A 576,716-nucleotide genomic window follows, 5' to 3' on the forward strand; every position below is an offset into this window, starting at 1 on the left:
ACCATAAACATTGGTGTGAAAATATCTTTCATGCTCCTCCTTTCAATTCTTTTCTGTGTATCTCCAGAAGTAGAATTCTATATCACATGGTGCTATGGTTTGACTGTGTCTCCCAAAGTTCATGTGTTAGAAATGAAATCTTCTATGCAACAAGGTTGAGAAATGGACCCTTAAAAGTTGATTCAGATCTTGAGGCTGGGGCTGTAGCTCATCGGTAGAGCACCTGCCTTGCATGTGTGAGGCCCTGGGTTCAATCCTCAGCACCGCAGAAAAATGAATAAAGATATTGCGTCCATCTACAATTAAATAAATATTTAAAAAGTTGATTAGGTCTTGAGGAGTCTGTTTTTGAGGATGGATTAATCTTGTTACTGAAAAGTGAGTTTGTGGGTTGGGATTTAGCTCATTCAGGAAGCCCTGGGTTCAATCCCCAGTTCCAAAGACCAAAAAAAAAAAAAAAAAAAAAAAAAGAAAGAAAATAAAAAGAAAGAAAGAAAAAATGTGAGTTTGTTACCATGAGTGGGTTTGGCCCTTTCCTGTGCGCGCTCTCTCTCATACTCTCTTGTCTTTTTGTCTTCTATAATGGGATGACACAGACAGGGACCCCTTGATCTTGGACTTCCTAGCATCCAGAACCTTGAGTAAAATAAATATTATACTTTATAAATCACCCAGTCTCAGGTATTCTGATATAGCAGCACAAAACAGAATGAGACATATGATGATTCTATTTTTAATTTTTGAGTAATTCCCACACTGTTTCTGAAAGCATCTACATCATTTTACATACCTGCAAACAGTGCCCATGCATTCCAATTTCCCCACTTTTTGTTAATCCTTATTTTCTGGCATTTTTTGATAGTAGCCATCCACATGAGGGGCAGGGGACAGGGGAGTGCTATCTCACTGTGGTTTTGATTTGCATTTTTTAATAATCACTGATGATGTTTTTTCATGTGCTTGTTCAACATTTTAATGTCTTCTTCAGAAAATGCCTGTTTGAGTCCTTTGCCCATTTTATAGTTGGTTTTCATTGTTATTGAGATGTAGCAGTTTTTTAAAAAATCTTTTTGGCTTTTAAAAATAGTACATTATTGTTATCTATAGGAACTCTATATTATGTTCTGGATATTAACCCTTTATCAGACACAATTTATAAATATTTTCATCCTGTAGGTTGGTTTCTCATGGCATTCTCTTGTGGACAGAAGTTTCAAATTTCAAGGTGTCCAATTTGTCATTTTTACTCTTGTTGGAGGTACTTCTGATGTTATATGCAAGAAATCATTTTAAACTTCAATATCACAAAGCTTTCCCTCTGTTTTCTTCCACTGTATTTTCCATAGTTTTAGCTTTGATGTTAGGTCTTTGATCCATTTTGATTTACTTTTTGTGTCACAACTGAAAGTTTTTGAATACATGGGGTAACATAATGTGAGTGGGAGCTAAGGATCTAGTAACCAATAATAATCACGGATGCCTTATTCACACCTCTGATTCTACATGCTAACTACATTAAACAGAATCCTCTTGATCAACATGAGCAATGGTTCTCGACCTCGTTTGTCCTGGAATTACCTGGAGAAATTTTAGAAAACACTGATATCTGGTTTCCACCCTCAGAGGTTTTTACGTAATTGTTCTGGAGCGCAGCCTGAGCACAGGGCCTTGTAAAACTCCCTGGGTGATTCTAATATGCAACCAAGGATGAGAGATTCATGGTGCTAGAGAGACTTCCACCTTGACACGGCTGAACAACAATTCACTGTGTAGTGATCACAAACACTGTTGCTTATTTGCTTTATGTATTGTTGTAAAAGACTGAGACTTAAGGGGTAAAATTCCCCATACATTCCAACATGTTTCCAATTCAATGTACTGCCTTCCCCAATATTTAGCAATATTTGAGGGGATCTGACTTCAAGGATGTACAGATTTTTTAAGAACTCTATAGACTGTGCTATTACTTTTATAACTATTATATGCCTCTGTGATATATATGGCAAGCACTTTATCTTAGTGGCATCATTCAAAAAATGTATTGGCAGCTGGGCACAGTGGCACATATATGTAATCCCAGCGGCTCAGGAGGATGAGGCAGGAGAATCATGAGTTCAAAGCCAGCCTCAGCAAAAGTGAGGCGCTAAGCAACTCAGTGAGACCCTGTCTCTAAATAAAATACAAAATAGGGCTGGGGATGTGGCTCAGTGGCTGAGTGCCTCTGAGTTCAATCCCTGGTACCCTCCCACCCCACCCCTCTGCAAAATGTATTGGCAAATGAAATATGATAAAGAACTCTAAACAAGCCTAGAATTTTTAAAAATGTAACTTTTTACATTTCAGAACTGAATTTCCAGGCTACAGAGAAAGCCCTTTATTCCTTTCTTAAGCTACTTAGCTTTGAAAATACTGCTGTTGGTCAATGATAGTTTCACAAATCCTGGGCGGGAGCGCGATTAGGAACTGTCATAGTTGGTGAACACAGAGAGGAAGTGGAAGCAGGGGATCAAGGAGGAATAAGAAATGTTGCTTGTTTCTGTGTCCCCATTAAGCCCTGATGACTGAGATGTAGGGAAGTAAACCTGATAGACTTAGTTCAGGAATTATTTTGGTGTCAGGACATCATATATACTCCTCTGGCCTCTTTTTGCAGGCCCAGGGATTGAACCCAGGGCTTTGTACATGTCAGGCAGAGGTTCACCACTGAGCTGCATCCCCAGCCCCCTGCATGCTTTTCTTATGCCAGATCTTACACTTTTTCACTTTGTGAACTCTTAGATAAGCGACAGGTAGTTAAGCCCCACGTCTTATTTAGAATTAGAGAAATGTGAATTGTGTACAAGGGAGAGGTACCCTTTAATGTATCTCCTCTAGATTTTATTCCAGTGGTTCTCAAATTTTTCTATACATCTGAATCACCTGGCAGGCTTATTAAAACATGAGCTGCAGGCTGGAGTGGGGGCTCAGTGGTAGAGTGCTTGCCTGGCATGTGTGAGGCACTGGGTTCCATCCTTGGCACCAAATAAAAAGTAATTAAATAAATAAAATATATTTTGTTTATCTACAACTAAAAATATATTTTAAAAAAATATACATGAGTTGCTGGGCTGTACTCCCTATGTTTCTAATAGTAAGTCTAGGACTGTGCCCAAGAATTTCTAGTTCTAACAGATTCAAAAGTAATTTGGATGCTGCTCTGGGCAGAGGGGAGGAAGAACACATTGTAAACCATGTTCTATACAGGCTGAACATCCATCCCTATTCTGAATATCCAAAATCCAATGCTCCAAAATTCAAAACTTTTTTTTTTTTGGTACTGGGGATGGAACTACTCTATCTCTAAGCTATATCCTCAGCCTCTTTCTAATTTTTTAAAAAAATTTTGAGACAGGTTCTCACCAAGTTACCCAGGCAGTCCTCAAACTGGCCATCTACTTGCCTCAGGCTCCTGAGTAGCTCAGATTATGGGTGTGTACCACTGGGCCCTGCAGCAGTCTGGCTGGGCACAAATCACGAGCCACTGAAGCAGGAACAAACTTTATTTCTGAACTCCACCAGCACACTCCACACACGCCCCCGAGAACTCTCCAGAACGCCAAGAGGCTCCTCCAGGAACCAACAACTGGAAATCCCTCTTCCGGAAATCCCTCCTCCCGCACTTCCCCAACCAATGGGAACTCTCCCCGGGAATCTCCCTCCCCCCCCAAGAACTCCAAAGTAGCAGGCCAAGGCGGACAGTAAAGGTCTAATATACAACCGAATCAATCCAGCATCATCTTAATGGCTTGCCTCTCAACCAATACTATTGGCAAAATGCCAGGGGCCATTCTGACTCGGCTGTGGCTCTCAGCAGGGCCCTGCAAAAATCCAAAACTTTGTGAGCACCAATGGATTCTATAAGTGGAAATTCCACACCTCTTCTCATGTGATGGGTTGCAATCAAAACACTGTTACAGGGCTGGGGTTGTGGCTCAGTGGTAGAGCACTTGCCTAGTATGTGCGAGGCAGTGGGTTCAATTCTCACTACCACATGTAAAAAAAAATAAAGGTCCATTGACAACTAAAAAAATATTTTAAAAAAACCACTGGTACCCTTAAAATGTATAAGTTTACCTTCAGGTATAAGTTAACAAATGAATTTCTTGTTTAGCCCTGGGTTCCATCTCCAAGGTATATCATTATGTATATGCAAATGTTCCAAAATCTGGAAAAAATTATAAACCTCAAACACTTCTGGTCTCAAGAATTTCTGATAAGGGATACTCAGTTTGTATTATCTTCTTTGACACTAAGCCCCACTGGTCATAGATATCTGCTATTATTCCTTATTCCTGAATTTTTAGTACATCTTTCAAATTGATTTTTATTTGACAAGTGGATTGCTTTTTATCATGCTTCTCTTTAAACATGATTTGAGTCTGATATTTGCTTTTATTTTTCAACTGAAAAAAAGAAAGTCTTACTGAATGATTCCCACCATTCAAATAGTTGGGTGTATGAATGGTTTTTAATATGAGTTCCCATAGCCCTTATTATGGATATATTCAATTTATAAACAATATTTCCTTTTCTAACTACAACAGTGAATTTTATAGACCTGCCACCTTTTCAATTTTGGATGTGAATTGTGAATTGTGGTAGTGAGGATAGCTGATATGGAAATAAGGGCTAATGGCATCGAGGGAAGTCAATTTTATTAGGATAACCTGTGGATTTCAATTATTCATGCAATTTTATCTTATGAGTAATCAAGAATCCACTGTGGCTATAATTTTCCATTGAAATTTTCCTCTTCAAAAGCTCCACACAGCAGCTTAATTATAATCTCTCATCGCCTACTCAGAGAAACCCCTTGAAATTGGCTGTAGGTGTCCTAAGTGCCTGACTTTAACATGTCATTTTGTAGCTAGACCTGAAGGTAAGGCATCCAGTATAAACCCTATGTGGTACACAAAGAGGGTGCAATCTTCGAAAAATCTAGAAGAGAATTGGCAAGCATGCTTAAGACTCCAATGGTAGACAAAATAGAGTCAAGAAAAGAAGGAAGAGTGGAGGACTTATAAAATGCTAGTTTTTCATGTTTGGGGTTTTTTGTTTGTTTGTTTTTGTTGTTGGTGGTGGTTTTTTATTTTTTATTTATTTTCAAAATAAATAAATAAATAAAATATTTAGCCCTGGTCAGTTTTAGAATGGGTGCTTCCTATGAAGAGAAAAGGAAAAGAAAAACCAAAACCAAATCCCTCAGTGCCATGAAATCTTGGAAGAATATGTTAAAATTAAAAAACAGACCAGTTCACCAATGGTTCGGACAACAATCGAAAAAAAGCAATTCTAGGAAAGAGCAAGTAGAGCATCCCTATTTTTTAAAGAAGGGGGAAAGAATTGCCTTGTGACCTAGGATCAAGGGTTTATTTTGGAAGCTTAGGGGCTGGTGTGTAGCTCAGTAGAAGAATGCTTGCCTAGCATGTGTGATGCCTTGGGTTCCATCCCCAGAGCTCCAGGGAAAAACAAAACAAGACAAAAAAAGAAATTAAATTAGCCCCAATCATGGCTAAATCACCAGGAATTGTGAAATCTCTATTCTTTCTTTTTTTTTGGGGGGGGGGCATGTAGGTAGGTAGATGGATACCGGGGATTGAACTCAGGGGCACTCGACCACTGAGCCACATCCCCAAGCCCTATTTTGTATTTTATTTAGAGACAGGGTCTCACTGAGTTGCTCAGCACCTCGCTTATTGCTGAGGCTGGCTTTGAACTTGGCGATCCTCCTGTTTCAGCTAGCCCCCACCAGCCACTGGGATTACAGGTGTATGCTGTTGCGCTGGCTGTGAAAGTCTATTCTTTAATTTTTTTTTTTTTGGTCCAAATGGACTGTTTCCTATTCCTTGAATATGCTTGCCTACTTCACACCATAGTCAATATTTGTTTTTCACAAGAAATATCATCTTTACCAATTTGGACCTGTTGGAAATTTACAAAATCCATCAAGGTTTTGGTCAAATACAATTCTATTAGACCTTTCCAGTTTTAGCCCCATCTAAGTTTCTTTCCTTTAAAAAAAATTCTTTATAACTCTAATTTTATTTCTTTGTGTATAGTGATTAGGGTAGACACTATTTTCCTTACTGGATTATGTGGTAAATTTTGGTCTTGCGTTCCTTTTTATGGCTCCTGAAGGCCTAATGCAATGTTTGGAAGTTGGTGGGTTATCGAAAGTATGTAAAATATTGAAAGGAGAAAGAAAGGAAGAAAAAATATAAATGTGGATATATATGCACACATGTACATGTGTACACACTCGGTGTATCCTTACCTTTAAGGCATGTTTATAGACTTAAATAAATGCATTTGCATGAATGTTTCATGCATTAAACCAGATACTTCTGATTCCAGATAAGAGGTGACCAAGGAGTGGATGCTAGGTCTCTCTTTTACAGAGAGAATCCTGGAGATTCCAGAAAGGACCAATCTCTAACAGTCTGGAATTAAACACCAATGACACGAAGTGAGGTCCTAATGGAGAATCTAGAGAGCCATAAGAGTTTGCTAAACTTTAGACACCGGTAAAGAAAAATAAGTGTACGTATGGTTCTGAGTAAGTTAGGGATTACTACGCAAAGGTTAAAGACAAAATGCATGCTTCAGACAAGCAGAAGAAAATTTGATCTGTCAAACATTAGGCAAACCAGAAAGTATCGGAAAAATAAAACTCGAAAAAGATGGCAAGTATAGTTGCAATATATCAAAAATTACAGTGATATGTGAGTAGATTAAATTTATAAATCATAAGACTGAGAATCCCAGGTTGTATTTTTAAAAAATTGGATCTAGCAATGCATTATTTACAAGTGATAGACTTAAAATAAAAGACACAAAATAGAGTTATAGAAAATGTTAGCCAGCAAAATCTGAATCAGAAGAAAGCTAGGATAATGATTTAAATATGAACTTTGAATTTAAGGGGACTAAAGGCTGGCGATGGTGGTGCATGCGTGTAAGCTCAGTGATTTGGGAGGCAGAGGCAGGAGGATCACAAATTTGAGGTCAGCCCCAGCAACTTAGTGAGTCTCTAAGCAACTTAGCGAGAACTTGCCTCAAAAGTAAAAAAATTAAAAGGGGGCCGGGATTGTGGCTCAGTGGTAGCTTACAAAGAGAATCCTGGAGATTCCAGAAAGGACAAATCCCAGCAATTCTCAGCACCACATATTAATAAATGAATGAAACAAAGTCCATCAACAACTATAACTAAATAACTAAATAACTAAATAACTAAATAAAAAGGGCTGTGGATGTGGCTCAGTAAAAAAGCTCTTCTGGGTTTAATCTTCAGCACCAAAAAAAAAAGGTCAGGGGGGTAAGTTATAAGAGATGGTATAATTCATTTCATGTGTTAACTTGTAGAGTGTTTTGAATAACGTTAACATTTAAATTAGCAGTCTGGGACTGGGGATGTAGCTCAATGGTAGCATGCTTGCCTATCATGTGTGAGACTCTGGTTTTGATTCTCAGCACAACGAAAATCAATAAATGAATGAATAAATAAATAAGCAATCTTTGGGTGGGGCAGATTGCCTTCCGTAAGGTGGGCAGGCCTCATCCAATCAGTTGAAGGCAAAAGGCCAGTTTCTGCCAAACTGCATCAACCATCAGCTCCCTTAGGTATAGAGACTTCTGCCCCTACTAAAGATTTGGAATTAACAATCTTCATAATCACTCACACACACACACACACACACACACACACACACACACACACCTGTCTGATTGGTTCTGTTTCTCTGGAGCACTGGAGGGTTAAAGTGGGTGATTACTTGTTGGTAAAAGAAACAATAGGTCAAGAAAATATATCATGGGCTGGGGCTGTAGCTCAGTGGTAGAGCACTTGCCTCCATGTGTGAAGTACTGGGTTCCATTCTCAGCACCACATATAAATAAATAAATGAAATAAAGATATTGTGTCCACCTACAACTAAAAATTTTTTTAAAAAAAGAAAATATATTGTAAACACATGTGCCACCTATAAATGAAGAAATATGCCCCTAAGCAATATATACTCAAAATACAGAAAACAAAACACTAGTAATATAATGGACATAAATTTAAAAAAAAAACAATAACAGTAAATCTAAGAAGACATCTTTTTTTTTTAAAGAGAGAGAGAGAATTTTTTAATATTTATTTTTTAGTTTTCGGTGGATACAACATCTTTATTTTTATGTGGTGCTGAGGATCGAACCCAGCGCCCCGCACATGCCAGGCAAGCTTGCTACCGCTTGAGCCACATCCCCAGTCCTAAGAAGACATCTTTAAAAAATTTTTTTATAAGCAATGAGCAAGTAGGTTGGAGATATAGCTTATTAGAACATTTACCTAACACATGTAAGGCCCTGGGCTCAATTCCCTGTGCAACAAAAAATAAAAATATCAATATCAAAATGTTTACATAAGGAAATTAATAAACTTTATCTTCTTTCAATACATCTTTGATGCTCAAAAGCAAACATCCATTTTTTCAAGTATCCATGGAACATTTATATCAAATGATTATGTAGTGGGTCTCAAAAGAAGCCTCAAAAACCTCCAAAGAATTAGCATCACACAGAATATGTTCTCTGAAAAACAAAGCATAAGGTATTAGTTTAAAAGGTAGATTTTAAAAAGATCTATCAATAAAAAATTTCTCAAACAGTAAGGATATGAGCCAGGTGAGGTGGCAGCTCATGCTACAAACCCAGACATGTGGGAGGCAGAGTCAGGAGGATCACAAATTCAAGGTCAGCCTGGGCAATTTAGTGAGACCCTGTCTCAAAGTAAATAAAAAAGGATGGAGATAAAGCTCAGTAGTAAAGTGCCCCTGAGTTCAATCCTCAGGATCAATTAATAAATAAATCACTAAGGGATTAAAAGAAATCCAGCTGGGTACAGTGGTCCACATCTGTGATACTGAGGTAGGGGGATCACAAGTTCCAGGCTAGTTTCAGCAATTTAGGGAGATCCTGTCTCAAAATAAAAATAAAAGTGGCAGGAGATACAATGGTAGAGTACTCCTAGGTTCAAACCCCAGTATGGTGGTGGTGGTGAGGGATCAAAAGAGAAATTATAATCGATTTCTTTGCATATTTACCTGTTGTAATTGTTTCAAACCTGGTTTTATTTATTTTTTTATTTTGGTGCTGGGGACCGAACCCAAGTGCTTTTAACCACTGAGCCACTTTTTATTTTTTTAATTTTGAGATAGGGTTTTGTTAAATTGCTTGGGACCTTGCTAAGTTGCTGAGGCTAATTTTGAACTTGTAGTCCTCCTGCCTCAGCCTCCTGAGATGCCAGGATTGCAGGCGTGCACTACTGCACCCGGCTTCAAATCCGATTTAAAATGCTTTCTTCAACAGTATTTGAATTGGCTCTAATGGGAACCTACAGGCACAACCAATCCAGCATCCATCTTATCTAAACTTTTGGTATGGGTTTTTTTTGTATTACACAGATAATATTTTTCTTTTTATAAAATGCAAATTAACTGAGACATCAAGAAAATATGTGTTTGTGGTTACATGGCTAAAAACATCCTTACAGTAACCAAATTTGTAAAACTAGGGAAAAAGCTCTGTATAACAAAAAGGACTTTCATAAGCCATCAAAGGGAGCACACGCTATAGACAAACCGATTTTCTATTTGAAGTGACTTGTAGCACCAGCCTGTGGGCAGGATCAGCAGAGGGGCTGTGGCATTGAACCAAGGCATCTGGGACAGGAAGGGATCCCTGCCATCCTCAGTTGCCAGCTCCTTGCTTTACAGATGGGAGAATGGAGGCCCAGAAATATGAAGGGGACCACACAGATCATATTAATTCTGGCTCAAAGAGGGATTGAGCTAGTGATTTTCAAGAGAAAGTTTCCTTTCCTTCCCTTCCTTTTTCTTTTCTTTCTTTCTTTTTTTTTTTTAACTTTTAATCATTCCATCTAGAGTCAAGGCTTAAAAAGCACGTATCTCCACTGTCTTCCTACTGTGATTTGGATATGGTTTAAGGGTGTCCCCTAAAGGTTCATGTGCTGGCCGCTTGGTCTTCAGTGTGGTGGTGTCAGAAGGTGGTGGAGTCAAGAGTTGGGGCCTAATGTGAGGTAATCAGGTTCCAGGGACACTACCCCTGGGAGAGATCAATGCTGGTTTTGCAGAGTAGTTCTCTCAAGAATGGGTTTGCATAGAGCAAGTTCTGCTTTCTGGGGCTCTCTTTCTTTATTATTGTTATTATTATTATTATTATTTTTGGTAAATTTCTAGGTGGCCTTGAACTTGTGATTCTCCTGCCTCAGTGTCCCAAGGTGCTGGGATTACAGGTGTGGGCCACTGCACCTGGATCTCTCTTGCTTTCTGTCTTGCCTCTCACTTGCACTCCTACCATGATGCCATTCCCATATGGTGATGTAACCAGAAGGACCTCACCAGAACCTGACAGATGCCAGCACCATGTTCCTGGACCTCCAACACTGAGCTAAATAAACTTCTTTACTTTATGAAACACCCACCTTAAGGCATTTATTAACAGACAAACAAAATGAACCAAGACACTGCCTCTGTGGGTTTTCCTCCCATTAACTTCCTCTAGAGGTTTTCCCTTGTCCCTTCATATGTAACCCATTGTAACCCAGTTCTATCTAGGTCAACAGTGATCAGTGGATAATTTTAAAAAAAGTGCAAGCATTGACATTCATTTATTTCACATTTTTTTAAACTTGACATATTGTTCATAAACTGTGATTCATCTTTTTAAAGTATGCAATTCAGCAATTTTAGTCACAGAATATATTGTATATTCACAAGAATGTATAACCTTTGCCACCATCTAATTCCAGAGTATTTTCTTTATACCAGAAAGAAAACCCACATCCATTAGCAGACAGGTCCTGTTCCTCTTATTTTCTAGCTCCTGGCAACCACTAAGTATCTTTCTGTCCCCAAGTCTGGTCTTTTGTAATTCTGAGTATTTGATATAAATATAATCAAAGAATAATATATTTTGTGTTTGGCTTCTTCCATGTAACATAATCTTTTTAAGATTCATCCACATTGCAGCACGTATCCATACATCCCAGATTTTATAGCCAAATAGTATTCCATTGTGAGGACACACCCCCCTGTTCAACTACCAGCTGGTGGATGCTGCACTGTCTCTGCTGTTTGGCTGTCTATTGATGCTGTTATGAATAATCAAGTATGAGTTGTGTGTGGATGCACATTTTAATTTCCCTTGAGTGCATCCCTATTAGTGCATTTTCAGGGCCACACAACACCTCTGTGTCTAATCACTTAAGGGGCCATCACTGTTTTCCAATCATGACTGCACCATTTTACGTCTCCCTCACTTACGAGTTTTTGGTACTTAAGTGATTCTCTTACTTTCTTATAGTGTATTTTAAAAGATTGCTGGGTATGGTGGCCCACACCTGTCATCCCAGTGACTCAGGAGGCTGAGGCAGGAGGATCGTGAGTTCAAAGCCAGCCTCAGCAACGTAGTGAGGCCCTAAGCAATTCAGTGAGACCCAGTCACTAAATAAAAATACACACACACACACACACACACACGGCCTGAAGATGTGGCTCATTGGTTAAGTGCCCTTGAGTTCAATCTCAGGCACCAAATAAATAAATATAAAATAAAAAGATTAGGAAAATAGCAAGTTATATCTGTCTCCCAAACAACAATCAACAGTAGAATGGATAACTAATTAATGGAATACTCACCCAAAGGAATATTTCAAATGACAAATAATAAACCACCCATAACTAAATTAACAACATGGATGAACCTTATAAATCAGTATTCAGACACAGAGAGCATATATTTTATTGTTCCAAATACATAAAATAGTAAATCAGATGAAACTACTCTGTGTCATTAGAATCTAGGAGAGTGACAAGAAGGGGCACAAGGAAACTTCCAGATTCTGTCTCTTGATACGCCTGCTGATTACACGAGTCTATTCAGTTTGTGAAAACTGAGATGTAAACTTATAATGTGTGCACTAATCTGTATGTGTATTAAAAGGTAAAAGAAAGGTAAAAGAAAAAATGGATCCACATTTCAGTTGTATAGTACTCAGATGATTTTCCCCAAACCTTATTACCTGATAATTCCTATTTTATATAAGTTGCTCTAGAAAAATAGGAAATGGTCAAAGTGCCCAACTTAAATTATAATGCAGATGCCAAATCACATAACAATAGTATAAGAAAAAAAGGACTTATTTACCTACTAACAGAAGTGTAACATCATCCTAAGTAAAATGTTAGCTAGTGGAATCCAATATCCTACTAAAGAATATCTTATAATCAAATAGAGTTCATATTAGTAAGGTAAATATAATTAAACAATAGAAGATCTACCAAAATCAGAATCAGCACATCATGAGACAGCAACAGAACACCAGAAATTAAAACAACACTCATCTCAGACGCAGAAAGAGCATTTTATAAAGTTCAATACCAGCTAATGATGTAAAAATGTCTTAAGTTATTCTAAGACTAGATTGGAAGTTTTTCAACAGAGCACACCAACCCCAAACTACAAACATCGTATTTAACAAAAACTCTAGCTGCTCCGTTATTTAGGGAAATGTTTGCTATGTGAAGGAAACCATAATAACAGTGGGATAAACACACACGGGTTGTTTTCATCTGGGGACAGGATGTCCAGAGGTGGCAGTGTAACAGTGGTGGCCTGTGGCTTCCCAAAGCCCTGTTCTAGGCCGCTTTGGGCTTCCTGCCTCACCAGCCCAGGTGTTCAGCTTTTCTCCCCATCATGTTCAGGTGGCTTCTGCCTCTCTAGGTAACCTCAGTCCAGGAGGATGCAGGGGTTGGAGAGAAGGGCCGGGAGACAAGCCTGCTGGGCTCTCTGAAGTCCCCTACAGGGCGGCTTCTTGCATTCCATTGTCTTGGACTGTGTTGCTGCCTTTAGTTACAAGGGCATCTGCATTTTGCCACTACAGACAAAATTGGGGTTCTGGTTGGAAGATAAAAAGAAGAGAGACTTGCAATTTGTCCAATCTACTAGTAGTGCCTGCTTCCATATTCCCTGCAGGTTTGAGAAAAACAGTGATCCCAACTGTGATCACTCCCTTGCAAATTAGTACTTCTGCCTTGGCCATTGCTAAAAGACAAAAATAAACAGGACACATAACTGTTAGGGTTCTGCTGAAAACTGCAGAAGCCATCCCTAGAGAGTTTAAAGAAAGCAACTTAGTAAATAGCATTGGATAGCTCACTGAGTCTATAAAGTGGTCCAGATGCAACTTGGAGGCTAGGGAACTAGGAAGAGCACCCCAAATTATATGATAGATCTGCTCCAGTGGAGTCACCACTGTTATCACTATTTGACAAAGACACTGTTCATGTACTGCCAACTCAACCAGCCTGAGCACTGGGCACTGTTGCAGGAATCTCTCGCTATCCTCTTCTTCTCCCTACCTCTCTACTAGAATGGTTCTCCATGGGGCTTTCTTTGTCTTATCAATGTCCCTTTCAAAGTCTGTGTTTTAGCTGCATGGGAGTCTGAAGGTTTCTGTTTTTGAAATAGGAGGTGGGGACTTACAAGAAGAGAAACCTTTGAATACCTAAGATGAATGATTAAAGATACTGAGTGAGTGTGAAGGATGATAAATATCCATTGAAACATATAAAGTTGGGAAGAAAAGGCATAAATTCTCATTGCTTTTAGATGTTGATCATGTTTGTGAATACCTCTCTGAATTTAACCGTTAGAACTAAAAAGAGAGTTCAGCAGAACAGTCGGATACACAATCAGTACATAAAAATAGATCGCATTTCTCAATACCAACAATGGTCAATTAGAATGGTTAACATATTAGAAAATGGCATTATAAGCATGAAAACCATATAATATTCATAAATTAAGATAAGCAAGAACAAAAAACATTATAGAAAAGTAGTATGGCTGGACATGGTAGTGCACACCTGTATTCCCAGTGACTTGGGAGACTGAGGCAAGAGGATCAAGGTAGCCAGCCTTGGTAATTTAGTGAGACTGTGTCTCAAAAATAAATAAATAAATAAATAAATAAATAAATAAATAAATAAAATAAAGGGCTGGATATGTAGCTCAGTGGTAGGGGGCCCATGGGTTCAATCCCCAGTAGCAAAAAAGCCAAAACAAAACAAAGAACAACAAAAAACTGATTCTAATACCAAAATAAAAAAAAAAGCAAAATACCTTGTTAACTGATGGAATGATTTAGCATATTAAAGATTTATTTCCTCCTGAATGAATCCGTAAATGCAATGTAATTCTAATAAAAATGCCAGAAGGATTTTTGGAAATAAATCAACAAAGTGTTTCTGAAGTATATTTGGTGAATGTCTAAGGGCAATTTTGATAAATAAGCCAAAGCAATGGAAACATCATCCAAGACCATTTTAAAAAATTTTTGCAGCACTGAGCAACCCAGGTCCTTGCACACTACTACCAAGCCACATTCCCAGTGCAGAAGATCAGATGAAGGGAACAGGATGGAAAGTCAAGATACAGACCTGTGTATACACGGGAACTTGTTAGAGACACAATATCACAAATTGGTGAAGAAATGATGGCTTATTGGATGCACGTAGAGGTGCATTCCTGTAATCCTATAGATCAGGAGGCTGAGGCAGGAGGCTTGCAAGTTTGAGGCCAGTCGTGGATACTTAGCAAGACACTGTCTCAAAATAAAAAAGTAAAATGGGCAGGAGGTATAGCTCATTGGTAGAGCACTCTGGGTTCAATCTCCTGAAAAAAAAAGAAAAAGAAAAAAGTGTTATTTTGTATATTGTAATGGGAAAATCAGCTCACTATAAGGAGAAAAACTATAATCAGATCCCTGTCTTATTACATAAAAAATAAATTCAAAAGATGTTAAAAGTTTAAAGATCAAAAATAAAAGAAGAAAAAATAGAATATTGGGGAAGGATTTCTTTCTTTCTTTTTGGTACCAAGGTTTGAACCCAGGAGCACTTTACCACTGAGCCATATCCCCAGTCCTTTTTGTTATTTTGAGACAGAGTCTCACTAAGTTGCCCAGGGTGGCCTTGAACTTGAATCCTCCTGCCTCAGCCTCTCCAGTGACTGGAATTACAGGTATGTACTATCACTCCTAGCTGTCATTGTTGTTTTGATTGTATTTCTTATCCCACTATTTTCAAAAGTGAATTTTATTATTTTATTATAATTGTGAAAGCAATATATGTTCACTATAGAACATTGTGAAAATACAGAAAATTATAATGAAAACACTACATCTCTCCAGGAGTCCTGGTACTTCAAGATGATCAGTGTCAGCATGACTGTCTGGGTCTTTTCAGTCCTACCTCCTGACTATTGTACACAGGGCTGATGCTAGCCCACATTGCCCTTTTGTACAGTTAGAAAAGACATCCTATCCTCTGGGTTGAACAACCCTGCAGCAGGGAGTGCTGCTCAATAAGCAAAGCACAACTAAATCCCAGATCTTACTTGCCCCCTAGGACAGGTACTGTGAACAGCCTGTATAACTATTGCAGTCCTGGAGGTACATGTAGGTTTTATATTTTTTATAAAACTGAGTCTGTACTATTTGCTAGACTATGTTTGGGAAAGCATAAATTATTTAATTTCTATTAGACAGTTATTAATGAAAAAAAATTATGGTATTGGGGATTGAACACAGGGGAAGTTAACCATTGAGCCACATCTCCAGCCCTTTTTTTAAATATTAATTTTTTAGTTGTAGTTGAATACAATATCTTTATTCTATTTATTTATTTCTATGTGGTGCTGAGGATCGAACCCAGGGCCTTGCATGTGCGAGGCAAGCATTCTACTGCTGAGCCATAACCCCAGCCCCCCAGTCCGTTTTTTTAAAAAAAAATTTATTATTTTTAAATTTTATTTGTTCTAATTAGTTATACATGACAGTAGAATACATTTTGACATATTATACATACATGGAGGATAATTTCTCATTCTTCTGATTGTACATGATGTAGAGTCACACAGATCGTGTAATTACATATGCACATAGGATAATAATGTCCAATTTATTCTATTATCATTCCTACCTGCATGCCCCCTCTCCTTCCTTCACTCCCCTCTGTCTAATCCAAAGTACGTCTATTCTACCCCGATTCCTGCCCACCCCCTTATTGTGAATTAACATCCTAATATCAGAGAAACATTTGGCCTTTGGTTCTTCGGGATTGGCTTTATTTAGCTTAGCATAGTATTCTCCAGTTCTATCCATTTGCCAGCAAATGCCATAATTTTATTCTTCTTTACCAATTTATTTATCCATTCATCTGTTGAGGGCCATCTAGGTTGGTTCCATAGTTTACCTATTGTGAATTGAGCTGCTATAAACATTGATGTGGCTGCAACACTATAGTATGCTAATTTTAAGTCCTTTGGGTATATGCCAAGGAGTGGGATAATTGGGTCAAATGGTGGTTCCATTCCAAGTTTTCTGAGGAATCTCCATCCTGCTTTTCATAGTGGTTGCACCAATTTGCTGTCCCACCAGCAATATACCCCAGCCTTTTTATTTTATGTTTTATTTTGAGACAGGGTCTTGAGTTGCTGAGGTTGGTCTTGAACTTTCAGTCCTTTGGCCTCAGCCTCCCAAGTCGCTGGGATTACAACCACGTGTTCCCACTCCTAGCCCTCCAGTCCTTCAAAAATTTTTTATTTGAGATAGGATCTTGCTAAATTGCTGGGGTAAAAATTTGATGTTATAAAATCTTGCCGAAATAACACATGTACATAAATCTTTCTGCCCAGTCACGATTATTGTCCTATGATAAATTCCTAGAAATGGCCTTGAAAATTAAATTTATTGAGTACTTTTTACATGCCCCGGTCTGCATCCAGATATTTGTTCCCACTCTCTCTCCAGTGATGTAGGTGCTATTATTATGTCTCTTTGGAGAGAAAGCGGAAGCAGGGGAAATGCAGTTCCTTGACTGAGGTCACAAAGCTGGAAAGCAGTAGAGTGGGATCTGAATACATGCTTGGGGGCTGCAAGCGCTGCAGGGCCGGGGTCTTCACATGCCACAGTGATTCACTTGGAGGGACAAGACAGACAGGTGTGAAAAGAGTTTTAAGAGGAAATAAGCTTCACATCTTCAGTGGAGTGGAGCCTGACCACTTGATGATTTCCATAGGAGACGAGGCCATTCAAAAGCAACGGGGTTTTATTAATGTATTTGTTAGGGAGAAGAATTTCTTGACAGGATGATTAATTTTCTAACAGGCTACACATTGTTCGTTTCTGAGCTCTTTTTAAGAGAATCAATTTTAGAAGATAATTTCAATTTAGATTTAATCTGACTACAAATGAAAACGTTTTCATGTTCTTTTTAGTTTAGATTCCAAGGTACTGGCACAATGGAGGGACAGCTTTGACATCTGCACCTTGGGCCACTCACTTCCCTATGCCATACCTTAGTGTCTGCTTTTTTTTTTTTTTAAGATAGATACCTTTTGTCCACTTTCTTACAGGAATGTTAAGATCTATAGTCCTACTAGCAAGAAGAGTGTGTGTCTGTGTGTTATTGATGAGATACTGTTCTCCTTTTTTTTTTTCATATAATCCTAGATAGCTTTTTAAAAATTTAATTCTTTTAACAATTTGAAAAGTGTACAATACAATTTTGACATAGTTACATTTATAAGTGGGAATAAAGGCAGTAAGAAAGAGAGGAGCCTTAATTGGCTTCGGCATTAAAGAAATCTAATTTCATGCTTTAAAGTACTATATGCAACACTGCTGAAGAGGGTAAAAATAAAATTAGATAATGAAAAGTACAATTTGGAAAAAGTTAACATTATGTTACTAATCATGTTACTCAGCATTCCATTACTATGATATAATACCAGGGATAAATAAACTTAAAAAGAGCAAAGGTTTATTTTGGCTCATAGTTTTAGAGCTTTTGGTTCATGACTGATTAACCCTGTTGCTCTGGCCCTGTGGCAGCATTGGACAACACAGTGGTAGTGCAAGGTTGAGGAACTGTTTATCTCCCAGCAGCCTGAATGAAGAAAAAGAGAGAGGAAGAGACCCATATTACCCTTTGAGGGCATCTTCCCTCAGGCCACACCTCTTAATGTTACCATTCCCTCCCAGTAGCAGCCAAAGTGAGAGCTAATCCAAACCATAGCCAGATCCAAATGATAGTACTAATATATACATTTACAACCGTGTACTTACTTTAATTATCATAATAAGCAGAGGTTAATACTAATGGCCATTTACTGGATGCATGCTGTTTAAAAATATATTGTCCGTAAAGTGCTTTTCATAATTGTTTTGCTTGATACTTAGGGTATTTGCAACTTTTCCGCTATATTTTATTTTTTGGAACCAGGGATTGAACTCAGGGGCACTCAGTCACTGAGCCACATCTCCAGGCCTATTTTGTATTTTATTTAGCGAGAGAGTCTCACTGAGTGGCTTAGTGCCTTGCTTTTGCTGAGGATAGCTTTGAACTTGAGATCCTCCTGTTTTAGCCTCCGAAGCTGCTGGGATTATAGGCATGTGCCACTGCATCTGGCTTCCACTACATTTTAAATAATAGTATAATGACTATCTTACATATACATTGTAAATAAATATTTGAATAAATTCCTAGAAGTGAAAGTAATGGTTCAAAAAGTACATTTTAAAGATTTAGTATAGACTGCTAAAAATTATTGTAATTCAGCATGGTATAATATTATCCAAAATTTATAAATTCTAATATTTGTATGGTTGAACTCTTTTTCTTTCTGTGCTGGAGGTTGAATCCTGGACCCATCCATGCTAGGCAATAGTTGGATTTTTGAAATATATTGGACATTTGCTTTTTTTGTTTTTCCTTTATTTTTTTTTTGAGAATTTTCTATTTGCCAGGAGTAGCAAGCAAAACTCATTGTCTCTTATACTTTGTGGATTTTTTTTTCTGCTTTATAACAAACTTTTCATATTTCGAACTCTTAAACTTGCAAATTCAGATGCTATACTTTGTCTTAGTGAGGAAGCATATCTTAGAAGAAAGCAGGCCAAGTTAGGTGCCTCTGTTAGACTTCATTTCTTCCATTGCTTTTTTCGGTTGGACTTCCATTTTTTATGTTTTTATTTCTTGTTCTTTCTTCCTGTTTTTATTTTCATCTCCTTTACTTTTAGTAAGACACACTTCCTTTTAAAACAATATCTCCAGGCATAATGGGTATATATGAGATTCTGATTTGTTGAAATAGGTATTTTTTTTCACTTTGAGTTTTTTTTTTTTTTTTTTAATGATACTGCTTAAACCACAAGCTTCAGAGTCCTCCTTATCTTTTCTCCTTCATACCCACATCCACTCTGTGAGGAAACACCATCAGATCATCATCTCCACCACTATCTCCCTGGTCAAAGGTACTGTGTCTTGTTCCTGGACTATTTTAACAGCCTTCTAACTGGTCTCTGTGCTTAGCTTTTACCATTCACTGTCTATTCTCAACCCAGAAGTTGGGGTGATCTGTGTCAGTTAGCTGTCCATAACAGAAGACTCAGATCATTAACTTACAAGGAGGAAAGGTTTACTTTAGCTCACATTTTGGAGGTTTCAGTCTATGGTTGGATGACTTGATGGTTTGTGGTGAGGCAGGACATCATGGTGGAGGCCCCGGAGGAGGAAACTTTCACCTCAAGGCTGGGAGGGAGCAGAAGAGAGGAAAATGGGAAAGGGGAAGAGACAGAGAGAGGGAGGAGGGACGGGTATCCCTCTATTCCATTCCAGGGCATGTCCCTATCTGATTGGAAGGCTTCCAAAAGGCCCCACCTCTTACATGTTCTACCACCTCCCAATAGTACCCAGTGCTGGGGACCTAGCGTTCAACTCATGGGCCTTTTGGGGACTTATCCCAAGCTATAACATGATCCCATTATAACTGGCCAGGGGAAGTCACTTTTCTATACAAAGTCTTCCAATGGCTCCCAACTCATTCATCTGATCTTCATCGCCCCTGGCTCTTGTTTCTCTTATTTCATTCTCCATTCTTCTGTCATGTCCTCTTGGGTGCTCCTAGTAATCAGGCATACTCCTGCCTTCAGTATTCATTATGCCTTCCGCTGAGAAAGTTGTCTGTGCAGACCTTTGCCTCCTTCAAATGTTTTTTCTTGATCATTCTTTTAAAAGAGCACCTCTCATACTTCTTTAAAATTTTTTTTTTAGTTGTTGATGTACTTTTATTTATTTATTTTTATGTGGTGCTGAGAATCGAACCCAGTCCTCACATTTGCTAGGCAAGTGCTTTACCATTGAGCCACAACCCCAGCTCTCTCATACTTCTTATGTAGCCTCTCTGGTGATTTTTTCTCAGTGGCATTGTGCATGGGTGTGTGTGTTGATGGGCATCAACCCAGGGCTTGGTGCATGGTAGACAAACCTTCTATCACTGAACTATGTCCATAGGATTTAAAATCATCTGCCACTTCACATATTTTATTTATTTATCACCTGTCTCTATCAGAAAACTAAGTTCCATAAGGGTTGGAACTTTTGTTTTTGTTCTTTATTTTGTCCCCAACGTCTAAAAGAGTGCCTAGCATGGAAAAAAGCACTGAATTGATACTTGTTGAATGAGTGATTGCCTTACATTCCTGGGTAGAGCAGGCCCAGGTGACCTGTGCAGAAATTCTTGGTTTCTTCTCTCATCTCTAACTCTCTTGTCTTCCCGAGTTTATACTTAGGAGCCGACTTCTTGACGGCACTTGTCACAGGTGAGAGCTGGTGAATCCTGAAAGATACTCTTGGCAAGTTTAATCTGTGTTCCTGCTGCCATCCGAAAACCCAGCGGTGGTGATAGGCAGCTATAGAAGACTGAAGTTTTCACTCTTCAGTTTCTGTGGGTGCAAGAGAGAACATGAAATTAGATCTACCCGATTTGGGTTACATCTGGATTGCCATTCATGAGAACGAAGGCAGGAAGATACTTCCCCCAAAACAGAGCTTGGCGATGGGTCAGTAGGATGCTGCTGTGGTTGAAAACCTCCACGACCGCCTCTGTAATCTGTGGCCCAGCCCCACCCGTTCAGATTGAGGCTCACCTCAAGTTTCAGCCACATAACCGCAGGGCCGTGAAAACGCCAAGAGAGCTTCTAACCAAGGGTTTCGATTTCCTCCTCTGGGATTTAAAGTCCAGAAAGCAGAGGCTTGACTTCGCGGTCCAAGCGCATAAAGGGCGTGGGAGACAGGAGGGAAAGCCAGACAGTGTGCAAGCTCGCAGTCCACGGGCAAAGGTAGTCCAGGGCGGGAGGGCCGGGCTCTGGGAAGGGGGTCACCTGCACCCTCCTGCACTTCCATGCCCCAAGGAGGTCTGAGTTGGGGAAGATTCATCTGTGTTGTAAAGAGCCCTACATTTTTTTTTTTTTTTTTTTTTTGGAGAAGGGTCATTGTCAGTAAACCTTTGACACACAAACCCACCAACAAGCCCGGTAGCGCTAAAACTATCCTTTAAAAGCAAAACAACAAAACTGCCACCCTACCTCCGCCCCAGTCCCGTAGGTTGCTAAGTCCCAAGCTTCCCCCTTCCTTCCTTTCTTTTGAACGTCCTGTGTGTGGAGAGGTGAAGTTCCGGCGAAAGGCGAGCCCCCAAGGGTGACGCGTCCTGCTGGGAGCCCCAGTTCAAGTTTCGGTGGAAACTTTCTCCCCGAGGCCCCGCCTCCTTCACCTTGGAAACCGCGCAGGCCGGAGCGCGCGCCGCCGAGTCCTGGCGCACCTGGCGGCCGCGCGTCCGGGCGGCGGGGCGGGGCCGGCGGCCGCGGGGCGGGGCCTGCGCACTCCCCTGGGCCGGCAGGTTGGGCCCCGCCCCCGCCCCGCCCAGCTCCCGAGGGCACTGGCGGGCGAGGGCGGGCGAGGGCGAGCCCTGGACCCGCGCGGCTCCGCCACCGGCTGACGCACGGTCGGAAAGTTGCGCTCCGAGCCCGTGTCGCCCGCTACGTTCTCCACGAGTACTCCTGCTGAGTTTGGACCGAGGCTTGGAGGACCCGGGCCCGGACCTGTGAGGGCAGCCGGCCCGGATTCCTGGGCCGGGCGGGGAGCCGGCTCTGCCTTCCTCTCAGTGCCCAGCGCCGGTGGCGGCTCCGGGGCCCGACTCTCCGGGACCGCGGAGCAAACTTTGTGACTGTACGGGGACGCTGCGCGGTGACGAGGAGCCGCGGTCGCCGCAGGTACGTGGCATGCTGACCTGAGCTTTGCGCTCGAAGGGTTCTTTGATTTAGGGCTTCGAAGGAAAGGGGACAGCCCGAGTGGGCAGGAGGAGCAGGTGGGGCTGCGAATGTCCCATAGTGGGTCCGGTCGGGACAGGACGGGAAGGAGGTGGTTCCTAGAGCTGCAGGCTGTGGCACAGGACGTTACTCGGTGACTGACTCCGGGAAAGAGAGGGCCAGCTTGTTTTGACGGAGAAAAGATGTCATCAGGTTCTCCACCCCTTTCCTTGGTCCCTGGGGCCAGTGAGCCTGGATCCTACGTGAGGGACTGGCAAAGAGATCTGGCTCTCAGTTTTCCTCTCCAGACCTCCTTGCTTACACAACAGATAAGTGGTGCCACTCAGGTTTGTAGCACTTCGTTGGTTTAAGGACTTGTTGGGTGGCTGTTGCTCAATTTCATAAATTCTCTCACGAAACTGTTCAGGTCGTGGTTGTTATTGATAGTGTGTGTGCATGTTTTCCTTGGCCTTAACAAAGCTCACTTGTTAACCCCACTTCTGCGAGGGAGTAGAGTTAGCTTTTGTTTTATTTCAAGCCTGCTTAGAGGAGTATTGGAGGCGGCTGCAGCCTTGTTTGCTGGGGATTTTGGAAATCACGTGAGCAGGTCTGATGAATTATGCCAGGTCTGTCCCAGCCTCTGGACCCATACCTTTACAACAGAGGCAGTTTCCACCATTCTTCAGGTGCCCCATCCCTAGCCATCCAGGGATCAGGAACACTACACTCCCCCTGAGGGAAAGAACCCCCAAACCAAAGAGAGACAGCCCTCTGGAGGAGGAGGAGGAGTAAACAATGCTTACCGATTGTTGCTTCCCTGTGGGTTGGGCCTACTACTCCCTTTGCTTTTCTGGAAGGCCTTGCTATCAAATTCATCTCATTAGGAAGTCAGCTGATCCCTGCTAATAGTCATAGCAGCCCTGATGAAATTATATAGGTCATTGAAAAATAATTCCCACTTAATCACCTTTATCCTGTTGATTAAGAGAGAAAAGATTTCCTTTCCTTATGGTACACCATGCCTGCTTGTCAGGGTCACCTGCCTGACCTCAAGTTTACTTGTGCTCCTGGCACTAGACAGGATATGGTCCCTGAACCTGCCCAAACATGGTGGACCACAGCCAAATTCCACTTTTGGAAAATTTCAGTAGTCTTCTTTGGACAGAAGTTGAGCCGGAGATTCAGTCCATAAATTTATGGCATATTAGTTGGCTTTGAATAACTTATCAGATAATTAAAGGCTGGTTTCTTTTAGTTCTGGTTAATCTCTTCCTGCAAAGCTTCTAAGAATTGTGTCTGTGCCTGCATTGAAATAAATTAAGTTTGGGGTCCCATTTGTCATTTGTCTTAGAGCTTTAGGAACAGGATTAAACTGTGCCGGGTGAATGGAAAGGGCAAGGGAAATTGGCCATAATCAAATGAACTCAGGGAATGATTTAGAGGGGCCAAATAATTTAGGCCCAACTGCCCAGCTCCTTTCTTCTTACTTTGAACACAGAGGTACTATGTTTTAGGCCTTTGAAGACTTTGAAGGAATGAAAAGGGTGTTCTGTTTTTACAGAATCAGAGTAACACATTGCTGGACAGTTCTGTGTTCTACCTCCCAAGTTTCAAAATACTTTCTTTGCAAAGTTCTTTCTATAATAGGAAGCTAACAGATAATGACTACAACTCAAGAAACAGATGAACAAATGTGTAGAAATGTGAAGGTAAATATTAGAAGAAACAAAATTTACTGCTGAGGAATAAAATTATGATCATGTAGCACTTTTAAGAAGGAAATTTGATAATGTCCCTTTTCTCTCTGCAAATATAAAGCAAGTTTATTTTCTCTGATTTCTTTTAGACTCTTGATGTTTATTATGTGTATGTACACTTGTCTCATAGGGATCTGGAACCTTATTCTTGGCCTTGAAACACAATTTATATCTACTTTACACTTCTTCCTAGTGACTTCCAATTCTTAGTATTAGCCCAGGTAGAGGAACAATGCTTAAGAGTGACCAAACACTCCAGGGACTTTATTTAAAGGGATCTCTTAGTAAAGACAGTAACAAAAGTGAAAATTTCTATAATGTCTTATGATTAACAAAGTTATTTCACATATATCATATTTATGCCTTGTGATTTAATCATTTCATAGTGAACTCTATTAGACTACACAGGAAGAAAACAGATGACTTTGTGAGATAAAAAGGGATTTTTTTTATACCTTAATTTAATTTATTTATTTATGTTTATGTGTGCTGAGGATTGAACCCAGTGCCTCACAGGTGCTAGGAGAGCGTTCTACTGCTGAGCCACAACCCCAACCCAATAAAAAGGGATTGTAAGTGCATACTTTTCTCTGTTTGGTGGACTCAGATCAACATTCAGGATTTCTGATTTATAGGCCATGCTTTCAGGTTTTTCCATTTAATTTTGTGAAGTATTTGAATATGAAATGGGATCACCTTTCTTTCTTTAATCATCTTTTTTTCTTTTTTATTATGTGGGGATTGAGCCCAGTTGCTCTGCCACTAAGCTATATCCCTTTAAGATAGGGTCTTGCTGGATTGCCCAAGCTGGCCTTGAACTTATGATCCTCTTTCCTTGACCTCCCAGGTATCTGGGATTGCAGTTGTGCACCACTGCACTCAGCTGGGATCTTATTTCTTATTAACCAAAACGAGGACTCATATGGGGACAGGTCAATAGGACTATATATAAATATGTGCATGTGCCTGTGTGTGTGTGTGTATGTATATACATATAAGTATATGCACATATATGATCTTTATATTCTCTGGGTCTCAACAGTGTAACTATCCAATAAAATTGAACTAATGTCCATCACATTTGGAAGGGAAATCCTGCAGGGAGAGGGGATTAATAGATGTCCTGATAGATTAAATAATGAACTATTGGTAATGTCTAAAATTAAACAAACAAACCAGGAAACAGCAATGTAAGTGTGTGATTTTTCAAACATGGTAGTAATTACCAGAATAAACAGAAGAGTCAAAGGACTTTTTTTTTTTGTGGGGAATGAAATTTAGAGATGAGGCAGAGTCAGGCAGGAATCTTTTTTTTTTTGTAATGTATCTGATTTAGATAAAATTTTATTTTTTGTATGTGTGTTTTGGTATTTATGAAAAACTTTAGAGAGATAGAGTAAGGGTCTGTGGTCAGGATTTTAGAGTCTCCCTAGCACTTGTTTGCGCTCTTCCCCAGGCAGATTGAGAATTTCCCCAGGCCAGTGGTTCCTCATTTACCTCTCTACACTATTCTTTCTTTTCCTTCTATCTGGTTTTTACAGTGTTTGGGTAGGTTATAGGACTATGGAGCCAAAGACATTTATCTCTAATTCCTCATATTTCCATTATGAAAATGCCTCAAATATCTTTATAATCTTCAGAACCTGAACCATTTGTTGTTGTTAATTTTGTGATTGCTTTTGCTTAGAATTAGAGACATGCTGTTAGAAGTTGACAGTGTTTGCTCAGTTGAATTTTTTGAAAATAATTATTTTTTTTTTAAATTTTCATACTGGGGATTGAATCCAGGGGTGCTTTACCAGTGAGCTATATCCTCAGACCCTTTCTTTTTTTAAAAAAATATTTTTAATTTTGAGACAGGGTCTTGCTAAGTGGCTTAAGGCCTCACTAAGTTACTGAGGCTGGTCTCCCACTTGTGATCCTCCTACCTTAGCCTCCTGAGTCTCTGGGATTATAGGTGTGTGCTACCATGCCCAGCTGCTCAGATGAATTTGATAAACTGGAATTTGGGATGTATTTTTATCTTGAGAAATAAAGAAAGAACACTAAAAGGACTTTTTCAGTATTTGTGTGTCACTTAATTTTGAAGTTCTGAGAATGAGTATGCTGTTGTCCTTCCAAGGAGGTAGAGACAGATAATATTTCAGCACTATTATAAAAAAGTTAACACCTTGTTTTCCCTTTTCTTTATGAATAAGACTCCTACTCCACTTCCAGTTATGAAACTTTTTTCTTTCTGATTATACATATAAATATATATTATTAAAAATCTAAACATTACCAAAATATAATGTTGACAGTTAAAATGCATTATGATCTTATGTTCTGAAGAAACTGCTGTATATTTATCCCCTCAAAATTTTTCTTTATATAAAGCTATATTTATTTATCATTTTGGTTGTTAATGACAAAGAAGAATAATACCATGCAACTTTCAACTTGGTATTTATATATTAATTTATTTTTGGAGTAGGAATTCATAAACCTAGGGTTTGAGCACTGAGCTACATCTAGCCCTTCACTGTTTTTTTTTAAATATTTATTTTTTAGGTGTAGTTGGACACAATACCTTTATTTTTTTCATTTTTTATTTTTTTAATATTTATTTTTTAGTTCTCTGTGGACAGAACATCTTTGTTTTGTATGTGGTTCTGAGGATCGACCCCGGGCGGCATGCATGCCAGGCTAGCGCGCTACCGCTTGAGCCACATCCCCAGCCCCACAATACCTTTATTTAATTAATTTATTTTTATGTGGTGCTTAGGATCGAACCCAAGGCCTCTCATGTGCTAGGCTAGCGCTCTACCATTGAACCCCAGCCCCACTTCACTGTTTTTTTCTTTTTAATTAAAATTTTTTTTTTAGTTGTAGATGCACACAATACCTTTATGTTATTTATTCATTTTTATGTGGTGCTGAGGATGGAACCCAGTGCTTCACATGTTAGGCAAGCATTCTAACACTGAGCCATAATCTCAACCTTCCAGCCCTTCTTTTTTTTTTTTTTTTTTCTTTTTGTAGTTGTAGATGGACAGAGTGCCTTTATTTTATTTGTTTATTTTTATATGGTGCTGAGGATCGAAACCAGTGCTTCACGCATAATGGGCAAGTGCTCTGCCACTGAGCTACAGCCCCAGCCTCCAGCTCTTGCTTTTTATTTTTATATTTTTTAATTTTATTTTTTTTCTGGTCCTGGGGATTGAACTTAGGGGTGCTCTACCAATAATTTACATTTCTAGTTCTTATTCTTTATTTTGAGACAGAGTCTCACTAAGTTGCTGAGACTGGCCTCAAATTTGTGATTTTCCTGCCTCAGCCTCGTGAGTATCTGAAAATACACACATGGATCACCATGCCTGGTTTGGTTTTTATTTTTAACTTGACAATATGTTTTGAAAGTGTTTCTCTCTTCATACATACAGATCATCTCTAGTTTTCTTTTTTGACTGGCCATAGAGTTCTGTGTCAAATAGATTTATTATGGGCTAAATAGTTCCTTCTCGTGGAATTTGGATTATTTCCCATTTCTCAAGAATAAGGCTTAAGAAACCATCCTTGAAAAGAGTATCATTGTACGCGTGTGCGAGTATTTTCTGTAGGAAGGTTGGTGAAAGTCACAGATGTGAAAATGTCATACTTCTCTAGTTTGCACTTCTGCCAGTCATGTCACCATCATGCCACTTCACTTCTTGTTGTGTTAGCATCCTTTTTCCTAATGACGGAGATTGAAGATCGAAATAATCAGCACACAACCAGGAGAGGTCATGATAGTGCTAAGCTTTCAGGTGGTGCTCACCTCATTTCTTCACATTTCAAGTTCTTTTTGGCTTTAATGTGTTCCCCAAAGAGGGGATAGTAATTGATAACAGCTATAAAAATACTCTGCAGTTGTTGGATGATCTGCTAATTAGTTTTTATGAAGCATAGTTTCTTTTTTCACATTTTCTTAAGAACATTATTCTAGGACATGCCATTAAGGAGTTCAGAAAATCCATGAGGTTTTGCAGAATGCAGGAGTGTTTTTTTTTTTTAAATTTTTTTTTTTAGTTGTATATGGACTCAATGCCTTTCTTTGTTTTTATGTGGTGCTAGGATGGAACCCAGTGCCTCACACTTTCGAGGCAAGTGCTCTACCACTGAGACACAACTCCAGCCCCAGGAGTGTGTTTTAACTCCTCTCCTTGGATTGTTAAAGTTTACTTCTGTTGGAAATATTGGTGAGAGGTCAATTAGGGAGCTTGTAGAAAGTGCTAGAAACTGATTTCCATCTCTTGTGTGCAGAAAATGTGAAATAAGATATGTTGGCTAGATTGCATGACTCAGACTCACTGAGGAGGGACATTTCAGGAATTCCTGTGGCAGAATTTTTACTGACCAAAGAGATGATTAATATTTTCACTTAGTCTAAAGTTTTTTTCATAACCATTCTATTAAAGCAGTATGTTTTATTCCTCAAAATAAATATTTTCTGATATTTTTTTGGTATGCGTGTTCATAGGTCATTTTAGGTTCATTTTCTTTGTAATATATCAGAATTGGAAGAATATTTTTACATATATATATATCTGTATACACACTTGCATCCACTTACCCACACCCTGTATCTATACATGCGTAGTATGTAGAGATACACATTGTCTTAAAAATAAGATCTTGAGATGGGTACGGTAGCACAGGCCTGTGATCCTAGTGACAGAGAAGGCTGAGGCAGGAGGATGGAAAATTTGAGGCCAGACTCAGAAACTTGGTGAGATCTTGTCTCAAAAATAAATTTATTTATAGATGGATAGAGCTGGGTGTAGCTCAGTGGTAAAGCACCCCTGGGTTCAATTCCCAGTGACCTTGTTTCAAAATAAAAAATAATAAGTAGCTTACTGATAGAGTACCCTTGGTTTCAATCCCTAGTACTGCCAAAAAAAAAAAAAAAAAAAGGATCTTTAGCAGGTCATTTAATGGAAAACTTTGTACATCCTCAAAATAAGGATGACATCTGACCAATTTATTTTATTAGGAAAAATGTTTCTGATTTTTAAAAATTTTTTTCTTTAGTTGTAGATGGACACAGTACATTTACTTTATTTATTTTTATGTGGTAATCAAACCCAATGCGTTATATATGCCAGTTGATGTTCTACCATTGAGCCACAACCCCCAGCCCCTGATATTTTTAGTATAAAAACTTTCTTAACAAAATAAGAATTTTGGGCTGGGATTGTAGCTCAGCGTCTAGTAGAGCACTTGCTTAATAAGTGTGAGGCACTGGTTTCGATCCTCTGCACCACATATAAATAAATAAATTAATCAGATAAACAAGAATTTAAGACATGTTTATATATGGTCATTTAGATCTTTTGTGTGGGAAAATGCAACATATCTAATATTCTTGATTATTGTCTTTAACATGAAGTCACTTTTTTGATCAGTTGAATATTTTAAATCTAATTTGTACATATTCCAAAATGTTTGTACCTTTGGCTTATTTTAAGCAACATGTAGTAATTTAAATGCTGTTGAAAAATCTGATTACAGGACTTTTCATTGACCTTGATTTGCTTCAGGAAGTACCAAACTTGTTGATATTTACCTGCTGCTTGTGTTAAAAACTTAATGGTTAATGTTAATTTTTTATCAGTGTGATTAGGTTTGGCCTCTGAATTTCTTGTAGTCACAAGCATATGACTGTTTAGGACTTTGCATGTCCTATTTGAAAACTGCACCCTGGAATTGCTAGAGATATTGAGAACCAGCTTGCAGCACTTTGGGACTGGCTGCTTTGGCGCCCCCTTTTTTCCTTAAAGTAATCCTACCTCTTGGTCATGTTTTAGGGTTGGGTCATCACCAAGGAGTGGTCATTCCTTCACAGTGAATCACAAAATGAGCAGGTCTGACGGAGTCCTGCCTAGGCTGATTCACACAACCTGCTGTTCTCCAGGCTCCTATCAATACAGGTGTGCCAAGAATCAACTCTTAAGTGCTTAAGTCCAAAATCTGCATCCTCATTGCTGACCTTCAGAACCCTAGGCTTCCTTCTCCAATTCCTTGGTGTAGGTTTACTTTTAGATCCTGACATCAAATTAAGTGACAGGGAGACAAGTAACTCCACAATCTTAATCACCCAGCTGAGTTCCTTAAATTGAACAGAATCCTGTAAATGTTTCTAGTGGATGCTTTGACTCTTATTATCAAATATTCTAATATTCTATTATCAAATATTCTAATTAGAATATTTTCCTTCATTTCTATTTGCAATTTTTTATTCTCCTACTCTGTTTTCAGGCCACATTCGATTTTGCTTTTTTGTGTTGCTGGGGATTGAACCCAGGTGTTGGTCTGTGCTGTTAAGCATTCTACCATCGAGCCACACCCAGACCCAGTTTGATTTCATCAAGTATAGTTTTGCTTATGTCACCAATAATGGCCTTACCTGCCTACTAGGGAGTGACTCAATTTCAGGTGTGTTGGTTAATTTTATGTGTCAGCTTGCCTGGGCTACAGGTTGCCCAGATAAACATTCTGGGTGTGTCTGTGTGAGTTTCTGAATGAGATTAGCATAGTAATTCAGGTTGCCCTCCCCAGTGTGGGTGGGCCTTATTCAATAAGTGGAAGAACTCACTAGAATAAAAAGGCTGAGTAAGCAAGACTTTGCTCCCATTCTCTTTCTCCCTCTTCCTCTCCGTCTCCCACTCCTCCCTTCCTTGTGTATAAGTTGGGAATCAGCCTTCTGTCTTCAGACTCACATGGGAACTTATGTTTTTGGTTCTCCTGCATCTCCAGCTTACTGACTTCAGATGTTGGGAATTCTCAGACTTTAGAATCTCATGACCAATTTCTTATAGTAAATCTGTTTATATGCATATACATAAACACAGAATCGTCTCCTACGGCTTCTGTTTCTCTCTAGAACCCTAATACTCAACTCATCGATGACCTAGTGTCCTGAGCAGGTCCTCTGCTTTGGCTGCTGGGTTGGTCTGTACCTCATTCCTGAACACACCCTCCCTCTTTCTTTTTCCTCTTCTCTGTTGGGACTAGTCCTTCCTCTTTCCAGTTATTTCAGGGCTGTGCATTCATAAAACCTAGTTCAGAGCCCGTGTCCTCCATTCATTCATTCATTCTCAGCTGTCTCTTCCTTTAGCAATTTCCTAACATCCAAATCTTGGTACAGAAAGTTTAGGGCCTTAGCCATTGGTTGTATTCAGGCGTTGTCTTTCATTTGTCCTTCTCCTCAGCTAGATTATAAACTCCTGTAGGATCTGGGCCAAACTATACTTTCAGCTCTCGCTGTTCCTGGTGTTGCCTTTCTTTCACTTAGAAGGTGGCCAGTGTGTGTTTACTGATAATTTGAAAGCACTAAGATTCACCTAGGGCAGGCAAGGCCAAGGAGGGGCTTGTGTGCCTGCACTGTCCCCTGTGAGGCCATGGCAGAAGCATCTCCTTCATTCACTATGGGGCCCTGAGCTTTTGGCTGGGGCAGTGCTCCAGGGAGGGCCTGCAAGTTGCTTGAGGTTGTTACTAGAGGTGAAACTTACATATCGTCCTTGACCTAGAGCCATCTTTTCCCAAGGAAAGAATTGAGTTGGATTTAAAGTCCTGTTGAATTTGTCCCTTCTCCAGGAACTGCTTTGCACCTGTTCTCGGTCTCATCTACTTTACCCTTGTCTCTTGTAATTCCCCGTTGCTCTGCCTCCGGCTGAGTCTTTTCCTATCATCCCCATTAAATATGCTGCATTAGCACATTTAGGTCAAAAATTTTTGAAAAGAGGTGAAGGAGAAGAAATGTAGAAAGGGAGCTGTATATTCCTAGGAAATTTGGATTTGTCAAATTTTATGCAAATTTCCTTCAAACACAATGTGACTTTGTTTTTCCTGCATTCCTAATGGAACATAGTTTTTGAGAAACATCATTTGGAATCTGACCTCCTTCCCTCGGATTGGTCTTTAAGCTCAGACCCTCTACACTTCGTGTCCCTCTTACACTGTTCTCTTGCACTTGTCTTTTAACATATTATAGTTTAAAAAAAAAAAAACATATTATAGTTTACTTTTTTACTGTTATCTTTTTTTATTGACCATATAACATACAGACTCTTTGAAGGACAGAAATGGTTGGTTGTATTAGCTTTGGCTAAGTTGGTTTTAATATCTTGAGACACACACCAGTGCCCAATGCTCAATGTTATTTGTTGAATTGGATGGGGATTTGCTAACCTGGGGACCTTCCATCTCCACATCCCCTTGTTGCTTCGGCTTCCTGTGGCAACCTCTCAGTCCACTTTCCTTTTCCTTGTCGCTGAAGACCCCTCATAACTATACCTGGTGTAATTTTTTTCAAATAATAATAACTACTTGCTTTCCAGGTCTATGCCTTTGTAATAGCCACACGGAGAACAGAATGATTTACCTTTTCTTGGTAGTTCATGGTCTACAAGTCCTTTCACATGTATCTCTCATTTGGGATATTCTCTAGTCTGTGGCTGCAATGGAATGTATTCTTTAGGGCCTGCCTTTCTTCAAAGTATGTAAGTTACCCAAATCTTTTCCTTCCATGGGAAGCAAGCATTTTTCAGTATGTGCTGGGCTATGCTGTTGTCAGATTTTGAATGACAGTGTGCTGCTTTGACAGCATCTTCTGGCTTACTGGGAACAGTCATGTTCCCCAAAAGAGTGCCTGTATGGCAGGCAGTAAGGTCCTCAAGTCAAGTGATGAAAATAGATAAAGAAGGGGAGTGGGAAGAAAGAAACACCACTGGCAATAAACATTTATGGATACTTTTCAATGGAAGGCACTTGGCTAGGTGTCACAAAAACCCTTGTTGTCCCCAAGTTAATTTTTTAGCAGGAGCTCCATGAAGATCTGTGCTCCATGGAGATGCATGTGTGGAACTGAGAAGGTTGCCTCCAAGGTTATGATCGTTGGTGATGAGCACTGGTGGCCTTCAGGTTCTTTGCCAGTGAAATCCCATCACTGTCTTCCTAGCCCTTTCCTCCATGAGCTATGGAGATGGAACCATTTTCTTCCTGAAAACCTCTGTTCTTGCCTGCAAGCCATGGGAGTGCTCAGTAACTATTAGTGTCTAATGATGACACAGGGATATTCCTCTGAGCCCTTGGAGAGCTGTAGGCGTGTCACACATTGACAGGTGCTCACAAATCTCTTTTTGCTGTTTTGAAATATCACTGCCAGGGGAGTTGTATACAACGTGTTCTGACAGAGTGGTCTTAAATATTCATTTCTTTTCCCCATTACTTTAAGAGAAACGTCAGTGTTTAGTCTTCAGGTTGCCAGTAGCAATTTTGGAGAAATTGTATTATAACTTTTTCAAAAGACTGATTTTAATGTAGCTCGTTTATTTATACATCAGTTGATTACCGTGATTATTTATTTATTTATTTATGTGTGGTGCTGAGGATCGAACCCAGGATCGAATCCTAGGCAAGTGCTCTACCATGGAGCCACAACCCCACCCCTGCTGTGATTATTTTTAATGATGGAGGGATATTCACTTTTGGGGTAGTGGAAATTCAGGGGTTAAATGGAGGTTTTGGATCTATTATGCCTTCTGGTGAGTTAATTAGCAAGGATTTATTATGGCATTAGGCTACATGGGCGTAGTGATGCAATTTGGATGCAAATGTGGTTCACAACCCTGATCTCCTTACCAATTAGTAAGTGTGTGACCTCAGACAAATTGCTTTTCTTTGATGAACCTTAGCTTCCTCATCTATAAAATAGAGTCAGGTGTGGTGGTGCAGGCCTGTGGGCCCAGCTGCTCAGGAGGCAGGAGGATCTTGAGTTTAAGGCCAGTCTTGGCAACGTAGTGAGACCCTGGATCTTATTAAAATAAAACAAAACCAAACATGTATACAAAATTACTCTTTTGGCCTGGGGTTGTAGTTCAGTAGAATAGTGCTTGCCTAGAATGGGTGAGGTGTTAGGTTTGACCTCTACCGATGCAAAATAACAAAAGAGATAATCCGCATCTCAGGGAGTCTCTGTGAGGGTTAACTAAGATGCTCAGGCTCTTAGTTCAAGTTCAAACTTGAACTCTTTTAGGGACCATGGGGAGATTCAGAAGGTGTGTAAGATACATATCTGCACAGCCGTGAAAGATGGGTAGCTGATGCACAGAAAATCAGGACAGTGTGTAATAAAGTGTTATTTGTATAGAAAGGAAGTGCAAGAAACTGGAAAGGTAGAGGTCACTACCTTGAAGGTAGAGTCTTCAAGACTCTTTATGGGGGCTGTATTGGGATTCCTGAGCTCTCAAATTATAGAAATCTGAACTGTAGGCCTGGGTGTAGCTCAGTGGTGGAGCGCCTGCCTGGGGTGTGCAAGGCCCTGGGTTCCATCCCTGGCACTGCAAAAATGAACAATGAAGGAACTGTGTTGAAGGGAGACTTCTTGGTTCCCATGGCCAAAGTATAGGAGAAGTGGGGTGGGTCTCAGGGAAGCCGAAACGGGGAGCTCCTGTACCACCCTGATTCTCTGTCTCATACTCTGCGTCAGTTTTCTCTTCGTGGCTTGGGGTGTGGCTGCAGCAAGCCAGGCAGCAGCCAGAAGAGCACCTGACCTCCTTCGTTTAGTTTAAATTCTCAGAATCTCATGATTGGTTGGCCTCACTTGATTGATGTTCCTGTCCTTGTGCTCAGGGACACAGGTTCAGTACCTGGTAATTGGAGCCCTCTCTGGAAATACCTGTTTGGGCTGGGGAAGAGGGGCAAGATTTTTTTTTTTTTGTACCAGTGATTGAACCCAGGGACACTTAACCACTTAGCTATGACCAGCCTGTTTTTTATTTATTGTTTGTAGACAGGGTCTTGATAAGTTTCTAAGGCTGGCTTTGAACTTGCGTTCCTCTTGCCTAACCTCCTGAGTTGTTGGATTACAGGTGGGAATGTCTTGGCGAAGGGGAACAGTTTTAAAAAGAAAGATTGTGCCATTATTAGAGGAGAGGATAGGTGCTGGACAGCAAGAGCTGGAGATGTGTTTATTCCTGAGGGCACAGGGGAGAGCTGGAGCTGGTTGTGGGGCTGGTGTGCAGAACACTGAACCAAAGGCGGAGTCCAGAAGAGCAGATGGTTTGTATTAGTGAAACAGGATAAAGTAGGCATGGGCAGATGACATGAAGTGTTTTGTTGAGGGAGTGGGAACTGATTTGACAGGGGGAAAATCCTGAGACTAACATCAGATTGTCATTGTCCTACCAGTGCTGGCTTCGATTCTTTAAAATAGGTTTTTCATATTGTAGGCCAGTTATTCGAGTTGGTAAGCAGAGGACATGGGCATTTGAGTAGTTGGACTGATTGATTGTAAACAGATGGTCTTTGTCATCAAGAGGCAGATATCCACTGCCTTAAAAATGGATGCTATGAAGTGCATGAGCAAGATGCCATCTTAATTTTCCAGTAAGCCAAAACAACAATAAAATAGATGCTTCAGATACAATCTTGCTTTTAGATGAATTCTAACAAATGGACAATGAATGATAGAAATAAAATATTGCCATTTTATCACTCTTAGTGAAATAGTAGCTCTGGGGAATGACCTCAGTGGCTGCTGAAACTGTTAAGGAGTGGGGTTTAATACTTAGCATCCCCCCAACACCAAACCAAACCCCAACTATTAGGTCAGAGTCTCATGGGGACTTTATGATTGACAGGTCAGGCTTATTACCCCCTGATCTATCTTACTGTTATAAAAAGAGAAAGACGCACAAATGATGTGCCTCCTAGTTGATTCAATAGGAGATACACAGAACAACCTGTGAAATTTCTTGCTGGGGGAAAAAACACCCCCCAAAACCCAAAAACGAATGTGATATTTTGGGGGGATAAAGGAATGATAGTAGTGTTTTTGTTTTTGTTTTTTAAAAAGTTCTTATTTCTTGAAAAAAAATTTTCAGGTTATGTGATAGCATATCGGCTTTCTAAGGCTGATATAACAAATTACCACAAACTGGGTGGATTAAAAACCAGAACTTCTTTCCCTCATTGTTCTGGAGGCCAGAAATCTAAAATCAAGGTGTAGGCAGGGCAGAGTCTCTGGAGGAGGATCCTTGCCTCTTCCAGCTTCTAGTGGATGTCCTTGGCTTGTGGCTGAGATTCTCTGCCACCTTCACTCTGCGTTCTCCTTCCTGGGTCTTTGGCGGATCTCCTTCTGTCTCTCTCTTACCAATATGGCATTTAGGACATTCTTGGATAATCCAAGAAAAACTCTTCCTTAAGATTCTGAATTTAGTCACACCTTTTTGTAAGTAGTATTCACAGGTTCTAAGAATTAGGAAGTGAATATATCTTTGGGTGGGGCATGTTTTTGCTCATTGCCAGTATGACATATGAGATTTGTTTTAAAACCGTCCAGCAGGGGCAAGGAGTAGAAATGGGAAATGGTTGGTAACTGGTGGAATCCAGATTGGCCAAGCAGAGCTGGCATGGCCATTGAGGGTGTGATTCTCTCTACTTTGTATTGGTGTGAACATTTCCATAATAAAAAGTAAAAGCCCAGAAATGAGAAAGGTAAAGTCAAATATCAGGATTCTTTAGTTATCACTTCATTTATTTACAACTGATAAATACAAAACTCATTTTTTTCCTATTCATAAAAATTAAATAAAATACTTCTAATATCCTGGTTAATCTTTCTAGTTCTCACCAGCTTTTTGTGCATATTTCTTTTTGCTTCTCAAGAAAAGTGAAGGGTGAATGGAAATCCCTTCATTTGGAAGCCTCAAATTGTTAAATGACCTGAGGCTAATACAATAATCCATTTTTCTTCCTTACTATATTGGCGACTGCGTGAAGTGGTCATGACTGTTTGAAGACTCCTTGGCAACACTTTGGTCAAGCAGATGAAATCATGGAAGGGTCAACATTTTCATTATCGGGAGGGCTCTTCCATGTGTTTTAATATGATCATGAAGTGTCTGAGTAAGATGCCGTGTGGCACACAGAGATCAACCACTGGCATAGCTCAGTGACAATAATTTTCTGCAAATTATTCTTTTGATAGTTCTATAGTCTTAAAGGGCTTGAGATTTTAATTTCTAAACTCGATCTATTTTATTGTTTTTTTTCTTTCCTTAAAAACCACAACTATTGAGTGTTTTTCCAATTTTCTCACCCCTGTGCTGGAAAGATTTCAAGGAATAATTTAAATATAACCACACAACACAGAGCACCGCATCTCTCAGAGAGCGAGCATGGCATATCAGAAGTAAAATCTTTCTCACAGTACCACTGTGTGTCCAATTCAGGCTTAAGCATATATGTTAAAAATGATAATGATTGTAAGATGGTACCCTTATATGCTAGTCAAGTTATTTCATATATGCCTTAGTATTTATGATTTTTTTTGGAGGGGGAAGGAAAACAGAAATTCATATGCAGAATGACTGTTTAAATAATGCCTGACTTGTGACTTAGATAACCAAAAGCAACACACAGCCTTTAGAAGTCAGTTTATTGACTTACTGTGGTTTTATGGTTTTATATTGGTTACATAGTACTGTGGTACTATGGTTTTATATTCTCTGCTTGGAAATTGAATTTCTTTCAAAATCCAAAGCTGCATGTTGTAGGTGGGGTGGTATAAACTCTAGTTGAAAATTCAAAATAGACTAACTCTTTTTATCTCAGGGAATTGGAATTTAGGTGGTGGTTTGTTGTTGATATATGAGACTAGTAAAAACCAGCTCCCTCTTTTGTTTGTGGTGAGCTGTTGTACAACTTGTTTTGTATAAGTCAGACACAAAGGTGGCCATTTCGGTATAAAATTAGACTTTTTTGTGGTGTCTGTGTTATAAGAAAAATACTCCGAGGTGTCCTAGATTTAATGACAGAGTGGAGGATGGAGGGGGGGAGAGAGAAGGGAAGTTAACCAGCTCACAGCGTCTGGGTGGCTTCACCATCCCGACTGGAGCGGCCCTGCCATGATCACCGGGCCAGTCCCCTCCGGGCACTGCCGTGCCCTGTGTATGTATCAGCTGTCCAGTCGGCGAATCCCAGCCTACCGAGCAGCAAGAACTGCTTCTTAAATGAGAACCATCCCCAGATTCCTCATCTTTTGAGGAATGTGCTTTGTGTTTGTTTGTGCTTTAAGCCCTTCTCTGTCTATAAAGTCAGCCTCCTCTGCCTGGACCATCAGAAATTCCATTTTTTGGAATGAAGTGTTGGCAAGTTTACTATTCAAAATAAAGCCAATTACAGAAAAACAAATATCCCACCCCTCTTATCTATAGCCAGTGAGATTCAATATCAACGATTTTTGCTTTCCTGGCTTAAATTCTCATTTATATAACTGCTCTTGGCTCTTGGGTGGTGGATGCATCTCCACCTGCTCTCTAACTTGTCTGCTGGGGGTCGTGGGAACCTGTCCTAGGACCGGGGTTCTATTTCTGGCTACATTTATAAATGGCTTAATCAACTCCTTTATTTCAGAGAACCTTGATTTCATAGTTTGTAAGGCTGACTATCTTTTGAAGCTATTACATGTGTCAAAGGGCAAAGTTACTACTTACTTTAATCTCAATTGGCTTATTTTCTTTTAATTTTCAATTAAAAATGTACATAGTTATTTGATAATTCAGTACATAATGTGTGATTATCATATCAGGGTAATTGGCATTTTCATCTCCTTAACTTCTATCATTTCTTTGTGCTGAGAGCCTTTGGACTCTTCTTTTATATTCTTTATAAAATATGTAATAAATTGTTGTAAACCATAGTCTCCCTACATAGTCGCCAGTAGCATACTAGAACAATTATTCCTCCTATCTAGCTGTATTTTGGTGTTCATTAGCCAACCTTTCTCTCTCCCTTCTCCCCCCTGCATCTTTCGAAAGCTGTGAGTAATCACTATTCTACTTTTCAGAGATCAACTTTTTAGTTTCTATGTATGAGTGAGAACATTGATAGTTGTTATTCTATTCTTTTATTATTTTTGGTACTGGGGATCAAACCCAGGGGTGCTTTACCACTAGCCACATCCTCAGCCCTTTTTTGTGGTTTATTTAGAGATAGGGTCTTGATGAGTTGCTTAGGGCCTCACTAAATTGCTGAGACTGGCCTTAAACTTGCCATCCTCCTGCCTCAGTCTCCTGAGCCGCTGGGATTACAGGCTTTTGCCGCTGCACGTAGCCCAATATTTTTTATTCTGTAATTAGCTTTATTTTGAATTCTAAACTCAGGCAACACTTCATTCCAAAAAATAGAATTTAGGTGTTCTGATGGTCCAAGGTTGATTTTATAGACAGAAGGGCTTAAAGCAGAGACAAACACAAAGCAGATTGGTCAATTCAGAGTTTCATTCCTTGTAAGATGGGGACTGGGGGACAGAATAATAGGAGAATTACTGATACTTAGCGTTGGGTTATATCAGGTTATTTCTTTCGTGTAAGGATTAAAGCAGGGAGAACTTTATTATCATGCCGATTGAAACTGGCCTGTTTGAGGACTGTGGCTGTTAGCTCTCTAATCCAGATTTCTTTGAAGGTCAGGGAAGGTGAGATAAATACCTCCAGTTCAGCTTGGTGATGGGGACTCCAGTGTGAGGGACTCTGTTTTGATTTTTACCCTAGTCTGATTGGGAGTTTTGTCCAAAACTGTGGCTTCCTGTAATTTTTAATTTAATCATTGCTGTGACATTGTAATGCAGACGTAACACTGAAGCCCAGATTTATGGAAAAGCTGCATTCTTGGGAGGGTGTGGCCTGGGAGTTGGCAGGTTGCGATGTAGGTATAAAAATGACTTTCCCCTGAGGCTGGAGCAATTGGTGAAGGATTAGATCTAAATCCTTGCAAGCTTCTTGGGCATTCTAGTTGCTTACTAAGTAGTTTATTATGAAGCTTGATGGTGATTATTAAATTTCTCAGCCTCCTGTCCTTTAAGAGTTGTAGAAATCACCCTGTCCTAAGGAGAGGTGCTGTGTATGGAAGTAGTCAAGCTAGTGGTTTATTTTTCACTTGATGTATCATGATTGGTCCTGCACTGTTTAATCTATGCTTTTGTGCAAGGAAGAAATATTTACTCACTAATATTTCTGAAGGTATGCAATGTTTTATTACCCAGGTTGCTCAATTTTTCAGGAATGCACATTTTTACATAAAAATGAAATACTTCTTAAGTTTTTCCTCTTTGCTTTTTCTTCATCCCCTAAAGTATGTTTCAGAAATAACATAATAGGATGCAGAGGATGACTGAGGAAGAGCCCTAACATTTGCATGATGTTTTTCAGTTTGCCAGTGATTAAGAAACTCTTAGGCGAAACCAAATAATGAATGCAGAGAGCCCCATCTGAGTCTGTACTGCCTTTATACCCTTGTGTCCCTCATGTCTTTGCTAACTCTACCCTCCCCCTCTCCTCTTCCTCCTCCACCAAGGATTGAACTCGGGACACTCAGCCACTGAGCCACATCCCCAGGCCTATTTAGTATTTCATTTAGAGACAGGGTCTCACTGAATTTCTTAGCTCTTTGCTTTTGTTGAGGCTGGCTTTGAACTTGCCACCCTCCTGGTTCAACTTCCCAAGCCTCTGGGATTACAGGTGTGTAGCACCGCACCATGCCCAGCCTCCCTTTTTTTTTTTTTTTGAATGTTTATTTTTTAGTTGTAGTTGGACACAATACCTTTATTTCACTCATTTATTTTTATGTGGTGCTGAGATTCGAACCCAGGGTCTTGCACATTCGAGGTGAGTGCTCTACCACTGAGCCACAACCCAAGCCCGCCCAGCCTCCCTTCTTGTTGTTACTGTAGCCTCTGGTCTTCCTGCTTCCAGCCTGGCTGCTGGCATTGGTTTGCCATCCATCCTTGGGGACAATTGAACAGCGTAGATTTCATCATGTCATCCAACCCCTCTACTTTCCTTTCCCTTTGAAATCTGGAGCTTCTCATCACTCTTAGGGTAAATAATCAGTGATGCAAAAGCCTATACTATTGAAACCCAAGTCGCGCAAAGAGGCTGTGGGCAAGGGTCTCCAACTATCCAGGTTTATCTCCTCTGTCACTATCTCTCAATCTTTAAGGACTACTGCCTATCTTCAAGATTTTTCAGTGTATCATACCTTTTAAAAAGCCACAGAGCCTTTGCACATGCTGTTCACTTTGCTTGGAGCACTTCCCTCATTGCTTTCTGCTATACCCCCACTGTAGTCCCCTATGGCTGTTTGCTCCTGCTTAGTTTCAGCTTGACCTCATTTCCTTCAGGAAGCTCTTTGTACTAGTTGGGTTTCATTAGTATAAGCTTTGTGTCACTGATTATTTTTTCTCTCATTGGTCTTAGTGTTTATAATTTATATACTTGTAAATTATTTTCCTACCTGACTATAGACTTCTTAAGGCAGCAGGTAGTGGACCTGGTTTTGCTCTTCATTGTATCCCCAGCACTCAGTATAGCACCTAGTATGTATTTGACCGAATGAACAACATGAAAGAATCAGGCTGGTATCCAGTTGATTAAGTGCACAAACAGTGCTCCTATCCATGACACTGTAAACAATAAAACTTGCCCTTCAGAGAAGTCATTTAGGGGGGTTCCTGCTCACGCACACCTGCTGTTGCTATAAAAGAATTTTGGAACAATTCTTAAGAATTGTCTTTTGATTGGATGCCATGGCACACACCTGTAACCCCAGTAATTTAGGAAGCTGAGGAAGGAGGATCTCAAGTTTGAGGCCAGCCAGGAATTTAGCAAGACCCAATTTCAAAATATAAAAGGGCTGGGATGTAGCTGAGTGGTAGAGAGCCCCTGGTTTTAATCCCCAGTATTGGGAGGGGAAAAATGTCTTTAGAAGTGCATTTGTCCTCAGTATCTACTGGGCCTCAGTTCCAGGACCCATCAAGGAAGCCAAAATCCACAAATGTTCAAGTCCCTTATATAAGGTGGCATGGTATTTTCATATAACCTATGCACATTGTCTTTTTTTTTTTTTTTTTTGAGGAGAGAGAGAGAGAGAGAGAGAGAGAGAGAGAGAGAGAGAGAGAGAGAGAGAGAGAAAGAGAGAGAGAATTTTCAATATTTATTTTTTAGTTCTCGGCAGACACAACATCTTTGTTGGTATGTGGTGCTGAGGATCGAACCCGGGCCGCACGCATGCCAGGCGAGCGCGCTACCGCTTGAGCCACATCCCCAGCCCTGCACATTGTCTTAAGTTAAATTGTCTGTAGAGTACTTATAATACCCAATACAACATAAATATTATGTAAATAGTTGTAATATTTAGGAAGTAGTGATAAGAAAAAAGGTCTGTAGGTTTTAAAATTTTTTTCCCCAAGTATTTCTGATCTGTGCTTAGTTGATTTGAAATCTGTGGCTAGGGAAGCCATCTGCATTTGTTTGTTAATTCTTTTGGTACCAGGGATTGAATCCAGGGTGCTTAACCACTGAGCTGCATCCCTAACCCTTTTTTTGTGTTGTATTTTGAGTCAGGGTCTTGCTAAGTTGCCTTGGGCCTCACTAAGTTGCTGAGGCTGGCTTTGAACTTGCGATACTCCTGCCTGCCAAGTCCCTGGGATTGCAGGTGTATGCCACCACACCTGGCCCAACTGTGGTTTATAAGCCACTTAAGAAAATTACTTATCCTTTTGATTAAAAATGATACCCAGCTTGAGTGTTCTCTTTATTTTCAAAAAGAACTTTCAACTCCAAGATAACAAATTTGCTTTCAAAGAACAAAATTTGCCACAGTTGGAATTTTTAAAAGAATGTTTTATACATGAAGAGGGTCCTGAAAGAGCTGTTCTGGACTCACTTTGAGCATTGGCGAGTGCTTTGGTCATGAGTGTGTGGTCTTTGAAGGGACCGTCCCTCCTGTGGGGTGTGGGTTTTCCTGTTTCTGTTCAGATTCGTCCCAGAGACCTTCTCCATGCAGAAATGATGTTGCAGCTTTCTTTTGGCCACAGGGTGGAGAGATGCCATTTAAGCTTTAAGTCATTCACTTCATCTTTGTGCTTTTTTGTTCTCTGTGGGTAAAATAAATCTTGCAGAATTTTTTTTTTTTTTTTTTTTTTTTACTAGAAAGGACTGTAATAGGGGATCAAGTTAATTATAAAGTGCTTTAAATTCCTCAGATGTTGAGCTCTATGTCTAGGAAAATTCCCTGTGAGTATGAGATCACAGAACTGGGGCCACGTTTTTCAACTGAAAAGCATCAAGGGATTCTTGCCAAGTTCTGTTATTCAAGGTTATTTATTCGGTTCTGCTATGGACTCAGCTAGTAGTTCTTTCCCTCTTTTGTGCTAGGTGCTGTCCTTTTACCTGCGGACTTTGGAAGACAGTTACTGTGTGGAGTATTTTTCTTTAGCACCTTAAATCAACATTTTTCTTTTCTTTTTTTTTTTCTTTCTTTCTTTCTTTCTTTTTTTTTTTTTTTTTTTTTTTTTGGTACCAGGGACTGAACCCACGGGCGCTTACCCACTGAGCCATATCCCCAGCACTTTTTAATATTTTTTTTAACTTAGACACAGGGTCTTACAGAATTGCCTGGGGCCTGGATAAATTTCTGAGGTTGGCTTCTAACTCAGCCTCCCTATGTATCAACACTGATTTTTAAGCAGGAGTAACCGAGTGTGAAATAATACATATATGTCTGCATTTTAATCCTTCGGAGCACTGGAGCACTGTTAGATACTCTGAACTGACAAAAGCAACTATTGAAGATTATCTTAAAGCAGGACAGTTGTCACAGCTCCCTTCTGATCACTGGTCACTGCTAGCACCATAGTTTTCACTTTTCACCTTTGAGGAAACATGCTCCAGTCAGCATGACTTAGAGGATTCAGAATAGCGGGGGCTCAGTAAGCTCCCATGGTGGGAAGCCGTAGGTATGTGGCTGTGACAAGAATTCTCTTGACCTTTCGTTCTGGTGTCCTTATTTGCACCTGAGCAACGGAGGCTTCTTGCATTTGCTTTTTTTCAGTTTACTGCTTGCCAGTAGGAGTTACATTCTCCAGCTGCTTCAGTTCGCACAGTGTCTACTTTGGCAGATGCATTTTTCTGTGCCCTGCAATAGTATCAATATTTGTGAGAAAATCATCTTTTGAATCTGATCTTTTAAAGGGGGGTTCTTTGCCGAACCTCTTCTTTGGCAGGTCACTGCTTTTTGGTAAATAAGGCTGGTGGAAAAAAGACCTCTTACTATGTGTGAGGGAACCTCACTGTGTTCTTTGCCTGTCTGAGTCTCCATGCACCCAACTGAAGTTGAGTCACCACCTCTTAATTGAACCCGACCTTTATATGCATGAGTACTGGCCAGCCACTCCCTGCCTCAAATGGAATTGTTCCCCAGAGGGATTTGACTAATGTCACATGCATTTTGACTGAGATGCACTTTTAGTATTTGCATTGAGCCCTTTATTATTATTCTTTTCAATCATCCATTCTTAGGCTGCGACCACGGTATTACCCAACATGTTTAATAGGTGCAGTTCATGAGCTCACCCCTTACCTAAGAGTTGGGCTATTTCCTGTGTGGATGTTAAGGGAAAGAGAATCACTCTTCTGTGTGACATGGTGACATCTTGGGAAATTATTTTGCTGTGGCTCCAGGAAGAGCTGGGAATGATGGCAGGAATGTGCCGGGGTTACTTATGCCTCCAAATGAGCACTGAGATGCTGTGAGGTCATGAAAAGAATTAATGCCTTGTAAACATAACTGCTGTTTCAAATAACGACCTACTCAAGGTGGGCCATGTGAGTTGGACAACTTAAAGCTGATAAAGAAGGGATGATAAAGGATTCAGGGCTGACCACTTAGCTGTGAAGGAAATAGACTGGTTTGCTTTACTCATCTTTTGAGGAGGAAGCTGTAGTGAAGAGAAGTTAAATAATTGCTCAGTGTCATGTCAGAAATCTGTGACAGAGATAAGATCAAAGCCCAGACCCCCAATGGTGCAGCTGGTGACTTTGAGTACTCTTCAGGGCCATCTTTTCTCTGGGAAGGGAGTCATTGTGTGCCATAATAAATAATCCTGACTCCTGGGCTGGGCTGGGCTGGGCTGTAGCTCAGGGGTAGAGCCTCTGCCTAGAGCGTGGGAGCCCCCCTGGGTTCCATCCCCAGCCCCAGCCCAAGCAAAACCAAACAAGAGACCAGAACCCCCAGACAACTCATATGCATGAACAAGTGAAAACAATAACAACAACAACAACAACAACAACAACAACAACAACAACAAAAAACACCCAGGCCCTTCTTTATTGAAAAGGTGAGACAAATTCAAATTTAGAAATTAGTAAATTACTTGAGCTTTTATTAAACCAGTGTCAATGTAAAGTAATGACTTTGCTTTAAAGGGAGTAAGGCAATAGTTTATTCTGAGCCAAATATGAGTGACTGTGGCCCTCGAGCATAAGATTCAAGTTACCCTGAATGACATGTTACACCATGGAAGAGGTTACGTGAACTTTGAAATCACAGAACAAAAGAAAGTCCTAAGTCAATACATCCTCAATGACATTGATGGGAACTTCGGGTAGCTGGTAGAGGAAGTGGGGAAATCTCTGTAGTAAGTTCCAGATGTTCGGAATCTTATAGCATTCTTAGGTTTAGAGTCAGTGGAGGCTAGAGGTCCGCTAAGCTTCGTGATACGTTCTAAGGGTCTGTCATGAGGCTCTTAGGTCACATACAGAAGTTAAGGTAATTGTCTGTTAAAGGGCTCCAGATAATTCTGGCTCTCCACCCATAACTCTCCATCTGTCCACAGTGACAGTGTTCTCCTCGGCCACAGCAGTCTGAAGGCTCTTCAGTACAGATACAGCTTCTTCAGAGAACCTTCTGTGCAGAGAGTCAGAGTGACTGGGTTATTACATTGCAAGGACAGCCAGACTCCGTCCTCGCCCTGGAGGAGGCAGACATAAAGCTGACCATGCAAGGTTCCGTAGGTGCCATGATCCAAGTACTACTATGCTCAGAGCACTGTGGAGCAGACGGTGGGGAGCTTCACGTCCTCCGGAGGACTTGGAGGGCTCACTCTGCAGTGTGCTTGCAGGACCAGCTTAGAGCTTAGGCGGGAACAGGGAGCAGCCTGCATTCGAGGCCAGACAGAAGAGGAACGGAGAAGAGGCGAGCCTTACCCTCTGGAGGAACAGCGCTAGTTAGCTGAGATTACTCCTGGGGGAGCAGGGAAGATGGCCTTGTATCCTGCAGAGGTGAAGGGAAGGGTGTCCTATGGTGGCATGACGGGGACAGGTTTTACAGCTCGGGGTACGGGAGGGAGAAAGCCATGGGCGTAGACATGAAGTATCAGCTTGCCTCAGGAAGTGGAAGGGACTCGGTGGAGGTTTTTTAGTAGACTGACATGGTCACAGCACTAGGAATTCATTCTCACCACAGTGTATAAATAGATTGGATGCGGGGAGAGGTGGCCGGGGGCAGTTGTGAACCGCCCGAGGTAATGGAGTTCTGAACCAGGACGTGGATGTGGACCCAGGGCTGAGAGTGAGGTGGGGGATGGCAGTCTCCTGGTGGGATATGGAAAATTAGGGAGAGGAAGAAGGTGACTCTAGGACAGCATACAAAACACCTCTGTGACCTTGATCCTAATGGGATGTCACTGGGAAGTTCTTTCAGTGCTGTCTTTCAGTGCTGTCTGCTAGAGCAGATCGTTCTCAGTGAGTGACAGGAAACAGCTTGCCTTCCCTGGAAGAGTGCAAGTGTTTGTTCCTGTTGGAATCATAACTAATTGTGTTTACATTTTCCCCTTGCCTGCCGCGAAGCATGGAATCAGATTCTCTACTCAGCTGCAGTAACAGGACCTTATGTCCTCATATCTGAATTCGACTCCAGTTTCTCTTATCCTGGGCAGAGTCTTCCTTTTCCACTCTAATTTGTATTTTCCTGGGTCACGAATTTTAGTTTTCTTCTGTAATACATGCATTTTTCCTAAGCCACTTCAAATTTGTTGGAGAATTAGATGTGGGTTATATAAATAATGCCACCATGTTGCTTTCTATGAGATATTCTCAGAATATTATGGATCAGTACATAAATACAAGGAATATTTAAAATTTACATTTTAAAAACATTTTTTCTATGACCTTTTTCTTCATTGCTAGTTTTCGGGCCAGTGGTACATGTTACCACAGACTGTAAAAACTAAATGAAAAATCATGCAACAGCGAGAGCCAAGTTCATGAGTAAATATTTGTGTACTGACCAAGTCTGCTTGACTCTTGGTTAGGTGTATGCATCTGCAATAATAATAAAAAAATTTTTTTGGTAAACCGTTCACAAATACTAATGGTTGGTCCATTTGGAAACTTAGTTGATTTTATTAATTATTAATAAATCATAATTAATCATATTAGCTTAAAGTTGATTTTATTTATAATCAATTTATGCAAACCCTGCCTCAGAATACTGGGTAGTATTTGTAGATTGTTTACTATTGAGTAATTACTAGGTAGCTGATTAGGTAAAAAGAATTGACCTCTTGCTGTCTAGATGTCTGTCCTATAAAAAAAGATTTTTTTCCTTCTGTACAAGGAAACTTCTGCTTTCAGTGGTCAAATCCCTTTAAAACAAAACAAAACAAAAATCTTTTAAATTAAAATAGCCAAGTAATTTAGGAGAATGTTTGTGGTGACTGGATTTGTCCTCTATTAAAATTTTCCCCCAATTTTAAACTTGACAAAGTATCCTTTCCCTCAGGCCACCTTTTCAGTTCTGATGGCACAGAAGAATATAAACCTGAGCTGACACAAATCTAAATGGTGCCAAAAAACTCAAAACCAAAACCAAAACCAAAAATCATTTTCTTTTAGAAATAGTAATTCCTAGATGAAAGACTGACAGCCTATTTCCATTTACTATGGAGTATCAAAATGTTGACCCCAGAATGTTTTTGTGATTCAGTTTGTATGATAAAAAGCAAGTGAAATAACATTATTGCATTTACTTATTTAGACCCTACAACTATTCCACAGGAAGAAACGCACGTATTCTGAATGTGGCAGCAATATCTCACTGTCTTGCTATAGGCATTAAGCTTAGTTCCATGATAGAGACAAGCCCTTTGTGTCTCCATATTAAATTGCTTGGTTTTCATTAGAGCTTCTCACTCTCAATCTTACCTATTTGTTTTTTAAAAAAATCGTTTTAGGATTCTTACTACATTAAACAGAATCCTCTATTAGGAACCACAGGGTACATTTCCTTCTGATCTCAGTATCTAAAATATTTGTTCTTTCTCTATGCAACTGGCTTGTTTTTACCCTGTGGACATGGAATCTTAGAAGAGATCATTTCCCCTCTGCATGTCAGCTGCATAAGCCTGGAGCTCCACCTTCTTCCCCCAGGTCTTTACAACACTGCCTTTCTGGCTCTTGCTGTACCTGTGGCTACAGTTCTTGGTACATAGATTTTATCTAGCTAGTTTAAAGGCTGCTTGAAGACAAGGATTCTACTACTCCTTATTATATTCTTTATTTACAGTGCACGTTTTGGGTACTCAAATAATGGCTGAACTGAGTATTAGTCATTCAAAGTATTTTCTTGGCTCAGGATGTAGCACGGTGGTAGAAAGCTTGCCTAGCATGTGTGGGGCCCTGGGTGGTAGAAAGCTTGCCTAGCATGTGTGGGGCCCTGGGTTCTACCCCTATACTTCCCCCGCCCCTTTCCCTTCATTTAAGATCTGGGTCTTGAAAAAGAGTATTTTTCCCTTCATTTAAGATCTGGGTCTTGAAAAAGAGTATCTTTTGTAATAATATGTTGTTGAAAACCTATTCTTAAGGACCCTTTATTAAATTATTGACATCCCAATGTATTCAGCATAACACTGATTATATAGTTTCAAGTTTTCTTCTAAAGCAAGTTTTCTTCAAATGAAGCTTATCTACATTCTTGATGTACAAATATACTCTCATTCAACTAGACTCAAACAAAGAACTTAGTTTTCTAATTAATGATAGAAATCATGTTTTATGAAGGGGGTGACTTGGCTGTTGCAAGCATTGCCTCAGGGGGTTGTTGGGATTATTAAGATTATTATTCATGACAAAATAGTGCCTGGCATGAAGTAAGTGCTGTTTTTATTATTACTTTTATATGACTTAAGCCATTTATTTGTGTAATTAAATTTTTTTTTCATTGCATTACCCTCAAAAGGATGTGATCCTCTTCTGAAGCAAGTGGAAGGAATTCTGCTTTTGTAGAAGTGACTAAAAATCTAAAGAGGTTTCTAAGTTCCCTTTTGTGCCCAGCTGTCTTTTGCTCTAAGATGAAGTTATTTAAGTTCTGTGGGCTTCCATTTCCTCATCTGTAAGATGATAGTGTAAGATGATACCTGTAAGATGACAGTTCCAGGGTGATGGACAGGTCTCTGATAACTCTTCAGACCACTGATTCTCTGATCTCTCTTTCTGCTTAAGCAAGAAGGTTGGGGTTATTTGTGTCAAACTCTTTGATCTGGGGGTGGTAGAATTTCAGAACTGGAAGAGGCATTAAGCAAATACTCCACTCCTTGGAGAACACATCTCTTCTTTTAGCTGTAGTGTGTGTGTGTGTGTGTGTGTGTGTGTGTGTGTGTGTGTGTGTATTCTTTGATCTTATATCTTTGTTTTTTAAAAATTTTTTAAAATCAGTTTTTACACACTGCACTGTATGTTTACTTACTGTGTTTGTTATCTCTGTCTCCCTGCTTGAATGTCAGCTTCACAAGGGCAGGGATTTTTGTCTTTTTGTTTAACTACATGATAAATATGTACTATGGTAGGTGCCACGTGGGGGCTCAAGAAATATTGTTAGATGAATGTATGAATGAACAGTTGATCTTCTAGTAAACATTTGTATCAATTGGCCACTCCTGATTCTTTTCCAAAACAATTCATGTTTTTCTGATTTCCACCAGTGATGCTACTTTCATACTACAAAGAGCAAACTCCTAGAGGCAGCCACACCTGAGACTGCAGGTGAGCTTTTTTTTCAAAAGCATTTAGTCACATAGCTCTGGACACGGAAATAGTGATGGTAGTTTCTCATATAAGGTATATGGGACTGAATATTCTCTGAAAGAACCTTACAAGCCAGAACTGGGGGTAATTGGCTAACTGTCCAAGAAATTAACTACCCAAACTTATTACTAACATGTTAGCTTTTGCTGGTTTAATATTCTGATATGCTTCCTATGGCATGTTAAATCCAGTGGAGACTGACACCTTGTTGCTTCCAAAGTCCCAACTCTGCAGCTCGCATCCAAAGGATCCCTAGAATCTTCCAGTTCTGTCTCTCAAGAATGTCCTTTGGCATTCCTCTGCCCAGCTGAGGCCTCTTCCCGAGCACCTCCTAAAGTATTCTTGTTTCTTCTTGAAGTGCCATTGTATAGTCTGCACTGCTGTTTTCCTCCTGTGTCACCTGTTGGACCCATGCTTTGTAACTGAGGGAAGCTTTTCAGCCCTTACTTACCTGAACCTACCTACCCCTGTCATGTTTTGGATTCCTAAACACTGTATTATTCTGAACTATTTCACTAGGGTATTATTGCCTTCCTTACTTAAGATAACCTTTTGGCAAATGCAGTAATGGAGGCGGGATTAGTGAATGAATTACAAATCTTAACTAAAGTCAAACTTGCTGAACTGTGGTACAAAATCATCTAATATATATTCAAAGTCATGGGGTGTAGAATATTCTGAGATCAAATCCTTCCTACATTTTTTTGGTATTAAAATACCCTTCTTAAAAAAAATGGATGAGCTGGGTGTGGTGGCACATGCCTGTAATCCTGGCTATTCAGGATGCTGAGGCAGGAAGATCACTTGAGCTCAGGAGTTAGAGAGTAGTTGGTAGAACTTAGAGAGAACCTATCTGACAAAATAGAAAAAAGAAGGAGGAGTTATAATTATCTTGTAATAGCAGTGGCTTCAAATGAATTACTTGTGCTTGGAAAAAATAGAAAATAGAAAGCAGACAATGGAATTGTTGTCTGTATGTGCGCACACACATACGTTTAAGGCAATCTGACTGATCTATGAGGTCAGAGAGACTGAGAAAGACAAGTGTTGGTGGTTTCGAGTCCCAGAGCACACATATGCACCTTTACTGTGATGGCCACTCCCCTGCTCTGCCTCAGCACTGTCTGTTGTTCAGGGTGTTTTAGGTTTAAGATTTTCATGCTGGGGTTTGGCCATCATTATCCATCCGGGAGATGCTTGAAAGTCAGCTTTCACATATGCAAAAGAGTTTTCTTCCATTTCTTGAACTTCAGAGAGCATTTTTTTCTTGTTCAGTGTTGATTAATCTAGGCAGTGGCCTTCTGTGTCCTTTCCAAGTGAGTCACCTTTCTGTAGAAGAGAAATTCTCCTGGCTTTCTAACTTTTCAGGCTGATTAAAGAATGCTGTGAGGATACACAAGACATTAATGTGCTCATTTTCTTTTCCAATCTTGAGCCATTTGTTTGCCTGTTCCCTGTTGTAAGGCAAGTTAACATCTCCTCCTTTTCCTGATTGTTCCACAGTTTCAAGTTTTCATTGAATGTTTCATCAAATTTATTATGATTACCCTTGGATTTTGACATGTTAATTATTAGGGAGCATTTGATTACATGTAAATGTAATGATGTTCAACTAGACCACACTGCTCATGTTTGTATGGAGTGCTGACAGAATGACAGTCTGCAGGAGCCAGTGCTGTGTGCTGCACAGCTGATTAGCCAAGGGACAGGGGATGAGCCTTGTTCAGCAGGACAGGATTGCTTGCTCTATACTTCCAGACATCTGATACCTGCTGTGTGAATAAGTTTATTGGTTGCAAAGAACAGAGAATCTCTCAAGTTAACTCAAAATCCCCCAGAGCCTTAAAAATGCAGGGTAGATTAAACAGCCAGTCTCAGTGACACTAGTAGATCATCAGGGACTATGGCATGGGCCAGAAAGTCAAACATTCTAGTCCCTTGTCCTTCTCTCTGCTTCTCTCTTCCCTCTTTCCCTCATGGGTCAGCTTACTTACACCTGATGGTGTCCACATGACCTTTTGGTTTTAGGCACCTACTGGAACCTATGTTTTTCAGGAGTCAGATTCTGAAAAAGAGACAATTTGGTTGGCTTAATTCAGCCTGTGGGATCTGCTCCCTGGGACAGGTAGCTGCCTTGGTGTCATTGATTTTTGGGGCTGGGACAGTGGAGGATTTACCTGGTGGAAATTGAGCAGCTTTTAGTTGGATACTGCATGCACCATCTGCACTGGTTCTTTATTTTAAATCGATTCCTTCACGCATCCTGTCCTTTTATCTGTTTGTCACCACATTTTGAGGGACGTCCTTACTGTTATCTTATAGTACTTGCATTGAATTTTTATTTTGGCAATCATATTTTATTGTTCTCCATAATCATTTTATTTTCATTGTGCCTTGTGTAATGGTTGCACTATCCTTAAACTTTGAGTTGGATTGTAGTTATTTCTTTTTAAAGTTAATCTTCTGTTTCCTGAATTAACTTTTTCCCTCAGGGTCAGTTTTCTTTCTCCCTTTGTTCCTGATTTTTCTTACATGCTTGGTGCCTGTTCATGATAAAAAATGAAGGACTATAGCATTTCCTCTACTCTTAAAAAGATCTATAGGTAGCCAGGTGGTGGAACAGGTCCAGAATCCCACTGGTTCGGAAGGCTAAGGCAGGAGGATTGCAGGTTCAAAGCCAGCCTCAGCAACTTAGGCTCTCAGCAACTTAGCAAGACCCTGTCTCAAAATTAAAAAATAAAGAGGGCTTGGATATGGCTCAGTGGTTAAGCACCCCTAGGTTCAATCCCTGCTACTTAAAGAAAAAAAAAAAAAAAATATATATATTTTTTTCTTTTTCCCAGCTGCACCTCTTCCCTGAGTGGAATCATTTTATACTTTATTATTGTTATTGGTGTGTTATAATTACACATGATAATGGGATTTATTATTCCATGTTAACATGTACTTAACATCATTTGATCAATCTTTCTTATTCCCCAGAACTTTCCTTTCTCTCCCCTCCTACCTCCCTTGATCTGCTTACTCTACTGATCCCAAACAATTATTATTATTATTATTTTGATTGGTATGTTATGAGATATATAAAAATAAACACACACACATATACGTGGGATTCATTGTGGTATATTTGTACATGAATATAGCACAATTGGAATTGGGTAGATTTCACTTCCTAGTGTTCCCCAGGCCTTTCCCTTCTCCCTCTCTCTTGATCCTTTTCCTTTACTCTGTTGTTTTCCTTTGTATTTTTTCTATTAAAGTGTAGATTATTTATTAGGAATCCTAATATATGAAAAATTTAAATATTTCTAAAGAACTGAGTCCTGCTGGGTGCAGTGGTGCATGCCTGCAATCCCAGGGGCTCAGAAGGCTGAGGCAGGAGGATTGCAAGTTTGAGGTCAACCTGGGCAACTTAGCAAGACACTCAGCAACTTAGCAACACCCTGTCTCAAAACAGAAAAAGAGCTGGGGATATGACTCAGTGGTAAAGGGCCCCTGATTCCATCCCTAGTACCTAAATAATAAATAAATAAATTTGAATCCTGATCACTGGGAGATATTCATTTATCATCAAAGAACATAAAACAACAACAAAAAAATTCTTAAAGTTCCCAATGTTAGTGAGATGTTTTTTGACATTTTATAAGTATTTATTATTTTACACAAAAGTTTAATATAATTAATATGTTCATGTGTACTTATGTGTTAGAGTTTTGTACAAAAACATACCACTAGAGGCTTTTGTGTTATATTTAACTTAAAAGATTTTACTATGGAATATGGCATTTTAACAATTCAGAACGTTTGATGAGGCTCACCCATTACAATTTGGAAGTTTAGGACATTTTTAACAGAAGTGTAAAATGCCCTTGAGGAATGGGTTTTACAAAGTTCTCTTGAAGAGGCCCTTTTGCCTCTCTGTTTAAGTTTTGGGAGCCCTGCTATTGGAGTAGTATAAAAATGAAACTGACTGCAGCACAAGAGGGTTCAATACCCCTCATCCAGAGTGCTTGGGACCAGAACTCCTTCAGATTTTTGAATTTTTAAAACTTTGGGGGTATTTACGTAGACTTCACTGATTGAGCATCTATTTCCTTCTATTTTTGCGAGATGACCTCTCTCCTCCTTTTTCCTCCCTCTGTCTCCAGCTTCCACATATGAGAGAAAATATTCCACCCTTTACTTTTGGAGTCTGGCTTATTTCTCATAGTATGGTATTCTCTAGTTCCATCATTTACCTGCAGATGACATAATCCCATTCTTTTTTATGGCTGAGTAAAACTCCATTGTGTATATATACCATATCTTATTTATTTCTTCATTTGTCTATGGGCACCTAAGCTGGTTCCATAACTTGGGTATGTGAACGGTGCTGCTGTAGTCTTTAGTATGCACATATTACCACATGGTATGCCGATTTTAGATCTTTTGGATAAATACCAAGGAGTGTGATAGCTGGGTCATATAGTAGTTCCATTCCTAGTCTTTTGAGGAATCTCCATCTGCTTTCCAAAATGGTTATACTAATTTTACAGTTCCACCAACAATGTGTGAGTGTTTCTTTTTCTCCACATCCTTGCTAGCAGTTATTGTTATTCGTATTTAAAAAAAATTTTTTTTTTTAGTTACCATTGGATTTTTCACTTTATTTGTTTATATATATGTGGTGCTGAGGATCGAACCCAGGGCCTCACACATGCCAGGCAAGTGCTCTACCACTGAGCCACAATCCCAGTCCCTGTTATTTGTATTTTTGATGATTGCCACTCTAAATGGGGTGAAATCTTAGTGTAGATTTGATTTGCATTTCCTTGATTGCTAAAGATGTTGAGCACTTTTTCATGTATTTATTGGCCATTTGCATGTTTTATTTTGAGAAATATCTGTTTAGATCATTTGCTATTTACTGATTGAGTTTTTTTTCATATTAACTTTTTTGAGCTGTTTTTCATTTTTAAATATGTTTTAGTTGTCAATGGACCTTTATTTTATTTACTCATATGCAGTGCTGAGGATCGAACCCAGTGCCTCACAGGGCAAGTGCAATACCACTGAGCCCCAGCCCCAGCCCTTGAGTTTTCTTATATATGCTGGGTATTAATCCCCCATCAGAAGAGTAGCTGGCAAAGATTTTCTTCCACTCTGTAGGCTCTCCCTTCGTGCTTTTGTTTCCTTTGCTGTGCAGAAGATTTTTAATTTGATGCCATCACATTTATTGATTCTTGGTTTATTTTTTGAGCTCTAGGAGTAATTTGGTGCCTGTGTGTAAATGTTGGAGTGTTGACCCCATGTTTTCCTCTAGCAGTTTTAGTGTGTCTAATCTAATTTCTAGGTCTTTGATCCTCCTCGAGTTGATTGCTTTGGCTACTTTGGGTCTTCTGTATTAATTTTAGGACTACTTTTCTACTTCTGTGAAAAATGTCATAGAAAAATGTCATATTTTGATAGGGATTGCGTTGAATCTGTAGATTGCTTTTGGTATCATGGCCATTTTGACTATATGTATATGGGTGTGTGTGTATATATATATATATATATATATACACACACACATACATACATATACATACACACAATGTCAATGGGCTTTATTTATTTATATGTAGTGCTGAGAATCGAACCCAGTGCCTCACACATGGTAGTAAGCACTCCATCACTGAGCCACAACCCCAGCCCCCATTTTGATAATATGAATTCTACTTATCCACGAACATGGGATGTTCTTCCATCTTCTTGGGTATTTAGTTTCTTTCTTCATTGTTTGCTAATTTTCATTGTAGAAATCTTTCACCTCCTTAGATTTATTCCCAACTATTTTATTTTTTTGAGAAAAACCTGTTATGAATGGAATTATTTTCCTGATTTCTTTCTCAACAGATTCATTATTAGAAGATAGGAAAGCTATTGATTTTTGTATGATAATCTTATATCCTGTTTCTTTGTTGAATTTATGAGCTCTAGAAGTGGAGTTTTGGTGCTTCTAAGTATAGGATCATGTCATCAGCAAACAGATTATGTGATTTCTTCTTTTCCTATTTGTATCCCTTTATTTTCTTTCTTTTGCCTAATTGCTCTGGCTAGAGTTTCAAGACCTATAATGTATAGGAGTGGTGAGAGTGGACATCTTTGTCTTGTTACTGGTTTTAGTAGAAATGCTATCAGTTTTTCCAATTAGTATGATGTTGGCTTTGGGTTTGGCATGTATAGTTTTTATGAGATTGAGGTATGTTCCTTCTATCCCTAGTTTCTTCAGTGTTTTTAATATGAATGGGTCCTGGGTTTTGTTGAAGGCTTTCTCTGCACCTGAGCAGAGCTTTATGTGTGTATGTTTTTATGGCACTGGGTTATCTGTTGGCCGCTTTGCTTCACTCTAACAAAGCCCCAGTGAGGAATTTACTCTGAGTACCAAAATTCACATCTCACTCCCTCCTGCCACAGTTGGTTCACTGTCTTTAGTGAACCCTAAGAGATTTGGTCTGTCAGTACCCTTGGCCACACTGCCTGAAGGCTTTGCTGAAAGAGGAGAGGGAGGAGGGGTGTCAGCAGGGTCACAGCTTCCTCCTCCTGTTTCCTGCACCATGTCATCCTCCCTCTCTGACACCTGTTGACTCTGAGCCAGGAGCCTTCTGGGAGTTCTAGTGCCTCCTGGGTGGCCCTGGAGTAGCAGCTTTCTCCGCTCTTTCATCTGTCATCACATTCCTCTTACCTGTTTTCCAGAAATTGGTTGAAAACTCTTGTCCATTTAAAGTTCTCTTCCAACCTGCTCTTTTCAGTTTTATGGAGTTCTTCGGTTCTGTCATTTGTTGCTTTTATTTCATTAGGGACTTCGGAGAGACAACCGTGCAGCCAGCTAAGAACTTCATGACAGCTAAGCTTTGTCATGAAGTTCTTTTTAAAAATAGTGTTTCGCTTTGGTTTTTATCTTAGTTTTTGTTTTTTCTAAATGAGAAATATACATATAAAAATACATGTAAGTGTATGTGCAATTGTAAAAATTAATAAAATGAACTGTAGTTCCTATTACATCACTTAAGAAATGGAAAATTATATTCCCGGTATGTCCTCTTTGGGTTGCATTCCCTTTGTCTCCCTGCCTCCTGTGGTGTCTTACATTTTTTAGTCATTTCCTTGCTTTTTTAAAAAATGGATTTGCCTTTTGTGTATTTATGTACAAACAATATAATGTTTAAATTTATCTGCTTTTGCTCTTTCTACCAATGGAATCATATAACACGTATTCTTCTTAACTTGCTGTTTTACTCAAGATTATGTTTTTGAGATTCACACATGCTTATTCATGAAGGTATATACATATACATGTACATACATAGATTATCTATATTTTTTGATACTGAAGAATGAACCCAGGAGCACTTTACCATTGATCTACACTCCTAGCCCTTTTTACTTTTATTTTGAGACAGAATTTTGCTAAGTTACTGAAGCTGGCCTCAAACTCTTGATCCTCCTGACTCAGCCTTCTAAGTCACTGGGATTACAAGTACATGTCATTGTGCCTGGCTTATGAAGCTATATTTTATTTATTTTTGCTGTTTACATTTTGTTGATGTTTTGTTTTGTAAGAATACACCACAATTTAATGATCTTTTAAAAAAGCTGACAGCTAAAATTATTTTTATTTACTGTGTATAACATGATGTTTTGAAGTTGATTTACATTGTAGAATGACTAAATTTAGCTAATTACCATGAATTATATTATTTTTGTGGTGAGAACACTTAATATTTACTCGCTTGGCACTTTTCTTCTTCTTTTTAATGGTATTGGGAACGAAATCCAGGGCCTTGTGCATGGACTGAATTACACCCCCAGCCTAGCATTTTTCAAGAATGCAGAGTATTATTATTATTATTATTATTAGTCACTGTTATACTATGGATCTCTGGAACTTATTTCCTCCTAACTGATGTTTTCATCCTTTGACGTCTAGAGAAATGTCATCTTTTTTAAAAAAAGTTTTTGTAGTTATAGATGGACAGCATACCTTTATTTTATTTATTTATTTTTATGTGAGACTAAAGATTGAACCCAGTGCCTCACACACGCTAGGCGAGTGCTCTAGCGCTGAGCTCTAGCCCCTGCCCTCTAATCATGTTTTTAAAAGAGGAAAACAATTTTTCCTGTGCTCACACAGGACACTTCTGATGTCACATTAATGCATTTTCCAAATACTACGACCAGGTCTTCAGTGCTTGGCTGGTGCTGACTGTCTACAGCTCAACTCAATGCCCTAACTGCCTGGAGTTAGTGCAGACCTCTGTCCCCACTTCAGATGCTGATCACAAGTAGTGGGTCCCCAGGTTACCCATGACTTCCTTCCACTTGGCCACCTGGCTGAGGTTCCCATGACCACCTCCTGAGGTTCAGTAATCTGCCAGGGACAGTTTACTTACTATGGTCAGTTTTTTAAATGAAGGGTACGTTAAAGGATACAAATTGAGCAGTCAGATGACAGAGGGCCAGGTCTGGAGGGGACGGAGCCCAGGAGCTTCTTTTTGTCTCTGTGGAGTTTGGGGTCTAACACCCTTTCACAAGTGGGTGTGTTCTTGTTCACCTACCGGGAAGCTTTCCAAACTCTGTTGTTCAGGATCTTTATAGAGATTTCCCTACAGAGGGGCTGGGGGTGGAGGAGTGTGGCTGGACCACAAGTTTGAGGACAACTTTAGCAACCTAGTGAGACCCTGTCTCAAAGTAAAAAAAAAAAAAAAAAAAAAGGGCTGGGAGTGTGGCTCAGTGGTAGGACACCCCTTGCTTCAATCCCCAGTCCTGGGGAAAATAAACAACTCTTTTTTTTTTTTCTTCACCCTCCTAATCTGCTACACCTTGTGTTAAAACAATTCCAGGTGAGAAAATACCCTTGGCCTCAAGTACCTCAGTGCTTTCCTTGGATGCATTCCACTTGTAGCATTCCCCTTGTCTCGGGGCTGGTGATGCTTGCAGCGCTCTGTGCTTGCGGCTGCTCTGCTGAGAGGTCGAGGTGTCACAGGGCCCCAGCCCACAGGCCGCCCTGTACTTGGGCAGGTAGGGGAGTGGGCATGAGTGCCGCCCCACACCTCCCATGCGAGCTCCAGGGTTTTCCTTGACTCTCGTTAACACATTTCTGAAATTTAATGGAAAAGTAAGTTGGCTTAATAGGATAATAGCATTCATGGGTACCATTCTATTCTCCATTTAACATTTATCCTGAACATAGCCTTTCCCTCCTTCTCTCCAGGGTCTTGTGCATGGACTCTACCATTAAGCCATATCCTCAGCCCCAGGAACACTTTCTTTTCAGTGGTGACATTTCTATAAATAAAAAGCAAAATGGTTAAAATGGTGAATTTTATGTTTCACATATTTCACCACACTAATAATTCAATGAAACTCAAGGCAGCAATAAATAAAACTGTATGCAAAAACAGTCCCCCAAACCAACACAATTTTTGGAAGACTTCTTAGGACTCTAGCAGAGTGCCTCTTAAGTAGTGTGTCTGGTTTTGAATGCAGGGAGGTTTTCCAAAGGTCACTTCAAAGTGCTGAGGTCCAGTGACTAGCAGCACTTCTTTTTTTTTTTTTTTTTTTTTATTGGTCGTTCATAACATTACATAGTTCTTAATACATCATATTACACGGTTTGATTCAAGTGGATTATGAACTCCCGCTTTTACCCCGTATACAAATTGCTGTATCACATCAGTTACCCTTCCATTGATTGACATATTGCCTTTCTAGTGTCTGATGTATTCTGCTGTCTGTCCTATTGTCTACTCTCCCCCCTCCCCTCCCCTCCCCTCCCCTTTTCTCTCTCTACCCCTTCTACTGTAAATCATGTCTTCCATTTGTATTCTCTTGACTTACCCCTCCTTACCTCTTATATGACATTTTGTATAACCCTGAGGATCGCCTTCCATTTCCATGCAATTTCCCTTCTCACTCCCTTTCCCTCCCACCTCTCATCCCTGTTTACTGTAAATATTCTTCTCAAGCTCTTCGTCCCTACCCTGTCCTTGTTTACACCCCTTATATCAAAGGAGTCATTTGGTATTTGTTTTTTAAAGATTGACTAGCTTCACTTAGCATAATCTGCTCTAATGCCATCCATTTCCCTCCAAATTCTATAATTTTGTCATTTTTTAATGCAGAGTAATACTCCATAGTGTATAAATGCCACATTTTTTTTATCCATTCATCTATTGAAGGGCATCTAGGCTGGTTCCACAGTCTTGCTATCGTGAATTGAGCTGCTATGAACATCAATGTAGCAGTGTCCCTGTAGCATGCTCTTGTTAGGGCTTTAGGGAATAGACCGAGAAGGGGAATAGCTGGGTCAAATGGTGGTTCCATTCCCAGCTTTCCGAGAAATCTCCATACTGCTTTCCAAATTGGCTGCACCAATTTGCAGTCCCACCAGCAATGAACAAGAGTGCCCTTTTCCCCGCATCCTCTCCAGCACTTATTGTTGTTTGACTTCCTAATGGCTGCCAGTCTTACTGGAGTGAGATGGTATCTTAGGGTAGTTTTGATTTGCATTTCTCTGACTGCTAGCGATGGTGAGCATTTTTTCATGTACTTGTTGATTGATTGTATGTCCTCCTCTGAGAAGTGTCTGTTCAGGTCCTTGGCCCATTTATTGATTGGGTTATTTGTTATCTTATTGTCTAATTTTTTGAGTTCTTTGTATATTCTGGTTATTAGGGCTCTATCTGAAGTGTGTGGAGTAAAGATTTGTTCCCAGGATGTAGGCTCCCTATTTATCTCTCTTATTGTTTCTTTTGCTGAGAAAAAACTTTTTAGTTTGAGTTAGTCCCATTTGTTGATTCTATTTGTTAACTCTAGCGCTATGGGTGTCCTATTGAGGAATTTGGAGCCCGATCCCACAGCGTGTAGATCATAACCAACTTTTTCTTCTATCAGATGCTGTGTCTCTGATTTAATATCAAGCTCCTTGATCCATTTTGAGTTAACTTTTGTGCACGGCGAGAGATAGGGATTCAGATTCATTTTGGTGCAAATGGATTTCCAGTTTTCCCAGCACCATTTGTTGAAGATGCTATCCTTCCTCCATTGCATGCTTTTAGCCCCTTTATCAAAAATAAGATAGTTGTAGTTTTGTGGATTGGTTCCTGTGTCCTCTATTCTGTACCATTGGTCCACCCGCCTGTTTTGGTACCAGTACCATGCTGTTTTTGTTACTATTGCTCTGTAGTATAGTTTGAAGTCTGGTATCGCTATACCGCCTGATTCACACTTCCTGCTTAGTATTGTTTTTGCTATTCTGGGTCTTTTATTATTCCATATGAATTTCATGATTCTTTTATCTATTTCTACAAGATATGCTGTTGGGATTTTGATTGGCATTGCATTGAACTTATAGAGAACTTTTGGTAATATCGCCATTTTGATGATGTTAGTTCTGCCTATCCATGAGCAGGGTATGTTTTTCCATCTTCTAAGGTCTTCTTCTATGTCTTTCTTTAGGGTTCTGTAATTTTCATTGTATAAATCTTTCACCTCTTTTGTTAGGTTGATTCCCAAGTATTTTATTTTTTGGGGGGATATTGTGAATGGAGTAGTTGTCCTCATTTCCGTTTCAGAGGATTTGTCGCTCATATACAGGAATGCCTTTGATTTATGCGTGTTGATCTTATATCCGACTAGCAGCACTTCTTTACATAAGCTGCCTGTGCCTCCTCCGGATGGTTCTGTTTAGAAGGAACCTTTTCTTTGGAGTTCTTATAAAAATTTGGAATGAATTTTCCAGGATTCTGTTTCCTTTTGTCTCCTGTCCATAGTATTGGCTGTCACTTAGCTGGGAGGTAGTGTTAAATCATGCTGTATCGTATTTTGCTTTTTGTTGGAGTCATAATATGTGAAAGTCCATAATATATGTTTAAACATGCTTTTCTGGGATGGTCTTTAAAATACAGTTAGCCTCTCACACTCATGGATCTGCATCCTTGATTTATAATGCATTTTTTTTTCTTCTAGTAGTGGGGATTAAACTGAGGGCCTCACTTGCTGGGCAAGGGCTCTACTGCTGAGCTTCAACTGCAACCTTGTAGTACGTTTTTGAAAAATATGCTTTTCTGTGATGGTCTTAAAAATATGCTTAGTCTTCTATATTCATAGATTCCGTATTGTTGGATTTAACCAACTTCAGGTTGAGAATATGTGGGGAAAAAATTGTGTGTCTATAATGAATATGTATGGACTTTTTTGGTCATTATTCTTGAAATAATACAGTGTAACAACTATTTACATAGCATTTCATTATGTATTGTAACTAATATAGAGAAGATTTAAAGTATATTGAAGGATGGGTGAGAACACTACACTATACATATATAATGGACTTGAGCACCCTTGGATTTTGTATCCATGAGAATTTTGGAATCAGCCTCACATGTTTTACAGGGATGACTGTAAAACATCTGTATGTGACTTTTTGTTCTCAGAGTTTAGAAATCTCATGTGTTATTAATCCTAAATATTGAGTGCTTTATTCTTTTACTCAGAAATCCCTCCAAATTTTAGAGTTTACAAATTAAACATGCTTTCTTGTTAATAGGGTATTATGAGCAAACATTTCATAAAAGGCTTAAAATGTAAGTTTGTGGGCTGGGAACATGAAATCCATAAAGTGGCTTCTAAAAAATAAATATAAAGAATGCACACATTGGTCTGGGGATGTTGCTCAAGCTGTAGCATGCTCGCCTGGCATGCACGGGGCGCTGGGTTTGATCCTCAGCACCACATAAAAATAAAATGGGGATGTTGTGTCCACCAAAAACTAAAAAAAAAAAAAAAAAAAAAAAAAAAAAGCACACACATTGTAAAAAATCCAAAAGTATGGGAGAGTGTAAAATAAAAAGTAAAAATGAAACCTATAGCCTCAACTTAATAGTGTGTTATATATTCCCTTTCATTTTACTCAAATTAGATCATGTTGTAATAGTGTTGACCCTTTATTAAGGTCTTTTGAATATTTCTCCTTATCAATGCTCATAGACACACCCTATATTTTTAAAGACTGACTTGTGTTCTATTGTATGGATAAACCATAATGTACTCAGTCTGTCTTCTAATGAAAATTTGGGTTGTGTACTTATTTATTTCACCTGTTAAACCATGCTGCAGTGAATATCCTGGCCTATGTATCTTGGTGTTCTTATCTTGCTGTATCTAGAGGGTGTAAATTACTTGTCAGTGATATTGCTGAGTTACTAGCCAAAAATGTCATTCTAGTTTATACTTTCACCAAAAATGTAAGTTAGTTGTTTTAGTGAACTTTTTTGCTCCTGTGACTAAAAGACCTGATAAGATCAATTTTAAGGAGTAAAAGTTTATTTAAGGGCTCACGGTTTCAGAGGTCTCAATCCATAGACAGCAGGCTTCATTCCTCAGAGCTCTAGGTGAAGCAGAATATCATGGTGGGAGAGTGTGGTGGAGAGAAGCAGCTCACATGATGATCAAAAGCAGAGAGAGACTCTACTAGCCAGATACAAAATATGTACCCCAAAGGCATGCTCACAATGCCCACCTCCTCCAGCCATACTCTGCCCACCTTCAGTCACCACCCAGTTAATCTCACTTGAGATAAGTCAACTGATAGGAGAAAATATTTTTTTTGTGTGTTATGGTTTGAATATGAGGTGCCCCTAGAAAGCTTGTATGTAAGACAATGCAGGAATTTTCAGATAGAATGATTTGATTATTAGCTGTGGCCAATCAGTGGATTAATCTATTTGATGGATTGATAATTTGAAAGGTCTACTTTATAGGCAGGTAGGCTTGAAGTAGGTCACTGGGAATGTGGCTTTGGGAATGTTTTGGTCCCAGGCTCTGTCTCTGCCTCCTGGCTGCCGTGAGCTGGGCAGCTTTCCTCCTGCAGGTCCTTCTGCTATGAGGTTTGCCTCACTTCAGGCCTGGAGCAGTGAAGTTGGCTGACTCTGGACAGAGCCTCTGAAACTGTGAGCCAAACTAAACTTTTCCTCCTCTAAGTTGTTCTTGTCAGGTATTTTGGTCACAGCAGTGGAAAGCTGACCAGCACATTTTGGCTCATTGTTTTGGAAGTTCCAGTCTATGAATGGCCCTGTTGCTTTGGACAGTGGTAGCACATCCTGGTCGGATCCCCTGGTGGAGTAAAGCTTCTCATGGCTGGGAAGTGAAAAAGAGGAGGGGGAGGGACAGATCCCCACAGTCCCCTGGGCTGCAGGCCCTCTGTGACCTGCAGAACCTCCCACCAAGCCACCCCTCCCAAAGGCTCCCCCACCTCCCAGGAGGGCCTCCAGGGGATCAAGTCTTTACTCCATGGTGGGGACACTTAAAACCTGATCTGGGGGAGTGTCAAAGATTTCCTCTTCACCCACAGCCCCAGCCACTTTTAATATTTATATGTGTTGCTGACAGTTGTTTCAGTAGTGTTTTGATCATCATCTGAATGAGGTCAGGTATCTTTTGATGGCTGTATTGGGTATTTGCGTTTCTTTTTCTCTTTTTCTTCCCTTTGCCTGTGTTTTTTTTTTTTTTCTCTTGGGATTTTTATCTTTTTCTTATTGGTTTGTAAGTACTCCTTTTACATTAATACAATTTACATTATATGATGCTGATGTTTTCCCAGTTAACTTTTCACTTTTCTTCTTGCTTTACTTTTTACATAGTTATATGCATTAGCCATTTCTTTTATGGTTTCTGGGGTTTGGGTCCTCTTTTTTCTAGGGATTATTTATGATGTCTTTCTTGCTAATGTTTGAATCTTGAGCAATGAGGAATTTATTTTGGTATAAGAAAAGCTTAGAAATTCTATTTTATTTTTTTTAAAAAATTATTTGTGCATTATAATTATGTGTAATAGTGGTTTAGAAATTTTAAATGTAGTTGTAAGTAGTCGACTGAGTAATGAATTCGCCATTCTTCCTGGCGTTTGGGCCTTTGCCGTGCTCTTCTCTTACGGAATGTACTCCTGCCTCATATTTTTGCATAAGAAACCTATGAAAACGTAGCCAAGAGGCCAGTTTCTTCCTGCTGACCTGTTGACCAGCCCATGGTTGAATTTAAATTTCGAATTCCAATAAAATTCTTTCAAATTGATGACATTTTTATAATAAAAGTTTTTTTCCCCCAGTTAGATGTATTTTTCATGTCAAACCTTAACAGGGATTTGGTTATTACTGAGCTTCCTGAAAATCAGTGCAATGGCCTGGTTGGGAAAGTTCTCAAAGGAGACTTTATTTAGTGTAAGACTTGCTTCTGAGAAATGCTTTGGCTTGCCCTGCTGGTTCTGGCAGAGCAGAGCGCCTGAGCTGGGAGAATGTGAACTCACTGTTTTTTTTTTTTTTTTTTAAAGAGAGAGTGAGAGAGAGAGAGAGAGAATTTTTAATATTTATTTTTTTTAGTTCTCGGCAGACACAACATCTTTGTTGGTATGTGGTGCTGAGGATCGAACCCGGGCCGCACGCATGCCAGGCGAGCGCGCTACCGCTTGAGCCACATCCCCAGCCCCGTGAACTCACTGTTGAAGGAGATGTGCTTCCAGGCCTTAACCAAGCTTTTAAGTTTTTAAATATAGGTGTTTTTTTTTTTTTGGTATAAAAATAATACACATATATTCCAGAATATCTTGGATATATAGACATACAAAAAACAACAAACACTGTAATCTCATCAACTAGGGTTATTTTCTTGAATTTCTTTCTAGTGTTTATTTTTTCCTGCATGCAGACACTGAGCGTATGTGTATATACAAACATCAATATTTTATAAAATTAGGTCTGTACTAGATATAATTTTTTTCATTTGCTATTATGGTATCAGCATTTTTCTGTGTCATTAAATATTGTATCACTTACCTGCCACCTAACTGTGCAACCTTGGATGAGTCACTCAAGCTTTCTGTGCCTCACGTTCTTATCTGTAATAGGGACAGTGATGGAGATAATGATAATACCTACCTTACATGTGTGTAAATTCATGTAATGCTTACAACAAACTTGTCATTTAAGTTGTTTTCAAACAAGCCTGACACATTCTTATTTAATAACATGATATATAAATACTTTGTAGTATTTATTGGATGCTTTTTTTTTTTTAACCAAATGTTCATTATTTAGTGCTGTGGCTGTGGTGAATAATACTTTTGTGCTGAATTCTTCCGTGTGTGTGTGTGTGTGTGTGTGTGTGTGTGTGTGTGTGATTGAACCCCAGGACACTCTACCACTGAGTGGTATCCCCAGCTCCTTTAATTTTTAATTTTGAGATGGTGTCTTGTTAAGTTGCCCAGGCTAGCCTTGAACTTGAGGTTGCCCTTCATTGGCCACCAGAGTAGCAGGATTTACAGGTGAGCGCCACCACAGCTGGCTTTGTACCGGGTTCTTTTCCTAAGAATGTGTGAGTATATGTTTCCTAGAAATGCTGCACTGCTGGTATCCAGGCTTTCAGGCAAAATGCGGCATCCTTGATTTTTTAATTTATTTTTTTTTTGTGGGGAAGGGTAATAAAATGTGGTTATAAAATTTTCACTAGGTTAAGTCAAAGAGGATTGATCTCTTAAGAATTGTGAGAGGCTGTTCATCTGCCTGCTGATTTGGGCATTGTACCTTGGTGGCATCAGGAATAGCTGGTGGTGTTGGTGGGGAAGACTGGAAATCATCCTTTTTTTTTTTCCTGTTTGGACCAAGGCCTTTGTTCCCATAAGTCGAATTGGGTCTGCTTACCTGATGCAGGACCCAGCTATGCCAACATGCAGGCATTTCCCACCATAAAGACTGTAAAATAGCACTTTTGCAGAACTAAGAGATTAGGAGGACATTTGTTGCTGTTTTCCCCAGTGCAAAAATCTCATATTCTTCAGTATTTACATCTCTGTTTGCTTTTATCACTCATGGGTCTAAACATTACAGTCCCATAAAGAAAACAGAGCAAGTTTAGGCAGATTAGGCCTCAGAAGTCTGAAGCAGAGGTTGTAGTAAAACACACACAGAAATCTGGGAAATATACAGGGCTTTCCTGGAGGGCATTTCTGAACTCACGAGCGTTGTGTGTCTGACCTTCAGTGTGTACTACCACTGCCTGAAAGATTAGTGTCAAAGAAGCTGAGTTAGGAATGTTTATAAAAACACCTCTTAACTTTTAGCTCCTGTGTGAACGACATGGAAAAGATTGTGACTTACTTTTTTCCTGGCTCACTCCCCCAATCCCAGCAGCAATTCTTGGTGGCTCAGACTGGCAAACTAAAAACCATTCTTGGTATGGTTTAGGACAGAAAGAGCACCTGATCTCGTGGGCTGTCAAATCCTGGTCACTGACTGCTTCCCGCACTAGTCTGCCATCCAAACTCTGGTTGTATAGGTCATAATCCACTGTGGGGTTGCTTACTTCAGCAGTGACGAGTCCACAGTGCCAAGGACCAGCAGTAGTGGTATCACAGGACCTCTCGTAACACTAATTTTACACACACAACTCATATTTTTCTTCATGCAATTTGCCCACTGGTTTGAGAATTCACAGAAAATATAATTAAAGTGATTGAAGCCGAAGAATAGAAGGATGTTTCCCCTATGATTAGCCCTGTCTTCAGCGTCACTGCAATAATAGTGCCTTGTCTCAGCAGCCTGGAAGCCCTGCCAGTGCTTTATAGGCTTTGTAAACTGAGATAACCACCCTGTCATTAAAGGAGGGCAGGTCATCCCCCAGCAGGGATCAGGTACGCCTGCCTCACCCGTGCTGTTGGCTGACTTAATTTGCTTGGAATAGTAAAGCCCAATCAGGAAGGCGTCCCTGGCCAACCCCGCGTGCCTTTCCAAGGAAGGATAGAAGGTGCAGAAATTGATTGCATTGCTTTCTTGAGGTGTCATGCGGTTAGATCTGTCCCTCTTACTAGAGGCTCAGAGCTGGCGCAGGGAGAATCCGCTTCTTCCTTTGGTGCTGCAGCGTTTTCTGAAAGCCTTGCTGTAAGTGGGCCTGAAGTTGGCCAGTGGGGTCCTATCTCAGTGTTTGTTGTCCTTACACAGAATACAGAGATGCGTCTAAGCCAGAGAAGCAGAGGATGGGTTTACTTTACTGTTGATTGATGGATGCGTTTCACTGATGTTTAACAAATAGGTATCAGAAGTCTGCTGTGTGCTGTGACCTGGGCTAAGCTCTGTAGAGGCATGTAAAGCCCAGTTCTGTCGAAATAGCCTGGAGTATTAGAGGCGTTGTACAAAGCACCTTGAAGTGCCGGACAGAGCTGAAGCACCATGGAGCTTAGAGAAGATGGAACCAAGGGAAAACAAATGAGGAGGAGCAGGTGGAGAGCCATGTCTGCATGTTCACTCCCAATATGGAACAAGGGCCCTTTGAAAAACGTACTCTGGCCCTCTAGTAGTGGTTCCGTAGGGTATTGCTAAAATTTATAAACAAACATTTTTCATCTGATAATGAAGTAGTAAATTTCATAGATCAGAAGACTTGGAAAACATGCATAAAACAAAAGAAAAATAAATCACCTACCTTACAATCTAGTCACCTGGGAATAACCACTGTTACGTCCTTACTCTTTGGTTCCCATGGAAATGCCTGTGATTATATTTACTTTGCATTCTCAGACCAGGATATTCAGGTTCCACAAAAGCATAGCTGAGTCGGACTCATACAAGATCATTGTATTAATTAGTTATGACAATAATTTGGTCCTATCTACTTTTTACTTTGCAATTATTTTGAAAAATTTTTGTACATCTTGAAAGAAGCCCATGTGTTTTTGTTTTTAAGTATTTGAAAGCAACTGACCTTTTACAGAGCATATTTTCAATGCATAGACTTTGTGGAATAGAAGAAGATAGAGATTTTCTAATAAATTAAAGAATTATTTTATGATATTGATAAATGTCTGTAATAGTTGAATGTCTTTACAGTCTTAAAGTATGTAATTTCCAGAAGTAATATATGTTAAGAAGGTATGTATATGTGTTTCTTAATTAGTAATTCATTTTTTTAATGAGCCAAGTGCGATAGAGCATGCCTATAATCCAGAAGCTCAGGAGGTTGAGGCAGGAAGATGGCAAGTTCAAGGCCAGCCTCAGCAACTTAGTGAGACCTTGTCTCAAAATGAAAATATAAAAAGGGCTGCAGGGGGCTGGGGATGTGGCTCAAGCGGTAGCGCGCTCCCCTGGCATGCGTGAGGCCCGGGTTCGATCCTCAGCACCACATACCAACAAAGATGTTGTGTCCGCCGAGAACTAAAATAAATAAATAAATAAAAATAAATATTAAAAATTCTCTCTCTCTCTCTCTCTCTCTCTCTCTCTTCTCTCACTCTCTCTTTAAAAAAAAAAAAAAAAAAAAGGGCTGCAGGTGTGGCTCAGTGGTAAATTGTCCCTGGTTTCAATCCCTAGTACCCACGCCCTTCCCTCCAAAAAAGAAAAAAACAAATAATGAGCTATTTAGGTGGGTTAAGTTAATAAGAATATGAAAATAGAAAATATCAGTTTAATTTTTTGATACATGCAAAGGATATTAGGTGAATTTACAGGTGCATCTGGAGTAGAACACTACCTGGGCAGTGGCTCTCTGCATGAGGAGTCCTAGCATTTGAAGGCTATTTTCTGAATCTGTCATTACTCAATTTACTTTGCCATTTTGTGTCGGACCAGGAAAGGGAATATTGGGGTTCTGTGTTTAATTTTTTTTTTTTTTTAGTTATAGATGGACTCAATGGCTTTGTTTTATTTATTATTTTTATGTAGTGCTTCGGATCAAACCCATGCCTCACACATGCTTGGCAAGTTGCTCTACCACTGAGCTACAGCCCCAGTCCAGGTTTTGTGTTTTATAAGAACCTCACAAATTTTTCCATGTCTAAGAAGTTATTCCTGACCATAAAACTGCAGAGTTTCTTCCTTTCCTCTTCCTATCTGTATACAGGTTGGACATTTTAGCTGATTCAGAGGTCTTAATCTTTTTGAAAATAACCGGTTCCTTGCTGTGGTTTTCAGAAAGCTCCACTCCTTTTAAGTATAATGTATGCTGCCCTAATTCTATAATGTTTTTATTATTTTATATGTGTGTGTGTATTTTGAAGGGGTCTTTTTTTTAAAGAGAGAGAGAGAGAGAGAGAGAGAGAGAGAGAATTTTTTAATATTTATTTTTTAGTTTTTGGTGGACACAACATCTTTATTTTATTTGTATGTGGTGTTGAGGATTGAACCCAGCGCCCCGTGCATGCTAGGCGAGCGTGTTACTGCTTGAGCCACATCCCCAGCTCTTGAAGGGGTCTTGTTATGTTTCTCAGGCTGGGCCCAAACTCTTGGGCTCAAGGGATCATTCTGCCTCAGTCTTCAGAGTAGCTGGGACTGAAGGCATGAACCACCATGCCAAGCCCAATATGCCCTATTTATTTATTTTTTGCCTTTGTTTTTAAGGACTTTTTTGTTGTTGGTGATTGGATAGGTAGCATAAGAAGAACCTTAGATGATTCTAGGGAGAAGCTGTAAAGATGGCAACAGAATGGAGAATGCTTCTCTCTCCAAATGTGTTGGTAACAACAACAACATAGTAAAAACAAAACAAAACAAAACCCAAATATATATATATATATATATATATATATATATATATATATATATATATATATAGTGTGTGTGTGTTTCTATTTTTAAGTATATTTTTTAATTGTAAGTGGACACAATACCTTTATTTTTATGTGGTTCTGAGGATAGAACCCAGTGCCTCACACATGCCAGGCGAGTGCTCTACCACTGAGCCACGACCTCAGATACATATTTTGAGGGTAAAAAAGAAAGTCCAAATTTGTCCTGAAGCTTGCCTATTTAGATCCTGTTGTAATACAGTAGTAGAGTAGGAGTTTAATGAATATATTCATAAAAATAGCTGACATTTATTGAGAGCCTGCTGTATGCCAGGGACATGTCTTCCCAATCCTGGTAAAAATTATTGTCACCCCCAACCTAGAGAGGAAACTGAAACTGAGGGTACTGCTGGAGTCAGACACTGAGTGGAAGAGTCAAAACTCGAGCTCTGTGATGTATTTTGCTGTTAGGCCGCAAAAGTTTGAAATGCACTGCAAAGGCAAACATCACCAATCAGTGGTTTAGCTACTCAAGGGGTTGGCACTGGCCAGTTTTGTGGCCTTGGAGGAAGCAGCCAAGCCTGGGAGCAAGGGCAGCGTGCTGGCTCCAAGAGGAAGAGAAAACAGCGGGGTCAGGTTTGTGGTGTGGACAGGCTCTAGAAAATTCTTCACCGAGTGCCTTGAGAGGTGGCTACACTGGTGTGTTGGGGCTTAAGACAGTTATAGTTCTGTGTGGAACAGAGGATGTGTATGGGGTGTGTGTAGTACATAGAATTTGTGGAATTAAGAACTGAAATGTATGGGGTCTGAGATTTAATCCAGGGATTCCTGTTACAGTAGACTTTAAAACTAAAATGAGGTTTTATAGTCTGGGTGCAGGGACTGGCTTTTGTCTGCTTTATCTGTTTAGCTCTTGCTTCTGGGGTATAGTGGATCCCTATCCAATCATCAGCATTTCCTGTGGTCTTTAGAAGAAAGAGGGTCATGAAGAAAGTCTCAAACCTTTAGTTGTTTGATTAACCAGTTGATAGTGTTAAGTTAATAACATTCCACTGTTAACGTGGCACAGGGAGGCTGACCTGTTGTGCTTGTGGCTCTTAAAACCACTTGCTCACCGGCTGCACATGAACATGAACCCTAGGAAACAGCTACCTCTGTGAGAGCCTGTCAAAAAAAAGTTCACACACACTCTCTATGAAGGACTCTTATCTTCCCCAGCCCCCAAAATGTAAATATCCTACAAAAATATGTGAGAGGATAAGATTGATTGGTAGGGTTTGCTTTCTGCTGCCTAAAGATTTTAAAAGAGATACTGAAAGGGCAGGAAGCAAACTTGTATGGGAGAAACCTAACACTACTGAGAGGAGAAGGAGGAGGGGTGGATCAAAATAGAGCAGGCTTGGGTCCCAGGAGTGCTTCTGTTGAATTGTTTGATTGGCTTAAAATGGTCACTTTCCTAGAAACAACAAGAAAAACTGGTCCAGTTTATTTGCTGAGCTGGAGGTAAATAATCTGTAAGCAGCTCCTGGCTTTGCAGCAGTTGCATCTGGAATATTATCTAAGAATTTGGCCAGATCTCTCTCAAGTGATTTATGTTTAATAAACAAGATTATCTTCAGCTTCCCACTGTGAAGAAGCAAATGGTTGGGGGGTTAGTTGCAGCTTTTCAGCCTCTTCTAATTGCTTCTTCAAGGTAATGCTGTGTGAATCTCCCTCATTTATCTGGAGTGTTGGGTTTGCAAATAGGTTTTTGAAGTAAGGACCTACAACAGCTAGCCCGAATGGCTCCATGCCAACACCCTTATGCTGTTGCCCCAAACTGCAGCTGCCCCCTGCCAGGTTGGTGAGGGAAGAGCTTTTGTACAACTCTGAAATTCAGCATTTTACCTTTTTTGGTATCATGACAGATTATCATTCATTTTATGGACAAATGAAATAAAGGGAATGTCAAGATAGCTATTTTGAATGCTTCTGATATTTTTCTTGTATCTTTTTTTTTTTAAAGAGAGAGGGAGAGAGAGAGAGGAGAGAGAAAGAATTTTCTTAACATTTATTTTTCAGTTATTGGCAGACACAACATCTTTGTATGTGGTGCTGAGGATTGAACCCGGGCCACATGCATGCCAGGCAAGCGCGCTACCGCTTGAGCCACATCCCCAGCCCCAATTTTTCTTGTATCTTATGAATTTAATTTTCCCCTACTATAGGCAAACATTTCTTTTTGAAATTGTGGATAATTGGTGAAAAATTGCATTTCTTGGGGATGGGGTTGTGGCTCAGTGGTAGAGCGCTTGCCTAGCACGTGTGAGGCCCTGGGTTCAATCCTCAGGTATTGTGTCAATTACAACCAAAAAGTACTTATTTAAAAATAATGCATTTCTTTTTTATATTTGAGGATAACTTATTGTGATAATGTGAATACTGACATTAAAATGTGGGTGAGTTTTTAACATGTTTTACATCTAAATTAAATTCTTTGTAGAGGTCCTAGGTTGAGGGTCTTATTAATACTAGGTCTATATTTGTGAGAGAGAAATTTTAGCAAAGAAATTATCATTTTTTTCTCTCTCTAAGACTGAAAAAGCTATTAGTGAAACGTTTCAGAGCATACCATTTAGGAAAAATGTATATTACATATTCCCTGCAGATAAAAATAGCTACTCACATCTAGTCAGTCTCTGCTCTAGTTCCTACCAACACCTTTTCCTCAATCTTGAATTCAAAGTCTCTTTCTAAACTTCTGTCTTGATATTTAAAAGTTTCATACCTCACACATAGTGCAAATCTAGCAAAAGATAAATTATAGACCCCCCACACTGCAAGAAAAAAAAAAGATACAGAGAAGGTCACTCTGTCTTTCAGATTCTATTGCCTGTTTTGAATGGGATTCTTAAACTACTCATGATACCTTGGCAGCAAGCCATGCGGTTGTCATTTTGTCTCATTAGTTAAATCTAATCCTGTCAAGAGCAGGTTTACTAGTCTTTTTTAAATTGCCTGCTTAAATTTTTTTTTATTTCCAAGATCAGCTGAAGAATTTAAGATGGTAAAAAGTGTGGATGGGGTCAAGTGCAAGTTCCCAGCAGAGCAGGAATTCACTGCAGGAGGGAGATAAGTTCATGAGGGAGTTTTAAGGCTTTGGTGGAGGAGAGGATTTCTGAAGCATTTGTATCTAGGAAATTGGAACTAGGTGGGCTCAGTTGTCTAGTTGTGTATATGAATATATACAATTCAGTGAGTGTAAACAGTTTTCCTTGGTGCATTTTTGCATTTAATTATGCCATCTATTCTTCCAGGCAACTAGAGGCTGAGTATTAGAAAATTAGAAAGTTGGAAAAAAACAGATGAAGAAGAAGTGGAATTTGGAGAGTCCAAGAGAGTAGGGTGCTCTACTACCTGAAAATAATGATGACCTGGTGAGAGGGCAGACGGTGTTCTGGAGACCAGCAGAGTCACCAGTATGACATGCAGAGGGCAGAAGCCTACAGGAAGGAGGTGAAGAGATGTTTAGGAGGAGGCAGGAGGGTTTTTTTTTTTTAATTTCTTTTTTTTTTTTTTTTTTGGTAGCAGGGATTGAACCCAGGGGTGCTTGATTACTGAGCCACATCCCCAGCCCTTTATATTTTTTATTTTGAGACAGAGTCTCAGTAAGTTGCTAAGACTGGCCTTGAACTTGAGGTCGTCTTGCCCCAGGCTCCCGAGTCACTAGGATTGCAGTGCACCACACCACAGCCAACCTGGCTTAGTCAGTTTTCTTTGGTTGATGCTGATGAGCAGTGTGAGGTGAGGATTCCTGAGACCGGGAGAGGTTTGGAATATGTGCCTTAAGAATCCCCTCTCGCCCCCTCCATGCTTCATCCTGAGGAGCACCTTGGGTTCACACTGTTCCCTGACAGAGCGCACTTTGCTGGGGGTGTACTTTGTGTTCTGGATCTTGCTAGATTTTTTTCTTTCTGCCTACCAGAATTTATCTGTTCATGTCTGATGTCTCTTATCTCTTCAGATAACTGGAGCTAATTTGGTAAAGTCAATTCATTCTCTTTCTGTAGGGTTAATAGGTAACCTTTTCCTGCTTGCATTCAGAAGAAGGAGCTGTAGTATGCTTGCAGTGAAGTCCTATTATGTGCATTTTTTACTCATGGGAGTTCAATGAATGCACTTGGCTACAAGACAAAGAAAGGGTAAGAAATAACTGAATATGATGAGCATACTCCTGAAGTGACATGAGATGGGAGAGGTGAGCCTGCTGTTCATTTGGAGATTTAATTTTGTCGCAGGGTGTGAGCACTTTGGGTCATGGGGTGGCCCCCTAAATGCAAGCCATTGCTTCCTCTGGTGTTTACCTTAACAGACAATAGTGTTTGCAATAGTCAGCAAAAACTGTTTCTCTTGCCCTTGCTGAGAGATAAAATAGTATTTGATGAAGAATTTAAGGAATTTTGAAGAATAGGTTTGACTGCTGCCATGTGTCACTTACGGACAAGGAGACTTTCTACGAAGTGGGTTTTTAGGTGATTTTGTCATTGTGTGAACATCACAGAGTGTACTAACACAAACCTAGGTGGGAGAACCTGCTGCTCCTAGGCTGTGAACTTGTACAGCACACTGTTGTACTCATACAGCAGGCAGTATAACACAATGTCAGGTATTTGTGTATTTGAACATGGAAAAGGTACAGTAAAAATATGCTAAAAAACGTAAAGCATGGTATACCTGTGCAGGGTGCTTACCATAAACAGCCTGCAGGACTGGAAGTTGCTTTGGGCAAGTGGCCAGTGAATGCCAAGGCCAAGGACATTACTGTATCTACTGTGTACTTTGTAACACTGTGCCCTTAGGTTACGCTAAATTTATAAAAATACCTTTATCTATTTAATAGTAAGTCAACCAAAGCTTATTATAACTCTTTGCTTTGCAAAGTTAAAAATTTTCTAATTTTTTTAAGAGAGAGAGAGAGAGAGAAAGAGAGAGAGAGAGAATTTTTTTTAATGTTTATTTTTTAGTTTTCGGCGGACACAACATCTTTGTTTGTATGTGGTGCTGAGGATTGAACCCGGGCCGCATGCATGCCAGGCGAGCACGCTACCGCTTGAGCCACATCCCTAGCCCCCAAATTTTTAGGACTTTTTGACTCTTTGTAATAACACTTAGCTTAAAACACAAACATCTTGTATAACTATATAAACATTTGCACTATAGTTATATTTTAAAAATTTTAATTAAAAATATTTTTTAGTTGTAGATATACACAATATCTTTATTTTTAAATTAATCTTTATGTGGTGCTGAGGATCAAACCCAGTGCCTCACATATGCTAGGCAAGCATTCTACCACTGAGCTACAACCTCAGCCCTTAAAAATTTAATTTTAAATTTTATTTTTACCTTTTAGACTTTTTTGTTCAAAACAAAGATTCAACACACATTAGCCTGGAGTAAAGATTATCAGTGTCGCTGTCTTTGGCTCCCAAATCTTGCCCTACTAGAAGTCTTTGGGGTCGTACATGGAGCCTTCTTCTGGAATACTTAAGAAACACCTGCCTGAGTCTGTTTTACAGCTAACTTGAATACACACACACACACACACACACGCGCACACACACACACACACACACACATACACACACACAAAAGAAGGGTGAGCACAGTGGTGTATGCCTGTAATATCAGTGATGTGGGAATATGAGGCAGGAGGATTGTAAATTTGAGGTCAGCCTCAAAAATTTAGCGAGACTCTGTCTCATAAATAAATGGGTAGATAGGTAGATGAATAAATAGGTAGGACTAGAGATGTAACTCAGTGGCTAAACACCCCTTGGTTAATACCCTAGTGCAAAACAAAAAACAACTCCCCCAAACCAAGTAGGAGTGTACTCTAAAATAATGATGAAAGTTTAGTAAGCACTAAACCAGCAACATAGTTGTTATCAAGCATTACATACCGTGCGTAATTGTGTGTGCTCTGCTTCTGTACTGCAGCCAGCACAGGAAGTTGTTTACCCCACCATCACCACAAAGCAGGTATCTCATTGCACTATTCAGGTGTCTCATTGCACTATGATGACCATGACATCACTAGGCAATAGGAGTTTTTCAGCTTTGTTATAACCCTAAGGGACCACTGCCTATATGTGGTCTGTTATCAGCTGAAATCTTTTATGTGGTGGGTGACTGTATTTGCAGTTGCTGCTTTGCTTGGCTTTAGACCCTTACCCAGTTCTTTGTGCCATTAGGTATGAATCGTTTGGTCCAGGTGCTTGGGTGAGAGTGGGGTCTTTCAGGGCCCCTGCAAGCTCCTTGAGACTTGGGACTGTGTGTTATTCATCATTGCCACAGGAGCTCAGAAAACCCTTTTGTTGAATGAAATAATGAATACATAACACCTTTCTCTGTCTGACTTTCTCCCTACCCCATGGTCCCTGGAGCATGGGGACGTTCAGGCTGCTTTAGTTTATAAGAAGTGGATTTTGCTGAGTGGTTTAGATCGTCTGTGGGGACTGGAGTCAGGCTACTGATTTACTAAGACCATCTTTTCTTCCTGTAGTTGCCACAGTGGCCAAAAAGGTAGCAGTGGGTATGTTTAAGCTGGAGTGCTGGTGTGCATGGGACCCCAATGGCCTTACAGACGCCCTCACCGGCCTTTCTGTTTTATATTAAATTCTATCTCCCATACCACGACAGGACACTTTGGTAGTGCACATGGTTTTGACATCCCAAAAATGGAGTACGTTCCACATAGAAGGTCCTACTTCCTCATTTGCCCCTCACAGGTCATTCTGACTTCTAAAATCATGGGTGGCTTATAAATTAAAAGCTTCTAGTAAAAGATGTGGCCACCTACCTCCAAGCCCCCTGTTCTTTCCCTTCTACTGTCATGGAGTTGTGGACTTAATGATCCTAGCACTTCATACACAGCTTGTCAGGTAGCTTACAAATATATGTCATGAAGAAATGTTTTACTGTTTAGTAAGTACCCTTGTCCAATAACTGTCCTGAGCATGTGGCATCTTGTTCTGAATCTTACAGTATCACCGTGACACCTACTGAAAAGACCTGGGTTTCTGCATGAATGGGCAGGATTAAGTAAAGATGGTTACACTGGAGTTAGTCAGTATTGTATTCCATTTCCACGGGCTCAGTAGCTGCCCTCAGTGAGTTTGGACACTCCAGTGCTTGATGTCCAGACCTCCATGCCAGACACATGGTCTGACTGCCAGCCACCCATTCTTGATGCCATGTGCACCCTTTTGCCAGACCCTTGGGCCAGTTTCATAGTTTAATCTTTGTAATGTTTCACTGAGCCTTTGCTTGTGTTGTAGTAGAATCATAGAAATGGATGGATTCTTAGAGATAATCAAATCTAGTGGTTTTTAAAATCTTTTTTTTTTTTGCTGCAAGAGAACAGTAAGACCATTAAAATATGGAATTTAACCCAGTCTATAAATCAGAGAAAAGCGGACCTTCTGGTTCATACAGCAATAGAGGTGAAACGCCAAAGCCTCCGTCATTTCTCTGCTCCCCTCCCACCCAAGCCTTGATGTGTCCGGACCTTGGTGGAGCTCAACTGGAAACCACAGCTCCGGAGTCATGGATGGATTCCTAGGTGAAGTAAACCCTCCCAGCACTAATTTGCTGTTTATTGCTTCCTGAGGGTAGAATGTTAAAACAGACCTGCTTCACCTTCTTCCTCTGCGTTTCTCTGGTGGGAGTGTCCAGCAGACACTGCCAGCTAGCAGGAACTGAGTGCGGGTCTCAAATGTTCAGCCCAACCAACACTTGTGGAACTGTGGGTAAGAGGCAGGCCTGGGTGACAGTGGTATTGGTTCATTTTTTTTTAAGTTGTTGATGGAACTTTATTTTATTCATTTATTTATATGTGGTGCTGAGAATCAAACCCAGTGTCTCACATATGCTAGGCAAGTGCTCTATTACTGAGCCACAACCCCAGCCCTGGTTCATTTTTAAATTTGATGATTGATGTGGCAGCTGGACGGCACTATGAGAATGCTTAGGAGGTTGGGGTGTCCTAGAAGAATTAGGCTCTAATCATACTGATCCGTGCCTCTCAAAGTATAGTCCCCCGAGGAATGCCATTGGTGTCCCCTAAAACTTGTTAGAAGGTGACTTCTTGGCCTGCACTCCACTACTGCTGAATTAGAAACTTTGAGGGTTGAGCCAAAGCCTAGCATTTCCCCCCCTAAGCCCAGGAATTTGATTTAATAAACCTTCTGGGTGATTCTGTTGCATGTTAAAGTGACAGATGATGATGGTGCCAAGAGTTGGGATGCCTTATCCTGTGTCCTTCGTACAGCATGCTTCTTACCTTGCTATTGGAAATTTGATACATTTTTCAATCTTATGTGCAGTCTCAAGCTACTTCAGCTTCAAAACAAATCTCCTAAATGGGGTTTCCAGTTACACTGCCACTCCGAAGCCCCTTTCATGAAGCAACCATACTTATGTCTGGTTGTTTGGTTGTTTATTAAAGGAAATGATTTTCTGCTTGATGGATGAAGGCCTCATGAATGGCCTCTGAATACTGCTAAGGTGCCTGGGAATTGAAGACCTTTCAACTTCTTGTGTCCTGGGAGATGGAAGATTTTCTAAGCACGGCACCTATGATACATGTAACCATAGGTACTTAGTTATCATTATGAGCCTATTCCTTTTTCTGTTGTCTTGTGTCTTTATGATTGGCTATATAGTCATTCAACAGTCTGCAACTGGGGATCCCTAACCCAGGATCCCCTGATATCAGAAAAGTAAGCTTTGTGTTAGGGATGAAGCTGAGGGGTAGAACACATGCCTGGCATGAGTGAGCCCAGAGTTTAATCTGAGCACTTTGGGGTGAAGAGGGTGGATTTGCTTAAATATATGGATTTTTTTTTTTTTTTTTTTTTTTTTTTGTAGGTGGAGGGTTCTGTAGTTTTTATCAGATTCTAGAAAGGATCTATTGCCTCTCCCTTCCCGGTACTATCCCTGGTTAGTCATTGTATAAGTTGCTTTTGGGTAGTACTTTTAAGTTTTCATAAAAATTGCAGCCATTCGAACCGGAAGAGCTTTCATTAGATGCTGTGATCCTATTTTAGTCAGTCTAGTCAGCGCAGGTGTTACTGTACACATTAAGTAGAGCAGAACTGGTTCTTGTGCAGTCTTGCCTTTCTGATTTTGGTGTTTGGGAGGGGCATACCCTTGTTGCTGTCATCAACAGAACAGTACTTGGGTACTGCTTCCCAGTGTATGCTGTAATTTCAGGTATAGTTTCTTTTGTCAAATTCAACCCTGTGAGTCTGTAGAGATGGAGGGTATTCTCCCTATTTATTGACGATGGCACTGAGGCTTAGAGAAAAGAGGGAAATGGTGTGACTAGGTTTACCCATTGCATTTTGGACATTACCCCAAGGCTCATGCTCTAGTTGCTTCTAAGTATGCTTGGGTATGAGGGGGTAGCTCAGTGGTAGTGTGTGCTTAGCATGTGCAAGACCTGGGTTACATCTCCAGCACTGCAAAAAAACATTACCAATACCATTAACAGCCTCCTCCAGTTTGGATGATGCCTAGAGAAGTTTCAAGTTCATTGTGTCTAAAAGATTGATTGCTTACTCCCAAGAATGCTTAAAGCCACTCTTATCTCTAAACGAAGTAGATCATGTTAAAATTGTGGATTTCTTTTTTGCTGTTCTTTATTTTAGTGGTTTTTTAAAAACACAGCTTTGTAGATATAGATATGATTTCCCCATTTCTCAGTCAAAGAAAAGCTGGCTCCAGTCCCTCTTCTGTCCTCTATGAAGATCTTACAAAATCCTTTGGAATCATATTTTTCAGCATGTTGGGTCAAGAGAGTGCAAACCATTGGCAGCTGGTAGCATCACCTCATTTTCATTAGATTGTTCTTTGGGTTTCAAAGACTAGTGCCCTTGTAACTTACATTATACAGCCTTAAAATTGCACATAAAAGTTTGCTGTGGAAGAGTAGCAAATGTAAGATAAATTGAGAAGGTTAAGGGGAAAGCTGCTAAGAGCTTCTCATAAATGAATTCTCATCATAAAAGCACAGTGCTTTCTCCAAGTGACAAATTAACTCAGGAATTGTGCTTTGCATTTTTAAATAATGTGTGGCAGGGTAATTCCATTTGTGCTCAAGCCAGAGGTCAGTGTCTTAACTTATTCCACTTGTGCTTTGTGCCTAATAGTGTAGGAAAGAAAGCTGTATATGTGGAAATTTCATTTACTTTTATTTTGCAAACGTGCCATGTCTGTGATTCAGTTAGTAAAGAAGTGCTGTGTTTTAAGGCAGGCTGGCATATAAAAGGTGTTTGTGCTGAGGCTTGGGGCCAGAGCATTTTCCACAAGGCATATGTGTGCTTAGAAAGCCTCTCATAAAGATTCTTGTTCTGACTTGAATTACTCTTTCACTCCAGTGAGGTCACTGAAAAGGGCATCGAGATGTCAGTCATTTATTTCAGTTCCCTGCCATCAGGTGGGTATTAGTTAGCGTGGGTGGTGATTTCCTCTGCCAGCAAGTCGGAGGTTTGATAATGACAGTGAACTCTGAGAGAGGAACTCCATCTTTCTATCAGGAATATGCATATTAATGCCATTTAAACTTTTTTGTGTATGTGGGGAGGGATATAAAATATCTATATTAATTTTAAGGTTTTACACCTGTGGTTTCTTGAACAGTAATGAGAAGAAAGAGAAGAGGCTTCCTGCCCTTCTTTCTTACTGTCTGTCTAGTGATGGATCATGTGATAGCTCTGTGTTCTTCTAGTCATTGATGTCAGGATTATGAGTTTCGAATGGGTAATTGATAATATCTTTGCCCTCTGCATCCTTCTACTGAAGTTTTCATTTTCCTTTCTTTGGCCTGTGTCCACATTGCATTTTTACTCTGTGATTTTAATTTGTGGGGCAGAGACAGTGGGCATGATGTTAACCAGTTGCCTCAAATGCTGGCTAGTGTGGACTTGACCTTTCAAAATTAGAGCATGATGCCAAAGATCACATTTTACTTGAATGAGGTTTTTGTTGTTTTAATCTCAGGGAAATCTGAATGTCTGGGGATCAATGAGTGAAATGCAGAGGAGATTAGGGGATACTGGGCAGATGTTTGGCTTAGGAGTTCTAGGACTGTGTACCAGTCGGTCCTAACCTGGAGGGGTGGCCCTTAATGTTTCTTGGGAACAGAACAGAGGAAGTTTCAAGGCTTAGGAGAGAGCCTGAAGCAGAGCAGACCTCTGGATTTCCCTGAATTTTCTTCTAACTCTGGATCTTTCCTGGCATCAAACTATTTTTGACTTTAGTGCAATTTTTTTTCCAAGAAGAAAACAAACAAAACCAAAACAGGAGTCCAAATTTATGCTTCCTGTGGTGGAATCTAGTATTATAGAATCTATTTGCACCTAAATAAAGAAAGTAAATTCAACTGCTTAGGAAGCTGAGTAAGAGCCTAGGGGTTCAGAGCCTAGCCTCAGTAACACAGACCCCATCTCAAAAAAAAAAAAAAAAAAAGGAAATCTTGGCAACAACATGCCAATCAGCAGACCCAGAAACTACAGTGGGCATTTGAGGTTGAAGTCTTACCTGTCTGGGCAGACAGATACAGAGTTAAGAAATACTTGTGTAATTCTAAGGCTAATTGTTTATTGGAAAAACATATTACCACAAAGTTATGGTCTGACTTAATAATAGCTTTGTCTTCATGATTAAAAAAAGTTATTTTCCTGTTATTTGGTTTTTAATGGGTATTCAGGCCATGATTTTTTTTTTTTTTTTTAAATCAAGGGCTGAAGGTGTAGTTCAGTGGTAGGTAGAGTGCTTGCCCAGTATTTGCAAAGCCCTGGGTCCCCTCCCCAGCACCAAAACAACATTTTTTTTTTCAAGAAAATTTCTCATAAACGCAATGATATTCATTTATTTATTTATTTTGTCAAGGAGAATTTAAGAAAGGTTAACTGACTCAACATTTGGTTCATTTCATTGAATTCTATGGCTGATAGGCCAGGGTAATTTAAAGCTGCCTCTTTGCCTTCAAGGATCAGAGCCTCCTGGGGAGGGGATCCTGTAGACAAATTCTAATAGAGGTGCATACAAGATGTCTTGTGACTGCTGGGGATTGTTTTTCATACTCTCCTTGTTGAGCCTGCCTCTGGAGGAGGTGGAATCTTTCCTTCTTGGTGTGCTTTTCAGAGCAGCTTGTCTTACTTGGTTGTCTCTGTGCTTTCTGTGTTCAGGATTGCATGTGGAAGTTGGAATTTTGCCAACCACTTCATGCTTTGGAATATTTTTTTTTTTTTTTTTTGCATCCGCGATTTCAGGGGCAGATATAGACCTAAGTGGCTGAGCCCAGGCGAGTCTGTTTGTTTGGATTATAGGACATGCATCACATTAGGGCTTGAATAAAAAAGGTATTTTTGAATGTTGGAGTATAAACTGGGATTCTGTCAAGTCAATGTTTCCTGTGAGTCTGTGGCGTGACCATTGCACAATCAACTCCAAATCTGCTTGGCTTACTTAAGTCAATCTTAATATTGCATATATTTCCGGTTTGGTTGTTTGTTTCACCTCTCTCCTCCACCAAAAAGCCTATGCCAATTAAGGGTGTACTTCCTGACTTCATTGCTTAGAAGTTTCCTGAAAGTCACTTGTTCTCTCTGTTCCATGCATGTAAATGACAATGGCAGTGCCTTTCCCTCTTGTTCTGGTAAATGAGGTATTAACGTGTATAAACATCTTTTAGAACTCTTAGAGACAGGATTAAATAAAATGGAATAGTATTAAGCAAAATAAATAAATCCCTTTCCTGTACTGAGTTGAGTTTTATTAAGGTAAGTTTTCTTAATGCTAATCTGTTTTTTTGTTTTTTGTTTTTTTTTTTTTTAGTTTTAAGACTATAGCCTCCCTTCAAAAAAAAAAAAGTTAATATTCTTTAGACTCCCTTACTTCCCTACTCTAAGGTATTGCTGAGTTGGTACAACTGTCACACTACCCCTAATTTGATAAACTGTGATATTTTCTTTTTTATTGGTGGTGGTACCAGGGGTTGAACCCAGGAGAGTTTAACCAGTAAACCACATCCTTGACCCTTTTAAGACCCTCTTTTGAGACAGGGTCTTGTTGAGATGTTTTTTAGGGCCTTGTTAAGTTGCTGAGGCTAGCTTTGAACTTGTGATCCTCCTGCCTTAGCCTCCCATGCCGCTGGGATTACAGGCGTGTGCCACTGCACCTGGCTAAGTATGGTATCTTTAAAATTTTATTCTAAAAAATTCTTCTTTAAGTGTCTTTCATGGCTCATGAACTGTAAAACTTGATTTAAGTTGACTTTCACTTTCATAATCTTATTGTATTAAAATCTTGCAACATTTGAGTCAAGTGCAAGAATATAATTTTCATAGCTGAAGTTAAAACCTGAGACTTGAGTTTTACTTATTTTTTATTTTTTAAAATATTTTATTTTTTTTAGTTGTAGTTGGACACAACACCTTTTATTTCACTTATTTATTTCTATGTGGTGCTGAGAATCGAACCTGGGGTCTCCAACGTTGGAGGCGAGTGCTCCACCGCTGAGCCACAACCCCAGCCCCTGAGTCTTATTTTGACCTGTCTTGTGTGCAGAGTTTTAAGGCAAACTTACCTGATGACACTTCACAGTTTTACAGAAGAATATGTTTCCTCTTCCCTCCTCCAACTGTCTTGACAGCCAAGAAAGTCAAGGGAACAATCAACAGAGTGGTTCAAGAGGCGGAAATTTGCCCAGTGCCCTGGAATTTGCTTCCTCCTTGGTGTGAAAGCCTGTATTTGCAGCATACAAAGTGATGCTGTGTAAAAATGTGAGGGACAGGTGTTTACTCTGGCTTTGACCACGGTGAGAATTTGAGATAAAAGAGTCAGACTCTTTCTGTGGGAGTGGGAGATGTTTTGGAATCTGACCTGTCAGTTTTGTTACCCATCATTGAAACCGAAGACTTAGTGAAAGCAATGTAATTTCACAATTCATAATACAGCTCTAAAATCTTTTTCCTTTTGGTTGATGTATTTTAAACAGTTGAATATATTTTCCATAAATTTTACTGCCTTCCATTTACCTTTGAATTGAAGCCAATGAGGAGAAATAGTTAGAAGGTTATGAGCAGTAATAGAATGAACTGTTAGGAGAGTCCTTTTGTGGCTTTCCTCTAGTGTGTGGAAAACGGCTGTAATTTGATAGTGAAATGTTGGAAGATGATATTATTTACTGTTTAGAAATAACATAAATGGGGCTTTGCTTTTGAAATACACAGGTTCAAAACGTTTAGTTCTGCCTCACTAGCTCAGTCGTTGTTCATTATGCTTTACAAGGATGGGAGGAGGTGTGACACATTGCAATGGTGGGTCCACCATACGGGTCTAAAATATAGAGTTTGAATAAACCAATTAAAGATGCCGCTTAATGTCCTACGTGGAGATTTATGAAATTTCGTTTTTAGCTTAAGGTTGGTTTGAAGAAAGAATGTATCCTATTGATGAAGAATACCTATTTGTAACTTGTCTGTTGAAACAAACAAAAAAATTCAATTTAGAATTTTTTTTATTTGTTCTTTTTAGATATACATGACAGTAGAGTGTATTTTGACATATTATACACATGTGGAGTATAACTTTATTCTAATCAGGACCCCAGTCTTGTGGATGTACACGATGGTGAGATTCACTGTGGTGTATTCATATATGAATATAGGAAAATGATGTCAGATTCATTCCACTGTCTTTCCTAATCGTGTTTTCAAGTTAGGTCCTTCATGTGTGTGTCCCCTAGCGGCTTGTCCCCCGGGGAGTGGCACTTCTAGTATGTGTCTGTCAATGCTGGTGGTAAACACATTTATTGCCATTTGGTCCTGAAGCATCCGATTTTATCTTCTGAATATTTAAGGATCCATCACATGGATGGATCCCCACGCTGCTTGCCGTGGGGCTGGTGGATTGAAAAAGGAGGGGTAACTTAATGTAATTCCCGAAATGCCAAGGAATTCCTTACAAACTGTCTTCTGAATTTTTCACTCACTTTGTGCAAAGACTGTCTACACAGTTTTCCTTTGACTTCCATACAGTGGTGTCATTTACTTGTGCTTTACTGTTCAGAAGATTATTTGAGCTTTTTTTGTGACCTAAAATTGCCTGTCATTTGTTTTGATGGTTAAGGGTAAGGAATTGAAAGTTAGACTGGAGTTCCTATTTTGGCTCTGCCACTGAGATTTTATGTCATCTCTTTAAGCTTCAGTTTTCTTGTGTATAAGATGGGTATTCATTCATTCATTCCCCCCCTCCCATTTATCCATTTAACAAATATTAAGTACTTTCCATGATCCAGGCCTGTTGTTGGTATTGAGAATCCCCTGATGAGTAAGGCAGGCAGAATCTCTCCTCTCAAATCTCTCCTCTCATGGAGCTTACATTCTTTGGGTTAAATGGAATAGAAATTAAATATTGCACATTCATTCCATCTGTGAATTTATGTCAGGTGGTGACAGGTGCTACAAGCAAAAACAGGGTCAGGGCTGAGAGTGACCAGATGGAGGGCAGTTTCTGTTTTATTTGAGGTCGACAGGAAAGGTCTCTGTAGTTAGGTCACATGTGAGGCAGAGACAGAGAAAAGGGATGAATGGGGATGTCTGAGGATGTAGGACTCAGGGAATGGCATGCATTGTAGGCCCTGAACATTCTTGGAGGTGAAAGCAAGACCGGAACAGTGAGGGGATGCAATGGCTGGAGCGAAGGGCAGAGCGGGCAGGGGAGAGCACCCACCTTGTAGGGCTGCCTAGCAAATTGAGCCAGATATCATGTTTAATACGTACTTGGCACACATTAAAAGAATAAAACACCATGACAGCTGAGGCTGATATTTTAGAATGCAAGAAGATTCAATAGTGTGAAATTTACTAATGATATTCATCATTTTATTAAATATAAGTAGAAAAAAACAACCACTTTAATATAAAAGGCATTTGAGAAAACTCAATGTCTATTATTGATTTTTTTTAAAAAAACCCTCAAAATGTACTAGGAATATATCCTAGCAAAGTAAGGTACTTTCATCTCAATCCCCAAACCATCTCAAGCTTAAGAGGAAGTTTGAGAACACTGCCATTAAATCAGGACAAAAATAGAGATATCCATACTCTTCACTACTAATGGTGTTTCGGAATCACAAGTCAGTGCATCTGGGAAAGAGAACAAAATTATAAAGGCATAAAAATCAGAAAGGAGATGATTGTTGTCAAATAATGCAGTAGGCAATTAGAATATCCAAGAGAATCAAGAGAAAAACTAATTAATAAGAATAAGATAACTTGTAAATGTGCATGGATAACAAATAATGTATCTACATTCATAGCTTTTATATATACTAACAATGAGCGATTAGAAGGTTTAATACAAGAAAAGACCATTAGCATATAAAAAGATAAAATATCTAAGAATTTAAGAAATATGCATGCTGTGTGTGAAGCCATTTAAAAATGTTCCTTAGGGTCACAAACAATACATGAAAAAATTAGAAGAGCTGTCATAGTCTTAGATACAAAGATGTCAGTTCTCTCTAAATTAATCCGTAGGTTTAAAGCCAGTAAAAAATAACAACAGGTTATTTGTGGGGGACTAAACAAGCTGATTTTGTATTCACTTGAAAAAAATAAATAGGACAATTCTGAAAAAGAGATGAAAACCTAACATAGTAAGGCTACAATAGTTGGAAGATTGGTATTATCAAATATCGTATTTAGCATATGATAAAGTGTTGCGAGCCGTCCATGGGCTGTGTGTGAGCTCTGCTCATATGGGAGGACTGGCCTGTCGTGCATGCTCTTTGGGCTGTGCGACGCATGTGTGCTGTTTATTCTCACTCTGACCTGAGATGGGCGTGGCTTGCCACGATGTCAATCAGTCTACTGACCACAAGACATCAGGAAGCTAGACTCAACCCCCTGGAACCTGACCCCTTGACTTATTTGCGTGGGATGTTCTATGAATGGCTTCTCCCCAATAAGTAGGGGGGTTTCTGGTGTGCTCGCTCCCTTGCTTGTCTCTTGCCTCTTGCCTTCCTTGCTCTCCTTGCCCTCCAGCATGGGAGCTTGATTCTTGAGGCTGCAGAGCCGTCCTGAACCCTGAATGTCTTCACCATTTTCCATCTGCTTGGTTGGACGTGGATCACTGATCCTCCCTGTGCTTCAGTTTTATCGTCTGTAGAATTTAGGGTCTGGATTTCAGTGATCCAGTTGGGTCCAGCCGTGTTAGGATTCTAAGTAATTAATAGAGTCCTTGAACAGAGTCAGCAGAGATTGAGCCTCTGCAGAATGCTCTGTTCTCCGCAGGTTTCCACATGTGAATATGATGTGTCACCTGTGCCAGTTCAGCCCTTTTAAAGAATGGAATTATTCAGTAATTAGCTGGTCCACCTCATGTATTTGAAAACTTGTTGAGTGGTCTGACACTTCCCTCTTGTTGGTTGGATTATTCATCAGCCTCCAGGAAAGCACTTGATTATGTCTTGGGTTTGTTAACACAGTGCCATGGATATATCCACACCTCCTGTGCTGGCACCCCCTGCATGTGAATCTCCACATAGGGAGCAATCCCTGATGAGGACGGTAGCATGTACCCCCCCACCACAGAGTTCACTTGGTGGTTTTTTCTTGCCTTTTTGCACTCTCTGCCTCAGCAGATTTCTGCACTTGGCACCCTTGAGGTCTAAATTCTGAATTTATGCCGTTTGGAAATGAGCTTTAAATTTTGTTCCTCTGTTGAAATTAGGGATGTGACATGGTTATTACACAGAAGGACTGTGAATCTGAATCTGATTTTATTACATTGTATTAGAAGGCAAGCACTTACCTGGGGAGACAGCTGAGTGTAACTGACCTGTTAACTGCCACCCTCTCCCCTCAACTCCACTGCCCCCAATTTCTGGCAGGTGACATATTTTGTTTTTAAATGAGATTGTGACCAAGAGAATTGTCAAGACCCAGTGAGTTTTAAGAAAGCCCCTTCAGCTTACATGCATTCCGTTTAACCTTGCTTTCCATGTCATTCTGTACAATACTGTGAAAGGACCCGGCTTCCTTTGATGATGGGAAGCATCACTGCTGGCGGGATTGTGGCGGTAACATCTGAGCGGCACCTGATAAAGCCCTCAGTGATCCACATCCATGTCTTGTGACCCAAGTAAAAGTGCATGTGTGCGATGACTGACAATGTGGAGCACAAGAGGAGGGTATACGGGGATGGGCATGGAGATGGGAGAAGTGCTTCTCTGGAATTAGGGGCGTCCTTTCATAAGTCCTGAGTCACAGAACAAGGAAAGCCTTGAAATCACCCAAGAGGCATCTGAAGTGATCTGGAATTGCCAAGAGGTGGCAGAAGACCAGTGTCTTTCCAGTACCTGTGATAGAACTGTTCGTGGGGTTCTGGAAGCAATACAATTCTGTTACTTCCAAATCCTCTCGAAATTCATTGCCCAGACAGTTGATCAGGAGGTGCTCTTGCTGGTTTCCAGGTGTTTAATAAGCAATTGATCGCTGACAGTGAAGAAGGCTGATTGGGGTCATCCTTTTCACACCCCACTCTTCTCATGCCCAGTCAGTGCCACTGCTGTGCACTTTGGAAGATGAAGGTCACATTGTGTCCCCATTCTCTTCTGCTCTTTCATGAGACATTTGTCCTAATCAAATTTATCACATTCTATGCTTTTGTAGCCATCTATAGGTTAAACGTGCACATGCCACACACACCACTTCTTCTGGTGACTCCTGTGGAACTGTCTTCATTGGACCAGGGCAGAAAAATTATGCCATCCAGAATGGCTCATTTGTTCTATAAGACTCAGATTTGTATTGCCCACCTTAACCTGTAGAAAGGATGGGGCAATATTTCACCTAATATTTATAACTCTATCAAAAGAAATCACATCTTGTTTTGCTTTTGCAGAAATGGTTGTAATTATATGTAATTACCCTGTTGTACTCTGCTTTTTCTTTCCTCTTTTTGTTATAAATGACATTTTCTCATTTTTTTATAAACTTGTAAAATTTATTCATAGCAGACAGAATTGTGATTAAGTAAATTGTGTGCTAGTGGCAAACTTACTTGACCGTCCCTCTGGCATTCAGTGGATTCCAGTTTTCAGAAGTAAGTGTGGCATGCTATAGGTGTAGTGTAGTCTCCTCTAGCTGTTGGAAGTTTTCTCTAGCTTCCACCCATCGTGATGGTGAATCTTTGTGATTTAGCTTCGCATTTACGTTAGCTTCTGCCTCTCGCACCTCCTTTGGGGTGAGGTATTTTAGATGTTCCTGTTTCTGGCCTAGGCCCTTCTAGCTTTGGCTCACTGCATTTCTCTCAGGCAGGGTGATTTCCCAGCTTGCTTCTCCTCAAACTCGTGTTTTTCTGGTTGTTCACTGAGGATGAAGATGTGGGTTTGTGTTGTGAAACTGGGCTTGCCAGCTAGGCCCAATGACGTGAGGTGCCTGTCTCAAATCAAATGCCATTGGGGTGGCCAAAAACCACATTTTCAACCATCAGTGTCTAGAGAGGTCAGAGGTATCAGGGAATATTTTGGGAGCATTGCCTGTTTTTGGAAAGTAGTTTATAAAGTCATTGTGGCCACTTGTTCGCTATTTTATATTGTCATTCTCCTCTGCATGTGATGCTGTCCATCCATGGATGTGAATTCATTTAGTTTCACATTTTTTATTTTCTTCTGAGAGAAACGCATAATTACTTGACATCTGTTAGAATATGTTACTTTCCCCTACCCAGCAGGGTTTTCTCATTTTTGGCTAGCATTCAGATTTGTAAATAAAGATTTGCTTTTCACTTATTTCTTACGATGAAGGCAAAGGCGGTGTGGAGAGAATTGACTCAATGCACAACAAGCAGTGAAAAGTGGGAGGGGAGAGGGAAATGGGGAACCGTGGACTGGGTCTTTTCATTTAATTAATGATCGTGGGACTTTTTTATTCCTTTCTGTAGATTCTGAAAGTCACCTTCTGTGGGTTCCTGTGAGAGCAGATGTTGGGGAGGTCTTCCACACTCCTCTGAAGAGGGAAGTCAACAGACAGCACCCAGCCGGGGGCTCTTGAAGGGAGCCGTCACGGGTACGCCTGCCTTGATTACACACCAACGTGAGTCTGGAATGTTCAGTGATATACTTGAAAAGAATCCTGCTTGCACTTTCACATCTGAGTGAACATCATCATGTTCAAAACAGTGTTTTGGAGGGCCTGACCTCGACGTTCTACTCAAAGCATTTTGAAAACATTTCTTTGGGAGGTGCCTCTTGGTTCTCTGGGAGCATCCTCTTAAGCACCCTGTTTTCTGTGGAGGCATCTTTCAGCCCTGTGAGGGGGTTTCCTGGAAATAGTCTCAAGTCATTTACAGGTAGGGCGATGCACGGGGCACTCTGATTTGATCAGAACCAAGAAGGTAGTAGGGAGCGCAGGGAAGCCAGGGTTCTTTTTGTAATTTGAGTGAGTACTTGAGGGCGTACACCCTCTACCCAAAATTAGTTCTAAGAGTGAGCCAGAGTTTTAAACACTGATAATGTTATTAAAATAAGTGATTATGTTGTGTAGTCTATAGAGGCATACTTATTTGAGTGCATAAATGTTGATATTCTTTCTTATTAAAGTCAGGCAGTCCAGTCTCTCTCTCTGCCAATGTTGTAGAAAGATTCCTGGGCTACTCAGGCCAAACAGGATGAGAGCGAAACTCCCTTAGACGTATGCCTTTAAGGCTTTATAATTTGCCTCTTTTAAATGATCCCCGATGGGTATTTTGCAGTGTTTCTCCAAGTATAATGAGAGTACTTGTTAAAAATTCACATTAAAAATTTCAAATTACAGGTTTGGGGGTATAGCTTTAGTGGTAGGGAGCATGCTTAGTATGAGCAAGGTCCTGGGTTCATTTCCTAGCACCCCCCAAAAAAAGAAGGAAATTCAGGTTACTTGGCTCCTATCTATTGTGTCAGAATTAGAATGGAAGCCAGGACTTGGGAATTAGCATTGTATAAGTAAGAAATCCCTAAAGATTGACACCTTTGGGGCAGTAAAATCAGTAGAACTGACATTCAACTCTCTGGTCTCTATGAATTTAACTATTCTAGATACCTCTTATAGTATTTCTCTTTCTGTGTCTGGCTCATTTCACTTAGTATAGGTCCACATGTTATAGCATGTGTCAGGATTTCCTTTTTTTTTTAAGGCCAAATAATATTCCATTGTAAGTGTATACCCCCCCCCCCTTTTTTTAAAAAAAAGCATTCTTTTAAAAATCTTTATTTTATTTATTTACTGATTTTTAGGTGGTGCTGAGGATCAAACCCAGTGCCTCACATTTGCTAGACAAATGCTCTGCTCCTGGGTTACAACCCCAGCCCCTGTATATTACATTTTGTTTATCCATTTATCCATCCCTGGGCATATGGGTCTCTTCCACCCTTTGGTTGTGGTGAATAATGCTGCTATGAATATGGATGTACAAATAGGTCTTTGAGTCCCCACTGTCATTTCTTCTGGGTATCTAGAAGAGAATTGCTGGATCATATGTTTTTGGTTTTGGGGGAATCTCTGTCCTGTTTTCCAAAGCAGCTGTACCATTTTGTTTTCCCACCAACAGTGCAGAAGAGTCCCAGTTTCTCCATGTCTTTGCCAATACTTATTGTTTTCTCTTTACTTGACAGTAGACATCTCTTGGGCATGGGTGATAACTTGAGGTTTTCGTTTTCATTTCCCCAATGCTTTATGGTGTTGAATATTTTTTGATCTGTTTCTTGGTCATTTAATATCTGTTCAAGTTCTTTAACATTTAAAAAAAAATCTTTCTATGTGGATATTTCCCTTATCAGATATATGGTTTGTACAGATGTCCTCCTGTCCCATAAGTTGCCTTTGCAATCCATTACTTGCATCCTCTGATGCACAGAAGTTTTACGTTTTTTTTTAGAGTTTTAAAATTTTGATATAGTCCAATTTACTAATTTTTTTAATTTTTATTTTTAGTTGTAGATGGACACAATATCTTTTTTTTTTTTAAATTTGTTTTTATGTGGTGCTGAGGATCGAACCCAGGGCCTCTCGCGTGTGAGACATGTGGTGTACCACTAAGCTACAACCCCAGCCCCAATTTACTTACTTTTACTTGTTGGTTGTACTTTTGGTGTCATATTGAACAAATTATTATCAAATCCAGTGTCACAAAGCTTTCTCTGTATGTTTTCTTCTGAGAGTTTTATTGTTCTATTTCTGAGATCCATTTTGAGGTAATTTTTGTGTATGGTATAAGTTGAGGGTACAACTCATGCTTTTACATATAAAAATGCCGTTTTCCTAACACTATTTGTTAAAGAGAAGTTCATACCTTCAAAGACAGTTTAGGGTAAGGAAAAGAAAAGCAGGCAATTATAAATATCTATAGTATGTCTATGCAGAAATTCCCATGAATTCCTCTGTTTCTAATTAAGAAGGCATATCAGAAATAAAAGGGTATTGCACAAATTTGAAGCTCACCTTAGACTGAGATTTAGTGACTATAACTAGGTATGGCATTAAGTTTTATCTTAGTTATATGGTGGGTCATGACACTTTTTATTTATTTATTTTTGTTATGGGGGATTGAACCCAGGGATGCTCAACCACTGAGCCACATGCCCAGCTCTTTTAATTATTTTTTTAATTTTGAGACAGGGTCTCACTAAGTTGCTTAGGGCCTCACCAAGTTGCTGAGGCTGGCTTTGAACTTGTGATCCTCCTGTCTGTGCCTCCAGAGCTGCTGGGATTATAGGTGTGCACCATTGCACCTGGCCAGGTAATTTAATCCCAAATTAAATTTGGGATTGATTCTGTTGAATTCTGAGGTTTGGTCTTAAAGTAGGGGTGTGTGTGTGTGTGTGTGTGTATGTATGTATATATATATACACCCTGTTACAGATCTTTTCCCAGTGAACTCTGACTAGTGACAGTTTTAGGGAGCATTTGTTTCAAGGCCCTAAGCAGAATCAACATTTTGATGGTAAAGAACAGCCAATAATGATTCCTGGGGCAAAAGTCTGCAGTTTCAAACCATTCACATGTCTTCATGGCACAAGCTGTTTAAAATGCGTTTTTACCTCTTAGCTCCAGAAAGTTTGTGTGTGTTGATCTGATGATACACTGGTTTTAAAAAGGTCACAACCCAAATATTGTGCCCTTAAAAATTAAGTTATGTTGGGACAGGCAGGAGGGTGTTGGGAATGTGGTGTGAAGGATGTAAAAGAAAATGTACACAATGAAGGGGAAAGCCAGGTCAGGGATACCAAGGAGGTAGTGGGAACCTGGTGGGGACCCATGCTTATAATCCCTGATTTAGGTTCAGGCAAGAGGATTACAAGTTCAAAATCCAGCCCCAGCAACTCAGCAAGACTCTATTTTTTTTAAAAAAAATATTTTTAGTTGTTCACAATACCTTTGTTTTATTTATTTATTTTTATGTGGTGCTGAACTCAGCGCCTAGCATGTACTGGGCAAGCACTCTACCACTGAGCCACAACCCAGCCCTCTTTTTTTTTTTTAATTAAATTTTTTTTAGTTGTAGATGGACGCAATACCTTTGTTTAATTAATTTATTTATATGTGGTGCTGAGAATCGAACCCAATGCCTCACATGTGCTGGGTGAACGCTCTACAGCTGAGACACAACCCCAGCCCTGAGACCCTGTTTCAAAATTAAAAAATAAAAAGGACTGGGGGTGGTAAAGTGATGGCCCTGATTTTCATCCTCCGATGAAAGGAAGGAAGGAAGGAAGGAGGGAGGGAGGGAGGGAGGGAAGGAGGGGGGGAACAGGGAGAGAGGGGGCAGCAGAGGTGCCCATAGTTGCAGCTTGGATAATGACAGGCTCTAATGTCAGGCCTGTTACTGTCTTGGAGGAAATGATAGTGGATACTGGAGGTAGCGCAGCAAGAACCACAAGTGGAAATGGCTTTGAAAATGGAGCCTGAAGGGTGGAGACAGTGTGATACAGTATGAGCGATGGTCCTGAGGAGATGCTGTGTGGAATGCATCGCTGTGAATTTGGGATGTGCCACAAATAGCAGGGAGGTGGAGGCAACTGCAGATTTTCGGATCTGTTGGGAGTTTCGTGTCTAATGTACTGTTGCAGGGTTAGGAGCCGTCCCCATGAGAGAAGCACAGTGGTTACAGCAGCATCAGCACCCTCTTTCTCCTGGATGCTGGGAATGTGCCTGGAAATGTGCCTCTTGCAGAGGGGGGGCCCAGCGTGTGCTCCTCTGTGCACTGCTGGCTTTGTGGAACCCCTGCGAGACTTTTTCCAGAGGTGGTTTAGAGTGACAGTCCAGCCTCAAGACTGGTTGGGGACCAGGTTTTCTGATTAAATATGAAAGAATGGCCCCCACATGACTTAGGGTCCAGTAGTTAAACCAGCTACATAACCGTGTAAATATGAAATTTGTTCATTTTGTATAGCTCTTTTCACAATTTCATTGACTTAAAAACCTACTTTCATAGACTTAATAATATACTTTCTTTTGCAGATTTAGTAATTTTGTTTATTCAGTCATTTTTGACTCTGCTTATCTCATAACCCTTATAATTTCATTCTTAGTTTAGATGACCACAGTCATTTTTGGGAATCCTTTTTTATTATTAACTCAGAAGACATTTGTTCCAAACCAGTCTTGATGCTAGATTTTTGTCTTTTCTAATTGATCAGAAAGTATATGTATGTGTGTATATGTGTGGGTATGTGTGTGTGTGTGTGTGTGTGTGTGTGTGTGTGTTTGTGTGTGTAAATAATTTATATGTGTTGTTATATTTTCTATTAATTTTTAACATCATTTCTGAAATAGCTTGCCTCATCTCTGTCTTTAAGTTTACAGGGCCACATTCTGAGAGCTGAGACACAACCCCAGCCCTGAGACTCTTGAATAGCTCTTGTCAAGACCGAGGTTCTCAAAGTGTGGTCCCTAGAGAAGTGGCCTCAGCCTCATCTGGGAACTTGTGAGAAATGTAAATTTTGGGACAGAGTCAGAAACTGATGGTGGAGCTCAGAAGCGTGTGTATGACAAGCCCTCCAGGTGATTCTGATGCCTGTTGAAGTTTGACAACTGTTCCTGGTGTATTCTTTAGCTTCCTCGTACTTTTCCTTTAGATCATTCTTTTTTCTCTAGCTTTTGATCCCCTGAGCAAGTAGATTAGGGGTTCTCAAATTTTGTGTGCACAGGAATCCCCTAGTGAGTTTGTTTAAAAACATTTCAAGAAGCAGTGAATTTCTCCTGACTTTTTCCTAGGAAGAGTTTGATAGTCTGATTCCATAGGCCTTAAGTAGACTGGGGTACCTGCATTTCAATAAGCTCTCCAAAATAGTTCTCATATCTAGGAGCTAGATTAGATGGGTATCTCTCAGTTTCTTTCAAGTCTCAAGTTAATATGATTTAAAATGGCTTTTTGGGGGATTAGTAACTAAAAGCTTGAGGCTAGAACTTCATTTGTAAACCGTAGTTTGGATTCTTTTTACTGAAGCCAAGTTATGTTCTGATTTCTTTCTTTGAAAAATAGGATTTTTTCTTATCTATTCAGATTACTATATATTTTTCTGAGGCTTATCCTCTTTGGTGAGACAGTTCACTCACTAATAGAGCATTCTGACCCTTGTGAACTTGGAGATTTCACATGCAATTCTTGTAGGTAATTCATAAAATATAAACTTTAAACATGGGTTCTAGGGAATGCCACTTTTTATTGAGATGTATTTTTTTGCCCCTGCCTTTTATTTTCTGGGCTCTAAGTTTGTTCCCTATGAATGAAGGCCCATTCCTTCATCTCAATGTCATTCATGTCTTTGGTTTTTCCTTTAGTTTTTATGGTCCTTCTTTGTCAGCACACTTGTTTGTGGGTCTTCCTCTCGTCTTCTGTCTCCTCCATCCTTTTCCATAGTCTCTTATGAGTGGAGGAAGTTCCCAGGCCTTTTTCCTTTGATGCTGGGGACTGAACTGGGGACTCACAGCTGTGAAGCCCGTGCTGTGTCACTGAGCCACACTGTGGTTCTCCCAGCCCTTTTCTTGCCCCACATCTCACTTGCCTGTTCTTCCCACAGGCCAGCTTCTTCTGTCTGCCAGATGTCACCTTGACACCACTGTTTTTATGGGTGCACCTAACTCCCACAGTGGTCTACTGGATGTCCCATAATCAGGTCAGGTTAACAGACCTGAAACTGAACTTGTCATTCTTCTCCCTGGAATCTATGCTTCCCACTGTGCTCCCTGTCTCGGCAAATGGCATCCTTACCTGCCATTAACCACAGGTATTTCCTGCGTGTCAGATACCATTCTGTGAGCTTTCCTGCATCGATCACAAAACCCTTTGAGACAGATTCTGTTATTTTTGCCATTATTCCACAGATGAGGAACCTGAAGCACATAGATCACAAGTAATTTACCCAGGTCCCCACACTCTTAGTTGGTGGAGACGGGTAAGCAGGCTGTTTCCACAGCGCGTGTGGTCCCCGTTGTTGTGCTCTGCTGCCTGCCATTCTCAGTTGCCAAAGCCAGAAGCCCAGTATTACCCTTTTTCACCACTCTCTTCCTCTTGCTGTATGTGGTTGGGTTTCTTGAGTTTGCCTGTGAACTCTCTCTTCAAACTATACTTCACTTCTCTGCAATCCATCATAAGAATTCTAGTCCAGTCCTCCGTCATCTCATACTTCCTTTACTGTAATTGGTGTCCTTTTTCCATTCACTTCTTTATTTTATGGCTGGAGTGTTGCTCTCCCCAGTGGTAAATCTGATCATGACAGTCCTCAGCATTCACCAACCCAGCCCCGTTCCACCAGTCACCTGGCAGGCAGCCCTTCCTTATCCACCTTGCTGTTGAACAAGTCCAGCCATCCTGGGGCCAGGAAGGTTCAAACAGTTGAGGAATCTCAGGAAGGCAAAGAGCTGGCAGGGGTCAGATAATTCCTGGGAGATGCCTGACATTTTGGTGCATAGTCTTTGCCTCTTTTGGGCCTGGGCCTCTATTTATTGTGATAAAAGAATAATAAAAAAAAATCAGTGTCTAATCTGGCCCTGTGAGGAGGAGGAGCCTGTGTTACTCTGGAAGGCCCAGAAGAGCGCTTCCTCCATCCCACTCCTGAATTCCGCTCTGGCCATATCCAACCTCTTTCCTTCCATATAGGGCATCATGAGCTCTCTCTACTCCTGGGCCTTTGCATATGCTTGTCCTACTACCTGAATTCCTCCTCCCTCGTTGCTCCTTTTGCCTGAGTACACACAAGTGTCTTGTCTTTCATGTCTCAGTTTAAAGCTCATGTCACCTGAGAAACCTTCTCTGATCCTGCTCACTTTTCCACAGGTTAGGTTCGGTGCTTTTCTGATATGCTACCATAGCAAGCACACCATTCTTTTAGTACTGTATGACTCATTAAACTTTGTCTTAATCATCTGTCCATCTCCTTTATACCGTAAGCTGCATCTTAATTCATTCCTGTGTTTCTGTTACCCAACATGGATGTTCAATAGGTACTGATACTATGAAAGAGTCTGTGAGTATTTTGGTGAGCCAAAAAATGTCTGCTGGTGTCATGTCTCTAAAAGGTGATATATTGGTCAGGGTTATGTTAATGACCGAACCTGAACCCTAACCCTGGTGGATAGGGTTTGGTCACCATCACAATCAATGGATTGAGCAAATTAGGATTTTTTTTTTTTTTTTTTTTTTAGTAAAGTAAGTATGGAACTAGGCTCTCCAGGGAGCAGAGTTTTTCTGTGGTTGTCAGCGACCTGGGTTCCCTCTGTCTCTGCTCCACCGTGTTGCAGTGTGAACCTTGTCCTCCTGTCTTCCTCTCTAGTGCCTGACGCTGGCCTCTGCAGGACCTACTCCCAGGAGAGAAAGGAAAGGTCAGAAGGCAGCAGAGCTTGGCACAGTCCACATCCTGCCCACCGTCTCTCTGCAGCTCTCCTAAAGGCCTTAGAAGTGATTTCCCTGTCCTCACCAGGCAGAGGGCATCCCACATCACTTCTGGCCACAGGGAGGCTGGGAGGTGGAGGTTTTTGTCTGGCTCTTTGCTGTGCCTGCGAGGTTGGATCTGTTACTAAGGCAGGGAAGACTTGTTATGGAGTGGGAACCAGCATCTCTGCAGCACAGGTCGGGATGATTTCCAGCCTGTGCTTACAGATGGCTTTAGTGAGTAGTTCGCAGTTTTAGTGAATAGTTTTGCAGATAAATATGTTTAGTGAATAGTTTGCAGATAAGTATGTTGCAGATAAGTACCTTGGTTTTTTAAAAAATGTATTTGAAAGAAAGCTACCTTTTAAAAATAAATATTTTGATTTTAGTTGATATCATAAGTGTCATATATTTTGCATACAGTTTGACTGACCAGCCTGCCTGCCTACATGTTTTCCTTTTAACTTTTTTTTTGTTTTGCAAAATCTACTGTACTAGCTACTTTGATATACTCAGTTAATTGTTATTAATCATTATAATCTCTATAGAACTTTGGAAGTTATTGTTCCTATCCAACTGCACCATTTACCTATTAAATAAATCATATTTATATTCTATTCTTTATTTCTTTGAGGTCTGTTTCTTTGGAAGCTATCCCCCTTTTTTTCCTTTTTTTGGGGGGGTTTCTGGTGATTTTATATATAATTAACAATCTGACTATTTTAGGCATCTAACAAAATCTAAATGATGACTCTATGAATATAATTTTTCTGGATATTTGTACTTATTGGTTTAAGGATATAGCTTCTTTAGGTTTTATTGAAATGTACCCAAGAATCTGCTGATGGCAGTGTAAGGTGCTAGAACACTTGGCAAAAGATTTGACAATACATGTCGAGAAATAAGGAATCTATAATTTCTTCTGGTCATTCTTCTGTACAGATCCATCATAAAAAGCCAGACCTCCCCAAATTATTTGTATTAATCTGTTCATTGAAGAGCATTTCTGACAGTGAAGAATTGTAATAAGCTGAGTTCAATAATCAGGGAAAAGTTATAGTAAAGAATGAACTACTATTAAAATGGGATTTGGGGAAGAATTTAATGACTTGGGTTAATACTGGAGAATAGTAAATGGAAGAAACTAAAATCAACATTGTATACACACACCCATATGCTCTTGATTTTATAAAATTGATGCAATTTTTTAGAAAGTATAAAAGAAAGACTATAAAGAAAGATATTAAAGCTTTAAAAATAGTTTATCTCTCATATGGTGCTCTGAGAGATTTTACTGTCTTATATATTTTCTATACTTTCTTGCAGTAACTATATATTGTTTTTATGATTTAAAAATGAGTTAAATTGGGTTGGGGCTGTGGCTCAGTGGCAGAGCACTTGCCTTGCGCATATGAGGCACTGAGTTTGATCCTCAGCACCACATAAAAATAAAGACATTGTGTCCACGTATAACTCAAAAAATATTTTAAAAAGTGAGTTAAATTAAAAATAAAAAGTATGTCTGCTGTTTCGATGATAAGCAGTTGCTTTGCAATTGAAGGTCTCAGTATCAGAGCCGATTTTGTGTTTATGTGTGTTGGGATTTTGCAGGCTGCTCTCAAACTTCTGGGCTCACGCCATCCTCTCCCCACAGTCTCCTGAGAGCTGAACTATAGGCGTGTACCAATCACATCAACAAAAGCTGAAATTTTAATGTTGATATTTTCATCAAAGAGGAATAAGCCCATAGCAGATATATACGATTTGGGATCTACATGTTAGACATGTTTTCCTGCATTGGTTTAGATGACCTTCTCTGGCCCCGCCCTGCCATAATTCAGACTTTACCTTATGGAATCTAGTAAATTGAAATAAATGAAAGTTTCGGGTTCCCCTTCTGCTGCCCCAATGGTGAATGTTGAAACTGTTAAAAACAAAAGCACAGAGAGCTGAGATTCTCACATTCAGTAGCTGTATTGTGGTACACCATTAAGCCCATGGTCAGTTTTAGCCTGTTGTCATTTCCAGCGTAATCCTGTTATTAATATAGAAGTACATATATGCTTTTAGAGGCAAAAGCTGAGAGAGTCGTGGTACGTTTCATGTAATGGGCCCCTAAGGAAGATAAGGTGTCCCAATGACTTATTTCATTCAGGCCAGGAATAGATTAACTTTAGAAATGCATTCCAGAATGTTAGATAAGGAGAGAGAATATGAACAACATGTTAAATATAAACCAAAACACTGTCAAATAAAAACAACAGCAATGACAAAACCAAACCCCTAAATCAGCATTGAGGAATTGGGAGTTTTAGTATTTAAGAACAAGAATGTCAGGTTTAGGATTTATGGGCGAAGGGCAGATTTGTGGGAACATTTTAAAGCAGTTTTGCCCAGTGCTTTGAGAACGAGCATGCCTTCCTACTGTAAAATGTGCTGTGCTGTGCTGTGCTTCAGGGTCCTGCCTCTAGTATCCCCCAGTTGAGTAACCAATATTGATAGAAAGTTGTTAGACCTCTAGTCATAATTTTAATAAATATATATATTTTGTCAAGTATGATATTATCTGCGTGCCATTGGTATCTATTTGAAAAGTGGTACTTGATCTAAAATAGAATATGACAGATTATTGCCCATGGACCAAATCTGGCCAGCCACCCTCATCCTTTTTTAATGGTCCATTAGCTCAGAAAAATTATTACTTTTTACATGGTTGGAAAAAAAAGAAGGGACAGAGAAGATTAAGCACAGAAAGTACGCACATATTGCAAAGCCAAAAGTATTTTCTCTGTGGCCCATTGCCAAAAAAGCTTGCCAGCCCCAGGACTAAAGCAGTGGTCCTCAACTGGAGCAGTGTTCGCTTCTAGGGAATATTCGCCCCTGTCTCCAGGCTTTTTTGATTGTTACAACTTGTGTGTGTGTGTGTGTGTGTGTGTTTGTACACGTGCGTGTATGTGTGTGCGTGCTGGTGGCCGTCAGTGGGCAGAGGCTGGATATGTTGCTCAACCTCCTAGGACAGGCAAAATGGTCCCCGAACAAAGAATTATATGATCCCAAGTATAAACTTTCACCTTCACCAAATTTGAGTTGGGCTCCTCTGCTTCCTTTTCTTGACTTGGCCTGACTTCAGCCTGCTCAGCCAAGCTTCAGCAAGAGTCCTGCTAGTGAGAAGCCCCCAGCCTGGATGTCTGATTACATTTCTCATTTTCTGCCCTGGTTATTTGATGGCTCTGGCCTGCCTTCATTGAGAATACCCCTAGCCCTGAAGTGTCTTAGTCCTTTTCTGTCCACTGGCCCCTCATTCTGCCCATTGACTCTAATCCCTACCCGTCTGGTTGTTTTCAGAGTTGGGCCTGATCTCTCTCCTTTGTTGTGATAATCTTGATTCTTATTGTAGTAATGATGAACAACAACAAAAAAAAAAGTCTGTTTTTTTCCTTCTTCAATAATGTCAATAATGCAGAGGTTGAGAAACCCTAGTGTTTGGTACACATATAAATTTAGGGGTTACTTCTGTAGAGGACTCTGCAGCAACCCTCTTCCCCCCTGGGGATTGTTTGATAGGGAAGGGTGAGCAGCCAGCATAAATATGTCCTAAGAACAGTTGTCTTAAGGACTTGAAAAAGGCCATTTGTAAGTATATTTTAAAGATATTTTAGGCTTTGCAACATGCATACATTTGTATATACACTTTGTGTGTCTATTTTTCTGTGTCTTTTTAATTTACTCAGCCATTTTAAAATGCAAAAACTATTCTTAGCTGGTGGGCCATTAAAAAAAAAATAGAGGTGGCTGGTCAGATTTGGTCCATGGGACTAGGTATGTAGCTCAGTGGTACAGCTTATGCATAACATGTGAGACACCATGGATCCAATTTCTAGTACAAAACAAACAAACAAAAAAGATATTTTGCCTTAACAACTCTAGAGTAGGGGAGGGCAGTCTGTATAGGGGAGGCTGTGCTGTGTTTGGCCCTGGTATTCTTGAAAGTGAAATAGTGTTGACTGTCTGTTTAGGGATGTCATATGAAGCTCCCTTCCTCCCTAATGTTTTTCCTATCTGTTGGTAGCTTCATTAAAAGATGAAGCCTTACAATCTTAAAAGTAAAATGTTAACAAGCAAATGTGTGAGCTTCTTTAGACAGATTCAGACAGTTATTAAGCAATAAATAGAAGGGATAACTATCCCAGCTCAGATCTGCTTTTCTTCTGCCTGCTTGTTTCCTAAGAACTGGAGCCCTAGTGGCTTTGATATCAACTTCTGCTTCCTTCTCTGGGCAGGAAACTCTGCGTCTTGTGGCTTCCCTACTTAAAAGATCTTGCTCTTTTCCCTGAAGCCAGCTGTGCTCAGTAGAGTCCTGCCTGGCTGACTGAACCACCACCACTGCTTGTGTTCCTGGAGGTTCTACACCTCTGGTTTTCCTTAAGGCCCTAGTTTTCTTTGGCCGTGCTCTAGAATGTGACCTTATAAAGTAAGCACAGCTACAGAGTGACCATGGAGTCCTTTTTCAAGCCAGTTGGAACTTAGCTCTGCATTCCCCTCTGTTCTCTTTGAGTTCTGTTTTCCCTCCATTTTCTTCTGGATCTTTTCATTGTGGCGATTGAAGTCAGTAGAGCAAACCTTGCTACCGTTGAGAGATTCAACTATTTTCAGGTAGAATCTTTGCAAAGTTAATTTATGGCCACTATGAGATCATTACAAGTGACTGCTTTAATGACTTGTAATTGCCGATATAGAAATGTCCAGGAGGACATGGAAAAATTTAAAAATTTATGCAGAGAAACGAGGGACCACACATAGAGATTTTTAATTAGCAGCTAAGGGAACTTTATGACCATTCTTCATTTCTTTAGGTTCCAGAAGGACCATTTGATATGCAAGCAACTCAATAAAAGAGACAACTTTCTGTTAAGTAATGGGGTATAACCTACTAATTTATTATTTGTTAATAATTGACATAGAAAAATCTGCCCCCACTACTGCCCCTGAATTGGATTGAGACCATTCATTCTTTTCAAGTAAAATCCTTTCAGTTAAAGAAAAATTTTAACTACTCTGGGACCTAAGGAATACTATAAAAAAAGAGTACTGCCTTTGGGAATCATCTGCATGGGTTGGAATACTGGTTCTGCCCCATGTCATTTGGGGCAAGTTATTTAACCACTCTCTGCTTCAGTTTCCCAAACTGTAAAACAGGGAAAATAATAGTATACCTACCTGCATTATAGGATTGTTGTGAGGATTCTTTTGGTTTACATGTAAAGTTCTTAAAGCAGTGCAGGCTGCGCTGTGACTACTGTTGAAACTTTAATTGGTATTAGTGGCGCTGTGGCCTTGGAGTTAAGGACCTAACTAGCCAAAGATAATTTTAGGTCTTCAAGGAGGTAAGTTTAGACATTTCCAGAACAAAACTCTAAACCCAGTTCTTTGAAATACCTTGTCAGGAAGATAGATGAAATTGTTGGAGGTATTAAATTATGTATTTCTCCAATGGACACACCAGTGTATATCTTTATGTTGAAAGTATTTTTAGCTGACAGAAATTGCCTAGGCCCTGGAAAGTGTGCTGCCACTGTCCTGGGTTGTGGGACTCTCAGGGATATGGGTTAGAATGGCACTCAGTTAAATTCAAGTTTCACTGTGCAAATATCGATTTGCTGAAGAGCATAGGAATAAAGCCCCCTATGGGGTTTAGTTTTGGTGTGGTTAGCAAAATACATAGAATTTAAATTTCAGTGAGATCAGCAGCAATATAGCAGAATAAACACCAAATTTAAATTATTTCATAAAATAAAGTGGCTGTATGTAGAGGGGGCAGTTTTCCTTCAATATGGTCAGTAGACACAAGTTCAGAAGATTATGAATTTTTAATACATATACTTTTTAATACATATACTTGGACAGAAACACTCCCAAGTGAAATTTACTTTCCTAAAATTTCAGAGGATGTTCCTAAAGCTTTATCTTTGTATTTATCGTCAACATAGCCTCTATTTTTTGTTATGTGCATTTATAATTAAGTGCAACTCTGTTAATATGTACGTGCAGTATGTAAGCCAATGTAATTATGATAGAAAACAAATTAAGGAAAGAGATTATGGATTTCTTTTTCTAAATAAGAATACAGCTTCATTCTTTGAGAGTGGTTTTTCTTTAGGCACACCCAAAAACTCAAGCAGTGTTTTGCTGGTTGGATTGATTTTTCCTTTTGCTGTGGGAGGGAAGTAACCCAGGGCCTCACACAACCAGGCAGGTAGGTGCTCTCCCACAAGCTGCACCAGCCCCTGCCAATTGACTTTTCTTTTTTTTTTTTTTTTTTTAAAGATGAAGTGAGGGCTGGGCTTGTGGCTCAGTGGTTGAGCGCTTGCCTAGCATGTATGAGGCACTGGGTTTGATCCCCAGCACCACATAAAAATAAACAAATAAATACAGGTATTGTGTACATCTACAAATAAAAAAAAGATGAAGCAGATGCTCTATTGATTTGCAATATGGTTATTGATATGGCTGGATTTCTACATGAGGAGTAAAGTCCGATTTGTTACCATTAACTGTGACATATCTCATAGATTAAGAATCTTTGGGGTATGTTTCTGTTTTCCTAACTTTTCAAATAAATTGGTAGCTAGGTAAATAGGTTCCTATAAAAGAGTCTGGCAGAAAACTTTGGAAAATAAATTCATCTTCTACAAAAATGTAGAATGGCAACATTGTCAGGTACTTAGTGGTATTGAGAGATGTGGGGTCCTGCTGCTGTCTGCAGAAGCTGAACCTTTAAGTCATTTCTCTGGGGGTCTTTAGTGCCTGTGCATTGAGGTGGCTCCTGAGGCTTGGAGCTGCAGTCTGTTACCATTAATACCAGTGTGAAAATGCAACAAAATCCAAGATTAAATCTGTTGTTTTGATTTTGTGAACTCTTGGTTATCTAGTCACTCAGGGCAGTGTTAATTAAATTAATGGTTCTACAATGAGGTAACAGTATAATTTGATGTACTTTTACGCATTTTTTTCTCACTTGATTTCTTCAGTGCTATGCAGTAGGTAGGCGGTTGTCAATTATGATACAGTAAGGTTCAGGGACTTGAGATGTGCTATGATCATCCTTTTATTTTTCTTATGGTGTCCTGGGAGTCAGTGGTGATGGCACAACCTTCATTTCTAATATTAATAATTTGTATTTTCTATCTTTTCTTCTTAGTTAACCTGGCTAAAGAATGATCAGTTTCATAGATCTTTTTGGAGAAGTAGCTCCTGGTTTAGTTGATTTTTTCTGTTAATTTTCTATTTCAATCATTGATTTTGCTCTAGTTTTTCTTCTGTTTACTTAGGATCCAACTTGTCCTTCTTTTTACTGTTTCCTGAGGTCAAAGCTTAGGTTATTGACTTTGGATATTTCTTTTCTAATGTGTGCATTCAGTGGCATACGTCTCCTCCTAAGCACTACTTTTACTGCATCTCAAGTTCTGTTGTCTTTTTTACTTTTCTTAGTTTAAAATATTTAAATTTTTCCCTTGGGATTTCTTCTTTGATCATGTGTTATGTACAAGTGTGTTTTTCGCATCATACCCTTTTTTGTTCATTAGTAAGTTGTGGGTCTTGTAAGATACAGACCTTAGCTCCAGAGTTTGAGGACCTTGTTCCAGGCTTCTGCTGTCAGTGTGACTTAATTTGGTTTACTTTTTCTGATTTCTCTTTTACTATTCAAATACTTGAGAAGGAGATGCCCGGATTCAATTCGTTCTTTTTAAGTCGGGTTACACAAGTCATAATTTGCTGGCTGCCCTGTGTATGTCTTCCCCAGTAATATCAAATATGCAGCTGGAAGGGGGAAGTGGAAGGTGGCGTGGATAGGGCACCTCCCCAAATGCCTCTAATGCACCCATTTACCAGTCACACAGCATCTTGAGCATGACACACTAGTCACCCGGGAGCCTTTTAAGGAATGGGGATCCAAGAAATTCCTCTTGAGGGTCCTTGAGCAGAGGGCAGCGGGGGTCCAGAGACACCACATTCTCTCAGCAGCTTCCCTACACCAGCCGCCGTGTGGTTTTTTCACGTAGCTGTGTGCTTGAGAGTCCCTCAGCTTAAGCCAAGCTCATGACGTCAGAGTGTGGTTTAGTAGAAGCCATCCTTTCAGGATGTAAGCAGTGAGGTTGAAGCATGAAGCTCTGCTGCTTAGGGTTGACTTAGAGATAAAGTTTAAGTGACAGAAGTTTTCTCTTTCCTTTTTTGGTTGAGGTAAAATTCACACAGTGTGCAGTGAACCACTTTAAAAGGTAAAACTCACAGGCATTTAGTAACTTATAATTTTGTGCAACCGCTGCCCCTAATTTCAAGCCTTTTCATCTCTCCACAAGAACCCCTGTGCCCTTTAAATGATCACTGTCCATTTCCTGTCCCCCAGTCCCCTGCCATCCACAGATCTGCTTTCTGTGTCTATGGATTTGCCTTTTGTGTTCAATAAAAGACCTTTCACTTACAATCATGTTTTTGAAGTTCATTTAAGTTATAAAACATTCATCAATACTTTATTTCTTTTTATGTCTGAATAATATTCCATCAGATATGAATATCACTTTTTTTTTTCTTTTTGCAGTACTGGGTTTAAACCCAGGGGAACTCTACCACTGAATTATATCCTCATCCCTTTTCATTTTAAGACAGAGTCCTGCTAAGTTGCCCAGACTGGCCTCAAATTTAAGGTCCTCCTCCTCTTCAACATCCCAAGTTGCTGGGTGGTGTGCAACACCATACCAGCTAACGATTTGTTTATTCATCTGTTGATGGTTATTGTGAGTAACCACCTTTTGGTTATTGTGAATCACGCTGTTGTGAAAATTCATGAAGTATGTGTTTATGTATATTCACAAGTATTTGTTTGAATAGCTGTATTCAGTTCTGTTAGTGTATAAGAAGGATTGCTAGGCTGTGTGGTAATTCCGTTTTACCTTTATGAGGAACTGCCAGACTTTTCCACAGTGATTATATTGTTTTATTTTCTCACTAGCAGTGTTTGAGAGCTCATCTTCCCCCATATCCTTACCAACAGTTGAGTTGTTACTTTCTGATTCGCTTAATTCAATTTTTTTTTTTTGTTTGTTTCCGGCATTCTGGTAGATGTGAAGTGGATCTCATTGTGTTTTCCTTTTGTTTTTCTTTGATGAATTTGAACATTTTTTCATCTGTGTGTTGGCCACTTACATATCTGCTTTGGAGAAATATCTATTTAAGGTCCTTTGCCTCGTTTGAATTGGGTTGTTTGTCTTTTCATTGTAGAATTTTAAAAATTCTTATATGTTCTAGATTTGAAACCCTTATTAGAACACCTGGTTCACAAAGAAAAAAAATCACAAAGCATCTAAAGAACAGGAAAGTATGGCCCATCCATAGGAAAGGGAGAAACTGATAGATCCCGTGTTTGAGGAAGCCCAGGTGTTTGACTTACTAGATGAAGACCTTACATGTAATTGCATAAGTGAGATGAAAGGGCTTGAGGAAGTGAGGGGAAAGAACAGAGGAAAATCTGGAGGACACTGTATGACCAAGTAGTGTCAATAAAGAGATCAGATTATAAAATAGAACCAGTGAGAAATTCTGGAGCTGAAAGGTACAATAATGGAAGTTGTTTGAACAAATATATCTGAAAGACAAATGCATGAAACAATAATTATGAATCTATTTTAGTGGGGCATATGGTATATAAAGGTTTAATTTTTGACAAATCCAATATAAATTCAGGGAAGGGTCAGAGCTGGATGAGGATAGTTTGTGAATGCTGTTGTTGCCCAGTTGGCATCAGTTCAAACCAGATTGTTACAAATTTAGGATGTTAACTGTAATCCCCATATAACCCCAAGGAAAATCAATGTAATACACCACATTAATAGGGACAAAAGCCCACTTCATCATTATCTCAGGAAATAAAGAAAAAGCGTTTGATGAAATTCAACACCCATTCATGATTAAAACACCCAGTAAACTAGGAATAGGATGGAACTACCTTTACACAATAAAGGGAATTTGTGCAAAGCTCACAACTGATGACATGCTCAATGGTGAAGGACTGAAAACATTCCCTCTAAGATCTGGAACGAGATAAGGATGTCTGTTCAAATAGCATTTGAACATTAAGAGCCAGTAAGCAAGGAAAGGAAATCAAAGACATCCACACTGGAAAGGAAAAAATAAAACTAATTCTGTTTGCAAATGACATAATTCTATATGTAGAAAATTACCCCAAATTCCCATGCACAGAATCTCTTAGAGCTAATAAATGAATTCAGCAAAGTCACAGGGTATAAGATCAATGTTTAGAAACAATTCCAGCAATGAGGCAATCTAAAAGGAAATTAATAAAAATAATTCTATTTATAATAGCACCCAAAAGAATAAAATATCTAGGAATAAACTTATTCCTCTAAGGAGGTGATAGACTCATGCAACAGAAATTATAGAACCTGGCTGAAATAAGCAAAAAGATTTTCTTGTATGGATCAAAAGACTTGATATTGTTATTGGTAGTATTTCCCAAAGTGATCTGTAGAGTCAGTCTTCAAATTTATATGAAATTAATTCCAAGGGGCCCCTGATTAGTCAAAATCATAACAAAGAAGAACAACAAAGTTGCAGAAGTTACACTTCTTGATTTGGAAGCATATTTAAAAACTACAATGATAAAACAGTGTGGCAGGGCTGGAGGTATAGTGCCTGCCATGTGTGAGGCCCTAGGTTTGATCCCCGGCACCATAGGATGAAACAGAACATCCAGTGCTCCCCCTCTTCCCCAAACACTGTGGTACTGGCGTAAGGATAGACATACAGACCAATAGAATTGAATTGAGAGTCAGAAATAAACCTGAACATTTATGACCCTTTGGCTCTTTTTAATAAGAGTTAAAAGAACATTTAATGGGTAAAGAATTGTTTCTTTAACAAGCAGCACTGGGGCAACTAGATAACCATATGTAGAAAAACAAAGGTAAAACCTTACAATATGTTAAAAAATGAATTCAAAATGGATTACAGATCTAAATAAATCTGAGTTAAAGCTGTAAAAGTTTTTAGAAGACAACTCAGGGTTAAAGCTTCCTGATCTTGAATTTGGCAATGAGTTCTTAGATTTGGCACCAAATGAACAATAAAAGAAAAATTAAATTGGACTTCATAAAAATCAAAAACTTTTGTCTATCAAAAGATATTATTGGGCTGGGGTTATGACTCAGTGGTAGAGTGCTTGCCTAGCACATGTGAGGAACTGGGTTCAATCCTCAGCACCACATAAAGATAAATAAAGGTATTATGATCATCTACAACTAAAAAAAAGACATTATTAACAGGAGAAAATGTTTAACAATCAGGTATCTGCTGAGATGGAAGCGTCTTCACTTACCTTGACTTCCCCAGATTCCGTGGTCATCCAGCTCTCTCCCTGTAAGTGAGAACTGCCATCCACAGCATGCTAGGACAGTAGCACCTCCTGGATGTTAAACTTGACCTGGGACCTGTGCTGCCTCCAGTTGAATTTTGCCTACCAGCAGCCTGCTGTGTGTTTGTGCAAATTATATTTATTTTTTACTATGATTAAAAAATTTAGTTAAGCATCATAAGAACCAGTTAAATATGAGTGCAAGAAGAAGTTTGTTTCTCAGAAAAGCAAGTTTAATGCTTTAGAAGAACTTGATGAGAATGTGTCAAGAAAAAAATTATCTTTTAATTGTGAATGGGTGACACAGCTATAAATGGTTGTGAAAAAATGTAAAAGTCCCTTAAAAATTCTCTGCTTGGATTGTTTAGAAAGTGTCATAGTGTCTTTATTAATCTTCATTAAAATTATTAATTTACATTAAAGAAACTCAAACTGGCTGGGTTTGGTGGTGCATGCCTATAATTCCAGTGATTCAGGAGGCCGAGGCAGGAAGATCTCAGGTTCAAGGGCAGCCTGGGCAATTTAGCGAAACCCTATCTCAAAATAAATAATAAAATAGACTGAGGGTATAGCTCAGTGGTGGAGTACCACTGAGTTTGGTTCCAAGTATGACAAACAAAACAAAACAAAACAAAACCTCCAAACTCAGAGACCCAAATGGAAAAATGATGAAAGTATACATTAATGAGAGTCTTATGCTAGAAAGGAGGTGTAGGATGCCAAAAAGCAGAGTGTCTACACAAAACACTTCCTACTGAAAAGCTTCGTGGATGAATGCTTAATGCAGATTCATATGATGAAGTGAAAATAACAGTTATATACTTTTTACCATTCTATCAACTGGTTAACTTTTTAAATGAACAATTCAGTATCCAAATCTGAGCATGATGGGTAAAGAGAAGTTTTGCCATATCTCTTTCTCTAAATCCAGAGCATTGCACCCCAATTCAATTTAACAGCAAGAAATTTTATCTCACATAACAGATATTTCTATGATAGATATCTTCATGTTGTCATCAATAAACTTTCTCTCTTTCCCTCTTTCTTCAATGTGTTTTTCTTTGGGCGACCCACTGTCAAGATTGCAGAGTGGCTGCAGTGTGTACAGAGGTACAGAGTTCCGTCCATTCTTCTGTCCCCATGATAGGAGCAGAGAAGCTTAACCCAGACCCCCTCCTTAGACTGCCTGCACCAACCCCTAGCAAGGACCCAGCAGATATTTTAACCTCAAAGAAGGTGGAGGCTAATACATAAGTGAAACCAAATATTGCTAACAATAACAAAAACAAACAAAGAAAAAATTGGCTGTTCGGCTGGTAATGACTAGTTCTAGATGGACAGCAAATTCCTCATGTAATCTTCCTTGAATGCTATTTATTTTAACTAAGCTTTTGATAAGAACTTAGCAGAGAATTTGAGGTTATTCTCTTTTTGTGAGCATTCAGAGTTTGGCTATTCAAAATTGTTGTTCAAGAATGTAGTGGTCATCATAGTGGTCATCCACTGATTGGCCGGTGGCCTTGCCCTTCTGAAAGATTTAAAGTCTAGCAATGACACCTGAATAGATGGCCACCACACCTTTGCGTGGCAGGGGTCAGTGGTGTCTAGTCCCTAGTGCTTATGGCTGTCCAGGATGATTTGCTCTCCCTGCCGTGTGGTAATAGCAGCCTCTCCACCTAGGGTGTGCTTTTCCACCTCCTGTGGTTTTGGTAATGATGATAATCATGTTCATTTATGACCTCCTCATTTCCTGCCTCCCACTCCTAGCCATGAAAGTGGGCATGCGACCTTGGCCTGGCTAATAAGAGATCCCTGTCTCCAGGCTGTAGTGACGGTTCAGGGAAAGGCGCTGATGGATCAAGTGGGAATCCTCCCTTGGATTTTTGTGATGAGGTTAGTGGGTAAGGCATTTATGTTTTTACGGTGGAAATGATGGACAAATGATAGCCTGGAGCTTATTTCCTGGGTCACAGGGGGACACACACAGAGTAGAAGAGAGGGAAGCCTTTAGGCACAGACATACAGGGTAACAGAGGCTGAGGTAGGCAGTGGGTGAGAGCAAATGCATTTCTTGACAGTAGAGTCCTGATTCTAGTTTTCTTCCATTTTGTGAGTTATCCAAGATGCCTTCTCATCTAGATGAGCTAATGTATTTTCCATTTTGCTTAAGCAGCTTTGAGTTGGTTTTCTGTCACTTGTAACTTCCAGCATCCCGATTAATACACTGTCTGGGGAATTATCTCAGGATAGAGTCATGATTTTCCATAGAATATTTACTTTAGTACTTACAGTGCTTAATGAACCACCTAGGGAGGCCCCAGCGTTCTTGCTGGAGGGCGCACTCATGTTAGTCTAGCCCAGAGTTCTTCCAAAGCTGGTATTACTAATTGCCTATCAAGGCCATAGAGGGGAAAAATCAACTTGGAAACGATCAGTGGCCAATTTAAGCACCATGGCTGGTTACTCATAAATGCTTCAGGATAAGTGAGTTGCAAAGATTTTTCCTGAGAAATGTTATTCCAGTTAAATGTGGGGAGATACAGACTTAAAAAATATTTGAAAAGAATCACTAAATGGAAAGGTGTTAGAATAGTTGAATTTGCATTACTGTTGGTGAGGCTGACTTGATATCAGTACTTGTCTTTTTAGATTCTTCATAGTTTGTGAAAATAGAATCATCTGACCAGTATGGCTGACACTTCCCTTTGGGTCTTCTGTAGTTGGGATTCATGTACAGGGGACAGTCCTGTTCTGCATTCCAAACAAATCTGAGTGGAATTCTAATTAGTAAGGATGGAGGGCAGGAACTAAATTGACTGGGAATCTGAGGCAGAGGGTTTAAGGTTAGCATGTGCCCCAAGGCAGTCTGTTGGAGAGAAAGTTTGGCATTCTCACAGTGAAATACTTAGGTCTTTAGAGCTTAGTGTGACCTCTTGCACTGGGGAGAAGCACTCCACCACATGGGAACCTGCAAGGAATAAGCTTGCTAGAAGAATTTAGTTTTTCTGTCTGTGGGACTTTGATGGAGTTGTAACTCTTACTAGTTTCCTCCAAGAAAAGTAAGGGACAAATGCAGAGAAACAGAATGGGCCCAGTCCAATTGCAGAACAAGAATATGAAGTTCGTTTAGTAGAACAAATGTTTCAGTGTGGCATCATAAGAATTCTTTAACTACACTGAAAACATGGGCTGACACCAACCATGTAATGACTGTGTCATGACAGGAAAATGATATAACCCTGGCTCTCCCTGGTGTGCACAGTGGGGTAGTGTTGCCCCAGCAGGCTGTGAATTGACAGCTACATCATGTGCTATTCAGGGACATTAACAACAAACCACCACCACCAACAAAAATCCTCCTTTCATACCCAGTGGCTAGCACTGAATAATTTGGGGATTCTAAAAATGTGTAACAGTTTGATAATCTTCAGAGCTCTAAACCATCTGCAAACCCATTTTGTTTGCCTAGAGTTAGCTGTGGAAGGGATCAGTAGTCAGACTTGAAAAGGCTCTTTTGATAAAGTAGGACAGATTATGCTACACCCCTGAGACTGATGGTCTGCCAAGACTTGGTCAGCGACTTTTATTTAAAGATGCTTTGCCATATGGTTTTCTCAGAAAGCTAAAGATCAGGTCTCAGAGTCTAGCACATGTGCATTAATAAATCATGTTCTTGAACCAGTACAGGTGCTACCCATAGTTTATGGGTAGAATTCAAAGGGGGTTGTGGGAAACAGGGTAAGGGAAGTGACTTGGGTGGAGAGTTGTAGAGAAGGATGATTTTCTTTTTTTTTTTTTGGACTGGATAGTTAATAAAATATTTACTGTGACTGCAAGGCTCTGCTGTATTTTTTTGACCTTTGTCAGGGAAGTATTTCCACACATACCAAAAAAAAAAAAAAAAAGAGATAAATTTCAAAGTGTATTGAATTTCAGAAATTTCAGAACATAATAATATGAAACCATTCATGTAATATGAGAAGAGATTTGGAATGGTGGTAATTATTTTTAAAATTTATTTTCAAATCAACTTTGCTTCCTGAGACAGAGGACAAATATGTATTATTTGTAACCCTGATTATCCATTTATTATCTCTTTCCATTCAATATGTGCATTTATTAGTATTTTATAATGAAGGGTTATCTAGAGTATCCTTAATTTCATATCATACATTGTCAAATGGTGTGGCAGATGATCTTAGATTCATGTCATATATATATATATATATATATATGTATATGTCACAGAGGCACAGAGATGGAATTAGGGATGAAGTAGGGGTTTTGTAACAGAATCATATACTTTTTACATGGCTCAGTGCATTTGAGTAACTCAATAACTATGTTTGTATTTTCTTGAGACAAGGTTTCACTGTGTTGCCTCGGCTGGCCTTGACTCCTAGATTCAAGTGATCCTCCTGACTCAAGCTCCTAGGTACCTGGGATTATAGATATGTACCACTTCTAGGATTTGATGCTATATTTTGTAGGAAAAAGCTATCAAGTGAGCAGGGGGGCACTATGATTATTTATTTATTTATTTATTGTGGTGTTGGGCCGTAAACCCAGGGCTTTTCACATTGCTAGGCAAGAGCTCTATCACTGAGCTACATCCCAGCCCTTTATTTACTTTGAGTTATAATGACCTAGAGAATTCCCTCCCCCAGCATGAGTTTAGAACTTTTTTTTGGTACTGATCATGAACCAGAGCCTTGCTCATGCTAGGTGAGCAATCAGCCAGGCCTCCCCCATGAGTTCAAAGACACTCTGAGAATGACAGTTCTGTCTCTGAGAGAGAGATGAAGATACTCCCAGGGATACAGGGCATCAGGAGGAGACTAGAAGAACAGCATGGGCTAGGGCTCATCCGAGATTTTGCATTATATATATTTAGACAGAATTTGACTGTTGCTTACCTTGGAAGCAGGAGTAGGACTGAACTTAGAATTTCTTTTCTGAGATATTTTAAGTCTGTAGGATTCTGAAGAAGACAGAATGTAGAAATAAAAACCGAAGAGGCTATTTTGAGGTAAAGACTGGAGGAGGTGGTATAGGAAGACTGATCTGTCAGGCAGGCCTCTCCAGGGCAGGTATACAGAAGGTTGGGAAGAGACACAGAGATGGAATTAGGGAGATAATGTAGGGGTTATATAACAGGGTTGTATGATTTTACATGGCTCAGAGCATTCGAGTAACCCAATAAGTCCCAAATTTTCAATTCTGCAAGCATAATAAATATTTAAATAGTATTTCAAAGTTACCATAAGCGTGATGTATTTTTTTTTTTTTTTACTCAGGTATGTTTTTATTTCTCTTATTTTTTAGAAAACATGATTCTACAGAATTTAAATGAAAATTCAAATTATTATGCAATCACATGTAAGCACTATTTGGAAATGATAAAATGAGCCTCAAGTACCTTTTCAGGGTCACAGAGCTAAAATGATGGCAGGGCAGTAAGAAAATCCATGTTTTCCAATACGGTAGGATAGGGGTTTAGATCTCTTAAATTCACCAAGGGTATAATTTGCAAGTAACTATTCCCTGAAAAAAATCAGTCCGAATTGACCACTTTTAGCGAAGGCCATTTTTCAGGGCGCTTGTCAGGGTTCCCCCTGGTGAGCATGGCCACGTTCTTCCCTCAGCAGCTCGCACAGGTCTCCTTTTTGAGGGTGCTGAGCATTCTCTGCCTAATCTGGGTCTTCACAGTGGCATAGCATAATCATTTCTCTGCTCATCATCACTCAATGAACTCAGGGAGAAGACTTGGTGTTAGCATAGCGTCAACCAAAGTTAGATGCCTGACATCTCAGAAAAGCCAACCGTTCACTTGAAGCAGGCCCCTTAGACCCGAGGAAGTCTGAAAATGAGGTTACTCAGCCAACAGGGACTGGCTGAGAGGCTGGAAGCTCCAACGGCTGATTGTCCTCTTGTTTAATAGCAATGTATAGGACTTCCTGTCCCTGAGGGTATGGCAGAGCAGAGTATCCAATGTGTAAGTGGTGACCTGGCCATTTATGTGCAGTTTCCCATAGATCTTGTCAAATTTGGCCAGAAGGTTGGGTGCATCCTTCACTTTTTCCCTAACCTTGACCAACACTTCCTCTGAGAACTCATGTTTTTTCACAAATCTTGATAAATTTCCTTCTGCAGTATTTGTTAGTATATCTATCAGGGTTTCCAACATATTTGACTGGATATGGATTATAATATTTAAATTTGTGCAAGTTATGCTCTCTGGATTCATGATTTGAGAAAAAATGGATGCAGCTTTTGCTACCTGGTTCTGGTTCAGAGCTAATGCCACTGCAAAGCAGCAGGCTCTCCTGGAAAGAACGTCTCCTTGATTAAAGCTTCTTCTCTTAATGTAGTACAGATTTTAAAAGACTATGGGCTATTCAGTTTGTAGCAAAATTGCAAAAGCAAGGACATAGGTATCTTTGGTGAACTTCACATCTTTGTTTTTCATCTCTATCAACACTTCCAAGGCATTTTTATATTTGCCTTTGATAAATAACATATCCATCAAAATACTGAATGATGTGGAGTCTGAGAAGAAACCGTGTAAATGCTGGTCTTTGATGAGCTCCATTGCAGACTCCTCAAGATCCAACTCATAACACAGCCTCATGAAAACTGGTCCAAACTTCTATTCCGCCAAAGTAACATTTCTGTTCTCTGTATGGTACCTGTACATGACATTTTTAGCCAGCTCCACATCATCCTGAGTCTGACTCAAATGAAGCAAAGTTCTTAATTCGTCCTTTAAGATGAGTTTGTTCTGGGTCAATTTCTCTTCCAAGTTTCTAAAATAGGTTTCTTTGGTGCCAGGAAGATTATATGCAACAGCCAACTTCTTATGTTGAAATTCTTTTAATTTCATGATATTATCTGTAAGTAGATATCGTTTAGCTCTGAGAGGGCACCTGCAGCAGTTGGAGCCTGTTCTTTCCACCCCGGGATAAAAAGAAGTCCATGTCGTTTGCTGCAAAGCTCGTTCCAAGGACCGAAATGGAGCCATATTGTCCTGGGCCGCACCACTTGTCGTGTAGCGTTTGTGTTATTCAATTTAGGTGTCTACAATTGAGACAGGGAGAGAAAATGGATTAGTTTTAGAATATCTCAGAAACATTCAGCATTTACAAATGAAGAACAACCTCTTGAGAACTTAAGATCTAAGAACAACAAAGAGCACATTAGTTTGGGGTGAAGGACTCTGGGGACCTGTCTGCGTGCAGTGTACTGAGGTCTGATGCTGGCCAGTGTTGTCTCCTTTGGTTGCTGGTTCTGGAGTCGGTAGCCTTTTCCTGAAGCCCATCTAGAGGTTCCTCATCAGAGCCCAGGAACTAAAAATAAATAGTGTCTGTGGGTGTCCCCAGGCCGGAGCTATAGGTGAAGGGATGGAGGGTGGGAAGAACAGACTGCTCTTTTTCTGACATGCCCTCTCAGTGAGCAGAGCACAGCATCGATCTACAACTTCTGGTTGAACCCAAAATTCAGCTGTATCCTTGCAGAGAAAGATTCTTGGGATTAAGATTTGATTTTTTTTCACTCTTACAAGGCTTAGAATCATAGACCAACCCCAAAATAGTTACTTGAAATTGGAACAAACTGAGTCCTGGGACCAGTTAATTTCCATGTCTCAGGATCAGCTTGACCTGCAGAGAGAGAGAGAGAGAGAGAGAGAGAGAGAGAGAGAGAGAGAGAGAGAAGCAGTAGGGCAGCTCAAAGGTAGGAAAAGTCCATTTCCCACCAGCCTCCCCTTCCCCAACCAGCCCTCTTTAAAACTACCCAAAACTTTCCAGGAACATTCTTCTTAAAACTTCTGCCCAGAACAAATATAAGAAACACTTAAAATGATAGTTTTTCCTCCTTCTGGGTGTGTGTGAAATTCTCTGTAGGCAGGCATTTAGCATTTTGGGGGAAGAATACAGACAGCCCTAGCATGGGGCTGACATTGTACAATGAATACTTAATAAATACTATTCCCAGAGAGTGAATGAGCTGGGAAGCAAATTGGCTCTCCCAGCCATTGGCATCACTGGAAGCGTTGATTAATAAGCTCTTTACCTTCATGGGGCGCTGAGCCAGGGATGGTACAAAATACATTAGCAGATGTGACTTCTGCCCTCAGGGACTTGTTTGTGAAGTGTGAAATTTACCTCCCTTGTCATTCTCAGCTGACAAAACAGGTGAATGGTGGTTGGTCCAAGGAATGATGTGGCCAGCAGAAAGCCTGCAAGTGCCCTCCCCCTTCTTTGTTGTTCCGGGGTCCTTTTCCTTTGAGCTGCTGACAGTATCTTTAAAATGCCTGTTTGCTACAGTTGCCCTTCTGTTCCATATGTGTAGTGTAAGTACCTTTAAAGGGATGTATTTTCCCTCCCTTGACTTGCTTCATCTGGAAGGTTTGGATCTGCATTGGAAGCCTGAATTTGGTTGAGGAATGATTTTCCTTTCTCTGGCAGGAACTTTTATTTTTCTCACAATTGAAAATATCATTAAAACCTGGCTGGTCCTAGACAAGGATGGGAATTAGGAAGATTGTCTTTGTTCTCCCTTCTCTGGCCCTGTTCTTTTCTGTGCCCCTGCATACCTTCTGCTTCTTTTAGCTCCTTCTCGTTGCACATGGCCTGGGGACCTTCCCTGTCAGCATTTAAAAGAAAAAAAAAGTTTAAAAATTGGATATAATTTTAGATTTACAGAAAAGTTGCAAAAAATAGTATGGAGAGCTCCTGTGTCCCCTTTATTCATTTTCCTGAATGTCGACCTCTTATTTACCATGCCAATAGTTCCAAGGTAATGTCCTTGGAGTGCATATTTTTTAAACCTCTTATCCTAGGGACCTTGCTGTTGTCAGGGTACAGAGATGACTTGGTTCCTTCCTCTTTCTCTTACCTTAAGGAGTCAGCAATCTAGGAGTGGGTTTTGATGACTTAAGACTTTGTCTTCCCATATGAATTTTTATTAAACTGTTCCAAAAATGGCAGTGGGGAATGTACAGATAATAGTTTCTAGTAATTGAATGTCAGCTACAGTAGAATCTGGTGAATAGGTCCTTTTGACTTGAGTCCATGCTGGGATCTTGAAATTGCTGTTTATTTATTTATTCTTCTGTTCGTTTAGTATTAGTTACTGCCCTGTAAGTGCCAAGTACTTTCCTAGTCTCTGGAGATACCAAATTGAACTTTATGATATAGCTCTTGCATTTAAGAAATTTGATCTAGGGCTATGGTTTGGATGTGAGATGTCCCCCGAAAAGCTCATTTCACCTCTGAACATTCTTGTCAATGCAAGAATGTTCAGAGATGAAACGATTAGATTACAAGATGTGTCCTAATGAGTGGATTAATCCTTCTGATGGATTAGTGATTTGAATGGATTACTAGATGGTGACTGTAGGTAGGAAGGAAACAGTTTTATTTCACAATTGTCTTTAAAACTGAAAAGATATTTTTTTCTTTCATATAAAGACATTATATGAAATTAATATAATGTCTTTATATGTGCAGTGGTGCATACCTGTAAACCAGATACTAGGGGGACTGAGACAGGAAGATTGCAAGTTCCAGGAGAGCCTGGGCAATTTAGTGAGAGATCTTGTCTCAAAAATAAAATAGAGAAGGATTGGGGCAGAGTGCTTGTCTAGCATGCATGGGGCCCTGAATTTAATCCCCAGTATCACAAAACAAAAACAAAAAAATTAGTATAGATACCTGTACTTTATAGAAAAAGATTATATAAGACCACCCCAAAGAAAAATATAACCCATTATATGGTTTCAATAAGGTTGTTTGGAAAAATTTCACGTTTGTACCAATGGTTCTAAGACTCTGTCCCACAACTGCGTCACCTAGTTCACAGTGTGGGTCGCTGTCATCAGTGTGTGCTCCTAAGTTCTCATCACCTAGCCTTCAGTTGGTTCGTCAGCCTTTTCTGCAGGTTTGTCAGCAGATTGTGCAGGTTGTGCCTTTCTCCATGATCCTTCTCAAGGACCTTCCAGGAAAGGGGACACACTATTATTCTAGTAGATCATAAATTCCAAGTCCTTACCAACAGTTCTAGTTGGTAGAACATGTCTCATTGAAGGTACAGAGCCCATGTTTAACCTGTTCATTTGAGTTCCATTCCATAAACTCAGACATATGTCTCTCTGAGGAAGTGTGAATTGATGGAGAAAGGGCTCACATTGACAGAACTCTGCAGTCAAAATACTTAATGGCAGGCGGGCAGGTTTGGAAAATGTGAGTGCCCATATCATCATAGCCAGCAGCAAGCAGCTGACACCATATGGTCTCCAGCCGTACCACTGTGTTGGTATCCGGGTCTTGCTTCTAGTTAGAGGTGCAAGAAGAAACCCAGGGAGTGGTCTTGTCAAATAAAGTCTGATTTCCAAACAACTCATGGAACATAAAATTACATAACAGTCTAGCATCAGCAGTAAACCCCCAAGTTGAGATACCAATATGGTTGTCAGCGTGGAGAATTTTTCCTGGTGAGCAGCAAATTCGGACTATACCCTTTTCAATGCAGCCAGCTCTGCATGCAATTTCGATTTCAGACCAACTGTGGCTGAACCTTGTTTAACAGCTTCCGTTGCATATTCAGTTGGATAAACTCTGCCAAACAGTGACTTCATTGTCATACTGGTTGTGAAATGTAGTGCCAGCAGGGACCTGGATGAGCGTCGTCTTCCTGACTCTTTTCTGTGAAATTAAAAATGTGGACGTTTTATAGATACATATGTATATACCCAATAATACACATATGTGTATGTATATGTGTACATATATAAAAATTGACTTTAATAAATATTCTTACACCCTGTTTTTCAATATTTTATCATGAAAACTTTTGTTATGAGAGATTTTAAACATAAAGTTGCAATAATTTTGCAGTAGACCCATCATTTAGACTTTCTAACAAACATTATTCTTGGCTTATCACACATCTGTTCATTTATCCATCATTCCTTTATTAATCTGTCTTAATTCTTTTGATATGTTTAAAGTAAATCATGAAATAGCCTCTAAGTAATTCAGTATACCTGTCATAATAATTAAATATTTGTTTGCAGTTTTTCTTTTGGTACAAAATTTGTGCTCAGTGAAACGCATGCATCTTAAGTGTGTATTTCCTGAGTTTTGAACACATATACCTGTGTAACCCAGACATCATCATGATATAGAAAATATACAACGTCATCCATCATAATCACCCTCTATAGAAAGTTCCTTTGTAACCCTTCCCAGTCAGTCCCCACCTCCCTCTTTCCAGAGGCTACCACTCTTCTAATTTTTTCCTTTTGTCTTTTGTGGTACCAGGGATTAAACCCAGGGGTACTTAACCCCTGAGCCACTCCTCCATCCCTTTTTATATTTTTATTTAAAGACAGAGTCTTGGGGCTGGAGATGTGGCTCAAGCGGTAGCGCGCTCGCCTGGCATGCGTGGGCCTGGGTTCGATCCTCAGCACCACATACCAACAAAGATGTTGTGTCTGCCGAATACTAAAAAATAAATATTAAAAAAATTCTCTCTTTCTCTCTCTCTTAAAAAAAAAATAAAGACAGAGTCTAATTAAGTTGCTATGACCTTGCTAAGTTGCTGAGGCTGGCTTTGAACTTGTGATCCTCTTGCCTTAGCCTCCTGAGCCACAGGGCGTATAGGAGTGTGCCACTACCCCTGGCTCTGTTCTGGTTTTTTTTTTTTTGTATCATAAATGTATTTGTTTGTTGTCCAATTTCAAATAAATGGAATCACACAATATATGCATTTTTTTGTGTGTGTAGTGCTTATTTCCTTTGACATAGTTTTTAAGAATCATCAGGTTGTTTATATTTTAGTTCTTTTTTAAAAAAAATTGTAGAGTAGGGCTGAGGTTGTGACTCAGTGGTAGAGCACTTGCTTAGTGTGTGTGAGGCACTGGGTTCGATCTTCAGCACTGCATATAAATGAACAAAATAAAGGTCTAAATAAAATAACACCAACTTTGTTTAAAAAAAATTGCAGAGTAGTATTCCATTGTATGAATATTCCAGTTTCCCTATTGATGGACATTTGGATATTTTCATTTTTTAATGATTATGAACAAATTTGCTGTGAACATTCTTTTCCAAGTCTTTAAAGTGGATATATATGAATGAATGTGTGTGTGTATAGATTTGTGTGCACGTGCTCTGTTTCTAGGGATAGACTGACTTGATCATAGGATGGACATATGTTTACCTTCATGAGCAATCACCAGAGCTGTTTCCAAAGTGGCTGCTGGTTTTACTTTTCCACTAATAACATACGTGAATTCCTGCGGCTTCACATCCTTGGGTTGTCCGTTCTTTTCACCTTGGTCATTCTGGTTGGTGTGCAGTGTCATGATGACGTTTAGTGCTTGTTGTGTGCTTACTGGCTGTTTGTATATCTTTTGTGAAACTCTGACCTTGTTTTCATTTTAAACACCGTCTGAGCTGTTGGAGTATTTGGAAACCGTCTTTTGCAGACATGCGCTGTAGCTCTTTACTCCCATGCTGGGACCTGCTTGTTCATTTTCTTAATTGTGTCTTTGATGAGCATTTTTATTTATTTCTTTATGTTTTGTATTTTTGAGGTGGTGAGGGCTCTCACTAAGTTGTTAAGTCTGACCTTGAACTTGTAGTTCTCCTGACTCAGTCTTCCATGTGTAGCTGGGATCACAGGCATGTGCCACTCCACCCCAAAAATGAGACAGTCATTATTTTTCCTTTTATTGTTTTCTGTACCTTAAGAAACCTTGCCCCACTCCCAACTCATGATACTGTTCTCCTCTAAAACTTTATGGTTGTATCTCTTCCATTTGCATCTGTATTATACCTCAAGTCAGTTTCTGTGATTGTTGTGAAGTAGGGGTCAAGGTTAATGTCCTCTGTACAGATATCCAGTTATTCCAGCACAGTTTGTTGGAAAAGCCCCCCCCCCCATTGTTGGACTGTGTTGGTTCCTTTGTTGAAAATCATGGCTGTGAATGTGGGAGTCCACTTCAGGAGCACTGTGTTCTGTCTTGTAGTTCTACTTTGATTAGTGTTGCATCCTTCTTAATAGTTGTGTATTGTATAGATGTTCCATAAGTCATGTGGAATCACTGTGCCATTGTCGGACATTTTGAAGTTCACTGTTCTTTGCTATGAAAAGCAGTACTGTGACATATACATTACATCTGTTCAATCTGTTTATCTAAGTGGAAGTGATAGAAATGATTTATGAGTAAAATTCAAGGAGAATATTTACAAGAGTAATGTTACTGTTTAGTTTTATATAGTATTTTCTAATTTTTATTTCTGTGACAAATGAGAGTGCCTGCTATTTATAAGAAAGTAGACTGAATACTATGACCAGTACCCATGAAGTTCTTGTCAACTGGGAGAAGAACATTCACTTTGCTTAGCCAACTTTCTATCACTATAATGAAGTACCTGAGAAAATTAACTTAGAGAAACGGTTTATTTGTCTTATGGTTTTAGATGTACCAGTTCAAGACTGGGCAGACCCATTGCTTTAGACCTCTGGTAGGAGTGCTGGATGGCAATGGTGGAGCCAGTTGCTCACATCAACAGCCAGGAAGCTAATCCATAGAGAGAGGAAGAGACAACTTCTCACAGTCCCCTTTGAAGTTATGCCCCCAGTAACCCCAGAGCCAAAGACCTCCCATTTGGCTGCACTGATACTGGAAATTAAACCCACAGACACTTAATCACTGAGCCACATCCCTAGCCCTTTTTATTTTTATTTTGAGATAGGGTTTTTCCAAGTTGCTTAGGGGCTCACTAAGTTGCTGAGGCTGGCTTTGAACTTGCAATCCTCCGGCCTCAGTCTCCTGAATAGATGGGATTACAGGTGTGCGTCACCATGCCTGGCTTTGGCCATACCTCTTCAAGGTTTTCCCACCTCCCAGCAGTGCCACCCTGGGGATCAAGCTTTATTTTGGAACCAGGGGTTGAAGCCAGTGGGTGCTTAACCACTGGGCCTCAGTGGGCCTTTGAGGAATACTTATCTAAGCCATAGCAACTTCTAAATGTCTTTTATGGATTGTTTATATTATACTCACAATGAAAGTTATTAAAGAAATATAAAAACACGTTGTTCTCCATGGATCTCATAATAGATTGTGAGCATGTATTTGGATGCAGGTCAGCAGATCGAAAATGAGAAGCAGATATTTGACCAGTTGTCTAAAGGCATTCGCTCAATTATGGAAACAGAATAGCAGTCATAACTCATCTCGTGCGTACTGTCAGATGTGAAAGGTTATCTTTCTTAAGCTTTTTTATATGGTAATCAGAAAGACATTTAGTTGTATAAATGATCCCCAAGGTACATGTTTTTTATTTTATGTGGGTATATAAATAAAATACTACTGTGTGAAGTGTTTGTAAACGCTCAGCTTCTTTATGTGATCATTTATCCTCTTAAGAGGAGCAATTTGCAGTGGAAAGGCCACCCTGGATTTCATTTTAAGTATTTGTGATGCTTTTCTCAGGGGAGGATGATTTTAAGGAGAAAGAGTTATTTGGTGTAAATATTTAATTTTTTTTCACATTCTCTCCATACAAACAGTGAAAAAATTGTACATCATTATCTTTTAAGAGGTTTTCTTATGTTTGCTGTAATAAAAATTAATATCTCTGGTGGAAGGATCACTGTACTGGAAAACTACAGCTTTCGTAAATTATTTAGTCATCTCTGCAGTCTAATCAGGATTTGATAGCTGTAACTTGTAGCAAGCCAGATTTTGGCAAAGCAGAAAGACAGAGGACTGTATCCAGAGCAGTATCAGAGGAACGCTGTGTGCAAATGGGTTCTTCAGACTTTCACAGATGCCTTTTAATTTGTCAGTAAATTAGAGACTTCCTTTTTGGGCCATGTCAGTTATTTTTAACCAAGTAAAAACTCTTTTCTGCCTAAAACTTTCGTTATCAGACTATGATCTCTTATAAATAAATTAGAATCTTTTGGAGGGCTACTTCCTTTTTTCCTGTCTTTTCTCTCTTTTCTACTGGGCGACATGAGTAAAGTGAATCAAAGAGTCATTTATCCAGCCTTCAGTTTTTGGATCATTGTAAGTATAAGGCAGAGGAACCCTCTAACCCAGACCCGGCCCAGTTCACTGTGAGATGGTTCAAGATACAACGGTTAGTTTTAATTGCATTTTGAGCTATGTCCCAGAGTGAATTGCAGGAGCTCCAGAATGAACTTAATTCCTGGTTATTCTTGGTGGAGCAAAATTTCTCTTTTCCCATGAAACCTGCTGGACATCCTTAGTCTGACTTTCTCTGTTTGGGAATCTCCCCGTGAGAAGTGAGTGGAGATTCAACCAGGTTGGAGGACAGGCTGGTCACAGATGGCTGCCAACTGCCGTCCATTCCCTCCAGGGTCCAATTTTCCAGTCCCCTGCCTGTTCTCCTAATGAGAAATAAACCAGAAAATGGTCCAGAATCGAAACCAAGCCCAAACCATAAAACAAGGTTAAGATGGATTTTATCCTTTGGCTCTCGAACCATCTTATCTAATTCTATTTCAGTAGCTTTTGATAAAATGTGTCACATATATAAAGTCATTTTATAGGTCTTTCTCTTTCCATCTCTTTCCTTCCTCCCTCCCTTTCTAAATAAGAGGTGGGAGACTGTATGCTCATGTAATTCTAAAGTGGAAGCTTAAAACTAAGAACCATTTCTTCTCCCTCCTCCTTTACACTTGGTCTTTAACACTCGCCCTCATGGAGAGTGTGTTTGGTTTTGTGATCAATGTGGCTGTCTGGTGTTTGTGATTTTCTCCCGGTTGACTCTTACTGCTAATGAACATGATCATTTATACTGTGTCACTGTAGTATAGGCATGTTTAATAATTGATTGGGCCATGGTAGGTAGAGAGCAGCAAATGCAGTCTCTTTGTTGCCATGGCAATACATTTGGTTAGGGGGCTGTCCATCATTGGGCCACATGGATCTGGCACATGGGACATAATCGCCTGTGGTTGAGGTGGTTGGAAGACAAAATCAACTTAAGAACAGGTGGCATTTTGAAGCAAATTAATATGTATTTCAGAGAGTGTTTGGAATCACAATTGTAGAGTAACTTACCTTTTTTATTATTGAAAACCTCATTTTCAGCTAATATGTCAGCGTAGAGAATGAGTCAAGTGACAGATTTGTTTACTTGCTAACACGGTGGGATTTGATCATTTATTGTACAAAATGGTAATTGTGTGAGGTTTGCTTCTTCCTTCTATCATCCCAAGGAGGGTTTCTGATGCCCTGTTTATTAGGGATGCCAAAGGGAAAGGACAACATATTCTCTCCTTTTATTCTTTATTTTAATAAAAAGAATCATAGGTTCTTAAATGTAGAGGCTTTGCTTATGTATGCTTTCAACAACTGTTTATTGAGCCTTCAGCCAGGGGCTCTTAGGGACTGGATACTGTGCCAGCCCAGCAGTTGTGCTCCCTGCCCGCACAGCGGGAAGGCTCTGGTGGGCAGTGTCCCTCTAGCACTGTCCTTTCCCTTATGGAGAAATCTCCCTGCATATTTAGTAAGTTTTTAAAACAGTTTTTTTTTCTTCCCAGTATAGTTTTTTAATGTTTCTCCTGGTGGCTTATTAATATCATTTGTCAGCAACCAACATGAAGGCAAATGAACACTGTGGTGGCCGAAGCCCCGGCCCTTCTGTGGATCCACGTCCTTCCTGTCCTTGATGTGCAGCCTCCAGTTCTGCCTCTGTCATGGTGCCATTGGCACCAACAGCAGGTGCTCTCTGGACAGTTCACTCAATTAGTGTCCCACACGTTGCCCTGTTTTTCTTAAATGTTATTACTTAATCTTTTATGTCTTCTTTCCACACCTCTTAGAAGTTCTGGGGTAGAAGAAAAAAGCTAAAGCCAATGTGAAGCCTCGGCACCTTTGTTTTGTAGAGTCATACCTGTAGAAATGAAATCATAATTGGTTATTAAAAAAAGTCAGGATGATACCCCAGCATCCAGACCCTGAGATCCATCCCCCCCCCCCAATTCTCCTTGGCCATTTCTAGGAGGAAGAGCCAGCAAGTGCAATGTTCTCCACCTGGTGTGGGAGTCTCGTGACTGTGGATGGCCATCAAGAGGGCCGACCTCTGGGGCTGGCTGTGACCTCAGGCATGGTGGGTTATGACAGTGTTTAGGTATCACAGAGCGAGGGGATGCAGCACTTGGTAAGGAGTTTCAATTAGACACATCAAGCTTTGGAAGTCACTGTGGGCTTCTGAGAAGATGCTTAATGTGAACAAATGAACACTCCAGGGAAGATAAAAGAAGCACTTGCTGCAGTGTGTTCACGTGGTTGGGGGCAGGGAGGACAGCTAGAGGTGCCCTTGGAAGGGATGTCTTACCCATCTGACACAGAGAGACTCAGGGCTCTTTGATTTTGAACTGAGATGCCATAATAAATACATGACAGAAATAGGAATCAGATTCTCATGTCAGTGCCATCTCTTTTGATCAAAGTGGGCTTTCTGGCTCTGAATTTTGATGATTATCTTATTTTCCCTTGCAGAAGGATCATTCCAACATAGCTTGACCTTTATCCCATGCTTATGCTGCTCTAGTCCTGATTTAAATAGGTTGGATATTAAGAGACACCTATTAGATTCAATAAAAAGGGACATTTATTGCAAGGATTCTGGAAGTCAGGCAAAGCTAGGACTCAAGTCAGGACTTGGAATGCCAGCTAGCACTCTTTTCTATTTTCTTTCACTCAACTAGCTTTTACTCCATGTAATTGAAGTAGGCTTCTCTAAACTTCTGCTAAGTTTGTGTTCCAGTTGTTGAAATAACTAGAAAAACACCTTGAGCATTTTCTGATCCTAAATTCTTGGGGGAGACCATTTGATGGGCTCAGCCCCGTTCATTTGAGTCAACACAGGTGAGAGGCGAGATGGCCAGGCTCCACATGCCCAGACGGCTGCCAAATCCCAACCCTGAATTTGAGGCACTGGGGGCCAGAGAAGATAATCTGAGCAGATACTCCTGACAAATTGAAAATCCCCACTTAAAGTTGCCCAGATTCCTGAAAAGTTGTGTGCCATTGTTTTACTAACATTTTGAAATCTGTCTGAGGCATCATGAGGAATTAGATTTATTCTGTCCATTTTGCTAATTGCATCACATAAAAACCGTTCCGATCTGGAGCTTTGCATTGAAGCTGGCGGTTTCTGCTCACCTCTGCACTCCTCTGCCCTGCTGGAAAATTAGCTTTCCATTTATTTATTTATTTTGCAATATAAGCATTGAGAAGTTAAAGGTCTGTCGTGCTTTAGTACAGTGCCTCGACAATTAAATGTGAGTTTTCACGTATGGAGAAATTTTGTTAATCGTAAACCACATTTCTTTTGATTGTATTTATACCCCTGCCATAGAAGTGTAGAAATGAATAACCTTGAGATATTCAGACCTCAGAAGGTTTACTTGCTTCCAAGATTCTGATTTTATTTATAAGGCTGCAAAAAGAAAAAAAAAAACAACAACAACCAAACAAACACTCAATGAAATTTGTTGTGATTCACTGCTTATCACCTTGAGCTGTTACCACTCAATGCTAGAAAGGTACTGAATCGCAGACAGCAAGAGGACTGAATAAAAACCCTGTAGCTCCAAACAGAAGGCCGAGGGTTGCTATTGCAGGCATTTCTCGTCACATATTGAGTGGACCCAGGCCAGTGGCTTTAGATCTGAGCTTTTCTGCCCACTCCCACCCCTGTGGGAAGGGAGTACTTTTGTCAATTACAGCAGCTGCTCTCAAGGCTGGTTCTTTTGCTGGCTGAAGGAAAAGCTAACGGGAACAACAGATTTCAAGCCCAGTTGAGCAGTGGTCTGACAAAAAGTAAATCTGGATAAATTATGCTGCGGCCTGCTGGAGTCCCCCTGTCTCCCTTGCTGGGTTTGATGTATGCAGCAGTACTTTTCTGCTTCTGCTTTTAAATAAACAGTAAGCAAATTCTCTGTCCTATGCAGATTTGAGAGAGGCATTGAAGCAGGTGGCTCTGAAATGTACATCAGGGGTGTCTGCCGAAGCCTGATGTCCATTGTGTTGAAATATAGAACTCACACATTTAAGCCGGAAGACCTGGAGTGGAACAAATTGGGTTGCAAGCCTGGTAATAAAGTAAATGATGAACAGAAAGAGACCCCAGAAGTGCTGCAGAAAACCTGGTGGAGGATGGGAGGCCAGGCCAGGGGTGGTGGGTGCTAGGGAGGCCCACGTGTGGCCCCTGCGGGCTTGGTGCCGCTTCCTCCTCGGACTCCTTTCCCAAGTTCATGTCTTTGGGTGGGGTAGAGGGAAGCTTTGCTTGTCGGTTTTGTTGTTTGGTTTTATTTTGAGGGCGTTAGAAAGTCTTTGTTTTTCGTTGCTTAATCAAAGCTTCACCTCAAAGATAAATTCAGGCTGGGGTTGGGGCTCAGTGGTAGAGCGCTTGCCTAGCACGCGTGAGGCACAGGGTTCCATCCTCCGCACCATGAAAAAAGTAAAGTTTATTATGTCCACCTACAACTAAAAATATTAAAAAAAAAAGAAATCCAGCTTTGTTTCATTCTCAAGAAATGGTAGAGTAAAAAACAAAAACGAGAGCAAACCCCTCCCCAAGGAACCTATAAATGGTGGCGAAGATAGGGCTCCCGACTTTGGTATTGTACTTCACAGAACTTCTTAAAGCCATTATTTATTTATAGTGGTCCCCCACACCCCATCTGCCCCGGCCTTTCCTTTGGTGGCCTGCCTCTGTGAGGGGCTGGCCTTTCTCAGCTAGCGGGGTCAAGGCCTTTCTCCTTCCACCTGTTCGAGAGGCTCACAGAGCAGCCTGAGTGCTTCTCAGCCACCCCCCCTCCCGGCCTCTCTCGCAGGCGGGTGTTGGCTTCCCACCTGCCTTATTTCTGGCTGCAGAGAACAGACACAGCATCCTGTGACCTCAGGAGTAGGAAGCTTACTGTTCCATCCTGGGGAAAGAGCATTCAGCTCCAGGAAGGACCAGGGCGGGGGAAAGCGGACACCTAGAGGGAGGGAAATCAGAGGCTGCTTGGAGCCCCACTAGTTCTGGGAGTGCACCCTCACTCCAACCCAGCTGCTCCTCTGTCTCCGGCCTGTCTGCTTTCCTGCCTGCTGCTGGCCAGCTTTATTTTCTGGATTTGAACTGGGAATTTGAATGGCTGAGCTCCTGGAATGCCACAGTTGACATTTAGGCATGTCACAGGTTGGTGGCCAACCCAGGGATATGTTGCTTTCAGGCCAGGTTCCCACCATTGGTTCTGTGAGGACTGTGTAGTTCCATTGGACTAGCAGGTTGATGTTGTGCATGTGTGTGTGTGTGTGTGTGTGTGTGTGTGTGTGTATACACACACACACACACACACATGCACTTGCACGCTTAAGTACAGAAAATCATTGTCGGAGACTGCCCCCAAGCAGCGGTTGGGAATATTACCAGTTTCCTGAGGAGGGGCGGTAGGGCAGGGCATCACCTGCACTGGTGTGCGGAGTGCACTCCCAGAGATACTCATAAGATACCAGCAGGGCAGAAGGTATTATCCCTGTTTTGAAACTGAGGAAATTGGGGCCAAAATAGGTTAAGTACTTTGCCTAAAGCTATAGACTGAGCTGGGATTTAAAGCCAGATTTATTTGACTCCACTAGGCCATAATGTGTTTTTAAATTTTAATGAGGCAGGAAGCGTCATGAGTAGAGCTGCCCCTTCCTTATTCTTGGAGGGACAGTCCTGTAAGATTGCAGAGCTGTGTTCCCAGAAACTCAAGCTTCTGAGTTTCCTCTTCAGCCTGATTCCCAGGCACTGAGTTTTAATGACTTCTCTTCAGTGGCTGAAAACTCAGACTCTTTTTAGAGGTCCTTCCTTCTGAGTTGTCAGGCTTTGAAGGGCAGCGGCTGACACTCAGTACTTGGAGTCAGCACTGGCCTCCCTACAGCACAGCTGGATTCGGGGGCCCGTAGGGGGAGTTCTCAGGTGGAGAGGTCTCCATCTTGGGGACCTGCTCTGGAGGGGGCTTCCCAAAGGGGCCTGTGGGAGCTGCCGGCTCCCTTCTTTGCTCTGTTCCTCATGGGGTCTCTGGCGCCCTGCCTGGAGGCCAGGGCGTTGCCGTGGCAGCTGACAGGAGGTGTGCAGCACAGTCTGCGTAACTGGATGGCTCCACCTGCTCAGAGACCTCCACGAACCTCGACCTCCTAGCACAGCAGCCTTCCCACTGCTCTTCGTTCAGATTTTACCAGCCCTGGGACGGGAGGCTGGTTTTCTGATGCCTGTCTGGACTTCTTTCGGGTTCAGCCTTGGCTTCTCTGGCTGTGTGTTTAATCTGCTCTGGGGAGAAGTATGTGCAGCCCGTCGGCTCCTTCTCCTTCCTGCCCCTGCTCTCTTTTCACCTTAGGGCTTTGGTGGCTGTCGCGATTAACAGTATAGACTTTGGAGCCAAACAGACCTATTCTCCTCTAGCACTTTCTGGCTGGGGCACCTTTGACAAGTTGTTCAGTCCCTCTGAGCTTGGGGTATGTGAGAAAGCACTCAGCGCAGCATGGGGCCCGAGGTAGTGGCCCAGGAGAAGTTAGGTGCTGCTAATACTAATAATGATCTGAGTAGTCACTGCGTCTTTCTCAGGCCTGTTAGTGCTCCTTGTTCCCAAAGGGGGAGCTCTTCACTTGGATCTGCAGCAGCGTGGTAATGGACAGGAGCCCTAATGCAGGGTCTTTTTGTTTATATTCTGTTGTCACCCCAGGGTTTGAAGCATTTTGAGTGTTATAAAGCATATTTTGTATGAAGATAATTACCATGCTTCTAATGTAGTTGGAAGCAGAGGTGTTTTAATTAATGATGTGCCAGACACCCTTTCAAATAGGGTGAAGTATGATTTTTAAAGCCTTTATCTACTCGGTCATAATTAGGGACACTTGGAACGTTCCAGCATAATATCTGCTGATTTGCACACTTTCATTAAGCAATCAGGATTGAATGACCCAATGACCAGCTTTTCATGGGATCAGGTTCCAATTTTTCAGGTGGAAGAGCAGGCTCTGCTCTCTGTTCTTCTCCCCTGCCAGTGATAACTTTAGCTCACATCTTGTTTTTCTAAAATGAAACTTTTGTGCATTTTTTTGAGGTCTTGATTTTTGTAGAATCCCTCCATCACATTTTCTTCCTTTTTTGTCATATGAACCTGTTTGGCCAAGTCTCTCTGCTGGTACAGTTTTCATGTGGTACCATTTGTAGGTGTTAGAGGTTGTTAATAATAGAATGAAAAATAAAGTTTGTGCCATGAGAATCAGGAGACAGAGGGAGAAGAGTAAAGTTGAAAACTTGAAACCTGGGCCAGGGTAGAGCTATGGTCTAGCATCTGCAAGGCCCTGTGTTTGATCCCCGGGACCACAGATAAATAAAGCAAAGCCACCACCAATAACAGAACCTTGAAACTGAAAGGGACTGTCGAGTTCTTCTCTACCCCTCATTTTTATGGGCCAAGCTCCACAGGAACAGGGACCATGCTTGTCTCATTCAGTCTCTTCCTCCCACTTGGCACTCAATCTGGTGCTGAGTGAAATTGGCTGGATACATGGATGGGTGAACGGAGGCTCACTAATACTGTGTAAATTACATTAGTATCTATAGGGGCAGAGATTGGGTCAGAGTCTGGATCTCCTGGGCCCACAAAGAGATGTATGAAGAAAGCAGAGGGTAAAGAAGGCAGAATGTGTGTGTGTGTGTGTGTGTGTGTGTGTGTGTGTATGTGTGTGTGTGTGTGTGTGTGTGTATGTGTGTGTGTGTGTGTGTGTGAAATCAAAACAGAACTATTTAAGGAATATATAAGAAAGTTTCATAATGAAAGATATAAATTTGGTTCACTAGTGATTCATATGGAAGGAGCTGTGTAGTCTTGCTTAATCCAGCACTGCTATTTGATTGCTTCTCAGAAAGTAGTAATTTTTTCAAAGAGTAACTGTGTAACCATCTTGCCATTGTTCAAGCTGTTATCTTTTCTTGGTTTTGTCACTTTATTGCTTAAACTAGAATGACTTTCCTAGCCAAGTCTTTATTAATTTTCTCCCTTTTCAGTTTAGCTTTGTAATCGTTGTGAAAAAAAATCAAAAATTTTTCTTGCTATAATGCAGATTATATAATTTCTAATCTGCTTGCATTTGTCAAATCTTTTGTACATTGAATGAATCAAAAAGTAGAACTTCAAATGCCGTCATTGAATATAATTTTGATATTTTTTTCCCCTTTGTGGTACTGGGGATGGATCCCAGAGTTGCTCTACTACTGAGCTACATCCCAAGTGTTTTATTTATTTATTTTAAAATATATTTTTTGATTTTTTTTTAGTTGTAGATGGACACAATGCCTTTGTTTTGTTTAATTATTTTTATGTGGTGCTGAGGATCAAACCCAGTGCCTCACATGTGCTAGGTAAGTGCTCTACCACTGAGCCACAACCCCAGCTCTATTTTATTTTGAGTTAGGATCTCACTAATCTGCCCAGACTGGCTTTGAATTTGTGAACCTCCAGTTCCTGCCTCCTGAATTGCTGGTATTACTGGTCTGTACTACTACACCTATCTGATTATTGTTTTTGTTTTTTAGTGGTGCTGGAGATAACCCGGGGGCCTCCTGCATGCTGGGCAAGTGCTTTACCACTGAGCTAACCCCCCAGCCTGGGTTTTGAATTTTATGTCAGTTCTCCAAACATGCTGTCTGATGAGCAGATTCTGTGGTCTAGATGCTCTTTCTCTTCCACTCCTCATTGCTCCCACACAGTGGGACTTTCAGGCACACAATGAGTGGCTTCTCCTACTGTCACATTTTGATGCTAGATCAGGTCAGAGAGGAAGTGGTAGTGGCTTTCTGGGACCAGGAAGGAGGTGGGGGGGACAAGGGTTCTTGGAGAGCACAGAGTGCCATCAGCCTCCCCCCAACCCTCCCATTGGAGCTGAGGGCCATCTGCTGATGATTGTGGTGCGAGGCCGTTTCCTGGCAGGTGGAGGTGAGGGTGCCCCCCTTTCCTTGTTGGCAAGGGCCCTTCCGCAGTGTACCTTGGTGGTGTTTTGACATGTGACTATCAGATAGCAGTTGTCACCCGGAAGGCACAGGGAGAGAGGAGCAAGAGAAAGAGCCGTCACCTTAGGGCTGGCACGTGAATGTGAGGGAGCCGGTTAGGGGCTGTGTGTGGTGGCATACGGGGTGTATTTCCTTTAGCTCCCTGGAACACACACTATGACTTCCAATTATGTAGGCATCTAGAAAAATTAGTTTTGAAAATCCCTAAAGTATGCCTGTAGACCTGTTTACCAGTCCATCCGTAATTATTTATTGATCATGTGCGGTGTAACCGGCCGGGCCAGTCCCTGCTTCCAGAGGGGAGTGAAATTTGGCCTAGGGTTTTCTAACTGTCATTCTGTTTGTGATTTAGGTTATTAGGGAAAGCCCATTTACCCCGAAATCAAGACAAATAGCCTGTGGGAGTTTTGAGTGGAAATTCATCTGTTTTCTCTGTCACTTTGGAGAAGGTGCCACACTTGTACATTCAGCAGTGGATTATGTACAATCAACTGTGATGAATGTATGAGCATTTTTAATTAGTCTTCATGCCCTCTGTCTAATGCAATCAGAAACCCCGTATCAGGGTAGGGATTTATAATCAATCATTCATCATCTTCTGAGGTGTGTATAAACCTATTTGCTTTTAGTCTGTAACTTAAAATATCTGCTACAGGGAAGTATTATGTAACTAGGCAGATATCTATAAACCAAGTATATTTTGAGCATCTTGACTTAAATCTCAAATTGCAGATTGCTCTGATTAAATGTAATTGTGAGAATTAAGGTGTCGCTGGCTTCCAATCTGTATGTGGAAAACCCACCAACAGACAAATTAGTTTTAGAGGAAAAGCATGAGTCTGGCATCAGGGAGACCTGAGTTCTCATTCTAGTTTTGTAAACCCATTGCTTCATCTGTAAAATGAAGCAGATTGGGCAGCTGGGTGCTGTGGCACATGACTGTCATCCCAGCAACTCAGGAGGCTGAGGCAGAAGGATCACAGTTTGAGGCCAGCCTCAGCAACTTAGTCAGACCATATTCAAAAAAAAAAATAAAAAGGACTGGGGATGTGGCTCAGTGACAAAGTACCCGTGAGTTCAGTTCCTACTATCAAAAACAAACAAATGAACACAAAAACTGGATTGAAACACCTGCCATTGAAGTTCTCATTATGCTGTATTAAAGTTATCACAGAAATGCTGTCAATAAATGTCTTGGACAGCTAACTCTGTACTAGGCACCTGTTCCTTGTAGCAGCACACGGAGCCCACATTCTCTCACTCACTCCATTTCCCTTTACAAGGTAATTACTATGAAAAGACCCGCTAGGTCCTTAGCCAGGGAGTTCTTGGTGGGGAGGCCGAATCCCATAGGCTAATGGTTTGAAGATGTTATGATTAACTTCACCAAAAGTACTTAGTTGAATATAGAGTCCTACAGAGGTTTATTTCATTTTATATTTTTATTTGTCTTAGTGGCTCTAACAAAATTTTGCAATGTAAATAAAATTGACAAATTTTCTAATTGAACAGACAACCAAATTATTCCTATATTTTAATCTGCTGTTAAAAATCCAAAGTCTAGAGAATTCAAGAGCAAGTGAATCCCCTGTTATGAGCAGCACTAGTGAGGAGAATGGGTTCTTAATGATCGGTCACATGTAGCAGGACAGCTTCGGGGAGTCTGCTTGCACCCTCGGCCTTCAGATGCCTTGACCCTGTGAGCTGGTACTTCCCCTCCTCAGATTTTATCTGAAGGACAGAATCATGGGTGTGCCAAATGTTTAAAGAATGTCCCCTGCACACAGTGACATTCAAAATCTGCAGACAAACTAAACATCTACCCATTAGCAGATTGATCGAATGAACACAGTATATCATTAAATATGTCAGTAAATGATATGTCACTAAAATGGCACATATTTTTAAGGAAAAAAAATAAAAAGTACTTCCTATGAACCAGGCTTTTCCCCCCCGATGATGAAAAACAAATAATACTAGTGACACTTGTTAGTTTTAGAAATTTAGAATATACAGATAAAACCAATAAAATTAAACACACATGCAGTCTCACTTTCCAGAAGAAATCACTGTTGACATTTTGGATGATATCTTTTTTTTTTTTTATATTATGTGTGTGTAAACGTGTGTGTGCGCACATGTGTTTGTATTTGTGATCACCTGCAAGCTTTATGAATGTTAGTGTCTCTCCTGTTTCCTTACCAGGACTAACCTACATTTCTGTACAGAGTTGTGTTATGGGACATCTGGCCATCCAGCTGGTTCAGTGGCTTGCCCATGAGGACCAGGCGTGGGAGACCATGGGGAGTGGTGGAGTCTAGAGCTTAGATGTTGTGCCCAAAGGTCTCCAGTGAGGCTAGTAATCAAACATGAGGCTGTGGGCTGGCCTCAGTATTATCACTGCTTATTTGAGAAGGCCTTTGATAGGTATAGAGTAGTGTCTATTTTGTGGGGGTGGGGTGAAGAGGGAAAGTTTATTTGCAGATCTCTCAGTTTTCTTAGAAATGGGCTAACTGCTCAAGGCAGGTAATTTTTCTACCCGCCTGTCTATTAGGGATTATATCCCAGTGTAAATCCTGCAAATTAAAGTGTGGGGATGACCTTGAGCTACGTAGAGCATAGCGCTGCACTCGCCTTCTGGAAAGCAATTGACTCTATAGCATTTCTCCCCCAAGGGATGTGGCGGAAAGACAAAGTTCCCTCCCTGAGAGACTTAACTCATATTTTTTCCAAACAAGAATGATCTTGCCTGCGGATACCCTTTCATGTTAGAGGCTAGCTTTTGAGAATGCAGCTGGCTTCTTTTAATAATACAAGGGAAGTTCTCTTTACCTATCTAAGTGCTTTCCTGGATTGTCAGTGCTTTCCATTCTGTCTGAAAAAACACAGACTATTTCTAGTGAGCTCTCAAAGCTGCAAAAGTCTCCCATTGCCAGCAGCAAGCATTGTTATAGTAATTACACAGTTTCATCATATGACATAGAAACAGGAAATTTATGTGAAAGGAAGTTGAATTTTAAAAAAAATTTAGTTGTAGTTGGACACAATACCTTTATTTTATTTATTTTTATATGGTGCTGAGGATCGAACCTAGCGTCTCACATGTGCTAGGCGAGCACTCTACTGCTGAGCCACAACCCCAACCCCAGGAAGTTGAATTTTTGGGGAAGGAATAAAGGCAGGTTGCCATAAAATGTTGCAACTGTCAAATTGGATGTGGAAGACAGAACACTAAATGGTTGGGAAAGATGTTTAAAATATGGAAGGATTCCACACTGAGATAGAGTCACACTAAAGTTTTTTTCAACTTCCGGTAGCCCAAACAGGAAATTACAGATGATGCATTTCATGAGTACAGTTTATGCATGAAAGACAAATTTGAACTTCTGTCAGTAGATATGTAGTTGAAGAACTAGCCTTGGTCTATATGGAAATGATAGCAAATAAATTTGATTTTTATGTTTCATGATAAAATATTTAAGAAATGTATATGTCATTTTTTATGATTCTGTATCTTAAATGATGTATTCTATCTATCCATCCATCTCAATTGCAAGTAGGATTTCTGCAGTCATTCTTTCCCACAGAGCTGTATGTAACAAAATTGAATAGTTGACCAAGACTTGTCTGCAGCCAAGTTGGGGAGAGGGTATTTTAAAGAAAACATACTTTAAAAGGAAGGTATTCATAAATACTTTTAAACAATTCTTAATGAAATTTTGTTTGGATGTGGTGGCACATGACTATAATCCCAGTAACTCAGGAGGCTGGGGCAGGAGGATTGCAAGTTTGAGGCCAGCCTCAACAAATTAGCAAGGCCTTAAGCAACTTAGCAAGACCCTGTTTCAAAGTGGAAAAAAAAAAAGGGCTGGGGATGTTGGTTCGTGGTAAATGCCTCTGAGGGTACAAGAAAAAAAAAAAGAAAAATTTTGTTTGACTCTTTCATTTTATAGCATAGTTCTATCTAGTTTTGTTTTTCAAATACTTCAAATATAAGTAATATACACTTAGTAAAATGGTAAAAACCAACATTTTGTTTTCCTGTGAAAAATTTCTTGTTCTTGGTGGCTGTTGTTCAGTATCAAGTGATACCAGATGATTCATTTTTCAAGTTCCAGGATGTTCAAAGTTCTCTATAGACATAAAATCTGGATAGTAAACTATCCTGACTTTACACATGAACAGATAGTCTTATAAAGAAATCTTAGTGGTGACAATAAGAAGTTTAGAAAATTAAAGATGTGAACTGTGCTTATGTGTCAGACTCCACTGGCTCCGCATCCCAAGTGTCTGGATTCCCTGGTTCTGGTGGCGCCTGCTGCCCTGGCCGTTCCCAGCTTCTCCAGGGCCTCCCGACTGAGTTTCCTCCCGGCAGTGACGGTGAAGGTAGAGCAGGCAGGACAATTTGGATAAATGACTATTTGAAATTTTCTTTCTGCCATTCTGATTTGGCCTGCATTCACAAGGTAGGCTCAATTACATAACCTCCTCCCTGCCCCCCTAAAGAATATTTGCTTTTTGAACGTGTATGTACCCCTTAAAGGTATCCAGCCAGCAGCAGCCCTTTGCCGCCATCAGACTGTTGGATGAAGTTTGAAGTCCTTACTTCTTTTTTCTCTGGATTGTCTTCTCTTCCCTTTAAGTTTTTTTTTTTTTTGTTTTGTTTTGTTTAAAGCACACCGACTGATTTTAGATCTTCTCTTGCATTAGCAACAAAAGACTAGATAATCCTTTATTACCTGTGAATGGTTAAGTGCCCAAGAATATTTGTTGAGCAAATGCAGTAGTTGGCCAGGCTCTACAGATGTGTGTGCTCAGGACCCTGGTGGAGGGGGCGCTGCACTGCCTTCCTGGAGCCCGAGAGTGCGATGGAAGGCGGGCACCGTGCAGTCGGTGGCCCTGCTGGAGCTCGTAATGGGACTTCAGCCAGGGCGCGGACATTTTTGCAGTCCATTATGCCTCTTCTTCTTTTCCACCATAAGAGCTCATTCTTCTGAGACTCGTGTCTGTCATCACCATCCAATGATATTCTTTAAGCGCCTCGGTGCCGGGTGCTGGCAGGCTTCATTCTCTCTAATGAGGGCAACGTGGGGCTGAAGGATAGGCTTCTATGAGACGTTGCCCCGTCCAGGGAGGAGTGATGGGTGACGCATGGTTTGGGCCGTGTCTTTTCCTAGGCTGAGTGAGCTAATTAGACCAGTCACACATTTGTGTTGGCAAGCTCTTGAAAACAAGAGGTAAATCAGCCCTGCCTTGTGCTGGGAGATGCTATCATACTTGGGCTCTGTCCTATTAGCCATTAGTGGGTTCTTTATCTTGATTTTGTAAATAGCCACCTCCTTCACACAATGAACGTTCATGCTCTCTGCTTCCCCGTTGGTCACTTTGGTCATCTGCTGAGGTACACCTTTTCAGTCCCCAGGAATTGCTTGGATGGAGACGATGCTGTGTGAGGCTTTGCTTTGTGCTGCTGTTGGTTCGATCTTTTAAAAAAATGCTTTAAAATTAAGTAACTGCACAAAATACTTGACAAAGCCTACAGAAATCAAAATATCCTCAGTGGATTGTGAGATGTGAGTTGTCTCTCCCAAGACTCATTGTTGGTAAAGTTCTCTTAACTTTTCCTTCCCAGTGTCTTGGAACTGGGTGTGGTGGCACCTGCCTGTGATCCCGTGACTCAGGAGGGCAAGTTCTGAGCCAGCCTCAGCAATTCAGTGAACCGCTGCCTGGGATGTGGCTCAGTGCTGCGCGCGCACACACACACACACACACACACGCACACACACACATTTTTTATTTGCCCCTCTGTATTCTCTTTGCTATCACCTGGCGCAGTCTCTCACCAGCACAACATCTGCTTTGTTTATAATATATTCTCTCTCTCTCCCCACTCTCTTTTTTTTTGCCTCATGCCAGCTTATCCCACGCTTATCTGTGCTAGACCGATTTCCTTACATTCATCTTTTGTCCTGTAACTACTTTGCCCAGAATGTCTTATGAGCTTTCAGTCACCTAATGAATTAGAGCTGAGCTCTCTTGCCTGGCTTTCTTTACCCAGTTCCTGTCCTTTTCAAGAGTAAATGGTGTGTCCAGGTGCGGCTTTCTTTACCCAGTTCCTGTCCTTTTCAAGAGTAAATGGTGTGTCCAGGTGCGGGTGTTTACCGCCCCTGCAGGATGGTGCTGTGATTAAGAGCATGGGCCCTGCAGTCAGATTTGCTTGGCATCTGATACTAGCTCAGCTCCAGACCCCTCCCTGTGCCTGAGATTGCTCATCTACACGTTGGATATGTTAGTCTTTCCTTCCTGGACTTGGGAGATGGGCACTGTGTGTGTTATCTGATACATAATAAGAAGTCAGCAAAAGAGAGTGAAATATTACTGTTTTTATGTTGCCTAAAATGCCCTTCTAATGCCGGTTAGCATGGGGAGTAGTGCTTCTCATCAGGCAGGCAGGGGCCGTCCTTCCACCCTTTCTCATATGAATTTAAGAGCTTTATGAGGAAAAATTGATAACAGCCCCATATTTCAGAAGACAAAGCCGAGGAATAAAGAGTGTTGGAGAGACTTGTCTACACTCGGACAGCAAGGAAAGCGGCAGGGTGAGGATGGGCACCTAGGAAATCCAGCCCTAGATTCTGTGCTCTTGATATTTGTGCTGGTGAGACTCTATCAAGGGAACCCCCCACCCTCCACCCCGGGCTCTATCCTTGGCCACCCCAGCCCACAGTGACATTTCTCTGTCTGAACACTAAATGTATTTAATAGGCAGCATAAGGTAGTAATTGCTAAAACCTTCCTTGTTTTGTGTCCTTCAGTCCTGTATATAAACTAGAAAATTCTTTGATTATAATGATTACATGCTGTGATGGGGAATTTAGAATACGGACACAAAAGAAGAAATGACACACACCTGGGAATAGCTACTATTCAGTTTATCTAGCCTCCTAGTCTTATTTATAAATACTATACTTAACCGCCAGGTACAGTGGCACACGCCTGTAATCCCAGTGGCTCAGGAGCCTGAGATAAGAGAATCCTGAGTTCAAAGCCAGCCTCAGCAAAAGCAAGGTGTGAAGCAACTCAGACCCTCTCTCTCAATAAAATACAAAATGGGGCTGGGGATGTGGCTCAGTGTCGAGTTCTCCAGAGTTCAATTCCTGATACCAAAAAAAAAACCACTATACATAACATTGTATAATAATGCATAATAATGTTCATGTTGTACATAATGTCATGCCATATATTTAATTTTCTCTATTGTTTTTCTTATTTAATATTATAATATGAAAGTATGCCAGTGCTATTAAATATTATTGTAAGTCACCATTACAGTGACTGTAGACATTTCATTTGCTCACTTAGTGTGTCTATAATGGACATATTGCTTACTTCCAATTTTTTAATGACTACTAATGTTTGTGTACTGAAGTGTGTCAAAGATTGTGACCCTAGGGGCTGAGGCTGTAGCTCAGTGGCAGAGCACTTTCCTGGCGCTGGGTTCAAGCACCACATAAAAATAAACAAACAAAATAAAGGCATTCTGTCCATTTACATCTAAAAAAAAAAAACAGAAAAAAAGAAAAAAGATTGTGACCTTTTAAGACTTGATATATATGCAAAAATTACCTTTCAAAAGACTGTACCAAGTTGGGTGCAGTGGCACACACCTGTAATCCCAGTGACTCAGGAGGCTGAGAGGAGGATCACAAATTCAAACCTAGCCTTAGCCACTTATTGAGGCCCTAAGCAACTTAATGAGACCCTGTCTTAAAATAGAAAATAAAATAAAAGGGCTGGGGCTGGGGCTTAGTGGTTCAGCGCCCATGGTTCAATCCCTGATATACACATACACCAAAACAAAAAAAAAAAACCAAAAAAAAACCCAAACCAAACCGAACCAAAACTGTACCATTTTATTACTTTTTCTAACTTGGGAGCCTCCAGCGTGTTTCACGGTGCTTGTTGAGTACTAATATTTTGGTAAGTCTTTGCTCATGGGATGGATGATATAGGGTGTGGGTCATGGTTTGAATTGCATTGAATCCAAAGTACTTTAGAGTAAAAAGCCTGGCACTTTGAGAGACTTATGTGGTTGATTTTTCAGTAGTGACTTGATGGGCTTCAAATATTTCTTAGATTTAGGACCTGGAGGAGACTGCAAAACATTTACTGTAGCCCCAGGACTCGATGGTAAAGAAAGTGAGACACAGAGAGAGTCAGTCACTTGTCCAAGCTCGGTAGCTGGTTGAGAGTAGAATGAGGATTTGGTTTCCAGTTTTCAAACTCATTGATTTTTCACTGTGTCTTCCTGTTTCTCATCTTAATCCATCCACATACCTCCATCTGCTTCACCTATAGTGAAACACAGCTCACCAAGTTTGGAGGTACAGCTTATGGTGAAATAAGCAATGTTCCCAAACTCTCTGGGGCTAAGGTAAAGGGATGCTGACGACCCTAATCAGACAGCCCACTGCATAAATCCTCCTTCCCCACAGGGCCTCGCAGGTGCCAGTGTGTAACAGATCACAGGGAAAGAGTGTGCAGATGGGGACCTGGAACGTGATCTCAGACTCTTTGAGGTTGTTCAGGGCCTTGTGCTAACAGGGTTCCTTGGGGTCAGGAGTTTAGGAGGTGACCACAGTGTCTGGTCGTGTGGTTCTTTTCTTCTTCTGTCATGGGAGTGAGAAGAGGTTTGGTATCCAGCTAACCCACGGAGACTGGCTCAGCTCGACTGCCTCTTGCCCCTGGAACCAGTTCTCTGAGCCACCCTCTTCCAGGTTTGGCAGCATACAAGTCCTCAGTGTGCTTTACATTTCCCTGAGGAGCACTTGGCTTCCCAGGAAGGTCTGGGGAACGTGGAATAATATTTCTGTTTATCAGTAATATGGAATGGAAAGTAAATGCTTTTTATAATTCAGTTTGTTTTCTGATATTGTGATTATTAAGCTGTAAAAAGGTTAGCAGTTTCAAGGCCAGAAGCACAGAAGAAATTCATATCTCACCTTTATTGCCAGTGGGATTGGCTAAAATGAACCAAGGCAAAATATTTCCTTTTCTTAGTTTCAGAGCCTACCTTTATCACCTATCCTTAACCAAGAACAATGGAGTTATCAGTTGATTATAAGAATTATCTTGACAAATTAAAATTTCCCAATAAAATTAAATAATTCCAAAAGAAAACTATTGGGTGTGGTGGTACACACATGTGTGAGATCAGCTTTAGCAACTTAGTGATACACTGTCTCAAAATAAAAAGTAAAAGAGGCTGGAGACATAGCTCAGTGGTAGAGCACCCCTTGGACTTAGTTCTCAGTACTGAGAAAAGAAAGGAAACCTGCCCTGAAAAACCTCTCACATTTTGGGAAAAGTGAATGCTTTAATGTGTTTTTGGTTGAGAGGCTTAGGAGAAGAACTTTAATTGTCCCATTTATCTTTTGGGGATATCTTGCAGTTGTTTAAATATCTTGGAAATGCTAGATTAATCTGGGCTTAAATTTTTGGCACAACCACCATCTCTTACTTATTCATTTGTTCATTCATTCATCAATTTACTCAACAAATATTTCTTATGGGCCTATCATGTGGCAAGCATTTATGTAAGGAATTAAAAACACAGCAGGGGCTGGGGATATAGTTCTTTTGGTAGAGTGCTCGCTGTGCATGCACTAGGCCCTGAGTTCAATTCCCAGCACCACAAAAACAAACCAAAATAAAACAGTGAAATAAGGTCAGCATTGTCATCATGGAGTTTGTAGTCTCAGGCAGAAGATGAGCTCCTCTGGGAATGCTTCCTAGTGGTGGAGGTCTAGGCCAAGATCTGAGAAGTAAGAAGTAAGAAGTTACCCAGGACTGAAGACTCCCTTTCCATTACTGCATCTGGAAATGCCATGAGGAAGCGAGTACTTGACTTGACCAATACCATGAACATATACATAAAGCATGTTGAAAAAGGAGGAGAACCCTGGCAATATCTAGGTTTGATAACAGAGGCTTTGTCTCAAAAGCAAAACCATTTGCTGCTTCCTTGCTTGCCCATTCATTCATTCATTCATTCGGTGCTGGGGTTGGGACCCAAGGCCTTGGACATGCTAGGCAAATGCTGTACCACTGAGCTACACCCCCAGACTTTCTGCTCTTGCAGAGCCCAGACTTTGTTTCTGCCCGTGGCCGGGCCTCAAGAACCAAGGGAAATTCAGATTCTCAGGTTCCAGTTATGAGACATTCCCTTTGGTCCCATTTTTTAGTTCTAGCAGCCAGTCTCTGTCTCGCCACTTGTTCCTTAGTTCGGAAATGGTGTGGCAGTTCTTTCTCTAGGTTGGCAGTTCTGATTAGAGTGGAGTATTTCTGTTCTAAAACCAGGAAAGAATAGTGTGACATGCTTTTGTGCAGTCTTTTGTGGTTGGCTCTGTCTTGTCTCCTGAAGAGTTGTCATCAAGGGCTGGAGACCATCAATTTCATCCTGTGTGTGTGAGAAGTGGCAGAAATACCTACAGATACAGTGCACATTCAGACCTTCTCTGCAACAGTCAGGACACACCTCTCTACTTCACTCCGTAAATGGCAGCTCCGAGGGGAAGGCTGCCCTTTGGAGTGGGCCTCAGGCTCCCAGGCAGATAAGGCTTAAGCTCTAAGATCTTCTAGTCCAGTGGGTTTGAACTTTCTTAGACAGTCTTTCTCCTTCCTTTCTTTTTTTGAGCAAAATCTCCTGTGGAAATTTAGGATATAAGTCTGATAAAAGCAACGAGTTGACATCTCAAAAAGTATTAATATTCATTATTTTTTAAATGCCCAAAGCACTGCTTCTCCCCAAAGCCTTCAGGTTCTGGTAGGCCTGGATGGAAGCTAGTTAATAGTGATAGCTCACTTTTGTTAGTGCTCGTAATGAGGAAGACACTGTGCTGAGCGCTCACCTACAGTGTCGAAAGTCTCCCTACTGTCCCGTGAGGTGTGACATATTGGGCATCTGTATTTTGATGATGAGGCATTAGGCTTAGAGAGGTTTAATGTCATGCCCAAGGTCACGTGGCCTAGTAAGGGATGAAGCTAGTATTGGAATCTGGGCTGCCTGACTGACCAGCCAACCCCTGAATAATTATTATTATTATTATTATTATTATTGGTATCAGGGATTGAACTCAGGCACTCAACCCTTGAGCCACATCTCCCGCCCTATTTTGTATTTTATTTATAGACAGGATCTTGCTGAGTTGCTTAGCATCACTATTACTAAGGCTGGCTTTGAACTCACAATCCTCCTGCCTCAGCCTCCCAAGCCACTGAGACTGTAGATGTGCACCACCATGCCTTGCTGATCCCTGAATTATTAATCTGGTGGAATCACTAGGTGCCACAGGTCAGTGGCTGCACCAGCACTGGGACCCAGGATTTCTGACCCCTGGTCCGGTGTTCTTTGTGTTGCACTATAGTGATAACTATTTTGGAAATATCAGAGAGATATTTAATAGACAAGACAGTTCCCCAGAAACATAGTTCCCTTACTCACAAGGTAGTATAGGACACATGTCCTTTTCACATAGCTTCCGAATAGCCTTTTTGTAAGGGAGATGAGTGGATGTTAAGGTCGAGTAAAGGACTCTTCTTCCTTCTTCCTCTCTGCTTTTTACGATTAGAGTCCTCTTAGAAAATCTTTGAAAAGGGCTTTTCTTAAATTTTACGATTTGGTACTGGGGATCAGACCCAGGGCCTAGAGCACAAGCTCTACCACTTAGCTACACCCCCAACCCCTCAAAACAGTTAATTAATTTATTTATTTAAAATAGTTTTTAAGTTATAGACATATAGAATATCTTTATTTTATTTATTTGTTTTTATATGGTGCTGAGGATCAAACTCAGTGCCTCACACATGCAAGGCAAACACTGTACCAACTGAGCTACAACCCCAGCCCCAAACAGCTTATTTTTAAGAGAAACAAGTGAGTGACTGGACTAATTTATTTTCCTTGTTCTCCAGATTGTTGATACTTATTTATTTTTAAATTAGCTAAATTGCCCACAGCCTAACATGAAGGGTAAATGCTTTTCAATGTAATGTAAGTACATAGAGGTTTACAATTTATATAATAGGAAAAGCCATTTTTTGGTGTTAATTCTTTTAAGATTGGTCAGGGGATCAGAATTATAAAGGGCTGAATGTTGGAAAATGTGGGTTGAGCATACTGAAGCAGCATTGGAGTATTTTGGCGATCAAAGGCTTGTAACGTAAAAAAAAAAAAAAAAGTTATTGGGGCTGGGGATTTAGCTCAGTTAGTAGAGTGCTTGCATTGCATGCAAAAGGCCATGGGTTCAAATCCCCAGCACCACACAAAAAAATGTTATTTTAAAAATTATTTTCTTTCCTAAATGTGTCTAATTATCTTAGATGTGCAGTGTCTTCGTTGACTGGTGGTACTTGTTGCAGGTCCTCCTGGGTGCAGGCTCTGATGTGGACACTTGCATGAAGGGGGACTCTGTTAAGGCCTGCTCTCTGAATCACCTCAGGTGGAAAGAAAGGGGCATGGTCTTCACAGAGGCGATGATGGCCTGCCACCAAAGCTCATCCAAGGCCTGTGCCAACCCTCCAGGGAGATGTGATGGCCCCTCAAGAGTTGTCCTGAGTTGAAGTGAGGGGGTCCCACCCACCCTTGGTTATGAATGTGTGCTCCCCTCAAGGAGGGTGTAACTCTGGGCAAAGCGACTCTCTTCAGTAGAGAGCAGTTTCTGGAAAGGGCTGAGGTCCACTGGTGCTCCTTGCAGCTGGGCGAATAAGGTCTGCTCATGGTAAGGTCTAGCTATAAAGTCTAACTAGTTAGCAGGGAACTGGCGGGGGGGGGGGAATATTTGAGCATCTGTTTCAGTGCTTGTAACTCTTGAAATTCAGTAAAAGGATAGGGGAGTGTGGGAAGGAGGCTACTAGGTAATCTCTGAGTGATGAATATAGTCTTCAGGTAGACATAGTCTTCTAGCTGTGCAAGAAGTAGTCCACTAACAAATCCATTATCCTGTGTGTGAGAGACTGTGTGTGCTCGAATGTGCATGTGAGAGAAAGAGAGTGTGTGTGTGTGTGTGTATGTACATAGAAGGTTTGGTACATAACTTGTAAAAGTAGAACCAACTTTCTTATATAATTTGCTTGATACATGATGTGATTTATTCTAGTATTAAATTCAAAACCTGGCCAAGTCACAGATTCCCAAACTACACACACAGGAATGTGCTTTGTATTGTAATTATCCAAAGGAAAGAAGGTAAGTCTGGGACCATCTTGTATGGGATATAAGCATGGTCTGCAGAAATTTTAGGAAACCAAGAGCCAAATTGCAGAATCTGTTCCACAGGGATGTAATGTGAGGATAAACGTGATTAATGACCTGAATTGTATTTAAAATTTTGCATGGTCTTACATTTTATAAAAACTGATAGAAAAGCACATATAGTTACATTTTAACTTGCTAATTTTAGTTGTATACAGAAAACTGCAGAGTGTATACAATATTCTTCATGCTGCTGATCAGTAGGTGCCAAATGAAAGGGGAAACCAAGTTTTTGAACTGGCATTTTGGGTAATAACATCTCTTAATGGGGTTTAGTTAATAAACTCCTCTCACAATAAAGTGACATGAGAATATAATAAATAGTTAATGGTTAATGTTGTTTTTAAAAGTTTTGCTGGCAGGATAATCAGTTTTTCTCATCTTTCTAATATCTATTAAAATTGCTAACTAGTTAGACTTTATAGCTAGACCTTACCATGAGCAGAAAAATGCAACTTCTGTAGTGGCCAAAACCCAAGTTTTCTAGACTATTTTTTTAATTCATTCTTTTTAGATATACATGATAATAGAGTGTATTTTAACATATTATACATACATGGAGTAGAACATCCTAACTAGGATCTCATTCTTGTGGATGCACATGAGGTGAAGTTACACTGGTTATATATTTATACATGAACATAGGAAAATTATGTCTGATTCATTCGACTCTCCTTCCTAGTCCCCCTTCCTTCCTTCTTTTCATTCCTCTTTGTCTAATGAATTTCCCTCCACCACCCCTCCACCATTATTGTGTGTTAGCATTCACATACCAGAGAGAACATTCGGCCTTTGGTTTTTTGGGGATTGACTTATTTCACTTAGCATGATAGTCTCCAGTTCCTTCCGTTTACCAACAAATGCCATAATTTCATTTTTTTTATGGCTGAGTAATATTACATTGTGTATATACACGACATTTTCTTTATCCATTCATCTGTTGAGGTCTCCTAGGTCCATAGTTTAGCTATTGTGAATTAAGCTGCTGTAAACATTGATGTGGCTGTGTCACTGTGGTATGCTGATTTTAAGTCCTTTGAGTAAACCAAGGAGTGGAATAACTGGGTCAGGTGGTGGTTTCATTCCAAGTTTTCTGAGGAATCTCCATACTGCTTTCCATAGTGATCGCATCAATTTGCAGTCCCTCCAGCAATATATGTTCTAGACTGTTTGATCCGTTGAGGTGGTAGCAGTACTGGCTGACTAGTGGTTACTGACTAGTGGTTTTTCCTGTTCTCAGTCTTCTAGTCTCCTTGCAAGTTGGATTTGGGGTAGGTACGAGTCCTACAGCACTGTTCTGTGGGGAGCTGCACTGCAGGGAATCGGATCCTACATTACCAACACTTGTCTCTTCGCTTAGCTGAAGTGCTTCCTTGTGTCACTCTCAGAAATCTACTTACACAGATGTGGTGAGGGAACCGCTCGTTGAAGTCCTTCCCAACTCTTCCTGGTCTGCTTCCTCCCTCCGCCCAGGCCTCCCGACTCTGTTTCTTGCCAGCCATGTGACCAGTCCCTTTTCTCTAAGTTTGAGTTTCCTCTGTAAAATGGGACGGCAGTCCCTGCCTCACTGGGGTGTGAACACACAGGATGTGTGGTGCCTGGCTCAGGGTGGTGCTCAAAAAATGGCCTCCCTCTTCTCTCCTGGCTGAGGGCGCTGCTTGCTGAGGCAGATCTCGCCCAGTGATTGGATCAGTCCCTGATGCCTGCGGATGGATGTTAACCATACATCCCGCTCTGCACATCGGGGGCACTTGGATTAAATGCCTATGGAATCACGTAATGAGTAGCAAAGACGGGATCCTTCCTCCAAGAACACCGAAGCTGGTCCTTAAATAAGTACATCAGAGCCCGTGTCACCGTGGGGAGAGGTGTTAAACCAAGAGATCTAGAGAAGAAAGGCATTAGCAGTCAGATTCAAGGCAGGGGTTTAGTGGGCACTTAGTTCAGCATAATGTCTTTGATCATGGCAACTAGTGAAAAAAATTTTCGTTAATACTGGGCATGTTTTATTTCCATTTTGCCTTTTATCCCCTTCAACTTTTGGTGACAGTGTGCTTTTTGCATGTGAGGCACGCCTGGACAGAGTGGTGTCTGTTAGCCTGAGCAGGTGGAATTAGAGCTGAGGGAGGGTGTTAGTTAAGTGCATTCCAGCTCCTTGAGACACATTTGCAAGCATTTGCTGAGTATGGTCGTAACTTCTTTCCACTGGATGTACCATTATGCTGAGTAAATAATTTCGTGTGCCTAGTTATAGTTAGTGTGTGTAGCTAATTGGAACACTTTTGCTTTTGTAAAACTTTTATTATATGGTTTTTCTGTTTAATGACTTTGAAAAGATTCTTTCTCCAGAGAGAGAGAGAGAGAGAGAGAGAGAGAGAGAGAGAGAGAGAGAGAGCGCGCCAAACTAGAATTAATTATTTTTTAATCACAGTATTTTGGGGCGATAGCATGTTCTGCTTTGCCTTTCTTCCCCTGGCCTCCTAAGCTAGATTTAGGAGAGAAATCGCAGGGGGACCTGCTCAGACTGTTACTTGCTGGTCCCCCAGAGGCACTGGTGCTTTGATCTCCTACTTGTGTAGCTCCTCTGATCTTTTATTCTGTAAGGTGTTTGCGTCTCAGTATGATGGATGTTTCACTGACCCTAGTAAATGGAAGAAAATTTTCTCCAGACTTTAAGTGTATTGCTTTCCTTGTTCTTCAAAAAACAGTCTTCTTGGGTAAGAGTGTTTTAGAGGCATTGGCATCAAATCAAGAGAATTGTGGTCTTTAATGGAATTTGAGGCACCGAGGAGTGGTTTGATTGGTGAGAATCCATTTTTGTTTCTTTCTATCCACCCTCAAAACAATAACATAAACAGCTCCCGCCTGTCTTCCTGGTCTTCTTATTTTATTGAAACAAGATTTGATTTCAGTGAATTTTGTGCTTTGGTTTTTGTTGTCACTTTTCTTTTTTTCCTTAAAGGGGAAGAAAAACCTCAAAGGTATACAGAATAAATTAAATTATGAGGAAAATACTCTTTGAGTTTAACAAGATGAATCACGGTTTTGGAACTGAATCTACAAATTACAGTGATGTTCTAGAGTCTAATCTGTGATTCAGAAACTTATTAGTCACTTTGATAGACTGCTGATTTGACTAATTACCTTGAAGGATGCTGCCGGCTGAATTGCTCAAGTCAACTAGTAATTTTGATCAATCCACAAGTAATTATGGTTTTGTGTAGGCAGTAAATATAGAATACTGACGGTGTTAGACTAAAGATGTGATTGTGAAATAATTATGTAAAATATTTAATTCCAACATCATAGCAGTCCTCTTACCTTTTTCTTATTTTGTGGCTTAAATTCTCAAAACATGACAAAAAAGGCCATGGCAACTTTTAATCACTTGATTATCAATGAACAACATATAATTGTGTGAGATATTCTCTGGTGCTAAGTAAGTACTCTTGTATTTTAAATGTAACTTAATTATGATTAAATGTATTTTTGGAAGCCCCCAAAAGCAAAAGTGGTCAGATTTAAAGTAAAAATTCTCTTTAGATTTGTCACAGAAGGAACCCAGAAGTGGCTGGAAGCTGCTGCTGCTGGTTTCCATGTGGGCTGATTAGATAAAGGTTAACGTCAGCATGATCAGCTGTGTCTGAAGCCCAGGTGCTTACATTTTCTTGGCTCCTATTCTATCATTATGCCTTCTTTTACTTGTGAAAATCATTCTGCAGAGCAAGATATTTATTACTGAGCTGCCGATTGGCAGTGTTTGTGTGTTCTGTTTGTGAGTGTAAACTTAAAATATTTTAGAAACAGAGGCATGTTTACTCAATGGAAACATCTGTCTTTAATATTACTTGAGTTGTCTCTTGGATGGTTTGCCTGTATTAGATTCCTTTTGATATGAAAGCAGGAAACATAATGTACTTGGAACTTTATGCAGATTTTGTTGTTATTAATATTTGTGAAGCTCCCTCAGGGTGGTAATTCTGAAGAAAACGCCAGTCTTGGGTAATGACTTATATATGTCTTTGACTCCTGCATCCCCCTCCCCCGCGAACAACAACAACAACAAAAAAACAGGGATTGAAAGGGAGGGAGGATAGTGGTTCACAAGGTGCAGGGGTTATTCTTGGGTAGTGTACACGTGCGCTCTGCTGTGTTCTTGCTTAGTCCACTTTCCAGCTTTCTCTGGATGTGTGGGTATCTCTGAGTCTCGGATTTGAAAACACACATTGCTTTCATACAGCCTGACCCAAATACATGCTGTTTTGTTGGATTTACAACTGTTTTTGCAACTTAAAAAGATGTCTGTTGGTTTCTAGCAAGTGCTTTGCTAAGGGGTGTTTGGGAATAATTTTGAACCTTTTCATGCCTTATCTTAGACACTGATGTTAGAACCAACCCCCAGATAAGTTGCAGCTACACTCTGATAATAAGGGGTTAGATCATCAATGTTTGGTAATTCCCCAGGACACAGAATGGAGGTGAATTATTATGGAACTATGTGTTAGTATTATATAAAATCACTTTTTTGCTGAAATAAAGGGAGGTACTCAGCTTCCTCTTTCACTTGCACACCTTCCTCACAACTCCTTTGCTTTTGGAAGTTAGTTACCTCTAAATGCAGCTTGCTTTTATGGGGAGCAGGAACCCCTATGCATTCGTGCTCCTTGTGTTCTACCTGAAGCACCAACTCTAGGGAGAAATAGCACTAAATGCAAAATCTATCTGGAGGAAAACTTAATTTGGAACACTGACTTTGATTTTCTTTGCTTGCTTTTGCTGCCCCTGCCCATGTACAAAAGACATTGATACACACATGTTAATACAGTGGAGAAGAGTTTTTAATTCAGAAGTTTAGATGGCCTGACGCCATTCAGATCTGTGCCCGTCACTCCAGGGATGGGAGGTGGGAGAGTTGTGATCTACCCAGTAGCTTCTGGAGCTTACGGATAAACTAATCCTCCCTCTCCACAAGGAGAGTCTTGGCAGGTCTGCTTGGCTGGGTGGTGGCGGCCATCAATAAGCCATCCCTGCTGCCACGAAGGAATTGCCTGATAGGAATCATTTCAGTTTTACTTTATTTTTTTGGAACAGCAGGTGGGAAGCCTTAATCCTGGATCCCCAAGCGAAGTTGGAGCCTCCATAACTGTTAATAGCAAGTTCCCAGAGCTCTTTCTCTTGTGGGGTCTCTGAAGGAAGCCACTGATAATTAATACTTAACATCTGTGTGCAGAGATAGCTTTGGGCTTGTAACAATGTGCACATCTCTCTGTACAAGGGGAAGAGTGTGTACCCCTCAGTGAGGTACAGTACCACTCTGTTCAGTGGTAACCAGTTTCTTGCCAAATTCGATTTCAGAATTCCACAAAATGATGCTTGAAGGCTTACAGCAGTCAGATCTGTAGCTGATGAACGTAATATATATAAATATTTTATTTGTGGTACTAGGGATTGAACCCAGGGGTTCTCTACCACTGAGCCATATCCCCAGCCCTTTTTATTTTTTATTTTGAGACAGGGCAGGGTCTCACTAAATTGTCCAGGCTGCCCTTGAACCTGTGATCCTTCTGCCTCAGTCTCCTGAGTCACTGTGCCTGCAGTGAGTGTAATATTTTTAAAAGAGAAAGTTAAGAAACTTATTTATAGGTGCCTATTGATGTTTGGTTTTAGAGAAAATCTTGGTCTGAAGGGATAGGTTTTGCCATGTTAATATAAAATATCCTAAAAATAAATGCCAATTATAAGATTTGTGACTAATGAAACTCAAGTGTAGCTACAGTAAGTTGTAGTGCAGAAAGTTTTTTTTTTTCATCTGAGAAATCTTTGTTGTAAGCTACATTTACTTTGACTAATTTTGTTGTTTCTTAGAAATAGGATCTTGAAAAAATTATTGAGAACCCTTGGTTAAAAAAAAAGAGAACCCTTGGTGACCCCTGTAAATAGGGGAAATAGGGGGAGCCTCTGCATCCCTCAGATCTTATTTGGAGTACCACTGACCTAGTCTGACAAAGAGTTTGGCAAAATATTAACTTTACAAATTCCTAGAGATATGAACTTCATAGGCCAAAGGTAAATTATATAATTTTTTAAAAAATATTTTATTTATTTTTATGTGGTGCTGAGGATAGAACCCAGTGTCTCACGTGTGTGAGGCAGGCGCTCTACCACTAAGCTACAGCCCCAGCCCAAAATTATATGAATTTAATTTAACAAGCACTATTGGAAAATAATATTAAAATAACCATTGAAAACAGTGCTCATTAAAAATAAGACTACCATCCTTCTAAATTCCTTACACTTTCCTGATGCATTATTTCCCTTCATATTCACTCCATTGGAAGTTGACAACTTGTATAATTACAGATATGCAGCTGGCCCTCTGTATCTGCAAGTCCCACACCTGCAGATTCAACCAACTGCAAATTAAAAATATTTGTGAGAAAAAAAGTTGCATCTACTGAATACATACAGATTTTCCCATTGGTTTTAATCCCTAAGCAATATGGTGTAATGATTTACACAGCATTTAAATTGCATTAGGTATTATAAATAATCTAGAGATGATCTAAAGCATACAGGACTATAGGACTTGGTCATCTGCACATTTTGCTATCTGCAGGATCCTGAAACTGGTCCCCCAGGGATACCAGGGACAACTGTAGTTATTTTCCTTTGTAGGTTTTGTATTAAATACCTTTCAAACATCTTGTGATCGTTATACTTGAGTCAAATAGCATCTTCCACTAAGTGGCCCTTCTCTCCCTACCTGTACCTGTCCGATCACACTCATCCTGCAGCCACAAGACTTCAGGGACAGTGTAATGGCTGTACTTAAGTTGGACTTAGGGACTTTCCCTATTGTTTAGGATGTTCTTTTGCTTTTATGTTGTCAAATCAAAGAATTTTGTTTTGCTAAGTAGTACATAAACTTTGTACAAAATTTAAACAGTGAAAAGGTTACAGAGTGAAAAGTGAGCCTCTGTCCCCCTGATGTCCCCTGGCCACCTAGTGCCCCTGTGCTGAGGCAGTACCCTTAGCCTTGCTGTGTCTTCGTGGAGGCCACTCTGTGTTTATAAGCACATAGTTACAGTAAGACTCTGGCTTCTTCTTCTTTTGTTTTTAAAAGAGAGAGAGAGAGAGAGAGAGAGAGAGAGAGAGAGAGAGAGAGAGAATTTTTTTATGTTTATTTTTTTTAGTTCTCGGCGGACACAACATCTTTGTTTGTATGTGGTGCTGAGGATCGAACCCAGGCGCGCTACTGCTTGAGCCACATCTCCAGCCCTGACGCTGGCTTCTTATGTGAACAGTGGCTGTACTTTGTGTGCTATTCCATGTGCCTCCTGGCCATCTTTCCATTAAGAACTGCCTCTTATTGGAATTGCCATAATTTATATAACCGTAAAACCATTGTTGATGAATATGTAGGAGCTTTGCAACTGTACTATTTAAACACTGCTTCCAAAGATAGCACGGAGTTAGGGAGCACCAGTGGTCATCAGGATGTGCCTAGGGTCTGTCCTGATAGACTGTCAGACCTCCACATCCATATGACCCTGATTAAACATGTTCCTTTGGCTCTTTGTTATCATGAAAGTCACAAAATTCCACAACCACCTCTTCAGTAATATTTTAGGATCTGCACTGGCCATTAGCCTTTGTTTTGGACTCTTAATTTAAAAAAAAATCTGTAATGCATCTTTGAGGTGGCTTTCAAAACTTTCTTGAAGGAGAGCAGTTGATATGCTTACTTTCTTAAATAGCCTTAAAAATTAAGTCCCCCCAAAATTTCAGGAGTGAATCTGGATGCTCAGTTTGATCTTCCCTTCTCCATGTGTTCTGCTTATCATTCTGTTGCCTGGAGCATGGGTGTGGTCTGTTGGCCATCTGCTCTTGTGAAATGAAGGTGTAAACCTGGTGGGGTGCTTTCATGGCATTAACAGTGTTCTGCAGTCTTGTTCCTACTTTGAGGCATGCATTTGCCAAAGCTTAAAACCACTTGGAATAGGTGTAGTGAGAGGATTTTCTTTGTGTTAACCAGTGACTTACAAGTCAGTGGAACTGAAGGAGGTTCTGCTTCATTGGAACAATGAATGGACCAGAGTCCTAAGGTGGTGCCTTGAGAGAGGCCCAGGAGTCGGGGGTTGGTAGATGCTGGCTCCATTTGTCACACTGTCCAGCGTTGCCATGTGATGTTAAGGCAAGAGAGGGAAGGAAACTGGGCCAGGGGACTAGAGCACAGTGAGGATTTAGGTTTAAGGGGGCTGGGGATGTGGCTGAAGCGGTAGCACGCTCGCCTGGCATGCATGCAGGCCCGGGTTCCATCCTCAGCACCACATACAAAGATGTTGTGTCCGCTGATAACTAAAAAATAAATATTAAAAATTCTCACTCTCTCTTAAAAAAAAAAAAAGGATTTAGGTTTAATAAGATTTTGTTAGGCTCTAAGAAGAGGTTGTGTGAGGTAGTTTGACCCAAAATGAATCCCCTCCCAATTATTTGTAATTGAAGGCACAAGGTACACTTCTCTTCAGGTGTCCCAGTATTTGAAGAGTCTTCACCCTAGATGGCATTGCACATGGTAAGCACATTTACAGTAATAGGCTTTTCAGTCCTCAGTAGCACCAGCTCAGGGCATCCAGTGTGCACGGTAAAACAATGAGGTTTTAAACTGACAGGAGAGAAAAAGAAATGGGGTGTGTATGGGAAGCCACAACCATCACAGAATTCTGTTGTGGTAGTTGGTTTCTGTGTTATGGATTTCTTAAGGGAAGTGTAAAAAGAATGCAGATATCTCTCATTTACAGTGGAAGATTTGTGGACAAAGGCTCTTATTCTTCTTGAATGTCTGTGTGATGACCCCTCCCCAACCATGTAACAGTTTCAATAAAGTACATAAAATAACAGATTGAGCCATAAGAGACCCAAGAAATGGTGACTTAGTTCTAATTCCTTCTCCAAGTGCGTATTGCTCAAGACCTCACAGCACCTTGGAACCACAGGTAGAACTGGATCCCTGGGGCGTCGTCAGCTCAGAGACCAGATTCCCAAGTTGGGACTTGCAGGCTTGGAGAACTGAGCTGCTCACTTAGCCCTTACCCTTTGTCCCCAGCTTCTAACTCTGCCTAAATTCTCTAGCCGTTTTCGTAAACCCACCCTGATAGTACTAGGCTTAGTCCTGTGAACCCAGCACAGTTGAGTGCTGTAAACCCAGTACTTCCAGGAGGAACCAGAAGGGGGAGGTGGGGAGGGAGCCCGCCCTGCATCTGCATCAAGGCCGGGGTGTTCCTGCCCACTTGTAACACACCAGGGAAGGGCTCAGTCTGTGGTCTGTGGTGGTCTGTGGTCTCTGGGACGCTCTTCCCTGTGTTCTCCACCTCACCTTCCTTCTTTTTGCTCCGTCAAGGTCCTTTTTCTTGTCTTCCAATTCTGTGTGTGTGTGTGTGTGTTGGTGTGCCTCTGTGTGTGTGTGTGTGTGTGTGTGTTGGTGTGCCTCTGTGTGTGTGTGTGTGTGTGTGTCGGTGCGCCCCCACCCCCCATAGGCCTGTAGGTGTGATGAATTTACTCTGAACACAGAGTTCTCAGGACACCTTTTCCTTGCATCCTTCCCCCCCAGGGTGGCCATCCCATTTTCTTCCCTTAAGGTTTTTTCAAAAACAATTCATTATTAAAAGATATTATATTTAAATAGATGAAAGAATTGAAGGATCATATGAGATTATGTATTACTGAATGCTAAAATGTTTATAATTTGAGCTTAGTCTGCTTGTGAGAGAGGGACATGCAAAGTAGTTATTGATAATTCAGGGAAAAAATGTGATTTTGACACATTTATAGCTTTCCTAAATGTTATAGCTTTGCAGAGAGCCTGAAATTAGACTGGAATGAGGTGGAGACATTTTTACATTGAAAAGAGGTGTGATTTAGTCAACCAGAATCTAAATTTTTAGAATTATATGGTACATTTTATAATTCTGTGATATAGAAGTCTGTGCTTATTCTTTTTTCATAGTCAAATAAAAGATATATATGCCCTTTTTAAAAAAAGGGCAAATAAAGATACATATCCTTCCATGTCAGTTATCCCTGTCTCCAACAATATCTAATAGAATTTTCTTTCTTTATTGATGGGAAGAAAGTATTTCTATATATAATATTAATGAGATATAAACATGGCCAGTCGGTAACGTCTTTGGAAATGATATAGACATTTCAGTCTTTGCAGTGTTGAATTTGTGTGGGAATAGCAGGCTGTTATACATGTATTTTGTCTGCCCATTTTTCTCTGCCCTTCCTCTCCCAACCCAAAATCTGAGTAACCACACCACGAAGCCACATATGATCACTGTTGCAGACAGAGTCCTCTGGGTATTTTTTGGTGTTGGTCGTTTGAAGAAAGAAAAAGCCAAAACCCACTTCTTAAGGTCTGAACAGTCTGTAGAGCTGTCTCTCAGGCATGAAGTCTGAGTCGCTGGGCGAGTGTGTATTTAGGGGAGGAACAGGCTGGATGTGTGCCCCCAGTAGCAGGCATAGCTCTGAATATTCCTGGCTGCAGCCACTGGAGAGAGAAGGGGCCAAGAGGGAGAAGGTCTGAGAATGGCCACACCCGGGACTCTGGGGGTTGCCACCTCTTTTACCTGCTGTCAGCCTTTTGCTCAGGTCTGTGCTCCATACTTCACTTGGTTCTTTAGCTGTGATCTGAGAGCTTAATAAATACCTGGAATGGGTGCAAAAAGAACAGAAGTAAAGACTGATAAGATCGAAGACTATGCGTGGAAAGCCTTGGCGCTTGACAGGTGGCGTCGTCCTTCCTATCCCTTATGAATGTGGAGCTCCCTCTTTTAGTTCTCTGGGGCCTTGCCAGAGTTCCCGTGCTCTAAGGTGGGAATGAGAGAAGGAATAGAAACACCAACCTTTTGGTGCCAGGGTGTGTTCAGTAGTATTTCCACTGGTAGGATCTCCGGCACTGTTCTTTCTCACGTTTAGCTTGACTTGCTTCATTCGTCCATTCTCTCCCAAGTCTTCTTTATGCTGTAGTTCTGTATTCATGGCACATTTGATTCTTCAGGTACAAGTCTCTGAAGTATGATTGGATAAGCATAAACCAAACAGGATGCCTTTTTGGTAGAAAATATGCTGATTCCAGGTGGTATACACTCATAACCTCTGCTGCTCGGGAGGCTGAGGTAGGAGGATTGATAGATAATTCAAGGCCATCCTAGGCAATTTAGCAAGATCCTGTCTCAAAATAAAAAGGACTAGGTTGTAGCTTAGTGGTAGAGTGCCACTGGGTTCATTCCCCAGGATTGCAAACAGACAAAAACTAAAAACATGTTTCTTAAGGGAACAGGGCTAGAGATTGTGTTATAGCCAGCACATAGAAAAATATAATTTCCAAGAAAGAGATTCCCCAGGACAGGGAATCCCTAAACTTAACATTCTTTTTTTCATCAAAGCTCATGACATTGGCTGAGATATTTGTCCTGTCTTAACTACATTCTTACATCCCTGAAAAGGTTGCAGGTAAATTCTCCTTGAGAACTAACTCAAAGGATCTTAGGAGGCATCTTTTTCTGTTTTTGATTTAGAAGCAATTGGTGTGATGCATGTTCCTCTCCTACCTTTGAAGACGAATCAGAATCCTGAAGCTGGAAAGCCTCTCAGGAAGTCTTGTGCTTTTCAACCTCTGAGAAAAACTAAAACACTTTGATTTTCCTTATTATTATGGCGATGTCGTCGGAATAAAAGGCGTTGGCATTTTTGCAGAAACACAGTGTTTAGGACCACGAGGAAACTGATTCAGAGTCTTGTTTTATCTCTTACCATTTAAAACAGGGCTGTGGACTTAAATGCATGCAAGGCTGGCCAGGTAACCTAAGTGAGGTGGGAGACTGGCAGCAGGACCATGGGGAGTGGTAGCGACTGAAGGGAAGGGAGAAGGTGTAACCTGTGCATGGGGTCGGGGGCACTCCTGATTTGCAGAATACTACAGGAACCCAACAAAATATTCCTCTCAATGGCAAAAGGCATGGTTGGCAGTAAACAGTGTCTTATTGAGAACAACATGTTTGTATTATTAGGAATGCTAGCTGGGGGGATTTGCCAATTTAAATAATAAAATACACGAAAGCCATTTTCCTCAAGTGTGTGGTTTGCCTGGTCCTCCAGCAGGCCCTCCTTTCTGTATACCTTAATCTTCTTCTGAAGCCAATATTTCTTTCCCCAGATATGTTAATTTTTGCAAGTTTCCTGTTCTTATGTCCTAGAAGTCTTTCAGTGTTCATTCCTCACTCCTAGAAGAATTTGTTCTGAATTTTCCAGTGTGGGATTCTATTCCCCGCAAAGAACCTAACCCCTGAGTCTAACCTTAGTCTTAGCCTCCGGCCCACTTTTTGCATTTTACTGTTAGAGGCATGGCTGATCTTCTGGTAACACCCTTCATATTACTCAGTGGAAAATACCTTTTTTTCTCTTGTCTTTGGCATAAGTCTGCAAACTTAACTCTTATCATGCATTTATTTTCCAGTGCTCTGTAATTGCAATTACCTTTTTTTTTTCCCCTGAACTCTTTTCAGTCTCTGCAATAAAGGAAATAATATTCTGAACTCTACCTGGTCCTTTCCTGGGCTGATCAAGCTGGTGAGATAATACTCCTATGTTATTGCTTTTGTTGAAAAGCACCACACAGCTGGATCATATTCAGGGTACACGCTGACCTCAATATCTTCTCCCCCTCCTGCCCCTGTTGTAGTCAGGATTTCTTTGTGTTTTATCCACATAATTCATTCTTCATTTGTAAGTGCACTACCTTGTTCTCACAGCTAATAAGCACCAACATGTTTTTGATGGATCATTTCTATCTCTCATTTCCCAAGGTTACTTGGAATTCTGTTGTTTTTCAAATTAGAAACCTTCACTTAGTTTGGAGCCATAAAATTCGAATATTTTTAACTTCATTATGACAGGCATTGATTAAAAAAATATGTGGTCATGTTAGGCCTGGGAGTCTGGATGCTGCATTAAGTCATTTATTTCTATCACTGTTAACTCATAGTTTGCCTTTTAATAGTGTTTGAGACTCCATAAACATTTCTATCATAATTTCTTGCTTTCTTATAGAAACTTGAGTGATTTAGAATAATAACTTGGGGTTTGTGGTTGGTTGTAGTAGAGAGAAGAAACCTCCAAATTGTTTAATTCATACGTATGGTTTATATGCCATCATTTAATATTTTGAGTAGCAAGGGGAAGGAAAATAGGAAAGCCCTGGGATTGAGTATAAATATATTTTATACATATTTTTCTGTGTTGGACTTTGACGATGTCCATCCACTGGTCTTAAACATCATAGCATCCTAAATAGGTCAACATAATGAGATGCACCTTTTGTTCTTGTCTTCACAGGTTTCAGAAGGTGACCATAAAAAAGTGAAGAAGTTACATTTCTAATATGACACTTGGAAGTTAGTGACTGCTTACTACATTTTCATGAAAATAAAATATGACTTAGAGGCTTCGAAGGCTTATGATGTCATCGGTTTCAACAGAAAGCAAACTCCAGCAGGCTGTGAGTCTGCAGGGAGTTGACCCGGAAACATGCATGATCGTATTTAAGAACCACTGGGCACAGGTAAGGTATGAGCTGGACCTTCCCTTCTGGCCTCAGTGGCCCCAGAGCCACCATGACCCCAAAGCAGGGTTTCCTATGTCTGTGACAGATAACTGGGTTTCCAAAAGCAGAGGGAGGGAAACCTTTCAGATGGGAAGAAAAGGAACCTCTCATCTTGTTTACTTGGAACAAGTCTCTGTTAAAGACTCTGGTTTTTACAAAAGCATTTAAAGAACATGCACATTCCTTAGATGTTTTTTGGAAAAACAGATGTTTCTTACAGTGACTTTTACATCACTTTGCAATATACTTGATCATAATAACTTCCCCTCCCTTTCCCACTTCCCTGCTGATTTACATCCAGTCTTTAAACTCTGGTAATACTAAAGTACACTTTTCTTAAGAATTTACTGAGTACTTATATCATTTAATACTCACAAACCTCTAAGGTAGGTGGTATGAACTTCCTTGTTTTACAGATGAGGGAATGGAAGATTACAGAGGTTAAATAACATGTACAACTAGTGAGGTACCCAGGCAGCGCCTGGACCTTTGTTCCTTGACTCCAGAGCCCACGGATGCGACCTCAGTGTTCTACCAGTTTCAGGCAATTTAAATTCCATGTACTTTTAAAAAAAAATTTAATATTTTTAGTTGTAGATGGACACAATACCTTTATTTATTTATTTTTATGTAGTGTTGAGGATCCAGTGCCTCACACATGCTAGGCAAATGCTCCACCTCTGAGCCATAACCCCAGCCCCAAATTCCATGCACTTTTAAGGAGGGAGATGTCTTGAATATCTGTCTCCTTCATCCCAAAGTTGATTATAAAAAGTTTTTTTTAATTAATTAATTAATTAATTTATTTATTAATTTTTTTTATTGGTTGTTCACAACATTACAAAGCTCATGACATATCATATTTCATACATTAGATTGAAGTGGGTTATGAACTCCCAATTTTACCCCAAATGCAGATTGCAGAATCACGTCGGTTACACATCCACAATTTTACATAATGCCCAATTAGTAATTGTTGTATTCTGCTACTTTTCCTTTCCCCATGATTTATTTTTTCTTCTCTGACTTTTCCCTGATCTGCTAATGTGGTTAATAAAGGGTTGAATGTTGAGAAGATTTACCAGCCTGCTCCTTTCCTTATGGAGTTCACAGGTAGTAAAATAAACAAAGTTGGCATTCTTTACTCCAAGTGTCTAGCATCACACTCCGCAGGTGAGCTGGTAAGTGGCTATTTATGTGACAATTTTTTTAATGACTATCCAGTTCCTTCCTGTGGCCAGAAACAACACACCGTTAAGGCACTGAGCCTGTAAATCACAGCAATTATAGGGGACATGGTTTAGATCAAAAAGCAACAAAACCAATTCTGCTTCTGGATCGACACGCTGTGTAGCTCCTTCTGTTGTCCAGTGTAACGCTGGCAAGGTTTTTTCTTTTTGTGTGTTTTCCGTTCTCTTTTCAAATCTGAGATTTTCATGGATTTGCTGTGGACATTGAGGATACATCTGCTTTAGTAAAGGGTGGAAGTAATTTAGGAGTTTTTCCAGATAATTAGAGTAATTGCTTTGGGCTTTGCACCTTTTCTTTTCTTTTTTTTTTTTTTTTTTTGGTACCAGGGATTGAACTCGGGGGCACTCGACCACTGAGCCATCTCCAGTTCTGTTTTGTATTTTATTTAGAGACAGGGTCCCACTGAGGTTTTTAGGGCCTTGCTTTTGTTGAGGCTAGCTTTGAACTCTCAATCCTCTCGGCTCAGCCTCCTGAGCTGCTGGGATTGGCTTTGGGCTTTTTAAAGCCTTTTATAACGGTGGCTCCAAATTAGGGTCATGAGCCCGAAAAGGATCTGTGTGCCCAGTGGTCCACTGGATGTGGCTGGCAGTAGTGTTTTAGAAGGCCTGACTCCTCTCTTTACCTTTTTAAGTTTCTCTATTATTTTGTGTTCATAAGGTACATGGTATTATCATGGATTAGTATGTGCATGTTTAAGTATTTAATTTATGCTCATTTTTAACTGTTAGGAACCTTCTTTAGCTTCAGTCGTTCATTTCACTTGGCTGACCATGTCTGTCATTCTAACACATCGTCTTTGCGCCGGGGCCCCTTTGGTTTTTTGTGTATATTGTTTTTGATCATAACCCTTCCTCCTGGGGTAACTGCGATGTGCTCTGCCCGGTGTTCTGTGTCACTCTTGAAGATGTGGTACGCTTTAGTGTGTGGGGGTGGGTCACCTGCTGTCCGACTCCCTCCTGGGCAGACCTTCTCCAGGGCTGCTGGGTGCTGTCAGCCTGACCTGCCTTAGTGGTGCACCAGTGCTGCTCTTGCGCATTGCTGAGAGGAGAAGTATTGGTCTCAGGCTCCTGTGATTCAGTTCCCCGTTCAGCAGGCAGGAAGGACTTCAGGGTTACCAGGCATTCTGGGTTATTGAAATATAGTGCAGGCAGCTAGCCCTCCTTTTAGCACAGAAGAGTATTGAGTTGAGGGTGAGAATTCTTTGTCAGAAGGAATGGAGTTCAGTCATTAAATATTTCCTTTGGTAATGTGGAGGCCAGTTGTATTGTTGGCTCTGCCATTTCTTGAACTTCGCCTGGGCCTTCCTTGCTTCCTTCTTCCTTCCATCCTTCCATCTTTCCATTCTTCTTTCTGTCCTTCCTTACCTCTCTCCCTCCTTCCTTCCCTTCCTCCCTCTTGAGGCTTAATTTTCCTCTTCATTCTGGAACCTGTCCTCAGTCTGTTTACAGAAGGCCTTTGGGGCCTTTCTCTTACCCTTATGAAAACACCTGTTGGGAAATTCACTGGGCATCCAAGGGGTTGTTGTTCCTGAGAGGTTGATTTCACCCACACTTCAGGCGCCCTGTTGTGAGCATCCTCTTGGGACTGGAGAGTGCAGCACCTTGGCCTGGGCTTAAAGGATGTTCCAGCTGATCTGAATGGCAGTGCAAGGAACATAACAGCAAAGTGAATAATGATGATTATAGGAATTAAGGCATGAGAAGAGGCTATTATGGAAGGAAATGGCCTGGGAGAGAGAGGAAGTGACATTTTGGCAACTTGGCTGTGAAGAAGGTTTTGATGACAGAAAAAGAGAGCATTTTATAGAAGGATTTTTGGAACACAGTTTTGGCTTTTTTGGATGATGAATAGAGGGTGGAGGAGGCAAAAAATTCAGGGAAAAGCAGAGACGAGGGCTCACGTGTGTGTTTGGGAACAGGACCTGCAGTACAGTGCTTTCACCACTTAGGAAAAGCAAAGGCAATAAAAGTGCAGTATCCCATTTGTCTCTTTGTTCTTGTCCTTCAGCACAGGTGCAACATACCTGACATGTATTTGGCGGGCTCTGTTCTACTATGTATTAGTAGCTTTGGTTCCAGAACTTGAATTACAAAGCAAATGTGGATGGAGGGGGATATCCACTTGCCCACTCTCACCTTATGGTTTGTCAGGGACAGCTTGGTGTACAGCGAGCAGGGGTCCAGGGCAGTCTGTGATTCAGGGGCCCGCCAGAGGAGAGACTGTGAATGGCCAGTGGTGTGCGTGAGTTTCCAGACTGTCCCCTGGACCCAGCGATCTGTTCATGGCAACCCTACAGTGGTTCTAGAGGAGATAGGTGCATTCCTATAGTGATCCCTCTGGAATTAGGAAATGGCCCTGCCTGTGCTCCTCCCACCTTCTGAATGGCTATCTTGTACCTTAAGTGGCTAGAGTGATGAATCTAACACCAAATCTGTCTGGGTTACCCCTAGTGGGACCCTTCAGTGGATCCGACCACACACACAAACACACACGCACGCACACAAGCAAATGCGCGCATGCGCGTGCCAGGATACCACGTGGGGTTCTTCATGCGCTCCTCTCCACCCTCACCCCTGGGCAAGTGTCCGTTATGCGATTCATGCCTCTGTGCCTTAGGCATTTGCCCCTCTTTTTGTCTAGAACATTCCTTCCCCTGAATAAATACCTCTTCTTCTCTAGGATTCATCTGGGACAGCATTTCTTCCAGGAAGCCTTCCCTGCTCTCTTTCCTGTTCCCACTCCGTGTTCCAACATCACACCCTGTTTTCTTTCACCGTTATGCCAACTCCCTTTTATTACAATTACATGTACAGTACCTTCTTGACTTTTTGCATGTGTTTCAAGATCAGAGACCATTTGTGGTTAATTTGTGTTCCCAGTGCCCAGAACAGAGCATGGGATATTGTAGATATTCAGTAAACTGCTGAAGAAAGGCAGGAAATATACAACTTTAGAAGGCTTTTGAATGTACACTAATTTTAAACATTGTATAATTTGCTTCTAGCAAGATATTTGGACTTGCATTGAGTGATCAGGAAGCTTGAGTTTTAGTTTTTATAGTCATCTGCAAGAACAGTTTATAACCTAGTAGATTGTGATGTTTATCTCTTACCAAATGGAAGAGGGCAAAAGTGGAGAGAAGCATTGACCCACCAGGTAATAAACTGTTCAGTTCAACTGCTGTGTGAATTAACCCCCTATACTAGTTATTTGTCTTTTTTTTTCTTAATTTTTTTAAGAGGGAGAGAGGAGAGAGAGAGAGAGAGAGAGAGAGAGAGAGAGAGAGAGAGAGAGAATGAATTTTTAAAAAATATTTATTTCTTAGTTTTCGGCAGACACAACATCTTTGTTGGTATGTGGTGCTGAGGATCAAACCCAGGCCGCACACATGCCAAGCGAGCATGCTACCACTTGAGCCACATCCCCAGCCCCTACTAGTTATTTTTCATGGCCTAGTTGTACTTTGTGACTTTGTGACTTCATGGACCTTGCTGTATTCATTGTCTGTTTCTTTCAAGCATTGGATACCAAATTGTGTGTCTCCTTAGAGCCAGGAGAGCTGAGGAGTGTAGGTTTTAAAAAGATTCATAAGAAATATGCATTTCTGCCTTTACTTTTAGTTGGTTCGTATCTCAGAGCTTCATACCATTTTCAGCCTCCAAAAATAAACTGTTTTACCATTTTGTGTTTAGATAAGAAAATGACAGAGCTCAAATATAGTAATGGTAACAGTTGAGGAAGAGCTGGTGAACAGGGTTAAAATTTTTTATCTTGGAAGGGATGGATGGGGATGGGAAGAAATGGACCCAACCAGATTTGTTTAGTTAGATTTCTTTCCACAGTAATGAAAAATAGATCATAAATTTTAGGTGTAGTATCATTTTTTTTGTGGGGGGTACCAGAGATTGAACTCAGGGTCACTTAATCACTGAGCCATATTTCCAGCCATTTTAAAAACTATTTTGTTTAGAGACAGGGTCTCACTGAGTTGCTTAGGGCCTCACTGAATTGCCGAGGCTGGCTTTGAATTTATGATCCTCCTACTTCAGCCTCTTGAGCCTCTGGGATTACAGATGTGCATCCTATTATGCATAGTTTCTTGTGTAGAGCTCCAAGTAGCCAAGATCTATTAAAGAAATACAGAGCATTTATAGGTGCCTTCAACACATGCATTTGAATCTTGTTCACTTGCTGTCCTTTGATGTGTGTCCTTTGGTGCATGACGTGTTGTAGACTAAATGTCAGAGAAATTAAAGCCTTTGAGAGATGAGAAGTTGGGAAGTATTGAAGAGCTCTAGTTAATCTTCTGAACATCTTAGTAAGTTGATGTTTGTTAGCATTTTAAGAACTAAGGCCTCTCTTCCCAGTTTTACCAATAGCCCCAAACTCAACATAGACAGTAGAAAATAAAGCAAAGGAAACCTGTGCTTCTCAAGACAGGGCTGAGGTGTGAGCTTGTCCTTCCGCCTGACCTGGAGTGGAGGAGCTGTTGGAGCCCCGCTATGCACTCATTGCAGAGTCTGATTTTTGCTGTGGTTGAAATTATCATTTTCTGGTCTATCATTACTTAGACCCTTTCTCTTAAGTCCTTTCTGTAACTCCTCCCTATCCTGTTCCTGTCTCAGGTTTAGACAGGTCCCTGGGACTCAGGCCTAGAGCTGCCACTGTGCACGTAATACAAGAAGTGACTTGGTGAAGGCCCCTACCCCTGTGGCGATAGGTATACAAGGGAAAGACTGTGCTACTAAGTAATGAGCAAAAACTGGATGGAAACTAATTTTGTTAGTTATTTGGTATTAAGTGGATTTGGGCGTATGACGGCTAAATCCTGCGTTTCTTCTGTGTGATGGAAAATGTTGCCTGGTAACTTGTTTTTTTTTCCACACTCCCACTTTAAATTAGCATTCCAGAGAGTTTGGAAGTATGACTTTCTTGAAATAACCAAGCTCTAACTAAAGTAGCAAAAACAATCACCTGTTGATACAGGCATGTATCTAAGATGCAGAGTAGTATTAAGCTGGAATCGACTTAGAAATACTTGTGTTTACCATGAGGGAAAATTATTTGTTATCTTGAGGTGTGATTATGTGATTAATGTAGATCTTCCATTCTGAAAGCATTTAAACAGCCTGTTTAGAGTTTGTAACTGTTTACAATTCAGGCCCATTCTGGATTTTTCCATTTAATATTTTCAGACTGTGGTTGACCACAGGCAGCAGAAATTGTGGAAAGCAAAACATGATGAGGGGGTACTGAGCATCGAAGAAATTAAACAAATGAAGCGACAGGGCCCAGGATTTAAAATCTTCCCAATTCCAGTGCATGTGCTTTAAACTGAAAGGTGCAGGTAAAACTGACCCAAGTCAGAGCCCTTGCAAGAGGCCTTATTTTCTTGTTTGGGCACAACAGCTATAGCCGCCTCCTTCGCACAGACTTCTGATCTCTCAAAGTGGGAGGCAGCGTCAGAAGGAGAAGTAACTGGACGTCTTTGTGTGAACCAAATTGGAGGAAAATACCTGTTATATCATAAAAGTCTTTGGTTTTGTTTTTATATATGTCTGAATAAAAATGCTGAAGTAAAAAAAAATCAGGCCCACTGTCACCAACTAATGGGGCCATCATTAGGGACAAGAGTAGGAACATCTGATGTTCCTCATTTAAAAAAAGATGCTATTTGTTAATTTTATTTAGCCCCAACAGTCCTCATATGTGTAGGTCAAATAGCTTTGAAATTGGGTTAAATTTGGCTATTTTGATCTGATTGATAATTTGAATACCATGTTCATACTGCTGTTTTTTTTTTAATGGTTGACATTGTGTTTCCTGGACAGTGACATATGGGTTAAAACGCAAACACAAGAAATGTTAGATTAGATTGGATCCATGGTTTACACCATCCAGTGTTCTGCATTAGGCGGTGGTCTTCGGTCAAGGAAGGTACAACACTGTTGATTTTTGTTTTCTTTCTTTTTTTAAAAAAATTTTTATTTTTTAGTTGGACACAGTATCTTTATTTTATTTATTTATTTTTATGTGGTGCTGAGGATCGAACCCAGGGCCTCGTACGTGCTAGGTGAGCGCTCTGCTGCTGAGCCACAATCCCAGCCCCCGATTTTTGTTTTCTTTTTACTCTTGTGATAATTTACATGTGGATCTAAATGTGATCCAGGCTCGCAATTCTCTCTCTCTCTCTCTCTCTCTCTCTCTCTCTCACACACACACACACACACACACACATACACACACACACACATACACACGCACACACGCCTATATATTTTAAAAAGTTTTCAAATCAACAAATGCCTGGTTATGATCAGCAAAACATTTACATTATAATTTCTGATCTCTGCTGGTTTACTTTAGTAGTGAGCATGGGTTTAGTTAGTTGTAGATCAGTCTACTAAAAGTTTTTTCAGCCTAAGGAAGTAAACTTCTTTTGCAGAGGGGCTATTTGCAAAGGATAGTCTTGCTTGCTTTCACTTTTTTACCTACTGTGATGCCTTTGGCCTCATTAGTAGTGCTTTCCCCTGAACCCACATTATCCCCTAGATTGATAGTGAGGGGCTGAGTCAGAGCTAGGGGTGGGAAATCTGAGGCCAGGTTGAGAGTCTGAGGTAGCTGGCCAGGCACCGGAAGGCACTGTGAGCCACTGGAATTGTGGCATCCATTGACCTGGAAGGTCAGAGTTGCTAAGCAGGTGGAACTGTGCAGCAAGTAGAAATCAGGGAGGCCAGAGTGTTGGAGTTGATGTGAGAAGAGGGCACCCAAAGGAAAGGTCAGGGAAGTCCAGGTCACATCAGCAGTCAGTCTCCAGAAACTGAAAGAACCATGACACCATTTGGGCAGCAGAGGTGGGACCTTGGGGTGAAGGTTCTTGGCATCTCAGTGTGGCTCAGCCCAGAAGCTGCTTAGGCACCCCTGCCCTGCCCGAACCACTCCCAGGGTGTGTGGAAAGCAGGTTATGGGTGTGTCTGCCTGGCAGGGGGCAGGAGGAAGCCTGGGAGGGACCTGTGCCTGAGCATGGAGGTTAAGGGTATGTGGCAAAGCAGGCCTGATCAGCCCTTGCTGGGTGTTCAGCCCATGATGCAAAGGGCCTTGGTTGCAACACAGCCCTCTTCTCTGCCATAACCCCAGGCGAGGGCTGGGAGTGAGGAAAGGGGTTTTAAGCTGCCTGCTTCACTGCAGGAGATAAACAAGCCTTCTACCTGGATGGGTGATTGTGACTCCATTCTCAAGCTTCCCTGCCCATTAACCCAGGGGCAGAATAGAGGAGACGCCAAGAGAAAGTTAATATGCTTCTGCTCAACAATCAGCACTCTATAAAAATCCCAGTTCTCTTTATAGGAGTCCTCCTGGCAGGACTGGGGATGTGGCTCAGGGTGGAGCACTTGCCTACCATGAGTGAGGCCTGGGTTCAGTCCCTAGCACTGTGAGGGAAGGAAGAGTTTACAAAGGAATATATTGGAATAAATATTATAAGTGAAGGTTAATTCATGAAAAAATGTGATTTATGGTCCTCTAAATAAGGAATTTTGCTTTGTATTACCCACATAGGAGACACATGATAAATATATGCAGATTTATGAATGTATATTTCTTAGGAGATGTCCAATAATCATTTCAAACTTAATGTTTTGGTCCTTTTTAAAGATATTAGTATAAATTGCTTTGTCTACTTTTATTTTTAATTTATATTATGAAATTAGAGCAACTTATAGGAAAGAACTAATTAACCTTAAAATATCATTTATGTCTCTTCAGATCAATTCTAATTATACATTTGTCAATATATTTGCTTTTTAACTTAAATTATTTCATGTATAGAGGTACATGTAATGATATGTAACAATAGTTGTATTATATGATGATATAACCTTTTGAATATAATTCTCTTATTCTTGACGATTTGGGTCAATAATATTTTATTTTTTATTACTGGAAAATACTATTGATATTAAAATTTTTTAATAAATTACTTTTGGATTGTTTCCTTGGGACATTTTTCCCGAAGTCAGATTTGCAAGTCAGAGGGCAAAAACAATTTCATAACTTCTGTTACATATTACCAGATTGTTTTCCAGAAAGGCTGAGGTAATTCGCCATGCTATTATCAATGTGTAAGGCACAATTCCAGTTTTAGACATCTTGGGCAGTCTCAGCACCCCTGAGAAGTATAATTACATTTCTAACTGTGGTGACTGAGCTGTAAAGATAGCTCTCATGAGTAAACTCAATATGTGGACTTTGAAATTATGGAACTGATAAAGCATGTAGCTAATCTATTCTATAATGTGGAACCACAAAGGGAGGAACTTTTGGGGCTGGAGAGTGTGAGGTGTTGAAGTGGAGGCCCCTTGGGACTAGTGTGGTACTGTGATTCTACTCTGTGGATGTTGTCAAGGCTCAGAGCCAAAGGGAAAGGGGGAGACCCAGGTCCCGGGGCCCTGCTGCCAGTGAGGTCTTTGGGCTGGTGAGGAATTTGGAGGACTTGGTGGAGGCAGTAGGCTTGGGGCACACTCTGGAGGCAGGACTGTGACAAAGCAGAGGATAACCAATGTCTGCCCCATGGCTGCACTGTGGCCACCCGTCACTGGGCCACACATCTCCTGTGTAGCTGCTCACCGAAGGCCTTTCTCATTAAAAATATCAACTCAAGGGTATTGGGGTGACTTTTTCCTTTATGACAAAGCACTGTCAATTTTATAATGGAAGTTGATAGAAATTATAGATTATGTGGAAATCCACTCATTTCTGTCAGGATGCGCTTGCCTGGTCCACAAAGATCCCTTTCCCCTGCTCTGACAGGGAGAAACTTAGACCTTTCCCTGAGAAGTGCATTTGCCTCATTGCTTATGCATGCTGACAGAGCATTGTGTATTTTCCAGCTTCCCCAGTGACTTGCAAAAATTCTATAACCTAAATGCAGAATATGTAACAGCTTATCGTAGAACTGGACCAGGAAGGTACTGCAAAGATACATATTACATGCAACTCAGAAAGGCAAAAAGGAGCAAACATAAAGTCTTTCCTAAGATGTTTGGTTGTTTAAAAATGTGTGTCTATACCCCCCCCCCCCAGTACTGGGGTAGAATCCAGGGCCTTCCATGTGCTAGACAAGCAGTACTCTACCATTGAGCCACGTCCTTAGCCCATGCATATGCACTTTAAGGGAGTAAATTATATGGGATTATTGTAGACATCCCAAGTCATGAAGTTAAATGGAAATTGTGGTATAAAATTTTTCAGATTTCTAAGTCTCAAAGTAGGAGTATCAATGGGTAGAGAAAGGTAGTAGGAAGCATTCAAATGCCTGCAGGGGTGAGGGAGAGAAATAGAGCAGGGCTGTGATTGACCCACTTACGGATGTATTTAGTTTCTACTAATAGTTGATTGTTTTTGTAGTGAAGTATATTTGACAAAGTATACCATCTGAACCATTTTTTAAAAACCATTCAGCACCATTAATTACATTCATAGTCATTACTATTATTTCCAAAACTTTCCATCACTCTAAAATTTAGGGACTTAATTTATAATTAGTTACCTCAGAATTTTTTTTCTCAAAGAAATGGAGCATTGAAAGCCTTTGTTTTTGAGTTTCATCATATGCCATCCAGGTGGATTCTGCTGGTTATACGTCTGTTCATCAGTTTCCTTTCATCCTTCCTACCTTGCCTGAAGAGGCTGCCCATCCGGGTAGAGGAGGGAGGATATTGTTTTGTCAAGGGCAGATGAGTGGCTGTGTTCCTCTGATGAAATCTCCAGAGCAACTCCATTTATAGGAAGATATAGTTAGTCAGATTTCCTTTTACTTGTTTATTGTATTTTAAAGTTAAAAAGGCAACGTTGCGTTGTTGACAGTTTAGGAAAAAAATTAGGAACTTGTCATTCCTTTTGAACACAAATGCTATTATTATTTTCCTGTATTTCTTTTCACTCCTTTTTCACCTATGTGTTTTTGACATATTTGATAATTATGGATCTCACAAACATAGCTAGCTTTTTTTTTCATTTAAATATGACTACAGTTTCTTTTTTTATATTGCTCTAATAGTCTTCACAGTAGTAAGCCAAGGAATTCAGGTAATCTCAATTTGCATGACCATACTGTTTTCTTTGACATTTAGGTTGCTGTAATTTTTAACTGTTATAAATAAGCATCTTCAAACATCTTCTTTCATAGTTTAACCCTTTCATTTTATGAAAGAGACAGAGGCAGATGGGCAGACACACACACACACACACACACACACAGACATATCACATTGATCTTACTGCGGGCAGTGGCTCCTGCATCTTGAGTGATGACTTGGTCAAATCAGGGGTGGTATGTATTTGTGATTATGATAAACCCAGATAGATAACGAATGTTCGGTTTGGTTACAGGTTGTGAAAATCTTAGAGAAGCATGACCCCTTGAAGAACACCCAGGCAAAATATGGGTCCATCCCCCCGGACGAGGCCAGCGCCGTGCAGAACTATGTAGAGCACATGCTGTTCTTACTAATTGAAGAGCAAGCCAAGGATGCTGCCATGGGGCCGATTCTGGAATTCGTGGTCTCTGAGAACATCATGGAGAAGCTTTTCCTGTGGAGCCTGAGACGGGAGTTTACGGATGAGACTAAAATGGAGCAGCTGAAGATGTATGAGATGCTAGTCACCCAGTCGCACCAGCCCCTGCTGCACCACAAGCCCATTCTGAAGCCTCTGATGATGCTGCTGAGCTCTTGTTCAGGCACGGCCACCCCTGCCGTGGAGGGGAAGCTGGTGGTCCTGCTCAATCAGCTCTGCTGCATCCTGGCCAAAGACCCGTCCATCCTGGAACTCTTTTTCCACACCAGTGAGGACCAGGGGGCTGCCAACTTCCTCATCTTCTCCCTTCTGATCCCCTTCATTCATCGTGAGGGGACAGTAGGCCAACAAGCGCGGGATGCTTTGCTCTTTATCATGTCCCTCTCTGCTGAGAACAGCGTGGTGGCCCACCACATCGTGGAGAACACCTACTTTTGTCCAGTAAGTTCCCCTCCTTGGCATATTTTCCTTCCCCTCCCCTCTGTCTCTCCTGTGTTAATGATAAATACTTTTTATTCCTTTCCTCCCCACCCCAAGTTGTACCTCCTATGGGAAAATGTTTAGAGGAAATCTTTGGAGGGGGGAGAGAAATCTAAGTTTAGATGCTTTTTGGCTGAGTAATGTTAGCTCAAAATAAGCCAACAGAGGAAATGAGAAGTGCTGCCATTGCGGTTCATTTTTATTGGATTGGGAACAATTTTAGTTTTTTTCCCCCCAAGAACATATCCTCTTTCTAAATTCTTATCTTTTCAGGTTGATTTTGCTCCAGTGAATCAAAGGATGTGGTAGGACCCCTCTCAGCTGGTTTCACAAATTAATTTATTTTCTCTTAATTATAGAACTGAAGTATTGATTTTATTTTAAAAATGAATATGTACTTGCATATCTGATAACGAGAAATACTCTGATTAGTTTCTTATTCCATGGTATGGTGAGAAATAAAGTACAAGGTTCTTTACAGATATTGGAGTAGCCCAGGTCCAGTCATTTCAGAAAACCATGGGAATGATATGGCACTCATGGGAGGTCTTAGGTCTCTGAGTATTTTTTGGTGTTGGTGCTGTCTTTGGAAGGGGGACATAAATGACAGCTTTTTAGGTTTGTGTCTTCTGTTGATTGGGCAACAACTATCCGTACTTTCCCAGTTCTGTGAACATTTCCATTTTAGTTCCATTGTCTATTATTATTATTATTATTATTATTAGTAGTAGTAGTAGTAGTAGTACTATGGATTGAACCAAGAGGCACTTTACCACTGAGCTATAACCATAGCCCTTTTTATTTTTTGAGACAGGGTCTTGCTAAATTGCTGAAGCTAGCCTTGAACCTCTGATCCTCCTACCTCAGCCTCCCAAGTTGCTGAAATTACAGGCATGTGTCACTGCATCTGACTCACTGTCTCTCTCTCTCTCTCTCTCTCTTTTTTTAACCAGTCTTTATAAACTGTATTGCCTCAGATGTGTGGAATAGTTTGTAAGGCTCTCAGTGAGTTTTGTTAGAGTAGGTCAGGCAAATTGTCATAGGTAGGTTAGAGTCTACCTTGTTAATTAATACGGTATGAGTGGTTTTGACCAGGGTGGTTCACTACCTAGAGGGCATTTAGAAATGTATGTGGGGTGTGTTTGGTTGCATATTATAGGAAGGTGAGGTAGTAGGGAGGTGGTTAAATTGGCATTTGGTGTGCAGGGGCCACACTAGCCATACCAAATGATGGGAAGCAAGTGGAGCAACAGAAACTCATTTATTACTGGTGGGAATACAAAATGGTACAGCCACTTTGGAAGACAGTGGGCTGTGTTTTATAAAATGAAATAGAAACTGACATATGATACATCAGTTGCACTGCTTGGTATTTACTCAAAAGAGTTAAAACTTATGTCCTCACAAAAACCTGCACATGGCTATTTATAGCAGCTTTATTCGGGATTTCCCAAACTTAGAAGTAACCAAGATGTCCTTCAGCAGGTGAATAAAAACTGTGGTACATACAGACAATGACTATTATTTAACTACAAAGAAATGAGCTATCAAGCCATGAAAAGACATGAAAGAATCTTAAATGCATATAATGAAATCAAAGAAACCCATCTGAACAGGCTACATGCTGTATGATTCTAACTATAGGACATTCTGGAAAAGACAAAACTATGGTGACAATAAAATGATTAGTTTTTCCAAATCAGGGCGGGGTGAAGGATGAACAGGTGAAGCACAGAGGACTTTTTAGGGCAGCAAAAGCACTGTGTATGTTACTGTAATGGTGGATACAGTCATCACACATCGTCCAAACCCGCAGTGCACAACACCAAGAGTGAACTCTAACTTGATGGATGGGCTCTGGGTGGCTCTGAGTTGTCTGTGGGGGGTGTTGATAATGGGGAGGCTGTGCATAAGCAGGGAGTGGGAGTATATGGAACAACTCTGTGCCTCTCTTTCAACTTTATTGTAAACTTTAAGCTGCTGTAAAGAGAGACTTAAGGAAAGGGCAGATATTTTTTGGCAGGTGGGGGTGGGGTGGTGGAATGCTCCCAGGTTTGATGTTCGGTTTACTTGAATTGTTTCCAATAGTTCTGCTCTTAAAGGAGAGCAGGCATTGTAACAAATCACAGAATATCAGATGGTTTACTTGATAAGAATGCAAAATGCAGGTTTAAAAAGTCAACATTTACAAAAGCAAGATTCTCAAAATAAATCTAATAAATATAGGAAAGGCCTTTATGGAGAAAATTATAAAACCTTATTGAAGGGCATTAAAAAAGATGTAAATAAATGGAAAGCTCTTTCATTCATAGATAATGTACAGTGGAACATTCTTGCAAAATCAATTTGTGAAAGTTAATGCAATTTATGTTTTATAACTTTATATTATAAAAAAAGTAAAATGAAAATTTGGGAGAATACTAAAATGAACACCATATTTGTTAATACTTTGGTATTCAATGGTGTATTTTCATCTGTGCTTTTCATTTATTTTGCTGTGCCATTTGAAATTAACTTGCAGAAATCAAATAATTTAGTATGTTTTCCTACAAATGACATTCTCCTATATAAGCACAATACCGTTATTGTGCCTAAGAAAATTATTCAGTTCCTTAATATGATCTAATATCCAAACCTCCATCATACCCTGTGTCTCTTTAACCTCTAATAATAAACAACAGCTGCCACTTTTCTTCCCCCCTACACAGACTTTTGAAGGGACCAACCATCGTCTTATAGAACACCCCACATCCTGGGTTTGATGTTTCTTGTATAGTTTGACTTGTTCCTCTCCCCTGTATTTCCTACAAATTGAAGTTAGTCCATGTACTTGATTAAATCAGGTTATTGGGTTGTCCCACCCGAGATGGTGCTCCATTGGCTAAGATGGTGACTCTTGGATCTCTACAGTATAAAGGAAAAACTTTCCCTTTGCTAGGTGTAGTTTGTGTGGTGTTAATGTGATTTGAATAAAATCCAAATAGGGTTTTTTTTTTAAATGAATGCAACAAATGACATTAGAAATTGCTTAAAAGTGTTCAAGGGCCAAGAATGGCTGAGATATTTATGAATTAGGGCAACAATGATATCATGTATTTTGGGGGTGCTTTCCATGTGCTAGGTGTTGTTCTCAGTGCTCTCCATGTATGAACTCATTAACTCCTCATAGCTGTAGGTTCTGGTGTCATCATTCCCTTTTTTGTAGTGGAAGACATCAAGTAAATTTTACAAGCCCACAGGGCTAGTACGATAGTCAGGGTTTGGACCTGGGCATTGTGACTCAAGAACCCATATGCATAAACAATGAAATTTCAAGATATCTTACAGAGTATCCAACCATAAAGAAAAGATTGGGATCTGGGGTTGTAGCTCAGTGGTAGAGCTCTCACCTGGCACGTTTGAGGTACTAGGTTTGATCCACCGTTCAAGCCACATAAAAATAAATAAATAAAATAAAGGTATTTTGTCTACCTCTAATACACACACACACACACACACACACACACACACACGTTTAAAAAAAGATTGGAATTAAGAACAAAAACACATACTAGGAGAAAATATTTACAATGAACATAACTACAAATGATTGGTACCCATAATATATAAAAATATTTGTAATGCAACAAATTAAGAAGAAAAAGGTGAAACAGCCTATTTGAAAAATGAGCAAAGGATATGAATACATGACCCTCAGAAGACACCAAAGCCAGTGACATATGAGACTATGCTCTCATTCTTTCCTTGGAGTCAGGGGAGTGCAAATTGAATCCACAAGGGGACAGCGGCCAACACTCAGCATGGAGGTTAACTAGACATCTACTAACAACGAGTGACTTAAGACTACAAATTTAGGAAAGCAGTGTATCAGTATTTAGTAAGATTGAATATGTAAATACCCTGTGACCCTTCACCTTATGGGTATCTGCCCAAGAGAAACCTAGCACATGTTAGAACAGTGCTTTGAAAAAGAGAAAAATATAAATTATAAAAGAAAAGATAAACTGGTTTATTCATACATCAATGCAATACTATTCAGCATTCAAAATGAATGAATCACATGTTTTAGCATGTAACCTCATCTACATGTGTGAAGACCAGGAATCTAAACATGTTGAGTAAAATAAGTAATAGCAAAAGGGTACATATAGTATGTTGGCTTTTACAGAAAATTTACATAAAGTTTTAGAACTCAAAATTATAATGCCTACTTTTTTGTATCTATCTACAGTAAAATTACAAAAACAAGCACAGAAAAATATTTACTAAGTTCAAAATTATAGTTGCTTTTGGGGGATGAAGGGAGAAGAAAGAGTTAAGAGTAGGGTTTAGTTCTATTGGTAATGTTTGATTTATTTTATATTTTGGTGCTGGGGATCGAACCCAGGTCCTTGTACATGCTGAGCACACACTCTGCCACTGTGGTTCTCTCCCGGGCTGTAATGCTTTATTTTGGGTGGGGAGAGTAGAGTGCTCTGAAAAAACATACCGCAGAATGTTAAAATCTGGTCTTGGTGATGGGTTTCAATTCTATTATGTTTTGTATGTTTGTAACATTTCATAATTTAAAAATTAAAATATACTGGGAGAAGAATGGGCCATGTTTTTAACATTTAGATTTTTCACTAACTGTGTTACCAGCAGATTTCACTGAATGACTGTTGCTTTTATAAAAACGTGTTTCACAATGTCGTACAGTCCATTAAAGTTGCAGGGAAAACAGCTGACCTTGTTTGCTAGAAGGGAAGACAAGCTTCGTTGTGTTAAGTTGCCCCTCAGGATAGATCCCATAATCTCTTTTGTACCCAGTTTTCTATAATTACATCTGACAACATAATTAAAAAAAAAAAAGGCCCCTTTATGTTGAAGATAAAAGCACACTCTATTAACCGTCCAGCTAAGGGCCACAGTTGACAAAAAGCTTTCTCTAATTAGTATGATTGTCAAAGCGTGTTAGGATCAGGCTGTTGGGAGGTAATGACTCTTTGAGGAAATTGGACCCCTTTTGGAAGCTTGTAGCTGATATGGAGAGCTGGCCGGTCCTCTGGCTGTTTATCTGGAAATGTGCTTTCCCAAGAAAACCAGGAGAGTAAGAACACTCAAGAGAACAATTTGGTGCCAACAAATGCTTGGGGACAAAATAACCCTATCACTTTAAAAAAAAAAAAAAAAAAACACTGAATATTGATGGTTAGGCCCATGCCATTTGTTACAAGTTGGCCAATGTGGAAAACAGCCCATATATACATAAATCAAGAAATGCAAATTGAAGTAAGTGACCTTTAGGTACACAGCCGCAGGTAGAAAGTTATTTATCCCATATCCAAAATTTATGAGGCTTTTTATTTTCGGAAGTTGTAGCAAATGGTCTCCACCAGGTGTTTTGCTGCCAGCTTCAGACTATAGCCATCTGCTGAAAATCTTTGTTTTTCTAGAATTAACTGGGTACCATTAGATGTTTAGAGATGGAAATCGCGTGACTTGTTCAGTGCCCTGTGCCTGTCATCTTCCAGGTCATCTTTCCTTACTGTGTGGAAACATCGCTATGGAAACATTGCTGTGCAGAAACCATTCTGCTAATCTCGTCACATGCGTTATTTTCTTTAATCCTTGTAAGAGCTCAATGAGGAAACTGAGATTTAGAGAGCTTTAGTAACTGCCCGACAACCACAGAATTTGTCTCAAAACCACATTGGTCTCAGTGCTGGCCGGGCCACCCAGCTGCCAGGGAGCTGTGTCTTTTGTCTGTCTTTTCTGTATGGTTTTATATGGCTGTTAGTTTCTTTTAAGGATACTCTTGGGGGGAAATAAATGAAAACTATTGAGTTAATACTTACTGTGTTGGGAATAAATATAATGCTTTTCAGGTTTTTTTTTGGTGTGTGTATGTGTTCTGAGTCAATAAAAGGTTAAAATAGTGGATGGGCTTTTTATTTTTAATTAGTGATTATATGTATATATTCATTTTTTTTTTATAATTTCAAAGTTCAAAAAATTTTAAAGTAGATAGATTGTGTTTTAAACCCTCGAATCTGGAAAATACCTAGAACCCATTGTTGCCTCTCCTTTTTCTGGTTCTGGTCCCACAGCACTCTTGAGTTCCTCAGGTGGCGAGTGGATCTTCCGTGCTGGGTTATTTAGTTGGTGGGTGCTCTTCTCCAGCTCGCCTGCTCTGACTGTTCCCCACTGTTTCCCCGGTGCTCACTTTGCCCGTGCCAGGCCCACGGCTGGGTTCTGGATCTGTGTGTGATCTGGGTGAACGAACCGAACTCTGAGCAAAGCCCCAGAAGGGAGGCTATAAATAGCAGGAAAGGTGTGGAATCTCCTTCTCAAGACTGGTGATTCTCTATTCTGCAGAACATTCCCTCCCGAGTATCTTTGGCACTCTGAAGAAGATAGCAGGCTGTCACCCTGTCCCACCTGGTAGTGGCAGGAACATGGCAGGATTCCCCACCCAGCTGCCACTTCTGTGCAGGGCGTGTCCTGCATGGAGCGTCCTTCCATCTGGACGGCTTCCTTCTGTTCACATCTCAGCTATGCCCTTTTCAGAATACTCATTTTAAAAAGTGAGTATTAGGTATGTGTTATTTTTAATTACTGTCACTGATGTATGTAATTTGAAAATTAATGTTGCTGTAATTATATTGATATACTGAATAGTTATTCCCAGCTTTTTAGTCAGACAAATTAAGCCTGTCTTTATGAATTCATCTTCAAAGCCTCAAAGTGGTTAAGAAATCAGGAGTACGCAGAATTAAAGCCTTTGTTCTGTGGTTAATTTAGCATGAGTTAGCAAATGTAATTGATTTTTAAAACGTGGCATCAAGATTAGATTTCTCTTCAAGGAGAACTTTTGGGCTCTGTTCTCTTTTGCCAGAGATTTCTAATTTACAACAGGCAACTCATCTGGGTCACATTCAAAATCAGAATTAAAGGGATTTGTTTGGATATGTTGACAAGGAGCTAAGTATTTTAAATAGGTGACATTTTCCTTTGGGCAGAAATGCCCTAATTTTGAAAAATAGATAAAGCTGTGATCTTGCTTACTGTTGATTTTCCTGTACTTAATGTAGTACCTGGCCTGAAATTTTAAGTGCTCAGTATTTTGTTTGTTTTAAATGTGTGAGTGAGTAGATGAGTGAATAAAGGTTACTAGAAAGTGGAACAGAGAAATGATATATGAACCTTTGATTTCTCCAGTATTGGAATGGTTCATCCATTTCTTGTGCTGCCCTATATTCTGTACTGTAGATCCTATACCAGGTCCCCCACCCACTTCCCAGTCCCTCCGCAGCTTCATCTGGTTTCTCTGGGAAAACCTCCCAGGTCTGTACTCTTACTGTTACATTTGGTGTACTCCTCCTGGGACAAATCATTCATGCTTCTGGTGTGGACTGGGTGAACAGGTCAGATCAGGTGAGCAGGGGGATACAGAGAGTGCCTCAGGGAGGGGGCAGGTAAGGGGAAGGGCGAGGCTGCAGCAGGCCTGTGGAAGTCATTTCCCCCTGCTTTAGCACACCTAGGCCAGTGTCTCCTCCTGTTTTTCTGTTTCTAATGTCAGCCGCTGTGGGTGTTTTGTCATGTCTCTCCTGTCTAAATCTCCCTTTCTTTCTCTCTCAGGTTTGTGTGGCTTGAGGTGCTGGCCACACCTGGGCTTCAGATGGCTTCAGATGGCCATGTCCAGCCCAGAGCACTCCTTCAAGCATTAGACCCCCTGTCCTTTGGGCTCTCCCTGCTGGCCTGTGCACCCCTGCAGGATCTGGTGCTTATTTACCTAGCTGCCTCTGTCTACCTGTAACTCTACACCCACACAGCACTGCGCCTCTCCTAGGCCTGGAGATATCGTCTTTTCTTTCTCCATATCCCCAGCACTGTTTTCTTTCTTTCATTTTTATTTCAGTTGTTGATGAACCTTTATTTTATTTACTTATTTATACAGTGCCTCTCACGTGCAAGGCAAGAGCTCTACCACTGAGCTACAACTCCTGCCCCTCCATTTGAACTCTCGTCACAGCTCACTGACCCCACCCCCAGCTTTCTCCTTGCTATTGCTTGTGAAGATCAGATAATTTGCACAAAAGTACTTTCTAACCTGGAAATGTGTGTCAGCCACGACCTTCAGTGTGTGAGGATTTGCAAGGAATCCTTCTCATAGAGCCCCTCATGGTTCCTACCTGTGCAGCCCTCTGTCCTGGGTCCCCCCAACAACTGGGGTGTTTGTGCTCAATGTATCCAAGTACACCATATTGTCCCTTTCCTGAGCTTCCTGGGGACAGGAGTCCTTTTTATTCATCTGTGTTCACCCCTCTCACTTCTCTCCCTTCCAGCCCAGCATGGTGCCTGGCACTAAGGGACCATCAACCGCTGCCACCCACCTGTGCAGTGGCCCAGTAGCTCTGGTCCTGTTGCTCCCTCCACTTGCAGAATGCTTCCTCACCAGCTGATCCTCCACCTTGCTCCTTCAAGTTTAGTCTTTGGCCTAGAAAATAGGTACCACTCAGGAGCTTCTAGTAGCAGCCTCAGAACTTTGGAGAAGACTGTTCTGTTTTTATTTCTGCACATAGGTGCTTGCCACTGGGCTCAGCGGGCTCTACTCTTCCCTGCCCACCAAGCTGGAGGAGAAGGGCGAGGAATGGCACTGCCTGCTGAAGGACGACTGGCTCCTGCTGCCGCCCCTCGTGCAGTTCATGAACTCCCTGGAGTTCTGCAACGCCGTCATCCAGGTGCGTCCCTTTGCTGGGGTCCCTTCTAATCTTAATCACGTTCATGGAATATGGGTGCTCTACTTCAAGCCCACCAAATGCTCTGGAATGAGCGAAAGTGTTTGTTTTGTAAGATTCTGGGAAGTCTCAATTGAGAAAAAAATGAGTAGATTATATCCTCTATAGATTGTGTTAATTCTGTTTTGATTATCCACATCCACTTACCCATCAAAATAAGTTCAGTGCCTGACTCATTAAATAGGTATTTTTAGGCTTTTAAGTATTCCAAATTATAACACTTTTACTTCAAGGTCTTCTTGGGAGTCTACAAAGGAAAACACTTTATTTTGCTTAATGGTGCATACCACATAAAGAATATTGTTATCCCAATTGAATTTAGAAGAAGTTAACCATCTTCTTAGCAACACAAATTAAATTTGCTTTGAAATTGGTCTGCTTAGGGGAAAAAACCAGCCACTGAACTCTTGTATATTTGGCTTCTTGATTAGATTTTTACCTTCAGATTCCTTGTTACTGTTTTCAGTAAAAATCAGATTTTATATATATTTAAGGATGTAGTAGATTTTCATAAAAATATTTTACTTTTATACAGCATAAATATTACCTTAATATTGGATTTATTATGAAATCCGTTTTTTTTTTATGGTGATTGGAGGGTGAAAAATGTTAAGTTTATCTGTTTATTTACCAAATAAAGAAATAGCTTCTGGAAGAAAATGCAAGTAAATTACTTTAGTTCCATTTTGTTTTTATTGTTAAGTCAAAGGAGGTTTTATTTATATGTAAGACAAATGGATCACATCTTCAATAATTTTTTAATAGTATAGCCTATCAAGATTTTCTTGCAGAAGTGTCTGGAAATAAAAATTCCTCTCCAAATGTGGGGGAGGGGAGACACACAGACATTATCAGTAATTTAAATATCTAGCCTTACTTATCTAGAATTGCTTTTCAGTTTTTATTTTCCTTCCTTCCTTCCTTCCTTCCTTCCTTCCTTCCTTCCTTCCTTCCTTCCTTCCTTCCTTCCTTCCTTGTAAAACTAGTGGGCAATATATTTTGAAATTGAAGCCATAAGTACATGTGTGTATGTGTCTGTTTTCTTTCTTTCTTCTTTTTCTTCTTCTTCTTCTTTTTGTTGGTGTGGTACCCAGGGCCTTGCTCCTGCTGATATGCACACACTGAGCTGAATCCCCAACCTGCCATATGCTTTTAAGAATTTTTGTTTGGGGATTCAACTGGAAAGGTTACTTCTCGTAGATACTGGTAAAGTATCATGCTGGGTATATTTTGACAGTCAAATATGGGAAGTGTTAGTACTTCCAGTGTTTTCTGGTTTTGAACATTGTCTATGTTTTAATGAAAAAAATTTTTTTATTTAAAAAAATTTATTTATTTTTATTGATGTTGAAGATTATCCCCAGTGCCTCACACAAACTAGGCAAACACTCTACCACTGAGCTACAACTGCAGCCCCTGAAAATATTTTCCAAATCCCTTTCTCTTTAACATAAATGACTATCAGAAAATGTATTTCAGAATGAGAAAATTCTTTCTGCTAGCAAAATAAGTATATTTAATTATCTGTTTGACAGTTATGTCTTTTTAAATTAGTTACAAGTTAAGATGGGCTCTAGAGGAAGTTAAGGAGTAAAATTCATACTTACCAGTTTGTTAATTTTAATTTATGAATCCTTATATATATTCAGTCTTTTGTCCCCCTCCATAGACTCTTTAAAATTACCGTTGTTTTTTAAATTTGAAAATCCAGCTTTAGCTAAGCTGTTTATACTAGGTTAAACCATTTGAAAAAAAAATCACACAGCAATTCTGAATTATTCTTTATATACTGTATAAATGACCCAAATTTGGATTTCCTTTTTGCATTGAGCATGTATACAGAAATGTTTGATTTTAAGACCTAAAGATTGTACTTTCTCTGCCTGCCTGTTTGTGTCCCAGGTGGCTCACCCCTTGATTCGCAATCAGCTTGTCAGTTACATTTACAACGGATTCCTGGTGCCCGTCTTGGCCCCTGCTCTCCACAAGGTCAGTGACTGGCTAATGAAATCTTCTGTCTGTTTATAGTAAACTGATGGGCACTGAGGAGGGTAGACGCAATGTAACTGACTCCACGGTGGCTTGAACCCCATTTGCCTTCTCATTGCGTCCGTACTTCTCAGTAACATCAAGCACAGGTCTTAAAAATAGCCCCTGTGTTTGGAGTAGTGGAATCCAGCCTGGTGGATGTCAAGTAAGGTCGTCAGTCTAGAGGAGCGTTGGCAGGTGGCCCCTGGATCTTGTGCCTATTCAGTTTGTGGGTGGAGGCTGCTTGGACCCTGTTAAGCTGTCCACTGAGGACGAGTCTGTCACAGCGGATATGAGTTGCCTAGAGAGGGGCAGTGTAGCCCGAGTGTCGTGGATTTGCCGTCTCCTTAATAGAACATGATTTTCTATTATAACAATTTTGTGACAGCAAAAATTAAAGTGAAGCCAAGTTAAGGTCCCATCAAAGGTTGGCTGTCTCATTAGCATGGCTCTGAATTCCTTATGACTCTCATTTTACATAATAAATCAACTGATATCTTTTCCATTGTGAGCTGTTATGAGACACCCGGGGACCTAGAATTCTAATTTTTTTTTTTCTTTGCCAAGTGAAGAGCCTTGTGTCATATTTAGTTCAGAGGATTTTTGTCAGGTTTCTGGAATTACCACTGCTGGTAGGAAGAGAAGCCAGAAGCAACTTGTATATTGTTTTGATGAAATGCTCACCTTTCTCCCTGCTGGAGTTCCATGCTATGGGCTCTTATTTTACAGAAGCCAAGAATACCTGACTGCAGCGGCTCTGCAGCCTTACTTTACATGCCAAGGGGTTTCTGACATAGAGCACTGGTCTTGATGGAAGATGTTTCTCTCTTATCAAGTGCAGGGCCTTTTGAGCCTCAGAGCCATGTTTTCCAAAACAAATAGAGTACTTGATCTGACTAGGATTTTTGTGTTGCTTCTAGGTTCAAGAGGTAATCTTGGATATGGTTTAAATATCAAAACACTGAGATTTTTAGTTGTTTATGGACACAAAGGGACCAAGTCTGTGAAATTGGATGTGTCTTAGAAAATAAAGCAATATCTTTGGAAAATACAAACCTTGCATTTGTTTTGAGGCTGTCTTTCTGTTAGTCTGTATGTGGTTGTTTGGGGGATGGGTGAGTGTATGACACTGACCGTCTCTGAGCCCCTATGTGGAGGAACTTCCCACGTCATAAGAATACAACAGTGCTATTGAAATTCTTTGCAGTAATTATTCATAGGCCTCCTCACACAATTAGACTTTCTTCCTCATTTATTCCTGTCCTTTTCCTCATTGACCTGTTGACAAAATAATTACTATAATAGTGACAATTATTATAATTACTATTTGCTCAGAACAATTCATGTTATTATAATTAGCATATTTTAATGTTACAAATAATGACAACTCTTTTTAATGCATTAGTGGAGTTCCATGAAATGTTTTGATAGATGTGTACATTGCATAATGTTTACATCAGGTTAAACATATTCCTCAGACATCTTCTCATTTCTTTCTTTTTTAAAAAAAATTTTTTCGTTGTTGATAGGTCTTTATTTATTTATACTTGGTGCTGAGAATCGAACCCAGTGCCTCACACATGCTAGGCAAGCGCACTACCGCTGAGCCACAATGCAGCCCTCATTTATCATTTCTTTAGTGAAAACTTTCAAAATCCTTTCTGCTAGCTTTTTGAAATGTACAGTTCATTATTGTTATCTGTGTCCACCGTACCTTTTCGTGGCACACCAGGACTTCTTGCTCTTAGCTAATTATAACTCAGTATAATGACAGTTCCTCATCCACAGCCGAGGATGAGCTCCGCCCCACAGCGCCTTGGTGAGGCTCTTGCTGGCCACACCCCACTGCCCTTCTCCCTCACAGCACCAGGCACAGGTGAATCCCCTCGTTAACTATGCTTCTGCCCACACAGGGACATGCATGCTTTCTGGGGGCAGGGTTCCCATGAGTGCTGTTCACTGGGTAGCCTAGGGTTGAAAAAACAATACATAAGTGAGATCTTTCTTCAAGTGCCAACAGAGTGCTGGCCCTTGGTACCTTCCTGGACAGTGCTTTGTAAAAGACTAATAGCTAGCTCACATTTTACATAGCTCTTTATATATTATCTGTTATTATTCTCAATTATGCCCATAATTAAAATAATGAATATTTTAAAACTATGGAGCTATACATGTTGTGGGGAAAAAAACCCACCTAGAGCCAATAAAGACTATAGAAAATGAATGAAATTGTATTGGATTTGAATTTGCAGCTCCCTAATTAAGATTCTTCAACTTTTATCCACGGCAGACAATTTCTCCCAGGGTTGTTTAAGCACCTAGGGAGAACAAAGACTTGAGTTTTACCCTCCTCAATTAATTTTTCTTCCTGTTCTCCATCATTTTGTTTGTGTTTTTGTCATTTAGAATTAAAAAGGCTGGGAAAGCAGTGGGCTGGGGAAGGCTCACCACCTTTCATGAGCGGCAGGATGGGGAGAGGAGCAACCGCCCAGAACCGGGCGGCTCTTGGGGGGTCCCCAGTGGGAGCAGCTGTAGCCTATTTCCTGCATCAGCTCCTTGGACAGGGGAAGGGACGCCTACAGTTTGGGCTCAGGTCTCCCGTAGGGGCTCTGGTCCATTGCCCTGACACGTGCACCTTAGTTAGGTGTCTAAATAAATCTTTGTGCACTCAGTCCCTAATTTATACTTGACATGTTAGTTACCTGCCATCAGCCTGGGCAGCTGACAGAGGCGAACTCAGTCTGTCTCCTAAATAATGTAAATAAGTTCACATTTAAAAATGTCCCCACATTGCCATCGGTACCCACACACAGCATCCCCACAGCATTTCTTTAAACTAGAGACAAGTCACTACGAAATGTCGCGGGTGGCAGAAGGTGCGGAGCGGGTGCTCCCGAGTGAAGGTTGGTCCTCTCTCCTTTCTTTCTCTGTGTCTGTGCTGCAGGCCGTCTCGTCTCCACAGGCTGTTCTTTTTTTTTTTTTTAGAGAATTGTAATATTTATTTATTTTTTTAGTTTTCGGCGGACACACATCTTTGTTGGTATGTGGTGCTGAGGATCCAACCCGGGCCGCACACGCATACCAGGCGAGCGCGCTACCGCTTGAGCCACATCCCCAGCCCAGGCTGTTCTTTTTTTAATATTTATTTTTTAGTTTTCGGCGGACACAACATCTTTATTTATTTTTATTTTTTTATTTTTTTGTATGTGGTGCTGAGGATCGAAACCAGTGCGGCGCGCATGCCAGGCAAGCGTGCTACTGCTTGAGCCACATCCCCAGCCCCATACTGCAGGCTATTCTGTTCGTGCTTTTCCTCATCCAACACTGTGGGTGGCCATTTATTCTGCTGTGTTAACACAAAGGTAGACCTGGTTTTCTGTTTGTTTCTTTTCTGTTTTGTTTTAAAGGGCTGTATAGTTTTCTGAAATGTGGACATACGGGTTCACAATTCCTCATCTACAACCTGAACTTAAATGAAATGTTTTCTTCTAATTCATTTGGCATACAATCTAACCTTTATTGAACTCAGTTATTGTCCAGCTCTACCTGAACCATCTCAAGACTCTTTACTTTCATCCACTTGCATTAATATACACATACATACACACACATATTTTTGGTACCAGGGATTGAACTCAGGGGCACTCAACCACTGAGCCACATCCCCAGCCTTATTTTGTATTTTATTTAGAGACAGGGTCTCACTGAGTTGCTTAGCACCTTGTTTTTACTGAGGCTGACTTTGAACTCGAGATCCTCCTGCCTCAGCCATCCTAGCCATTGGGATTATGGGCATGTGCCACTGTGTCTGGCTAACACTTATATATTTTGTGGAAGAAATATCACTATTTCTTTATATTCCAAGATCTCCTGGGGATGGATGTTATACCAAATGTGGCAGATGCATTTATTTCTAAAAGTTTTGAATTTCAAAATATACATGGTCTCCAGGGTTTTGGAAAAGGATTGGAAGACTATTCTGGACATTTGGAAAAGGGGGAATTTTTCAGATAGGTTGAAGTTATACTTTGTCAAAGTCACACGAAGAAAACAATGTTGAATTATTACAGGCAATAAGGAATTAGGCTCAGCCATAGATAGGGGTATCACATTCTGCAAAACTGGTTACTTTTTACTTCAGATTAATGGGACAGACTTTATTCAATAAGAGCCACTTTTCTTGTGTCAGTGTTTAGTTTGTCAAAGCTAATATTTTGAAGCAGAATGTGCACTGGCATTAGCCTGGGTTCTCAGAGAAGCAGACAGGATGAAGTGCACTGGGATTTTATTTCAGATGTAAGAGGAAACAGGAGTGGAGAAGGGGAGGGCTGGGAGAAGCCGGCCTGGAACTCCATTTGACTCCAAGTTAAGGAGCCAGTGAGAGGAGGTGGGCTGGAAGGGCCCAGCTGTGTCAGAGGAGGCCCCGCCAGCCAGCTGGGAATGGGCCGCCTTGTTCACTTGTTCACTGGCTGGGAGCAGTGGGCAGAGGGTGGCCTTGGAGCACACATAGGGCTGATCCCAGGTGGTCAGCAGTGCTCCCTGTGGGTGGAGGTTCGAGAGGGGTTTCCTGATTGTAGATGTGAAAAATATGGGCATGTAAATGTAAGTTTATAGACCTCCTTCCTGGTGTGTAGAATATTCAGGAGGCCACATGGACCCCTAATGGTCATTCGGTCAGTATTAACAAAGGAGCTTCTCATGTCAGTTAGGATGATTATAACAAGGTCAAATCTTAGGTGCTGAAGTCACAGACGTTTTTTTCTTGTTTTCATCTTGGGTGTGAGACGAAGAATTTGTGGGTAGCTTCTCTTCATGTGATCCTCCCACGGGGATCCGGGTTGATAAAAACCTTATCATCTGGAACTAATATCACCCCCTGAAATGTCAGAGGGGAGAGAGCTTAAGGAATGGCCCAGTGGTTCATGAAGCTTTTGTCTGGGAGTGACTCGTGTCATTTCTGTTCACTTTCAGTCATCAGGCTACATCTGACCTCCGGGGGGGAGTGCAGTCCTGCCGTTCTCTCAGAAGCCTAGAATGTGATTAGCAGCTCTAAGGACTGTCATTTGTATTTTGTCAGAGCCCTGTAGGAACAGGTGGTACTCAATTTGGGTGGTGAGGGGACCTTAATAAGTGGACTGCTTAGTTAGAAGAGAGTGGTGCTTCAGTGATTTATTGCTGTGTAATAAACAGTCCCCAAACTTGGTGACTGTAACAGTCATGGACTATTGGTCTATGTCACAATTCTGGTTCAGGATTTCAGTTGGGCGCAGTGGGGAAGCTCGCTTCTGCTCTGTGATGTCTGCAGCCCGAGCAGCTTCAGGCCTGCTGGAGGTCACTCTCCTCTTTCCTTTGTTGTGACTGGGAACTGGAGTGTCCTCCAGAGCTCCTGTGTCAGGTCACGGCAGTGTTCAGAGGTGTGATGGATGGGTCATGAGGGGCTCTGCCTCCATCAGTGGGTTAACTCACCTGTGGATTCATCATTGGATGGACTTTCCAGGAGGTGGTAAGAATTGGAGACAGGTGGGGCGTGGTTGGGGAAGTGGGCCATCGGAGGCATGCCCCCCACTTCCTGGCTGCCAGGAGCTGACAGCTTCCCCCCCTCAGCCCTTCTGCCTTGGCATCTCTGCCTTGGAGCCGGCTGACTATGGCTCAATCCTCTGAAACCACGAGCCAAAACGAATCTTTCCTCTCTTCGCTTGTCCTTGTCAGGTTTTTGGTCACAGCAATGAAACCCTGAGAGTAACAGGCTTCCTCCCAGCACGGCAGCCTCGCTGTTGGTCTTCCCATGTTGAAGTCCAGGGACTCTAAGAGGGAGTGGTAGAAGCTGCCAATCTCCCAAGACTTGGCTTCGGAACCTGGAACAGATCACTTCTCCCATTTTTTCTTTTTTTTGTTCATAGTAGCACAGAACCTACCCACTTTCCAGAGAGGGGACATAGACCCCACCTCATAATGGTAAGAGTGTTAAAGAATTTGTAACCATCTTCTGGGCAGGTTTACCATGGCTACCACCCCTAGGTCTGAACGTGTATGTAATGAGTCAGAGAAAGGGCCCTTTCCTGTGTGGACAGGGCCACCTGATAGGAGCCTGAACTTCAGTCATGGGTCACCACCAGCCTGAGGCAGCCCTCAGAAGGGGTCAGGATTATACACCCAGCTTTTCTCCCTTCCCTCCTCTGGTCTCCTTTTGGAACCCCTTTGCACTAGCCCAAGTGGAGGTCAGATGGCAAGGGAACCGTGGAAAGAGCTGGCGCACACTGGGGTGCAGAGCAGGGTGGGAAGATGGAGAGTAGATCTAGAGGGACACCTGGACGCAGCCGAGCATCTCAGAGCACTAACGAGCAGGTATGGCTGGCACCTGTAGGGAGTGCCTGCACTTAGTGCTTCAGTATATTGCAATATAAACCTTCCTAAAAACACATTTTAATATTTACTATTTGTAGTTTGTAGTTAGTGCCTAATTCTGTGTATTGACCTTTGTCCTCTGGAACCTAAAATCATAGTGATGTCTTAATGTGGCATGTGGAAATGCCTGCTACATACCAGATGTGGAATGCAGTGATAATACACTAAAGCACAGGTAACCAACGTCAGCTCGGGCTGTTATTACACGAATTCATGCAGAGGCCTGGTGTGTCACAGGACAGCACTAGACTACGAGTCAGAAGATCTGGGTTCTAGTTCTGGCTCTTCTGTTTGCTGCTGTGTGACCTTGTGCAAAATTGTTGACCTCTCTAAGTCTCAGCTGCCCAGTGAAGATACTAATACTCCTCTTTCCTCCGTAGAGGTTGTGAAGATCAAACATGAGCACATTCTGAAAAATCCTATATTCTGATGTGTAAAGGAATCCCCATGGTTGTTCCAGGACCAACCCTGCCCTCTCCTTTGCAGTGAAAGGGTACTATCGTTGTTCTGAGGCCATGTCCACGTGCGAAGCACTCCACCAGACTGCCCTGCAACATGGGCTTTTATCTGGTACCCGGGAGACTGACATGTTAAAAAGCAAGGACTAGAATAAGTGCTGCCACAGAGAAAGAGGCCAGGATGGGCAGGGGGCGTGAGGGGGTAAGAGTGGGGAGGGTGACCGTGTACATAGCTGGAAGGCGAGCAGGCTGGAGGAGGGCTGGTGGGAGGAGGGCTGGGCCAGTGATGCCAGGAGGGGAATATTTGCCCAAAAGTTTCCCAGCAGCACTGTGGCTTGCAAAGGCCGTAGGGGAATGAAGACCAGGGGAGAGGCTGCTTCAATTCCTGAGGCAGGTGAATACCTGCGTCTGTCATGAGCAGTGCAGGGGGAGGCAGGTGATGAGGGGCTCAGGAACAAAACAAAGCAGCAATTGTGATATGCGGTCTGGGAGATGTGGTGGAAGCACAGAAGGAAGCAGGGAGGGGGTCAGGAGCCTGAGTCCGTCACTGAGCACTGAGCATTGAGCACGTGTGCCTGACATTAGCCACATATTGACTTTGACCCTGCCTAGCCACTCCTCTGAAACCCTGGAGGGTCCATATCTGGGTTCCCAAGCAAGTGCCAAGGTTCCCTGGGCTTTTCAGCACACCTCCAGGGGACGCATGTTCCCAGGTAGTTAGGGAAACACAGTGACATCTGTTGGACACCAGGGGAACTTCTCAGAATCACTCGCAGTTTCAGTGTTAAATGGTATCCTTTCCCTTCAAAGTAGCCAAGCCTTTGCAGGGAATTCTTGGTGGGTATGGAACTTAAAAGCTAGTGTCACAGGAGAATTGCTGTGGAGCTGGGAATGAGGTGTGCAGATTCCAGGTGTGCAGATTCTGGTGTGTAGATTCCAGGTTTGAGTGCATGTCAGGTTGCATTGTTAGGACTTCACTGTTGTCTGGATCTAAATACTTGATCAATGGGTGCTTGGTGGGTGTTTCTTTGGTGTAGGGATTCTGGGAAGAACCTGATACATTGGAGATGTCCTGGATTAAGGAGCTTAATATCCCAGGTCCATGCTGTTTGCTTTTTTGTGCCTCTAGGTCAGAGTTTGACAAACCTCAGTCCATGGGCCAGATGTAGCCTGTGGCCTGTTTTTCTGTATCCTCAGAATGAAAGGATGGGTTTCACATCTATCAGTAGATATGTGGATAAGCAAAATGTGGTAGACACCTATAGTGGAATTTATTCAGCCTTAGACAGGAAGGAATCTCTGCACCTGGTACAACTTTGATGGAACCTTGAGGATGTTGTAGATGAGATAAACCAGTCACAGAAGGACAAGGACCACATGATTCAAGGTCAGATTCACAGACAGAAAGTAGAAGTGTGTTTACCAAAGGCAGGAGGATGGGGAGAATGGAGAATTCTTGTTTTATTGGGACAGATTTTCAGTCTGGCAAGATGAAAAAAGTTCTGGAGTTGATTGCACAACCGTATAAATGTACTTCACATTACTGAGCTGTACACTTAAAAACCGGTCAGCAGGAGCCAGGCGTGGTGGCGCAAGCCTGTAATCCCAGCGGCTCAGAAGGCTTGAGGCAGGAGGATCATGAGTTCAAAGCCAGCCTCAGCAAAAGTGAGGCGCTAAGCAACTCAGTGAGACCCTGTCTCTAAGTAGAATACAAAATAGGGCTGGGGATGTGGCTTAGTGGCCGAGTGCCCCTGAGTTCAGTGCTGGTACCAAAAAAAAAAAATCTTCAAAACAAACAAACAAAATGAATATACCATAGACACTAGATCTGCAAAGCCTAAAATATTTGCTTTCTGGATCTTGACAGAAAAAGATGGCCAGCCTCTAATGCACAGGGTAGCATGGAATTCTGCATATTTTAGGTGATCAGTAAATGTTCAAAGATAATAATAGTAGAAGCTACTCTCTAGAAGGATGGAGAGAGCCTATTGAAAGGATCATCACATATTTTTTATTTGAAAGCAGTGATCAGGCTGAAGAGCAGCATATTAAAAACCATTGAAATAGCCTGACTGGCAGTCGGAGAATCTGCCCAGGTGGGGGTCCAGGGCTGACCGTGCAGCTGGGGTTGGCAGTGCAGTTGAAGATGGCTTGAGCGCTTGTCCTGGCTCTAGCAAGGTGAGGAGAGAGCTGCAGGGTGTGTGGATGGGACTGGGTTGTCCAAATGCCCTCTGGGCTTGGTCCAGGTATTCAGTCATGCGTCTTATGAGCTAGGGAAGTCTTTAGTCTTGTGGGTTATTTTGGATCCTTCATTTAGAAGTTGTTGGGAAATGAGGACAGAAGTTTGGTACTTTCTCTGGTAGATGGAGGCAGAGACCCCGAGGGGACTGTGCTGAAGTAAGAGGTGGGTTGAAGGGGAAATAATTACACGCAGTCCTTTTCTGCAGCTCAGAGGCATTAGTGGTGAAAACCAAGACCTCAAAAAAAAAAAAAAAAAAAAAAGCCTATGCCTTTGGCTTTTGCAAAGAGCAGCCGGGTGTGTTTCTGTGTTTCATTCAGCAAATAATTCCATACAAGTGTGCTTGGAAAAACAGAAGCAAAAAATCTTCCAGAAAAACCAATTTCCCCACCGTCTCCTGTGTGCTAAATCCAGGCTTGAACAGCGTGCCTGGGTAGAATAATTTCAGACATGTCCTTGAAGACCCGTCTTAGGTGCATGTAGGCTTCTGTGGTGCCCATTGTTTACAGCCTTGTCTTCCAAACATGCACATACATATTCATGATCTGCATCCTGCAGGCTCAGTAATTCATAGCTTATTGACTTCAGCTGATGGATGTAAGTTTTGGGGGGACTTGAGAAAAAAGATGAAAATTTTGAGAGGCTGGGAATAGCCACCTGTGAGTTGTCCCTAGCTTGCTGGTAGTGTGCATGTGGGCAGGGCAGCTGGGACTCCACCAGAGGCTAGTTCAGCTCTCACTGACTGGGCATGTTGTGGACTTTTATGCCCGCTGAGAGTCACTACTGAAGATTTTTTTTTTTTTTTAAAGAGAGAGTGAGACAGGAGAGAGAGAGAGAGAGAGAATTTTTAATATTTATTTTTTAGTTCTCGGCGGACACAACATCTTTGTTGGTATGTGGTGCTGAGGATCGAACCCGGGCCGCACGCATGCCAGACGAGCGCGCTACCGCTGAGCCACATCTCCAGCCCTACTGAAGATTTTTAAGAGCAATTAAGTATTATCTTCAAATTTTTATTACTGTTATAATAAAACATTAATGGGCTATAATTGGGTGCGGAGTTTGCAGGAGGAGCACCCTGATCCCTTATGTCAGGGTGAGGAGTGAGCAGAGCAGCCGCTGCTTAACCATATTTTTATTTATGCATTTCAGTAATTCAGTTTTTAAAGCCTGTTCTCTACGTTACTGACTGTTATGGTTTGGATGTGAAATGTCCCCCAAAAGCTCACATGAGTCAATGCAAGAAGGTTCCAAGGAAAAATGATTGGGTTGTAAGAGTCTTAATGCAATCTGTGATTTAATCCCCTGATAGGGATGAACTGAGTGGTAACTGAAGTGGTGGGGTGTGGCTGGAGGAGGTGGGAATTGGGGTGTGGCTTTGGGTATAAGTGGAGCCTCTCTCTGCTTTCTGATCATGATGTGAGCTGCTTCCCTCTGCCACACTCTTCTGCCATGTTCAGCCTCACCTTGAACCCCAAGGAATGGAGTTGGCCTTCTATGGACTGAGACCTCTGAAACCCTGAGCCCTCAAATAAACTTTTCCTCCTCTACAATTGTGCTGGTCAGGTCCTTTAGTCACAGTAGCAAAAAAGCTGACTAAAACACTGACCCAAAGTTTTTAATCACTGAAGACTCCTGAATCATGTTGTCTTGTATTATTTTTTGCTAAGTACTGTTCCTGTTCCTGTAATAATGTTGAATTGTATTTGTTTACATGGAACTTTGTCTGTTTTTAGCCATGCCTGGAGTCAGTCAGTTACTTAAAAAGTTTCTGTCCTCCACTGTGCAGAAAGGTGCCCCCATGCTCACACTGGTGCTGGATCACTGGCCTGGTGCACCGTGCAGGTGGTCTCAGTGGTGTCCTGGGGCAGTGAGATCTGTCTTATAAGTTGCTGCTGTCCTCTCTACAGCGTCTGGCTGGCTTCGGGACAGGCAGGCATTCCCTTTAGGGCCTTCTAGCAGATTGGGAAGCTGAGCTAGTTGTTGGTGTTTGAGCTCGGCAGGAAAGCCCAGTGTGCCTGGCCATCTCTCCTGTATTGTGTTGTGCTTCATGTCCAATGCTGGGGTCCTGCTGTGACTGAGGAGCCATCACTAAGGAGCCTGGCCCAGCTTGCAGTGGGAGTGGTGGGGTCCAAACTGTTGTTCTGTCTCCTCAGTGACCCTGGACTTAGACAAGCAGAGTCCACTGGAAGCAGGGCGGCCAGATGTAAAGATCACTGTAGTTGGTCAGTAATTGCAGTTGAATGATGTAATTAAGAGGCCCAGGCCTGTTGTGGGCCCGAAGCTATGTAACATGGAGCGGCAGTAGCACTATTAAACCCAGACCCAAGAAATCATATTAAGCAGGCCAGCTCTAGACATACTAAATTAATAATTGCTCTGTCCAGTGAGAGCGAGCTATTAAACAGAGCTAGAAGATTTTAGCGACAAGTGTGAGAGGGTTTGACTTGGAAATACTTGATTTATTAATTGGAAACTAGAAGTGTGTGTCATATACTGTTTTCATTTGGTGCATTATGTTGAATTAATACAGTTTTGAGAAGCCATCCAGCTTATATTACAGAGCTATTGCAGATTTTCGACTGTTTTTGTTTTATTGTTGGAAAACTTGTAGTTTCAGATGACTAAATAGCTCTTTCTTTGATCTGTAATTAATAAAATTTGGCTTATTGCCAAGAGGAAATAGAGAACTGTAGATATGAAGATACTAGGAGAAATAATTGAGAAGCATAGACGTGGTATAACCCACTGTTTGAATCTTTTCCTAGGCTAACCCCTCCTCCGCTCCCTCTCTGTAGGCTCCCTTCTCCAGCTGCCTTGGCCTGTTGGCTCTGGTCTGAGTGCACCTCAGCCCGCTGGTTGAAGGCCTGTGCTTACGCCTTCCCTCCACTTGAGACACTCTCCCCTTTCCCTTGGGCATCCAAATCTTCCTCACCCTCCAGACCTCAGGCCACCTCCTTCCGGAACTCCGTCCTGGTCAGTCCAGGCAGAGGCAATCCCTGAGCACTTCTCTGGAGTTTGTTTGGTACCACTCAGGTGGCACTGGAAGGCTGCCTCCCATGGACCTATGGCTGACCTCCCCCAACCGGGCGGAACGCACCTTGACAGCAGGGCCTGCACCTGCTGGTTTACTCGCCCATTCACTGAATGAACATTACTGCAGCATACCTAGCGCGTTGCCGAGAATATGCTAGGTGCTATGATGGCTCTTGAATAAAGTAAACACATGTGTGAGTGTGGACATGGTGACGAGGGAAGGGGGTGTGTGGCACGATGGCTGGAGTGGGAGAAGAGTGAAGTGAGGGGAGCGTGTTGAGGACTGGCTGCAGATGAGAGGTGGCTGTGCTGAAAGGGAGACAACTCCTAACTGCTGTGAAAGTCCACAGGGAGCCAGACTAAAACCACATATTGCTGGAAAAAGTACCAAGGAAGATTAGATATTTTATAGAAAGAAGCAGAGAGAAAATGAACAAAAAACATTCCCGAAGAATCAGTGATGACTCTAAGAGTCCTGTTTGAAGTGGGCTCTCCATTTGCAGAAATAAAATTATATGAGGTGGTTAAACTTTGCTGTTTCTGGAGTGAGTTGCCTATGAAATATTGAGTTAAAAACTAATAAGTCATTGCCATGGCTGTTTATCCAGATGTCATGCTGTCTGAATAAGCCCCTGTGATCTCCATGCTCATGTTAAGTGCTTCACTGTGACTGTAGGTTGGGCGTCCCTGATCTGAAAATCCAACATGCCCTGAAATCCAAGACTGCATTCCCTTGAAGGTTGCCCAAGTGTAGATGTCACTGTCCAGTTTCCTTCTGTAAAGGGTTTTGTTTGAGAATTTAAGAGTTGAGAGCTTTGAAATTCATTAGTTTTCAATTTCATAGAGGAGCTGTGTGGGGAAGAGCCTAGGGTCTTCTGCTTATGTCTGTGTCCTTATTGCCTGGTGTCGTATTGGCCCAGGGACAGTTACCTAGTAAGCTTTATGTGAACATTTTTCAGTAAATGAATTAATAACATGTTAGTTCATAGAAATTTCACAGACTATGAATTTCATGAAACATATTCTTTGTGTTTAAAATTCTTGCTAAATCTAAATGGAGAGATTAAATTGGAGATAGAAATGTAGTTTGTTATGTTTCACTTGTGAATTTTAATTCTGGACTTAATTCCAGAGATTTTTTAGTCCTAGCTCCTCATTTTATCAGAGAAAGACACCAAGGACCAGAGAGGCTATGAGAAGCTTATGTAGCTGGTGACCGGCTACCTCCAGCCAATCCCAGATCTTGAGGCTTCAATTCCGTCTCTTTCCAGGAGCCCTTTTGAGCTAAATTCTAGATCCATGATTCCTTCCATGGCATAAATTTAACTCCTGAGCTTCCAAAGCAGAATTTAGGGGAAAAAAATCCTCATGCTTGTATTAATTGCACTCTTCAAGATTCTGCCAGAGCAGACGCCCTGCCCATCTCTCAGGGGCTGCTTGGGTGCACCAGCACTAATTTTTAAATGTCCTTCCCTGCTGGTAAGAGTGCTTGGAAAGGAGAGCTTGCACCATCTAGTGGAGCTAACAAGAGGCTCTTGGGTTTAATTTTTTGGTGGCCCTCCTTTAAAAAGAAGAAAGGAGCAATATTTTTTATGTAATGAATCTGCAGATTCTTTTGTGGAAACCTTATGTCATGAGAATGGTGTTGGCAACCCAGAATGAAGGCAGAGTCACTCCATGCCCACAGTGCAAAAAACAAGGCACAGTATCGACCACGCTGCTTGTTCCCTGGCGGTGGAAGGAAGGTCAGGCAGTGGGTGAATACATTACCTTGTCTCTTCAGCCAGTGCTCGGTGCTTAGATTCTTTTACTCATTAATTCAAAACATCCGTTCTTCCAATTATAGCCTCCCCATCATAGCAGGGAATTAGTCAAATCCTATTATTCCTGGGAGTTCCTCTAGTGCTCATTTGAACAATTAACTTACTCAAGAATGTACAGTATTCTCCTACCCAATTGGATAAATGAAGTTTTTGGAAGCTTCCAAATTATTCCTTTGTTTTCCTTCAATAGAGATATTAAGTCTTTTCACAGGCTCTGGAAAATGTGTCTCATGTTGCAGGTGGTAGGAGACGGTATCTGTCAAGCGGGAGAACTTGATGACTGGGTGGGCAGTGGAGGGCCAGGGCTCTCAGTTCTGATTGGCTCTGTGAGCTGAAATGCCCATGAGCCTCTTGGGTCCAGAGGCTGTTATGTATCACTTGTAGAATTTTAATTCTGAATTTAATTCCAGGGATTGTCTAGTCCTAGCTCCTCATTTTCTTTGAAAAGAGCGTATTTGGTCATTTTTATGTTCACAAAGCACTGCTCAGCCCAAATCAGATTTTAAGAATGTTTTTGTTACCCTCAGCAGTACCTTAAACAGCACCTGTGTAGTATAGATGTAGTTGGTGGCCCTGTTGACCTCCAGGAGATTTTGTGGTCACAGTTCATGGCCTGTGCATGTCAGAACCTGCAAGGGAGGCCCAACCCTCTCTGGAGGTTTTGATTTAACTAGATCAGATTGGGCCATGAGCATTGGTATTTTTGAATAGCTTCCCGGGTAGTTCTCACATGGAGCCAGGCTGGCGAACCACTGTTGTATGGAATCATTAAAAATGTGTCATGAAGTGGATGAGGTTGTGGCTCAGTGGTAGAGCACTTGCCTAGCATGAGTGAGGCGCTGGGTTCCATCCTCAGCACCACATAAAAATAAAAAAATAAAAATGAAGGTATTGTGTCCAACTACAACTAATAAAATATTAAAAAAATGTGTCACGAAGCATTGGATTCCAAATTGAGTTTCGTAGAGTTGTGTGTTTTATGACTTTTAAGTGACGTCAGCATTGGGGACCAGTGTTTGCTCGCCAGCGTTCCCCTGGGGGCCAGGGAGCAGGACCTGTGCTGCCTGTGATTTTCCATCTGTCAGAGGTGCTGCAGGGGTGAGTCCCCGTGCAGGACTCAGGTCTGAGGCTGAGAGGGGTTCAGGGCCAGCCAGGAGCAGTGAGGCCTGAGGTTAGTGCTGCAGTCAGTGGCAGCTCAGGGTGTTGTTGTTACAGTGGTCCTCAGGAGAGCACTGGTTCCATGTCACCCTCGTCCCAGTGACAGTAGGAAGGTGGGTGGGGTGCCCAGCAAGTTCTTTGGCAGGCTGTTTTCTGGAGTTCAGTTCCTGATCTGTCCCTGGGGGCAGCTCTTTCCAGAAAACGTAGCTGAATTGGTTGAAAAGGGTCGGTGGGTTGGGAGGGGGCAGGGCAAGTCCTCTAAAGCCCTGCAACTGGATGGAGCACCCATGGAAAACTGGGTCTTTACCTACATGGTCCAGATGGTTGATGCATCTTCTCAAAATAGTATGAAGAAGATGACTCAGGTGGACTTGAGTTGGAATCTGGTCCCTGCCACTTATTTTGTACTTTCAGGGCAACTTTTCAAATCTCCATTTTCTTTTTTTTTTTTTTTTGATTGTTCATGTATTTTTTTTTATTGGTTGTTCACAACATTACAAAGCTCTTGACATATCATATTTCATACATTAGATTGAAGTGGGTTATGGATACTTTCAGGGATCATTTCTATAGTATGTCAAATCTCCATTTTCTTCTTCCCTTCCTTTCTCTCTCTGTCTCTCTGTTCCCAGCCCCTCCCTCCTTCCCTCCCTCCCTGTCTTTCTTTGGGGATTGAACCTGGGGTGCTTTACCATTGAGTTACATCCTGAGCCCTTTTATTTTTTATTTTGAGACAGGGACAGGGGCTTGCTAGGTTGCTGAGGCTGGCATCAGACTTGCCATCCTCCTGCCTCAGCCTCTGAACTGATGGGATTACAGGTGTGTGCCACCATGCCCGTCTCTCCATTTTCTTATGTATGAGAGCCCTAATGTTATGGTTTGACTATGCGGTGTCCCCCAGAAGCTCACTTGGGAGTGTGGCAGTGTTCAGAGATGAAATGATTATGAGAGCTGTGACCTAATTGGTGGATGAATCCATTTGATGGGTTAATAACTTGGAAGGACTGCTGTGTTGGGTAGAATTCTTGGCAGGTGGGATATGGCTGGATAAGAAGGTCACTAGGGTCTTGCCCTTGGGGATTGTATCTTCTCCCTGGCTCCGCCCTCTCTCTCTCTTTGCTCTTGGCTAAAGGGGAGCAGCTTTCCTCTACTGTGATCTTCTGCCATCTTCTGCCATGATGTTTTACCTTGCTTTGGGCCCAAAGTGCTAGAGTTGACCAACCATGGACTAAACCTCTGAAACTGTGAGTTCAAATTACATTTTTCCTCTTGAAGTTGTAATTGTCAGATGTTTTGGCTATAGCAACAAAAAGTTGACAGATATACCTCATAACTACGTTGATAGGCCACAGTGAATTAACTTAGATAATGAGTATAAAGTGCCTAATACAATGGCTGGCACAGAGCCAAGACTTTGAAAGTAGTAGCTACTTTTGAAACTGCCATTAGTAGAAGTAATTAATGATGATGGTCATCAACAACACCTTCCCTCCCTTCCTTTGGAAATGGTAGCTTCATGACCTGTGTGTCCACTTGTCTTTCTGGTGGGGATGGCAGTGGGGTGTTGACCGAGCCCAGCTGGGAAAGGCACATTTGGCATTTTCCCTCCATATAGTTAATTTGTTATCATTTGGAGTCTCATCACACCAAGGCTTAAAACATAGTTACTCTCCTAGAAGAATTAAGTTTAATGATCACTCATCTTGTGTACATCCTGCTCTTACACTCAGAGGGAATAGGATATAGATTTTTCACTTAAACAGTGTGGAAGAGGCTTAATGGGCAAGGGAGGAAGTGTGATTATTCTGGTGTAAGTCACACCTGGTGCCATGGGTAGCATGGGCTTTGGATGCAGGAAAGGTTGGACCACTGGGAAGCTGAGCACAGGAGAGGCCAGAATGGGTGACTGCAGGGTGGTGGGGGCCCAAATACAACAGCCATGAATGTTGCATTGCTGAATGGGGTTTCCTGTTAGGATTGCTTGTGTGTTGCCATGAGCTTATCTGGCCACCTTGTCACTTGCAGTGCTCTATCATAGGGACGCTGAGCCTGGATTATAAAGAAACCATTTATGTGAAAATCAATGCAAACTTGAGTTTGAGTAACTGAGGGACCTGCAATGCAGTTTCAGAGAAGTCAGTACAGTTGGGGCTGGGGTTGTGGCTCAGCGTTAGAGCACTCACCTCGCACATGTGAGATCCTGGGTTCGATTCTCAGCACCACATACAAAAATAAACAAGTGAAATAAAGGTGTTGTGTCCAACTACAACTAAAAAATTAAAAAAAGAGAAAAGAAAAGTCAGTACAGTCTGATCAAGGTATTAAGGGCCCTCCTTCCCAAAGAAAGAGATGGAGAAATATGAAACATGAGTCAGGATGATGGACCAATCAGATAGCATCCTTATTACCAGTAAAACCAGTGCTGGAATGCTACAATGGTACAGCCACCTCAATGTTGATAGCACCTCAATTCACAATAGCTAAACTGTGGGAACAGCCTAGATGCCCTTCAACAGATGAATGGACATAGAAACTAAGATACATATACATAATGGAATATTACTCAGCATTAAAGAAGAATGAAATATTAGCATTTCCAGGTAAATGGATGGAGTTGGAGAATCTCATGCTAAGTGAAATAAGCCAATCACAAAAAACCAAAAGTCAAATGTTTTCTCTGATAAGTGATACTGATCTATAGTTGGGGGAAAGGGCAAGGGAAGAATGGAGGAACTTTGGATTGAGCAGAGGGAAGGGAGAGGAGGGGGGTGTGGGTAGGGAGGAAGATGGTAGAATGAGATAGACATTATTACTTCTATGTATGGGTGTGATTGTGTGAATGGTGTGACTCTGCGGCATGTACAACCAGAGAAATGAAAAGTTGTGCTCCATTTGCATAAAAAAATAAAATTAATAAAAATATAAAACTTATATTTTGGGGGGTAACACTCAATATCTTAAAGTTGTCATTTATTAGCAAATTAATCTATTAATGTAACTCAAGTAAAAAGACAAACAAACAAACAAACAAACAAAAAACCCAATGGTGGAGAATAGGGTTTGCCCATGTGGACAAGATTCTAGTCCATTAAACCCCAGAGTTAGAGGCACCAAAGGAGCTGTAGTGTGGATGACTAGAGAGAATAATGTGTTCCTCCTTCCAGGAGCCTGGCTTCCAGAGCAAAGAGGAGGGGCAGGCTCCACCCCAGCTCACTAACCATGCAAATTATTTCCCTTATCCTGGGAAGAATGACCAAGGGAGGCTAAGAGGCTAGGAGGTCCTGCACGTGGGAGAAGACATTAAAAGTGGAGACGTCCTTTTCCTCTATCAAGTCTTAAAAAAAAAAAAAAAAAAAAAAAAAAAAAAGAAGAAGAAATCCAGCCTTTCTTGGTTCTAGCAAGTTTGGAAGTAATAATTAATACTTAGGGAAAAAAAGGAGCAGGGTGGTCAAAATGTCCCTCCCATACCAAAGAACTTGCAGAAGATGACCCAGATGCTCTACTTGGTTTTGAAAACCCCATCTAATCTGGCTCCTTCCTGCCTATTACCCTTCCTACTCCTCATGATTCCCAGTGCAAATTCAAAGTCAGATCAGTGTCATTGTTCTCTGCACAGACCGTTTCTTATTTCCTTGTTCCTGCTGGAGCAGTCTTTCTACTCCCTGTTTATCCAGACTGTCCGTCCAACGCGGATCTGTCTGTAAATTCCCTGTGCAAGCCCCATACTGGCGAAAGCCTTGCAGTTAGACACACACTGATTTCTTTCATCTCTAGTCTGCCACCAACCTCTCCTGTGCCACGAACTTAGCCTTTGTGTCCTCACATGAGCTTTGACAGCTGTCTGCTGCGAGTACCTTGAGGGACAGAAGCTTCTAGTACTTCAGTTTGTCCTCAGCTGCTCCTATATAGTACATATGCAAAGCACTCCATAAACATGCAGTTGGCTAAATAAATGTAGCAAAAGAAGTGGTGAGGGGCTGGGGCTGGTGCTCGGTGGTAGAGTGCTTGCCTAGCACGTGTGAGGCACTGGGTTCCATCTTCAGCACCACATAAAAATAAATAAAATAAAGGTATTGTGTCCACCTACAACTAAAAAAAAAAAAAAAAAAAAAAAGCGGTGAGCACCCTTCTTGCTCTATTAGAATGGAGTAGTGTGTAGGTTATCCTGGAAAATAAAATCACCAATGCAAAGAGCTAACATTTCCTTTTAGTTTTATGTTGCTAACATGGAATTAAGAGAACCTCAGAATTTTGGAGCCAGTAAGGTATGCCATCTGGTTCCTCATTATCACTTTACAACTGAGAAACGAAGGCTCACAATTTGGAAAGAAATTCAGAGTCTTCAAGCTTTAGGGTTGTCAGAGAAGTAAGGCCACAGCACAGACCGTCTTAGAATTCTTTGATATTAGGGAGGAGGAGGCACAGTGACTGTGTACACGGAGGAGGATGTGGAGGAGGAGGAGGATCAGCCGTGCATGGAGGAGGGGGTGGAGAGGAGGAGGAAGAGGAGTGGTAACCGTGCTATGGCCCCCATCTACAAACGCATGGCTCTCCCAACCTGCTTCCATCTAGAGACAACAATCAGGACCCGAAAGACTATCACCAAGGTCCCTGCAGGTCTGGTGACACCAGAGGTGTCCCTGCTAGCCTACTTCGCCTGATTCCTCTTTCACCCTTCCTGTAAACTAATACCTCTACAGTCTCACCTCCTACCTCATAAATGTCACATCCTACACCCACCCTCTTTGTCCACCATTAGAAACTGTAGACCCTTATGCAAACCTACTATTTGTATAGTAGACATTCACCAAACATGTCATCTCTGTTTATTGTGACAAAACTGTAATAATCTAAACAGGAGCCTTTTGGTTTAAGGCTGCATAGTGTTTGCATTGGGTGCTGTAAATATTGATTTCCTCCTTAAAGGAGAGGTATTGGTATCATGTAGGGACACTTGAAACTGTAATACCTTGGATCTGTACTGCTAGAGAGAAAGACACACAGACAACATGAAAAACAAGGGAAGACATACCTGGAACAAACCAAGATGCCACAATAATAGAATCCATTGATAGCACAGTAGATGAAACGTCAGAGAAGGAGTTCAGAATGTAAGTAATTTTAAGAGAGCAAATACAGGCAACAATTGATCACTCCAACAAAGAGAAAAGAGAGGAAATACAGGTAGCAAAAGATTACTTCAAGATAGGTTCTAAAAACAAACAACAACAAAAACCCAACAGAAATCCTTGAAGGAAACAATAAGCCAAATAAAAAAATTCAATAGAAAGCATCACCAACAGGTTAGATCACTTGGAAGACAGAACTTCAGGCAATGAAGACAAAATAAATAATCTTGAAAATAAACTTGACCACACGGTGGAGATGATAAGAAACCATTAACAGAACCTCCAAGAATTATGGGACAACAGGAAAAGACAAAAATCTAAGAATTATTGGGATAGAGGAAGGTACAGAGATACAAACCAAAGGAATGCACAGTCTCTTCAATAAAATAATATCAGAAGATTTCCCAAGCATGAATTTCCTGGAAAATAAAATACAAGAAGCTTACAGGACACCAAATGTACAAAATTACAACAGACTTGCACTAAAGCACATTATAATGAAAATGCCTAGCATACAGAATAAAAGTAGAATTTTAAAAGGTGCAAGAGAAAAATTTCAGATTACTTATAGGGGAAACCAATTCGGATCTCAGCAGATTTTTCAACCCAGACCATCAAAGCTAGGAAATACTGGAACAATAGATACCAAGCTCTGAAAGAAAATGGATGCCAACCAAGAATCTTATATCCAGCAAAATTAAGCTTCAGATTTGATAATGAAAAAATGAAACCTTACACTAAGAAAGGCTACACTACAGAACATTCTTGGCAAAATATTCCATGAAGCGGAAATGAAAAATAACAATGAAAATCAGCAAAGAGAACTACTCTAAAGGAAAAGCTAATCAAAGGAGAAACCAAGTCAAGTTAAAAACCAAAAATAAACCAAAATGACCAGAAATATACTAATAACCCTGAATGCTAATGCCCTAAACTCATGAATTAAAAGACATTGATTAAATTAACAAACAAACAGTATACTGTCTTCAAGAGACTCATCTCACAGGAAAAGACATCTGAAGATTGAAGGTGAAAAGTTGGTAAAAAAACATATCACTCACATGGACTGTGCAAACAAGCAGGGGTTTCCATCTATGTATATCAAACAAACCCTTTTCAATTTCAAGAAGCAAATAGACCAAAACACAATAATACTGGGTGACTTTAACACACCTCTCTCACCACTGGATAGATCTTCCAAACAAAAACTAAATAGAGAAACTGGAAATCAATGATACAATCAATGATTTATACTTAACAGACAGATATAGGGTATTTTATCCTTTATTGAATGAATACACCTTTTCTCAGCAGCATGTGGACCTTTTCCAAAATAGACAATATGTTATGCCACAAAGCAACTCTCAGAAAAAAAATAGAGATACTATCCTGTATTCTATTAGATCATAATGGAATGAAATTAGAAATCAATGATAAAATAAAAAATAGAAGCTACTCCAATTTCTGGAGACTAAATAATATGATATTGAATGAACAGTGGATAGCAGATGACATCAGGGAGGAGATAAAAAATTCTTAGAGGTAAATGAAAACACCAATATAACATATCAAAATCTCTGGGACACTATGAAAGCAGTGCTAAGAGGAAAGTTCATTGCATTAAGCTCATTCATTAAAAGAATAAAAAATCTACAAATAAATGACCTAACATTATATCTCAAAGCCCTAGAAAAAGAAGAAATCAACACCAAAAGTAGTAGAAAACAGGAAATAATTAAAATCAGGAACTGAAATCAATGAAATTGAAAAGCAAGAAGTAATTCAAAAACTGACAAAATGAAAAGTTTGTTCTTTAAAAAAATAAATAAAATTGCTAAACTTGTAGCTACACTAATGAAGAGGAGAGAAAAAACTCAAATTATTAGAATTCATGATGAAAAAGGAAATATCACAATGGACTCTATTGAAATACATAAGATAATCAGAAATTATTTTGAAAATTTATACTCCAATAAAATAGAAAAATCTCGAAGACATTGACAAATTTCTAGAAACATATGATCTATCCAAACTGAATCAGGAGGATATACACAGTTTAAACAGATCAATTTTAAGCAATGGAATAGAAGATGCCATCAAAAGCCTACCAACAAAGAAAAGCCCAGGACCAGATGGATTCTCAGCTTGAGTTCTACAAGACCTTCAAAGAAGAACTAATACCAATACTCCTCAAATTATTCCATGAAACAGAAAAGGAGGGAACCCTTCCAAATTCTATGAGGCTAACCTCACCCTGATACCAAAACCAGGCAGAGACACATCAAGGAAAGAAAACTTAAGACCAATATCCTTGATGAACATAGACACAAAAATTCTCAGTGAAATTCTGGCAACTCGAATACAAAAATATATTAAATAGATAGTGCACCACAATCAAGTGGGGTTCATCCCAGGGATGCAAGGTTGGTTCAACATATGGAAATTAGTTCTTTGACATTAGCTTAGCTGTAGAGTGTTTAGATGGTGGCGTCACGTCACATTAGGTGGTCCTTAAGTGTCCCATAGTGCTTTTCCATTATCTTACAGAGCCTCCCTTCTTTCTGCTTTCACCAAAGTCTATGCAGGAAGGCACTTTTCACAGATGCTTTCACTACTTTTCACCGTTGACCTTCTATATGACAGGTCTCCCTTTGGCAGTGGGGAGCAGAGGATGTGAGTGTGAAGCATATCACATGACTTGCCGTGGTCCTCAGATGCTAAGGGTAAAAATGCAGGTGTCTTATATTCCCACTACAGAGCCTTTTCTACCACTCCTCGATGCCTTTGTCGTCTTTAGACTATCTGTAGACCCGAGAGAATCATGGCTTAGAGAGAGGCTCATTGGTGGTTCCCTGATCAGCAAAGGGAAGGAGCAGGGAAGGTGAGTGCTGAACCATCAGGGTAGATGTCGGGGGCAGAGCCAGCATGGGGGAGGGCTTCTGGCTTGCTGAGTCCTGGGAGAGGATGGCGATGCCCTTTGCCAGTGTGGACTGGAGGTGGGAGATGAATGGCAAGCCGCCTGAGCAGCTATAGGCCCTGTGTCCCAGGCCAGCCTTTCCCAGGATGGCTCTGTGAGTTGCTTTGGTTTGTAGAGTTCTCATGGCATCAAGGTCACATTTAGCTCTTGTGCAGAATTATCAACTAAATAAGCACAGTGTTTTGGTGGTTTCATTATAAAAATTTAAGATTTTTAATTAAAATATGAACTGTTGACATTGACTCTTATTTAGCTAAATTGATGTATATATAATCCGTGTAATTGTATATAAGCTTAAGCAGTGTCTTCAAATAGTCATCATGTTAATGAATTAGGGAGTCAATTTGGTAGATAACATTAGCACTTGAAATAGAATAAAATAGAAAGTATTAGATGTACTGTACTTCATACTGGAGAGTATTGTGTGTTACCGTTAGGTTTATTTCTGATGATGAATCATGGTTAAAAGAAGTTTGGAAACCCCATTGCTGTGCTGGGAGGGGTATTGAGAATGGTTACTGGATTGATCTTCACATTCCACTTCTGCTTTATTATGAACTGCACATATTAGCTGCTCTTATTATGAAACCTTCATTTATTAGTGAACTCATTCAGCAGACATTTTGAATACCCATTATATCCAGGTGCTGCTCTAAAGGTGGGGGAGGAGATCTCTATTAAAATTTACTTACACTGTGAACCTCCTGTTTTCAGGGAAAACCCCCTGTTGGCTTGCACAAGGGTTGGCTGTAGGGAGAATCCCCTGAATGGTCCTTCCCAGCTCCACACATCACTTCTGTTTAAGTTGTGGCCAGGATATGGACAGCCACATCTAGAGGCAAAGCAAGCATTTTTTTGGTTTTGTTTTTACGCTATCAAGTCAAAGTTTCTTCTTAAGGAAGGACAGGAGAACGAATACTGGGAAGATATTGAATCATGCCTGCCACAAACCTCAGGGCTTCTTACATGTTGATCAGGTTTCATTTCCTTGATGGGAAGTGGAAGTTTCTTTTCTAATCCTTGGAAAGGCTTGGAGTCCTGCAGCGCCTGCTGAGGTTGCGCATAGAAGAGATGGAGTTCACATTTCTCTTGCCAGACTTTGTGCCCTGGCATGGGACTGTGTCCACCCTTAGGAAAGGGGGAACCTTTATTTAATTGGCAGAAGTTACCTTCTGCTCAGGCTAAGTCATTTGCTTATTGAACCGTGGGCCTAGGGGCTACTCTTTTACTAACATGTGGAAAGCCCTACATGGGCTGGCCTTGGCTCAGAGGCAAGCTCTCAGGAAGCCTAGAGGTGGTCATGAGTGTTGACCCTCGCCATGCCTGATTCTGCCCCTTCTCCTAGGTCAGCTCGTCTCACCTAGTTTTATAATTTTTCATATTGTAGGAGGCAGGTGACAGAAGGGCATTCAGGGTCTCACCACACCACAAAGGCAGAATGTGTAGCGCTTGGCCCGGTGCTGCACGGCCTCCTCTCTGACCTCTCTGCAATGCCACATGTCACTTCTTTCCCATTGTAGGAGAGGAAATTAGGGATATAAATTAAGCTTACATTTACTTTTGATTTGAAGTGGGAAATGAGATTTCTTTCTTTAAAAGAAAAAATTCAACAAGTGCATGAGGGAGATAATGCTGTTCCAAAGGATTCGGTTCTTAAGTATCAGAACTATGAAAAGATAGGGAAGGCCCCACCCTCCCGACACACAGAGAAATTAAAAAAAAAATAAAGAAACTCCCACAAAACCCACCTTATCTAAGGAAGCCAGGTGGTATTTGCCTCAGAATCAAGTGTAGAGAGAGGAGGGAGATCTGGTCTGAAAGTTGGTGTGAATCCCGTATTCTCTGCCTGTACTTTCCTAAGAGAACATTAAAAATTTATTACCAACAAATGCCCTGCAAGTTTTTCTTCAGGTAGTCATAAGAAAACCAAAAAGCAAGGAAAACGGATAAGGAGTTAAGCCTGTTATTCTCCCTTCCTGCTCTAATTTTCCCTCGCCCCACACTAACTTGAAGGGCCCCGTCTCTCCTCATTTCCGTGTTGGACTTGCTTTCTGACAGGGCTCTTCTGTGATTAGCCAGTGCCAGATGATCAGCAGGTTTGGGATAACAGAAAAAAATGACCACAATGACTAGAATTGTTGAATTTGTTGGGCAGACACCTGCCTGTTTTCTGTCTTCTCATTGTGTTGAGGTCTTTCTGTGGCTCGTGGAACATAATCCAGGAGTGAAAACAGTCTTTTATCATCAGAACTTGCTTTTGTTATACTTTTGCTATCTAGGAAGGCTGGTCTGAATTTAAAATTCCGTCTCTGGGTGCTGCATTTAGTCCAGAGGCCGACCGAGTTGCTGGGGGTAGAGCAGCAGGCATGAGAGGCCACCTTTCCACCTAGGGACCTGCTGTTGGAGACTCTGGCCCATACACCGTTTCCCCTCTAGGGTTGGCTTGAAAGTCCTTCTCGTCTGAATTCAGTAGGAATGGAGGAGACCACAGAAGCATGTCTTTTTTCCCAGTGGATCTCTTTTCCAGGTTGCCATAATTCAAGACTGTGGCATGAGTTAAGCTTTTTATTTTGTATGAAGAGTTATTTTCTATAAATAGAAAATTTCCTCTGTTGTTTAAGTATTATCAGATTAACTAACTGCCCTGCTAATGAAGGCATCCCCCAACATGAAAACCAAGTGTTTTTTTCCCCCTAGTAACAGGGCTACTGATTTCCATCTTAACACATTTACTGATTGTTCTTTGAGTGTCTTGATGGTACATCATGTCCTTTGAGAACTCACTATAGGTCAGATGCAGTTTCTGAAGAAAGTTTACAATCTTAAAAGCATTAAGAAAACTGAGAAAGAGAATTGACTTAGCCTAGACTTTGGAAGCTAAGGGATTTAATAAGAATTCCAGAATAGGAAAGAAAGTTGAATCAGGTGCAGTGGTGCATCCCTGTAATCCCAGTGATTTGGGAGGCAGATACAGGAGGTTTGAGGCTAGCCTCAGTAAATTTAGGGAGACCCTATCTAAAAAATAAAAAGGACTCAGTGGGTGCTCAGTGGTAAAGTACTTCTGGGTTCAATCCCCAATACTAAATAATACATTACATATATAGGAAGAAAGAAAGAAAGCTAGTTGACTTTGGGGAGTAGCATTTCTCCATCACCATTTCTTGAGGGGAGGAGGGCAAGGCAAAGCGCAGTTGAAAGGCAGCAGGTGGAATCTCCTTTTGTAATGAGGAATGATTCTTCTGATTCAAAAGACTTTGAGCTACTCCTGAGCTGTGTTGCCACAAGAAGCCCCGTGAGCTCCTCTGAGTTTAGAGGAGGCTGCATGGGTGCCTGTGTCCCAGCTGTCTGGCCTCAGACCTGCTTTCCTCTCTGAGCCCGTCCCAGCCTGGGGTGATTCTGTGAGCTTGCCCCCTGCCCTTTCAGTTAGGATCCTTCCTGCTCCGTTCATCTGGAATCAGTTCCCATCAGATTGTGTGGTCTCAAAGCCCCGAAACAGTATGCTTAGCAGAGCCCCTGAATAAACAGCAGGTGCTCAACAACTGTCAGGGATTTGCTGTTTTTATTGTTTTTCACATTGCAACTAGAATGTTTGAATCAAAACGAAGCTTTCTGGAACAGTTAATAAATGGGAAAGGGGGAATCAAGTGACCTTTGGAATACTCAGATCTTTCCTTTTGAGCTAAAATACCCTCAAACTTCTTTGTTAATCTGGACCTCAGAGCCATGCTTAGAAATAATTTCATATGTAATATTTTGGGTATTTCTATAGCTAAACTGTATTGGATGATGTTCAAATACGATGGATCATATATTTGATTGTACTTTGATGAGTTATAATCAAGTCATAGGATACACATGATTCATACCAACTGCAGGAAAGGAAGCTGTAGCCCTTTGTTCACTATTCAGAGAGAGAGAGAGTGGTTTATGATGGACAAGAGACAAAAATATATGAGAGCAGTGACCCTTCAGCTTGGCCAGCTGTGGTTGCAGTGTGGACCCTGTGGACATCAGGCCATTTTTGCTGGCAATGACAGCTGTATTTCTGCTCTCAAATATTGGTCAACTGGACCTGTTGGGGGTAGAGCAAGGTCTAAATGGGCCCACATTGGCAAATATAGAAGAAGAGATGTTTTAGAGGGTTCCCGTTTCCCCTCTAACTCCAGCTTGTTCTAGGACACACTTATTCCTTGGGACTATCTCAGCCTGTTTCCTGTGACCATGTTAGCATCTCTTTGTTTTAGTCAGCTATTTCACTGCTGTGACTAAAGGATCTGACCAGAACAATTTTAAAGGAGGAAAAGTTTATTTGAGGGCTCATGGTTCAGAGGTCTCAGTCCATAAGAGGTCATCTCCATTCCTTGGTGCTCAAAGTAAGACAGGACATAATGGCAGAAGAGTGTAGCAGAGAGAACTAACTCACATGAGGATCAGAAATCAGAGAAAGACTCTACCCTCCAGATACATATATATATAGAAAGCCACACCCCAATTCCCATCTCCTCCAGCCACACCCCACCACTCCAGTTACCACTCAGTTAATCCCTACCAGGGGATTAAATAACTGATTGGATTAAGACTCTTACAACCCATTCATTTCTTCTCTGAACCATCTTGCATTGATTCACACATGAGCTTTTGGGGGACACACCTCATATCCAAACCATAATACTCCTAATTCTGAAAAATGCTTGAGAGGAATGGGGGAGAGGAGTGGAAATAAAAAAGCTCATTTTTTTATAAGAGCTATTGTACATCTCCCCAAATATGAACAGACAGACACAGATTACATTTGTCATTTTTTGCCCCAATTGGGCATATTTTAAACTAATGCCCCCAAACAGAAAATAATAGTCATCTTTTACTGAGACTCTTTGTATTGAAATTTATGCCCATTGTCTTTAATCCTCTTAATACTCTGAAAGATAGTGGACTATTCATTTTACAGAGGAGGAAGCAGGCCCAGATAGATTAAATGACACAATCAAGATCATGCAGGTAATGAATGTTAGGACTTGAACTTGAGTCTGTCTAGCTACAAAGCTTGTGTTCTTTTCTGAAAACCACGCTCTCCTATCTTCCACTCCCTGTTTCCTCCCAAATCTCCTTTTCTACTCAGTGCTGACAGCAATATTCTCTGAAAGGCTGACATCACTCCATAACCCCAGGATAGAACTCTTGAAGGTTTAGATGTTGGAATTTCACACTGCTTTTGGTTTCTGCATATAACAGCAAAGCATTCAAAACTGCCTGTCTGTCCCCGGCATTTAACACAGAGCTTTCACATGGGCTTGACAAATGTCTGTTGAAGCTCACCATCCCTGGTACCTTCCCATTGCCAGGAAGTGTAAAAGCTAAGAACCCCAAAAGGAGTAGCATCTATAACAAATGACAATACTCATGGCAAAGCCATCTCTACTGAGAACAAAATGGGAAACTACAAAAATCAAACCCAAGTTATAGGAGTGTCCTTTGGGGAGGGTGGTGTGTAGGAACCGTGTTAATTCACACACCTCACACTTGGGCCAGCCGCAGTCATGGAGAGCATGCGCTTGGTGAGGAAGCCTCCTGGTCCAGGAAGTGACACCATTGCCCCCCACCCCCTTGTCTCTAATGCCGGGTTCCCCCCCCTCCCCGTCACCCCCAGCCCCACTTTACACTGGGAAGATGGAGAGGGGCTTCTCCACACAGGGGCTGGAAGGGCCCTGAACAGCCATTTGTTCCCTGTTGCCCTTTTCTCCCTGAAGGTATGGCTGGTTACACTTCCGTGTTTGATGTATCACAGATGCTCTGAAGAAATGCCGGGAAAGGGGCACACGCTGGCTTTATTTTCACTGTATGTTTTCAATTTATGTTGCCCAAGTCCTCAGCGTAGCCTTCATTTTCATCTCCTCTGTTCTCAGATATTTCAGGAATAAATAACCAAACTTACTGACTTTGAATGTCACCTCCACTCACCTCCCCAGCCTGCCTCTGGCGGTGGCATCAGTAGTCTGTGGCCTTGAGGTCCAGGAGCAGAAGGGAAGCATGAGGGGGCCTGGAGGGAGGGAGCCTGAATCATCAACGCAGACTATTTTCAGACCTTGAATGATTGAACGTTTTCTGTCCTGAGTTTTTGGCTGGAACTGAGGGGCTGCCCACTGAGAGCCAGGGCGTCTGCGCCTTCCCTTTCTGTATTTGAATGTTCTGTGGGCGCTCGGTGTCCTTGGAGTACCTCAAGCTGCTGCCCTTGCCTGCGTGGGTGGACCAGCCTTGGGCTTGCACCCCGTCCTCTCTGTGCAGACTAGTTCACCCCTGTCTTGGCCCGTCCAGCCCCAGCATTCCTTTCCCCTCTGCTGCTGTGTGTGAGCCACGTTCTCCTAGGTCTCACCTGTTTCCTCACTTTGGTTGAAGCCACTAGGGGTAAGGACTCATAGGTGACCCACCAGAACCAGCCATTAGCTAGTTTTCTCCTCTGACATCAAAAGAAAAGCCAAGGAAAGGTGGCTTCTAACTTGGAGAGGGTGCCACAGTCACCCAACCCCACTGCCTGCCACCTACCTGAGTGACAGAAGGTAGGATCCATCTGTTTGCTGCAATGTGACTGGATCACCGAAAAACAATTAGCAGGTGGGAAATTTATTTTCCAGGACACACATAAACCAGCCATTATAGGGAGGATTCTGGTGCTAATTTAGATGCAAATGGAGTTGCCCAACTAGAGCTGATTACAGAAAGGTCAGGATGTCTGTATGCTCAATTTCACTCCTACGCATTAAGTTAATGTGCTGCTGCAATTGTGGGCATGATGGCTGCGCCTGGGTCTGGCCTTTTTTTTTTTTTTTTTTATAGAGTTTTGATTTTATAGAAGTGGAACGTGACACATGATGTCACCTCCTCCACCCATCTCCTTTTAAAAAAGAAAACAAACTGTCCATTTATGAAAAACTTGAAATTCTAATAAAAAAGATACACTTGGAGTTCTTAGGCAAAGATAAAAAGGAGTTAAGTTGACTGAAAACTAGTTGATATCCTGTTCAGAGGACTGATATCGACCATGTGTGCACTTTTTCCAGGCCAGAGCATGTTGGGTTATATCCTGGAGGATAGGCCCTGGGGACAAGCTGGTGGGTGATAGAATGGGAATTGTGCCAGATGTTCTGGACTCCTTGTGGTCAGAAATGTGTTTTGTGCATTTGCATATGTACATGTATAGATCTGTGCAAATACATATATATATATATATATATATATATTTACTGGAAATATGAGCAAAGCACATATAAATGATACTGAATTTTATGTATTTCCAACAAAATATATGTGCAAATGTTTCACAAAACAGCACTTGCTTTTACTACAATCAGTGTATATTAACATTTTCTGTTTGAATCTAGTCTAAACTGTTAGTGAACCAATAATACATTGAATCCACTCACCCACTTTTGGGTGTGAAACTTTCCTTTCAAAAGCACCCATTTAGGAGATTAGCAAAGGCACCTGGCATGAAGAGGGACCCAGACAAGAGCTGGAGGAGGTCAGAGAAAATGGGTGAAGATTTTATTTCAAAGGATGGATGGAAATTGGACTTGACTAATAAAGTCAGAGACCTCTTCTGGAACCTGAAAAGTAAGCACATCAGAGTGCCCACACAGATGGGTTCTGAAGGTCCAATTGTCCTTATCTTGCCAAGGACAGTTATTTGAGGAAACCCAGTTTTCTTTAGGCCATTTTGGTCATTGTGGTCTGCTGTTGGTATGAAGTAACATTCGTATCCTTAAACTTTATTACTGATGTGATGTGGTGCTAAGGTGCGGTTTCTGTGTAAGCTCATACCTACCTGCAGTTTGTGTGGGAACCAGTCAGTGAACGTTGGTGGTCATCTGTGAGACATGGGTCTTCCCTACACTCACACTCAGTGTCCTTTGTCCCTGGAGCACGAGGTCTGCTGTCTTCCTGTCTGGCTCCTGCCACGTCAGGGCTGTCTGCACAGCAGAGCATCTTTCCTCTGGTGGTTTCTGGTCAGCTCTCAAGTGATCACACTCAGGCTCTGGTCTCATCCTCGTTCAGGAGGTTGCCTATTGGGAGGGATTAGAAAAAGTTTCTGAAAGTAAGATAATGGGGCAGGAGAAGATTTTCCTGGATAAAAGGCTTCTGAAGGCTCCCAGGACGTGGTGGGGAGAAGAGATGGGAAGGGAACCAGATTTTCCTGGTTAGAGTATTAGTTTAAGGTGAGTGTGACCTTGATTTATAAAGAGTTTGCAACTTGATACTTAGTGAAATTGGGTCTTTAATATTTATAGCCTGTTATGTAAACCCTGCTCCTCCAAGTCTCCCTTAATTCCTCTTAGCTTATTAATGACAGCTTTGATTTCTAAAAAGAAATCAAATCTTCCATTTATTCAGCCTAAGAGTAGTAAACAATAGCTGCTTAATGCCTTCCTTTCATGTTAGCCCCCCAAGACTGGAGCTTATGTTCTAAGGAGTTTATTGCTGGGCTTTTGAGCTTATTAAGGTCATGTGTAACTTAAGGGGGAAAATCTGATGATGCATGATTGGTCCAAAAGCAGCTCCTTGAATTCTACGTGACATGTCAGTTCAGCTGTGTCGGTAGTTAAGTTGAAACTATGGTATTAAAGAACTGCACACGTGGCCTATTTGGAAGGATTACACAGTTGTACTTTTTTTCTAGTGATCAAGCTCACTAGGAAATTAGACTTCTGCCTAAATCATTTTGGATTAACTTTCTGCTGAACAGCCCAAGGTTGCAGTAGTCAAGTGGATGTGAGCTAATGGGACTACATGTTTGGAGTGGTTGGGTTCATTTGCCCCTAGGTATGCTTCATGACACCCATTATTTTAGAGTTATTTATAAAAGAAAGTTTTTTGGGCTGGGGGCATAAGTTAGTGGCAGAGTGCTTACCTCGCACTTGCAAGGCCCTGTGTTCAATCCCCAGCACCTTCACCCACCCCTGCACCCCCCAAAAAAGTCCTTAGTTTTCTGGGCTGTCAGGATACACATAGAAAATAAGTAAGAATTTAAAGATAAGCTCAACTCTGGCAAATGTAAATCACTAGATCCTTAGGGGCTCTTGTTCACTCAGGAGTAAGTACTGACTGTATACCAGATTTGGACATGGGACTGGAGTAATGAAGAAAAAGACACAGTGTGTCCAGGGACAGCCTTAGAAGTGCCACGCACATAGGAATCGCATGGGTAGAAGCAGTTTGTTGGAGGGGCAGGAGTGGTCTAGGAGAAGCACTCCTCTCAGTGTGGGCACCTGCCAAGTGCTTGATGCTTCCCTGTTTCCACAGGTGTGTTTGGGCTACAGGGAGCCCTTTCAAGACAGTCAGATGAAGACAGTTGAATTTTGAGGCTCTCACTGGTGGTGCCAACCTGGGGGAAGGCTGTACTTTGGGACTTTGCCCAGGCCATTCAGGGAACTGCCGTGTGAGTTTGAGTAGATTCTAGAAGAGCAAATACAAATGAACTTCATGAGCATGCCTTGTTTAGAATAAAGAAAGCAGACTGCTGATTTGGTAATAAATATCTTATCCACCTGGACTCATCTTTCTAGAACAGCTGAACACCAAGAACTTTTAAAAAAGTAACTTGAACAGCCAAAATAGATAGCGCCAAGCGTTTACGCACAGATGCATCACTCAGGGCCTATCTGCACATATCTAGCAGCTCTGGACATCTGGTTTCTAAACTCATCTGTGGGTTTTGAAAGCTGAGAATTAAAAGTGGAAGAGGAATGTAGTATAAAAGGAAAAGTACAGTAATAGTATAATAAAGTGATAGCTACCACTTTTAAAGGAGGAAGAAAGAAGATAAACCAGAAAAGAGACAATATAATCCCTCAAAAAGTATTGCCCTCTGTTTCATTTGGAATCAAGTCCATTGGACTCACGGCAGGGAGCTTTCTAAGATTTCCAGGGTGTGCCTTTTGGAATCTGAAAGCTCAAACCATTTCTTTGGTGATTTTCTTGCATTTGAGTCTGGATGTTTCTGTACCCAGGTAGAGCAAGTGATGACCCTGGCAGTGACTGCTAGTCATTAAGACATATGTTACGTCACACTTTTAGGAGAATAAAGAAGCATGTGCTCCTTAAAAAATTTCCAAAAAAATTTTTTTTTTGTACCAGGGATTGAACCCAGGGGCACTTAACCATTGAGCCTCATCTTCCACCCTATTTTGTGTTTTATTTAGAGACAGGGTCTCACCGAGTTGCTTAGGGCCTTGCTAAGTTGCTGAGACTGGCTTTGAACCATGATCCTCCTGCCGCAGCCTCCAGAGCCGCTGGGAATACAGGCATGTGCCACAGCATCTGGCCCTAATCAAAATGTTTAAGGTTCAGATTTTGATGCTTCAAGCATGGTATCTTCAGTTCTTTGAAAAACTAGACTCTTCAGAGTCTTATTCACTGAGAGATTGACATTTTACTGCATGGGGAAAATCATATAGGTTAGAACATATTAATTTGTATTATAAAAAGTCACAGTTACTGTATTAAGTAGTAAGTGCTTGTAGTACTTTGAAATAATACTATTAAAAGTTGACTTGAAACTCTCCAGAAACATGTTTGAACATCTGTAGCATTTGGTACCTCTCCTTCGCACTTTATTGTATTATCATTTTGTTTGTTATGGTCCATGTTCCTGGACATAAAATATGTTCCATGTTTCCAGCTTCTTTTACATAGTAGATCCCAGTAAATATTTATTGCATGACTAATAATGAAACAAGTTATCTCAGACTTTCTGATTAACCAACCATGTAAATACTTTTCATAATCTTTTTTCCCCATTTTTGATTACACGTATTTGAACCGTATCTGATGAGTATAGTTTTCATAACACTTGAATTGCTTCTTCCTACTTTTTTTTTTTTTCATTGAATTGAAGCTTGGAGGCAGCCTGAGGTGTTCTGCCATGTGAGTAGGTGGTGGGCACCTTTGTCTGGCTTGTCCTGCAGTGGCCAGTGCTGGGTTTGGGGAGGCAGTGTCGCAGCATGGAGAGGCACTCACCTGTGCTCACTCTCTTCTGTCCCAGGTGACTGTGGAGGAGGTCATGACCACAACCGCCTACCTGGACCTTTTCCTGCGCAGCATCTCCGAGCCAGCACTACTTGAGATCTTCCTCCGGTTTATCCTGTTGCACCAGCACGAGAATGTCCACATTCTAGACACTCTCACCAGCCGAATCAACACCCCATTTCGGGTAAGGAGAGCCCAGGAGGAAGGGAACTTGTCACTTGGATTCCAGGAGAGTTTGTTTTGGTAATGAAATTATGAATATTCTCTCTTCTTTCCTTCCCTAGTCTTCCCCCACCCTTTTTTTCTTTTTCTCTCACATCCATTACCTTCTTTTTAATTGTATAGAGATTAATTGGATTTATTATTCTATTAAGAGCCCTCCCACTTACTGTTTTTCACAGGAGATCTTTCTCGGTTTGTCTGAGTTAGCTCTTCTGTAGAATTAGCAGAAGGTACTTCTCAAGGGGCAGGATTCTGGAGAACATAAGACCTTAAGTCCAGGTAAAACCAAGGAACCAGTGTCAAGTCTGGATGTTAGAGATCATATTTCTTTCCATGCATATTTTGAAGTGAAAGTCTGAGAAGTTGGGAACCCAGGGTCACTTCACCACTGAGTTATATCCCCAGTGCTTTTTAATTTTTTTTTTTTTTAAATTTTAAGACAGGGTTTCTAAATTGCTGAAGATCTCGCTAAGTTGCTGAGGCTGGCCTCAAACTTGCGATTCTCCTGCCTCAGCCTCCTGAGTCACTGGGATTACAGGTGTGTGCCACCATAACCAGCTAGGTGGTCACTCTTTAGTTGGAGCCCCGATTCCCTTTGAAAATCCTGCTATTGCTATTACTGCCACCTATCATAACCCTCTCTCCAATAGTGGTAATGATTGTTTTAAAACAATAATAATCGAACAATGTATCTTTGAGTTTATAACATATAGATGTAATGCGTTAACAGTAATCTCACAAAGAGGGGAAGAGGAATAGAGCTAGGTGGGAGCAAAATTTCTGTATTTCACCGGAACTAATTTAGCATAAACCTAAAGTAGAGTCTGATAAATTTAAGCATATTAGAAGAACTAGAGCAACTACTAATAATACAAAATATGGTGAAAAGATCGTTAAAGAAATTAAGATATTACACTAGAGAAAATATTCATTTACGATTCCACGTAATGGCAGAATACACATTATTCCCTAATGTACATAGAGCATTCTTCAAGATAGATCATGAGCTCTGTCCTAGAAAAGCCTCAGTGTTCCAGTTATTTTGAAAAAACTTTAAAAAATAAAAAGCTTCAGTGGATCTTGAAGGATTGGAATTATGCAAAGTATGTTCTCTGATCAAAATGGATTGAAATAAAAAAATCCCCCAATATATAGAATTTAAATAGCAAACTCCTGAATATCAAACCAAAAAATCACAAGGGAAAGGAGAATTCACTTTGAGATGCTGCAACATGGATGATGTTAAGCTGAGGGTGATACCTGAGGATATTATACTAAGTGAAAGAAGCCAGTCAACAAAGGAGAACCCACGTGATTCTGTTCATCTGTGGTATGTAAAGCAGTCAGACTTTATAGAAACAGAAAGTGGAACGGGGCCATCAGGAGCTGAGTTGGGGTGAATGAGGGGTTCAGTGGTTACAGAGTTTTAATTTCATTGTAAATATTTTAGAGATCTGTTGCACAACAATGTGCAACAGATACTTTACATTACTGAATACTTAACATTACTGAATTGTACATTTAGAAATCACAAATTTGTTCAATTTCATGTTGTATGTTTTGTTTTTAACAAATTACAAAAGAGGATAATTAATCTAAATTTATGACATACTCTTCCAAAAATAGAACAGGAAGGAATACATCCCAACTCATGTCTATGATTTGAAAACCTAAAGTTATCACAAGGAAATTGAAGACTAGTACCTGTTATGAATTTAGACATTCTCAACAAACACTAGCACATAGAACCTAGAATATTTAAAAAGTATTATACACTCTGACCAAGTGGTATTTAGCAAGCCAGGATTGCAAAGCTGCTATAAAACTGGAAAATCAATTAATGTAATATGTCATATGAACAGAATAAAGAAAAAAAATCATATAATCATCTCAGTAGACACAGAGAAAGCATTTCACAACATTTGACATGATAAACATACTCAATACACTGGAAATAAGAGAACATATGAAATCTAATACAGGACATCTATGAAAGACTCAGAACTAACAGTGTATTGATAGTGAAGAGAGCTTCCCCCCAAGATAAGAACCTGCCTCACCAGCTTTATTCCTTATATACTTCAAGTTATAGCCAGGAAAATTAAATAAGAAAACAGATTGGGAGTAAAATCATCTGTATTTGTAGATGACATGATATTATGTAAAAGACTAAGGACTACACTGGAAAGCTATTAGGACTCATAAGGAGGTCAGTAAGATTGGAGGATACAAGATTAATACACAAAAGTCAATTTTATTTCTGTTTAATAGAACTCAGCACACCAAAAATCCAATTAAGAAGACAGTCCTATTGACAATAATATCATAAAGAATAAAATATTTAGGAATAAATCTCACAAAAAAAGTATAAAACTTATGCTTGTGAAAACTATAAAAATTGTGAAATAAAGAAGATTTAAATAAATGGAAAAGCATCTTCATATACTGGAGACTTGATATTGTTGATATGGGAATACTCCCCAGATGGATCTGCAGATGTAATGCATCCCTGTGAAACTCCTAGCTGGCCTCTTTGATGAAGTTGATGAGCTGATCCTAAAATTCATATGGAAATGCAAGGAACTCAGAATAGCCAAAATAAATTGGAAAAAGAACAGTTGAGATGCTACAACATGGATGAATCTTAAAGATTTTGTACTAAGTGAAGTAAGCCGATCAACAAAAGAAGAATGATGATGCCATTCACTTGAAGCATGTCAAGTAATCGAACTCACAGAAACAGAAGGTAGAGAGGGGAGTGGTGGTCAGGACTGGGTGATGGGGAACATGAATGTCTATTGAGTTTCAGTTTTGGTGTAAATATTTGAGACTTCAAAGCTTCCGTCAAAATGATGGCAATCAAAACGGCATGGTATTAGTAAAAGGATAGACAAAGAGATTGATAGAATAGAATTGAGACTTCAGAACTAAACTCAAAACTTCATGGTCAATGGGTTTCTTCTAACAAGGCTTTCAAGATCAATTAGTGGGGGAAAATAGTCTTTTCAATAAACAAAGATGGGACAATTGGATACCCACATGCAGAAGAGTGAAGTTGAATTCCTTCCTCACACCACATGTGTCAACCTAGAAATAGATCAAAGATCAAAGACCTCAACATAAGAGCTAAAACTACAGAACTCTTAAAAGAAAGCATAGGAGTAAATCTTCGTAGGCTTGGTAGTAGTTTCTTAGGTATGAGCAACAACAGAATAAACAGATAAACTGGACATCATCGAATGAAAACTCTGTGCTTCCAAGGACACCCTCAAGAAATTGAAAATAAATCCACAAAATGATAGGCAGTTTTATACATATGCATAATTCTTGTACATAAATAAAGAACTCCTGCAGTTCAGTAATAAAAAGAAAAAAAAGCACTCTGCTGAACACCCTCAACAGCGATTTGTAGGGGTTACTGTGGCAGTAGGTGAGAAGACTACCTGATACTGGGAAGAGGAGGGGTTGGGTGGCAGAATTATGAGTATTTCCAAGGGGGGGGTGATGCCTGAAGTAAGCCTTGGAGGATAAGAAGGATTTAGCCTTGGAAAAGGCAGAAAAAGGCATGGCAGGTAAAGGAACAGTGCAGGCAATGACTTGGAATGGGACAGGATACGTTGCTTCCAGCTAACTACAAGTGTATGACCTGCCCTGGGCAAAAGAGATGTTTTGGGGCAGGTCAAGTATAGCTCTTTTTTTATAACACCATAGTGGATTTCGTTGACCAGGTTTTAAGGCCATCCTGCCTAGAAGACAGGTAAGCTCTTTTTTCTCCTGTGCAAAGAATGAGAGCCTACATTACTTAAATAGCCCTGCGGACTGGTGGAAGCTTACTCTCAAAGGGTACAGTGATTTTGCAATGCACCGTTATAGATCTCCCCTGTTCTAGAGTTTATCTTTCCCTTTTGGAAGTCAGAGATTGAAAGACTTCTTGTTATTTTTTAATGAACTTATTAGGGAGCTATATCATCATACCCTCAGCACTGTAGGAAATGGAATCAAGCAGAATATTTGTCCCTGCACCAAGGAGGAGCCGAGGCTTGGGGCTGAATTCTCTGCAGGGAACTGTCTGGGTTACATGCAATTTTCTGTGATCCCTCTCTTGTAAATAAGCAATGCCATGTTTGAAAATGACCCAGGAAAACAAATTGCCTGTAAAGGAGCTCCATATGAGGTGGAGGGAGGTGGGGGGGGGGGAGTAGGTGTGTGGAGGGAGCTGTAGGGGGCGTGTTTATCTGGATCTTAGTGATAGGCCTTTTTGCAGGAGGCTCCTTCTGCCTGGTGCTGTAATTCTAGGCACTGGCTTCCTAAGCAGCTCCCGTAGGCAAGTCCAGAATACCCAGTCTCTGGCAGCAGTGTGCTTTTCGTCAACACTGCTGGGGGCAGGGGGGGGCACATTTTATTTTGTAATTCTGATTTATTTGCCATCTGTGAGGAGTAGAGTTTGATTCCACTCTCTGAAGTAGAATATGTGTTGACTGCTTCCCAGCTCTGCGTGGTGTCCTTGGCGCTATTCAGAACTCTCATCGGTTTACATTGTGAAGATGTGATGCTACAACTAGTTTTAAGGTGAGTTACCCCCCACCTTTGTGTGTGTGTGTATGTGGCTCCCTTTAAAGCAAAATTAACTGTATGCTATTAGTATTTTATTTTTACTTTGGTAATGTAAGCTAAATAGGAGCAACACTTCTGAGGAAGAATGTCATCAAGAGCATCAATTTAAATTTTGCATTGGGTCCCAAGGTTAATTTCAGTTTTATTCTGTGAAGTTTTTTTTTTTTTTTTGGCAGGGTGGGTATATGCATTTTATTATAAATGTGTTCCTAGAAACATCATGTAGACTATTTGGAAATTTTCACAAGTATCATGAAAGCTCTTTGGCATGGTGGTTGAAGTTCTTTCTCCTGAAGTATGTTTATTAGGGATCTTTGTTATTAAAGACAACTGTCCCAAAGATGAAAGGCTGTTGAATACAGTTTGGCTTTTTCTTTGGTAGTGGTACACATCTAGTGTGCACTATCAGATCTGTAATCATGTTTCAATTAAATTCCATAAACATTTAATCAGCATTTTCCATGTGCAACTCTGCAGGGAGGGAGGTGTGGGAGCAGCTGAGCTAACAGGACTTCTCCTCAAGGTGGCCCAGGTGGCCCTCAGTACAGGTGGAAAGGGTTCACCAGTGGCTGGTGGGTATTGGGAGTCGGAACAGACTGCTACTGAGATACTTGATTTGGTGATGCAGGTAGAAGACTCATGGGCACCAAGTCTTGCCTTGGCCCAGCCAAGCTCTTCTCTAGTCCCCAAGGGAAGCATCTGCTTTTGTGTAGGGGTTCTACCCCACACCCCAGTGTGTAAGTCTATAACACCCCAGGCTAACCCATGCTGCTCTTCCTCTTCTTCTCTGAACCCAGATCCTGAATCTTGGGATTGACTCCTTGAGTGAGACCCATCCCAGCAGTACCAGCAACAGAGATAGGTAGAAAGTTGCCCCAAAGCCGAGAGGGGAGCGAGGGCCAGGGCTGGGAGGTGCTCCTGAAGAGAGTTGGTCAGGGTTTGCGCTGACACTCCCTTCCTGTGGTTAGAATGGAAGAGAGAGCCAGCATCCCTGAGCTGGCCGCCCCCTTCTCCTTCCTCACAGGACTTCCTGACCCTCACTTGCCCGTCCTTCAGAGTAAGGGTGGATGAAGCAGAGAGCAGGGAAGAGGGAGTAGCCCTGGGCTTTCCTTAGTTCACACTGGTCATGATTGGAGTGGAGAGTACGGAGAAGGCATTTAGGGTGGATGTCACAGCATTTACAAATAGGTATCTAAGGAAAATTAAGGGGGAGTTGATCCTGGAAGAACAGCAGCAGCAGTACCCCTGGAGCTGGTCAGGAATGCAAGTTCTCAGTCTCCTCCCAGATTCTCCCGACTCAAGAAGCTGTGGGGTAGGACCCAGCAAGCTGTTCTAACACCTCCTGAGGATTCCAAGACCCTGATAAGCTCCAGAATCAACTGAAAGCTGGTGCAGAGCAGAAGGGAGCGGTTAAATGATGAGTCCAGAAAAGTTGGTAGCTGTGTGTTGTGGGGGCCTCACAGAGGTGCTGCTTTATGGGAGAGTTTTGCCTATTAGATTTTTAAGTAAAAAATGTTTTTGAACTTTTTAGGGTTGAGATCAGGTCATCAGTAACTAATCTTAAGGCATTAGCAGAGAACAAATCCTGTCATACAGTGGCGCCCTGGGTAGTCTGTCCTGAAAGGATGACTTGAGTCCCAACAGGTCTCTAGTGACGCAATGGAAGCTTTAACCAGGCCTGGAGGGAATCCAGAAGAGCAACCTCTTGAAGTCTCTTATTGCCAAAAACCAGGCTTTTACTCCTAGGTGGGTAGAACTGGCTTATATTTTAATGTTAAATGCTTAAACACTGCTTCTTTGATGGCAGGAAGAGCAGCTGGCTCTTCAGTGTACCTGGAAGCCTGGCCCCTGTCCAGAGGCTAGAGCGTCTCCACTGTGGGTCAGCCATGTGGGTCAGGACAGCTTTGGCCCAGGTGATGGCAGGGTTGCTTGCTGGCCATTCAGTGACCTTTACAAGGTGAGCTCTGATCACCTTTTCTCTCCTTCCTCTGAACTGCTCTTTTAATACTACAAGCCTTGCTTGTAGTATTAAAAACTATCCTCAGAGATGGCATTAGCCAAGGCCGCTTCTGGGACCAAGACATGTACCTTATGAAGATGGAGAAACCAGCTCATGTTTGAAATAGGAACGTGTCCAAGTCTGGGCTAGTCATTTCCATAGAGGGTAAGAACAAGTAATTTCCCAGAAAGTGCCTGCAGGGCATATTGTCACAGTTCTTGATAGTATAATGCACCAAAGGCTGGACCTGAGCTGGCTCCTTCCTCCTCCTCCTCTCTCTCCTTCTTTCTTTCTTTAATGAGGATGATGGAGATCATAATACCATAATAGAGTTGCTCTTTTTTTTGGTGGTGCTAAGGATAACCAGGGCCTTTTGTATGCTAGGCAAGTGCTATGCCACTGAGCTGTGCCACTGTGCCCAGTCCCGATATGGTTGTCTTGATTGAATGGTTCCTCTATTTCTTTTAATATTTTTTTAGTTGTATGTGGGCATAATACCTTTATTTATTTATTTTTATGTGGTGTGGAGGAAGGAACTCAGTGCATGTGCTCTACCACTGAGCCACGACTCCAGCCCTCGTTCCTGTATGTCTAATTTTCCTGCACTGCTGGGGGAATTCATGGAGAGAGAGAGGGAGAAGACCCAAATAAGAGGCCATTGTTCCTGGTCTCCTTCCTCTGAACTGCTCTTTTGCTCTGACCTGTTCTGGTTTTGGAATATGCTGCCTCTTAAGGTTGTGAAAATCACGTGTGGTGATACATGTGAAAATATTTTAAAGTGCTGTGAAATATACAAATTTAGGGAGGGAATTCTTTAGAAAGTTTAACCTTAAACTCATGAAAGCAGTTATCTTCTCTCATTTAGAATGTCTCCAAAGCAAGAACAATGAAAACTCTATTCTTCTAGTCATGTAAACTTTAAAGGACATAAAAAAATAGATTTATAACCCATCCTTTTTTTTTGCTACCATTACTGTCTTTCAAACGTTCATGGCAAACTCGGAGTTCTCAGAGGCCCTAGAGCAGTAAAGATTGTATGAATGCTTTTTAATGAAGTTATTTATTATGTGATAAATAAATGATAACCTTATGTCACTTTCTATTGCAACTCAAATGCTCTTATACATTGACACTTCAAAGTGATATTCCATTCGTAACAGATACAAGTTTCTCTCATTTGACAAGGTATCAGAAAAGCAAGTGGAAATAAGACACCCCAGGAGAGGATATTTTAGTGAGCAGAAAACCAAGAAGTCACCTACCTCCTTGGAAGTGACATGTGATAGGCCAAGGACAGACAGGCAATGCTGACAAGCAGTGAGGTGACAAATTTGCCCCTGTATTCCTGGAACTTCCCCAGTTTAGGTGAAAATTTAATTGCTAGACACCTGAATGCTGTTTCTGAATATCCCGGTTGGCATTTCCTTCCAGAAATGCCCGTGTTCACCACGTCACCGATAGTTTCCCGTAGCGGCTGTTGTGCTTGGAGAGAGGCCGCGTGTGCACCTGAGGAATGCTGCCCTCTTCCCAGTGTTGGGGTGTGCAGCGGGGGAAGGCAGGAGTGAGGCAGGCACCTGGGAGGAGGAGTGGAGCAGCGGCCTGGCCGTCTCTCTCTGTGCCTCTGTGCGGTCTGGGGTGACTGTCATCTCAGGAGAAGCGCCTTGCTCACCTTGCTGTATGTCACTGCTTTGTTTTGTTTTTCTCGTCAGTGTAGCAATAAGCAGGATGTGTGCTTTGTCACCATTCCATTTGTCATTGGCTCGTGACAGAAGTGATGGTTTATTTTAATGAGTGATATCCAGGAACAAAGGAAGTAGACCCAGGGTTGGAGAATTAACGAAAACCGAGAGGACAATGTGGACATTTTTTTTCCCTACTGTGATGGGAGATGGGTTCAAGTCAATAACTAATCTCTGACTACTTTTACATCTTTCTGAATATAAATACAAATAAGATAAAGTGATGACAGATACCTGCGCTAAGTGCTTATGTGAGCTTTCTGCTATGGACAGCCACTTTGTTTTGATATTTGACATTTTAGAAGTTTCTAGCATTCATTCCATTCCCAATTTTTCCCTCTAAGGAAGGAAAGACAGAAGGTTGGGTAGGGTTTGTCTGTTCCTTCCTCTGTGAGGATCCTTCATTTTAAAGACCCTGTGAAATGACTACCTTCAATACTAGGGAGGTTATTCATTTGAATGGACTCCCCTATTTCCAATTTCATAGAACCTCCTCTTTAACCGACAGGGGATCTCCCTTCAATTGATTTATTTAGAAGAAAATTCTTATTTTCTCCTGCAAGCATGTATTTGCAAAGTTGCAAATTGCTAGTAACACTTTATTCTAAAACAATTTCAAGCTACTGACTGGTGGTATCTGATAAATAGCTTTATTAGCTTTGATCCAGTGTTCCTTTTTTTTTTTAACACTTCCAACAAACAGTAGAAATCTGTGTATATCAACTTAAATCAGGAAATATGTTTGGTTTGAGCTGCAAGTACTCATTGAGTTCCTGCAGTATATAAAAACATTGAAGCAGTTTATTCCATAAATAATTAATGACCAAAATAAGGATACAGTGAATCCTGGGTAATCTGAATACCACCAGCCTGTGGTAAGGAAGAATTCACATCAGCAACCTCAGGACAGGTTTCCTCCGCTCTCGCCTGCCATCTCTTGTCAGATCTTGCCCTCCTGCAAACATTGGTCATCGCTTCTTGGGGTCCCCAAGCAAGGGTGCCAGCATGGGTCTCGGACAGGTCTGCCTCCCACCTTGGTGTCCAGAGGCCCCCGGTGTGCTCCCCCCAGCTCTGACCCTTGTGTTAGTGCTGCCAAGTACCCTGGCCCCTCCTGCCACCCTAGAGAAGCCCACCCTCCGGGGGTGCCCACTGGGGCCCAGCTGTGCTGTGTTGAGACCGAGGTGGGAGGATGCCTCTGTCCCCTGTGTCACTCTTGGTCTCTGAGCATCTGTATATGCTGAGATCCTTGGGAAGAAGGCTCCTTTGTTTTCTGCCTGTGACAGTGCTCCTCCCGTAGGGCTCAGATATGAGTCCCCGTGAAGCCAAGGGTTAGAACAGGCCCGCCCCCTCTCCCGTGCTGTCCTCCTCCATCTGCCCTTTTTGTTCTTGTGGCTTTTAGCTTTCATGGAACTGAGCTTACGGAAATAGATGCCACCATGTCAGAAGTGACTGGTGGGTGGGTGTGGTTTGGTGACAGTGTGGACATGTGGGGGGTGGGGCAGAGAACAGGGGACAGGGGACAGGACCCCTTTACCTAGCTACCCCAGGAAGTTAGAGTCTGTGAGAAGCGGTTTGATTTTTGGAGGAGCTGAGGGTTAGGTGGCAAATTTGTCACTTCATACCTGGAAAGCATTCTAAAACCTTCACTGTAGGAGGACCGTGAAAGGGAACTCAGTCGCCTTCCTCTTGACTCGGACTCTGCAGTGGACTGGTCATTAATATCAACTCCTGTTTCCTCATTTGGATCTTCAGAGGATGAGGGAGGCAGCTCGAAGTCTGCAGGCTCTGGGACAGATCCTAAGTTGGGAACCTGAGTCGCAGCTTGTTGGCCTCTTTCTCTAGAGCTCAGCACAGAAACAGAAGCCATTCGGGCTCATGGAAAGGCTGTGACGGGTCCCCTGAGAGCTCAGGCTGCTCTGGGATTGGCTCCTGCTCACACTGTGGCTGGCCTTGGGTCCTTTATCCCACGTGCTCCATCTCGGTTTAAGTCAGCAGTGTGGCTGTCCCTGTGACGAGAAAGCCACTTACACCCTTCCTTCTACGCACAAAGCCCACCAGTGGCTCCAGGTGCGTCAGAGAAGATGGCGTGGTTTGTCGTCTCCAGGTTCATAACCACACTAAGATGCTCTCAGTCACCTGATCACCTAGTTTCTTTTTCACAACTGTGACTAAAAGACCTAACCAGAACAATATTAGAGGAGGAAAAGTGTATTTGGGGGGGTCTCAATCCAGACAGCAGGCTCCATTCCTCAGGGTGAAGTGAGGCTGGACATCCTGGCAGAAGAGTGTGGCAGAGGGAAGCAGCTCACATGCTGATCAGGAAGAGAGAGGCTCCACTCGCCAATACAAAATACATACCCCAAAGCCACGCCCGATGCCCACCTCCTCCAGCCACACCCGCCTGCCTCCAGTCACCCTCAGAGCTCCCCTCAGGGGTTACTTCACTGACCAGGTGATTTCTCCTCCAGACCTTCTTGCCTTGTCTCCCACGTGAGCTTTGGGGGACACCTCACATCCAAACCGTAACACAGCGCGGTTGCTGGCCAGCTTCATTCAGTGCCTGCTCTGAGCCCAAGTTTTCAGGAGTGCAGGACAAACGGCTGAAGCGGGTCCTTCCTCTGGCAGTGAATCATGTTGAAGAGTCAGGCCTGAAGCACTCGTGGACCGGGCGACAGAGGGAAGGGAGCGGGCGGCTCCGTCCTGGAGTAGAGAGCCGGGAGCCTTCTCAGGGTGGGTGGCCCTGGAGCTGGACTTTGCAGGGTGACACGGCATTTGTCAGGCAGAGAAAGGAGAAGGACACTCCAGGGGAATTTCGGGTGGTGCAGAGGCCAGGGGCAAGGAGAAAGCTCATGGAGGTCAAGTTGGGAAGGCCTGTGATGCCCTGCGAGGGGCGGTTCTGTCGGGAGGAGCAGCCTGGACAGGGGGTGGGCGAGCCCTGGTGGCTGGTGGGGGTGGGGAGAGGACAAATCCTGGCTGCCATCACCAGGGCTGACGGTGCTTTGGGACCCAGTCCCAGCAGGGTCCAGGGCATCGCAGGGACTGTTGCAGCTCTGTCTGTCTTTCCAGGTATCTGATCCCCTGCAATCACATGATGCTCAGTCAGAGGTGGGCCGTGAAGGAAAGAGACTGCTACTCCGTGTCTGCGGCCAAGCTTCTCGCCTTGACCCCTGTCTGCTGCGCCAGCGGGATCACACTGACGCTTGGGAACCAAGAGAGGGATTATATTCTGTGGTCAAAGTGGATGCATGATGGCTCAGGTAGGAACTCACTAGTGACAATCTTTAACCCAGGATGCCTTGTTCCATCTCTCCTGGGGCCTGGGGCCTGGGGCCTCAGGCAGGGGGAGTAACACAGAGTCCTGTTTCTTCATGAGTCACTAGTTGGCTCCTTCTCTGCCTCACAAGGGTACGGACGCTTGGTCATCAGTGTTCACTGAAGCACCGGGGCGTCACCTTGGCAGTTGTCCCTGGCCCCTGTTTTAAGTGGCCCTTCTTGTGGCAAAGTCCAAATGTGATATCTACAACAAAATGAGGGTCACAGGTGTGGCCACGGCTGTCATGAGGGTGGAGCTAGCCCTCGTCTGAACCCCACAGTGTCCCACTTGTTTGTCAATTGTGTCTCCTCATCTCTGGGCGCCGTGGCGCACACCCATCCCAGTCACTTGGGAGGCCGAGGAAGGAGGACTGTAAGTTCTAGGCCAGCCTTGGCAACTTCAGCCAGACCCTGTCTCAAAACAAAAAAAATAAAAAGGGCTGGGGATGGTAGGTCAGTGGTAAAGTGCCCCTGAGTTCAATCCCAGGCACCCACCCCCTAAATATATATCTTATTATAAAACTTGCAGTTTGTGGTGTCAGCTCTGTCTGATTAATCTGACGGACAAGTGAGGGACTCTCCTAGATGCTCTCCCCCACAGGAGTCTTAAGACTCATGTCCTGTTTGTCATCTGCAGTTCACTTTGTACCAGTTAAATTTAAATGGCCACCTCTATTAACCTTGGTCCTCTGGCAGCAGCTGGTAACAAGGGGACAAATATTTGTGTATCTCTAATGGTCACACGGCTGAGTTCAGGATCATTCTGCCTGTCCTGTGACCACTAGGAAATGATCCAGTCCTGGAGGTGACTTAAGTGTTTGCAGCCAGTGTTCTGATATCCCCTCCCATCATGCCGTTCTGTCCACCCAGCCACAGTCCTCTTAGGTGACATCTGTTTAAAAACTGAGCTTCTTGACCAAGAAAGTATCCAAGTATTTGATGTAAGTGCAGTTTTTAGGAATTAAGGTTGTCTTACTGATTCTTGGTCTTTAAATCAAGATATAGTGCATACATAGAAATCAACAATTTATGTGGCTGTATCTTAAATATATTTTTCTGTAAGGCACAATAGTGTGGATATCTTATTTTTTCTCATTCCAAAGTTATTCTTAAAAACATATTTAAAAATTGATGTCTTTTTAAAAAATTTACTATGCAAGTTGTTCCAAGAATGATATTGTGGCTCAACTTGCCGCATAACTCAAAATTCAGATTAAACATGTGATTGTGTGTGATCCCATTTGCTGCTTTGGAGAAGGCAGTGTTCCTGTTTTATAGATGAAGAACAAACTCAGAGAGGACTTGACTTGTTCAAGGTTAGCTGGTAGACTCTGATTCCATATCCCTTGGTTTTGCACATCCTGCTCCTTCGTGAGTGACTGGTTGGCTCCTTCTCTGGCTCACAAGGGTACGGACACCTGGTAAACAGTGTTCACTGAAGCACCAGGTCGTCACCTTGGCAGTTGTCCCTGGCCTCTGTTTTAAGTTGCCCTTCTTGTGGCCAGATGAACACCAGATGAACGCTCTAATGGGTGGATCACACACCTATTTAGTTAGCTAATGTAATGACTGGGCAGTGGTTCACAGGTAGAATTCTGAGTCTTGGCTCTACCACTTTTTTGGGGCAAATCACTGAATGCTTCCAAGCCTTTTTCCTTATCTGTGAAATAGAACCTCCCCTGAAGGGTCATTCCAAGGACAGGTGAGTTAAGACACTTAAAGTAACTCTTAAAAGACTGGCATGTAGTAAGTGCTCAGTAAATATAGCTGGTGGCAGTTTTTGATGTATTTTTAAATTTTGTTTTGTAGTTGTAGATGGACACCATGCCTTTATTTTGTTTATTTTTATGTGGTGCCAAGGATCGAACCCAATGGCTCACACATGCAGGCAAGCGTCTGCCACTGAGCTACAGCCCCAGCCCCTTGATGTACTCTTACTTAAGGTTTAAGAGATAAACACCATCCTTTTGGCAGTAGAGCTGTACAAATGAATTATTTCTACCTTAACAACCTGTAAATATGTACTCATAAAGGCTCAATCTTCACCCAGTCTGGTAGAGATTCAGATCTTTGTGGGAGGTGGGGGGAGAGGCTTGCAAAGTGTGGCATTGAAGGAAGAATGGGGGTTGGGGTGGGGCTGCCTGTGCTTGGATGGTGGCCCTGGAGCAGTTAGGGGAGTGTGTTTCTATCTCTATCTCGGAGTCTCAACTTCTCCAGCTGTAAGTGGGGAAAGTAACCTCCACCATGTTGGATTGTTGAGAGGACTAACTTTCCACAGCAGTCATAAAGAACTGCAGCATCTGGATGGTGAAGACATGGTAGAATATGTTTTCCCTTGTCTTTCTTTTTCTCCTTTCAAGGGAAAATGGACACTTTATTGCAGATGTTTTCACAACTGACTCAGTAATTAGGTTGGAACTGGTAACATCAAAAGTGGTCATGTGGTAAGATAGAATTCCCAGTTTAAAATGACGGGCCAGTGAGTGTGACTTGACTTAAAGAGACCATATGGTATATTTCCATATCCCCAAAGTCCCCAGGAAGGTAGAATGAGTTAAAATCCAGGGTTTCTTTACAGAAAACCCAGTTCCCAAATTTTTGGGTTACCTTTAATCTATGGGTTATTCCTTTCACTTTTAGAGTCAAAGTAGAAAACTCACCAGTTATTACCCAGTCTATAGGAGGTACCATTAGGTGCACCAGGTAATCCTCTCAACCTAGAGGCGGCCCTGATTAGCCTTCTTACTTCTCTAATGACTGGTGTCAAATAAGTTTTTGGATGGCTACCGCCAGTACCCTACTGGCCATTTCTGTCTTCTCAGAGAGTAGATTCTCTGTCATTGTCTGTCTTTCTTCAAATCTAGACATTTTTTTTTTTTTTTAATCCAAAACCATTTGGTCAGAGATCTCCAGACCTAGAGTGGCCGGTGACCGGCTTGGCCTGAGTGGGCCCACCCCTCCTGCCACCCTGGCCCGGCTCTGGTCCTGACGGCTGTCTGCTCTCTTGCAGGGCCCGGGGAGCATCCCCTGCCCGCCCCTGCGCCCGCGGCCTGCATCGTGGAGTACGGCAAAGCCCTGGACGTCAGCTACCTGCAGTACCTGTGGGAGGCCCATGCCAACATCCTGCGCTGCATGCGGGACTGCCGCGTCTGGTCGGCGCTCTACGACGGGGACTCCCCGGACCCCGACACCTTCCTGCAGAGCGCGGCCGAGGAGAGCGCCTGCCCGGCCGCCCACCTCGGGGCAGGGGGGCCCCAGCTGGCCGCAGCCAAGGACAGGGGCCAGACGGAGCTGGAGTGGGACGACAGCTACGACACGGGCATCTCCTCGGGGGCTGACGTGGGCTCCCCGGGGCCTTACGACGAGGCGGAGACTTCCGGCCCCCCAGCCCCCGTCGACCCCCCGAAACACATCCAGGAGATGAAGCGGAACGCCATCCAGCTCTTCAGAGGCCCCTACATCGAGGAGTCGGACTTCCAGGACGACGTGATGGTGTACCGGCTCTGTGCCCAGAAGGACGCCGAGGACGCCGCGGGGTCGCAGCAGCAGCCCGCGGGGCCCCCAGCCCAGGCCCAGCCCGAGGCGCAGCCGCCCCCAGTGAACAACGGCCCCCTGCCCGGCCCCCAGCCCGATGCAGAGGAGGAAGAGCCGAGGGACAGCGCTGACCCCCTGCCAGACGCGTCCAAGGAGCCAGAGCAAGAGAGCCAGCCTGAAGTCGCCCCGGAGTCGGACTCGGGGTCAGCAGCCCCGGCCCCCGAGGCCGAGCACAGCCCCGACCCGGCCGAGGTCAGCCCCGGGAGCGAGGATTTCATGGCCCACTACGACCAGATCATCAGGGAGCTGGACTCGGGCCCCCAGAGCCTGATGGACCAGCCTGATGGAGCCGCGCCCGACCCCTTGCTTCTCACAAAGGGGCATGAAGGAAGGGGAGAGGAGGGCCAAGGAGAAAAGGGGGAGGAGGAGGAAGAGCCGGAGAAGGACCTCGAGGAGGACGAGGAGGACTTCGACTCTTTCATGGCCGAACCTCCTTCCCAGCCTGTGCGCTCCCCATTTGGGTTGAGAGAGGAGACCACCTGTGCCAGGCCCCAAGCCGTGAGGACTCAGAGCACCCCGTTCACAGGTGACCATCTTAAATTGCTTTGTGGTTTCAGCTTTTGAGAATCCTTGTGCATTTTGGAACAGGAAAGTGAGGTAGGTGAAGGTGAGCAGCGTTATCCATCTGCCTAACAGAGGAGTGAAAATATTGTTGTAAAGAGCAGAGGGGAGCTCCTAGTTTTATTTTGTCATTCTTAGAATGATTGTCTTGTTCATTTAGCAAGTTAGGGGTTAAATTTTACTTCCTCTGATGAGTCTGTGATAAAGTAATAGGACTGACTAAGCCACAGGGGAACCCAGCCTTAGTATTCAGTAAACCAGTTCCTTTAGTCTAATATATAGTTCTCCTTGGCACTTGTTTATAGTTGTCTTTTCAAAACCTACCCTCACCCACCGGAGTGTCTGTTCTGCTCTGTCCCCAGCATGCAGAAGGTGCCAGAACATTTCTGAGTGACAGAAGCTGTGCACTCACATCAGAGGTCATGGGAAGTGGGTTGTACCTTTGGGAGTCCATTCAGATACTGCAGGTCTTCACCCTAAGATGGAGAGCAGACCCGTAGGCACCCGTTGCTCATCTGCTGGGTGATACGCTGCCAGCAACTGGCAGACGTCACCTGCCAGGCAAAAGGGACAGGATGGGAAGCAGATGAGTGCATGGGGTGAGGAATTAGGATGGAAAATGTCACTAATTATTAGGCAATAAAATCTGAACTTGCAAATGGTGGTGCCAAGGGAATTTCTACAGGTGAGAAGGGTCCATTATACTCAGGGGAGGCTGGAGTGGGACCCCAAATGTTGTTTGGTAGCAAGGAGTCGTGCTGGAAGAAGATAGTGTCACAGAGCAGTGGCCTTGGAGTCAGGCCTGTGGGTGGGTCCTGGCTATAGCCTCTTATCAGCCCTGTGGCCTTGGATTCCCCTGAGACCTGGCATCCCTGGGCCCTCCCTTTGGCCCTGTGAAGACTGGCTGCATTCCTGGAGTGGGGAGCATTATTACTGTGCCTGAAGGTGGCCCTGAAATCTCAGCTGATGCTTTTCCTTCCCAGCAGTGAGGAGGTGGGGGTGGGGGGGTGGGGGGGTGTGGGGCTGTGCTTCACCTACTCCAGGGTCCCCTGAGATGGATGACAGCAGCAGATTGCCCTCTGGTCCAGCCAAGTAGGCTTAATGCAATTTTAAGGGGCTCTTCTTGTCTCCTCCCCCAATGTTTATTCATCTGTTTACTGATGCCTGAAGGTTTATTTAAACAAGGAGAAAGCTTCTAATTCCACAATTATAAGGCTGGAGGTTCTAGCTGAGATAACGTTTCAGTGTGAACAAGTTTTAATTAAAATTCAATCAGTCAATCATTAGTAAAAAGGATTAGATCATCTCAGGTTTCCTAGTTGATAAGAGGAAGGGAGGGAGCCAGAGATCTCAGCTTGAGGGAAAGGACAGAAGTTAAGCTTCCACCTCCCAGTCTCACTGGAGGCCTGTCCCATCCACTCTCGCCCACCAAGAAATCCCAGCCTAGTTCTGTGGCCTTTTCGTGGGACATCAGGTTCCTCGTTGGTTCTAAGTGCTGTTCTTCAGAATGCCAGCCTTTCAGAGCATCATCCCTGGGAGATGCTTAAGCAAAGCCCAGCTTAGGAGAGAAAGCTAATACAACACTTGTTAAATTTGTCAGCACTTTACATATGATGCACCTAAGAACTGAGAAAACATGGTGTTTTTCACATCTAGGTCAATATAACTAAAACTGTGCCTTTTTCTCCTTCGGACACAGCTTCAGAAAACACTCCCCCTTCTCTCCATATGAGAGCTTTGTTTTCAAACTTCCAAATGTGTTCTGTAGCATTAGGGTTAACTCCCCTCTCTCCAGGGAGTCCCAGTTTCCACTGAAATGAATTCACTTCCCAACAAAACTACAGCATTCCATTTATCTAATTTTATTTGTTATGTATTCAGCAATCTTTTATTGATACCATAATATTTGGCAGGTTCTATATACTTAGGAGCTATGGACACAAAACGGAAAAAATCCAGTCTTGGAGAGGAGAGCCGGGGAAGGCCTGTGCTCTCCTAGTGAGGATGCACTTGGTTGTCCTCTGAGGGGCAGTGGGAGGGCTTCCCCAGGAGGGCTGCGGAGTGAAGGAAGCCCAGGCGAAACAGATGAGGAAAGGAGGGCTGCAGAGGAGCCTGTGTGACAGCAGGGGTCCCAGGGCAGAGAAGTGGGAGAGGAAGCCTGGGGGTCTTTGCGCCAAGCTGAAGAGGGGAACTGGTGCCCTGCACCAAGAAGCCCTTGAAGTGCTGAAGCCAGGAAGGGCCGTGAGGATCAAGCCAGCCTGGCAGGCCTGTGGAGAGAGCCGTAGGGTGGGGACAGGTTTGTGCCAGGAAGAGCAGTGAAAGACTGTGTCCTTGTGTCAGAGTTCAGGAGTCACCACTGCTGTGACCTGGCAACTGTTTCTAGGAACATTTCCAAGGCTGTAGCCACACTTGGGCACCAAGAGGTGTCTACGTGGATGTTCACCGCAGCATTGTTTACAATCGAAAAAGCCTGAAGCAACCCTGATGCCCACCAGCAGGGGATTGGCTTATCGACGCGACTCCCTTAGCTATCCAATAGTCGGTGGCCCTGAGAAGAATGAGACAGCTGTGTGTGTGCTGGTCCCGTGGTCCCCAGGACGTGTCCTTAATGGGAAAGCAAGCTCCTGACAGCGCACAGAGTGCTGCCACTGGTTTGAAAAACATGCTGGAAGAGGGAGGGGGGACACGCTGTCCACCTGGGAGGCGAGAGCGTGCTGGTGAAGAGCGCTGGCCGCAGATGGGTTAAAACTCTGGTTCCATTGTTTACTAACTGAGTGCACTCAGCATTCTGCGTTATCTTTAAATGGAATAAATAATAAATATGCTTCCTAGGGTGGTTGTATTAAGTGCCTGGGAACACTGGCTGGCACACAGGGGGTACCTAATAAATGTTTTCAATGATTCAGCTGTTATTATTTTATTATATACATAAAACATTTCTGGAAGGATATACTAAAATCTGTTAACAGGGTACAGGGACAGGGGTTTCCTCCATGAAGGTGGCCTTTTTTTTAATACCCTTATACCATTATATATAGTATGTAATGATCACTTTAAAGATAATTTTAATCTCTATTAAAATAGAAAATTTGTTGCTAGAATTCAGACAAGAAATGATGAAACTCTGACCTAAGGCAGAGCTGGCACGGTGGTGTATGTGTGTGTGTGTGTGTGTGTGTGTGTGTGTGTGTAGGTCTACGTTCAGATGTTTCCAAGCTAGAATTTGCAGAGCTGAGAATAGAGCTAATGGCAGCTCCATTCTTTGATTTGGGAAATGCAGAAGGAGCAGAATCGATGGAGGCACAGGATGAGGACACTTGAGGGAAGAGAACTGAATGACAGGGATAGGCAATGGAAATTGTCTTAGTCATTCTGACAAATTAAATATTTTATGGTGGTTTGTTAACTGTTACTGTGATAAAATACCTGAGACAATCAACTTATAAGAAGGAAAGGTTTATTTTGGCTCACAGTTTTAGAGGTTTCAGTCCATAGTTGCTTGGCCCCATTGCTTTTTGGGCTTTTGGGAAGGCAGCACATTATGGCAGGGAGCTCACTGGGGAGGAAACTGCTTGCCTCATGGTGGCCCGGAGTAGGGCCAAGGTCCCCATTTCCCCTTCAAGGGCATGTTCCAGTGACCTGACTTTCTCCCTCTAAGGTGAGCCTTCTAATGGCTCCACCTCCCAGTAGTGTCACAGTCTGGGGACCAGGCCTTTAACACCGGAGCCTTTGTGGAGCCTTTGTGGTTTGTTCAGGAGCCAGACCCCGGGAGGCGGGAGCTTACCTGTCCTCCTAGGAGAACAGGGAAAGCAGCGGCCGCTCCCTCCCCACGCACACCTGTGGCTTTCCGAGACGTGGCTCTGTCTGCTGATCTCAGCTGACGACCAGTTTCCCAGTTTTAAAAAAAGTGCTAGCAACTAAGAATAAAGTAGGGTTTGACAGGGTCCGTGGGGTCTGTGCTTTGCTGTCCCTCAGGCACTGCATTGCCTCTGCTGTCCATGAGTGGACCTCAGCGTTGGTGGTGGGTTGTGTGGCCATCCTCTGGCCTTGCCCAAATCTGCCACTCAGATGAGATACTGTTACAGACTTACTTTCCCCGTTTGTGGGGTTCAAGCTGTGTCTCCCCAACTTGTAGTAGTGATGGTCTAGATGGTCTCCCCTGGCCACTGGCGGTCAGCAGTTTTCAGGTCTGTATGGTGGCTGGATGAGGACATGGGCAGTCTGGGACCAGTCATGAGATCACAGTGGGGACGTGTTTACAGAAGACTCTTGCCACCCAAGTGGGTCCTCACTGACTCGTTTTTGCACACCTGGACAGAGAGAGATACCCAGCCAGAGACTGCAGGGGGGCAGGCGAGATGGGTGGGGAGACATGGTCCAGAGTTGGGGGTTGAGGGCAGCAGCCTCCCCCTGGAGATCCACCCGCAAAGCCAAAATCCGGCTGGCGTGCCTTCCGAGAAGCCCCCGCTGACGTTTCTGTGGTTCTTGATGGGAAGGTCACTGGTAGCCTTCACACTGGGTGCCGGGGGGCTCCTGCGCTGGGCAGACCACCCGGTGGTGATGTGTAGGCTTCTCCAGGGGCTCTTCCACCCCCTGGCCCATCTACTCCCTCTGCCACGGAAAGTGGCTGAGGAGTCTGCCCCCGTCCAGGGATGGAGAAGAGAGGCTGCTTGGCAGGACACGTGCGAGGAAGGCACCTCCTCTGGCTTTTGAGACTCTCTTGAGAGACTGTGGACATTTCTCCAGACAGGAGTATGGAGTCACCCGTCATTCCCCTGTAGAGTCTCTCCCCTCTCCCCCTCCCCTCCCTTCCCCCTTCCCTTCTGTGCTGAAGATTAATCCTTGCTCTACATCCAAGTTACATCCCCAGCCCTTTTACTTTTTATTTCAAGACATGAAAATCTCCATAAGTTGCCCAGGCTGTCCCCGGACTTGCGAACCTCCTGGCTCAGCCTCCAGAGTTGCTGGGATTACAGAGGTGTGCCATGGTGCCTGGCCTGGTATTCCCGTCTCTTGGGGCTGACCTTGTTCCCTTGCCAAGGGTTTTGCTCTCATACCCTACCAGGGCTTCCGAGTGAAGCATCTTGTGATGAAGAGTGTTTTTGTTAAATTTGCATTAATGGTGGTGAAGTCTTCATAAGGCGCGTTTATTTATCAAGGGGCCTGTGCTTTGGCTGTAAATATGCCACGGCTTTGTGGCATCATCAATAGCTCCACTGGGGGAAATACAAAAGTCTCATTGATTTTGCTTAATGGAACATTTTTATGGTAAAAATTTAAAACATGCTTACGTAATTTTTATTAATGCCAGGCTTATTTATTTATTCCTTGTTTTCCCTGGGCCTTCAGTGAACTCAGACATAAAGCATATTAATTTTTTAGTGACCCAAAGAAAAAGGAGCTCTTTTTTTGCCACTTTTTTTTTTTTTTTTTTTTTAATGAGCTGCTTTTGTAGTCGTGTGGATTTTCTTTTATAAGATGTGTGACCCACCAGACCCTCTCTCAGGACCGAGTGCCTTCTCTTCCTCAACTGAGAGTTGGGAGTGGCTTCTGTGTTGCCAGGGCTACTCCTGTCACAGCCCCGGGCCTTTGTTCACCCCTCTTTCTCCTGTTGTTTGACGTTGGGACAGTTGAGGAAGCAGAATCTCTCAGGGCGCGGGTTCAGGGCACCCCAGGCCTGTTCAGTACTGTTGTGTGGTGGGCATTATTTCACGTGCATTTGCTGTTCTCGACAACTGAGGGTTCCTGTTGCCTTGTCTTGCAGAGTGGGGCCTCGTGCATCTAGCCAAGCAGTCTACACCCAGCCACGCCCCCAGCCCCCCGTAAAGGCTTCTTGTTTCCAGAGCTTTAACTGGGCTCTGATGTTTGCGTGACACCCTGCGGTTCACTCACAGCCACCTGAAAGGATTAATGTCACGTTTTGAGCACTGGCAGCTCGAGAATACAGAAGCAGCGTGGGAAAGCTTATTTTAATTTTTGACAATGAAATTTTTCATCTGATTTTGTTTCAAGGCCCTTGATAATTTTCAAAATATTAAAATGGAGTCAGAAAGATGAGTTCTATGCATAGTCTTCTGTCTTCTTATGGTTGTGGTTTGTCTTCTGTTTGGATCTTAAGGGAGGAAAAGGCCTGGATATGGTGACCCATCTGGATTTGCACCTGGTGGTCCATGGTGGTCTGGGGCTGTGGTTCCAGTGGTGCCGCCATTGTGAAGGGCCATGTCCCCAGGTGCCAGCCAGCCCTGAAGCCTTGTGTTCCTCCCGTAGGCCCATTCATCAGCGTGGTCCTGTCAAAGCTGGAAAACATGCTGGAGAACTCTCTGCATGTTAATTTGCTGCTTATTGGGATCATCACGCAGCTAGCCAGCTACCCGCAGCCGCTCCTGCGCTCCTTCCTGCTCAACACCAACATGGTCTTCCAGCCGAGCGTGCGCTCTCTCTATCAGGTATGTCTGTGCCCTCCCATTTTCTGGATGCTGATCTGTGGGCTTCTTTTCTCACAATCCTGTCATTATTCAAAAATCCCACTGTCCTAATTCATTTGCTTTCCTTCCCTGTTCCGTTATGCTAGCTGTGTAGATTAGTCCAGACAAACTGCAGAGCTTCATTTAGTTTGATGTTTTGAGGGTGCCCTACCAAGAACACCCAGGCAGTTAAAAATGAGCAAATGCCTGATATCATAATAGTTCCCATAATGAGAGCTGTACCTGAAAGACGTATGGATAACCGAGAGCGGATCCACTGTGGGGCATTTAGCATCATTAATGTGTTTGACAGGTCCTTGCATCTGTGAAAAACAAGATTGAACAGTTTGCCTCGGTGGAGAGAGACTTCCCAGGCCTCCTCATCCAGGCCCAGCAGTACCTGCTCTTCCGGGTGGACATGTCTGATATGACCCCTGCCGCACTAACCAAAGGTCAGCCAGCCTCTCCACCGCCTCTCCTCAAACTGCCCCTCCAGCTGCCTGTGTGCTAGTTTGTGCTCACAGGTGCTGCTCCGGCCCCAGGGCCCTAGGAGCATCCGAAGGTGTTTTGTTTTGGTGTCACATAAAGAACCTCCTCTTCGTGTTCTTAAACCTAAAGGAGGTCTGCCGGCCCTCGCTCTGCCCTGCTGGGATCTGGCTGGGCACTCCTTTTCCTGTCAGGGCAGTGCAGGGAAGGGCTGATGTGCAGAGTCGTCAGGCCCCAGCAGGTCACACAGCAGCTGCCGGCCACAAAGAGGCACGGTGTGCATTCCCAGGGCTGTTTTTTGGCCAGCCCTGTCCTGAGGAGGGCGTCTGTTCTCTTGAGCTTTAGTATAAATGTGATTTAGGATTCTGGAAGGTGAAAACTATTCATTTCAATTGGGAGAAGTAAAGTCTCTGTTCAGCCTAAGATTCTTTTTTTTTTTTTTTTTTTTTGGCACTGGGGATTCAACTCAGGGGCACTGTACCACTGAATCACATGAATCACACCCCAGTCCTATTTTGTATTTTATTTAGAGACAGGGTCACACTGAGTTGCGTAGGTCTCCCTTTTGCTGAGGCTGGCTTTGAATCCTCCTGCCTTAGCCTCCCAAGCCGCTGGGATTACAGGTGTGCGCTGAGATTCTGGACAGTACCTTTTTATCAGCTCTGGCGGAGGGGTGTGTGTGGGGGGGTGAAAGGGGCCTGACAGAGCAGGAAGCCGCTGGGTGGTATGTTGTGGCTGCAGAGGAGGGCTGAGAAGGGTACTGCTGGCCAGCCAGGCTTGGGAGCACCTGGCTTTGCCTCATTGAGGCTCTGGGGTGACAAATTTGTGACTGTTGCCATCTTCTGAACTGTGATGCAGGCCCCGGGGAGCACAGTAGGAGAGGCCCAGTGTTGCCCTGGCCTTTCCCCTCCACCCATGGACAAGCCAGGCTTTCTTTGGCAGGGGACTAGAGAGAGGAAGGCCCTTTCTCCTGGGCTAAAGGCAGCTGATCAGAGAAAAGATTGAGAATGAGAGGCTGAAATTTAATTCAGGGCAAGTTTTAAGTTTTTAAAAGAAGCCGAAAAAGAACCCAGAACTCTGTATCACTATCAGATCCTGCCTCTTTGTAGCTACTTGATCTTGGTCACTTTGCCTCATGGGGCCCATGTCCCTGGACCTCTTTGTCTGTCTGGGTGCTGGGGTGGAACCTGGGGCCTCCAGCATGCCGCACATGTGCTCTGCCAGCCCCTCCCTGACTTTCAAATAAAGAATTTGCTCTCTCCCTGCCCCTCAGGTTCTTTCTGGCTACAGCCAGAACTCTGCTGGTGATGAGCCCTTAGGGGACTGCGAGGTGCCACTGGCAGAATGAGGGGCCAGGCTTTGAGCTGTTGGGCTTAGAGAAGAGCAGGCAAGGCCCTTCAGGGAGGGAAGGGAGACCTCAGAGCTTGGTGGGAGTGTGAACTTGAAGCCCTTGTGTCCTCTCTTCGACACGTGGATGTCAGTCTGCTAGCCGTGCTCCTCCTGAGCAGGCAGCTAGCGTGGTGACTCACCTCGTGGGAGACATCAGTCAGCACTGTGTGTAACAGACCGCCACCAGAACTCAGTGCTTACAACGGCCACTTGTGATTGTGTGCGTGTGCATGTGTACCTGCGTGTGCTGCTGACCCGGGCCCAGTGCAGCTGGTTTTGCCTGGACCCACTTAGGATGCTCTTGGTGGGTGGCTGGATGATGGATGGTGCAGGTTAGCCCAGGCTGTCAGTGGGTTCCAAGAGTGAGAGCAGGGGTGTGGATAATCTCCTGGGGCTCAGGCTCACACAGGTCAAGTCTGCTGCTCTCTGCTGGCTGCAGCAAGTCTCTGGATTCCCAGATTCAAGAATGGAGCAAAAGCCCCTTCTTGATGGGAAGAGCTGGAAAGAATTGTGGCCCTTTCCTGCAGTCCACTAGACAGAAGGTGGCTCTACCCCCTTACATTGTCTCTTTACCCAAGCTCAGTCTTCGTTTGCATTTGACAGTTGGTCAAGTGCTTTCCCAGGCAGTCAGTTTTTATTGCCAGACAGCCCTGTACCACGGGCACAAAAAGTCCCCTTAGCTCCATTTCCATGTGCAGAAGCCAGATCTGAGGCCTGGGCAGTCAGCCTGGGTAATGGAGCTCAAGTGCTCCAGACTGTCCTGCTCGGTTCATGAAGCCAGGTGCACACACAGCCTGACCTATGCTGGGGTGTGGGGTGGGGGGCAGGTGGGCGTCACTCACACCTGGGCGTTTTCCCTGTAGTGTGCTGTTTTTAAGTCTTCTTTTTTTAAAATTCTAATTTGTCATATATGACACAGAATGCATTGAAGTTCATATTATACATATAGAGCACAATTTTTCATATCTCGGATTGTACAAAGTATATTCACACCATTCGTGTATTCATACATGGAAGGGTAATGAAGTCCATCTCATTCCACCATCTTTTCTAGCCCTATCCCCCTCCCTTCTCCTCCCACCCCTTTTTCCTATCTAGAGTTCGTCTGATCCTCCCATATCCCCCCCAACTCCATTATGAGTCAGCCTCCTTACATCAGAGAAAACACTCAGCATTTGGTTTTTTGGGATTGGCTAACTTCACTTAGCATTATATTCTCCAACTCCATCCATTTACCTGCAAATGCCATGATTTTATTCTCTTTTAATGCTGAATAATATTCCATTTTCTTTATCCATTCATCTGAAGGGCATCTAGGTTGGCTCCACAGTTTAGCTATTGTGAATTGAGCTGCTTTAAACATTGATGTGGCTGTGTCCCTGTAGTATGCTGTTTTTAAGTCTTTTGGGTATACACCAAAGAGTGGGATAGCTGGGTCATATGGTGGTTCCTTTCTTGGTTTTCCAAGGAATCTCCATGCTGCTTTCCATATGGGCTGCACCAATTTGCAGTCCCACCAGCAATGTATGAGTGTGCCTTTCCCCACATCCTCACCAACACTTATTGTTGTTTGTCTTCATAATGGCTGCCATTCTGACTGGAGTGAGATGAAATCTTAGAGTAGTTTTGATTTGCATTTCTCTAATTGCTAGAGATGATGAGCATTTTTTCATACGTTTGTTGATTGATTGTATATCCTCTTCTGAGAAGTGTCTGTTCACTTCGTTGGCCCATTTATTGATTGGGTTATTTGTGGTTTTTTTTGGTGTTTATCTTTTTGAGTTCTTTAAATATCCTAGAGATTAGTGCTCTATCTGATGTATGAGAGGTAAAGATTTACTCCCAAAATGTAGGCTCTCTATTCACCACACTGATTGTTTCTTTTGCTGAGAAGAAGCTTTTTAGTTTGAATCTATCCCATTTATAGATTCTTGATTTTAATTCTTGTACTATAGGAATCTTATTAAGGAAGTTGAATCCTAATCCGACATGATGGCCTACTTTTTCTTCTAATAGGCACAGTGTCTCTGGTTTAATTCCTAGGCCTTGATCCTCTTTGAGTTGAGTTTTGTGCATGGTGAGAGACAGGGGTTTAATTTCATTTTGATGCATGTTGATTTCCAGTTTTCCCAGCACCATTTGTTGAAGAGGCTATCTTTTCTCCAGTGTGTGTTTTTGCCTTTGTCTAATATACGATAACTGTAATTATGTGGGTTAATCTCTGTGTCCTCTGTTCTGTACCACTAGTCTGCAGGTCTATTTAGATGCCAATGCCATGCTGTTTTTGTTACTGTTGCTCTGTAGGATAGTTTAAGGTCTGGTATAGTGATGTCACCTGCTTAACTCTTCCTGCTAAGGATTGCTTTAGGTATTCTGGGTCTCTTATTTTTCCAGATGAATGTCATGACTACTTTTTCTATTTCTGAGGAATGTCATTGAGATTTTGATTGGAATTGCATTAAATCTATATAATACTTTTGGTAGTATGGTCATTTTGACAATATAAATTCTGCCTATCCAAGAGCAAGGTAGATCTTTCTATCTTTTAAGTTCTTCTTTCTTTCTTTAACATTCTATAGTTTTCGTCGAAGAGGTCTTTCACTTCTTTAGTTAGGTTGATTCCTAAGTATTTTTTTTTTAGGCTATTGTAAATTTTTTAAATAACTTTTTTTATACCTTCTCTCCCCCTTCAAATCTGTGAAAAACCACAGTGTCAGTTTCTTCTCTTTCCTTGTTTATTTTTATGTGGTGCTGAGGATCGAACCCAATGCCTCATCTGCGCTAGGCAAGCGCTCTCCCACTGAGCCACAACCCAGCCCCGACTTCTTTTTCAGTGAAGTTTTTGAGATTAGTTCCCTCACTTCTTTCAGGTTAGCAAAGTGACACTCTCAGAGTGAGATGGTTTCCTGTCCCTTCTAAAAAGCGGATTTCTGTAGCACTTCCTGGGACACGATTACCTGCAAATGAGTCGAATCTGGGAGTCCTGTTCCCACGGGGACACAGAGCACCTTCCAGTTAGAATCTGGGGAAGGGTGCCCAGGGTCTGTGCTGGGGCCTCTGCCTGGCACCACTGTCCCCAGCTGCACGGGTGACGGTTCCCTCCCAACTCCTGAGACCCTCCCGTCTTGGTCTTGAGCACCTTCTGTGGCGGCTTTTCAGACTCGCATTTCAGGCCACTTCTGTCCTGGCTGCCCTGCCCACCTGCCCTCCCTGTCTCTGCCTCAGGGGCTGGGCTGGCTTGTCAGGCTTCTTCCTAGGGCTGTGACTCAGGCCCTGCACCAAGCTGCCTTCATGTCACTTGGGTCCCCTGCGCCTCCTGGCAGCTCCTCACTTCCTCTTGCTGCAGCAGGAACAGGACGCTGAGCAGAGCAGGCCGCCTCCGTGGCCGGCTGCCTTGGTGCAGTCTTGGGACGGATGGTCTGGGAGGCGCAGCCGCTCTCCAGGCGATTCTCCCCCCTCAATCTGTGAAGAGCCACAGTGTCGTTTCTTCTCTTTCCTTGTACATCACGCCTTTAACGGAGCCCTTACTCTAGAAGGGAAGGCGGGCAGGTAGGTGACATCCCATCTATAGAGAAGGAGAGGGAGACATTTCGGGATGAGCGGGTTGCCAGGAAGGGTCGGCCACTCGGGTCTGATTGCCTTTGACTCGGGAGCTCGCTGGTGCTTCATGACACACTGAAAAGCCAACACGCGGGTGGCTAGCCTGCATGGGTCTGCCCAGCTGCTGGTGGAACCTTGTTAAGGACACTGCCCCTGGCTGGTCCTCGCCCGGCTGGCACGCTCTGCCTTCATCAGCGAAGGCAGTTTTGAGTCTTGAATTCAAGCTCGGTAAATAAGCCTTAGCGATGACACTTTTTATTCATAGATGGAGCTAGATAAATAAAGCCACAAAAGCCTTCTAGGGGACATGAGAGGAGGGAATTTGAATGAGGACAGTGGAGAGAGGACTGCGAGCTGGCCCAGGGAGCATCAGGGGTATGCAGGCACTGACGTTGGTCACTTCCTTCAGTCATTCAGCAAATGTTTACCAGCGTCTCCGAGGGAGGTGTTAAAGGTCGGGAAAGACGCGTCATCAGGTGGGGACTCAGCCCTGGGGAAGCACGGAGCCTGACGGGAGCTGGACAGCACGGCCGAAGAGCAGCCAGGCCTTAGCTGGACAGTAAAATGGGCAGAAGAGGCACAGGGAAGGCCTCCAGGGGCAGGAACTGGTGACAAAGTGAGGGTCACCAGTGGGCCCTGTGTCCTTGATTAATCCTTACAGTAACAACACGTGAGCTTCTTACCAGCAAGGAGGGGACAGTACCCAGTGTAAAGCAGCTTGTCTGGAGCAGCTCAGCCGGCCGATGACAGTCGGTGCTCTTAACCACTGTGTGCCTCGTGCGCCTCGTAAGATCTGGATGAGGAGAGATGCGGAGGGAGGAGTTCCCAGCAGAGGGGCAGCAGAGACCCAGGGGCTTCATGGGCCCTTTGGAAAGCAGCAGTGCCTGAGGGCCAGGTGGGGTGGTGAGGGATGGCCCCCAAGGGTGACACAGATCTCAGTCACCTCAACACTTCTGTTGACAGCCTTGTAGGAGTCTCTCCTGAAAGGTGGTGGAAGACAGATTCTTAACAGCTTCTCCAGTTCTTTATGACACGAACCGTGATAAGCTTTAATCTAAAAGGATATTTAAAGCAGTAAGCAGAGGATTTTTTTTTGACACTGAAGACTATAGGAGCGCAATGTGGAAAGTACTATAAATGTCAAGAATTTTTAGTACTGCAGTTAAGCAACACTCTGAGAAGAGTGTTGAAAAATGGAGCTGAATTCTAAAAAGCAGCCAAAATAATGAAGAGCTTGAATATAATGATTTAAAAGGAGTAATGAGACCGTTTGGATAGGGGGCAGAAGGTGGCATAAATAATTCCTACAAATATACGAGGGCTGGAGATGTTCAGGAATTAAATAGTCAGGGAAGTGAACCATTTTAATTAGTAAAACTGAGTTGGTATGAAAATGCAAATCACTTGCATATGATGGAACTTGGGCTCATATCATGAAGACTCGCCTTACTGAAACTCAGAAGAACCCCCTGGAAACCCTACTTAAATGTCAGCTTCTGCCAAGCTGCGTGTCGCCCGGGATCCTGGTGGCTGCAGGAGTTCCTGGGCTGCTCTTTGCAGCATCCCAATGTTCTCCGCATTATTCTGGTGATCAGAAGGCATCTTCCACTCTCCTCTGCACTGAGGGCTGGAGAACTCGGCCAGGAGGAGACTGGTTCACTGGGAAGCCCTTGAGGCCGAGCAGCAGATGCAGAGAGCACCGAGCTTGAGTGCTGGCCCTGCATCCTGTGACCAGGGCTGCCCTGGTGAAGGTGGACAGTCAGTTCACCTGGAAGCTTGGGAGAGCAGTGAGCCACTGAGTGTCCTAAGAGACACCCTGGCAAGCCAGTCCTGCGCCCGACTGATGCCATCGGCAGGAGAGGCCTGTTTCCCTGGCCCCGCCCCGCATCCTGGGCAGCAGGCAGGTTCCTGTCTCGTATTCTTTTTGAGACAGGGTCTGGCTGTGTTGCCCAGGCTGGCCCTGAACTCCTGGGCCTGACCAGTTATCCCTTTTCAGCCACCCTCCTTCAGCTGGGGCTAGAGCTGTGGGCCACTGCTCTTGCTGGGAGGTATCTTGACCAACCTAGGTTTTTTTTTAAATTTTAATTAAAAAAATTTTTTAGTTGTAGATGAACATAATACTTTTTATAATTAATTGATAATTAATTAATTGAGAATTGAAGCCAGCGCCTCATACATGCTAGGCAAGTGCTCTACCACTGAGCCACGACCCCAGACCCCCAACCTATGTTCCTGCCACAATGTCTGCACTAGATCCTCATTTAGGATTTTGGATAAAATCTCCTATCCCGAGCTGTATGCTGGACATTGTCTGCTGGGCAGATTATGTGCCAGGAGTGCTGTGCCTTTGGGACTTTGGAGGAACTGCACTCTTGACAACCCCCCTCCTCCTACCCTGCAAACGCACTGAAGAGGGCAGGAGGAGGGACCCACACCGTCCCCATGACAGTTTTCTTTCTGTTTACAGACCCCATTCAGGAGGCTGCCAGGACAGGAAGTGGCAAGAACTTTTTGGATGGTCCCCCAAGAGTGCTTCAGCCCTTCCTGACCAACAGAGCCAAGGTGGTGGGGGCACCCCCAAACCTGCCCCTGCCCGTGAGGAACACCATGCTGGCCGCCGCCCTCTTCCCCGAGTTCCTGAAGGAGCTCGCCGCCCTGGCCCAGGAACACTCCATTCTGTGCTACAAGATCCTGGGTGACTTCGAGGACTCATGTTGTTAGCTTTTTAAAAAATTGTTATTTTAATAGAGATTCTTGTTTTATAAGGTTAGAGTGTCTAGACTGAATGTTCAATGCAAAGCTGCTTACCAGAAACTTCTACTTTGATATTTCCTGACGATACTTGATTTGCGGGGAGGGGTCTTCTGGCCTCCTCCCTGGCTGGGTCGACCCCCTCACCTATGGAATGTGAGTCTCATGAGCTGATGGCTCCCTTGGCGGGTTTTCTTTGCTCAGTTTTCCTCCCACTTGGGGTTGTTATTTCCCGTCCCTTGGAGTCATGCTGTGTGCAGCTCAGATGGAGCAAAGCAAATATTGGGGTTCTGTGATCCCCAGAGGTGCCCTGGGGCAGCACATGAAGAAGGCGCAGTTGCCACCCATGGATGCTCCTGCTGTCAGTGTTTGGCTTCCGTTTTATAAAAGGGAAGAATAAAGACAGAGCTCCTCTCACCTCCGTCACACGGCACGTCATATGTCCCTTTGCATTTTACTTAGGACTTGTGTCCTCTCAACATATGTTGCCTTATGGTGCAGGAAAACCCGTCTCAGCTGTCCGCCTGGGAAGTCACGTGTAGGTGGGGAGAATTTGGAATGCAGGGAATTATTTCTTGTTGCTTTTGTTGATCGTCACGATCACACCACCTGAACACGGATGATAGCCTTACTTTAGTAAGATTTGCACAGAATGAAGTCTACCTATGCAAACGGTGACCTTAGTTTCTAGGAGTTGGAGCAGATGAAGAAATGCATCTCATACCTTATGCAGGAAGACAGCTGTCATTGTTTTATGAAAACAAATGTTAACTTGTGAAGCTCTTCCATAGTGGGATTTTTTTTAGGGGGGGGTTGGAGTTTGGAGTTGGGGAAGCAAAAAATAATGGTAAGCTTAATAGAACCATAAAGATGCTGGTCATTATTTTGAATTGTTTGCTTTTGCGAACGCATTGCACTTTATGGATCTAAGTGGGCCCCGAGCAGCCTGCTTTGGGAGCTGGGATGTAAATGCACACAGGTCACAGGGAGCCCGCAAAGCCAAGCATCTGCCTGGGACTCACTGCACAGAAATGCTGGCTTGTGAGTAAGGGGCTTCGTGATTGGTCCCCTGTGCTGCACTAGAGCTTCTTTCTGCTTCTCGCCCTACTGCAAGAGGCATGATTGTCCTCAGGGCCACGGCCACCCTGAGCCACCACCAAGAGGGAGATGCACAGTAATTGTGGGCTAAAAATGAGAAAATATACAGCTGATATTTATAGAGGTGAAAACCCACTCCCCTCTGCTGTGGGCCCAGTTCTACAGGAGAGAAGCAAATAAGGATGAGCCTCTCTGCCTGTTTGGAGGGAACTTGAAAGTCCTGACTCCCTTTGTTCCCTCAGGGGGTATCTGCAGAGCCCTCAGGCATCCACGGGCCCAGGGGTTGTACCTCCAGAGCACCAATTTGTCTTAATCTGGCCCCTTACAGAAGGAAAATGGAGGAGAGAGTCACTACAGAGCAGAGGGCACCCTTTTGTGTTACAGGGATCCTGAAGCAGCTCTGAATTGAAAGACATGGCGAGGTGACCCAGGGAAGAAGACATGAGGCCATCTGGCCTGGGCTGGGAGAGCTGGTAGGCTCCGGGCTGGGAGTGTTTCATAGTCTAAGCAAAACACAAAGTTAGTTGTTCAGGGCACATCCTGACTTCACGTTTGCTGCTTTGAACGATGGTTCTCTGGCTCCTGACGCCAAGTTGTGTTTTGTACAGCCCAAAAGTCTTCATCAGGAATGAAGGTGGAGAAGGAGGACCAGTTAAAGATGAAATTTAAGCTGTAACTTATTACCCTTGAACTTTGTTTTGCGTGAGTATTTATCCGATTATTGGACTCTGCAGGTCACATACTGCTGGAGCTACATCTGGAAATGGTATTCTTGGCTTTTGGGTTTGGTACTCCTCTCTGCTGGTGGCATTGACTCTTGAGTCTGTATTTCATTATAGAACGCCACAGCCACCTCTGTGGAAGGTGCCCACTGGGAAAGAGAGTGACTTTGTGCCTTTTCAAAATTTTTCCAGTATGTACAGACTTACTTTAAAGGAGGACAGAGATGACTGGAGCCTAGGGTGAGGGGCAGGAAAATTAAACTTCTCATGGAAACAAACTTACATGATGAGATGCCTCCTCCCTTCCCTGTTTGCAGTTGGAAACTGGGATGTGAATCTGCTGCAGTTCTTCAGATGGTTGTGTTCAGGGTTTTATAAAGTTAAGTAAAAAAACTGACTGGGACATAGAGAATCAGAAAACCCGTGTGGCTGAGGGACATAGCCAGGAATAGGCTGTTCGGGGAACGGTGTAGACTGGTGGGAAGAAAAACGACAGAGGCCTGAGCCACGAACAAAGAGCAAGTCCTGAAAGATGTTGAGATGTGGACCTTGTTCTAGGAAGACAACAGAGAGCAGGCAGGTGAGGGGAGGAGCTTCTTGGTGGGAAAAAATCAAAGCAGTGGAGTAGAATATTTCAGTTCTAAATTAAACAGGTGAGGTCCTTAAAATACTATTTCTCTTTGGTACTGAGTTTTGGGAAATTTTAGATAGATTTTAAAATGTGGCCCAGGGGCATGGGTCCTTTGCTGCGACAAGCCCCACATCACTGCTTGTTGGAGAAAGAGTGGGCACAGCCCTTTGGAGCAGCCTGGCCTAGCGTCACTGTGTCTAGCCCGATGCCTGGGCAGGGACGGCAAGTCAGGGATTCCTGGAACAGCACGACATTAGCCTTAATTCATAATTCAGGGTCTGACTTAAAGTTCTCAACCGAGTGAGTTTATGATTCAAATTATGTGAGACCACTGGGATATTTAAAATTGATTTTTGAATATGACCAGGTAAATGTAAAATTTTAAACAAATTCCAGCTTATGTTTAGGCTAAAACCCAGCTTCATGGGGGTCAGTTAGAGTTTCCGGCCATGAAGTAGAGGCGCTGGAGTTCACTAGAGCTGTGACTTTCTGTGTCACTAGATACGTCCTTCCCCAGCACTTAGAGGCATGGTGAAATTAGACCCATTTTGTTCATCATTGTGTTGGAAGATACCTTAACTGGCTGAGGCTGGAATTGTGTCACTGTTAGGAGGACACATTGTGTACTTTCACAGGCCTCAGAGGTGGCTTCTGTGTAGGTCAGATGTAGTGGATTTTCTTTAAGGCATCTGGGCTGGGGTGTCGGGAATGCGTCCTCTTGTGAAGACAATCTAGAAACAAGATACGTGGCTGTTTCGGTTTCCCATGTAATTTGGGCAGCCAGTGGTTGGAAGCTGTCATTGATGTCTGCATCCCCATGGCTGCAGTGGTCATGCGGGATATTTCCTGATCTGTTGGAAGCTTAAGGCTGTGCATGGACTGCCCATTCTGGGTCAGTCTGTTGCTTTCAGCAGGGAAGCACTGCCCCAGGAGGGGTAGGACCCCTCACGGTGTGCTGTTAAATCTGTCTATGCTCCGGTTCTCTTCTAGGGGAAGTTCAATTTGACTGCTAATTACCAGCCCTCTATTTACTGCAGTGGCTGTCATGCCTGCCATTTTTATGAAACACCTTATTGCAGGACAGCTATTACTGCACGTGCTACTTAGAGTCACTGGCCCAGGCCAGTGTGACATATGGGTTGCTGTGAACCTCAGCCAGCTCTGAGGTCCTATCTTTCCCTGAAGCAGTGGTCCTCTGGTACCTTAAGTCACATCAGCTTTGAGTCATTAAGAAGCCACCCTGGTCTCTTGCTTCAGCCTTCAGCCTGTAAATCACATGTGCTAATTCCCCATCAAATAACAGCTTAAACAATATGTCCAACCAGTTTAGGCTTCACCCTTAAGTCAAATCAGTGAGGGACATTTTAAGAGAATGGAGTTGACAATCTTTATTATTATTATTCTTTTTGAATGACCATCATAAACCTAATGCTTCAGAAAAAGCTCTTGTAAGACAAAGAATGGTTTTTGAGATAATTTTGCTTCAGTAAATCCTCTCTGCGTTTAGGCATTTATTAGGTCACTACTTGTTTTGGAGCACAGATTATCCTGGCAGCTCATTAACTGGATAAATAGGGCTTTAGCACGAGATTTTCAGAGAGGTTCCTTAGGGAAAAGAAGAACCAGGACAAGGTGGGGGGAAGCCTTCAGATCTTTAGCCTTTGCTCTCAGAACCTTCCGACTGATGACTTTAGACAGGCCGACCTTTCCTAGCCTAGGGGTCGCTGTGAGTTGCGTTCTTGCCTTATGAGATGGGGTAAACCTAACCGTCACCCACACCAGTCACAAGACCAGCACCAGGATTCCGTCAGATGAGTTCAATATGCATTTTAGGCATCTTTGGGGGAGCTCAGATTTACTGTATCACTTCAGAACCTGACAGAGGTGATGGAAGCTCTTAGGCCAGATTATAAATTTCATGGAGCAGAGGTTGTGTGAGTCTATGCACCTGACATTTTATTGGAATAAGTAAGGCCCTCCTGTAAGAGGACTCTTGTCCTGCAGATGTTTTTAAGGAGGGACTATGGTGTCAGTGGTCTTCCTTAAAATTTTGCCCAGCCATCCGACTGAGGGATGCCTCCCAACCCACTGACCCTCCCAATCCAGGGTCAGCTCTGCTGACAATCCACACATGCATTCCCTAAAACCTGCAGGAGCAGCCCAGCAGCCACCCCCGTGCTGCCGTTGGTAACGGGGAGAAAAGGTGCCTTCCACATACAGTGGGCATTTTTTCTCCCTGGTAGTCACTGTGTGGAGTCCTTGAAATGATGCAGCTGAATTCAGTCGAAATGAAAAATACAACGTAAGTTGTGGGTCATGGCCATGGTATGTATTGAGTTAACTAACCTGCTGCTGAAGAGGAAGGTATTCACTCTCAGAAATTTCATGGCTTTCTTCCAGATTAGCAATAACTACTTAAAAGAAAAGAAAAGAAAAAAAAAGTGGATGGGGGGGTTTGGCTAAAACGTCCTTACCTAGGTGTAATGATCTCAATTTTTTCCATTTACACCCTGAGAGGAACAGAAGTCAGTTTGACGCGTGAGCTCAGATAGATACAAAAAGCTGCCTTCTAGACCCAGAATTGAAAATCCTAGGCGTTGGCGGCCTCTTTTACAAAGGGGCCTGACAAAGTTTCCCAAGTTAGATGAACTTTTACTGAACACTCCCTGTGCTAGGTCGAGTGCTGAGTGCCGGGCTAACATGCCCCTTCCCACCAGGACCCACCAGGACCAACCAGCCGGCGCCAGGAAGCATCAGAACACATGGCTGGGGCCTGACCAGGCAGACCTGGTTCAGGCTGTCCTGAGGGAGAGCCAGTTTTCCAACACATTCTCCTCCCAAAGCCTCAGCATTAGACACCCCACCTACAGGTGTGTGGATTCCAGTGACAGATGGCAATGGCTTCAGCTACCATGCCAGCTCATACATTTTAATGAGATTTCCCCTAAATGGTACAAACAGAACCAGTCTAAATTCACACTCAGGCAAGAATGTAAAATTGCATCTCACTGAGGCCCGAGTAGGAGCAGAGCCGCACTTCGTGCGTTTCTTAGGGTGTTATGTAAACACCTCTTTCGAGTAGCTTGGGTTCCAGTCAGAGCTGTGCTTTGATTCCACCCCCACCCCCACCCGCTGATGTCAACCAAGTCTGGTTTTCAAAAGCTGACAGTCCATTGTCAGAGCTGGGCGGAAATTGGCCTTGTGAAGTCCCACGTCCTAACTGTGGCCCTTTCCCCTGGAGTCACCCGTCCACAGGCAGTTTTCCCTTGATGTCATAGTTTTGGTGTCCTGACTTGGCAGTGCCCCTATTTAAATAAGTCCATGATTTGAAGTGGTCTGGAAAGATCCTTCAGTGCTTTCTGTAAGGTTTGGTCACCAAGAAGTCAGAACTTTTTGGTAAAAATGCAGCTTATGAAATAAAATGAGCATCACTAGATTTTATAAAATAAAGGTCTTGCCGGATGAAGACCCCAGAGCAGCCATGCCCGTGTGGAATCGGGGACCTGCGGAGTGAGAGGTTGGTGAGAATTACTTCAGTATTGCAACAGTGTGGGTAGATGGCTACCTGGGTGGGGTTCATATTCTTATTGTTCTAAGTCACTAATTTCTTAAAAAAAAAAAAAATATATATATATATATATATATATATTTTTTTTTAAAAACGTTACCTCCTTTTCACTTGTCTAAAAGCACACAACTGGTGTCCTCCCTTTGCCTTTCTGGCTGGGCAGGGCATTGCTCACTGCTCCGTCAGTCCCAAGCCCTGTCCGCAGGCCAGGGACTGTCGTGGCTCAGGTGGCCATGCGCGGGGGCGGGGGTCTAACCTTTCTGCCCTTCCCCAGCAGCCCCTGGAGTGACATTCCCCTAGTAACTTCTGGTTCTTAGTAGGACAGGGAATTCATTTTAAAATCAGGGCCTCCAAAGGTTTTGTCCCTGTGCTCATGTCACATTCAAGTACTTTCCAAACAGCATTTGCAAGACTGGTCTTTTAGGAAGCACGGATCCAAGCTACCAGGCATGTAAGGAACCAGGGGCGTCCAGGCAACAGAACATCCTTCCCATCTCAAGCAATGGGGCGGGGGAGGGGGTGCACACAGCCTTCGTCACTGGACCATCAGCTACACCTCAATTACTGTTCAAGGTCAAGATTTTGATTTGTTAGTTTATAATTTTATTCTTTCCAAGCAAAACAAATCAATGTTACAGCTTTTCTCTCTTTTGGTCAGAGGTTGGGGGATGGTTGTCAACTACACATCTTTGAAGTGTAAGCTAATTTTTATCTGATATTTCAATATATATTTTATTCATTAAATTTATTTGAAAACTTCTGTTTTTTTTTCCCCATTATTTGATTCTCAGACCTTTGCCGTGGGGATCCCCAGGGAGGTGAATGTGCAATGTTACTTTGCTCAGTGAACATGGAATTGCTATGTCCTTCCTCCTGTCTCGCGACTTCCCTAATCAAATGTATTTCACGGCACTGATTTGTTTGTTGTTTTTGTCTTCATTAACCTGTTTTTAGGTCTACATACACCGCATCCAAATTGCAGTCTCTCTTGGACACTGTTAATCCCCAGCTTCTGCAATGCTGGGCTCCAGGACAGCTGTTGAGGGACAGCGAGGTGAGGTTCGGGGAGGAGGGCCTGGCGCAGCAGCACGCCTTTTATTCTGCTCCACTCCCTGCCCAGCAGAGCGTGTTATTGCCACGCGAGCCCCTCGCGCTGTTGGGGCCTGTGGGCAGTGGGTGTGGCCATGGCTACTGCTCTGCCGGAGGCACCAGGCGTATGACTCCAAGCCTGCCATCTCCAAGGCGTGGCCCAGCCAGGGACTGAGATCCCAGCTCCTACCACACGTGGACCGCAGCTTTCACAGGCTGTCCGGCCACGCTGTCCTCCTCCGGCAGAGGGACCCCAACACACCTCACGACCACAGCCTCTTCTCCAGGATGTCCTTTATCAGGGCTGGGTCTGCTCGGCTTAGGGTGGCTTTCCGGACCAAGCCGATCAGTTTATTGATCGCCCTGGGGTTTCCCTTCTTCACGTCCATCACCTTTAAAGACAGAAAAGAGGAGTCAATGCTTAAGTCAGCTGCAAGTTAAACACAGTTTCTCTGTCCCCTCCCTATGACATGAGGAAGGAGTGGAACCCTCGTGAGGGTGACAGTGCATGTGAAAAGTATGTGATGGGTCATGAATGACCTCCGAGAGCCAGAGAAGCTAGCCCACAGGAACCAGGACACTCCTCTGGGTCACCACAACGACACAAGGATGGGGTCTGCGATGGATCACCGAGTCCAGGGTGAGGGTAGTGACAGTCGCCAGTTGCTGGGACTTGAGACTCTCCTTCCCCACTTCCTGCCAACAAGATTCTCTTAACAAAAAACAAATCTAAAAAGTGGCAACTCCTGCCAGGCATTTGAGTGAGGGGCATACGCTGGGGACCAGTGAGGGGGAGATGAAGGCAGGAGATGCTAAATTCCTATCAAATAGCTACCAAGTGCCAGGGCCACCCACTCTGACCTCCCGCTCTGCAGCGTCCATCCAGCAACAGCAAGTGTGCGCGTCTGCACTCGAGTGCCGCAGGACGAGTCTGAAACTAAGTGTGTCCTTATCAGTCACTGCAGAGAAGGCAGGGAGATGGAGATTGCGGGACCCGGTACAGGCTCATTTTCCTTATCAAGAGCTCTTTACAGAGCTGTTAGTGTCCCCGGCAAGCTGACGGGAGGGTGGGTATTATTCTGAAAGAGATGCTAGCAATTTTTCCCCCACTGGAAGCTCTCTCTAGCTGTCGCAAGCTGGGCGGGGGCTGCGCTCTTGCACAAAATGGCTTGGTTTCCAGCCACGCTCCTGTCAAAGGATGTTCTCCGTAATTTTCACATAATTTTCTCTTCTGCTTTTCTTCCTACTTCTTAAAGGCACAAAGCCAAAGTGTTTCCCTAGCTCTTCCCTCCTGCAGCCCTGCCTGCTGGCTAATCCCTGAGAGGGCCTCCTTGGGAACCAGAGCTGGGCACATGGGCCGTGGGGGAGAGCGGCACGTGTCACCCACGCTCAACCTGGAGGCTGAACTTGGAGAGCTTGATACTCCTTCAAAACACACTCCGCCTACAGTCAGCGCCACGGTGGAGTTTCCTTACGGGAAAGGGAGGTTGTGTTGTGCCAACATTCACCTCATTTCCTCTCTTCTGACCTTAGCTAAAGGGCTGACACAAACAGTGAGGGACTTACTGATGCAAGGGGCCACCCTCACGAGGAGCCGCCTCTGGGCTGCAGCAGGAAGCCGCAGGAAGGTGTCTGGCCTTGACCTGGCTGGCCCTGTGCTGGCCGGCAGGGCAGCCCCCACTCCAGCCCCGTGCGAACACCCTCTCCCTCCCTCCCCCACGACAGTCACCACTTGAGGATGCTCCTCCATGGTGGTGAGGCACAGCTGTTCCAGGGCCGCTGGATCCTGCAGCAGTTCAAGCTTCTGCTCGGACACGATCTGCGCAGCCGTCTTCCCCTGGCCCCTCCACAGCTCCTGGAACACCTGCGGTGGGGGACAGTCGGAAGCCAGGCTCAGCCTTCTCCACCTCCACTTGCCACTGTGGTGACCCGTGGAGCCAGGGCAGGGAGAGGTGGGTTCAGTTAACGCCCATCTGCGTGGGCCTGGCCCAGGAAGGGCCCTCCTCCAGCCCCCTGGCCGGGAGCAGGCTGGCTGCCACTCTGGATGAGGTAACTGCCCAGAGTTTTCCCCAGGCAGAAGCACTCTGTTGGTGAGGGGACAAGAGGACTCTGGGGCCAGCCAGGCGCCCACTGTGCCAGGGGAGATATGTCCTCCTCTCCCACAGGAGGGCCGTGGAGACACAGGCCTCCTGCTGACCAGTCAAGAGGGTCAGTGATGGGATCTGCCTGTGTCCAGTGAATTAGTGACATGCAGGGGAGGATGGGGCCGTGCGTGGGCTGCAGGAGCAGCAACAGTGAAGTCCACAAACTCGGCCCAAGGGAGCCAGGACTTTAGGAGGGGGCAGGTAAGAGCCCCACGCCGAAGACAGCAAATGGAAAATGACTGAAAACACATATCACAGTCCCCAATGGTCCCCAGCTGCCACATTCAACCCTTAGAGGTAGAGCTGGCCACCGACACCCAGCCTGGTTGCTCCAGGAAACCTGCTCCTGGATGTCCAACACTCAGAGGAGAGACCGGGACCTCAGACCTGGCCACACAGCACCACCTGCAAGATGGCAGCCTCCCCTGGTGAGGAGGAGACACCCAGTAGGCAAGGCGACTGCTCCTCACGCCAGGGCGGGAGTCCGTGGGGCACTCCCTGCGTACACCACCCTGGCCCTGGAGACCCGAAGCAGCCCCTTAGAGAGCCGAACCTTGTCTGGACCTAGTGCTGCTGGGACCTGGGAGCTCAGGTGCTGACTGGATTTGCTGAGGCCACAAAAACCACCACAGTGGTGACGTCTCGGGTACCGCTTCTGATCTAAGCGTGCAGATGGAAAAGCAGGACACCAGCAGGACAAGTACGCTTACGTTCTGTGGTGCTGGGGATGAACCCAGGCCTCCCACATGCTGGGGAAGCCCTCGACCACGGCCACGTCCCCAGGCCTTTTCCAACAGTTTTATTTTGAGATGGGGGCTACGTTGCCCAGGCTGTTCTCAAACTCGCGATCTTCCTGCCTCAGTCTCCCAAGTAGCTGGGGTTACACCTGTGTGCCTTGGCACCTGGAGAGGACAGGTGACTTTAAATGCAGAGGCTGGCAGCTCCCTGAGGTGTGGGGGTTCACAGCGACGCTCTGGACTGTCCAGTCAGCAGCCTCCAGGGGCACGGGCAGCCTGGTGGCAAAGTGTACTTCACTCCCAGAGTTAGACACGCCAGTTCACTGACCTCACAAGTTAGTGAAGTACCACCCCAGCCCAGACCCCGGGGTGACACAGCAGGCTCCAGCTGTCCAATCTTGTCCTCAGCCCTGGCTGGAGCCTGCGGGGAGGGAGTCACCCAGGGGGCTGGTCCCGCCTTGGCCAGGTCTGCTCCCCTGGGCCTCCTGTGGCTGCAGAGCCTCCTGCTGCAGCATGAATCCCGGGCCTCTGTGGGGTTCAATCCCACCCTGGGAAGCGCTGGCCAAGTCAACCGTTTCTGGCCAGGAGCACAGCTCTCAGGCCCGCTGCCACCCACCCAAGACAAACACGCAAAGAACTGCTAGAGCCATGCTGGTCCTCTGTGCTAATAAATGGCCATCAAAAAAAAAAATGTGGCAATGCAAGCTGGGAAGTGTCCACACACACACACACACACACACACACACACACCAGCTTGACAGATGGGGTAGGACTCAGCCCTTAGGCCCCTGGGGACCGAATTCACACACTTTTCTTAACTGCCACCCGATTATTTCTCCAGCTAAAGCTATTTTAAAAGTATCCTGAGGGAGTGTGCCAGGGCCCCCACTGTCCCGGGCTCCCAGGGTCAGGGTGAGCAGGAAAGGCCAGCTCAACGGGGAGGCAGGGAGGGCCGCGACAGCGGCAGGGGGGCTCCCCTCCCTGATCAAGGGCAGATACCGTGAGAAGTCATTCTAGGAAGGCACAAATACCAACCCACGTCCCTAAGAAGGCAAGGCACTGTGACAAGTGCAAAGACTTGAATTACAAAGTGAAAAAGGCATCGTCATCGTGAACACAGCTTTGGTGCATGACATGTCACGCTCTCTACATGAAGAGACTTTTGGTGATTTCTAACGCAGACCCCAAGTACACAGAGGAAGCTGCTCGTGGTACAGTGTGTTAATGGGATTTCCACCTCTGTGGACCCCAGTCTCGTGAACTGCAGTCAGTGGGTCATCTGCGTCTGTTTCCAGGTGTGCAAAAGGAGACGCACACACACGTGGCACGGTCTCCCCGAGCTGGACCTCACCCGAGGCCTCGGAGTCACAAGCAGCGGCACATCCTGGGATGCTATCCGTGGGTGAGCTGACCTGCCCTTAGAAGAGGAGACAAGGACTGCCACCTGCCACTTTAATACGCAGACCTAGATCTGATGAGAGGAGCGCGGCTGGTTCTGTGTGCGGTTACCAGGAGGCTGCGCACACGACACATAATCTTTGGGTTTCTATTTCTGTTTCTGAAAAATAGGACAGCTTCACGGCAGTGACCTCTAGCTGCCCTGGCCCCAGGGTGCCAGGTGAGGCTGGAAACCTCAGAAGCCCCGTCGGAACACCTGGGAGGAGGGTGCGCTGACATGTATAGGGGACAGAAATAATTGGCGATGATGTTGGCAAGGGACAGGCAGAGAGAGACAGATTAAAAACAAATTAGAACACAGAGCAGGAGGTCCTCTGGGATTCAGAATGTTCTCCGGACAGGATAATTCCTTCCACACATCTGTCACCCCAGGAGTTTGTCACAGTCAACACTCGTCCTCACCCCCTGGTCACCCAGTCACAACTGGAACCTCTTCCAGTTTCATCAGAGGCAACACCAGTCATGGGGAGAACCAGAGGCTTTTGTTCTGGCTCACAGGTTCCTAAAACCACACACACACTTGGATTCTTTGGTTAAATTCTGAAAAATTAATTACAACACCTTTTCTTTTTTAAAAAGTAACACTATAAAATGTGACACAAAAAGATACTCCAGGTCATTAGAGAAACACAATCAAATACAGAGTGTGGGACCACCTCCCGTCCACCAGGACGGCTATAATAAAAAAAGATGATAAATAGTTCTGGTGAGAATGTGGAGAAACCAGAACCTCCCGCACCCCAGGTGGGAACGTAAGATGGCACAGCCATTTTGGCAAATGATTTCGCAGTTCTTCCCAAAAGTGAAGCAATTATCATATGACCCAGAAATTTCATTTCTACATGTATATACATACCCAAGAATTTGGAAAACATGTTCAAACAAAAATATGTACATGAATGTTCAAAACTACATTATTCATAAGAGCCCCAAAGTAGAAACAACTTGGATGTCCATCAACTGAAGAATACTTAGACAAAAGGAGGCTTATTTGTACAATGGAATATTGTTTAGCCATAAAAAGGAATGGAGGATAGACACATGCCACAACATGGATGAACTCTGAATATCTTATGTTCAGTGGAAGAGCCAGATACACAAGCCTACCTATTCTGTGAGTCCATTCATATTAAATACAAAGCACAGGCACATCTGGGGAGCCAGATCAGTTTCAGGGGGAAGGGCTAATGCAGTGACGAGCAGAGGTTTTCTTTTATGGGTGATGGAAATGTTCTGGAAAGGACAGTGTGATGGTGGCGCTGCTCTGTGAACATACTAAACAAACACCATGAGATTTCAAGATGGCTGTGTGTACCCTGGGAGAACACTGGAAACCCACAGGAGAAAAACAGAAGCTTATCGACTCGAAGACCTGGGACGGCAGCACAGTAAGAAACAGACGTCCCAGCACAAGCGGGGCTGGCTCCACAGCTGGGAGCGAGGACCTCCCCTCTGCAGGGGGACAGTGGAGTCCCAGAGAGCTGGACCCGCAGGGTGCTAGCAATCCCAGCTCTGGGGAAGTCCCCCCACCAAGGCTCGCAGCCTGCAGATTACGCTGCGACCAGAACTGAAGGCAGTGCCAGGCAGTCCCCCGACCCCAGCGCCCACACAGGCGCCGGACACTAACAGGGCGGGGAAAGAGGTCTGTGGTTCCAGCTGTCGTTCAGCTGCAGCGGTGCATCCCCCAAGGAGGTCTGGAGAGCAAGTCTGCCTGGTGCCAGCTGTGCCCACTCTTGCTTGCTCCAGCCGGAATTTCCACTGGAAGAACTAGAAGGTGAAAAGCCCTGGTCGTCATCCAGCCCTTGGGTGCTCACAGCCTGGTTCCCTGGCCAGCACCTACAGCTGGAAGAGCTGGGAGAAGAGCCCTCCCCACGGCTCATTCCCAGGTGTGTACTGCAAGAGGGAGTTTGAGGTCCTGCTTCTGGGCAGGCATGCCCTCGGGAGCAGCAGAGAGGAACATCACAGCTCCTGCACCCACCATGCTGGCCCAGTTCCCATTGCTGCAGCTTGTCTGACTACCCACTGCCAGCAGGACTGGGTGTGAGCAAAACGGGGGGGGGGGGCGCTGCCACACTTCCTGCCACCACTTCTCCCCATGAAGCCCCTAGACCCATGCTATAGCCCAGTCAGAGGGCAAGAGCTTCAGACCTGCACTATTATGGGGCGAGCCAACATCAACAGTGTCTGAAGACCCATCAACCCACAGGGGCCACGGTCCACTGCGGGAGGTCCACACCAAACTTGCCTGAACTTCTGGAGTATCCCTACTTTTTGTGTCTTCAGACGTGGTGGGTCTCCCTGCTGACATGATAAGCCCTGTGCCCACAGCCACAGAAGCACATTACAGTGCCCACCCAAACCAACCCTGCAAAACAGCAACAACCAAAGACACAGCGTTAGGAGAAAGCTGCTAACCAAGGCCATCCCATAAAAGTGGTAGAGATATCTTGATTCACAAAGGCACAAATCACAGCGATGAGCACAAAAATATATGAAAGAAATGGCAATATGAGATCTCCAAAAGATCATAACTTGCTAGTGAGATATTCCTAAAAAATCAAAATGGATGAAATGCCTAATGAAGAATTCAAAAAGCCAATAAGATCTAAGAGAATACAGATTTAGTTAAATGAAATGAGGAAGACAATACAAAACATAAATCAGAAACTCAGGAAAAAAAAAAGAAGAAGAAAAAGATGATTTTGAAAGAGAACCAAACACATCTTGGAAATGAATGGTTCAATAAGTCAAATAAAAACTCCAATCAAAAAGCCTCAACTACAGACAAGACCAAGTGGAAGAAAGAATATCTGAACCCGGAAGATAGGCTTTGGAAATATCACATTCAGAAAAAAAGAAAAAAAAACAAAGAATGAAGAGCACATTCAAGATCTTTAGGGTGCCATTAAATAAACATCTGCATCACCGAAATATCCAAAGGTAAGGAAATAAAGATTAAGGGAGTACAAAACCTAATCAATGAAATCACAGTAGAAATCTCCCTGATCTTGAGAAAGACATGGATATCAGGTAGGAGGCTTACAAAATTGAATCCCATATAATAAATCCCAAATATTCATGAACAGAAAAAATCCTGACCATGAACATATGATAATCAAACCATCAAAAGTGCAGGACAGGGCTGGGGATGTGGCTCAAGCGGTTGCATGCTCGCCAGGCATGCGTGTGGCCTGGGTTCGATCCTCAGCACCACATACAAACAAAGATGTTGTGTCCGATGAAAACTAAAAAATAAATATTTTATTCTAAAAAAAAAAAAAGTGCAGGACAAAGAAAGAATTTTAAAATCTGCAAGTGAAAAGTGTTGAGTCATATTTGAGGGCAGCCCCATTACACATGATCTCCCAGCAGAAACCATAGAAGCCAAGAGGGAATAAATGAAGCATTTCAATCCTGTAAGAAAACAATTATATCCAGAAAGGCTATCCTTCAAAAATGAGGTGGAGGTGGGGGAAGAAGACCTTCCAAAATAAGTAAAAGCTGAGAGAACTCATAACCACCAGGCCAACCTTACAAAAGCTGCTTATAGGAGTCCCACATCCAGAAGTGAAAGATAACTACTAGAATAAAAAAGGAGAATGTAAAAGTCCCCCTAGAAGAGTGGATACATAAAAGAGAAATGGAAAAGAATCAAACATTATTAATACAGTCAAACATCAAACCACAAAGATCAATAAGAAGAAAAAAAGAATCTTTAAAACGAGAGGAAAACAAACGAAATGACAGACATGTCTGTTCGCTCCGATAATAACTTTGAAGGCAAATGGATTAAGTTCTCTAATTAAAAGATACAGACTGGCTGAAGGCATTTAGAAAAACAAGACCAACGATGTGCTGCCTGCACGAACCTCACAAGTAAAGATACACAGACTGAAAGTGAAAGGATACAAAATGATATTCCAATGATATGGCTTATCAATGAGGTTTCCCCCAAAGTTCATGGTTTATGGAGTTTAACCTAATCAGTGTATTGATTCAGCTCTCTGGGTTAACTGGATGGCACCTGTAGGCAGGTAAGGTATGGCTGGAGGAGTAGGTCCCTGGGGCATGCCTTTGGAGTTTATATTTCGTCCCTGGTGAATGGAGCTCTCTCTCTGCTTCCTGGTGCCGTGTCTTGAGTTGTTTTCCTCCACCACACTCTTCTGCCATGATATTCTACCTCACCTTGGCCCAGAGTTGACCATGGAATGAGCCTCGAAAAAAGTGAGAGGCTACTACAATGGAAATTATAAAACAGTGATGAAAGAAACTGAAGATATTAAAAGATGAAAAGACCCATGTTCATGGACTGGAAGAACTAATATTGTTAAAATGTTCACATTCCCACGTGGCACTTCCCATCAAAATACCTGGCACTCTTCATAGAACAAATGTGTTAGCTTCGTTACTGGGACAAAATAATGGAGAAAAAAAAGGACGAAAGATTTATCTTGGCTCCTGTTTTAGGGTTTCAGTCCACAGTTGGTTCAGTCCAGTGTTTGGGGGCCTGTGGTGAGTCAGAACATCAGGGTGAGGAGTGTGTGTTGGAGCAGAGCTGCTCACTTCATGGTGCTGGGAAGTAAAGAGAGCGAAAGCAAAGGGCTGGGGGTCCCAATATCCCTTTCAAGGGCTTGTCCCCACTGACTGGATTCCCTTTCACTAGCTCCCCCTTACTCCCACCTCCTAAAGGTTCTAACACCTCTCAATAGTGCCATCAGCTGGGGACCAACACCTAAGCCACTGGGGGACATTTAAGATCCAAACCACAAAAATTAGAAAAACCAATCGAAGAAATCGTATGAAAGCATAAAAGACCTTGAGTAGTCAAAGCCATCTTAGGAAAAAGAAAAAAGTTGGAAGAAGCGCAGTACCTGACTTCAAGACGTACTCCAGAGCCACAGTAACCAAAACGAAAGTATGAGATTGGCATAAAAGCAGACCCACAGAGCAATGTGACAGAACAGAGATGCCACAGTAGACCCACCCATCCAGAGCCACTGAAGCTCACCAAAGGCACCACCGACATACTGGAGAGAGGACAGCCTCTTGAACAAACAGTGCCTGGGAAAAGTGGATATTCACATGAAACCTGAACCTGCTCTCTCATCCTGTACACAAATCAACTTGAAATGGGTAAGGATCTAAGTGGAAGACTAGAAACTATGGAACTACTAGAAGAAAACATAGGGGAGTCATAATTGGTTCTGAAATTGGTTTTCTGCACAGAATCCTAAAAGCACAGGAAGAAAGCAAAAAAGTCAATAGGGTTACATCAAATTAAAAAGTTTCTGTGGAGCCACAGAAATAGCAAGAGAGTGAGGGAACCTATAGAATAGGAAAAAAATACCTGCCAGTTATTCATTTGACAAATGGCACTATCCAGCATATGTAAAGAACTCAGAAAACTTCATAGAAAAAGAAGAAATCCAATTTAAAAATGGGCTAATGATCTCAACAAACACTTTTAAAAAGATGAAATACAAATGGCCAATAAAAATACTTAAAAATTCTCAGTATCATTAGCCATCAAGGAAATAGAAATCAAAACTACAATGAAAACCACCTTATTCCAGATAGAATGGCTATTATAAAAAAAACAACAAAAAAGAAAGAAAATCAAAACAAACGAACAAAAACCAAAACACAACAAATAGTGGTGAGGACATGGGGCAAAAGGCACTCTCATCCTCTGCTGATGGGAGTGTGAGCTAGCACAGCCACGTGGGAAACAGTATGGAAGCCTCATAGGACTAAACACAGATCTGCCACGTGGCCAGCCATCCCACTTCTGCCTACAGAGGAAGGCTTTCCAAGGGACTGGGAAGGTGCTGGGGGTGGGGTGCCAGAATGTGGTTAGAAATGACTGGTGCAGTACGGAAATAGCACCTAGATTCCATTAATATGTGTAGTTAATGTGTGTTAAGAAAAAATAAAAAGCTTCATAAGTTAAAAACACCTACAACCTGTATGCTTAATAATTAAAAAAACTTAAAGCGCACTACCAACTCTAATTTTTGGAAGTCATTATCTAACTTCAGCTGTCTGCCCTCTCTCCCTTCCTCCCTCTCTCCCTCCCTGTTTATATGCAGGGGAGGGGCCTGGAAGGATATTCACCAGTATTAATGGTAGGTAATGGCAGTGGAATTTGAGAATCTTATATTTTCTGCATTACTTAAATTCCTTATAATCAAAATACATTATTTCCCCCCTGAAATTTAATGAGCTCCTTAAAAACAGAAAACAAAAAGTAGAAAATGAAAAGATAAAGCCATGACATATAAGGGAGAGTCCCTTATTTATTTATGTAGCACACACTAAGCACCTTTCTTACAGGTTTTTATTTGGGTTTGATTGCCCTATAGAAGCAGCCAAGATTTCTTTAAACATTTCTGAAGTGGCTAAAATGCAAGCCTGTCTCTATCTACATCTGAACCCAGCTGTCAACACCTTCCAGCATTTTCCATTTCTCCCCACTGGAACATCTCAGGCACTGCCCTAGGTTTTTGTTTTCTTTTCTTTTTTGTGGAGCAGGATGGGCAGGAAGGAGAAGGGAAGATATTTTTCTCCTTCATTTCAGATACAATAATTCAAGTGATCTTACGAACACACACACACACACACACACACACACACACACACAGTTTTTTCCTACCCTCAGGCCATGTAATCTTTCTACAACTGCTGAGCATTGTCATAAACATTTGTATTCCTCTGACATCCGTGCAACCAAAAGCCTTTCCTAAATGGTGGGTCCCTGTAGTTGACAGGCTCACTCGAGGTGGCTTAACAGAGCCTTTATCAGCTCCTGTCTCCAGCTGCACAGCAGAGAGCCTGCTGTATGCTCCATGGTGCCTCATAATTAGCCCAAAGCAGCCGCTTCCCCAAAGCCTCACTTTGTAACCTGCCACTACTGTCAGTGCGTATAAATATTAAATGCAAAAGGCACCATTAAAATAACATTAGGATTTTGGCTGAAGCATTGACAGCTGCGATCTCTGAAGTTGAGATGAGGCAGCTGCCTAGAAGTTCTTTATCTTTCTGGGCACTTATTTGTAGTTTTCTGAATTCCAGGAATCACTCACACACCTCCTGCTGATAGGTGAAGGTGGAGATGAGGCAGAAAACCACCTTACATGAAGCTATTTTTCTGAGTTTTCACCCTGGGTACATGTGTAAAATTTCATCTACCAAATGTGTGGCAGTTGGACCCCACCCTCCTTGCTGAGCACTGACTCTCGAGGGCTACCAGACAGCAGACCAGAGGCAGCTTAAGACTTGTGAGGCTGAGAGGACCTGAGAAGACCAGGCAGGCTGGAGGTCGAGCCGAGGCTGCCTTTGGCTCTGGGGAGGCCGTGGTCTGGCAACCCCCATGAGCTGTAGGGCCTCAGCCTTTTAAGTAAACAAACATTTGAGGGAGACATTCAGGGCAAGGCCAAGCAATAACTCTTTCCCCCAAAGAGCAAAGACGAGGAGCAAACTGCGTGTGTTGTACACGGAGGCTAATCCAGATCTCTCTACCTTTCAGCCTCCACTGACATGACGAGCCTTTAATATTTTCACTATGAAATCTACTTAGTAACAGCATCTGGATTTCACAGAAAACATTTACTGGGAGAGTGGAGCAGTGAGAAACTTCTGAAGTGTGGACATACCTGTTTAGCGACGGATGAAGAAATGGCTTTCCTCTCCAGAAGGTCGAGAAGCTCAGCAAGCGCAGAGGGTGTGACGGGACTAGGCGGCCCCAAGAAGAGAAAGAGAAAGAAAGTTCACATTTCACACTGTCAGGGTATTCAGGATCCAAACTGCTCGATCTCACACGTTTAAATAATCACAACCACACCCCGGAATGAAAATAACTGGCCAATTGGGCTCTATTTTATTTTACTTATTTATTTTGTATTTTAGGATATAACAAATTTTTGTGACTGGTTTTGTTTTTTTCTGCTTATTTTACCACCCAACAATAACAGCTGTTTGGCAGAAGCTGTAGCAACAGACAACTGCTCAGTGCAATTAGTCAAAAAAGGAGGTGGCTGCAAATTCATGAACCACAAAGAGAAAGGGGGAAAAAATCCAGTAATTAAATATTTCCAACGGAAGATCGGCCTAAAAATTACTTCAAACAAAACAGCTAACAAAGCCACTTTTCTGTGTTGTTTCTATGCAAATATAAATTCCTTATAATTGTGAGAGATTTTCTGTAGGGGAACACAATGTCTCCCAGCCCCGGCTCTACCTGTCCTCATGGGCCCTCGGTATAATCTGTGCTCTTCTGCAGATTCACAACAGCTTTCTGGACACAGAAGGGCCCCAAATCCATTATATCGACGTAACTTATTTGCCAAGGTGCCATGATATAAAAGGTCAGGGGGAAAGGAAACACTGTAACGTGTCATTAACTCACACTTGGGGTAGGGTGAAGGGGTGTGTCAAGACGACTGAAAAGATGAGACTGAATTACAGCCTCCTTTACAAATATCTGGTTTTCTACTTTAAGGCATATGCAGCAACTAGGCTGATGAAATGCCGTCTATCTGAGGTCATTAGGGGACTAGTTTAAAACAAGAGGAATGACTTAAAAACAGTACACAAACATGTCCGTAAGTCACAGCTTCTGAAAGGTACGTGCCACTTGAAAATTTACCTACTATTTAAGTCCTGGTTTCCACCATTCACAGTTCATTTCTTTGTGGCTCTTACATAGGGAACCAGAGTTCGGCTCCTATGCCAGTTTCCATGAACTCCAGCCCAGTAAAGTGCAACTGAACCAGGAGTGGCTTACGGGTCTCAGACCCAGATACAGGGGAACCTTTATGGTTGTTCATTCAAATCAGCTAACACACTGAGTCAGCCCATCATCCCTGAAGTGCTTGTTCATTCCAAAGTATGAATAAAGGGTAATTTCAAGTGGAAATTAGGTTTGGAAAGTGTCTGGTGTTACTAAGTTAGTGTTTGGAACATCTGTGAACCATGCTGATTAAATCTCAAAAGAAAGAGGGGCAGAGGGCTGTGAAATAAATCACTATCCTTTTCCAACTGCCCATCTTACTGACAAGTAGAAAGGAATCAGGTTTCTCTAAAAATGTGGGTTGCTTGCATGTTCTGCAATCCCAGAAAATACAACAGCCAATTATCTTACAGTGGAGACTGTGCCTGGACCCGCAATAAGGGCTGAGGTTTCTAGAGCATGCACAATATAGGGTCTCTACCCCCACATGGGTTAATTATCTCAGTTCATCGGGGCTGATATAACAATCCCATTGCCTGGTGGCTTGTAAACAATGGAGTTCTTTCTCACAGTTCTGGAGGCAGGGATGCTAGAGATCAGGGCACCAGCAGGTGGTGTCTTGTGAAGTCCCTCTTCTCAGGAGTGTCCTCACAGGCATCCAGGGCAGCTCTCTGGGGCTTATTTTACAAGGGCACTAACGTCACTGATTCACCCTACTTCCTAACACCACCACCACAGGGGTTAGGATTTCCACACAGGAATTCTGAGCACACAGAAATCTTAGCAATGGGAAGAAAAAGAACACAAAATCACTGAAAATACTTAGAGAAATTCATCTAGTGACCTCAATTTGTTAGGTTATAAATTTACACTATAAATCTCTCCACTGATGTAAAAGCACGTGGGATTTTCCAATTATCTTTTTGTTCCATAATGCTCAACACATAGTAGGTCAATAATATTTTTGTCACAGGATTCCTCCTGCCAATAGGGTATCTGAGGTGGTCGGTTTCAGGATCACCATCCCCACCCCCATCCCAAGGATACTAACATCTGCAGATACTCAGGTCCCTTATATTAATGTTACAGTCTGCACAGAAGCTATGCACATCTTCCCATATACTTTGAATCATCTCTAGATTAGGTATAGCTAATACAATGCAAATGCTATGTAAATAGTTTCTATACTCCATTGTTTGGGGAATAATGATAAGGAAAAAAGTCTGTATGTGTTCAGTAGAGATGCAATTTTCTTCCAAAATATTTTTGATCTGCAGTTGGTTGAACCCTCACATATGGAAGGCTTACTATACTAATTCCAGGTACGCCAGTGCATGACTAGAATGAGGGGATGACAAACATTGGTACCCATCACACCAAGCCTGGAAGACCCCCCCTCCCCAGGTAACTAAACAGACCATCATATTTCAAAGCCAATGGCAGCAGAAAGAGAAGCTACTAATTTGCTGCTGTCAGATCTAATACTGGCTTCTGGACAGTGACTGTGTCTCCACTGGGGAAGCTCCGATGTGGGAAGTGGAGGCTCTGTGCAGACTGTCTTCCCCCTTGACACGGGATCTTTCAAACCTTCCAATCTTACCCATTCCCCTGAGTTCTTCTAAGGTCCCAGCTTCAAGTCCAGCTTGGATTCTGAGAGCAGACACCCTGACACTTCTCAGCCAGGGCCCACCCCAGTGAAATGGCTGTCCATCTCGATCCCAAGCTGATCTGCCCGAGTCCCCCCTTCTCTGCTTCTGTTGAAATGGGACTCAAGAAGCTGCTGCAGGAAGATGCTGGGCTTGGAGTGTGCTGCTCACTGAGGCTGCTGTTCACCCTACAGGCACCCCAGTGCCCTGCCTGTGCCCACACACCCAGCAACTGCTCCAGACGGTCTCCTGCCCACCCTCTTCCCTGCACACACCCCACCTCCCACTTCCTAGGGAGGTCAGCTGATGCAAGGCCAGTGGCCCCTAGTGCCCCTCCCCCCATGCTCTCCATGCCATCACCTGCCACACGCCTACGATTTGGATTCCTCCTGGGAGGTGCACTTTCTCCATCCTGTGGCTTTAATCTCACCCTTCACAAATGCTCAGACCTCTCCTATCTTGAAAATGCCCACAAACTACTAGAGCTGCTGGGTTTCTTACCTTATTTTGGCCAATAACGATCTAGCCCTGCTGGTTACTCTGTGCCCTCAGGAGCATGTGTCAACTGGGGTCCACCCCAGCCTGCTGAGCAGCTCCGCTCAGAAACCATCCACTCACTTGCTGCCAAACTCCAGCCTTCCCTTCTGCTGCCCCAACCCAAACTCAGCCCCTGTGAGCAGGCTTCTTCCAGGCCTCCCTCTGCTCCTCCCTCAGCTGTCTGTCCACCCCCCTCCCCTCTCCAGGTCCTCTTCCTGGGTCCCTGGCCTTCCCTCACTCTGCAAAGGGGAAGCGCATCTGTTCCCAGGGATGCTGCTGCTGCTGTACCTGCCTCCCGTGAGGTCCCATGCTCACCCAAACTATGTGTTTTAAACCAGGTGGCAAACTTCTGGAAAAAGCGAGATGGCAAATATTTGAGGATCTGTGGGCCACACACGTTCTCCTTCCTTCCTTTTTTTTCGTGGTGTATGTGTGTGTTTGTGTTGGAGATTAAACCCAGGGCCTCCAGCATGCTAAATACACATGCACCATGGAGCCTCACCCCAGCCCTACCCGCTTTTTAAAGAAGGTAAAAAATCCACTCTTATTCACAGGCTGCGTGAAAACAGACTCGCCAGCCAGCCTGCCAAGCTATACTTAGCCTCCCGCTGACCAGCACCCTCTGGGTCTCAAATGATGGCAGTGCCATGCCTCTGGTTACCTGGTGCAGATGGTCATGCCATTTTTGCTTAGCTCACTGCCCACTCCCTGAAAGTTTAGCCCAATACTGACAAGTCCCAGTGATCCTTCAAAACATTAACTACAGCCGTGCCTCCTCCTGCATTCCCAAAACTGTCATTTTTGACAGTGTTGTGACAGTAGCCCCAATGATCTAACATGCTTCCAGTGGCTGTGGCCCATTCTTGGAAGCCATCCCACATGACGCTGCTGGACTAAACCTCCTGGCATCACCACTCCCTACTCGGCTCAAAAGCCTCCCTGCTTTCCCAGTGCTTAGGACTCATGCCCACTTAGACCTGAAGTTTGGGACACTCCCCTGACCTGGACAGCCAGACAGCTGCACTGGCCTGATTTTTCTACAGAATACTTAGGCAATATGCAATTTCCATTTTCTTAACTATAGTTCTATTTTCTTTTTTTAATATTTGCTTTTTAGTTATAGATGGACACATATCTTTATTTTTAATTTTTATGTGGTGCTGAGGATCGAGCCCAGTTCCTCACAGATGGTAGGCTATTGCCCTACCCCTAAGCCACAGCCCCAGTCCCGGTTCCACTTTCTTAACTAAAGCAAACCTATTAACAATTCGAAATTTCTTATTAATTTAAATAACCTCCCAAAGTAACATACTGAAAAACAATCAGAAAGTTCAGAGAAGACTGGATTCTTTACATGCCAGTCTTTTGATATGAAGAAAGCAAATTTGCACAATCAGCATCTATAAATTTGATTGCTAGAATGTTCCCTGATGGGGTGTCAGTAGGACATAGTAGCTAGCTACTGCCCCTCTAAGTTTTGGTAACATAAGTCCTAGTGGCCAAGGCTGTTCATTAATTAATGTTTGCTCCAGGGTTAGGTTGGTACATTCTGTGTCTGTGGTTTGAATATGAACTGTCCCTTCTGAAACTTGGGTTGAAATTTAATGTCTATCCAGGGATACTAAGGGGAGGGACAGGCAGGACCTTTCAGAGGTGGTCAGGGCTCTGCTTTCCTGATGGATTAATAGGTCTGATGTTTCTTGTGCTCTGTCTGTTGCCATGTGGTATCCTACATGGCTTCGGGATCTGCCAGTAAGGCCATCACCGATGCAGCCACTTAATCTTGGACCAGAACCATGAGCCAAGTCTGTGGTATGGTGCCATTAACAACAGAAGACAGACCCAGTCGGCTAAAGGTTATTTGAACTGTGCAGAAACAGAGCGGCTACCACTGGTTCCAGCTCCTCCTCACATGGTTTGAATGACTGTGATGTTTATTTAGACAGAACCAGGGCTCCAAATTACCCAACAAATTACTCAACAATTCATCCTCCAGTTCCTTTAGAAGCCACTGGTTGTTCAGCAGACTGACATATAAAGAAACTGATGCAAAAGTGAGGAGAGTGGCATGTATCCAAGGGAAGTCACCTTATCTCTTAGGGCCTCTGTTTCCTAATCTGCTACCAAAGTTTTCTCCCAGACTAAAATTCAGCAGCTCCAGGAGTTACACCCAATATGGCAGCCAGGACTCCAGAGCCGAGGGATTTATACCTGCTCTGTACACGCAAGCCCCTCGCCTGCCAGGGGCCTTCCTGGGTTCTCAGGACAGTGTGAGTCTCCCTCCTCTCTGTCCCATCTTGCTGTGTAGATGTGAAACAGGAAGTGACCTACTGTGCCTAGATTTCAAACACAGAAGTCTAGGCCTCTTCAGGAGAACGACAGTGACTTGGGGTGGGACTGGGCTGGGGCCTGTATATCTACACACACACACACACACACACACACACTCTCTCTCTCTCTCTCTCTCTCTCTCTCTTTTTGGCTGTCTTCTGTCCTCTGCTCTTCTCAGTTCTGCTCGTGCTAGTTCCCTGCCATTCCCACACCTTGGCTCCCACAGGCACCACTCGGGCCCCCGGCTCATCAAACCCTACCCGTCCTTTAAGGCTCTGGTACGGCTGTGTCTCCTCCATAAATTCTGGATGGATCCTGCCTTGCCTGAGTGGCCACAGTACTGTCAGGGTAGAGTGGCATTTCTGAGTGGAGAGGTCACACCTGGGAGGATGGGGATGAAAGACCACGGGTGCCATGGAGTTCAGCAGACTGTCGTCAACAAGGCGAAGAAAGTAAGGCAACTGAGGCCAGAGGCTGCACTCTCCTCACAAAATCCTCCGAGGCAGGCCCCATCAGAGTTGATTTCACAGAACGACACACAGGGGCAGAGCGAACTCATCCATGTCAGGCTGGCAAGGAGCAGGGTCAGGAGGTGACTGACCCCACTACGTGGGCATGTAACCGACAGCAGGAGACTGCACATGGCCTGTGCGGCCAGCCTCTGTGCCCAGATGACTTTGCGGAATCACGTATCCACGTGAGTCTGTCTTCCTTCTCCTTCTCCATGGCCCTGGGATGCCCCTGAGGTGTCGTCACCCTCCTGGCCTGCGCGCCACCTCCCCAGGGCCCTGCCTAAGGAACTCTCCTGTACTCCCTGGGTTCAAACCTGACGCTTAGATTTCTCCTTCTTGAAATGGGCAGCTCACCAACTCTCCCTGGTTTTCCTTCTACTTCTCTGCCATCTGTCTCAGTTTCCTTTCCCTTGGGCCCTTCTTCTCAGTCAAAGGCCGCAGAGCCTCAGGTTCCCTCCTCGGCCGCCCCAGCATGCCGCAGCCTCCCTGGTGGCTGTCCTCTGCCCATTTATGTGCTGTAAGTGCTCGTCCACCTCCCCTGCACTAACCACCTCTCCTGGGGAGCAACCCAGACTCGCCTCACGATGCTCACACGTGCTGGTCCCCACGACCAGAACTCTTACCCGCGGCTCCCCCGCTACCCTTCACTCGGGTCTCGGCGGAGCCGGGATCTCCCTGCCCTCGCAGAGCACCGCCTGCTGCTTCCTGGTCGCCAGGTCCTGAACTGTCAGCTCTCCGAGGCCAGGGCCCGCATCTGCCTGGGGACTGTGCACAAGACAGAGTCCAGCAAACATGTGCTGAATAGTGAAGAAGTGAGCACTCACAAATTTATCCCTCTCAGACGTCGCATCAGCCATGATCCACACACACGCCGACTCCTGGCTCCCACTGGGGTGTCCGTCCTGCAGGCAGCTCAAACTTGGCATGTCTACGTGCATCATGGTGTCCTCTAGCCCTTCCCTCTGAACTTACTCCTTTTCCTTGTCTCTACCAAGAGTGGGAAAGACTGTCATCCATTTTACCTCAAGTGGCCAAGCAAGGAATGTAGGTGTGACCCTGTGTGGGGGAACTGCTTCCAGCTCAGTCCCCTCACTTTAGCTGGGCCATCTCCACCCTGGCTCAGGCCTAGATGTTTCCAACTGGTCTTTCTGCCTCTAGACTGTTCTTCTACTCTGCTGGATTATGCCCTCTCCCCCCATACATACATACATACATACAGATATAGATATAAAAACCCTAATCTTCCGATGTGATGGTATTAGGAGGTATACCTCTGGGAGGTGATTAGCTTTAGATGAGGTCATGAAGGTGAGGCCTCCAAGATGGAATTATTGTCCTTGTAAGAAGAGACCGAGTTTTCTCTCTCCACCCACAACACCTAATCTGGACCTGCCAACCTCCAGAACTGTGGGAAACAAATATTTTTAAGCCACCTAGTCTGGAGTGTTTTGTTACAGCAGATGAGCTTACTAATGTACACCACACTCCCCCAATGTGAGGCTCAAGTGGGTTTGTAACCCTAGGGCCCAGGTGGCCTGTGGTTGTCTCTCCAGCTTTGCCCCCGTTCTTGCCTGACTGCCTCGGCACTCTGTAGTCTTGTTTCTGAGTGTACATGACCACTGCCTCTGAGCATGGTGCTACTGCTCTCTTGGCTCAGTGCTTCTGTCCCTCCCACCACCCAGCAACTCCCACTAGCTCTTCAGGGCTGGGCTCAAGTGTCACCTGAGGGAAGCCCTGGATGATTCTGCAGCCCCCACGCAGGGCCTTGTTATTAGCAGTCACAGCACCCCACGTTTGCCTCTGGAGTAACAGGATCACATTGAGGTGACTGTTTTCTTACAGGTCTGTATCCCCTGCAAGTGTGCAAACTCCTCATCTTTCATCTGCAGGCCACCAGCCCAGTCCCTAGCACAGTACAAAGGACATGGTGCACAGTCAGGAGAACTGAACAAATAGATGAATTTTCAGATGGGAGAGAGACTATTTTTAGAATTCAGAATATACAGGCCATGTTTGTTGTCTTTTCAGGAGAGCCTGAGGGAGAAGAGGAAGAGGAAAAACTCTCCCTGCCCTATTTCAACTATTTTTAGACAGAGTTCATGATAAAGGAAGAAAAGAAATCCCCAGATCTCACTCACCTCTCACTGACGGTCAGGTTCTGTTGCTTTAAATAGCCCAGGAAAGTGTTGAGGACCCAGCTAGCCACCTTTTTTGGCTCTGCCCTAGTTTCTTTTATCACATTTTGGAAGAACTCCAGTAGGCCAACTTCACTCTGTTAAAAAAAAAAAATATATATATATATATAAAGCCTTTCCCAAAATGAAAGATCAGCATTCTAAGGCAAATCTGACATTCACTTTTTCTTTGCTCAATGCTGAGATGTCACCAGAAAATTCTGATCGTTTTCAGTAAACGGCAAGAATTCTACTTCTACTACTGCCACTCTGCATTCGGACAGCATTTTCTTGAAGGAACGATCGTGTGTGTTTTAAGAGCCTAGAGGACAGTAAAGGACACACTAGGACACACTCTTCTGTCCTTTCACATCACTCATGTACCCAGTGGCCTCTAGCCTTGAGCTGCAAACTGGGCCCACATGTTTAATGCCGTTTTTCCTCTCTAGGCCTGTCTCCTGTCAGGAGTCTTAGTGATTGCTAGAAAAGAAGGTAGGAAATGGAGCAGATCAAGAAGGAAAGAGCACATGACCCAGTCAGGCCAGACGCAGAACCAGTGGAGGAAGCTGCCGGCTCCCAGGCCCTGTGAGCAGGCGAGGCTCGCTGGCCCTGCCTCTCATGGTGCTCCTTGAAGTCACCAGAGGATTGAATGAACATGGAGAGCTGCTTCATGAAGACTTTACCGTAGTCCCCTCTGGACGGTAGCTGCATGAGTTAGGGCCATGCTGTTCTAACACAGAGCCAAGTCAACGCTGGGCCACTGTAGCTGCTTGGATGGAATCAGGGTCTGCTGTCACCATGTCACACTCATTCTTAGATGTCCTACATTCACCTTTAAATAGTGGAATTGCCACAGTTATGCATGAGAGTGACTGGGCACTCATCAGGTTTCATACTAATGGCCACCAGCTCAGTGATTTGGCACAACTCAGAAATTTGGCTAAGACTGCCCCTAAAATAAAAAATAAAAACATGCTCGACTCATGTGGTGGAGGCTGAAATTTCCAAATGCAAAAGGGTACACATTTTAAGTAACAGATTTCCCTTACCTGCTAAAATCCAAATCAAACTATACTTTCCTTAAAATATTTTTTTTTTTTAACATTCATACTGCAGCTAAAGCTTCCACTTCCTCCCCTTTCAGGGAACCCATCATTAAGCAAGGAACTTTCTGGAAAAATAAGATACTGGGAAGAAACAAGAAATACTAACAAGTGCTCTCAAAGTTTAGTTATACTAGAAACTACAATATATACACACAGGCACAAGTGCTGAAATAGAAATTCCATAATAAAAATAAAATGTATGCGCCCTTTGTACCAGATAAATTCTCTGGTGACGGGCCCTGCTGAATAATCCCATAATCGTCTCTTGAATCTCCTTTCGAGCCAATAGCTATTATTCTGCTCATGCTAAAGCAGGGCAAAGGCTACCTCGGCAGCCCAGGCTTGACTGCAGATGAAGGCGAATTCAGGCAACATGAAGAGGAAGTGCAGCTCAGCTTCCGGGAAACAGTCAAACTTCTGCCACGGTGTGCAAATCACTGGGGAGAGAGAAAACTGCTTTCCGGCCCCAATCAAATGGGCAGAGTTCTCTGTTCGAACCCAGACAGGCAGGCCCGCTGGCGAAATGAGCCGTTAGGAGGAGAACTCTGCTTTGCTAAGGAAAGGTTCCCGAAATCCACCTAGAAATATTGCGCTCGAGCTTGCAGGCTTGGCTGAGCGGCTGGGCGTGATGAATATCTACTCCTCTACCCTTGGGTGGTTTTTTTATTGGATGGATAACATGGCAAGTCAGATTTCTGTTTGTCTTTTCATGTCAGTGCTGTGATGAAGCCTCTCCGAGTTGGAACTGTACTTCACTGGGGGATACGCGGTTTCAGTGCTCAATTTAAAGTGGACGTGAAAATCTGCTACAGGGAGTGGGGCTGTCGGAGGCTGCGCTGTGCTGCAGCTGTCCAGAGAATGATGGATCAATAAAAGTTGCGCACGGGCTGCTGGCTTTGGCTCTTCAGAGCCCAAGTCCGCTTTCCAGGGAAAAATGCACATGCATTCTGGTTTCCTAGTGTTAGTTCTTCGATGAGACTGGCAAATGCTAATAAGCCTGGCACAGATCTCCGAAGTCCCTGGTGAACATGGCAGTGCAACCATCTGGTTTTCTCTGAAAAACAGCAGACTGGTAATTCCCTTACATAAAAATCATATTAAGAGCAATGCAGACAGGTCACTGCACTAGAGGACCTTCAGTGTCCTTCCCTGAAGCCATAAGCCTCATCTGTCCTACACAGGACAGAACTGAAACTTCAGCCACCCAGTGAGTCAATCTCCTGGTTCACATGACTCCAGTTGTTCCTCAGAGGTTGCTGAAGTGCAGCAGGGACAATCGGTCTTGTCTTATGTATAATACCAGGTAGTGTTGAGCTCTGTGACTGGAAGCATCTTTTTCACATTTCAATCAAATTTCCCGACGCATTTAATGACATCCAGAGTCAATGTCAGGTGAACCTCTCAGACGATAACAGGAGCCCTCACCTACTAATGGACCTGTCCGCTGGTCAATGCGGGGGTGAGGCAAAGTGGAAGATCACCTCACTTTTGCTGCTTGCTCTCGGAATGAGCCTCAGTTTACCCTTGCATAGGGGAAGCAATCTGTCCCCAAGTTGTCCTTTGTATTCTACCTTCAGAGACAACAAAGTGTTAGATGACTGTCCAGTTGGAATAGGATGAAGGCTGATTTCTCAACTGCAATTCTTATCCTAAGTCACACACCCTGTGAACCCGATAACAGTCCAGAAATGAGGCTGGACTATATTTATAAGTAGAATGAAACCGGATAGAGACAGCTGCCCAGGGGCAGGTTCAGAGAATAAAAAGAAGCCCAGAAAATACTAGTGAAGAAACAGCTGGTTATGTGACAGGGAGTGTCTTGGCACCTACGAGGGACCCTAGATTAGAGATGCTGGCTGATCAAGGTCTCGAGGGCATTTACTAAATATAGCGCTCCCTTCTCCATGGGGGGGATATGTCCCATGTTCCCCAGTGGATTCCTGAACCCTGGTCGGTACTAAATAAGCCCTGTATTCTCCCACATATAAATATTTGTGATACAAGTTCTAATTGATAAATTAGGTCCAGTAAGACTAACAATAACTAATAATAAAATTAAACTATTATAATAATATACTGTAATGAAAGTTTAAAAAAATTGTTTTTAGTTGTCAATGGACCTTTATTTTTTTATTAATTTATATGCAGTGCTGAGAATCAAACCCAGAGCTGAGAATTGAATCCAGTGACTCATACATGCAAGGCAAGTGCTCTACTACTGAGCCAAAACTCAAGCCCTGTAGTGAAAAGTTTTTTATAACATACAAATTATTTCTGGAATTTTCCATTTAATTACTTTTGAACCATGGTTGACTGTGGCTACCTGAAAACTTGAAAGCACAGGTAAGGGGAGACTACTGTACCTATTAGACACCTGGTAGTCAGCCCTGTGGGCAGCTGCGTATGACGGCTGCCGGTGGTGAAGGTTACAATGATAACAATTGTAGGGGCCTGTCCTGTAAGTGAGTTCCAACAACCTGTGAGCTGAGGATTATCAGGACTCTCCTGCACATGAGGACACCGAAGCACTAATGTACTTGAGGCCACACAGCAAGACAGCAGCAGAGCCAGGAATCTGAACCTCTGCAGTTTGTGTTCTTGTGTGACACTGCCTTTGAGCAAAGAGGACACAGTCGATGCCTTCCTGGGGACTGAGACTGAGCCGCTATCAGCGCGAGGCTTGATGAGAGGCAATGAGCTCATCAAAAGAGAGCGCTTCCCCACCCTTCCGTTATTTTGATATCTGCCAGATGTTCAAAGGTTATTAACCTATGAAAGATGCTTCAGAGGCCCCCAGCAATTAGCCTAGAAATTGGAAAGAGAAAATGGTAAACTCACTGTTTGCCTTTGCCAAGGTACACCAAGGCCACCTGGCACGACACACTCCAGTTCCTATACTAAGGAGGAAGACAGTGGCAAACCTACAGCCCCTGCCACTAGGGTTCCATGGGACAGGAAGGTGGCCAGAGGTCCCCCATGCCACTGCACCAGAGAAATTAGACACTGCTCAGTTCTCAAGTACCTTCTGACCCAATGAGACACATCCCCGGATTTCTCATGAATTCGGATGTGAAGCATACTCTCTTTTATCTACTGCACTCTGGTTCCTCTAATAAGGGTAATCCAGGTGGTAGGCTTGTACCTAAATGGGCAGGTCACCCCTGTGGTGAGCGGGGCTGGCTGTCCAGGACGTTTTGCCTCTGCAGACTGAAGGCTGGTGGTTTTAATTGGGTGAGGCTCTCATGTGTCATAAGGTGGCATTTTGTGGAGCCACAAACGGGAATTACATCCAGTCCCTGTGTGGCAGGGGTTGAGGGCTTGAGTAGCTGCTGAGCAATTGTAAAGACAGTCGGGGGCCTGTCATCTACACATCCATGGGGGCTCTGTCCTTCCCTCCTTATTCCTGTGAATTTGGCTTTTCTTACAAGATAAGAAAAACTAAACTCAAACCCCCCAACTCTGTAAAACATGGTGGTGAAAATAACACCAACTGCTAGTTGGGGATGGAAATGAAGTAAAAAGGGCCGAGAAAGCAATAGTTCTAGGTCTGAAGTTTGAAGTTGTAGGAGATGAAGGACTGGAATTATTTTGGGGGTGGTGAGGGGGGTGGCAATGGCTCTGGTCTGTGATGTGAATGAGCCTTTCCAGGGGCGGTGATAATCTTCCAGTGAGGGTTCCTGGGAGCAGAATAACCCCTGAGACGGGCCTTTCCAGCGGGGAAAACAAAGGGAGTTAACTGGCACGAGGCTGCCTCGAAAGCAGCATTCTCACATGGCAGTCCCCCCTCAGGAGAAAGCTCAAAGAATCCTGAACCAGTGTTCCAACTTTTAAACTACAAGAATCTGCAGAAGCTCTGAACAGACCTACCCACACCAAAGGCATGCTCTCTGGGCCATCCCAAGGACACACGACTAGAGGTGGATAGTCCTATTTTGGTCCCTGTGACTCCCAGCCCTGGGCCATGTTCTCCCCCGGAGCTCTGGAGACCCTACACTCTGAGCAGAGCTCTCAACAATTTCACCTGTGCCATGTTTCTGGCAAAACCGAGTTGTACACAAATCCTGAGTCAACCCAGTGCACCAGTCTGTGCAGGGAACACTCAGGCCAACGTGGAAATGAATTTACACTTTGGGAGGTACTTGCTCTAGGAGAGAAGTCAAAGGGAGGCCCATTTGGGAATAGGCATTTCTCCTGCCTAATCACAATACAAAAAATTAAAGCAGTGAGGGCTGGCAGCAGCTCAGCACAGTTACGAGACTGCATCTGCAAGAATGGGACCCTCGAAGTACGCTGTCAGACAAGCAATTCTGACTGTAGTCACATTTCAAGGAGCCTAAAGCCACCACTGTCATCTGGGGTAAGCAAGTCAGGGGGGGAGGACTCGGGTTGCTCAACAGGAGCTTTCTGACTGCAGATTAAAATTGGCAAGGAGCTCGCCGGCCACGTAGATATGCGTATCTCCTTCAAGATCTGCCTGAAGCCTCAAGTGGCATATTTTATTTGTCCTGAATCAGAAATTATTCCATAACTAAGAAATGCTGCTTCAGGATGGGTTGGGGACAGAACTGCCTGCAGGTCTCCAAGGTGGGGGGCTCAGGACTTCACTGCCCCCTCTGCTTTGACCACAACAGGCGGGTTGCTGAGGGGGTCGATAGCACAGAGCACAGAGAATCCTCACCTCTGAAAGCCCCTGTCACTTGAATTTGGAAGAAATGGAGGCCTGTTTTTGCAGGGGTAGAATCAGAAGATGCCTCTTTTTATTCAACTTTACCAACTTATTCAACTTACCCAACAAAATTTTGGTAAGTTTTCTAGTACAGAGAGTAACTACAAACGCGTCCTCAAGCTGGCAAGCTCCAGATGCAATTTATAAAATGAAGAATAAAATCAATTTTGAAAATTGCATGGAGCTAAAATATGGCCACAGCAATGTTGACCAAATGGATTTTCCTTCAACGGCAGTTAGAAGGTGACTGCTTTGCACCTTGGTGAGTCTGGGTAGTCTAAAATCAGTCAACATGGCTTCAGATGCTACTGTAAACCACTAGCTTTAAAGCAGTACTACATAAGGGATATGCAGGTATTTATCGTGGCAATTGCTTCATGGGCAATTCATCCAAAAGCAAACCAGGCTGTTTCTAGCTTATTTGAGACTTAAAGTAAAAGTCTTGAAAAACAATCCATTTGATAACCAACTGTGGTCATGATAGCTTTTCTGTTTCTTTGTCCCTTGGAGACACCTTAACCTTTTCTATGATGTCAGAAACAAAGCATTATGACTTGCAAAAGGGAAAGAACCAGCTGGAGAAAATCAAGTTGTTCAAATAAGATGATGCATCTTGAGGCTGCATATAAAGACACACACACACACACACACACACACACACACACACACACACGGCAGCCCAGGTTACCTATCTTGGGTTTGTAATCACATTGTCCTTTGGAGCCAGGCTGGATTTTTCTAAAATTCTGCCTCTGGTGGACAACTCTCCATCCATCATGTCTGTGTGCTGCTGGTATTCATCTCCTCTCTCTGGCAGAATATTCTTGGGAGTCTGCTTGACTGTATTTAGTTTTTTTTAGATTTGACGGAGACTGGCGTATCTTTGGGGTAAGCAAGTCATCCTCCCGTTTCAGCTGAGGAGGGGACTGGCTCTGTTGACCTTTGCAGAGCCTCCCAACTCCTAAATTTCAGAGGTTAGAGCTGCAATCAAGAATATCTGTCCCTTTGTCAGTATTTTAACCCTCTCCCTGTGGGGCTACTCAGAAAGCACCAAAACGACACAGCCACGCTGAAGGCTTATGTGATAAGAGGGACAGGTGAAGGGTAGGCCTTAAGAAAGCAACCTGGGCTGCTCCGTCTATACTTCCTCCATGAAACCTGCTGAGCAAGATGAGGCCACATCTTTCTAGCTACTGACTTCACACGCAGCCAGTTCCGTGACAGCACACACCTGGACCTTACCAGGTGCCTACTATGTGCCAGGCTGAATGATACGAGGCATCAGGCAAGACCATCCTGCAAGCCCCACACCTTATGTCCCAGGTGGACACACTTCTTGATGAAACAGACAGAAGGAGCCATTTTGTTTAAGAAACAAAATACATAAAGCTGCCGAGAACAGCTTACACTGCTTCTCTTCTGACTTAATTTTTCCACTTGGAAAATTGACATCATTTCTGCTTTTCATGGGAGTTGACCGATTTTCACTAAATTTAGCAGACAGCACTTGATGTTTATTTATAGGGCAGTCTGACATTTAAAAACCAACAGGAGTGGTCAGAATCTTCAAGGAACCCACAGTCTCCGTGCCTTGGGAAACGAACATGGTACAGAGCATTAACAGTAAGAGAATTAACTAATGTCACTTCCCGACTTTTATCAAACTGCCTTGCTCTCTGACCTCGTTTTTTTTATTACTTATTTTCTTTACTAATGAAACAAAAGTGATCCAAAACAGCCATTACCCCGAAACTTTATTTCTACTTGGCCCGGGAGCACATCAGTGTGCAAACAGACAGGAGGGCTCAGAAACAAAGAGCCTGATCCCTCTGGTCAGCCTGGTGTGACTGTGGGCGGGGAAAGTTACCTGCCCAAAGAGGCTGCATTTCCTCCCCTATGCCTGCCTAAGGACACACTGGAAAGGGGCACACCGGGGACCCTGGAGCATGCTCCTGCAAGCAGACTTTCAAATGTGTGACTCAGACAAATGTTATGGTTCCTTTGCATTCCCTGAGGGAAAGAAGACAGAAGTTTACAAGAGCTGCTTCATGGACATCAGCCAGGAATGATTTTGCCAAGAAAAATGCACGTGATTACAACCCTGACCATTCTGATACCTACTCTTGGATATACTCAGAGGAGGACTGGTTATGTGAGAAGAATCTCATTCTTCAGAATCCAAATACCTGAATCTCAGCTTCCACATTTCTTTCTTTTTTAAATTATTTTTTATTGGTTCTTTTTAGATATACATGTAGTGGAGTGTATTTTGACGTATCCTACATACATGGAATATAATTTCCCATTCTTGTGGTTGTACAGGATATGGAGTTACCCTGGTTGTGTATTCATATATGATCAGAGGAAAATGATGTCTGATTCATTCTACTGTCTTTCCTGTTTCCATCTCTTCTCCCTTCCCTTCATTCCCCTTTGTCTAATCCAATGAACTTCTATTCTCCCACACCTCCCTCCTTATTTGTGTGTGAGCATCTGCACATCAGAGAGAACATTTAGCCTTTGGTTTTGGGGGACCGGGCTTATTTCACTTAACATGATAGTCTCCAGATCCATCCACTTACTGGAAAATGCCATAATTTCATTCTTCTTTATGGCTGAGTAATATTCCACTGTGTATACGTACCACATTTTCTTTATCCATTCATCTGTTGAATGCTATCTAGGCTGGTTTCAGAGCTTAGCTATTGTGAACTGTCAGCTTCCATATTTCTATTCCTTAATCTTTACAAATGAGGTCAGAGAGCAAGACAGTTTGATATAAGATGGGGAAGTGACATTAGTTAAATAGACTGAAGTCTTAGGCGGGCAAGGTATTTATTTATGCGAGCAGAAGAAAAACCAGTAATAGTTCTTCTGGGAGGGAGCCATATGAGGTTGTAGGAGAGAAAACCAGAATGTAGATTTGATTTAATGTCCCAATGAAACTAATTCAGAACACAAAAGTCAGACCAAGTGATTTGTGTATGGTCACAGGTAGTGGGATGGCTGAACTCCTCACCCAGAGTTTGATGACACACGTCACCCATGATTTGCTGGGTTGTCCCAGGGTGGTTCAGGTGCATGGTCTTTGGAAACAGTGATCCCTTCATCAGGACTCCTTCCCCCAGGATTTTCCTGTGTACTGCAGCGATACCCGGCTCATTTCCTGTCCCTCCCAGTTGCTGAGCACCCACCATGCCTCTGACATCATGGCAAATACTAAGGTGCACCATTAGACTTGTGCAAAAATCAAAGATAATGACATGCAATTCAGTGCACGCTGCACATGGACATGACAATATAAATTAAAGATGAGTTAAATTCTGAAGATTTTTTTTGTGGGGAAGGCACGTCGTGTGGGGATGGGGGGATATACGCACACTGCTTAATTAAATAAGCAATCCAAAGGCAGGGAGCATGGAGCCGAGGCCCTGCAAAGCACACCTCCACCACTGCTATTTATTTAATGAATACTCCTGGGCACTCTTTAAATTGAAAGATGGTTCATTAGATTTGTGCATCTGCCCTTCTCAGCAATCTGTTGTGTTTCTGATGGAGGCAGGGAAAAACATGAACAGATCATTTTCGGGAATGTTATGAGTAACCCAGCTTCCAATGATTACAAAGTCATAAAGGGCTCAGGCTGCTTAATTTGGGGAAAACAATTTGTCTGAATCATTCTCTGTCTGTTCCTATCTGCTCCTGTTCTCATTCATCGTGGAAATTTCAGGTACTAGGCCTTTCACTTTTTTTTTAAAAAAAGACTAATCACCTAATACATTATCCGCAAGCTACAAAATAAGCATGTGTTTGAGGTACCAAAACATTATAATTCTTTTCAAAAACAGCTAAAACAAACCACCTCTTTCTGAGGTGCTCCGGGTCTCGCTGAGTCGTCGCCACCTCCGCGGGGCCCCCATCTAGCTCTGTCACAAGCTGCCCTGTGGGCTGGTAGCTGTTGTATTATGTATGCATACATAAACTCTAAGGAGGCCAAAAAGGATCTTAAAAACAGTCTTTGTCCCTATCTCAGTACCTGCACCTAGGCAAAGCTAATAAAGTGTTGAACAAAATAATTATAGGTAGGTTTCTCTTGACAGGCCCTTAAACTATTAAAATGCAGACTTACTCGTTTGCAGCACTAAGGAAAGACCTTACTGAAGGCTGACACCAGGTTTTGGTCCCTTGAAGGACTCATGAATGAAGACGGGGGGCACAAACGGGAGTATGAGACGCCCCTGCCCTCACGGAACTGAGGCTCAGGGAGTTGAGGCAGCTGCTGTCCCCAGAACACACCCATCGGGGCCAAGTGTGAGGATCCTAGAGATATCCTCAAGAGGACACACACTTTCACCCAGGGCCTCAGAAAGAAAGAGCTGTGCTCCTGAGAGGAGGTTCCAAAAGGGCCTTTCTCTTCTCTTGTGGAGAAGGCTGATCTACAAAAGGATTCCTCTGCAGTATCGGGTGGCTTCTTCTCTGAACTCAAGTCTCAGCAAGGAAATGGCCAAGCAACCTCGGCACATCACCACTCTCCGAGGGCTGCCTCTCCAGCTGGTCAAAGCCTCTCTCTGAGAGGTAACGATGTCCTTCCCAGCCCCCACACGGTTGGCAAAGAGCAGTAAAATGCAGATCTGGAATTCAGCATTTACTCCAAGTGGGCTGGAAACTCAAGTGTGAAGATGAGGGGAGGAGTGTAAGACTAAAACTGGGGACCGCCACCTAACTTCAGGAAGAACAGGAGCCGTAGGAGGCTCAGGTAAGAGGAGCTCTATGGGAAGCTGACGGACGGCTTCAGCCAAAGACCTGGCATTAGGTCTGCTGACGTGCTCCTCTGTGCTCAGCGACAGGAAGGTGGGCACAGTGCTTGCCTTGAGACGCTCAAGGAGATTCGCTAATGAACAACTGAAGCGCAGCGACGGAACCGCCATGGATGGATGACTAAGGCGCAGGGCAGCCTGGAGGAGGCAGGGATCAAGTCCGCCTAAGGTACTGGCAAGAAACTGATGGGGCCTGATCTTTATTGGTAGTAAAAGAGCTTTCTCGTGAGGCACCCTGGATGTCTCTCAAGGGAGCTAACTTACGGACGGTAAAGAGAAACGATCACTCAGTAGACGTTTGATTGCCGACCCTACTATAAACCTCTAGGTGCTGTTCTTAAAAGATATAAATATGCACAGCCATACCGTACCACCTCCTATAGTTATTATAGGTCATATATAAAAGCAAAAGTCCAGTTTCTACAGATTTTGCTGCTCCAAAAGATGACGGGGACATATACCTTACTCCCTGAGAGCCACAGTCGCAAAACTTTCCACTTCTCCCTAACAGACAAGACAACGGTGACAAAGTGCTCTGCTCACTGATGCTGTATCACTTTAACGTTGCCATAACAAAGAAAACCACAAAGCCCCAAGTAGCTTTGAAAAGGATGGAAAATCCCTAAGCAGATCTCAATGGTGTCAGATTCTCTACTGGCCCCGTTAGATGCATCCTCAAGCCTCAAAGGACTGATACTTTTAGTCACAGTTCCCAGCATTTTGTGGGGAATAAATGTTTTCTTCTACAATTGGTAAAACAACCGACTGACTTTTGAGAGCCTAACGTCCTGCCAGACCCTGTCACGGTTCGATACTGTTAGACATCTAGAAACCCTATACATTGATTTTCCTTTGTCCTGCAGACACATGGGAAAACACACATCCATAACATTTGGACTGGCTTCAAAAAGTCTCCACGGCTGCTGGGAGCGGCTGCTCAGTTCTACATGGGAGATATGACTTAAGTGGGATTTGTTTTCTCTTCTGGTGCAGAGGAGTAGTCCCAAAAAGGACAGTGAGCAAGGACACTGTGCCTCACTCTTCTCAGGGGCGTCTATCGTAGGAGTGAAGACGCCTGCCCACTTGCGGCCAAGTGCACGTGCAGGGGCCTCTCAGAACGCCACCGCCTGCCTGCCCAGCCGGCTCGATTCCGCCTCTCATCAACACCTACCAGTAACGTGAAGCTGTGCTCCGGCAGCAGCCCATACTGCTGGACGAGCTGCTCTCGGGTCACACTGGGGAGCTCGGGGAGCATGTCCCGAATCTGGTCAATGTTGATCACTTGCTGAGAGTCTGCACCTGCAGGCAGAGTCGTGCTATCGTAGAGTACCAGGGGAGGCAGGTTGGGCTCTGGCATAAACCTGGGAGGAGAGAGGAGACGGAACTGGAATCTGGAGTATCGGGATTGATTAGAACCACAGATCTACCACTGATAGGAATACTTCTGTGCCAGATGATATGTTACTTGCAAACGATTTCTAATGTCCTATAATATCAATTCCCAGTTTCCCTGGAAAATCTTTGCACAGTGCTCACCAAGTGCCCAAATCACCAAGCCTGTGGTTCTCCATGCTCAGGAAGCAATGGTGAGTAAAATAAGCAGAATGCTCAGCCACATTCTGATTTATGACTGTGGATCATGTACACATTCATTAAGACATAGGCTGGAAACAACGGGACCAACTGAGAACAATTTATTAGGGAGAAAGATGACTTTCCCCTATTTTTAAATTCCCACTGTTTTTAGCAGTATTTGTGTAATAATGAAAAGTCAAAGGTGGGGGAGGGGACTGTTCCTTCTTGAGTGGGAGAAGAAATGAATGAGTTTTGCCTAAATAAAATGTGGAAGCAAGAGGTAAGGGTGGGATGAACAGGGGGAGCACAAGGTACTTCTAGGGCAGTGAAATATTCCATATGACTCTGTAATGGCGAATACATGTATTACACATATGTCAAAACCCACAGAGTCCACCACACTGAGAGGAAACCTTAATGTAAACTATGGACTTTAGTTAATAATAAGGTATCAATATTGGTTCCTTGCTATAACAAAGAGACCATACAAATGCAAGATGTTAGTAAGAAGAGACTGTGTCGGGCAGGGCACTGTGAGTAAGTGGGAGAACGCTGCACTTTCTACTCAATTCTGCCGTAAACCTGTAATTGCTCTAAAAATATAAAGTTAATTTTTTAAAAACGTGGAAGCCTACCACTATATATATGCATATGAAACAAAGCTGTCCCTCCCTGCTCTGTTCCAGCACTGATGTTCTCTCTCTGCTCATAATTGTCAAAGGGTTTATATAAAAGCAGGAGAATGCAGAATAAATGGTGGCTTGAAGGTAATAGATTAGAAGTGCAAGCAACTCATCAAAATTCAATGTTAAAGCTCTAACATGAATCAGTGTGATTTCTGAAGGCAAGAGGAAACCAAAAGGAGGCTTCACTGTCAGCTAACTTGAGGGACTGAGCAGAAGCCACTGTCCCAATTAAAAGGCAAACTCCATGCTCAGCAAGAAAACAGCATAAATACAGCAGGGAACAACACTGAGGAACAAAGAGGGTTCCTGGGAAAAACAGGCTGCACCTAGAAGATCACAATAATTAAACAACCTTGGCTTTGACAGACACAGATGGGAGTCCTTGGGGCAAAGGCTACATCTGATCCTCACTGACAGCAACATCTGCACTTATATATCCTGCAACTCACAAAGGAGAAGTGGGCTCATCTCAACAACACTGCTGCTTCAAGCCTCCACCTTGGCAATCTGCTAAACTCAATGGGAAGAAGCAAAAGTTCAATTTATTTTAAGCCTATCCTTGTGATTTATTTGCAAATTTTCTACTGAACCAAACTTGTTTGTCAATGAAATAACATCACCTGAGATTAGAAGGGAAATGCCATTAACATACACACCTCTTTTCATTTTTTTCTCAAGCAACTTCAGAATTTGCTACTGAATGTAATAAGAGTAAAAATAGCCGAGGCCCCTACATTGACTTCTATCCTCTCAGCTCAACTGTACAGCTCTGACACAGGAGTGAACAAGGTCTTCCACACTTGATCAGACCAGGCACTCTGAGGCTATCAAATCAAGAAAATGTAATTTCTTCTCCCAGGATCCACATAAAATTAGGGAGTCTTGCTTCATTTTCCATCATGTGGTAAGTATTCCTAAAAACTCTCCAGGATCACTGTGTTCATCTTCAAATGGATTTGAAATATGCTCCTAAGCCCAAATGTGTAAGTATTTTGATACAAGGATAATCACCTGTAGTCTTGTTTTCCTTCTTTGTCTCTCATTGGCACAGTGCACCTACAACAGTTAAGGAAGACAATGTTGAACAAACACTGCATGCACACCGGTTAGCCTACACGCACAGGAGGGGTTTGCTATGGTCTGAGTCTTGTGTGAACCCAAAGGCAGGCCTATGTGTTAAAAAAATGGTGTGGTTCCCCAGTTTGGTGCTACTGGGAGGTGGTGGAAACTTTAATAGGTAGGCCTAGTGGGAGGTCTTTAGATCCCTGGAGGCATGTCCCTGAAGTGGACTATAGTCTCCGATCTCTTTCATTTTTTCTTCCCAGTCATGAGGTCAGTGATTTGCTTGACCATACACTCCCACCATGATGTATCACTAGGGTCAACCAATCATGGATCGACACTCTATAACTGTGAGCCAAAATAAACCTTTTCTCTTCATAAATTGATTATCTCAGGTATTTGTTACAGTAATGGAAAAGTGACTACCACAGGGTTTCCTCTACCAATAAGGGACACAGGCAAATTCAGGTTCTTTAGCTTTCCATAGGAGACACCTATATGAATTCACATAGAAATGTCTGGAAATATGATTTAAAATAAGAAGAAATGACTTCAACATTTCCAGAATTTTTTTTAAGATGCTGGGGATGGAACAAAGGGCCTCATACAGCTGGGCAAGTTCTCTACCACTGAGCTATATCCCCAGACAATGTTTCCAGCTTTAAGCCGGCTCAAACTCTAGGCTTTTGAGCTTTTTTCAGTATTTTGCTTCAATCTTCAAAATTCTAAATAGGAAAATCAGGGTCAAAGTTACCTAAATAAACAAAAAGGCATGCCTATAATCAGGTTTTAGCTTTCTTCTGTCTCTAGTTTAAGCTGGAAGAAGTCTGGTTTACTATTTAAGGAAGCAAAAATTCTGGCCACAGAGCAGGTAAGCTAGAATAAGAACAGGTCTAGGACCTAAGACCAAGCATTCTGTTTAAAATTCTCAAGGGTCCGGTAGGGCATATATTAATCCCTGTAGGGTGCATTGTTCTAATTTTACTGATGAATAAAGCAAACAGCAGAAACCTAATGGCCTTCCTCAGGAACAGATGTTTGGTCTGTGACCTAGCCCAGATCCCGGGGCCCACCTCACTGGGGTCAAGATGACATCAATGTGAACTCACCCCAGCTTGCAGTCAAATGAACGAGTTTCATTCAGAATTTTACCTCCAGTCTCAAGTTCATTGATTTGCCTCTGAATTTCATAGTCTATAAAAAATATAAAAAGAATTTAGTATCATCTTTTGATTATATTTTTTATCCACTGATAACTTGAAGCCTTTTAAAAAATATTTTGTTTATTTTTTAGTTGTAGTTGGACACAATACCTTTTTTATTTTTATTTTTATGTGGTGCTAGGCGAGTGCTCTACTGCTGAGCCACAACTCCAGCCCCAGAAACCTTTCTTAAACTTGAAGTTGAATGATAATCAAGAAGAAGACTGTTTATCATAATCCTCCCATGTGCTTCTCACTGCTATGTGGGATGCTGATGCTGGAATGGGCCTTGGGGAGCCCTGCACCCTTGTTTTTTTTTTTTTTTGACACAATTCAGGTTCACAGAGATCAAGCAACCCTACACAGATTACACAAGCAGACAGAAGCAGGTGTGTTTAGTGACTGCAGACCCAGGATCACTGCCTAACAGGGACTCTGACCCTGGGATCCACAGATGGGCTACAAAGAGCACTGGGATCCCCTAAAATTATACATAAAATGGGGGCTTGTGCATTTTTTGGTGAGAGGGTTCGGAACTCATTCTGTTTTCAAAGGGAAGCACCCAGTCCACAGAACTGTGAGAACAAAGGGGTTATTATGTGACCATCAATAAGAAAGGCAGGTTATGGCAGCCTAAACAGAACAACTGCCAAGCTCCATTATGGAAATAAATCTTCCCTTAATTCCCCCCACCGCACCCCTTTCCTTGTTTAAATTCACACCCTTTGAATTGAACTGCTACATAATAGCAGCAATACCAGAAGATGCCCATTTTTATTCCACCTCTCCCCCACTGGAATGCTCTCTTTGAATGACATGAAATTATGGCTAAAAAGCCCAATGCAGGCAGAAAAATCATCATGGAAAAATTACAGGATTGGAGAATGAAGCTCAAGACAGCAAAGCTTTGGTTCTTCCACTGGGCTGGTAAAACTCTTTCTAACTGCTGCTCCAAAGGACACTTCATATGACAAAAGAAGAAGGCTCTTTTGTAACTGATTAGGGATGAATCTACTTAAAACATGGTGGCTTGTTTTTTTTAGGTTATCATTGACACTTCTTGGAACCACAGGATCTAGAACAGTTCCTGGCCCAAGGTGAAATGGAACTCTCTTTTGTTGGTTCCAAGCTTCCCGTTCAAATACATGGGTTACAGACATGAGTTTCCCTGACTTGCACCTTTGGCGGCTTCAGAAACATGGTCATGTCCCCTTTTAGAGACAGAAGAGTTCATCTTCTTTAGCCTGTCTTTACATGGGGACCTTCCCTTTCTCTTCCCCCTCCCAAAAACTATTCCCTTGGCCATTTTTAATGTCTTTTCCCTGAACTTCTGTGGATGCGTGAGTGTCTTTATGGACTCTGGGTGACCATCTGAGTTTGGGATGGAAGGTTTTATACAAAACTGGAATCACCTTTTCTGTATTGTTTCTGATATTTTGCTTGACACGACTCAGGATTCTACTAAACATTTTGGGGCAGCAACATTCTGGCAATGTGTTTTGTCGTCTTGTTCCTTGTGCACATTTAAGGGATGCACTTTGAATTCCTTTCCCTCCTTCTTGTTGTGTTGGGCTTAAAAAAAATATTTTTTGTCTCCAAGATGTCTTCCCCTGAGACTCAGTCATCAGTTTCTATGGGAGTGCATAGATGTCTATCCTGATAAGCTATTTAAATAATTATTAGACATTTTTCCTCAATGAAATGCCCACAGTGTGCTCTAGTAAGACCAATCTTGATTGTACAGGCACAGAGAATCTATTAGTTGAAAATAGTAAAGAGCAGAAAAATATACTGAGCCATTATGTCATGCCACAGCCAATCTAAAATGACCACATATGACTTCATAAAGTTCAAGCCATGGCCAATCTAAAATGAACTTGACTTTATGAAGAGTATGGTACACGGTAAAACATGGTAACAAGAGCCTGTGAATCCTCTCCTTGGGAGGTGAGTCTATTTCCCTCCACTTGAGTCTGCTTTGAATTCAATCTGCTCTGAATATATTGGAAGTGATACTGTGAGAGTTCTAGAGCTTAGGACTCATATTGCTTTGAGGCTTCTGCCTCCATTTTTCTGGAATGTTCCAATGGTAAATGAGAAAGCCTGGGCCAGACAAGTGAAGGAGGGAAAGCTATATGGCTAGAGAAGCCTGGTGGACACCCAGCACCAGGCCCCTACGTGTGAGTGAGGCCATCTCAGATCCCCTGTTTCAGCTGACCTATTGGTTTTGCACAGCTACGGGAGCAAGCAGAGGAGAAGTGGAAGAACCAACCAGTGCACAGAACTGAAAATCAAAGGGGTTACTGAGTGAGTCCCTAAGTTTGAAGAGGTTTGTTGTGTAGCGAGAGAGGACCAACACAAAGCAAAACAACAGGAACAACAGCTGATATTCACCTATGGCTTTGGCCAAGAACCTGATGCTGTTGAGATTCTTCACTTCGGTTCGGATGCCCAGGGGTTCCCCAGGGTGATGCACAGATACATTGGCATCCACTCTCAACTGGCCCTCTGGAAGGAGAGACAAAAGACAACTCTGGAGAAATTCTGTGAGGCAGCGCTGTCTTCTGAAGGCTGGCGGATATTGAGGTAAACTACGTCTATATCCACGTGCTGCCTAGTCACAGCAACCTCATGTTGCAGAGGACACAGCTGGTCCTGAAGAAAATGATGGTTCTTCTGTTCACTTAACAGCAGGCAGAATCAGTACTGAGGCATCTGAGGGGTGGCCCCCTCAGGGGTTCAAGTGCATGTGTATAGAGATGTGTAGTAATGCACACTCAGAAGAGAAGTTCTGAATACACCAGCTGGGAGTCTCTAACATTTTCTGTACTAAATAGGAACACTATTAAAATGGAGATTTACTCTGCAGTTTTATTCTGAAGTTTTTTTTTTTTTTTTCCAAGTGTCAGAACTGGGGTTGGGAAAAAAGCCTCTAAAATCATTATCTGAAAACACTACACTGCACTCCAACGCAGTGTGGATTTCTCACAGCGATTCCAGGAGATTTATAAGACAGTCCTTGAGAATTTACAGCTCAAGGGCAAGAGCTGAAACCTGGGCTTTCTCCCTCCTCCTCCCTCCAGGTACTGTAATAATCTCTTCTTCCCACAAACATGGCTCCAAAGCCATCCCGACTGCTTTAAGGATTTGCTGCAGATGAAATCATGGGGGGGTGTCCGTGGTGGGACCAAGGGGCTGACCCCACCCTGGGAGGACCTACTCTGCCCCTTAAAGGCCCTCCCCTAAAGAAGCAGGTGGTTGTGGAGAAGACTAAAGGCTTCTGAGGAGGAAAAGGGGACAAAAGTCTAAGACAAACGGATGAAGATATGAAATAATTACGTCGGGTACCTTACGAAGTAAAGCTCAAATGCTCTGTTCTCCAATTTCACTTACAACACTCAGAACAGGAAGAAGACAAAATGCTGGATTTTCGTTTCCTAGGTGGATTTTTAAGATGGGATTTTCTGTGTTGCCCAGGTGGGCCTTGAACTCACGATCCTCCTGCCTCCACCTCCCAAAAAGCTGAGATTGCAGGTGTGTGCCATGATGCCCAGTTCCTAGACAGGTTTTTAACTTAAAATGTAATCTGCAAATTTGAGTGCTTCAATGGCCTGAATAAATTCACTTCCCAAGGTTCCACATGAAAAGTGTAGTAAAATAATAAAAAACTGAAAATAAATTCCATGCCAAGAAAAGGTGACCTTTGGAATGGCTTAATCCTGCACCAAGGGTGACAGCCCCAGCTGCCCGCTGCTGCCCCTTCTCTCCCACCCTCACAGAACAGGAAGAGCTCACCCACTTTCTGGCTCCAAGTTCCTTTCTGCTCAGGAACTACTCTAATCATATCTCCAGCACTGACCTCTCAATGTTTTTATAAAAATCCCACAGCCCCTTCCTTATTTTAAATCCCCTTTTGAACAAGTTGTGCTCTTCTGAGTCTCAAATCCTGCTAGGGTCGTACCTTGAAGTCCCCTTCCTCTTCCATCTTCTTTGCCCCTTCCATCCAAACTGCCAATCAGATCCTATCAGGTCCTGCCTCCAAACAGTCCCTGGATTTGTCACTTCCTCTCCATTCCCACTGCTGCCGCCTTGCCCGAGGTCTTGGAACCTCAGCGGAGGTTATGGGATCACATCCTGACTCTTTCACATAGCAGTGCCCCCTGTCCAGTCACCCACATGTGACCACAACTTCATCCTGTGACACTGTGGCCTTTTCATCACTTGGTCATTAATTCAAGCACAATGGCAGTTCCCATTGGATCATCTCGTCTCCTCTCGGTACTCAGGAGCCCTCACTTGATCTGCAGGTGGACACAACCCACATCTACCCACCTTTCGTTCCATAGGGAAGCTCCCTGCAGCCAGGGGAGCCTTTGTGCACTACCTCCTGCCTACGTCAGCGGCACACACTCAGTACCCCTGCTCCTGTCCCCCTCTCCCGCCTCGGTTCGTCCTTCTGAACTGTTGCCACTGTAGTGTTACCCCCTCTACTCCACCTTACTGGACACCTCAGCAGCATGTGAGAGAACAAGTCAGCCTTCCTTCTCGAAATATCCTCCGACCTCATCGGTAAGTGAGCCTCTACTGGCAGGGCCTCCAACCTCAGAATACACACAATCTATACCATGAAGCTGAGCCCATTTCGAAGTAACCTTCTCTTTAAGACCAAAATGGAAGCTCCCTTAGGACCAGGCCAAATTTTAAGGCCCTTGGTGCCCTCTCAAGGAGATGGCTCTCTCACTTATCCCTCTCCCAGTCAGTCACCGACCTCTTCCTCAGCGCTCACGTGGGTAACAGCTTTTCTCACTAAGAAAACAAACAAAAGCCCAAACCAGGTTCTCCCGAGCCCCCGTCTCACCCCACCAGCCATCCAGCCTGTTTCTGTTTCCTTTTCAGCAAATCCTCTTCAACAAGTTTTGTCACGAGTGTCGTCTCCATTATCCCACCTCCCACCTACTCCCAACCCACTTTTGTCCCCACCTCTGTGAAAATGTCCTTGTCGGAGGCACCAACACCTCTCTGGCTGCAAATCCAGGGAGCGCAGGGCAGGTTTTGTCTTCACCTTTCTGGACACTCAGCAGAAATATCTTCCGACCTCAGCTCCTATGGCCTGACCCTCTTGGTTTTCCTCCTGCCTCCCTGGACATTCGATTTCGATTTCATTTTCTGGTGCCTTCTTTTCTAAACTCGTCTTAACTACACTTCTCCGCAGGGGTACATGGAGTCAAATGTCACCTAAATTTCTCTCTTCAGCCCAGTCCTTTCCTCAGACTGCTACACTAGTCTCACGGGCATCTCAATTGCCAACCCCTATTTGTCCCTGCACAAGGACACTTTTGTTCTCAGCTTTTGACTTCAGACAATACCACCACCTACATCCTTAAACTCCCTCGAGGTACCCTTGCTTTCTTCGGTTAGCAGATCTTCCACACGGGCCTGTAACGGAAAAGTCACTCCAGAAACCACCTTGAACCCACCCCTCTCTCCCACCACTGCCACCAGCACCGTCAAACCGCCTCATCTTCCATCTGAACTACCACCAGCACCTGTGAACTGGTCTGGGTGTCACTCTCTCCTTCTGGAATCCACTTCCCACAGAGCAGCCAGAGTGGTTTTCTAAAACATTAATCGCACTGCGATGTCACTTCCTTGCTTGGAAACCTTTCAGTGATTTCCCTTGCACTTGGACAGAAATTGAAACTTCTTGCCATTACCTGTAATCGGTCCCTTGCCAACTTTATAGCCATCTCTAATGCCATTGCTCCTTCTGCTTTTCCTGTAGTGCCCTCTGTCACCTTGGGCACCCCAGGCGTATTCTGAGCTCTTTTACACCTCGGGCCCTTGACCACAGCTGTTTCCCAAAAATGCTCATCTCCCAGCTCTATGTGGCTGTGCCTCGAGTCGTTCTTCAGGCCTTAACTCAATGCCACCTTCTCTGAGGGAACCTAAAAGGCAACACTGTCACTTTCCAATGTTATTCTGAACCACACCACCTCATTTATTTCCTTATCACTGTAATTACTGTGTTTTATCTGTTAATGTCCTGGTGTCCCCATGAATATAAGCTCTCTGTGGCAGGAACAAGGTCTTTCTCAGAACCCAGAGATGGGGCTGGCACATGGTGCTTGTTCAGTGTTGAACAATGAATGCCAGCCAACACGCTGTTACCTTCCTGAGCAATGAGTAAGCAGGCTGGCCTCCATCTCACCGTAGGCTCCTGACAGGTTCTAAGATTCTGTCTGAGCAGGACTCATCAACAGTTGGACTCTTCTGAAAGGCCCATTCAGCTCAAAGGCAAACTTCCATCTATACCCAGCTCCGCTCAACCAAATCTCAATACCTGGGAGACAACTTTTTTTTTTTTTTGAACTTAGGGAACCCTGAATTACTCACTTGCTTTTAAAAAGGAAACCATCTTTCACAATTTAGAATTCTAATTTGGAAGAGGAATAAAAGCATGAATTCTAGTTTCTTCCAGAGAAGACCATACTACATAAATGTCTGAGAGGAATCATTTAGTATCCTGTGGTGTTGAAAGAGAGTTCGCGAGCCTAGATTCAAATATAGTATCAAACATTAACAAAAGACACTCTATCCAGAGAAGACAAAATACCTTTTAAACAAATTAAGTTAAATTGCCTCAAGTGCATGAGAGCCTTACCAGGCAGGTTTACTTCAATGCATTCTGTCCCACAGAGGGAGGGCCTTCATTCACTCATCAGGAGAATGTTACCAAGCTCAATTTCTGTCTTCCAAAGGCAGAGAGATTTGTAACAGCAAAACTAAAATACTATACCACTGAGCACAGTGATAGAGTGCAGTTACATATTTTTTTCTAAAACACATTCACACAACAGAAATACAACATCACGACAGAAAACTGTTTCTGCAAACAGCAGGGACTCCAGGCTTTGGTAGGAAGGTCTGTCAAGCTATCTCATTCTGGTTGCTGAATACTCCCCAATACTTTAATAACAAGATTTAAGAAAAAAAGTACGCACACACACATATAAAATGCTGTAATTTCCCCCCAGTGCTAGGGATAGAACCCAGGGCCTCGCCCATGGTAGACAAATGCTCTACCACTGAGGTACATCCCCACGTGAAAGGGACCAAATTCTACTGAACATAGCTCACAAAGCATACCTCAACCAAAAAATGTGGTGATTCCCTAACAGGAAGCCTATTTATTTTTGTTAATAGAGCATGGGCAGTTACCCAGCACCGTCTGTTCCCCAGGCCCTGTGCTACTTCATATACACTACTACATTCGCTCTCCATAACCTGGCTTCCACGACAAACCCACTAAGACAGCCCCAGGGTATTTCAGACTTAGCATTTCCAAAATGGAACTCCAGATCTCCCCCGTAAAGTCACTTCTCTCATGCAGCTGCTCCAACTCCACTCAATGCCTCTGTCAGCTTCCTGTCCTTTCTGGTTTCTTCCATTCACTTTCCACACACCGTTCCTTGGGGATACCTTTTATAAATGTGGAAAGTGAGGCACAGAGAAATCAGAAAATTTGCTCAGGTTTCTACCAGGAGAAGTTGTGGGACAGGACTGCAGCCCAGGTCTGGGACCTTAGAGCCCTTAGCACTCGTGGTCTGCTCCTCTGGCTGCTCCCCCAGTGGGTATCTGTGGCAGTCTCGACACTGCCGTGGTGCTTAAATAAAGGTCTTCTGGAGTCGTCACCTGGGCTCAAATCCCAGCTCAGGTGCTTCTTGTGAACCCTGGGCAAATAACCCCACCTAACCCTGTAGCTGACCTGTACCACAGGTAAGGAATGTCTCAGGAATGTTGTAAAGTTTAAAAGAGATGGTATGACAATTTTTAAAAATTCTTAGTGAACTGGTGAGCATATTTTAAATATTCCAACTGGTAGATACTACTATTGTTGAAACACTTAGTAGGTCTACTACTACACACGTGCTGTCTGAGAAGGAAATGACTTGGAAATGGCTTGAACTGGTCCATGTTCTTTAATAAAACTATCAGGAACTCAATCACAACCCAGAACAGCGGAGGCCTCATTCCAAAAGCACCGTGTCTGCTGATCTTCACTGCCACCTCTTCTTTAGGGTGGCCCTAGGTACCCAGGATGCAGTCTCCAGAGCTGACACAGGGATCCTAGGGTAGTGGGACAGAAGGATGAGCCGAGGAGTCAGGGCTGACACAATCTACCAGGAAGCCGGACTCCAGCAGACTGCAGGCAGTCCCCGACTCCCCACAGCCTTCAGAACAACCAAGGCCACTCGGCTGCTGTGCCGGAAGCAAAGCTGCTGGATTTGTGTTTAAAAGAAACAAAAAGTGTCACAACAAATGAGATTTAATGAACATGCTCAGCTGTCACTGACTCACGAGTTCTTGCCGTTATGGTTTATCTCTTGGCAAGGACCCAGATGGGACTATTTCTCAGCTAACAGGTGGCCTGTTTATTATTCCACAGGGTTCACAAGAATCACAGTGGTTTTGAAGAAGAATGGAAAAATGAAAACTTTCTTAAAGCAATAGAGAATCAATGCTTAGCGCATTAATGGATAACCATCCAATCTGCCCATATTTCATATATGTTTTGTGGATAAAAATGTAGCATGAGTGATAAATGGAAAATGGAGACTTCTTTTAACCCTCAGTCTCATTTCTATAAAGGAAATGTGTAGACAGCTAACCTTTATGTAATTCAAATTTATGGGGCTCTGTGTTTCTAGTCTTTGGCTTAAGATGATAGCAAATAAGCAAGTGCTGTCTCCAGACCTGACTTGTACCAAAGCTTTGATGGTACCCTCTACTGCTTGTATGTGACAAATGTGGCATTACAAATTCCGAAGGCCTTCTGTAACATGCAAACACATCATGAAACATGATAAGGGTGTTAACAGTACTATGGACCAGCAGAGAGAGGAACGTTATCACTGGTGGTGTGTGCCATAGAAGACCACGACTGTGCATTCAGATCCTGTATTCGGTCAGGGAGTGCTTGGAGGCTGGGAACAGAAAATTGGGAAGAAACCATGGGAGAGATTAGCTTTCAGTAATTTAAAGGAGGACAAAGGAGCAAGGGCTAAGGGAGTTGAGCCACCAAGACACTGAGCTTGCCCCAAACTTGTGATTTATATCCAATTTTCAAACATTTAAAAGGGACAGTTTCTTTCCTTCCCAAGGGTACAGGTGTTTATTTTGTTGCTTGAGTTTCCTACTTTATTTCTACTGAACTTAAGTCAGGGTAAAGCTTTATGTAGTCATAATCTGGGCTTACAGCCAATATTATTTGGCTTTGGTTGCACATGGATGGAAATTGTTTTTTTAATAATTATTTTAATTGTACAAATTTATGGAGTAGTGTGTTAATTTGACACATGTATACAGTGTAATAATCAAATCAGGGTAGTTAATGTTTCAGGGGTGAAACTTCTACAAAAAAAGGAAAAGAAACAGATCCCCCTGTCCAAAAGTAGCGACTATCTATCTATACAGAACTCAGGAATTATTCTGGGAAAGATGAAACGGTTTAAACACATTATTTCATGAGTCCTCATGGTTTTGATGTGAGAAGCTGGGAGAAGACACCTTCTCCTGTGCTCATGTTCACTGGCTTGCATTACTGCGCTGCTGTTATGTATGTGTTTATTTTTATTCGAGGCTCAGAAAAGAATCCGAGGGGGTAGGGAGCCGGTGGGCAAAGGCTGAAAATGGGATGTAAACTATATTATAACTGATGGCAAAGAACAAAACTCAGAAGAGGCCCAGGAAGCAGAAAGCAAGATGGCACAGACAGAGGGACAGTGCCCCTGTAGCTCCTACCTGCCATGTTTGCCTGGCTGGTCCCCAGGGCTTGAAGTATCAGCTGCAGCTCCCTGACGACTGCTGCGGCCTCTTCTCCACAGGACAGGTCGGGCTCCAGGACCACTTCCAGAAGGCCGACTCCTACCAGAGAGAGGCAGAGTCAGCCTGCCTGTGGTTGGCCAGTCCATCAGCAGACAAACCAGGCAGAAGTCTCGGGGAAAGCCTACATTACCAAAGGGCTCTCGAGGTGGTTCTGGCCTTGAAATTGTTTCTCCTTCCCCCACATATACTGACTTCTAACTTTGGTTTATTTCTTTTAACATACATCCAGCTGCAGGGTCCGTGACTGGGTGGGGAAGTCTGTCTGACTTTCGGGGTGGCCCAGAAGTGCTCACAGCTTGGGGGCCGTAACACCAACACGAACACGTTGCTCTCCATCAGCCAGGCCCCTCTGCCTGCTTTCTCAATTGGTTTTGGAAAACTCCAGAAGGGAAGAAAGGTGTCTAACACCTGAGGAGCCAAGAGGCTGGAAGGAAAGACTGAAGCACTGCGCCTACCTGCCCTGTTCAGATCAATGAGCGTCTGGGCCCTCAGGTCATCGTGAAGGCTCTTGCCGCTGTCCTGCTCCAGCTGGATCTGCTTGATCCGCACCCTCTTGGAGACCAACTGACTCCGCTTCTTCCCTACACAGACGCTGTAGGCCAGGCTGCCACTCACAGCGATCGGGAGCCTCTGCTGGGTAATTTGGTAGCCCGCCTGCACTCAAAGACACATGCGTTACAGTCACTAGGCCAGAACCGAGAGCTGGGATCCAGGTGACTATTCCTTTTACTGTCACACAGCTAAAGGCTTATGTGAAACCAAAGTGAAAAACAACAAAAAGAAGAAAAAAAAATCATTTATGCACTGCTGCCATAATTTAGCCTGGCTTTTCCCATCACTCCCTATCCTCCCCTCCCCAAACCCCTCACAAGAACACCATAACAATGCAGTTAACACCACCAGACCCATCTTCCTTACGGAAAGCCATTTTGGGGAATAACAATAATTTCATTGTTGGGGCCCCTAAAAAGGATTTATTGTTTTCATTTAGCTCATTAGCCTAAACCCTGCATCTCATTACCAGGAGCTGTCAGGCCGTCCCTATTAGTGAATGCTGGCTGTGCATTCTCGCTCTCTACTCTCAAGGGGATGACAGCGGTGGTCAGTGTGTTTAAGCTTGCTTTGGTTCTGCTCTTTCAGCTAACCAATCATGCCAGCTGCCCTCCCTGACCCAGCTTCCCTCTCTCAAGCCAGAAAGAGCTGTGACGCTCACGCTCAGCGAATGGAAAGCACACAGTACTCAAATACTGATGGATGGTGCAAGGACTCTGGCACCTCCTTCTGAGTGGAAAGGAAGAATTGTTCTCAAATGCACACGTGCATCAACACACACTGAAGAGACCGCAGATCAACGCAGAGAACTTAGGCGGAGCAAAGAATCGTAGCTACATCATCTGCAGCCCTCGCTTAGTTCTCAGTAGGTTCCACTCGTTTAATCCCACGACATCCCTAAGTAGCACAAGGCACAGAAGGGTTAAGGGCCTTGCCGAAAGCCACATGCAGATTTAGGAAGTCTCAAGGTCAACAAGTGAACTTGGTGGTTTGGCTCCAGGGTCTGACCTCCTCTTCACTAGGCCAGCCAGCAGTTTGTAAACTTTAAATGAATCAGAAATATCAGGGGCTTGTCAAAGCAGTGTGCTTGGTGACACCGCAAAGGTTCCTGATTCAGTGGGTCTAGGGTGGGGCCTGAGAATTTATATTTCTAACGAGGTCCCAAGAGATACTGATGCTGGTGCTCAGGAACCACACATTGAGAACCCTGCAGGAGGCTAATTCATTTTCTATGCTAAGATAGGAAGTCTCAATTTATAAAACCAAACTCTGGGGAAGGTATGCTGGAGAAAATATAGGATGCCCTGTTCAATTTGAATTCCAGGTAAACAATGAATACTTTTTTAATATAAATATGTCCCACACAATATTTGGCAACAGCAGTTGTGATTATATGACCCACCTGGGCCAGAAAGAACAGAAGGCCATAGATAACCAAAACCTCTCGTTTTCATCATATATTGCTCAGGCACCCACCTTAACCAAAGTGGCCGTCATTCATGAAAGATGAAGAAATGGGGACTAGAGATGTAGCTGAGTAGTAGGGTACTTGCCTACTACTCCACAACCCTGGGTTCAATCCCCAGTAATCACAAAGAAGAAATTCAAACCAGAGCAGAGCTTGCTAGAAGGCTGGGAGGTTGGCAGCCCAGGGGAGGCGGGTGACTACAATTGCAGTGTTCTGGTCCTATTTTATTTTTTATTTACTTCTCCTCCTGTCTCTGCCCACTACACAACAAATCACCCCAACCTTCAGGTCAAGGAGAATGACCTGAAGAGGTGAAGCAACCTTATCCCTATTGTTTTGCGCGGTCTAGGGGAGAGCTAGACTTACTATTGGAGGCTCAGATCAAATGACACATTATTTTGGGAAACCCACTCCATGTTTCAGTTTTGTTCCAACTCTGAATTAGGAAAAAGTGGCTTTCACTCACACTGGACGCACTTAAATAAAAACCTAATTTTAAGGAAAAGGCAGGTAAATACCAAGTTTATTGCTCAGCCAATTTCTGTTGTTCCTGCAGCTTTCTGGTTTGTGGTTCTGCTTACTACTGTTCACTTACTTGCTCCATGTGAGATGACAGAAATGTCCCCAATAGCCATCTTACTGGGAGCTTCAACTTAAGAGAGAGCCGCTCTCGAAATATCTGTGGTCTGTGGTGGGCACCGACCAGTGCATCTGCCATAGGGTCAGCCTCTGTCCTAGCAGGCAATTAGCACCAAACACCACGGTGGGGCTGTGCCTGACAACACTGGCTTCTCCTAGTCCCCATTCAATTATGAATGAGCCACCAGAAGCATGAGGCTAAGCAAGGAGTCAGCAATCAGGACAATTGCATCCAATCTAGTAAACATCGGGGGGCACCTGCCTTCATCAGGGCCAGCCAGAGCTCCCCGCTGGGATGGACAGGGCGCTGATTGAAAACATGAGCACGTAGCCTTCTCTCCCTGGCTTCAAACCCCGCAAGGCAGGGCTGGCCCAGCTCTGAGAACTTCCAGGGGGTGGATCACAAAGCATACTTACTGGGAGGTCTGCATAGAAGTAGTGCTTCCTGTCAAAGGAGGACTTCTTGTTTATGTGGCAGTTCAGAGCCAGGCCTGTCATCACTGCAGCTTCCACACACCTCCTGTTGAGAACCTACGGAAAAGCCACACAGGAGCTCCTTTCAGAACCAGAGCCAGCTGAACCAGCGCTTCTCCTTCACATTGACATCCTCCCTGAATATTCAGCTGGGCCCTTCCATGGGCATTAGCTGTGGTTCTCTATGTGGGCAGCTCCGGTTCACAAGCTGTCTGTCTGCAAACCAGGAAAATGGTACAAAAAAGAAAATGCACACAGTGTGGGCCCACTGGGGACCCTTTGCCCCAATTCCTGTTGTTAAAGTTAATAGAAGAGTCCCAGAGAGGCTTGGTAGAGTGGATTACTTTGTGACTAACCCACCCACTTCTGCAAACAGAACATGGAGCCTGTCAGACAGCAAACCACCTGGGTGAGATGTGAACTGGAAAGGGCCAGGTGGGACCCAGGAGACTGACGGGTGTTTATTTACCCACAGAGAAAGAATGAACTTCTGAGAACTACATTTCCTCCAGCGCTGGGAAAGGGGCACAGTGGCCTCCCAACTTTCAATGCAGGCCTGGCCAGCTCCCTGACTCGGGCTCTGACTGGCAGTGTACCACATGGTTGACTCCCCCATGCTGCTCGGCTTTGCAGGGGCCCATGGAAGTTCCCTGTGAACCCACCCTGAACCTCTTTCAGGAGTGAAGGACCCAGAAACAGGTAGCAAACATCCCAGCCCCAAAGGACATGAACAGCTTTAGGAACTTTGGGGTCTGGAAGTAGGTAAACGACTAGAGAACATGGTAGAGGAGAAAGAGCCCATCAGCAATCAGGTACTCAGCCCACTTCTGCTCTGGATATCCACGTTATTAGGAACCTCAGTTTCCTCATCTCTGAATCAGGAATTTGATATCTACCTTGAGGAGTAGATAGTATACTAGCTAGAACAGCTAATCTGTCATGGAGACTCAATAAATTGTTCATTTCCCCATTCTACTTTGGGAAAATTTGTGAAGATATTGTGCTTGCAATGAAATATATTTCTATGTTTTATTACAGTATTTATGGTGTTCTTTAGTAAACTGAACACTTATATGTAATACTGTAATGCATATAATAGACATATATCATACAATAATAATTATATCTATTACTTAAATAGATAAGGCTTTCCAGTGAAGCAATTTTCATATCCATTATTTTATTTTATTCTAATCTGTAAAGGAGTTAGTATTATCCCAATATTCCAATTTTTCAGACAAAGAAAATAAAGACCTAGAGAGACTACAAGACTTGCCCAGTTGGCAAGCTCTGAAGCCCACATGTGCCCTAGACTAGGTGACAAGCAGAATCCCTGAGGTCTGGGGACTGGCTCTCTGTGCTGAGATGATGAGTGCTGACTGATCACATGCAGATTTTTAAAAAATCTTTTAAAAATTTTTTTTAGTTACAGATGGACATAATACCTTTATTTTATTTATTTAGTTTTATGTGGTGCTGAGGATCGAACCGAGGGCCTCACACTTGCTAGCTAAGTGCTCTACTACTCAGTCACAACCCCAGCCCTGATGACACACACTTAGTTGCATGACAAACTAAGAGAAGCCTCTACTTGCTGCAATATACCCCCCCAAAGGAAACCCACACAAACCTCCCCACTATGACATCACACCCCTCCTTTTAGGAACCCAGGTTACAAATGGAGGGAGCCCTCTCACACAGCTTCTATTCCAAGTTCTTCCTTCTGGGCCTAATAATGTTGGCAGTTCTGCAGTAATCAAGGTTTTCAAGGAGAGGTGTGCTGGGGAGCAGGGTGCTCTCATTATTGATGTTTTCACTTACTAATGTTTGCTGTTTCACCAAGTGGTTGTCATTGCAAAACAAACAGAGCTGTGGAGAATCCTGACCAACCCCAGCCTGGTGCCTGGGGTCCGCGATCCTGAAGCTGAAGTCTTGGCTCTGAGCTTTGCAGTGCTTGTGACTCTGGGACTCCCTGCCTGCACCACACTGGCTTTCTCACTCCCAGAGCTTGTCTGACCGCCACTCTCTCAATTTGTCCCTTTGGGGCTTCGCTGTGTCCTCCTTCCAAGCATGAAGAGAGCCCAGGTCACTCTGTCTGTTTTTGAGCATGCAAAACAAACTGCCCATGCCTGGCACCAGGAGGGAGTTGCGAGTCGTATGTGATCACAGACTCTCACTGTGCCCAAGTACATGCAAGGGCCCAGCACTTGATAAACCATCAATTTCCAAAGAAAAAGAAAGCAATAAAACACACAAACATTCGAGCAATACTGAATATACTTTAATCTTTTTTTTGATGATTTAGAAGGCTTGAAGTACTTCAGGGTCAGAATTATAAGCATCAATCATTGCCACGCTGCAGGTGCACAGAGGGGCTAGTAAACAGAGTGCCAGTTAAAAGAATGCCAAGAAACAAGAATTTATTATGATCTTAGTCAAGCTGCCTGTGACAGATGGAGGTCCAGGTCAGCATGTTCTGAGGATAGGATGCCGAGCTGGAAAATTCAACTGGGTCTGTCTAAAGCATTTCTTGAGTGTCTACAATGTACTAAACATTAGGGATCCAGAGATAAATTGGACTCTGTCCCTGCCCTCAATGAATCTGCAGTGGTGATATGAATCTGCTGCCTTTCCAACACCCTTTTCAAGCTCATCTTCCACCAGAGTGATCTTGCTAAAAACGCACCTTGTGGTAGGTATTTTATTGCCGGAAGTCGCTCAATGGCCCCCAGTGGCCCCATGATACAGTCGAGCTCTTGGATGGTCTAACTCTGTCCTCTGTTTTAAACGTCATCTCCTCCTGTGCTCCCCGCCCACACTCCATAGGTCCAGTTCTCCCACACAAACTACACAGACCTCCTGACTCTCTGTGTCCTTGTTCCCTTCAAAATCTTACTGAGATGTCCCCACCTCCGCGAAGCCATCATTACTATGCTTCCTAGGTACCTTTTCTGTCCGTACAATTCCATCTGCACTGTTCACAGTGGACTGAATCTGTTCAGATATTCCCACACAATTATAAGTCTCATGGGGATAAGAACTGTCTGTTCATCCCAATACAAATGGGGAAAAAGAGTGGTGTTCAACTCATGGGAGAACTCACAGGGGAAGGAATGTGATGGGTACTGGGCTGGGGGAAGATTTCAGAGAGCCAGTGATGCCCAATCTCCCCTGCAGTCCTACCTGCCACCTGCCAGCCTTTAAACTTGTTTCTGGAAGTGCTCTAGGTGATAACGGACCATGTGTGAGGTGACCAAAGGGCTAACTAGAAACTCAAAAGAATAACTTGTCCTGAAGAAAGCTTGTTCCATACTTTTTTTTATAATTACTCTAAAGGACGATGAAGGATCACAGTATTAGCCATAACAGCTCTCAAGTGGAAGGAAACCAACAGTTCTCAGCACTCAGCTCATCTTTCTCAACTGGGCCTGGGGACACTTCCTTTTGGCCTCAGGCATGATCAACAACAGGTATTTATTGTGCACTGGTGTTGTATGAGGAGGTCTGAGATGTGTGTCTCGTAAATGTCCTCTTAGCAATCTTAGCACAGAGACTATTGTGATCTTCATCTTAGAGTGATGAAGGGAAGCTCACAGATGAACTAATTTGGCCAGGTCACACAGATATTAAATAGCAGAGCAAGGAAGTCAGACCCCGGAACCCAGGCTTTCAACCATAACCTTCTATCTTGAATCTTCAAAGAATAAAGTGTGATAGTTTTAGTTCTCAAGACTATTAACCTGGCCATAACTCCACAGCAGTACCTCAAACCAAATCCTGATACAGACAATTTAAGGCAGATGTTGCCTCTAATGTTTTATTTCTATCAGATTCTCTCTACATAGGTCTTTCCAGCTGCTGAGTTCCCAGAGGGCAGGCACTGTGGGTTTTTTTGTTGTTGTTTGTTTTTTGTTTTTAGCTTTCTAAAACACTCAATACACAGTCTCTAGTATATAGAGGATCTGGTAATGTGTGGACCTGTAGGTTATCTCAAATAGCAGAGGATGTTCTCTTGCTAAATTTCTGACACAAGGATTGATAAAATGATTCATCAACTAGGAGGCTACTTATTTTATTTCATCAGAAGGCAAGAAAGCTGTAAGAGGCAGAAGTGAGGGACGAGAGTCAACCAATTTCATGACTAGCTGGGGAGAGACTGGGCAGAACATGGTCTGGAAAAGGATATCAGGGGTGGTGGGTGGCAAATGGGAAGAGAGAGTTTTTTAAAAAAAGAATCATTTGCTGGGCTTGCAGGTCAATGTGAGTAGTGCTGCAACCATACTTTGTTTAGAATTTAAAATACGTCTAGTGTAGTGTAAGTCAACCCAGAAATGAGCAGGAGAGCCTCGAGGAGATACTGGGATCCCAATCTGAGAAACAGCCTTCTGAGATTCATTTAGTCTAACCAAACAATCATGTTCTGATCTCTGGGTACAACAGACCATCACATAATGACAACTCCCAACACCACCCCCTCACTATGTCCTACACATGCTACTTCCTTAACACATCTTGATTTTCTGTTTCCTATATCCTCTAGGACATAATTCAAGCCTCTCTTCAAATACCACCCCCTCCAACCACGAGGGGCCACTGACCACCTGGCCAGACGCTTCTTCTTCTAGTGTCTCTTTCACATCCTCCAAGAGCGACCTTTTGCAGGTCAATCTGTTCATGTGCTTTCTCTGTCTAGAATCCTGCCTCACTGCTCCACCACACCCAAAGGATGCAGTCCAGGTGCTTAGCATCTTCAGTACTTGAAATCTAATGCTCCCTTGCAGCCAAGTGTGAGACTGCTTTTGTACAAACTGCTACTGCTGCTGGTAACATTCTTCTTCCTCATCTGCTTGAGCAAGAAGTGTTCTGACACTGGCGAGACTCTCAGATGTCACCTCCTTCGTGAGCTCTTTTCTGCCACTATCCAGGTTTAGGTATTCCTGCTCCTCTGTTCCCATGACACTCAGGGGAAGCACCATCTCCCCCACCAGCCTGAGCTCCCTGAGAGCAAACGAGTCATTTGGCTTATTCCTCTTTGCCCTATGGCCTAAGCCTAACACCAAGTGGATCCAACATTAGCTGAGGTAATGAATAATTTAACATTTCCTTTATCAACACCCCAAAGACTACAAGCTATGAAATAAAAGCAAAATTGTTCTATAAAATGTATTAGGAAAAGGAAGGCACTCTTGGTATGTAAAGTGGAACATTTTAAATGCACAGACTTCCTTACACACTAAATAGAAGAGTGGAGATGTCAAAGGGGGCGCTATGAGAACGGCTTAGGGGACTCTCAGCAGCAGAAGCCACCATATCCCAGGGCTGGAGAGAAGTGGGAGAAGCAGTGTTAACTGGAGAGCCAGGGTGTGGGGCCACCAGAGGATACGGAAAACATGGCGGCCCTGTCTCCCAGAAGCTGGAGCCACGATGAGACCCGGGTGCCACCAGAGATGCTGACAGGGTAGAGCGGGGAGGAATAATACTCTGCTACTTCTTTCTTCCTATCTGCAATCTTTCATCACACCTCCTGGTGGCTCTACCCAGACAGAAGGCAGCTGACCCACTGGGATCTGCACCAGGAGGAGCTGGGAAAACAGGAGTTGCAAATTTGAGGACACCTGTACCATGACAGGCAGAGCAAACATATATTTTGTGTTCATTTATTTGACTTTTTCTTTGGAAAAATGAGTAATCAATAAAATGCTGCCACTCTCAAGTCCGTCCAGTCGACATAAAACTGCAAATTTGGTGGGTTCCTTTTTTTACATACTGGGAACCAAGAATTATGACATACTACTAATCTGTAAGGAACATTTGTGCTAACTCACCTGGTGTGAGCTGAACTGGAAATCTACCTTCAATACTAGAAAAGAATTTGCTGAACAAATTAACAGAATAAAGAAGATTACATAACTTACTAAGTCAGTGAAACATTCTCTAGGATTTGAGCATCTTATGTGAAATTCTACTAATTACAAATAAATCTGCTCATGAAAGCCAGACCCTGGGAGACACCTGGAATGGACTTGAAGGAGCAAACTGCACGACTCTCTAAACAGTCTGCAATGCTCATTATTTCTCTGCCCTTCCAACTTTGCCCTCAACTGGCAAGTCCACGATGCTCCAGTACCCAAAGTTAGTCCAGTGAGTATCCATCCGTATATCTTTACAAAGTTGAGGTGACACAGAAGTACTGGCATCCTCACTGAAAATTTAGTTGGCAACTCCTCTGGAACACTAAAACAAAGACTATAAGGTGATGTTTTTCAAAAAGCCCAAATGGCAATTATTCTGTGAAATTTATGCTAAACATGACAGATCTGATAATTAGGATATAGCATGGTAAATGCTTTAATTTATGGAGAGAAAGTAATTAAAATTTATTAAGTAAAAATAAGGCAGTAAAATGGGCCTTTATCTTACTGCTCACCATAAATTTGTCTCAAAGCATGAACTCCCTCTGATTCGTATTCAAAGCAAGTTATCATGTGATAAATTTTCATTACAATAGAGAAAATGGTTCCCCACTTCTGCGCCCCACACTCCTTCTCACCATTGAGCCCTTTTATCATCACCTAAAACAAATACAAAACTGTAATAACGCTGTGATAATTCAGCTTGCTAAAACTGGTTAAGATAATTTTTTAAAGTAGAATTTTACCATCATAAGTATTAGTTCTATTCAGGTATTAAATATATATGTAGGTGTGCTCATGTAAACATATATGTTCTGTATGTGAAACATGAAGAACACGAGCATTGCCTAGGGAAGAGAAAAAAGTAAATGCTACCTTCTCTCTTTCGTTTATGACCCTCTTTCACAAAAGGGAATAAAAAAAAAATATCCATCCCACATGCAATAACTCCTGGTCAAAAGAAGAGAGGTGTGGCTGGCAGTTGCAGCTGTCCCTCAGCTCCGAAGTTCCTCTTCCTTCCCAGCCCTCAGTCCCAATTCCACTTCCCAGGGGAGCTCAGGACCAAGGGCAAGAATATTCTTTGATGTAAAGAATGTCAGAAGCCTTGTTTTTCTCATCTGGAAGTCCATCCTCCTGCCTCTGCTTACCTGGCAAGCTCAGATGGCCGACAGCCAGTGCCCAAAGTCAGCACTACATAAGGCTAGAAACAGGCAGCCTATAGGAGCAATTTCTCTTGCTTTTTCCATGGACTACTAGAACCCTAAGACCTGACATGTACCACTGAGGATGTAAGAAGGGCAATGCCTTTGGCCTATGCGGGTCCTAGGCCTGCCTCTAACCTTGGCAAGAAGAGTTCTCACACAACACTTTCTGGATTTTACTTTGAGGTTGGAGATCAATAACCCTAATTGTGGTAATAGTGTTCATTTGTGGAGGCCCATGTTTGGCCAGTTAGCCAAATTAGACAGGAAGGCTAGAGAGTGGTTGGCAGCCAGTAAAACACAAGTCTTGTGTATGCAGGTTAACTGGTCTCTTCCTCTTCCCACAATATTCCCAACGGCTGCTAATCTAGCATTAGTCATTGGTGATTAACTCGCTTTCTAAAAAGACTTTTATAAACAGATGAACTGGACCAAAATTGAGGTAGAAAGACCTGAATCTGAATCTCTCTCCTACTATTTCATAGCCATGTGCCCTTGTACAAGTTCTCCAGGCCTCAATTTCCTAATGTGCAAAAGAAAAATTAGTTATATTTTGCAGGACTGTCCTGCAAATTAAATAACTCCACCCTGGCAGGCATTTAGTAATTCCTGTTTCAGAATGGAAGTGTTATTAAATGCGAAGTGCTTACCCCAGTCAAATTCTTCATGTGCAAACTTTTCTAGGAGGCAAGGATGTCTAATGAGAAAAGGCCTAAACAGCTCCACAGATCCATTAGTCTGGATTTACAATCCAAGGTAAGGCACAACAGATGCTAAAATTATGTGTTATGTCAACATAATATTTCCCCCTTAAATGATAACCAACACCTTTTGTGATAATTACTGTGCTATCTCCAGTGGAACAGAGACCATATTTCTTAATGTGACAGGAAGCTCATATTGCTTCATTTTCCCCGTTTTATAGTGAAGCAAAATTTTCCTGGGTAATGCTGTATACTCACCTCTGGCTGGAAAAAGCTCATTCTTAGGTGAAAGAAATGAGCTTCCAATAAGCTGGCCAATTATAAACCAGTTAACTGAGCCAACCGTTACCCACATCTCACTGTGGCCTGCTGCACATCGGTGACTTTCTGTTTTCCAAAGTAGCAGCTACCTTTAAAATTCAATGAGTCAATGGAGAAAATAGGTAGGAAGGCAAGGAGCAGACACAGGAATCAAGCCAAAAACCAAAATCAACCCGCCAACCAAACTAAAAAACATTGTTCTTTTTGAATACAACTTTGAGATGGAGACAGGATCTTTAATGAAAAAAGATTTCCCCTTACTTCAGCTATGAATATTGGTTTTTCTCTAGTTCATGGCTTTGAAACAAAGTATCTAAAAATTTAAAATGCCAAGCCATATAAACCCCATCATTTTAGATTTTCTCCCATAAGTGAAACTGCTAAGTCTTTCCAGACCTGTCCTAAAATTTACTCATAAGATTCTATACCTAGAGAGATTTTATGGAATGCAATGATAAACTATATCACATCACTGAAACCTCAAGAGCAATCAGAGGAAGTAATAGGAAATATTATTTTCATGACTGAAATGCTCTAATGATCAGAATGAGGTCTACTTCTGTACATGAGAGGTTAGTATTAAGGTGAACGATCACATTATTGCTGAGAAAGGGAACAACTGACTTGAACCAACCTAACCAAGTAAGGCATGCATCTAGGTGTTCACTATTGGTATGGATAACGAGTTTGGTGGAACAAGACCTGTGAGTATCAAAAGTGAATCCCCAGAGACACATGCCATTCAATGAAAAATGGACCTGCTGTGTTCACTGGTCCCATGAATGTCCTGGGAAGGGAGTCTGTGAAAGAGTTAATTTTCTGCACTGAATAGAAACAGTGTCTTGTTAGAGGCTCTGGTAAGCCCTGAAATCATGGCGGTTAAAAGGGAAAGAAAAAAGGCTGAACTTCTATAGTGCAAATATCTCTATTAATTATGTTTACTTCTATAGTAGATAAGAAAAAATATCTGGCCTGGGATATTTCAAAATCATCAATGTTGAGAAGGAAAGGGGAAGAAAAACGAAGGAAAGAGAAAGGAAAGAAAAAGAAAAAATGAGACTACAGAGATATGACAAGAGAATGTACCATGTAATCTTTGGATGCTGGATTGCAGGGATAAAGGCTAATACTGAGGCCATTCTAGAAACCTAAGTATGAACTGCATCAGATAATAATAATTTTGTGTCAATACTAGCTTTCCTGAGTGTGACCACTATAGAGGAATTCACATAAGAGAATGCTTTTACTCTTAGAAGACAGACATTTAAGTATTTAAAATAAACTTCTATGAGGTCTTTCAAATGGCTCATTGAAGTGGGAGCCACCTAGATGTAGGATAGGTATTTACTGTACTACAATTTCAACTTTTCTGAAAGTTTGAGTTTTGTTTCTAAGTAAGCAGGGAAGGGGCAGAAGAGTATGTAATTCTCCTGAAAGAATAGTGAGATGTTAAAAGTCTCCCACATCTGCATGCCTGTAATCCAAGTAGCTCAGGAGGCTGAGGCAGGAGGATTGCAAATTTGAGGCCAGCCTCAGTAATTTAGCAAGGCTCTAAGCAACTTAGCGAAATCCTACCTCAAAATAAAACATAAAAAGGGCTGGAGATATGCTTCAGTGGTTAGGCACTCCTGGGTTAGGCACTCCTGGGTTCAATCTCCAGTACTAAAAAAAAAAAAGTCTCCCACACAAAACTCAAGGAATATATCAATTATAAAGAGAGTGGGGTAGTGGGATGGTAGGGCCTAGAGGAGGCAGGAATTGTTTAAATGATACTGACTTGTAAACCACATGGGTACCTAAAGCTTCCATCCACTGCTGCCAAAACTCAGCCATGGAAAAGAAAGCACTTATATACTAAATAAATCCACCTAATTGACCGTAGTCAATTAAGTTATGGGGACATACTAAGATGATCCCTGTGTATGTAATGAATGATGGTGTGACCACACCCCCCCTTAGTATCATGTCACAATCTGTGAACAGGGAATTCTGCAGTATGTATCCAAAAGTATATAAATCCTACATAAAGATTCCATATATACATAATCAAGAATATGAAAGGAAGATTTGTTCTTTTACCTGGTGGGAAAATAACTGTCCAATTATATCTTTTTCTGCAGAAAAGTACTTTCATCCCCCCCCCCCAATTATATTTGTGTCTTATTTTTTACCATTGCTTCCATTCTGTTGCCTCTCTATGTGAATATACTCATTCATTTCCCAATTGGGCACCTCTAAAAGAAGTTATGACTGACAGCTTCATATTAATTGTTACTCTGTTGTGAATACATGCCATCTAAGTTATTTCAGGAAATGTTACATGTTTATTAGTCCCCCTCCCTGCTCTTATACAGGACACTATATATGAAAGTATCTCTGTTTATATTTTAATGATGCAAAGTTAAGAACATGAACATTATAATAATACTAAATGAAATTTACATGCCACTTGAGTGTTTATGTTTTCATATACATCAATTTCTCTGCATAGGTGTAAAAGATGAATAAGAGTAAGAAATAAAGTCAATAAGTTAGTTGACTGTCATAAGTAAACAAAGGTAAGGAGTAGCTACAGCCATCTTAAAGGTTTACAAAAAGCTATAAGGAAAAATTCCCTCTTATGTTTTGTTGTAAATAAACAATTAGCAATTATGGCAGGAGGGAGGGCAGTCTGGAGCTTTACACTAAGAAAATGAACCAGGCCATTCTCATTTATATTTTCAGCAGGCTCCTGACTTCTCTGTGTCCTTGGGTAAATCAATCAGGCCCTCAGTTTCCTTGCCTATCAACTGGGGTTGGAGCTCCCGACCTTGCTCACTGGGGTGGCCTGTGAGTTGGCAAATACCACTGAAAATTCAAAGCGCTATTGACAATCACCGATTCCTGCCTGTCTGTGTCTCCTAAGGAAGCTGCAGAGCATGACAAAGACCCTTGATTGATTATGCTTCCTGCTTCTATACTTGTGAAAGGAGATTCATGCATCAAAATTTGGAACAGAATATTTTAAGGCTCCTGGAAACACAAGTGTGTTTTGATTCTCACTTCTTGTCCCTGCCCCAGCTCTAGTCCTTCTGATAAGGATGCTCTCAGAGGTGGACTGGGGAGCAAGGCTCCCCAGCAAGAACTCTCTGCCATGAGGAACAGCATGCTCTTCGGAGGAGCCCAGTCTGACTACCTAACCCTGCCAGAATCACCACGCCTACGCTTGTCATCTCTAGAATGCCAATGGCAAAATGACTTCCCAACTTTGCCAAGATTTTAAAAAGAGCTAAGAGAAAAAATTCCCCAAGATGCTGCAGTATAGAAGATAGCCAACTACCCCTCCACCCCTTTAATACTAAATATGAAGCAGAAAGCACATAAAAATGGTCAAGTAAGACAGGTCCATCTGAATGGCCTCAGACTGACCCTGGGGGTGGGCCTTTCTTAGACTTACAGATCCCAAGAATGTACCTGCAGTGTGGACAAAGAATTCCACAGAACCCACCCCCAAAAAAGTGTCTCTTCCCAGATACGATGCAGATGCTAAGAGTAGCTTCATGTTTTCTCTTTTTGAGAATTTGGGCAACCTCTATACCCTTGTCACCATGTCCCCATGTGACAGGAGCGACTTCTCTGACAAGTGACTTGGGAAAAGGAAATGAACACATGTGGATCAGCCGCTTCTGTCTGAGCATTTCCATTATAGGCTTCTCACACTCATCGTCAGAACAAAGCCTGTTGGAGCTCTCTATCAGCAGGCCCACGGAGGTGATGTATTCTGGTCGACTCCAGCCAAATGATAAACTTTCTGCAGAAGCAGAAAGCCTGCAGTTTGGGGGAGCTGAGGTCAACTTAAGTATAAAGTACTAGAAGCCATCTGGCTACATATCAAGTTGCCTTTGTCAATCGAGCTATCATCAGTAACGAAGCTGACATGCTCGTCTCCATCTGTCTGACTTCTATGCTAAGATTTCTCAACTGGTTCTAGCTCAAGAGGGGAAGGAAGTATCAACAACCATGATGCAACACAGCAGGAGAAACCCAAGAGGGCGTCTGCCATGGCCAGGTCAGTATACATTTTCTGTGAGGGAAGAGCTTTTCCAGGTCTGCTGCAATTTTTTAAGTTCTGGAACTGTCCATGGAAGAAAAATGAATGGTACCCAGCTGCATGATTTCAGGCTGAATTTTTATTATAGGCTTCTAGTATAAATCACCAGAACAAAGCCTGTATGAGCTACCTGAATGTCAGAGACAGGGTGTCACAGAACACTGTTGTTTTTTTTTTTTTAACTACTACATATTATATCAACAAAGGACCCCTAAGTTTTTATACTCCCAGACATTTTGGTAATGTGTTTGTATTTTATTTTCTGTACATTCCCACATCCTTTTCTAGTATTTCAGAATTCTGCACAAAATTCATTTTAAACAGTTAAAAGAGTTCTAAGTATTGCACACTCCTCTCTAACAAGGGCTCCCTCTTATTGTGCTCACTATCTCATCCAAGGGCATACTTTGAGAGGAAAAGAAACCAATAAGGGGATATGGAAATGGAGGGGCGGGGAGCCCTTCCTAACAGATGCAATACTCAAGATTTCTCACTTAGGAATAAACCTGGGAGGCAAGCATGCTGCCTGAAGATACCCCATTACTAGGGAAGGATTATAGAGTTCCTAGAAACACCAAGTCTAAGAGATGCTCTGCAGCCCCAAAGATTCACCTGAGGACAAGGCCACATGAGGTCCCTCAGGCTCCCAGGGCTGGGGCAGAGGGGAAAATGAACCCCCAAAGCCCTCAGTGATTTCTCCCACTAGCATGGGCTACCCCCCTCAGTTCCACCATACTGCTTTCTGTTGTTCCTTGAGGAGAAAGAGCTGGTGTCATCATTTTAACATAACAGTTAGGGGAATGAGTCATTAAAGATGAAATTTTTTTTCAATGATCATTGCTATAGTTTAGATATGGAGTGTCCCCAAAAGGCATATAGGGGTTAAAGGTTTGGTCCTCACTTGGCGTTTCTGGGCCCTCACTAGGGCCTAGAGGGAGGTCTTAAGTAACTAGGGGCATAACCTCAAAGAAGGTTATGGGACACTGTTCTCATCTCTCACTTCCTGGCTTCCACAAGGTGAACGAGCCTCCTCTACTGTGTGCTCCTTCCCTGAGGTACTGTACTGCCACAGGCCCAAAGAAACAAGGCTCAGTGACCACGGACTGAAACCATGAACCAAAACAAAGCTTCACTCTTTTTTAAGTGGATTACCTCAGCTTAATGCTGACCAACACAAACATCTTTAAGTGCAACAGGTGAGGGTGTGCATTCCTGTACATCTATGGGGAATTCAGAAAAAGTTGAGTCACCAATCCCTCTCTACAGCAATAGCATAGGCACAGTGAGAAGGTGCACAAATCTCAGCTCAGCTGGCATGAAGAACCACATTACATATGGAACAACACAGAAGAACTGCAACGAGAAGGGAACAGAGGGAAACAGCCAAAGAGAGGCAAAAAGATGCCTTTCCTGCCCCATTCTGAGTCTCTGAGTCACCCATCTTCACAGCTTTGTCTGCAGCCCCATCTACGGGGTCCTATCCTTTGTTCCTTACTCAAGGGTTCAACCTTAGGTTATGGGGGGAAAGTCTGCCCTTAGAATTGATAACCTACTCTCAGCAGGATTGAGATCAAATTTACTAGCTCCGTGGCCCATGAATCCCTAAGCTAAAAGATAAAACGAAAAGTGGCTGTAGCTAAGAACTGAAGCACTGGGGAAAAGCCAATAAAATAGTTCTTTGAGGGGCTCTTCCACCCAAACACTAGAGTCCCCCTAAAACATAACTTCATGATTCCAAATTATAAAACACACAAGTAAATCATCTACCCTTAGCAGGAATTAGCAAGAATTTCTGATAGAATTAGTGAACACAGACTATAAAATAATCAGATTTAAAATTATTAAGCAAATAAAGAACTGGATATGTGAAAAAGGAACACATTGCTTTCAAGAGGACAAAAGGAGATTTAGAAGGGAAAATTAGTATTTTTATAAACGAGATAGTCTCAGTGAAGTATAAAACTCAGTTACTCTTCTTACAGAGAAGAACAGACAGAAAAAAAGAGGGAATTAGTGAACTGGAAGAAGTTATAGAGAAAATTACCCAGAATAAAGCATAGAAAAAGATTCCAAAAGAAGTCTCCATTAGAATGACTGCTGTCTGCATGGAGATCTATTTAGCTATGAGCTGTCTAAAGTCAGGGTTGCTCTCCTAATGGTGAGTTGGGAGAATTCCAGCACATAGGGCACTGAATTTGTGACTAATTAGGTGAGATCTCCTTTTATCCATTTCTAGTGACTGAGCACTCTTCTTTTCTCTCTTCAGGTTTAGAAGAGAGGTCAAATTTACTAACTCATAACTAATCATAATACCTGGAGCATACAGTCAGCATCAATGATGTGTGGTCAATGTATCTGTTTGCATATGAATATATGGGCATATATCTACAAACATATTACATAAATATCTCTTAACAGCATTCATGTTTTAAGATATATACTCATGCATACCTGCAAAATAACAGCCATGTGTATAAATTATATAAATTAGACTTCTTGAAGCTCCAACTACAATGGGAACACAAATTTGGAGCTGTTCATTAAACTAGGAATGAGAAATATCAGTTCAAATTTGATTTGAACTGATATTTCATTAAGGACATTAAGCTGTGTGACCATGGGCAAGTCACAACAGCAGTTCTTCCTTCTGTAAATTAAAAAGAGTAAACTGAATGACTTAGGCTTTCTTCCTAATCTAGTCTCCTTGGTTTATAGCCTCAAGAAGCCAAACAGCTTTCACGCTATCTATGTACTTTATTCTGTAGGGCATGTCTCTGTGCAGAGCTTTACTCATATTTACATTAGCAAATGTAATGATCTAGCTTTCTGGGCTAGAACAGGTCAGAAATAATAATTGAGAAATGAGCAAGAATGGATTTCTAGAACCAAATATACAGACAGTAGCTTTAAAAAAAAAATGGTTAGAGGTAGTGGCTTGTAAATCCAAGGAAAAACATTGTACTACGAAAGCTAAAAAGAATAGGCCATCCTAGCCATTTACTGTAGAATCAGATGGCTTTACACACTTCAATAGCCCTTCAAGGCACCATTATATTACAACACTGAGCAATAACTGATGTTGCTGATAACCTTGAGCAATCAAGAAAGGTTGCCTTAGCTTCAATATACCCTATTTAAAAGCAGGAAAGCATATAATGCATTTAGAAAGAGACCTATAAAGAGGTTAAAAAATATCAAAAGGGTTTTAGATGCTTGGAAAATTCATTCACATGGACTCCTTGTGTATGTGTATGTTCAATACATAGCAGGATACAGAGAGGTACTTATCAAGTGTGTTATGTACGTTCTAAGCAAGGTACTGTCAAGTGGCCCAAGGAGTCGATAAACTACTTTTCAAAACCACAAACATAGAACTCCTCCTGAACAACATATATAAAAGGATGATCAGTCAACTGTATGAAACATATATTGATAGAAAGTAGAGGTACCGTTATTAATAGAGTCATGTTGCATACTGGGAATGCTGCATGTACAACTGGCAGAGAGACAGGGGAAATGAAAATTGTTGTGAAATAGGAGGCTCTCAAGAATCCACTGACAGGTGGGAAAAGGTCCATGGCAGTGGAGAGTCAAATTCTTCCCCCTAGAGGGAGGTGAGGTCATCCTGCCTGCCGAGTGCTGAAGTCCATCATGGTCATGAGTCAGCTGAGTTCATGCGAGATGACCAGTTAATAATATGATAAGGCAAGTTTGGACCACTGAAGAGTGGAAGAGCTGAAAGGGAACTCTTCCACATTTGTGGGTATGAGCTCATAGACACGCCTCTTATTGGGACAAAAGATACGGCACAGGGCAGAACACTTCATCATTGGAAAGGCACACTCTTCAAAGGAATGGAGGAAACTATAAAAGTGACTTGGGAGAGTGACTGGCAAGAAGAACGTCTGAGAACACAATGTAATTATAGGTTCTGCAGATTACATTAAAGCAAATCATTGAAATGGAAAAAAATTTTAATAGAAAACTGTCACATTTTGTCTTCTTAGTCAAATAACTAAACATCATCTAAGTGTGAATGGACAGAGAATTAAGTACAGATCTGATTATAAATGTATGCATTTAAACACTTTTCCCCTGATGTTTTCTTGAGTCTCTGTTTTGTTTCCACATTTTAAGTTAAAAACCACTTTATAATTACATTTAGAATTAAGGGTCAGGAAAACATTTCAGCCAGATGCCCTGTAGACTACTCAAGTATTTTTAAACCTGTTAGGGCCTCCCAAACAAAAGTTATTACTAATATCTGCTTATGTTCAGAGGGTAAGAATACTGCAGATTTAGCTGGCTTTATCAGAAGAAATTTTAAAAATAATCACAAAACACTTTATAAAAGAGCCTTATTCTCGCATCCACATCCCGATTTCTTTCTTTCTTTTTTGTTGAGGGGTGGGGTACCGACAACTGAACTCAGGGGTACTCAACTCCTGAGCCACATCCCCAGCCCTATTTTGAATTTTATTTAGAGACATCCCCAGCCCTATTTTGAATTTTATTTAGAGACAGGGTCTCACTGAGTTGCTTAGTGCCTCACTGTTGTTGGGGTGGCTTTGAACTCATGATACTCCTGAGCTGCTGGGATTACAGGCATGCACCACCATACCCAGTATATCCTGATTTCTTGAGGGAGGCAAGACCCCTTCTGGTGCAACCTGCAAGCTTGGATTCGAGAATAAATCCCCAACATAAGGCCTGGTATCTGTACTGTTAGTGCCCAGGGGACAGGCATTATTTATTCCCCTTCTTCATTCTCCTCCTTCTTGCTAATAATAGTGTATACTTTTATGAGTAAAAGAAAGTTTTGCAAAATGTGCTAAATAACATCCCAGTTTTCATCCCATAACTGCGAGGACCAGATTCTAAACATCTTTGGTATGAAAAGCCCCAAACACTTTTTAGACAGTCTGATTCTGAGAGGAGAGGAGACTGTTCTTGCATACATGTGTGAAAAACAGCTTTAAATGTCTTTCCCCCACTTCTGGAAACAAGAGGCATTCATGGTTGCTAGGAGGTTCTGTGTTATGTACAGATAAGAGCTTTCAGACAAGCAAAACATGAGAGTCACTGGTTTCTAATTAATCTAATTGTGGTGCAGCCTGATTATCAGAAGGTATCTACTGGGCCAACAGAGCATTCCTACCAGCAAGCAACTGGATTGCTCTTCCCCTCCCCCCCCCTTTCTGCTGCTTAGGGACTAAAACCAGTATTTCAAATTACAAAGAAGGAGCGTGTGCGTGTGCGCGAGCACACCCATGTAAGAGAGAGCACAGAGGTTTGCACACATTTCCAACAAACTCGATGCCTTACTGAAATCTCACCATTACTGGCAGCATTATTTGGCCAATTATGGAACAAAAAGACTTGTAAATCCTGTGACATTTTAGCCAATACATATATTTTTTTCCTAATTTTCTTTCCATTTCACATCCATATATAAGTATTTCAAGGAGAGAAACTGGAAAGACACGATAAAGAGGAAATAAACAACTCTAAGCAAATAACCTAGAATCCTGTCTATAGTTCTATAGACAAATAATTAGCTAATAAATTAAGGAAGATTCTGTGCCACAGTAAGAGGTTTTACTAAGTCAAAATAATGAGTGAGGCTGAATCCTTGCTAATAAAAAAAAAGAATACCACCCTTAGTTTAGCTGTAATCCTGCCTATAAGGAGTAAAATGGGCTGACTGACCTTTTCAGTCTGCAAATTTATGATGGAATTCCATAAAATTCTAAAACTAAGGTAAAATAAGAAGATAAAATAAACGTGTTCCTAAAACCCATTTAGAAGAAGGGTCACTAATCAGAATGGGGAAGATGTGTTTATACAGTAGTCAGGACAGCAGGCTAGGCAGAAGCAGACCTAGTGTAGACCTGGGGTGGACAGGGGTGGAGGCAGGGGATGAGAAAAAGCATCACATTTAAACAGAGACATTTACATACATATAAACTGATATGCGCGCGCACACACACACACACACACACACACACACACAGAGGAGACAAGCTCAAAGCAAAGCAAATCCTCTGGGGCCACAAGAGTGGTGAGAGTTTAAAGCCATGGGATGCCCAGGGGCGACCACAGAGAGACAGGACAGCAAAGGGATCAAGAACATGAACCCTGAAGCCAGACTACTGGGTCTGAATTCTGGCTTCTCTACCTACCAATTGTGATAACCACAGTTAGAGCCTCATAGCAACTCTATGAGGTTAAAATAACCTGCTATATAGTTAGCACTCGGTAAATGTTAGTAAAATAAATCATTATTGTTGACCAGGCTGAAGAGACACTGGTTGTCAGCAATCTAAAATCCTTCGAAGCAGAAGTCAAGGCTGTGAATTCATGTGGGCAGGGAGCTAGGAGGGCTCTCAGCAGAAAGATGTGAGCCAAAAAGTCCTGGTTTACTCTGAAAACCTTCTGCCACCAACTGAAGAGCTGGTATTCGAGAGGCCACCCACCTTAAGTCATGGGTGAAAGAGTCTTAAGAAAACACAGCCCCTGACCCTGAACCTGGCTGGGTATGGGACTGGACTGGCACAACCTAAGCTGTATGACAGTCAAGGTCAGAAATTAACCCAGAAACTGGTTTGTTCAATAAAGTCTCACATGCCTTGGCAGAGGCCATCAGGAATTCACCCCATAGATGCTGTCATCATCCAGAGCCTAATCCTTAAATTAAAAATCACACTGAGCCCAGAGTAGAATAAATACAAAAACTGCCCCACCCCTGAAAACATCCTGGCTTATGCTGTCAGAGAAAAACAAAATACCTACAAGGGATGCAGACTTCTCATCAGCAGTAATAGATGCCTGAGCGCAATGAGGGGAACATCTTCGAAGTGCTGAGGGGAAATAAATGTCAGCTTAGAATTCTACACTATCATTCAAGAGGGAAGGAGAAGCAGAAAGAGCTGGAGGTGTACAAAAACCCAGAGTCCATCACTTACAGTCCCAGAATGCAAGAGGTACCAGCACCAGGAGGAAAGAGCACCAGAAAGGAGAGTGAGATCTAAAAAACTGTTTTCTAGAAAAGGAAAAAGTCAGACTGGAGCTTCTTCAACGATCCATGACCAAACCTAAGAGCTTACTTGAGCCATGGGAGACACTTCTTCCCTCAGGGTCACAGTGGGAGAGTAGTCTTCCTCCCTGTGCTCTAGAGACACCTTTCTCAGGAAGCTTAACCTCTAATTTTTAAACAAAATATTATAGGCATGTGTTTTAAATTAACGGATAAGGAAAAGCAGCAATGCCCCCACATCACCCCTTCCTACATCCAGTCCTGTTCCTGGCAGCTACCTCCTTCAGATCTTTGAGCAGTCTCGTCTGGTATTTATCTTCCTATTTTTAAATAATATGCTGTGCCAGGAGACCTTTGGAAAATCCATCACCTGCTGGCGAAGGCTGAGGCTGCTTGGCTATTTGCCATGTGACAATCCTTCCTTAATCTGGCAAAAAGTCAGACTTGATAAACTGTCACAATGACACAGTGTACTTGTTTTTAGAACATGGGGCTATAAGACTTGGCCCATTCCATTTCCAAGAGATAACCGATACTAAGTTACAAAGTGAGAAAATAATAATGAAACATTTTGTAATATTTTTGTACTTACTCTCTTTACCCACACTTACTACTTTATTACATTTCTGTTCAAAAATAAAACATGCCCATCTCTAAGTGCTCACCCCTTTCCCCATGATAAACTCGCCAACATGAAGTTCAAAGTCAGGTAGCTAGGATGGTGGGTTATTTCAGACCCAGCAGGGGAGAGATCCCCATCACATGCATGAGCTTCAGTATGGATGAATCTCAAATATGGATGAGTCTATTCCTCCTAAAATCAGAGTAAGGGTGAGTTGTTTGTTAGGATATGGGGAGGAGGGTGATCTTCAGTGTGTGGATTTTGAGAACACAAAAGAAGAAAAATTCACCAGCAGAAGCCTCAGAAACCAATACAGGTAACATCTGATTATTATTTAATGTTATATATAAAATAAAAAGAAACTTTATTAGAAAGAACTCTCTGTGACTAATAGTCTCTTAGGTGTTTTAAGTTTTTCACTCAATACCTAATTAAAAACAAACAATAACAGCCCCACTTCTTACCCCTCCTCCAAAAACAAACAAACAAAAAAACCAAAAACTTAGGGTCTAAAATGGAGTAAGGAGAGGGTTCTCCTTTCAATGGCTAAAAATATCTCTGAAACATACACTCATGTGTTGTTACTTTTTCTTGCTTTACCAATTTAGAATGTGACTTCCAATTATAGTAGAAAAAAATTTAGTTATTTTATTTCCTAATATTTAACAGTTTTTTTGTTTGTTTTTGGTGGTGCTGGGCATCAAACCTAGAGCCTCATGCATGCTAGGCAAGCATTCTACCACAAGCCACATCCCTAGCCCAACAGTTTTTGCTAAGTACCTGGTGCTTCTATAATTACTACCTCATTATGTTTCTCCGCTGAGCTGTTAAGTGTATTATGATTAATTTTCTTTCCTGAATGTTTTGTTTCTCCTGGAGGTGATATGTCTTTTATTTTTCTTCCATTTGCTTCATTTTTTATGTAGCTACAGTTTATCTTCTCGGAGAGTGCAGATTACAAGTAAAATCTCTTCTCCAAATAAACATCAGACACCCACTATTCCACCTCTCCATTTTTTCTGAGTCCTTTATTCTGCAGCTGTCCCTCTTTCTCTCCCAAACCTGCAACCTGGAATGTCTCTATGATTCCAGTTGGTTCCTGGAGAGTGGAACATGAATTTTTGAGAGGCTGCCTGCTTGAAAATGTCACTCTACTATCATACTTGATCAACAGTGTGGGGTTCAGAATTCTAGGTTAGACGATTCCCCCCTCCACCACTAAATTTTTAAGACCCCATTCCATAATGTCTCTCTGATCCCAGTCCTTTGCAATGTGACCTGACTTTATTTTCTTCTCTGTAAGCTTCAGGATCCTATCTTTATCCCCAATGTTCAGAAATTTCATGACGTGCCCGCACGTGAGACTATTTTTACTCCTTGTGCTGGGGAGCTGGCAGGCCCTTTCAATTTGGAGATTCATGTCCTTCAATTCTGGGAAATTAATCTGTGTTATTTGCTTGATAGTTTCCTCACAGCTGTTTCCTCCCTTTCTGGAACTCCTATTAATCAGATATTGAACTTCCTGGATTGATTCTCTAATTTTCTTATTTTTTCTTCCATTGTCCAGGTCACTGCACATGTTTTACTTTCGGGAAGGTTTTCTTGACGTTATCTAATAATTCTTCTGAGGATTCTTTGTGGGGAAACAGGAAGAGATACCATAATATTAATTTCAAAAAGCTCATTTTTATGCTGTTTTAAAAAGCAGTACTAGTTCTTATCTCATGGATTCAGTTACCTTCTCTTATTTCTCTTAGAATATTAAAGTTTTTAATATTTTAATTATTATTTTTACTTCACACATCATCTATTGCCTCCTCTTAGTGTTCTTTTTTTATTGTGGACTCTGTCCCTCATATTGGACAATTTCTTCAAATGTCTGGTGCTTCTGGCTATCAACTTATATTTGAAAGTGAAGTACTAAAATGCTGATCAAAAGTCCTATGTATGGGCTGGGGATGTGGCTCAAGTGGTATTGTACTCGCCTGGCATGCACAGGGTGCTGGGTTCGATCCTCAGCACCACATAAAAACAAAAAATAAAGATGTTGTGTCCACTGAAAACTAAAAAAATAAATATAAAAAAACTAACTCTCTCTCTCTCTTTCTCCCTCTCTCCTTTAAAAAAAAAAAAAGTTCTATGTATATCTTTAGGACTTGTTGACTGGTAACCTTCACTCTAAGACAAGGCAGCTCAGGGACCTCAAATTCCACTACATGAGATACTCTCCTTTAGGACATATGAAATCTCCAAAGATGTTTTTTCAGATTCTTACTTGGGGAAGGAAGGGAAGAGAAAAGATGAACATCCCAGGTCACTTAATCTTCTTAATAAAGACAGGGGTGTGGTGGTGCATATGTGTAATCCCAGAAGCTTGGGGGCTGAGGCAGGAGGAGTGTGAGTTCAAAGCCAGGCCCTAAGCAACTCAGTGAGACCCTGTCTCTAAAAAAATACGAAAAAAGGTACAGAATATGTGGCTCGGTGGTTAAGCTCCTCTGGGTTCCATTTGTGGTACAAAAAGAAGAAAAAAGAGGAGGAGGAGAAGAAAAAAAAAAAGGCAGGGGAGAGGACTAGGCAGGCCCTGGAATTTGCAGGGCTCACTATCCGATACCAGTTTCTTTTGCTGTCCCTGTGACAGGTGGAACATGTTTCAGTTCCCAGAGTAAGTCACATCCTGGTTTCTTCTGGCCCTTGTACATTCCATTCACTTTTTACTTGGGCAATCTCACAAACTCTTTCTATCTTTGGCTGCACTCCACCATCCTCTGTGCTCCTCAAGCACACTATTTTTCCATTACTGAGACTTTTATAAACACATACAACTGCCTGCTTACTTATCCACGCCCCATGAGGGCAAGACCCACTTCTGTCTGCTGCCTCCTTCAAAGCTCTGTTACTAGAACTAGAACAATGGCCAGCACTCGGTAAGTTTACAATAAATGTCAGGTAAGTGAAGGAATGAAGACACCAACAGAGAGGAAGAATAAATGTCAACAGAAAGATATATGTTAACATAATCATTTTTTATGAAATCAAGAGACATACTCTGGGGCTGGGATCGTGGCTCATTGGTAGAGTGCTTGCCTCACGTGTGAGGCACTGGGTTCATTTCTCAGCACCACATACACATAAGTGAATAAAATAAAGGTCCATCAACAACAACAACAAAAAGATAGAGGCACTCAATAAACACCGACTGACTGAACTTGAGCTATCTTAAAGGACTACTATTCTTCTAGCCACTTTGGCCTTCTGTAATCATAGGCATCTCTTTCAAAGGCCAGCAGTGCAAAAAGAAACCACACACAGACCAAATATGATCTATAGAAAAAGACTACACTCTAACCTAAATTCTTTTGGCTGCATTTTTCTGTCTTCTCTTTAGTGTATCTGGAAACCAACTGGTCACTACTTTTTGTACAATGCCAAAATTCTATATGATGATGAATTAAAAAAAAAATCCTACCAACCTTCTCTTTTGCAAATGAAGTACTATTAACTCAGAAACAATTTTATCCAATATACTATTTTTCACTACACATTTAATTTTCTATATCTGAGATAATGGGAGAGCCAAGTTAATTTTGTGGGCTAGATCACTGAACTAAAGAAATCCATGTTAAGTAACCAGCTGTCATATGTAGTGTTTATTTCTGCTGTCATGTGTAACATAAAAAAGAGTTTTTGAAAGATGAAAGCCACCAAAGTCATTATGCAATGAACTGATTAAGATTTACTGTGCACCTTCCATGCAGAGTGACTAAATTTTTTTTTTTTTTTGTATGGGGGATTGAACTCAGGGGCACTCAATCACTGAGCCATATCCCCAGCCCTATTTTGTATTTTATTTAGAGACAGAGTCTCACTGAGTTGCTTAGCGCCTGGCCGTTGTTGAGGCTGGCTTTAAACTTGAGCTCCTCCTGCCTCAGGCTCCCTAGCCACTGGGATTACAGGCGTGCACTACCTACTGCACCCAGTGACTGAATGTTTTAAAAAGGCATTGATTCATTTAATTCTCATAAAAACCCAATTGTGTCAAATATATTATCCTCATTTCACAAGTGAGAAACTGAGGCAAAAGAAGATTAAATAACCTACATGCAAATTTTATTTATCTTAATGAGATTTTTGCTGTTAGCATTTTCCTGCCACTAAAAATTCTTCATAAACATGATATTATTTCACTGTACAGACAAATGATAATTCACTCAACCATTCCGACACCACTGGGAAATTTTGGTTGCTTCCAATTTTACACTATCATAAATCGCCTTGCTATAGACAACTTTGCAAAGAAGTCTTTGCCCACATTTTGTTTTATTAATTTCCTGGGGTGGATCCTTAAAAGAATGAGTGGGTCAATAAATATTTATTGGATGAATGAAGTAGACAAACTCCATCATTTTGCCCCATGAATTTCTCCTCTTTTATGCTTACAAAGTTTCTCCCCATCCCAAGGACAAATGAATATTTATTTTAATTTTACATTTAATTTATAAATAAATATTTGAATTTTGTTTTGATGTATGAGATGAGCTATAAACATTTTTCTCTAAATACCTAATTAGACCAGGCATGGTGGCACAAACCTGTAATCCCAGTGGCTTAGGAGGCTGAGGCAGGAGAATGGCAAGTTCAAAGCCAGCCTCAGCAACTTAGTGAGGCCCAAGCAACTTAGCAAGACCCTGTCTCAAAATTAAAAAAGGGCTGGGGATGTGGCACAGCAGTTAAGCACCCTGGATTCAATCCCTCACATTCCCCCCAAAATAAATAAATACCTAACCCATTTGTCCAAAACCATCAACTGAATAAACATCCTCTTTCCAATGACTTTTTCCCTTCTTTGATATACATGGGTATATAACACATACACACAGTCATTTTTCCCCTGAACATCCATTTCTAAGCATATCCTACCCCTGCCATCCACTTGTTGATTTATTCTTTTGTCAGGAGGCAGAGAAGCTCTGGGAAGCAAAACTAATGGGCTTGGACTGGGATTGTGGCTCAGTGGTAGAGCGCTTGCCTAGCACAAGTGAGGCACTGGGTTTGATCCTCAGCACCACCTAAAAATAAATAAATAAATGTATCTAAAAACTAATGAGTTTAATATTTTAAGTGCTGAATTTAAGCTGATGGTAAATCATTTTGATGGAAATATATTGTAGGACATTAGAAATACAAATCTGTTACCCAGAAGAGAAGGGAATAAAAGATTCCTCAAGAGGACTTGAGAAAGCGAGAGCCCAGGAATGGTGCACAGGAAGCCAACATGTCAGGGCTGGGTGGAGGAACACAGCCATGTGAAGGAGCAGTCAGCAAGTCACTTCAGGAGAGAAAGGCTTAGTGCAGACTCGAGCAGAGAGTTTCAAGCATCATCATGAATTTCACATACTTTTTGGCTTAACTGATCTAAACAATAACATAATGATCTATTCTAATCCTGAGAAACATACTCTCGGCTTCTGAGTTTGTTAAAAGCAGTTACCAGATATAGAGTCAGGATATCAGCACATCGTTATATCATAGGGTTTAGAGAAGGACACCTGTCTAAATGTTCTAGCACATTTTAAATCTATTTATAGGCAACTCTTGGGGTTTTGAAATGTTTTCAGTGACACTGTCTTATTCTAGGAGTTTTGATATAATTTTACTCATATACTAAAATAGGTATTTTAAAGACAGAAACATTCTTGAAAAAGAGGCAGATCAGCTCTGTTAAGAGAATCACCACTTTGGGCCACTCAAATGAGTGCTGTTGGCTCTGAAGAAGAACAAATCCCAGCTCTTGCAAAACTGTAGCTTCTGCCTACAATTTAATTAATGTAAACCTAATTCTCAATGGTCAATGTCCTCAACACCTTCGCTGTTTAACTAACCACTGGTCAAGCCCCTTCTTTTTTAGAGCATGACAAGATATATTTCAACACATATTGGCCTGATGGTTATTTCTAACTGTCCTTAATTAAATTTCACTACATTTAGGCACAACAGAAGCTTAAACATTTTAGGCTGTTGTCTGTTTACACAAAATGTGCCTATCTGCAAATGAATCCATTTCTAAATGTGAACTGTAAGAAGGACCCTGCTGCATATCATACTCCCAGCTGGAAAAATCTAGAAGGAACTCAGAGCTTGTGTCTCATCTTGCTTTTTTCTGCTGGGGGCGGGGGGTTACTGGGGATTTCATCCAGGAGTGCTTTATCACTGAGCCACATCTCCATCTTTATTTTGAGACAGGATATCAATAATCTGCTTAGGGCCTTGCTAAATTTCTGAGCCTGGCCTTGAACTTTCAATCCCCTGTCTCAGCCTCCAAGTCACTGAGATTACAGGTGTGTACCACCGAGCAAACTGCCTTCCATTTAACTTGTCTAAATAGATATTTACCTATTTAGATTTTTTTAATCTAGATTTGTTTTATTTTTCCGCCCTACCCCCCAAACACACACACAAAATGCTTATATTACTGAAAAACTGTGTTTTCTCAAACAAACCAAGATCTCTGTACATAGCTGGACACTTTAAGCCAGAGAGAGACAGAGAGACAAAAAAGAGAGAGCACCCCATCTATTTTCCTCTAAGGAAACCCAACAGCAAGTCAAAGCTAGCCCTGGATACGGCTGCAGGAATGAAAGTCCTCCATGACAAAAAACACAAGTATGACAAAAGTCTGAGATGGAGATGCTGTCCTAAGACAATGAAAGCCCTTGGTAAGGCAGGCACATGGGAGGCACTGCCAAGAGCTTTCCAGTCTGGGCAGTGACTTCAAGAAAAATAGACTTTACCCCTGCAAGCCTGCCAATGCAGTTCAGACAGCATTCCCTTGTATTTAAATGTCTGAGAGTATGAAATTCACTCATGATGACCCTTACCGGCCCCATCTCCATCAGTCCTGGCCAGAATATAAACTCAGACGTTTACACTGTTTCTTCTATCCTTTCCAAAATTCAGCCAATTATATGAAAACATATGCTAAAAACCTTGCTGATAGTATGCTGGGCTTAGTCATTCCTTGGGTTAAGGTAAAAACGAGTAGCAAAATCAGTAATTAACCCACTGCATATTGTGGTTGATTCTTTTCTCCATTATTGATCTCTTCTTAATTTTCAATAACCACAATCATTATTAATTTTCAATAATCACAATCACAGTGATATCATATGATATATGTGCTTCCTTTGACTAGGTTCCTCCCCTCCTCCATTTAACTGCCTAACTGCTGTTTGGCTTTTCAAAGAGCTAAGACACCACCTCTTCCAGGAACCCCTCCTTAACAAATATACCCCTATAATTTCTAACTGTAGTTTTTCCTGGATTCCAAAACTATCCTCTATATGTTACCTTCACAAGAGTACTCTATTTGTTTCTAAGACATGTCACCCCCACTAGTCTTTGGGGTTCTCAAAGGCAGAGAGCTTTGCTCATCTTTTTGAGCCAGCTCACAGGACAATGTCTGGTATTTAGTAGGCATTCTAAAATGTTTGTGAAACAAGTGAATTTGCATATGAAAGTTCACTTAGAAACAGAATTATAGATATGGGTCTTTAGAAAACATTTAGCCCATTTCCCTTTATCCATAATCCCCTAAACAACTATTTCCTGAGTTCTATCAATATATTAAAACAAAGAAATCTTTATTTATGTTCAGTTTAAACACTTTCTAATGAAAATAGAATTAGATAAAAACCTTACCGGCAAAGTTCCAGGCAGAGATGCATCAAAAAAAGAAACCAAAGAATTTGGAGGTGCTGCAAAACACACTTGAGATCCAGAGAAGAGCTTAGAGTTGGAGGAAATCTGGGCATGAATTTCCAGTCCTACAACAGCTGCCCATTTGTGTTCACTGGTGAGAAAGAGATCATGGTTAAGAAGTAGTTACATCTGTCAGCACGAATACATTTCTATAAGCCTAAACCCCAAATGTGAATTTCCTTTTTAACTTATTAAAATTTTATATCCTTACATTTTAAAATGTATAAATTTCATAGGTGACTAAATCAAAAGCAATTCATATTGAACACCTGAAATGAGATGGGAAAAATAAACTTGTTTGCAATGTGGAATTAGGAGATTCATTGCATAAACAGGAAGGCTACAAAGAACAAAATAATCTAGCATCTTAATATAATTTAGAAATGGTATCAGGTGACAACTGCCAGGCAGCAATGTCTAAATTAACGGTGCCTATCAGTGAACCACTGAGTAAATGGAAGAAAGCCTGTCTTTCAAATATTATCTAGAATTAACACAAATGGAAGGATTTGACTACAAAAAAAAAAATAAGTTAACAAAGGAAATTCTCAAGTCATATTTTAAATTGATTTTATCACAATGGCTTACAGGTACAACAACCAGTGTCACAGATATAACAGATCACCACTAAATGATACTCCTGAAAAATTTCACAAAGGAAAACTAACCATCAGATGTGGCACTTTGGGAGGAGAGTGTACTGGGGATTAAAGCCAGGGGACACTTTACCCTTGAGCTACATCCCCCACCCCTTTTTATTTTGAGACAGGGTCTTGCTAAATTGATGAGGCTGGCCTTGAACTTGTGCAATCCTCCTGTCTCAGTTTCCCAAATCAATGGGATTACAGGCCACGATGGCTCCCAAATCACTTCAAATTTCTGAGATTTAATCTCAGGTTGCTTTGTTGGTTTATGATTGACTGCTATCAAATTTAAGAAGCAAAGTGCTAAAATAATCTCTCTTATCTAGCCATCCCTACTCTGTTGGGTTGGTACACAGCTCTCTCCCAGTAATTATAAGTGTGCTTATCCATATCAAATTTATGTAGGTTCCTATCCTGCTCTTTTCCCCAATCTTCTATATTATTTAGATTTTTGTTCATATGTATTGGGTTTTGTTTCAATCATTTCAATACAAGAAGTTCTATGCCTAATGTACCACAAAAAGATGAATTCCTTCTTTTTAAAGTTTGGAAACATCTTGTGAAAGGAATTAAACTAAGAATTCATCAGGAACTCTAAATTCTCTTAGGCATCATTCAAAGCATTTTTGTAATTTCATTATGTGAGACAAAAATATACTTTCCATTTACAGGGAGTCAATATAATTTACGAAAAGAATAGAAATCAAATGCTTTTGGACATTTTCCCTCTGTTTCTCTGACTCAAAAACAGAAATAATGTCAAAGAAAAAAAACCAAAATATTAGAAACGTACCTTATGTTTCTGTATTTAAAAAGAAACTATTTAAATCTTATGCGGCAAAGCATAAACAGCAGCTCAGGAAATATCTACCAAAATAAGCAAAATTCTTATATAACAAAAAGGGGACGCTCTTAGTTGGCTACATCCTCCTAAGTCTAGACACACGTATTTAACATAAAACACCTCCACAGATCGCTGGTGTTTTCTGATTACGTATGACATTAAGCCACCAATAACCCAGATAGCTTGTAATATTAAAAACTCCCTTTCCACATTCAGAACACTGTTAGTCCATAGTAGCGCTAAAGATATGTCAGCTAAATGATTCCCCTTCTAGTGTGGCCAACCTCACAGCTAACGAATTCGCTCTTCTGTCTGTGCAACCTTCGGCTCAAGAAAACACTTGCTACATCACACCAAGTTTCCCAAATATGCCTACATTAAGACAGTGGTATGTATATGAGGTCGGAACTCACAGAGGGCTCATTTTGTGTTCTCAGGCCCTAGGGCTCCACCCTCCCGCCCCTTGAAACCTCTAAAACTGGGCTGTAGGGGCCAACGTCTCCCTGGCGCCGCAGTTCCACTTCACACTTAGGCGGGCAGTAACAGTATGAAAATGGTATACCCTTTCCTCAGCTTCTGGGCCGTGTGGAGGGGCTTCTGAGCCACTGTACTCTGTTCCCTTGTCGGATTGGGCGTGGACCCAATCGAAGCCCCTCTTCGGTGGCGAAAACCGCCGCCAACCCCCGCTAAAGCCCAAAGTGTGCCAGGACAGCCCCAGCGCAGCACGGGCGCCGCCATGGCACCTCCAGAGTCCGGGTCAGGTGACTCAGCGTCCTCTGCCGCAGGGCTCCCTGGGAAGCGTAGTTCTGAAAAATACTGAGACTCTGTAGGCTTGGACCGGAAGACTACTATTCCCGGCGATCATTGCGTCTCGAAGCTGCCGGAACTCTGGCGGGGAGGGGAAGGAAAGAGAAATAGAGGAGAGGGTGAGAGGGTATGAGGGTCGGGAGGTGTGACTCCTCCTAGCGGGGAATTGAAGAGGTTTGCGCTGTGCGCTTGTGTGTGAGTGTGAGCATAAGAGCTTGGTGCCAGAGAGCCAAAGCTGGGAAACCTGGCCTTGGTTTCATAGCCAGTTAACCTTGTGAGCCCAGCCAATGACCTTGACATCAGGGAAACTTCCTGAACTCCAAACCCACTTATCTGCCTTATCTGTCGGCTCTCCCACTTCGCATACAGATTTGTGCGTTAAAAGAACGGATACTTATTTGCATGCACAGTTCTTAATGGTATAGCAATAATGGTATAGCAAAGAGCAAGACAAGTTTGGGCTCTTAACAGTGTTTACATTCTAGGGATAGGAACATACAAAAAAAAAAAAAAAAAGGTGTTGTATTTAAGCAGAAGGTGGTTGGAGACAGATTGAACCTTAATGTGCATTTTAACTTTTTCTCATTTTTTTGTTCTTGGCCAGCATCTGAAACAATCTCTTTATATTCTCGGAAGGCTGGATAGCAGATACCATCGTCCCGGCCGAATTCTTTCATTTTTCTGCTTTAATCCCTTGTATTTGAACACAGTATCCATTCTCTTAGTTTATCATCCAATTTTAATTGTTCACATAGAATTTATAATTATTTGATGTTTATCTTGTTTCCCACAAATCCTTTTGTTCACCATGATGCTTCCAGAGTCCAAACTAGGCCTCTCAAAAGTATTTGGTGAATGAAGTAGTGTGGAAAATGCTTTTGACAAAGGACAGAGTGGATGTTGTTTGGAGGAGTCGTTTAGGAGAGAAATTAAGGTGGTGATGGAAGCAAAGACCAATTGATCTATTTGAAATAGAAGGTAACATTAAGGGACGGTTTAGATATGACAGTGGAAAACTAGCCGTGTTAGAGTAACCCCTGCATTTCTAGCTTGCATAACTGGATGGCTAATGTAGTTAACCGCTGAGATAAGGAAGCTAGAAAAGGAACAGGTTTGCAGTGAAAACATAGGAGTTTGGTTGCCTTGGAGACATCCAAGAGAAGTTAAGTAGGCATCATTGATGCCTAGCTGTGAGTATAGAGCATAAGAAAAAAAAAGCTGCATGTTGTGCATACTTCATAGTGGTAAGTTTTCCATTATTAATCAATAACCTGTTGATTAGACAACTGCAATTTATGATCTATTTCCATTAATACTTTTGTACAATTATGGCATTATGGTATGTGGAAGTAGGAAATTTTAATTACTCTCTTTAAAATGGTCATAATTTACTTTTTCTGTTTTTTATACTTTTTCATTCACTATCAGCTGATCTAAATTGCTATACCAGAAGTATTTTCAAATGACTAAACTACCTCTAGTTATTGCCCTTTATATCAGGTTCAGATCTATACTTTAGATGCTTTTTATTAGTGTCTCTCCCTCTCCTCTGAGTTTCCATATTTTCCACCTTTACTGTGGATGAGTTTGCTTTCTCTTTTGTCTTAACTCCTCAGGTTTTTCTGGCCCAGATTAGGGATCAGGAGCACAGCATGAAAGGGAGGAGAAAGGGATCCTGCACCTCTAGTCAAAGAGAGATATGAGGTTTTTGCCTTCTTACCACTACCCTTACCACTAATCAGCATACTTAGAAGATAGTTTACTCCTTTATATGGAGTAGTGTTGGGGGTGTTTTGAAAACTACCATAAAGGATAGAGCACACCTAAAGACAGTCCTAGCTTTTATGGAAAGAAGGCAGTGTAATGGAAATTCATCTCATGAAGCAGTATTGCAGTAGTGACAGGCTGTCCCTTCAAAGGCCTCCCACCCCACCACTAGAGGGAGAGAAAATACTATGCATGCAAACATAGTCAATTCCTTTCACAAATGGAACCTTCCAGTCGGTGCATGTTTTATCCAACCATGGCCCTTTCAAAGTCCTACAAGGGCTAATGGTGGAAATAGGAACTTGTCACCCGTCTTTCTGACTCTCTGTTCTTCCAAGGTTTTGTGTTACTTCCAAAAATGCCTGATGGTTTCTCTATGCTTGATGTGGTTTCTAGGAGATGATTGTTTTTCAAATGCCTTGCCCCTCAGCTAGTCAGGTTCTCCCCTCAAATCTCCTTCCATGGGGCCGTTCTTGCCCTTCTCCTGCGTGCCAAATCTGATATCTGTCAGAACTCTTACTGACAGACAGCTCTCTAGCTGAGAGAGCTATTTTGGTTCTACCGACAAGGTGGCTGTCATCTGGAAGACAGAGATTTTCATTTTCAAGGAGCTCAGGAGGTAGCAGGACAGAATTTCTAGAAGAAAAGAAAAAAAAAATGTTTTCCAAGAAGGGTTTCTCTGTTCTTATTTTATCCACATAATTGACATAGCACAAATAGATTTAGAACAAATTTTTTAAAAGATGTAGCCACTGCAGAATTCTGAGTTGTTATTTATAAATGGCAATAGTTTGGAAGCATGTATAAAATAACATACTTGATTTTGTTTAATATTCTTCAGAGAGTCTTTGAATGTCAGAGTTGGAATGGACTGGCCCACCTCTCTATTTGACTCATAATCTCCAGCTATCTAAATCTTAGATTCTCCAAATCTAAGTTGTGTTTAATTGTAATCATCCTTTTCTCATCCTTTCTCTACTTCTCAGTGGGGTAAATAATATGAAGATATCATTGCATTCCAGGATTTTTAAGTTCTTCATTAGTGTGCACACAGTGTAAAGGAAATACACATATTAGTGGTTCTAAGTTTATGCTTTTTAAAATGAAGCAAACAATTTTCTTGGGAAAATTACAATTTCAGATGAAATTAAGAAAATAGTTCCTTCTGTCATGGCAATGTATCTCAAAATGTATTTGTATGTATTTTTAAGAGTCTTAAAATTGTGTGAATTAATCTATTCTTCAGTTAACTACCTGTGTCCTGTGGAACTGAAGGCAACAATTTAAAAACTTTTAGCAGAAGAATGAATAAAGGCTCTTGGCGACCTAACAGAGCTGAGTGTGGATGGTTATCTTCGTATTTCTCAATTCAATGGTGAATTTGATTTCTCTGTTATTTGTTAGTTTCTATCTGTTCCTTGGCTATAGAAAGCAGTCTACTGTTGAAATTCCATGCCATGTGGTAGGAAGGGATGATAGTTAGGCCAGTATAAATTCTCTCTAAAAATAAAACAACAATTCACTTAAAATGATGGACATATGACAAAAATTGACAGGATCATTTTCATGTAGGAAGAAACTAAAGTAGGTCCTGTATTTGAAAAAGCATTCTGAAAACACCAAGTTACTTCTTAGAATTACCCACATTTTAAGTTCCAGTTAAGTATCATTGGGGGGAAAAGAAAGACTGGGAATACATGCCTGCCGAGCAATTGGGAGAACAGGATTCATTTCCTTTTATTTTTCCATTAAAGTCTTGATTCTGATAAAATACGGATGTGGAGGGAACAATTGCTTTCTCTAGAAGATTGCTTGGAGGCAAAGAAATCTATAACTCTTTCTTCCTTTCCAATGCAAGGAAATAGAACACTCTGTCCAATGCTTTGGTAGAGATGAAGTGCCATCCGGGAAAGATGATTCCAGTACATTGCTGCTCTCAGGCCTGTCTGGTGAACTATAATCTCTCTCTGGTCTTCCTTCTTGTAACTGCTCTCAGGGGGTGGTTTGCTGTTTTCCCGGCAGTTGTCTGTTCTAACAATCTGACTCATCCCTGGGAGCAAACAGGAGTTATGTGTAAGAAAAAGCTCCACCTGCACACATCCCCTTGACTCACCATTTCCTTGCAGGAAGATACTTTGTTGCAAGTAATGGGTGGTAGAACACATGACACTGTTTTTAGAGGCTGCATGTGATAAAATCCCTGCTGTGTTAAGATGCTCTCCCTTTTGTGTTTTTTGAGTCAAGTATTTGGCTTTCAAAGTTAGAGAGTTTGTGAGCGCATGTACACACACACACACACACACACACACACACACACACACACACTCCTGCGTGCTTTTAAGCATTATTTAAACTCAGGACCATGCATAAATACTACTCAGGAGTTTTTAGATTTAAAAGCAGATGAAGTTTTTGTATACCAGACAGTTCTCCTGATTTTAAGCGTAAAGAGTATGACTTTAAAGAACTATCCCACTAGGACACATGGATTCTGATGAGACCTTTCTCCCTATGAATGAACTCCTACTTGATAACAGAGGGGACTATACCAGAGTTCATCAGGATGGTAAAAAAGAGAGCAGAAAACCTTATCTTACAACCCTGCCAGGTAATCAGTGTCTGTCGGTGTCTGTCTAGGCTGCCCTTGAACCAAGAATAAATGAACTGCACAAAGCAAGAAAGGCTGAAATCTTGTCAGTGGTGGAGCCTTTGGGGTCACCACAGTTTAATGTATAACTATCGAGAGGAAATGTAGTGCTCCATGAAGAGGCGCCAGATTGAATTACAATCAAGCAGCAATCAAACGATACAACTACTGAGATAATGCAAAGACAGAGAGAGGGGAAGGGAGAAAAATTCCAGCAGTTCATGAATACTAATTAGGAAAGGAAAGACCAGCACAGACATTATTCATGTCTCTTTGGAATCTGACTATATTCTAATTCAAAAGTAAGATTGGATGATGGCCCAACAGTGATTTCAAGTTGGTGTTGATGGTGTACTTTGATCGGCTTTGCTCTAAGAAAGGTAGTTTTAACTCCTCTCACATATCATAAAAATGAAAAAGAAATAGTGTTAAGAATGGGACTGGATACTGTGTTTTTCAAAAGGCAAAAGAAAGTAAGCCTATATAAAAGACTTCCAGTGAACAAGGGCCCACCTAGTCTAATATTCTATTTGTGTTCATTCTCTAAAGCTGTGGTCTTTATTGTGGACTACTGTAGTATGTTGGTATGGCATCTTTGGGAAACATTTTTCAGTGATTCAGAGCCTTTGAGTTTGAAAAATTTACATAACTTTTAAATAAATTCATTGTATTCTACTTACCAATGGAACTCACACGATCTCAAGAAATGTCTCACAACTTATGAGAGTCACTTTGACATTTTACAGTCTTTCAAATTAAAATCCTTAGCAGATGTCAAAATGAAGAATCTTGAATTTAGGAAGAAAATATTTATCTTGCTTAGTTCTGTAGGCTGACTACCATTTTAGGAGTTGAAGGTCCTTGGGAACCACAAGAGGATCTGATTGCTTAGAACAACCATCAGTATAGCAATCGTGGTTACTCAATAGTACTTTACTTCCTCAAGGAAGACCATGGATATTTTGCTTTTGGTTTATATTCCTTTTAAATTCTTTCTAGAAACTTCTGCTAGGCTTAGCCTTTTGCTCTTGTGTTCTCTTTATCCAACAGAGATATAAGATGTCACTTGCTTCAAAGTGATAATATCCCTTCGCATTGTGTCTATTGTGCAGTAGATCAAATGAACTGTGTCTCTGACTGTGCAAGTTAATAGATGTTGTCCACAGAATTGAAAAATAAAATGGAGTGTGTTTTTGTTGGATTTCTATGGCATCATTGAATCATATGTTTTGTTTACTCTTTCTTCTTTCAAAAATATTGTGATTTATTTCCAATTGTCAAAAACCAGCAGGCTTAGAAGTTGTAATTTTCACTCTGTCTGAAATATAATGTGGCAAGACAGGCCAAATTACAGAAAATCAATTAGTTTTTGTTACAAGAGTCATGTATCTGAGGTCTTATTCTGTCTCTGATTACTATAGCTTATGTCTGCTCTATTCCAAAGGAATTCTTAGGAGAAAACCACCTGGAGATATTTTTTCTAGAGAAAAAACCTGAGTGGGCCTCGACACTTAATCCTTGTCAATTATGATAGAGGCAGAAATAGATTTCTTCCTTGAGTAGTTTGCTTTCTTCCTGTTATTTCAAACCACATACTCTTGAAAGGGCAGTTAACAGTTACTTGCAGAGGCCTAAAAGTCCAAAATACTATAATTTCTAAATCATATTATCTGTGTCTTTTTTATGTAAGATAAAGACCATAATTCTTGCCAAGTATATGGTCGCATGTAAGTCTGATCTACATCTAGGGATAATTCTCCTCTGTTATCCTTTGATTTGAAAATCAACTAATAAGGGGCTGGGGTTGTAGCTTAGTGATAGAGCACTTGCCTGGCATGTGTGAGGCACTGGGTTCGATTCTCAGCACCACATATAAAATAAATAAATAAATAAAGGTTTATCAACAACCTAAAAATATATATACATGTATAATTAAATATATATATCAACTAATAAGTCCAGTAGGACAAATATATTTAGGTCCAGTTTTCATTAATCATAATGTTACTGTTTCATAGATCTGCATTGGAATGTACCTTTCTGGTAAAATAAACATTGCTCCACAAATTTCCTTGCTTTTCTCTTCTTGAGCTTTTAAAAGAAAGACTTTATTATCAATATTTCATCTTACTAAGTAATTTCTTATACCTTGGGAGACCCAAGGGATCTAAAAACAGCAACAACAACAATATATATAGATGTAAGTATTACATTGATTTCAGAATATTACTGATTCCATTTCCCCCACAATCCAGAAAATCTTAAATTAACATTAACTCAAACTTAAAGCATGGATATAGCAGAATTGTTTTAAAGAGTTGTTAAGCAACACAAAACTTGTAGTCAGCCAAGTTATAACTCCTATGTTATTTAGGGCCTATAATTAATTTTTTAAAAATCAAAACACTTTTAAAAATAGTCTCATGTGTTGAATTCCAGCATGGTGCTGCTTTTTGTAGAGGAATTTCTGTAAAATGCAAGTTTATTTATAGATTACAAGTGACTCAAAGATGTTACAATATAAAAGAAAATGACACTCTAGAGTCTTTGTTCGGGCTGTTTAGGGCTGTCTTGGAATGTTCAGTTCACTCCAAGGGATTGCTTTTAATCTTCAGAAGCAAAAGGAATTTCATAAATTGGAATTGTTGGCCAGATGGAATTTCCTGATTAATTTTTTAGTGTTTGGTATTAAACATAATAATGAAAAAGGGAGTTCTGAGAGTAAACCCAATTAACATTTCATAAAATTTATTGCTCTAAATATGGCTTACCCTTTATTTTACAATTTCCACTCACTGCCTTCCTGGACAAATGATTGTACCTTGAGAAACTGAACACAGTCAACTTGTCTCTCTCCTCCCTCCCATTCCTTCCTTTTCTTTTTTGCTCAACTTCTTTCTATTTATACTCTGTTCGGGTTTTCATGAGGCTACAGTACCACTCTGGGGCTCACCTTTTTTGTTCTATTCTTTATGGGTCTTGGTAGAAAGAATTTTTTTACCAGTTTGTAGTAGTAAGTCCTGGTGCTAGAATGGTGTCACTTGTGTTGGACACGAGATTCCTAATTCCATGTGTAATCATAGACTAGAGTATGGTTTACAAAGCTAGTCTTTGTGATATTGCAAATACAGATAAACATTCTTCCTGTATTTCTTGTAATAGTTATACACCTTTCCTTTGGCAGTTGGAAGTTCCTATTCAATCTCGAGATGAATATATTCATTTGGATTTGTTGGGATTGAAGAATCACACCTTTAAAAACAAAATCTGTCATACTAGATTGAGATTGTTTGAAGACAAGAATCATGCCTTTCTTGTTTTGGTGACCTTTCGGTTCTCAGAAATATGACAACTGTACTGGCCACCATTTACTCATTGCTCCTGGGGATGATTTCCTTGTCCTTACTCATGCAATCCACATAGCTAGGTTAGGGGCTGCAGAACTACTATTCCATGCCAGGACTGGATAGCTACATAATTTGTGGGGTCCACTGCAAAATTAAAATACAGGATCCTCTATTAAAAAATTATTAAGAACTTGTAAATGGCAACATTAGAGCATTAAGCCAAACATAGAATTCTTCTAAACATAGGTGTCCCTTCCTGTGCAGATGCACAGGTTGTGAGCTTGACTGTGCTTCTGCCTCCTCCTTGTCCATGGTTTATTAGGTCCTGAAGGAAGGAACTATCAAATCCAGGTAGTACAAATCAGAACCCTTTCCTGGTTTATTTGTTTGTACAAGAATTAAGAAAACGTTTATCCCAATTGGGTAAAACTGGGAACCATCAGCAATCTTGTTTCCAGATGTGAAGAAAGCCACCAATGCACATCCTTCCATTCATCTCAGACTTGTGCATGGGTGTTTGGCATATGCCCCAAATATCTTCTATGGTCTTCATAGCCTGCTAATCTTGCTGCTGACCTATACCTTACTGTCCACAACCTTTGAGGCTCTGGATGCTGAAAGAGATGACCCCTTGAGTATTTTCTGGTTCTGTAATTCTCCGAATCTGTAACCAGATTCCTAAGAGTGACTTCATCTGTGTGTGGTTATACATGTGTAGGAATGAGAATAGTGCTTGATTACTCATTTTTCTCAAACTTCATAGAAAAGCTATTTTTTTAGACCTTGATAGTGTAATGATCACTGAGATAACAAAGAAACCTTATCCCATTAAGACTGACCATCAACTAGGCAATTTTTAAAGCATTCCAACTATAGGTGATTTTGAGTGCTTCCTTAGGGGAAAAATACTTGAGGTCTAAGCCACAGATGCCTCATACCCTGGGGAATTTCTGGATCCACATTTTCAGTCTCTTTCTTCTTTTCCCAATAGTACAACTCCTAAGAATTTTCTCAGAGGATCACAAAACACTGATAAATGAATAAAAATTGGCTCCTGACAGACCTCTTGACTGGCATTCTTCTGGGAGCTCATTTTAGAAGGCAACTTTAGGGCAGAGCACAGTCAATTTTCACAGAGTAGGATCTGGGCTTTGGTGTTTTCTGATTTTTTGTTCCCTCTGACCATATTATACTTTTCAAGGGGGAAAAATGATCAAGGTAAAATGAAGGCCTTAGATGAAGTTTAAATTTAACATGTGATGACTTCCCAACTCCTGCCTAGAAACTTATCGGAGACTTAACTGGACTGATCATGTTATCTCAAGTATTTCACTATTACTGTTCTTCCTATTATTTTGAAACAACATCTTGCTATCTTTCTGTGTTTCCCAGGTTGAGTTTAAATTTATGAACTCAAAAGATCCTCCCACCTCTAGCCTCTGGTCCATGGTAAAGCCTCAATCAGTGGTTGTCAACCAAACCAAAAAAAGAGATCTTCCCACTTTGAGTATTTTAAAATAAAAATGTGTTTATGTCAAAATCTGTTTCAATGAGAAATGAATAATTTCTCAAATATATCTGAAGTTTAAGGTAATAGATACAGAGGAGCTTATTCCTAGAATCCTATTTAAGCAAGTTATCATTCCTAGGAAGGAGTTTTTGTTTTTGTTTTTGTTTTTTAATGTCACCTCTCTGTCAATTTATAGATGAGGATGCTGAACCACTGCATGGTAACAACTCATATTTTTCACTGTGTGTATCCAGAATCTTCCAGACCTTTTTTCCCTCTAATCCTGGCTGGGTTAATACCCAGAGCCCTGTGTCTGTGCACTGCCTCAGAGTTGAGGAATTGATATGTGTCATAATGATGACTTGCTCTTACATTAATATTTTTTATTCCTTCAATTGAATATACTTCTGCCTTTTATCTCCTAAGTAAAAACAGGAAAAAGCAAAGGTAAGAGCCATAGGACTAGAGGTAAAAGCAAACCTACAAAGACAGACACTGAAGGAGGGCTCGTCTGCAAATGTCCAGAAGCTTCTGTCCATATGTCTTTCTGAAACCTTTGCCAAGATAGTCAGAAGTTCAAAATTATTTCTTCATGGCCATTATGCAGTGTCACATCTTACAGAGCCAAAGGAATAAATTTCAGACATGCAGAACACACGTCCCTTCAGCCTTTCTCAGGCAGGCTGTCAACTCTGCCACATTGATGCACAAATAAAAAAGGACAGACAGAACCTTAAAACTTTTTCTGCTAGTCTGTTCCTTACTGTCCGCCTTCCTAAAGCAATGGAGTGAAAAACCTACACCCAGGCCCTTGTCCTCCACATTGCCTTCCCCATACAGGTACTTCCAGGCTAGGGAGAAACACACACACACACACACACACACACACACACACACACACACACTCACTCACACACAAGCAAGAAATAGAAGAAAGAGATTTTATTAAGTAAAGGAGAAAGAAGTTACATATTGAAGAACCATCTAGTCAAGGACCTACCACAAAAATTTGACTTCTACTACCTGTCCCTTAAGTGGTCAAAAAATCATGCTCCAATGCTACTCCTTCTCCTCAACATTACTCTTTCTCTTCCTCCCTGATGGTTTGTCCTCCACAGTTGAATGCTTCTGAGTGTTTTCCCTCTTAGAAACAGTATGATTTCTGTCAAACCACAGTTTAAACTTTTCAGAAAAGCTCTCAAGCTTTCATTTCTGTAACCAAGATCAACAATCTGTCATGTACAGTGGCATTTTCAACTGACTGCTAGAAATCTCCACCTGAATGCCCTGCTAGCACCTTGAAATTAACATGTCCACAATCTCAGCATCTTCCCTCCTGAACATAATATTCCTTCCATGGACTTCTTTTTCTGTTGATGATAAACCACTCTCAGTCATTCCAGTTACAAATACTGAAATTGTGTCTGATTCTTGCCTCTCCTGTACTGTCACATGGTTTAAGTGATCACCCAGTTTCTAGCAGAGATGACTAAGTAGAGGTGACACCTCCAAAGATACATATGCAGTTGTGTAGGAGAGGATACTAAGTGCAGTTTTGGACACATTGGATTTGAGATATCAGTGAGGCATCTTTTTGGATAAGATTCAGAGATAGTGAAAAATACCACTCTAAAAACTGTTAATATAAATTCGGGAGCCATCAGAAGATAAGTGTCAGTTAATACCATGAGAGTGATGGTGTAGGATGGGACAGGGTATAAATGATTACATTTAATTTTTTTAAATTTTAGTTGTAGATGGACACAATATTTTAATTTTTATTTATTAATTTTTATGTGATGCTGAGGATTGAACCCAGTGCCTCATGTGTGTGAGTCAAGCACTCTACCACTGAGCTACAACCCCAGCCCAAATGATTACATTTTTTAAGAATATATATTTATTTTTTCCTAAGACAAGACACAAGGTTTCTGGATCAAAGGCATAGTTATTATAATGAAGTAGGTTCCCCATGTTCCATTTCCTGTTTCAGGGTGATGTGTGAAAGCTAGCTGTCACCCTAAATGTATTAGTGATTCTTGATTTATGATTGGGAACTCCAAAATTAGGGATCTGGATTCTAGTCACAAAGATTTGCTCATGTTTTCTTCTAGGCATTTTCTAGTTTTGGGTTTTCAAGTTTGGTCTATGATACATATTGAGTTACTTTTTGTATATGTGTGAGAAATGGATCAAAGTTCTTAAAAAATAGCTGATATTCAATTGTTCTAGCATCATATGAAGAAAAGAGTATCAATTGGATTTCTAAGCACTGGGGACATGTGCACATTTTCTACTTATGTGCCTTTGCCCCACTGTAAAAACTTGATCGCTCATGTGTATGTGGATCTATTACTGAACTGTGCTTTGTTCCACTGATTTCTATGTCTGTCTTTATGCCAATATAATGCTATATTAATTATTATAGCTTTATAATAAACTTTGACATTGGCTAGTGTTAGTTCTCTAAATTGTTATTCTTTTTGAAAGTTGTTTTAGCTATTCTAAGTTCTTTGCATTTCCATATAAATTTTAGAAACAATTTGTCAATTTCTAAAATAAAAATAAGTTGCTAGGATTTTTATTGAGTTTGCATTGAATCTGTAATTCATGGAGAAGAGTCATCTTAACAATATTAAGTCTTATTTAATAATTTATATAGTTCTTTTTAGTCATTTAATTTCTCTCAGCAAGGTTTTATAGTTTTTAGTGTATGTGTCTTGCACAATTTTGTCAGATTTAATTCTCAGCATGTTATTTTTGGTGCCATTATAAATGGCATTGTTTTTAATTTATAACTGTACCCAGTATTTAGAAATACAATTGATTTTTTGCATATTGAATTGCATTCTGTAGCCTTGCTAAATTAACTTAATAGTTCTATTAGTTTTTTGGTAGGTTACATCAGATTTTCTACATGGATAATCACAGTGTCTGAAAGTAAAATGAGTTTTATTTATTCCTTTTAAATCCAGATGCATTTTTCTTGGCTTTTTGTGCTGAGTAGAACCTCTAGGAAAGGTGAATAGAAGAGGTGATAATGCACATTCTTGCTTTGTTCTTAATCTTAAGGGGAGAGTACGTTTTTTGTGTATTTACTCATGTAGTTCCAGTTCTAGCACTCCTTGTTCCTTTGTATGGATAAATATTGCCATCTGTTATCATTTTCTTTCTGCCTAAAGTCTCCCTTTAATGTTGCTTATAGAAATTATCTGTTGCTGCTGAATTACTGCAGCATCTCTATGTTAAAATAGTCTGTTTTATCTTCATTATTAGGTGATTTTCTTTCTTTCTTTCTTTCTTTTTTTTTTTTTTTGGACTGGGTGTAGAATTCCAGGTTAACAATTTCCTTCCCTGCACACTCTCATACTTGATGTTTATATTCTTTTGACCATGTTAATACTATTCAAAGCTGAACCATGTAGCATATTATAATTTTATACCCTTTAAAATTTTTACATTTTCACTGAATTATTTTTTAATTTGTTTGGCTCTATATGTCTCTAATTTATTCCTAAGGTTTTAAGTATTAATTACCTCTCAGTATAGTCAAACTATCTTTGTCAATTTCATTTTTGTTTTAGAGATATGCTCTGGAACCTTATGTTTCCTATTGTTCTGATCTGGAATGGTAGTTCCCTGGTCCTAATGCACAACTGTTCCCCTGAGCAATCCTATCATCATCATCATCATCATCATCACCGCCTCCACTATCATTATCATCCTGGGGATTCCCTTCTTTCCTCACATATACTGGATCCCTGTTTTCTTGTTCCCATTCCATATCTTCTTTCTTGGTTATTCTGTTATTATGGTAAAGCACATTCATTCTCTAGTATCTTCTTAAGAAAGGACAGGCAGTATATATTTTATTTATTAAAACATCTATATTGGTATTTATATCTGATAATGTTTTAATTCTAACCTCATTTTCTGTGTGCAGGGCAGGCAGAATACCTAGGGGCACTCTATCACTGAGCTATATCCCCAGCCCTTTTTATGTTTTATTTTGAGACAGAGTCTTGCCAAGTTACTGAGAAGGCCTCAAACTTGTGACCCTCCTGTGTTACGGTTTAACTATGAGGTGTCCCCCAAAGCTCCTGTGTTGATGCAGGAATATTCAGAGGTAAAATGATTGGATTTGAGGGCTGTAGCCTAATCAGTGCATCCTAGTTTGAATGGATTAACCAGGTGGGCAGGTGGAGTGTGGCTGGAGGACATGGGTCACTGGGATGTGCACTGGAGAGTGCATCTTCCCTGTGGCCCTTTCCCCTTTCTGCTTCTCTCTGCTTCCTGGCTGCCATGAATGGAGCGGTCAGTGTTCCTCCACCACACCCTTCCAGCATGGAATTCTGCCCTCCCTTGGGCCCAGCACAATGGAGTTGGCCCACCATAGGTGGTGAGGCAAAATAAACTTGTCCTCCTCTCAGTTGTTCTGGTCAGATATTTTGGTCACAGTGACAAAAAGCTATCTAAAACATCCTGTCTCAGCCTCCCTAGTGGCTGGGGTTACACACACTGTTGTGCCCAGCTCTAACTTCATACTTGATTGATGGTGTAGATGGGTTTAGAATTCTAGGTTGGAAATAATTTCTCCCAGGCTTTTTCTTTTTCTCCTACACTGTTTGAATCATTATTCCATTCTAACTTTCAGTGCTATGGAGAAATGCTATGCCACTCTGTTTCCTAGACCTTTTATATCACTTATTATTTTTAAAATGCCTTTAGGATCTTCTTTCTTCCTAGTGTTTTGGAGTTTCATAACATTAGGAATAGTGTACGTGGATCTTTTTTTCATATATTGAGATGGGTATTCTACTGATGAGTCAATCTGAAAATTTATCTTTGAGTTTTGGGGAAAAATATAATTATTTTTCTGATAATTCCTTCCTGCCTGTTCTTTTTCTGGAGTTTCTCATACTCAGATGTTCAGCCTCCAGTCTTGAAGTTCTCTCTCAATTTCTTTTTTATTTTAGGTTTATGCTCTGTTTTATGCATTTTCTGCTATTTTTGCATAGTTTTAAGAAGCAGTAATGATAAATGTATGTGTCTAGTTCTTTGTATTTAACTGGGATCCTCTGATCTCTTTTCAGATATCTTTACTGCAGGTAAGGAGTTATTGTAGAAATCCGTATGGTCTCTGAGAGGAGCAGCACATTTTTTTCTTGGTCTGATTTTCCCAGCCTTCTAACTTTTCTTTAGGATGTTTATACAAAAAAAGAGACAAAGTAAATGAAAGTAGAGCCAGTCCAGGTACAAGTTCCTTGGGTACATTATTCACCCTCCTTTATGAGATTTACTCATTTCAGGAATGAGGGACAATAATACCCATATTTTATAGTTCATAATTGTTATGAGGAACAAATGAAAATATATAAATGAACATTACTGGAAAGCTATGCAGTGGCATATGAATGTGGAAGATTGATTCTCAGAAAGGAACATAGACACCTTGTAATGAATGCTCAAATAGAACATCTTGTTGCTTTTTTTGACCAAGGAAAACAAAATGAAGCAAGAATCAGGTAAGATAATAGCAAGATCAGTGAGTAGGAGGGTCACAGAGGAAGCAGATAGTCTGCAGGATTTAAACTCTGATTTCAGGACTTATGGCAATCTATGAATGTCCTTGTCTGTGAAATGAGGAAAATAATATCTATCTTGCAGTGTTGCTATAAGAAACTGACTTATAGAGGTAAAAATAAATGTAAGTCCCTGGCACATAGCTAGCATTCAATAAATGGTAGCAATGATCAGTGGTGAGGTTTTTAGGCTCTAGGTAGTCTCAACCTACCATTTATAAGTCATGTGATTTGAGGGCAGAGTATTTTAATCAAGTATGTTAATCAATAGGAAATTTCTAGGATGGAGCCCTGGTACAAACTCAATACTAAACATATATTAGCTTTATTATTATTATTAGCTACTAAACGAGACAAATGTTTTGACCATACATTGGGTCATCATTTGGAGTGCAAATAAAGTTGCAATTTTATTTTTGTGATGTCTTAGACTGTTTGGGCTGCTATAACAAAATGTCCTAGACTTATAAACAAAACAGTTCTGGAGCCAGCGAAGTCCAAGATCAAGATTCCAGCAGATTTCATGTCTGGTGAGGGCCCATTTCTCATAGATGGTTAATTCTCTGTGTCCTCAAATGTAGAACAGGCAAATATGCTCCTTAGGCCTCTTTTATTAGGGGACTGATCCTATTTATGAGGACTGAACTCTTATGATCTAATCATTTCCCATAGATGCCCACCTGTTAGTACCATCACTCAGGTTTCAACATATGAATTTTGGGAGACGTAAACATTGAGACCACAGCATGTTTTAAAATAAAATAGCATATAATAAATAAATAAAGATTACTTATCCTGACGTTAGATGGTTGATTATTTCAAAGGCCTCCAGTCCTGTGTCCCTTGTCCCACAGGTCCTTAAGTCAGGGGTGGAGTGAACATATTTGAAAACATTCTGATGCCAGGGCTCTGGACCAAGTCCTGAAAATGAAAATTCTAATCCTGAAAATGATGAGTTTAAATGGTAAATAAGGGAAGAAGCCTTCAGACTTCACAGGCATCCTCACTTAGCTCGGACATCATGGCCTTTCCACTTGGTGCAAAAACTGAGAATTAGCAGTATTTTTTGAACTTTGTCCTTCTGACTTCAAATAGACCAGTACCAGTTGCCTGCCCCAACCAAGAACTAGATTGACTACAGAGACCTGCTAAGCTCCCCAGCAGCCCTGATGTTACCCCAGTTTGCCATTGACACTGGCTGCCTCTGCCCTGGGACTGCCAGCTTCATGCTCTGGTGTGGTTTCAGATCATAGGGATGGCAGCACTGCTCGAGCTCTCAATGGATACTTCTTGAATGAATAATAAGCAGTAGGGGGAATTATGTAGTGAAGATGTCCACATTCATGCTGTATCATATATAAAAATATCTACCTTAGAGTTTTAAAGGTAATATGTGGTGTTTCCTCTCCCTTCTGGGCTCATTGCTTACACTGTCATATAAGTTTAATGCTTGAGTCTCTTCTAGAAAACTGAACCTAACAAAGGTGGGGAACTTATTTTTGTCATCTGTAATATTTGAGGAATAGATGAATGAATGAATTTGTCCATTCAACAAATAAATATTTGTGAGCTCTAGGCAATGATGTGAAGGTATGATGTTGCTCAGATAGGTCTCTGATCCCATGGGGCTTACATTTTAGAGGAGGAGACAACCCCAAAATGAATAAATGAACAAGGTAATTTCAGAGAGTGAGTGCAACAACCCCCTCGTAAATTCTATCAATGCAAATGTGTTTGGCATTTTCTTATAAGGAAAATGTAGTGCACAATTTGGCTCCAAGTTCCTTCTCTATGGAATAGGTCTCTACAGAGGGAAGAAGGATAGATTGCAAGGATATATCCAAATTATTAAACTGAAATGATCTAGCCCTCCAAATTGAGACAAGCAGCAGCATTGCTTAAGTGTTTTAGCTTGGCCTGTGATTTGCTAATCAGAGGCTGGAGGTGACACACCGTAAAACTATACAGGCTTTTTAACTGATGGGTTTACAGAAGGTTCACAGCAAATCTGTGCCCTGTAATTGGAAGTTTAAAGGTATAAATATCAGATTATTTGAATAAAAAATCTCCACACTCCTTAACCCTTTTTCTCTTCTAAAATGAATGAAAACATCTTGGCCAGAAATAATCTGCTATAGGTCTGTAACTCCCAGCAAAGAAAAAAATCGAGAACTAGTGACAACTTAAGTCCTTACTGTAGGTACTCACAGCACATTTAACATATAAGTATATGTAAGAAAAATTCTTAAAAGCATGATAAATGTATTCTGGAAATGCTGTCCTACATGCCTAAATGATAAAAGGACAACAAACTTAATTAGCCCAGACCAGATTTCACCCTTTGATATGCACAGATAACTTCCACTGAGATTATTATACCAAAGCAAAGGCGGTATTCAGTTCTCAGAAGAGCATGTGTTTTTTTTTTCAAGAGAAGAATTTATCTTTAGCATGTGCATACATGTTTTGGATCCATGTTGTGCGTGTGTGTGTTGGTGTTCATGTGTGTTTCTCTACTGCCCATCAAGAGAGGTTTTGAGAACTAAGCCAACTGGTAGAAGTCAATTAGGTGGAAGTTAGGCCAAGTATTCACCTTCCTCCTTGCTCAATGATCCCTACTGTGACTTTCAGAAACACTCATGTTCTAGGGGTTCCTGTGGTGGCGGTGCTGGCAGTGGGGGAGCTTCTGAGCACCTGTGATTAGTTAGTAGTCTGTAGATGGTCAAGAAATGGAACAAGTAAAATAGCATGGGGCCTCAAAACAGAAGTGCCATCCGCCAGTGCTTTCCTCCACAAGCATTGCTTGGTTTTCTTTCTAAACCTTGTTCTATGGATACCTGAGTAGGAGAAAGTTAAGAAGAGCTACTACTTTTCTACCATAGGCACAATCCTCAGGTTTTAAAAGCAAACTTTGAAACTTGGAATGGAAATGGAATGAAAAGCATTGGCATTGGTGGGGAGGGATGTACCTTCAGGTTTGTAAGTCAAAGTCCATAAAATGATTAAAATAAATTACACATTTATTCTAGGCATCCATGAAACTAGTGAGACTAAATTATTCCAAAGCAATTATTCTTCAGAAAAGAGCCATTATACATTTTCTACTCTTGCCCCTAATGTTTCACTTAGATTTATATTCATAATGTTATTGGAACACATTAATCCAAGCAAGATATTGCCCCAGGATTCCTGTTATTATTTACCCTCCATATATCCTCACATATGCATTTATAAAACTGAAGGAAGCACATACATGTGAATAGAAAAACAGACACACAAGTGCCCGATGCTCCATCACACATACTGCAATCATATTTGACAGGCTAATTTCTAGTAGGTGCCCAGTCAATTGGTTTCACAGCTTAGCTATTCATCGTCAGACAGGGTGTCTGGGTTTGCCCCATGCATTTCCAGTTTGCAGAATAGTGCCAGACTGGCATCTTGTCTTGTGACTTGATAACAGATTCCATTAATAGCGTATCCAGTGGTACTGACATCCAGTCCCTCTCAGCTGGGGGCAATCTGGCATTTAGTGCCAGCCTGAAGAACTGCAAGGGTTGTAAAGCCAGTGCCAGATCATACACAGAGGCTGGCTGTGAATTCACACCCTCTGTATGCACAAGGAACTGCAAAGGGGAACTTTGAAATGAAAAAAAGATGAGGGAAGATAATGGGTAAGGACTTCCTTGATATCTGCCATTCCCACTTCATGAACTCAGGGGTGAAACAAAATCATCATTGTTTCACTAGGTTGGGACCATGCCTAGATGTGTGCTCTATTTATTCCTAAGCACATTGCTAGTTCTCAATGATTATCATTATCATTATTAATGATGGTAATAATTGACAACATGGCAAATAACTTGAAAAGAGCTAGTTTCCTGAAGAAAAAAAAATAAGTCACTTTAATAATGACTCTTTTACACAGAAATAAATAGGACATTTGTGTCTTGGTATTTTAAATTATGTCTTTGTTTGCCGAGGCTGGAGGGCATAGGGTGCAATTTTGAACTCCAATAAATGAACAAATGAATTAGCATTAGGAAAAGGGTACATGTTAATCAAAACCCATGATTTGGACTTCGGGTCCTTAATTACATGTAGATTTTTCTGTTTTGTTTCTTTCTCTCCAATATCACTTATTCCTACATTTTCAGAGTCTGCCTTACCCATAGGAGGAAGAATGCTGTCTTGGTGCAAAGGTTTTTAGCCAAGGCACATAAAATTATTCCTTCTGAAGGTAACTGCCTTTAATCAAGCTAATGCTAAAAATGCAATATACCAAAAGCAAGAACTAAGAAGAATCTGGAAGCTCCTGACCCAGCCAGCTTCTCTGTCAGACTTTTTTCAGTCAGTAGTAGGAAAGACAGACCCAGCTCATCAGTCTCTATAAATCTTAAGTTAATTATTTCTTTCTAGAAGACCTGCTAAAGATACTGCTCAATAGTCTTATTCAGAAAAACATGTATCTTGAAACATTCTCCCACATTTACTTGCAAAGCAAACATTTGTATCTTGGTAAATAATTTCAATTAAGCTAGAATTAGAAAAAAGTAACATTTCCTGTAATGGGAGATAGTGGCTCAAGCTTTTTCACCCTTTCTCTGTGATTTACAATGACATCTACTACTGGAATAAAAACTCAAATATGATCTATGGAGCTTGACATGTATTTCTTTTTGAAGTGGTTTGGCATGAATGTATTTGTGCAACTGAACTCATTTGTTTTAAAATATGGCAGAGTAGATTTTACCTACAAAATCCTTTGAAATTCTAAATATGCATTCACTGGGGTAGGTATTTGTTTTTGGAATTTGGGAGAAAAAGATAGGAATCCATTTCTACTAAGAAAACCTCCCTTAAAATATCAGTCTGGCAGACAAGGTGTCAACTTGGTGAAAGTAATAATAATAAATATGATAATATCTCCTTGGGAAACAGATTGAGCAAATTTCAATCCTTTTTTTTTTCTGAGTACCAGTGACTGGCTATATTGCATCTTCAGATAATGAATTTACATTGCTCCCTGATGCTTCCTTTCTTTAGGCTTCTTTTCTTAATGCCCTAAAAGCAGCTTATATCTACCTGCAGAAACATCATTCCATCTTTTCAAGCTTAGTCATTGATTCCTCATTTTCTTTATCTATACAGGTAGAAAACTTCCTGCCCTGCATTTTAAAGTTGAGTTCCATCTTGGTCTACCATATCCTTGGTTCCTACTCAGAGTTACTAACTAAGCATGGTTTCTGAATACAGTATGGACAAATCATTTTTCTAGGTCTCCTGCCTTGCTCGGGCTAAGCTGGCAATTTTTATGAAGTAGCTACTTGCAACCAGTTCTGCACCATTCTGAAGAAAGAGGAGCGTTCTATTGTCTGTGCAAGGGTCTCTGCTCCCTCCAGGTGTTTCCTAGTGCTGTAGGACTACTCTGTTGAAGCATTTCTTCTTGGATGGTACTTTTATTAATTTCCTAGGACTGCTATAAAAAATGGCACAAAATGGGTTGCTTAAAACAACAAATATTTATTCTCATACAGTTCTAAAGGCTAGAAGCCTAAAATCAAGGTGGTGGCCATGTTGGTTCCCACTGGGATTCTGAGGGAATTCCATTCCATGTCTCTCTCTATTTTCCAGTGATTGCCAAAAATCCTTAGCCTTCCTTGGCTCAGGGCAGTATGTTAGTCAGCTTTCCATTACTATAATGAATGCCTGAGATAACCACTTTATAAGGAGAAAGGTGATTTTGGCTGACAGTTTTGGAGGTTCCAATCCATAGTTGGTAGACTACTTTACTTTTGGGCCCCTAATGAGCTGGACCTTTTGTTGGAATATGGTGGAGAAAGTTGTCCACTCCAGAGAAGCAAAAGAGAGAGGAAAAGAGAGGCTAAGGTCCCAATATTCCCTTTGAAGGCACACCTCAATAATCTACTTTGTCCCACTAGGTCTCATCTCTCAAAGGTTCTACTATCTCCTAAATAGTTCCACAGGCTAGGTCAAGTCTTCAACACATGAGAAAAAATGAATAAATAAAATAAAAGTATTGTGTCCATCTACAACTTAAAATAGAAAAAAAAGACACTGGTTATATTGGATTAGATCCCACCATAATCCAGTGTGACCCCATTTTAACTTGATTATATCTATAAAGATGCTATTTGCCAATAAGTTTACATTCACAGGTACTGGGAGTCAGGACTTCAACATATTTTAGGGGGATACAATTTGACCCCTGATAGTGTTATAATCTTTTTTTACACTGACACCTTTTTCTATTGTGAGCTCTCTGAGAACAGCTCTGTATTGACTATATCCTGGTACATTATAATGATTCATAAATAATGACTGAATAATTAATAAAAAAAACTGTGCATGACATTATTACCAGGTAAAATTTTGGGAATGTTGGCATTTGATAAAAGAAGACCCCCCCAACTCTTGCTGGGTATCTAGAATTCATTACCTTATGGAATGCCATCTGAAATGGGCACAAGCTACACCTTTACTTTGTAAAACTACTTTCAAAATTTCAACAAACCTGATAGAAATGGTGTGTGTATCCAAAGAAAGGTTTCACAGGCTAACCAAAATGTCAAATTTCTTTGTGCTTACGTTGGAATTCAGATTAGATGGGAGTTGAGAGTGGCTTAGAAAAGCTAATACTCAGAACCTTTTCTTCTTGACCGCATTGTAGGGTCAGTTTGAAGGAGGAGAGCCCTAATATGGGTGCCATATTCAAGAGTCCTAAACAGAGGGTGGTTTGGTGTTACGAGCACCATCCTCTTTGTTTACAGCAACTAACTTCTTGGTTCAAAGCAGGTCCACTGACTCTCTCTTCTTTTTCTTCTTTGTCTTCCCTCTCCCACTCTTCCTCAAGCTTCTGCTTTCAGCTTTGGCTTTTAATTTTCCTTGCATTATATCCTCCTCTTACTGAGTATCAAGCCTCACTGGCTTTTCTGTCTTAGGGGGAAAGGAATAGCTTCTCACAGCAGACGAGCTCCATTATTGGCTCTTAATAAAGTGCATATTAGAGGAACTTGGAAAATCCTCTCAATGCAGACTCTTGGCTTGTAAAACTATTGTTTTGCAGCATAATCCTATTTTGTATGTCAGATGTGAGTACCAGCCTCATTTTTTTTTCAGTGTTACATCTACTTCAATTTTTCATCTCCCCCAAGGCAGATGGACACCTTGGGTCTACTAGTACAAAAACAAACAGGAGAAGCCGATTAAGTATTTTCAAAATACTACTCCCAATATACTAAGTAATTGCAGGTTACTCAGTGACAAGTGCCAAAGAGGAAATAGGCTGGGCCATGAGACAGCAAGAGTAACTTGGTGGGGGGTTTATGGAGGGCTCTCTACTCCATCAGGCAGACTAGAAAGAAAAAACACAAAAACGAACAAACAGAAAACCTTAGGGATGAGCCCTGAAGAGACCATATTGTCTCCTTCATTATGGCAGGGACTACATTTCACCATTGCCTTGGGCCTTAGATCACTTAATTTTACTCTGCAATTTCTCCCATTTTTTTTTTCAAATCAACAGGAATTTTAAAGAATTTGTTCTTTGTATATACACATGACAATAGGGTATATTTTGACATATTATGAGCACATGGAGTATAATTATTCTAATTAGTATCCCGTTCTTGTGGTTGAACGTGATGTGGAGTTTCACTGGCTGTAAAATTATGTCAAATTCATTCTACTGTCTTTCCTATTCCTACTGGCCCCTTCCCTTCATTCCCCATTGTCTAATCCAATGAACCTCTATTCTCCTCCCTCCCTTATTGTGTGTTAGCTCTCACTTATCAGAGAGAACATTTGGCCTTTGTTTTTTTTGGGGATTGGCTTTTTTCACTTAGCATAATAGTTTCCAGTTCCATCCATTTACCAACAAATGCCATAATTTCATTCTTTGTTAAGGCTGAATTATATTTCATTGTGTATATAAACCACATTTTCTTTATCCATTCATCTGTTGAAGGGCACCTATGTTGGTTCCATAGCTTAGCTATTATGAATTGAGCTATTAGGAATTGAGGAGTGGGATAGCTGGGTCAAACGGTGGTTCCTTTCCAAGTTTTCTGAGGAATCTCCATACTGCTTTCCAGAGTGGTTGCACCAATTTGCAGTCCCACCAGCAATGTATGAGTATACATTTCCCCCTACATGCTCACCAAATTTATTGTTACTATGTTCTTGATAATTGCCATTCTGACTAGAGTGAAGTGGAATCTCAGTGTGGTTTTAATTTGCATTTCTTTAATTGCTAGAGATGTTGGACATTTTTTCATATATTTGTTGACTGTTTTATTTATTCTGCAAAGTGCCTGGATCAACAAGCATTTCTAAGTGTAGTCTTGGGCAAAGCTTGTGACACTCTTGAAGACCTTTATCTAGTGACTTTTTTATGTTGGAAAAACCTGTCATTTTCATAGTGGGACCTGGAGGAGGGACAGGGAAGAATTAGATCTTTTGTGATACTATTGTGAGGATTCAGAATGTGGTATCCCAAAAGGTGGTGTCTCTGCTGAGTATTTTTGAGCTGAAGTAGATAGGAGGGACTCAGAAGCAAGAAGGTCTCTCTTCCTGTCTTGCTGTTTTTATCTCTTCTTTCTCCCTCTAATGGGTCATAGAAACTAAATTCATCTTTCCAAAGCAAGACATAAAACTTGGAAAGGTCACACTCTGACCTGCACTCTTCCGTCTTAAAGGTACTCCCGTGGTAGGTGTCCTGCCCCATGTCCTGGGTAAAGAGACAGAAAAAAGCCAAACAGGTAGCTTGCTGAATACCCCCAGTTTATTAACATTAGGCCACACTCCTTTTTATCCAATCATGCTTCTTCACACTGTCTACTTTTTTCATAACTTACATAAAAATACAGTTTTCCCTGGTTCTTCATTTTTGAATGTTCCCCTGTCACATAAAAGTTTGTTAAATAGAGCTAAGCTTTTTCTTCTTATTCTCTTTTGTTATATTAAGGTGTTGAACATGACCCTTTCAATAAATGAGAAAAAGGCATTATACTAATGGTGGTTCTTGGCTGCACATTAGAATCACCTGGGGAACTTCAAAAAGATACACACACACACACACACACATGTAATATATATGTATATATATGCATATGTGTGTCTATGTATATATACATATGTATATACTTATACATATATGCCTACATGCATATATATGTATCTATATATACACACATATGTATATATCAGTATGTAAGACTTTATTATTATTAAGTGCTAATTTCTGGGACACCATTGATCAGGCACTGAATTCTGGAAGAAGTCCTTTTAGATTCCTGCAGGCACATTGGATCCGTGTAACTTCTGTTCCTGATGTTGGCATAAGATGTATTTGAGAGACATTCTGCAGCCTTGGTCCTCCCCAAATCCCCTCCAAGCCTGGTCATCACATATTCAGTCATCTTGAGTCTGTGTTGCACTATTGGACAGCTGGGCACAACTGTATTACTGCCAAGACCTGCAATGTTGTCCCACCCAGTGCCATGATGCCTGAGAGAGCACTGATGCTTCACCCAAGATCATGTCATGAATAATGTGCCTCTTGTTGCAGAAAAGTATGGTGCTGATCGTGGGGTCCACGTTAGGGTACTTTATCAGAAATTATCCAAGAAGATGTCTGCTGTCTCTGCCATATTTGGTCACCTAATATTTCTACTTTCATTTTGTTCATGTGTGATAAAATTAAGAATATGATCATTAGTCATATTTCTTGGAATTCTACAGCCTGCCTTTTCCTTAGATTTCTTCAAAATTCATAGAACATATTCATTTGGTTTCATTTGGTTGGTGTGGCCTGTGAGAGCTTGAAGTCATGGCAACTGGGATTTAAGATTCATTATTAATGGGTGAGAGTGAGTCCAACAGGAGCCAACGAGAAGTGTTACCTAGCAGAGGGCTCCAGGTACCAAAGAATGTATGAACATTCTGGAGCATTGGTTTGTTCATTCATTATTTTCTTCTTTTATTTACTGACTCAAGAAAACATTTATTATACACCATTGAGTTGGATAGGCTCTCTGGGTACCTAGCTCACAATAGGTATACCTCAAATATTTGTGGAATGAGTAAATAAGAAAACGACTTGAAGGAGCTCATCATTAATTGCCTTGACTTATTCTTTACTTCCTGGGTTTTCTTCTCTGGTCACTTCTGTACTAAATGTGGATCAATTCTCCTGCTTCCTGATCTCTCCAGTTACCCTGTCTTCCTGGTCATTGACAGAAAGGGACATCATTGGTTGTGTCTCATTCCTACATCTGGTCCACATTAATCTCTTGTCAATTATAACATTCACATGTATCCATTTTATAACTTTTTATCTACTAGAAAAAATTATGGATAACTTCAAAATTGTTCAATTAATAAATTATACTCTATTTTTCTATTTTTATCTTAATTTTCTATCCATATATGTTTCCTCGTTTCTGTTTTTTCTCTCTTTCCCCCAGCTACTATTTTGTTCTTATGAACAGATCAAGATTAAGAATGTGAGCTAGTGGAAAACTCTCTTGTACAGGAGAATTTAGATAAGAGTATTCTTAATTATTTATTTATTTATATTAATTCCAATTTAAGCTATGTCTTTTGCTGAGATGATAAAAGGAAACAACTGAAGTCTACTGCTATTTTTAGAATGCTACTTAGCCCCATAGCCATGATTTCTTTTGAGGGCCTGGCACATAGTAGGCTCTTAATAAAAGCTTAATGACCAGAAAGGAAATAGAGAGGCTTTTAAAACTCAAAAAAAGATTGAAATGGAAATGAAGGAGAGATTGAAATGGAAATCAAGTTTCAAAGCTCTCTACAGATCTTGTTTCTCATTTCTGACTCTTTTCCATCACTGATAATTGAAAATGGACTGCATTGAATATCAACTTTATTGATAGGCAATTTATTTTTGTGTGAAAAAAAATCAGTGTTGTTTAAATGTTTGACTACTTATCAAATTGATTTATTCAATTAATTTTTAAACTTTTGGCTCATTTTTGTCTTGCAAGCTTGTTTTACACTTCAGAATGATTCCAATAAATTACCATTCTAAAACCACTGGAGAGTTAATAGTAAAGCTTAATGTAACAACAATCTCAATTTAGGGCACCACATTTTCCAGAGAGGCAGGCTTTATGAAATAAAACTGACTTGTTCTTGTTTTATAGTTCAAAATCTACTTTGTGCTCAAGGTGATGACAGAAGCACACATATTAGTGTCTCAGGTAATTCCCTTCAATGGATTGTCCTTTAAACACCTCTTATGAGGTGTTTGGGGTTTCTGTTTCAAAAGCTGTCCATTTCCTATAATTCTCTTCTCACACCGTCAAATGCACATGATCTATCTGAAAATTTCTTCTTCTCCTGAAGTTTTCCAACCATCTCCCCTTTCCCAGCTTCCAAGAACTGCTTGGGTTTCTCCCTGGAGATGGGTCTTTCTCTTTCAGATTTCTCTTTTCTTCTTTTCTGAGTTAGGCATTGTTGATGCATTTTCTTGTCAGCTAAAATTTGTTAGGCAGTGAAAATGTCAACACCTGTAGATTTCTTCTGAGCTCTTGCAACATTTTCTGAGAACAAGTGGCTGATTTCCATGTTTATAGAATATATTTTTAATGCATGTGCCCTTGACCCTGACCTGTTCTATAAAAATGAAACTTTGTTTTATTTTCTCTCAGTTTTGTGCTGGATCCTGAATGCAGTATTTTTATATTTGGAAAGCTATGTTTTCTAGCTTTATCCCCCTGCTTATATTTATAGTTTTTATTTAGATTATCTATTATTTTTAGCACAGAAACTAGCATAGCAAAGTGTAATTGGTTGGCTAAGAGATCACCAACTTGTGGATTTTTAACCATACAGGCAATGAGTTTACTTCAGGTTGTGTGTCCTAATGTAATATACTAACTCTTACTGCTTAGAAACTTGGAAATCATCATGTATGGCAGTAGTTACTTACAAATAGCTAAAAATAATGCAAGAAATGGGGAACCAAACAGGATATAGGTGGATAAAACCATAGTAGCCTTCTGATTCCCTTTTAATAAAGAAAATTATTACAGATTTTTAACATATATGCAGCTTCTTCTATTAGCAACCATTGAGGAACATCTTAGCCAGATCTTTTCCCTACATATCCCAGTGAAGTTTGAAAACCCCTTTCCCTCTCCTTTTCCACAACCCAGGGAAGGAGAAGGAAATAATTCAGTGAAACAGGTTTTCCAGATCTCCTGATGGTGTGGATGTCTTCGTTTCTCACTTCTGCATCACAAGATGTTGAAGAATTTGTATGCAATTGAAAATAGACATCTATGTTGACTGTGGAAAAAGAGAACATAAGCAAGTATACTTCTGCCTAAAATTGTATTGGAACATTGGCCTCCGGCACCTGCTGGTACCTTTGTAGCCCCTGGCAGATCCTAACCTCTCCACCACCCACAGAAATCTTGGCCAAGGGCTCAGTTGGCGTGAATTTAATGCGAGGTCAGCTCAGGGGACAGAAGACAAGTGAGGACATTGAACACCACGTTCTTGTTCCAAAAGTAAAATTTCTTTCAAGGAGGCCAAATTGCTCCTCCTTGAACCACTACAGTTTCTCCTGAGGGTGCATAATGGGTGTTTGCCATAATTAAATGGCAACATCATGGACCAATGAATACCAACCTTTGGGGCAGACCCAAGAGCTGTCAGCCAATTCTAGATGCCAGTGACTAAGCTTTTCTCAGATTTTACCTTCTCAGATTGTTCCTCACCTTCTTAGGGTCACAAGCCTATTAAAGGACTGTCAGTACCATTTCAAAACCTGGTGTCTCCAAGAATGCACAAATATATTTATATGAAAGCTACCTTTTGTTTTGTTTTGTTTTGGCAGTGCTGGGAATAAAATCCAAGACCTTCCACACACTAGTTAAGAGTTCTACTACTGAGCAACACCCCCAGCTCTGAAAGTTGCTATTTTAGAGGGAGACAGTCCCTTTAGATTAGGTTTTAAGAAAGTCCTAATCTCCAAAAAGTCAGGGGTACCCTTGAGGTGAAGGGGCAATAAATAGGACATCCTTAGGGGATCCTTGGCAGGCCAGGATGGTTACACATATGAGGCCAACTTGAGGTTCTGACAGGGTGTTGGAGTTGAGTAGACAAAGACACAGAGCTTGTCAGAAGGGACAATGAACTTGAGTATTTTAGATAAGATTCTGCATTTATGACATTGCATCTTTGTAGAGAGAGACATTTCACAGTTTCTTTTAATGAACATTCTAAAGTGATTTATGACAGTTCAGAGAGACACTCGTCTGGAATGGTGTTCTTTGCAGATTAATGATGATGGCAGAAAGTAGTGTGGCCACATCTGTTTGAGAACTAAAATGCTCATCATCAATTGTTAATGAGAATTCACAAAATTGTTCCTTCCCACTCCCCCAGCCCTCTGCTCCTTTTCAGAACAAATTCCAACCAACATGGTGGGGGATATAGCTCAGTGTAAAGCAGGTGCTTTGCATGCATGAGGCCCTGGTTCCATCCCCAGCACCCAAACAACAAGGATGACAAAAACCCAAATCAACAACACATGAGTATACGCATAGAGTATACGCATAGAAAAGAATCAAAATGGAATGCATTTAAATATTCATAGTGTTAATCTAAAATGGTAGGATCTTAATTTCTTCTTCATACCAATATGTACTCTTCATTTTCTATCAAAGGGCCTATGATAAAATTATTAAAAATTAAACATCCTAATGTTAAAAAAATTTAAACATCCTTATTTTTCTTTTAACACTGCATCTGGTTTGGGGTCATTAAGCAAAACAAAACAAAAACTCCCTAGACATCCAGGAAATGGAGATCAGAAGATTGGAGTCGGGTGGAAGTCTCTAGCAGGCCAGTTAAACACCTCGCCCCCTTCCCAAGTGCCCCAGAGCGTAGAATGGCCATGACAGCTAGCTGCAGTTCAGATAACAAACCAAAGAGAGAGAGAGAGGCTTTTATTTGAATTGTCAGCCTTAGCCTTGAGATACAGTGCAAATGGTTTTAACAGCCAAATCACATCTTTGCGAACAATGTCACAAAGATAGAAAAGGAGCATTATATTTTTTATCTCACAGATGTCCTGAATAAAGTACACTTGGTTCCAATTTCATCTTGATAGCGCATCACAGATCACAGTGACAGCCTTGTGGGAAGAATTGCTGATACTGGGTTTAGCTTGGTTTTTTCCACTCCCGGTGGAGAAGCTCTGCATTTTCATTAGCACACGCCCAGCACAGATCCGTTACCATTACTTACCATTTTAAAAAGTCTTCTTGATTTTGATGGATTTCTTAGCTCAGGTACCAAAATGCCCTGGCCTCTAGAGAATGCAGATGGAACGTGTGAGCGTTAGCAAGGATCCCATCGAACTAAACATGCCACGGTATCACCTACCATCTGCCACGGCATATGCTTAAAAGACACGATTTACAAACTAAGTACACAGTAAAACTCAGGTTTCCTTTGCACACATGATTTCCAGTATAAAATCTTAGCTGTATTTTCAAAGGCATCAGGAACCAAAACAATGACAATCTTTTGCAGGTGTCTGGCACTGGGGGAGTTCATTAACTCAAAGGTCTGAACCACCTGGATGATGGATGCAGCACCTCAGTAAAAGACCCATGTGATCTTGGTTGAGTCTGGAGTTTGTAGGGCCAGGTCCCGTTTGGTTTCTGGCTTTACCTTCACTAGGGCCAACAGAAGAAAAAATACAAGAAAGAGGCAGGAACACTGTACATAAGCAAGCATTAAACAGCAGACAAGCGCAGAGGAAAAAAACGAAAAAACAAACAAACAAACAAACAAAAACCCAAGCACAGTCCCCAGGGAGTTCACAGTGATTAGGAGCATGAGTCCGCATCTCCTTGTTCTTGGTGCCTGAAGAGCCCCAGGGAGACCTGGCAAAGGCAGAGGAGGAGGAGAAAAACAGAGGAGGAAGAGCAGAAGGAGAAAGGAGGAGAGAGCTTCATATGCTTCCCTAATTCGTCTGGGAACTGTGGAGCACAGAAATAGTATTCTGTGGTTCTGTTGCAGCTGCTAGCATAGTGACAGAACAGGAGACAGGGTAACTCAGGGAGGGACAGTGACACTCTCTCCCTTAATATGTACGTACTGCACAGCAGACACATTGCACTTTCCATTGACATAGGAAGTCTTTAATTCTGAATCTTCCTGAAGAATCCACATTTCTGAACTCTCCTTCAAGATTTTCACTGATGCCAGTGAAGTTTCGGTGGATGGGTGATATTGTAACACTGCCCTAGGCCTAACTGGGAGAGGATCGTACAGACCTAAAGTGGTATGTGAATCTTTGGAAGTGTTGCATCCTGTTGTCCCTACTTGGTTTTATTTATCTTCAGACTAAATTCAGAATCTAGCCATGCATCAGCCACATGGCTGGCTACCACCTTGGTCCAAGGACGGTAGTGATCTTCTCTGGCCTGAATTTGTGTTATAGCCTTCTAACTGATCTCCTTGCTTCTACTTTGGCACTCCTAACCCAACCCAGCTATCCTCAGCAAAGTAGCCAGAGTGATGCTTTGGAGGTATTGGTCATATCCTGTCACTGTCCTGCTCCATGGTTCCCCTCTCTGGGGGAAAAACCAGTCGTCGAGGTCCCTGACCTCATCCCCTGCTTTCCCCTCTTTCGCTCTGTGCTTCAAGCACATGCTAGGCATTCTTCCACCTTAGGATCTCTGCATATGTAGTTTTCTCAGCTTGAAAAGTTCTTCTAGGTATTAGAATTCATTAAGTCTTTGCTTAAATGTCCCCAGTCAGTGAAGGCCACCTTAAATCTCTTAAGAATTGTGCATTCATTCCACCTTCACTGGCACTTCTCCCCTCCCTTGATTTTTCTCTGTAGCATATAGCAGTTATCATCTTAAGAATATATAACTTATTTGCTTATTTTCCCCACCCGACCTCTACATTAAAATAGAAGCTTCCTGAAGATAAGGACATTTATATTTTTTCATAGTTGCTTCCTTATTACTTACAACAGGTGCTCGAGAAATATTTGTGAATTGAATTTGCTGAATTTTTCTAGAAGTCTTGTGGGCAGTTTTTCTTATGTACAGTTTTATATATTTGAAAGGTCACGTCTGATTGAAACAAGAAAAACATTTGTAAGATCTTAAACATACCCTTTAGAAGCTGTTCAGCAGCCTATATTTGAAATAGGCTATAAATGGTAACCAAGTGTCCTGTGGGTAGATATCCACACAGAGAACCTTCTAGGTCCTTAATATTTCTTCTCAAATGAAGTTGTAGCTCCTTAGTTGAGGAAAGCATTTATGTCTTTTCATTATCTGTGTCTGGTGTAAGAAAAATGTCATTTCCTCCTGAGTTAGTCAGCTTTTTGTCACTATGAAAAAATATTATGGTTTAGATACAAGGTGTCCCCAATAAGCTCATGTGATATAGACAATGCAGAAAGGTTCAGAGGTGAAATGATTAGATTAGGAGAGCTGTAACTTAATAAGCTATAACTAATCCATTTGATGAACTAAGTATTTGAATGGATTACTGGGTGGTAACTGAAGGCAGGTAAGGCCTGACTGGAAGCACTGGGTCACTGAGGGTGTGCCTTGGGGGGTTTGCTGTATTTTACTGTGTAATGGTCATAGATTTTATGCCAACCTTTTGGAAAAAAAAAGTGGGGTGTGGCCATTACGTGAAACCTTAAAAAAATTGTATTGGTATTACATAAAAATTATTTATTACTAAACTGTCTTTGGTGCAAAATTGGAATGCCTAGGATTCCCAGTAATACACATTAATGTGGTGGTGATGACTATGGGGTGAAATATGGGTCTATTTTCCCCGGGCTCCTGTGCTCTCTCTGCTTGCTGGCTGCCGTGAGCTGAGCTCCTTTCCTCTTCCTCAGCCTTCTGCCATGATGTTCTTCCTCACCTCAGGCCCAAAGCAATGGAGCTGGCTGACCATGGACTGAACCTCTGAAGCCTTTAGCCCAGACTAAGCCTTTCCTCCTCTAAGTTGCTTCTGTCGGGTGTTTTGGTAACAGCAATAAAAAGCTAACACAAAATATCAGAGAAAACCAACTTAAAGGAGGAAAGATTCACTTGGGCTCACGTTTTCAGAGGTTTCAGTTCATGGTCATCCCTGTTGTGTTCTGGGCCTGTGTTGAGGCAGGACATCATGGTGGAAGGGCAAAGTGGAGCAAAGCTGCTCACCACATGGCAGCCAGGAAACAGAGGGGCAGCGGTGAGGACAAGGTAGACCCTTCTGGAAGGCACATCCCGAGTGACCCATCTCTTCCAACAAGGCCCCACTTCCCAAAGGTGCCACACCTCCCAGTAGTGCCACCAGGTGGGGACCAAGCTTGGAACACATGAACCTTTGGGGAACCTTACAGACCCAAACTACAATTGCCCACCTCCTGCAACTGGCCTTGGTTCCTTTTTAACTAAACACTTTTGAATATTCTCAATTAATTCATTAGTTTACTTTTCAGACACTGCACCCTTATTGAATACTTTAAATTATTTTAAATAGAATGTTTTTAATTAAATCAAAATTAATTTTTTTTTGGTGTGTGATTCTGGGTATCAAACCCAGGGTCTCATGCATGCTAAGCAAGCATTCTGCCACTGAGCCATACTCCCAGGCCCACTTTAAATTATTTTAAAATAGAACTGGGTTTGTGCTGTGCACCTATAGTCCCAGCTCCTAGGATCCTAGGCAGAGGCAGGAGATTTGCTTGAGCCTAGGAGTTGGGGACCACCTGGGCAATAAAGCAAGACCCCACCTCAAAAAAATAAAAAATAAATAAAAGAAAAATATTCTTAAGTAAAAGCAAATCTGGTCTCAGTCAGACCTCTCTAAGCCCATCTGAATGATTGTTTATTTTTCATGAGGTTTGTTTCATTAGAAACTTGGACATAAATGATGAAGGCTCATTGAATTGTTGTTGGTTATATAGTTGAAAAATAGCTGTGGTGGGACAATAACTTTCGAGTCCTTTCAAGGGTATATCCAATACTTTCTCTGATCTTATTTACATATATCAGTCCCATTGGCTAAAAATCCATAATTATTCTCTTGACTTTTCTTTGTGAATTGATATTGCTATTGAAAATAACATCCCTGAAGACAGAGCAAGCCAATATTCATTTTTAAGAAAGCGATCTTATTATGTTTACCTTGCTGTTAAGTGTATTTCTTATTTAGCTTAGAAGTACTATGGTGTGGCAAAATATTATATCTTACATAATGGTTGCAATTTAAAAATGAAAACCACTTGGTATCTTTGGTTTTGCTGGCTGTGTGATTTTTTTGGCTCTTATCTGTAAACATATATAAAATGTATAACAGTAAATGAATTACAGAGGTATAATTCCATTGAGGGTTCTGGAAACAGCTTTTAGCCTCCAGAGCCAAGCTCTTACAGTCTGTATTGGATCAGAATTGCAAGACAGAATTATAGCTCCGTTACTCAAGGTTTGCTTGTTGTTAATTTTATTGCAGACATAAAAGCTAATGTAAAGCATCTGTCGCATCCTTGACCCCTTTAAGAAACCTGTATCCATGGTAGCTGATAGCAGATAAGAGGAGGAGGCCCTGAATCCCACAAGGCATTTTAATAAAAAGAAATGCCTTGTCCCTGGAATATCTTTTTGATGCTACATTCATGCAGTGATAAGTCTGGGGTAAATTTCAGTCTGTTAAATCAACATGTATTAGTTGGGCTCATATTTTTGACAGGTCCTGTTCCAGATTCTGTGGTTATAGCAGTGAACAAATCAGACCAGAATTCTTCCTGTCTTCTTGGAGCTTACTTATGGTAGAATATGAAATGTACAATGTGGCAATCCAATTCCACAAAACTGGTTAAGTAATGATAGTTTAAGGGGAATAAGGCCTTCAGAGGTGGAGGTAAGATTTTCTCTTTTAAATAGAACAGATAATTTGAGACTTGACTGATAAAATGGTATTTGAGCAGAGGCCCAGAGGAGGTGTAGGAGTAGCCCTGCAGAGATCCCAAGCAGAGAGGACAGTTTGTGCAGTGGCCCTGGGACAGAAGGCTTAGCAGAGGGAGCAGCGACACTAGTATGCCCAAAGCCAAGTGGGTAAGAAAGGCCATGATGGGGGGATTAAGTTTCAGAAGATTCAGAGGACAGGATCCTATAGGGCTTTCTTGGTCAAGGAAAGGCATTGTGATCTAGAGCAAATAGGAAGGCACAGAAGAGATTCAGGCAAATATAAATGTAAATGATTACATTTCAGAGGATCATTCTGGTGACTTCAGAGGAAACACAGTCAGGAAACAAGTGTTTCAATAGGAGGCTGCTGCAAAACCCAGAAAAGAGATTAGAGTGGCTTGGAGGGAGGTGGAAGGTGGAGGTAGTGAGATGAATCTCCTTCTGGTTATGCATTGAAGGTAGAGCCAACAGAATTTGCTGACAGATTGCGTGTGGGATCCCCTTACAGTGCCATTTCCCTGGAATTGCTATCTCGGTCCACAAAGATCCTTGAGATTTCTCCTCCCTCCTACTCTTGCTCTGATGATGGATGCTCGACACAACATCATTGGCATTTTTGAGGTTTGCTTTTCCCTTTGCAGATTTTCGCCCTGAGCACATACATAGTATTTGCAAGGATACAACAATAAGATTCTTCTGCCCTTCCATTTTCTGAAACTCAACTTCCTGCTGCCATTTCAAGGCTTCCCACTAAATCTCAGCTCTTCTCCTGGGTCTAAGCACAACAAGCATCTCCATTTTTCCACATGTCATTGCTTCTTTGCATAAATTATGCCTCCCTCCACCGTGATCTGAGATGTCTCTTTCTTTCAAACTCTGCTCCAGTCCTTCACTGCTTTGTTCAGGCTGATGCAATAATCTGCACACTGGTTTTTGTTTTTATGCTTCCAGAAAGCTAGCAGCCAGCAGCAAAGATTATCCTTGTCCAGCTCCATTTTCATCAGCTCTTTCTCCCATACAGATTCCTGTCTTGGCTTCTAATTTTTTCTCCCTAATTTAAATTGTTTCGCATACTCTTTGTACATTCTCACCGATCCTTTTCATCATCTGCACATATTTGTAGAATTTTGGATTCACTCTGGCAAACCACTTTGAGAACTATGAGTGAATCATAGTTCTCAAACAAATGTGGTATGAATTGGAGAGAGAGGTCCCCCCGCACCTCCCATTATCTGGTCATTCCTGCCTATAGCTAGAGAATTGAACACAATAAGCTTCATTGTACTAGCAAAGACCACTGAGAGGGGTAACTTTTTTCTCTGCATATCTTCATTTTTCTTCTTAGTGTAAAATAAACATGTCATGCTCACTGTTAGTCATTTATGCAACTCACCAAATATTTTTACAGAAAAGTGAATCTTTGGGGACTTCATCCCCCATGGCTCCCTTTCTGATCCCTTTTCAGTTGGATGAGATCATGTGACTAATTATGGTCAATGAATTGAGAGTAGAAGTAATAATTATAATTTCTGAGCCAGTTCATTTAACTGCAAGAATAAGATTCTGGTGCCTTTTTCCTCCCATAGGAATGATAAGTTAAGGATGGTGTCCTGGGATACTGGTGGTGGTCTGGGCCACCAGACTATGGAGCAGCCCCTTGGCAACTTGAGATGAATATGCAACATGAATGAGAAACCCCTGTTTTAGCATGAGATTTTAGAATTATTGTTGCCCCATAACCCATGGCTGTCTTTGTGTGTTCTTGTGTGCATGCTTCTGAGGATCTAGCCCAGGGCCTCATGCACATAGTAGGCACACATTCTACCACTGAGCTACACCCATGGTCCAACTGCCTGTTTGCCAATCTATTCAGGGCATCTCTTTCTGTGATAGTTATTGGAGAACAGGACCTCAGGCAATTAAGGGTTTGGATGGGTGTAAAGGACTAACCGAAGTTAGATGCCGGAACAATTTATGCTGGCCATGAGATTCCTAAGGACAACTATACTGGGGAGGGAGACAGGTTGCCATTGGAGGAAGTGGAAGGACCCTCGTGGCAACCAGGAGAATTATCTAGGGTTCATCAAGGGTTGATACTGCAGTCTCCTGTGACTTCTCCATGGTGACAGGAAAGGTTTACTGACCTCTACCTAATACCTGACCTCATCCTAGATGCCTCACAGCTGGGGTTCCATTTGGTCAGGAGGGACTTTCCATTACATGTGGTGACAAGAAGCCAAGGCCACAGGGGCCATTGGCTCTGTCTCAAGGCCAAGGCTACAGGGCCCACTTCTCAGGGTTTGCTGTGGTTATTTAAACTAGTGACCATAGACGACTCTGTGAAGAGCTACTGCAAGGTCAGGAGGACTGAACAAGGCCTGATGCTGCATAAGTACCACAGCATGTCAAAGGAATGATTTCTAGCTTCCTGTAGAGACCATTAGCTAAATTGCAATATCTGCTTCTTGGACTGCCTTTGCCAGGATCATTGTTTCTTGCTTTGAACCTTGGGAGGAGGAGGAGGGGTGTGGGTGTCCTCTGTCTCCCTCCCCTTTTGTGTGAAGCCTGGGAAAGGAACCCGCTGTTTAGAAAGTTGCTTTATTTCTAATTGGCGGGAGGAGGCTTGTGAGAGCCTCAAGCTTTCTGCTTGTGTTATGATTTTGTGACAGTGTGAAGTCAATCTTCGAGTAGTTACAGCTCTCCCGAGCTGTCAGTAACTTAGAGACTTCAACTCTGATTAAAACCCATGACTAGAAAAAAATTACCATAATCCAGTGACAGGCATGAAGGGAAAGCCATAATAGTACCAAAACCATGTGCCAGTGAAGAGGCCATTATATTTAGTACCTTCCTTCAGCACACATAAATCTCCTCGTTGCTATCCACAGAGCTCGTGCCTTGTTAATGGATGCCACCAAGAGTGTGCTGGGCCTGCCTCTGATACTTACCTGTGTACACCTGGAGTACAGTGGGGCATGGTGTGGCAACCTAGAGTAATATTGTTGCTGAAAGTTCTGTTATTGGTGGAGAATAGAAACTACAGACCAGTGTGGTTAGGAAACCAGCAGAGAAAGGGACTCAGTGTTTCAGTACAAGTCCCATTCATTGCCTGGACCCCACTGACCACTTTCTTTGAAGCTTCTCACCTCAGCATCCTCAAAAATGTTCTATGTGTCCTTTCTGTCATCAGAGTGGTCTTTCTGTCCCCAGGTCATCCAAGATACTTCTTACCACTCTACCCTGACTTTGGCCCTGAGTAGTATCACATATTCAGGTCTCATTTCTGTGGGGCCTTTTTAGGTGACTAAGAAGCATTTGATAGACTCATTTGAGCCGAATTGTTAAAGCTGCTAATGGGGTAAGGTGTTAGCCCTTCTGGCTCATCTATTTGCATTTTAACAGGGACCTTTCAGCTTGAAGCCTGAGGTGTTACTACTCAGACTTTAGGGCACATGACAAAAGGCCAGAATGAGGAAGGTGACATTTGAGAGCATGAATGTGTTTGGAGGACACTTGAGATCATGCCAGGTAAGAAGCATATTCCTTTGCCTATGTCGTGCAGAGAAATGATGCAGTCTTCTATTTGCATTCTGGGACTGCACATCTCTCTAGTTCTTTAGAATCAGATAAAATGCCACCTCTTCCAGACACACTTCCTTTATAGAAGTAGGTCACACTGTTACTGGCCTCCTCTCTGGACTTACTGTATAAGTTTCCTATAATCTGAATAGATTTTGAAGGATGCATATAAGCCTGTCATCTAAGCGATATTGGTAGTCAGGTGTCATAGTTCTGAGTGATTGAATATACAATAGTCACTCCACTATTAGGTCAGCAAGCTTTTTTTGAGAGATATTTTTATTTTGGAAGAAAAATTCTGAGTCTAAGGAGTCTCTGTATTTACCAATTACATGTATTAATCAAAGACTATACTTTGCTTATATTTTACATGGAAAGGACCCTGTATGTGTTTTAATCACACATGCACACACAGAGAGCAATGTCTAGTGATAAACTATTTTATGTAAACAAAGATTCAAAAAGATTCTGGGGTAGATGGAAGAGGTATAACATTTTTGGAGGGAAGCTGGACAAATAAGTATCAAAAGTCATAAATATGTGAATATTATTTGGGCAATTCTACATCTGGGAGTTTATCCTAAAATATTAATCAGAGGTGCTCACACAGAAATATAAGGACATGTGAGAATATTCATTAGAACACTTTAATAGCAAAACATTAGAAATATATATGTATATATACACATATGTGTGTGTGTGTGTGTGTGTGTGTGTGTGTATTATTTGTACTGAGGAGTGAATCTGGGAGTGCTCAACCACTGAGTCATATTCGTATCCCCAGCCCTGTTTTGTATTTTGTTTAGAGACAGGGTCTCACTGAGTTACTTAGGACCTTGCTAAGTTGCTGAGGCTGGCTTTGAACTTGCAATCCTCCTGCCTCAGCCTCCCAAGCTGCTGGAATTATAGGCATGTGCTACCATGCCCAACAACAAAAAGCATCAGGAATAATTTCTATGCTAACAATGGAAAGTTAGGTTAAAAAGTAGTAAAATGCTTGTAGTATATTTTTGGGTTAAAAGTGGGTCATGGGCTGGGGTTGTGGCTCAGTGGTAGAACGCTTGCCTTGAATGTGAGAGGCACTGGGTTTGATCTTCAGCACCACATAAAAATAAATAAATAAATAAAGATATTGTGTTCATTTACAACTAAAAAAAGTATTTTTTTTTAAAAGTGGGTTATAAGAGATGGTGAGTTTAATCTGAATAGAAGGACATACACTGAAGTGTTGATAATGGTTATCTCTGAGTGTCGGAGTGAATTCAATTTCTTTTCTATATTTCAAATTGTTAATGAGAATGACCACTTTTATAATCAGAAAAAGTGATAAAAAATGCAAAGTTCATTTGTTCAAAAACTCAACATAGAAAACTTACAAAGGCTTTGTATAACTTATAGGAAAGACCAGAAAACATTGGTGAGCCTACCAAAAATTATTGGGACAATCAGGAAAAAAGCACATTCTACATTTGGATTAAAATAAAACTGGGTTGGAATCCTATTTCCATGGGTGGCTTTTTATTTAAGGTATGCATTGATTTTCACTTCTGGATAATGGGGACAATGAAATGTATTTCTGGAAGCTGTCTTGAGAACTAATGGGAACATTCAAAATGGTAGTTATTATTTTTTGTGGCACAATATAACAATATGTCCTTCCCTGTCACCTCTGCTTTTCCATCTTAGGCACCTGAGGAAGTCAAACTTGCTATAGGATTTGTCCACTTATTTGTACTCACAAGTTCTTGTTTTAAAAAATAGATTTTCTTATTCAAGTAGGACAAAGTTCACAGATCAGGAGACAACTGTCATAAGAGATAGTTTGCTATGTTCCCAGGTACTAAGAGAAGGGGCTATGACACACTATTGGAGGGAGGGACACAAGGAAAAGTACTGAATTTGGTCAGAAGGCCAAGGGAGCAGGTGAAAAATGTGAAATGTGGTTGGAAGCTTTTATTGTGGTTTCTGCAAAGGAAATAGGTAAGGAAAAATAAGGTTTAGGATTGGCTAATTTGAATGATTTCGTTGGTCTCTGGTACATAGGGCATGTTCCTAGTTGTCTGGTACTTGGTCCTGGGGCAGACAGACTAGGGCAGGTAAACAAAGCACAGAGTGTGATAGCCAAGTACAGAATGTGGTTGGGATGTGGGCTCTGGATTGGTTGATTTATATGAAAGGAGCACTCTAACCCTGGGAGGGGGCAATCCCTCAAGGGTCCATAAGACCCAAGATGTTAAAGCATCCAAAATACAGAATAAAAAGACATGATTAACACAGTTATAGATTGGGGAAAATTAGCAACACCACATTTTATCACGCCATAAAGAAAAAAGTCAGACCCTTGACATATTGTACAACTCTTGCCAACTTCTGTTTCATAGGGTCATTCATAATTGTATTCTCCCTCCTTCCCTGCTGAATATTCCTGTGAAACAAACCACCCTAAAACTTGATGGCCTAAAACAACTGCTTTATTTGCTCAAGATTCTGCAATTAGGGCTGAGCTCAACTGCATGGTTCTTTTGCTGACCTTGCCAATGATCACTCATAGGACTGCATTTAGCTAGCAGATAGCTGTGCGCTTGGTCAGCTTGGGCCTCTCTCCACTCTTCCCGGGTGACTCAGGGCCTTGCCTTCTCCTAATGGTCTCTCCAGCAGAGAAGCTGGACATCTTTCTTAGCACTCCAGAGCTCCCAAGAACGCATAAGTAGAAATTGCATTTCTACCATATTCTCCTGGTTAAAGCAAGTCGCAGTTCTAGCCCAGAGGAAAGTTCAAGAAGGCATGACTGCCGTGTGTGTGTGTGTGTGTGTGTGTGTGTGTGTGTGTGTGTGTGTACCAGGAGAGGTGTTTCTTTGGAAGCCATCAATGCAATGAACTGTCACAATAGGTGAGGCAGAATGTTCCTTCTAGCAATCCTTTTGAAGACCCTGATACCCTTGGAGATGGAGAGAATTTTAGAGATCCAGCCCGCCCCTGAGAGGAAACCTGATGGTTGCTAGCCATAGGGACTGTGTGAATGATTGGACCTTCCCCTAAGGAAGTGACAAGCTAAGGAGACTTGTCTGTTTTCTAGAGCAAAAGGTTTTGCAATGTTATGGACCCATTTTCAATAATCAGGCCTCAGAGGGGCAGGATATGCTGTATTTTTAGACAAAGTATACTAGGTCAGTCCTGATCCAAAAGAGTCACTGGGATGACTCGACAAAGGGCCAGAGTGCCACACACTCTGGTCCATGAAAGGATGTTTCTTTCCCTTTATCAACTTATAGTAGAAAAAGTTGTTTACACAATCACATAATCTTCCTCTAAATAAATAAGGAAATGCTGAGTCCTGCCAAATTTCTTTCCAAATCTTACTTTTTCATTAAAAAAAAAAATTCAGTGGATTATCTAGATTTCTCTAGTTTGGAATTTAGACCCCCATGGAGTAGTGTGTTCAGCTGAGATTTCCAAATACTTTCTCATGCAGATGAATTTGCTTTTTTCAGAAGTTCTGGGAGCCCAGATGCTCAGACTTTCCCACCGCAGTGCCCCTAGTGGCAGAGGAGAAGAATGCAGGTGGCTGGACTCTAAAGGTAACACTTCTTCTGTTCTCCCTTTAAATTTTTAGATTTTGTGCCAGTCTTTCCTTATGCTCCATGATACATTCATAGTTATTTTAAAATAAAATATGATATTTTGGGTTATTTACTGCTTATACCAGGGATGGCCAATAATTTACCCTACTTTCTCTTCCTGTCCCTCTCCTCCACAACCATACCATCCTCTCTCCATTTAATTACTGGCTATCTTTGAAATATTTGATGTGTCAATAATTCACTTTTATTTTATATATATTATTATTTGGAAAATACAAAATCCATCCCCCTTTAACTGCTTGGAAACATGATTCTTTTCTACTTAACACATTTCGCAGTGAGTTCTGAAATTACCTTTCAAGTATGTCCCTCCTTGGATATTCTTCAGTTTGGGGATAAACTTTAGTGTTTCCCATCTTTATAGTTACTCGCCATGATAGGATCATGGCTTAATAATTCTTCATACTAAACACCCCTGTTTTGAATGTGTGGTTTCTATTTTCTGATTGGACTCTGCCTCAGAAGACTTCCATCATACCATTCTCACCGGTTTTTCTCTGCTTCACTAATTGCTATTTTGTAGCCTCTGATAACTTCCTTCACCTCATGTGTCCCTTAAACAGTTAAGTACCTGGGCTCCTATTTCTAGCCCTTTTTATATTCTTCCTAGATCATCCTACCTACTCCCATGAATTCTGTTATCACTTATATTCTGGTTATCCCTAAACTTTTTTTTTTTTAAACAAAGAGTACAACCTCTTTATTGAGGGCCAAACATCTATTTTTATCAGCTCACTGGATACCTCTTAGCAAATGTCCTGTGGCATCTCAAATTTAAGTGTACAAAAACTCCTACATCCTCCACAAAATCTGTTTCTCCTCCTGTGTTCCCAATCTTAACACCACCATCATCTCAGTCACCCAAATTAGGAACTTTGAAGTTATATTTGACATCTCCTCCTTATTTCCCAAGTCTACATGCCAAAATTCTGTTTATTCTAGCTCTAGCACACACACACACACACACACACACACACACACACACACACACACACACAACCTCCCTGCTTCCCTCTAGTCCAGGACTGCAGTATCTCTTGCTTGGTTCTTGGTGGGGGGTCCTGAATTGCAGACAGTGGCTTTCTGGCTGTGTCCTCACAAGAAGGAGACAGGAAGTTCTGGTATCTTTTCCTTTTTCTGCTGGGGCATTAATACCATCATAAAGATCTCATTCTCTTGACCTCACCTAAACCTAGTTATATTCCAAGGGCCCCATTTCCTAATATCATCACATTGAGGGTTAGGACTTCCACATGTGGATTTGGGGAAGATATAAACATTGAGTCCATAGTAGACTTTTACACTGGTATTCTTATTGGTCTACCTCACTTTCAATCTTTCCTCCCCTCTTCTCTAGGGGTTTCAGATTTCTCTTCCTAAAATGGTACATCACTCCCTTGACCAAAGCTTGTCAATAGCTCCCTATGTTACTAAACCTTGCCACTTGCAGCTGGGCAGAGTCAGGGCTCAACCTGCCCATCTTAGCTTCCTCTGCAATTCCTCCTTCCTTTTTCTCACCCTCTCTTCTTTGTTCTCCTTGTTAATAGTCTTTCCTCTGACCCCATCTGCTTGGCAATGGCTGTTGTGAAGTCTCCTCCCCAGGCAGAATTAATCATTTTCTTACTGTGTATTAGAGGTCAGTGGTTCTTAATGTTGTTTGCATATTATAAACACCTGGTGTATTAGTTGGATCGTCCAGAGAAACACACACATACACACATACATACACACATACATATGATCTAAATATGTGATATATAAGCATTTATCCTACATATATAAGATATATATGACATATATAAACATATAAAGAGATTTATTATAAGGAATTGACTCACATGATTATGGAGGATGACAAGGCCTAACATCTGCAATAAATAAGCTAGAGGCCCAGTAGTGCCAATACTGTCTTTCCAGTTCAAAGATCAGCAGAGCTTAAGACCTATGAAGAGCCAATATTTCAGTTGAAATTCGAAGCCAGAAAAAAAACCATGTTCCAGCTCAAGGACAGTAAGGCAGGAGGAATTCCTTCTTATTTCAGGGGAGGATCAGCCTTTATTTTCTATTCAGGCCTTCAACTAATTGGATATGGCCCACTCACACTGGAAAGGACTGTCTGCTTTATCCAGTCTATATCTTTAAATGTTAAACTCATCCAAAAACACCCTATGGAAACACCCAGAATAATGTTGGATCAAATATGGGCACCCTGAAGTCCAGTCAAGTTGACACATAAAAGTAACCATCATACCTTGGAAACTATTAAAATATACTAAGTCTGCTGGGTCCTCTTCCAGGGATTTTTAGTTAATTGGTTTGGGGTAGAACCTGGGTATACATATATTTTCAGGTTTTGGTATCTATGGGTGATCCTGCAAACAATCTTCCACAAAGACTGAGGGACAACCTGTAGGTATGTGTATATATGTATGTGGTGTGTGTGTGTGTGTGTATGTGTGTGTATATATGAAATTCAATAACACGTGGGATCCTTGAGGGCAGGGATTTGCCTTACTGATGGCAACTGCAACACTTCTGTTCTTTGGTGCTTAATTGGTGCTTAATGTTTATGAACCTCATTGTGGAATGACTGTTAAATTATTAAATTAAATTATGTCCCCCATAAAAGTTGAAATCTATCCCCCAGTACCTCAGAATGAGAACTTATTTGGAAATAGAGTTGATGCAGATTTAATTAGTTGCCATGAGATCATATAGGATAGGGAGACTCCTAGTCCATTGTGACTGAGAGGACGTCATTGTGACAATGAAGGCCGAGACTATAGTTTGCAGCTGTGAGCTAAGGTATTGCCAAGGATTACTGGGAAGGGGTAAGGAAGGAGTTCCCTACAGTTTTCAGAGGGAGCATAGCCCTGCCAAAACCTTGATGTTGTACGCCCATTCTGCAGATTTGGGAGACAATGAGTTTCTGCTTTTAAGCTACAGTTTGTGGTACCTTGGTACAGCAATCCTGGGAAATCAATAAAATAAACAGTTAAAGGAAAAATGTGTTAATGGAAGAGTGGTCTGCATGCAATTTATGGGAAGGAAGAAGAGGAGAGACAAGAATTGGTCTCTCTTTTGGGGTGGGTTAAGGAAGGGCTGTTTTGAGACCATGTCCCTTTTCTTTTTTCCAAGTTCAGGATCTTCCATATCCAGGTGAACCTGTGATATATAATTGAGTCTCTTGAGTTAACAACTTTCCAGAAAGGATCACCTGGGTCTCTCCCAGGTGTCATTTCACTAACTACTCACAGATCCACTGGGGCACCTGGCTTATTAGTGGATCCTTTTTCTCCCGGAAGCTCCATCAGAAGGTTCATTCATCAGAGTGCATTTCTAGATCTGTATACTCAGGATGCATCTGTGGGACCAGGTGCCCCCACCAAGGTCATCGAGACATGCTGCCTGCTCTGCCATCTGCCCCTCACTCTTTGACGTCTCTTTAAATTAAATACCACACCCTGTGGTAGAATGGCTCTTGCTCTATAAATAGCTGCCTTGGCTTGAGTCGAACTGAAAATGCTGCAGAGAAGTGTCAGGGAGAAGAAGGAGGAAAGGCCACAGACTCAAGGGCAAGTTTCTTGGTCAGATGACTCCAGTCTCTGAGGAATCCCAGGAGTTCTCTGCGTAAAATCCCTGGGCCTCTCCCAGGCTTCTTTGGTGACTTCCTTTTCTGAGATCTCCTCCACCCAAGTGAATGCTCCCCTTTTCCTGCCCTTCCCAGAATTTTCACACCTGAATTTTTTTGGATCAGAAAATTGCTTCGAGGTTACTTTAAGAAAAGAAGAGAGGCCCCATTCTGTGGCTTTGGGGCACATTTCTAATTTCAGTCACATCATTACTGAATTAAAATGGAAGCCTTCCACAGGCAGCACGTTGCTACTGATGCCTTCTGCAGCCACGTCGTTATCGTATCATAATATAATTTTATGGCTGGATTGGCCTACACTTTTATGGGGCTGCCACAAACCTCACATCTGCTCCTGGGATGGGCCCTGACAGATTTCTCAATTCTCTCTCCTTCCCTCTGTGATTTTCTCTGAATTCTTGGTCCCAGCCAGACCGAGCACTCTTTCTTTCTGCTGGCTGCCCCACTTGGGTCACCTCTGCATGGCTGTCACCACTCTATTGTCAGTAAGTCCCTGCCAACACTTTTTGGGCTGTTTTCCAGATGTTTGACCCTTGTCCACTGCCTACTGCTCTCACTACTCACATTCTTCCTGCCCCTTCTGTCCACCCACACACACTGAGTTTCGGGCCTGGATAGACCCTCCCTCCCTACTCTGGCCTACATTATTGGTCCTGTACCAACCTTCATTTATTTGTATGTCCCGGGCATTGAACCTAGGGGTGCTTTACCATTGAGCCCTTTTTATTTTTAATTTTGAGACAGGGGCTCACTAAGTTGCCGAGGGCTTCACTAAATAGCTGAGACTGGTCTCAAATTTTTGATCCTCCCCCCTCAGCTTTCTGACTCACTGGGGCTATAAGCATGTGCCCTATGTGCCAGCCTTTACATCTAGCTCCTGTCTTGTTCCCTACAGTGTAAAAACAGAGAGGCAAACCTTTGCCTAAGGGTGGGAATTCTGGCTGCACTAAGGCTCTTCTTTTGCCCCCTAGTTCTTTCATCTTGGAAAAAGGCCCATCTCCAAGTTCCTCATAATGGGGGTGTATATGGCTTTTCCTAGGTGGTCTACCCAAAAGGCAGGTTCCCCTCAGAGGACCTGAAGGGGAAGATATTTCTGGACTCATCTTTCTCAGAAGCTGGTTTCCATCTCCTCTGCTTTTACCAGAGATTGTTATTCCAGAACCTGGAATGACTTCGAGATCAGCTACAGTGTTTGCATAATATAGTGCTTTCTCATTTCTTTCCTTTTGTGGTCTCCCATTTGTTCCCCACAAATGGTGAGAAATGGGCAAGCAGTATATTATGCAGACAGTGTAGCTGATCTCGAAGTCATTCCAGGTTCCCCGGGATCATGAAAACAGGTAGAAAGGCCAGCACTTTAGGAATGCGCTGGATGTTTTGTATTGTTCTCCCACACCTAACTTGGCCACCCCACCTGGGGGATGTTTCCAGGGATTTTGTACAATGTGCCTTCTCAAAGTGAAGGTGTCAAGACGAGCAGCTTGGCATCATCCAGGAACTTGTTAAAAATGCAGAGTCTCAGGCCCACCCCCGACCTACTGGGTCAGAATCTTGTGTTAATAAAATCTCCACCAGTTCTTATGCACACATTTCAGGGTGGAGGTCTACAGGACTGTGCTTGAACTGAGTGGTGGTACACACGTGTGTGTGTGTGTGTGTGTGTGTGTGTGTGTGTGTACATGCATGTACATGCACAACAGTCTGGGGCAGCAGGGACCTGCCTGGAGCCCCTGATACAACTGAAGAGACAACCTCAAGAAGGTCAGTAAGCTAAGTGCATTTCGAGGTTGTCAATGTGTCAGCAAAGCAACCTCTTTCTGGGGATCGTTTAATTCATGTTAATTGCTCTTGGCCTATTGTGTGACTGGAGCAGGATTTACGGAAAATCACCATTATCTACAACCCTATAAAAGACTCATTGCTTTTAGAGGCCTTGTAACTCATGCCTGGAGACACCTTCTGATACTTGATGTATCACCCAGATGTATAAATACTGCCCTCATTTGCATAATCCTCAGAGCCCTTTGGCGCTCCATTTGCAGGGGCCCAGGTGCGCCCAGGTGAAGAGCCTGCTCCTCCTCTGTTTCAATCTGGGTGCCAGTCGGGGAGAATTTGCTTTATGAACAGAGATGATTTATCAGTTTTTACTCCCCAGTTCTGAGATTGCATGGATCACGTAAATTTTGTTGTTGTTGTTGTTTTGCTTTTCACTCTGTGGATATGGAAAGTTGCTTCCGCCTGCGGCGACACCCTATTCCTCCTCCTCATAGGGTCTCAAGGGTCAGAAGGGATAGAGGCAGGCTGGAAATAAAAGTAGTGACAGATGATGGGTCCTGAAGAGCTGCAGAGAAATCACAGGAAAGCTGAGCGCTTTCCAAGGGCCAGCACCTGTGCCAATACCATGGCTGAGTTGCCAGGAATTATTGGGGCGAGGATAAGCCTGACTGTGCTCACCCCATGTCAGAGATCACAGTTGTTTGAGAAAAAGAACATGTTACCTTTTAAACCCTGATCTTGGTCCCCTGTCCCTCCCTTACTCTTTCTGACCCTTTCATTCCAAAAGATGTTGGTGCATTTTGGACCCATTCACATTCGGCTTCGATGACCTTCCTGGATAACTTCCATGCCCTGTTTATTACCCTCTTGAGAGGACTTGGACCTCAGAAACTTTCACTCCTCAAGTTTTGAAAAGCCATTCCTTACAGTTAATTTTTGCTGTATTACTTTCAACTTTGGAAACAATGTCTTTCGTGATTCTCATTTTTTTTAAATGCCCATTCAATGCCATCCCTTCCCCAAACACAAAACACCATTGGTTTGCTTAAGATGACACTACATGCTACTCATCTTTCCTGAGTTGGCCTTATTTCGCATGAGGGTTGGCAGTTTCTGGTTTATTTTTATGCTTTCAATTCTCCCTAAAATCCTGTAAACTGAAGTGGGTCAAAAAACTTAGTATCTTTAAAAAATGTTTTTTTTTTAATTTGTAAATGACATGATATCTTTATTTATTTACTTTTATGTGGTGCCGAGAATGGAACCCAATTCCTCATATGTGCTACAATCTTAGCCCTAAATATCTTAATATCTTAATGAAGAAACTGAAGTCAGGGCCTTTTTCAGGAAGCAGAACTGGGGCTGGAATGAGCTGACTTTCTGCCCAGGGCTGCCATGGCCACCCAGAGCCACCCCTGCATGGTAGACCTGGACTTTCTGCTGGCTCTGATTTTTAGGTGCCAGGGTGGCAGCAGCATCGTGCTCACCTGCCAGCCTCACCAAATCCTCTCTGCTGTGCGGTGGGGCTGCCCTCATTCCTCTGGCGGGAGGACCAAAGTCAACAGCCCCAGTGGGTACAAAATTCCCTGTTGAGTTTGGTTTTCCCTCCTGCCACAGGTGTGGGTCACCTGGGTGTTGCCATGACAGGGTCAGGGTCTCTAATAATCCACCCGAATCCTTCCTGACCAGCCGCTGCACAATCGCTCTGCTCCTCTCACAGGCCTTTCAGGCTGCACTGTCATTGGTCTGGGAGCGATGACCCATTTTTCTGTGCTGAGCAGCATGTGCCATCTGCGGACTCTCTCGCCCAAATGATTCAAATTCTCTGAAATCCAGTTTCACTGTCACTTGTCATTTGCTCTGCGTCCCAGCTTTGCATCATCTGCTAATCTGGAGATCTGAATTCTGTCATTTCTTTCCTTTCCGTCTGTAGATGAAATGACAGAGAGTCAGTGATTCCTGGGAAGGAGAGGTGGAAAATGCCTCATTCACTCATACACTCACTCACTCATTTGTTATTGAGCACTTCCCTTGCCCAAGGCCCGGTTCTGAGTGCTGGGACATACAGCTGGCCAAGGTCAGATGACCCAGGCTCTCCAGGATCCGATATGCCAACCATGTGTCCCCCGTAAGACAAAGCAACATGGATAAGAAGCAGTAGTTTTGGCTATTAAATCTCTTCTACATCCTGATGGAATTGAGCTCCCACTGTAGGGATGATGGTCAGTCTTGTTTTGCTGATAAATACCCAGCTCCTAGAAGAATGCCTGGACGTGTTGGTGTTTAGTAAATACTGAACTGAGTTTCAGTTTGCATTATTGGTCCAAATTTTCCACCTTCCCTTGTTCCCAAGCTTGCCATCTGAATAGGCAGCTCTTGCACTGGAGGAGAGCATCTCCCTGCCACTTCACTCTGGGGTCTGTTATGTGGCTTGATTTGACCAATGGCATGCAGGGGAAGTAAGTGACAATGTGTTAGGTCTCAGTCTAGGTCTCTAGGGCTGTTGCACATTTCCACTGTTTTTAAGTCTCTGTTACTGTTATAAAAAGAACACATATAGGATGGCCCACTGGTTTAAGGAGGGTGACAGAAAGTAGAGGAGATCCCACCCAAGACTTACATTGTAGAGCAGACATCCCCTCTGTGAACTCAACCAACCCACAGATGCACAAGCAAGTCAGCCAAGATCAACAGAGCCACTCCAGCTGAGCATAGCTCACCCACAGATGTATTAAATACAGTATGATTATTTTAAGATGTGAAAAATTGGGATGTTTTGTTATGCAGCATTATTGTGAAATAGCTAACTGATACTATCTCAGTCTGCTACTGATTTCTTTCAGGGTCTGAACTTTTAAGGTATTATTTGACCCTTGTGTTTTTTCTTTTTTCTAAAATAAGAGGTTGACAAACTTTATTTGCAAAGAATTATATAATAAATATTCTAGGCCTGGTTGACGACATATGGTCTCTGCTGAATTTTCCTTTCCTCTCTTCTCCCCCTCCCTCCCTTGTCCTTAACATTTCCTTTCTTTCCCTCCTTTGTGTCTTCTACCTCCTTCTCTTTCTCTTCTGTTTTTTTTCTCTTCTCCTCACTCTCCCCAGGCCCATTATCATTTGGCCCATGATGTAGTTTGTTGAATCCTGTTCTGAAGCACCAGAAACATTCATTGGTAAATGTCTTTTTGTAGACTTCAGGTCCAAGTCAGGATTCTATCCATTCATTGAGGGCCTGTTGTAGGCCATGGACTTTTCTAAGCATTTTAAAATGTATCGTTTTATTTTATTGTGTGAGAATTATTTTCCCGTCAAGGAAATAGCCACAAAGGTTTTAAATAACGTTACTGCAGACATGAGCTGATTTGTACCTCTATCAAAGAGCCAATAGCCTGTGCTTCAGTGTTACGCATGTCCCATTTTCACTGTGACTGACCCTGGGAAGCAGGGGGAGTGGAGCTCTGTTGAATTTGGTCTGGACTGTGGAGCTTGTCACATGATGATTTTCAACTGGGCTGCTCCATAGTGTGCTGGCAGCACCTGATGCCAAAGCTACATAGAGACTTCCTTAATCATTGCTGTAATGAAAGACTTTTTGCAAAAAGTTCAATTAATAGAAGTGAAAACCTAATTTCAAATGTTTTAAAATCTGAAAACACATTATGAACAACATGAGGAAAATCATATAAAGTTTTAAGATAAAATAATCCTTTACAGATATTTTGAATTTTTAGCATTGAACCTATCCTCAAGCCCCTGCTGCTAGCTCTTCAACTCTTTTTTGATATTAGGGGACTTTGTTAGAAAAGTTAGAGAAGCATTATTCCTTCCCTTCTGTTGTAGTTTGATCTTGAAGGTTCTCCCAAATCCCACATATTGAAGACTTGATCCAGCCTCTGGCACTGTTAAGGGGTGGTGAAACCTTTAGAAGGTGTAGCCTGATGGAAGGAAGTTAGGTGATTGGGGTTGTGCCCTTGAAGGAGACTTGGGGTGCTGGCTGCTTCCTCTTTCTCCCTTTTGCTTCCTGGCTGCCACAAGGCGAATAGATCTCTTCTTCCATGCACTCCTGCCATGAGGTACTGTCCTTCCACAGGCCCAAAGAAATAGCGCCAAGTGACTGAAACCTGAAACCGGGAGCCCAAATACATCTTTCCTCCTCCTAAGTTGATTTTCTTAGGTCACAGCAATGGAAAGCAGACTATCATCCCTCCCTTCCTTTTGTTCTATTTACTTTATTTATTTATTTATTTATTTATTTTTTTTTTAAAGAGAGAGTGAGAGAGAGGAGAGAGAGAGAGAGAATTTTTAATATTTATTTTTTAGTTCTCGGCAGACACAACATCTTTGTTGGTATGTGGTGCTGAGGATCGAACCCGGGCCGCACGCATGCCAGGCAAGCGAGCTACCGCTTGAGCCACATCCCCAGCCCCTATTTACTTTATTAATTTAGTTAATTAATCTTTTAGTGAAAGAGCAGATTCTGTACTCCTATGTAGTCTTTTTGGTCCCCTTGGTTTTAGCAGTCCTATTAAAACAGAAAGTAAGGTTCCTAGCACACTCTTGTCTGAAAACAGTTTCCTTACCAAAGATAATTGCCCATTTGGAGTCCATTGTCTTTTCTTTAAGACCAACCTCCAGATCTTGGGCTTCAATCATCTAGAATTCCCTGCCCTACACTTTGCTTAGTGTGCACATCCTGGCCTCCAGCGGTGGCCTAGGGGCAGATCTTTGCATGGGGTGGAGGTGCAGGGGACAGAGCATGAACTCACAGGCTATGGTGTCCACATGCAGGGGAACAAGCTCTTGAGGTACTGCAGAGATCAGGGAGAAGAGAAGTGGGTGACTCTCAAAGTACAAGACATCAATTTGTACTTTTGCTCTGGGTCTATGACTGTTCAGGATGACCCTAAGAGCTCTGCCCTGCTGATCTGACGGTTCTCAGGTACAGACACACCAATTAATGACAAGATTTAGAAAGTGTTCTGGGTCTTTTTGTGAGCTGATGTGTATATTTGTCCTTTCTAAAACCCTTTAGGCCATAAAAGATGTAAAATATTCATTTGTGGCTAAAGTTGTAAAAAGGTCAACATCTCCTCTGCCTTTAAAGAGTCTTATCTTGGAAATAGTGTACCCTTAGCTCTTATAAAGATGCTCACCTTTCTTGTAGAGGCTGGTATTTTGTTGTTAGCACAGCTCTTTTTCCAGCTAGAGGCCATCTTATAAAATGGGTCCAGAGTTGGCGATGCACATCTCTGTCTTTCATTTCCATTTTTATTTGTGGTGCTGAGGATTGAACCTAGGACCCTGTACACAGTATTGAGAAACTTATTCCTGAGCTAAGTCTCTAGCTCTGAGGCCCTATCTTTTAATGTAAAAGATGTTAAATACTGATTTTAGGATCCCTCCAGTTATTTGTTCAAGCATTAAAATTCTTTAAAAAATTAACTTATTATTTGAAAAATAGGTTCATTTCAGTGGTACAATAGTTGGAAGGTCCAAAATGGTACCTAGTGACATTGTCACTTCCTAACTCTTTTCCTCCTTTGCCCCTCCTATGGAGGCAACTACTTTTTCTGATACATCCTTCATGAGATCTTCTCTGCATATAGAAGATCTTTCTTTAACCACAAATGAAGACCTACTGCATACCTGTGCTTTGGAACCCTACAGTATCAGAACATATGCAATTGCATCTTTCTTTTTAATGAGTGTATAGAATAAATTAAAGGCATTGGGGTGTGAATTATGGAAGATGAGGAAATTCTGGGGATTCAGCATTATGCGTACGTTATTTAGTGAAAACTTCTCAAGAAATCCACTCCCAATTCACTTGAAGCAGGAGTCAGAAAACTATGGCCCACTGGCTAGATCTGGCCTGCCATCTATTTTGATACGACCCAGGAGCTATTGCATTTACATTTTGGAAAAAAAATGTCAAAAGAATAATTGTCTTCCTTGTCATGTGAAAATCACATGAAATTCAAATTTCAGTGTTTAGAAATAAAGTTTTATTGGAACACAGCCAAACTCCATCATTTGTGTATTTTCTGTGGCTGCTTTTACACTGTATGTCATGGTAGAGTTGAGAGGTTGTAGCAGACACCATATGGCTGGAAAACTGAAAATATTTACCATCTTGCTCTTTATAGGGAAAGTTTACTGACCCCTGGCCTAATAAAAAACATAGTCTAATACTTTGTTCACTTAAAATTTGGTAATGGGATTCTATGATCAGCATGTCTTTTCCTGGTGAGAATTAAGGGATTCCCAACTGTGTTTGTCTCATTGGGAGAAATTTTGACTGGGCTAAATCTGGCATAGTTCTAAGTCAAAAAGGAAATGAATTCTTTCATCTTATTTGAAAAACCAAAAGTCAAGACACACTAATTATCAAAATTTATTTAAAAGTTCAATCAAAAACAGACTTACTAATGGATTGGTGTGAATAACTTTCTAACCTTTCTTGTGAGCTTGTTCTTAATTTAGAGATTGGCTTTACATTAGCAAATAAATATGAAAGAGAGTTTTTACTAAAACTCTTTTGGTCTTTTTCATTCTGAGAGATGAATCAGAGAGACTAGAGGAATGGTCTTTTTTTCAAGTAGAATTTTTCAGAAACAGTGTTATTTAGGGATATGTCTTGGCAGAGGGTCTTTTTTCCTCCTAAATATTTAAAAATGAAAATATCATAAATGTAAGAAGTGAATTTTCCTTTTTTAAAAAACAATAGAAACAATACTAATATACATTGCTCTCTCTGAAAGCAGGGGGTATTGGTCCCAGATCCACTTGAAGGTGTGTGGCTGCTTATGTCCCTTATATAATATGGTGTAGTATGTCTATACACATTTCTCTGTATATTTAAAGTAATGTCTCCTTTACTACCTAGTGCAATGTAAATGCTATGCAAAGAGTTGTTGTGCTATATTGTTTAGGGAATAATGACAAAAAGGAAAGTCTGCACGTGTTCAGTACAGATGCAATTTCCCCCCCAAATATCTTACATCTGCAGTTGGTTGAATCTGTGGACCTGGAAACCACAGGTGTGGAGGGCCAACTGAACATACTCACAGTTGCTTGTGTCCAAGTCTCAACTTAAATAAATAATATCAAATCTTTTAGCCACAGGAAAAGCAAGAAGCACTAGGGTCATGGGGAAATTATGGCTTCAGATCACCTCTCCATTCTAACAGTAGCAAAAAGCAGCTAAGATAAAGAGGAAAAATGGAACCAACGAGATGCACAGCTAGGAAAGAAAAAACCCTGACCAGCTTCACTCATCTTTGACTAGACTTTCAAAAATGGACACAGGAGTGGCAGATGGATATTGGGAACAATAAAGACTGTGGATAAGAGAAGAGAAAGCATAGTGCAGGTTCTTGAAAGCTGTCCATCTCTGTCACCTCTGAATTGTTTTGTCAGGCCTGAAATGATCAATATTTGATGTTATGTGAAGTTTGGGGAGAGTAGAGGCTGTAAGTGTTCTTATTTTTTTAAAAAAAGGACAGGAAATTGAGGATCAGAGATTACTTTATCTGAGTTAGTGCTCAAAGCTGAAACCATTATCAGACATTTCAAAACAGCTAAACAAACAATTTAGGCTTCTCCTTCAATCATGAATTGAGAGCCTCCCATGTTCAAAGCACTGTGCCAGAGTAAAAAGGAAAAAGTGTAAAACAAGACCCTTGCCTACCTGAATCCTACAATTTTGTGGAGATGGAGAATCCAAGCCTGCAGAGTACTCTTGATAACATCATCTGCTGTGCAGACCAGATGACCTTAAGAAAGATTTGTGGAAACACACTGCAAGCTCTTTGTACATCTTATTTTCAGTAAATAAAAGAAGAAGGTTTTGATTGGAAGTCAGATACAAAATTAAGACTGAGGCATGTAGGTGTGGTTCTAAGTGATAGGGTGGTAGGTCTCTCCTGTGTTTCCAGAACACAGGGTCACCATTAGAAAACCCACTAAGCTGAAATTAGTGAACTTTCATCATGTATTGGGAGCCTGATGTGATGGACCCATTGGGACAAAATTAATTTTTTACAGATTTAAATATTCTATTAAAAATCTCTTTTAAATCTTTGATACATTTGTAATTTACTTTGGTAAATTGTAGATCCCCCCCACCCTCAAATAACTAATGGTCTCTGCACCATTTTTTGAATAATGGATTATTCATTTATCCCACAGATTTGTGAAAATATTCATAATCACCATTTCCTAAGTGCCTGTTGTGTGTTAGATGGTTTGATACATTATGTGATGGATTTGTGCCTTTCTTAGGTGACCTAGAATTGAAAATTCCTTCCTTCATTTGGTCAATTCTCCATCTTGTGAATCTTGCTGGATGAGGGAGCTTGCTTTGACTATAAAACTCAAAAATGTCAATGACTTATTTTCTCAGCCTCCTCTGAACTTAGGAAAGGCTAGTCAATGGACCCATGGACTTTACAACTGGACCTACTGATCCGAAGGAGGAGGACCAAGCAGTCACCATGTTGATGAGTGATGGTAGTCACGCCTACCTCCTGGGATGAGTGTGATGTGCTGGCTGTGGCATCCAGTGCCTTGCAGTGGGTGGTGGGAGTGGTGAAATTGCTCACATACTTTTTGATGGCATGAATTTCTTTTCTTTAAAAATTTAAAATTTGTTCTTTTTAGTTATACATGACAGTAGAATGTATTTTGACATATCATACATACATGGAGTATGACTTCCCATTTTTGAGGTTGTACGTGATGTGGAGTCACACTGGTCGTGTATTCATAAGTGAACGTAGGAAAGTGATGTCTGATTCATTCTACTGTCCTTCCCACTCCCATCCCACTCCCTTCCCCCACCCCACCCCTGTCCAATCCAGTGACTGCTCCTACTCCCCTACTGCCTATTGTGAGTCAGCATCCACATATCACAGAAACATTTGGCCTTTGGATTTTGGGGGATTGGCTTATTTTGCTTAGCATGATAGTCTCTAGTTCCATCCATTTACCCACAAATGCCATAATTTCATTCTTCTTTGTGGCTGAGTAATATTCCATTATGTATATGAACCATATTTTTTTTATCTATTCATCTGTTGAAGGGCACCTAGGTTGGTTCCATAGCTTAGCTATTGTGAATTGAGTTGCTATCAACATTGATGTGACTGTGTCAGTATAGTATACTAATATTAAATTTTTCAGAGTGGGATGACTGGGTCAAAGGTGGTTCCATTCCAAGTTTTCTGAGGAAGCCCCATATTACTTTCAAGAGTAGTTGCACCAATTTCTAGTCCCACCAGCAATGTATGAGTGTACCTTTCCCCCCACATTCTCGCCAACATTTATTTCTACTTGTATTGTTTTTCTTTTAGGGGGAGGGTACCAGGGATTGAACTCAACCACTGAGCCACCTCCCCAACCTATTTTGTGTTTTATTTAGAGACAGAGTTCATTGAGTTGCTTAATGCCTTGTAGTTCCTGAGGCTGTCTTTGAATTCAAAAACTTCCTGCCTCAGCCTCCTGAGCCACTGGGATTACAGGTGTGAACCACTGTGCCCAGCAGTTACTTGTATTCTTGATAATTTCCATTCTGACTAGAGTGAAATGAAATCTCAGTGTAGTTTTAATTTGCATTTCTCTAATTGCTAATGATGTTGAACATTTTTTCATACATTTGTTGACTGATCATATTCTCCTGTGAAGTGTCTGTTCAGTTCCTTTGCTCATTTATTGATGGGTTATTTGTGTGTGTGTGTGTGTGTGTGTGTGTGTGTGTGTGTATGTTTGGTGTTAAGTTTTTTGAGTTCTTTGTATATCCTGGAGATTAATGCTCTACCTGCGGTACAGGTGGCAAACATTTTCTCCCATTCTGTAGGTTATCTCTTTACATTTGTGATTTGTTTCCTTTGCGGTGAGAAAGCCTTTTAGTTTGATACCATCCCATTTATTGATTCTTGATTTTATTCTTGCACTTTAGTATTCTTATTGACTCCTAAACTGACATTATGAAGAGTTGGGCCTACTTTTCTTCTAGTAGGTGCAGGGTCTCTGGTCTAATGCTTAGGTCCTTGCTCCACTTCGAGTTGAGTTTCGTGCAGGGTGAGAGAGAGGGGTTGAACTTCACTTTGTTACTTATGGATTTCCAGTTTTCCCAGCAGCATTTGTTGAAGAGGCTGTATGATCTCCAGTGTGTGTTTACGATGTGGTGGCATGAATTTCTGTGGTCCTGGCTGCTGCTCAGTCTTCCTCGCTCTTCTCTTTCCCAAGTCTGGTTCTGTTTGAAATTCTGTAAGCAACCTAGTAGGCCCAGTTGTCCCAGTTGGCACAAGTATATGTCTGTTGCTTGTCACTAAAACCTTAAATGATACATGTAGGTGTCATTTGATTCTCAGATACTCACCCCTTAAAGATATGTATCACTTCCTCTGTTAGATTTTAGATAATTAATATTCAATAAGAGTATTACCTTGCTGAGGAGCACATGCTTAGGAAGTGATAGACTTGGAATTCAAGTCCAGGTTTAGATCTGTCTGATTCTAAAGTTCAAACCATTCCTATTCTATTACACAATGCCAATATTATTGTAACATAAATCATAAAACCATATACATATGTGAGTCAGTCTCCCTCTCTCTCTCTCTCTCGCTCTCTCTCTCTCTCTCTCCAGAAATTATATGCACTTATGCTTTTATTATGCTCCATTGGTCATAATGTTGTGTTGGCACCATTCTGTTTTATTTATTTCACTTTTATAAAAATCTAGTATAGCAAGTTCTCTAAATTCTCCTTCATTCTCTTAAATCCTTTTCTTGCCTCTTCTGGAATGTTCACTTTTCTAAATGAGCAATTGGATAATTTTGTAAAAGCTTTCCCCATAGCAGCTTTAATTTAAGGTCCCTCAACTTTAATGTTGTTTTCTCTGAACAGGGTTGCATGAGGTATTCATTGCTCCCTCGTGTGTACGTGTTCACACATTCACATGCACACTCACAGATACGAAGCTATATACGGGCTTTTGACACTTCTGTGGAGACTTATTTGTTAGTTTCAGCATATTTTAAAAATCCTCCAGAAATGAAACAGTATCAGGATGGACTGGAGGCTCTCACATTAAGGCTGGTCACAAACTGAGGGAAGATTCCTTGAAAAAAGAGTAGCAGTGGGGAGGAAAATAGTTCATCACAGGCTTTATTTTTTCCGTTGCCTTGTGTCTGCAAAAAGCAGCATGGTTCTCTTCGAGTCTTCCTTTTTTTCTCCAATCATAATTTGGATGCTGGGGGAACTTTCTCCAGGCAACACTCAGCAAACACATCCCTGGAGAATATCTGATTTGTGTTTGCACCTCATTTTCCTGGTGTAGATTCTATGTAATAGGAAGGCAGAATAATACCCATAGTCCTGGAAGAATTGCTTCAATCATGGAGTTGTTGAGGCTCTGCTAAGGACCAATGGGACTCACAGGTCCTGCCTGGTCCAATAAGCCAGAGAGTAATTTCCTTCTCTTTAAGTGGATGTGGATTTGATATATATATATTCATCATGAGTTAATGAAAAGCTCATGTTTTTGATCCAGGAGGACATCAGGCTCTTTCTTCCCTCTTGCAGAAAAACATTCAAGTATAAACATCCTTGTGAGAATCCCCCATAGGAAATTCCGTGCATCTGTTCAGATTAAAAAGGCATCAACTTATTTATTTTCTCTAATAGAGAGGGACTTTTCTGAACACTGAGTTCTCTCCTGAAAGGCCAGTGGCTTGGTTCTGGGAGTTGTGAGATGCTAGCAGATTAGAGTGATGCTCTTATTGGTAGATTTGAAGGGTGTATAAATGCTGCAAGTCACAGGTAAACTGTGTTGTGGCATCCAGCTACCTTTGTTGCAGGCACAGACTCAACAATGCCAGGAAAGTTCTAAAACTCTGCACTTTTATTCCAGATACAAGGTTATTCTTTAGTACCACAATTTACACAGCTCTTTCTAGCAAGTCTTAATTCGAATTGGGGATAACATCAGAAGTGGAATGCAGCTTGTAGCAAGCTAGAGAGCTAACTTCTGAAATTAAATTAAGGTTAGCCATAGTACCTCCTATCTCTGAAAGCTGTGCTGCATAATAAGGTAGAACTGGATGCTATGCCCAGGAAATTTATACCATATTTGCAGCAACAGTTCCGATAAAAAAAACTGAATTGATGAGCAGAGAGTTAATCATGTTGTAACTGCATATAATCTCATGAACCACTCTCCACTGGAGTTAATAATTAACTGTTGGTGTGCGCAGAGGTACCTGGTAATGTTTCCTGCCTTGGCTTTCCATCAGCAAGAACCTGGCAACAGGGTGCAGAGGGTTCTCTGAGGAGAGTGGTTAAGAAATTAAATTTGCCTATAAAAAGCCTACACTTTCAGTTTGTCCTGCTTTGGAACAGAGCTGGGTTTCTAGCTAAAGCTGGGGTCACAATGGCTCGCAATGAGTTTCTTACCTAGGCACTTTCTGAAAGGGCAGTACTGGGCATCTGTAAAGAAAAAGACTCACAAGTTTAACCCAAAAGGCACAAAATGATACTTACTGTAATACTGCCATCTTGAGCAGCAGTCTGCAAGAATGCTCAGTGAGGTATTATTGGTCCTTTTTTACATTGCAGTGAAGGAAGAATTTGCTTTGTCTTCAGAGAAATTTGCTCTTCTACTAATTAAAACAAATTAAAAATATACATTTGATTGTCTTGCAGCTTTTTGAAATTCCCAGCACTGAGCATTTTGTACCCAGGACACATTTCACTTCTCTAGTGACTATAAGCTCTGGTATTAATATGTATACAAAATGCCTTAAAAATCAACTCACAGTGCAATACACTATTGTGTTTTAAATGAGCAACTCACGACTATGTTTAAGTAGCTGCAGAGAAAAGTGACCTGAGTTTTTAAATGATGTTGCCTTCCCAGGTAAAATGCCCCAAATAATCTTTCTGAAATCCAATGCAAATGTATCACTTCATTTTCCTACCCCCTCAAGTAAACAATTAACCATTGCTCAAAGATTAATGCAATAGTCTGTAATTTTAATTGAATAAAACCCATTTCTCCCCCTTTAACAAGTTTAAATTGAGATTCCCAAATTACAAAAGGTTGACATTCAAAATTACTTAAAATATTGTTCACCAAAACTAGGAAAAATTCCAAGTAACTGTGAGCTATTTATTTCATCAGTCAGAAACATTTGGTGGCTTCATGATTTTGGTGGGAGCCGAGTAGAGTTATAGAAGTATGGTTCTCCTAGCATGGCGAGGGTCCTCTGGGGGTCTGTCTCTAATGGGTGAGAACAAGGCAAAGTCATTTCATATCAAATATGTGCTATTTTGAGAACTGGATTCTCAAAAAATGAATAGGCATCCAAATGGTGACAATTTACTAAAACAATGCAAATTGGTCAGCCCCAGAATATGTGATTCACAAAAGAAATGGAATGCACTCATTAGTTGTAGATGCTGAAGGTCCCAGAACAGTTATTGAGAACTCTATTAAAACTTGCTCTTTACGTCATTCCCCATTTGGGGTCTTCTAAAACCTACAGAGCCCCTTAGACCTATGCTGTCTAAAATAGTAACCACTAGCAACATGTGGCTATTTAAATTAATAAAATTATATAAATTTGAAAATTAATTTCTTCAATAGCACTAGTCTCAATTTAAGTGCTTGGTGTCCGGGTGTGGCTGGTGGCCACCATATTGAACAGCACAGACACTAAACATTTTCAACAGTTCATTAACTCACTTTGGATAGTGCTGCCTTGAATGGAGAAGAAAAAAAGAATTTATTGAGAAGTTGCGGTGTGACGAGCATCATATTTGATCTGTATTTTTCCATTTCACTGTGAAGAAGCTTAGAGAACTTAAGTCAGGTGACTGAATCACATAGCTGATACAGGGCAGAGCTAGGACTCCACCAGTTTTTCTTGATCCTAAGGCCACTGTCATTTCCAATACTCAGCCAAGTGCTGGCTCATCCACTCATTCATTTAACATATACATAACAACAGAGTGCCTTTATATTTTAATAATCATGCCAGGGAAACAGGGGAAAACTGTTTCTGAACAAATTGGTTCCTCTACTTACTGAGACCCTGGGTAGCAACTACGGCTATCCAGTTAGAAGAAATGCACTTTCTGACTTTAGCCCTTATAGCCCAGTGAGTGTGAGTCCAACATTAAATATAAAATCCCCAGATTAATTATCATCTACAATAGCTAAGTATCTAAAAGGAAAGCCCAGTGGCAGACACACCTATAATCTCGAAACTCTGGACACTGAGGCAGGAGGATTACAAGTTTAAGACTAGTCCCAGCACAAGACCCTGTGTAAACATGTAAAATATAAAAGGACAGGGTTATATCTCAGTGGTAAAGCTCCCCAGGGTTCCATCCCCAGTACTAAACAACAACCACCACCACACCAAACAAAGGGGGAAGTCCCTCTGTTTTGGGAAAGGCATCCAAATCCCATTAAATAACAATAACAATTAACAAAACAGCTTCAGCTTACAATGTCTGTGAAGTTCAAATTAGTAAGGTAAATCTATGATACTGTGGGCCTCCTGATTGATGAGTGCACTGTAGTCTTAATGCCTCGTAGACAGAGAGATCTATTCCATTCAAGGTCATCCTGGGTTGCATGACCAACTTCAATTTCATCTGAGTCTCCTTGGGTTGAAGTATTTTTGAGACAGAGAGCTGAGATCTGCTAATTTGTCAACATTACAGAGCAGGAGCTGGTCCTCGTAACTCTTCTCCCTCATTGAACCTTCCCAGCAGCAGCGGCTGACGTATGAACCTAGCAGATGAAGATGCCAGAGTGTGGCTGTTTCTTGACTGCACTGCTGAGGGTAGCAGAGTGGGATAATGCTTCTTCTCAGCCATTTCTTTGTCATTTTTAACAGGGTCAACCTCAAATACCCATAAAAGGAGATTGAGAGCCAATATGCTATACCATCAAATTTAAAAGGCTAGAAAAAAATATCAAAACCATAAACTGTTATCATTTTCGGTATTTTACTCCTTTTAATGCTAGACTATTAGTTTCAATAAAAGAACAACAGAATGTCCATTACACCATAACTCGACATGCCTATTATGCCGATACGATTAGTTTTTTTTTTGCAAAACACTTGTGTACTGGTTATAGTTTATGGAAAAATTGATTTCACAGAATCAGAGAAATTAGAATTGGAAACATTCTATTAGGTCACGAGATGTGCCCCCTGAGGCTAGTGTAGAATTGATCCCTAGTTCCCAGTGTATTTTCTGATGCAATTTTCTATCAGGTTTTGATGGGCTTATATATTTATTATAGGCTGGCAATGTGTACTGCTAAAAATTATACCAATCCATCTGAGAAATAAAATTCTAGAAAAATAAGCATTTGCTGAGCGTTAATTTTACTTTGGTGGATACATTTTTAATATACTAGCATTTATGGCCTCTCATCTTACAAGAGGCAGGGTAGTAGTACTGGATCATGGGTTGGTACTATAATCAAATAGCAAATTTGCATATCTTAAGTTATGGAAATTTCCCCAGACCAAATTTCCCATCAGACTTATACAAAATGAGGTAGGAATTTTTGATTCTCAAGAATGGCTTATTTTCTATGGAGGAAATTGAGCCCTGTACCTCAAACAAGTGCCCATGCTCACATACCTGAGGAGACTGATATTTTGGTGTTCTTGGGCAGTGTGTACTGAGCTATGACTCCAGGAGGGACTGATGTGAGAAGGTGGCAAAAGCCATTCTGAACTGGAGGGCTGGGGCTTGGGTGCTGAGTATAGGGTACAGCAAGGGAGCCACTAGTTCTGCTTCCCTTTCTCATGGGAATAGCTGCTCTGTTCACTGGGCTGTGATTCTGAGACAGGACATAGGAGAAGAGAGTGGGGGTGTGGATTGTTTGCCTAGAAAGCTGGAGACCCTGAGTCTAATCCCTAGAGTGTGTACTCACAGAGAGAGTAAAATTTAAAAGGAGAAGATGATGGCTTCTCTGGGTGAAATTTACATATAATTGTCTACATACCAGCAGCCTGCAAACATTTGGAATCTCCCAGGCCAAATGGGTAGGATTGCCTCCCTCCCTGCAAACGTGTACCATTCAGAAATTCTCCTCCCCTTTAAAGACCATCTTTGAAATTCATTTTCACCTGATTTCATGTATTAAAGACACTGGCGGAAAATGCATGGTAGGATTTTTCTCTGTCCTGATGGTTTTTACACCTTTACCCCTTGCTCCTCCATGGAGATAAGGAGCAGGAAGTTGGATGTGGGCTCAACTGGGGAGTGGGAGGAGGGAATCAGGCTATGTGCTGAAAAACGGAGACACTGAATGCAGCATTCAGCCAAATAATGCCTAGTTCCAGTAGTTCATGTTCTCATGTCCCTGTTTGAAAGTTTGGATGCAATTCTCGTTTGTTCAGGATGCAGCTGTATTATGTGTGGAGAAAGCACCCTGGCGAAGGTCTTATGCATCTTTTATATACCTGCATGCTAAATGAGCAAGAACATCCAGGAGCTGAGTCAGACTTATGAATTTGCTGTACATTATGCAAACAAGTAATTTTGCATGTCCAGAAAGTAGTGCTATCACTGGTTCAGTTTTCCTAAACTCTCCATAATTTAGGAGAATGCAAACTGAAAGCCAGTCAAACAGTGAAAAGACCTAATTGCTCAGCACAGTGTACCAGTTTCGACAGGTGCCAGTCACAGAGAGGGATCTTGCCCATCAGGGACTTTTTTTTATATCCAAAGCAGAAGCCAGTAAAACTGCTCCAGGAGATTAAATAAGGCAGGGACCTTCACATAAACTCTTGGGTGGGAGCAATAAAGGTGACTTTGTCTGTGGCATCCAGAACTGTGGCAAAATGAAGATGGTGAAATAATTCTGTATAAGGACGTTTTTGTCAGCTTTTTCACTGCTGTGATTAAAGGACCAGACCAGAACAACTATAGAGGAGGAAAGTTTATTTGAGGGCTCAGGGTTTCAGATGTCTTAGTCCATAGACAGCCAGCTCCATTCCTTAGGGCTCAAGGTGAGGCTGAACATCATGGTGAGAGAGTGTGGTAGAGGGTACCAACTTACATCATGATCAGGAAGCAGAGAGAGACTCCACTCGCCAGATACAAATATATACTCAAAACCATGCCCCAATTCCCACCTCCTCCAGCCACACTCTACCATTTTAGTTACAACTCAGTTAATCCCTATCAGGGGATTAATTCACTGATTGGGTTAAGACTCTTACAACTGAAATCATTTTTCCTCTGAACCTTCTTGCATTGACTCACACGTGAGCTTCTGGGGGACACCTCACATCTAAACCATAACAAAGGGCAACCATGGTGCTGTGCTCTTCAAGTAAAACAGACTTTCAGTAATGAGTAAGGGTCTACCTTTGCTACTCAAAGTGGGGTCCATGGACCAGCAAATCAGTATGACCTGGGAACTTGTGATACCTATAGAATCCTGATCCCTATTCCAAACCTACTGGATCAGAATGTGTATTTTTCAAAACTCCAGGTGGTGTGTTTGAACATGAAAGAACATGTTTGAGATGCCCTAGTACATTCCAGGGCCTCCCTAGTGGTTTTTCAACAATAGTAGCCTCGACATGCTAAGAAGGGACCAGCTTTCCCACCTCAGTGGAAAGTTGCTCTCATCCTCATTCAGCAAGAACCAAGGAACAATCATGCTTCCCTCCATGAGTATACAGTTCCTCACCTTCCCACCCATTTTGACTGTTTCCACAGCATTTGTCCTTCCTCACTGCATATAATTCTGTAAAGTTATTAACCATGGTGGTGGGCACTTGATTGAGGCTGGCTAGGGACAATTATTTTTTCCTCTGGAGATATCAGATGGAGGGGAGGGTTGGTTCCCTCCCTGCCGTCTAATGGTCATTATGTGCAAGAAGAATACAGACCTGAGACTGGCAGGGTATCTTGCTACCATACATAGAGGAAATCTGCTTGAGAATGAAGCCAGAGGAGTCAGGTAGAGCAGAAAGAGGGGAGAGAAATCATTTGAACACCTGAGTCTCATTTACAAAATCAGATCATCCTTGGCCTTCCAAGTTGAGTGAGCCGATAAATTCACAGTTTAGCTTAAAGAAGTTTTAGGTTGGGGTTGGGGTTGTGGCTCAGTGGTAGCATGCTTGCCTTGCATGCATGGGGCACTGGGTTCCATCCTCAGCACCACATACATACATAAATAAATAAATAAATAAATAAATAAATAAATTGTGTCCTACAACTAAAAAAAGTTTTAGGTTGGTTTTCTGTTATTTGTAGCTAAAAGAATGATCCCAACTGATACATTCTTGAAATTGGACTATCAGTTCTTCCAAACTGGAAACTTTTACAATTTATTCCCATGGGAAGAAGTGAAGGGACCATATTCATTGTGAAGTTCACAAAATTTGACTGCTGTGTGAATGAATATGTATGCATATGTACATAAGTTTAATACAAATATAATTATATGAAGGAGGTTTAAAACTTTTAGGTACTCACAAGTCCTAAATACTGGTTTTCTATATGATTATACAGCAGCAGGCAGTATTTATTTTCTGGATTTAGAGGCAGTGCCTAGTGGAATTAATATTCAAATTTATGCCAACTAATATGCAAATAAGCATGGCTTTGGTGCTTTAAAAACAAGGAGGATAGGATTGCAGCACTGGCATTTCAATGGTGCTGATGCTTCTGTGAAAGAATATAAAGAGGACTAGAATGCAGATGAAACATGTTCCCTTGAAATACCTCATGCAAATAGAAAATTTATGGCCCTATAAACTGTTTTAAAGCAGAAAAGAATATCTCAATTTAATATAGTGGTTTAACCATTAATTAATTTACTCAGTGCAAACACTGCAACTTCTTAGTAATGATGCTGCCCATAAATACAATCTACAACCACAAGAGAAAATATGTATTTTTATTCCTAGTAAATATCAAAATTTAATCCCACAATTGTTTGTTCCAGTGGAACATTGAAGCTTGTCTCTCTTCTGTGATCAATTGATATTCTGTATTAGATCTATATATCTCTATTATGTATCCAATTCAATATTATATATGGTGTGTATATATGTACTTCATTTTATTTTATTTTTTATTCGTTCTTTTTGGTTATACATGACAGTAGAATCCCTTTGGATAATTATAAAAGCATGGAATATATCTTAACTCTCATTAGGATTAGGTTAAGTTATGAAAACAGAAACTTGAAAGTAGTAACCTCAATAAAGTAGAAATGCTTTTCTTTCTTAATCAAAAAAGTTTGAATATGGATTGTTGGGTAGGATACCTCTGTGGTTATCAAGAACGGAAGGTTCTTTCAGGTTTTCAAAACCTGAAGCCTAGGATGTGACCCAATCCTCTCGATTCAAGATGGCTGCTGCATCTCATAACATATACCGTCCCTGTAGCAGGTGGAAGAAAGAACTTCTGGAGGAAGTTCCATAAAGTATACTTCACCACATGTACCCACTTACATCTTATTAATCAGACCTTGGTCCTATGCTATACATAGCTATGAGAAAGGGTAGGGAAATATGTTTTTTTTATCTGGGAGGTCAAGTGCCAGGATCAAAGTAATTATTCTGTTAATTTGAGAGAGACACAATGTGTAGGCACGCTACATTTTGGATCTTAGATGTCTCCCCAATTCCCATGTGTTAGAGGCTCTATTCCCAACACCTATTAAAGGGTGTTATTGGAAGGTGATGGAAACTTTCAAAGGTGGGCATGGTGGAAGGTCTTAGGTCACTGGGAGTGTGCCCTTGGAAGAGATGGTGGGACTCTGTCCCCTTCTTATTCTCTCTTTGCCTCCTGGGCATGAGATGAGTGGCTTTGCTCCATTACCTGCCATTGCCATCCAGCACCTCCACCTCAGGTATAAAATCAATGGAGCCAATCAGTCATGGAGTCGGATGTCCAAAACCAGGAGCCAGAATAAATCTTTTCTCTTTACAAGTTGATTATCTCAGATATTGAGTTAAGTGATGGAAAGATGTTTGGAAAATGATGAGCAAATGCTGCTCCAGATATTAAATACATGTTTATCAATTTATTCTGTGTTTCCCAACTAGAAACTAGCTTCTCATGGATAAGGGCTTTGTTTTGTTCCAAATTCAAGAGTATTCTTAATACTGTTTTATATTTATCTTCTCTGATTTTCTTCCATTAATTTAAGAACACTGATCAACTCAAGTGCTGTGCTGAGGAGACTACAGACACTACATCTAGATTTGGTGACAAGAAGTGCTGTGATCAACTAATAATGTCTGCAGCGGCCAGTCCACCTGTGTCAGGTTTTTACTGTCCCTGGCTTTAAGCCACTAGGGTTCAACTAAAATGCTTAAAAATGTCTGACTCCTGTGAAGCCAGTTTCAACCTATATGGTGGAAGGCCTTATTTAAATTTCTCGTTTCAAATGATGTATTCTGAGTGGAGATAGATGGTATTCTCACCAACGTCTTCGTTTTTAATGTGGAGCTCTCTTGTGCAGTTGTAAATTTTGCAGGTTTCCAGAGTGTTGTAAAAGAATTACATGCAGATTCCAAGTTACTCTTAGTTGGCAAATTCTCACTAGAAAGTTGCTGGGAAAGAGGATTTTGTTATTCTTTAAAGGACAGAATGAAAAAAACAGGTCATAAGTTTCATGCTGTCAGAATAGAGATGCAGTTCTATGACATGTTCATCTTTTCATTCATTCCAAAAGCAGAGGAGGCCTGGAGGAGTGATAAGGACTTTTCAAGTTCAACACAAATGCTAGAAAGAAAAGCTTAGGCTTTTTCTTTATTTAGCTCCAACAAGCCAAGCGTGGGGACAAGAAGGCCAGAGTTAAATTAAACTTACAATTAAAAATAGCTAGGACTATTGAGTAAGGTACAAAATTGCATCTAAAAAAATATGTCTTTAAAAAGCTGTGATTGCAGCAACCTTCTTTTTCTGCCCCACACAACATATTTCATCAGTACTGGTGACAAGACAGTGATTTGAAGAGGCTGTGATTCTTTTGGAGGCGTGGAATTGGAATTATGCAATCCTCCATAAAGATAAACCAGAATTTCCAGGGTATAGGTTTTTTTCCCCCAGTATTAGGAATTGAAAGAGGGGGTGCTCTACCACTGAGCTACATTCCCAGACCATTCTAAAAAGCATTATGTTTTATTTTGAGACAGGGTCTCCCTAAGTTGCTGAGGCTGGCCTTGAATTTGTGATCCTTCTGCCTCAAACTCCCGAGTTGCTGGGATGACAGGTGTGTGCCTCTCTGTGCCTTGCTCTAAGGTGCAGTTTGAAAAGCCCTTATGAAGGTTTTTACACAGTTTCCCTGGGGTGTGTGTCCCTTTGTCTCTTGACCTTCCCATTTGTAAGTCAAGAATAGCTGTTTGGTTAGAAGAACCAGCTGCTTTGCCATTTAATTGTTGTCTAGTTTAGCTATGTTTATGGAGAATGGTCTATTTGTAAATAAAATCTAATAATTCCATGTCTCTTTGGGGGCTCTACCAAAAGCAAGAGTCTAAGGGTCTTGGGAACAAGTTGTTTATTGGAGAGATGGTTCCAGAAAGCAGGAATGAGAAACTGAGAGGTTGAGACAGAGGAGGAGGAAAATCCATTGTCACTGTGGACACCAGGGGCTTGACTCTATCAGGACCTCCAGAAATGTGTGCAGATGTGTCCCAGAGTCACCCCCACCCCGGAAGTGTGGGAGATTGGGACATTTTGTCCGCTGGCTGCCATTCCTCTTGGTTCTAAGTTGCCCCAGGACATTAATAAACAGCATCCTCCCTCCTGTACTGGACTGTGCTCTCGGTGGTCTGAGTATCTGGTAGCATCAGAGAAGTCTGCCCACCACTGCCCAGTGGAAAGGTCCACGGACTTAGTCTTGAGATGGACAATGACAGAGCAAGGTGAGTCTGAGATTACTTGGGCTGTTCACTGCAGCCACGGCTGAAGTCAGAGGTGGGTGGAGGAGGGCTGCTGTTGGGAGGCGGGTGCCCGGGGTGTCTGCCACAGTCTCAGACTGTGATCTGCCACTCATTATTCTCATCAGCTTGATTTAGATCTCATGGCCATCGTCGATGTACTTTATTATGCATTTTAATTGAGGGTAGAGTTTAGCACCTGTGTCAACTCAAAGTTACAAAGACAAATGTCACAATTGCCACCTCACTTATATCCACATATAATTTAAACCCTTGAAACCCTTGGATTCTCTTCTCTCTCTCTCTTCCTGCTGGGCAATGTTCAAATTTATTTTGCACATGCTACTGTCTCTATCCAGGAGTAGGATAGAAAAGCAAAGTGGTAAAAATAGAACCTGCCAAACATTGTCACTTGTTATAAATCCTTCTAAAGTCCATCAGGAGTAAGAGGCTGAGATTATTGGCCAAACTGAGATTTGGGAATCACATGCAATTTTAATTTCTTCACTGTTAATTTCTACTGTTAATTGTGGCATGCCTTATAACCCATAATCATCTGTAGAAGACATAGGAAAGATGTTCCCAGTATGCCACAAGTACTACAGGTGAAGGGTACTGAGGCAGCACTGCCTGGTAGAAATTGCAAAGGCCTTGTGATCTGAGTCTGCATCTTGCTATCTGTGAGACCCAGGGCAAGATAACAAACCTCAGTGGGCCTCAGTTTTCTCACCTGTAAGTCAGGGACACTATAGTGTCCTTGTAGCACTATTGTGAGGACTAGGCATTATTATGCAGAGTCTTTGGCAAATCAAAAGCATGTTTTTTATAAGGCAATGAAAAAAATCTCATTTCTGTTTTGTATCCCACTTTGACTTATTTCTGGGTAAAACTTAAATTTACTGAAACTACTTTGACTCATTCAGAGTAAGACATTGAACATAAAATTAGGAAATCCCTTGGGTCAGTATTGAGCTGATAATGTAGGTGGTAGGAGATAAGCATGTTTCCGATTTTCCCATCTCAGAAAGATGGGCAATCTTCCAGCAACTGGAACAATCTCTCCCAAAGCAGAAGCAGCAGCAAGAAGGGGTCCACAGCACTCTCCACTCCAATGGCCACATCTCATTTTCTGGACGTGGTGAGAAGAAAGGCAGTCCTGATGGGATGGGTGAGGGCAATTCTTGGTGGTCCGTTTTATACCCAGCTGTCTGGATCCATCATGAAGGAGAATTTTGGTTCAGTCTGCATCACAAGATAGACTTCTCCCAAGAGCAATAGGACACGGGTCTCCAAATCTGGAGGCCTGGGGTGTAGTTTAGTGGTAGAGCACTTGCCTAGCATGTGAGAGGACCTGGGTTGATACCATAGCACTACAAAAGAAAAAAACTAACTGGGGTACATGAAGACTTTCCAAGAGTACTGCATGCTTGCTTAGATATAAGGGAATTTGTTTCCAGATGCTCAATTTTCATATGCACTCTTTCTAAATTGAGTAGGGCTGACCTGAAAACAAGACTGTTTCTCTCCTCCACATTTCTTTTTATAGTCTCCTTTGACTTTATTAAAGAAAACATGTGTTTTTCATCCATCCTAAATTACACTATCATGCATAGCCCAGTATGTGAAAAATTGTGTGGAATCAAAAGGTGAAGTGAAAAGACAGTATTTTTTTTTAAAGTGCCTGTCTTAGCTGGTACAGTTGTCCACACCTGTAATCTCAGCTACTCAGGAGGCTGAGGCAGGAGGATTTCAAGTTTGAGCCCAGTTGGGGAAATTTAGCAAGACCCTGTCTCAAAATATATTTTTTGTTTTAAAAAAAGACCGAAGATGTAGCTGAGAGGTAGAACACTTGGACTAGCAGTGTGATGCCCTGGGTTCAGTGTTTATCATGTATGCATGCACACACAAACCCTTGTCTTTTCAGTTTCCTGATATTGCCAAAGAAACCTTCCCTGTTGAGAGAGATCCTGAGACTTTTAATAAAGAGTGACTTTTGATAAAGGCAAGCAAGCCTGACTTGGCTGACTGGTTTGACAATAAGAATTGTTTATATGGTTGACATTTTCCACTAATGAATGTGTATCTCAAAAGTGCATTAAAAATATTTAAGGGCTGAGGATATAGCTCAGTGGTAGAGTGCTTGATTAGCACTTGCAAGGCCCTGGACTTGATCTCAAAAACAAAAAACAAACATACAAGAAAACAAGTTTTAAGTGTGTGATAATATGAAAGCATTTAATAAGAAATATTTTATTGAAAAAGGCCTAATGAAATAAGCAATAATTTGATTTTCTCAATCTTTTATATAAATCTTAGGTTAAACAAGGTATCCTCAAGGAAAAGAGTAAAATGTACAAATGATAGTCATTCAATGGGTCTTTTTTAATTTTTTTTTTTTTTTTTTTGGTACCAGGGATTGAACTCAGGGGCACTTAACCACTGAGCCACACCCCCAGCCCTTTTTTGTATTTTATTTAGAGAGAGAGTCTCACTAAGTTGCTGAGGCTGGCTTTGAACTCGAAATCCTCCTGCCTTAGCTTCCTGAGCTACTGGGACCACAGATGTGCACCACCACACCTGGCTTTGATCAGTCTTGATAACTGTGTTGGTGCACCTCTCTACCTATAAGGAAGTGGATGATTCTTCTTTTCACAAGTTGGGTGAGTTTCAAGCCTATGCTTTCAATAAAATTGAAGGAAGACCTAATGGAGTTGTCAGCTCTTGACCATAAATATCATTTGTGATAATAGATCACTTTATTAGTTTTAGAATAAAAATCAGAATTTTAAAAAATTGAGTAGTATTTCTAAAACATATCTATATGCCTTCCATGTATACCTACATATTTATGGGCGCAAGTTTTCTGAGCAATTGCATTCTAAAACATAGTAATTAGAAGCATAATTGTTTGTGAAACCATCTTATTCCAGCAAAAAGCAATGCTAATGCACGGATTCATCAGCTAATATAAAAAAGAAGCCTCATCTATCCCACTGAAAGATGCATTTTTAATGAAGTTTGACTTTTATATTTAATAATCATCAAAATTTATAGTATATTGATAGTTACTAGCCAAGGAATTTATGTTAGTTTAAAATTCTGTAGACAAAGTGGAATGAAAATATGAGCTCAAGGAGAAAAAAAAGGTATGATGTAAAAATTGCAGCTGTAAAGAAAAACCACACTCACACATCTTTAAACTGGAGGTATTGAATCACCACAGTACTGTATTTTGGTTCAATTAAATAAATGTAAGATTATTTTAAAAATTACTATTTACAATATGCCAAAATTACATCTTTTGCAAATATTTAAACTTAAAGTGAAAGATTAAAGGTTAAAAACGTATTTGGAGCTGGGTGTGGTGGTGCACATCTATAATCCTAGTGGCTCAGGAGGCTGAGGCAGAAGGATCACAAGTTGAAAATCAATCTCAGCAACTTAGCAAGGCCTTAACGACTTAGATCCTGTCTAAAAAAAAAAAAAAAAAAAAAAAAAAAAAAAAAAAAAAAAAAAAAAAAAAAGATTGGGGATGTGGTTCAGTGGTTAAGAGCCCTTGGGTTCAATCCCCAGTACCCACCCCCCCAAAAAAAAAGTATTCAGGGGAATGATACTTTTGCAAAATTCTATTAGAGAAGACATGAGCAAAAGGAAAAAGAAAAATCTACCACTTTCCCAGGGACCTACCTATCATCTTGCGGCGTGACGTGTGGTCAGAGGAGGCAGGAGGGTGAAGCAGGGGCACTTGCTGTCCCTTTGGAGGTCTTGTCTGTTGCCTGGGTCTATCCATGAGATCTGGATTGGCAGCCTAGCCTTTCTTTGCATGTGATTTGGAATTCTGGATTAATATTGGAACCAGCCTTATGTTTTACCCCCAAAATAGGTCTTTGCTGCTATTTCAGAGCCTCTCTAGTTCAGATTTGTACCTTCTTAAATATGTTTTCTTCTTTGAAAATGTCCCTGACATGTGGAGATGCGCGTGAGTTTCTGGTGCTACCACTTCAATCCTGATTCTATCAAACTGCTTAGTGCAGTCATTCATTCATTTTCATTCAATATGTATATGCCAAGCACCTGTGGGTGCTGCCCACACCATTGTGAAGAAAGTAGGCTTGGACCTAACCTCATGGAGTATATATCTCAATGGAGGTAGAAAATCAATACAAACAGATAGATATGCTGCATATGAGCAGAACGTGATTGTTAATGACAAGAACATGGTGGGAGGGTTTTTAATTTTAATTGGATAAACAGGAAAAACCTCTCCTAGGAGGTGGCATTTGAGCTAAAATCAGAAATATGAGAAGGAACCAGCAATGCTAAAAATGGTGAGTCAAGTGTGGTGTTGCCCTCCTATAATCCCAGCAGCTTCCGGAGCTGAGGCAGGAGGGTGACAAATTCAAAGCCAGCTTCAGCAAGAGGCCCTAAGCAACGAGAGATACCTTGTCTCAAAATAAAAATAATAAAAAAGGGCTGGGGTTGTGGCTTAGTGGTTAAGCACCCCTGGGATCAATCGCCAGAACCAAAAGAAAAGGTGGAATAATGTTCTGGTGAGTGGTGGAAACACGCGAAGACAGTGCTAAGAATCTAGCTTAGGAAAGACATTGCAAGAAGGGTGATCACTGGAGCAGATGAATAGGGGGTGGGTCAAGGGACAGCTAGTGACATTGGAGGAGAGAAAAGAAGCAAGGGTCACGACAGGAACCATGTAATCAAACTTAGATTTCATCTTAAATGCCATGGAAAGGCTTTTAGCAAATCTAATTTATTTTTAAGATATAATTTTGGCTGCCATTTGAAGATTGGATTGGAAAGCAGCAAGGTAGAAAGAAGAAAGACATTTAGGAAACATGGCAACCGGGACAGGGTAGGTTATGCAGTACTTGCAAACAGCTCCGACATCTCTGAGGCTGAGCTCAGCAACATTTTATTTATCACTCATGCAGATGATAAATGATAAGGATACATCCTTATCTTGCATCCATTGCATGTCAGCTGGGACTCACTCAGTGTAGGATCTAGGTGGACGAAGCAGTCACCACCTTGAACATGCATGGTCACTACCACAGGAAAGGGGCATGGCGAACCATGTACTGGCTCTTACAACCTGTGCCTGGAAGAACCACCACATGTCACTTCTGCCCATATTTTATTGTCCAATGAAAGATATAGTGCCTGTCCTCCTCCTTCTCCTCTTCCTCTTCCTCCTTCTTCCTTTTATATATATATATATATATATATATATATATATATATATATATATATATATATATGGGATTGAACCTGAAAATCTGCTCTTGGGTGTAACATGGCTTAACCACCAAGTCACACCTTCAGCTCTTTATTTTTTATTATGAGACAGGATCTTGCTAAGCTGCTTAGGCCTCCTTAAGTTGCCCATGCTGCCTTGCAATCCTCCTGCCTCAGCCACCCTTGTCACTGGGATTACAGGCAGGTGCCACTATGCCCAGCTTATATGGCCAATTTTGATTTCAGCAGAAAGGAATTGTATCCTCTCCAGGCAGGGACACTGTGAGGTCAGAAAATTAAACATTTGGTAAACAGTACTCTAATGTATTACAGGAGGCCATTACCATAATGCAAATGAGAAAAATGGGGCTTGAATAGGGGATGGACAAACTTGAGGGTTAGTTTTGGAGCTGCTCTGGGAATGTCATTATGGGTTGGATGTGGGGGATTTGGCTTAGTCATCCTTATCAGACTGTGGAACCCAGGAGACAAGCCATGATATGCATCTTTCACATCTCCAGGGATGAGCAGTTGACCGAATGAATGAGTGGAAGTCCAGAGACCTGAAATCTGCTCCTGGGTGTAACATGGCTTAGGATGCCCCACACATGGGCTAAAAAGCGTTACGTACAGATAGGGAGGAGACAATGATGGTGATGGGGATGGAGGTGATGGTGAGGGTGATGGTGGTGATGATGGTGATGATGGTGATGGTGGTGGTGGTGGTGATGATGGTGGTAATGATTTTGCCCAGAAGACAGCCTCACTCGGGTTTTCTGCAGTATTGTAAGGAAAATTAATTCTTTTCTCTGCTTCAGATCTGCTCTAGGAGTAGGGCTGTCCTGTACCATCCAGCTCTGCTCCCTCTTGGGTCTTAAATTTCTTCCATTTTTTGTCCATTTCAGATCTCTTTACACCACAGGACAGAATGGAAGAGTGGACGTCAGTGACAATGCCTTTGGAGAAAATATATTTTAGATAGAGCCAATAAATCCAGCACAGCATATAACTCTTTAGCACAGAGGATGGCTGGTGGAGGGGGGAAAATCCTGCAGAAAACAAACCGTCAGTCCCACTCCCCAGCCACCCCTGAAAGTCTGCCCTTTCTGCCCCTGACAGCAGCGGGAGGGCACTGCCTGGCCCTTCTGCTCAGCAACTCAGGAACTGCAGCCCCTGGGGGATGCTGGGCGAGGAGAATGACCTGCTGTGTCTATAACCAGCCAGCTGATCGGGACCCAATGAGCATCCACGGCGAGTCAGCATCTGGGGATGAGGCAGATGGCCCTGCATCTTCCTCCACGCTGGGCACATAGTGGTACCCAGAGGGTCCAAAAGACCACCCAGCCTCATGGCAATGTCACCGTCTGTAGTCAAAGTAGATCACCCAAAGAGGTCTGCTACAGTGTGGGGTGGGAGGAGTATCAGATTCTGCTTTGAAATCTGCTCAGGACCTCCTTTTGGGTCAATCTCTGGTTATCCTCTTAGTGCAAGATCCGGGTCCGTGAGTGAGGGTATGGAAGGGGCTGTGTTTTCAGATTGTCACTATTGAAAAACCAGTACATCACCACCATGCTGGCCTTTGGTTTTCCTGCCAGGGCCTCCCAAGTACCAGCTTTCAGAGCAGCTGTGGTCACTTCCTGTCCCCACTGTAGCTAGCAGCAAGATGGGTCAGGGCTGCTGGGATGGCCTCAAGGAAGACAAAGGGCCATTCAGAGGAAACAGTGGGGACAATGTCTGTGCAAGGAGGCAGAGGGGGGTCCACAAGAACCTGGACCCTTAGTGTCTTCCAGTGGCCTGCAATTCAGGTTCTGGGACCCAGTCCTGGGTTCCGCCTCAGAAAGGAACACCCTTAATTAACTTCAAGCCTCACTTTGCAGACCAACCAGTAGCCATCTTATGCCAGAGAACAAGAACCTGTCCCTGGGGTTTGATTCAATCTGACAGCTTCCACCTGAAAATAATTTCTCTTTGACTCGTCTTTGAGGCTGCGGTGTGGCTGGTCGTGGCTTATTCCTCAGACTTAAGCAGATTTCTCCGCCCTCAGACTGTCACCACGTGTGAATCTTCCTCAGGGGAAGAACATCTCAAATCAACAAACCTCCCAGAAGATGAACCAGTTCTCCAGGAAACACACTGTCGCTGTAGGAAAGGCAACAAGAAGAGAATCCCAGTTATCTGAGACAGGAGGGGCCTGGAACAAGGGAATGCAGAAGAGTAAGAGAAGTTGCGGCTGTCCATCTCGGGTGGCAATAACAGGCAGAAGGCTAACCAGGCCCTACCCTGGAGCTTATCACAATACAATAAGGGCCTACAGCCACTGCCCCGGCCTGGTCCCTAAGGAGCAGAAAGGAGCCAGGCCCTAGGCAGGAGCATTAAACTTGTTTCTTTTCTTTTTCACAGTGTTAGGGATTGATCCAGGGACTCAGATGTGCTAGGCAAGTGCTCTACCCCTGAGCTATAGTCCCAATTCTAAAAAATGCTCTTAAAACCTATCAGCAGACTCTACTGAGCTGACTTCTCAGATTCACTGGGTCCCTGATGGAGCCATTTGAACAGAGGTCCCAAGAACTGATCTTTTGCAAAAGGGCTGGTAAATGGGCCTGTGCATCTACCTGGAAAGGCATCTTCCAGGAGAGACACAGGCAATAGGTGAGATAGCAGTGAGGGTTCCCAGCTCTGGGCCTTGGCAGGTGACCTATCCACTCAGCAGCCAGATTAAAAAAAATGCATATCCAGGCCCTGTCTGCCAGCAGTAGTAAGGTTCAGAGTTGAGAGATCCTCTGGTGCCTCTGTGTGTCGGCCTCCTCACTCGTCTGCTGCTTGTCCGAATGGGCAAATCCCACAGGGAGGCCTGTTGGCCAGATGTGGCCAAAACCCATGCCTGATTCTTCTCTGGCTGTAGAGGGGGTGCAGGGGTGTAAGCACTGGCCCTGAGTCATGTTCTGGGACAGCTGATGTCGCCTGCTCCTTGTAGAGAGGGCAGAGACTGTGCAAGGAGGCCAGTGCCCAGCTGCCCCTGGGCCACCTAAGAGCCCCTAGGCTTGTCACCAGGGGCATGTTCAGCTGGATCTGATGGTTGGTGCTCTAACCCCTGGGGATGCCCAGTTCTTTAGGTAGAGGACATTATGATGTGATGTGTTTTGCATTCAGATGGTTAAAAACCAGTTAAAAACCAGTCTTCTGACTTAAAACCTGATTCCTGACTTAAAACCTAATTCCAGAATAATCCCCTACCTCCTGCCATCAACATTCTACCTTAATTATTTGTGATACAGAAAAAAGGGGTAGGGATCAATTGTGCCAATCAACAAATCCTTCCATCGTATAGCGGGTCTTTCGCTGTGCTGGCTAGATAGCTACGCAGAAGCACAGCCAACAAGGCCAACTCCACAGCTTCTTCCTCTCCGGCTCCTCTGCTGAGCACAGTGTCCAGGGCAGAGTAAGTTCTGAATTAATGAGTTCATCACTGGGGCCAACTCTGCCCTGGGTTGACTTCTCAACTCTCAGTCCCAAGGAAAAGCAGGAGGGAGTTGTTCACTCACTGACCTCAGATGAAAACTTGATAAATTGTTGATCCCTTTGGTTATTTAGAAGTGATTACATACATATAAATGAACATATTTTGTTAGCTGTTACAAATTAAATTTATCAGCATAAAACATGAATTTCATTCCAAAGGCAGCTGACCTGGGTTAAAGATGAAGTTCTGGAATGCTGTTAGAATTGTGTTCCTGAATGTATGTGTGCCCCTGCAAAAGGGCATGCCTCGGAATCCCAGCATCTAACATTGTAGAGCTAACCCAAACTACCTTCTTTCATGGATGAAAACACAGAGGTCCAGAGTGGTAAAGGGTTCTACCATTACTCAGCATGAGATGGCAGAGTCAGGATTAGAATCCAGGATTGATGCTGCTCCAGCCAGTGCTCTTTCTCTCCACTAGGCTTCATAGGACTGGAGTTTCTAAGAGCCTTGGAAGCCAGGGAGTGTGACCTTTTGCCCACCTCTTTAAGGCATGCTGTAATAAACCATCTGCAGTGGTCTGCTCTGCTCTGTAATTCTATGTGGTGATTATACACCTTCCCATGTTATTCTGTAGCTGTGCCACGGTAGCTTCTTATTACAGTGGAATGTTTCCTTTAAATGCATTGGAGTCATATAGTATTTATTTTAAGTAGGGAAGAACTAGCCTCTAGGAGAAGAGGTAGTTTCTAGATAAGGACTTAGACATTTTAAATTAGGACAAAAGACCATAGGTAAAACTGCCAAGTGGGCCAGAAAGCTTGGTGCACATGTGAGGGAACTTATTGCAAAGTGCCAATGGGTCATGGGGGCACTGAGCACTGATTATAGACTCAACAGATAATATATCTCACACATACATCTCCTACAGGTCTACAAGCATTTATTTCAAACCTTTGGGACCAAATGTATTTTTGAAATCAGATATTTTGGGTTTTAGGAAGGCAGTAGGATACCCCATATATTAATAAAATTCCCAGAAGACTCTGGGATTGCGTCTGATAATCAAATACATTAATATTCCTTCAGTTAAGTAAGGGACTACTCAATACCAATGGACTAAAAAATATATATATAAATAGGCTCATGTCAGCTTAGGTCAGGTTTTGCCTCCAAAATTAGTTTGTCATAAGCTTACAAAAAAATCCCTCTATTTTTAGTGCTTTATGAAATTCAGGATTGTAGATAAGAGATTTTAGATCTATCTTACCTTACTTTAAATATGTAATTATTCTGATCATTAGGAGTTATATTTATTAAATGAATTTCAGTACTTAACATAATTTTTGCCATAATATATTTTCTAGATATGAAGAAAATTATTATGCCAGAATTCATAATATTTTAAGGGCTTCTGGCCTTCCTTAGTGAGAATCCCAATCCCAGCTGGACCCTTGTATTAATCAGCTTTTCATTGTTGTAACAAAATACCTGAGATAATCCACTTAAAAAGAGGAAAGGTTTATTTTGGCTCATTATTTTGGAGGTTTCAGACTATGGTCTATTGTTTCCCAATTCTTTGAGCTTATAATGAGGTAGTAATTGTGGTGGGAGTGTGTGGTGGAGGAAGCTGCTCACCCTCTGGCAGTTAGAAGTGAAGAGTGAAGAAGGGGCTAGGGTTTCCATATCCCCTATATGGATGTACCCTTGGTGACCTAACTTCATTCCACTAGGCCCCACCTCTTAGAGGTCTCATCACCTCCCAGTACTGCCATACTCTAGTGACCAGGTCTTCCACATGTGGGCTTTTGGGGACATGCGAGATCCAAATTATAGCAGTCCTGGATATCCACCTCATGGGACCACCTCCCTCCCTAGTGCAGCCACACCTGAGGGGTTCAGAGGATCTCCCAGAACATAAAGCAGGAACCCAGTTAGGAGAGACTCTACTTCAGGCAGGACTTCCCAATTTTACTTACCTTTCTAATCATATAAGCTCCAGAGCTAGATTTCTGGGTTCAAATCCTTGCTCTGTTACTTACAAGTTGTGAGACCTCAGACAAATTATTTTACTTCTTTGCACTTTAGCATTCTCCTTGATTATGAGTAACAGTAATAACAGTTCATATTTCAGAAGAACATTAAAGGGGCTAAATGAGTTAATTCAAGTAAAACTTTTACAGGAGTATTAGGTGCATAGCGATCTCTCAATAAGCATTGCCTGCTTTTGTTATTATTTGTGTACATGCTTATGATAGGTGGATAATATCCCTTCTCCCAAAGATGCCCATGCCCTAATCCCTGGAACCTGTTACAGAATATACTGGAACATATTTTAGAATATGTCACCTAACAAGGCAAAGGACTTTGTAGATGTGATTAAAGGAAGGACCTTGAGATGAGGAGATTGTCCTGAACTAGCCAGATGGTCCCAAGCTAATCACAGGAATCCGAAGAGAGGAGAACTTTTCTTGGTTGTGGTAAAAGACAGATGTGATGACAGAGGTTGCCGCAGTCCGGCTGCAGCAAAATAACCAAATAACCGGGGGGGAGGGGGGTGTGTGTGACTAGGAACTTGTGTACATTGATACAGCAGGAGTGGGAGCCATTTATTGTAGGACCGGAGTGGTATATATACATTCCACACAGCTTATCTTAATTAGCATAAACTAGATACAGCAGTCAACCAATAAGGAATCTCCACACTTAATGGCTTGCTGGCGTTATTTCACAAACCACTCCCTCTGGCAAAATGCCAAGTGCCATCCTGATTTGTTTACAGACCCTAACAAGAGGCAGCATCAGAGAAAAGCTCAAATGCTGACTTTGTAGATGGAGGCAGAACTTACAAGCCAAAGGTATTAGGAAGCTTCTAGGAAGCCAGAGGGTAAGGAGATGGATCCTTTCTCAAGGTCTCCAGAAAGAAAAGTAGAACAGCTGACATGCTGATTTTTAGTCTAGTGAGACCTATGATAGACATCTAATTTGGAGAACTTTAACTAATAAATGTTTGTTGCTTTAAATCACTAAGTTTGTGGCTATCTGTTATGGTAGGAGTAGGAAACTAACATAATATCTATTTTGCTTGTTCTCTAATGAGCAACTTGAGGGTGATCCTGTCTTCCTCATTCCTTTATCCCCAATACCTAGTCAGAATCTGGTGTGTGGTAAGTACTCAATAAATATTTATCAATTCCACAAATGCATAAAGATGAATGGCTTTGCCAGAAAACAAAGAGACCACTGTGGAGAAAACTGGGGTAAATGGGAGACCAAGATTTCATAAATCTTTACCAGGGTGTTAATCTGATAATTATTAGCAAAAATAATTAAAAAGTGAACTGGATGATAATAATAATGATGGTGATAAAAAAGAGAATAATAAGTGTTGACAAGGACATAGAGAAACTGAAACACTTGTGCATTGCTAGTGGAAATGAAAATGGCACCACGGAGGAACTTTGGTAATATCTCAAAGAGTTAACTGTAGAATAACCATGTTCAATTTCACACACCAAGAAATTCTACTTGTAGGTATATATCTAAGATAAATGAAAACAAGCATCAAAAGGGAAAAAAAAGAACAAGAAAAAAGAAAACGTGTCTAAGAATGTTCATAGCCTCACTTTTCAAAAATCACCAAAGGTGAAAATGACTCACATACCCATCAAGTGAATGAATGAGTAAAACACAGATATTCCTAGAATTAAATATCATTGGACTATGAAAAGAATGTAGTTCTGGTATATACAACATGGATTATCATGAAAACATTAAGCTAAGTGAAAGAAGCTGAATGCAAAGGGTCACACATTATATGATTATATTTATATAAAATAATAAGAATAGCTTTTTAAAAAAATCTATAGAAACAGAGAGGTGTGGTGTATCTGTATTCTCAGCATCTCTGGAGGCTGAGGTAGGAGGATTGTGAGCTCAAAGCTAGCCTCAGCAACTTATTGAGACCCTAAGCAACTCAGCAAGACCCCATCTGTAAATAAAATATTTAAAAAATGTCTGGGGATGTTGCTCAGTGGTTAAGCACACCTGGGTTCAATCTCTGGTACCAAAAACAAAAACAAACAACAACAACAACAAAAACCAAACCAAAACAAAAACCTATAGAAACAGAAATCAGATTGGTTGTTGCCAGGGACTAGGGAGAGAGAAACAGAGAGTGACTTCTCAGTGGTGTGGGGAATTCTCTTGGGTTGATGAAAAGAATTGGAACTGGAAAGATGTGACTGTTGAACAACACTGTGAACTTACTCAAATGGTGACTGTGTGAATTTTACCTTAATTTAAAAAGAAAGTTAAATGGGCAGAAATATTCTTGTGTTTTAAAATTCTAACACAAATGAAAAAATGTAGTAATAATCAGATCTGTTTTTTTAAAATGCTCAATAAAATCCTCAGAAAGTAGAGGCAAGAGAGACCTCACCTCCTCTCTCCCCAAGGCTTTTGGAAAAAAGATGGCTAGTTAATGAAATCATGAAGATTCCCACCAATGCTCTCTAGCTTCAAGACTGAGGGAGTGAGTAAAAAATTTTTTGGGAAAATTTTAGGAAAAGTTCTTGAAGCAGTGCTTGACCCTGGGTATTGTTGGGGGAGGAAGGGCCTCCAGGTTAAAATGTGGACCTGCAGGAATGTGGTGAGGTCAGGAGAGTGGACTTGCCCTTGGTTAGATGAATTGGGCATCCTAGAAAGGAGTGAAACCTTGGGCTTTGCTGTATCTGGATCTAGAATGTCTTCCAAAGGCCCACGTGGTAAAGTCTTGGTTTCTAGGGTGGCACTATTGAGAGGTGGTAGAGCTTGTAGAAGGTGGGGCTTTATGGGAGGTCTTTAGGTCATTGGGAGCATGCCTTTCAAGGGTATTGTGGGGCCCTGCCACTTGCTCACTCTCTTTGCTTCATCTCATGGCCAGGAAAAAAAGAGAGTGAGGAAGGGGCACATCTACTGTATAAATATTTTAAGGGGGAAAAAGATACAAGTTGAAGTCATGAAAAAACTCCTGCCTGGAAGAATTCAAAACCAAAACCAAAACCAAAATTGTAAGCAGATTCCTTGCAAGTGTGTGTATTATGTGAGACCTTAGTAAGAACATAAATAAAACAAAAGATCAAAATAAGATGATAAAACAACAAAAGGAGATGGATCTGTATATCAAAGAACTAAAGGAACAAAATAAAATGCTGAGTAACTAATAGAAATAGAAATAGTAGACATGGCTAAAAAGTCAGACCACTTACAGGTAAAGATGATATAATCACAGCAAATGTAAAGAAAGAGAATCAATTAGATAGTAGCAAAAGAGCTCAAAGACAGTTATATATAAGGATATCTAAAATTCCTGATAAGAGCCCAACAGATAAACCAGAAAAATATTGGAAGACATAATACAGGAAAGTTTTCCTGCAATGATAGATGAATTAAATTAGCAGTTCAAAAGATCACACTGTGGTCTAGGCAAAACCGATATAGAATAATACATTGAGTCATCTAGTGATTAAGCTATTCAAGCTCAAAGATAAAGAATTCTGTCCAACTGAAGAAGCAAAAAGGAGAAAATATTAAGGAGGCTGTAGATTTCTTTCTGTTAATTCCCAGTACCACACAACAGTAGAGCAATGTCTAACACAGGAAAAGAACTGTGGCCTAGAGAAATTTTAATGCAGTCAAATTGCCCCTTAGGTAAAGGGGAGAAGGGGAAGGGGAAGTGGAAGGGGAAGGGATTTTCAGACATAACAGAGCCCAGAAAATACAGCAGCCATAAACCTTCTGAAAGGAAGACTTCAAGGATGCAGACTCTGAAGCCAGACCACCTGGGTTTGAATCCTGGCTTTGCTACTTACTAGCTCTGTAATTTAAACAAGTTGTTGAACTGTTTTTGTTTTTGTGTCTCAGTCTCCTCATCTGCAAAATAGAACAATAGTAGTCACTATGTCATTGAGTTACATAGATTCAGTGAATTTATACATACATAGTGCTTGAAATACTCCTTGGCCTATAGTAAATGCCACATGACCATGTTCATGTATGATCAATGTTATATGTCATTGCAATGAAGAAAAGCATCCCACCAAGAGCCAAATCAAGGAATGAAAAAACAATCACTAGTAAGTGTTGAGTCAGCTTAAATATGGAACCAAAGGTAAAATCAAATAGCACCAACAGAGAGAAGTATGATTGCAGAACCAAATCTCAACACATAAACTTGATGAAATAAACAAAATAAAACACCAAAATAATCAGGAGATGGTACAAAGAAAGATGAGAGAAAATACAAGCATGCTGGTCACTTAACTTTTTATAGCAAGATCTTTCGCTTCAACCTTTCTGGGAATGAAACAAGTAATTAGAAAGATGTTCTATTAATGATATATTTTTTTCTTATTCTTCAAGCAATTGTTTAAGAATAAGGAAAGTTCTATAAATTCTATCACTTTACTTTAATGTTAGCATATTTTGTTTTCTATTAAATTCATATGCAACTAAATTTAGTATTTTATAAGAAATATGGTTCCATTCTTATAAAGTTATTTTTGTTCATTCATCCATTCCTTCACTCCATTATAGAGTTATATCTGAGCAGATGCTTACAATATATTAACAGGAGTTATTGGTGGTAGCAGGATTTGTTTCATGCATTGATTTCTTTGTATATATCTTAAGTTTTTATAATATGCACACAGAAAGAGAGCATATTTTAGTCAAGTTATTATTTTAAAACAAACCAATTAAATAACCATCTAAATATATAGATCACTTCACAACCCTGTGAAGAATGACTCATGCTGGCACAAACACATTTTGTTCTTTAAAGAAGAGATTGTATGTATAATCAAAATCAACCTTTTCATATTTTGTCAACTATTTTCCACTCTATTACTTAAGCATTAGTGAACAGTTCTGTCTTGTCAACACCCAGCTGGAAATAATAGCTCATATGTGATGAAAAATACTGGCTGTGGGGTGTGGAGTGATTCACAGGAACATGATTTCCCATGTCAGGGAGAAATGATCTCCACCAACAGGCTGTAATTTTCCATAATGTTGAGCAAAGAGCTTGGACTTATGGGAGCATTAGGCAGTCATTTCTTCAAATGTCATTCAAAACACTGTGGTAATGATGTTCTCCTTAGACCAAAAGATAACCCAACTGACCTTCCATGAGTGTGATCTGGGGTTCTGTTCAGTGGTTGGATGAGCTCCCTGGAACCTGATCCTGGGTTCCATGTTGTGTATTTGGTGGATCCTCCAAGCTTCCTTCCCTTTACCCCCGCTGCATCTTGATTGCTTGCTTCCTACAGGTCATTGTGACAGGTGGTATCTCCCCATTAGCCTGTGGGTGTCCTGAGAGCAGAAACCATGCTGTGCCCATCTCTGTAACCTGACCCCACCCTAGAATGGGTGCCCAGTGGACATTTGTGGAATAAATGGATGTTGAATGAGTGTTTATCCTTTGCTCCTAACCTGGTTGTCATCTGATGCAGGATAATGGCCAGGATAAATGGATCTGTCTCATTCTCTAGGAATCAGAGGAGACTGAAAACTCTGCATATAGCTGTGTTACTAGGCTCATCACTAGAAATAGGCATGACTTCCCTGGGACCTAACCATATTTATTTACTTCATTTTTTAGAGACAACAAAGAAAGAAGCAATGGTTCTGGAGTCACCCCCAGAAAAGACTTTATGAACTAGATGAATAATATCTGTCAGGGACCAACTCTGGCTACTTCTCACACTGTCCCAAACCCTAACAGCCCCAGGATGGTCTTCACCTTCCATCACAATATGATATGTCCTAAGCCAGCCCTCAGGAATAACATAAAAGTTAAGTATCGATAGAGCTACCATGTCAGAAAAAGCTGAGAGACTTGTCAGAAAAGAAATAGTTGTATTTCTTCATTCATGTTAGATGTAGATTTTGCCCTTTCAAAGAACAGGGCCCTTGATTCTGGATGGTTAAGATCCCAAAGATCTTCCTGTGTGCATGTGATTGGGTCAGTGTGGCAAGGATAGTTCAATAGAGATCTGGAGGAAGTAACTGCTTGCTTCACAGTGGTCAAAAGTAATAGATCAGGGCTGGGGTTGTGGCTCAGCAGTAGAGTGCTCACCTTGCATGTGTGAGGCCCTGGGTTTGATCCTCAGTACCACATATAAATAAATAAAATAAAGATATTGTGTCCACCTACAACTAAAAAAAAAAAAAAAGCAATAGTTTAGTAATCCCAGCAGCTCTAGAGGCTGAGGCAGGAGGCATGAGTTCAAAGCCAGCCTCAGCAAAATAGTGAGGCCCTAAAGAGCAGAGCAAGACCCTGTTTCTAAAAAAAATTTATATATATACACATACATACATACATACTAGGGATGTGGCTCAGTGGTAGCACTCCTGGGTTTAATCCCTGGTACCAAAAATAAAAATAAAAAGCAATATATGAACAAATAGGGGTCAAGGCTAAGGAAATGCATGGAAGTGGGGTACATACCAGAGTGCTAGCATGTGCCAGCAGAACCTTCAGGCAGAATCTAATATTTAGATCACAATGCACCCAGCAATTTTTATTTTTTGCCACTCAAAATAGAGAAAACAAGTAAGGAAAGAAAGAAAGCAAAGGAACTCTACAGATTACAAAACAATTGTGTTTCCTGATTAGTATCCAGATGGAAGTCAGGAAATCTGGCATTATTGTCTTTTGATAAGGGACAGACAGGTGGTACTTTGTAATCTCCTGTGGGATGTTGTAGATGGATCATTTAGAGAGGGATTCACTTTCACTCAGTCCTTGGTCTTGTTTCTGTTTTTCTTTGCGGGACTGGAGATTGAACCCATGGCCTTGCATGCGCTAGGCAAGCATGCTACCACTAAGCTACATCCCAGCACAGACTTATTTCTTTTCTTGATAAAAATTTGCTGATCTAGTTGTAAGCCTTGAAATTTGCTTGGAAATCCTGACAGTATGGGCAGATCTGTATTGGACTCCTGGATATTTGGATACTTTTCTAGGAAGGAGAGCATCTTTCTGGGGGACCATGTCTACCAGAAGCCAGGGACTGGGGCAAGGGAACCTCCTCTGGCTGTTGTGACATAGTCCTCATCAGCCAAGAGCAACCTTCTCCTTCCCTCTTGGACTTGGCCTTTAGAAAAAAAATCACCAATGAAATTAAAAGCCCATTGCATCCAGACTGGACGTCCTCATGCCTTCCAGACCCGGGTGGAGCCCCAGACTCTGCAGTTTTACAAGCTTGACGGATGCCGGAGCTGTGAAGTCCGAAAATGGAGAGACTCAAGTGCAGAGGCCAGGGAAGATTCCCTCTGAGACAGCTACTGATGGGCCTTAGTAATACTCAAGAGAAAATGTTGCAAAGCACAAAGAAGCAGAAGATCTTTCGAGAGTCTGATGTATTGTGCTATTTCAGCTAAGCGTTGACAAGAAATATAGATATGATTTATCTGAGATGTTACTTTGCACTGGACCTGGGGCCAGGCCTTCCCATAGTGTCTCATTTAATCTCACACGAGTCTTTGAAGAATGTGATCCCTATTTTGCAAAAGAGGAAAGAGAAACTCAGAGAAATTATGACAGTATCCCTGGGCCTTGCAGGCCCTCAGGGTTCAAGCCAGAATGTCGCCCAGGTACAGACAACCTCAAAACCCAAGTGTGTTCCACTCTGCGGAGCTGACAAGAGGATCAATAGATGTTTCAACAAAGGTAAGGCCTCACGGGATTTCCTCCTCCTTTACTTGCATTCAGGATCCTTAGCATCTCTCAGGACCAATAGCATTCATTTCAAAATTGTTCCCTGTTCTATTCCCCCCTCAGTAGATGCCACAGGGAGACTTACTCCTGATATTATGCAGGTTACTTAGAATCACATAAGCTTATGTCAATGTCAGGGGATAAAAATTAATCAGCCCCGAGGGTACCCATCTAAAAAGAGGTTTAGCCTCCTCTTCATGGACTTTTTTGCAAGGCTACTTCTCTCTGGCCCCAAGTGCTCATGGGTTACAGTGCTGCAAAGCTAGTGACCAAGCCCCAGGCCCTGGCACAGGCATCAGAGCCTTGGTCATCAAGGAACCTTCCCTAGAGATGCAGAGTGGGCCAGATGTCTTTGACAGACACACAGAGCAAGCCAATCCGAGAGCTGAATAGCAGGGAGGCTGTTTGTCCATTGATATCCTTTGGACAATAGTCCAAGGAAAAGACTTACAGAGGTGTGGGCAAAGTTAGGGGGACCAGCAAACACAGTGAGGCACTTGTGTGCTTTTACTAATCCCCGGGCCTGATGGGACCAGGGGAGGGGCCAGGATGCTGGAGCTCAGTGAGGCCCGTCACATGGGAGGACCTGCGCTCCAGGGAGCTGTAATGAGGACCGCATGGAGACCGCCTGCATGTAGTTCTTCAAAGCAGCCCTTCCAGAAGGACGCCGATATCTATAAATAGTCTTTTCATTTCCAAAGATAAGACAGGTTAGAAGTGGCTAATCTGAGACATTCTTTTTTTTTTATTATGTTGAGACTATGACAGGCATTTGGTCTTTGAGGGAAACTATGCCTGCATATTTATCTAACTAGAAGTTCAGCTGCAGCAAGCCCTCAGCCCTCTGGTCATTTTTCTTTCAGTTGTCTGTGTCAGTAGCCAGGATGCCATCATTTGGGTCCACTTCTCGGTTATCCCAGTTATCAGCCCCAAATATGGGCCAGCTTTGTGAAGAGTTAGTATCTCACTATCTTCTCACTAACTTCTTCTTCATTGAAGTCAAGTATTCTAAATATTTACTAGGAGAGAAAATGGCATCTACAGATCACAGTATCCACAGCCAAGCTGCAGCCCAGCTGGGCTAGAGCTGACAAAGCGCAGCCAACTCACGGATATGCACAGACCACCAGGCATATGGCAACAGAGCCATGGAACTTCTGCACAGCCTACCTCTGTCAGCTATACGCTGGGCTCTGACCACCGCCACCTATGCTCAGGTCACACATGCAACTTCTATGGACAACCTCTTGCTGGCTATACTACTCCACCTGCAGCCCCAGGCATACAGCCCGCCTGGCCAGGGGTATGATAAAACCACTGCCACCAAGGCCTTCTGTGCAGTTCAGTGTGTGCACGGCACTCAGCCTGCTCAACCAGCCTCTGGGTAGCAGCTGGCAGCTACCGCACCTGCAAGACTGCAAGATGGAAAAGTCCACTAAGACTCGTCAACCTCCATGGAGCACAGGGGCTGATACCCAGTCCAGTCTAGGATACAGACAGAGTCACTACAGTGGTCCCCAGTTCCTGGGAGCTACCCCATGCAGCCAGTCAGTGCCCCTCCATCCTGTCCTCCTACCAGCTCTCTGTCTACACAGCTAACTGGTTAATGAACAGAACAGTTACTCTCAGCAGAACATCTCTGGGCATCTGAGCAGCTATGGACAGCACCGTAGCTCTGGTCAACACGCCAGCTGTGGACTGCAGCTTCCCACTCGTTACCCCCACCCACTGGATCCTGCAGCCAGCCTCCGGATCAGGCTCCCAATAGAGCAGCAGAGACCTCTCGGCCAGGACCAACCCAGCAGCACGGGTGTCCTAATGGTTAATCTGAATTGTCCCCTTGATTGGATTGAGAGATGCCAAAGATTAAGTGGCTTCTGGGTGTGTCAATAAGGTGTGTGTAGGAATGATTGTCATGTGGGATAGTGAACTGAAGGGGAGATCCTCCCTAAGTGTGGGTAGCACTGTCCAATAGGATGGTGGCGTGGATGGAATAAACTTGGAAGCAGGAGGAAGCAACAGCAGATGCGGAGCTCGATTCTTCTTGAACAGGCCCTTGATTGCTGCTGCAATGGCCTGAGGTAATGGGACTCTTGCTTCTTCACTCTTCCAAAGCCGACTCTGCCAGTGATTCTCCAGGGAGTTGCCAGAAGCCTTGGGTCTCAGACTGGGGTAGCACTGTTGATCCCTCTTGTTCTGAGGCTTCAGCCTCATGGGCTGTGCAGCTACTGGGTCCTCCAGCCCTCCAGCCTGCAGACGGCCACTGTGGACTACCCAGCTTCTGGTCCTGTGAGCCACTCTAATAAATCCCCTTTTAATAATCACCCCTCCTGTTGGCTCTGTTCCTCTAGAGAACCCTGACTAGTACAGGGGTTTATGGGAAGGAGCCAGGAGGATTTTCTGGACCGGGAAAGAACCAGAACACAAGTGGCCCTGGTAACTGGGGCAGGGAAAGAGGGGGATTTGAATGGGGAGGCATGAGCAGAGGTGGGAGGGGAGAAGGATGTGGCGGAATGGACCCTGGAGAGCCAGGCGCCTTCAATAAGCCTGGTGAACCATGGCTGAAGGACCTGGTCTTGATCTAGGCCCTCCTGTGGGTCTGAATGAAGACAGACAGCAGAAGACATGAACAGTGCTTATTAGATGACAATGTGACCCTTTGATGATCTGGCAGCCACCTTTAAGCAGTGTGGGGTTAAGATGGACAAGGAAACTGGAAAGGCCAGAGGCCATGCCTTGGGGTGCTAGGAAGACCTGCCGGCTGCCAAGGCTGCCATGGAGTGGTCTGATGGAAAAGACTTTCAAATGAGCCAACTGAAAGTCTCTCTTGCTTACAAGAAACCTCCAGTGGCAGCATGCGGGGTGGCGTGCCACTCTGAGAGGGCAGAGGAATGCCAACCTCACTCCATGGAAGTCCAGGTGGCATAGGAGGTCCTGGAAGACACATGCATTGCAGGGGTGACTGTGGAGGGCACAGAGGAGGCTTCCTCCCAAGAGGGCCTGGGAATTTCTAGGGAACCCCTTTGGAGGAGGACACATCCAGCACTGAGCTGGAGACTGGCAATGTCCTGATCCTGGCTGTGGAAACCAGAACTTCACCTGGAGAACATGCAACCTGTGTAAACCTGAGGGTTCCTCCTACCACCTTCCCCAAACTCAGGTGGGGAAGAGGGTCTTGGTGGCATGTGGGGAGGAAGAGTGGCCTCATGCACCACAATGTTTCAGGGGGAATGCTCAGAGGTGGCTGTGATGGAAGAAGACGAGATGGATAGACGGGAGGAAGCAGAGGCAGATGGAAGGACCTGGAAAAATGGATAAAAGCAAACACCATCAGGAGCCCATAGGCCAGCCCTACTAGATGCAGTGGCTGCAGAGCTACTATTACAACCACTTTTATTGATTTAGTTTTTCCCCCCAGGGCCTTCTTCGTGGGGGAAGCCGTCTCTGTCTCCCACACAGGAAATGTTTTAAAATGTATATTTATAATTCCATGTCTGTAACCTTGGCCATAACATTATGATTACTCCTTTCCTGTACTTTAGTATTTTTTTACCATTTTTTGAAGAAACATTAAAATAAGTTAAATGATAGTACACTTTTTTCCCCCTCTTTTAAAGATGTTTAAGACTTCACAACAGGAACTTCTGGGAGCATACTCAGTCTCTTTGTGCAGAGCCAAAAGGGCCTCTAATGGTAACAATGTTTATGGTTGTGATTTAAAAAAACTTCCAAATATTTGTTTATATATATATATATATATATATTTATAATATACATATGCATATATATATACATATATATGTATATATGTGTATACACATACACACACGTACATACTCTTTGTCCAGCTATGAGGCAACACTTATAACATTGACTCAATTTACTGATGACAAAACAGGCTCAGTCAGAGGCAAGTTGCCTTCGGTCACACAGCGGTCAGGGAAGCGAACCCTTAGTGGTTGTGTTCTGCGTAGATGCAGCTTAATGGAAGGATCATCAATTAATGGTTTCAAACTAATGTGATCTCACAATCACCTGGTTACCACTTCCAGAACTGCTTCATTACAGACTTGGAGTGGGGAATATAGCACTGCCTGTTCTTAACAAAACCTTAAGGAAAAAACCACGTTTATGTATTCAACAAATATTTACCAAACATCCGCGTGTCAGAATTAGGTTTGGCTACATATAGCAAACAACACTAGTAATGTGGTTCAAACAAAGTAAAGGTTTATTTTTTTTCTCATGTGAAAGAATTCCAGAAGTATGCAGTCTAGGATAGAATGGTCACCAAAGACTCAGGGCCCTCCTAAGCACAGACCACACTGATGCCAGAGTCGGGCATAGCAGTGCTTTGAAGGCCTTTGAGGCAGGGGAAGTGGAAACCATGATCCTAAACCTTTAAAAATCTTGTATCCTGTTCAGATGAAGTTAAGCATCATTGTGGTGTCATTGCCAGAATAATGTTAGTGACATTCCATTAGTGATGTTCCATCTATTCATGAAATACATTTCAAATCAATACAGTAGCTATTGAAACTCTAAGTTTTTACAATGAATCTCATTTGGTGTGACTGTATTAATAGATACCTGTTTCTCCCCAGAAAGGGTTCCATGGGGCATATTTTAGTTTTTTTTTGTGTGTGTGTGTGGGGGTAGATACCAGGGATTGAACCCAGGGATGCTTAACCACTGAGCAACATTCCCAGCCTTTTTTTATATTTTATTTAGAGACAGGGTCTCACTGAGTTGCTTAGGGCCTCACTAAGTTGCTGAGGCTGGCTTTGAACTCAAGATCCTCTTGCCTCAGTCTCCTGAGTCACTGGGAATATAGGTGTTCCCCACCGTGCCCAGCTAGAAAATTAAAGTTTATTATTGAAGCTTATTAAATATCAGCCCAAGATGGGTATTTCTAGTTCCATTTCAGGACTTTATATTTTGTTGACATAATTTTGGATTCTTCTCTAAAAGTGTTTTATGAGGTATACTTATTTTTCAAAATTGAGTGAATTAATGTTTCACAATAGCCATTTATGCTTTTAACCACTTATTGGTATAGGTTAAAAACATACCAGCATTTGTTTTTGTTTCTCCTTATTTTGAATGGTGCCCTTTTATTGTTTTATTCTGGAGTCTGACAAAGAATTTTTATTGACCTTATCCATATAATCTATTATTTTACTGATTTCAATAAAATTTATTTCAACCTTTGCCTTCATGTTGATGTTACAATCTTTGTAAGTCTCTTCTTGGATGCCAGGGCCGCCTTCCCCGACACCGTGCCCTTGGCCTTTTTAGTTGCCCCCTGCAATTCTGTGTTATCTTTCTTGATCAAATAGGGCTGTAGAGTCCTCCATGTGCACTCAGCGTAACCATCGCCTTGAGCAAGCAGGACCCTGGCGTGTGGTCACGAACCAACATTCTGCTTCCCACTGTCCCTTTAAGTCTGTAGTGTGGGCTCTGATCTTCTCTTGCTTCTGGATAAAAAATCAGGCAGGTTTCTGGGGCACCTACTTAATACAAGGTTCTTCCATCAATAATTTAAAAATCCAGAACTCTAACATGTAGTACTCGATCCATAGCAAGTTTTCCCCTCCTCCCCGATTGCGACCTGTTGTAAGTGGAGGAGCCGGCAGGGAGAGGGGTATGTTCTTTTTCACCTCGTGCTTTATCATCTTCCTCTTCTGTCTTGTTATCTGTGATTTCTGACCCTCTGGGGTGGAGCACAGGAAGGGGAGAAAGAAAATATTGGTTAGAGAAGTTTTTCCTTGCCTGCTGCTATTGTGAGTATGGTGTTGCCTGGCCAAGAATTGGGAAGTGTTGCAAGCTGATCCTTGTACTCAGCTGTGATTGGCTTTTGGACAAGCCAATCACGATACACCTCCCTCTCACCTGTGCATCCACACAGGTAATGCGCCAGCATCTCTCGTCTCTGCTGCTTTCTTGTGTCTCCAGGCAACCCTCTTGGAGAGCGCTGTTTGGTCCACATATGGCTCAGGAAAAACAGTCCTATATCTTTGCACTAACGAACTGAATGAGAGCAGCCACCCAGCCCAGCCTCCTCTCCTGGGCTCCTGTGCCAGTAGCTGGCTAACCCAATTCTTACTCTTGGAATTTCTCAGCTGGGCGTCAGACACAGTTGAATGTATCTCAGCTACAAAGGACAAAGAGCATCCTCTCAGAGTGTTCCTTATGAAGGCTCTTCAGTCACTTTAACACAAGAGGCCAGTACCCAGTCCTTACTCCAAGGACAGGATTAGAATCAGAGAATCTTGAGAATTCTCTAGAAATGTTCTGCCAGCCTCCACTCTTTTTTCTTGACTCTTATGTAGGCGAGAGCTGAGTGGTCAACTTAGGGTTGAAATTTGTATTTGAGACTCTAACCCCCCTTTTTTTTCTTTCTTTTTTTTTTCAGGGGTACCAAGGATTGAACTCAGGGGCACTCGATCACCGAGCCACATCCTCAGCCCTATTTTGTATTTTATTTAGAGTCAGGGTCTCAGTGAGCTGGTTAGTACCTTGCTTTTGCTGAGGCTGACTTTGAACTCGTGATTCTTCTGCCTCAGCCTCCCAAGCTGCTGGGATTACAGGCATGTGCCACTGTTCCCGGCTCTACCCCTTTTTATAAAACTTTTATTTTGCAATCATTATAGGTTCATAGGAAATTGCAAAGAGATATGATGTGGTCTTCACCTCCAATGTTAATATCTTGCATGATGACAGCCACAGAAAAACCAGGAAATTGACATTGGTACAATCCACAGGCTTATTTGGATTTGAGTAGTTGTGCATGTACTTGATTGTACATGTGTGTTTGTGACTCTGCAATTTTATGCTACATGTAGTTTCAGGTAACCACCACCATCACCATCAAAATGTTTAATTGTGGCTCTCTTCTGTTACCCCTTTACAAAACTACTCAGTTCTCTCATCCCTGACTTGGCAATCACCAGCCTGTTCTCCATCTCTATAATTATGCTATTTTGTGGAATCATTCGGTGTGTATCTTTTGGAGATTACCAGCCATCTCCTTTTATAAGTCCTATAAATAACCATGGCCTTACTTGGAATAGAACATCTATTGTTTCTATGTTTCCACTGAAACAGGGGCAAGAGGGCCTTCACTGCCACCCAGTACTGGGGATGCAACTCAGGGTCTCAGACATGTTAGGCAAGCGTTCTACCACTGAGCTACACCCCCGGCCCTTTTAATTTTGTTTTGAGTAGCATTTTACGGTGCCCAGATTGGCCTTGAATATGTAATCCTTCCACCTCAGCCTCTTAAGTGGCTGGGATTACCACTGTATATCACCCTACCTGGGAAGAGAGTCACATTTTAACAGCCTGTTACATATAGTTCAAGTGTGGGACGTATTTCCATTTGGGGTCTTTCTGATGGCTGAGTACTTCACTCATTCACTTAACAAATCCTCCTGAGTGACTGGAATTTTGTTGTCTCTGATGTTACTGCTTCAGGCTTTAAGTTCTCAGAGAGTAAATAACTCCCTAAATCTTCTCTTGGCTTTATGGAAAATTTCTGGGTGATGGTTTAAAACTCTTTGTTCTTAAAGTGCTTTAACTTGAACTTGCCCTGAAATTGAAATTCGTGTACCATTTTCTCTTCAGCTTTCAAATCCTTATCCCATTGACTCACCATTTCACTTAAAATGTCTTAAGAACATCTACAGTTGAAAGTTTCACCGTGTACTTTGTTCTTCAGATCTTTTTATAAAATTATTCACCAAGACGGGTCCCTCCCGACCTCTGAGAACCCCCTTTCTTATTTTTTAAACAAAGAAATATCTTTTTTTTAATGACCTGGTTTTCTTATGTTGAAATTCAATTCCTTGTCCCTTTCAAATAGTCCCTTTATCCTGTGGAAACCCAGTTGCTCCTTATTTGCCCACAATTAAGGTTTGGGGTGTGGACACTTGTCAAAGGCATTTCCAAAATCTACAGATGACTCCTCGCCTTTCTCTGTGCTCCAAGGACTCGACCGATTGGCCATGGCTCCTCCCTGGAGAACCGCTCCTGCCTTTGCCTTGATGGGTGTGCTGATCTCAACTTTCTACACTTCTGTGTTTTATTTAAAGATTCCAGAAGCCTGGCTAGGACAGAATGGAGAAACAACAGTTGGTGGTTTCCCAGGTCCCTTCTGGAAAGTCAGAGCGAGGCTGGCGTTGGCAACCTGACTGTCCTCAGGCACAGCAGCTGTTGTAACAACTGGTCTCATCCGAGTCTCCAGCTTCACAACCCTGCCCATGAATCCATTCACGATTCTCAGGTGATCGCATCCTGTCCGGGTAATTTCCTGAGACTCTTTTGTTCTACAGTTTTATTGAGTGCCTCAACTTGTCCCTTTCAAGGACCCACGTCTTCCGAGGTAAAGGGCAAGGCAGAGCACCAGAACAGTCTCTCTCATTCCACGGATGTCTTCTGTTTCTTGTTTTTGTTTTTGACATTTTTGGAGAGTATCTTATAAGGTGCTCTTTAATGGATCACAGAATTTCAGAAGAAAAGGGATGATAAAAGGGGGCTTGGTCCAAACACCCAACTCTAAAGATGAAAGAACTGAAGTTGAAAGAAGTTATGGATTTGATATGACCCACTTAACTGGCTTCTATTTCTCTTCTGGTTATGTGATTATTTTGTTATTGCTATTTTTATTATTATTTGCTATGTATTTTAATTTAAAATTTTGAATAAATGGGTGTTCTTTGGGCCTCAGAATTCAGGTCTTTTATAAGCCTCAACAATTCTTAGGGAGAGGTTTTCTGACAAATGCTATTGCCTTTCCCTGACATCTGACTAATTTTGTCCTGCCATTCAGGATCTCAAGGAATCTCCAGCTCCTTGATGTGATGAAGTCTGTGTTAGTCAGCTTTCAACTGCTGTGACAAATACCTGAGATAAGTCAATTTTGGCCTGTGCTAGCCCAGGATCTCATAGCAGAAGAGGGCTGTTCATCTCACCAGCACCTAGGAAGCCAAAAGGAAGAGCATGGAAGAGGCGGGGCCAGGGTCCCAATACCCCCTTCCGGGGCACACCCCCAGTGACCTCACTTCCTTTCACTGGGCCCCGCCTCCTAAAGCTTCCTCCACTTTCCAATAGCACCACAGAGGACCAAACCATCAGCACAGGGGGACCATTTAGGATCCAAACCATGGTACCACCTAAGGGAGGAACCTCCTCTGCCCCACCCTGCTCAGGTCAGAATCTCTCTGCGTGACATTTGTCACAGCTTCTCATGGAGACACCCTGACACCCTCTCATGGAGAACTTGTTCATTTCTCCATGGATGACAATTCCAGGTGTCATGTGTTCCTTCTATAAAGTGGTCTGCTTTCCAAACATGCCTTCTCAGAGAAGCTCATTTTGCCCTCTGTATTGGGAACCTGAGATGCGACAACGCAGGATCTAAGTGGAGTGGCATGGAAGCCCTTCCGTTCCTCCTGGAGGCTGTGAGCCGGTCAGCTGCCTTTGACTCACCATCCTGCTATCTTATCTTCTCAGCTGAAATGAGTTTCAAGTTGTCCTCCTTCCTTTCATCCTTCATTCTGAAAATGGCACATGCAGTTAGTAGTCAGGGACCTTTCTGCTCACCTCTTGACGGTGTGCTCATTTCCACTCTTTTGATGTCCATGGTGACTTTCATCAGACACCTGCCCTGGAACAGGGGCCTCCTGCTTGGTCTTTCTGTCTTCCATCTAGCTGTGCTAGGGCTAGGAGAACATCGGGAACAAGGAACAAGAATGCTTTCCCTTTCCCTCAAGGCTGCAGTTCCTAGTGGACCACAGTTTCATACAGTGATCTCTAAGACAAGGTCAAAGTCTTGGGCTTTTCTTGTATCCTCCTAGCTCTTGGGATCATAGCAAGGCCTCAGTAAGCTGTGTTCATCACTGGTACATTGTGCTGTGGTCTCTCTGACTCTGTGCCCCTGGGCTAGGCTGGGCCTATTATTCATGCAATGAAGAGAATGTGAAAAACAAATCCATGGTCAAATGTCCCCATTTTCACTATACTTGAACCTAGCCACAGCATAATCCCATGAGGCTTCAGGAATCAGCTCTGGGGTACTCCCCGCCCCTTGACTGACTTAGTCACTGTTATGTTTTGGCTATGGGATGGTGGTGCACCTGACTTTTATGGGTGATGGACGTGAACCGTTGGGTTTGCCCTCTTCACTTCTGATCTTGCCAGGACAAGAACGTAGTCCCGAGCCTGCTGCTCCTGCGTCAGTTCAAGCCTCAGAATGAGACAGGGCTGATGGCTGCCCAGCTGACCTGGAAATAGATGCTTCCTGCTCTGCACATCTGTAATTGCCATAGAGCAAAAGTTGATAGATGCAGAATGCAAAGCCCCTTCCCAGGGCCTCCTCCATGGTTCTTGGTGTCCTCTTTAAAGGCATTTGGGGACACTTTTGCCCTTATTGATTGCATTCCACAGCTTGTTCCTGCCTTAGGGCTTTGATCTCCACTTATAATGAACTTTTTTTCCTACTATGTGATTGGATATCTGCCGGTGATAATTGCGGTGAAGCAGGTTAAGGGGACAGTGAGTCCTGGCAGGTGCAGAAGGAAGCTGTTTTAGATGGAGTGATATGAAGAGGTGACATTTGTGTAGAGAGCTGGAGGAGGTAAGAAAGCAAGCCACACAGACCGTTTCAGGGTGGGAGAGGATGTTCCAGGGAAGCAGTATCTTCTGAACACTCTACATGTTTCTTCCTGCATTTGTGTCTTTATATTAAGTTCTTCTGTTCTTCTGGAAAGTTCTTTCTTCCTTTCTTCTTCTACTCACATCCCTGTCCTTCTTAATTGAGGCCAGTTCTTTCCAGGCCCCTCAACTCCATATGAGGAGGTTGGTGTCTGCTATGGCTGATGATCTTGTTCTAGAGGCAGCCTAGTATTTCTTGGAAGCCATCTTGACTTTATAGCCATCTAATAGCATAAGAAATAAACTTGGGAAAAATAGGAAGAATTATAAGAATATATTCACTTTGCTATTCTTCCAAATATTGCGAAACATTTGGTTGAGAGCTGGCTACATGGGTGTCATTAGCTTCCCAGTAAACACATTGCTAGAGTTAAATGGCTCTTTGTTAGGACACCACCAGCAAGTACTTAGTGTTTGTGTGGGAGGGAGCCCAGTCAAGTGTGATGTAGGCTAGACCACCCAGGTGTGGTCTGAGGACCAGCAGCATGGCCCAGGGACATTGCCAGGGGCCTGTTAGACATGCAAAGCTCAGGCCCCCACAAGACCTTCTGAACCAGATCCCCTGTGATCTGCATGTCCCGTTGGGTCTGAGAAGAACTGATGCATTCCTTGCTTATGACATTGCTCTGTGTCCTCTTTAGTAGTACTTTATAGGAAAATTCCTACTTAATTAGTCCCAAGACAAATTGTTCTGAGCATTTTGTTTGCTTTGTTGTTCTTATAGACTCTGCAAACTCTGTAGTTTCTCTTTTTCAATTGGATCCTAAATCTTTACCTTATTTTCTCCAGCTTTATCGTAGTGTCTTGTACAGAGTAAAGGGAAAATATTTGATGCATAAATGAATGAATCTATTCCATTGTATTCCATGTATTATTAGAAATTATTAGACTGTGAGGAACATAAAATGGAGTGGTATGCTTTTTTTAGGTGTGAGGAGGTGCTGGGGACAGAGCCCAGGATCTCACACATGGCTAGGTGAGTGCTGTGCCACTGAGGCATGCCCACACTCCCTGGTCCTAGAATGTTGGCATCAGGGTAGCAGCAGAATTGGGAAATGGCTTTTGCTTGCCAGACAACATGGGATTCCAGGTAGAATAGCTGCTGGCCAAGGAATAGGAGAGAACTTCAGGTTTCAGGGAAAATTCAGGAAGAAGTCCACAATTTTCAGTGACTGACTTTCACACAACTGGGAACTCCACACATTGTATGTTGGCCCCTCTGAACTACCCCGTGTTCCAGCTTAGTATTTTGCACCATCAGGAGAACAGTGATGATTCAGATCCAGGCACATTGGCCAGGCCAAATCAACCTGCCCAATTCCTGCAGGCAGGATTGTGGCCATGTCTCCCTTTGTCCTCTTTGGTAGGAGCGGCGTTGGGACTGCCAAGCTCTGGAGTTCTCTCATTGCTTTCTAGGTGGGAGAATACTCCAGAACCAAATTTCCCTCTCAAGCCACAGTCTCCCTTAAAATTGTTGCACCTGCACTGTCCTCCATCACCATGGGAAAGGGGAGGTAGCTCAGCTGCCTAAAGGCCTGGTGCTCATGGTGCTGTGAGGCAAGAGGGAGGGGACAGGTCCTTTCTTCCTCTCCTGTTTCTAGGTAACAGTCCCCCTCTGAGAAGCCTTGACGATTTAGGAGTGGTGGCCTTCAGCCCGCTCCTTCAGAGATTTGGAGACGCAGGCTGTTGGATGTTGATGATGTCAAAATTGACATCTGTGGGCTGGGGCTGTGGCTCAGGGGTAGAGGGCTTGCCTAACTCGTGCGAGACCCTGGGTTCGATCCTCGGCACCACATAAAAATAAATAAATAAAACAAAGGTTAAAAAAAAAAAGATTGCCATCTGTGCCAACCTTCTCCTGCCTTGTAAAAGCTGGTATCTCTACAGTATTGGTAGAGTTGCTTACCAGTCTCCTGGGCCAGATGGAGACAGACCCACAGGAATCACATGAGCACTGTGAGTGTGTGTGTGTATATACACATATATTTCTATATTTTCTTTGTGTATATATATATGTATGCATAGGTGCAGGTCTATATGCATATATATCTTTCCATCTTTTTTAAAAAATATTTTTGTTTTAGTAGTAATTGGACACAATACCTTTGTTTTAGTTTTATGTGGTGCTGAGGATTGAACCCACACCTTGGCACATGCTAAGCAAATGTTCTACCCCTGAGCCACAACCCAGCCCCATGTCTTTCTAAAAAACTAAAATTCCTTTATAGCAGATGCATATAAGACATGATATAACACAGATTTTTAGGATTTTTTTGTGTAAAAACATAAGGAATTAACAGGCAGGTCAGGGTTGCTGTGATTTGGAAGCTGGCCCTTCATCTAAATGTGATCCTGGGGGTTAGACATCAAGTGCACACAATGTGAAACCTTCCAGAGCTTAGCAGTCAGTGGTACCAACCGACAAACACAGACGCGTATTATTATGGTTTGGATGTGAGGTGTCCCAAAAAGCTCATTTGTGAGATAATGCAAGAAGGTTTAGAGAAAGAATGATTGGGTTATGAGAGCCTTAACCCAATCCGTGATTTAATCCCCGACAGGATTGAGTGGTAACTGAAGGCAGGTGGGATGAGACTGGAGGAAGTGGGTCATTGAGGGTTGCCTTTGGAGTATATGTTTTTGATCAGGCGAGTGGAGTCTCTCTCTGCTTCCATATCATCCTGTGAGCTGCTTCCCTCCACCACACTCCTCCGCCATGGTGCTCAGCCTCACCTAGAGTCCTGAGGAATGGAGCCTGCTGTGTATGGAGTGAGACCTCTGAAACCATGAGCCCCCAAATAAACTTCCCTCCTCTATGATTGTTCTGGTTGGGCCTTTTGGTCACAGCAGTGAAAAAGCTGACTAAAACTTGCACTTCTACTTACCCCCTGGGGAAAACCACATACTACCACCAGGTGGCTTCCCAAGGCACTAGATTTAGAAGCCACTCCTGCTGTCTCGCCACACCTGAAAGCAGGAAGTGGCATGTGGAATCCGATGTTTCTATTTGGGCTGCTGATGGGGGTCTGTGCAAAATGAGATCTGATTCGCCTTGTCGAGGGGTAGTTACTCTGGGATGGTCTTTGGCTTCTCTGCTCACTTCATCCATTTCGAACTATTCCCAGGTCTCTATTCTCAGAGGCAGCTGCAAATTTGGAGCACACAGATGTACCCTCCGTCTTAGATTACTTTTGCCAACGCACATTACCTTATGTTTATTTGAGTTAAGTTTCAAATGCCTGCAGGCTGCGCAATCCCCCAAAGTGTTTCCATGCATCTGGAATGTCTTGCAGATCTCCTTAGTTTTTATTAGCCAAAACAATTTGGAGCCAGTTGAAATCTCTGGGAAGAGATTAAGTGACAATTATGTGACAATTGCTCATGTAATCTCTGACCAGGTAGCTGAGGCAGGGCCTGCTGGGGTGCAAGGAAGGAGAGCGCTCCTCTTTGCTGGTCCTGGTCTTGAACTCAGCCCTGGAAAGGCGCCAGGGAGCTCATCTTGGTGTTTGCTTCTGCGAGTGGGATATGTAGATGTCTGTGCTTCAACCAGGGCTTGAGAGACACTCGTGCTGGGAGCCAGGGGAGGCGCATTGCATAAGGTTCGTTTTGTCTGGGCAAATTAGTTATCAGAGCAAGAGAGCCAGAGGAGGGAACAGAACAAGAACTGGCAGGAAGAGAACTGGGGAGAAGGAGGCTCACGTAGCAGCCTGTTCAGATACCTTAAAATACAGGCAATCGGGGGAGGAGAGACAGGAGGGACCCAGGGACATGTGTACAGAGTCTGAGCCATGGCTTCCTGAAAGCTTGGCATGAGGGACACAGCAAGGATGGAAGCCACTGCCCCAAGACTCCAGATAAAGATGGCAAAGAGCAGCCCAAGCTGACGGGAGGGGGGACAATGAAAGGAGCCACTTGCAAGAGCCCGTTCTCTTTGAGCTTGGCTGGAGCCAGGCTCTTGTGTGTGGGCAGCGTCTGAGCAGATCCCAGAATGTTCCAACGAACTAATCTAGTCAGCTTCAAGCTGTTCCACAGACAGTGGGTGCGAATCTAAAATCATCCTAGATGTTCAGCTTTATAATGTTTCTTTTAAAAAGAAGAAGAAGAAAAAGGCATGGGAGAGACACCAAACCCAAATGATTCCTTTAGCTCTGAGCGGGTGACCTGCGAAGGCATCGTCCAGTTAGTTGGCAAATGTCGATTGCCCAGGGTGGGAAGGAGGGCTGCGGATGCTTCTTCCCTTCCAGCACCATCCTTGGAAGGGCTTCTTTCTCTTTCTGCCTCAAAGATACTCATCTTATTTCTGTTCCAGTTTTAGAAACAGGTCAGCAGCATCCCACTCACCTCCAGTCCTTGGACAACTCTTCTCCCCTGTGGGTCCCTTTGTTTCCATGGTTACTTTTTTTTTTTTTTAAATTCAGTACTGGGAATTGAGCCTAGGGGTGTTCTACCTCTGAACTATATTCCCAACCCTTTTTCATTAATTAATTATTTTGCAGGGTCTAGGGGTTGAACCCAGGGGCACTTTACCACAAGGCTACATACATCCTCAGTTGTTCTTATTTTTTATTTTGAGACAAGGTCTTGCTCAGTTGCCGAGGAGGCTGGCCTTGACCTTGAGATCCCCCTACTCTCAGCCTCCAGCGCAGCATCACATGTGGTTCTTTGGTTGCATCTGCCTGAGCGACTGATGCATTGGAATCAAACCTTGATGAAGCTTCAATGCTGGGTGAGCAGTGTCATCCTGACCCCACCCGTGGGCTTCCTCATAAGTTTCATCTGTTGCCCCCTGTCCTCTCCATCTTCCTAGAGTCATCAGGGAGTCTTACTGTTAAAGAATGAGAAATGGAGCCTATCAACTGTTCCGGGAATCAAACACAGAGGTAAAGCCTGAGCCAACCCTGGCTTGTGCTATGAATCTACCAGAAGATGGGAGGAAATGGATCCCGAAGTAGCCTCAGGGCACTCCCCACACCTACCCACACCTAGCAGAGAGAATCAGGTCACTCCTGCCTCATGTATTTATTCATTTATTTATTTGGTTATTTATTTAAGTATCGAGTGGTTGTATTGGTTTGCGAGGTGCTGTAGCCAGGAACCACAGACTGCGTGGTTTAAGCAGTAGGAATTTACTTAGCCAGAAGTCAAGATCAAATCGGCAGCAGGATTGGTGTCTTGAGGGCTGTGAGGAAGGGCCTGTTTTAAGCCTCTGTTTTCTCCCTACATTTCCTCTGTACTTTTCTGCATCCAATTTCCCCTTCATATTGGACTAGGCCTATCCTAATTCCTTTCTTTGGCCTTAATTTCCTCTAAAAGACCCTTTCTCCAAATATGGTCATGGGGGTCAGGGCTTCCTTCACATATGGATTTTACCAGGATGAGATTGAGCATCCAGCAGTGGCCAGAAAAGACTCTATTTCCTCAGCCCCACTGTGGGAAGCCCATTTGCAGAAGCAAAACAGCTGAAGATCATTCTAAAGGACAGGCTAATCCTCATCCTCCAGTAAGTAGTCCGTTGTTGGCTGAGCCAGAGTCGGGTTTCATTATTCTTTTCTTTCTTCTTTTTTTTTAACGAGAGTCTTTTTATTGAGAGGAGAGGTGAGGGCTGGTAATGCCCAGGCCTCTGCCACATTCCAGACTAAACCCCCAGGCAGGTCCCAGAGTGTGTTGGCACTTCTAGCAAATGAGCTGCTCAGGGGCTTGGCTTTGTGGGCCCCAACCTGATCAAGCCAGGCCTAGCTGAGGCACTGGGTCATGTCGGAGGTTTTCATTCTTCCAGGCAAAAAAAAAAAAAAAAAAAAAAGATAGTGCATTATGGGAATAGGTCAGGGAACAGGATAATTTTCGAATTTTGCACCAAGCCACTGAGTGGTCTAGGTAAAGTGCTCAACATAAAGGACGGCAGATTTAGACCAATGACCTGGACTCAGCCCCAAGGCCTCAGTCAGAGGAAGGCAATGAGGCTTGAGCTCCTCTGGCTCAGGAATCTGGTCCTGTGGCCTGACCTTGGCAGGTGATAGTGACTGTCACCTGGAAGAAGGACTGCCCAGAGCTGTGCCCCTGGAGTCCAATCAGGTTTTCTATGAGCACCCTTCCCTCACTGACTGGACTGACTGGACACCAAGAGAAGGAACATCTGCTTGGCCATCTAGTGCCCACAAGATACCCAGAAGCACCAAGGCACCCCTGTAGCCTAGGGGGCAGTGTCCAGTCTGGAGCCAGTATCTGAGCTCCTGACAGGTGACGGTGGCTAAGTGGCCAGGGGAACTGACTCATAAAGAAGTAAAGGTGATTCTTTGGGGTCCCTGTGAGGGACAATCCAGGAAGAGATAGATCTTATACCATATCTCATTAGGCAGGCACTTTGGTCAACTTAATTTGGATTTAAAAAACAAGTGTGGCCTTAGAATGAAATGTCAGGCTGAGGGGTGTGTCTGGAAGATTCAAATGGGAGGGGTGAGGAGGAATGAGAATTGAACAGGTGCAAGGGGGGCAAGCTTTGTGTAAAGAGTGTAACATGTGCAGTGCACAGAAGATCAAAACCACCAGCCATGTTTGGACCACCTCTAGTAGACACCTCATCTTACCTACAAATAAGAAGACATTTTATATCACTGTACTAAGGATTTTATATCACTTTAGCAAGAATTTTCACATAGTTTCTCTTATGATATCTTTGCAATCACCCTGCGAAGTGTTACATTAACATTTAACAGTAGAGGAAATGGAGGTTCTGAGATGTTAAGTAACTTGCCAAGTTCATTAGCTAATAAGTGGTAGGCTTAGGATTCTAACAGGTGTCTAACTTCAGACTTCAGATTCTTGATCATGGTGTCAGCAGCGAGTCCCCTGAGCGCTGCTGTGCAGGGAAGGGGTGGGGCTTGCGAGTGGTCTACCCCAGCAGGGAGGACTGATTTTGGTTTTTTTCCCTGACATTTTTTGGGATTTTCAGCTGCATGATGGTTACACAAAGCAGAACAACTTTTAGGCAGTTTTATCATTGTGGCTTAAGTCTCCATGGACAAATTCACCTCCAGTTTGTGCTGCAATTGCCTGTAGCCAGGGCAAGCCTCTCCCCCAACCTTCCTTGAGTAATCCACTGTGATCAAGCTTACTTTTGGGTTTCTGGCTGCCCAGGGCTAGGCTCTCCCAATAGGGTGCTCGAGTTTTCAGCCAGTGTTACACACAGCCATGAAAGAATCACTAGGTAGCTTCTCTTGGGTGGTCAGGATGCACACTGGGCACCAGGAGCGTGACTGGGCTGGGGCCTGGACAGCTATGGGTTCTCACCTGTTAAAAGGAAACTTGGAGGCAGAAGCCAGGAGATTCTGGCTGGGTCATAGCTTAGGACAAATATGGACCCCAGAGAACTGGAGGCTTGAGACTCAGCCTGGAGGCACCATCACAGGGAGAGCTGGAGATGGAGATGTGGGGTAGGTGGCTGTACTGACGGGTTCACATTTGAGAGCTGTCCACCAGAATGTTCACCTGCACTCCATGTGGGAAAGAAGTAGACACGACACTCTCAAGTTGACATTTTCTGCACATTTGATTAATAGCATTTTCCTGTGAGAAGGTACAATTTTTGTGATAACCTTCCCCTTGGCTCCTTGAAAAAACAATCTTAAAGCAAGATCATTAGTCAGGTAACTATGTGTGTGTGTCTGCATGTGTTTATCCCAGGTGCCACAGCAAGATGTACAAAATATTTTCATTCCTGACTCCTGAGGTGAATTTTATTAGGGGAAATGGATGGAGCCTGCTATTCCAGCCAGATACAACACAAGCAAGTTCTTGATGCTCATCTAGAAGGTTCTATCAAGGTTCAGTTATCAAAGGTCTTCTTCAGGGCATGATAGAGGTGTATAGGTCATAGACAAGGGCTTAGCTTGCTTGAGTCATGGGTCCACCTTGATGTCCATTCATATGGGGACATTAGCCTAGAGCACTGTCCCTCATGCCACAATCCCAAACTGATTTCAGTAAATGCCTGACCACAGGGGGATCAGTTTATTAATTTTCCTTGAAGTGGAAATATTTACTGGTTTTATAAACAAAACAAAACAACCTGTGCGTGTACCTTATAAGCCCAAAGTAGAATAAACAGTGAAAATCCAATTTCATTTCTTCTTCCCATCAGGTCACTTCTCCCTCCGTCCAGGATCACTCTTGACAGTTTAAGGTGAATCCATCTGGACCTTTCTCATGTATTATCACACATGCATTCTACATATCCAGCAGCTCTCCAGTTTGGGGAAATAATTTCCAAGACCTCCCCTGGATGTCTGGCACTGTGAATGTCTTTTTCCTGTGTGTACACATCTATGAGAAAGTTTAATTTATAAATTAGGCACAGTAGGAGATAACCAGTAAAATAAAACAATTATAACAACATACTGTCATAAAATTATGCGAATGTGAATGAAGTTCCATGAATTATTTTAAAATTTTCTGTGTAAAATTTTAAGACTGCGGTTGACTAGATAAATAAAATAGCAGGAAGCAAAATTACTGCAAATGTAGTTCGTGTGAGTGTGAGTGAGTGCGTGTGCATTAATGAGAACCTACTACACTACATACATTATTCAGTGACTTGCTTTGTCCCATGGAGAATTTTCCACGTCAGTACATATAGATCTAACTTATTCTTGTAATTGATGCATACTATTTAATTATTCTCTTAATGTGGGCATTTAGATTATAGGAATGTCATATCAAAGTAGTTCATATTCCTTTTATCCTTTGATTAATCCCAATCAATTTTAAAATACTCAAAAGGGCCAAAAGACAGATTTGGGGCTACTGCCTCCGGCAACTTGAAGAGGGCACAACACTACTCCTGACACTTTTGGGGCTCTACTCAAAATCCCTGAGCCCCTGAAACCTGGGAAGTGTAACCATCATGTCTTCATTTCCTAACCCTCCCACCTCCATTCCCTACTTTTATAGTTTGGATCTGAAATACCCACAAAGGCCCATGTGTTAAAGCCTTGGCCCCAGCCTGCGGTGCTAGCAACTTAACTAGGTTATCTCAGGTCATTTTTATTTTTTACAATAAAAGAAAGCAGACAGAGACACCTACCAACAGGATCCTCTTCTAAAATGCAGAGAAATTGGGATAAGAGGGGAGTGGGGATAAAGCCTTAATAATAGTTCCTCCGTCCTAAAGATGAACATGCAGAGTACAGACACCGTCCACACAGATTACTATTTATGTGTATATATGTGGGGGTGGGGGCTGGGGATTGGAACCCAGATTCTTGTATTTGAAAGGCAAAGGCTGTACCTCTGAGCCACGCCCCCAGCCTCATTATTATTCTTACATACTACTTTATGAATCATTTTCCATTTTGATCATGCCATGTGTGGACCAAACCCTCCTGTGGATCCATGCACAGGGCCTCTCTAGGAGACAGGGGGGCCTGGAAGGACGGCGGGATTGTATTGAAGAGCTACCAAAGGGCATGGGATAGAAATAGAGGGAAAGTGAGAGCGAGCTGGGTTTCCGGGACCCTAATAGCTCACACCAAGCAGCTCAGGATGTCGCCTAGGGCTGACCCTGCCCTCAGCCAGCATGTTCGCCTGCTGACTGGGCTTGAAAGTTAAAATTGGTTTCTTGTGGACACTGGCCAATGACTTCCTTGCCATGGGAGCGATTGCTTTTTGCTGGGTTTGCAAGATGTGAATTCATTCTTTTTTTTAATATCAGTAATACACAGTAAAGAGCTTAATCCAATTTAGAAAGAAATAGGATCAGACAAGTCTTGGAAATACAATGTGCCTTTCTGGCTCTGAGATGCTACGCTGCAGAAGAGCAAGTGTCACAGCGGCCTGGAAACTCTCACCATCCTCCTTCCTGTGGGGACCGTGGCACAGAAGAGATGGGACTGGGATGGGCTTGGAATTTAGGGGTGCCTTTGGAGTTCTCATTGCTGCCTTGCAAGAAAATTGGGACATACGCAATCAGCAAGGTGCCCTATAAATGTGCTATTATTAGTCATGTTTGAAAATGAAGCTCCTGACCCCAACTCAGGATAGAAACTCTTTTAAAGTCGCTGTTCATGCAGGAAGCAGGCTCACCCCCACCCCACCCCGGGCCTGTCTTCCTGGTCATTTGTAAGCAGTGATGCTTATTTGCTCCATATGTGACCTGGGTTAGAGGAACCGTCTGCCTTGGCCAGTGTGAAGGATGTGATTAAGGGTCCTGCTGGGTTTGGTTTGAGGGCAGGGATTGACATGGAGGGAGGGCTGGGAGGTGGTAGCACCCCCTCTTAGGAAGCTTCCACAGAGCAAAAGCCTATGGTCTATCTGGACCATCTCCTGATTCACTCTGACACCCTGACATCTGATGTCGAGAAAAGGTGGTTGGAAGCTTTTAGAAACCTCTAATGATGGTTAGGCAGGTAGCAGGGAAGGCAGGTTCCCGACCAGTGGTGGGATTTCCACAGGGCTTTCTTGCCATTGGAACTGTACCTATTTTTTGAACATCAGTTGAGAGTCAGGCACTGTGCTGGGCTCAGCAAGGAGTCAAACTTGGCTCTTCCCTTGAGGAACTTACAAGGTGACTTTGGCATAGCCTGCTCAAGTTTCTATGAGTGCCTGGCATAGTTATTCCACCCGTGTGGAAACTGAGGAGAGGCTTTGCAGAGGTGATATCTGGGCTGATATTCAGAGAAAAAGTCAAATGGGACCATAGTTTTTAAGTGGTGGGAAGGACATTCTAAGCAGAGGACAGAGCAAGAACTTCAAAGACACGTGGAAGCAGGGTGGCTTGCGAGACATGAGGCCAGAGAAACAGGTGGAAACAGATCATGGAAAGGCGGATGTGCTCTCCCAGAAGCTGGGACTGTAATCTGTAAGTGATGGGGGCCTCTGTAAAGATTTTCACCTAGGTTGTGACATTGCTATAATTTGGATTTTTTTGGTTAGAGGAGTACTGGGGATTGAACTCAGGGGCACTTGACCACTAAGCCACATCCCCAGCCCTATTTTGTATTTTATTTAGAGGCAGGGTCTCACTGAGTTGCTTAGTGCCTTACTTTTGTTGAGGCTGGCTTTGAACTCATGATCTGCCTGCCTCAGCCTCTGAGCTGCTGGGATTACCAGTGTGCACCACCCTACACCTGGCTAGAGTTTGGATCTTGAATATCCTCCAAAAGCCCACATGTTGTAGGCCTGGTTTCCAGGCCACAGGTGGTGGAATCTTTAGGAGGTGGGACCTAGTGGAAAGAAGTTACGTCCTTGGAGGAGTACCCTTGAAGGGGATATTGGGATCCCAGCCCTTTTCTGTCTCTTTAGTTTCTGGCCACATCCCCAGTCCTTTTTATTTTATTATTATTTTTTTATTTTCAGACAAGTTCTCGTTGAGTTGCTTAGGGCCTCGTTAAGTTGCTGAGGCTGGCTTTGAACTTGCAATCCTCCTTCCTCAGCCTCCCAAGTGCTGGGATCACAGGTGTGCACCACTGCCCAGCTAGACCTTTTCTTCTTCGAAGGTTGATCATATCAGGCCTTCTGTCATCATGTTGGAAAGCTAACCAACACCGACGATGCTCCATGTGTGCTTTAATATGTCAGACTGGGAGTCATCTGGAGGCTGGAACAATTAATTCTTGAAGCCAGAAGACCAGTTAGTAATCTGGGATGATGAATCCAGGGGAATAGAAGGTTTTGGACATGTTTGGGGTGGGGGTCAGGGGAAAGACATGTGGGGTTATGGCTGGAGAGCCTGGGAGGGGAATTAACTAGGACTAGGCAGGTCATTAGGGTCCCCTCCTAAAAGAGACAAGGATTCCAGGAGAACTTGGGTCTTGCAAACTTGGGAAGAAAGTAGACAGGATGAGGATTCCACAGCGCTGTGAACAGGTGGATGGATGGGGCGCTCCTGACTACCACAGAATCCTAATTCAGGACTCTGTGGTGTATTCCAGAATCTACTTTCTAATGAAGATGGGTGAAGGGGGGTCTTGGAGGAGGTGAGTGAGCTGAACTTGAAGGGTAGATGCCTTTAGTCAGTGTAGTGGGATGGGGCTGAGAAAGATGGTAACTGGTATAGTCTGGACCCACCACAACCCGTCTACCTGGCCACAGTGGGTCATGCAATAGGCAAGAGCTTTGGAGCTAAACAAACCTGATTTCCAGGCTTTTCTTTTCTTTTTTCTTTTTTTTTTTTTTTGTCCTTCCTGGATAATTGCAATTTACTTCTCAGACTATCAGTATGCTCATTTGCCAGATAGGACAGATAGTACCCTGTTCACCTGGTTTTGTAAGGAGTGAGTTATATGATGACTGCAAGGAAGGTGATTAGCATACAGTAGGTACATTTGTTCAGCTGATTTTTATTAGCACCTACTATGTTCTTGGTACCATGCCATGTACCATCGATAAAATCATGAGTAAGACTAACAAGGTCCTTGCTGGACCCTCCCCATCAAATGCTCAGTTAACTATCAGTTCTCTCCTTTTTTAGCCAAGTGCATATTTTAGACTAAATACCACCATGTCCAATGTCCCCTGCTCAGCCCTTCTGGAGGAAGTCACTAATGTACGTGTTCCCATATCTGATTCCTACCAGGGAGCTTTTCCACGTTTTGGATTCTGAATTGGGGCCCCCAGAGACTCCTCATTGGTGGGAAGCTCCCAAGATGATTTGAGGATGATCTTGGCCCTCCCTTCCGTTGTGTACCGAAGTGAGCAGCAGAACATCAGGTTTGGATAAATACATCATAGCAAGATAGTGACCAAACTGGGCCAATGTCAAGAACCGGGAGGAACAACAAGAAAATCTGTTAACTGTGCTTTTAGGTGTAATTATTTCCTTGAGGGGAATTTCATGGTTTTTAATTAAAGTGTTCCACTTTGATCAAAAGTGTTGCTTTGACTTCCCAAGTAGGAGACACAAGACTTGAGAGAGTCAAACAACCTGTTAAATATAAACAATTTACCCAGGGCACCAAGTAAGGCAAAATATAATAAATAATGAGCTTCAGAAATTAAGTGTAAATGTTTGCAGAGAAAGTAATTATCCTTCTTGTTATGAACGTGAACCCACATTCGGTTTTAAGCCTGTGCTCTTCTGAGGATGTCCCTTGTTAGCCATTTCTGACTGCAGTACAGGGGGCTGTGGGGGTGGGGTATTCTGTCTATTAACGCACTCTGGGGTTCGCGCTGTGTTGTCTCACTGGGCTGGAGTGGCAGAGGCCTCCCGGCTTCATTCCATGTGGGATGGAGGAAACAGAGGAGTGCCCTTTTGCGAGAGGAAATGTTCTGCATTTATCACAGAACTGAAGGCTCAGAGGCCTCATGGAGAGGCTGCATCCCTGGTGGGTTCCTCCCAGAGAGAGGGATTTAAGGAGGGACACAGAGGCAGTGAAGTTGTACCAATATCCTGCCCAGAAGTGGACACTGGGGACGATGGATTGCAGCTGTGGCCAGACACGCCCAGGGAGAGGCGAGCATAAAGCCTTTGGGACCCTGTCATTTCTATACCCGTCCATTCCCAGTGTCCTCCCACTAGGCTGCAGGGCCCGCCTGCCGTGGGCTGGGTACTGGACACTCGGGGTCATCAGTAACCAAAACCAAGATCCCTGTGCTTACGGCATTTTGCTCTAGCAGAGGGTGACAGATAGCACGTCACAGCACGACGGACAAGCAAACTGGGAGGTTGTAAGTGGCCGAGAAGAGCAGGAGAAGGGTAAGAGGAGTCAGAAATGTGGGGTTCAGAGTAGGCAGGGGAGGCCTCGGGAGAAGGTGGCGAGCGGCAGCCCGGGAGGCGCGAGCTGGATCTCTGGGGGAAAGCGCTCAGGGCGCAGACGGAGGGGAAGTGTGCTGAGAAACACCCCTCAGCCCCGTGTAGGGGGACTGGAGAGAGCAGCAGGGGCCAAGCCGCTGGACCACCTCAGAGACTCGGCTCTCACTGTGGGAGGACAGTGGGGTGCTGGGGTTGGAACACTCTCCTGGAATTCGTATGTTGGAAGGATTGCCCCCAGGGTGGCAGTGCTGGGGCCAGGGGCTAGTGGAGGGCGTTTGGGTCCTGGGGGCCGAGTCCTCATGAGTGGAGGAGGGCTTCCTGGCAGCACTGCATTCGCTCTTGTTAGAGGAGTTGTTGCAGAGTGAAGCTGCCCTTCATGTTTTGTCTCTTTTGTATGCTCTGCTTTCCTGTCCACTTTCTGGCACGAGTTGAAGTGGCACAAGGCCTTCACCAGCTGCAGTTGCCAGATCTTGAACTTTCCAGCCTCTGGGACCATAAGCCAAAATTAACCTCTTTTCTTTTTTAAAGGACCCAGTCTCAGGTATTTTGTTACAGCAACTGAAACTAACTAAGACAGGGAGCCATGGCAGTGTTTGTAGCACAGAAGGTTTTAAATCCATCTGTTGCTATATAGTGGGGCAGAGTCCTTTTGTAGGAATTCAATAGAGTGACCTTGATGCCTCCAACCAAGGTGTTTGAAGTGGAGTGAACTTCTAGATGAGTTGTTGAATGTGGATGGTACATGGGGCGAAAGAACAAAGCTCATAATTGGGATGATTGAAAAGGAAAATCTAAAATAAATCACACACTCTCACCATCCAATACTGGGCTATGTGTGAGAATGCTAAGGACCCAGGGGGACACATGTGGTTACAAACATGGGCAGTGCTGGGTGATTCTGTGGGGCTGGGGAACAAGGTTGGGATTTGCTGTCAGGTGGTCTTGGGTCTTAAATGCCTTCACTTGCTCTGCCGTTTTGAAGAAGAGGTTTAATCTCCAGCACCTCAGTTTCTTTACCCGTAACATGGGTCAGTAGAGGAATAAGGCTTCTGTAGGGCTTGATGAAGATTAGGTAAGGCATGTGAGAATGCAGGCCTCAGCCCTAGAGCTGCAGGTTGTCCTCTCATGTCCCTCTGAAGGTAGATGAATTATCCTGACCTGAAGAGGAGGCAGGGAGTTGGTTCTGATTCAGCCTTAGCCTCAGAGACCTTCCTCTCCTGCAGATGATCCAGAGACCATGGTGCAAGGTGCAGGACCCTGGCTGGGGCCACGCTTCTTTCTGGCTGATGGACCATGACCCGATAGACCCAAGGAACTATTCAAAAGCACAGAGTGGAGGTGTGGAGGTGTGGAGGTGTGGAGGTGGGGTGGACCAAGGTTCCCTAGGAGGGCCTGTGTCCAATTGCTGGCCTAAAGGTTTAAAAGACAGGGAAACTGCATTTTTTAAGTGTTCTCTTTAGATATCCATGACAGTAGAGTGTATTTTGACATACATATGCACAGTATATTCCCATTCTTGTGGTTGTACGTGATGTGGAGTTTCCCTGGTTGTGTATTCATATATGAACATAGGGAAGTGATGTCCAGTTCATTCTCCTGTCTTTCCTATTCCCACTCCCCATCCTTCCCTTCACTCCCTTTTGTCTAATCCAGTGAACTCTGCTCTTCTCTCCCCCCCACCCATTGTGTGTTAGCATTCACATGTCAGAACCACACTGGCCTTTGGTTCTTTGGGATTGGCTTATTTCTCCGGCTCCATCTATTTACCTGCAAATGCCATAATTTCATTCTTCTTAAGGTTGAGTAATATTCCATTGTGTATATATACCACATTTTATTTATCCTTTCGTCTATTGAGGGGCACCCACGTTGGCTTCACAGTTTAGCTATTGTGAATTGAGCAGCTATAGACACGGACGTGGCTGTGTCCCTGTGGTATGCTGATGTTAAGTCCTTTGGGTATATGCTGAGGAGTGAGATAGGAACCTGTGTTTTGAGGCCTCTGACCCAGTCAGTCCTCCAAACTCTGGCCCGTCACATGTGTTCATGACTCTGGGACAGGCTTTGCACCCAGTGATGGCCGACCCCGAACTAAAAGGGGTCAAAGCAACTTTAGAGTCTCTGAGTCGTCACCTCTCTGGGGTTCAGATTGGGCCCAGTTTACTGCTCTTGCCTCTCATTCCTGGTACCCTTCCCATTGAGATTTTGTTCTTTTTTTTTTTTTTTTGCCATGGCCTGGACCCCCGACTTCTGGAATGTTCCCTGTGTCTGCCTCCTTCATCCACTTCCTTTCTTCTGTTTCAATCCTGCCCTGGAGAAAAATAGATCATCAGAGGGACCAGGAGGAGCTAAAGAGGGGTCTGGTCTGAAGGTTGGGAGCTGTTCCTCAGCCCTTTGGGATGCCTGGGGGCGAGGGACGGAGCCTGCTCCCACAGGCCTGAGGCCCGGGGCCACCTTCCCAGAGGGGTGCTCCCACTGTCTTTCCTCCAGAAACTCCAGCCTCCATTTCTCCTGTCTTCTGCCAATAACTTTCAACATCCAAATGAAAACTTTTACGTTTACTGGAGTCCTCGGTGGCTTGCAGATGTTGTACTAAGAGCCTCACGTCTAGTAACTATTGTAACCAGTTGAACTGAGGTTTGATTCCAGAAGGCTGCTGGGATGGCCACCTGCATGTTTAAAAAGCATAAACCCTGATATGATTCCCAACGTCTTCCATGGTGCTAATGAAATGGATATTAGCAAACAAAACACAGATGTTAATTTTTTTCTTTAACCAGTGTGGCTGACATGTTTGCTGGGTTCTTTCAGATTCCAACGTTTGGTTTATCTTTAGCAATGAGAACTGATCGTAAGGATTCAAGAGAAAATGAGGAACACAGAGACTTCCAAAGGCCTCTAGGATAATTTGAAGAGCCCTCAATCTAACTGTGAGCACATTCTGGAACTTGCCTGTTCCTCCTTTATGCCAGCTCAGTCACTCTGTCCCTGCTCTGTAATTTCTGCAGCTCCTGTAGAAAACGACCTACCACTGTGTATTGTGCATTCAAAGTTCCTGAGCGATGGGCTTGGCTTGATTGGGCAAATTTTCACCGGGCTCCCTTGAAGGCCACCAGCCAGCCATAATGGAGGGACCTGGCCCACCCAGTTGTACCATAGCGGGATCACAAAATGCCGTCAGGAGTGTCAGCAGGCAGCAGGGGACTGCTGCAGAGGGCTGTGGGTAAAGTGCTCTCGCGCAGCCCAGAAGGTCATGGGCTCCATTCTGCTCTGGGCTTTTTGCAGGAAATGTCTTAGTTTCTTCATCTTCAAATAGAGGAGTGGATGGCAGTGTCTTCCCTTGCCTTAAGGAGCTATGGAATGATTAGGTAAGAAGACAGAAAAGCAGCAGGTACTCCATAATTGCAGATGGGCCAGGGTGTTAGAAAGCCAGCCAACAGACCTCATCAATTCACCAGAAGACACCATTAGCACTTAGCTACAAGGCCACAGCGAGAAAACAAGCTGGAGTTTTTTATTGTATTATATCTGAACCGCTGATGCTCATCCTGCTGGCAGGAGCCCGGGCGGGTGTTGGGAATTACTTTGTCAAGCCTGGCTCTTGGGGGGATGGGAGGGAAGACAGAGCTAGGGGCGCTCTCCGCTGCGAACAACCATAAAATCCACCTTGAAAAGCGGCAAAGTTGTAGCAGAGATACGGTGGTTGGGAATTGGCTCCGGCTGGCTCTGAAAAATATGAAGAAAAGAGGAGCGCATTCTCTCCTGGGAGGCTGAGGAGCAGAAGCACCTCCTCAGGAAGGGCCGTCCCCAGCAGGTGCCACCCCAGGAGACCCAGAGGCTGGGCAGTGCAAGAGAGTGGACTGTGGGCGGCGCTGCTCTGCGTCTTCCCCGCCAGGGCCAGGGGAGGGTCCCGTGGAGAAATGGGCCTGGGCACTCGCAAGCCTGGCCCTGGAGGTTGATCAGAGCCGAGGCTGGAGGAGCTGACTGCTTCAGGAGGCCAGAACCATGTGAGGGGGGTCAAGGCAGAGTCCAGCCTGTGGTGGAGGAGACTGGGAGCAGCTGGAGACTTGGGGCCTTGGTGATGCAGCTGCAAGATGAGGATGGGAACAAGCCGAGGGCCTCCACAGTGGTCCCTCCCAGGACCTCGGGGGCGTGTCACACCAGGGCTCAAAGGGTCCAGGCCTGCACCAGGGGGATTGGCTGTGGCTGTAGTGCAGGCACCTGAGCAGGGCAGGACCATCCGTCCTTTCTGTCCCTGGAACCTGGGTTGAGCATGGACCCAAGACCAGGCCCTTTTCATTCTGGTATAAGAAATGATTGAGCCGGGCACAAGGCCCCATGCCTGTAATCCCAGCAGCTCGGGAGGCTGAGGCAGGAGGATGGAGAGTTCAAAGCCAGCCTCAGCAAAAGGGAGGTGCTCAGCAACTCAGTGAGACCTGTCTCTAAATAAAATACAAAACAAGGCTGGGATGTGGCTCAGTGGGCAAGTGCCCTGAGTTAATCTCTAGCATTCCCCCACTCCCCCCAAGAAAGACAATACAAGAAAAGACTGTTTGAGGGTTTGGTCTCCCTCCCTGGAGGATAGAGTTAACAGTCGAGAGGAGATGGGTGGGCAGAGACAGAAGGAGCACTATGAGAACGACTAGAGGTTTGTTAGCAGCTTGGAGACCCTTGGCCAAAAGAGACCCTGGGTGAGGTGAGCTCCGTGGGGCAGGCCCCTGGAGGCTGGAGATGAATGAGATGAAAGCAATCTGTTTTGAGAGTCGCGGATCAGGAAACAGAGCTGAACGGAGCAGTGCAAATACACAGGAAACAGCGGAGTCTTTGGAAGTGTTTTCTCTTCTTTCTTTTGTCCCTCTTTGTAAACATCTGTACCCTTATCACTATGGAAGTCTCCAAGGGGCTTGTCACCTCTGCAAGAACAGGTTCCCTGACTCAGGCAGCCCCGGCACTGGGGTGCTAGCTGAGACTCAGGGCTCCCCAGGAAGATCCTATTCAGAAGCCCAGGGGCTTACAGGTAAGGACCAGGGGGAATAAAGGTTCTTTTTACTTGAAAAGGCACAGAAAAAAAAAAAAAGCAATAAAGCTGAGCCCAGCTCTTAAAAAAAAATGTTGATAAAACCGACAAAAAAATAAAGTAGTTTTCTTTCTCTTTTGGTGGGGCTGGGGGTACCCGGTATTGAACTCAGGGGCACTCGACCACTGAGCCACATCCCAGCCCTATTTTGTGTTTTATTTAGAGACAGGGTCTCACTGAGTTGCTTGGCACCTGTTTTTGCTGAGGCTGGCTTTGAACTCACCATCCTCCTGCCTCAGCCTCCCGAGCTGCTGGGATTATAGGCGTGTGCCCCCGCACCCAGCTTTCTTTCTCTCTTTTAAGACAGAATTTATTAACGCACATGGTGCTGAGGCTCTGAAGGGACGTTAGCTCCGACTCTAGGGGTGCCGAGTCCTCTGGACCCTGAATGGGCTCATTAAAGCAGCGCTGTTTCAAGTGGTGAGTTGAGATTCCTCTGTGGAATAGAATAGGGCACCAGAAACGGGGAGGAGAAGCTCGGTGACCGGAGTGTGTTAAGGAAGTGACCCTGGAGAGCAGCCTTCACTCACCAGCCTCTTGCTTCTTCCCCATCCCCAGGTGACTTCCCTGGGTGACACGCCCCCGAGGTCTGGGTTTGGACCCTGTTGGAGACTCTTCTAGAATTGCCTTCCGAAGGCCTTGGGACCTTCCAGGGTGCTGGTGAATCAGCCCGGGGTCCCCCAGGGCCAGGTTCCTGTCATATATGGACACATTTCCTGGAAGCAAGCCCACAGCGTGCCCGGGCATTGCCTGGCATCTGAATTCCTTCCTGCCAGGCCCACCTCCTGTAGGATGCCCAGGAACACCCAGAGTGCCGCTGGTGTCACTGTGGACACTCACACCCTCTGGAGTGGGTCTCTGTGGGCTTCCTCGTGCTGTGGCTTCCTCTTGGACTCTCCTGCCCTGTGGCTGAGGGTCGGCCCTGCTTCCCACCTGCCCCATGCACCTAGCAAACCTGGACCCACCGTGGAACCTTCTGGAAGACCCGATGGATGGGAACAAATACTTTGCAAATACAATGGAGACTACACAATGCATATAGATGAGTCTAGACCTCAGACTTACGTGCATTGAGGATGGGCTTAATTCATTGATTCATTCAGTAAAACAGTGTATGGAGGGCTTACTATGTATGGGTGCTCAGGTGATCACCGTAAACATAAAATTGCTAGTTCTTAGGAAAGTTATGATCTAGTAGGGAAGGTAGAGCTGCCTAGCATGTAAGACCTTGGGGCAAATCCCCAGCATTGCCCAAAACAAATAAACAAACAAACAAATGCTATGGAGATAAATAAATCAGAAGATTCAGCCAAACATCTATTGTGATTTTCTGATAAAGTGAGGGAAATTCACAATGGAAGGTGACACTAAGCAGAGACCTGGGGGATGTTAATTTGAGTGAGGGAGCAGCCAGTGCAAAGGCCCTGGGGTAGGAGTATGCCCAGTATATGCTGGAGGCCAGTAGGCTGGAACAGAGAAAATGAGGGGGAGTAAGTTAAGGAGGTGACTCAGAGTCTGTAGGTAGATGTTGGCTTCTGAAACAAGGAGTATCTTAGTTCAGGCTACCATGACAAAATATTGCAAATGGAGTGGCTTAAATAACAGATATTTATTTTTCACAGTTCTGGATTTTGGAAGTCCAAGAGCTGGCAGGGTTGGCTTCTGGAGGGCTCTCTCCCTGCCATGCAGACAGGACACCTTCTGCCCACATCCTCAGATGGCAGAGAAGTGTCTTACAAGGGCATGAATCCATCACAAGGGCCCCACCCTCATTACCCTCTCTAACCCCAGTCATCTCCAAAGACCCAGCCTCCTCATCCAGGGCGAGGGGCTCACGCTTGAACAGGAGTTTGGGGGAATATAAACATCCAGTCCACAGCTGGAAGCTACTGCAGGGTTTTAAACTCTAGCAAAATCAATTCCAAAGTATCTTATCCTCCATTAAACAATCACCTGCCTTGGTTTTCCCCAGCTCCATCCTGGGCTCTTTCTACAGGAGCTTTTCAGGGAATCATAATGAGTCTCGCTTAAGAAAACTTGGGGCTCCTCTGGGTGCTGCTTTGGCAGTTCAGGCAAATCTTTGTTTTCTCCATTCAGCAGAGAGAGGTGATTTTCAGCTTAGGAAGTTCAATGATGTCAGCTTTCAAGTTTTCCTTTGGTCCTGCTCCAGCGATTTTTAAGCAGCCACATGAAAGGCTGTGCGGGTGCCCCTCTGACTGTGGATTAGACCAGAGGTGCAGCTTCAGACGTGTTAATCCGACCCAGGCCTCGTGGATGAGGCTGCGGGCATCTGGGACCGCGGAGGGGCGCCTTTCCACCCCATCCTTGGCCTGGCAGGGAGTTTTTCTAAAGTTTCCAGAAAACCCAACCAACCCACCAACCCCCTCCAAACTGTAAACATGTAGAGTTTCAGTCCTGTCTCTTCTTCTCCTTTTAACAGTTCAATAATGAAAAGATCTTCGGTGCCCAACCAGTTCATCTGATCAGGGCACAGAATTAGCCTCCCCTTTTCAAAAGGAAGGGCACCCTGTGCTGGGGACGCGTGTGCTGTGATCACTGGGGAGGGTGCGCGGTGAGAGGCGTGAGCCCGCGCCGACAGAGGTGGCACTGGGCTGAGGGACCTGGCTTCCATTCTAAACTCTGATCGTCTACACTGCACCCAGGATGCTCATTGCATAGACCGAGTAATAATGAATACAGCAGCATGAACACAGCTCCAGGATCCCTGTAGGATTCGAAAAGCCGTTGGTGCATGTGTTCCCATGGGACTGGTAACACCCAGTCCTCACTCCCACTGATCTATGTGGGTCAAGGGCCCAGCTCCAAGCCTCTCCCGATTTGCAAGAGACCCACGCAGAATGCTGTAAGGTCACGAACTGGTTGTGCACCAGAAAATGTGACTCTCTTGCAAAGAACTCTGGGGAGAAGATGGTTTATTGTCTACTTAACATCCACTCGCCCTCTCTTCCTTACTAAGAACCCCGATTCTTCTTGCCGAATCAATGTCTCACTAAAAGGTACATTGACTAGTTGTAGCTCAGCTCATTTAAATAAAATAAGTCTGGTTAAAGATGAAGTCCTTTGGCCAGGAATACTTGGTGGATTCGGTTCCTCCTGGTGACACTTGGGCTGGGCTGTACATGTTGCTCACTTGTGGATTTTAGGATAAAACGACCCAAATCGCTGTGGCAAAGAATAAAGGTCTGAGGTAGGGAAGAGTTGTGTCCCCAGAGGAAGGAAGTTGGGAGCAGGTAGTGGCAGCTGGGGATGAAAGAGGGAGGCCGGAGACAGGCCTTTAGCAGATGAAGAGAGGGCTTGAGCGCTTGCGCTCTCTGCTCCCAGGTGCACCTCACACTTACCAACACCTGGGTGCCCTCCTGGAGCCCCCAGATCCCATCTGCATTAAACAAAGTGCAGAGTTCAAGAGCAAGTAAACCAGGCGTGTTGCCTGCAGGAGGGATTATGGTGTGGTCCTGGATCATGACTTCTCAACCCAGAGCTCTTTAAAAAGAGACAAGCAGTGAGGCTGGAAGCCCAACTCCTGTTCCAACCCATTAACTGGATTGGTTTCAGCACGTGGCCTCCTTCTGGTCTGAGGGAGTTCACGTGTACATTTCTGTCTGGTGCCTCTCTGGGCAGGGCTTGAATGACGGAATGTGACCTCAGAATGCATTATCCGGGCTGGGGGTGGGGCAGCGTCTTTTGTTGAAGGCAGAGAAGTCAGGGAAAAATTGACACCAAGCATAATGGGGTACCAGGAGCCACTGACACCAAGCATAACTCAAGTCCCTGTGGGGATGATGGGAACCCAGGGGATTGCCTGGTCGCTCCAGAGGTTTGCCTAATGACTAAAGGAATAAAAGGCTCCAAATTGATGTCAATCTAAGCTTAAGAAATTGCTAGGTGTGGTGGTGCACACGTGTAATCCTAGTGGCTCAGGAAGCTGAGGCAGGAGGATCCTGAGTTCAAAGCCAGCCTCAGCAACTTGGCAAGGCCTGAGGCAACTTAGCAAGACCCTGTCTCAAAAGGAAAAATAAAAACGGCTGGGGATGTGGCTGAGTGGTTAAGCACCCCGAGTACAAAAAAAAAAAAAAAAAAAAAAAAAGAAAGAAAGAAAGGAAATGACTATCCTTGTGCCTGGTTCCAGCCCCACCCTCCTATCCACCCTTAGGTGACGTAGGTGGAGGGCTGCTTCCTTGGTGGGAATGTGTGGTGTTTGTGAAAGAAGAGGGAGGGATTCCTTATGGATCCCTCATAGTTTGGACCGGCCAAACCACCCCACTTCATTTAGTTGTTTGCCGAGCCCCTGACCTGGGGTGACATTCAGAGAACCCTTGGGGCTAGCGGGATGACATGCATCCTTGTCTGCTAATCTGGAGCCGCGCTGAAGGCAGATGCTGTCTGTTCCCGTGGATTCTGAGGCCAGATGAGCTTGCAGGTTGCGCATCGGCAAGAAGCATGGAGAGAGGGTAGCGCGAGGTGCACAAGCTGTGGGACACTGGAACATGTGGCCGAATCTTCCTGGGAACTGTGAAGATGGTTTGCTGTTTGCTTAGCAGCCACTCTCACCTTCCTTACGAAGAGGACCCCCATTCTGCTGGAGGAAGCTATTTGCCTGGCTAAAAACTACATTGCCTAGCTGTAGCTCAGGTTGTTTGTTTTTTTTAAGAAATCTGGCCCAGGAGTGGAGACCTGCAGGGTATTTTGGAAAAGGTTTTCTTTTTTCTCTTATAAGAGAAAAAGGCAACATTCTTCCCTCCTCTTGCTCTTTTACTCTTTCATATTTCTTGTAACTTGGATGAAACAGCTGGCTCCAGCAGCTCGCCCTACCCCAGAGAAGGAAGAGTGACAAGCCAGACAGAGCTTACGCCACCGACAGTGGCTAGGACCACTGGGACCGCGTCAGGCTTCTCATTGCTTCTTCCTTAGCAAAGCTGCCATTATTTGAGTTTTATGCCACCTTTGCAGCATTTTATTCCTATAACCACTGTCCAGAAAAGCTGCCCCACCGGTCTGCATGAAGCCCACCAGCAATGCGCCAGATGAACAGCCAGCGGCGGATCCCTCCTGTGCTTCTCCGTGGCAGCCACATCGGATCCCTCCTGTGCTTCTCCATGGCAGCCACGTCAGGAGAAATCCCTCCTTCCCATTCCTTGTTCTTACCCCAACACCAAAGAGAAAGGGGCTAGTGTGAGTGTAGATGGCCTGCTCCCTGCCAGCACATGACTGCCCCAGCCCAAGCCTCTAGAGGCCCACGTCCTCCCTGGGAGACACTGTGGAATAAGGCTTGCATCCACTCTGGAAATCCAAAGTGTCTCCTTTCTAATCAGAGTGTCCAAGTTTAGAATCCACTTCCTCACCCCAGTGAGGAAAGAGGGGGATTCGGAGACAGTTTGCGGCGATTGGGATTAGTTCAATTCTGCACCCAGAGTTAAAACGTCTCAGTAAATGATTTACACGGTAAATCTGCTGGATCTCAATGCTCCGTCTCATGAGCTGATAGGGGAAATGTTCCAGAGTAGACTCTAAGTGAGAAGCCAGAATAAGGCACACAATGGCGTGCATCACTGGCACCTTTGGAAAATGAAATAGAGGAGCAAGGATTGCTGCTTTATTTGCATAAAGAACCCCTGGAAACACACACAGGGTCATCTCCAGTGGGGAGGGGCGAGTGGGAGCAGATCTCTCAGAAGCACTTCTTCATGTAGATTTGATTCTCCAACATGGAAATGTATTTACCTATTAAAAATGCTAGATTTCAAATGTTAATGTCACCAAGTATTTAAGTTTCTTATAGAAAAGACATTTAGGTCAGCAGATGCCTAAAATAGAAATCTCCAGAACTCCCTTGCATGCAAAGAAAGCAGAGGCGGGGCTTCGGTGAGTGGTCTGATGAAGGCAGGGTGAGGCTTGGCTGAGTGGCGAGCTGAAAGCACTAAGTCTGGGATCACACATTTCTTTTAGACAAATGCTCCTCACCCTAATCCAGCACCCTTGTTTTATAAAACTGGGAGATTTAGGTGAGTGTGAGTCAGCAGGTAACATCAGGAACCAAATAAGGGAGCTTTAGCTTTTGTTTGGGGGAAAAACACCAGTTTGTGATGTTACTTGGAAGAAACAATAATTGCTGTGTTACTGTATATAATTTATTACTATAGTATATATTATCATATCATTATATTAACATGTTAGTATATTCATATATGTGATATATTATTAATATGTTTACAGCTAGACGTGAGAGGGCGCATGCCTGTAATCCCAGCGGCTCGGAAGGCTGAGGCAAGAGGTTTGTGAGTTCAAAGCCAGCCTCAGCAACTTAGCTAGGCCCTAAACTGGTGTGACCCTGTCTAAATAAAATATAAAAAGGGATGGGGATAAGGCTCAGTGGTTAAGTGACACTGGGTTCAATACCTATGCCCCCCCCAAAAAATATATATATAATGTGTGTCGTATATTTTCTAATATATTTAATAGCACTATAATATGCAATATGTTACATTAAAATATGCTTTATATATATGCTTTTCCTGAAGAAATAAAATGCCAGTGAGAAATCCAACAGTTCTGTTTATTTAAGGCAAGTGTTAGCAATCTGTGGCCTGCAGGCCAAATCCAGCCAGCTAACTATGCATTTTTTTTTTTTTTTTTACAGCCAGCGAGTAAGAATGGCTTTTACATTTTTGCATGGTTACATTGGTTATATAAACACCAAAATAATATCATTGCTATTGTCTCTCGGCCTCAAAGTCTCAAATATTTGTTCTCTGTCTTTAAGAAAACTCTTGCCCACCTCACACTTAAGACCTTCGGAGACTTGTTTTCTAAATTCTGCTCAAAAGTCTGGATGTGACATGGAAGGTGAGATTTGCCCTACACGTCACACACCCAAGACCCCCATAAAAGCCATTTAGTGACGAGGTAAGATTGGCCCTGATGAGCGGTTTTCACTTGGTGGCATGGCATTAGGCAGTTCCCCTCCCCCATGTGTGCACACACATATACACTCACAAACACACATGTGTGCACACACGTCCCAGTTTGGAAGGGAAGCCGTGCCGGGTTGGGTTTTTCCATTGTGCTAGCTGCGTTTGGTCTCCAAGGCCTTGAAGCCCCAAGATCTAGCTGGGTCTGGTTCCAGCTGCCAGACAGAGAGCCAGCCTCACTTGCATAGCTCAGTGTGTCACCAGCCCATGAATGTGGCTCTTAAATACAGAAAAGGTGACAGCTGTCAGCCTATTGCAATGGGGTTCTGTGGCATGAAAGAGACCTCTACATTGTATGTTCATCTAAGTAATTGGAACTTGGACTCGGCACATCTTTTTTAGCAATGACACTGTAACAGCATGGACCCATCCATCATCATGTCATCCCTATGAAAATGGTTTCCAGTGGTCAGCTTGTCATAGTTAATTAGTCTTCTGATGTATGAATAGTCAGAAGCAAAGCAACTTTGAGGTTTTTCGACACCTTTGGCAGTGAACTCCAGAGGTATCTGATCTTTCCTGCCTTTTAATTAGAGCCCTTTCATCTGCGAGGGGAAGTTGGAGGTAGAGAGAGGCTGGCTCTGCCTTCCTGTCTGAGTACTGGAGAGGACTCTTAGCAGCCAGAGGTAAGTGGCTGAATCTCCGAGGTCTCAAATGTTGGGAAACCAGGAAGTTCCAGAGCTAAACGTGGTTTGCTGAGGGCTTTTCAAATGCAGATGGAGTTGGATTAGAAAGTTCTATGAGATCAAAACTTAGTGGTTTAAAAAAGAAAAGCAAACATCGAGAGCTCAAGATTTTGCCAGTCCTGGGTCAGTCTGGGCCCAGCTGGCTTCCTGGGTGCCGGTCAGTGAGCGCTGGTTAGGGTTGTGTGGACCTTGGCTGGGTTCTCTCATGTCTGAGGACTTGGCTGGGACAGTGGGCAGCACATCGCTGGTCCACGTGGTTTCTTATTCTGCAGCAGGCCAGCTCGGGCTCCCCGTGTGACAGAGACCGGTGTCCTAGACAATGAATGTGTGTGTGCAGGGACTCTGGAAGCCTAAGCTTAGTCCTGGTAAAATATGACCCCCACCATAGTCTAGTGTCCAGACGTGGAGGGTTGGCAGGCAGACCCCGCTCCTGATGGAGGGCATTTCAGAGTCACATGGAAGGGGCATGGATGCAGGAAGGGGGAGAATTGTGGCGTGTTTTGCCATCTACCAATGGGAGCTGACGTGGAGGGGCACGCGGGAGGAGCTAACAGACCCCGGCTGCCAGTGCTGGGGACATGGCCAACTCTTCACCACTCCGAAGCCTGGACACTCAGCCTATAGGTGAGGGGCTGACTGATTGGAGGAATCCGGTGTCAACTGGAGTAAGCATGTGGATTATGCCACTCGGTCCCTGGGTCTCTTTGCAGACTGTAGAAGAGGAGGAAGCCTTCAAGAGAGAAGCCAGACCATGAGCAGCACCCATGTGGGTTTCTGGCTAATTTAGAAAAGAAAAAGGGGATTCCCATGTACATTGGGAATACAAGAGTGAACACGGGTTCAATTTTTGACAGCCTAGTGTACTAGCGAAAGCTTCTGCCCTCAGGAGAATTCCACTTAGCCACAGGGCAGAACACTCTGGTGTGTGAGCACAGCCTCAGGAGGCAGAGAGACCCGGCTTCTGATAGTGCACTAACACCTTACAGATTGTGTGACCCTGGAAAGATCACTTACCCTCTCTGAGGCTCAGTCTCTATATCCATAAAACAAGGACAACAACATATACCCCAGAGGGGTGTAGGGATGATTAAAGGAGATAAAGCCTGTAAAATCTCCAAGCAATGCCGGGCCTAATGATGGCAGCCATTAGCACCCATTGTTGCCATCTTTCCAACCTTTCTCACTGGCCACAGATGAGCTCCCCTCCAGCTATTGCATTCCGGCACTCTCCTGAGGATGGAATATTCAAACCCAGCAGGCACTAGGCTGACTAAGACTGTCTCTTCAAAACACTCTCCTTTCCCAGGGTTCCCATCCGTTCATCCAGTGCCACCATTTTGTCACCGTGGAATTCTCTTTGGCTCCTTTCCTTCTCACAAGCCTCACATCCAGTGTTCAAACTATGTGAAATGTTCCTCACTGTTTTAAGTCAGCTTTTGCATCACTGTGACCAAAACACTGGACCAGGACAGCTTGGAGAAGGAAAAGTGTATTTGGGCTCGTGGCTTCAGGGGTCTCGGTCCATAGATGGCTAACCCTATTCCTCTGGGCCAAGGTGAAGCAGAGCGTCATGGTGGAAGGGTCCAGGGGAAGAAAGTGGCTCAAGTCATGGCAGAGCCAGGAGGTAGAGAGGGGGAGGGAGAAGGGACCACAGGGAAGATGCACCCTTCCAGGGCACCCCCCGTGACCCACCCCCCTAGCCCACCCCACCTGCCTCCGTTACCCCCAGTCAGTCCATTCACACTGTGGAAGACTGATTAGGCTGCAGCTCTCACAATCCAGTCCCGTTACTCCTGGATGTTTCTGCACAAACACAGGAGTTTTCTGGAGACACCTTACATCCAAACCACAGCCCTCTCCTGGCCTTGCCCATTCCATTTCCCCCACTAACTGCACAACCTGAGTTCTCACTTGGGGCTTTGAGTAGCACCAAGAGACCTTACCAGTTTACCTGCCCACGGGCTCTGGACACCCTCATCTACTCTGCTCTCCTTTTGTGAAGTTAATCTTGCAAGAAGCAATCCTTTGCTCAGAATCATCACCGGTGCCTCGCTGCTTACCCAATGACAATCCAACCGTGAGCCTGGCATCCAAGGCCCTCTCCGCCTCAGCCCAGGGCCGATGATTTGACTTGTCTTTGAAGACCTCAGGCGGAGTCATTTTGTTTTATAACTTTCTGTATCTACTTTGTGTTCTAAGTGATAATTCGAGTCTTTAGGGCAGAGGTCACCAAACCATGGCCTATGTGCAATTCTGTATGACCCACAAAAGTCTAAAATATTTATTATGTGACCGGTTACAAAGAAGTTTGCTGATCCCTGCACCTGAGGGTAGAACCACGTCATAAACTCCTTTGTTTTTCCTACAGAACTGTGTACCTACTAATAACCACTTATTAAATGGACATTCTACTTTTTGACCTTGAAGCATCCTAGTCCTCTTTTGCTCTTGTAAGTCAGTTTTTCTGCATAGAGGGTCTTCCCCACTGAGGTCTACCTGGACAAACCTTTCCAGTGCTCCAAGACCCACATAGAATCCTGGGGTACACCTTTCTGATGACTCCCGCTGACTTCTGAATCCCACTAGCACTCAACGACTTGCTCAGTGCTCGTCTTCTATTTGCAGGGAGTTCTCTGCATCAGAGTGGGTCATGCACCAGACTGACACTGTCCTCGGCTGTTGACTGCAATGCCATCAGAACTCAGCAGACGCTAGACAAAAGAGAAAGTTTGCTCTGACTAGAAGAAAGTTTTCTCTGCTCTGCCCTTCCTCTCCACCCCGCTGAGCTAGCGGCCCCTCCTGGGCGCTCCCCCAGGACTCTCCCGTCGGGGGCTTGTCTTTGTGGCTGTCATCACTGGTTTACTTCCGGGGTGCTCCACTCTGACTGTGACCTTCATGACGGTCCTGTTCATTCATGTATTCCTAGCATCTGGCCTGGTGTTGGAGACAAAATAAATAAATAAATATTTTTGAAAAAAGTGATTATCAATTCAATCAAGAGTTATTGAATAATGGCCTGGTTGAAATATTGGTGCTTTTCCTTGTGGCACCTTGTACTTTGGTTTTCTATTCTATCAAGTTGGGTCACTTTCCTTAGTCACACATCCATGGCTAGTTTGTATCTCTAGTTGTCATTAAATACTCATCCAATCTTATATGACAAAACTGAGCTAGGAGAGCCCTGGGTCTTTGGCTACTGTGATGTGGGCCTCTTGTTCCTCTGATGTGGATTGTGGGCTACTCAAACAAACCACAGTTCTTCCTTTTTATGAATCAAGTATTTCAAAGACAAAGTGAATGCTGAATAGAAAGTTCTAGTACCAAATTACAGCCCATCCACAGGCAGCTTTATGAATCAGCAAGAGCCTTCCGCTCCATATTCACCTCCTTCAAATAAGACCAAACGTCTGAGGTCATTTGTCCAATGCTGGGACAATATAACAAAGCACACACGTTATCAGAAGTGGCAAATGGCATCCTGGAAACTATGGAACTCATCACAACGGGAAGCAAGAGCTTTGTTGGGAAGATGATGTCTTCCCACTGTTGTGTGTCCCCCCACAACCTCCCATTTCTTCCTCAGAGCAGAGCTATAGCAAGCACACTCCATCCAGCTGTCGAGGATGATCAGTTAAGTGCAGAGAAACTCAGGACAGGTTGCAAGTTGGCCCAGGTCTCGCAGAAAAATGGGTGAACTACAACCAAGCTTCCCATCCTCTCTGTACAGGTGCTTCCAAGGAGCCCTCTTCCATGGAGTTAAATAAAGTGGAAATGAAGTGCAGAAGCTCACCGATCAGACAGAGAACAGACATTTGGCATTTTAAAAATGCCTTTTAAATGTCTAGATAGATGGTATATTACCCTGTAGCCTTTTCAAAATCTGTGAGACATGCCAAGAATGCTGTTGCCTAAAAAATACTGGCCCTGAAAAACCCTGGGACGTGCCCAGGTGACAAAGGCAGTCACCCCACCACCTCGACAAGGAAAGTGTTCCCCCCTGGGCTGGGGCTGGGGCTCAGCGGTAGATCTCTTACCTAGCACGTGAGAGGCCCTGGGTTCGATCCTCAGCACCACATGTAAATAAATAAAATAAAGGTACTGTGTCCAACTACAACTAAAAAACAAACATTTAAAAAAAAAAGAAAGTGTTCCTCCTGGCTTTGGGAAATATCTGTTTTTACAAGATCACAGGACAAGGAAGAACTGGTAGCATGTGTTGCTCATAATTTTTATCTGATCAGTCATGCGTGACACAATGTAGTCTGGCCACTAACGGATATACAAGGTGGGACACTTCCTGCTTCAAGGGTAGGCAGAAAAGGATAGAGTGTCTTTAGAACAACATCAAAGTCACTCATTGCCTCGATGAGTGATCAAGATTGCAAATTCAATTGAAATAGACATTTTCTCATAGAACCCAATGGTTTGAAGACAGTACCAGAGTCCAGGCTCACCTGCCAGACACTTAAGATATCTGCGGGTGTATTAGTCTGTTTTCTGTTGCCATACCAAAATGCCTGAAACATTCCACATTTATACAGAAGAGAGGTTTATTTAGCTCACAGTTTTGGAGGCTGAAAGTCCAAATGACAAGGCTCAGCCTTTTGTGTGGGCCTCCTCCCAGTTGACCAAGGAACCTCCCACTGGTCTCCACCTCTTAAAGGTTTTAATACCTCCCAATTCCATCACCCTCTTTGAGCACAGCACCCCACAGCACCGAGGGACCAAGTGAAGCAAGAGAGTGGTCTGGAGTTGGTTAGGGCTCTAGTCCCTAACTCCAGAGGAGAATCATCATGATTAATTGCTGGTGGTTGGGCCAACAGTGGGTTAAAAAGCTCACTTTTGTTTTTCCTTCCCAGAGTTCACACCCGAGTTGTACTGTCACTCCTTTGTGAAATTTTTCAATCCAGAATAAGCCATTGGCAAGAGTCAGGAGAAAATGAGATAGTTTGGCAAAGATGTTCTCTGTGGTGGCCTCGAGGCTAAAGGCTCGGGCGCCTCTCCCCAGGAACCTTCGGTCTGCATTGCCCCACGAGCTGGGGGAGCAGGAGAGCTAAGGCAGGGACGGACAGATGGCAGGCCTATCAGGATCCTTGATCCTGGGCAGCGGGTAGGACAGGTAGGACGCAGACATGGCTCTCGTCTGCATTCTGGGGCTTCGTTCTGCTGAACAGAATGAAGAAATACACAACTGTCGGGGAGAGTGACAAGGGTTGACTTCTGGGAGTCCTTGCAGCTTGGGGGCTGCCCTGGCCTGAGAAAGCCTGTAAGGTGAGCTCTGTGTCTCAGTGACACCAAGAGGGCGAGGAGCCCCGAGCCCAGGCTCTGCGCATTGCCTCTCGGGTGATCACGTTACTAATGTCCTCTTGTCCTTTCATCTCACCTGTACATTCAGCAGGGCCTGGCCTTGAAAATGGGGATGAGTCTGAGTGGCTGATGTGGAGGCCAACAGGAAGTGGGAAAGAGAACCCCACTGGGCGCCTTGCTCCCTCCGCTCTGTTGCCCTGGTCACTCATGTTGGGGGTGTCCCACCTGCGCCACCACTTGGCTTTGAAGCTCCTGGTCCTACTGTCTTGGGGAAAGTTCCAGGCTTCCTCCTGCTCTCTCTCCCTGCTCCCCAGGTCTCCCCCATTCCCCGGCCTCCCCATACCTCCAGACTTCTTCAGCTGTGGTCCCCCAGCTGCCCTGGGACCCAGACCTGGGGCTCCCTGATCACCCTGTGGAGACCCATCCCTTCCACAAGTTGTTCTGCAAAAGGAGGCGAAAGAGACTGCTTTCACTGCCCGTCAGCGTCCAGGCACAAGCACTGGTGGTGGGCCTGCAGTGTGGCACCGCTGCTCTCAAGGGGGGTCTGCAGCCAAGCAAGACTGGCCCCGAGGGAGCCCTGGGGAGGACAGGGAGGAGCCGAGTGCGTCCTCCCTTCCCTCCCTCTCCTCAGCTTCTCAGTGGCTTTGGGGGAGAAGCCGGCCCTGCTTCAGTTATTCAGAGATGGCCACCTTCAAATGAACAAGATGATGGTGCTTGACATTTATGCAGAGTTTCACAGTTTGAAGGACAGTTTTTATCTACTTAACTGGATCACCTGGGACCCAAGACAGAAATAAGGCAGGAGGAGTCACGAAACCTGGGTGCTCCAGTCACAAAATTCAAGTTAGGATTCCTGTCTGGCCATGGTCCAGGCTAAAGTCCATCTCTCTGTCACCAGATAGTGGATCTGATTCCTGGGCACCCTTTTGCTCTCACAACTGAATTCCTGGTGCACTGTTAGTCTGATGTGGTCATCCACATGTGCCCCATCCCTACTCCACCCGTGGCCATGTTACTGCCAAATTCCACTCTACCGTGGTGTTTTTGATTAATTCCACACCAGGGTTATTTGCTCTTCCACTTCTCTCCTTTCTCCCTGTTTCCTCTCTTACCCCAATTCCCTTCCCTTCCCTTCCTTTCCTCTCTCATCTTCTGACTCTCCTCTGTATATTGTTTCTTGTCATTCAACGCTCATTCCCAGTTGCATCTCTACTCTCCCTTGCAGCTCAGGGGCTAGAAGCCTGGAAACTCTATTGCTCAGGCTCCTTTGCTTCCAAGCAGATGTTCTCTAGGTATGGCAGGTATGAGGGGCTGCAGAAGATGTGAATTTTTATAGCAGATTCTAGATTCTACTCTTAGTCACAAATTCAGGGTCAAGAGGCAGCTGTGAAGCCAGCAGAAGTTTCTTGACCCCAAGTTATTATTTTTTTTTGAAAATTGTTTTTTTAGTTGTAGAAAGACACAATACCTTTATTTTTATTTTTATGTGGTGCTGAGGATTGAACCCAGTGCCCCCCACATGCGAGGCAAGTGCTCTACCACTGAGCTACAACCCCCAACTCAACCCCAGGTTATTGGTAGCAACTTTGTGATCCTGCTTGCAGTGTAACCTGAAAGCTAGCGGCGGCTCCCCTGAGTTATCTTCCTTAAGCAACGCCAGCAGTTTTGCTCCATTTAATTCTGCTCTTAAAATTAAACCTCTTTCTGCTTGAAATACCTACCGCAGTGGTTCTTCAGGAGTGGTCCTGGGTAGGCAGCTTCAGCGTCACCTGAGAATCTGTTAGAAATGCCAACTCTTAGGCCCCACCCCAGACCTAGAGATGAAAAAAGAAGCCCTCCAGGTGATCCTGACTCCCACTAAAGTTCGACAGCCCCTGACCCCGTGAGATGTTGTCTTCCTAACATGACTGATACACACACACAGTCTCGAAGTCCTACTGCTTTTTTATAGTAACAAAATTCTGTGGTTACTGTTCTTGAAAATTTAGAAAGATGCAAAATGCATGCATGAGATAAACAAAACCCCACAGATCCCACGACTGAGAGTTAACTGCCATTAATCTTTGATTTATTTCCTTCTCGTCATTTCTCTATGCATATATAATTATGCATGCAGTGGCATAACTGTTCCATCATTTTGTATCTGCCATTTTTTAATTTGCCATTGTAATAGGAGCCTTTCTCTGTGCTGTTCAGTGTGCTTGTTGAAAGCCTGCTTAGTGTTCCATGTTATGGAAGCTCCATAATGAAGTTGCCATTTTCCTATTGAGGAAGGTTTATGTTGTTTCTGGATTTTGCTATTATAGATGAGTGTTGCACTGCAATCCTTATGTGAAAACTCGCTCCATCCCCGATTGTTCCATTGGCATAGAGATAAGTAAGAATATGGACGAGAAAAGAGCTTTAGACAGGGCAGTGCTGGGTCCCTTCCAAGGCAATGGCCCCTTGAGTGTGGGGTAGTACAGAACTACCCCACAGGTAGTTACCCTCAGGGAACCTAGGAGTCAAGGTGGGAGAGAAGAGGGGAACTTCAGAAAGCTGCTTTCTTTTGCTGCACACTGGCGGTGAGAACCCAGGCAGTTCAGAAGGAACTAGAAGCAAAATGAAGCAAAGTGGTTAATTATTCTTTTGGCACCCTGCGAATCTACCCCCAAATTTTGATGCCAATTCTTGATTTCTTTTTAAGAAGCAATCAAGTGATGTCCTTCAACGGATGAATGGATAAAGAAAATGTGGTACATATACACCATAGAATATTATTCAACTGCAAACAAGAGTGAAATTATGGAATTTGCTCAAATGGATGGAACTGGAGACTGTCATGCTAAGTGAAAGAAGCCAGTCCCCAAAAACCAAAGGCAGAATGCTCTTTCTGATATGTGGATGCCAACACAACAAGGGAGAGTGGGGAGGGGGAGGGTAGAAGGGCTTGTATTAGACAAAGGGAAGGAAGGGAAAGGAGGGGAGGAGAACAGGAAGGACAGCAGAATTAACTGGACATGACTTCTAGCCTTGTATTTGAATACACAACCAGGGCAACTCTGCATCATGTCCAACCTCAATAATAGGACTCTTGTTAGAATAAATTATACTCCATGTAGGTATAATATGTCAAAATACATTCTACTGTCATGTACAACTAAAAATGAGAGAGAGAGAGAGAGAGAGAGAGAGAGAGAGAGAGAAGACAAAAGTAATTAGCCCAAGTCTGCTAATAATAAATATAATTTAATAAATATAAAAAATTTATATTTAAGATTTAAATTCTTAAGATTGTTTTAATTAACTACCCACACAATAAATCCAAATGCTCTTGAAGCTTCAAGTCAAGTGCATTGGGCTTCTAAATGGCTCCAATATTCCATGTCTCCAATTTTGTTTATGGAGAACTCCAGTTCACTGTATAATAGGTGCTTTGGCCATACTTGCCAAATGAATAAAAATGAAAAATGTAAGTAATTTATTCCTGAAAGTCCAACTATATGTGCATCATATTTTCTTCAATGTTCCAAGATTCTAGGGTTCCCTGTCGAGTCCCATGGCTGGAAATGGACTTGTTTCCCAACACGCATGGAAGAACAGGGGTGTTTGCCTCTTATTTCTCCTTGACAGTCCATCAACAGATATTGAGCACATGCCTGGCATTAGCCTTGTGCAGGAACAAAGGCAAAGTCCTCCCTGCCTTCAAGGAGCTTCCAGTTTATCTGTTTATTGAAGTAAGTATATAAACAAATCAACAGTCTACAAGGAAATTAGGAGTTTGGCCGATGCACAGCCAGCAACCTGCAAGGTGTGAGGTGCGCATGCTCCTTTGGTCCCTTCGGAGTTGCCAGCTACAGCAGTGGAGAGTCCATGGGAGAAGGTGGCAGTCATGTTTTAAAAGACATTTGCAAACCAATGGGCCAGGCTCAGCAAGCTTTCAATCTGGGCCCTACTGAGAGAGTGGCCGATCTGGATAGAGCTGCAGGTTTTATACCTGAGAGGTTTCATGGTAGAATCCTGGCATGACTTGGTTAGGAATGAAAGTAATTTCTATGGTTTATGTGATGGAAACCTGGTGTCCAGGGTAATAGCATTATGAACTGGTGGGTCTTTAAGAGGTGGCGCCTAGTGGAAGGTGAGCACCACCCATGGAAAGGATGAACGCCCACTCATGGGAGTGGGTTGGGTCTCGTGGAACTAGATTAACTATTGAGAGAATGGGTTAGTTTAAAGTGCATTCTGCTTTCTTGCTTGCTCTTTTACTTCTGTTCTTTTCTACAATTGCTCCTTCTGCATATGCCCACTTACCCACCATATTTTGAATCAGTTAGGAGGCCCTTGCCAGGTGTCAGTATCATGATGTTTGGGATTTCCAACCCTCAGAATTGTGAACTACACAAATATCTTTTCTTTACAAAGTAATTGGCCTCATATGTTTTATTACAGTATCACAAAAAGACGAAGACATCAATATATAAGAAGGAATCAACATAATCAGAAGCAATATGCTCAATAATACTTTGATGCAAAGAGGTTCTTCTCCTATGCTAATTCTGGTCAATTGGGAAAAGTTGTTTGGAGCAGCATCTGCAAAGAATTCCTTAATGAGAATTTCAGTTTCAGAAGGAAGCAGAAACAAAGAGGAAACAAAGTGAGTGATTATCCTTTTGACCCCCAAGGAATCTAAAGGTTGTGCATCTGCTGTGTCCTGTGCAGGACCAAATCCACAATGGGTCGCACACTTTCAGTGAGTGCACAGGACTTAGGAAATGAAGACTTGCTAGATTATTAGACCAAAATACCCAGAGTACAGAATGAGTCTATCATGGGTGGTCAGCCTTCCTGGTTAAGGAGGCAGCACGGATTAGAAAGAAGACTTGACTACCTGATGTCGTAATCTCCAGTGTCTAGGTTTTTAGAAATGCTTACAAACCACATGACCTTGAGAAGGTCAGTTTCTTTCCTAAGCATCAGTTTCTCCAATAAATAAACTGGAAGCTCCTTGAAGGCAGGGAGGACTTTGCCTTTGTTCCTGCACAAGGCTAATGCCAGACAGTAATCAATATCTGTTGGTAGACTGTCAAAGGAGAAATAAGAGGCAAACACCCCTGTTCGTTCCATGCATGTTGGGAAACAAGTCCATTTCCAGGCATGGGACTTGATAGAGAATCCCAAGATCTTGGAGTATTGGAGAAAATATGATACATATGTAGTTGGACTTACAGGAATATTTTCTCCATCTACTTCCATTTTTCATTTTTATTCAGTTGGCATTCATTTTTCTTTTTATTTTAACCAGTTCAATAATCTCAGCTCTTCCTACTTTCCAAGGATTTTAAAATGACCAAATAAGATCATGCACTGGCAACCAACTTCACTAAGTGCTGGACAAGAGAAGCTACCACCATTTGTTTGCTGGTTGAGGTGGAAGCTGCTCATTTCTTCTCCTCCCTTTCATTCTCTTCCTTACAGAGGAGACCATTTACGCACCCACAAGAGCTGTTAAACTTCTAGGCCGCATGCTTCTCTTAGTGAAATGATTTAGAGCCATGTGTAAATAGCACATAAATTTATTATGACTTGGGTCCAAACTGGGGATGTGTCTATATATACACACACATGCAATCAGCTCTCAGCATCTAACAGTGAAAAATATCACAGCCTTGCAAAAAACAAAGCCACCTTCTTCCCAACTCCTGACAGCTAAAATGTCCTTAAAATAAATGGGAAAGTTTCAATCAACACACCTGTGCCATGGAGATTGTATAAATCAGACAAATCTTGAGCCTCTCAGGTAACGTCAGACCTGAGAATAATGCTTAGGCTCCTCCTGGTATTTTAAGCCTCACTGCTTCCTGCCCATGTCCCCAGCTGGTCGTCCAGGCACCAGGGTGTAGAACTTCTATTTATTCACTCCGAGGAAACAGACACACAAAAAGTTGACCCTGGGACCAAGTTAATCAAAAAGTTTTTAATAGAGTACTTGAAGGGCTCGAGGCAAGTGCTTGGAGCCATAAACAGGTGGCACCAATCATTTTTTAGTCTTGTTAAAGAATACCGAGCGTGCTGCTACAGGGAGATTATTTCCTGCCTAATTAATCTGCGCATGGCCACCCTGGCGTTTATTCACTTTGAGGCATGAATCCCATCTGTAAGTCCAGTTGTTAGAATTGGTGAGTGGAGACTTCCTTATTTCTTTATTTATTAAAGGGGAGAGGAAGAGAGAGAGAGAGAGAGAGAGAGAGAGAGAGAGAGAGAGAGAGAGAGAGAGAGAGAGAGCGAGCGCCCTTATGGTTGTTATTTTAGGTTGAAGCAAACCAAATAATCCTGCAGATCTTCAGTGTTTGAAAGCAGACAACAGCTGATACCCGAAGGCCTGTTGACTCTGTATTTATGAAGGAAAAGTCACACACACACACACACACACACACACTTTTTTATTCGTATTTTTTGCAGCAACATCTAATTGTCAGGGCTTGCGGGTCGTGGAGCTGTTCCCTGAATGTGAAGTGAGATGCTTTGTGGCATTGATTGATTAGCCAATCCGGCAGGGCTGCGCTGGTCCAAAGAGAGCCTTCATGAGAATTGGAAAAGTCACACCTTGCTCAAGACAGCTGACTTCTATTTGCTGGAGAATTGTCATAGTGCATGGAATATATTAGAATAAAACATTTGACTGCCGATGACCAGAAACTTGTCATGCTCAAAACTCAAATCTACCAATCTTAAAGGGCAAGCTTTAGGTGTGTCTTTAAATAACAGACTCTCTAAAGGATAAAGCTCTTTTAAAAAAAAATAAAAATAAATTGTTCTTTTTAGTTATACATGACAGTAGAATGTATTGGAGTTCAACTCTCTGTTCTTGTGGCTGTACAGATGTGGAACTCCACTGGTCAAGTACTCATATATAAACATAGGAAAGTGATGTCTGACTCTTTCTACAGTCTTCCCTGTTTGGGCTTCTCCCAAGCTGTCCTCAGGCACAGGCACATCAGGGTTCCTTCTCTCTGATGCTCAGAAGGACCTAGACTTGGTTTGATGCTCTGCTGTCTCTATCTCAAAATTCTTAATCATTTTCTCTTTAAACTTGTCTTTTATTCATTTATTTTGATTTAACATTTTTTTTCTTTTTTAAATTTGTTCTTTTTAGTTGTAAATGACATAGAATCCATTTTGACATATTTATATAAACAGAATATATCTATTCTAATTAGGGTTCCGGTCTTTGGGTTATACATGATGTGGAGATTCACTGTGGTGTGTTCATATATGAACATAGGGATATTAGGTCCGATTCATTCCACTGTCATTCGTATTCCTATTCCCCTTTGTCTAATCCACTGAACTTCTATTCTTCCCCATCTCCTTGTTGTGCGTTTGCGTCTAAATATCAGAGAGAACATTAGGCCTTTGGTTTTGGGGGACTGGCTTATTTCACTTAGTGTGATAGTCTCAAGTTCCATTCAGTTACCGGCAAATGTCATATGCATTCTTCTTTATGGCTGAGTGATATTCCATTGTGTATATATACCACATTTTCCTTATCTATTCATCTGTTGGAGGGCACCGAGTTTGGCTCTATAGTTAGCTCTTGTGAATTAAGCTGCTATGAACATTGATGTGAACTTGTCTTTCATAAAGTGAAGCAGTGCAAGCATACGAGCAGAGGAGCGATGCCTTAAAGGCAAGTCAGCCATTTCTTCCCGCCCCATTTGCACTCAGCATCGGTGTTACTTCCTTTCATTGACCAACCACTTAAATGAAAATGATGACACAGGAGGGGAAGGAAAGGAAGAGCAGCCCTGAGTTCCTCCCTCCTGCTCATCAGCAAATTAAGGCAGAGTGTTGGTAACACATGTGTCAAGAAGAGAAATAAAGACAGGTGAGCTGTTTTGTGCAGCATCTTCACTGTCTGGAAAGAATGAGATGCGTACTGTGAAAGTGGTTAGAATCAAAATGGAGCTGCTTGTGTCAAGCCCTAACGACTACAAAAACACAAATAAGCAAATAATCTCTGGAGGTTATAAAGGGGGGGCTCTCATGCACATTTGCCTCTTAACAAAAACCAACCCAGAGGACTGCAGAACCACAGCCTTGCAGGAAGACCCCTGCAACCTTGCATGTGCGCGCGTACACACACACACACACACACACACACACACACACATACACACACACACACACACACATACACACACACACACACACACACACACACACACACACACTGCTATAAGAGCATTTGCCAAACAACTGCTGGTTCAATCATGGACCGATGCCACCCTTGTTTTGGATCCTGTAGCCAAGGATCAGAAAAACTTGGTCATTGTCTTCATTTGCCTTTAATGTTCCCCCTCTTGCCTCAACCTCTTGGAATGTGCTCGGGTTTTCCCTGACAAGTAAATTCTGCATTGCAGTCCCCCCTGCTTATCCCAAATACCTACCATCATTAGAGAGTCTCCCTGCTATCTAAAGGTTGACAACATGCCTGCAGGAGCAGAGAAGAAGGCCTGTCACTGACCTAACCAACCCCATTTTGTTCCTCTCTGACTCCATTTGTCTCTTTACACTTTCTTCCTTCTGAGCCACTTTTTCCTGCAGTTGGATTCCAGGAAGCACAGGTGTGATGGATAAGCATCTTTAGGACAAGGGACTCAAACTACCCCCAAGCAATAGTCACCTTACACAACAGATCCCCTCATGATGAGTGGGGCAATGACCCCACTGGTGGAGCCACGGCTGCCTCCCCAGACAGGAGCAGTCTCCTCACTGTGGGCACTGAGTTGTCTCCACAAGCAAGGTGGCCTTCCAGAGCTCCACAGAACCCCTTCCGGAGACAATGACCAACATGACCACAATGACCTGTTGCCAGTTATGTAAAACCCTTCGGTCATGCGAGCCCCAATCCTTGCCTTGTTCTGTAATATCTCCATGTTTCTTCAGCCCCTTGAAGACACATCTTTGGTCACTGTACCCCATACCCGTTCTTCCTGCTGTGGCCACACTGAGTGAACTTCCTTTCCTTGGCATATGGGGACAGGGGGCTAAGCTAGGACTATGGGGACCTCTGGAGATGGATGGAGCCTTCACCCTAGGACTCCAGGAACAGATTGTGTGATGCCAGTGGATTTTCATACCAGTTCAATGCTCTTAAATTTGCATTTGAAAGTATCACTGCACAATACAAAGCAGAATGGTAAGATTCAGGCTAGTCATTTCACATTGAAATCTCCCTTCCTCTTTATATGTTAGAAATTTCTCTCTGCGTTAAGAACAAAGGGCCTTCGCATTTTCATTTTGCACTGGGCCCTGCAAATGATGCGCTGGCCTTGCTTATCCTGCCAACTCGTGGGTGGGGGATCCTTACAGCTTCTTCCCTGCTTTCCCCACCCCTCACCAAGCGGGGAGGCTGGCTGCGGGCGCCAAAGTGATACACGGCTGGGTGAACTTGACCTTCATTTTTTGTCACCACGCCACCTCTCTGTGTCTTCCCGGTCCTTGTTTGTGGCTCCTCTAAGGGCAAGGCTGGAAGAGCCATGTTAGCAGTCTCTGACACTTCTGGGAAGGCGGCTGTGTCTGCTGATGTGGAGCAGGTCGCTCTGAGCTGGGTGCTTTCAGAATCTGGGTGTGAGCGTTCAGAGTTGGCTTGTCTCCTCTGCTTCTCATTTAGCTGGAGCCTCTGGGACCGAGAGACAAGCAAGAAGCAACAAGAATCCAGGGGATGGAGGAATGCAGTGCTTCCACCCCAGAAGCTTCAGGAACACCTGCTGCCCAGGGCAAGGCTGTGGGTCGGCCAGGAGGCAGGAAAGCTGGGCAGACACTGGGAAGGAGGAAAGGCCCCTGGGAGGGAGCACCTCTGAGCTGCAGAGACAAGAATCCCTGCAGCAGCCTCTTCAAGCTTTTACCTTACAAAACACAGGCTTCAGAATCCTTCCGGAGAATTATTCATTACCACCACACTTTTTAATTTTAGGCAATCTGCATATGTTTTATTCATTAAAAAGATAAAATATCTGTGTGCAAGGGAGGCCCTGGAGGACACAGAGCCCGGGGTAGCTAATGGATTTCTTTATAATGCAGTTTAATGCAATAAGGCAACTAATGTGTTTATGCTTAGGAGGGCTTTTTCCTTGGATGGGGGATGAGGGCCTGGGAGGTTTAGACTTGGGGTAACTCAGAATGCACACCCATCCCCTGACCTAGGAGCTAGTGCCCTAAGGCTGGGCCATGAATCACAGATATTCCACAGAAAAGCAAAATTCACCCCCAGGATAGAAGAAGCCCAATCTCAGGGGTTGGCCAGCACGGAGTCCCCGTGGCCACAGGCAGGGCAGGGTGGTGGAGGCTGAGAGAGGCCTCCTGGGCTCCGGGGGGAAAGGCTCCCCCTTTGACGGTTGCTTCTTTTATTTTTTTCTCTCTTTTCTCTGGTTTGATCTACTAGTACTTGTGTGTTCCTGTTTCTCCTCCTCACGTGCCTTTTCTACCCTTGGAGAGGCGCTGAAAGGAGACTCCTAGCAGGTGGCAAGAAGGTGGAGGATAAGAAAGAAGACCGGCCGCAGGCAGTCAGGATGCCACGGTGTGAAGCCAGAGGTCAAAGCACTTTGAGGGCAGCGCTTCTGTTCCACGGATCAGAGCTCTACGAGAATAATTCCCAACCACCCTTTCTCCCTCCAAAGCTTTCTGACTTAGTTGAGTAAACTCCTTTCATCCTCTGTAGCTTGTGTTGTTGCTTACCCTCCGCCTGGGTTTCTCCTTTCTGTTCTCTACTTTGTCTTTTTTTCTTGGAGTGCGGTGAGTTGTTGGGGCTGGAGAAATAGACTTGGGGATCAAGCTGCAGAAAGAAAGGACACAGGATACCTAATGAAATCAATCTACAGAGATGATGGGAGGAAGCAAGATGATGATGATGATTGCTATTGATTAGAGTTCAATGTGTTTGAGGGCCTTCCATGTATTGTCTCATTTAATCTCTCAGCCACCCCATGGAACCTGCCATGGAGGTAGATCCCAGGAAGGATCAAGAAGTCATGTGCACTGGGCATGGTGGCACATGACTTGCCACCACATGGTGGCACCTGTAATCCCAGCGGCTCAAGAGGCTGAGGCAGAAGGATCATGAGTTCAAAGCCAGCCTCAGCAAAAGCGAGACACTAAACAACTCAGTGAGACCTTGTCTCTAAATAAAATACAAAATAAGGACTGGAAATGTGACTCAGTGGTCAAGTGCCCCCGATACAAAAAAAAAAAAAAAAAGTCACATGCCCAAATAGCAAAGGAAGAGAAGAAACCAAAGACAAATTAGGGAAAAAAGATTGTGAGGCACGGGAAGATTATTGCATAAATATATATTGCTTTCATTACTCCCCGCCTTTCTGTGCCTGTGATGGGCATGTTGATCAATCATGGCACCCTAGATGGAACTAGGGTTCCACCTCTCAATGCAACAATCCAGGTGGCCATTGTCAGTGGGTATGAGCGAGAGCCCTCAGTGTTAAGTCTATTTGCTGTCCCTAGTGTTTTAAGAGAATCAGGGAAAGTTCCTAAAGGGGAGGGGCCGTGAGATGCCAGGTGCTTCAGAACAGCCGTGCAGAGCGCTGAGGGTTTGTCCTCTGGGGTGTCTGTCACCAGGGCTTTCTGTTGAGTGGTGGCGGAGGAGTCCATGATGCGGGGTGTCACAAAGGCGATGGAAGGAGAGGCTGAGGGGTAGGTCACCTGTGTGCAGAGTTGGGCAGAGATAGGTTCCAAAGCTGCTCAGAAAGGTAGCAGGGACCAGCAACAGGGAGGAACTGGGGGTACCCAGTGGATGGAGGCCACAGAGAGAGGGAAGCAGAAAAAATTAGAGGCCTGAGTGGAAAATGCTTCGAAAGTGCTTTATAAACATGCAGAAAAGAACGTAAAAATAGGCGATGGTTTGGCCCTCGTTCTTTTACCTCGTTCAGGATAACAGGCAGATTAACAGTGGCTCCCAGACGTTATACGGATCAGGCGATGAACTCCCATTGACAGACAGGACGAGGACCGCGGAGAGCAGCCGTGTTCCCTTCTGTGGCTGCGGGATGCATGTTCCCCAGGCCTGTGTCTCATCTTCTCCGAGGTCATTTCTGTATTTCAAGAGCAGATCTGGCTGTGAGTCATTGGGAAGCGTGGGCTCACTTAGGACTCCAGTTCCATTGCTGTTCCACCCAGCTCGACCTTGAAGTCCACACAGATTCTCCTCTGCTGTGGCTCCTGCAGAGCTCAGCTTCAAGGGCTGCAACCACCTCCTCCCTTCCCTGCCAGTGAGAACAAGTGACATCCCCCTCTCCCAAGGCACCTTCTTATTAACACCATCCTTTATGTAACGTCTCTGCTAAATGCTCAGAAAACACAGTTCACCTAACATTCCCATAAGAACCTCGCCACAGCGGACCTTATTTTCTCTCACAGTGACACCCACATCTGTTGACTGGCAGTTTCTTGGGCCATACTCTACCACTATGCTATAGATAGCTGGAGTGAGCCTCAGCATCCGTGGGTGAAGGACAGGAGAGGAGAGAAAGAATTGTAAGGTCCAATCAACCGTGCATGACATTTTCCTTGAGTCCTATCTTCTGGGAGTTACCACAACATTTATTTTCTTGCCCAGGTTCCATGTTGAATAGCAGTAGCTACAATTTAATGAGCAACTACTCTGTACCAAGTACCTTACAGAAGTGATTTCCAGTAATCCTCAAAGTTTGGCAGGGTAGGTTATTGTGGTAGTCATACGGAAATGACTCGTCAGCTGTCAGCTCCTGCAGAGAGCTGGCTTGCTGAAGGCAAAAACCAGTGACTAAGTGAGGTGGGCATAGAGAGGCCCAATGTGGAACATTCCACCGGCAATGCTTAAGTTCCTAAGTTTTGGAGACTTGGAGCTTTATTTGATCTTCGTCAAAGTTCAATTTCTTCCTGACCAATGTGGCATCGTCTCCCTCCCTTCACAGGTGTTGATCCTCAATAAACACCTTGTACCTTCAACTCCGTCTCAGGGTGTGCTTCTAGTTCTGTGTCCTACTCTGTCAAAAGGAGAAGTACCTCCTAGGGTTATTAGGTATATAACACAAGATTTTGCCTGTTTGAGAACTTTTCACAAGGCCTGGCATATGGAATGTACTCTGTAAATGCTGGCCCTTGTATTATTTCCCAAAATCTCATTGCTAGGAAGTGTTGTGTACAGGAAACCAGGACAGGAAACCTGCCAACTCTAGCCCTTGTTTGGGTTGGAACTAGTTGGTTTGGAACTCCTACTTTTTATTATACTGTTCTGTTTTATGGTTATTTGCCTATTGCTTTATCTCTGCCTTCTAGATACTAAAGTCTCAGAACAGGGATTTTTGCATATTCACCCCCAACCTTGAAGGCCTAGCAGGGGCCTTAATACAGAGGGCCAGGCTCCAGGGTTGTTCAGTGAATGGCTGTGTGACCAACGAAACCTCCAACTCTCTTACACTTCTGGGGAGCCTGAAAAAAATTTATATTACTTAATATGCCCAGACTTTGCTCAGTTTCTGGGATTTCCTGTCCTCTCTATACCTGTGTATAGGAATCTATAGCTAATAAACCTACAGCAGATGAGAAAGAGACCATGTTGGCCCAGGTTGCAGGGTTTAGAGTTACAGATGAGAGCTGGAAGTCACCCTGCACACAGCTCAGACTCCTCTGTGACATTGGATCCTGGGGGTGCCGGCCTGGGCCTTTTGCTGCCCTCAGCATGGACCCCTTGTTCTGCTGTGAGGGTAAGCAGGGGACTTCCCCTGTTCTAGCAACTTCTATCTATATAAAGAGGCTTCCTGATGGGTTTCCTCACTCACTTTCCTGAGCCAATTCTTGGATGTAAGACTGGGAGGATTTGTCCAAATTCTGAAAACTTGGATCATAGAGTTTCTGCAGAACAGACTCTAGCTACTAATCCGAAAACCGCTGTCTTAATGGAAAGCCACACACTCATGCCATGAAAAAGGTCAGCTTTGGAGAGCCAATCTCCTTCCTCCTCTTCCCAAGATTCTCCCTTGACACAAGAAGAGATGGGAATTCACTACAATTCTCATCCAAATTTTGAGAAACTCTATTTTTCCTTTCTCCATGCCTACTTCTTTCCATTTATGAGGAAAAAACTTAAGCAGAACTGCTGAATGTCTTGCTCCTTCCCAGGAGAATTACATCTTGAGGCTGGGATGTAGCTGAGTGATAGAGTACTTGCCTAGCAGGTGCAAGGCCCTGGGTTCAATTCCCAGAACCCAAACAGAACAACAACAAAAATTCTTTAAAAAGGAACCCAAAGAGGGTAATAGCTAACCTAATGGTTTTAATGGTGGAATTTTAGACATAGTGACACTTTCCCACCCCAGCAATTGCCTGCACTGTGTATTAAAGGAAGACCTGGCTTCCAGTTCAGCCGCCATGTTTTCCTTCAAGACTGTGAGATACTGGACATACTGGGTAACGGTATTATTTTGAGCTAAACTCTTTGGGCCAATGTTGATCACATAACTTGATAATATAATTATAGGAAACAGAGTAGAGAGAAATTAAGGCATAAACTACAAATAAATGGAGAAAATAATTTTTTTTTTCATGTGAAAATTAAAGTACAATGGAACTAATAAGGTAGGACACAGTTTGAATGGCAAGAACCCTGGCTAGTTAGGGAGCTTCCTCAGGAAGTGGGAGGATAAGCCATAGACGTTGTGTGGGAATGGTTCCAAAGTTTTCTTTTATAACTTATTTTTTCCCCTTAATTATAAAACAGTACTGTTTATCATACAAATTTTGGTAAACAGGTAATTATAGAGATGAAAATTAAGAGCCATCTACAAAAGTTCTACTCCCTGGTGTCAGCCATTCTTTACATTTTTGAAATGTTCCCTGATGGCCTTTAGAAATTATACACCATATGTTATTTTTTCCCCAGAAAAGCTTTGGCTTATGAAGTTGTCCATGTCAGTATGTAAATAATAGTAAATAGCATACTGACCACCTTTTGATTTATAGGCCTGTTCTAACAATATCACATGATTTATCCTCTAGACATGGGTAATATCTATGAGGACATGCTAATTTGTCTGTGGGTTTGTTGTACTTAGCATAATTGCCAAAATCTCTAATAATTCTGATAGTTTATATGATAATTTTCTACCTCAAAAAATTGTATTGGGCTAGGGGTACAGCTCAGTGGTAGAGTGCTTGCTAGTGTGTGCAAGGCCCTGGGTTTAGTTTCCAGCAATGGAAAAATAAAACAAACCCAGAAAACCCACACCCACAAAAACAGCCATTTTACTTGTGACTAATGACAAGGTTATCTCTTCCTTTTAAATCCTTTTACCTCTGATTTCCCTTTTCTTGTATTACTCTGTTTGATGACATTTCCCATGGAACAAAGTTAAATAGGACTCGAGACAAAGGACAGGTATCTTGTAAAGCTTCTAATGTTTTAAACAAGAGTCATTCATAATAAAAACTATTCACCTACTACAAATGGAAAATACTTTCCTAAACTGGATGAAGAGCTTCTACCCAAGACTATTGAGAACATCCTGATTTTGAAGCATATTGCCTAGGTTTAGGAAGATAAATTTGTACTAATATGGATAAATGAATACATATTAATATTAATTAATTAATAAGCATCATTATTGGAGAACGTATAGAGACCAAAAGTTAAGGGATATGAGATTAATAGTGCACATGTACTAAAATGGACATCCTGCTAAATAAAAGCCTTTCTGGAAAAAGTTAACATGTTTATATAATTTCTAAAGGCTGTTAGGAAACAGTCCAAAATGTCAAGAATGGTTAACTCAAGATATTGAAAGTTATATTTATATCAGAGAAGCAAGTTTTATTGCAAAAAAATATTTGTAGGAATAAAAATAACTATGAAATAATGATGGAAATAAAAATTCACTAGGAAGATAAGGCATATCAAAAGAAACCTGGTAACCTTTTTTAATGGGTGAATGTGATATTACATTTATTTTGAATATTTTTTAGTTATAAGCATGCATTCATTTCTGTGGCTTTAGTGGTACTCTTGAATTTTTAGCTTATGTTTTAAAGAAATGGAATATTAAATCAACAGGTCGATATTCTTTAAAACAGTCCTTTGCCTTAGAGTGTTTTGATGATACTGTCATCCAAGCCATTGCCTAATATTTTTATCTAATGACTGATACATTAGTCATTTTTTCTGTAGAGGAGTTTTGTTTTTCTATAGTTTCTCCATTGGATGCTTATTTAGACTTACTCTCACATTTACCAATTTGTTTGCCCAATAATGCTGCATGTGTTCCACTTCTATTTTCCAAGTTCAACTCTTTCTTTCTTTTTAGTAGTCTTTGTGATACTTTTATTTTCAACTTATTAATTTTTTCTTAGCTTTTCTCTAAGTAACTCTCAGTAGCTCTTTTAGCAAGGGGCTGTGAGCGATAAACTCTTTGCCTTCTCTTTGTTTTAGTCTCTTGAGTGATGGTTTCTCAAGGTGCTTGGTTTCTGTTGACTATTGTATTTCCTGAATACTTTGACGATATCATTCCACTGTATTTGAACTCTTTTTCATATGAGCTATTCATCTATTTGTTGTTCCTTTTTATATACCTTCTTCCCTATCCTCCTCAGTCTTAAATTTTCTGAATTGTTTTTATGTCTTTATTGGTCTGCATTGTATTCTACTTGACTTTCTTACATTTGTTTTTCTTTTGTAATCCTCTCTTTAGCTGATACTAATCTGTTTTATTGGGGTTTTTACTGTAAATGACTATATTTCTCATACTGAAGTATTTTTCTCTTCTGTTACAAACTCTTTGTAAGCATAATTTTAAATTGAAATGTACTTAACTTTATAAATATTCCTTCACTGAACATTTATTTTTGTTCACTTTTAAAACTAACTATTAATAATGCTGGGATTGACATTGAGTATACATATTTTTTCCATATATTGTGTTATTTTAATGCATTTATTTATTACTACCTGTTTCTTCAGATAAAAACCTACATACAATACAAAAAATTAATTGAGTTCAGAGGAAGGGAAGCTATTGACAGGAAAAGAATAATCAAGATACAGAGTTAGCACAGAAAAAATAATTCTATTTTTTCTTTGAGGTAAGTCATAAACCTAAGATTCTTAGAGGCCTAAGGGAAAGAGGAAAACATGGTAAAAATATGTGTTTTACATTGTCCATAAAATAAAATGGAACGAGTTGCTTAGGAGAAGCACATTTTCCCCTCTAACGTTATTACTGATTGGGAAAAACCAAAAAACAAAGAACAATAATACTGATGTGTAATCAGTAGCAGTGGCTCTAAGAAGGTCAAAACAGTGTATTGTCTCATATGCTCAACTCCTCAAAGTCCGGCTCTGTCTATGGTCACAATCGGAATATCTCCCATAGTCTTCATCTGGGGATTGTGAAACTTCTAAAATAGTCTGGTAAGCTCATGTGTGGTGTTTTAGGGGCATGAGATTTGAAGCGATTGCTGAGGGTCCCGCCTCCTGGCACTATTGGTTTTCTATAGACATCCACTCCACTCTAACCCCAAAGCCCACGCCCTTGGCAAGTGCTAGTGGCTCACGGGTGGGTGTGAGAAGGCTCGACCATCACATGGAGGAGCGTATTCACTCCTCTCCTTCTAGACCTGAAGGGGAAGCCCAAAGCTCTGGTTGCCACTGGAAACCTACTGCCAACGGAATTAACAGAGGGCAATGTCAGCCGTCACTGCTGGAATCTGCTCTGCCCCTAGACTCTGGCCATTTCCACATATTTTATTCTGACTTAAGCCCTTTGGAGACATTTGGTTACCTGCATCAGAAAGTATCCAATCTGGTGCAGGGAGACAGAACTCAGAGGAACTATGACCTGAGAGGCATGGGAATCATTTCCCCACAGAGATGGGTTGCAGCCATATGCACATCACCACATCATGTTTTCCCAGCACCAGGCTTGTGCTTAGTACATTATGTGCTTTAATTTATTTGATCTTCACAAGAAGTCAATGAGACTGGCATCATCATTATCATCAACAACATCCCAGCTTTACAGAAGAAGAAACAGAATCATGAAGATGAAGTCAGTTGCCCAAGATGAGCCTGGTTCTAGAACCCGAGTGCTTTACCACTGTACTATATGGTCTCTCGGTAAAGTGCAGGCACCAGCTACATGGATAACATTTCTTCCAATTTGGAGTTTTGGGTGCAAATAAGACAACACATAGGTCATGATTTTAATCCTTGGCAAAAATCTGACAAGAATCACAATGACATAAATCAGCCATTATGCATTGCCCAGGGCTGTCAGGTGACAAATGTTTAGTCACAGGAGCAGGAAGGATGGTACAATGGTTAAGAGCCGGAAAGGTGTTCAGATGAACTGAGCTGAACCCTGGCCTCGCCACTTACTCTCATTATGATCTCATCTGTGGGAGCTTGATTTTCCTCAATGGTAGAGGGAAGAATATAGAGCTTTCAAGGCTGTGCATGGACGAAATAAGACAATGTGCAGAGTAAGGTCTTCTAACTGAAAGGCAACAAGTTAGAACGGGTCACCTCTGGACTCTGCCGGAGGTGGGGAGGCTTGGTGGTCTGAGTCTCTGTGTGGTAGGGGGTAAGGCAAGGTGTTTGATTTGGTGGGTGGAATGAAAATCAGGAGCTTTGTTTATATGGGGTACCTAGAACAGGAAAATTCATAGGGACAGAAAGTAGAGGGTTACCCAGGGGTAGGGGGAATGGGGTGTCCTTGTTTAATGGATCTCGAGTCTCCAGGATGATAAAAAGTTCTGGAAATAGATAATAGGATGGTTACACAACACTCTGAAAGTACTTAACGCCACTGAAGTGTACAACTTTAAAAAAATTTAGATTGGTAAATTTTATGTTGCATATATATTACCACAATAAAACAATGAGGGGGGAAAAACAGGGACTTGTGATAGTTATTGGTTTAGTGACAGTAGAGATGATGGTAACTGGTTATGAATACCATGAACAGAAACTCTGGCATGAAAATTTAAAACCCATAAAAATAATGAGATTATATTTTTAGAGCACTTCTTATACATAACATCTATTTGATCATAATCATTAGTTGCATAATAAAAGAGTCAAAGGAATCATGAGATAGGAAGGATATCAAAAGGTCATTTTTTTTTTCATTGCTTTGCCGTTTGGAAAAAGTGCATTTCCACCCCTGCTCGGGCTGGCTCTGTGGCGGAAGGGTTGTGACCCTCACACATCACCAAGGGGCACAAAATTCACAATGCTGAGGCCCCCGCCCATAGATGGAGGTAAAAAAGCTCTCTTCTGAGGCCTCACTCAGTCCCCACAGTCCTTACTATGCATGCTGTTGACTCTCTGCCTTAAAACTAAAAAATGTCTAATAAAAAAAATACATGACCTCCTGTGACTAAAAGTAGAAAAGAAATCTAGCTCTAAACTTTTAAAAGAAAGTGCATCTTTATAATAACAATAAAACCCTCCCAATCAAGCCTTTAAGAGGCAGACTGCATCCCTGTCTTTGCCTGGGGCCCATAACTATCCTTAGCTAATCTTTCTCTGACAGATAAAGAGCAGCTATATCCATTCTTATAGCTCAATTTTAAACTTTATTCAGAGAAGTGGGGAGAGGGAGCCCTGGATGAGAATAAGGAATGAGTGTCTGAGGGTGGTGAGGGAAAGGGGAAGACGGGATCACCGATTTGCAGAAAAGAGGCTTCTGGAAAAAATAAACAAATCTAAGATCCACAGCCCCCTGAATTGTTCAGGACCTTAGACAAATCTCTGAGGCTGCAGGGTCACAGCTAGGTTAGTCCTCTACAGAATGCCGTGTGGACTCAGGGCCAGCTTTTACGGGAGGTGCAGCATTGAGGAAGGTTGTTCTAATGAGTGACCATCTGTCCCCTTCTCTTTAATGAGGAGAGAGCGAGAAAAGCTTTCAAATGCTGTAGCAAGCACAGAGGTGAGAAACAAGCAGAGAGTGTTTGTGAGAATTCTAGTCCTCACCAAAGGTCCCCGAGGCAAACTGTGAAATCTTGTGTGCAAGATATCTTTAAAAACAAGAAAGACATTTATCAGCTCCAGATGACTTCCCTTTAGCTCTGTGCTAGAGATAAATACTCTAAAGGGCCATTTGAGCTCTGGAACGCTGCGTCTTCATGAAATTGACATTTATATTCAATCTGGACCTTGTTAGAAAGGCACTCTTGGGGGAGGTACCCCCCAAGTTCCCGCTGGACCCCTTTCTCTCTGACCAGCCCTCGTCGCTGCAGAGACAGCAAAGTGCGTACTATTTGGCCCTGTCTTCCTGGTTGTAGCTGGTGGGACCCCTGACCCAAGAAGAGCTAGTTAAATTCTCATTTCCAAGGATTTAGAATCAGGACTTGAGACTATATAGATTTGCATGGTTTGTTTGCTAGAAGTAATATAAACCCAAAAGCCATGGAGACCCCATTCTTTGTCATTTGTGTGGAAAAGTGAAAAAAAAAATAGTCTGTTTAGGGATAAAGAGGAAAGAATATTGGCTGTACTTGGCTTCTGTAAACTATGTGATCATCCTTCTGGAAACTTGTTTGTGTGTCTTAAACTAGCCAGAATTGGTTTCTACTATATGCAACATTTCAACTCAAATGTGGGGCACGAGACCTGTGTCTCTACAGAAGATTATTCGACAATGGTGTTATGGATCATCTCAAAGATTGCGGTCTCCTGAGTGTAGTTCCTATGTCAGGGATGCTCCAATGGCCCTTTTATAGGGTCACTTCCTCGGGCCCATTTAGATGTTTTGGAAAATCATCAAAAGATCTCAGACTAGCAGTTATGTTGATTATTGTTTTCTCAATTTCCCTCCCAATTATCTAATCCATCCCCAAATGTTTTGGGTCCTATTTCCAAAACCTGTCTCGAATCTTTTAACTTCTCTTTCTGAGCAGAGTTACTACCCTATACTTGGCCATTAGTATCTTTTTTTTTTTTTTTTTTGGTACCAGGGATTGAACTCAGGGACACTCAGCCACTGAGCCACATCCCCAGCCCTATTTTGTATTCCACTTAGAGACAGAGTCTCACTGAGTTACTTAGCGCCTCACTTTTGCTGAGTCTGGCTTTGAGTTTGCTATCCTCCTGCCTCAGCCTCCTGAGCTGCTGGAATTACAGGTGTGCACCACCTCGGTGGGCTTGTATTATTGCAAAGGCCTCCTACCTAGTCTCTGGTCTCCTTGCATTTATTATTTGCTTTCTCTTCCTTTCCAATACTTTATCCTCATGGCAGCTAAATTGATCTCTTTGACGTGTACAACCGATAATGCCATTCTCCTGATTGAACCATGGTGTGTTAGGATTCAGGCTAAGCTGAGATAGCAAAGAAACCCCAAATGCATGGTTCAAGCGAAGGGAGGCATGTGCTTCAGAGCACATGGGTAGCCAAGCTGCAGTCATGCAAGGACCTAGATTCCTTCTATCCTCGTGCTCACCCTATCCTAAGGGTTGCCCTACACTCTCCCAAAGTCAAAGCTGGCTCTCTAGCCATGTCCACACTCTAGCCTCAGGGATGGGGAATAGAAAAAAAGGACAACACAGGCCAAATTACTTTAAGAGCAAGGCCCAGAACTTGCGCATGTCACCTCCTCTCACACCTAACTGACAAGAGCTTCATCACAGGGCCACACATATTCACAGAGAAGACTGGAGAATGTGTCCTCTATTGGGTGGGCATTTGCTGGCTACAACTCAAGAGGTTCTTGGACTCAAAACAGAAGAGAATGGACATAGAGGATAACCAGTCATCTCTCTGGCCCCCTCGAACGGCTCCTGATGTAACTGAAGGAAATCTGAACTTTTCACTGTGGCCTCCAAGGTGATTTGTCATTTCTCTCCCTCTGCTCCCTGGGGACTTCTTTCTTTTCCTGGGACATGCCAAGCATCTTCTTGCCCTGGGGTATTTGCACTTGCTCATCTTTCTGCCTAGAAAGCTTTGAAGTCAGGTCTCAGCTCAAATGTAACATCTATGAGAAGCCTCCCTGCTCACTGGGTCTGCACTGTCTAGGGCCCGTGACCTATCTGTCCCCCGTCTTGTCCCATCATGGATCTGTTTTGTCGACTTCGTATCACTTTTACCTCTCTGAATTTGTCCTATGTGTTTGTTTGTTTATTTGCTTATTTCTTATGGCTCTTCCTCCCACTCCCACCCTTGAATTTGAGCTTTGTGAGTGCAGCGACCTTGTCTTGTCTCTTTATCACAGGGAAGAGTCACTGTCTCATGGTGAGGGTCACATGTTGGCCGAGTGAAGGGTGATCAGCTAGGGAGGTGGCACCAGCACTCCTAACAGAAGCTCTTCTCTTAAAATTTGGGAATACTTCACCAGCCCTGCCCTCTGCCCTCTGCACTTGTCCCATTCGGTAGCAGATGGCCTCCTGGGATGGGTGCTGCTTTCTTACTCTGGGGCCAGGCCAGTGTCATTTGTCCTATGATCTCATCATCTCTTGGGCTGAATCTGTCTGTTTTCCATTCCTGACATGTTTAGAGAGCCTGCCTGCTATTTACATCCCTGGAGACATGGGAACAACTGAATTACCCCCAATAAGGGAATAGGACGTTATAACTTATCGAATTATGTGCAGAATAATTTTCAAACTGTCTTCAATTAATGCACCTTCGGAACACCACCCTCTTCTAACTCCACGCAAATCTCCCCAACCTCGTCCCCCATGAGCCTGGAGGAAGGTGAAGATATCATATTTATAACAAGCAAGTCTGAGCATTAGAATTCCCAGAGTTACGCAGGAGGAGAACCCAGCCTAATAATAATAATCCTAAATGTTATTTATATGTCATTTCTCTGCCAAAGACATCTAGGTAGCTCCCAAAAGGACCATGCAGGAAAAATTCAACTGTCAGCATGTGCCAAAAGTCTTAATAAGTAAGGTTCGGGGGTTTTTAATTAAAAGGGGCTCATTCAGTGGCCTTTCCCCAATCAGAATAAAGTCTGCTTCTGGAATGTGCACTGCCGCAGCCGGCCTGGGGAAGATGGTCCTGTCATCGTTAGGCCCATTTATCTGAGGAAGGCAGATTCCTATGCCAATCCTGAGACATTTTCTGTGCCCCAAGTGGAATTCTATCATCAAAGCCGACTCCGCTAGAACATTGTCATTCCCTGTGGAGGTGGGGTTGCACAGGCCCTGAGTGTGATGGCGGAAGCCAGCTGAGGGATGTTACTTTGCAATAGTGCTTAATGCAGTATTAAGCAAAGAAGATTTCTCCGGATCATGAGTAAGTGTGGCTGTCAGTGTAACTGTCACTGTTGAGTTAAATAAAAATTGGAACATCAGAAAGAGCATTTTAAAAACCCGGTAATCATTTTTACCCATTACTTTACAAATACCTTTCTACTTACTGATTCCTATGGGAATAAAAATGGCATAAGGAAAAAAAAAAAGCCCTTCTTTTAAAGCAAGCAGGAGAGTGAGTGTACCAGATGCCCAAGAGAGACAGTCAAGTTTCTAGCTCCATCTCAGATTTGCAGCCTCACGTTGCAGGGGACCTAGGTCTCACTGGCAAGACAGCAGGTACTTTTCAGCCAGTCCCTGATGGAAAGTCAATCCCTGAGCCAGAAGGAGAAGCTTCTGTGTACCTGCCAGTCCTAGTAGATGAGACCACTGGCGGTTGAAGATTCTGCATGTTAAGCTGTTGACCTGATGACCTACAAAGATCCAGGGAGTCTGTTTCTGCTCAGAGAAAACAGGTCTGATTGGCAATAGCAGCTAATGAATTCCTACTTGGAGGCAAACATTGACTTCATCTTTGAACTCTAAGGAGCTTGGGGAAAGCTCAGGCTACTCAGAGCTGGTTGAGGAATTTTACTTGAGTGTTGAGGATTTAGGCAAGAGATGGTCAGCGGGAGGGCAAGGGTCAGCATCCTGCAGACAGAGGACATCACAGGTGGTGGGGTCAGCAACCTGCCCCACCAGCAGGTCAATGCCCAAGCCAACTGCTAACCCCATTTCAAGAAATGTCTAACATTGAGGGTTCATGTGACTTTATAGGGACCCTTGATGTTAGGGTCAGAGGGGCTTGTGACCATCTAGCCTTCTTTTAGGGAAGAAGAGGTTGAGGATCAGGGAGTGTCCATGGTCACTGTGCTCATTCACAGCTCAGCTCCAATGTTCCTGGTCAGAAATGTCAAGGGGCTGGCTTTGCAGATGCAACAGATAAACCCAGCCCATTTTGTAGTGAAAATGCTCTGAGAGGCAGGAGCATCTGCAGCTGCCCCTGAAGCATGGTAAGAATGCAGCCAGCACAGGTGCTGTGGAATGCAAGGGTGCTAGGGGCTGGGGGGCGCATGCTCAGCTCCCACTGGGAGCACCTGCCCCAGGGCAGAGGTCTTCCCATGGCTTGGCGTGGACTCCTAAGCCTCTCATCTCCCTGCAACCATGGCTGCTCGGCTGCTCGACAGTGTTTTGACCAGGAACAACCACCCCAGGCTGGTTACTCTCCTGATCCTTATCCCACTGCTCACTGTTCAAGGGATCCAACCTCAGATATTCTCCTCCTCCTCCTCCCTGTTTAGCTCCTCAATGAGGGATTGCTAAGCCCTAGCTCTTCCCTCTAGATGGTAACTGGATGCACTAAGCTCAATTTATACACTATAATTCTTCATTTAGTACTTCCTTTTATTTTTTTTAACCAGGGATTGAACTCAGGGGCACTTAACCACTGAGCCACATCTCCAACCCCTAACCCCCACCCCACCACCACACACCCTTTTAAATTTTGATACAGTGTCTCACCAAGTTGCTTAGTGCTTTGCAAAGTTGCTGAGGCTGGCTTTGAACTCACAATTCTCCTGCCTCAGTCTCCTGAACTGCTGGGCAAAATGTAACTAGACATTCGCCCCAGCCCATACTTCATTTTTGATGGCTAATAGCAACTATCACTTGTAAAGTAGCTATTCTGTACCAGGAATCAATTATGATACATAATTCAATTATATGTCATTATGTATCATATATAATATATAATTTTCTAATTGTCATACTAGCCATATAAGAAGGTCCTCTATTGTCCATGTCCCTAAGGACATAGCAAGAATGATTTGCTAGAATCAAAATATACTATGTTTGTAGACTCTTCTGTCACAACAATTTGAACTCTTAGCCATAATAGTTTTTTTTTCTTCTGAAATGCACTATTTTTCTCATCACAAATCCTCCTGGCACAGTAGACTGTACCCAAGATAAAATAAAGCACTCTCTAGATTCAAAGTCCCTAGTAGAATGCTATTATTCTGTATCGATCTTGTTTCCAGTAGACAAATAATTTTAGCTGTTTCATAGGCAGTCTGTATTTCAAATAAATATTGCTTCACTACTGTAAAAGCCTCTTGATATGGCTGATTTTCAAACTGATCAGAAAGATGCCTCTATTTATATTGGGCGAGGGACGGGGATGGAGGGACAATTCCTCCTAATCCCACACGGGTGACGTGCGAAGCCAATTCTCCCGTTCGGAATTTACTCATATCAGACTTGAATCCGTGGAACATTTGATATGGTCTTAGCATTTTATTCTCATGAAAGTTGATTTTCTGGGTAAAATGTAACTAGAACACTATAAACCTGCTAGGAATTTTTAAAAAATAATAGCCAAGAGCTTATTAAAGTCATAATACACTTTACTCCCAATGCAAAACAATACATTAAAGATTCTATCTGCATTGAAGATTTGGAAAGCATTAATAATGGTGACATATTTCTTTCAAGATGTGTGAGACTGGTTTATTCACTTTCATAGACCATAAGCTGTGGGCGACTCCAGCTACATATATGTTATACTACAGCCCCCTGCACGCAGCTCACCACTGGGACACAAAATGACTAACTTGTTCTTGTGTCCCCAGAATTCCCTATTAGGTCTCTGGACAGCCAAGACTCCCATTTCCCAGGGCATTTTGTCCACATAGAGGAAAGGGGAAGAATTTACAGATTCCTACATTCCATGTGGAGTTAACTTCCTCACGATTCTGGGTTGTGCCTATGTGGATGCCAAGAATACCCTGTGACATCTGCTACCTGGCACAGGTAGGGAAGCCCTGAGGTGTGAGTGTGCTGGGAGGTGTTGCCGATTGTGGCCACATGACATTGGAGGGACCCCCTGCAGAGTCGGGTGCTCAGTGGCAATTGGAACAGAATATGTGGCCGAGAGCTCTAGAGACAGGAGAAGCCAAAAGGACCGGAGGTGCTGTATGTGAGGGGTCTGACACAGAAAGAGTGGCCAGGGGAGGAGGCCAGCAAGAAGATGATTTTTAAATAAAGGCCTGAGGTTGTGTGATTACGGGGGGACAAGCATTTCAGGAAGAAAGAATAACAAGTGCCAAAGAGATCAGGCGAGAGCAACTTGGCATGTTCAAGGGGCGGGGGGACTGGGAGGCCAGGGCAGTTACAGAGATGTGAGGAGGAAGGAGAGGGAGATGGAGGTTAGAGGGGTAGCTGGCGGTCAGCTCAGGCAGGGCTGCAAGATGCCGGATGACGCTGGGTTTGCCTCCAAGTATGATGGACAGCTGTTGGGCAAGGAAGCTGAGGTCAGAGGTGCAGCTGACCTGACCAACATTTCAAAGGGATCACTCTGGATTCCCGAATGAAGAATGGACTGCAGAGGCCAGGGGAGAAGATTGACCGTAAGGAGGCTCCTGGGGCATCCGATGAGAGGTGCTGGTGACTCGGTTCGCCACCTCCCACGAATGCTATGGGCTGGGGACCAATTCTTTAACATGTGGGCCATCAGGGGACACTTCAGATCCAAACTATAGCATATATATATATATATATATATATATATATATATATATATATATATATATATATAAAAATAAGACCTCTACTAATCCTGCAAGTTATATGCGTCTTTGGGGTTTTTCTAAGCCTCATTGTGATTCCCTATTCTTGAGCAATTTTCTAATTTTATTTTTCCATATTTCTGTCATTCTTCATATTTCTTTTTTCAGGAGATCCTCCCACAGTTTGAAACTTCTAGCTAAAATGTAAAGCTGCCCACTCCACATGCCTCCCTGTCCTTCCTGTGCAGGTATCTCATTCTGGCAAGTAACGGTTACCAGCTGTGATGAAAATATGGAGCCAATGCTTTCGGGCTGACACAGAAGATGGTCTTCCTGCAGGACAGATGGCACCCCCAGCACTCCTCAGATCGGCCATCGAAGCTCACGTGGCCTTGGATGGCTGCCGGAGGTCAAGGGTCCCATCAACTTGCAAGTGGGCTCCAGGCCAGTGTGACAGATGGGCGGGAATGGCTATGGCCCGCAGGCCGCACAGGGCCTAACGAGAGCCTGTGCCCAGGGAGCGGTGGCACACTTCACTCTCCCCAAAGGGCCCCTGGGACTAATTTTGGTGCACCCCAGGCGGGAGGCGTGTAAAGAGTGACTTCTGCTTGTCCCCTGTTGAATGCCCTAAGGCGAGGAGTCGGGTGCCTTTAACTGAATTGGCCAACACAACTGGGGAGGGGGAAGAAAGCTGGGACTTGTGCAATTTGAAACCGTCCTCCTTTCTGGAAAATTGAGAGGGTAGAGTGGGTTCTCTGAGCTCATGTGGCGCTCCCTGATCTGGACGCGGGAATGAAGGCGCACACTGCTGGCGCTGGGGGAGGATGGGGAGTGTCAGACAGCCCAGGTGCACAGGAATGTGTCTTCAAGACTTTCTCTCTTCTTCTTTTTAAAAAAAATTTGTTCTAATTAGTTATACATGGCAGTAAAGCGCATTTTGACACATCATACATAAATGGAGCCTAGCTTCTCACTCTTCTGGTTGTACATGATGTAGAGTTACAGACCGTGTAATCATACATGGGGTCAGAATGTCCGACTCATTCTACTGTCATTCCTACCTCCAGGACCCCTCCCCTCCCTTCTCTCCCCTTTGTCTAGTACAAAATACCTCTATTCTCCCTCCTTATTGTGAATTAGCATTAGCATGCTTAATACCAAAACAAAACAATAACAACAAAAAAAACCCAAATCAATAAATAGGTTAAGGAACTGAACAGACACTTCACAGAAGAATAATTACCATTGGTCAACAAATAAATGAAAAACGTTCAACATCTCTAGCAACTAGAGAAATGCAAATGAAAACTACACTGAGATTCCATCTTACTCATGTCAGAATGACAATTATCAAGAATACAAGCAACAATAAATGTTAGTAAGGACGTGGGGGGAAAGGCACACTCATACATTGCTGGTGGAAATGAAAATTGGTGCAACCACTCTGGAAATCAGTATGGAGATTCCTCAGAAAACTGGGAATGGAACCACCATTTGACCCATGTATCCCACTCCTCAAAGGACCTAAAGTGAGCATACTACAGTGATGCAGCCACATCAATGTTTATAGCAGCTCAATTCACAATAGCTAAACTATGGAACCAACTTAGGTGCACTTCAGCAGATGAATGGATAAAGAGAATGTGGTATATATACACAATGGAATATTACTCAGCATTAAAGGACAATTCAATTATGGCATTTGCCAGTAAATGGATGAAATTGGAGAATATTATGCTAAGCAAAATAAGCCAATCCCAAAGAACCAAAGGCTGAATGCTTTCTCTTCCTCTTTTCTTTCTTTTTTTTTTTTTCTTGTGGTGCTGAGGATTGAACCCAGGACTTTGTGCATGAGAGGCAAGCATTCTACCAACTGAGCTGTATCCCCAGCCTCTCTTCCTCTTTTATGGCATTCTCCTCCTCTCTCTCTCTTTCTGTGGTAGAGTGTCTATTATACAACTAGAGTTGTCTCTGTGGAAATTGACTGGCCCTGGGTCCTGCCAGCCAAGTGCCACAGTATCCTCATCGTGACATAACCTGCTCCTGTTCCAGGTACCAAAGCTCATGAGAGACAGTTGAAGAATGATCAGAGGTGAATTAATCAGATTATGAGGGTTGTAACCTAATCACTGGATTAATCCACTGATTTGGATTCACTGGGTGGTAATGGTAGGCGGGTAGGGATGACTGGAGGAAATGGGCCCACGGGGATGGGCCTTTAGAGCTTTTAGTTAGCGAGTGGAGCTCTCTCTCTGCTTCCTGCCGTGTCCTGAGCGGCCTCCCTCTGTGTCCTTTGGTCACGATGCTCTACCTCATCTCAGGCCCAGAGCAATGCAGTCGGCCGACCACAGACTGAGGCCTCTGAAACCGTGAGCCAAAATAAACTTTTCCTTCTCTGTCCCTGTTGGGCCTTTTGGTCACAGCGACAAAAAGCTGCCTAAAATACCAGGTGGCATAAAAGGAGGGCAAATAGAAGAGCAGAGTGAACAGGTAGCTAAGCGTCTCAGACTCTTCTACCTTGGGCGCTGTGCCCGAGTGTGCAAGGTGTGACTTCTTCCCACCCGAGGGTGTGTCTTTCAATGGTGGCCCTATTTGTTGGGACAATCAAAGAACAATGACAGAAAACCTGGGCAGTAAGTGGTTCCTAGCACCACGGGCATCTTCTGGCTGAGGGCCCTGTTGACACGTGTGGATGGAAGGCACTCAGGCCACGTTGGACACTGGCCCGGGCCTTGTCTCTTTAGAACTTGTTCAACAGACCTTTATTAGGCGTACTCTCAGCCCTCCCGACGTCATCGGGTTCAGTTCTCATGGCAACCGGGTGATGGAGGAGCCACCATCATCTGTGTTGTACAGTGTGAGGTCAGGGACTTCCCCAAGGTCACATCATGGCAGGTCTCACAGCTTTGAACCAGGCTCTGCCGCTGTCCTGTCACCGAGGAGGCTTTGTTCCCCACTCTGTTGCTGTAGGTGGTCAGCAACGCCCAGGTCTAGGCCCTTCTCCCACCGCAGGGGGAAGGGCCAAGGATCAGGCTGGAGTGACCTTTGCCCCTCCCAGCAAGCCACTCCGTGCCTGTGCCCGCTGGCTTCTCCATGGATGCATTTTGCAGCCACAACTCCTGGCCCCACCGGCCAGGCTTCACCTCCTCCGTGGCACAAATTGTAGAGTAAACAGCTCTCGTCTTCATTTTGCATCCCAGCTGCTGCCCAGACTGCTGGCCACACTCCTGGGGCTGGTACCCTGGCCCCTCCCGGCTGCTGATTGTGGCAGGAAGCAGCTCAGGGAAACAGGCTGTCAGCTAGGTGTGACCCACCTCTGGGCTGTTCTGGCCACATGGAGCCACCCACAGCAAAAAGTGGCTCTCTGGAAAGCACCTCCTCCCCCAGACTGCTCTCCTCTGCCCCCTGGACGTTGCCTAGCAACCCTCCTCTTCCCTCTGCCCTGGTTCATGTGCACCCCTCCCCCTCCCTTCTCCTCCAGGCCATCAACCCCTGCTTCTCTCCGCCCCGTCAGGCCACTCAAACTCCCACTGCACAGCAGCTTCACCTGACCCAGAAGCAGCCCCTCACTTCCTAGCTCTGACAGTTTGGTGGGATCCTTCATACCATCCTTTTAATGTCAGCCTCGAAACTGAACTCCCCAAGGAGGAGGCAAAACCAAAAATAAAACCAAACAGAAACAAATTCCAAAAAAAGCAAATGACTGAATTTTCATAAGGTATTTTTCCAAGCTTTGAATAACATTTTTCCCCTCTCCTTAAAAAACTGCATCAGTCCATACTATCACATGTACGATGAGGTGGGATAAGATGGTACCAGTGTATAATATAAGATATGAAAGCGACCTCCTTACTTATTCTGTTGCCTGCTTCAGAGCCTGGAAGAAAGCAGAGCTCTGTCTGGGTCTCAAAGGCCGTTCAGCAAGTGGGGCTGGTGGGAATGTTTGCCACCGACTTGGCTCAAGGACAGCAGGCCATACATGGCCAACCCCACCTGCTCCACAGACAGAGGCCGGTTCTCTGGGAAACAGAGGGAGACCGAGACATCTACTTGGCCCCAGTCTTGAGTTTTCACCAGCAAATATAGATCTCTTGGCTCTGACTTTAGGTTGTACATCAGCCGCCAGACAGAGAAAAATTCGGGGTACCACCATGCCCAGTTGTCAGGAGGAGGAGGCCTGCAGAAGAGGAGCTCCGGGGTGGACCTGGGGCTTTAATTCACCAGGGACACAGCCCTGACCCTCTGCCTTCTGCAGCACATAATGCACATCCCTCCCAGCCCTGAAGTGGGGAGTTGAATGAAAACACTGGGGTCTTCCTCAGTGATGCCTGGTATTTACAGGGATCTTCAAATTCGGGAGCCCCAGAGTTCTCCAGCCCTTGATGTCCTTAGGCTGGACCTTGACATCTGATCAGAGCAGAGAGAGGCACAGGGAACTTCTAGGACAGCACAGCCTGGTGTACCTTGGGAATTTTGAACCCTTTCAGGAGAGTTATGTACTGTTGTTTAGATTGCACATCACACAGCCTCCTGGACCTTTTAAACCTCTGCTATTCAGTTGGAGGGGGTGTCTTTTATGCCTCCACTTCACCATATTGTTTTTCTGTCCTTGAAATCTGTTCGATGGGCTGAGGATGTAGCTCAGATCATGAGCTTTGCATGTGAGGTCCTGGGTTCAATCCCCAGTACCGGAAAAAAAAAAAAAAATCTGTTCTGTCTGAACAAACAGCCATTTGTATAACAACATTTAACATTTGCATCATATTGGAATTTAAAATAAATTTTAAAATGTTCTAGTTCATTCTATTTTTTTTAACTGAGGTTTTCCAGTAAATAAGAGGCGAAACGCAGACAGAAGCAGGGGTGCCATCGGATCCAAGCCCAGCCCCCCCTTCCCCAGCTGGAGATAGACCTCCTCCCAGGGGTGCACGGCACCGTCCTGTGTCTACATCTAGATCTGACGGCAGAAGTTAGGAGCCGACAAGTGGGAGAAGCCGAGTCCCTCGGCCAAAGAGACCCGCACAATTTAATAAACGTCTCTGTGTACCTTCCTCCTTCCCAGGGGGTCTCCCGGGACTAGTTATGTCTCCTTTATCTCTTAGGCTCAGAAGGTCGGGCTCTGTTCAAATTGCTGCCATGAGCCACGCCATCAGGGTTGGAGGGCACAGATGTAGCGAGCAGAGTGACCTCGCACACAAATTTGTCCCTTCCAGAATTAATTCTTCACTACAGTTTTGCATTCCAGCAGAATTTCAAGGCATAAGGTCTGGGCTTTGGGAGGAACTTTGCTAATGGTACAAACCTGGGGGCGAAATGTTCTGTCCCCCTGGGGAGAGGGAGGTATGGTATTAGTTTGATGTTGTTATTATCACGTGGATGATAATAACTACTATTGACCAAGCACTTGCTCGATGCCACTCACTGCATTATTTTTTTTCACTCAGTTCTGTCAACAATCCTGTGGAATAGGGACGACTACTTTCCCCACAACACAGATGAGAAAACCGAGGTTCACAGAGGTACAATGATTCCTGGTGGCTGGTGGGCATCCAGATGCCAGACCCCAAAAGCTTCCTCCAAGTGACTTCATGCTAACTTTAATGATTCATTCCTCTCAGAAGCAATTCCTTTCCAAATGCAAAAGCAAAAAAAAAAAAAAAAATCACATACAACCAAATAAAACCCAAGAAACCCTGTTAATTACTGATGTAGGCAGCAGCTGCTGGGAATGACAGCTCCCAGACCTCTCGAGCTCTCTGGTTACTCTGTTAGTTTTTCATAAGATCTTTCTCTCTGTTCTCGCACTCTGCCTGATACACTGCCTTGGAGAATAAACAGCTGAGTCGTTTCTAGGGCCTCCAGGAAACCCGTTTCCCCTCCATTTCTCTTCCCAGTGGATGGGGCAGAGGAAGAACAATGCGATCTCCAGATCAAGGGAGAACACGTAGGATGGTTCTGTTGCCTCGTCCACAGGGCTGCTGCTCCCAGGTCTGGCACGAGGGAGAGCCACCCCATTTTGGGAAGAAGTCAATTGAACTACATGGTCTTGGAGCTCAGAGATCTCAAAGGAATGGCGACTGGGAAGAACAAAAGTCAGCCTTCTAGGTCCCAGGTTCCAAAAGTATTGACCAATCACATTAACATTTGGATCAAACCCTACAAGACAAGTTGCTATTCTTCTGTAGGATGGCTCCACACAGTTGTGCAGGTTGAACGCTGAACAACCTAAGGAGCACCATCATGAACACTGAAGACGTGTGCATTTACAGAGTAGATTTCTGGCAGATAGAATCAGAGGGTCTTGATGAAGGAGTGCCTCCTTCTAACTTGTAGAACAGGGCCATATGGGCTAGAAGGGACTATACTCCTGGTGAAGAAGGCAGATGGCTCAGTGGCAGGAAAACCCTGACGTGGGGACAGCAGTAGCCAGTATGTCTATATGGAGAGGGGAAAGAGCCCCTGGGTATGGAGCTCGGTTAGCCACTCACCATGGTCAGCCCTGGGCATGTCCCTTAGCCTCTGTGTCTCACTTCCTATCTATGCCATGGGAATAATGATAGTAGAAGCAGTGCTACCAGTGTGTTGTTCAGGTGAAGAACGTGTAGTGTGTGCATGTGTGGGCACACGTGCCGCCTGGTCTACCTTAGCCACTTGAGAGATTATGCTGTCATGGTATTGTTAGAAAGCAGAGGAGTCTATTGAGTTAGACCAGGGTTCTTGGCAACAGGCCCCGCAGTTCTGCCTGTGCTCCTCCCAATCAGGACAACGCCGCCAAGTGATGAAATTGGTCAAGAAATTCAATGGACCATCAAGGTTATCTATGATCAATACCCAGACCCTTCGATGCCTACCAAAAGGCTTGAGGGTGCTCATGGCTTGCTGTGATGAAATTCTGCTGTGCTTCTGGAAGACACGGGGACACCCAGAGACAAACACTCACTCTTTTTGCAGTTTTTTCCTCTGTGGCCAGAACTGGGCTGGGGGCTGGGAGCCGAGTGATGGTGGAAGTGTAGTCACCTTAACCAAGGGGTCAGAATGGGCAATGCCTGGCCCTGCACGGTGAGACCCCTGCACCCTTCTCCTGGAACTGTTCTGAGAGGGGGACCGGGAGGGTTCCCTCCATCTGTGACTTCTTGGTCATCTGCAGCTGGCCAACTCAGGGCAGAGGGTAGAGGAGCAAGTACTGAGACAGGGAGCGGCTCACACCTCTGCATCTGCTCTGGAGAGAACTGAGCTACATGGCTAACCACACTCATGAGAGCCTGGGGGACATGGTTCAGCTTTGTGCCCGAGGAGGGACAGGACCCAATGACTGGACAGTGAGTGGTGATCTCCATGAGACAATCCCAAGTGACAGGATCATGCCACGTCAACCCAGGTCTGCTGAACACGCCTCAGCTCTGTCCTCTGTGGGGACAGAGAGGATGCGCTGATGGAGCTCTGTGGGAAATGGGCACCACAGGACCAGTGTGGGGGACTCAGGGCCTCTGTGTCCTAGCTCTCAGGCTCACACGGAGACCTGTTGGATCACCTGGGTCTGGGTTCTGATCCCTACAGCTTGCTACTCGTGGAGGGGAGAATTCTGAGACAGCCCCTGTGTTAGTCGGAGTTTTGGGTGCTGCGACTGGAAAGATCTGACGAGAACAATTGTAGAGGAGGAAGAGTTTACTTAGGAACTCAGGGTTTCAGAGGTCCCAATCCACAGACAGCAGGCTCCATTCCTCGGGGATCAAGGTGAGGCAGAACATCATGGCGGAAGAGTGTGGCGGAGGGAAGCAGCTCACATGGTGATCAGAAGACAGAGAGAGGCTCCACTCACCAGATACAAATATATACCCAGAGCCACATCCCCATTCCCCCGTCCTCCAGCCACACCCCAGCGCTTCAGTACCACTCAGTTAATCCCACCAGGGACATTCACTGATTGGGTCCAGGCTCTCCCAGCCCAGGCATTTCCCCTCTGAACCTTGCACTGTCTCACACGTGAGCTTGGGGGGACACCTCACATGCAAACCGTAACAGCCCCCGAGATTCTCATTCCCCGGTGTGCACACTCTGTGTCGCCTCTCCCTCGAGAGAGCGTGGGATCTGTGAATACGATGGGACAGTGGCTCCCTTGATTCGTTGACACTAAACGGCAAAGATGCTACATTATTATGTCATCTTAAGTGTCCCCCGAAGGCCCACCTGCCAAAGTCTTGGTCACCAGCCTGTGGTGCTCTTGGGAGGGGGTGGACACTTGAGGAGGTGGGACCTAGTGAAAGGAAGTCAGGCCCTGGGGGCATGCCCTTGAAGGGGATTGGGGACCTGGCCCCTCCTTCTTGGCCGCCGTGAGTGTCTTTGCTCCACCACCTGCTGTCTGCCATGACGCTCTGCTTCCCCACAGGCTGCAAAGGACCAGGCCAGGCAACCAGAGGCCGACACCACTGGAACAGCCAAATGAACCTTTGTCCCTTTCAAGGTGACTTATCTCAGGTGTTTGTCACAGCAATGGACATGCGACTGATACCTGCTGGGAGAGTCACTGCTGTTAACCTACCTTAGAGAAGACTCCATCCTTGCAGCTGGAGAGAGATTCTCGGACGAAGACCTCCAGGAGCCGAGACTGACCGCGGTGACGGCCAGGAAGAAAACAGCAAGAAACTTGACTCAAGTTCCAAAAGAATGTGGAGGAGAACCCTTAGCCTCACACGAGATTCCAGCCCCTGCTGAGATCTTGATTTCAGAGCAGGGAATTAGCCAACTTGTGCCTGGACTCCTGACCCACGGACACTCTGATGGAATGAATTGGAGTTGTTCAAGTCGCAGAGTTTACAGCCATTTCCTACACAGCCATCGAGAGCTACGAGAGGGTAGTAGGCTACATCATTTAGTTTTTGTGAGACTCCAGTTTTCCTAATTTCTGTTAATTCCTAAAATGGTCTCCTAGATTTATTGAGATAATGTATCTAAAAGAGTTTTATAAATTATCAAGTCATTAACACTGGCGAAAAGGATGTGTTAATAATAGGCAGTAACAATAAATTGGCCTTGAAGGGAAAAACAAGGCACTAGGCATTTGTTTTAAAAGAGTATATCTAATTAGTGCTTATTTTTAGAAATCTTCCTGGTCTTCTTTGCTATTTAATCATCCATTTTTTTTTTCCTACTTAGCACTCAGAGTCAGCAAGGCCCTCTGGCATGAGATTCTGTGTAATTCTGGGGAATGTCTCTGAGATGGATTGGATTGTGGTTATTCCTAAGAGGTAGCTGCAGGAAGGTTCTGGACATACTTTACCTCTAGTCGTCTCAAGTTCCAAATCCTCTGGTGGAGTTACCTTCACAGTGATAACAAGAGCTCACCTAATGACTTCGAGACTGGACAAAACCAACACAAACTATTAATGCCATTGGGTATAAGTATTGATACACAGTAGTTTGGAGAATTTGGAGGAAGACATAGGAAGAGCATATTCTCACTGGTTAGTCAATAGGGTGTCTTTTTCTTTTTTAAATTAAAAGAAATAAAAATCCCCATCATTGCAATTGAAGAATTTGCAATCTTCATTAAGAATTCAAAATGGCCCCCAAACCTTAGAAATCTTTATAAAACTAACCACCAATTGGAAAGTATGTGTAAGCTAAATCCATGTTCCCTGAGATTATACAAAGTAAAGAGCTATTGTTAATGGAACATCAAATTTGCATATGGATTTTTGGCATTCTAATTACTTTAATACATACTATACACCTATTAGAATAGCTAAAATTTAAAGGACTACCCATATCAAGTGGCGGAGAGGATGTAGAGAAATTGCAACTCCTCCACACTGCCAGTGGGAATGAAGAGCATACAACTATTTTACTTTGGAAAATAGTCTGGCAGTTTCTTAAAAAAGCTAAGCATGTGCCTACCATATGATCCAGCTATTCTACTCCTGGGCATTTACTCAGTGAAATTAAAGAAGAGGTTCACACAAAAGCCTCTACACAGATGTTCAAAGCAGCTTTAGTTGTATTAGCCCCAAACTGAAAATGATCCATCAACAGCTGAATGGGTAAAAACCCTGTGGTATATCTATTTAGTGGAATATTACTCAGGGATAAAAAGGATTGGCCTATTGATACACACTACAACATGGATGGCTTTTTAAATAATTATGTTGAGCATAAACTTCCTGTCAGAAAATCACATACGAAGTGATTTTGCTTATACAAAATGCAAAAGAATCTATAGTGACAGAAAGCAGGTGATCATTGTGTAGGGAACAGGGGCTGAAAATGGTGGAGGAAACTTGGGGATAATGCTTGTGTTCATTATCTCGACCATGGTGATGGCTGTACAGGTCCGGCTAGCTGTCAAAACCTCACTGTAGGTGAAACACGTGTAACTTATTTTATTTCAGTTATACCTAATAAAGTGTTAAGAAAAGTCATTTTCACAACATCATCCAAGTTTTAGTCTCACAATAAAATTCTGAAGCTGTTAAGGAAAATATTAATTTCATCTTTCAGGTGGGAGAACTATAGGCTCTCAGGGAAAATACATCTCCAGGTCTGAAGTGAGGACTCAGGTCTCTCTGTTCCAGGAAAGCACTCGCTACCTGGAGCTGCCTCTGTGGCTGCTCAGCACCAGATCACCCCAGCTGAGTCCCTGGCCCCTGGGGTGCTGGTCTCTCTATGGCTTTGGTTCTCAAAGTATTTTCTGCTGACTTCTGGGGATCCCCAAGATCTTCCAGGGAATCTGTCAAGGTCAAAACTAGTTTCATTATATTGCAAAGATGATGTTTTCCTTTTTCATTGCCTTGACTTCGGTCCTGGTGGTGCAAAGGCAATGGTGTAGGATTGTTCCCTTAGCACCAATGGCGGGAGTGGTCAGCAAGCCTCACAGGTGGTCATTATAGTCACTGCCAGGAAGCCACAGTAGAACAGACCAACGTAAAAACACAACAAGGCCAGAGGACTCCCATTTTAGAGTGTTTTTGACGATGCAATAAAATGATTGATTTTATTAATTCTCAAATCTCAGGGATAGGTCTTTTCAATATTTTGTATGGAAAAAAAAAAAGATGCATGCATACGGGCCCTATGTCGTACACCAAGCCAGGATGATTGCCTCAAGAAAAAACACCTGTGTGGCCAAATTGTCCACCAAGCAAGCGTCTTCTGTCCATTGGATCCTCATTTTTAATTTGAAAGAATTGCAAATTATGGCTGTTTAATTTCCGTAATTGGAAGACATTTTCCCAGAAATGAGCTAGGTGAGGCCTTTCCTTCAAGGACAACTGAAAGTGGTTGCTGCCAGTAATAAACACTGGTGTTTTCAAGCAAAAATTAAAATTTTGGAAAACTTGTTGGCAGTTTCCCCATACTTCAGAACTTGTAATGATACTAAGAAATATAATTTTTATTGTATATTGAAATGTATCAACATGTGAATGATCTGCTTAAGTGGGCCAATATTTTCCAATGACCAGTATTGTGATATGATGTTATAAAATCATGCATTGGTAAAGGAGTCATTTGAAGTAGATGATTGTGGTTGATCTATAGAACAGTTCATAGATATATTTTCATATTTCACTATTTTGGTATAGTGTCAAAGAAGAATATCCACAATAAATTGAAAATACACTATTAAAATACATCATTAAAACACACTATCTTCCTCTTCTTGGTACAGTATGGAAATCTGGATTTTCTCCATAGACTTCAACAACAACAACAAAAAACACAACAGATATGATAATCCACCTGTCTTCTGTTGATCTAGACATTAAAGAAATGTGTAAAATGTTTGCTAATGGTACTCTTTTCACACCTTTCTTTTTGTATTGGAAAATATAATGATTTTCATTGAAACATGTTATTTGTGTTAATCTGTAATGGATTTGTCATTGTCAAGTGAACTGATTAATAAATAATGGTTAACAAAAATAAATTACCCAATCAATAAGTGGGCTAAGGAACTGAACAGACACGTCACAGAAGAATAATTATGATCAGTCAACAAATAAATGAAAAAAAATGTTCGACAAAATTAGCAATTAGAGAAATGCCAATTAAGACTACACTGAGATTTCATCTCACTCTAGTCAGAATGGCAATTATCAAGAATATGATGTATTAAGATGTGAACTGGGTATCAAAATACTTTATATACAGAGATATGAAAAATTGTGATATATATGTGTAATAAGAATTGTAATGCATTCCACTGTCATTCATTTATTTATTTAAAAATCAATTAAAAAAGAATACAAGCAACAATAAATGTTGGCGAGGATGTGGGGGGAAGCAGTACACTCATACATTGCTGGTGGAACTAGAAATTGGTGCAACCACTGTGGAAAAACAGTATGAAGATTCCTAAGAAAACTTGAAATGGAACCACCATTTGATCCAGGTATCCCACTCCTACTTTTATACCCAAAGGAATTAAAATCAGCATACTACAGTCATGTAGCCACATCAGTGTTTGTAGCAGTTCAATTCTCAATAGCTAAGCTATGGAACCAACCTAGATGCCCTTCAATAGATGAATGGATAAAGAAAATGTGGTGTATATACACAAAAGAATATTACCCAGCCTTAATGAAGAATTGAAATTATGGCATTTGCTGGTAAGTGGATGGAACTGGAGACTATCATGCTAAGTGAAATAAGCCAATACCCCAAAACCAAAAGCTGAATATTCTCTGATAGATATGCGGACACAAGCAGAGGATTAGAAGTTCACTATACTGAACAGGGTGGAGTAGGGGAAAGGGAGAAGGGATAGGAATGTGAAGGACAGTAGAATGAATCAGACGTCACTTTCCTATGTTCATATATGAATACACGACCGGCGAAACTCCACATCATGTACAACCCCAAGAATGGGAAGTTATACTTCAAGTATATATGATATGTCGAAATATATTCTACTGTCGTGTACATATGATACGAACAAAGAGAACAAATAAAAAAATTTAAAAAGAACAATGATTAAGTCCCGTTAGTTTTAATTTCTAACGTGGTAGACGTTACTAGGCATAACCCACGTAACCAAAACTCTTCAGGCTCTGTGGTGGGCCCAATGATGGCTCACCAATGCTGTCTGTATCTGAATACCTGGGGTCCGTGGATGTCACTCCAGATGGCAAAGGAGACTTTATAGATATGATTAAGCTAAGGATCTCGAGATGGGAGATTTTCCGGAAGGAGCCATGTCATCACATGGGTCTTTGCAAGAGGGAGGCAGGCAGAGTGGGTGTGAGGCCAGAAGCGGAGGCTGGAGTGGGTGAGGGAGGAAGAAGCTGAGCCCTGCAGGGCCCTTCAGGAGCTGAAGTTTGCCAGGAAGGCCTCTCTCCACAGAGCCGGGGAAGGGCCAGCCCTGTCCGCACCTTAGCTTCAGCCCAGGGAGAATGATTTTGGACTTCTGGCCTCCAGAACCGTGACGTGATACTCTCACATTATTTCATACCATGGAGTGGGTGATAATTTTTCCAGTAGAAATAGAAAACTAATAAAGCGTTCTCAATAATTTTTAAGACTGTAAAATTGAAACCAGAAAGTCTAAGAATCACTCTTCCACGGCCACCTGACCAGGGCTTTGATGGAATCAGACACTGGGCAGAGAGGAGGGACCCCAGTGCTAGCCCATGTCCCAGAGAGATCATTGTGGAAGACTCCAGGTCCTCTGGAGCCCCAGGGCACCCCTAGGTAACCTCAGAGTTCCTTCAAGACCTGGCACATAGGAAGGGCTCCACAAACGAGTGTTAAATGAAGGAACAAATATATCAACCATCCTCTTACTGTTTGTCACTTAAACAGGCCATTTAAGAGGATAATATGACTTATGGGGCTCCTACTCAGTGCCAGACCCTTTCAGATCCTTAACTCTTATTACCTTTACTCCATGCAATGTGGCAAGTGGGGTCCAGAGTGGTCAAGGGACTTGTCCGAGTCACACAGCCAGGAAGTGGCAGAGCCAGATATTAAATCTGTCATCCAGGTCCCAGAGCCACGTTTCCTCCATGGGGACCTCTGGGAAGGGCATGAATTTACCCAGCCCCTCATGGGTCCTGAGGTACAGGTGGGTGATGTTTACGTAGGGCATCCCTCATTTTTATCTGGGTAGAAAATAAGGATGAACCTAATCCTACCCAGAGACCAGGTGGGCCTGGGCACATAGGAAGGGGGACTGAGGACCACCAAGATCACCCGCAACTTGCACGTCCCCAGGCAGCTCATCTTCTCTGTTGGCAAAAAAAATCTCAAGACGATTTATCCCCAGAGCAACTTGTATTTATCTGGATGAGTTTATTCCCCTGAGATTTTAAATGAAAGGAATAACGTTGATCGTGAGGGAACAATGGACCCGTTGCTCGTACCTCTGTGGCGAGCACTATCTAATGCAATTTCCCAGAAATTGTTATCATTATCACTTGTCTCTTGATGTGGCGCGGCACTCGGAATGGAGTGTTACCATGGTACCTCTGATCTTTAGTGATTTTTCTTTTTGTTCTGTTTTACTTGGTAAATATATATATATATATATATTTTTTTTTTTTTTTTTACTTTGCTCTTAAGTTGCAATGACATGGAAGAGGACTGACCAATCCCCGAGTGACCTTTAGCGGTTTCTCCACTGTTGGGTGGCTAATAAGTTAATTAAGCTTCCTGTTAATTAACTTTAATAATTAGCTTCGATATGGTCCTACCAAATGGTGATTACCTTGGCTATGGACGGTTAGCTCAGGCTGTCAATCAGAACGCGGGCCCACGCTGCCAAGGGGCAGCCTGACCCTGTTGGGCAAGAAATAGAGGACTTTGCCAGCTTCTTTTGTCTTTGGGAGAACAGGTTGTCTCCAGCCTCAACGTCCAAACTGCTGGTCCTCTTAAGGTATCTCTAATTTAATGAGGCAATGGCGGAGTGAGTCATCTTGGCTTAATTTAAATCTGATTCCAAAAGTCAGATCTGAGTTAAAAAAAAAAAATAAGACTTGACAGATGATTTCAGAGATTTTTTTTTCTTTTAAAGGAACATTTCCTCTTTTAGAAAGTCTGACTCACGCAGAAGCCACTGATGACAAATCAGTGCCTATTCTCAGGTGGCCTTTCGAGTAACATATCTCCCTTCCCCACGGTGGGGTGGCTCGCTTTGTCCGTGCCTGGAGACCAGCGCTGCCCTGTGAGGACACACACAGAAGAAGCCGATGAATAATGAACAGGGGCCTGAAGGCGGCACGGAGCTCTCCCTGGTCACCACGCTCCGCTAATAACTTTTTGGACTGCTGGATGTCAGGCTGCACGTGTGGTGGAGACGATGCTTGTCAGCTCATTTGGCTTCTAATTCTCCCGACATCCTGACTGCTCTGAGGTTTTTCCATAGCCAAATTGTCTTGCCTGTTACATTTGCAAAGCATTTAGGGGACTTCATTTTATGCGTTGAGCAAGATGGCCTTGGTCACGTTAGCGCTTTGTTGGGATCTCAGTGGACCTCTTGGAACCGGCAGATGATGCTGCCTCAGGGTGTCAGCGTGGGTGCAGGGGAGCCAGACATGCTTCCCGGCTCCCTTGGAGGACTTGGGGAGGTTCTGTTCAGGGCTTCAGAAAGAAGAAAAAAAAAAAACTGAAATGCTGATATTTTTAGTTCCCACACACTCCTTGACTATGAATAGGAATATGATTGAAATTTCCACCAGTCTTCAAAGCAGACTTACCTTTAAGCAAATGGCAAGGGTTTGAAAACTCATTCTAGATAGAATAACATTTGCATGAACAGAGGCAGCCTTCAAAAAGAAAGAAAGAAGGAACGAAACAAAAGCCCCTGGGCTCTCAGCAGACTTGAGTTGAGGTCTCCCTCCCCGCCCCATCTGCGCGGCACAGACAGCGGTGCCCTGAGACAGGTGCACGCTGCAAGGTGGACAGGTTGCCAGCTGGGAGTCCTGTGGCCCACAAGCCTCAGGGTCACGTCACACCCTCAGGGTAATTAGGGCACTGACAAAACCAGCTCGGCATTCAAGGAAATGACCTACAGGGCACGCTGGGGCAGATTCAAATATTTTCTTGTCAACTTACAGGCACCTGGAACTGCAGGGAGCCAGGTTGGAGGTGGGGGTAGAGGAAGGTGGGGGAAGGGAGGTGAGAAGAGCAGAAAATAAGGACTAAAACAGAGGCCAGGAGCAGGCACAGGCTCACGCACACCTGAGCAGGGGAGGCGCCTGCTTAAAGCTCCTTTGGCTTTCGATGTGTGTCCTCGTGCCTAGGATAGTGGAGTGCCCATGGTGGCAAGCCAAACCAGGATGCACCTTGCAAGCTTTCACGACCCCAGACCCTCCTGGACAAACCTCCCGGTTTGTCTGCTGCCTGCAAAGTCTGCTAGGCGCATGTCATTTCCAATACCATCTTTTTGGTCCACAAATACTCAATAGCATCAATGTCGATACATTAGTTTTCTTTTTCGGGTCACAGGAGAGACATCATCGTACTGCATCTATTAACCGAAGAATCTGGAACCCATGAAAAGGTTCCAAGATCACGCAGAGCCCAACACGACACGGAGCAGGCGTCTAGAGTGTTTGCGCTCTTAGCATCTTTGATTCCCTTGCTTCTATAACCTTCCAGATTTACTGGATAAAATTTCAAACTTAGATCAACGCTGCTGTCAGTATGACTTGTTCCTGTATCCGATTGGCAGTAAACGTCACCCCGTGCTGGGTGGAGCCACGGGAGATCGTAGCCCTTGTTGGTGCTTTGCATTCCTTTTCTTGAGACGTGAGGTCCCTGCCTTCCTCTTGGGTCCATTTCACTCTCTTTCACGAAGCCAGATCAGAGGTCTGCAGGATTTCCCAAGACCTGTTCCCAAATCTCTCTTCTATCCATATCCTTCTCCAGGTCTCTACAACTGCAGGCTGGGTTCAGTACTTAGTCATTTTTGCCAGATTCGTCCACTTGCTACCTTCCCTCCCTGTTACTAGGATCCCTTCCCAAGGTCAAGCATCTCCACCTGCACTTGCCTCAGACTTAGAGATCAGTCAGGACGAATGCAATTAAATCAAAATCCCTCTCCTCTGAGGCTCACAATTGGAAGTAGAAATGGGCCAAGGTCAGATAAACATAAAACAAGATGGCCCCGGGGAAGACATTGAATAGCACAGGGCTCCTGTGGAAGCCCTGGGAAGCCACATGACTGAGCCTTGGGGGGGTCAGGGAAATGTCCTTTGCTGGATCACAAGGTGGAAATGGTATGGGGGCTGCGACCCAAGGTGAGGGAGTCACAGATGTGAAGTTGAATGTTATTGAATGAACACATTTAATCTCTTGAAGCATCTGGATTTCTTAATAAAGAAAGAAAGAAAGAAAGAAAGAAAGAAAAGCTCCAAGCTGCATGCTTTATTCTATGATATACTCTCTGGCTTGCTCATATTTTAGGCTAGTTAATTCCCACATGACAAGAATGTTATACACCTCATAGAGCTGGTTACTTAGCTGGTGTGTATTGGAGTATTTTATGGCAATTTTGCAAGTGCAAAGTGACTTTAAGAAGAAGAAAACCCTGGCTACCTTGTGAGTCCCCCTCGGCATGAGGATATTTGTGTGGAAGAGCAGCAGCGAGGTGCAAGTTTGGGTGGACTGGAAATCCATGCTCTAGGTTAATGAGAAGCTGAGGATCCCTGCCACCAGGGTCGCAGGCAGATGGCAGGGACTACACCACCAGGGCACCCATCCTCAGCCAACTAGAGTTTCGGATTTTTCTAGGAAACATGGATCTACAACAGCCCCAGCTGGAATTAGCACCCCTCGCTCCCACCCGCCAGCACCCGCCATCGTCTCCAGAGATGAACCCACTTCCTACCTCGAACCTTGTCTTCTGAGTCACCACTCGTCTTTCTCACCTGAGGTCTCACTAGAAGATTCCAGAAAAGATGAGAGCAATTGACAGATGCATTAGGTCTTCATTCTGCCTCCAGAGGGGCTGTCCTTGAAGACTGGGGAACATCCTTCCCGTTTCCTTGGGGAACTTTTGTCCTTCCCCTATTCCCACCCCCCCTGGGGGTCCTGTGCTCCCTGCACACACGCCCGCCTGCTGTGGTCTGAACATCTGTGGCCCCCACACAATTCTGATGCTGGAGCCCAGCCCCCGAGGTGCTGGCATTGAAAGGTGAGGCCTTCGGGAGGTGACCGGGTCAGAGGGCTTTGCCTCATGGACGGGGTCCATTCTCCTATAGAAGAGGACTGAGGGAACTTGCTGTTCTTTCTCCCCTGTGAGGACACAGCAAGAGGCCACCACTTATGAGCAATGGTTCCTCCTCAGACATCACATCTTGGAACTTCCCAGCCTGAAACTGGGAACAATAAATCTCTGTTGCTCCTAAATGACTCAGTCTAGGTACTTTGTTGTGGTGGCCCACGTGGACTCAGACACTGTGTGTGTGTAGGGGGGTGACTTCACAGAACCAGGCAGTTTCAGGAGGGCTCACATCGACTGGGAGATGCAGTTTTTTCTCATTCTTTTTCTGTCCTGGTTTGCATCTAGGTAAAGCCTTGTTGAAAAGCAAGTTCTGCCTGGGCGGTATGTCCTTTAAATTAAAAGAAAGAAAGAAAGAAAGAAAGAAAGAAAGAAAGAAAGGAAGGAAGGAAGGAAGGAAGGAAGGAAGGAAGGAAGGAAGGAAGGAAGGAAGGAAGAAAGAAAGACGCTCTGAATGGTTTTAAATATGTCCACACATTCTTTGATACTCCTCCCTTCAGAAGGCAGAGCCTAATTCCCCTCCCCTAGAGTGTGCTCTGTACTTGGTGACTCACTTCTAATTAATAGAATGTGGTGGAAACGCTGGCGTGTGACTCCCCAGGTGAGGTCATAAAAGTGGCTGCGGTTAGTTCTCGAGTTCCCTCTTGGATCACTGGCTTGGGAGGAAGCCAGCCGCCATCTTGGGAGACGCTCAGGCAGCCTTCTGGAGAGGCCCTGGTGGCAAGGAACTGGGGCCCCTGCCAACAGCTGCTGGCCAGGTGTGAGGAGACCCTCCAGCCCTGTGGAAGCAGACCCTCCCACCCTTGTTAAGCCCCCAGCTGCCCTGCAGCCATGGGCGACATGTTAGCTGCAACCTCATGAGAGATTCTAGGGCGGATTCACCCAGCTAAGCAGCTCCCAAATTCCTACTCTCAGAAACTGTGAAATAATAAATGTTGGTTGTTTTAAGCTGCTAGGCATTGGAGTCATTTAAAAAATAACAGTGGATAAATAATACACATGGCACTTGGATTATTTCCTGTGGGGACTACAGGGCTAAGGTCATGTCACTCTGTCACGTCAGCACGGCTAAGGCTGTTAAAACCCTGACCAAGGCCAGGGGTTATTTAGGAATTCTAAACTTGAGAAGCTTGGCCCAAAGGCAGATCATAGAACTTATTTATTTTCATTTATATTCTCTTCCAACACTTTGCAAAATATATTCAAGGGAGCCCATAAGTAAATAGAAAATAGAAAATCAGGATCAAATACACACACAATGGTGGTAACCAAGCACAAGGGTCAACATAGTTTCAAAAGTTGAAGTTTAACAATGACTCTGAGTTTCCTAGTAGCCATGGCAAGAGGGGAAATTTTTTTTTAAATTTTATTTTTTGACAGTAGGGTGTATTTTGACATATCATGCATACATGGGATATAACTTTCCTTTCTTGTGGTTGTACATGATATGGAGTTACACTGGTCATGTATTCATATATGAACATAAGAAAGTTATGTCTGATTCATTCTACTGTCTTTCCTAGTCCCATCCCAGAGAAGAAATTTAGTAAGTTCTGTAGCTCTTATTATTGGAAGAGAAACTAAACTTTCTCAAGCATTAAATTTTGAAGCAAAATTTTATTGTGGACTTTTAACACAGATGTTGATCCAGGGGAAAAGACAAGGCTCTCAGTCATAAACTCGGGAGATAATACATTAGCAAAATTAATTCAGCTGTTACTGGATTGTTTAGTAAAGGATTTGAGATAGTGATAGGGCTGAGGATGTTGGTCAATTACAGAATAAGAAAAAAAATTATTTGACTTAGGTGCTATGAGACCTTTGAAAGTGGCACATAAATATAATTTTTTTTTAAAACCAGGGATTGAACCCAAGGCATTTAACCCCTGAGCCGCATCCCCAAACCTTTTTAAAATTATGAGACAGGGTCTCACTGAGTTGCTTAGGGCCTTGCTAAGTGGCTGAGGCTGCCTTTGAACTCGTAATCCTCCTGCCTCAGCCTCCTGAGTCTTTGGGATTACAGGCGTGTGCCACTACGCCCGGCTAAAAATGGTTTTTGATCTGGACTTTTCTCTCTCTCTTCCCCAGACACTTCTTGGGCAGCAATTCTAAACAACCCAGTGCATCACTCTGCTGATGGAGGGGTGTGGGTTGGGGTTATGAGTTCTTGCCCAGGCTGCAGAGACAGGGAGAGCCTGTGGGAAGTCTGGGTGGTCCTGAGGCACAGGGGCTCCTAGGCCTCGCCGTCCGAGTCCTGCTCAGAGGCCTACGGAGCCGTTTCTATCAGAGACGGAAAGACGAGCTGGACCCAGTGCAATGCCCAGCGCGTCCCCGGCACGTGGTGGCTTTCAGTTAGGATTGCTTCTTTCCCCTTGGACTTGGCTGCTTCTCCTCTTGTCCTTCTTGATCCTCTCCTTCTCCCCTCCCTCCATTCCTCAGGCACCTTGGAGGCAGGACTGCGGTGGTGAGTCTCTGCCCTTCGCGCTCTGCCTGTCCTTCCTCTGCTGGGTGTTGGTCCCTCGCCCTGTCTCCACGGCTCCGGGACCTCCTCTGTGTCTGTCGATGCTCCAGCCTCAGGGGACTCCCTGAAGGGTCAGCGCTTCTGCTGGCATCTGCTTTGCCTGCACCAGCTCTGTCTCTTTTTTGTTCTTCTCAGAGCAGTCATTTTATAACCTGTGTGTGATCACTTGATTAAAGTGGAATCTACCCTCCAGCCATCTCTCGGTATCTTCAGGGGCCTGGTTCCAGGATCACCCTGGGAGGCCTGACCCTCTGGATGCTCAGGTCGCTTAGGTAAAATGGTGGTTTCTTTGCATAACCTAGACACAGACCCTGTAGATCCCCTCAGGATTGTTTATAATGCCCAATACAGCATGAATGCTAGGCACCTAGTTGTCAGACTCTATTGTTTATGGGATAATGAAAAGAAAAAGAAAGTCTACAAAAGTTCAACATGGATGCATTTTTTTTTAATCCTTTCCATCCAAGGTTGGTTGAATGTGGACCGTGCGTGAGGGTCAACGGGGTCTGGGTGATCACTTCCCTGACATGGTGACCTGTTTCTGGTCATGTTTATATTCCCAGGACTCAGGATGAGACTAGCAGGCATCAGGAATCATTAGCTGGATGAACCAATAAATCAATGCATGGAAAAGTCTAGTTCTGTAGTCTGGGTCAGGTGCGGGGGGCCAGTGGCGGACCGTCTGTGGGTGGTGGAATGGACTCTCTTCCCTGGGAGGGGTGTTCAGCACGGAGGAGACCACGGGCATCTCGGCCTGCTGAAGGATGCCCAGGGACCAGAGATGCCTCCTTCTCGTGTCCAACACAGGAGAGACGACTGGCCAGATGGGGTGGCCTCAGAAACCAAGCCCCGTCTTCCAGGTCTTTCTTAGCGCTCCTGAGCTAGCCGCCTTGGTTTTCCAGGGCTGCCATGCCAAGCTCTGCGGCTGGGTGGCCAAGAACCAGAGCTGTATTTTCTCAGCCCTGGAGACTGGAAGTTCAAGGTCAAGGTGGCTTTTTGTGAGGCCTCTGTCCTTGGCTTATAGCCGGCTGTTTTCTCCCTGTCCTCCCCATGTACTTGGGTGTGCTTAAACTTTCTCTTCTTGGAAGGACACAATCATTTTAAAGTGTTTTAATTATCCCTTTAAATACCCTGTCACCGAGCACAGTCACATTCTGAGTTGCTGAGGGTTAGGACTTCAACAGGTGAAATTCATAAGTCTGTAACAAGGCTTCCGAAGTCAGGTGGCCGTTTATTAACCGAGTGACCTCAGACAAGGTGGTGAGTGCCCTGGGCCTCCAGGACTCATCTGGAGGTAACAAAATCCCACCTCATGGACGAAGAAGAGAATTAATACTCATGACGTGCTTGGGCAGTGGCCTGTGAATCTTCAGTGTCAGTTATTATTATTATTATTATTATTATTATTACTTACCCCTAAGAAAATCATCACAGGCAATTTGAGTGTAACAATCAGTCTCTGCCCTCAATATGTTCACCAGCCCTTAGGTAGAACATAAAACTAGTAAGTAAACACAGCTGGAGGGTTGTCCTTAGCAGGTGCTCTGTGAGCCACCCCAGGGAGGCAAAGTCAGGGGGAGGAAGAAGCCACGTCCCCAGGTCCTGGACCAAAGGTCTCCGTCCCCCTGAGCTGTGGGGCTGCCAGCCGTCTGGGCTCTTGGGTTTCCCAGCAGGGTGCGGCCTGGAGAGGGCTCGGTCCTCCTCATGGCGATCATCACATTCTCCATCCACGCAATCACCACCTGTGACTCTCTGTGTTGAGTCAAAGCCACCAAGAGGTGGAGGACCTTCTCCCCCAGACTGGTCAGAGCCACTTCACGGGGCTGCCGGTCCCGCCCTCAGATTCCTTTGCAGACAGCCCAGTGCCACCCTCCGATCACCACCGGCTGCTGGGTGATCTCTGGTAGTCCCTGTCCCTGCCAGCAGGACCTGTCTCTCTATCAGGCAGGTCTGACGGGGCTTCTCTTTGAGCTGGGGCTGGCCAGGAGTGGGAGCATCATCGTTCCCTTTCTGAGTGTGTCCTGGGCCTGCAGAAGCAGCTCCAGGCCTTTGGCTGTCCTGCGGGGGAAGAGAGATGGGGTTGCAGGTCCCCACCGGCTTCCACTGCTGGCTCCTCCCTCTGGCCTTAGCTCAGGGGCTCTTTGCAGCCCCGAACTCCCGAGGCCTCTGGAGCACCATGTAGCTTACTTGCACATCTGCTTTCTCTGTGAGAATGTAAACCCCACCAGGGCAAGGATTTGTGTCAGCTCCAAGATGCGCGACCAGCACCTATCGATAGGACTAAGAGGAGTACTTGTTGCGTGAATGAAAGGACACACTCTGACTGGGAGCTCTGATTCCCAGGAACAGCCTGGAGGTCAGGGACAGGGAATCCTCCTGCCCCTTTGCAGACTTTCACTGATGGCCACAGCCAGCCCAGGGCATGGTCAACCTGGATCCGTCCATCATGGAGTCGGTGACTCCAGAATCCAGCCCAGACGCAGGAACAGTGGTGGTGATCACTGACACAGTGCTATTTGCACGGTGCTGTTTAGCATAACAATCATCTCATCTCAACCTCCCTCTGAGGTAGGGACTTCTATTATTCCCAGAAGGAAATTAAGGAACTCCCCTTAAACTCTGCGGCTCGTGGGTCGCAGGTCTAGAAATTGAACTCGGATGTGTCTGGCGCCCGAGTCCTGGCTTTTACTGTGAGTTCTCATTTCCTTTTGGTTTTGTAGGTATTTTAAGATGCGTCAGGGCCGGCTCGCCAGATGGCTTTTTAATCTCTCTCCTGTTGCTACATTATTAATCTCTAAATTGTTTCGTGGAGAGAAGAGCTGGTACCTGGGAGAAGTTTCCTGAAAGAGCTGCTGACATTTCACCCGGGCCTTGGAGGGAGGCTTGGCTTTGGGGAGAAGGAGAGGCAGAAGCACACTTAGCACCGGGGGGGGGGGGGGGTGGGGGGGGGTGGGGGGGTGGGGGGGGGGTGGGGGGGGGTGGGCACCCCAGTGGAGCCTGTCAATATGTCAGTTGCCACTCCAGGGAACAGACAGACAGGCCCGGGTTACCGCCATGCGCAGCTGCGAACCCGATGTAGTCAAACACTTAGTTGGTGGTCGCTTCCTGCTATTGTCTGCTCTGACGGGGATTTAAAAAAAAAGCAAAAAACAAACAACAACAACAACAAAAAATGTTCTGGAATCTTCCATTTTCTGAGAATCCACAATGCACTGGATTTTGATTCTTTCTGGAAAACGCTGGAAGCTTCTGGCAGAGTCCTGCAAGTAACCGAGTTCCACAGCCTGAAAGCTCTCCCTGGGCACGCTCCCTCCTTAGGATGCATCATGCTAAGCCCGGAGACAGGCAGCTGCCTCGTGCCCTTTGAATGGGCTGTGTGTAGGAGGCCCCGTAGAGTTGGATGGGGGCTCTCTGGTCCTTGCATCTCTGCAGGACGGAGTGGCTGGGGCCCTCACAGAGAAAAATTGAGGGAGGCTGGAAATCTGAAAAGCTAATTTATTCTGCCAAATATAAAGCATTTGAACTTACTCCACCCTTCCTATTTTCCATCTGTCTCATTATTCACCACAGTAATATTTGGGCACTTTGAAAAGAGTGATATTTTAACATGAAGCTATTCCAAGGAGAAGGAAAAATATCCTCATTTGGCATCCACCAGCCATGCAAATTAGCCTAAATAAAAATAAGACTAAAGGCAACTTAGAATATTATTGTACTTTTCCAGGCTCCTGCCCGTCTCTGCTGTCAGCTGCAGCATCCCTCCCTCCTGGGTGACAGTGTGGAGAGGCAGGTTCATGCTCAAGGACCCACACAAAAAGAACGGACCTCAAAGACCTTTGACTCAGGTTGGCTGGAACCAAGCCCTGAAGGTGACAGAGCACACCCAGGATCGGACTTCCTGGAAGTTCCAGCTGGGCTGCCGACTGGCTCTGAGCTCGGCTCTCTGGGTTCCCAGGAGACCACTTAGGTACTGTGTGTTCGGATGTGTGTATGAAGGGCTGGTGCTATGCAGAGTACTCAGAAGCATTTTTTTTTTTCCTTCTGGAGCAGAGAACGTAATATTTATAAGACCCTGGGAACAGGAAATCTTCAGAGCAGAGTTACCAAATCAGTCAATCTCTCTCTCTCTCTCTCTCTCTCTCTCTCTCTCTCTCTCTCTCTCTCTCTCTCTCGGTTGGGTGGGAACTTGGAATTGAACCCAGGACCATTTTACTACTGATATGTATCCTCAGCCTTATTTATTTATTTACTTACTTATTTTTGAGATAGGGTCTTGCTAAGTTACCAAGACTGGCCTCAAATTTTCGATCCTCCTGGCTTGGACTCCCCAGTACCTAGGATTGCAAGTGTGTGCCACCACACCTGGCCTCAAATCATTATTCTCATGGAATCAGTGATTTGTGTCAAAAGTCTCAATATTTTGCATGCTCTTTGAGCCAGTAATCCCACCTGGTGCTGTTTGTGTTTGCATGTGCAAATATTTTATTTGCTTTCAATTTGCACCTCTTTCTTTCCTCCTCTTCTCTCTCTCTCTCTCTCTCTCTCTCTCTCTCTCTCTCTCTCTCTCTCTCTCTCTTTTTTGTGGGGGTACCAGGGATTGAACTCAGGGGCACTTGACCCCTGAGTCACTTCCCCAGCCCTATTTTGTATTTTACTGGAGACAGGGTCTCACTGAGTTGCTTAGGGCCCTGCTACATTGCTGAGGCTGGCTTTGAACTTCCGATCCTCCTGCCTCCGCCTCCCCAGCAGCTGGAATTTCAGGTGTGCACCACCGTGCAGGGCCCTGCCTTCTCTTTCCTCTCCTCCTGTCAGTCTTTCTCTTGGCCTCTCTCCTTCCTTCAGTTGTGGGCGTGCCCTCCATTTGCTCTGGGTGCCAGTCACTCCAACATGAAGCAGTAGCAAGTCCAGAATCGAGGACATAGTCTTCGATGGCCCAAGACAACTGTGATCATTTTACTATTAATTTCTTAGAGTCCTGGTTGAAATGGCCCCATGGGATACAGCCCCCAATCCTTCCCCCAGCCTCGTTTTATTTGTGGACAGTTCTGAAAGTCCTCGCCTGCTCTATTTATTCCGAGGCTCTATTTTCATCAGACTTTGAGACAACTGGGGCAACACCCTTACAGGACGGGTCACAGAGGAGACGGACGTGGCCTTACAGACCTCTCACAGCTCCCATTTCCAAGGTCATAAGATCGAGGTTGGATGTCTCCACTGCAGTTGTGATGGGCTGCGGACCTTGCCGTGCTGCTCGGAATCAACAATGTGGACTTCTGAACTTCTTTAAGAATTTTTTCGTTCCTTCTTTTCTTCCATCCTTCCTTCCTCCCTCCCCGCTCCTTCCCCATTTCCCTCCTTCTATTGAGACTACATCCTGCCGTCTGTGTTTCATCTAAGAACTATTTTACTGAGGGAATCTGCTCAGGGATCTATGGAGACGTGCAGAGCCGTCCAACTTGTTTAGTTTTCCAGTGAAGTGAGGAAATAAGGGAGGAGACGGCTGAGATTCCCAAAGTGGTGCCTGGACTCTCTTCCTCCCGGGGTTTACTTACAGGCCAAGCTTTCCTCCTTAGTTGAATGGTGTCAGGTCTCCTGCATCAAGGGTGTTTTCCACATTCTCGCCAAAGAGGCACATTTTCTCTTCATCGTTCCTATGACCACAAGGTCTCACTCTTTCCAATAGATCAGACTCCCAACCTCAGCTGCGTGGCTGATTTGTGTCAAAAGTCCGGATATTTTGCATTCTCTTTGAGCTAGTAATTCCACATAGAGCTGTTTTTTTTTTATGTTGGGATGTGCAAATATTTAAGCATAATGGTGACCATCAGAGCATCAGAAATGACATGAAATTTAGGAACAGGGAAAATATTTGTTGAATAAATTATGAACATTGATGAAGTGGAATATTATGCAGTCATTTCAAATGACGTAAATGATGTGAAAAAATATCTCCAATGAATTATTTAGTAGAGACAAAAAAGATAGTTATAAATGATATTGTCACATCTTATTGAAAACAGGTACATATAATTTTTAAAAATAGACTATTTTTATATATATATATATAAATGTAGATAATGGTTATCATTGAATAATAGAGAAGATTTTTAACTTTCTATTTTTTATCAATGTTTTGATTTTTAAAGCTTTTGCTTACATGTATCTTCTATGTATGTACCTAGCATAATTCTCAATTTATTTTTAAAATAAATGTTATGCTCTTATTAAAGTATAATTGTCAATTTTTTTCAAAAAGTTGGGACTGAAAAAAGGGAAGAAATTATAGAATTTGTAGGAGAAGAGTAGAGAAGAGGAAGGGAGAAAAGAAAGAGGCACAAATGAAGAGAAAATTAAATATTTGTACATGCTCACACCTAGCATTCACGGTCAAGTCAGATGACGAGGAGGAGGGTAGAAATGGGATTGAGGAGAAGGGAAGAGGGAGAGAAAAGAAATAAACAAAAATGGCTGTTTTGCTGTTCTGCCAGGTCTATCAAGATCTTGGTCAATCTTGGGGTCCCCAGAGGCCCTTTCCCACATCAGGGAGGCCAGCCTTTCTAAAGAGACCAAAAAAAGAAACAAACAAAAAATAAAAACAAACAAAACCCAGGGTGACTTCAAAGTCTGGCATTGGGCACATGAGGAGGACTTCTGCTTAGACACGGAGTCCTGCAAGCCTGGGAGGTGTCCTCTGTGCCTCGTTCCTTTGGAAACAGTAGAATCAGCATGAAGAGCTGGATTTATGAAGGTACAAAAATCTAAACCGTAAGAGATGACCAGAGGCACCGCCAGGAAGTTGGCCCAGTGATGATCGAGATTTTCCAGGCCAACCCACTTGTACTGACCACGACCCTCTCAGGGTGGAAGGCCGGGTCCTCTGGTCAATCCACACACGTGGCCAAAGCCTGGACCAGACGCCCCCAGAAGCACCCAGGGGAGCAGGTCGCAGCCCTCTGGTTTCCAGATTCTCAGAGCTTTGGAGTTTGCCAAAGGGCAGATCAAACTCCAGCATCCCGAGGGCACTCGGATGTCAGGGGAAGTTCAAGACAGACCGGTAGTGATTTTTATAATATTTGAAAGAAGAAATAAGGTAACACCAGCTGACTCCTACCAGACACATGAAAAGGGGTAGAACAATCTTTTGCAGAGCAATAGGAAAAAAATGAAGTCCAGAGACTTAATTTAATAAAAATAGTCGAATCAATTTGGGAAATTGGAAAAGCACCAGAAGCAAAGTCAAAATGACAGTGGGCGGAAAAAATTTTTTTTTTTTTTTTTTAAATGGAGAAGTAAAATCTGTACTCGTTGGAGTTTAAGGAAGCCCAATCCTAGATTAATCAGAGAGTTCACACATCAGGGAAAATGCAGAACGTTCAGTCCCAGCAGAAAATTCTTGGCAGAACCAACCACCGACGGATCTGGCATGGCGATTCCCACATGTTTGTTTCTTTATGTTTCAAAACTTTGGGTGCTTGAAAGTCAGCCCCATGCCCACACCTACGGCCCCGAGGGTTGCTAGATTCTCAGCCATCAAAACACTATTCCTTCCTGCTTAGGCTAATCTTCTTTGAATGGTGGCAACAGCCACTGTGTGCTACATTAGGAAGAATTCTCAGTCTCGGAGGTAAAACATCAAAGGGGTTTTCTGTGATTGTTTTTCTTTTTTGGATAAAGCTTCCTTTGGCAAGAAAATTAAACAGAATATATTCCATTCACTTATGTATTCAGGCATTCAACCACTCTGTCAACAAGGAGCTATTGAATGTGCATTATTTGCCATGTATAAGTGCTGGTGTTAAGGATCAAGATTAAAGCCCAAGTTGGGCGTGGTGGCGCACACCTGGGATCCCAGCAGCTTGGGAGGCTGAGGCAGGAGGATCTAGAGTTCCAAGCCAGCCTGAGCAACTTATCAAGGCTCTAAGCAACTCAGCAAGACCCTGTCTCTAAATGAAATACAAAAAAAGGGCTGGGGATGTGGTTCAGTGGTTACGTGCCCCTGGGTTTAATCCCCACTATCACACACACACAAAAAAGGAAGATCCAGTTCCTGGGTTCCTGCCCTCAGGTAGTTCACACTCTAGACAAAGGTACCCACCCATGGGTGCTTGGATGAAATGTACCAGTAACACGGCTACAAAGTCAGATGGAACTGATTTCAGCAGTTTCCCCAAATGAATATTTCTACTAGCTCTGCAATGTCTTTGAAATAGCATTTTAAAAATGTGAATTAATGCCCCAGTGGTGCGGCTGACTGCCTACTGCCCCTCCTGGTCTACGGTCTCCCCTCTGCATCCTCTCCGCCCTGGGCTCCTCTCTGCTTGCCCTCTGGCTCTTGGTTGGTTTCAGCCAGGGAGAGAGGAGGCAGGAGACGGACAGGAGAGGGGACAGTATGGTGGAGTTGGTTTGCCCAACCCCCTCCCTGCTTCATCTTTCTACACAGACCCCAGCAGGGGACCCTCTCCAGACTCGACCTTTCATGCCACTATTGCAAGTCAGGGCACTGTCCCATCCCCCTGAATATGGCTCATGCCTTTGTAAATAGTCCCTGTGTCGAGTTCTCCTCGAATCACCTGGGTTGACTTATCATCTGTTCCATGCCTTCCTGATACAGAGTGGGGGAAGAACACAAAGGCTCCTTTCTAGATGGCTCCTGGGACCAGCACTAATGGAAGACTTGGAGGAAGACTTGATTTAAATAATCTTTGCTTCTCATTGTTCCTGTTCTGTTATGCAAATCAGCCGCTTCTGAGATGTGAGTGGATCCTAGATTTTAAAGTCTTTCTGTCTTGTTGATTTCAGCACCTGGGATACCCGACCCATCCTGCCCCTCTGTCATTGCCTAATTCATAGCCTTAATATGGCCCCTTGCCCCACAGCAGGTGACACAGCCTCCCACCTCAGGTCCCACCCAGCAGGGGCTGCCACCAGGGACCTGACTTCCACATGGGGGGAGGATTCCAGGCCTGCAGGCTTCTGACCTGCTGGGACCTCCTTCCCCCTGTCCTTTCTCTAGGGGTCTGTCTATCCTGTTTCCACTGCAGTTCAAGAACCAGTGTTCACCTTTACAGACCACAGGTCGAAAACCACCAAACCTCTCCTTCCAGACTCACATGATTTAGAGGTGAGAGATATTCAGACCTTTGACCCCATCTATAAAAGGAGGGTATTTCTGTCTTTCCACTAACTGCAAAACTGTCCCTGATTTGCTGATAGGGATTTAATAAATTCTTTTGAGTTAAATAGTCTACATCAAAGCAGATTCTAAAGTTTTATCTATTTCATAGAGCTGCTTAGGGAAGGTCTTATGGACTGTTTCACGGATGCTCTAGTTTGGATCTTAAGTATCCCTTAAAGTCCCAGGTGGTGAAGGCTGGGTCCCTAGACTGAGGGAAAGTGGTAGAAACTATTGGGAAGTGTTAGGCTCTGTAGGGGGTGGGGCCTAGGGGGAGGAAGTTAGGTCATGGGACTGTGCCCTTGGTGGGGAGACTGTGAGCTCATCCCAGGTCTCTTTTTGGCTTTCCAGCTGTCATTAGATAAGCAGCTTTGTTCCCTCATGGGTTCCTGCCATATGTACTGCCTGGCTACAGGCCCCAAAGCAATGGCATCAGTTGACCATGGACTGAAATCTCTGAAACCATGATCAGAACAAACCTTTTCTTCTTAAGGTTGTTTATCTCAGGTATTTTGTTAGAGTATAGGAAAGACAACCAACACAGGTGTCATTTTTTTTCTTAATTCTATTATTATAGTTTGGATCTGAAATGTCCTCCCAAAGTTCATGTGTTACAGGCTTGGTCCTCAGCTGGTGGTGTTATTGTGGAACCTTTAGGAGAGGGGTGGCCTAGTTAGAAGAAGTAATTCCCTATTAGAGCATCCTTTAGCATATATCTTGTCCCTGGGCCCTTCCCATTTTTCTTTCTTGTTTCCAGCTATCATGAGGTGAGCGGTTCTGCTCTGCTACATTTCCCCCTTCCCCCCCATGATGTTCTGACTCATCACAGACTTGGCAATGGGGCCAAGTGACCACGGACTGAAAACTTTGAAAGTATGAGCCAAAACAGATCTTTCTTCATTTAAGTCATTTTCCTCAAGTATTTTGTTACAGTTATGAAAGGCTGACTAACACATTCATAATCGGTGCTTTGATTTGTATAATGACTTATCTTAGTTTTAAAAGAGAAGACAGAGGGCTTTCTGGCCATTACTTTACGGACAGAATAGGACAATAAGGCCAGATATTTAGTCTGCAGAGTTCACAGCCTATTGAAAACATTAACAAGTTTTTATTGCATCCCCAAGGTTAGAAATAATGGCTTTGTAAACGGGAGACTGTTCAGAGTAAACACATCAGGAATATCCACTTGGAAGCAAGAGACAGGAAACAGAAAACATGACTCTAGATTCAGGTTCCATTACTTTAATCGCTAAACGCCACTGAGGTTAAGCTAAGGAGATATAATGGCTCATTTGACGGAAGCCTTCACATCAAGATTAGATAGGAGCTCTGAAAGTCTAGTGGTGAATCTTTCTTCTCTTCTACCGAGGATGTCACTCAGACTCTTTCCTCTCTCCTCTTCTCTGACTGATCACACAGTTCAGTTATTCCTGCGGCAACCCAACACCCTCCGCAGGTGAACCTTGCTTTACATGAGACACCTGTGTGTAAATAACATGGTAATGATTCAAGTTGTATTCCAAGTGCACCATGGGGACCTCCCTATTTAAAGGAACACTGAAATAAATGCCTTTGTAAGGCAGAATACCCCTTTTGTAATGTAAACAATATAAGCCTAGATAAAGCTTCCAATTTACCTAATTTTAGATTTTTGCATATTGGATTTCATTAAGGCAGAACAGATCCGTACATGAATATATTTTAAGCCTCAACCCTTTTGCCCATCATAATGGTTTTTAAAATTCTCATTACAATAAAACCCATCAGTTTGAATAATTAAATAAAAACTGCTTTCTGCATGTACTGAAATTTCTGATTTTAAAAGAGAAAAAAAAAAAACCCAAAACCCCCACAGTTGAATGCCTTGTTTTTAAGCTTCTGTTTCAATCTTGTTTTAAAATGGCAAACAATATAATGACTAACATTCTGCAGAAAGTACATTTGCAGAGTGAGGTGGTGACGGACAAAAGAGGTCCATTACCAACTTGCAGGGACAATAGAAGCTGATCAAAAGGAGTGGGATCCGGTGGGGGTGCTCCATAGCTTGGAGGACACACCTCCTGAGTGCTCCATGTCCATTGCTATGGGAAGCTGTGAAGTTCTAGGAGGCAAGGAGCCTGAGAAATGTTCAGTGCCATGTCCAACGTCACCCAGGTTCTAGGCAGAGATCAAGAGTCACGCTCACATCTCTGCATCTGAAGTCAGTCCTCTTAACACCTCTGCATTTCTGATGAGGCTGAACCTTAAATTGCATGGATCTGAACACTTTTGTCCAGCAGAGGTGGAATTTCCTATGGTTCACCCCAATCTCTCTGCCACTCAGAAATCAAACCGGGAAGAGGGTCGCGATAACCTAAAGTGACGTGAGCCTGTTGGATTGGACCAGAAAGAGCCCTGTGGCCGTTTCCACCCTGCCGTCCTGCACCTTTCCACGCTCCTGTCACCTGCCTTTAAATTCACCCTTCCCAGATCTGCTTTTATTCAAGAAGGTGGGTGGGCTCCATCTGTGGCTGGGTCCTGGGTGAGGTGCTGGAGATGCCAACCTGGGGACAGCCCAGCCTGGACACGGAGGAGTCTTCGGCGGTGCTCATTTATTTCAGGATGGAGTCGGGAGCGGGATCCAGGGCCTGCTGTGTGCTAGGCCAGTGCTCCACACTGAGCTCCATTCTTACTCTCAAGGGCCCCTACGCTGTGGAGCAGAAGTGAGTTCCAGGACAGGCCCAGGGGCCCAAGTGGCAGCAGCCGTGTTGACCTCCAAGGGGAGGCAAGGGCAGCTGGCCACACTGCCCAGTCTCTCTCACCCCACCCCACGACCCCTTTAGGACCTCCTGGGGGCCAGAGTCTCCTCACCCTGATGACAGAAGAAGGTCAGAGAGAATGGATAAAAGAAGAAAATCAAATGTCTGGACCCCCAAAGGGAATGCTGGTCACCCTTGATGTCTCATTTGTCCCTCTAAAGACCTGTCACTTCATAGGCCAAGCGAGGCCACATTTCGCTGCAGGTTATTTCCTAGAAAACTGAAGCCAAAACCACCGTCTGATTTCTGTATCATTGTGCTCTGTTTAAATCCCAGTGCTACCGTTTGGATTTTAAATGTCTCCCCAAGAGCCCTATGTCAAAGGCTAGGTCATCAGCCCGTGACACTGTTGGAGATGGTGGAAGCTTTAGGAGGTGGGGCCTAGCGGGAGGAAGTTAGGTCTTTGGGTTAATGTCCTTGAAGGGGATATTGAGACCTTGGCTCCTTCCTGTCTCTTTTTGATTTCTGGCTGCCATGAGATAAGCAGATTTCCCCACCACATGCTCTTGCCTGATGTGCTGCCTTGCCACAGGCCCAAAATCTCTGTGGCCAACGGACAATGGATTGAAACAGTAAGCCAATGTGGACCTTTCTTCTTTATGCGTTGATCATCTCAGATATTTTCTTTTAGCAACAGTAAACTAACACACCCAATAAGTAAAGTAATTTGGAAAAATGTGGAAGTTCATGTATACCTAAATACTCATATGGGCATTATGGAGAGTTTACTAAATAAACTGACATTTCATGGAGCTTTAAAACCAATCAGCCAGTTACTTCTTCCAGAATATTGCCTGACAGAACAGTGGATGGCACACAGCCTTCCAAAAGTGTAAAGAATTTCACACATTTCTCTTAGATTGGAGATGTTTGCCTTCAAGAACATAGTCTTTTCAGATATTTACGTCAGGCATTAAATTCAGTGAGTTATTGTGATTATTTCAGGGCAGAAAACAAACTTACCTACAATATTCCAGGCACCTTTTGTTAGTTTGTTTGTTTAACAGAGACATATCCTTCACTTATGACTGGCCCTTAGAACTAATAAAACAAACTCTCATTTATTCTGAGTATCAGGGTGGGATATCACGAAGTTGGTAATTATTAATGACAACTAATGGTTGGTAGTTATTAATGACATTTGTGAGAGCAGGATAAAAATAATAATTATAATAATGTGAAGTGTCGTGAGCGAACAGTAATTGCAATAATGATTGCTATTATAATAATGAGTGAGGAAATGATTTGAGGCTATTAAATCAGTAAAGATAAAGGAAGGCTGCACATGGGTCCATGTCTATATGATTGTGGAAGATTGCCAGATAAGAATAATCATCTCTCTTGGTGGAGGACTTCCTCTATGCCAAGCTCTAGGGAACAGCCCCTTTTTCATTTAATCCATGGTGACTCTGCCAGTGGATATTATGGGTACTGTTCTTACCCTCCTTGTACTAATGAGAAGATGGAGGTTTCGAGGAGCTGTGAAACTTGACAACAGTAACCTAACAGGTGGTAAATGTCAAAAAGGAGGTTTAAAGTGAGTCTGGCTAAAACCAAAGTCCATGCATTTAGCTAGTGTTCTATGTCCACCGAGAGTCAGTTGCTATGTCCTGTTATCTAGGATGACATGGGCACCTGCTCAACTGCCACCTCCTCTGAGGATGAGGGTTTGCCCGGAGTCATCTTAGACACAAGGACCCCAGCTGGCTTTGGGACCTTCCCACAGGTCAGTGTGGTGAGGACCCCATAGAGAGGGGTCTGCAGAACTTCCCAGGATGAAATACAGGGCGTCTCTGTAAAAGAAGAACCCACTGCTGGACAGGATGCAAAGCCTGGTAACAATGGGCCTCCTTGGGGTTTTATGACCACACCTGCCATCTCGCCACACTCTCTGTAGGCAAATGGAAACCCCTGGCCTCCAGTGACCCTGTTTTGTATGCTCAGAAGAAGCCGTGTATGTGTGTGTGTGTGTGTGTGTGTGGGTGTGTGTGTGTGTGGGTGGGTATGTGTGTGGGTGTTCCCTAAGAATGTGAATAGGGATACCCATCATGAATACACCTACGGCATTTGCAGGTAAATGGATGGAGCTGGAGAACATGATGATAAGAGAAATAAGCCAATCCCCCAAATACAAAGGCCAAATGTTTTCTGATATGCAGATGCTACGTGTGATGAGTTGGGGGGCTAGGGGAAAATTGAGGTAATTTGGATTAGGTAGAGGGGAGCGAAGTGAGGGGAGGGGGTATGGGTAGGAATGACAGTCGAATGAACCAGACATTATTACCCTATGTACGTATGTGATTACAAGACCAGTGTAACTCTATACCATGTACAACCAGAAGAATGAGAAGTTCTACTCCATTTATGTCTGATGTGTCAAAATACATTCTACTGTCATGTATAACTAATTAGAACAAATAAAAAAATGTGTAAAAAAAATCAAAACCCTCACTCCTTTGGTGATTTGTTTTAAAAGTTTTTCTTCTACTTCCTGTTCTCAAAAGCTATCAGTCGGTTTTTGTTCCTTATTTGACAATGGGATAATAGGACTGTTGGCTAATATTTTATCTAACTCAGAGTTACCTCTATATCAACAAAAAAGTTATCAGTTTTGCAATGAATTAAAACAAAATCACATACACTTAATCCTAAGCCTGTGGCGAGTGTTCTTTAATCTTTGCTGATTCTACAAGGTACTTGAGGATCTCATGGCACCTTGGAGTCGTCATTAAGAGCATCTCTTGTGACTGTGAAGGAAAAACACAGCCACTTGAGCATTGGACGTGGGCTTTTGGATAATGGGGCACTCGTTACTGACTTTGAAAAATGATTCATAACAACTGATAAGAGCTCAAGGTGGTTGAAAATCCACTTTAATGCAGACGAAATACAAATAAACCTTTTTACTAAGAGCACAATAATGTGTCTTTTCCCTAATGAACATCCAATTATGGGCTACAGCAAATGGGCCTGCGTGGGAGTGACATGGACTACCGGGCTTTGGAGTTCATCCCCTCTTATTAGTGGTTCAGCAATTTATGGTCTGATGGAGTCTTGTGGTTCCAGGGTGTTGGAGTTCTTTTTCTTAAAAGTTTATTTCCATACCAAAAAAGGAGACTGCTTGAAGTACCATTCAGCTGGAAGCCATGTTGAGCCTTAAGAAAAAGAAAAGAGGGCTCTTTCTTAGGGGGCGCGGTCCTGGGGATTGAACTCAGGCACTCAACCCCTGAGCCATATCCCAGCCCTATTTTGTATTTTATTTAGAGACAGGGTCTCGATGAGTTGCTTGGTGCCTCACTTTTGCTGAGGCTGGCTTTGAACTCACCATCCTCCTGCCTCAGACTCCCAAGCCACTGGGATTACAGGTGTGCGCCACCGAATGCAAAAGTGGGGGCTGTGGGGTTCTCACTCTCTTCTATGTGGAGTGAGTTAACTCAGACAGCAAAACAGAAGAATGTAGGTACCTCCCATGGGCAAAGATAGGTGTGGCTCTCCCCGAGAAGTTACCATTCTGAGTTTTAGGCCAATATCATCTACTTGCAGGTAGCTTCCGTAAAAAATGAAACAACAGTGAAAGACAAGGAATGGCCAACATTTTTAAATTTGCAATTTTCCCCTCTCTTTGCATCCTGTGTTCAACTTCTGTTACTCCGGTCAGGCTTGCATAGGTGTGGAAATAAAGCAGAGCGTGTGCAGAGCTGCTGGGGTCTTCCTGTTTCGTGTTGAGAAAGTGTCGCTGCGAACCTGAAGAGGTGCTTTTGCAGGAATGTGGTGCTTTTTGACAAGTCACTGTTTCTCATTTGTTCTTCGTTGAAGTCTTCTGAGGTAGGCAGGGCAGGGATGACGTTTATGGCAAGAGTGATGTGATAAAAATAATGGGAACAGAGAGTTTCATAAAATTGGTAAAGCTCAATTATAACTCCAAGGCCCCAGGACGCAGGGCAGGAGTACATTGCAATGCTCAATAGATAAAGCAATTTGCCATATTTGGAAAAAGTTCTCATTAGCAATTCCCTCACCTATCACAACTTCATAGATTTTACTGTCCCTTCTCTTAGTTATCTCCACGAGGAACATTTTCATCAAAACTGGGTACTTGGTCCTTAAGAGTTCTCCCGACACTGCTTCTTACTCACCAAACAGAGTCATAATCCTTAGTATGTAACTTCAGAATCCTTGACACAATAACCAATGGCTTCCTCAAAGAGGATTGTGACTTCAGATGGAGAATAAGCTGCTGAGGGAAATGAACTCTCAAGAAATGAAAGTCCTGTTTTGGAGGCAGGAAAAGAAAAAAAAATCCAAGGCCATCACGCAAATGCCAAGGCTCTCTTCATGCTGCCTATAGAATTTCAGGGCCACAGTGAGTCACAGGCTTCCTCCACCTCGATTCCAAGCTCTCAGGCAGAAGGGAACAGTGGCTCTCATTTCCTGAAATCATTAGGCCCCTTTCAGGAAATTTTCTGAGAGACTGTGGTTCTTAAAGACCTCCTTAATTCCCTAACCGAAACGATCTCTAAGCCGTTTCATTTCTTTTCCACTTTAGATTCTTACCCAGTAGCTGAATAGGAAGAGTTTCCGGTTTTTGCACTTGAGGAGGAGGGCAGGGGGAGGACTCTCAGAGGTAAAAGGAAACCAGCACACGCCATTGGGTTTGGACGCGAGAAAGCCCAGACTTCCTTTCTGAGATTCGGTGTGAGCATTCTACACGATCAACACGTTGGCCCTCAAGGTCGAATGAGCAGAGATGGAAGCAGATCCACGGGAGCATAAAAACCCCACCTCGAGTCAGGCAGATCCTCTATCTCTTCCTGTGCTTGGATTTTGCAGGGACAGTGATCCACCGTGGGTGGGCGAGGGGACGGAGGGGAAAGATCCCGTGACCCAGGCCCCCGTCTGAGTCCCAGCAACACTCAGGGATGAGCCTGAGCAGGTCAACGCGCCTGTCCCTCCTGGCTTTCTGGTCTGGACCCTGAGGCCTGGGATAGTGCCTGCTCCTTCCTCCTTCAAAGGATTGTTCTGGAAGCCAAACTCAACAGTGGATGTGTGTGGGCGTTGTCAACAGTACAGCGAACATCCTGGCACAAGACAAGGTACCTGGGTATCAAGGGGTGCTCTGAGGTATGCTCCCTGAGCCACCATCCCATGCCATTTCTTAGCCCAAGGCCCCTCCACTGCCAATCCGTGGCTCAGGTTCTTTAAATCCATTGAGCCATTTAACGGAAGCATTCTGTGTGGGGTTCCCAGCTGCAGGTCCTGAGACAGGACTTGGGTGTAAGAGGTCATGGCAGGGGCAGTCCCAGGAGAGGGAGGCCAGCCAAGGCAGGGTTTCTGTTGAGTCCAGACTCAGGTCATCCTACACACACCCTGGGGCTTGACGACACACCCAGGGCCTGCCGTGCTACCCTTGCTCTGGACAGTCCCTGGCTCGAGCTGCACTCTCCCCTCCCCTCTCTGACCAGAGCGAAGCTGGGATGGATACCCGAGCATCCCTGGCATTTCCAGGTGAGGCCAGAGGACAAATTCTCCAAAGGGACAGCTACATTCACAGTAGCCAATGGCACTGTGTCGTGGCCTGGCGTGGACCACCAGTGGCATTTACTCCAGGTAGGAAAAAGAAGGCACCGAGAGACTCCCATGGTTTGTCTGTGTCCCCCAGAGCTCCTGTGTTCCACGCCTGCTCCCCAGGGCTTCAGTGTTGGGAGGCAGGACCTAACGGGAGGTGAGCAGGCTCCTCCTTCGTGAGTGGATGGATGCTGCTGTCACGGGAATGGGTTGATTATCAGAAGCAGGTCTGTTTTAAGAGCAAATGTATTTTTCTCTCACCGTAGCCCTCTTGCATTTCTTCCTTCCGCCATGGGATGACACGGGAAGACGCCATCACCAGATGCCAATACCATGCTCTTGGGCTTCCCAGCCTCCAGAGCTCTGAGCCAAAAATAATTTTCTGTTCTTTATAAGTCACTCAGTCTCAGGTATTGTGTCATAGGCAGTACAAAACAAACTAAGACAGACAGTAAAGAACTCAGCCTCAGGAACTTCTCTTCTGCCTTTTCTTGCCTGACAGTCCTCACCTCCTGCTTCACTTACTTGTTAGAGTCTGTAAACAAGTCAGGATAGCACCTGGCAAATGTTAGAGTCTGTAAACAAGTCTGGATGGCACCTGGCATTTTGCCAGAGGGAGTGGTTTGTGAAGTAACACCAGCGAGCCATTAAGTGTGGAGATTCCTTATTGGTTGACTGCTGTATCTAGTTTATGTTAATTAAGATAAGCTGTGTGGAATGTATAAATACCTCTGTTGTCCTACAATAAACGGCTCCCACTCCTGCTGTATCAACGTACACAAGTTGTTAGTCACCCCTGGTTATTTTGCTGCAGCTGGACTGTGGCACTTACTGGTGTTGTAAATTTCAGCTTCAATGTCACTCCTTTCAGAAAACTCTCCTTCACTCACCCAGATTAGGTCAATCCCTCTAGATGCTCTCACAGATTTTCTCACAAATTCTATTAAGGGTCCGGTGGGCCTTTTCCATGTTGAAGCTATGCTATTTGGAACATGTGGCCACCAGGGGCACCAAATCAGGGACATAGGGTGATGGAGAAGCCACATCAGCTCTTACTAGCCTCCTCCTTGGGGGCATGTATCAGAATTAGAACTTAAATCATTATTTCTGCAATCATTTAAATGCTATCTACCTTTTCAAATGGATTGCAACCCTGTGAAGACAGAGGCCATGTCTGTCTTAAGTGGCCCTTCTCCATTTTGAAGCCACGGTGTCGGCAACACCTAGCTTCCAGGATCCCCAAGTCAAGGAAAACCCCTGGAACCTGCAGTGTAGCTCACTTCTGGCACACAATAGATGTTCAGTAAACCTTTGTTGGATGAAAAATGGAACACAACTGGTAAGGAGGAGTTCAAACCAGATTCCTCTGTCTCAAAACCACATTCTGTGCCCATTCTGCCTTCAACCATACAAAATCCTGATTTGTGTATATGTAATGTCTGTACAAACTTTTGGAAATCCAGTCTCAGAAGTCAGTTTCCTGCTACATTTTCACTTACTACCATACCTTATGCCAATGGCCAACCTGCTGCAGAACGTAGTGTTTTTACCTTACAACTCTCTCTTTGTGCTCCTTTGTATGGTTTTGAAGTTTCAGGGAGCTAGAGAGTCTCTTCCCTGCCCTCTGGCCCCTCCTGATAGAAATCCTCTCATCACCTCTTTGGCTTTCAGGATGAAGAGTTCCAGTCTTTTCAGCTTCTCTTCCTACAAGAATCACATTTCCTTGATCACTTTGGTTCTTCTTTCTGGTCATTTCCCACTCTTTAAGCTTTCTTGAGGGCACATTCAGCTTCAGCAGGGCTTTGAGATCCCTCACTGACTCCAGTTGGCACAGGCCTGACAGAGATGGCTTCAGACCCTGCTTCTCAGCTCTGAGACACTCCGAACCGAGTGAGGCCAGTGTCAGTCTCTCACCTTGGCTTCCTCCAGAACCCCTCAGCCTTTCTTCCACTTCCGGGTCAGAACTGTTCTCCTTCCTAAGTTCCATTCTTCCCTGAATCCCTACCAATGTGGCTCCCAGACTTATCCCTTCCTTCTCTCTCATCTCATCCTCTCCTTAGACACAATAATTAATATTAGATGTTTTATGAGAGAACAACCTAAAATTTTCAGTGGCTTAGCACAACAAAGGCTTCTATCTCACATTCACGATGTCTGATGAGGGTTGGTGGTCCTTCTCCATCTTGAAGCTATGACCTCTGGCACAGGTGACAGAGGGTGATGGAGAAGGCCTATAGGCCATCACCAGCTTCTACCCAAAGTTACACATGTCAGTCCACTGGCCAGAAATAATCACATGGCTCCGTCTATTTGCAAAGAAGGATGGCAAACCTCTTTGGTGAACACCAACCATCTCCTCTACCCCCTTTGCCCATACACACACATTTCCTTGGACTTGAGAAAATGTTGCCTGGTTCTCTTGGACCCTCAGGTTCTTTTCAGTGAGAAGCTCTCTAAATAAGTGTGTGCTCCTCCTCTATGCATTTCTTTATCAGCCAATCTGTTTTTACCCCCTGTAGTATGAGGTCCCCCTGCCCCTTGTCTGATTATAACCCACTCTGAGAGACCACCGGTCCCTCTTTCTCATAGACCCCACTTCTTGGGGCCATTGCAAGCCTAGAACACACCGGGCTTCCTTTCCTGGTGAGTTTCTCCCCTGCCTCAGCAGATGTCATCACCCAACTCTTTACCTGGTATCCCTCACACTCCTCTGTCCTTCCTGGTTCTTACCTGTAGACGATTGCCCAGACTCAACCATTGGCCCTCTGTTTCTTTGGTTGTACCTTCTTTGCACTGAATAACTCACGGGTGTGCAGGCCTCTGATTATCACCTCTGTGCTGCCCGCTCCAGTCCTTCACACTCTCTGTCACATTGTCCACCTTTCTCGATGCTTATCCTCATTCTGTGTCTTCCTCAACCCTGACTCAGGAAGTGCCAGAGTAAGGACCTCGTGGTCCTTGAACTGAAAGTTTCTTGCAGGTCTCAAAGAAGCCTCGTGAGACCTGTGATGTGACTTCACCCTTTTCTTCATTCATTTCATCAAAAACTATCAATTGGGCATCTCTTTTTCTTGGGAGGGGGAGCACTAAGTGGGTCCCTGGAGATTCATGAGTGAATAGCAGAATCACAATGTATGACGTCCCTACTATGTGACAGATGCTGTTGTGGAGAGCAAAATTATATAGATCCTTCCCACAAGAACTTTCTAGGCTATGCCACAGAGACGTGCACTCTCTCATATCTTATATGTGATTTTCCTTCTTTTCAATCCAGTGGCCAAAATTCTTGTTCCTTACAAATACGTTGGATTCATTTCCTCCCTCTATCCAAGCGCTAGCAGCCTCCCCACCATATCCTTGGAGGGGCTACTCATTGACTCTGACCTTGTGAGGCTCTTCTTGACCTCTAATCCTTATTCAGGTCTTCCCATAAAGTCCTGTCCAGTCCTTTGGGACTGTCTCATTCTGCTTAGCTGCATGCCCAGGGTGTAGGGTCTCCCGGCCAACCTGCAAGCCTCTTGCCCTCTGCTGTCATTTCTGTGGCTATCGGTTTCATCACACTTGTAGACGTGTTAAATGTGACATTCTTACATGTTAGTTCTGTTACACCAGATGGACACAGTGGTCTTGTTAGGACAGGGGGATTATGGGAGTCTTTGTTCCCCCGATATATTTTTCATAGTCTCTATAATGTAGCTGTATGACTTTTATAATAAAAAAATACAGATAGAAACAAATAAAATACTTCTTTAATTCAATTTAATTGAAATCCAGAAATAATTGTTCTCATTAGGTAACTAGACCTTGGAAGTACAAGGGCTAATTTAGATCAGATTAGAGACATTCAAAAGTGGTTATTAGCATACACCAGTTCCTCCAAATATAAATCGCCCTTTCTCGATGACAGACCAGATTTTCTGGGGCACATCTAATTTTGCCCTATTTTTGGATTTCCTAGAACACCCTCCAGGGTCAGGCCAGGAGTGGCTGTCAAAAACATCAAATGTCAGGACTTGGGTATTGCCTGTTAAACCTATTTTTAAAAGTAAATTCATATGTGTTCCTAGCAGTTGTCCAATGAATCTTAAAGGACTTTTGCTGTCAGGGTAGCCTATCATGGTATCTTGGGACAACGAAAGAAACCCAAATTATCAGTAACAGTTGGAGCAGGTGCACCGACGTTTGCTCCTATGACCGTCAAAACAGAGAAGCATGATTTGCATAAGATGATGAATCTTCTTCATTTAACTGGCTAATGTCTTAGAGTAATGAGAAAGAGGAGTGGGTGTGGAGGTGGACCTCCTACAACATTAACCACCAGCCTGAATTCTGCAGCCACATCCAGAGGGTCAGGGTGATGCTGAGAAGTGAACAGGATCCCCAGGGAGCAAAGGCGCACTTCTCCACCCCCAACTCCCTCTACCTTCTGCTCCTCTGAGGGACTAATTGAGCAGTGAGTTTTATTGCTTTGATCATTCATGTCATATCTTTTTATCTCTCTCCCGCTTAACTCTCCCTGGTCCGTGAAGGGCAGTTTTGATATCTAGCCCTGTTGAAATTTGCAAGGCTGGCTCAACAGACCGTGAGTCCGGAGTATTAAACTACTCATGCCTCTCCCCACTGGAGTGCGGAGAAAAACACATTTTCACCCAATTTTTTTGGATAGAGAAATCCCAGAGCTTTGCGATAACTTTGGCTGCAGAAAATAAAAGGGCGATGCTAAGAAGTTTAGAGGACAGGAGGACAGGCTGTGTTTCTGCTCAAGGAAGTTCTTTGTTGGAGATCATATCATGGGAGTGTTAGGAGTCATGAATTTAAAATTTCTGGATCCTACAAAATAGGCACCTAAAATTCTTTATTTCTCCAAAAAGGTATGACAATCACATTTGGGAGGGGATGTGTCCCAGAGGATAAATGCTCTTTTCTGCTCCAGCTCCCACCTCCTCTCCCTCCTCCAGAAAAGGAGCACACTGTAAACTCCTCTCCCCGTCAGTTCCAATTGCAAAATGAACTGTGGCTGGGACAAGATAATGTGGGGAAATCAGGTGTCCAAGGACTGCTGATTTCAGCATTTTCCCTGTTGCCATCTGAGCAAAAGGGCTTCCAGGGAGCAGAGAAGCCTCCAAGCGTGAATCCAAATCAGGATCAACGGGGCAAGCTGCCAATGGCCTTCTTTTTCCCCAGCAGGGTTTCGTAAGCACCTTCCCACTTTTTCAAAAATTAGAAGCTCTATTGATTTAGTGCTCACCGTGTTTCTGTGTGATTTATGACCCAGAAGATGTTTGACAGCATTCAGCCTTTTTTGGGAGGTTCCAGGCCAAAAGCACAATGAAGAACTGTAGAAGGAACTTTTTGTCACTTGCAGATAAAAACCCTAAAAGTCTTATCCCTATCATTAAATTCGCCTTTGCTTGAGGCCCCCTTTGGATAAACCGTGGGGGAAATGGAACTTCAAATTGGACCACTGTCTCTGTAAATGACTGTGTATTTTATACCAGCGCCACAATATATTTATGAGACCCATAAAGATAAATGAATTAAAACTTATTTTTCCTCTAAAGAACTGGTGATATAGCAGGTGTGTCACAGAAATCAGTCATTGTCCAAGAGACTTCTGTAACTCTTCCACAGCGTAGAATGTCAGTCGGGGGAAGCTCTACATCCATTTCCTAACCTCCTTGCACTTAGGTGAAGCCACGAGACAATTTCTACCTCTTCATGGGAGCAGAGTTGTTGGATGTCTTGTGGCCTTGGCCCCTGACTTCATCCAGGTGCACACACGTGCATATCGTACCCTTCTCCACTCTCTCTTCCTCTTTTGTCTGGGTCGGGTGGAGATGAGTCCCAGGGCAAGCTGGAAACTACAGATTGAAAACAGCAAGAACTTCCATCAGCCTGGGTCCCTGAATGACTGTGTGGAAGAAGGGTATCTGCTAACGGATTAACCTGCCCTCGCTGTTATGTAACCAGGAAGAAATACATTGCTGTGAAGTGTGAACCGGAATATAATTTTTAGGTTTATTAAGGAGAGCAGTTAGCCTACCCCACTAACATGCAGGAAGAAATAAACGTATTCAAACGATAATGATGCAGCATTGTGAGCAAAACGGAGGAACGGGGAGAAACATGGAAGTGGCCAGGAGCAGTACCTTATTGTTAAAAAGCCATAATGGGCAAGGACGCCAGAATGGGCAAAGGAATCCTCTTCAGTTCAAATTTCTGTTTTCCAAAGTGCTAATAGGAATCAGAAGTGAAAGAAGTTGTTACAGAATTGGGTGAAACAAAGCCTGACAGATCTCTTCCTGTCAGACGTCCCCAAAGACATAACATTCTGATGTACACTGGATAAAAGCTGCTTAAAACTCCCCAGTGAGTGTGCCAGGTCTTGGCCATGTGCTCCCCACAGGCCTGTATGTCACAGGCCTGTATGTCACAGGCCTGATCCCCGGGGTGGGACTCCAGGGAGAGATAGAATCTTTGAGAGGTGAAGTCTGTAGGTCATTGGGGGAATGCTCTCCAGGGGATTCGGGACTCTATCCTCTTCCTCTCTTTTTTTGGCATCCCAGCCCTGAGGTAAGCTCTGAGGTAAGCCCTGATGTGCTGCCGACCACAAGCCCAAAGCACTGGGCTAAGTGATCTTCGACTGGAAGCCCCCAAACCTGACTCAAATATAAGTGGATTATCTCAGGTATTTTGTTATAGTGACAGAAAGATGACAAACACAGACTGCCTGTCCTAATCAGAATAAAAGTCAAGTCCTCGTCCCAGTCTACAAGAACTTACATGATCCACTCGCCGTCTTTTTTTCTAACCTTACCTGGTGCCATGATCCACGAGAGTTCAGACACCGAATGACTTGTACATCATTGTGCCCCCAGAACTCAGTTCATAATTTTTTAAAACACATTTTTAGTTGTAGATGGACACAGTACCTTTATTTTATTTATTCATCTTTACGTGGTGCTGAGGATTGAACCCAGTGCCTCATACATGCTAGGTGGGTACTCTATCACTGAGCCACAATCCCAGCCCCTCAGTTCATAATTTTTTAAAGCATTTCTCAAACTTACTTGAGAAATCTAATATGAAGAGCATTCAGGGAACTAGTATTCTTTGGGACACATTTTGGAAAAATCCCTGTAATTTCTTAAGTACTCAGTGGTACATGAGAACATAGCAAGAGGTTGTGGTTCATCTTTTAAGATACCAGGGATAAAGAAGTGTCTGGCACATTGCCACAAGCCTGTAATTCCAGTTACTCAAGAGGCTGGGGCAGGAGGATTGCAACTTGGAGGCCAGCCCGAACCACTTAGCAAGACCCTGTCTTAAAATAAAATAAAAAGGACTGTGTATAGAATACCCCTGGGTTCAACCCCAAATACTGGAAAACAACTCCTTTTCTGCTCTGTGAGAAGCAGATTCCCAAAAGAGGTGCGGAATGGAGAGTCAGATGCTCCAGGACTATGGGGCTTTTCTCCTCAACAACACAGATATGAATGATGAATGTTTTGCCAGGTCCAAGAACCCCCACTGGGTTTAGGAGCCAAGTGTCAACAGCACTTAGCTTATTTGATCTCTCAGAATGGCAGATCTGACCAGCCATTGGGTTCTGAACCAACTTAGTTATCAATAGCTTCTCTAGGTAAAGTGGAAAATGGGGTCTGCTTGGTTTGGATGAAGCCCCACTTTCCTTGTCTAGCTTTCACAGCTTCCCCCAGCACTTCAGAACAGACGGGGTTCACCTTCCACAGGTGTTATCCTGCAGGGAGTGTAGCATTTGCTGCAAAGTCCTGTGAGTTCCACCCTCATCGTTACCATCATTGGACATTTGCTGATCACCTCATCCAGAGCTCTGCATGCCACACATCTCTACCTAGCAGTCCCCTGTGAGAAAAGAGAGGACAGAGCAGTTAATCATGAGCAACCCCCATCTGTTAATCATGTAAATGCGACAGAATTCATCATCTGCTTTTGGAAACACAGAGGTTAAGTGCTTTGTCCCACCCTACACATCAAGACACTGACAGCCTGGAGTGGAGTTGGGAACATTGACAGCGCCCACCTTCTCTCTCCCCCAAAGTGTGAGTAGCTAAAATACCTCCGTCGTGGAAGTCAGCAAATGGCGGTGAAAGGCAAACTTAGAGCTTTCGGAGCAATTGACTGATGCTTGCAGTAAGACTATGAGAGAGATTCCAAGTAGAAATGTTCAGTCAACAGCCTCCAATCTTCTCCACATTGAAAAGGCAAGTTGGGTTTGCTGAATTTTATCCCACCCAGACTATAAAACAAATGAGTGCCATTTAAAGAAAGGGTTTCAAAATCCTCCAATCACATCGACTCATTTACTCCTCATTTCCAAGCTTGTTAAATAAAGCAGAATCCCATCTCATCATATCAGAAAGCAGTTCAGGCAGGATCTAAAGAAATATGTTTCCTGGACGTTATTCGTTATATGACTTTTTCTTAAAGTGTCACAAGAAAAACAAAGACAAAACCCCAAACCTAGAATGTATTAGTTGGAGTTAGCTCCTCCCCGGCTCCAGCTTTTGCCTGGCAAATTTTATATCGTTTAGGGAATTTCCTAAGAAGACAGCTTCTCTGGGTCAGTGGGCCTCAGAAGTGGGCGTCTCAGGTCTCCTGAGGCCAAAAAGATACCGATTGACTTTTCCTAAACTGGATTTCAAGTTCTCACTGGGGACAACTGTTTACCTGCTAAGCCCCTTCCTTTTCTCCATCACTGAGCTAGTTTTCCAAGGCAAAGAAGCTGCTAAACGCATGGATCTATGAAGCTGAGATGGAGACTTGATCCTCAGGTGGATACACTCACCTCTCTGTGTCCTATGGAGAGAGTGTTCCATCTTGGAACCCCATTAATCCAGAGAGCATGGAGTGAGCCAGTGTGGATGGAACCCACAGAAGGTGATTGCTGTGGTTGGGATCTTGAGTCTCCTCCAAAGGCCCTTGGCTTAAAGGCTTGGTCCTCAAGGTGGCGCTAGTGAGAGGTGGTGGAGCCTTTTAGAGGTGGGCCTTGTGGGAGGTCTTTACCTCCATGGAGGCCTGTGCTCAAGGAAGATCTTGGGACTCTGGCCTCTTCTTCTCTCTTTTCTGATCCATGACTCATGATAAGCAGTTTTGCTCTACCATCTGTTCCTGCCATGATGTGCCACCTGGCCACAGGCCCAAAGTAACATACTGGAACCTCCAATTCGGTGAATCCAAAGAAACCTTCTCTCTTTATATGTTGATCATCTGAAATGTTTGTTACAGTAACAGAAACCTGGTTAACACAGCAAACTTCCTTCAAAGGCAGCTTGTTACCTGTGAGAGCAAGTCCTAATTCCCTAGGAGAATTGAAAAGACATGCCATGATCTGACCTCCTTCAGTATCTTAATCCTTCACCTTTTACCACTCTTTTATATGAATCCTGACCTCCAGTCTCGTTGATGTGCTGAAGTTGCTGGGATGTTCTAGGCCCTTTCTTTGCCCTCTGACTTTTAAATGTATTATTTGCAGTTGCTGAGAATTCTTCAAGGAAGTTCAAATGTCCCTTCCTCTGGGAAGCACATGCCAGGTAGAGTTCAAGTCTTCTACCTTTGTGCATTCATAGCACCTTGATCTTCGCCTTTATTTCATAACATGTTTTATGGAATTTCTGTTTTCATGCTAGTCCTCCACTAAATTTGGGACTCCTGGAGGTAAACTGGGCCAGGCACTAGCACCTGCTGAACAAACCTTTGCTAAATGAAGGATTTGATTATTAGAAATGTAACTTAAAATTGTTTTCTGATGACGGTGGACTGGAAGTCAAATGTTTCCTACGTAATTCCACCTATAGGCCTCGGATATTCATTCTATAAATCTTTCTATTGTGGGTCTTGGCATCTGCTAATGACCCTCTGGAATTACATGGAAATAGCCTTATAAATTTTATAGAGAAAAAAAACTTTAAAATTCTTATGGAAAAATATTCCAAATCACTCTTTATTTCCATCCAGTGCATTAAATTAGTGACAGTGTGTACCATATTAGTGAGATTCCATTTCATCCCCGTCCATCTGTGAGAAGTTGTGGGAGAGGAATTCGTCAAGAATAGAATGGTGGAGTAAGTTGATACCAGTACATATGATTTTTTAAAGCTGCAAATATGGAGGAAAGAATGTTCCTGAATGTGTTATTGCATGATTTATGATGCTCTCAGTCCTAAGAAGCAAATTAAAGTCTAGCAGATGGTTCTCAGAAGCCCTGTAACTATAGTTACATGTTTTAAAAGTCAGAAACATCCTAGTGAATTGTTATTGAGTTGTTGAGCTTCTCCAAGATGCAGGCGGGCGTCCGCACCAGGAAGCGTGAGTGGGATCTGCGGCAGCCAACCCTCCGGCTCATTTCATGGCAGGTAGTTTCCCAGTGGCCCTTCTTAGGCAGCTCCAGTCTCCAGGAACAAATCCTGCGAGTGGCCCTGGTCCCAGCTGGTAGGTGATGCTTAATGTGGACTCCTGTGTTTTGCACAGAGAGAGATTTGTATTGGGTGTGTTCACAGAAGTGCCCCAGGTCCTTGGATCAGTGTTGGTGCACAGTAACTGTTCGTTAATGAATGAATGAATGCCAGAGTGTGACCCTTGGACCTCTCAGCGCAGCATCGATGAGCCCACGGTGCTCCTGTATTTTCTCCTAGGAGGGATGGGATCATGGAATTCCTGGCCTAAGTTCTGGAGTGTGAGTCAACTCTTCCCTCCCCACCACCCACCCAGCCCAGATTTTGCTCTGATTTCCACTCAAGATTCACTCCCCTGATGCACATGTGTTCTTCTTGATCTTCTGAGAAAACTCTTTGCTTCTCGAAGGCTTCAGATGGCTACTGTTTGCTGGGATTACACTTTGCCTGTGGTTCACCCAAGCCAGGCCACGAAGCACCTGCTTCCTCTGTGCTGTGTAATGACAGGTCTGGCCTCGCTCAGCCCCTCCTCCCTGTGAGTACACCACCGTGCCTGTCCTGCTGATGCTCAGGTAGGGCAAGTTTTGAAAGAAATTATGAGCCACTGACGTCCTGGCACTGAAGCAGAGACGATCTTTGGAGACTTACTGATGCATCGATGCAATTGGACACCTGAGTTATTTCTTTACATGGGTTGATACATTTTTCCGATGGAGTCCTCCTGGCCTGAGACATAAAATCCCAACCCCAGAAGACTCGACTTCTCCTTTCAATGGAGTTTTTCAGACAAGACCCCTTAGAGATGACCAAGGGTCATTTTAATCAACACGAAAGGCATCTCTTATGAAGATGGCTTTGCTGACAAACAATTAAGATAAATTGCTAGCCTGTCCTTGTCCCCCGCTGCCTCCTGGGTGTCCATTTGGAGTCAGCCTATGAATGAAGTTCACAGTCCACGCCTCCGCTCTTTAAGAGCAACTTATAACCCAACTTGCCATCCTAACCACCTCAGAAGATTTTCATCCTAAACCTGTCACCACCCATTATTTTCACGGGGTCCTGACAGTTCTACATTATAACAGTTTATAAGTAAAAGTTAACAAGGCCTAGAGAGAGTGATTTATGCTTCTGTGTGCGAACCAGTCCACATTCCTTCCCTGGCCAGAGATACCCCGGAGCTCTCTATGGGCTGAAGGAAGAAAATTATCTCAGGTGGGCAGGTGGCTGATGTGTGGTGCTGGGCCCCAGGCCTGGCAGGAAGCAAAGCTTATGAGTGTGATGAACAAAGCACAGCCTCACCCGACTTCGTTCCTGTCACCGTCATCCTGGGTCTCTGTCACTTCTCAGGTACCTGGCGGTGTGAAGGAGGAGTTGGCTTTTCTCTGTGTTGAAATGTTGGAGAATTAAAAGTCTTATTGATTCGTCAAGGCCTAGCAGGGGAGGAGTCATTCAACAGTCCTATTTGCCCCTGACAAATGTGGATAGGTGATAGGAGCCAGGAAAGTCATCACAAGTTGATGCTCAGCTCTCCTCCCAACCTGTCCCCAAAACCACACATCAGAGACCTCAGAGGAGCCGAACGCCTTCTCTCTTGAATCCTGACCCTCCTGTCCCAGCGTGGTGATGACCTTCTGGGAATTTAGCCTTTCTCTAAGAGGACCCCCCATCCCCACCCCAGCGCCTTCATTGAGCTGTCATAAAAAATTCTATAGTTGGGGTGACATAAGCAACAGGGGTTTATCTTCTCACAGTTCTGGAGGCTGGAAGTCCAAGATGGAGGTGTCCACGGGCTTGGAGGTCCCTTTCCTTGACTCTCAGATGCCACCCCCTTGCTGTGGGTTCACATGCTCTTTCCTCTGTGCCCAGATGTCCCTGGGGTCTCAATGTGTCCCTATTTCCTCTTCTCATAAGGACAGCAGTCAGACTGGTGGGGGCTTATTGTCACGGTCTCACGTTAGCTTAGTCGTCCGTCTCCCAGACCCACTCACACTCTGAGGTGCTGGGGATCAGGGCTTCCACGTATGAACTTGGGGCGTGGGGACACAATTTAGCCCACGACACCAGTCAACTGCCAAAGCCGTCTGGCCGAAAGCACTTGCCGCAGAAGTCTATCAAGGGGTCTACTCACTCTTGGTGTGGTCCGAATAACCCCCATTTTTGAGAAATGGAAGACAACTGTTTTAGTCAGGGTTTTTTGTTGTAGCTGTTTTGTTTTGTTTTATTTGCTGCTGGGACTAAGAGGCCTGACAAGAATAATTGTAGAGGAGGAAAAGTTTATTTGGGGGACTCACCGTTTCGGAGATCTCAGTCCATAGACAGCCAGCTCTATTCGTGGAGGCTTGAGCTGAGGCAGAACATCATGGCGGAAGAGTGTGGTGGAGTTTGGAAGCAGCTCACATGATGATCAGGAAGCAGAAAGAAAGTCCACTCGCCATATACAAAATATCAACTCCAATACCTTGCCCCCGATGCCCACCTCCTCTACCCACAGTCTACCCACCTTCAGTTACCACTCCATTAATCCCATCAGGGGATTAATTCACTGGTTAAGTGTCTCATAACCTAGTCATTTCACCTCCGGATGTTCTCGCACTGCCTCAGGAGCTTCTGGGGAACACCTCTTATCTAAACCAAGACAACAACCATCTTCACAACATGAATAGAAGCCCCACATTAGGAAGGAAGCTATCAAAGAACTTAAAAAGAACTCAGGAAGACCAACTCCTTTGATGCAACCTTTGTCCAATCTCTCTCTCTAAAGAAGGGGACTTTTCCTTTCTCCTCTTATTCAATCACCTCTCTCATGAAGACAACATCCTGGGCTGGGGATATAGCTCAGTTGGTAGAATACTTGCCTGATACACACAACGCCCTGGGTTCTAATCCCTAGCACCACACACACACACACACACACACACAGACCACAACCTGCCTTGGTTGCAACTGCATTCCATTTTTGGTACCCAACTTTCTAAATGTGCACAGAAACTAATTTTGGGTGCCCAGTCTGAAGCTGGAATGGTAGGTATTTCTCCATCCTTTATTTCACATTATAATAAGGGCCTGCGATCAGAGTGACTCCCAAGATGAGCAGGCCACAATATTTTCATTGTCACCATGATCACAGACTAAGATAAGAGACCAACATGCTATTTTTATTCTCTCTCTCTTTTAACTCCTGGTGTTAAATGCAAGGAGAACAAGTTTTTTTTAAAAAAAACAAAAAACAACAAAGTACCACAGCTCCCACAGCTGAATACAAAACGTCCGTCCGGCCGCCCCTTTCTCAAGCAGGCCGTGATGTACGTCAAGGATGACACAAATACTATGGAGGTGATTCTGCGCGGAGGAGATGCCTCTTAATTGTGTTTGCAGCCCAGAGCAGAAAGCATCCCATTCGAGGTACTTGTTGTATCATTTTTTAAATCAAGGCCATCTTTTTCTCAGTGGTAAACGTGAAATGTTTTTAAAGGCCAGACTTAGCATAAAATCTATTGGTTGCCATGGATACCACTTACCACACAGGACTGCGCTCTGTGTTCAACTGTGTGATTTTCTCTATTCAAAGGTTCAGCATTGTCAAAAAACCAAATTACTTTTTCTGTTGTTTATCGCAAAGTTCATTATGGGAAAGGCAATAAATAAGAAGATATTCGTGTATCAAGGGGAGCCGCGTGGGGAGTCACTTGGGCGCCAGGCCTCAAAAATTCAGTGTTTTACAATAATTATAGCCAAATTGGCTATTGTTAGGAAATAAAATGCATTTTGATCTTTGTGTGTGTGTGTGTGTGTGTGTGTGTGTGTGTGTGTGAATATAAAGTAAAGCAGGTACTTGGAAGTCTGTTCCCAACAAAATTACATGGTAATAAGGCTTTTCACACCTACACAGCACTTAGTAACCAAGCTCTGAAGGAGTGAGATGAAGCCCTGATTGGTTTGAAACTTGGTTCCTGAGGCTCCTGGCTTTCGTCTTTATGAGAGAAAATGTGGGTTCAGGACCTCATGCTCACTGAATTATTCATGCCGTCTCTCCATCCCCTATCTTTAGGTTGAAGCCTGTTAGGGTATTAGTAAGGGCACAGGTCCACCCCATTCCACGGGGCTCAGAAACCCGCACCCTGGCCCCTCTCTGCTAATTAGCTTGATATTTGCAGCTGACGACTCTTTCCAATCCCTTTACCTCTCCTTCCCTCCCACCTTCACTCCTTAAGCAAAAAATGGGAGAAAAAAAATCCACAAGGAACGTACAGAAGTAGCTAGAGAGGGAGTTTCTCAAATTTCTGGAGGGTATTCCAAGATAATTTGGTGTCAGCAAGTTCCCCCTTGGCTGAAGCCTGTTGTATTTTGCTATAACTCCCAATTAATCAAGGAATGCCCTGAACATTGACTTGTTACTGATTCAAGCATCTCCCATCACCTCTCTGGCACTTTTTAGACTCCTTGGTTTGGGCAATTTGCATGACAATGAGGTGAAGGAGAGACCTTAATGAAAGCATCTGTTTTTTAACATGCTTGTGGTATTAGATTCCTGTAATAATAGCCCAGAGGGGGATGAAGTTCTCAATTCTCCTTTGGGTTCTCCATAGAGCAGTCTGCTGATGATTGCTAATTTGCAAATTCCAACTTGTCACCTCCATGATGCCTGTGGTAGTAGAGTTGTAGAGGCTGCAGAGCAACAGTCAAATTGCCACCAGGGCATGACCCACTTGCAAGATGCACTGGTAATTAATTTACATATTGCAAACATTAAAAACAGGGCAAGATCCAAGGGAGAAGGCCCAAGGAAAGTTCAAGGGGTACTGGGAATCCCCTCGTAGCATACTTACCCTGGTGGGAAACTGGCTGGACCTTGTCCTGGAGTTTCAGGCACCAAAATAACTGACCAGTGAGAGACTTTGAAGCCAGGAGTTTTGCTGGCCTCAAGTCAAGAGGTGATTCAATATTATGGTTTGGATCTTAAATGTCTCCCCAAGGCCCATGTGCTAAAGCTCGATAGCCAGCCTATTGTGCTTTGGGGAGCTGGTAGAAGCTTTAAGAGGTGGGGCCTAGTGGGAGGCAGTTAGGTCTTTAGGGTGTGTCCTTGAAGGGGCTGTTGGAACCTGTTCTCTCCTCTCTCTCTCTCTCTCTCTCTCTCTCTCTCTCTCTCTCTCTCTCTCTCTCTCCTGCCAGCCATGAACAGAGCAAATTTGCTCTACCTCATGCTCCCCACCATGGTGTGCTGCCTTTACAAGGATAGAGGAACCAACCTACCACGAACTGAAACCTCGGAAGCCATGGGACAAAATAACCTTTTCCTCCTTTAAGTCTCCCCCTTTAAGTTGTCACAGTGACAGAAAGCTGACTAACACAGGCAGGGTCCTAATCTGTTTTGTTTACAGAAGTATCCCAGTGCCAAGAACATTATCTAGGTAAGAAATATTTATTGTTGCACCAAACAGTAGGAGCAGAAGCAGTTGTATCAGTTAACATCTCTATGGCAACCAATAAACACCCACTCAGCGTAGCCGGGCCAACACAGTACTTACAGTCATGGAAAAGGAATGGGGACAAGCCAGACAGCAATCGGGGCAGCTCTAGGAACCCAGGTGGCAGAAGTGAATGGAGGACTGTTTCAGGATGCCACCCCTTGGATGGGCTGGCTCCAAACTCTTTTTAGACTTCCGTCATTCTGCTCAAGATCCATTTTTTTTTTTTTTTTTTTTATTGTACTGGGGATTGAACTCAGGGGCACTTGAACACTAAGCTGCATCCCCGGCCCTCTTTTGTATTTTATTTAGAGACAGGGTCTCACTGAGATGCTTAGTGCCTCGCTTTTGCTGAGGCTGGCTTTGAACTCACCATCCTCCTGCCTCAGCCTCCCATGCTGAAGACCTCATTTTAAGGGAGCATGTTTGAGGGAGAGCATCCTTTATCTAATTTGGTTATATATCTACCTCCTGACTAGAGTATGGCTCAAACACTCGGGGTCTGGCTAGAAACTACATGTCCCAGCTTCCTACCACCCAGTATAGTCATGAGATTCCCACCGGAAGTTCAGGTGATCCATCGCCATTTACAGACCTGGGCCAAAGGTACAAGGGGTAATATACCCCCACACCCGCTTTCCTTCTGACTGGATGGAAATAGCAAGGCTGGGGCAGCTGTGGGTCCCACATGTGAGGGGCGGCAGAGCTGTCCTGCTAGTCCAGGTGCCTGAGTGACCGTGTGGAGCAGAGCCTGGCTGCTGGTCTTCATGGTTCTGTGAAAAACAACCTTCTGTCTTGTCTGAGACATCACACGGCGGGGCCTCTGTGCTCCAGCCACTAAGCCCCCACTTTAAAACTGGATGAAAAGAAGCATCCCCCCGTCCCAGGCAACCTGTGGGATTGCTTTCATCAGAAGGGGAAATGGATGCTTGCTTGTGAAACAGTACCTGGCCATTAGGGTGCTTGTTCTTGGCAATAGGCTTGGACTGCATGAGCCGCAGTAAGCATGAATATTCACAGCTCCTGCTTATAGATCAGACTGGCTGGAAATTCCTTCCCAGGAAGTATCTATGTCTTGGCTCCTCAAACCCGTGTCTTCCTCCCCCAGCTAAAATGCCAACCACAGGACCCCTCCCTGGAGAAACTGAGAAATTCAGTCCCCACCCACTATAAAATGAAAAGAATTGGTTCGGTGCCTGCCTTCTGGTGCCCAGCTACCACCACTTAAAACCCAGTGCCATCCGTGGCATGGGTAAGCACCCGCCCAGCCTCAACAAGCAGCATTACCGCTAACGACTCCTAAAGAGAAGCCCTCGCCACAGAGATCAACAACTCATTAGTCGGGGGAGAGAATGGTCAGCGGAGACACGGCTCCCTAATTTGTATTTGTATTTTGTGATTTATTTCTGGTCGATCAGAAAGTTCTTATTGATTGCTTACTCGGTGCCCATCACACCGCTCTCCTTTTGAGTAGAATAGTGTATCGTTTTCAACAGGGGTATTGTTAATGCCCAATAAAAATAAGTTACTGGGTTTTTTTGCTAGTAAGATACCCTCCCCCCACCACACAAACACACTCAGGGGCTTGCTTTCCTCTTGCCACAGTGTTGATGGTGAAGTTGGAATTTCCTGTTGAAAAGCAAAAGGAAATGGGATTTATTGACAGTGATTTTATTCTGGAGTAAACTTTTTCTGGAATATGGCAATTTCATGGGTGAAGGCTTTGATTTTTGCTCTTCTTTCTTTAGTTTACTTGTATCCTATTCCTGAAGGAGTCTCTCTGCCCGTATTCTGGCATTAAGAAGATTGTGACCTTTTGCCATGAGCTGGACGGGCCAGCAGCCTCTTCAAGGTTGTCTTCATGTGAGGGAGTCGGACTCACTGACCTCTGTTCCCTTGTGTCCCTCAGTCCCAGTCTTTAATGTGTTCCTTCATGCTTGGCCCAAGCACCTGGTTCGGATCAGCCCAAGCCCAACTCTGGTCACCGCTGTCTGTAAAATCTTCTAGACGCTTCACCCAAATCCACACCTTAGATTCCCCTGGACATTGACCTGGTGGTTCCCGTGGGGGATAGCTTGCTTGCTGTCCCCAAAAGAAACAGAGGAAGAAAAATAAAAATCACTCCAATTCTTAAATGTTTTTCCAGAGGAAGACAATTCTGATCAGAAGTGGAGAGCTGGCCCTTTGATGTAAGGAAACCACAGAATGAGCCTCCCTTATGTAGAAGTGGGTAGAGATTCACCTAAGTGAGAGCTATCTAAGTGAGAATCAAAAAGAAATTATGGGAATTTTTTTGGTACATTAAAAAGGAATGGGTGTGAATGAATGGATAAAAAGTGTGGCATTTATATGCAATGGAATATTGTGCAGCACTAAAAAATAATAAGATCCTGGCATTTGCAGGGAAATGGATGGCATTAGAGCAGATTATGCTAAGTGAAGTTAGCCAATCCACCCCCCCCCAAACAATGCCAAATGTCTTCTCTGATATAAGGGGGGGGGGGTGACTCAAAATGGGGTTGGGAGGGAGAGCAAGGGAGGAAGATTATGTCTAAATAGGGAATAGGGGTAGGAGGGAAAGGGAGGAAGAAGGGGAATAGCATGGATGGTGAAAGGAGACTCTCATCATTATACAAAATACATGTATGAAGATGTGAATTTGGTGTCAACATACCTTATATACAAACAGAGATTTGATAAATTGTGGTATAAAGGGTATTAAGAATTACAATGCAAAAAAATTATGAATGTAATGCACTCCTCTATTGTGATGTATGTAAGAAATAAAATAAATAAATCAATTTAAAAAAAAAAAGGAATGGGGATTTGGGAGGGGGTTGGAAGGGGTCTGGGGCCAGAAGAGGATCAGGGCAGAAAGTCTAGCTCAGAACTTTCTTTGATGATGGAATGCTTCTATAGCTCCACTGCCCAACAGAGTGGGCACTGATCACAAATCACAATCACAAATGACAATTGAACACTTAATGTTTTAATCATCATTATTATTTTGGTACTGGGGATTGAACTCGGGGGCACTTAACCACTGAGCCACATGATCCCCAGCCTTTCTTATTTTTTATTTAAAGATAGGGTCTTGCTAAGTAGCTTAGGGTTTCACTAAGTTGCTGAGGCTGGCTTTGAACTCACGATCCTCCTGCCTCAGTCTCCCAAGCCTCTGGGATTACAGGTGTGCACCACTGTTATTTAATTCCTATTAATTTAAGTTTAGGTGGCCCCATATGTAGTCAGTGACTACTATTTTGAGCAGCAGGGGTCTAGATGAGGGACCTCAGCAAATTCAAGTTGAAGGCTTAGGGAAAAAACAAGCAATGGAACTGGCTGTGGTGAGGATGGCTGAAGAACCCTGGCTCTCTGTCCCGCATCACGATGTCTGCCTCACAGAGGCAGATCTGGGAAGGGGAGGAGTGCTGCAGTCTGGCTGGGCACAAATCACCAGGAGGTCACCAGCCACTTGTAGGTTCAAACAGGAACGACTTTATTGCCAGAACCCAATGGGAACTCTATAGAACTCCATGGAAACTCAGCGAGAACCAATGGGAACTCTACAGGAATTCTGCGAGAACTCAAAAGTAGCGGGCACCCGAGGTAGCAGGAGCCACCTTATTGCCCGACAGCAGAGGTTTATATACACGACTGAATACACAGCTTGTTTCCATTTAGCATCCTCCAGTTACAGCAGTCAGTCATTATCTTAATAATTATACACAGCTTAACTTAATTATCATCATCTTAATGGCTCGATGGCGTTACTTCTCAACCACTCCTTCTGGCAAAATGCCAGGCGCCATCTTGACTCGGTTGTGGCTCTCAACAGAGGAGGGACAGTAGCTCGGAAGGGGACAATGAAATAGGAAGAGAGATGCTTGTTGTAGCCGATGAGAGGAAGCCACAGGGAGACTTGGGCCAGCCGTGTGGCCCCTGCATCTGGCTCTTGGCTTTGCCTCTTTTCTCCAGGGCTCTGATGACTTGAGGCACCTGTGACCCAGCACTGCCTTTGGCTGGTGTGAGATCAGCTTGGTGGGAGGGAGACCAGCACTCTCAGAAGCCTGCGGTATGCAGCACGCAGCAGGAACCCGATAAGAACGCAAGTGGAGTTTGATCTGCTTGTTACCCATAGCCCTTGGACCCCGGTTCCCAGTTGGTCCAGCTCTATCTGGGCTCAAGAGACAGCAGAGAAGGCAGGGAACTGCAGAAGAAGACTAGCTTCACTCTGCCCTGCATTCCTTCCTCTCCCTTAGCACATGTCCTGAATGGCCACAAGGGGGAGAACTCTGTGGGCTCCTGTTCTGTCCTTGCCAGTGCTCAGTGAAGCCCAGTTCTGGTGTGAATGTCACATTTATAAACTCCTATTGGCTCAGAAAACACTGTGCATCAGAGGGACGGCACTAGGAGGAGGGGCATTCTGGAAGAAAAGAGATTTACCTGCAAGTAGAGATATCGTGAATCTCCACCTTTTCCAAGTTGTGACATAAAGGTTACCCCAGGCCGGGAGCCATAGATGATCCAGAAATAGAGAAATAAGCATATTATTGGTATGCCTGGTGGTAGCCAAGGAACCAAGAAAATCTTTGCTCTAGGAGTGGGATAAGAGAATTTTCCTTTTCATTTTGTACTTCTTTGGAGAGTTTGAAGAATTTGTTCAAGCAGAGTAAGGGTCTAGCCATGTTTCGACTAGCAACTTAAGGTTGGAATTCAGGAGTGGCCACTGAAGTTGTGGAAGACTCTCTGAGTAAGAATAGATAAGCGAAGCTCTAAGATGGTATTGCTTGGGCATGCATATCTAATAAGGGAAGAATGTATTCCAATGTTTTTATAACTGTTTTTATTAGTGCATTACAGTTGTACATAATGTGGGTTCATTTTGACATTATCCTGTCTGCAGAGAATATAATTTGCTCCATTTCATCTTCCTCTTTTCCTCCCTCCCCCTATTTCCCTTCCTCTACTCTCCTGGTCTTCCTTCTATCTATTTGTTGTTCTTTAAAATCAGTGTTTTATAATATTTACCTCACACACACATCAGATAGAGCACTAATCTCTAGGATATATGAAGAACTCAAAAATCTTAACACCAAAACCAAAACAAATAACCTAATCAATAGATGGGCCAAGGACCTGAACAGACACTTCTCAGAACACGATGTACAATCAATCAACAAATACATGAAAAAATGTTCTCTAACAAAAATTAGAGAAATGCAGATCAAAACCACTCTAAGATTTCATCTCACTCCAGTCAAAATGGCAGCTATTAAGAATACAAACAATAATAAGTGTTGGTGAGGATGTGGGGAAAAGGCACACTCATACATTGCTGGTGGGACTGCAAATTGGTGCAGCCAATATGGAAAGCAGTATGGAGATGCCTTGAAAAACCTGGAGTGGAACCACCTTTTGACCCAGCTATCCTAGGTCTATACTGAAAGGACTTAAAAGCAGCATACTAGGGCTGGGATTGTGGCTCGGTGGTAGAGCACTAGCCTAGCATCTGCAAGGCACTGGGTTTGATCCTCAGCACCACGTAAAAATAAATAAAGATATTATACCCAACTACAACTAAAAAATATTTTTTAAAAAACAGCATACTACAGGGACACAGCCACATCAAATGTTTATAGCAGCACATTTCACAATAGCTAACCTGTGGAACCAAACTAGATGCCCTTCAGTACATGAAAAGATAAAGAAAATGTGGTGTAAATGCACAATGGAATATTATTCAGCATTAAAAGAGAATAAAATCATGGCATTTGCAGGTAAATGTATGGAGTTGGAGGAGATAATGCTAAGTGAAGTTAGCCAATCCCAAAAAACCAAATGCCAAATGTTTTCTCTGATTTAAGGAGGCTGATACATAATGTGGTTGTGGAGGGGGTCGGATTGGGAGGATTAAATGAACTCTAGATAGGACAAAGGGAGGGAGGGGAAGGAGGGGCCATGGGGGTAGGAAAGACGGTGGAATGAGATGGACATCATTACCCTGAGTACATGCATGAAGATACGAATGGTGTGAATATACATTGTGTACAACCAGAGACATGAAAAACTATGCTCTATAGGTGTAATTCGAATTGTAATGCATTCTGCTGTCATATATAAATAAATTAAAATTAAAAAAAAAGACAAAACAAAAAAATCAGTACTTTGTAGACAACATCAAGGTGGAATTCACTGTGGTATATTCATATATGTACATAGGATAGTTTTGTCAATTTCATTCCATTGTTTCAATGACACTGTGGCTCTTGAAGTATGAGGAGGGACTGGGTGTCCCGGCTGGCCCTGAGCTCTGTGCCAGGAATGTCAGGTCTTATTCAGGGACATTCCATGAATAAGAGGTCCCACGGAGTTACCACGTGGATTATCAGAAGAGGTAAGATAGGGGGATCTGAGATCTTAATAGAAAGGTCCTTTCTCCTAAGTACCCCCAGAGTGTGTGCCTTAGACTAAGCCGACTGAAGTAGGATGGTAAGATCAGAAGTCGGCCCTGCCTGGTCAGGATGCTGAACACCTGACCCACGGGTTAATGTGGCCAAGCCAGGTGAGCAACGGGGCTGGGTTGGTTTTGATTCTCTCGATGTAGGTGGTAGAGCAAACGCCCACACATTTCAGTTGCACAGCAGAACTTTGGAGAATGTGTCGAGAGAGAAAATGAATGACCGAGACCCAGGGGACAGAAGCTGGCCTCCCAGAGCCTACTCTGGGGACCAAAAATCAATCCCTTGAGTGCTAGAAGCTGGTGCTGACCCACGTGCCAGAAGGTCCCTCCCTGAGTATTCTCATGGATCATTTCTCCTCTTCCTCTCCCTCATCATAGCCTGCTTACTCACAGAGAGGAAAGGAGAGGAAGCACTTCCCACAGGACGGACCTGTGGCTACAGCGGCAGATGAGGGGGTCCGCCAGTCTGATCATCCACTGATAAGGTACCTGGGGGCCTGCGTGTAGCACAGAGCCAGGGTAGCCCCCCAGGGACTCCCAGACTGACTGGACAGTCCAGCCATACTTCTCCCTCGGCAGGGAGACCAGAGGCATCTCAAGACAGGCCTTTGCTCCTCCGGCCTATGGGGAAGGATCTGCTTCAGCTGCCGGTTCACAGGAGTCCAGGTCAAGAACGCTTACACGGTTGCAGTTCTTCCTGGAGCTCTGTGCTGACAGAGGGCTCGGCTCTCCCAGGCTGCCAATTCTGCTCCTCTCACCAACACTCCATTGGCTTCATTATTTTAATTGAAAAAAAAAAAATAGGAGGCTAATGATTGCAGTTCCCTCCACCAATACATAACGGAGGCACCAAGCTGAAGGAACAGAGTCCACTGTGAGCTTATTTAAGGCTTCCTGCTTCAAAATGCCTCTCCCGCTTGGGTTGGATTAGGGAGCTCCCGCCCCTTGGGAGAGGGATAGTTCATGTCACTGATGTCAAATCATTCCTTCTGCCCTTCCTAGAAACCGCCCCCTGGCTCTGCCTGAGTCAAAAGGGTTCTGAAGGACCTGGGATTTCTTGCTCAAGGAAAAGAATAGCTCTTTGCATAATTCTGAGAGCCAGCCACGTGCCTCTCCACCACCTTCTGGAAAATTCCGAGATATACAATGCATCAAACGAACAGAGGTCCCAGCAAGCAAGCCGTGATGAGGAGGTGTGTGGCATTCCACAGCCCGTCTCCTGCCTGTGCGGTGACATAAAAGCCCAGTTAGTGCTGTGTAGCAGCTGCATTTTTCTTGTCTACAGATTCCAGTTGCATGAAAGTGGCATGCAACAAGGAAACACCATGTCTGCCAATAATGGAAATCGTCAGAGATTTCTGAGGAACTGGCGAAGGAGAGGGGGGTGCACAGAGATAGCTTTGGGAGTTCATGTCTTGGCTTGAGAGTTTGAACGCAGGCAGGTTGCTCTTCACTTAGCAGCCTCAAACAGGGAAGGGAGGAGATTTACTACCTAGGTGGGCCAGGGGAGGTGAGGTGGCACAGAATCTGAGGCTCTGTGGAAGCCAGGATTACAACCTGAGGAGAAATGAAAGGCACAGAATTGGGCCCAACCAAGAAATTCCCCTTAGGTCGAACCCATCTCTGGCCCATTTCTACCACATCTTGAGCTCCTCTACTCAAATCAACAGAGACACGTGAGACGCTTCTGACTTCACATCAAGTGTCCCCCACAAGGAGCCCCTCAGTCATTCTCCCACTTACCACACTCCTACCTTCTGGATCTCAAGTGGGGGAACATACATACAGGGCGTGGGGTCTCATGCCTCATGACTGCCATGAGGTGGGCATCGTTATGCCCCAGGTCCACCCCCAAAGAAATTGGATCTTCAGAGGTTGATATGTTGGAGGCTGCAGTAGGGGAGGCCTGTCCCGTCTGAGGTTCACTCGAGTAAACTGACAGAGGTAAACTGAGGGCATGATGCACACAGTGACCATGTGTTTGGAGGCAATCCTCCCATGACGGGACTACCCACTCAGCTCAGCAGGATGGGGGAGCTGGTACACCCCTTTTCTACAGGATGGGGGAAAGAGAGGGCGCAGGCCAGCTTGAGGGGGATGGTACATGATTTTTAAGGAGAAGATGATGGCGTTGAGGGTCTGTCCGTCCTGGTGTGTCCACAGACTTCAGTCTTCCTGGTTAAAACGAAAGCTCAGGGCCAGGGCCAGAGATCATTGTTCTCTTCCTTGGTGGTTGTGAACTATGAACAGACAAGACACCAGACTAGAGAGCCTCTCCTAGCACCTGCTGCTCTGTGAGCTCCCTTAATTTAAAATGATGAGCACATCAGGGTACCATATCCAGGGGCAGGGACAGTCCCGGGGCTCATTCGCTGTGCTGATGGATCCACACCTGCCCTTTGCAATCTCTCCCCCTGCTCCTACCACCTGAACAGCCTCTTCTGGGGATGCTCTAGATCCTGACCATCGACTCCCCCTTTTGGCCCCTGCCTTGCTTTGCCCTCCCGTGTGTCCATCTGGCTCCCCATGGTCTACGGCTCTCAGCCTCCTGTGTCCACGCACTCCCATGACGGCTTAGAGGACTGGCCTCAGAAGAGCTTGCTGGCGATTGCTGGGGTCCTGGGTCTCCAAACTCCTGACAATCTCACTGCCTTGTTTCGGACCCCAGCTTCAGCCAAGATGGGACAGTCTGGGATTTTCAGCTCTGTCTCTGTGCTTCCTGGTCACGTTTGCTAGAGGACTGCCCACGAAACTGGGCTGTGTTGGGTGGGAGCTGGGCCAGGTCATTAGCAATGACTGCTTCATTGATAGGCCAGGCCAGATGGGCGAGGTGACACGGGAAGCCAGGAAATGGAGCCAAAGGTGCATAGGCACTGGGGGAGGGGACTGGAACTGGTGCAAAGGTCAACAGTGGGGAAGCCCAGGGAATGTGTCAGGGAAAGGCAGACACAGTGGGGGGGTTCTGGAGGTCATTCCATGAGCACCGGGCATACACCAAGGGGTGTCTGGGAAAGTACGGCCAAGCACGTTTTACTAGTATTTCAAAAATATTCCCTTGAGTGAGCTTATGGGGAGGCCAGATGCATGTCGAGAGAGAGCTGGAAAGAGCTCCACGGTTGGTTATATTCCCAGTTCCATGGGAAGAACACAGCACACCACCCAGGTCCACAGTGGACAGGGTCGGTCACGAGGCAGAGAGAGAAAGGACCGTGGGCATGCGCACAGAGTGGTTTTCATGGGAAGGAACCAGACAAGGCAGCAGGTTGAGGATGGCGGAGCTGCAGGGATTCCTGCAGGCTCCCGGGCACCAGGGCTGTCCCTGGTCATCTCGTGCTTCGACCTGTGGCAATTAGGAGGGTTATACCTTGGCCCTGGAGAGGGAGGACCCAGTAAGGAAGGGGCCTGGGGCCTGGATCTAATGAACTGCTCAAAGGAGGAAAGACCAGCTTTTGGCCAGTACCTCGAAATTGAGTTTTTATAAAAATCATACTATAGCTGTACAGGGATGAATTCCTAAAGAGTTTTTTTTTTTTAAATCATAAAATGTTAATGTTTTACATATTCAAAAAATAAAATTAAGTGAGCAAAGAAAAACAGAAAACTGAATACAAGCAAAGACAAATGAACCCATGAGTTACTTACTCCAGATCCTGGAGGGGAAAACGTTTATTGACAACGTTATTGGCATAATTGAAGAAATTGCAATATACTGACTGTATGTAAAAGTTTTCTCTCAATGCTTTATTTTCTGAACTGTACTGAGGTTAGATAAGATCGCTGTTCTTGGATAATATACATCAAAGTACTAAAATACATACTCCACAGAGTAATACATATGCAACCTATTTTGAAATACTTCCAAGCAACAAATGATATATTAGGATGTTACAGAGTGTCCCGCAAAATCTTAGTGCAGTTTTAAATTTTGGTAGTTTTTAAAGTACAAATGCTACCAAATTACAGATTTATTTAAAAGTTTACTTGTAACTCTTTTACATTTAGTTTTTGACTTTTGAGTAATAACTTTCTGATTTCAATTTTTTGTTTCAGTGAACTTTTGTCTTTAGTGGAATTGAAACCAAAAGGGGAAAAGGAGAAAGCAAACAGCCAACTATTTTAAAATGGTAAATCTGCACAAAAGGCCCATGGACGAGTTTCCTGTATTATACTTGCAACTTTTCTGTAAATTTGAAATTATTTCAAAATGAAAAGTGTTTTTAGAAAAAAAAGTAGTATATAGAAGTTGCAAAATTCAATAACAGAAATTCAATAACAGTGAAAACTTCAAAAAGTGATTCAAAAAGTGATTCCCCAATAGTACAAGGGAAACTACTATCAACCTAGATATATCTGTGTTTTTCCAGAACTTGGGCTAAACTGATAGGAAATGTACATCCACAGATTTTCATGCACAAACACACTATGTAGTTTAAAATAAAGATAAAAGTAAGATAGTACTTTGGCATAAATTCCTTTTTTTTTTGTAGAGAGAGAGAGAGAGAATTTTTTTAATATTTTATTTTATTTTTTACTTTTCGGTGGACACAGCCTCTTTGTTTGTATGTGGAGCTGAGGATCGAACCCAGGCCGCACGCATGCCAGGCAAGCACGCTACCGCTTGATCCACGTCCCCAGCCCTAAATTTCTTTTTTAAAAGCTTATAATCTATACCATGGACCTTATTCCACATTTGTACATAAAATTGACACCATTTTTTAATGGCTGCACCATCTTGTGTAGTGTGGTATGACCATAAAGTATTACTAATCATTCTGCTGAGAATTAATAATTTGTGTTGCCTTCAGGTTTTTTACTACTAATATTGAACACACTTGCATGCTTTTTCTGGAGCATAAATTTGTATAAGTGAAATTTCTGGATCAAAAATTATATGCATTTTAAATTTAATTAGGAGCTATTCAATTTCTCTAAAGAGATCACATCAGTTTATATTCCCACTGCAGTTTATGACTAGACATTAGACATTATTGATCTTCATTTTTCCTTTCTAATTGGAGGAAAATGTGGCTTTGTTTTAATTCATATGTATCTGATTACTAGGGAGGTATATAAGTCTTCTTAAATGTTATTAGCATTTGAATATCCTCATCTATAAATTAATTCTTCAGGCCTTTTCCCAATTTAAAAAAAATTTTCTTTGTACATTAATAATATTAACTGCGTACTGTGTAGGTTGTACACATTTTATGAGTCTCTCATTTATTCCTAATTTTGTTTTGTAGTTTTTATGTACTAAAACATTTCTATTTTCCCCCCACATTTTTCTATTGGTGCATTATAGTTGTGCATGTTGATGGGATCTGTTGTCACATATTTGTACATGAACACAATATAATCTGACCAAGATCACTCCCCAGGACTTCTCCCCTCCCTCCCCACCTCTCACTTCTTGATCCCTTTCCTTAACTGATCCCCCTTCGATTTTTTTTTAGGAGATCCACCCCACCTTTCTTTTCCCTTTTCCTCTCTAATTTCCACTTATGAGAGAAAACATACGATCCCTAATCTTCTGAGTTTGACTTATTTCACTTAATAGGATGGTCTCTAGTTCCATCGATTTTAATTTTCATAGTTTCCTAATTTTGTTTTTCTTTATGGCTGAATAAAACCATTGTGTGTGTGTGTGTGTGTGTATGTGGGTGGGTGTGTGTATAGAAAATTATGTATATATAATTGGTTGATCTGTTGATGGAAGCCTGGGCTGTTCCATGGTTTGGCTATTGTGAATTGTGCTGCTATAACATGGGTGTGCATGTTTCACTGTAGTAAGATGGCTTTAATTCTTCAGGATAAATACCGAGAAGTGGTATAGCTGGGTCATAGGGTGGTTCCATGTCTTGTCCTTTGAGGAGCCTCCATACTGATTTCCGTAGTGGCTGTACTAATCTACTGTCCCACCAACAGTGTAAAAGTGGTCCTTTTTTCTCCAGCCTTTCCAGCGTTTATTTTTATTTCTATTCGTGCTGACTGCCATTCTGACTGGTGGGAGATGAAATCTCAGTGTAGTTTTGATTTGCATTTCCCTAATTGTTAACGATGTTGAACTTCTTTCGTGTATTTGTTGGCCATTTGTAGTTCTCTTTTTTTTGAGAAGTGTCTGTCTGATTCATTTGCCCCTTTATTAATTGAGTTATTTTTGGATATATAAAGATTTCTGAGCTCTTTATAAATTCTAGATATTAACCCTTGGTCAGAAGAGTGGCCAACAAAGATCTTCTCCCCTTCTCTAGGTTCTGTCTTCACATCCCCAACTGTTTCCTTTGCTGTGCAAAAGATTGTTAATCTGTCACTGCCCCCTTTACTAACTCCTGCATGATTTCTGGAGCTTTCATGGAAAACATTGCTACTTTACACAATAAGATCTACTGACATTTTCTTTTGTGGCATCTTCTCTGGGCTTTCTGTGGGGCTTTCCTTTGCAAGACTCTTCAGGGGGTGAGGCTGGACACTAGTTTTCTCCCAGTGAGGAGCTGTTTCTGGCTTCTTCAAAATCTGGTAGCTAGCGGCCTGGGCAGAGGGTGCTGTCAGCTCAAGTCCCTGACCTAGTCATTCTTCATTTTTGTGCGCCACCCACCCCTTTGAGGTTCTGTTAAAAGCTGTGAGCCCCACACATGTTCCCAACACTGATTTCAGAGGTTTTACAGACTCCCCGAGATCAATCAGAACCTCTGTTTATTCTTCTTCTGGTGAAGAACCTGCTCTGCAGCACTGATAAATGTCTAATCTAGGTGTTTCCTGTGACATCAAATTACAGCCCTGACTGTTTCTTCCTGTAAATTGCTACTTAGGGAATGGAGTCTGCTAAGGCTCAGGTCTGGGTTCCCCAGCCTGTTTCTACAATCCCTTTGCCCTTCCTGGAAACGTCTTCATGGTCCTCCAGCTGGGGACCAAGGTCTCTACCGGGGCCAAGGTCCCTGCCCCTGCCCAGGAGTACAACCTCCTGCCATGACTTCACCCCTGAGCTCTGACCAGGGAGATGTCAGCCAGGGCTTCTGAACACACCTGAGGTGGCGTGTGTGTGTGTGTGTGTGTGTGTGTGTGTGTGGCTGGGGGAGAAAGGGGTATGGGGACGGGGGAGGCCAAGGGCTGCAAGACACAGAGATTAGAATGTGCCCCTCTGCAGAAAGCTCATAATGAAGGACCACACATTTAACAGCAAGATTTTACAAGAACTCTGAAGGGGAGGAACAAAGAACTCGAAAGATCAAGGCCTCTTCTGGGAAAACCCATGGATCATCATGGAGGGAGAAGGTTGAGGATCTCTCTGGAGTCTTGGCTCTCCCTGACTCCCAGGGATGGAGGAAGATCTGTGACAGAGACCTCAAGTCCGTGCACATCCAGGAACTTCAAAATAGATGCAAACATCCTCCACCATTATATATCTCTTTGTTAAAAAAAAAAAACAAAAAAACAAAAAAACTTCCTGGGCAAATCTAATCAATACTCCCAGGAGCACAAAGGCTACTGTTCTCAGCTTGAGAAATGTCCGTTTTAAATGGTACTGATCATTTTCCACGGGGCTTTGACTATAAAAGGGTCAGCTCAGAGCACAGAGAGGAGCACATTCAGCACTTGAATGTAGTAATAGCATCTAAACACCCCCAAGGGGAATTTGAGTCCCACCTGCAGCAGACCCTGGCAGATGTGCATCCGTCTCTGGTGCTTCCCTTCCCCACCTCTGATTTTCCTTGGGAATCTATGTGCAACTACCAAACATGTATCTGACTATTCATGCCTCCAAACAGAACTAATCTTGATCATAATCCTAGAGAAATAATTAACCAGAATTCAACTCTTAGAGGAATATGGAGAGTAAAACACTCAGACCTCAAAATATAGGTCAATCCAATTTTAGCAGTAGGCTTCATTTCTTCTAATCAGATGTTCTTTGTTCAATCTCCCATTTCTCATAAAATGTTTCAAGTGGAAGGGAAGAAGATCCCCACCCACAAAGGATATTGGACAAAGCAAAGAAAGGCTGCTTGAGTTTCAGGCATAAACCGTTGACTTCTGGAGACAGAATATTTAAGATCATATTACCATCCAGGTAATGCCTCGAATCATGCCTGACTTGGAGGAAGCTTCAGTTTAAAAGAAATTTCCATTGACAGAAATATATGGGCAAAACAGTGACTAGGTTTCAGTCCATGTACTTTTAGATAAAACTTTGGTTTCGTGCATCAATCTAACATGTTAGCAAGGTCATACATGAGTAAGCCCTGTTGGAAATTCATTCTGGAAGGACTGCTGTTCTCCTGGGCACTAAATTTCTCAACAATGATAGTGAGGTTGTATTAGTCTGCTTTTGTGTTACTATAATGAATTACCTGAGGCTGGGTGGCTTTAAAAAGAAAAGAGGTTTGTTTGGCTCACAGTTCTAGGGGTCCAGACTGCAGAGCTACATCTGGGGATGGCTTTCTTACTGGCAGAGTCCTGAGGCAATGCAGTGTATCACACTGTGAGCAATTTGAAGTGCGTGTGTGCATGTGTCAATATACTCTGGATTTTCTTGATTTTTCTTGTTTAGCCACCAGTATTCAATCCTGAGGTCTGCACCTGGATGGCCTTATCTCATCCTAACCACCTCCCCCAAGGTCCCACGTCTGACCACCATGGGTGGAATAAGTTTCCACCCTCTTACTATGTCACAGTGGGGATTAAATTTCAATACATGAGCCCCTGAGAGATGCTCTCAAGCCACATCTAAGCCATAGCAGAGGTAAACACTTGAATCTACATATTCATGTGTATCACAGTCCAGGGTTTTTGATTTTCTTGAGACTTTTTATCCAGTGACAAATATAAAGACAATCACGCAGCCCACGTTCTGAAATGAGAACATTCTAGAAATGTATCTTACTCCCATGTTTATTCATGCATAGCTACGTGGACACTCTCTCTGGGAAATCTAATACCAATTTCCAGCTTCTCCTCCTCCAGGAGCAAATGAGAACCTGAGGTCAGGGTCAAAGAGGACGGTCTACTCTGGTCTGGTCTGCTGCAGGCTCCTCACTGGGACCCTTGCCAGGTGTCCTATGATGCTGTCACCGTGGAGATCTGAGTCAGAGTATGTCTTTCTTGTTTCAGCTGCAGAAAATCTCTAGTTCAACTTACATTCTCCATCAACTAACTTCTTCTCCTCCCCACACCTTGGTTCTGTGTCTGTATTCTCTTTTCATTCCCTGCTGCAATCAGCATTCTTCATGCTATGAAGATAGGAGGCGAATTTTAAATTTCTTTGGTGGAAAAGTTTCTTCTTACTGGGGTATAAAATGAGAATCAATTTCCTCACTTTCTTCTGCATCCTGGGCCAGAAATATGTAACACAATTAAACGTGATCCCCCTCACCCCCCAAAATAAGCAATCACATAAAATTATAGTAACCTAAGAAGGGCTTCTCCTAACGTTTTATACCAAACTGTAGGAGCCATAAGCAAACTTGGCTAAAAGTAAGCCGGATTTTTAATAACATGTATGGCTGAGTGTGTTGATCAGCTTTCTGTTACTGTTATAAAATACCTTAGATCATCAGCTTAAAGGGAAGAAAGTTTTTCTTGCCTCATAATTTCAGAGGTTTCAGTCCGTCTTCCCTTGGCCCTCTTGTTTTGGATCTGTGGTGGCACAGTCTGTCATGGAGGGAGTGCATAGTGTAGGTGGCCTATTTACCCCAGGGCAGCCAGAAAGCAAATGGAGAGAAAGGAAGGCGCTGGGGTTCCAACATCCCCTTCAGGGACAAATTCCCAATGACTTAACTTCCTTCTACCACACCCCACATCTGAAAGGCTCCACTACCTCCCCAAGGTGCCATGAGCCGGGGACAAAGGGATATTCCCAACCACAGCATTGAGCCAGCCCTGGGCATTGCAGTTAGAATCTTTGGGGGTATTGCCTGGGAATCCTTATGTCTAGCTGACTTTTCTGATAACTTTCTGTATGGAGCCCTCTAGACACAGGGGTAAAACCCGGGCTAGTTCACAACAGCAAAGAAGAAGTTCACAAAGTGCCTTGCATTAGCATGTAAAGCAAGACTAGCAGAGGTAGCCTCCCTTTCTTGACACTGGGGAAGGATTCATGGAAGAGTGGGAGTTTAACATCAGCCTGAATGGAGAGAGCTCCCTGAGGAGGGGACATTCCAGATGGCACTTGGGGCCAGGGGGAGGCTCAGAAGTCGGCATGGGGTGAAGGGAAATCCACCCGATGTCCTGGTATTGATGGAGAGGCCAGGCTGGCTTGTTCCAGGATTTGGGATCCTCCACTTTCCTTGGATTTCCACCCTTCTATGAGGAAGTTCTCTCATCCAGACCCATGAAGCTGGGTGGAGAGAGGGTGTGTGTGGATAGTAATGAAGCTCCCAAGAAGGAGAGGGGAAGAGCCTGTCTCAGGGGTGATTCCTGGGTGGAACTGTACCTGCAGACAACCCATTGCAGGGCTCTCCAGGGCCAGCCAGCCCCGCACACACTGGGTTTCCTGGATGCTCTACAAGATGGCAGACCCCTCCTCCAGTGTTCTGATCTAATTGGTCTGGGGTGGGGACCAGGCACAGGTACTTTTTCATAGTCCCAGGGTTATTTGGATGTGCAGCCAGTGCTGAGAACCACTGAACGGTCCAGTTGGAACCAACCAGTTGGGAGATTCTCGTTTGACCTTGTTCCCCCATTTCTTCCTCTGTCCTGAAGGATGAGCGCAGGTGGGTTCCGGTGCCACCTCCCCTCCCAGCAGCCACCCCCTGGCTCTCTTTCTCTCTCTGAGCATCTGTATTGCTCCCCTGACAGTTCTTCTCTTTGGTTTCCCTTCATGTCTTCTCTGCTAGGCTTTGGTTTCTGTGGGCCCTGATCTCTGCTAAGTGACAAAGACTGCTAATTGCTTAATCAGATAAAGTAATTGCTGTTAACACTACCTGGCTAAGCATTCCCCTTGCAAGCAAAATGCTGCCTGGAGCCAGTTAGACCTGCTCCCCATGAAATTGGGACTACAGTGGGATTTCAGGCAGGGCCAGCAGGGAACAGCAGGGCTTTGCCATCCCTCCAACTGTACTGTACAGGGATCATGTCTTTGGAGAGAAGTGCAGACCAAGGAAGGAACAGAGACTTGTTCTTACTAGATGATGAGCCTGGACCTTCACTTGTGATTCAGGGGATAGCAACTCTCCCTTCCAGAACCCTCTTAAGGGTCCTCAAAGGGCACGGCGTATTGTAGTGGTCTAGAAATCTTGACTTCCATTTTCCTTCCTGTCAAAGGCCAGATCCAGATCTATCTTTTGATAGCCACATGTCCTTTTAATACAGAGATGAAATGTGCAGCTCAGCCATGTCTCTCTCATCCTGCACTTGAACAGCTTTCAGGTTTTCTTCTCTCGTAAAATACACATACAATTTCCTATCTGATCCATTTTTAACTGTGCAGGCCGGTGGTGTTAAGAACATTTGTATCATTGTGCCACCGTCACCACTACGTCCTGAAGCCATTCCCAGAACTCCTCATCTTGCAAAACTGAAACTCAGTGCCACTTTATGTGAGTCAGCTTTCCATCACTGTGACAAACCACCTGAGATAATCAGCTTATCAGGAAGAGAGGCTTGCTTTGGCTCACGGTTTTCAGTCCATCCTCGTTTGGCCCTGTTGCTTTGGGTCTGTGGTCAGGCAGTACATTATGACAGGGAGCACGTGGTGGAGGAAATGGCCCACTTTGTGGCAGTCAGGATGCAAAGGAGAGAGAGAGAGAGAGAGAGAGAGAGAGAGAGAGAGAGAGAGAGAGAGAAAGGGGGCTAGGGTCCAAGATCCCTTTCAAGGGCATTCCTTTAATGACCTAACTTCTTCTTGCTAGACCCTCCCTCCTAAAGGTTCCACCAGCTCACAATAGCACCACCGGGTGGTAACCAAGCCTTTGACACAGGGACCTTTGGTGACACTTATTGAAACCATAGCACTGTTTTCCCTCACCACGCTCCTCTCTCTCTGTATTTGACTAGTGTAAGTACCTCATATAAATGGAATCATAGTGCAGTCATTTTTTTGGATCTAAAGACTGAATTTTGTATTTCTTCCTGTTAAATTTTCTCTTGATACTTTTTAACAGGCTTGTAGCCTTGCCAGAGCTTCTGAATCCTGATTTTATTATCTGACGTGGTCGCTAACCTTCCCAGTTGGTGCCTTCTGTAGAGACAGGCAGAGGGCTCTCAATATCTTCATGGGAATCATGGATAACATTTTTGAATAGAATAAGTCAAAAGACAAAGCTCTTTTGCATCCCAAGCTCCTAAGACGATGCTGAGAAATTAAGAAATATCTTTGGTTTTGCTATTACTTTCAAATCAGCCCAGTGGTACCCCCACTCGGCTTCAGTAGAGTCCACAACTAAGTCCATGCTTCTTTATCACTTTCTGTGGCAGAAACGAATTTCTTGTTCCAATATCCGTTCCTTTCTTCCTCCTTAGTGACAGAACCCTAGTATTTGCCTTGACTGACTCCAGCATCTCTCAAAACCAGATATGGCCATGGGTCTCCATTCTGGCCAATGAGTTATAATTAGAATTGTTTGGTGGCACTTCAGGAAAATCTCCCTTAAAAGAAACTGGATCCGCCGGGAGGAGCTGGGCCCTTCTCTTTTTTAATGGATTAACATGGAAGTAATGGTGGCACCTTCAGCAGCCATCTTGGATCCTGGGGTGACCTTGAGGATGAAGGATGGAAAAAGCCTCATTGTTTCTCCCATGGGACCACCAGAGCAGCCCAGGATGGCCTACTGCAGAGAGAAATACGCTGTCATCTTGTTTAAACTTTTGAATCGAAATCTAAGGAAAATAATGCAGGCTTGATTAAAATACAAATGATCTGTATCTTTTCTGCAAAGAAGAAGGATTGGGGGAAAGAAAGAGAAAGAGGGAGGGGAGGAAAGAGGGTAGGAAGAACAGAAGGAAAAAGAGATCTTGCTTTTGATGGAATCTGGGATTTCTTTCCTATCTGGAAGAGTTTAATACATCGATGGACTTTCGAATCTTTGAAAGATAGCTCGAGAAAATCCAACAGGGAAGTTTTGTCGGTATGCTTCTGAGTAGATCTCCTGGCGGTCGGAGCTAGAACAGCCTTTCTCTGGAGACCCAGGCCATTCCTAACCGTTTCCTTTGAAATCACTAATTATGCTCTAAAAAAGAAGACATTGCTGGAGCCAGAACCAGCAGCCAATTACCCAAGAGAAATCACTCACTGTGTGGGCTGCCTTCTCTCTCTGTTCGCATAATTTCAAAATGCAATTTCTAGAATCATGCTAAATACTTGTAAACAGAGATCAGTTTAATTGCAAAGAGGAATGATTTCAGGGTATAAAAATGAGGGTTGTTTCTCCTTGTTTTGTTGCCAACAGAGCAGTCCTCTTTGGGTCAGACCGTCAGTTTCCATGTATCCTTCACCCGAGTCAGGACTGTCTGTAGCTCCAGTGAGAGATTCTGACTTCAACAGCAAGTGGAGGTGGCTGTGGGGTAGTGGAATGAGCAGAGCAGTGGGAGTTAGAAGACTCAGCTGGGCTCCCAGCTCTGGCACTTAGTAGGTGGCTGTAATCAGCAAGTCAGCCAGCCCTCCTGAACCTCAGTTTCCTCATGTCAAGAATGGCACTGGTCTGGTGCAACGATACCCGCCTGTAATCCCAGTGACTCAAGAGGCTGAGGCAGGAGGATCGAGAGTTCAAAGCCAGCCTCAGCAACTTCGGGAGGCCTTAAACAACTTAGAGAGACTCTGTCTTTAAATAGAACATTTAAAAAGGATGGGGGTGTGGCTCAGTGGTTAAGCACCCTTGGGCTCAATTTCCTGTACCAAAACAAAACAAAAAAAAAAATAGACTGAGTGGGTAGCTATGCATGGAAGGTGGCTTACTGGAATGCAAGCTTTGTGGGAGGAGCGACTCAGTTGCCTCCTGGTTTCCAAACCTTCACCCTGACCTCCAAGGCGGCTGTCTCTCTGCATGCCTGCCATCCTTCTACCCATGGGGGCAAACAAGTTGTTGGTACAGAACAATGCAACAAAATGAGCCTCCAGCTCCCTCCCTTTCCCTCTCGCGGCCTTCCTGCCTCACTGTCCAGCCATCCTGGTGGCCCCCCCTCAGCCTCTCCCCTTGAGCTCGCCTCTAACTACTTGTTGCCAAGATTGCAGTTCATCCCTAAGGTGTCACCTCAAGATGCTGAGCCAATTTAAGAAGTGGAGGAACAATCAAGGTGGGAAGGAATGTTTCTGTCTCCTTTCATCACAGAGAATTGTTTGATTGCTTTTTGAGCTGAAATAAACAATACGTATCACTTAAAACTGTAATAACTACTAAAAGAACTAAAATCCGGGTTTGTTCATGGAGACTCCCTTTGAGGAGTTAGATTAGAGGTGAGGTAGATGAAGAGAGGACATTTGCTTTAGATTTTATACTTTCCTGTGCAGTTGGGGGAAAAATATTTACGACTATATGCTGAAAGAGGCCAGGGCCTTCCAGAATATTCTCCCCAAATATACTCCTTATGCAAACCCAGGCCCATACTTTTGGAACTGGAGATTGAACCCAGGGATGCTTAACCCCTGGGCCACACCCCACCCCCTTTTTATGTTTCATTTAGAGACAGGGTCTTGCTAAGTTGTTTAGTGCTGAGGTTAGCTTTGAACTTGCAATCCTCCTGCCTCAGCCTCCCTAGCAACTGAGATTACAGGTATGCACCACTGTGCCCAGCTCTGTGTTATTTTTGTAATATAATTTTGAAAGGATTTCAAGATGCAGTCTGTGAAATTGCCTTCTTGTATTGGTGCTTCTGAGCCCAGAGGGATGGAGCTCTGCAGGTGGGAAGATGGCGTGGGCTAAGGAGAGAAGCCACGTCCTTGCCCAGAACCTTCCCAAAGCCCACCCTATGCACTTGGCTTGCCTACTCTACTCAGGTGGCTTTCATCTAAAAAAAAAAAGGAAAGGAGGCGATTCTTCCTTCCTCACAACAATACCAGGCAGAGAACATGAATGAAATTAACATTCCTGTCTGCTCACCTAGAATAAAATGTCACTGGGTGAGTAAAAAAGCGATTACTTCCAAGGCTGAATGAGCAAAGTATTTCGGCAGATGGGAAAGTCTTGTTGTACTACTGATTTTGGGGTTATTTCCCTGTCTTTCCATTTCTCCTTGCCTCTTCCTGTGGGCCTGGGTTTGCATAAAGAATGTGTTTGGGGAGCATATCCTGCAAGGCCCTGGCCTCTTTGAGCATTTGCAATTTGGTTTTCAAATGCTGCATAAGGCAGGGAGGCGCAGGAGGGGAAAGTCTTTGGGTTAGAATGGATTTTTGGAGAAAATGCAGTTCGTAGCTCTCATCGGGGTAAAGGCTTGGAGTTTATTTCTGCTGCAGAATCATAAAGGTGGAAAACAACCAGCCCATGATTTTATTCTAAAGGCTGGATGGGGGCCTTGAGCTATGGCCTTGTTCTCTGATGTCACCGCAGATCAAGAAACCGGGTGGTTTTCCTCCTGGGAGCAGGCTTGCTCCAGCCTCCTCTGAAATGAGACGGGGAACAGACCCTGGAATTCCTGAGTTTCTTATCCATTGCTGAGACTGAGTTTCTTATCCATTCCTGAGTTTCTTATCCATTGCTGCGGATTCACTTGTACGTGTGTACGCGATGGGCGTGTGCGCATGCGTGCTGAGGTGGGGACACTGGGGAGGAGAAAATCTTGCAGCCAAATGACAGTTCCAAAGTAGAACCTCATCTACCTCGTCCTCCTGTCATTCCAGCCACAGAGAGCAGAACCAACCGCAAGAACATGACAACTCCAGGTCCCCCACGTCCCCAACTAAGACAAATGACCACCTGACTCAAAGTCAGTCCAACCTTGAGGCCGGTGAGACCCAGCCTGGGGTGGCAGATGACCTTGAGACTCACAGCTTGGCAGAATCTTTTTGTTAGGTGGACTGATAAGTCACCCGGCCCTGATTTGGTGACTTGCCATCATGGACTCAGGAACAGGGGCTAGGAATAGGGCTTGGTTTCAGCCTAGACCACAGCTAGGGCTCCTTCTTGTCCCTCCCTCCCTCCCTCCCTCCCTCCCTCTTGGCTTGCTTTGAGGGCTGTTCGGCGATTGCGGCATCTCCCCATTAAAGTAAATAGTGCTTTCCTGAGAGCACATCTTCAATATTTCTGCAATTGTGCCATAGCCAGCTAATGTGCAACGCTGTCGTTTAATAGTCTATTAAAACACAGCGCAGCACATTAAAACCTCTACTGTATCACTGCAGATCTACTTAACAAAGCCAAGGTCCCCAGAAAGCACTATTCACTTGCTGAGAGTTGCTGCAACCGCACAGGAGAAGTCTCTTACAGTAGAAAAATTTAAAGGGGAAATGGGATGGTGACAGCGACAATAATCACCTCCCTGGGTCCTTCTCGCCTCCCCCCCTCCCCCAGTAGTGCAGATCCTCCGCCCATCTGGAAGGAACAAAATCTGCTGGTGGTATCAACTGCATCTGGAAATTCTTGGAATTTAATAACAAATCCCTTCAGATCCAATCTCATTACTCAGACCTTTATTTGGAAGCACTTGGGTTTCCTCTCTTTCCTGAGCAAATGAGAGAATGAGAAAGAACGAGAGTGAGTTCAGGAAAGCAGCTCCCAGCCAGGGAAAATACACCCCAGTCTCCTCTCTCTAGAACCATCATGAGGGCGGAGGAAGAATTCTTCAAACAGCTGTAAATCCTCCCACAGTATCTTCCTCCTTTAGAAATGACGACAGATTCCCCCATCAAACCTCTCATCAGCTGCCAAGAGAAGGAATCCATAGTTTAGCAGAAAGGAAGCTGGATGCGTGATGTAAACACCTATGTTGCAAAGAACCCAAACCTCACCTTGGGAACTCCTTAGAAACCGGGAGAATCAAAGTCCTGGTGCTGCAGCTTCTGGGGGACCCCAGAGCAGAGTTCCCTACCAGCAGCAGTGAAAATACCAGCAGCAACTTTGTTGGTAAGGAAGGAAGAAGATGGAGAGATAAGATGGAGATCTGCAGGGGATGGCCAGAAGCAAAGGTGAGGGAAGGGAGGAGGAATAAGGAAACAAGGTCCAAAAACGTGGGAGAGACACACCTCAGGAGCTAAACAGGTCACCACGCGGCCATTCATTCGCTCTGTGATAGGCAGTGTACGAAACCTTGGGATCCTCCTTCCTACCATGGTTAAATAGTTTCTAAATTTCCCACCAGCTCTGTTATTCCATGAATTCCAATACTCACAGTGGATGAGAGAGAGAGAGAGAGAGAGAGAGAGTGAGTTTGTGTATATGGGGTACACATCTCTAACCATCTGATTAGATGTTGAACTCCCAAAGTCACTGGGTAAATGTTTGTGGTTTAATTAATTGAGCTACCATGATGTCTACAGTGGTTCCATGTCATGAAGTCTGCGTTTGCTTGAATTCCTGATGGAATGGCATTTCGCACGCCTAACCCCCAAATTATCTCAATTTGGTTGTGTAAGCCGGAAGGATCGCTTCCCACTCCCGGATGCCAAACACTGGACCCACCTTCTGCTGGAGATTGCAGAAAACAGCCACCGCTCCGCCTCCTGCTGACTCTCACTTGGAGACCTTGGTGTCCCCAGTGCAGAAACAGAGGGTATTGCCAAGCGTGTCCTTTTTTGGTGGCTTTCTCTTCTAATCCTTTCCCCAAAGTGCCAGGTAAGGCACACAGTGGAAATAGGTGGATTTTTATCAACCTTGAGCTCATCCAGAGAGGATCTGCTTACATGATTGACATGCATACGGTGCGCTATGTCAACCTCCACCCCTGGCTACCTCCTGTCCCTCCAGCCACTCAACTTCCCCATGACGCAATGTCCTCGCCTACTGAACTTTAATCTAAGTTTGAATCTTATTGTACTGGCATATTTTGAGTTGCCTGAAATCCTACTTGGGGCATAGTGGATACAAAGACACAAATAAGCCAACTGATGATCCTTTGGCCTCTTTCTCTTCCAATGGTGTGTGAGCTGTGCCTGGGAGATCAGAACTGCCTTGGTGGCTCGGGTTAGAAGGGAGGAGATCTTTCCACTTGGCACTTAGCAGAGCGTGATGTCTTCAGGGTTGTGGCAATATGCTTGCAAGAGAAGAAGCAAAGAAACATGAGGACCAGGTGACTTCCAAAGTGAAGGGTGTTATTTTTTCTTTGGTTTTTAATTCAGGACAGAGGGCACTGAGCAGGTACCCAGAATGACCCTGTATTGGTGAAGAGCTGAACATTTATAGAGTCCTTCAGTGGACTCTCAAGTGCATCGATTCCTTACAATGACCCTTCCAGGTAGGAAGAATTCTCATTTTATACATGGAGAAACTGAGGCAGAAATGAGTTAAGAGGTAGGTCCAAAGGCACACACCAGCAAGGAGTCAAAATTAGCCTTTTTAATGCAGTTCCCCAATCAACTCCTTATATTGCATATGGAGCCACTTACCCCGGGGCCTAAAATACTTTTAGCCCATTAGCCAATCTCCACCCAAAAATCTAGGAATGGCTATTGTACAAAGAAAAGTCAAGAAAAACCAAAACAGCTGGATGTGGTGGCTCATGCCTGTAATCTCAGCAGTTCAGGAAGCTGAGACAGGAGGTTTGAAGCCAGCTTCAGCAACTTAGCGAGGCTGTAAGCAACCTAGTGAGACCCTGTCTCAAAATAAAAAAATAAAAAGAGCTGAGGATGTGGCTCAGTGGTTAAGTGCCCCTGGGTTCAAACCCCCCACCCCCCCAAAAAAAGAAAGAAAGAAATATTAACAGAGGAAGTTGGTGATGCCTCTGGTTATTTGGTCTAGAGGACTGGAGGGAGGAGGATGGTGATTGGGAAGCAGCAGCAGGCCCAGCTCTCTGCTCCCAGGCCCCCACAGCCTTCAGTCTAGAATGATCCAGATCCTCAAATAGGGTTTTCCTGCATCCTAGGATGTCCCAGAATTCCCCACAGATCAGGTCCCTTGTCTTCAGCTCCTCCAGGCCTGGAGGAGGAAGGCCAGAGGCAGGGTGCAGAAGGGAGCATGGAGGGGCAGCTGAGGCCAAGGAAGAAGAGATTCTTGTAAGTGAAGAGACACAGTTGGGCTGGAACCCGGAGCCGACGCCCCCTCTCCACTGAGCACTAATAATTGCATGATGATGTCTTTGCGTGAAGGGCTCCCAAATTGAAGAAGTGAGAGATCCACCCTCAGACCCTGGCAGAGAGCACGGAGAGGCCTGGAAGCACCCTTATCTCCACCCCCAGCTGTGAGGCGGAGGGATGCTATTAAAATTCCAGGGGAGGCTCTGCCTCGCATTGGTGCATTGGGGGTGGTGGCAGGGGTGGTGGGGTGGGGGGAGAGAGAGAGAGAGAGAGAGAGAAAGAGAGAGAGAGAGAGAGAGAGAGAGAGAGAGAGAGAGAGGAGCAGGCTGGGAACTGCTTGCTGATTTTCTTCTCAAAATAGTCCAGGTGGGAGGGGTGATAATCAAGGAATGAACACGCTCAGGGTGGAGGATTTCGTGGCTGCCACCCAGGATAGTGTGGGGTAGGGACCATCTTGAGACCACCCGGGCCTGAAACACTCGGAGCTCCTTCCTACCTTAGATGCAAGCATTTAAAACCACCTCTCTAAATGAGAATCATCACCTCTAAGGCAAAGTCTCCCCCCCTCAGACTCCTCTTTAGGATCTAGCAAAGAAGGGGAGGAGAATTTAGGATCAGAAACCCTGGGCTCAAGTCTTTATCAGCTGTGTAACCTTGGGAACTGCTCTTAACAACCTCTTCAGTGTAGATGGCTCATCAGCAACTTCGCAGTATTGTTATTAAAGCCGAGAGCTGCTGAAGGCAGAAGCACTTTGCATGCTGGAGAGAGCCTTAAGAATAATGTTAATTTATTACAGCCAACTGTGGAGCCCTCAGAGGTGCAAACCCTATAGGCCAGCTTAAATAGACACCAAGGTCTTGCCCACCCCTGCCTTCTTTGGAGGGGTCCAGCTCGTGATCCAGAGGTTCCTGGATGCTCTTAGCAACTTTTGTGGGTCTCTGGCAGGAGAAAGCCAATGGGCTTCCTCCCAAGAGGCCAACATGCAGTCAACAGAGGGACCACAAAAGCTCTTCTCCCTAAGGGATGCTGTGCCATCAAGATGTTCTCAGGGTTGAGACCAGGAAAGAAATGAGAAATCATGGGCATGGGGAGCTGCTGCCGGCCAGGGAGAGTGGACCTGGACATCCTTCAAGGGGACTCTGTTGTTTCTCTTTGTGCCAAGGGGAATGGGGATGCTCAGTTTTCTATCTCCCATTCTTCTCGCTCAAGGGTGCACACAGTCCATCCTGAGGACCAGCTGGAGAGACAGGAAGTCACTGGGGGCCACCCTGACCTCTCTGCAGGCCCCTGCAGGAGAGTCAGCTCTCCTCTCCACCAAGTCACGGCCACTGGTTTTCTAAGCACGGTCCTCTGCACGGGAGCAGCCTCCCTGGGTACGAGGTTCCCAGCAGTGGGGATCCTAGGACCCTGAGCTCCCCTCCCACTCCCCCAGGGCTCCCTACCCAGAGGTTCCTGAGATATCAAATTGCAAAAGCATAATCAGCTCTACCTCTTTGGTCCCTTCCTTTTGGGTACCCTCTGTACACTCCCTGGGCCTCCATGTTATCCACAAACCACCCAGACTCTTCTTGGTGTTTTTTTTTTTTTCCTTCTTCTATTAAAACCTATTCTATGGAAAGAAAATGATGTCATTCATATACGGAGACAGGCACCTTATGTTCCTGCTCAGATTCCCTTAGCTGCACCAGCCTGTTCCCTTTCCTCCTCCTTCTCCTCCTCCTCCTTCTCATGAATGTCCCCACCTATCCGTTTACTCCTCTGCTGATTTTTGTTTTTTTGGAAGACAGTGAAAGCAGACTTTAGTCAGCACCATCAGGATGAGTCCCGGGGGCCCTGGGATGGGGTTTTGCTGTCACGGGGAGGGACGGAGGTTAATTCTCCGCCCCTTCACTTTTGGAGTTGAGCAAAACACGACCAGGTCAGGTATGGGACCTGGTTTCTTGAGAGGAGGGACGGCATGACGTCATCTGGAAGGATGGGGGAGCAGCTCTCTTTGGGATGGAACTTGGCAGATGGGAGACAGGAGACAGAAGGAAGCCTGACACATCAGTCCTGCTCCTCTCTCCCTTCTGTGGGCTGTTCTGAGAGATGAGGTGCTTTTCCTTGCCATCTTTCTAGAAAAGCCCCTGGTGTCGGGTCAACGCATCAGCTGAGCCCCTGGCTGTCCCCTGGGGCGGGAGACTGCCCAGAGTGAAAGCGCATCCTACGGAAGCACTTCTGGCCTTGACTTCCCTCACCTGCCCTTGACCTTGAGAACCCACCTCCCACCTCTTACCTCTTAGCTCCTGTCTGGTCACCAAGTACCAGAGGACCAGGGCCAAGATGCCCATTTTGTTATGAGAGTAAAACCCACTCTTGCTTCTCTCCAGAGCTACTTAAGACATCTCTAATTATGGCCTCTCTGCTGATTAATCATTAGAGGAAGACTGTCAAGGAGAAAGAGAAGGTGAGTTGGGGGCAGAGGAGAGAGCATGGGTACCTCCCTTGCTCCAAGAAGCACAGGCTGTCTGCCCTCTTTTGCCCTGGAGAGAAAATCTGCTGTTCTATGTGCAGATTTCCAAATGTTCTGGAAGCAGGCAGGCATCTTAGCGGGCTGGGATTTAGGGAGAAGCTCTTGGTGAGACTCATCCAGTCTGAGCGCAGCTCCCTGGGAAACACTCTCCTCTGTCCGTTGACTGAAAACTTGCCCAGATCTGTCCAAATCATCGCAGACAGAGTTCAGCCACTGCAAAGGACTTCCATCCACCTTCATTTTCTTTTCTTTTCTTTTTTTTTTTTTAAACAATGTCATCAATGAAAGGATTTAGAAAAAAATGAACAGTAGAGAGTACAAGGGGTCCTGAAATGGGGTTTTAAAACCTGTATTGGCGCTCTCTGGGTGGCTGACCTTTGCTTGCATTTTAAAGATGGGCTGTGGTATCCCATCAGCCAGGCTGACAGGCAGAGCTGGGGACGTGGACGGCGCCCCCTAGGTGGACTCTGTTCCCCTCTCTTGCTCTCGGCCCTCGGGTTCCACACACCAGCTGGGAAGCAGTGGTCAGCTCTGTGGTGTGAATGAGACCATCCTCCACAAGCACATGGCCGCCCTGGGCCTCTCCCTCTACTCTTCCGCCAAGAAATGAAGATGCCACAGAGGAGGAGCTTCTCAGGCCCCAGGAACGTTCAACTTCCATTTCTCTGTCTCTGAGGGCTGTGTTTTGCGGCTTTAGGAGAGACAGTAAGAGGAACCAAACGCAGAAGGGCCGGATGTTGATGTGGCCCAGCCACTGGGGTCGGAGATAGCAATGTTGGCCATTAAAAAGCAAAAGTCTCCATGCTCATGCAGTCTTAAACCCCAACCCAACCCAACCCTTCAGCACGTGGGCCTTTGGGAGCACATTCCAGAGTGGGATAGATTCAGCCTACATTGACCAAGGAACTGTTTTGGTGTCTGTTTTGGTGACCATTGTATCCCTAGCACCTAATACAGTGCCTGGCCCCTAAGAGATACTCAAATATATGTAGAATGTTTGAATTGAAGAGATTTTGGTAAGAGCTTTTGGGCACTGTAACAGCTACGTAATACTGGTGATTTTCATTTCTGCTTTCTATCTTGGAACAAGCAGGATGGAATATTCTATTATCATCTGAACTTGAGTGGAACTTATTTATATCTGTGTGTTAAGGCTTCTAGGCATTTGCATCTTAAGCTTTTTATTTATACCTGTGGAATGAAGGGATTTGTGCCTCTTTAAAGGAATCTCAAGCAGTAGCCAGCAGGTGGGTTCATTAAGGAAGCAACAGAACATTCTCTTCACTATTTTTACTTCTTTCTTATAGTTTAGAAACTGAAAAACAAAGAGACAAGCAGCCGAGGCCAAAGTAAGGAGGTAAAGAACTGGATTCTGGCTTTGGAGGTTTTCTTTACCCGCTTTGAAAGGATGAACCCCAGGTTCTCCATCTGAAGTGGGGAGGAAGGCCACAGGCCAGTGGGAAGGCAGCATCGTGGGGTAGGTAAGACCAGAGCTGCCCTCATCGTCTGAGCCTCTACAAACCCTGGGATTTTGAGTGGTGCCTCGGTTTCCTCATCTGTCAAGTGGAAATCAGATCTCTGATCTCCTAGGATTATTGTGAAGAGTAAAGAAACTATATATCACACTGTGTAAACCGTGGATACAAATGAGATACAATATGGTTACACCAGGGAGCAAACTTCCCCAGTGTGAGAATCAAGGAAGACCTTCTTTTGCTGTGAGCTGCCCCCACCAGTACAATCTGTGTACACGATCGTGTCAGAACCAGTGTGGACGACATTTGCACTTCTCCCTTCTCCAGTGGCCTCCAGACTCACAGAGTTGAGTTCACTTCTCTAGTAACCAGCAGAGTGTCAGACACCCAATATACTTTGAATAAATGTTTGTTGAATGGATGTAAAAAGGGAAGCAAAGACGAGGTCGGTCTCTTGACCAAGGCGAGCAGAGCAGGGATGGGCTGGATTCTAGAGAAATTTATAAGATACAGGGAACAAATAAAGGTGTCTTATTAATTGGAGTGTGCATGTCTAATTTTCTTGGCTCAAACCCCTCCCCTAGGATTTGCCTGGAATGGGACCAGGTTTAGGGATGAGGATGGGTGGGGAGGAAGTGCTTGTGGTCAGGGCTTAATCCTTGGGGGTCCTGCTAAGCCCTGGGAGCAGTGATATAATAAGAACCCTTAGATTTGGAAGCCTTTCAAAAGATGCATGTCCCAGCCTCACCTGTAAACAAAGCAGACAGTGCCAAAATACAAAGAAACATCTCTTCTCAGTTCCTGAGACAAATGAAACACCTATCCATCCACTAAAAATCTGCTAGGTTCCTGCTCTGCACTGGGTTAGGTGCTAGAGTGAGTATAAAGGACTTATCCTATCAAGTCCTATTAAGAAGAATGGGACTTCTCTTCCTTTGGGGTACAATTCATAGGGGAGGGGCCAATGATCCAGATCCCGCCACCAGCAAGCCTGGGCTGCCACATGACTCTCAATCTCAATGCTCTGTCTTCAACCTTAGACTGTGGGTACCAAACCGACACAGTGACAAAAATTGCTGCAGAAAGCAGTTGAGTAGTCCCCAGGAACCCAGGTGACTCCTTTTAACCCTACACCTTGCTGGGAATTTGCAAACACCTAACAGGGTGCCAACCATACAGCCAGCTTTTGAATCTACCCAATAGCTTTCTGCAGCGATGCTTTCTGGAGATAACAAATAAAGAACCATGCCTTTAAGATTCAAGGGTTAGGGGCTGGGATTGTAGCTCAGCTGTAGAGTGTTCCCCTAGCATGGGTGGGATCCAGGTTCCATCCTCAGCACCACATAAATAGAAAGGCATTGTGTGGTGTCCATCTACACCTAAAAAATAAATGCTTAAAAGAAGATTCAAGGGTGTTTTTTAATTTTAATTTTTGCAAAGGGAATCGGCTGTCCATTGTGAATAGAGTTGAAACGGAGCCCATGGATCAGCCTCACCTGAGGCTGGGAGGCCTGGGAGGTGATGATCTAGACATTTTCCTAAGGTCAGAGAAGAAGGGTCCGAAGACCCATCTCCCCCACAGGCCGCCTCTCTTGTGTGGCATCCCAGATTTGGGGTGGTATCATAGGAAGCAGAGAGAGAAGGCCCTGAGCTGGACGGCTGAGTGTTCTCCAGTTGATGGAAGACCACTTCAGGCAGATGGCGCAGCCACCGCCGTCGCAATGGGTAATTACTCAACCGGTCCTGGGCGTCACATTGAATCTATGCCTCTCCTCAGCTCTTTCCACACATAAAGCAAGAGGCTCCTTGTCATTTGAAAGGATTGCTCCAGAGCCTCAGTGTTGACAGAGCCTTCTCTGTCGGAGTCGCTTTCTCAATGCATTTAATAAGCGGGAGCTGCCAAGGGCCCCCAGCCAGCCCCTCGCGGGCCTGCGTGACACCTACGCGAAGCTCTGCCACGGTTCTTGCCAAACCCCTTCAAGCTCCATTTTTGGATGTGCTACAGCCAACTAGCTTTCAGCAAGGCCCCTCCTCCCCAGACCCCAATGTTGGGGAGCCCGCAGCTCAACTGTGAGGTCTTTCTTCCCAGGCCTGAAGGCAAGAACCGAGGGGCGCCGCTTCCCCCCATGCATGCCGTATTCCTGAACAAAGAGGCCTGTGTGCCCTGTGACAGCAGC

General features: G+C 43.1%; 2 protein-coding genes, 1 long non-coding RNA gene and 4 pseudogenes across 7 annotated transcripts; 4 read left to right on the forward strand and 3 right to left on the reverse strand.

Annotated features, from left to right (window-relative positions):
* Nucleotides 1-21,871: 21,871 nt before the first annotated feature.
* On the forward strand, nucleotides 21,872-255,853 carry Fhip1a (FHF complex subunit HOOK interacting protein 1A). 3 transcript variants are annotated; one of them, XM_026384753.2, is made up of 13 exons: nucleotides 21,872-22,216; nucleotides 90,523-90,674; nucleotides 160,718-160,943; nucleotides 172,626-173,252; nucleotides 181,856-182,014; nucleotides 183,974-184,060; nucleotides 218,360-218,527; nucleotides 223,055-223,134; nucleotides 229,984-230,174; nucleotides 233,240-234,349; nucleotides 240,652-240,830; nucleotides 241,162-241,300; nucleotides 248,791-255,853. In XM_026384753.2, exons 3-13 carry the CDS (start codon nucleotides 160,839-160,841, stop codon nucleotides 249,042-249,044), a joined length of 3,099 nt encoding a protein of 1,032 aa, XP_026240538.2. In that variant the 5' UTR covers nucleotides 21,872-22,216; nucleotides 90,523-90,674; nucleotides 160,718-160,838; the 3' UTR covers nucleotides 249,045-255,853. The 3 variants fall into 3 exon arrangements, with proteins under 3 accessions (XP_026240538.2, XP_077659216.1, XP_026240540.2); XM_077803090.1 differs by having other exon boundaries at nucleotides 90,523-90,647; XM_026384755.2 differs by lacking the exons at nucleotides 21,872-22,216; nucleotides 90,523-90,674 and adding an exon at nucleotides 90,687-90,930.
* Nucleotides 115,785-116,817, reverse strand: LOC113179971 (pentatricopeptide repeat-containing protein 2, mitochondrial-like; annotated as a pseudogene).
* LOC113179930 (proteasome subunit alpha type-1 pseudogene) lies at nucleotides 119,817-122,279 on the reverse strand (annotated as a pseudogene).
* Nucleotides 255,854-255,869: 16 nt separating the features above from the next.
* Nucleotides 255,870-334,555, reverse strand: Gatb (glutamyl-tRNA amidotransferase subunit B). The gene is made up of 13 exons (XM_026384756.2): nucleotides 334,334-334,555; nucleotides 332,224-332,374; nucleotides 304,585-304,698; nucleotides 301,964-302,162; nucleotides 301,425-301,547; nucleotides 294,018-294,131; nucleotides 291,531-291,615; nucleotides 290,371-290,415; nucleotides 288,270-288,459; nucleotides 276,414-276,547; nucleotides 268,174-268,252; nucleotides 257,912-258,046; nucleotides 255,870-256,574 (listed from the first exon to the last, which is right to left on the reverse strand). Exons 1-13 carry the CDS (start codon nucleotides 334,507-334,509, stop codon nucleotides 256,446-256,448), a joined length of 1,674 nt encoding a protein of 557 aa, XP_026240541.2. The 5' UTR covers nucleotides 334,510-334,555; the 3' UTR covers nucleotides 255,870-256,445.
* A 78-nt stretch (nucleotides 334,556-334,633) lies between these two features.
* Nucleotides 334,634-473,715, forward strand: LOC144257125 (uncharacterized). 3 transcript variants are annotated; one of them, XR_013344384.1, is made up of 3 exons: nucleotides 334,634-334,697; nucleotides 375,500-375,586; nucleotides 473,660-473,715. It is a non-coding gene; the product is annotated as an uncharacterized LOC144257125 (long non-coding RNA). The 3 variants fall into 3 exon arrangements; XR_013344383.1 differs by lacking the exon at nucleotides 473,660-473,715 and adding an exon at nucleotides 461,326-461,637; XR_013344385.1 differs by lacking the exon at nucleotides 473,660-473,715 and adding an exon at nucleotides 448,763-448,795.
* LOC144257297 (RNA-binding protein EWS pseudogene) lies at nucleotides 422,526-423,387 on the forward strand (annotated as a pseudogene).
* LOC113179929 (RNA-binding protein EWS pseudogene) lies at nucleotides 424,052-431,787 on the forward strand (annotated as a pseudogene).
* Nucleotides 473,716-576,716: the final 103,001 nt, after the last annotated feature.

This window comes from Urocitellus parryii, chromosome 10 (assembly GCF_045843805.1).
Source record: "Urocitellus parryii isolate mUroPar1 chromosome 10, mUroPar1.hap1, whole genome shotgun sequence".
Classification (NCBI taxonomy): Eukaryota; Metazoa; Chordata; class Mammalia; order Rodentia; family Sciuridae; genus Urocitellus; species Urocitellus parryii.

What these genes read in the sequence shown, in the direction of transcription:
- Fhip1a (XM_026384753.2), top strand. Translation starts at nt 160,839, where the DNA reads ATGATGTCATCGGTTTCAACAGAAAGCAAACTCCAGCAGGCTGTGAGT. An exon ending in TCTGCAACGCCGTCATCCAG is followed by an intron (nt 182,015 to 183,973) that starts GTGCGTCCCTTT and finishes TTTGTGTCCCAG; the next exon opens with GTGGCTCACCCCTTGATTCG. An exon ending in GAATCAACACCCCATTTCGG is followed by an intron (nt 218,528 to 223,054) that starts GTAAGGAGAGCC and finishes ACTGCTTCCCAG; the next exon opens with CTCTGCGTGGTGTCCTTGGC.
- Gatb (XM_026384756.2), bottom strand. Translation starts at nt 334,509, where the DNA reads ATGGCGGCGCCCGTGCTGCGCTGGGGCTGTCCTGGCACACTTTGGGCT. An exon ending in AGCACAGCTTCACGTTACTG is followed by an intron (nt 276,548 to 288,269) that starts GTAGGTGTTGAT and finishes TTTTTTTAACAG; the next exon opens with AGTGAAGTTGGCCTACTGGA. An exon ending in CTTCATCCGTCGCTAAACAG is followed by an intron (nt 258,047 to 268,173) that starts GTATGTCCACAC and finishes CCCCCACCGCAG; the next exon opens with GTGTTCCAGGAGCTGTGGAG.